The sequence below is a fragment of the Schistocerca piceifrons genome, chromosome 6 (assembly GCF_021461385.2).
Source record: "Schistocerca piceifrons isolate TAMUIC-IGC-003096 chromosome 6, iqSchPice1.1, whole genome shotgun sequence".
In the NCBI taxonomy this organism is placed as follows: Eukaryota; Metazoa; Arthropoda; class Insecta; order Orthoptera; family Acrididae; genus Schistocerca; species Schistocerca piceifrons.
This window is the reverse complement of record NC_060143.1, coordinates 383,202,334-383,779,049: the sequence shown is the minus strand read 5'-3', so window position 1 is coordinate 383,779,049 and position 576,716 is coordinate 383,202,334. Positions and strand designations below refer to the sequence as shown.

Below are 576,716 nucleotides of genomic sequence, written 5' to 3'. Positions count from 1 at the left end.
ATCATCTGACAAAGTGTTGTTCTTTTCTGCCCAAGTGTAAAACTCTGTTAAATTAAATGAATCACAATTACTTTTATCTACTGTATATTCTTGTGTACTGAAAATTTTATCTTTATCAATATCATCAATATTTTCCTCTTGAAATTTCTTCAATAAGTAACAACTAATGACCTCATGTGATAGCTTAGGTTTGGAACTGTCATGTTTGGGTTTATGATAGTCACATCCATTGGTCCTTTCATCATCCTCACCTTCTGCCTCAACCTTGCGGAACTTCAAAGGGGCGTCTACTCGTTTTTTATTTCCTGCATTACAACTTGTTCCTGTTCGAACTGCTGATTGTGGTTCTGCCAATGTCTCTGATCAACATTTCTGTTCCCATTCCTATGCCAAACATTACCTGATTGTTGGTAGTTTCTGTTGTACTGATCTCTAGCTAAATTTCTGTGATTTTGATCCCTAAAGTGTTCTCTATTTTGTTGATTATTTCTGTGAAAATGTTGTCTTGTTTTGGATAAAAATTATGGTCTTTCTTTTGAAAATTGTTATATCCCCATGAATTTCGACTGACACCATGATAATTGTTTTGTTCCCTTTTTTGAAAGTTGTCATTTCCACAATTTTGACCAATACCTTTCCGAGTAAACCCACTGTGTGTTCTTGTTGTTACCCTATCCAACTTTTCAATATAATTGAGAAACTGCTGTACATTACTATCAGGACAATGAACTAAACTCAACTGCATTGCTGATGGCAATCTTCTCTTTAAGGTATCAATTTTGATCAAGTCATCCAAAGGTTTTGTTAAATGAATAAGTTTTTGAAGTTCACTTTTGCAAAATTATTTCATGTTCCCATCTGATTCTCTATAGTTTCTCCCATTCAAAAATTCACTTTTGATTCTAGTTTGTTTAAGATCATCCCAAAAATTTTCCAGAAATTTTGATTCAAATTCTGAAAAGGTCATCCCCAAAGTTACAATCTGGTTTGCCCAAGTCAAAGCTTCCCCTTCCAAGAATTTTTTCACAAATTTAATTTTCATATCGTCTGGTGAGTGAGGTAAAAAACAATCCTTACAATACTGTATAAAATCAACGGGATGTAAGGGTCCATCTACCGAAAAGTGCTTCACTGGAGTATTAGATACAAGATTGCATGTGTTGACTTTGTGATTTATGCTTTGAAATTCAATGTCAAAATTTTCAATTTTTTCGCTAAGTTCTTTGATATATTTTTTGTTTTCTAAATCATTGCACTCTACTTTTTTTTTCTAGAGTAACCAAACGATTGTCAGTTTCTTGTTGTACATTTTTTACTAAAACTTTTGTGTTCTCATCCAAATTTTTAATTTCCCCTTTTATCTCATTAAAATCTATTAAATTTCTTTCCCTATCTGCGAGTAACTCATTTTTTACAGTATTAATTTCATCGCTCAATTTAGCATCAATTTCATTTACTTTTGCTTCCACAGATTCAATTTTTTCCTCAACACTGCCAACTCTGTTCGAAAGATCACCCACTTGGGTATTGACTGCTTGGACTTGCAACAAAATGTTATCAATTTTTTCATCCCAGTAAGTCTTATTGTCGTCAACTGATTGTATAATTTCTTTCGTGAAATTTACAAGAAAACTTTTTAAATCAAATTGATCGGTTCTTTCTGTTTCATTTGACCTGTCCTGATTTTCGAAGTCTATTAAATTACTATTTTCTACTTTAGGCACAATACTCTTGGAAATCTCATAAGTCTTTGTGAAGAAAAAAAATTTATACACAACAATACAAAACAAGATAAAAATATTGTTTTAACAAAATACAAGGGTTTCGTGACTTATCTGGAACACTCTTCTGCTGTTGCAAATCCATGTTTTCCATCCATGTGATTGTTGACCAAAATTCTTGAAATTACTTCTTCTGTTGTGAACTACATTTTTTGCCAAAACATTACTTCTCCAAAACTTTTACTTCCCGATGAACACAAATACTGTAACACACATTCTGAAAAAACTGGTATTAACACACAAAAATTTTCTTCCTCGTAGCACTGTTGAAGATCTCATGAACACAATATCCCGGCTACAGTCCCCAGTTGAAATATGGTCTCCCGACTGAGACACAAAGTTGAAATATGCTCACTACTTTTTATTTACTTAAATTTGGCATATTTCGTGACAGTACCTTTTCCATTAGATGTTTATAAGGCGATATTGGTCTTGGCTTCAGTTGTCTAGTGGAAGTATGATTCCACTATGCATCTTTGTCGGCTGCAGAAATGACCTGGTTCAATGTGTTTGCCTCATTTTTGGTGCTTCAAATACCATTTCTTCGAATGTAGTTTCTTCTTAAAGTTAATATAAAAAAATAGTAACATAATTCAAAATTATTTATGACAGCGACCTGCACATTGTTCTACCGTCAACACACACCAAGAGTTAACTGCCGACTGACTATAGTCAAAGACGACTCCAGCATCAAACACATTTTACACAACACACAAGCTTCCACTTGTAATCAGTCTCTTTGCTATTCTTTGACACATTTCCTAATAGTAATCAATATGCTTTCACTCTCTAAAATATAAGTAAATTAACATATAATAAGGCATATTACAATAAAAAAAATTCTGACAAAAAATATAAGAAAACATTTACAATTTGGTATCGACAAATCCGGTAGAAAATAACACATCTCCCAGATCCATTACAAGCTCTCCAGATATGGGGGGTGCCGGGGAGATAAAATATGCAGGGTGGACCAAAACTACCATGGTCAGAAGAGGCTCGCCAAGCCATGGTGAAGGCAACTCTCCTAGGGGTAGAGCATCCCAAAATCAAAACTCCTGGTCGTGCAGGTTGGGCACTGTGCTCAGGGCTACGAACCTACTCATGTAAAAATGCTTTCTGATAAGGATACTCAACGCATGCCTCAGAAACAAGATAGAATATACTGGAACAAAAGTTTTTGAAGCTACAAGGATTTATCTTTTGGTTCTTAGAATATCAGAAGTCTATACCACCCTTGAAGTGCCCAAATACTAATAAATGAACTACAGAAATACAGGGTACAACTGGTATCTCTCCAAGAAATAAGGTGGTAAGGAATTGGCTCACTGAAAACAGGAGACGGGACTATAATGTATGGAGATTGTGGTCAATGCCATGAACCTGGAACTGGATTCTCCATTCATAAACCAAAATGACTCAATAAAGGAATTCAAACATTTCAGTAATTGAATATCATATGTCACAGTTCAGACTCAGTGTTTAGATATTATATTTGTAAATGCATGTGCACCCACAATAGGTAAGAATAATGATATGAAAGAAGGATTCTACAGTCAACTGGACCACACATACAACTCAATAAGTAGTGTTAGGAGACTTTATTGCCAGAGTACAAAAGGAGGAAATTTACAAACCAACCATTGGCAATTTCAGCTTCCATGAGAAAAGTTCAGATAATGTAATTCGACTTATAAATTTTGCTATAACAAATGATCTCACACTAAGCAGCACAAAATTTCAACACAAGCACATCCACTTAGGGTCTTGGATATCACCAGATGGAGAAGTAGTGAATCAGATCGATCATGTGGCTATCCAAAAAAGATTCCAGAACAGTATTAAAGATATTAGAACCTTTAGGGGCACAGATAGTGACACAGATCATATGTTAATCGTATCAAAAATGAAAATAAAATTAAAAAGAAAAACAAATCAAAATAGGGGAAATTGCTAGATAGAACTTAGGAAATCTGGCTGAAGAACCTACTAAAGAAAACTTTACCAAAGAAATGGAAAGTAAACTAACAAAAACTACTGTGCAACAGGGAACAATAAGATGTAGAAAGCAGATGGAGTATCTTCCAAAGTTATAGGAAAAAGAAAATGACATAGCAAAATGTGGTTTAATAAAAAGTACCAAGGAAAACTTCTGGAGAGAAGAAATGCGATGAAAGTGGATTACGGAAAGGAGCAATATGACACTAAAGGAATGATATTACAAAATCTGCCAGGAAACAGAACGAACCCTAAGACAAGAGAAAAGGGAATAATACAATAGTCTTATAAAAGAAGCAGAGGATGATTTCAAGCACCACAGAGCAAGGCAGATGTATCAAAATATTAAAAATCTTTGGGTAAATTTACTAAAAGTGAACATTTTATAAAGGATCAGCATGGGGAAATACTGACCAATAAGAGTGACATACAAAAAAGATGGAAGACATACTTTTCACAATTGCTCAGCTGCAATGATACACAGTTTTACTTTAAATTTGAAGAACCTGATACGTTTGACATACAAGTTACCACTCCATCAGTAAATGAAATGCAACAAGCCATTAATAAATTAAAGAATAACAAGGCTTATGGTGAAGACCACATGTTCACTGAGTTATTAAAGAATGGAGGACCATAACTGGAAGTAGAACTATAATCCTTGATAGAAACAATTTTGAAGACAGAAACTATAGCTACAGACTGGAAAACTGCTATTACATGCCCCATATTTAAGAAGAATGCAACAAATATTGAGGAATTGCTTTGCTGAATGTTACTTATAAAATCCTATCAACATGCCTATTTACCAGACTTATCCCAATTACTGAAGAATTAATTGGTGACAGCAATGTGCTTTTTGCAGAAATAGATCCAGATTAGATAATTTTTTCACTCTAAGACATAACTGAAAAGGCATGGGAATTCAATGTAGATGTGCACATGTTATTTGTAGATTTCTAAAAGGCCTACAATAGCATACACCAACTGACACTTCTAAATGTAATGAGGGAACTTGAAGTACCATCAAAGCTAATCAGATTAATTAAAATCTGTACAGATGAAACTTTATGTTATATCAACACAGCTGTAGGAGAAACGGACAATTTTAAGGTTGGTCACTGGACTGAGACAAGGAGCCACCATTTCACCTATCTTATTTAACCTCACCTTAGAGAAGATCAACAAAGAATTTAGTAAAACTAATCCACAACGAATCCGAATGAATCCACAAGGGATCCAAATGCAGGAGATGAACATTACTAGACTTGCCTATGCAGATGATGCAGCATTTATAAGTAGTTCCAAAACAGAATTACTCAAAATGATGCAAAATCATTACAAAATTGCTGAGAAAGCAGGATTACATGTTAACGAAGAAAGGACAGACTATCTGGTTATAAGTAAGAAAAACCAAACTGATGCGCCTTTAGCTGTAGATGGATTCACTTCCAAAACAGTTAACTGTTTCAAGTACTTAGGGAGTCTGTTTAGTAACAATAATGGAATAGATGTAGAAGTAGATGCCTGTCTAGAACAAAACACTCTTTAGTTCTATCAAAATTTTACAGAAAAGACCGCTTAGTACTAACTTCAAAATCCACTTGTATCAGTCGACCATTACACCAGTCACATTATACAGATGTGTAGCATTAACATTTAGAAAGAAAAACCGTTAGTATTTGAAAGAAAAATACTAAGAAAAATTTTTGGTCCGGTATATGATGAAGATAACATAGAAGATAAGAAAAAATGAAGAATTAAGAGAGATGTACAAACACTGTAACATTCTAGATGTGCTAAAGAAGAGAAGGTTGAACTGGGCAGGCCATGTAGAAAGAGTGACAAAAAACAGACTACCTAAAATAGTATTCAGAAGGACAATAGACATAACAAGAGGAAGTGGAAGACCCAGAAGTAGGTGGAGAGGTAACACCTGGGAGGACACACCTAGGATGAACACGAACACTGAATGGACAAAGAGTGCACTCAGCAGAAGGAAATGAAAGAGGCTTGTAGAGCAGGCATATGACTGATAAGGCCCTTGCCACTTGTAAATAATAAATGATTTTTCCTAGCTCATCTTGACTAGCAGGACCAAAGTACCTGCTCTCTTTGCTGATATAGAGATTTGTAAGTGCCTGGGCATCCTTCATGTTTAATTTACTAAATTTTTGGGTCATTAAAATATTTGCAGTTGTACCAGAATATGAATTCAACAGATCTAAAACAAACTCTGGGTCAGTAATGAGGCTGTCATTATGGGATAGAGCAACACACTTATGAGTTTCCTTCTTCTCAGTAAGTTTCTGCACAATGTTCCATAATGCCTTAGTCTTGGTTTGATGATTCCCTGATATTTTGGTCATTTTATCTTAATTTAGCTTCTTTTATGACCTGCTTCAGAATTGACTGATATTTTTTGAAATAGCTTAGAAATGTTGGATCACTGCTCATTTTTGTAAGTTTAAATAATGCTCTCTCCCTGTTACAGGAGACTCCAATTATTGCTGTAATCCAGGTTTTTGGTTTGTTTGTGTTTTAGCACTCAAATTTCTTTTTTGGGTAAAGCATTCTGAAAATATTCACTGAATTTTATTATGAAATGGTAGAACTTCTCATCTGTAATTAGATTTACTAAGAAAATTATTCCACAATTCATTCGAAAGCAATTGCAGAAAATATTCTGTATTTCATTTCCTGAAGATCATCTTATATAGAACAGATTCGTCCACAGGTGGACAGGAGAGTGGCACAATAAGTAGCTGTGCCCACTGATCACTGTATCCCAGGTTGAAGTTCACTGTCTGGTGATCTAAAAATGCAGAAAAGTTATTACTTTCACTGTAGTTAATTCTGTAACTTCAAACACCTTCTCATTTGCAGTTTTACAAACAGAGTCTAGTATCTTATAATATAAGTTTTGCTTGGCATATATACAACTTCATCTATGTTTTGATACAAATCTACAAAAAGAGCTTATAAGTTTAAAGTTCTCATTTTTTATGTTTTGTAAATAGTCACTGCACAGCATGTGCTCACTCATGCATGAAACTGAAATATCCCTCCAGTCATCAACAAGAACACTTGAGTTCATCAAGTTTGTTTGGCTGAAACTGGACATTGTGATGAGCTAATTTTGGAACATAATTGTAATTTAGTTTTATTTAATCACTTGTGGACAATCATCATTCAGAATTACCTACCTTGTTTCCTATACCTGTTAAATAAATTTTACAAAGTGATATATTGTTCTAATGTGTATTTAAACTGTATGAGGCAGAGGCTTATATGAATCACATACACTGTCACTGAGTGGTGTAACATTGGTGGAGAGATTTATTGACCTAACAAAACATTAATATTACTCATACATGACAGAGACTATTCTGCACTGTTTGCAGAAGGCTGTTTAATATTACATTTATTAAACAGCAAACTATGATAATGTTATGTCATATAATTTATCTGGTTAATAACACTTTTTTGTCGCACCTATTGACACTGAAGTGCCAAAGAAACTGGTATAGCATATTCAAACACAGAGATACGTAAACAGACAGAATACAGCACTGCAGTCAGCAATGCGTATATAAGACAAACAGTGTGTGGCACAGTTGTTAGAGCGGTTACTGCTGCTACAGTTGCAGGTTATCAAGATTTAAGTGAGTTTGAACATGGTGCTATAGTTGGCGCATGAGGGATGGGACACATCATCTCTGAGGTAGCGATGAAGTGGGCATTTTTCCATAAAACCATTTCATGAGTATACCATGAATATCAGGAATCCAGTAAAACATCAAATCTCGAACATCGCGCAGCCCAAAAAAGATCCTGCAAGAACGGGAACAGCGATGACTGAAGAGAAGTATTCAATGCGACTGAAACGCAACCCTTCTGCAAACTGCTGCAGATTTTAATGTTGGGCCATCAACAAGTGTCAGAGTGATAACCATTCAAAAAAAACATCATTGATATGGGCTTTCAGTGCTGAAGGCCCACTCATGTACCCTTGATGACTGCAAGACACAAAGCTTTACACTTTGCCCAGCCCCATCAACACCGACATTGGACTGCTGATGGTTGCAAACACTTTACCTGGTCAGACAAGTCTCATTTCAAATTGTATCAAGAGGATGGACGTGTACGGGTATGGAGAGAACCTCATGAATCCATGGACTCTGCATGTCAGCAGAGGAAAGTTCAGGCTGGTGGAGGCTCTGTAATGGTGTGGGGCTTGTGCAGTTGGAGTGATATGGGACCCCTGTACATTTAGATATGACTCCGACAGGTGACATGTATGTAAGCATCCTGTCTGATCACCTGCATCCATTCATGTCCATTGTGCATTATGATGGACTTAGGCAATTCCAGCAGGACAGTGTGACACCCCACACATCCAGAATTGCTACACAGTGGCCCTAGCAACACTCTTCTGAGTTTGAACAATTTTGCTGGTCACCAAACTCCACAGACATAAACGTTATTGAGTATATCTGGAATTCCTTGCAATGTCTGTTCAGAAGAGATCTCCACCCCCACGTACTCTTACAGATTTATGGACAGCCCTGCAGGATTCATGACGTGAATTCCCTCTAGCTCTATTTCAGACACTAGTTGAATCCATGCCATATCATGATTTGGCACTTCTGCATGCTTGGGAGGGCAGGGGGGGGGGGGGGGGGGGACTACACAATATTAGGCAGGTGCACCAGTTTCTTTAGCTCTTCAGTGTATATTTCCTTTCATATCCTCTAGCTTCCCACTTTGTGAGATAATTTTTATAATCAATATAATCCACAGTTTTTTTTTCTCTGACTTCACTGTAAAACCCCTTCTATGTCCTAATCCTCAGTCTTCCTGTACATAATTCCATACTAAATGTTCTTATGCTTCCTAATAGAAAGGCCAACTTGGCTGTTATGTGTGAGGGCCTGTTTTTTTCCTAGTAAACATTTTTGCTTGGTTAAAGAACAGCAGTGAATTGTAGCCAACCTCTTTAGGACAACTAGGAGTGACTTGAAACAGAAGTTTTGGCTTCAGTTCAAAAGCCAATATTCGTGGCTGGAAGACTGGTGTGCCAACCACATGTTCCATCATGCATAGGGCGACCAGATGCAATTATTTAAAAAGGAGGACAAACAGCTTCAAAAAGGAGGACAAAGGAAGAAAAAAGAAGACACATAAAACGGGTCAACTGCAGATGAGGATACCACCTATCAGCTTTGGACAAGTCACGTGACTGCCGGGAATTACCGGTAAAACTAGTAGTTAATTGTTACTGGTGGTCAGGTGGTGATTCCCAGAGCAATATTTTTTTATTTTAAACTAAAAACATTGATTGTGGTGACAGCGTGGCATCAATTGTTTTTATATTTACGCGTAGTTTTAAGATTTAACAAAGACGGCTGCCTAAACGCCATTCCTGATTGGCTACTTTCATGTGACTTGTCCAAAGCTGATGGGTGGTATCCTCATCTGCAGTATTCCCTATGAAACATACATTCAATTTTAATAAATTAGTTTATTATTTATAGACATTACATACATTCCTTAATAATTATTGATACTTCTCGGAGGAAAATTTTTTTTGCAGGAGTTCAGGCTTATTTAACAGATAATTGTAAAATGACAAACATGAAAATTCTTTTAAATTATATTGGATCATCAACAGACCTTTCACTGATTCAAGGTTTGATCTATTACTCTCATCACTCCACTGTGTGGTAATCAGAGAAAATTTTTTCGATCCTGGTGCCACCTACTAACATCGCCTTCGTGTGTGTTTATCATGGAGGCTGTGCCAATAGTTAAAGTATTTAAGAAAAGAGCAATAGAATGCGACAAATTGTAAATTTAACTGTATTACGCTCAACTTTGCAAAAAAGCCGGACACTGTAAAAATCCGCCCGGACCCCAAACAAAGAGCTAAAAAGGAGGACATATCCGAATTAATCCAGACGTCTGGTCACCCTAATCATACATATGCCCAATGGTAGAGGATGAAATAATAGTTGACTGGTAGTTAACAGTCACCTGCGCCTTATTGCAATGGTTATATGATTGAAGTCAGCGTGGTATTTTGTCATAATGTGAGTTTCTTGAGTGTGTATCACCCATAAATATGAATGGGAATGTAGTCACTGAAAGATTTAACATTTTACAGTTCTTTCAATTATTTTCCAGGGAATAAATGATGCATTATTTTCATTTTCCTTCCCATTTGACTATGGTTAACCCTTATTGACGTAGGGTATAGGTGATTTTGCCAGCCAATACTAACCTCCAATTTCAAGTGACAGTTCCTTCACTACAACATAATTATAGCTACCTTACAGGAATATTTAATCCTTGAATCTAGACATGTAAGGTATCATTTCTTTAGTCCTTCATTGTGAACCAAATGAAATGTAATGTGAAATAAAAATTACCACCTGTTACACTCTTCACAATAACTAACAGGTCAATTTATGTTTGAGGAGGACAGTAATAATGGACACCAGCTGAACACATAGTTTTGCTGTAATACAATTCTATAAATTCTTTTTGGGCATCTAAAATGTTGTAATAAATGAAAATACAAGAAGCAAATTAGACAGCATTACTCATTTAAAAAAATAGCTTTGTTTTGGTGATTAACTTCTGCAGCCAGTCACATTGCTTATATACCACAGAGAAATAGTGGAAGAGAGGGTAAAGTGAACACTCTAAGGGAAACTGAGTTTTCATCAAACCATGGTTATTGATAGACACTTCTTGCTTTCAAATTTTGAATACACATTAAGATTCATCGAACCAAATACCTTTAAGTGAAAAAGAAAATAATATATAGGAACTAGGCCTTGTGAGCTCTTTTCTAAAAACTTATGTAGTGACCATTTTTTGCTACCTAGGGGATAATGTGACCACTGCCATCACAACAGGATCCTATGAGTGCCAGTTTCTGAAAAGAAAAGGTGCCTGTACTCACAAAGAAGATGTTAGTCCGGAAATTTTCACAATTTAACACTGTTACAATTATATATGTCTGTATTTAATTCAGTATCAAATGAGATGGTAGCACTTCTGTTACAGAGTCAGAGAGACAAAAAATGTAACTATGTTGTTTATCGAAGTGTGCCTTTGTACAGTGTGAAATAAACAAATTATTTAGTGCAGTAGTTAAATCTTTCAGCCTAAAACAAGTAAATGTTACAGGTTATGGGTTCACTTTCATTAATGTGTTGAAGTGAACTAAAGCTCAAAACAATGATGAAAAGTTAGTAAAAATTTGGCAATATGTGTTTAGACTGAAAATGTGTTGTTATAAAACCATCCTCTGAACTGTGTTAGTGCAAGCAGGCACCAAAATGAGAGATTTTAGTCCCACCAGGGAATACAGTAATCAGAATTTTGAGGTTAAAGTATTGTCAACTGAGTTTTAAGTGGAGTGCAGCCATCAGAGTTTTGAATAAAGTACAGTCAGCTGAGTTTTGAGGTTAGATATATTGAAAGCTGAGTTATAGGTTGCATACTGTATTCTGAGTTAAGTTCTACAGAAATGGATATGTCAAAGAAAATTAGAACACTGATTGGAGAAGTGAGACGGCCAATTTGGAACAGGAAAATAAGAGACTTGCTGGATTACCATGAAAGTGCATTACCTATCACTGATAACAGATTAGTGAAGCCCAAACCACTGGAAGCAGGCACAATAGATATAAAACAGAGAAACACAAAGAACAGTTTGGTTTGTATTGAAAGGCAAATAAATACACAAAGTGTATACAAATAGTGCAGTTAGTGATAAAGTGTATCAAAAGGTGATGAACAAGGAAGCAGCTAGTGATATATAGGATGCCTTAAAGACCAATTCACACTGTCTGTTCTGTCACATGAAAATATTCTGCAATGCATTTTGAATGGCAGCATCGACATTGGCCATCCCGTTTCATCACATGCCAAGGAACCATCAAGGTTTCGTGAGAGAAAAGTTTTGATGGTTGACATCATCCATCTGTTGTTGACCACGTGACCCCCAAGTTCATTTCCTGCACAGGTCTCCATATTTTGATTAATTGTGGTTTTTGTAGTTGATATCAATTATTTGCTGTTCATTATTTGTTAGCAATTGTTTCATTTCATTATTTCATTTGTTGAAATTTATAGTAATGAAAGATTAATTGGAGCAGTGAGGTGGCAGTCTGACTTATGTGACATGAGTGCTTTGTACTATATTTATAAAGTTGATTTTTATACACAATAGTACCATATTTAATATTACACAATGAAATTAATAGCAGAATGGCTGCAACTTGAAGTGAAAAAAAGCACTGCATGTGGAATCAAATAAATTAATAGGTGGAATTTATTTTAGTGCTGTCAGGCATTTGTAGTGTTTGATAAAGAAATGGACTGAAATCTTCAGACACTACAAATTGTTTATTTAAATATGTGTTTGTGGCAGGCTTATTTATTGTTACTTACTGTTTCTAAACAATAAGTGAATATTTAATTGTTTGAATGTAATTTAAGTGATAAATGTCATTGTATTTGTATACTCTGTAAATGCATATAAAAGTGTCAATGTATCTGCAAAAATCACTGTATCCAAACTGACAACATCCATACATTGCAAAATATCTACGGATGGCTAATCAAATAAATAAATAAAAAATAAATAAATAAATAAATAAATAAAAGTGCTCTCTGGGTTATGTGTGAAATAGTTTTGCAAGCATCAGTGGTCAATATTTATGTGGTTTCACTAGCTGACCACAGTACAAATAAGGCACTTGAACTATTAAAATCCAAATACAAGAATCTTGAGGGGAAAGGTATTGAGGGAGATATGACCTGGCATAAAAAGTTTCACTGGACTGGTAGCTAAACTTAACCTTAAACAAATCAATTTTTCCCTGGATGCCATGTCAGCCCATAACAGTGTGTTCCTTTTAGTAACTCTGGGAGCAATTTTATGTAGCAAATGAAAAAAAAAACTGTTTCTTTGACTTTCTATGATATAAAATGCAGATTCTGTTTGCTTGGGCTCTTTGTATAGTGTGCGAAATTCCCCTGTTGTATCATGCAATGATATTTTTCAGACCCACACTCTTTTTTGTGTTATTTTGCACTTCTGTCATCTTTCCTTAATATACAAGCTACCCTTGCAAGCTGCAAACCATTTGAGTCCAATAAATGTCATTTTCGTACAAATTTGCACTTCAGCATCCACATGTATAAGCTATCACATTCTATAAGTGCACTTCATGCTTTAAAAAAGTTGAAAATCATCTTGCAAATATTGCAGTTCCTGTGAAAAAATAAAAACACAGTTGAGGATAGCCACATGGGTTGAGCTCACATGACTTGAATTGTTTTGATGTGCTGTAATGTTAAGTGCAGTGTGAATAGAACTTGATGTGACAGGGCCATGATGTGACAGTGCCATGACAGCCTGTGTAAATTGGCCTTAAAGCAGCTGTTTGACTAGCATTATTGAAGGATCAGTTGTTCAAAATAGACACTGACTTATCCTTCTTTAGCCGGAAACCAGGTGAAGATGTTTCTAACCACTGCAAAACTTAAAAGTTTGTGGAAAGAGTTAAACAATGGACTTAAAGCTAAAAAAGAAAATGTTTTACCTGATATGCTGGCTTTCAAAGACTTGCAGATTTTACCAACTGGATATTGTTGGCAACAGATGAAAAAGGAACATTTGATGAACTGACAAAAGGAATTTAATGAAGTATCTGAGCAGTGACAAAATGCCAAAGTAAATGCCACTGAAGATACTTCATTACTGCAGCTGTACCATGAGACATGGGGACAGCAGCATAAACACAATATAAAAGGAATGTTAGAAAAGGAATCAGGCATGATCATTCCTTGGAAAAGGCATTTTTTGAGCTATGTATTTATAACAAAGCACATCACTTGCCATTTGGTGTGAGAGAAAAGACAACCAAAGCAGGTGAACTGATTCAAATGATGTCTGTGGGCCTTTTAATGAATCCTTCCAGAAGAAGAGGTATATGATTGTGTTCAAAGACAGCTACACAAAATTGCTATATCATAAGGCAAAAATCTGAAGCTAGGGATGCTTTGAAATATGTTCTTCAATGTTCAAAGATGCTGCATCATACAAAGAGCTGCTAAGTGGCAATCGTGGAGAATTCAACAGTGAGGATGTTCAGGAAATACTGCATGCATAATGTGTTATTTGGAGGCTGATAGGGCCCTACACACCACAGCAGAAATGGTGGAAGTGAGCATGAGATGCAAACTATAGTTCTAACGGCAAGAAGTTTCAAGTACACAAAAAAGAAAAAAAAGCTAAATTCCCAGACCCATGTGAACAGAATTGGTTGGTGCATCATTGTACATTATAAATAGAACTACAAAATTATCTGTTGAAGGAACCAGTCTTTTGAACTATGTTTAGGTAAGAAGTCGAAAATAAAACATTTGTATATGATAGGCTCTACATGCTATAGTCACATCCCAGTTCAAAGAAAACAGAAATGGATAAGAAACTTGTCAAGAGTTATCTTGTGGGATATGATGGAGATAAGCCTTGCAGAATTAGGGTGAAAGAGGAAAACAAATTCATTCTTAGCAGAGGTGTAATCTTTCATGACAGGTCTGCCAGTTGTGAAGAACAATTCAAATTATCATTACTGGATGTTGAGCAAAATAATCAGGAGAAGTAAGCTGCTCAAGAAGAAGATTAGCAAACTCCAGCAAAGAAGAGTCTGAAGAATCAGAGGCTGAAGAAGAAGATGATGATAATAGAGAAGAGGAACTCTTTATCAGTCTCATCAACAGCGGCAAAACTGTTCAACATTAATGAAGCCTTCATGGCTAAATGACTTCATAATGCTAACTGAAGAGATGATTAATGAAACAAATGAAGAACTGGTATCATATGAAGAAGCTGTAAATAGTACACAAAGTGTTCACTGGAAGTAAACTATGAAAAATGAGATTAAGTCACTACAACAGAATCAGGCAAGGAAATTTATTACCTTACCAAAAGGAGCAAGAGTCATACCACATAAGTGGATATTTTGTGTAAAGACTAATCCATATGGGAGTATTGAGAAATATAAAGCAAGACTTGTCTCAAAGGGTTTAATCAACAATACAGTGTAGACTACAGTGAAACTTTCAGTACAGAAATTAAGCTGAGCATAATTCAATCAATGTTGAGTGTTTCTACTGCTGAGAAGATGCATTTCATGCAGTTTGATGTGTCTACAGCATTCTTGTACAGAGAACTGGAAGAAGTAATATATATGCAACAGCCAGAAGGGTACAATAATGACAGCAAGAGAGGCTGCAAATTAAGCCAAAGTTTGTATGGACTTAAGCATGCACTGGGATACTGGTATTGGAATAAATGTTTCAGAGCATTTCTTTTGTCATCAGGTTTCAAGGCAAGTGCTGCAGATCCTTGCTTACATATCAGAGAAGAAGGTGGTGAAAACTGTTAGTCACTCTTTATGTGGATGATGAATTGTCATAGTGAGTGAACAGCAGGATGCCAGAAAGTTTGTTGATGAATTAAACGCTGAATTCAAGGTCACTGTGAAACCAGCATCATATAGAATTTGAGATAAACTGCTTTGATGATGGTGCATTCAAGGTAAGTCAGAAAGCCTATGCAAAGAAGATTCTGGAGCATTTCAGTTTTTAAGATTGCCAACCTGTCTCAACACCAATTGTAAAGGAATCAGATACATTACAAGCAGAAAGTAGGAATGCAGAGAAGTGGAAATTTTCCTATCAATAAGCAGTTGGGACACTGATTTACCTGGTGCATGGAACGAGATGTGACCTTGCTTACAGTGTGAGCTTCCTCTCTCAAACTCTTGACTCAGTATCAACAGAAGATTAGTAAGACTAAATCAGGTGCTCCAGTATGTAGTAGATTTATGTGACCTAAGCACAATCTATAATTCAAATCTATGCAGTGGCATATTAGATTGCGATAGTGATGTGGACTTTGAAAGGTGCAACAACAAAGTGGGATGTTCGACATCTAGTAGTTATTATACATACAAGTTGAGCCATCTCATGGCTCAGCCAAAGACAGGCAATGATTGTCACATCTACAACTGAAGCAGAGCTGGTAGCTGCAATAGAAGCTGTTAAGGAGATAATTTATCTGTGTTGACAGAAGTTCCAATCCTTAGTTGACAGTCAGACAACGGTGAAACTTGCACAAATTCCTGAGTTCCATCATTGCAAAAAACATAGAAAGAAAAAGTATTTGTTCATTCAAGAAAAGGTATTGGAAAGAGAATTAGGCATTCAGCATATTTCAACTGAGGATCAGTTAGCAGATATATTGACAAATCCCCTGGCAAAACCAAGACTTTTAGTTTTATGTCAAAAAACAGATCTTCCATGCTGATTAATTTCTCATTCCTTTCTTTTTAATTAAATATGGGAAAGTGTTAGAGTTATGTTTGTCTGTATTTAATTAAACATCAAACAAGGTTGGAAGGACTTGTGCTGCAAAGTCTTTAAAGAGACAAGAAATGTAATTTTTTAAAATATTATTATTGAAGTATGTCTTGGTACAATGTGAAGTAAACAAAATATTCAATGTGGTAGTTAAATCTCTCAACCTAAAACCAGTAAATGTAACAAACATGTCCTCTGATGTACATTCCTTGATCCTAGACTGTTTCTTGTTTCTGCTGAATGATGACCTCGGAGCAGCCATGAATCTACATCTTTGGTAGGTGTGAAATGTGTGAGAAGAGAGCCTACCATTCTGGTGAATAGCAGTGCAGAAGTTGTCCTTACATAAATGATGTAGATTAAGTGTTATAAGATTCATTTGAGAGGAACCCATTCACATTCCCTGGAAAATACTGCAACTGTAACCAAAGTGTGGTGAGGAAGTGCTACACCTGGGAATCTATTTTCTTGAAGATATTCATGGAAGCTACAAATTGCTTCTCTTTAATTTAAGAACATAGACATTCATAAATTTTGCCTAGAACAGCATATGGAAGCATGTGCAACAGAATTAGATTTTCACAAAAAATCTTTCATAATATTAAGTGTATATCGAGCACCTGCAGGTAACTTTAATCTGTTTGTAAACCACCTTGAAGCTGTACTGGCCCATTTAACAACCAAAAACAAAGAAATAGTGGTTGCTGGTGATTTCAATGTAGATTTCCTTAAAGACTCTCCCAATAAGAACCTATTTGAGTTAGTAACACTATCATTCAACTTAATTCCCACAGTAAAGTTCCCCACTAGGATAACCACTTGCTCACAAACAGCCATTGATAATATCTTTATAGAAAAGTCAAATGAACAAAATTATATTACAAAACCAATAGTCAATGGCCTCTCAGACCATGACATGCAGTTCCTTCTGTTAAATGTTAATACTGAACAGGATATAAAATCTGTTAAATCTGAGCTCAAGAGGGTAATCAGTAAGCCAAAAATTGATTATTTTAGGACACTCCTCAGAGACATTCACTGGACTGATGTTTACAGTGCTCATGGCATGAATGAAAAATATAACATTTTTGCTAATAAAGTGCTTACCTTATTTGAACACTGCTTTCCCCCAAAACTTACCAAGGTTAGAGCAAAGTCTACAAAGAAGCCATGGATTACTCGAGGAATAGGGGTATCTTGTAAAACAAAAAGAAAACTGTATCTGTCAATCCGAAACATTTCCAATGTTGATGCTATAGCACATTATAAGAAATACTGCAAAATATTAAAGACTGTAATACGGATGTCAAAGCAAATATATTACAAGGAAAAGATAGTCATATCAGATAACAAAATAAAGACAATATGGGATATAGTGAAGGAGGAGACCGGTAGAACCAGACATGAAGAGGAACAAATAGCATTAAGAGTAAATGATGCATTGGTGACAGATGTGTATAGTGTTGCAGAACTTTTTAACAAACATTTTATAACTGTTACTGAAAAGATGGGGTTGTCAGGTTCGGTAGATGCTGCTATGGATTACCTTAGACCAGACATTTCAAGTAACTTCCATAATATGAATTTGACCCTCACTACCCCAACAGAAATAATGTCCATCATAAAATCTTTAAAATCAAAAACATCTAGTGGGTATGATGAAATATCAACAAAGTTAATTAAAGAATGTGATTCTGAGCTAAGTAACATATTAAGCTATCTGTGTAACCAGTCGTTTATCAGTGGAATATTTCCCGAATGGCTGAAATATGCTGAAGTTAAGCCACTGTTTAAGAAGGGAGATAAAGAAATAGCATCAAATTTCCGTCCAATTTCACTGTTGCCAGCATTCTCAAAAATTTTCGAAAAAGTAATATACAGTCGTCTTTATAACCATCTTATCTCAAATAACATACTGTCAAAGTCACAGTTTGGATTTCTAAAAGGTTCTGATATTGAGAAGGCTATCTACACTTACAGTGAAAATGTACTTAATTCATTAGACAAAAAATTGCAGGCAACTGGTATATTTTGTGATCTGTCAAAGGCATTTGACTGTGTAAATCACAATATCCTTTTAAGTAAACTAGAATATTATAGTGTAACAGGAAATGCTGCAAAATGGTTCAAATCTTATATCTCTGGCAGGAAACAAAGGGTGTTATTAGGAAAGAGACATGTATCAAGCTATCAGGCATCATCCAACTGGGAACTAATTACATGTGGGGTCCCACAAGGTTCCATTTTGGGGCCCTTACTTTTTCTTGTGTATATCAATGACCTTTCATCAGTAACATTACCAGATGCCAAGTTTGTTTTGTTTGCTGATGATACAAACATTGCAATAAATAGCAAATCAAGTGTAGTCTTAGAAAGATCAGCCAATAAAATATTTGTAGACATTAATCACTGGTTCCTAGCCAATTCTTTGTCACTAAACTTTGAAAAAACACACTACATGCAGTTCAGAACTTGTAAGGGGTGTCCCAAGAGTATATGTCTAACATATGATGACAAGAAGATAGAAGAAGTGGACGGTGTTAAATTCTTGGGATTACAGCTTGATAATAAATTCAACTGGGAGGAGCACACCACAGAACTGCTGAAGCGTCTTAACAAATCTCTGTTTGCAATGCGAATTTTGTCAGACATAGGGGATATAAAAATGAAAAAGCTGGCATACTATGCTTACTTTCATTCCATAATGTCATATGGGATTATTTTCTGGGGTAATTCATCAAGCCAAGCTAAAGTTTTCCGGGCACAAAAACGTGCAGTAAGAATTATATGTGGTGTGAACTCAAGAACATCCTGCAGAAGCCTGTTTAGGGAACTAGGGATACTAACTACAGCTTCCCAATATATTTATTCCTTAATGAAATTTGTCATTAAAAATATATCACTTTTTCAAACCAACAGCTCAATTCATGGAATCAATACTAGAAATAAGAATAATCTTCACAAGGATTTAAAGTCACTTAGTCTTGTACAAAAAGGTGTGCATTATTCAGGAACACACATTTTCAATAACTTGCCAGCAGCCATAAAAAGCTTAACAACCAATGAAATTCAGTTTAAGAGAAGCCTAAAGGATTTATTGGTGGCCAACTCCTTCTACTCCATTGATGAATTTCTGAGGAAAACCAACTGATTTGTATATAAGTACAACATAACTTCTGCACAATTTCAGTGCAGTAATGTGTTCACTGAAAATTTGTGTGTGTGTGTGTGTGTGTGTGTGTGTGTGTGTGTGTGTGTGTGTAAGTATAATCTAACTTCTGCACCATTTCAGTGCAGTAATGTGTTCATTGTAAATAAGTATTACAGTAGTTGTATTACATGTTTCTTACCTTATAAATAAATATAAAACTTTTTTATTTTAAATTCAGTGCAATAGTATTTGTAAAATGACTCTTAGTGTTCATTAAAAAATGACGATCATTCCACTTGGGACCTGTGGAATGGTACATTAGCTTATTTGTTTTAGTTTAAATATTTGTCATGTATTGTTGTTTTTCTGACATGTTCCACATCCTGGAGGACCTCCTCACTACGGATCAATTGGAATGAAAGTAAATCTAATCTAATCTAATCTTAAGTGAAATTTACACACTAACTTCCTAATTTGGGCTTCACCAAATGTCAAATGCTTCCTAGAATTTTCCAGCCAGTACTTGGAACCTAAAACTTTGGTAAGTGAACATCATTTCCTTCAAGCAGAGTGACACAACATGTGAACTGAGTGCTACTTCCTGTTCAATTATCAACAGATGATACAAAAAGGTGTGGTGCCAGCTTGTAAGGAATAAAACTGCAAATTTCATTCATGGAGACAGTGCCATACTACCACCTGCTGGGACATTTACAATACATTTTGCTCTAAATAAATGTAATACTTTTTAAAATGTAGGGGAAAAGGTGGTGGTACTGCATTCCATTGTATATTTCCAGAAAAAAGCATGCTCTTATGTATAGTTTTCCAATTTCCATAGATTTTTCTAGGCCTCTTGATGTCCTTGTATCTGAAACCCATTTTGCCTTGCCTGAAAAGATACCAAGTGGCTGCAGCTGAACATTTTCAATTGGATTCTTTTATTAGACCAAATATGACAGAGATTACTTTAAATAATATAAAGTGATTACTGGTCATTTAAATGATCCAAGGGGTAGAATGACAGATATTAGCTTTGTACATATATAGAAGAATTTTGAAGTCAATCTGATCTGTACTATAATGTGTGATGTACAGAAGTACCAGGAACCTATTAGGTAAACATGTTTGTAGGAACAAAGACATTGTTTAAACACAGATACTGTAAAAAAAGTGTTACTCTCTGTATAAGTGCAGTAACAAGAACAATATAAATGACTGAATATTAGAAAAATTATTACTAAAAAATAACAAAAGAAGTTTCCTCTGTCAGACTCACTTACAGCAATGATGGTGTGTATTAGGACTTTCCGTTGGATTACTTCTCCACAGGTAACAGAATTGTTCAGAGCAAGAAACATGCAATGGGCACTTCCTCCCCCCATGACCACCCTATACCACCTTCTCCTTCTCCTACCATATAACAATTTGAAATGGTTCACTGGGAGGCATCTGGGAGATTGCAATGCATCTGCAAACAATGTACAACATGAAACTTCCCGGCAGATTAAAACTGTGTGCCCGGCCGAGACTCGAACTCGGGACCTTTGCCTTTCGTGGGCAAGTGCTCTACCACCTGAGCTACCAAAGCACGACTCACGCCCCGTACTCACAGCTTTACTTCTGCCAGTATCTCATCTCCCACCTTCCAAACTTTACAGAAGCTCTCCCGCGAACCTTGCAGATCTAGCACTCCTGAAAGAAAGAATATTGTGGAGACATGGTTTAGCCACAGCCTGGGGGATGTTTCCAGGATGAGATTTTCACTCTGCAGTGGAGTGAGCGCTGATATGAAACTTCCTGGCAGATTAAAACTGTGTGCCCGACCGAGACTGGAACTCAGGACAAGATGCTGTTATGGTAACATCTGAAGTACAGTTTCATTGTTTTGACTCCTTATCAAATCGGTATGACAGCAGACAGTGAACAAATTCAAGGATTTGCAGCTAGATTCTTAACAGCCCAGTATACTAGACACAAAAACGTGTTGGAAATATTCAAGAATGTAAATGGAAGTCTTTGGCAGTAGGGTGGCTTCTATCGTAAAACCACGTTGAGTGATTTTACAGAACTGGTATTTGAAGAAGGTGATGTACAGTTCTACTTATTTTTTTGTGTCTGGGCTAATTTTCAGCTATAGTCTCTGACCCTTGTCATCTCTTCTAAAGTTTTCAGCCCAGTATTGGCTGAAGTCAATAGCTGCATTGTTTCCCTGACATACATTTTCATGGGTGCTCTTATAAGGACTAACAGGACAATTTGATGTTTATACCATATTGTGAACCTAATCACAATCCCAGAAAATGTCACTGCCAACTTGTAGCCCAACGTGACAAGTTTATCTTCGCTTTTGTTGCACCTGTTCACAGTGTGCTGAGGGTCCTTCAAATTTCCCACTCCTTTTGGGTACCTGTTGCTTCAGTTTCTTGGGGTAGTTACCATTTGGATCTTCTATGTTCGCATTGGTTATGAAGATTTTTCTTGGCTTTAAACTTGCTTTCAGAAGGGTACATTGCATGTTTTTCATTGAACATCTGTTTGAAGTTTTCCATGTGATCTGTTGCTGCTTATGGAGGGTGAAACTCCTGATGTCGCTACTACTGTACTACACGGAGTTGACATTATGTTATCTCTTTGATTACATTCATGCTCACATGCAATTTTGAAGCTTCTTTTTGTACAACTAATTTCAGACATTGACATTTGAACTTTTCCACATATTTTGTTGCTGCTCATGGAGGCTGAAACTCTTGACTTTGCCGCAAGCATGAAAATATTTTATTAACACAGTATCATGGGGTATCGTGTCAATTGGATATGATATAAAGCAAATCTAAGCTCGAAGAATAGGAGGTAATTTTGAAAACTGACCTCAGTGTGGAATTACAACTCATTCAACATTAGAAATGCTAGTAGTTAAAATGACAGTACTAACCAGAATTTAATGGCCCATGAGTCATTGAACTCTACTGCAAATAATGAACATAGGATTGTGTCCACAGATAAACAATGTGATTTGCCAGAAGAGTAAAAGTTGGGCATACGAAGTAATAGCAGTCTCTTTCCAGTGGATTTTACTTGCACATTTAAAGCAAAAAGATGATCAGATAATGCACAGAGGAAACTCAGACTTGAGTTGTTTGGATAACAGAAGTATAAAAAAACTTTGTTGAATATATCTTGAATCAGATTTTGTGTCCAGATGAACCCACAAATGAACTACACTTAATAGAAATACAGATAACTAGATTAGAGGGTCATTGCTTGGTGTTTTGCAGCCCTAGGCAAGAAATGAAAAATGGCATTCCCTCTTTTTGACTGCTATTGGTCTCCTCAGTGTTCCCCTTCCTCCACCAACATACAATGGCACAATGCAGACCTCCTATTGTATTTTTAATCATGATACTAAGATGACCAGATGTCCTAATTTTCTGGGGACATTCCTCAATTGAAGTGATGCATGACAGATGTTCTGCAGAGACAGAAATAAAATGAGGGATTGAGGTAGGTATGGTATCAAGTTGCAATGTAATTGGAAGCCAGCACATGAACCCCTCTCCAGCACTTGACATGGATGAATGACTGTAACATTTGTTTCTGTTTTGTACTTGCTTTAATTTTTGGAGGCAGAAGCAATGTATTTACTTTTAATGTATTTACTTTCATCAAAGTAAGTAAAGATTTATTATATAACTGTTCCATACACTTTTGAAAACAATTTGGAGTTCTAATTTTTCCTCTTTTTCATTTTTTCTCCTCATTTGTTCAGCTTTTCTGCTTTTTTATTTGAATTAATTTTTTCTGCCCTTTGTTGCCCCGAGAATTTTACGGCCCTAGGCAGCCACCTAGTCTTGCCTAATGGTAGAAATATGGCCCTGCTAGATTGACAAAGTATGAGACTGGTTAGTTGGTGGAAGATGGTCCTAAACATAAGTGAGGAAGTGCAAGGAAGGGGGCTAGGGTGGGCAAGGGGATCTCTCATGCCCCGGGCATCACTTGTAGATGGGTGCCAAATAGCCTACAACACAAACAAGATTTTCCAGAAAAGCTATTGTTATTAGAGTAAATTCTATATATTATATTGCTATACGTGTGGAGGGGGGAGGGGTGCCAATAAATTGTAGTGTTGTTCCCTGGGTACTTGGTGGCGTGGGTGGTGCCAATAAAGTATTGTGTGCTGGCATCAATTATGTTGAAGAGGAGGTGTTCAGCTTTATTTTTTTGAGTATAACATTGCAACCGTCTATGTTAGTAGCACTTAGAATTAGTTTACTAGTACTTATGGATATGGATTGGCTTGTTACATGTGGAGTAGTACCAGATTTGTTAAATCAATCATTTGTCAATGTTTCTCTCTTGTTTCTACTCTCCAAATGATTCCAGTCTTCTTCTTGGGTTTTTCATAGAAACCTTTGGAGTTCTGCAATTTCTTTCAGAGTGGCAATCTTTCCTCAATATTTTGTGAAGCAATCTGGAATTATTCTATGTCCATTCCAACCTCTTTGCACCACATGTTATCCATTTTTAAGTTACCAAAGTAAGCAAATAGTGTTTATGTCAGTCCATTTGCATTCATCTTTCGGGTGTGGCCACAGAAAGCTATTCTTCTTTTCCTATTCGTATCTGTAATTTTTTTCAATATGCGAATAAAGTTCACAATTATGTCCCCTTCTATACTGATCACTTACCCACATGTCGGTGCTTACACTGTATATCTGCACTGGAGTCGCTCTACGTGTATATACGCTGCAGCAACGCCTTTAAACGAAAAAAGTTTGATCGCCCCCTATTTCTTTCAAGTTTACTTGTTGGCAACTACGTAGATTGTGTGTGATTTCGTTTAGACGACGACGGGGGGGGGGGGGGGGGGGGGAGATGGTTCCGGGCAACAAGACCCTGAGACCCTGCTTTTGGCTGTATCTTTGAAAAGTGTGAGGGGAGTTGGAGGTTGGTACTAGCGAATATCCGATTGCACTCATGGGTAATGGTGTCAGAAAGGTTGGGAACCACTGCACTAGACAAATGGCGACCAAGAGATTCAATGAATGATGGAGAATCCACACCTACGAAGTAAATACTGCTGAGCAATAGAACGGCCAGTATGTCAGAATCGTCTTTTTCGTTTTTTACGCTACAAAGTGGCTATGTCTGTAGAAGACTATTATCAACGAGAAGATGAAGAAGGCAAAAACTAAAACCTCTCCCTAATACATACTCTGCCACATGATACGACAACCACTTAACTGTGGCACAGAGGTCAACACTGCCCGCGGAGCTCGTGCGAAAGAGGCAATTCAAGGTCGAATCGTTAAAGAAGCCGCTACCTAGGCACCTGCGTTGATGAACGGCCATGCATGAAGGCCGCAGCTAATAGCAAGTCCATCCATTATGGAAAACTTCGGCAGAAGCTCAGGGGCAAAGCACGGAAATGTTGGCCTAGGACGACGTGTTTCAACACCTTCGTGACCAGCAGGACACATGTATTTCCCTGAATTCACAGGGATATGAATGTCCCACATCTGTTTGGTGCTGCGTTCGTGCGTTGAATGTATCAAATATTCGGAGGCAACAGGATCATTGTTTGGTACCTAACGCGCGAGATATCACTTAACTGTTCCAATTAGGCATGTCCTATATTTTGGCGGTTTTGTGCGATTCCTTCCTGTCTGTTATAGATAAGCTCAGTTAAGGTACTTACTGTCTTTTTTTACGTTGTTTGCCAGAATTATACAGATTTGTAAATTCGTTTAACGGTCTTGCCCTGTGACCATTGTGCGCCGAGAATTTTTGTTTCCGCCTTTTCCTCATATTTTTGTCTAAAGTTCGTCATTTACATGTTTTATTCGGTGCTATAATCTTGTTTGATTTCCCTTGATTTGATGTGAAATGGGAAACTCAGCAAATTCTTGAGTTTCCCTTCTCTGTATATTTCTCGCAGCTGAAATCTGCGTTACGCAGGAGCAAGGTGAAATGAAAGTTTATCACATTTTCCTCCATCATTACAGTTCCATTTGATGTAACTGTCTACAATTGTAACATCCAAAAGAAAAGAAAAAAGATGACGCCACCATTTGAGTGGCTTATTGGCAATGTTGTTGTGATCTTCAGTCCTGAGACTGGTTTGATGCAGCTCTCCATGCTACTCTATCCTGTGCAAGCTTCTTCACCTCCCAGTACCTACTGCAGCCTACATCCTTCTGAATCTGCTTAGTGTATTCATCTCTTGGTCTCCCTCTACGATTTTTACCCTCGACGCTGCCCTCCAGTACCAAATTGGTGATCCCTTGATGCCTCAGAAGATCTCCTACCAACCGATCCCTTCTTCTAGTCAAGTTGTGACACAAACTCCTCTTGTCCCCAATTCTATTCAATACCTCCTCATTAGTTATGTGATCTACCCATCTAATTTTCAGCATTCTTCTGTAGCACCACATTTCGAAAGCTTCTATTCTCTTCTAGTCTAAACTATTTATCGTCCATGTTTGACTTCCATACGTGGCTACACTCCATACAAATACTTTCAGAAACGACTTCCTGACACTTAAATCAATACTCGATATTAACAAATTTCTCTTCTTCAGAAAGGCTTTCCTTGCCATTGCCAATCTACATATTATATCCTCTCTACTTCGACCATCATCTGTTATTTTGCTCCCCAAATAGCAAAACTCCTTTACTACTTTAAGTGTCTCATTTACTAATCTAATTCCCTCAGCATCACCCGATTTAATTCGATTATATTCCATTACCCTCGTTTTGCTTTTGTTGATGTTCATCTTATACCCTCCTTTCAAGACACTATCCCTTCCGTTCAACTTCTCTTCCAAGTCATTTGCTGTCTCTGACAGAATTACAATGTCATCGGCGAACCTAAACGTTTTTATTTCTTCTCCATGGACTTTAATACATACTCCGAACTTTTCTTTTGTTTCCTTTATTGCTTGCTCAATATACAGATTGAATAGGATCGGGGAGAGGCTACAACCCTGCCTCACTCCCTTCCCAACCACTGCTTCCCTTTCATGTCCCTCGACTCTTATAACTGCCAACTGGTTTCTGTACAAATTGTAAATAGCCTCCCTGTATTTTACTCCTGCCACCTTCAGAATTTGAAAGAGAGTATTCCAGTCAACATTATCAAAAGCTGTCTCTAAGTCTACAAACGCTAGAAACGTAGGTTTGCCTTTCCTTAATCTAGCTTCTAAGATAAGTCGTAAGGTCAGTATTGCCTCACGTGTTCCTACATTTCTACGGAATCCAAACTGATCTTCCCCGAGGTCGGCTTCTATCAGTTTTTCCATTCGTCTGTGAAGAATTCGCGTTAGTATTTTGCAGCTGTGACTTATCAAACTGATAGTTCGGTAATTTTCACATCTGTCAACACCTGCTTTCTTTGGGATTGCAATTACTATATCCTTCTTGAAGTCTGAGGGAATTTCGCCTGTCTCATACATCTTGCTTACCAGATAGTAGAGTTTTGTCAGGACTGGCTCTCCCAAGGCTGTCAGTAATTCTAATGGAATCTTGTCTACTCCCGGGGCCTTGTTTCAACTTAGGTCTTTCAGTGCTCTGTCAAACTCTTCACTCAGTATCATATCTCCCATTTCATCTTCATCTACATCCTCTTCCATTTCCATAAAATTGTCCTCAAGAACATCGCCCCTGTATAGATCCTCTATATACTCCTTCCACCTTTCTACTTTCCCTTCGTTGCTTAGAACTGGGTTTCCATCTGAGCTCTTGATATTCATACAAGTGGTTCTCTTTTCTCCAAAGGTCTCTTTAATTTTCCTGTAGGCAGTATCTATCTTACCCCTCATTAGATAAGCCTCTACATCCTTACATTTGTCCTCTAGCCATCCCTGCTTAGCCATTTTGCACTTCCTGTCGATCTCATTTTTGAGACGTTTGTATTCCTTTTTGCCTGCTACACTTGCTGCATTCTTGTATTTTCTCCTTTCCTCAATTAAATTCAGCATCTCTTCTGTTACCCACGGATTTGTACTAGCACTCGTCTTTTTACCTACTTGACCCTCTTTTGCCTTCACTATTTCTTTCCTCAAAGCTACCCATTCTTCTTATAATGTATTTCTTTCCCCCATTCCTGTCAATTGTTCCCTTATGCTCTCTCTGAAACTCTGTACAACCTCTGGTTCTTTCAGTTTATCCAGGTCCCATCTCCTTAAATTCCCACCTTTTTGCAGTTTCTTCAGTTTTAATCTACAGTTCATAACCAATAGATTGCGGTCAGAGTCCACATCTGCCCCTGGAAATGTCTTACAATTTAAAATCTGGTTCCTAAATCTCTGTCTTACCATTATATAATCTATCTGATACCTTCCAGTATCTCCAGGCTTCTTCCATGTATACAACCTTCTTTCATGATTCTCGAACCAAGTGTTAGCTATGATTAAGTAATGCTCTGTCCAAAATTCTACCAGGCGGCTTCCTCTTTCATTTCTTAGCCGCAATCCATATTCACCTACTACGTTTCCTTCTATTCCTTTTCCGACTGCCGAATTCCAGTCACCCATGACTATTAAATTTTCGTCTCCCTTCACCACTTGAATAATTTCTTTGATCTCATCATACATTTCATCAATTTCTTCATCATCTGCAGAGCTAGTTGGCATGTAAACTTGTACTACTGTAGTAGGTGTGGGCCTCGTGTCTATCTTGGCCACAATAATGCGTTCACTATGCTGTTTGTAGTAGGTTACCCGCATTCCTATTTTTTATTCATTATTAAACCTACTCCTGCATTACCCGTATTTGATTTTGTATTTATAACCCTGTATTCACCTGACCAAAAGTTTTGTTCCTCCTGCCATCGAACTTCACTAATTCCCACTATATCTAACTTTAACCTATCCATTTCCTTTTCTAAATTTTCTAACCTACCTGCCCGATTAAGGGAGCTGATATTCCACGCTCCGATCAGTAGAACGCCAGTTTACTTTTTCTTGCTAACGACGTCCTCTTGAGTAGTCTCTGCCCGGAGATCCGAATGGGGGACTATTTTATCTCCGGAATATTTCACCCAAGAGGACGCCATCATCATTTAATCATACAGTAAAACTGCATGCCCTCGGGAAAAATTACGGCTGTAGTTTCCCCTTGCTTTCAGCCGTTCGCAGTACGACAACAGCAAGGCCGTTTTGGTTAGCGTTACAGGGCCAGATCAGTCAATCATCCAGACTGTTGCCCCTGCAACTACTGAAAAGGCTGCTGCCCCTCTTCAGGAACCACACGTTTGTCTGGCCTCTCAACAGATACCCTCCGTTGTGGTTACACCTACGGTACGGCTATCTGTATCGTTGAGGCACGCAAGCCTCCCGACCAATGGCAAGGTCCATGGTTCATGGGAGGGTTATTGACAATAGCATACGAGTATCTTTCTTCCCTCTGGTCCAGCCAGTCCATAGCTCCCATTACAATTGTGTACTGTGGTAAGGATGCAGGGAAGGGTACATCGAAGTTTACCATCTCTATTTTTTCTTGTGACGATTCTTGTGTCTTTTGGGTGGTAAGCAGTTGAAGAAACTGTGCTTGGCTTATTATTTTGCCATTTTGCCGGCCGGAGTGGCCGAGCGGTTCTAGGCGCTACAGTCTGGAACCGCGCGATCGCTACGGTCGCAGGTTCGAATCCTGCCTCGGGCATAGATGTGTGTGATGTCCTTAGGTTAGTTAGGTTTAAGTAGTTCTAAGTTCTAGGGGACTGATGACCTCAGCAGTTAAGTCCCATAGTGCTCAGAGCCATTTATTGCCATTTTACTGCAGATGCACACCTTTTTGTATGGATGATAATGTGCCCTTATATGCAGCTGGAAGATGTATTTCAGCAGGGAGTACAAGGAGACGATGCGGACAATGCAACACATGGAAGCCAGGAATAATTTCATATGTAGCTATTGCAAAATGAATACTAATTTTTAGAATAATATGCAATATTTCACCTAATCGGCTTCGAAAGGGTTAAAGTCAATGTTTTGGTAAATCGCCACAATTTCGTCTTGCTACGTTTTATTTTAAACTTGTAGAAAAACAAAGAATCGCAAGTGAGTCAAGTAACTGAGGATTTCAATTTTTTCATGAACAAGACTCTCGGAAAGAGTGAAATGATGCGATTAATCTCAACAGTACAGTTCTATGAAGCCAAAGCAGCCTAATATTACTACGACTTGCAGAGAAGGATAACGTGGACGGTTCTTCACAATATGTGTGACGCAATTAAGCTGACCAGGTAAGATATTACCAACCCCGCTCTTTAGATTGTGCAGTACCTCTACAAACCGGTCATGTGATCCTCCACATATGATTTAAGTCGTGACAAAGAAGTGGTGTGAATGTGCAAGTGGGTCGTATGGAATAAGTGCATTAAGATTGGTCGACATTGAAATGTGACATAATGGCAGAAATGAGCTACCGTGTTTGGATCACACCGTGAATGAAGTTGCCCAATTTGATAATGTACCAACGGGGACTGTCTGTCATGTCCACTAGGAAATGTACCAGTCATGGTCATGTACCATGATGAAAGAACAGTGGTAGCAAAAGATCCTTACCGACATGAACCGGAGACGAGTGTTACTCCTTGTCAGAGGCCATTGGTTTCAAGTCCAACAGGAATATCTTACGCCTATGATTGTACGTACATCTCAACCAGTTTCTGAGCAAACACTTAGAAGGGGCTGTACGCATTGCACATTTGGAGTCAGGTTGCTTACAACAGTATACAAAGCTGCGCGTATTCAGTGGGCCAAAAAACACAAACTGACTAAAACTGTGTAGAATGGCCCGACGAATACCGCTATTGACCGTTCCTAAATTACACCAGTCAACGACGATCAACAAAGTACGATAAGAAGGAAAAATATTGTGCAGTCTCAAATTTGTGCACAGTGCTAGGAGAAAGTCCATGAACAACATAACTAAAAATCCTAAAGCGTCTGCGGTAGGGACTGGGGGAGAGGGGCGACGTATAAAGGCAACTTTCTTATGTATTATCGACTAACTCGAAAACCGCTGATCTTCGCAAAAAGTTTCTTAGTACAAAATTAAAGTACATTAAATTTCCTACCAAAAACGTCCTATACAGTTTTTTTCTAGGGCTGAAAGTTTCGGCGGTGCGAGGGATGGAAAAATCGCAGATTATTAAATAAATTGTTTTAAGGGTTTAAAATTAATGTTTATCTTTACATTAAGTGAGTTAAAAATAAATACTAGATTTGTGTACCACATCTATACCACTGGCCTTTAAAATTGCTACACCACGAAGATGACGTGCTACAGACGCGAAATTTAACCGACAGGAAGACGATGCTGTGATATGCAAATGATTAGCTTTTCAGAGCAGTCACACAAGGTTGGCGCCCGTGGCGACACCAACAACATGCTGACATGAGGAAAGTTTCCAACCGATTTCTCACACACAAACAGCAGTTGACCGGCGTTGCCTGGTGAATCGTTGTTGTGATGCCTCGTGTAAGGAGGAGAAATGCGTACCATCACGTTTCCGACGTTGATAAAGGTCGGATTGTAGCCTATCGCGATTGAGGTTTATCGTATCGCGACATTGCTGCTTGCGTTGGTCGAGATCCAATGACTGTTAGCAGAATATGGAATCGGTGGATTCAGGAGGGTAATACGGAACGCCGTGCTGGATCCCAACTGCCTCGTATCACTAGCAGTCGAGATGACAGGCATCTTATCCGCATGGCTGTAACGGATCGTGCAGCCACGTCTCGATCCCTGAGTCAACAGATGGGGACATTTGCAAGACAACAACCATCTGCACGAACAGTTCGACGACGTTTGCAGCAGCATGGACTATCAGCTCGGAGACCATGGCTGAGGTTACCCCTGACGCTGCATCATAGACAGGAGCGCCTGTGATGGTGTACTCAACGACGAACCTGGGTGCGCGAATGGCAAAACGTCATTTTTTCGGATGAATCGAGGTTCTGTTTACAGCATGATAATGGTCGCATCCGTGTTTCGCGACATCGCGGTGAACGCACATTGGAAGCATGTATTCGTCATCGCCATACGGGCGTATCACCCGGCGTGGTGGTGTGGGGTGCCATTGGTTACACGTCTCGGTCACCTCTTTTTCGCATTGACGGCACTTTGAACAGTGGACGTTACATTTAAGATGTGTTACGACCCGTGGCGCTATCCTTCATTCGATTCCTGCGAAATCCTACATTTCAACAGGATAATGCACGACCGCATGTTGCATTTCCTGTACGGGGCTTTCTGGATACAGAAAATGTTCAACTGCTGCCCTGGCCAGCACATTCTCCAGATCTCTCACCAACTGAAAACGTCTGGTCAATGGTAGCCGAGCAACTGGCTCGTCACAATATTGCCAGTCACTACTCTTGATGAACTGTGGTATCGTGTTGAAGCTGCATGGGCAGCTCTACATGTGCACGCCATCCAAGCTCTGTTTGATTCAATGCCCTGCGTATCAAGGCCGTTATTAAGGCCAGAGGAGGTTGTTCTGGATACTGATTTATCAGGATCTATGCACTCAAATTGCGTGAAAAATGTAATCACATGTGAGTTCTAGTATAATATATTTGTCCAATGAACACCCGTTTATCATCTGCATTTCTTCTTAGTGTAGAAATTTTAATGGCCAGTAGTGTATATAATGGGTTAAGGGCTAAATTGTGCTCCAGGGATGTAACAGGGTGAAAGGGAGAAGGGTATACAGGGTAGAAGCACGAAGGAAGCTATGTTGTCTGATGGTGTTCCTTCACAGGAATGAAAACTGAAGAGCGAGCAGGTGATTCCCTACTCTACCCCACTACGCACAAGAAGAAACTACACGGTGTCCACAAAGTAATACCAACCACACACAACGCGCCTTATGAAGAATTAGTTACGTAGTGCACAGACATGGCTGTGGGGTTTTTATTTCCCACAGACTGTGTTAACGCTACATCGAATGCAGATATGAGTTTCTAATAACACGAGCGCAAGTAACGCATATGGACAGAATATTTGTTAATCGCTGTTCTCTGTCCTACACTGCTAGTGAGGAAATCGATTCTTAGTCATCTTAGACGACAGCTACAGTGTACTTCCGGAAACGGAACTCCCTCCATTAAGAGTTCAGCTCGATTTTCAGTTTATCGACAGACTATTTATTGTATACTGTAATTGTGTTTTCTTCTCAATAATTTTTTGGTGCAAAGGCTGTTTATTTCCTCTACAAGCTTTTGTTTCTCATTAATTAGGACAAATTTGTTTAATGCTCAATAACCTTTCAATTCTCAATAATTAGGACAAAGATATTTAATTCTCAATTACATTTTATAAAGGAATTCTGTGGCAATATCACGGTAAGGCAACTTATATGAATGTAAATCTGTTAATCTGACATGGGGGTTGAGGAAAAACTGACGATAAATCCCACAAGTACTGAGTGTAAGGAGTTAGTAAAAGGTAGAAGTACTGAAGGAAACACACAGAATTACTGAAGAGAACGGGCTTGCCGCAGTGTTAACACTGGTTCCCGTCAGATCAGCGAAGTTAAGCGCTGTCGGGCTGCCCAGCACTTGGATGGATGACCATCCGGTCTGCCAAGCAGTGTTGGCAAGGGGTTTCATTCAGCCCTTGTGAGGCAAATCGAGGAGTTTCTTGATTGAGAAGTAGCGGCTCCAGTCTCGTAAACTGGCATACGACCGGGAGAGCGGTGTGCTGACCACATGCCCCTCCATATCCGCATCCAGTGACGCCTGCGGGCTGAGGATGACACGGCGGCCGGTCGGTACCGTTGGGCCTTTAACTACCTCTAACCTGTCATGGAATTTGGAAGCAAACGTTTCATGCCTTGCAACATAAATCGTTAGAGTGAAGCTCTAACTTATTAATGTTGTAAACCTACAGGGGGTAGGCAAAGTAATGTGAACACTTGTACTTATTTTCGAATGGTTTATTAATAAGAGACTGGACCTCCATTTGCCCGTAATACAGCTGTGATTTCTTCTTGGAACACTGGCATATAATCATTGTATAGTGTCCAGTGGAACGTTACGCCAGTCTTCGATCAGAACCTCTAGTAACTTCTGTACTGTCGAGGGAGGTGGGAATCTGCTCTGGAGTCTGCGCTCCAATACCGCACACAAGTGTCGATAATGTCCGAGTCCGAGGACTGTGCTGGCCAAGGAAGACGCTGCAGTTCAGTTACACGCTCCTCATACTACGATTGTACTGGCCTGGCTGTGTGAATGGGTGAATTATCGTCCTGAAATATGGCATCATTGTTGGGGAACAACAACTGAATCATGGGGTGCACCTGATCACCTAAAATGTTAACATAATCGTTGGCTGTAACACGGCCTTTGAGAGTAATGATAGGACCAGCAGAATACCATAATATGGCAGCCCACACTATCTACTTCCACCTCCATGCTTAACCGTTGGAATCAAGCAATCAGGATTTTAGGCTTCTTTTGGCGTTCTGCAGACGTAAACCCAGCCCGATGTTGGAAATAACGGGAACGTCGACTCGTCGGATCGCATGAACTGTTTCCACTGATCAGCCGTCCAGGATTTATGCTCCTCATACCACGTTTTACGCTTCTTTGCTTTGGTTGTCGTCATTAATGATTTAGGTATAGCTACTCGTCCACGAATATTCGCTTTATAGAGTTCTCGACGGACAGTGTCGATAGATACGGGATCTCGAAGATGGTTATTGAGCTCTGCAGTCAGTTTAGCCGCCGTAGTTTTGTGTTGTTTCCACACCAATCGTGTTAGAGAAAGACGATTTCTGTCATTTAGCTTTGATTTGCACCCATTATTACGTTTACACGATGATGTCGTTCTATGTTTTGTGCGGGCTGTCTTGACTGCTGAAACAGTTGCTCTTGAAACATTCAATAAGTTGGCTGTCTTGGTTAGTCATGCTCCAACTGATCGGGCCACCACAATCTGCCATCTTTGGAACTCTGTCAGGTCTTTCATTGAACGTCGACCTCGGCCTCTGAAAGCAAATACGAAGTGTGCAGTATTCATAAACAACCTGCACTGATGCCTGGTCCGTACTGAACACGCACACTCTAGCGCGACACTGGCCTTACCTGCATTGTTGACCTTTTAACACAACCATCCCGTTACTACTACCGTTCACATTATTTTGCCTATCCCTTGTATATGACCCTTCCTGCATATCACACAGAAGCGTCTTGGTCTCGCCATATTGTGGCTGTTGATGGCAAAAACGCTACGGGTTCAATCTGTGATAGCTCCAGCCTTATAAGTTGGTGACGTAAGTTGAAGAGCTGTGGAGCAGCGTAGCGGGGCGACCAGGAGGCGAGGAGTATCTGAAGATGTCTCTGATGAAATGTGTTTCTGAACTCTCTGACGAAATCTCTTACAGAGTGACGGCGTCTGTTGAGGAAACCTTGCTGTACCGCGGTTTTCGTTACTAGCTAGCCCTGGTTGACTGGATTTTACTTCTTGCGAGCTCCGACCACTAAAAACGCGTCTCTGAGAGCACAGGTTCTCTTCCCTGGACTATGTTTAACTTGGCTAATCCTCGAATTTTTTTCTAACCGTTTCCTTAGAAAAAGTCGTCACTCGCTCCTTCTGTCTCTTTCTGAAGCCAATGAGGGAGCTTCCTTTCGGCACTGTCATGCTCGCAGTCACTATTGGAAAAGTTCCATGTGAACCGATGTCCTTCCTCCTTACATTCTTAAACATGGTTTTTCTGTAAGGTCTGCGCATTCACAGGCATCCTACGGTTTCAAAGACTCGGGGCTTTTTTCATCTGCCCGGTAATATTTCACAAGTCATTTCTACATTCGGCACACATTAACGCTTTCTGCTAAAGTGCCTCCTCACTCCATCTCATAAAATGTTTTCGCAAGTCGTCGTTCGGGAAATCCTTTCTCTTATTGAATCCTCCCGACGGCACCGCACGGCCCTCGACCATTGTGTAACTGCTACCGCTTGTCAATCCTTCTCCGAAGAGGCTCAACTGGGTATCTGGGTATCCCGACGTTCACGTCACTGCCATTGTCGTCCAGTTTGCTTCGAAAGCATTTCCGTACTACCCAGTAGCGTGAAAATCCAATTTTATAGTACAAGTAACGATTACTCGTACATTTGAGACCAATTAGTTACACAGGTCGAGGGTGGATATCTGATTTGATATGGTGAATTTTCGTACGTTGAGGGTCAGTTCCGAAAAACGGCCCCATAATAAGACTTCCCGTTCAGTTCTCTTACGTGAGTAGACAAAATAACTTCACTGAGCAAGTATTAATACAGCGGAATAATTTTCAGTTTATTAACTGAGGACTTATTTGTCGTTGTTAAGTGAGCTATAATGTAAAAAAGCTCAACAATTGGAGCTGTCAACTGTCTGCAGCACTGAGGAGTCCGTCTCAAGTGTAACTCGCTCTCAGTATGTATTCGACAGTGTCGAGTTCATTGTCTGCACTGTCACAGTCTCGAATGCTTTTCGCAGCATATGGGGCATCAAATGAATCACCGCAGCCTCAGCTCTCTCAATATATGAACAGAACGAGAGGCTTAAGTCACATCCCTATACAACAGAAGTGGGACACATAGATGTCATAGAACTTCAGGTATTTGAACGTAAGTCAAGCAATGCATTACTAAAGATTACTGCTCTAGGCTTCAGCATGATCAGTCCCTTTCTGTCAGACAATGTCACACCCCTCTTGGAAGACCTGCTGTCGATATGTGGCAAGCGACTCCATCCAGTACTGCTGACTGTACAAGTGCCAGCATTTACTGAATGGGAAAGATATATGCAACCTACCATAACACGGTTAATGGCGAGAAAAGTACAGTAGCAGCATGGTCATCCTTTAATTTACCACCAAGGCACACAGCTTTACAATACGCTGTCAAGGATGTTGTTGTTGTTGTTGTTGTGGTCTTCAGTCCTGAGACTGGTTTGATGCAGCTCTCCATGCTACTCTATCCTGTGCAAGCTTCTTCATCTCCCAGTACTTACTGCAACCTACATCCTTCAGGATCTGCTTAGTGTACTCATCTCTTGGTCTATCTCTCGATTTTTACCCTCCACGCTGCCCTCCAATGCTAAATTTGTGATCCCTTGATGCCTCAGAACATGTCCTACCAACCGGTCCCTTCTTTTGTCAAGTTGTGCCACAAACTCCTCTTCTCCCCAATTCTATTCAATACCACCTCTTTAGTTATGTGATCTACCCATCTAATCTTCAGCATTCTTCTGTAGCACCACATTTCGAAAGCTTCTATTCTCTTCTTGTCCAAAACTATTTATCGTCCATGTTTCACTTCCATAGATGGCTACACTCCATACAAATACTTTCAGAAACGACTTCCTGACACTTAAATCAATACTCGATGTTAACAAATTTCTCTTCTTCAGAAACACTTTCCTTGCCATTGCCAATCTACATTTCATATCCTCTCTACTTCGACCATCATCAGTTACTTTGCTCCCCAAATAGCAAAACTCCTTTACTACTTTAAGTGTCTCATTCCCTAATCTAATTCCCTTAGCATCACCCGACTTAAATCGACTACATTGCATTATCCTCGTTTTGCTTTTGTTGATGTTCATCTTATATCCTCCTTTCAAGACACTGTCCATTCCGTTCAACTGCTCTTCCAAGTCCTTTGCTGTCTTTGACAGAATTACAATGTCATCGGCAAACCTCAAAGTTTTTATTTCTTCTCCATGGATTTTAATACCTACTCCGAACTTTTCTTTCGTTTCCTTTACTGCTTGCTCAATATACAGATTGAATAGCAACGGCGAGAGACTACAACCCTGTCTCACTTCCTGCCCAACCACTGCTTTCCTTTCATGTCCCTCGACTCTTATAACTGCCATCTGGTTTCTGTACAAATTGTAAATAGCCTTTCGCTCCCTGTATTTTACCCCTGCCACCTTCAGAATTTGAAAGAGAATATTCCAGTCAACATGGTCAAAAGCTTTCTTTAAGTCTACAAATGCTAGAAACGTACGTTTGCCTTTCCTTAATCTAGCTTCTAAGATAAGTCGTAGGGTCAGTATTGCCTCACGTGTTCCAACATTTCTACGGAATCCAAACTGATCTTCCCCGAGGTCAGCTTCTACCAGTTTTTCCATTCGTCTGTAAAGAATTCGCGTTAGTATTTTGCAGCTGTGACTTATTAAACTGATAGTTCGGTAATTTTCACATCTGTCAACACCTGCTTTCTTTGGGATTGTAATTACTATATTCTTCTTGAAGTCTGAGGGAATTTCGCCTGTCTCATACATCTTGCTCACCAGATGCTAGAGTTTTGTCAGGACTAGCTCTCCCAAGGCTGTCAGTAGTTCTTATGGAATGTTGTTTACTCCCGGGGCCTTGTTTCGACTCAGGTCTTTCAGTGCTCTGTCAAACTCTTCATGCAGTATTGTATCTCCCATTTCATCTTCATCTACCTCCTCTTCCATTTCCATAATATTGTCCTCAAGAACATCGCCCCTGAATAGACCCTCTATATACTCCTTCCACCTTTCTGCTTTCCCTTCTTTGCTTAGAACTCGGTTTCCATCTTAGCTCTTGATATTCATACAAGTGGCTCTCTTTTCTCCAAAGGTCTCTTTAATTTTCCTGTAGGCAGTAGCTATCTTACCCCTCATTAGATAAGCCTCTACATCCTTACATTTGTCCTCTAGCCATCCCTGCTTAGCCATTTTGCACTTCCTGTCGATCTCATTTTTGAGACGTTTGTATTCCTTTTTGCCTGCTTCACCTGCTGCATTTTTGTATTTTCTCCTTTCCTCAATTAAATTCAGCATCTCTTCTGTTACCCAAGGATTTGTACTAGCCCGCGACTTTTTACCTACTTGATCCTCTTTTGCCTTCACTATTTCATTCCTCAAAGCTACCCATTCTTCTTTTACTGTATTTCTTTCCCCCATATCTATCAATTGTTCCCTTATGCTCTCTCTGAAACTCTGTACAACCTCTGGTTTAGTCAGTTTATCCAGGTCCCATCTCCTTACATTCCCACCTTTTTGCAGTTTCTTCAGTTTTAATCTACAGTTCATAACCAATAGATTGCGGTCAGAGTCCACATCTGCCCCTGGAAATGTCTTACAATTTAAAATCTGATTCTTAAATCTCTGTCTTCCATTATATAATCTATCTGATACCTTCCAGTATCTCCAGGCTTCTTCCATGTATACAACCTTCTTTCACGATTCTCGAACCAAGTGTTAGCTATGATTAAGTAATGCTTTGTGCAAAATTCTACCAGGCGGCTTCCTCTTTCATTTCTTAGCCCCAATCCATATTCGCCTACTACGTTTCCTTCTCTTCCTTTTCCTACTGTCGAATTCCAGTCACCCATGACTATTAAATTTTCGTCTCCCTTCACTACCTGAATAATTTCTTTTATCTCATCATGCATATCATCAATTTCTTCATCATCTGCAGAGCTAGTTGGCATGTAAGCTTGTACTACTGTAGTAGGCGTGGGCTTCGCGTCTATCTTGGCCACAATAATGCGTTCACTATGCTGTTTGTAGTAGATTACCCACACTCCTATTTTTTATTCATTATTAAACCTACTCCTGCATTACCCGTATTTGATTTTGTATTTATAACCCTGTATTCACCTGACCAAAAGTTTTGTTCCTCCTGCCACCGAACTTCACTAATTCCCACTATATCTAACTTTAACCTATCCATTTCCCTTTCTAAATTTTCTAAGCTACCTGCCCGATTAAGGGATCTGACATTCCACGCTCCGATCAGTAGAACGCCAGTTTACTTTTTCTTGCTAACGACGTCCTCTTGAGTAGTCTCCGCCCGGAGATCCGAATGGGGGACTATTTTATCTCCGGAATATTTTACCCAAGAGGACGCCATCATCATTTAATCATACAGTAAAGCTGCATGCCCTCGGGAAAAATTACGGCTGTAGTTTCCCCTTGCTTTCAGCCGTTCGCAGTACCACAACAGCAAGGCCGTTTTGGTTAGTGTTACAGGGCCATATCAGTCAGTCACTCAGACTGTTGCCCCTGCTACTACTGAAAAGGCTGCTGCCCCTCTTCAGGAACTACACGTTTGTCTGTCCTCTCAACAGATACCCTTCGTTGTGGTTGCACCTACGGTACGGCTATCTGTATCGTTGAGGCATGCAAGCCTCCCCACCAACGTCAATGTCCATGGTTCATAGAAGGGCTGTCAAGGATACACAACTTTAAGGTGTTAGATTTACCAATCCAATTCCTTTCCCACCAACACTATGTAGGTCACTGACAACATCGCACTTATAAATTAAACACTTCTCAGATATTGGTTACAGAAACGTATTTTACGTAACAGTTCACTGATCAACAGCAAATAAGTACTCGCTTAATAAACTGAAAGTAACTCTACGATATAAACATGAACTCAGTGAGCTTAATTTGTCTACTCATGTAAGGGAACTAGACAGGAAATGCTGGGTAGGTACAGTCTGTCCGTAAAATAAAAATTGGATAACCCTCGTTGTGGAATAAGTTGCCTTTCACGGAAGGACACCACAGCTACTATACTGGATGAATAAATATCAACTTTCCCACTAACAGTGTTGAGCAGTGTGCAGAGATTTACGAAGAATCCATCCATATGCGTTTCTTGCACTGATGTTATTAGTAACTCATATCTGCATTTCATTTAGTATTTCCGCATTTTTTGGGCAATAAACACCCCGAGGCATGACTGCGTGCTGCATCACCAGACGCATCATGGTTGGTTGCTATAACTTTGTGAAACTTCCTGTAGCTGCGTCTTGTGCCTATTTGGGCAGGTAGTGTGGGGAATCACCTCCTGAGTTTGCAGACCTGTGAAGGAGGGAAGTGCGTGAACAAAATCTAGCTGTCTACCTCCACTCGCAATTCTACACCATACATCCCCCCCCCCCCCCCCCCCGCCATCCCCCTACTCTGTTACAGCTCCAGAACACAGTTTATCTCTTAATACGGTTCTACTATACTTACAGGTACATGTGGTACAAACACTTAATATTTGTTTTCAAACCACTTATTTAAGCTAAACATTAATTTTATACCGCTAAAACAATATTTTCAATAGTCTGCGATTTTTCCATCCCCTGCACTGCGGAAACTTAGTCCTTGAGAAACAATAAATAAGAGCCTTTTTTATATAGGAAATTTAATGTAGCTAAATTCGTATTCGGAAAAAATTTTGCTTGGAGAGCGGTTTTCGAGTTATTCAAGAAAAACTTAGGAAAGTGATCTTTAACTGTCCCTCTCTCCCCCCTGCCCCCTCCCTTAATCTCACCATACCCCACCAGTCAGGATTTTTACAAAGGACATTCAATAAGTAATGCAACACATTTTTGGGTACAAAACTCTGTTTTTCAATGTAGTTTCCATTCCATGCGACCGTCTTTCGCCACCTTTCTTGGAGGGCCCGCATGGTACCACTGTACTGGTCGACGTCGGAGCCAACGTCTTCTGCATCAATAACTTCCTCATCATCCACGTACTGCTTCTCGCAGAATGCACCTGAAGGTGCGAGATCCGAGCTGTAGGATGGACGAGTAGGAACAGTCCAATGAAGTTTTGTGAGCTCCTCGAGGGGTGTGCGCCGACTTGTGTGAGGCCTTCCGTTGTCATGGAGAAGGAAAAGTTCGTTTGCATTTTTGTGGTGATGAAAACGCTGAAGTCGATTTCCTGAATGTAGCACAACACTTCAGAATTAATCATTGCTCTAAGAGGGAAGCCATGAAACAGAAGGACCTCTTCACTGTCCCAGAAGACCGTCAACATGACTTAACCAGCTGAGGGCGATGCTTTGAACTTCTTGTTCAGAGGAAAGGTGATGCGGCGCCACTCCACGGATTGCCGTTTGTTTCCGGTTCGAAGTGATGAACCCATGTTCCATCGCCTGTGACCATGTTCGACAGAGAACTGTCACGATAAGTCTCATAACGGTAAGCAATTTCGCACAGATGATCATTCGCTCCTATTTACGTGGCGAGGAACCCAGTGGGGACACAACTTTCAGTACCCCAACTAGTTAACGAGTGTGTCAGCACTGCCAACAGAGACGTTCAATTGAGCAGCGAGGAGTTTTTGACCTGTTGATGACCTTGAAAGAGAGTGTCCGCACGTAACAACATTGCAGGAGTCACAGCTGTGAGCGCCCGGCCGTCATACGGGAGATCGGACAGGTTTGCTCGACATTATTGTGATGAGAGAGACGCCACGCCCAAGGACTCACCGTGCTTTTGTTCACTGCCAAGTCTCCGTAGATGTTCTGAAAGAGTCTTTGAGCATCCGTGGTGCTATGGTTCTACTTCAAACGAAATCCACTGACAGCTTTCTGCTTTGAACGCTCCTCTGTTACAGACATCATTTTGAGGTTACGTAGTGCGCTACCACCTATTGGAACTTCATAAAATTGCAGGGTCCGAAACGGTAGTATTCCACGATGTCCCACAACAAATTTAGAATTGTTTTTCTGAAACTCGTCGAAAATGATTCAAATGGCTCTAAGCACTATGGGACTTAACATCTGAGGTCATCTGTCCCCTAGACTTAGAACTACTTAAATGTAACTAACCTAAGGACATCTCACACATCCATGCTCGAGGCGGGATACGAACCTGCGGCCGTAGCAGCAGCGTGGTTCCTGACTGAAGCGCTTAGAACCGCTCGGCCACAGAGACCAGCGAAACTCGCCGAGAAAAATTTGTTGTATTATTTATTGAACGCCACTTGCAGTATTGAAACAGGTCTATTAGGAGTTTGTTATTTGCATTTCCGGAATTTGTACATACTTTGGATATCTCAAACGCTAAGCGACAGTTTTAAATAGCTTTTATTCACGCGAAGTCTTTGGCCACAGTAGCTGTGTCGCTGGGAGATATGCTTGTCTTTGTCATCGCTGTTTGGCAGCGAGGAGCGCGCTAGTTCTGTCATTAGGGGAGTAGTGAGAGAGACGTCGAGCAAAGGACTAGTGGCAATGTAGATGTAAAGGTAAGGGCATCTGTGTTTAAGTAAAATGATTTGTGTTTGAATATTGTGAAACAGAGGAGAAAAATTCGATTGGTGATTTAGAATGAAATGAGATGTACGGATATTAAAAAAGCGTGTGAAGAAGAATGAAGGTAATATTTTTTATTGAGTGTCACTGCAGTCGCGTATAATTTGGAATCATTGTTGAATGAGACATCCATATCGGGGAACGTTAGATTTTTTATTAAAGACTGAGTAAATTTTATCGTAAGGTATTTTCATGTTTATTAATGTTTTGTCTAACATTTGTGAGAGTAAGAGTTACCCTTTCTCAGTGTTAAAGAATGTTGTAACATGATTTTCATACAACTAGTAATATATTAGATAGTTTAAAACCAGTTTGTTAAACAAATATTTCACCTAAGAGCATCGTCCACACCCTCGGTCCAAGTAATTTTTACTAACCCAGTGATGGGTATAAAATAGTTTATTGTTTTCTGGAGCATTTGCACGAAGCTTTCAGCAACTGTAGTTAGAAATTTGCAACTGGCGCACAGAGAGCAGCGAGCACCGTGGTTCCAAGCAATTACGTTACGAGGTAAGATTTTTTTCATTTCAGGATCAGTTTGCTACAAATATTGTCAACGCACAGAGACCACTTCATGACAGCATTATTAGCCAGATCATTAACCAACAGGGACAACTTTGTTTAATTAAAGAGATTAACAGTAAAGTACAGGATTTAGTAAGTTTGCACATTTTTAGAAAGATTACGTAACACGGCCAAATTCATGCTGTATTCTTGCAGGCACGTATATTTGATTTCTCTCACTGTCGTAAATGCACAATGTCACCCAAAGCCAAACAACCGTGAAGTTACAACCAACCAGCCAAGCAAGTGTGATTTCAAAAATAGATCAAACGAAAAATATTTTTAAAGGAAACTTTCGGTATGTTTTTATGACGCTTTCTCCCAGCTCTATGCAAAAATTAGCGACTACACTATTTTTCCCCCTAATTTTCCTTCGTTGAGTGGACTGTATGGTCTAAGGCATCGAGGGCACCGACGAGCTAATAAAGCGTTTAATCCTAAGTGTGTGGAGAGAATAGGCTAGGCATTGTCTCTATGATGTTTTGGGGTATTTTTCGTACCATGACTTGGCCCCATCTGTTCAGTTTACAGTTGGCGTGAACCAGTGTTTATTTTAACAATGTCAGTGAACAAATTTTGCCCCTCCTCAACATCTTCGTGATGACTATGACGTGAATACTCCCGTGTTACAAGGTGACAACAAGCTGCTCACAGAGTTGGACACATACGTTCCTATACTGAAGCGTCAAAGAAACTGTTATAGGCATGCGTATCCAAGTACAGAGATATGCAGGCAGGCAAAATACGGCGCTGCGGTCGGCAACGCCTATGTAAGACAACAAATGTCTGGCGCAGTTGTTGGATTGGTTACTGCTGCTACAATGGCACGTTATCAAGATGTGAGTGAGTTTGAACGGGGTGTTACAGTCGGCGCACGAGCTATGGGACACAGCATCTCTGAGGTAGCGACGAAGTAGGGAGTTTCCCATACGACCATTTCACGAGTGTACCGTGAATATCAGGAATCCGGTTAAACATCCACTCTCCGACATCGTGGCGGCCGGAAAAAGATCCTGCAAGAACGTGACCAAGGAAAACTGAAGAGAATTGTTTAACGTGGCAGAAGTGCAACGCTTCCGCAAGCTGCTGCAGTTTCAATGCTGGGCCATCGACAAGTGTCAGCGTGCGAACCATTCATCGATATGGGCTTTCAGAGCCGAAGGCCCACTCGTGTACCCTTGATGAATGCAGGACACAAAGATTTACGCTTCGCCTGGACCCATCAACACCGACATTGGACTGTTGATGACTGGAAACATGTTCCTGTTCAAACGAGTCTCGTTTCAAATTGTATCGAGCGGATGGACGTGTATGGGTCTGGAGAGAACCTCATGAATCCATGAACCCTGCACGCTGGCAGGGGACTGTTCAAACTGGTGGAGGCTCTAATGGTATGGGACATGTGCAGCTGGAGTGATATGGGATCCCTTACAGGCCTACATCTAGATACTACTCTGACACGTCACACATACGTAAGCATCCAGTCTGATCACCTGCATCCATTCATGTCCATTGTCCATGCCGACGGATTTAGGCAATTCCAGCAGGACAGTGCGACGCCACACATGTCTAGAATTGCCACAGAGTGGCTTCAGGAACACTCTTCTGAGTTTAAACATTGGTGCCGGTCACCAAAGTCTCCAGGCATGAACATTATTGAGCATATCTGGGATGCCTTGCTCCATTCCCTCTTACGGATTTATGGACAGCCTTGCAGGGTTAATGGTGTCAGTTCCCTCCGGCAGTATTTCTGACATTAGTCGAGTCCATGCACGTCGTGTTGCGGCACTTCTGCGTACTCGCGGGGGCCTTACACGATATTAGGCAGGTGTACCAGTTTCTTTGGCTCTTTAGTGTAGTTTGACTGGCCCGCTAAATCTCCCAGTGTTTATCACATACAAACCATATGGGACTATTTGGAACAGCAGGTGAAACTAATAGCCAACATTCCTGCAGTTCGGTTGCTCTACTCTCTACAGGATTTAATGACCAAGGAGTGGCTTCGACACGTAATGGTCTGCTTAAAGAAACTTGTAGACTCCCTTCCTCACAGAATTATAAAGATTGTTTAATGCAGTGCTACGTGGTATTAGCATTACATTTTTTTTGTTTTTGTTGGGGGTGGGTGTCTAATTTTTTCCCGGTCTGCTTACGAAATAGGTAGGCGTAGGTAAAAAATTTCGAACTCAAGAACTTTTCCCCACAGGTGGAAATCTTCCACTCAGAACTCGTAGGAATCTGTATTATGCGCTGGCCTTGGACTCTAGTTCTTCGCTAGATATGATATTTTTTTGTGGAACAAGTCTTTTTACATTCAAAACGTCCTGTTGTTGCAAAATAAGGCCATTAGAGTAAGTGCTGGGTATTCGTTTAACATACGCTGTAGACCTCTGATTCCGCGTGAAAATATCGTGACTGTAAGAAACCTGTATGTAGATAAAAACGCGGGTATTAAATACATAATGGCTCTTAGTGGTTTTGGTTTACACCAATTAGTTCCCAGAGTTCCTTGTAAAAACTAATTATTGATCTCGTTACTTGATACGAATGCCAGCTGCCTATTATTCGTTCCTATAGATAATTTCTACACCAGTCACTCCACTTGTTTATTTTGTTACTATATTACAGCAACTCGCATTTCACGCAACTCTTTATCCTTCCTGGTTCCTCAATCAGATTCTTAAAACGTTTGTCTTACTTCCCCAGCTCCTAATAACCCACTCCCTTACAGGTTCCCACCCGAAGTTTCAAACAACATGCTATGAGTTTACTTACATCTGCTTCACCTACATCTACATACATACTCTGCCGGACACCATACGTTGCCTGGCGGAGTTTAGAATACCTTGTACTAATGCTAGTGATTTCCTTTCCTGTTCCAGTCACAAATGAAGCAAGGGAAAAACGACTGTCTATATGAATTCGTACGAGTCCTAATTATCTTCACTTTGTTTTTACGGCCCTTATGCGAATGTAAGTTGGTGGCAGCTGCAAATGCCGGTTCTCTAAATTTTCTCAACATTGTTTCGCATAAAGGTCGTCGTCTGTTCTCTAGAGATTCCCTTTCGACTTTACAAAGCATATACGTAATGCTAATGTATTCATCTAACCTATCGGAAATAAATTTAATAGCACGTCTCTGCATTGCTTCGACGGTTTCCTTTAATCCAACTGTGTGGGTTCCTAAACGCTACAAACAGTACTCAATAATGAGTCGCACTAATATTCTGCATGTGGTCTCTCTCATAGGTGAGCTTTTCTTTCCTAAAGTTCTCCCAATAAACCGAATTCGACCATTTTCCTTCCATACTACACTCCTTAAATGCTCGTTCCCCTTTATATCGCTCTGCAGTGTAACGCCTATATATTTGTTGGATGTGAATGTATCAAGCAGTACACCTCCAATGTTATATTCGAGTATTACAGAATTGCTTTCCCTATTCGTCTGCATTAAATTAATTTACCTACATTTAGAGCAATATGCTATTCATCTCACCAAATAGAAATTCTGTCTAAGTCATTCTACATCCTTCTACAGTCATTCAACGACGATACTTACCTGTATATTATAGAGTCATCAGCAAACAGTCGCAGGTTGCTGCTCACCATACCCATCAAATCATTTCTGAATATGGAGAACAAGAGCGAACCTGTCACATGCTGGGTTGTATTACGTAAGAAGCCTTCGAGCCACTCATACAACTGAGAACCTATTCTGTATGCCCGGAACTGCGTCAGCAGTCTGCAGTGGGGACACCGTGTCCAAAGCTTTCCGGGAATATAAGAATATGGGATATTCTGTTGCCGTTCATATGGTTCGCAGCACAATATGCGAGAAAAGGCAAGCTTAGTTTCGCACAAGCGATGCTTCCTAAACCCGTACTGACTTACGGACAGAAGCTTTTCTGTCTCAGGGAAATTTATTACATTCGAACTTAGAATATGTTCAAGAATTCTGTAGCAAATTGGTGTTTAGGATATTGATCTGTAATTTTGCAGGCCCGTTAAATGTAAGCTAAGTAACGGGCCAGTACAGTAGAGTACTTTCTGTAAAACCGAACTGGGATTCCACGCGGAGCTTTTCTTTGTTTAGTGCCAATTGCCACTTTTCGCACCATACAGATATTCTCTCTAGATCATTTTGTAGTTGGGTCACTTGAGACTTCGCACTGGGCGAGAGATTAACGATAAATGTAAGCTACGTAACGGGCCAGTACATAGAGTACTTTCTGTAAAACCGAACTGGGATTCCACGCGGAGCTGGTCACTTATTTGTTTTTAACATTCAAGTTACTTTACTACACGAGGAATACTTGTTACTATAACCGCCATACGGGAAGCTAAGCTGATGCATAAATGACTGTATGTCTGTACGATGCTCCTGCGTGAATGATTTCTTAATATCAAAATTTAAGACTTCAGCTTTCCTGTTGCGAGCCTGTATTGCCACCAGAAGTGTCGAAAAGTGATTAAGCACAAGCGTTCGACCTGCTTAGTAATGTTGCGTAGGGCCAGGTTTTTCTCGGGTCTCGGTCACATCTTTCGCCAAGGTATGACGATGGAAGTTGCTGTGTGATTCGCACATCGATCTTTTTATAGATGCACGAATTCCTACTGACTTATTTTGCTGACATTCCAACGTTCTTTTTTGAACTGGGAAAGCAACAATCTCTGCTTCCTCAGCATTTTTCGAGTTTTGTTGCTAAACCACGGCGAGTCTTTTTCGAAGTTAATTCAATTACTTGGCACCTACGTCTCCAGTGCACGATTTACAATCAGTTTAATCTTTGCCCATGATTCATCTACATCTGTCATATTGGAATTGTCCATTCATTAGTAAGTAGGAGGCTAACAACTGTGTATCCGCTCTTTCCAGTATAAATACTATCCTAGCTTTATTGATGAATTTATTAACTTTAGTAATTATTGTCCGTATGATGATATAGTGGTCACTAATCCCTATCTCGATACTAACACTGTCGATAAGGTCAGGTCTGTTTGCAGCAACAAGGTCTAAAATTCTTCCAGCATTTGTGGGTTGTCGAACTAGTTGCTCACCATAATTTTCAGAAAACGTATTCAGAAGAACTTCATAAGTCTGTCTGTCAGAACGAACTGCAGTGAATCCATAGACGTCCGAACCTATACTCGGTAGGCTATACTCGTCTCCAGCTTATATTGTATGATCTGGATATTTCCGTGTTATGGAGCGCAGACTTCCTTTGAATGATTTTACAACCGTAGGAATCGGATGTCTGCTAAAAACATAGGAAGATTAACTTGAGTCCATCTGGGCCAGCGTCCAGATAACTTCAGAGTCAGGCTCAGTTTCGAACTCGCATTCTACAAAAATATTGTGTGTATCAACGAACCCTCACCTGCTCATGGCGTTTAAACAGTGTATTCGATATACGTTCCATGCCTCGTTAAATATTTCGGAGCTCTCTACTTCGGGTTTGACCGTGACCACTTTCTTGGACGATCATAAATTCAGGAACTTGTTTACGAATAGTTAGGCAATTTAGTGTCAAAGTTTTAACAGTCGCAGTCTCATTTCACTCACTGCATACCGACTAGAGATAGTTCATCAGAGGACCCCAAACTATCGCCTGGCCTAAAAGATCCCATCTGCACTTCACAAGTTTTCTGCTATACGAGTAACTGCTCCCTGTGTGGAGTGCACTCCTGACCTGTCAAGAGGAGTCTTACAAAACATCCCCACACTCACTCACTCACTGGTCATACCGGACTCGAGAGTCCATTACCGCAGCAACGTATGTTCGCCATCTGTCCCTGTCTTGGGCTATTTCCTTCCATTCACCTTCAATACCTAGGCTCCTCGAATCAGCCTTCACATTGTCCTCCCATCTACGCCTCGGTCTCCCCACAGGACGTTTTCCCTCTAGGTGCCCTACCAGTACTCTGCGCGCTGCCCTGCCCTCATCCATTCGAGCTACGTGACCCGCCCATCGCAGCCTACGTGATTTAATAATACTGATTATGTCAGGGCTTCAATAGAGTTCGTGAACCTCTTCGTTATGCAGTTTCCGCCACTCTCCGCTAGCGTCATCCCTTTTTGCTACGAAAACTTTCCTCAAAATTTTGTTTTCAAATACTCGAAACGGCTTTTCATTGTGCACAGTGAGAGACCAAGTCTCACACACATACAGTATAACTGGTAGAATAATAGTTTTGTATATTCTAATCTTTAAATTCCTAGACAATATCCGTGATGAAAATAATCTATTCAGTGAGAAGTAGCACGCATTTCCCGCCCGTAATCTCTTCTTCAGTTCGGATTCAAGTTCATTTCTCGAAGTGATGTCCACGCCTAGATACTTAAGTGTGTTCACTTTTTCAAACTGCATGTCTCCAACTCTTAACATTTCCTGATCTACTGCTGTTGGCGTTCTAGTAGTAACCAGGTATTTAGTTTTGTCTTCACTTATCATTAGACCTACATCTTCACTTGCCTTGATTAACGCATTCGCATTGGCTGTTACAGATTCTTTCCTATCGCTAATGATGTTTAGATCATCTGCATATCCTAATATCTTAATATTTCCATTTAACTCCACACCCTCTGAATTGTCTGCTGCCATTCGTACAATATATTCTAGGACTAAATTAAAAAGTAGCGGAGACAGGGCATCTCTCTGCTTAAGTCCGTTCTTTATTACAAATTCTTCTGACTCCAATTTCCCCACGCGTACTCTACCTTTTGTGTTTTTCAAACTCGCTTCTCTAAGTCTAACATACTTCTTTGGTATTCCAAGTTCCAAAAGAATTCTGTACAATTTTGATTGCAATACTCAATCATATGTTTTTGTAAAATCTACGGAATGATTATGAACGGGTTTATTGTGTTCCCATTTCTTTTCCAAAATTTGACGCAGGGTGAATATTTGGTCTATAGTTGATCTGTTCCTCCGAAAGCCAGCTTGGTAATCCCCCACAATTTCATCTGCTTATGATGTAAGCCTGCTTAGCAGAATATTCGAGAAAATTTTGGAACATACTGGTAATTGTGGTATCCTTCTATAATTACTACAATCCGTTTTGTCGCCCTTCTTAAAAATTGGGATCAGAATCGACTCCTGCCACTCTTCAGGTATCATCTTTCAGTTCCATACTTTAGTTATCACTTTGTGAACTACTTCCACCAATTTCTGTCCCCCATTTTTAACTAATTCTGCAGTTATGCAATCTGATCCTGGTGCTTTATGGTTTTTCAATTGTTGATTGCATCTCTTAACTTCCTTTAACGTTGTCTCAGGTATCTGGGGTTCTGCTGTATGTATTTCGTACGCCTGCTCATTTCCTGGTGTACATTTAATAGATGCTCAGAATACGCCCTCCATTTACTTAATATAGCACTGGGGTCTGTCAGTATTCCCCCGGCATCCCCTCGAAGTGCAGTTGTCCTAGCCTTGAACCCGTTCCTATACCCATTTAGGTCTAGGTAAAGTTCTCTAATGTTTTTGTTTTACTGTTTGTTTCCATTTTTTTTTTTTAATTTGATTGTTCAAATAATCCCTCTTCTTTGCCCGTAGCCTACGACCAACTTCCCCTCTCATGTTCAAGAACTCCTCTCGTTTTCTGTCTCCCTTTCTATCCCAATCTAACTGCGCTTTTCTCCTTTCCTCTACCAATTTCTTGCATTCCTCATCAAACCACGGTTTCCTCCTGTTCTTCTTAATTGTACCTATTGTGACCTTCGCTGCCTCTTTGATATTATTCCTCACAGTGATCCACTGTTTATTTACATCCTCGCCTTGATCTTCGTGTGCCATGAGAGCATCAAACCTATTTGAAATTTCTGTCATGTACCTTCTTCTAAAGTTTTCATCCTTTAGCTTGTCAGTGTCGAACCTAACAAGTTCAGCATTGTGACACCTTGATGTTGCTGTAGATAGCCGTTGGTGATCTTTGGCAACTACAAGAAAATGATCAGAATCGCAGTCTGCTCCCCTGAAAGTTCTGACATTTTCTATACTGGTGTGCCATCAATTTGGTTTCGGGTGTGTCCATCCGGAGAGACCCAAGTTGCTTTGTGAATGTCCTTCCTTTTGAAATATGTGTTCTCAACAATCATGTCATTTGAAACAGCAAAATTAACCACCCTTGTGCCATTATCATTCGAAATGTTATGCAAACTTTCTTTCCCAGTTGAAGGCCGGAATGCTTCCTCCTTCCCTATCTTCGCATTAAAATCACCTATGATTAATTTTGTATCGTACGAGGAGAACTCATCCCACAGTTGATCTAGTTCTTCATAAATGCCGTCTTTAACAACCTCTTCCGTGTTCTCAGTTGGTACGTGTACATTAATTACTACTAGTTTATTCCACCTGCCGGACAACACCATAACTGATAGTCGCTCACTAATGAACTTTATATCTCTGATTGCGTGAAGCACTTTTCTCTGTACTGCGAAACCTGTTCCGAAACTGTGAGGTTCCGCACCTCCATAGAAAAATGTAGAGTTACCCCTCTTTATGCTACCCTCCCCCTGCCGACGAGTTTCTTGAATAGCTGTAATGTCTACATCGTATCTATCTAATTCGTCTAATAATGTCTGGAACGTTCCTGGCCTGTTTAAACTTTTAACGTTCCATGTTCACAACCTGAAAGTTCTTTTCGGCCTGAATCTCTTCGAGGTAGGTTCCGCCCGGAGATCCAATGGGAACCTAGTTTACCTCCGGAATATTTTACTTCAAAGGGACCCATGCCCATTAATGTTGCTGATTCTTGATGAATAGGTTTGATAGTGAGAGAAGAAGAAACATTGATGGTTCATCATGTCATCGCCTGCTCTCCACCGGCTGTCCGCGACTGCTTATTTTTTGTATTCGCAGCTACCCTTCATATCGGAAGGCCGTATCCCCTATCCGCAACCTGAGGACGCGCTGTGCCGTGGTGGTAGGGGCCCGCGAGACAGTTAACAAAACATCCTGGCAAATTAAAACTGTTTGCCTGACCTAGACTCAAACTCTGAACCTTTGCCTTTCGCGGGCAAGCGCTCTACCACCTGAGCTATCCAAGCACGACTCACGGCACGTCCTCACAGCTCTACTTCCACCAGTACCTCGTCTCCTACCTTTCAAACTTTACAGAAGCTTCCTTACGAAAGTTGCAAGATTAGCACTTAAGAAAAGATATAGCAAAGATTTGGCTTAGCCACAGCCTGGGGGAGGGTGGGAGGGGGGGGGGGGCAGAGGATTTTCCCAGAATGAAATTTACACTCTGCAGCGGAGTGTGCGCTGATATGAAACTTCCTGACAGATTAAAACTGTGTGCCAGACCGAGGCTCGAATTCGGGACTGGCGTATGTACAGCTGGCGGAAGTAAAGCTGTGAGGACGGGGCGTGAGTCTTGCTTGGGTAGCTCAGATTGTAGAGTACTCGCCCGCGAAAGGCAAAGTTCCCCGAATTCGAGTCTCGGTCTGCCATACAGTTTTAATCTGCCAGGATGTTTCAAGTCAGCGTACACTCCGCTGCAGACTGAAAATTTCATTCTGAAGAGTCTTACAGTAGTTCACATTATGATATTAGTCCAGAAATCTACAGCCGAGACCGTCACAGAATCGATGGAGCCTCTGGTTGAGACTCTTCACTCGTCTCCAAACCAAAGGACTTCGGCTCTGGAAGCAATGCTGCTAATTACAAGCTCTGCCTGCATCCTAATAGCAAGACCGCCTCAGAACCCAAAAGAGAAGCGTCATTGGTGTCGACATGAGCCACCACTTGGAAATGACTCCAACCTGCACCATCAATATACCAGCAGGGCCGCCTCCACATCTCGCTTGAGGTCACCCGACAGACATATCGAGCACACATTGGACTTCTTTCCAGCCCTGGACGTTATTTCCCTAAGGGGCTCTATAACGCGCCAGACACTGAGCTTTCCGGTAACCAGCAAAACAAGTATCTAGGTGTGTCTGCTCGGATCCTGCTGAAGGGTTGGCCACAGGATGAATGGGGGATGCCAGGCGGCCAGCCTCCACACTGACTCCCTGCCCAGAGAGGCGCAAACACTTTACAACCCTCCACTCCCCTAGCTGGTTAAGCAGCTAACGTCATTTTCTCTGATGAAGCTACATTCCACTGCGAGAATTGTTTTCGGTACAACATTTGTCTTCTGGGGGTCGGAGAACACCCAAAGTTTTCGGCAACGCGTCAAAGACAGTGAAAAGGTGAATGTGTGTTGTGCACTGATGAAAGATAGCAAAGATGGATCATTGTTTTTCATCGAACCAACAGCAACAAGACATGCGTGAGCAGCTTGCGATCTCTCAACTTCTTCCCCTTCAGCCTCATGTGATGCTCCAGCAGGATAGTGCACCGCTGCTCTGGGACTGATATGTTCGTGACGTCCTGGACCGAAAATTTTCTGAGGGAAAAATGGACGCGATGGACCAACCAAGCAGGCACCCCGATCCCCACAAATAAGATCTGTGGATTTCCATCTGTGAACTTCAGTTAAAGACGTTATGTGTGTCTCGCTTGTGTGAAGTCGGGGTGGCCCGACCGCCTGCCAGTTAAGACGGATAACCTGTTACGGCGCACCGAATAAACTGGGTAGTGATTTCATGTTTTTTGCTATTGTAAAACTTTTACCTTTGCTGACAAAGACGCACGAGCAGGCTGCACGGTTAGTGGATGAGATACTTGACCCTGTGTTTGATGTAATCTGTTGTGCAGCGCTGAGGTGTTCTTATTAGAGGCAAACTAGCGAGTAGTTGAGTTTCAGAGAAGGAAATCTGATATTTGTGAAGCTCAGAGAAATTATCTAGAATATTTTATTATGGAGTTGAATACTTGTTTGTAAAGATATTTTCTGGACTGTAGGGATGGAGAAGATTTTTGTAGGAATATTTCAACCAATGCACGCGGAAGAGTGAAATGTTTGTTTTTCACAACTATTAATTGAAAGAAATCTTCGTTAGTTAGGTAACTAATAATATTCATTATTAGTGTTACCCGATCTCTCTGTTTTCATTACATCACAAATAATGCAACTGGTTTAAATGTCTGTAATTTTTGTCAGTGAATTTTGTAATTGCTAGATTCTTCTTATGTTGTACAGTCTTTTTCGACAAAAATCAGTTTAATTTTTCAGTAACGCTTTTCTTTAAAGCAAAGCCCTCCTCCATCATCCTTAGCAAAGTCTTTAATATTTTTTCGTGTGTGCATTCCACCTTACGCCATATGCATCACGAATTGTTTGTGATAAGCAAAGAAAAATTTGATAGTGAGTAGACAATTTTTCTTTATCTGTTGCATTTGCTGATTTCAATTTGCTTCCGATAATGTTAGTACATCAGGCACAAAAGAGCATGCTGAGGTAGATGTACGTTATTTTTCTTTTGGGGCAGATCTCACTTTGCATTCTTGGGAGCTAACAGTGCGCAGTCAGAATTTATGCTAAGTAAGCAGATAAATTTACATTGAACGGCGCAGATAGTCTTCAAGCAGCTACTTTTTCCCCAGTTGATCAGTGTTTTATTTTGCGGATGCTTCAAGTCAGACATTACACTTCATGTTACGTAACTTTCATACATCTACATCTACATTTGTACTCCGCAAGCCACCCAACGGTATGTGACGGAGGGCACTTTACGGGCCACTGTCATTACCTCCCTTTCCTGTTCCAGTCGCGTATGGTTCGCGGGAACAACTACTTCCGGAAAGCCTCCGTGCGCGCTCGAATCTCTCTAATTTTACATTCGTCATCGCCTCGGGAGGTATAAGTAGGGGGAAGCAATATATTCGATACCTCATCCAGAAACGCACCCTCTCGAAATCTGGACAGCAAGCTACACCGCGATGCAGAGCGCCTCTCTTGCAGAGTCTGCCACTTGAGTTTGCTAAACATCTCCGTAACGCTATCACGCTTACTAAATAACGCTGTGACGAAACGCGCCGGTCTTCTTTGGATCTTCTCTATCTCCTCTGTCAACCCGACCTGGTACGGATCCCACACTGATGAGCAACACTCAAGTACAGTTCGAACGAGTGTTTTGTAAGCCACCTCCTTTGTTGATGGACTACATTTTCTAAGGACTCTCCCAACGAATCTCAACCTGGCACCCGCCTTACCAACAATTAATTTTATATGATCATTCCACTTCAAATCGTTCCGCACGCACATTCCCAGATATTTTACAGAAGTAACTGCAACTAGTGTTTGTTCCGCTATCATATAATCATACAATAAAGGGTCCTTCTTTCTATGTATTCGCAATACATTACATTTGACTATGATAAGGGTCAGATGTCACTCCCTACACCAAGTGCCTATCCGCTGCAAATCTTCCTGCATTTCGCTGCAATTTTCTAATGCTACAACTTCTCTGTATACTACAGCATCATCCGCGAAAAGCCGCATGGAACTTCCGACACTATCTACTAGGTCATTTATATATATATTGTGAAAAGCAATGTCCCCATAACACTCCCCTGTGGCACGCCAGAGGTTACTTTAACAGCTGTAGACGTCTCCCCATGCGACAGTGCGGACTGTATCGAACGCCTTCCGGAAGTCAAGGAAAATGGCATCTACCTGGGAGCCTGTATCTAATATTTGCTGAGTTTCATGAACAAATAAAGCGAGTTGGGTCTCACACGATCGCTGTTTCTGGAATCCATGTTGATTCCTACAGAGTAGATTCTGGGTTTCCAGGAATGATATGATACGCAAGCAAAAAACATGCTCTAAAATTCTAGAACAGATCGATGTCAGAGATATAGGTCTACACTATTGCGCATCTGCTCGACGACCCTTCTTGAAGACTGGGACTACCTGTACTCTTTTCAAATCATTGGGAACCTTCCGTTCCTCTAGAGACTTGCGGTACACGGCTGTTAGAAGGGGGGCAAGTTCTCTCGCGTATTTTGTGTAGAATCGAATTGGTATCCCGTCAGGTCCAGTGGACTTTCCTCTTTTGAGTGATTTCAGTTGCTTTTCTATTCCTTGGACACTCAATTCGATGTCAGCCATTTTTTAGTTTGTGCGAGGATTTAGAGAAGGAACTGCAGTGCGGTCTTCCTCTGTGAAACAGCTTTGGAAAAAGGTGTTTAGTATTTCAGCTTTACGCGTGTCATCCTCTATTGCAATGTCATCATCATCCCAGAGTGTCTGGATATGCTGTTTCGAGCCACTTACTGATTTAACGTAAGACCAGAACTTCCTAGGATTTTCTGTCAAGTCGGTACATAGAATTTTACTTTCGAATTCACTGAACGCTTCACGCGTAGCCCTCCTTACGCTAACTTTGACATCGTTTAGCTTCTGTTTGTCTGAGAGGTTTTGGCTGCGTTTAAACTTGCAGTGAAGCTCTCTTTGCTTTCGCAGTAGTTTCCTAACTTTGTTGTTGAACCACGGTGGGTTTTCCCCGTCCCTCACAGTTCTACTCGACACGTACCTGTCTAAAACGCATTTTACGATTGCCTTGAACTTTTTCCATAAACACTCAACATTGTCAGTGTCGGAACAGAAATTTTCGCTTTGATCTGTTAGGTAGTCTGAAATCTGCCTTCTATTACTCTTGCTAAACAGATAAACCTTCCTCCCTTTTTTTATTCCTATTAACTTCCATATTCAGGGATGCTGTAACGGCCTTACGATCACTGATTCCTTGTTCTGCGCTTACAGAGTCGAAAAGTTCGGATCTGTTTGTTATCAGTAGGTCCAAGATGTTATCTCCACAAGTCGGTTCTCTGTTTAATTGCTCGAGGTAATTTTCGGATATTGCACTCAGTATAATGTCACTCGATGCTCTGTCCCTAACACCCGTCCTAAACATCTGATTGTCCAGTCTACAGCTAGTAAATTGAAATCTCCACCTAAGACTATTTATGTGAAATGTATTCCAGATTTTCTCTCAGTTGTTCTGCCACTAATGCTGCTGAGTCGGGAAGTCGGTAAAAGAAGTCAATTATTAACAACAATCGGTTGTTGAGAGTAACCTCCACCCACAATAATTCACAGGAACTATCCACTTCTACTTCACTACAGGATAAACTACTACTAACAGCGACAAACACGCCACCACCGGTTGCATGCAGTCTATCCTTTCTAAACACCGTCTGTGCCTTTGTAAAAATTTCGGCAGGATTTATCTCTGGCTTCAGCCAGCTTTCCGTATCTATAAGGATTTCAGCTTCGGTGCTTTCTATCAGCGCTTGAAGTTCCGGTACTTTACCAACACAGCTTCGACAGTTTACAATTACAATACCGATTGCTGCTTGGTCCCCGCATGTCCTGACTTTGCCCCGCACCCTTTGAGGCTGTTGCCCTTTCTGTACTTGCCCAGTCCACGCCACACAACCCCTGCTACACGTGTAGCCGCCTGCTGTGTGTACTGGACTCCTAACCTATCCAGCGGAACCCGAAACCCCACCACCCTATGGCGCAAGTCGAGGAATCTGCAGCCCACACGGTCGCAGAACCGTCTCAGCCTCTGATTCAGACCCTCCACTCGGCTTCAGTATTGAGTTTAGGTTAAATACTTTTCACTGAGTACACAATCAGTTTCTTTTGCGATTTAATTAGATTCATTTTCATTATTTAAAATTTAGCATTTCACTAATATAAAAGTTTTGTTTCACAACATTGTTCAAAAGTGCAATATGGGCCAAGAGTCAGTATTGCTCAGCAGTTGAATACGGTATCTTAAACACACGTTGCACGAGAAGAAAGTTTGTGAAAAACAAAATTCAGTATTTCATATACAGATAAATTACAGAAAAAGCTTACACATGCTGACCCTGTTCGCCTAAGATAGTTCTCTCATTTACTGCAATTACGAAGTTACATTGCAAGACAAGTTCTCGAAAGACAGTCAGCGCTACACGGGTAGGAACAAACGTTTATTCTTATCATTCAGCTACTGTAATTTCATTGTCATTTTTAACTACACTTTCGTGTTTTTTTTTCAAAACTAATGTGAAATATTTCCGTGTTACTTAGATATTTTGCAGATATTTCAGTTCAACCGAAAATTTACTTCTCATAGCTACAATAGATATTTTGTTTGGTAATTCATTAAGACATGATTGTGAGCCGCCTGTGTAGGCGAAGCAGAGAACATTCCGGCTCTCGTTGAAACAACTGGCGCGCGGAGTGACCGCGCGGTTTGAGTCGCCATGTGACGGATTGCCGGCCCCTCCCGCTGGAATTTCGAGTCCTCACTCGGGCATGGGTGTGTGTGTTGTTCTAAGCATAAGTTGGTTTAAATCAGTTTAAGTTGTTTGTAAGTCTAGGGACCGATGACCTCAGCAGTTTGGTCCCTTAGGAACTAACAAACATTTGAACATTTGAAACGACAATTTCGATTACAAACACTCTCTCACTGTTCGTAAAGTCAAATTTTTTGAAACTTTAGCAACGACATCCACCCTCCAGCTTGGTTGGATCAAGTTTTGTTTTCACTACTTAAAGGTTATGGTTCAGATGGCTCTGAGCACTATGGGACTTAACTTCTGAGGTCATCAGTCCCCTAGAACTTAGAACTACTTAAACCTAACTAACCTAAGAACATCACCCACATCCAAGACCGAGGCAGGATTCGAACCTGTGACCGTAGCGGTCGCGCGGTTCCAGACTGAAGCGCCTAGAACGGCTCGGCCACTGCGGCCGGCTTCTTAAAGGTTAAAAACTGCTGTTTCTGTGTGGATATCTTCAAAGCGGGACAGCTCTGAGGATACGGTCTGTAACCAGAGTTTTTCGACAAAACATACAAAAAAATGTCCTTGGCCTTCAAAACAGTCACCACCAGCTACAACACACTTTTGACGACGTTCGTACAGCTTCTGGAAATTATCAGCAAAGGCCTCCTTTGGAATCGATCAAAGACCGGCTGTCACGCGATCTTTGATGGCATTCACGTCCGCACAACGTTCACCTTTTATGGCCGCTTTCAAGCGGGGAAACAGAAAGAAGTCCGCAGGAGCCAGATCAGAGAATTTAGGAGGGTGTTCAAGAACAGTTACCATCATCTGTGCCAGGAATTGGCTCACACGAATCGGTCAGCGTGCAGGGGCGTTGTCATGGAGGGCCATCTATTTTCCAGTGCTGTGCAACTCTGGCCGAATCCGCCGGATACGCTGTAGCAGTCGGTTCAAAATGGATTGGTAAAATGCAGCATTAATGGTTCGACCTGCAGGAAAAAATTTATTGTGCATTATGCCGTTATTATCGAAGAAGGCGATCAGCAGTGTTTTCACCTTGGATTTTTGCAGACGGCTTTTTTTTTTTGTCGCGATGGAGAAGGTGAACACCATGACCTCGTATGCCGTTTTGATTCCGGATCGAACTGGTAGCACCAGGTCTCATCTCACGTGACAGTGGCGTGGTGTTCAGGGCCAATGAATCCTGGTCACACATGGAAATGAAATTACTAGAAGTTTCCGTTTTGCTTTCTGCTCGTCTGTGAGTTTGTGCGGCATAAATCGTGAGCAGATCTTCCACTAACCCAGATCATTGTGGCCGCTGGTATGCACCGTGTCATTGCTAACGCCCAATTCCTCCGCAAGCATTCTGAGAGTCCGTCCGCGATCTTGTGCCAACATTTGTCGTACTTTCTCGATTTTTTCTGGGATTATGCCTGTCGATGGCAGACTTGAACGTGGCTCATCCCTGGTTGTTTCCTTCCTTTCACGGAAGGGTTTAAAACATTCGTAAACACATTTTCTCACGGATTCCCTCCCGTGCACCTGCACCAACATTCCATGTGTCTCCGTTGCAGTCTTCCCCTACTTGTAGCAGAACTTGATGTTAACACGTTGCTACATTGCGCTGTGACACCTCCTCTCACACGACTATGTTCAACTGGTCGCAGTCTGTTTACACAGCCAGTCACATGCAGTGCATGCTGTGTATCGATTTTGACAATCGAAAGTTTACTCATCAAAACCTATAGGGTACTTCCCGTCACCCTACAATCATGAAATTCGGCAAGAAGCAAGGTTTAATAGTACAAATAAAACAAAAAATCTGAAACCTGTTAAATTGTAATTATAGTGCATAAGAATAGCTTTTGCCGTTTGAACGTACATTGCAAGCGTCATTCGTCAGAACCATAGCAGACGAACGTTGCTGTATGCAAATATAAAATATAAGTTGTAGTCACGTTTTAGAAACCAAATAAACGGTTTTACTGAACCTTCTGATTCTACATATATGAACTGGTGTTTCCTGTTCGCATCTTTTTGTATGTCGCGGCTGGTCTGAAGAACTACTGTAGAGATTTTGATACTGTTGTGGAATTCCCGTTACCAATACCTTGCCAGTATCAGCGTTGATAACAGGCAAAAATTGTTGAGATTCTCGATTCCCAGTATAGTTGAACTATGTATACACATAACGCAGTTTGTATGGAACTCTTAGTGCGCGAATCCTACTCGTACTTAGCCTTTTTTATTTTGTTTTTGCACAGTTTTACTTTTAATGAGTAAAGCACACGACAAAGGTAACTTGACATATTAGGTTTAGAGAGAACATTTTCGAAACGATGACATATGAAAAACGTTTTTCATTTAAGAGCTGAAATGTAATTAAAGCACTTGAAACATGCGTAATGAACTTTTGTAATAATTTGGAATTTTGAAAAATATCCCACCACCATTAATTAACTTTGAAAAATTAAAACTCTTGTTACAACATAAATTAAAGAAGCTTTAATGTACATACAGCCATGTGTAATAAAGCTTGTTTATGAAATACCGTTTTTGGAATGTAAACTGTACAGTATGCTGTCGGATTACTTTCAGTATATCTAATTAAACTATCTAAATATTCTTTGTTATTCTAATTATTTATTTGACTTATATTTGCTAGATGTTTTATATTTTTATTTTACGTTTTACATTCATGTTTTTTATTTTTTAGCTTACCGTTTCACAAAGGCGTATTTTGTTAGCTGAATAGAATAAATAATTCATTGTTACGGTACAAAACCATTACACTAATGAGAATCTCTAGAGAAATTCTTATAACAAAGTTTTTACACGATGCGCATACAATGAACGAAATTTCTTGACACAATGTAAACGACGGTGAACACAATATAAACAAATTGTCGCGGCTGATGCTCTCAACAACTTCAATTGTATCAGGCATATTTAAGTACATTGGTAAACCTTGGCGGAGAGAATCGATTATGTACTAGTGACTATTGACTTATATTGTTTTTCAGGAGGAGATTGACATCATAATCACTCAACAGAACTAGAACTGAAAGTCGTCTCACAAAAATATCCAAACCTAGGAAGCCGTATACGTCCGAGGACTGCACCTATGCCGTCGAGTCCTATATATACCAGTTGAACAAGTTCCTTATCCTCAAATAGAATTTTCTAGACGGTTCTTTCTCACTGAGCAGTCTCACGACCTCGACGTCGACGGGTTGTTAAATCCTTTCTCATTGACCGCTCCAAGAATCTAAAAATAATACAGATTTTTCTCCTTTAGTGGGAATAGAAACACCTTTCAAATATGTTTTGACCTCATCAGACATTAGTTCAGCAGATTTCTATGTTGCCATAAGGACATTTCGTGCTTCAAAAAGAGATTCTCGAATTCTCGGTATAAATTGACCATTATTTTATTTTAAAAGGCGGATAGTCAGTGTGAAGAAAATCGTTTTGAGCGTCGCTCCTGAGGACAAGAAACTTTTTTATCTGGTGATCCTAAAGGGCTCGACGGCAAAGGTCCAACTGTGGGACCTGTACGGCTTTCGATGTTGAAAGAACTTTGGGAGAAAATTTTCAGATCTTAGTTCTGTTGAGTGAGTATGATGTCAATCTCCGCCTGAAAAACAATATAACCAAGGTGCAGTCACTAGTATATAACCAATTCCCTTAGCCAAGGCTCAGTAATGTATTGAAGCATGTCTGACACAAATCAGGATATTTAGAGGATCCCCTATGTCAGTTTGAAATCCTGCTGAATTTTGTTTTGTAAGTTGTTCTCCGTCGTGTATATTATGTGAAGAAATTTCGTTCATTTTATCTGCTTGGTGTAAACCAAAATTATCGTCATGAACTAATGCATGTTTTCGCGGCGATATCTGTTAATAAAACATTCTCGAGTTTCAAGCCGCGTCAAGTGGTTTCTGACAACACCTTCAATAGAGGCGGTGGATTGCAGCTGAGTACAGCGTGGGATCCGGTGTTGAGGGAGTTGAAGCGGGCCCGGCGGTCGCGTGGCCAAAACATTACCATATATGGTGCGGAACCGAGCACCAGTGACGTCACGGGCGACGTCGCGGCTATATAAGCACGGCAATGACAACCACACGACCGTCATCCACTTACAATGGCAGAGGAGATGTCTGCCGAAAGCTCGTGGGTAGTAAACCACTTGACGCGGCTTGAATCCCAAGAATGTTTTATTAAAATTATCATCATTGTAATGATTCTGTATCTTAATAATGAGTTATTTTCTAAACTAACAAAACACGCCTATTTGAAACGGTAAACTAAAGAATATGTAGTTCGTAAAATAACAATTAGAACGTAAAACAGATGTAAGTAAAATAAGGAATTAGTATAATAACGAATATTTAGATATTTTAATTAGGTTTGTTGAAAATATTCCGACAGCAGCAGTGCGGATTATGGTAAAAAATGGTTTTTCAAAATGGTTCAAATGGCTCTGAGCACTATGGGACTTAACTTCTGAGGTCAATAGTCCCCTAGTAACTTCCTGGCAGATTAAAACTGTGTGCCCGACTGAGACTCGAACTCGGGACCTTTGCCTTTTGCGGGCAAGTGCTCTACCAACTGAGCAACCGAAGCACGACTCGCGCCCGGTACTCACAGCTTTACTTCTGCCAGTACCTCGTCTCCTACCTTCCAAACTATACAGAAGCTCTCCTGCGAACCTTGCAGAACTAGCACTCCTGAAAGAAAGGATATTGCGGAGACATGGCTTAGCCACAGCCTGGGGGAGTCTCGGTCGGGCACACAGTTTTAATCTGCCTGGAAGTTTCATATCAGCGCACACTCCGCTGCAGAGTGAAAATCTCATTCTAGTCCCCTAGACTTAGAACTACTTAAACCTAACTAACCTAAGGACATCACACACATCCATGCCCGAGGCAGGATTGGAACCTGCGACCGTTGCGGTCGCGCGGTTCCAGACTGCAGCGATGGTTTTTCAGAAACCAGCTTTATTACACAGGGATCTACATGGCTTTAAAAAGTCTTTAATTTGTGTTGGAACAAATGTTTCAGTTTTTCAAAATTAATTATTGGTGGTCGGTATTTTTCAAAACTTCAAATTATTACAAGATTTGATTACACGGTTGGCAAGAACGTATTTTCATTTCAACTTTTATATGAAAAACATTTTTTGTGTATCATCGTTTCGAATGTATTTCCTGTAGACCAAGTTACCTTTCGAGGTAGATTTTAAAAGTGAAACTGGGCACAAAAAATAAAGGACTCCTCTGTTTTGCCGCCTCTATACACCCACCAAGTACCATGAAGATCGTTTATTAACTCTTGGGAATTTTCGCTTGTCAGCCTTGAGATGCGAGTTGAGGAGTTACTTGACCGAGTAGTAGCTGCTCCAGGTCACGAAAACTGATCACGGCTAGGGGACCGGGATGCTGACCCTACGCCCCTCCATACAACATCGAACAATGCCGATGGCCGTGGAGATTACGACTGTCGGTCGGTACCGGCGGGCACACCACGTCATGTGGACGCAGTTCTCGTTTCATTCAAGGCTTGTCAGAGCGTATCATTGTAAAGTTTCAAACACAGTACTTGAAGGTGGCAGACGCAGTGTAAATTTTTTTCATATTAGACTGGGGCGCCTTAGAAGAAAAATAGTTTTATTACCAAGACCTTACAAATACACTCCTGGAAATTGAAATAAGAACACCGTGAATTCATTGTCCCAGGAAGGGGAAACTTTATTGACACATTCCTGGGGTCAGATACATCACATGATCACACTGACAGAACCACAGGCACATAGACACAGGCAACAGAGCATGCACAATGTCGGCACTAGTACAGTGTATATCCACCTTTCGCAGCAATGCAGGCTGCTATTCTCCCATGGAGACGATCGTAGAGATGCTGGATGTAGTCCTGTGGAACGGCTTGCCATGCCATTTCCACCTGGCGCCTCAGTTGGACCAGCGTTCGTGCTGGACGTGCAGACCGCGTGAGACGACGCTTCATCCAGTCCCAAACATGCTCAATGGGGGACAGATCCGGAGATCTTGCTGGCCAGGGTAGTTGACTTACACCTTCTAGAGCACGTTGGGTGGCACGGGATACATGCGGAAGTGCATTGTCCTGTTGAAACAGCAAGTTCCCTTGCCGGTCTAGGAATGGTAGAACGATGGGTTCGATGACGGTTTGGATGTACCGTGCACTATTCAGTGTCCCCTCGACGATCACCAGTGGTGTACGGCCAGTGTAGGAGATCACTCCCCACACCATGATGCCGGGTGTTGGTCCTGTGTGCCTCGGTCGTATGCAGTCCTGATTGTGGCGCTCACCTGCACGGCGCCAAACACGCATACGACCATCATTGGCACCAAGGCAGAAGCGACTCTCATCGCTGAAGACGACACGACTCCATTCGTCCCTCCATTCACGCCTGTCGCAACACCACTGGGGGCGGGCTGCACGATGTTGGGGCGTGAGCGGAAGACGGCCTAACGGTGTGCGGGACCGTAGCCCAGCTTCATGGAGACGGTTGCGAATGGTCCTCGCCGATACCCCAGGAGCAACAGTGTCCCTAATTTGCTGGGAAGTGGCGGTGCGGTCCCCTACGGCACTGCGTAGGATCCTACGGTCTTGGCGTGCATCCGTGCGTCGCTGCGGTCCGGTCCCAGGTCGACGGGCACGTGCACCTTCCGCCGACCACTGGCGACAACATCGATGTACTGTGGAGACCTCACGCCCCACGTGTTGAGCAATTCGGCGGTACGTCCACCCGGCCTCCCGCATGCCCACTATACGCCCTCGCTCAAAGTCCGTCAACTGCACATACGGTTCACGTCCACGCTGTCGCGGCATGCTACCAGTGTTAAAGACTGCGATGGAGCTCCGTATGCCACGGCAAACTGGCTGACACTGACGGCGGCGGTGCACAAATGCTGCGCAGCTAGCGCCATTCGACGGCCAACACCGCGGTTCCTGGTGTGTCCGCTGTGTCGTGCGTGTGATCATTGCTTGTACAGCCCTCTCGCAGTGTCCGGAGCAAGTATGGTGGGTCTGACACACCGGTGTCAATGTGTTCTTTTTTCCATTTCCAGGAGTGTATAATGCATCACACGAACACCAGGTTATACTTGTAATAATACATTTCTGAGCAAACAAACACAGAAGGTTAGTACATTGTATGATTTACGTAACTACAAACACAAAGTGGCAAGACAAAGGAAAAGAAAAAACTTATGTGACACGTGTCTAGCAGAGGAAAGAGCGGTTCACATAAGACGTGACATGTATCAGGGGCAAGACCGGTCAGACCGGTAAGTGCTGGCTCATTTGTTTGTGTTGTTTGGTGGGAGGCTGCATAAAACGTGCAAGTCACCTAACAAGTTGCGCAACTGAGGGACGCTTAGGTTACTTCGATGGACGCCCTGGCAAATTTTAGCAGGCCAGTGGCAGAGGGTCCATCTATGTCAGCCCTGTTGTTGCAGAGAATGTTAACAGCACAGTGCAAGAGACAACGAAACATCGAGAGTGAGGTTTTCCGTCATTTCCCCGAATCATTTTAGGCGAAAAATCAGGATGTGCCGAGATACTTAATATAAGAAAATGAGATACTAGAAGTAGTAGATGAATTTTGCTAGCTGAGAAGAAAAATAAAGGTTGTCTCAAAAGGTACAATCCAACTTAAATGTGTTGTAGCACTGAAAATAAGATACTCATACCATGGTTGACTCATAAGACACATTACCTCACAATGTTCTTAAGCCATTCAATCAAATTTAGCATGTGCGCTTTTTATGCCACGCACAACATCCAGTCTGCATTAAAGCTCTATGCACACACTGCGCAACACATACGCGTCAGCTATGACAATGGCAGCAACGATTCGGTTCTTCGAATCATAGATGTGGTTGACAGGCATTTGACAGACTCTGCCCTTGACGTAATCCCATCGCTGTAATGTCCATCGGTGTAATGCCAGGCGACCCAGGAAGCCAAGGAATTGGATCATCACTGCCAATCCCGCGATCTGAAAACATTTGGTCTAGAATATCTTATCTATATAAACGATTTGCCAGACAATCTGAGCAGCAGATCTTCGGTTGTTTGCACATGACGCTGTCGTTTATCGACTAATAAAGTCATCAGAAGATCAAAACAAACTGCAAAACAATTTAGAAAAGATATCTGAATGCTGCGAAAAAAGGCGGTTGACCCTAAATCACGAAAGGTGTGAGGTCATCCACATGAGTGCTGAAAGGAACTCGTTAAACTTCGGTTACACGATAAATCAGTCTAATCTAAAAGCTGTAAATTCAACTAAATACAAAGGTATTACAATTTCGAACAACTTAAATTGGAAGGAACACAAAGAAAATGTTGTGGGGAAGGCTAAGCGAAGACTGCGTTTTTTTTTGGCAGGACACTTCGAAAATGTAACAGACTACTAAGGAGACTGCCTACACTACGCTTGTCCGTTCTCTTTTAGAATACTGCTGCGCGGTGTGGGATTCTTACCAGATAGGAGTGACGGAGTACATCGAAAAAGTTCAAAGAAAGGCAGCACGTTTTGTATTATCGTGAAATATGGGAAAGAGTGTCACAGAAATGATACAGGATTTGGGCTGGACATCATTAAAAGAAAGGCGTTTCTCGTTGCGACGGAATATTCTCACGACATTCCAATCACCAACTTTCTCCTCTGAATGCGAAAATATTTTGTTGGCACCAACCTACATAGGGACAAACGACCACCACGATAAAAAAAAGTGAAATCAGAGCTCGTACGGAAAGATATAGGTGTTCGTTCCTTCCGCGTGCTGTACGAGATTGGAATAATAGAGAATTGTGAAAGTGGTTTGATGAACCCTCTGCCAGGCATTTAAATGTGATTTGCAGAGTATCCATGTAGATGTAGATGAATGTGTCCTCCGCGTGGTGGTGCAACATCTTGTTGTGTCTTGGTGGTCAGCCATTTGTTGCAACAAAAACAGCTCCAGCATATCAAGGTAATTGTTAAAATTAACTGTTTTCAACTAAGAAAAAAATGGTCGCACAATGTGAGCAACCACCAAACAACACCAAGCATACACTTTTGGGCTGTCAAGTACTTCGTCACAGTATGCGTGGTTATTATGCCCCAGACACAAAAATTGTGTCGTTCACCGTATCACACACGTAAAATGTTTCTTCGTCAGGAATTGTAAGGTTGTTTAGAAACTTTCTATCCTAATCCAAATGACCAAGAACATTCACACCAAAATGAATACGTTGTGGCTTGTCTGATTTCAATGCGTGCAACAGCTGCAGGCGGTAAGGATGAATGTCTAAATGTTTCCGAAGGGCCTAGTGCACGGTCACCATAATGGTTTGCGGTTCCAGAGACGGCCTCCGAATACACTTCCGTGGTGAACGGTGAAAAGCCAATCATAACCGTTCTATGTCACTTTCACTAATTTTCCAGCTCGCCCGGAACGATGCTTCACGTCAACGCCTGCTGTCTGCACAAAATTCTTCTACCACCGGAAAATCGAAGGCTATGAGCGTGGTTTCTTCCTATACCGTGTTTGGAAGTTCTTCTGAACCTGCTTGTCATGTTCGGTCCGAATAAATTGTTCCACACGCTGAGGCTTTCCTTGAACGGTTGTCATTATGTTTCACTGACGATAATCTGGAACACACAAAAACAAATCTTTTTCAGTTGGTCTGTCGCGTAAACTAAACATGGTATTTATATCTTAATTAGCTTGGGTGCTGTAGCACACTGAAGCTGTAGCGCGCCTTTAGAGACAACCCTTCCGTGTTGATTCTCGAAGTAGAAAGAATGTCAAACACAGACAGTTTTCAAGTGTGTTCAAGTGTGGGTGATTTCATAAGGGACGAAACTGCTGAGGTCATCGGTCCCTAGACTTTCACACTATTAAATTAACTTATGCTAAGAACAACACACACACACACACACACACACACACACACACACACACACACACACACTCATGCCCGAGGCAGGACTCGAACCTCCGGCGGGAGGGGCCGCGCACTCTGTGACATGGCGCCTCAAACCGTGCGGCCACTCAGCGCGGCCAAATACAGTCAGTAGCAAGAACACCATTTATGAATTAGTGAAATTTGGTAATATCGAATTAAAACAAAAACTCTGTCCGAACAGAGTTCGGAAGGCCAAACGGTACTGACCGACTGCCGTGTCATACTTAGCCGACAGGCGTCATTGAATGCGGCTATAGAAGGGCGTGCGGACGGCATACTGCTCTTCCGGCTGTGGTTTTCGTGACCAGAGCCGCTACTTCTCAGTCAAGTTGTTCCTCAGTTGGTCTCAGAAGTGCTGAGCGCACCCCGCTTGCCAACAGCGCTCGGTAGCTCTGACGGTCACCCAAGTGCCAGCCAAGCCGGGCAGCGCTTAATTGTGGTGATCCGAAGGGAACCGATGTTACCACTGCGGCAAGCCCGTTGAATTAAAATCGAATAGACATTAATTTTACAAAGTATCCTCTGAAACTGCTTGTGTGGAGCGTAGCTGTGTACGGAAATGAAACGTGGACGATAAGCAAAATCAAAATGAAATGACAGAATCGCATTCCTGGCCGGAGATCGTGTGCCCGCCTGGTGCAAGTCTTTCTATTCGATTAGATTAGATTAATACTAGTTCCATGGATCTTGAATACGATATTTCGTAATGATGTGGAACGAGTCGAATTTTCCAATACATGACATAATTAGGTTAATTTAACAACATACTTAAGTTGATAAACAACTTTATTTTTTTGTGTTTTTTTTGTTTTTCTTTATTTTTTATTTTTATTTTTTTATTTTTTTAATATTTTTGGTTTTTTTTCTTTTTTTCTTAATTTATATCTAAAAATTTCTCTATGGAGTAGAAGGAGTTGTCATTCAGAAATTATTTTAATTTCTTCTTAAATACTTGTTGGTTATCTGTCAGACTTTTGATACTATTTGATAAGTGACCAAAGACTTTAGTGCCAGTATAATTCACCCCTTTCTGTGCCAAAGTTAGATTTAATCTTGAATAGTGAAGATCGTCCTTTCTCCTAGTATTGTAGTTATGCACACTGCTATTACTTTTGAATTGGGTTTGGTTGTTAATAACAAATTTCATAAGAGAGTATATATACTGAGAAGCTACTGTGAATATCCCTAGATCCTTAAATAAATGTCTGCAGGATGATCTTGGGTGGACTCCAGCTATTATTCTGATTACACGCTTTTGTGCAATAAATACTTTATTCCTCAGTGATGAATTACCCCAAAATATGATGCCATATGAAAGCAATGAGTGAAAATAGGCGTAGTAAGCTAATTTACTAAGATGTTTATCACCAAACTTTGCAATGACCCTTATTGCATAAGTAGCTGAACTCAAACGCTTCAGCAGATCATCAATGTGTTTCTTCCAATTTAATCTCTCATCAATGGACATACCTAAAAATTTGGAATATTCTACCTTAGCTATATGCTTCTGATTAAGGTCTATATTTATTAATGGCGTCATACCATTCACTGTACGGAACTGTATGTACTGTGTCTTATCAAAATTCAGTGAGAGTCCGTTTACAAGGAACCACTAAGTAATTTTCTGAAAGACAGTATTGACAATTTCATCAGTTAATTCTTGTTTCTCAGGTGTGATTACTATACTTGTATCATCAGCGAAGAGAACTAACTTTGCCTCTTCATGAATATAGAATGGCAAGTCATTAATATATAATAAGAACAACAAAGGACCCAAGACTGACCCTTGTGGAACCCCATTCTTGATAGTTCCCCAGTTTGAGGAATGTGCTGATCTTTGCATGTTACGAGAACTACTTATTTCAACTTTCTGCACTCTTCCAGTTAGGTACGAATTAAACCATTTGTGCACTGTCCCACTCATGCCACAATACTTGAGCTTGTCTAGCAGAATTTCATGATTTGCACAATCAAAAGCCTTTGAGAGATCACAAAAAATCCCAATGGGTGGTGTTCGGTTATTCAGATCATTCAAAATTTGACTGGTGAAAGCATATATGGCATTTTCTGTTGAAAAACCTTTCTGGAAACCAAACTGACATTTTGTTAGTACTTCATTTTTACAGATATGTGAAGCTACTCTTGAATACATTACTTTCTCAAAAATTTTGGATAAAGCTGTTAGAAGGGAGATTGGACGGTAATTGTTGACATCAGATCTATCCCCCTTTTTATGCAAAGGTATAACAATAGCATATTTCAGTCTATCAGGGAAAATGCCCTGTTCCAGAGAGCTATTACACAGGTGGCTGAGAATCTTACTTATCTGTAGAGAACAAGCTTTTAGTATTTTGCTGGAAATGCCATCACGATATCACTACGGAAACCGTCTTTTTCGTTCCGTTTATTGGTTCCTTCGATATTTGTCGCCAGTCGTTCTGTACGGATGCCGCACGACATTCTCAAATTGCTTTAATGAAACCTTCACTCATTTATTTTATTTTTTACTTTTTTGTTATTACACAGGTTGACGATTACGCTGAGCGAGCACGCTGAGTTACAGCCTGACCACGAGCTGCGGAGGGACGATAAACACTTCCATCAAGAAGAGATGCTACAGAGTGGATGCTGAAGTTTACACAGTTACATTTGATACTGAGATCATGAATCAAACTGGGGGAGGGGGGGGGCAAAGTTATGGCACAACAAAAAAAAGGGCTCCGTTCATAGGGCATACAATCGACTTGTTAATGAAAGAAAGCCCGTGGAGTAAAACTGTATAAAGAGACCAACTCGTAACTACAGTAAGGTGGTTGAAATGGGTGTAGGTTGTTGTAGTTACGCAGAGATGAAGAGGCTTATACAGGACAGACTAGCGTGGAGAACTGCAAACCAGTCTTTGGACCGAAGTCCACAACGAGAATGTTGTCATAGCAGACAGCGGTTTAAAACCTTTTCTTCCCAGTGTTGCGTAGATACCATATGAAGTTTTCGGTAATTAATATTTTTCACGAAGTGTTAGATTAATTGTGAAATATATAAAACATTGCCAGAGAATTTGTGAACGTCTTTTCATACATGCATGATGAGTTTTGTATAATAAGTTCATTTTGACTGTATGTTGTGAAGTTAAACTTCGTGTTGCGTATAGGCTGCACTGGGAAGAAATGTGTAAAGATAAGTGAGGTTGCTGAGATTGTGGACTTCTCATACACTCATACAACGGATACATGGTATTCTCATTTAGGTTTTGCAAATGAAGAAAGCGACTGCACTGTTTTCCACGTCCCCACGCTTTATATGCCCTCCACTGATAGCGCTACCACCTACCGTCTGCCAGTGGTTATTGCACACTGATGTGACTGGACCGTGTATATGGCGAAATTCAAGAAGTCCGGACGATGAGCAGTGGCGCGCGTTAGTTCCTGCAGTCTCTCGCGGACTGTATCGATTTCAGATATTTTGCAAGCAGATTTTCAATGGCGCAGCTTCAGTTTTCGTATATATCTCACGTGAAACATTTATAAAAGGTAAGCAAGAACTTTAATCCTAAACGTAATATTAGGATATTGCCCAATGTAGAAGAGGCATGCGTGTAAAAGCTATAGCTACCTAAAATCGGATGATTCAAAGGTTCAAATGTGTGTGAATTCCTATGGGACCAAACTGCTGAGGCCATCGGTCTCTAGACTTACACACTACTTAACCTAACATATGCTAAGAACAACAAACACACCCATGCCCGAGGGAGGACTCGAACCTCCAGCGGAAGGGGCCGTGCAATCAGTGACATGGCGCCTCTAACCGCACGTCGGACGTTTCTTTTGAAAATAATAACTTTGTAGTTCTAGACGAGGACGCATCCTGAGACATCAAGAGTTTGTTAGTTGACACAGGATAGGAAGAAAAAACTGTAGAGAGAGGCTAAAGCTTCATTATAGAGTACAGCTTCCTATGCATGTGGGTTACAGTAAGACAGAGATGGAGAGTCTTGTCTAAGACAGATTACCATGACAGCTGCATGAAACCAATCTTTGGGCTGAGGACCACAACAACAACAACTACAACAACAAGTCCTAACTGTAAGTTAAAATGCACATCAAGTTCCTATTTTCCTTCATAAGGAAAGTGTAGAGTTGTGAAATCAGACCAATCTATTTGAAACACCCTGCACTTCAGCGCTTTAATAATGTTATATGACTATAAAGCAGTACTACTAGGAGAATTTTCATGAGATGGACACTGGCCATGAAAACACACCTTTCATGTCTGCTATAAGTTTCACACCATGGTCCACGGGTGGCGTCTTTGATTAGTGATCAAGAGGTCCTCTGTCTCGGATTCGGAGCCCACCACTGCTTAAATTTTGATTAATAATCAGCATTGGCACCCGAAGACTTCAGGCATAAGAAGTCACCCTCGTTCTGCCAACGGCCTTGTCAAGACTGTGGAGGAGCGTACACAGTGTCAGGGCACTGTCTTGTCCCAGGGGTGGGAAACTACCCCTAAAGGCAGAAGAATCACCTGTGATCAACGGCATGAGGATGCAGAAGGCAATACAAGCCACTACATTAAAGACAGATAACGTGCATCCACAGGACATGTGGCCTGTAATTGAAAAAGTGTCATGATGATCTCTCCATTGGCAAAATATGCCGGAATACTCCCCCATTCGGATCTCCGGGAGGGGACTGCAAAGGGAAGGTGACCATGAGAAAAAGACTGAAGAATCAACGAAAGGATAACGTTTTACGAGTCGGGGCGTGGAATGTCAGAAGCTTGAACGTGGTAGGGAAACTAGAAAATCTGAAAAGGGAAATGCAAAGGCTCAATCTAGATATAGGACGAGTCAGTGAAGTGAAATGGAAAGAAGACAAGGATTTATGGTCAGACACTGGTATATCGGGGTAGGATTCGTTATGAACAGGAAGGTAGGGCAGAGAGTGTGTTACTATGAAGAGCTCGGTGACTGGGTTGTTTATATCAGAATCTATAGCAAACCAGCAACGACAGCGATAGTCAGGTACACATGCCGACGTCGAAAGCTGAAGAGATAGAGAAATTATATGAGGATATTGAAAGGATAACAGTACGTAAAGGGAGATGAAATCTAATAGTCGCGGAGGACTGGAATGCAGTTGTAAGGGAAGGAGTAGAAAATAAGGTTACAGGAAAATTTGGGCTTGGGACACGGAGAGAGGAGAAAGACTAATTGAGTTCTGTAATAAATTTCAGCTACTAATGGCAAATTCTCTGTTCAAGAATTACAAGAGAAAGATGCATACTTGGAAAAGACCGGGAGATACGGGAAGATTTCAATTAGGTTAAACCATGTCAGACAGACTCCGAAATCAGATACTGGATTGTGAGGTGTACCCAGGAGCAGGTATGGACTCAGATCACGATATAGTAATGATGAAGAGTAGGCTGAAGTTCAAGAGATTAATCAGGAAGAATCAAGACACAAAGAAATGGGATATGGAAGTACTAAGGAATGACGAGATACGGTTGAAGTTCTCTTAGGCTATAGATACAGCAATAAGGAATAGCTCAGTTGGTAGTATGGTTGAAGAGGAATGGATACAGTTAAAAAGGCCCATCACACAAGTTGGAAAGAAAAACATAGGGACAAAGAAGGTAACTGCGAAGAAACCGTGAGTAACAGAGGAGATACCACACCTGATCGATGAAAGGGGGAAGTACAAAAATGTTGTAGGAGACTCAAGAATAGAGATACAAGTCGCTGAGGAATGAAATAAATAGGAAGTGCAGGGAAGCTAAGACGGATGGCTGCATGAAAAATGTGAAGAAATCGAAAAAGAAATGATTGTCGGAAGGACATACTCAGCATACATGGAAGTCAAAACAACCTTCGATGACATTAAAAGCAAGGGTGTTAACATTAAGAGTGCAATGGGAATTCCACTCTTAAATGCAGAGGAGAGAGCGGATAGATGGAAAGAATACATTGAAAGCCTCGATGAGGGGGAAGATCTGTCTGATGTGATAGAGGAAGAAACAGGAGTCGATTTAAAAGAGGTAGGGTATCCAGTATTAGAAACAGAATTTGGAATAGCTTCGCGTACTTAAGATCAAATATAGCCGTCCGCTGTGGCCTAGCGGTTCTAGGCGTTTCAGTCCGGAACCGCGCGAGCGCTACGGTCGCAGGTTCGAATCCTGCCTCGGGCATGGACGTGTGTGATGTCCTTAGATTAGTTAGGTTTAAGTAGTTCTAAGTTCTATGGGAGTGATGACCTCAGATGTTAAGTCCCATAGTGCTCAGAGCCATTTGAACCATTTTTTAAAATCAAATAAGGCAGAAGGGGTAGATCACATTCCATCAGAATTTCTAAAATCATTGGGGAAAGAGGCAGGAAAACGGCTATTAACGTTGATGTATAGTATGTATGAGTTTGACGACATACCATCTGACTTTCGGAAAAAATATCATCCATACAGTTCCGAAGACTGCGAGAGCTGACAACTGCGAGAATTCTCACACAATCAGCTTCACAGCTCATGCATCCATGTTGCTGACAGGAATAATGTACAGAAGGATGGAAAAGAAAATTGAGGATGTGCTACATGATGAACAGTTTGGTTGTAGAAAAGACAAAGGTACGAGAGAGGCAATTCTGCATTTGCGGTTGATGATGGAAGCTAGACGAAAGAAAAATCAAGACATGTTCATAGGATTTTTCGACCTGGAAAAAACGTTCGACAATGTAAAACGGTGCAGGTTAATCGAAATTATGAGAAAAATGGGGGTGAGCCGTAGGGAGAGAGAAGCTATAGGGAGAGACGGGTAAGATACAATAAGCAAAAGAGCCGATAGGGAATAATAAAAGTGGACGGCCAATAATGAAGTGCTCGTATTAAACTGGGTGTAAGACAGGGATGTAGTCTTTCGCCCCTACTGGTCAATCTGTACATCGAGGGAGCAATGATGGAAATAAAAGGAAGGTTTAGGAGTGGAATCAAAATTCAAGGTGAAAGGATAAGAATATACGGTTCACTGATGACATTGCTATTCTGAGTGAAAGTGAAGAAGAATTACGTGATCTGCTGAATGGAATGAACAATCTAATGAATACAGAATTTGGATAGAGAATAAATCGAAGAGAGACGAAAGTAATGAGAAGTAGCAGAAATGGGAACAACGAGGAGCTTAACATCAGTATTGACGCTCAGAAGTAGATGACGTTAAGGAATTCTGCTACTTTGGCAGTAAAATAACCGATGAAATTCGGATAGAGTAAGGAGGAAATCAGAAGCAGACTAGCAATGGGAATAAAGGCATTCCTGGCCAAGAGAAGTCTACTAGTGTCAAATACAGGCCTTAATTTGAGGGAGAAATTTCTGGGAATGTGCGTCTGGAGTACAGCATTGTATGGTAGGTAAAATAGAACCGTGGGAAAACCGGAACAGAAGAGAATCAAAGTGTTTGAGACGTGGTGCTACAGACGAATATTGAAAATTACGTGCCGGCCGAAGTGGCCGAGCGGTTCTAGGCGCTTCAGTCTGGAACCGCGTGACCACTACGGTCGCAGGTTCGAATCCTGCCTCGGGCATGGTTTTGTGTGATGGCTTTAGGTTAGTTAGGTTTAAGTAGTTCTAAGTTCTAGGGGACTGATGATCTCAGATGTTAAGTCCCATAGTGCTCAGAGCCATTTTTTTGAAAATTAGAATGACTGATAAGGTAAGGAGTGAGGAGGTTCTGCGCAGAATCAGAGACGAAAGGAATATGTGGAAATCACTGATAAGAAAAAAGGACAGGATGATATGACATCTGTTGAGACATCAGAGAATGACTTTCATGGTACTAGAGGGGGCAGTAGAGGGCAAAAACTGTAGAATAACACATTGGAATACATCCAACAAATAATTGAGGATGTAGGTTGCAAGTGGTACTCTGAGACGAAGAGTTTGGCACAGGAGAGGAATTCGTGGCGGGCCGCACCAAACCAGTAGAAGACTGATGACCCAAAAAACAATGTTTGACATGTACAGGGGTTTTAGGGGTATTAGTGCAGATATTTTAATTGGTGACTGAGGAGGGTGTACTGAACAATATTACAACAGTATTTACTTGATTTGCAGACTAGCAATTAGAGCTATTAGGAGTGTTATGTCTTTAGGTTTATTAATACCTCCAAGTATACGTATCAAGAGCTTGCCATTAAAGCTTATTTTTGAACCAGATGTGGAAAAGTGGACGAAAAACGGTCACAAATGAAATGACACGATTTCAGAGATCTTACTGGTGTACGGATATGGTTTTATGTCTTCAGACTGAAGCAGCGTGCGAAAATTTGTACCAAGGCCGGGAACCGAGCCCTGGTCTCCCACTTACTAGGCAAGTACTTTAGGCACTAAGCCACCTTGACACAGCGGTTCACACAAGTGCACGGATTATCCTGTCATGTCTTCCTCCTCGATCCAAATTCTCACTGCCGTCCCAGTCTACTTTAAATTCCTCCTTATACATAAACAGAATTGCCGAGACTGTCCATGTACACATAAAATAATACCTGTATGATACCAACGGAATCTCTGAAATTTTGTCATTTCAGTTACCTGCACCTGGGTTTCAGGCTGGATTCCTCATTCATGTTCGATGCTGATGTGCTACTCCAAAACATAGAGAGCCTCGGCAATTCTGTTCTTGTGTAACGGGCATTTAAAATAGACTGGCACGGTAGTGAGTTGAATCGAGTAGGGAGGCATTCCAGGGTAATCAGTGCAACGGTGTGAACTCCTGTGCCAATGTGGCTTAGTGGCCAACGCACCTGCCAAGTAAGCAAGAGATGCAGGTTCGATTCCCGGCGTTGGTACAAATTTTCACTCGCCGCTTCCGTCTGTATACATAAGTAAACCGGTTAGTCTATACCGGCAAGCGTAGTCCACTTAGTGTTGCAGCAAAATCTGTGTAGAAAACGTCCGTTAATAAGTTATGTAACGTGTTTGTGGAAAGACTTTTGGACGCAGAGAAAAAAGCAACTAACACGCTGAAGCGGATACATATTAAGGTGGCAATGATAACTAAAACTATTCCTTAGGGATTCATTCTTGCCATATTACTGGCATAGAGCGCCCGTGACTTTACTGAATTTGGCTTCAAAGGTTGTCAGTTGGCTGAGCATCTCTGTGGCGCTTTCAAGCTCACTAAATGAACCTCTAACAAAACGCGCAGCTCCTTCTTGCATATTCACTGTTTCCTGTATCAGTCAGACGAGCAATATCCAAGTACTGGTTTAAACGAACGTTTTGTAAGCTACTGCCTTTGCCTGTGCACCACACATTCTATGGATTCTACCAGTGACTCTCAGTGTGGCATCTGCCTTACCTGCGCTTAGTTTCATGTGGTCGTTCCAATTTAAATCTCTCCGTACGCAAATTCCTAGATATTTTATGGGTGCGACTGCCTGCAATGATTGTTCTGAAATCGTATGATGATAATGGGCCTTTCTGCCTGTTTACCTTACGTCACATTTATTTATATTGAGGGTCAACTGACAATTCATGCATCAAGTGCGAATTCTTTGCAGGTATTCTTGCATTTCGCTACAATTTTCCAGCCTTGCGATTTCTCCATATACAATAGCATCATTCAATAATAGCCCCATGGAACTTCCGACTTCATACGCTAGGGCATTAACAAATATTGCGAAGAGTTATGGTCCAGTAACATGCTCATGGTGTACGTCCGAAGCTACTTTTAGGTCTGAACATTTCTCTGCGTTGAGCGTGATATCCTGTGATCTCTTTGGTCAGAAACTCTTAGTCCAATCACACTACTGGTCTGATACTCCGTACGCTCATATTTTGTTCGATACATGGAAGTCAAGTACCACAGCCTCAACCTGAGCGCCTGTATTTATTGCTTCCCGGACTCCGCGGAGGAACAGAGTGATCTTGGTTTTATACGAGTGTCGTTTCCGGATTCCCTGTTGATTCCTATAGAGGAGATTTTCTTTGAGAAAGAAGCGTGGTTGATCACAATACATTTTACTAGTCAACATCAGCCTCAGACCAGACCAGACTATAAGAATTTCTCATTGAAAACATACGCAATACACTTTCCCTCGCCCAATAATACAGCAAGTACAATAACAGTGACGGCTACCATTTTCTATCGACCATCTTCTTCAACTCACACCGGCAAATGATCGGTTGAAATTCTGCTTTCTCGATTGCTCGGAATTTCCTGTCTTCATCAGGTTTCTGGGTTGATCATTGATCATTGGACTGCCCTGCTGACAATTTGAATACGGGAAAAGTTCCATCTCACAGGATTGAGGTGTGTTCCCTACCGTTTTTGTCTCGCGGTGTGGTTCTCTCCCTTACAGCAAGCATCACAGTTTTTCGTAGCTTTTTATCTACACTCCTGGAAATGGAAAAAAGAACACATTGACACCGGTGTGTCAGACCCACCATACTTGCTCCGGACACTGCGAGAGGGCTGTACAAGCAATGATCACACGCACGGAACCGCGGTGTTGGCCGTCGAATGGCGCTAGCTGCGCAGCATTTGTGCACCGCCGCCGTCAGTGTCAGCCAGTTTGCCGTGGCATACGGAGCTCCATCGCAGTCTTCAACACTGGTAACATGCCGCGACAGCGTGGACGTGAACAGTATGTGCAGTTGACGGACTTTGAGCGAGGGCGTATAGTGGGCATGCGGGAGGCCGGGTGGACGTACCGCCGAATTGCTCAACACGTGGGGCGTGAGGTCTCCACAGTACATCGATGTTGTCGCCAGTGGTCGGCGGAAGGTGCACGTGCCCGTCGACCTGGGACCGGACCGCAGCGACGCACGGATGAACGCCAAGACCGTAGGATCCTACGCAGTGCCGTAGGGGACCGCACCGCCACTTCCCAGCAAATTAGGGACACTGTTGCTCCTGGGATATCGGCGAGGACCATTCGCAACCGTCTCCATGAAGCTGGGCTACGGTCCCGCACACCGTTAGGCCGTCTTCCGCTCACGCCCCAACATCGTGCAGCCCGCCTCCAGTGGTGTCGCGACAGGCGTGAACGGAGGGACGAATGGAGACGTGTCGTCTTCAGCGATGAGAGTCGCTTCTGCCTTGGTGCCAATGATGGTCGTATGCGTGTTTGGCGCCGTGCAGGTGAGCGCCACAATCAGGACTGCATACGACCGAGGCACACAGGGCCAACACCCGGCATCATGGTGTGGGGAGCGATCTCCTACACTGGCCGTACACCACTGGTGATCGTCGAGGGGACACTGAATAGTGCACGGTACATCCAAACCGTCATCGAACCCATCGTTCTACCATTCCTAGACCGGCAAGGGAACTTGCTGTTCCAACAGGACAATGCACGTCCGCATGTATCCCGTGCCACCCAACGTGCTCTAGAAGGTGTAAGTCAACTACCCTGGCCAGCAAGCTCTCCGGATCTGTCCCCCATTGAGCATGTTTGGGACTGGATGAAGCGTCGTCTCACGCGGTCTGCACGTCCAGCACGAACGCTGGTCCAACTGAGGCGCCAGGTGGAAATGGCATGGCAAGCCGTTCCACAGGACTACATCCAGCATCTCTACGATCGTCTCCATGGGAGAATAGCAGCCTGCATTGCTGCGAAAGGTGGATATACACTGTACTAGTGCCGACATTGTGCATGCTCTGTTGCCTGTGTCTATGTGCCTGTGGTTCTGTCAGTGTGATCATGTGATGTATCTGACCCCAGGAATGTGTCAATAAAGTTTCCCCTTCCTGGGACAATGAATTCACGGTGTTCTTATTTCAATTTCCAGGAGTGTATTTTCCAGTCAACAACTTCTGTCTTACAATTCTTTAAGGACTATGCTTATTAGACAGTGGAACCATACGTCAGGTGCAAACACGTCACGTAGTGATGTATGTAACTGGAAAACGCGCTGGATACTCACATACGGATAGAAGTGCTGTGGAAACCCGTATCTGCTTCGCTATGGTGCTATATTCTACATAATAGGCATATTTCCATGACAAATTGTAAATTTTATGAAACCAGAAGACCGAATTCGTTCCCGTGAAATGAGGCAAGGGGGTTCACATTGCATATTGAAGAACATAAGTAAACCGCTTGTTTTTCAGCGTTTTCAGACATGAAAAAGAAATAATATGAAGTGAAGGACGCTTGCAGATTATTCTCGTGGACTTAACGACGTATTTGAAGCCGTTTATGACGTCGATCGGCTCAGAGCTAAAGGCTGGTGTGCGTGTGCTTCAGCGGACGAGAAACTGGATCGCCTTCAGAAAACGATTTCCGCCTTCAAGCATGACCGGTACCTTGAAATCCTTGACTTTCGCTCGGTGAACTTCCCATGCCTGGAAGCAAAATACAGCGGCCATGTCGATTCATAAGTGGTGTGTCACGAATGTAGATGCGTGTAAGTGCCCATGCCAAAGGTAATGATAGTACTGCTACTGTCCTGTGAAACGATATAATGGCCGTGTCACAAACTGTTACTAGACACACTAATGAAGAACTCGTGCACTCAAAAGTAGATGTAACTCTGTTGTTCGTACACAATTATTAGGATGTAATGGAATCGAGAGGGGACATAGTAGTTCGTTATTTCAGACACTCAGATATACCTTTTAAACAATGATCACAATTATAATAAAGAAATTCCTTGGCCTTGGCATGTCATATTTCTACTGATGATTATTTGTGCTCATTTGAGATAGTTTTCGTATTTCGTGTGCTTGTTTTTTCAAATTTTGACCATTCTTACACCTACGCGTTTGAATTTGTAATAAACATTTATGGAGAAAACACTTCTTCCCTATTTATGGCTGTAAGTGTGCGTAGGACGATATACTCTGGCTACTGTATGTCAACAATGGTTATGGTTCGCTGATTACATACTCTTTTGTAAGATAATTTTCAGTTGGTGTTAACTTCCCCAAATTTGATTGCCATGGCTACGAGGGTGAGCACGTGCGTATTCTAAGTCGTCCTCTGGGATGATGTAGTGGATATTGTGGATATAGAAAGAAGGTCGGTACCAATAGTAACAGGTATTTCTGACTCATTGGAGAGCGTCACGGAAATTTTTAGAAACCTGAATTTTCCCGTAAAAGCCTTCGCACAAAATTTCAAGAACCATTAGTATGTGAAGAACCTACAGATATTTCTCAGCCCCTACACTTCGCTTCCGTAGGGATCGTGAAGATTAGTTTTATTTTATTAAGTTAAACATAGAGGTTCGGTCAAAAATGGTAGTCGAATTCTTTTATAGACCGCCTGGGTCAGGAGCTATAGCGGTAGAGCGGTTCAGAGAGAACTTGCAGAGCAGTCAGCAGCAAATACTCAATGCTGAGGACAAAGATGTGGAGCACAAATTATGGAAAAAGTCAAAAGCATCGTTCATGATGCCTTAGGCAAGTACGTTGCGAGTAAGGTCTCACCCACCGTGGTTTAATAGCGGTGTTAGAAAACTGCTACGTAAACAGAGAGAATTTCATCACAGATTCAAAATAAGTCAAAACCTGGCAGACAAACAATGAAGCGGAAATGACGGTAAGAAGAGCAAAGAGGACTGAGGTTAGTGACTTCAAAAGCAAAATTTTGTAACTTAATCCGAGTAGAAAGCCTAAGATTTTTTGGTCCTAGGTATAACCAGTAAGCTGATTGAAATCCTCTAGTCATTCAGTGATCATACTGGCATCGAAACGGTAAATACCACAGAGAAGGCCGAAATACTAAATTCGGTCTTCTGAAATTGTATCGCGTGGAAAATTATAATAGGGTCCCTCATTTCAGTCATCGTACGAACGCTGAAATGGCAGATGTTAAGATAACCGATCGTGAAACGAAAAAGCAACAACCATCGCTTAGTAGTGGAAAGGCATCAGGATCAGGTGAGAATCAATAAGATTCCACAAAAATTATGCAAAGAACTTGCTCCTCTTCTGCCGGCCTTGGTGGCCGAGTGGTTCTAGGCGCTTCAGTCTGGAACCGCGCGACCGCTACGGCCGCAGGTTCGAATCCTGCCTCGGGCATGGATATGTGTGATGTCCTTAGGTTAGTTAGGTTTAAGTAGTTCTAAGTTCTAGGGACTGATGACCTCAGAAGTTAAGTCCCAGAGTGCTCAGAGCCATTTTTACTTCTCTTCTAGCAGCACTTCATCGTAGATCGCTGGAGCAACAAAGGGTATCTAGCGCAGGTCATTCCCGTTTTCAAGAAGGGTTGTAGGACAGATGCACATAATTATAGGCCTAGGACGTCGATCTGTTGTACAATTAAGGAACATATTTTACATTCAAGAATTACGAAGGGTTTGGAGAAAAATTTCCTCTATAAAAATCAACGTGGATTCCGCAAACAGAGCTGTCTGCCTCCATAACGTCCATAGCGCTGTGGGTTGACTTTTGGAAGGCATTTGACAGCGTGCCACACTTCCGTCTAGTGAAAAAAGTACCAGCTCACCGAGTATCGGAACAGATTTGCGTCTGGATTCAAGACTTCCTTGCAGACAAAACTCAATAAGTCGCTCTTAGCGGAACAAAATCGACAAATGTAAAGGTCATTTCCGGAGTACCCCGAGGAAATGTCGTGGGAAACATCACAAATTGCGGTGGCTTGAGTGTAATTATTTTCTTCCAATGAAAGTGTCATTTCTGTTCGTTTCATTGCGCATTTCTTTCAGTTAGCTTCTCTACCATACAGTAACAATTCTTTTATGTGTGGCCCAAGTTTCATCGAACTCTATTACTTGCCAGTGACCAACTTTCGCCCTTATGTTTAGCACAGCAGTGTAACTGCCACCAAAATAAATTTGTAGTTTCGACGCCTCAGATAAAATTCCTCCAAGGTTTCATCTACAAGATATGATCTCGTGTAATCGTACGTTATCTTTTGATGCACCCTGCTATTTTAGCATTTACATATTTTATAAGATGACGTTGCAGCACACCCAGGAGATTTTAACGTGAACGATAAACTGCAATTAACAATTATAAACAAATTTGTACAGGTAAATGTTTAATTGCTAATCAGCTTGGTCTCACAAGGATTCACGCATTGTGCTTTACGCTTTTATACAGAATATTTAAAAAGAAGTACTTCGTATTCTTCCCTATTTTTGGACAGAATGGGCCTTATCTCAACAAGTATTTGTTTCCAGACATATATTTATGAGACTTTTTTTCAGTTTTCTATTATTATGTTGTCATGAAAGAATATAGGACACTTATTTTTAAACATCCTATGTATACATTCTTGAAAACAGCTGGTAACGCCCAAATCCAAGTTACTCGTATTTATCCATAGTTAGTTAGTTAGTTCGTTTGCTACGTGTTCCTTAGACAATTCGAACAATTATTCTATCGAAATGATGCGGTACTGTCCAGTTTGCAGCATATATGTACATGTTTAGTGTTATCACTAATGAACACATCATTATTTTTAGTCCTACTCGTTTGAATACACTTAATTTCTTTATTGGATACTAGTTTTTAGGTAGAAATTTGTCAGTGGAACAGAAGGAGTTGCCCAGGAGAAATAATATTACATGAGATTTAAAACTTGCTCCTCTACCTGTTAGACTTTTTATGGTATTGGGTAACTGATCAAAAATTTATGTTGCTGCTTATTATACTCCTCTCTGAGCCACTGAAAGTTTTAACAATTGGTGACAACGTTCATTTTTCCCACTACTGTTGTAGGTACGTACGTCACTGTTGCTCTCAAATTGTGATGGATTATTAATGACGAAACTGATTAGCGAGTATGTGTATTGTGACGACGCAGTTAAACTGCCTCTCCTTTAAGAGGTACCTATATGACTTCCGTGGACGAACACCACGTATTATTCTTACTGCTCGCATTTGTGTGATCAACACTTTCTGTCTAAGTGACGAGTTGATCCAGAAAATTGTTCCGTACGACAGTATTGTGTGCAAATATGCAAAATATGTCAGGAGGTCGACACGTTTGTTTCCAAGATTAGCAATCATATGAAGACCAAAAGTAGCTGAACTTGTTTGAGAGGCTCAGTAATATACCTCTTCCAGTTCAAGTTTTCATCAATACGTACATCCAAAAATTTGAAGCATTTTACCCTGGTTATTGACTACTTTTCATTTGCTGCATCAGTTATTAATATGACTATTTGTTGTATGGAACTGTATGTACTGCGTTTTTCTTTCTCTTTTCTTTTGTTTCATAACTTAGGGAAAGTCCATTTTCAAATAACTACTTGCTAATCCTTTGGAAAACATCGTTTACCAACTCTTCTGTTGCTTTTTCTCTAATAGGATATGCTGTAAAACTACTATCGTCTGCAAAAAGTAGGGATTTTGCTCGTTAAATGTTAAGTAGAACGTACATTCATATATACAGGATGACTCACTAACTATTGCCACCTAGAATAACTCTGAAAGTACACTCCTGGAAATGGAAAAAAGAACACATTGACACCGGTGTGTCAGACCCACCATACTTGCTCCGGACACTGCGAGAGGGCTGTACAAGCAATGATCACACGCACGGCACAGCGGACACACCAGGAACCGCGGTGTTGACCGTCGAATGGCGCTAGCTGCGCAGCATTTGTGCACCGCCGCCGTCAGTGTCAGCCAGTTTGCCGTGGCATACGGAGCTCCATCGCAGTCTTTAACACTGGTAGCATGCCGCGACAGCGTGGACGTGAACCGTATGTGCAGTTGACGGACTTTGAGCGAGGGCGTATAGTGGGCATGCGGGAGGCCGGGTGGACGTACCGCCGAATTGCTCAACACGTGGGGCGTGAGGTCTCCACAGTACATCGATGTTGTCGCCAGTGGTCGGCGGAAGGTGCACGTGCCCGTCGACCTGGGACCGGACCGCAGCGACACACGGATGCACGCCAAGACCGTAGGATCCTATGCAGTGCCGTAGGGGACCGCACCGCCACTTCCCAGCAAATTAGGGACACTGTTGCTCCTGGGGTATCGGCGAGGACCATTCGCAACCGTCTCCATGAAGCTGGGCTACGGTCCCGCACACCGTTAGGCCGTCTTCCGCTCACGCCCCAACATCGTGCAGCCCGCCTCCAGTGGTGTCGCGACAGGCGTGAATGGAGGGACGAATGGAGACGTGTCGTCTTCAGCGATGAGAGTCGCTTCTGCCTTGGTGTCAATGATGGTCGTATGCGTGCTTGGCGCCGTGCAGGTGAGCGCCACAATCAGGACTGCATACGACCGAGGCACACAGGGCCAACACCCGGCATCATGGTGTGGGGAGCGATCTCCTACACTGGCCGTACACCACTGGTGATCGTCGAGGGGACACTGAATAGTGCACGGTACATCCAAACCGTCATCGAACCCATCGTTCTACCATTCCTAGACCGGCAAGGGAACTTGCTGTTCCAACAGGACAATGCACGTCCGCATGTATCCCGTGCCACCCAACGTGCTCTAGGAGGTGTAAGTCAACTACCCTGGCCAGCAAGATCTCCGGATCTGTCCCCCATTGAGCATGTTTGGGACTGGATGAAGCGTCGTCTCACGCGGTCTGCACGTCCAGCACGAACGCTGGTCCAACTGAGGCGCCAGGTGGAAATGGCATAGCAAGCCGTTCCACAGGACTACATCCAGCATCTCTACGATCGTCTCCATGGGAGAATAGCAGCGTGCATTGCTGCGAAAGGTGGATATACAATGTACTAGTGCCGACATTGTGCATGCTCTGTTGCCTGTGTCTATGTGCCTGTGGTTCTGTCAGTGTGATCATGTGATGTATCTGACCCCAGGAATGTGTCAATAAAGTTTCCCCTTCCTGGGACAATGAATTCACGGTGTTCTTATTTCAATTTCCAGGAGTGTATAATAGTAGCTGAAAGATTTGTGGGACAAAAGTTGCATGGGACAACGGGGGCCCTAATATGACGTTGGTTTTTTGTTGCTAGATGGGGTCGCTTCAGAGATATGAAGGTCAACTTTGTTTTTCTAAATGGGACGCTATAGTTTGGTACTTATTTTCTTATAGCGGATATCGAGACAAATCCAATAACGTGTAACAGTAAGGTCTTTGAAGGTCAACGAAGGTCACAAAGGTAGCATGTACGCCCATTTACAGAAGGTGTTCTAAGTGATGACCATTGTTATCAACGCAGTGCTGCAATCTTCTTATCATGGATTGAGTGGTACTTCTTATCACATTTGCACTTATCAAAGCACATGCTCTGACAATTCTCTCTCGCATATCTTTAGGTGTAGTTGGAACGTCTTTAGAGACAATGCCTTTTACGAATCATCACAAGAAAAAATCCAGAGTCGTCAAGTCTGGCGAACGATCCGGCCACGACACATCTCCTCCGCGTCCAGTCCAACGATTTGGGAATTGTCTCTGCAACTCATTTCTAGCCATCAGCGAAAAATGTGCCGGGCACCTATCGTGTTTATACCACATTCTGTTCCTTGTTCTAAAGGCATTTCTTCCAATAAGACCTAATGTTTCTTGCATGAATGTGTTGTACTTTCTACCATCAAGATTTCCTTCGATGAAATAAGGGCGTATAACTCTGTCCTCCAGGATCCCACACAATACATTCACCGACCACGGTTTTTGATGTGCATCTTGCCGCAGCCAACATGGATTTTCAGTTGCCCAATAATGTATGTTATGCAAATTAACATTTCCATGGTTCGTGAACGTAGCCTCTTCAGTAAATAAAATTAAATTAATAAATGTGTCACCCCTCAGAATGTGAAGTTGAGCCCATCGGCGGATTTCAATGCGACGCATACAATCATTATCAGTTAATTCTTGGTGGAGACTGATAGGGTAAGGATGATATTTATGGCGATGCACAACACGAACAACACTACTCTGGTTCATGCTAGATTCCATTGCGATTTGATGCGAACCAACACAAGTATCTCAGACCACAGTGACAGTAGTACCAATTTCCGTTTCCTCGTTAGTAACTTTCCTTTGCCGGATATGTTTCCGATGTGTTAAAGATCCAGTTGTTCTCAATTTATCATACACATATTTAAATGTGCGACGTGTGGGGTGAGTACCTTGAGGGTATCTTTTAGCGTATAAGTCTGTAGCTCTCACTGAATTTCGTTGGCATTCTCCATAAATGAGAAGCATATCGACTTGTTCTTCGAAGGAATACATCATTCACATCCACTTGATTCGACGATACTAGTGTTGCCGTTCCTATGTGTATTGTATTGTGAAACCGTCGAATGGTGTTTACATGTTAATGGCACGTTAGATGGATACGCCGTAAACGGTGAATATACGAGAGAGAATTCTCAGAGCATATGCTTCGATAAGTGATACAGTGATAATGAATACCACTCAGGCCATGATAAGAAGACTGCAGCCCTGCATGGTCATCACTTCGAACACCTTCTGTAAATGGACTTTCATGCCACCTTTTTGACCTTCGATGACCTTCAAAGGCCTCACTGTTACACATCACTGGATTCGTCTCGATAGCAGCTATCAGAAAATAGGTACCAAACTACAACGCTCCATTAAAAAAAATAATAAAAAAAACAGTTGGCCTTCATATCTATATCTCTGACGCGACCCCACCTACACACATAAAACCAATGTCATATTATGGCTCCCGTTGTGTCATGCAACTTTTGTCCCACAAACTTTTCAGCTACTTTCATATTTTCGGAGCTATTCTAGGTGGAAGTAGTTAGTGACTCACCCTGTATATAAGGAACAGGAGTGGATCAAAAATTTAGCCCCGTAGAATTCCCGTTCCGACTTTTGCCCCAGTCAGTAAAATTTTTTTACCTTTCCAGCATTGTATGAATTATTTGGCACATCATTTTGCATTTTGTTTGTCATGTGAGATTCAAACCAGCTGTGCGTAAAGCCATCGGTTTCATAAAAGTCGAGGTTTCCTAAGAGTGTATCATCATCTGCACAATTAAACGTCTTGGAAAGATCACAAAAAATACCAGCTGGCGACATTTTACTATTTAACACTTCTACTATTTGATAGTGAACATTTATAAATGGTGTTTTTCTGGAATCAAAACTGTGATGTGCTAAGTAAATGGTTTCCACATAAGTGTGCGACTACTCTTGAGTACATCACTTTTTTGAATGTTTTGGAAAAAGATATCAGTAAGGAAGGTACCAGACAGGTAATATGGAGTGAGAAAAGGAGATCGAGAGTTTCAAATCTTTATTAAAGCTAAGAATTCATACAAATTATTAAAACATTAATCAAAATTTTGCTCTTTGGGTACACCTTCTGAGGATTATATGTCCCAATGGATATTTAGCAACCAACTTCCAATTAAATAATTCACGGAAACTCACAACTGAATGGAACTACTTTCTTTTACAATTCGATTATACTTGAAATTACTTTAAAAATGGTTCAAATGGCTCTGAGCACTATGGGACTTAACATCTGGGGTCATCAGTCCCATAGACTTAGAACTACTTAAACCTAACTAACCTAAGGACATCACACACTTCCATGCCCGAGACAGGATTCGAACTTGCGACCGTAGCAGCAGCGAGTTCCGGACTGAAGCGCCTAGAACGGCTCGGTCACATCGGCCAGCGAAATTACTTAGCCAAAAAACTGTAAAAGCATAAAGACCATTTACACTACTAAAATTTATTTGAAGCTACTTGACCAGAATAACCGTAAAACTATAATAATTATTTACACAACTCAATACACCAGGCACAATTTTCTATTAACCATGAAATATTAATTAAGGAATTTTTTTTTGTACAAACTTATATCCACGTCTCCCACGCCAGGCAATGAAAGCATCTCACGTACTGCCCCATCAGGTAATCTTTAACAACCCTTAACATTACGTTAAATTACCTACACTTATTCCGACCGCAGCTTGGATGACAACCGAGGCGCGCCAGTAGCTTGAGACCCGCTACGTAGACAAGCCCAATGCAGCATACAGCGGCAAATGTCACACGCCTTAATCCTCCTTTGCTGTCCATACGTTACCCAGCATACTACTGTCGTGCAAAATCCAACAATCTCCGCCTCAGGCTACACTTGCACGACATCTCCATATGCATACCCGACCTTGGCCTCTGGATAAACACCGACGTATCGCAAGGTCCACTGAGTGCCTTCACGCAGACAGTTCGCACGCAATTCGTACCGAGCGTGCCCAGGAGGAACCTGCCGTCTCCTCGTGGCATCTCACACTGACTGCCACTCCGCCCCTCTCGCTGACGTTTCCGACCCAGGATGGCGCCACCGCCATGTTCACTTTACACGAAAACAATGCAAGCATATAATCCTTGATATGTTACTTCTCCATCCCTGTGGTTATATGGTGTTCAGAGGGACACAGAACATCTGTCACTTCAGAATTTGCCACATCTTCTAGCTGCACAATAAGCTCTTCTACCACGTTTTTCAACTCGCTAATACCGCTGGTGCTGATTTTGTGTTTAACATTTGGCGATGCCACTATGGCTTCAGTATATTAGGACATGTTTTTACAAAACATATCTGAAGATGGTCATTACAGACCCAAAACGGTAGCCTGATGACAAAAAAATTTGTGACCATAGACGTGAAGTAAAGGAAATCTACCAGATTAATTTTATTTTTCTGGAAAAGGTTACACTTATTAAGGTCTTGTACTGCTGTAATTTCTTTCAACACTCTCTCTCTCTCTGTAACCTGAATCTAACCTAAAAATGTGACCCTTTGATTCCAGTAATTACAGGGATTTTGTGTTGTTTGATTGTGGCCCCTCGTACACTTTGTGCACGATGCTCAGCTTATCATTCCTTCACCCTCCTATTCAGGCGAAGGCCATCTCCACACCAACAGATATGAAATTTTGTTTCAATCAAAAGCAATTCGCTCATTTCTTTGTTCACATCACTAACAGTCATGTTAACCCAGAGCTGGTCATATCGTTGCAAGACTTTGACAAACCACACATGAGTGTTTGCTATTACTGCTCCTGTTACCTCCGGGTCACCTTTAATTCTATATTCTAAGTTGTTAGCGAGGCAGTTTCCTGCTTACCCTACTATAAGTACATTATCCTCGGTATCAAAATCTCTACACAAGGCTCCTAACTTCTGTGTTACCCGGCTAATCTCCGCGATAGGTTTTACTCTGCTTGTGTCATGGTATTCTACGCCTAACTTTTCCTGCAGCAGTTGGCCTAGACCTCTCCCATGACTGCTCCTTAGTAGCAAGATTCTTCTTTCTACGTGATTTTTCTACCGACATAGCCGGCAGTAGTGGCCGAGATGTTCTAGGCGCTTCAGTCCGGAATCGCGCTGCTGCTACGGTCACAGGTTCGAATCCTGCCTCGGGCATGGATGCGTGTGATGTCCTTAGGTTGGTTAGGTTTAAATAGTTCTAAGTCTACGGAACTGATGACCTCAGATGTTAAGTCCCATAGTGCTGAGAGCCATTTGAACCATTTTCTACCGACCTAGCCTTAAAGTCCCAAGTCTTAATCCTATTAAACCGAAGAACTGGTTGAGGCTCTTGCCCTAATTCAGGTAACAAGTCAAACTGGTTGGAAGTGTTCCGAGGGTCGGCCTGAGGAGGAAACTCTAAGCACAGTTTAGGTGAGACAGGCAGCCAAGCGTAACACTAAAAAATCGGGTGGCAACACGACCTAGGGACGGCTGAAGAACCAGCCAACAGCCTAATCTATTCCCTTCCACCCGATACACTCGCTGCTCTATTTCAACCGACCGACTGACTGACTACTCCAGTTCGCAGACAGCATTCATCTGTTCAGTGGAAACCACAGGAGTTCCACGTATCACACTTGCACAAGAACTCAAACAATCGTAAAAGCAATCACTGTGGAACAACAAGGACGAATCAATTCGACACGCAGAGAGTTTTCCACAAGCGGTCGGCGACCAAATACACGTCGTCCGATGAGACGACCGACCGAACGACAAACCAACGTTACAAAAGACATCATATTTACGCCAGTGACTGTAAGACATTCTTTATTTCGCGATTGCAATTTCGGCCCTAGGCCATTATCAAGTGATGATGTTATCGCTATTAGGCCATGTTAACCTAAAATGAGGTGACACATTTATATGTCGTTGTCATTACTATAAAATACATTGGTGACGCTGTTACATAGTACGAGCACTTATATCCACATGAGTAATCTGCCGCTGCAGTTTAGTGCATATGTGACTAGTGATGGGCTAACGAACATGAGTGTCCACAGACTACGTTGTTTCATGACATATGGATATGATGTCTTTTATAAAGTTCTACATGACTGTGAATCCCAGGTATAAAAAGTTAATTGACCGACCAACGGTCATCCTTCACCAATCTCCTTCTGACGGACAGTTCATGTGTGCCGCCAACAGTGGGCAAGTATTGGCTGTCCGCACCTCACTGGCGCTCCGTCCTTTGCTGCTGCTGCGTCCCGACTGAATTCCCAACTTAACTCCAGTCACACGACGACCCTGAAATAATATCGGTCGCTCCAGAGATGGTAGAACAGTGCACTTGTCGAAAAGCGCTGCTGCTGACACTCACGGGCAGATAAGGTAGGAAGTTAGTGATGTCAGTAAATGGAATAAGAAAACGAGGCCGCAGTACCTTAAGATAAGATGACAAACAATAAACAGGATGAACACGAGCCACGCACGGCTCAGTTAACGTATGGAAACTTCTACATTTATCACTCTTACAGTTAACTAAGAAGTACTGCAATACACTTAAACTGTTACAAAGTAATAAACACTAAAAACTTAACTTTTGGTGAGTTGTGCACATCACATAACATTTCCAATACTGCATACATTCGTTTTATCTAACATCAGGACCACGACGGAGCAAAAAATGGTTCAAATGGCTCTGAGCACTATGCGACTCAACTCCTGAGGTCATCAGTCGCCTAGAACTTAGAACTAATTAAACCTAACTAACCTAAGGACAGCACACAACACCCAGCCATCACGAGGCAGAGAAAATCCCTGACCCCGCCGGGAATCGAACCCGGGAACCCGGGCGTGGGAAGCGAGAACGCTACCGCACGACCACGAGATGCGGGCACGACGGAGCGCTTTCTTAGTGTTGCTTCCTTCACGCGTTCCCATTGCCTTGTCTGAAAAACTGAGTCAGCATTCCCTCATAGCGAAGCAAATGTTTAGTGCACGCCGTTAGTATCAAGATGTTATTAACTCAATAATACCATACGAACTTTATTTGTTTATCTGTGTTGCTAATAAAACTTGCTGTTTCTGTTACGCCTGCACTGCACAAAAGACAAGCGCTCAAGCATCCGTTAACCGTATTAGCACAACTATCGATCAGCTATTGGATCGATATAAAAATAGTCGCAGGAACCACGTCGGTTAGTTTTGCGATGCTGTTCTCCTGTGATTAAAGATAAATTCATTCTAGAGGACTATCATTCCGAATTTTGCCTTTCAGACCAGTCACATTTATTGTTGTAAGAAAACGGTCGAAAAATGTCCAGGTACGACATAAGACCATTTGGAAGAAGCCTTGAGCTTGCCTACACGTGCGGGTTTAAATTATACTGTGATATGTCTTTGAACAGAGGCTCGTGTTTTCTTCTTGGGCATCGCTTTCCTTGCACTGGAGTAGAGGCATATAGTACCACATGCAGCGACGAAATGCTTAAAAAATTCCATGGTGGATGTCGCTGAAGAAACGAATTGTTACAGCTGACGAAACCTGCATTTATAACCGAGATGGTCTAACAGTCACAAAACAAACTGAAGGTGTCTGAAATTACGGATGCACTTGTAGTCAGAAAGCATTGGGCTGTCAGGAATGTAGTGGCGGCTACTTCCTTCATTTTAAGGGGAGACTTGAAAAAGTTTCGTGCTTGACTGCAGTCTTTTTTTGTGGCTGTGTTTTTTTAGGGTTCCGCATCTCAATCGGTAGAAACGGAATCCGTATAGAATCACTTTGCTGTCCATCTCTCCGTTTGTCTATCTGTGTGTTTGTCTGTCTGCCTATTACAACCCCTTTTTCTCAGAATCGGATATCGGTTCAAGTTGAAATTCATGTCAAGTACCAAAGTCAACGGTCCCTTGGCGGTATAACAAATTTATGTCAACCCAATCGAAAGTTACATCCAGATATGTTACATATTTTGATGCTAGGAAACGCACTCATAACAGCTATATATTTATGTTGGATATTCAGGGCAGGGTGATCTAGCTGCAAAGAGTTTGCATGAAAACCGAAAAGTTGAGGAATCGTAAGTGGGTCAGACGTCGGATTTTTCAGTCTCTGTTTTAAAGTTGACTGCACTCTAAATGACTTGAGGCACCGCCAGAAACAACACGTGATTCAGATCCCACGTTAACCAATAGGTCCCCTTCCATCGGTTGCTTACCTGGGGCAGGTTAGGGACACGCAAGTCCTTCACACTAGATTATCTGTAAAACTAAACACGTTAGCTTGTCTTAACAATCGGGAGTTGCCACCAGACTTAGCCTGGAAATGTCTTAAAACAACATGAACAAGGGCTTGATATTATAATTACGATTGAAATGCATGCTTACGATCAGTAATTCATTCTGACGACCCAAGAGTAGTGCCGGCTTAACGTGTCACAAAATAATAATAATATCTACAGCACTAAGCTTAGCATGCATCGCTGCTCTAGAGGAAGATATCTGTAATGTTTCCAACAGTTAATTCAACTTGCCTGATCCAGCTCTCCCCAATGACATACATTTTCCAGATGTGGCGATAAGCCACATCTGTCGTCCCTCTCTCCCTTCTCCGGCTCGGTCCGTCACGAAGTGGCCGAGTATCGAACGATTGAAACAGTTCTGTAAGTCTGGGACAAGGTGAAACTTCTCTGCCCTGTACCAAGCCTAGCTCTCTGGTGATCGTTTAATCTTTGTAAATGGTGACTCCTTATTAATTTAAATTAACTGAGTGTATTGATATGCCGGCCGCGGTGGTCTCGCGGTTCTAGGCGCGCAGTCCGGAACCGTGCGACTGCTACGGTCGCAGGTTCGAATCCTGCCTCGGACATGGATGCGTGTAATGTCCTTAGGTTAGTTAGGTTTAAGTAGTTCTAAGTTCTAGGGGACTGATTACCACAGCTGTTAAGTCCCATAGTGCTCAGAGCCATTTGAATCATTTTGACTGTATTGATATGCGTAAATAAAACAAAAAAATGGTCATTTCTGATTTGCACGGAATTTCGAACGCTTTGAACCTTCGAGCGCCAAACAGATCTGACATCTGATTCCCGTTATTTTTTGTTATGCTGCCAATTTCCTTGCGTCGGTTAGCTATTGGAAGGGGTCACTTGGCGCTAGACCAGGCTCGGCAGTTTCCGTACAATGTCTATCGTTTGAATACCCTCCAGCCATGCTTTCAGCATTGCAAAGATTTTTTCCTATTTTGCAATTAACGGTGATAAATTTTCCAGGACTCAAAACCGACTGTCCTCTAACAAATCTTTAGCGCTTTTCCCGCGCCATTCTTGAATTAAATTCTGCGTGTTCCATCTCAGCTCCCAACAAAAGTCACTGCCTAGCGATGTAGAAGAGAAGTTGTTCTGAAAAAGTAAAATAAAATAATTTCTACTGAGGTAACTCATGTTAGAGGGATGTATTTTTTTCCATAAGTGAGAGCAGTAGAGCAGCGAGAGTTCATGCTCTTCAAGGACGAAAATATTCTAAAACTGCAACCGTAATGCGCAGATAAATACTCACACACACTCACGCACGCAAGCACACACAGAGAAAGAGTGAGAGAACATTCGCTAATTACATTCGTCGTAAGTAATCAAACACTATTTGCATAATAATATCCACAGTTACGAATCTAGTAGGAAGCATTAACCTCCACTACTTACTACGTTGGCTATTCGGAAAGTGAGTTCTGGTCGGTCGCGAAATGGAAACCACAGTAAATATCAATAATGTTTTATCTGCAACATCTTTCTACACCTTCAAGCTACTTTTCTGTATAGTCACTGTTCCGATTTACACGTTCACAGATTTACACGTTAACAGTAGCGTTGTACCAACTTTCCAATAGACTCGTCAGAGAAGACAGTCACTTGTGCTTTCCGCCACTTCTGTACGCTGTTCTGCTGTTTGTAGTCCGTATCAAAATGTTGTCTTCCACGGTTCATGTGAGCAGAGATGAACATCTGTTTTTTTTTTTTTTTTTTTTTTTTTTTTTTTTGAGAGAGAGAGAGAGAGAGAGATGAACATCAGAGGGAGCCAAGTCGGCGCTGTATGATGGGTGAAAAGACACTTCCCATCGAAAACGAGGCCGAGAATTTTCACGAAGAAAGACAAGCATACCTTTACGTGGTCACTGCATACTCAGAACTGAAGAGAGCTACATAATGCGATCGACAGGCGTACTAGAGACACTGTCCAACACATTTGATTTTCACTGTCGTTTCCATTTCGCGGCCTATAGGACCTTACTTTCCGAATAGTTTTCGTTGTAAAGTTATTAGTACCCCCGAAATTTGCACAGTATATAACCACAGAAACTTTTAATCATTTATCCTGTATTGTAATGTTTCTGAGTGCAAAAGAAATTTAAATCTCAAACTGAAATGGTTTGTTTTGCATAACACCTTTCGTTACAAAAACGATGTTTCTATGAAACACTAGCAGCTTATTTAGCATAGACAGAATAACATTTCGATTTGGGTAGGAAACGAAACGACATGCGGATAGTATTGGGCGGAATCGATCGAAAAGTTTCACGAACACCATTATTTATGACAAAGAGGAAGATTACGGTGTAACGCTCCCTCGACAACCAAAGTCATAAGAGACAGAGCAGAGGCTCGAATTAAGGAAGAAGAGGAAGGCAACTCGGCTTTGCCCTTTCTAGGGAACCATCATAGCATTTTCCTTAAGCGATTAGGGGAAATCACGGAAAACCTATACGTGGATGGCCGGACGGGAATCTGAACCGTCGTCCCCTCGACTGCGGGTACAATGTGCTACAACCATTATGTCACCTAGCTTGGTGCAGTATTTGCTTTTTGTAGAGAAACAAACGAGAAGTTGGAAATAACGTAAAAATAATTAAAGATTTCATAGATCTCGTTCAAATGAAGAATTGTAGTAGCAAAAAGCACTTTTAATTTCAGCAATGAAACAAGCCAAAAAGAATCATAATGCAGGAAACACAACACGTCCTCCTGCGCTGGCCATCACCAATAGCTCAATGGTCGCTTTAGAGTGCTGTAGATTGGGAGGTTTCGCTTGTTTTGAAGAACATTTATTTTTCCAAATTTTACATTTACTGGAACTTGGCAGATAGCCAAAGTCAATTCGCTATATTAAGCAGGGCTGCAGAATAAGAGGGCAGCAAGTATGAAGCTGGTTCCCATAGCGGTAGTAACCGCACCATATGTCGCGATGGTTGAGTCATTAGAGTGGGGAGAGGAACCCGAGCCTTGAAGTCAGATCTTTCTCGGCAGTAAAGGCGTAAGAGAAGCACAAGTGTTTTACTTTACTAAACACTAGTTTAACGCCAGCTGCTTCGCTCGCGTGAACAACATGGCCCGCAGAGATTTTTTTGTTTTGTTTTTATTTAATCGAGTTTTCATGTTCACAAACTGCGACGCCTTCTAAGCTTTTAGGCTAAGCCGCATTAACTGTGCTCTCTGGTTTTATTAACTTTTTGCAAGGGATCCTTTCGTAATACTAAAATGATACTTTTTTATGGCGTTTGCAAATAAATTTACTGTAATGGTATCCCAGGACTTAAATTAGCTACCTACAGCACCAGTTAAAATCACAGGCTACCTGCATGCATCATCTGAAGCATCCAGTGCGCTGCAAGAGCTGTTTTAAAGGAAAACATCTACGACAGCTGCACAGAGAAAAGGTAGGAGGAACTCCCACATACCAGTTCACTAAGATGATCCATGAAAGGGTCATCTTAACCAGCACTGTCTCCATTGCGTAGACTTGATCAGCATATTGTACATCAGCTATACCACTTTTTAGGAATTGCAGCTGAAGTGAGAAACTATTATGGAGTCATTTTTTCCATTTTCCGTCGTTTCTTAGTTGATTCAAAATTCATGGATGTATGTTCGGTCCATGCAGTTAAATGAAAGGCAGTTTGTTTATTGCTATAAGCGTTTCCCTTCTTTTATTTCTGAAATATTTCACAGGCCTGTAATACATGTTTCTTTTTATACATGTAATAAATGTACTATGTAGTAGTTACAGTGTGTTACTGTGTTACATTTTGTCACGTTTGTCTTTTGTTTTCCAGATTAGAAACAACTTTTGCAGCACATTTCGTGAGGTGGAATTATCGTTCGGTGTTACTTACGATTTCCAGTGCTGTTGGCCCATGTGAGTGGTCCTGCAGATGTGTTCATCAGACCCCAAGCTCCAGCTGGCCGATTTCAGGCGGTTTTTTCCCCACATTTTTTACAGCACAACACTTACATCACTAGCACTTTTCATTTTGTGACCAACGTGTGCGTGTTTACAGCTTGTAGTGTTGCCAACTGTCGCTGTGTGTTCACCTTTCGTATTTTGTTTGTGTTGTGTATCTGGACAGGAGTTTTTTGTTTTGGCAATAAAAAACTCCTTACAGGGCAAGAAAGCTTTTACACACAAAAAGTCCTTACCAGGACAAAGAAAGTACCTGATGACCAAATCCATATAAACAATAACTCTCTAACCATGTAAGTCACTAAAAATTTAACAAAAATAATCAGAAACATAAGGAGAATAAATAATTAATGAATCTTCCTCTCCCCACTGCTGTCTCTCCCTCTCTCTCTCTCTCTCTCTTACACACACACACACACACACACACACACTCACACTCAGACACACACAGACTCAAAAAATGGCTCTGAGCACTATGGGACTTAACATCTATGGTCATCAGTCCCCTAGAACATAGAACTACTTAAACCTAACTAACCTAAGGACAGCACACAACACCCAGTCATCACGAGGCAGAGAAAATCCCTGACCCCGCCGGGAATAGAACCCGGGAACCCGGGCGTGGGAAGCGAGAACGCTACCGCACGATCACGAGCTGCGGACGCACAGACTCACAAACGACACATTTTCACAGAACAAAATACACATGCATTCATGCACACAGACAAACACACACACACACACACACACACACACACACACACATGCAAAATAAATGAAAATATCAAACCACGCACACACAACAAAACAAAAGACGAAAGATAAACACACAGCGACAGTTGGCAACACTACTCACTGTAAACACATACATGTTGATCACGAAATGAGATGTGCAAGTGATATAAGTGTTAGTTGTAACAAATGTTGTTGAAATTAGCCAGATGAAGCATGAGGACTAATGAACACATCTTCAGGTCTACACACATGGGCTAACAGCCCTGGAAATCTAAGTAACAGCGAACGATAATTTCACCTCACGAAATTTGTGCTACAAAAGTTGCTTCTAATCTGAAAAACAAAAGAAAAACGTGGCAAAATGCAACATAGTAGTATTGTAACTACTACATAATATATTATTTACAAGTAAAAAGAGGAACATGTATTACAGTCCACTGAAGGTGCTTCACAAATAAAAGAAGCGAAATGCGTATCGTAATAAACAAACGGCCTTTCATTTAGTAGCATAGACGGAACATATCTCCATGAAACTTGTATGGAGGTTTGGGAAGACAAGGGAAGTTTGCAAGATGGTGTATAACTAGGTGATGTAGGTCGTTGCAGTGAAGTGATGTCTGTGCCAGTCGGTTGTACGCAATCAGCGCAAGAACGCGACGTGGAGATGTGGGAGAATGACAGAAAGAAGCATGATTATACCTTGAATGAAGCTGTACGATTTATTAACGCATCAACGCAGATTCTCCAATATATCTACAAAGGATGGTGCGCCAGTTACAGCCCTGTAACACAGCGTGAGAACTGTAGTGATAGGAAGATCTTACCTTCGCATTTCAGGCGAGTGTCATACCTTGTGAATGGCAGTCGGTTTCAAACCAGCCAAGAATTACTGCCGTCAGCAAATGCAGGTCCATCTCAAGCAGTGGCCGAGCCAACACTGCTAAGGGGTCAGCATGGAACGAATGCCTAGAGTTGGGTACTTGCAGCGGCACATCTTGCTGTACACCTTTAAAGCGCCAAACGATATTAGGGCAATAGGTGGCTGGGCGTATGTAGGAAGGTCCGTCCGACGAAGAGCACTTTTTCTTCTTTTTCACTGATGCAAACCCTATAGTAAAAAGATGGCCCGAAGAGGCGCTTATCCTACAGTGTGTGTGTGTGTGTGTGTGTGTGTGTGTGCGTGCGTGGAGAGCGTAGCTCAGATACGAGGTAGTTCAGCAATGTTTTGATGGTGTCTTTCATACCACCACTTGAAACCCACTCATGCAGGTTACTGTGAACGTAAACCGTGATGTTTATTTCAACAGTCTCAGTGATCAAGTGCAGCCATTTCTGCTACATCTTCGTGAAGAGTATGCTGTGAACAGAATCGTCTTTCAACATGACAAGATCAGCGCTCATAAGGGTGCTCGCATACATTCCTGGTTTGATGAATTCTCGAGAGCCCGGTAAAGCGTCGACTGGCACGCTAAATTACCCGGTCTTAATTCTATTGAAAAAGTCTGGGACTACTTCAGGGCTTCAAGGCCGTCGTGCCGGATAATGTTATGAAAGCCGCCATCTTCAAGCGTCTACTTGCGTGCTGCTGCAGATGTTTGAACATCGGCATAGAAAAGTGAAGGCGCCAAGGAGTGGGACTATAGAATCATCGTAGAGGAATCATAAAGGACTTCGACAACCAGAGCTCCCTTGCCGGCGAAACGGGCCATGGTCTTCACATGCGTGACACAGGAAAAGCATAGCCACCAATCGCGGCCCAGCGCGCGCTCAAATAGTGTGTTGTTGGGGCCCAGCCTAATTGTCATGACTTCGACTCCCCGTCTGTATTGACTGCATGGAATTGTTCCTCTGCGGACGACGATGCCTTAGTACCCCCCCAGTGCCGGTTCCGTTGCCTTGCTAAGTTGAAATCCTGGGTCCCTATTATTCATGTAATAAGCTATACGTATTTCGACCGCTTCTTTAATGATGGAGTCCCATTACGTGGGTGTGGACGTAATGATCCTTGCCTCTCTGTAATTCATGCTATGCCCCGTACCATGACAGTGTTCAACAGCAACAGAATCCTCTGGCTCCCTAATCTGAACATTGTCTTGACACGGGACATAGCATGAACCACGGAGGGACAAAGATCCTTTCGTCAGCATCCACGTACAGGGACTCCATCGTTACAGAAGTAGACGAAATACGTATAACTAACGACCTGATCAATAATTAAGTGACACGGGATTTCACTTAGCGAGGCATGGGACCTAGCACTGGCAATAGTAAGGCATCATCGGCCCCAGACGAACGAATCCAGTGAGACAACACAGACGAGGAATCGAAGTCATAACACTCAAACAGAGCACCAACATTCTACTGGGCCGCAATCTGTGGCCGCGCCCTTCTTTGTGTCGCGCATGAGAAGGTCGTGGCTCGTTTCTCTTGCAACGGGCTTTGGATGTCTAAGTCATCTATCCTTCGTCTACCATGGCGTTAGAGCCGCACCCCATTGTCCCTGAGCCTTTTAGGGAGCAAGAACAGAGAGTAAGTGCAGCAACGTGCCAGTAAGCATCTGAACACGACAGGCAGCTGTCTCGTTGAAATATTGTGTGGCTTTCGCACGACTATCCGACGCAACGTCCGTGAACCACTGAAGCAGTTATTATGTCAGGAAAGTCACGAACAGCACTGTTTAGAACAGTGGATGAAAAGGAACAACAAACATCAAAGCGATTTAGTAGCGCAACTGGATCTCACCACCAATGAGCGACTTCAGATGAGGCTCTTAACAAGGGTAGAGCCGGTGTTACGCGGTCCTATGGATGACCAAAGTGTTGTCTAGTGTGCTAACTTGACGTATGTTATCGGTAGAGTGTGACATTCGTTTCCTTGTGCATCTCCTCCTCGTTTTGCCAACACTTTGGTGTTTGCCACGTGGGAGGCGCGACATGGGCCAAAGTGAAATGGATTCTCATTAAAACTGCGACGAGCCAGACTGCAAAGATTGAGCAACTTTCGACACAGGAAATTTCCAACTCCACGATCTGTTACCAACTTAACTGGGAGATCTACAGGTGACACGACTCTGTCAATGCTGCTAGAGTTCTTAATTTTGCTCCTACACCTGTTTCAACCACTAGCAGTGCACTTTGTCAGTTTCATCGAGAAAATCGCACCACCGAATAGCAACATCTCGCCTATGAAGAGAGCAGCTCTCCGCAACTTACGAACAGACGTCCCAGCGGTAGTATTCAAGTCGGATAAAGGCAGTGCTACTGTGCTCATGCCGCGGGAGGACTATACTAAGCAGATCAATGTTTCATTGTTTAACTCGGCACACTGCAAGATCAGTAAGGATCTTACTATCTAAGTGATGTGATGAACAGCAGAACTTCTACCTAACAGTTTCTCTACCAAAGTTAACAGACTTAGACCAAGTAGTTCAATTCCACCTACGTAGTATTTACTGCTCCACGTGCATTAAGAAGGTGAACCTTTACGTCTCATAGTCAGCAATACTGGAGCAGCCACCTATGACCTGCCCAAGTACTTGGCGTCTTTACTCAAACCCATTGTAGGCAAGTATCCACATCATATAAGAAAGTCTAATGGCTTTATTAGCAAAATTCAGTCACTTAAGCTGGGAAGCAACGACTTATTGGTCAGTTTTGACGTCGTTTCGCTTTTTACAAATATGCCTCTGAAGGACTCACTACATCTCAACGTCAACAGGTTTGGAGCTGGCATTACAGCGTTGTTCGAGCACACTCAGTCCTCGATATACTTTTTATTTAACAGTGAGTTTTTTTTGACAACCTGACGTTGTCGCCATGGGAATTAATTTGTCTCCGCAGGTGGCCAATCTTTTTATGGAAGATTTCGAGAAATGAACACTCGCCTCAGCTATTTTAAAACCGACAGTAATTAGGCCACACGTCGATCATACAGTTATAGTTTGGACTCATGCTGTGGACAGTCTCAACGAGTCCCTTGAACATCTGCACTCCGTGCATGTTAACATAAAATTTGCTATGGAGATGGAGAAAGATGATTGCTCGCCGTTTTTAGACGTCTTGGTGGGACGTAAGAGCGATGGCACACTGGGATATTCAGCGTTCCGGAAGTCCGATCGTACAAATCTTTATTTACAAGATGCCATTTGCCACTGCCCGGCAGAAACGATGGACATTCTACAGACCTTAATCCATACCATCTCAGATGCCGATAATCTGAAAACGGAACTGGAACATCTGCAGACTGCATTCCTGAACAATGGACATACACTCCTGGAAATTGAAATAAGAACACCGTGAATTCATTGTCCCAGGAAGGGGAAACTTTATTGACACATTCCTGGGGTCAGATACATCACATGATCACACTGACAGAATCACAGGCACATAGACACAGGCAACAGAGCATGCACAATGTCGGCACTAGTACAGTGTATATCCACCTTTCGCAGCAATGCAGGCTGCTATTCTCCCATGGAGACGATCGTAGAGATGCTGGATGTAGTCCTGTGGAAAGGCTTGCCATGCCATTTCCACCTGGCGCCTCAGTTGGACCAGCGTTCGTGCTGGACGTGCAGACCGCGTGAGACGACGCTTCATCCAAACATGCTCAATGGGGGACAGATCTGGAGATCTTGCTGGCCAGGGTAGTTGACTTACACCTTCTAGAGCACGTTGGGTGGCACGGGATACATGCGGACGTGCATTGTCCTGTTGGAACAGCAAGTTCCCTTGCCGGTCTAGGAATGGTAGAAGGATGGGTTCGATGACGGTTTGGATGTACCGTGCACTATTCAGTGTCCCCTCAACGATCACCAGTGGTGTACGGCCAGTGTAGGAGATCGCTCCCCACACCATGATGCCTGGTGTTGGCCCTGTGTGCCTCGGTCGTATGCAGTCCTGATTGTGGCGCTCACCTGCACGGCGCCAAACACGCATACGACCATCATTAGCACCAAGGCAGAAGCGACTCTCATCGCTGAAGACGACACGTCTCCATTCGTCCCTCCATTCACGCCTGTCGCGACACCACTGGAGGCGGGCTGCACGATGTTGGGGCGTGAGCGGAAGACGGCCTAACGGTGTGCGGGACCGTAGCCCAGCTTCATGGAGACGGTTGCAAATGGTCCTCGCCGATACCCCAGGAGCAACAGTGTCCCTAATTTGCTGGGAAGTGGCGGTGCGGTCCCCTACGGCACTGCGTAGGATCCTACGGTCTTGGCGTGCATCCGTGCGTCGCTGCGGTCCGGTCCCAGGTCGACGGGCACGTGCACCTTCCGCCGACCACTGGCGACATCGATGTACTGTGGAGACCTCACGCCCCACGTGTTGAGCAATTCGGCGGTACGTCCACCCGGCCTCCCGCATGCCCACTATACGCCCTCGCTCAAAGTCCGTCAACTGCACATACGGTTCACGTCCACGCTGTCGCGGCATGCTACCAGTGTTAAAGACTGCGATGGAGCTCCGTATACCACGGCAAACTGGCTGACACTGACGGCGGCGGTGCACAAATGCTGCGCAGCTAGCGCCATTCGACGGCCAACACCGCGGTTCCTGGTGTGTCCGCTGTGCCGTGCGTGTGATCATTGCTTGTACAGCCCTCTCGCAGTGTCCGGAGCAAGTATGGTGGGTCTGACACACCGGTGTCAATGTGTTCTTTTTTCCATTTCCAGGAGTGTATTTCTCAGCAACTACAGAGAGTGCTACAGCCATAGTAACGACACAAAGAGAAAGAGGGTGCGGCATTCAAAACGAACGCTTATCTGCAATGTATTGTAACGTGTTTCAGAAAATAGGCAGAATATTAAGAACAATTCGCCCTCCTTCTAAAATCTATGTGCTATTGGGATCTGTTAAAGACGACTTAGTGTTGCGCAAGGCAGTGTTTACAGGATTCCGTGCTAATGCGGCAATGCTTACATTGGGCAAACGACACCCACCGTACAGGATCGCATTGTAGAACATCAACGGCATACTCGGCCTCCTCCAAGACAAAAAATCCGTTATCGTCGAGCCCGCCGGAGTGGCCGAGCGGCTCTAGGCGCTTCAGTCTGGAATCGCACGACCGCTACGGTCGCAGGTTCGAATCCTACCTCGAGCATGGACGTGTGTGATGTCCTTAGGTTAGTTAGGTTTAAGTAGTTCTAAGTTCTAGGGGACCGATGACCTCAGATGTTGAGTCCCATAGTGCTGAGAGCCATTTTCGTTATTGTCGAACACTGTATTTCCAGTGGTCATTTGACAAAATACATTAAAACAAAATTGTGACCCATACGCCAAACGTCTGGAGTTCCATCAGTGGAAACACGACTGTCTGAGCCCCTTGTTAGTTGATGGCGGCTTCCGGTTAAATTCTGCATGGATCCTGCTAAGCCGATCGTGCTCTGCGTATCCGGTGTCGTCCTGCGATTTTACTGTAAAAAGACAAATGATTTGGTATCGATGAGGCTCGAAGCGCGGCGCACAACGCGTGTTCTCAAGCAGTGCATGCGCAACGTCGACTCGATACAGCACACATGTGGCGGCTTGGTCTTCAAAACGTCAGCGCAGTGCGTTTTCGTCAGTATTTCGTTAAAGTAGGCAGAGGACTCTGCGTCGACATATCGTGGTAGCAAGTTGCAGACAGTCTGTACGCCGTCAAAGTTTTAAATTTCACACGAACCAGAAGCGCTCAGTGTAGTTGCTTGTTCTGACATTACCACGTGGTTGCCTGTATTGCTGCAGGCGGTTCCAAAAGGTAGTTAGTTATTGACGAGATAGTTGGCCAAACAAAAAAAATGTGGAAGACGAGTTTTTGGCTGTAAAGTAACTAAACTTTTAGCAGGCGATGTTTCTGTATCCATGGAAAAGTCACCCAGATGAAGGAATATGTGTTTAGTTTCATTGTTAAATTTATGAGTGGTTCAGTACTGGGTACAATAGAAAACTGATACACTAAATTCTGTTTTTAATTTCAGGCAACTGTGATGTACGTTATTCTGTGAATGGCTTCAAGTAGCAACAGACACGAAGAAATCGTGGGTACGTAGCCTGGAAACTGGCTTGTTTTACATAATCTCGATAGGTATCGAGCAATAAATCAATAGAACGTGGAAACTCGCCAACAAATTTACCAAGCCTCCTTTGCATATCTCTGCTGAAGGAAACAAAGTTTTCCGAGGTTGCTTGTACAGACATAAATCAACTATAATCGCTCACGTGTCCGGCAGTGGAATAATAGATGAGTCAACAAACGAAATTATCTTCATACAGTACAAATTAAAAAAAAAAAAAAAAAAAGAAAAGAGATTGTTTCGCCTCGTGCTTTGCTTATCTTTCTCTGACACAATATCAGTGGTCCAGATATCTCCGGACTCTAGTTGCAAATAACTGCAGTATTCTGCTATCAGCTTGTCCCTGATAACATCTGTCACAGACATCTCTGTGCCGTGCAGCCGTATCGTCATCGAGTGCCACAGGTGGACTCAAAGTCAAATGTGAGTTCCCTACTCTGCACCATACAACATGGCTTGTTTCTCGTCACGCATTGTGCTATTGCTCTTATTTCTATCTTTTCGTGATACATAAGCTTCGATTTATGTATAAATTGTGTCAGCAGTATTTATTAATTGTTGCTTCTACAGATAAGTGAAGAGATAGTAGTTTCCGGAAAGGAAATTTGGTCTGTTTAGTGACATTTTATTTGGTTGTCATCAAACCGTCTCTTTTTCTTCGTGAAATACGGTAGCCGTAAATACAGGATTTCGCAGGAAGAATGGTAAGTATTCAAGGACAGATAAGAACGATCATTCGAAGCAAAGAAGTCTTTTAAGTATGCGTTCTAAAATGCATACCTTACGAGCTATGAGCACTTATTCATGTTAGATATTGTAAAAAAAAATCTCTTCCACTACGAGCTCTTTGCTTTCCATATTTTGAGAGATGCTAGTATGGACGGGGACAAAAGTTCAGTGAACATGGGCTCTGAAGTGCATTACTTAAGAGGTGCTGCTAAACACATCTCTTCTAATGAACAAGTGCTCATAGCTTTTAAGGTATGCATTTTACACCCCATGTTTACTAGACTTTGCTTCGAATAGTCGTTCCAAACATATACGAATATCCGAAATTGACCATTTCTTCTGGAACACCATGTACATGTTTGTATTATTAAGCTGAGCTTAGAAACAATTATATGCAGCTCTTACGAGCTTTCTAGTACTTCATATTTCAGTGCGCTGGTTATTACATATCTTTATATGTTATAATATATTCTTGTAGCTACTGCCTTAACAAATAGTAGTGCCTTCGAAAGCTGAAATTCAGAGATCGTGTACGTAGCTGTTTTTGAAGAATGCAACAACAAGAAAACATTTATAAACGTAGGCTTCCGCAGCTATTTTCACATTCAATAAAATTTTTCCAGGTTTGTGAGCGCATTGTCAATGTATGTAAAACTACATACGTTTCGGTCTCTGTTGCAAGAGATCTTCTTCAGGGTGTTTTTGTTTACTGCTGAAAGAGAAAACTTTGTTTCTTATATGCCTGTAGACTTGGCTATTATCTAATTCTGATAGGCTGTTTAGGATGAAGGGGAGAGATGTTAGAAGTCTTTATTGGTGTTTTTATTATTTCTTTTCTTTGGTGAAAACCTGACGTTTTGATTGGTGTTTGCGCTACTGCTTGTGATCGGTGTAAATCGGCGAATGAAGAACCAGGCACCAGCATTGACATGGCGTTGTTTTCCTGCTTTCTAGCGCCGGCCGAGGGGCGCCACTATTCTATGTGTTGCTTCACGTAAACTATCGTCCCGTAGCGCTGTTACTGCTGGCAGCCAAGACGTCGGAAGTGGTTACCCGTATTCTGTGTTCATGTTGGCCGGTCGCTTGGCTATTTCTATTGCTTCTCTAATCTTCCTCCTGGATGTAAGAGGCTGTTTCGCCAGTACGCGTGCTTCACCAAAACCAATCTGTTTGCCACACTCCACGAAGGTGGAGGCATTACTTTTCATTCAACCCATGTATAAAGCAGAGAATTTGCGTGCGCTATCGTAAATCCCTCATCCGCCCTATCCTTTGTTACGCTCATCCGGCCTGGATCTCCGCCCCCCCCCCCCCTACCTTTTATAAATCCCTTCAAATCCTTGAATGCCATGCTCTCAGGCTCGCCTATCGCATCTGTCTCCCCTCCCCCATGCGGATCCTGTATGATCTCATTCCGTTCCCCCACCTCCTCCTTTTCCTTGAAAGGATACGGATCCTGCACACCTCCCGTAAACTCGATCCTCCTCACCCGCTTGTGTCGCCCATCCTCTCCCACCCCTGCCCGCTGCCGCGCCTGTATTCCCACGTCCCACCCGGTCTCCATCTCTCCACCCTCCTTACCCTCTCCCAAGGTGGCTTCTGCCAGCTCCCCCTCCCTGATGATGTCCTCCTCCCCTCCATCTACCCCTCCTATCAACTTTGATCCTCCCCCCCCCACTTCCTGTGTCTTTTCCTTTAGGTACCCTCCGTCCCTTCTCCTTTTCCCCCCTTCCTCCACCCCTCACCCCCTGGGCTTCCCCTCCCCCTTCCTCCCTTCCCCCTATCTCCCCTGCCCGTGGCATCTCTGCTCTCCCCTCTCCGACTCCCACCCTCCCACCCCACTCCTCCTCTCTTGGCAGGTCCCCGGACTCGTGCACGCTCAGTGGACATTCGCGCGCCGGAGATCACCGCCGTCAGTGTCTCGTGTGTGGCGCCGTGTCAACAAGTGTTATTGTTTTTTCGTCTAGCGTGAACTGCTTCATGTTTATTGTTTTTTGTATCTACAGTTTTTTGCCCGCCGTTTTTATTCTATTATCTGTGCCACCTGTCATGTCATATTATTGTACCTCTCACGGCTGAAGAGCAGCGTAATATGCTGCTGACAACCCGCCTTGTATAAGGTGCTTAAAATGACAATAACGAAAAAAAGAGTGCGCTATCGTGACTGTGAACAGCGTATACTTCTTTGTGTGTGTTGCTGCTCCTTAAGTTTGTTTGTAGTATATTTGTGTTTAGTATTGGGGCACAGCCAAACATTTTCTGAGACCAGTGTGGGAAACCGTCTAAAAATCACACTTAGGCTTGCTGGTGTGCCTGACCAAGGTCATTAATCCGCCATACGAATTCGAGTCAGGTCTTGCTCACATCTCTGCCTCACAAGTTTGCACGATGGGTATTAAGCAGTTCGCATTAAGATATTCCATACCCATACATAATTAAAAATCAACGCATCCAACCTATTTCCACATAGTAATCTTTTATGTATAAACACATGGTTAATAGGGTTTGCTTAAAACTAGACAGAGAAACGACAAATCACCAAAATGCAGGCCTCTAAGCATGAGAGTCAAATTTCAACTCAGTGGTCCGTCATATGTTTAGTGATTGGAACAGTTAAATCTGACATATACAGTTATCTTGTGTGGAAGGAAGCTTTAGATTTTAACATCCCATCGACTATGGGGTCATTTTCGAGACAGAGTACGAAGCTCAGAGTATGGAAAGATGAGACCATCCATGCCCTTTACAAAGGAATCATCCCAGCATCTGCCTTGAACAGTTTAGAAGAATCACAGAAATCCTAGCTCTGGACGCCGGATGGGGATTTGAACCGCCGTTCTCCTGAATGCGAATCAAGTGTGTTAACTACTGCGCTGCCCTGCTCGGTAATGACAAAAAAAAAAAAAAATGTCTCTGAGCGCTATGGGACTTAACATCTGATGTCATCAGTCCCCTAGAACTTAGAACTACTTAAACCTAACTAACCTAAGGACATCACACACATCCATGCCCGAGGCAGGATTCGAACCTGCAACCGTAGCAGTCGCGCGGTTCCGGACTGAAGCGCCTAGAACCGCTAGGCCACCGCGGCCGGCCGGTAATTACACCACAGGAAAAAATCGAAGTGCCAAAAAAAAAAATTAACGCGAAATAATGAAATTTTGGGAAAATATTCGTCTAGATAACAAATTTAAGTGATTAATATTGCAAAATCATGGATTACTTAAGAGCGAGATAAGCCACTGCAAATATGAAGTTGGTACATTAATAACCGGTGTAGCGCCAGAATGCTGAATGCAAGCACGCAAACGTGCATGCATTGTGTTGCACAGGTACCAGACGTCAATTTGTGGGCTGGAGTTGCACGCCTGTTGCACTTGTTTCGGCAGCACAGTGACGGTTATTGTTTGAGGACGTTGCTGGAGATTTCGTCCGATAATGTCCCATATGTACTGGATTGGAGACAGATCTGGCGATCGAGTAAACCAAGGCAACACGTCGACACTCAGTACAGCATGTTGGGTTACAACAGCGGTATGTGAGCGAGCGTTATTCTGTTGGAAAATTCCCCTTGAATGCTGTTATGAATGGCAGCACAACAGGTCACACCACCAGTCGTACAAATTTGCAGTAAGGGTGCATGGAATAACCACAAGAATCCTATTGTCATACGAAATCGCGCCTCAGACCATAATTGCAGATGTATGTCCAGTGTGGATTGCACGCAAAAAGGTGGTTGCTGGCACTCAACTGGCCTCCTTCTAACCAACATACGACCAACTATACTTACTTTTCCAAGTTTATCCTTTGCTTCCTTTACAATTTGCTCACTGTACATACTGAATAACATTCATGTCCCTTGTGGTGTGCGTACTGTAAGACCTTCGGTACACACACTATCAGATTGATTGACTTGTCGCTCTAACGAAGTAGGCGAGGGTCAGCTATATGTCTCGTGGTCTTATCGTGGCGTGTTTGTCTTCTGCCGTTAGGTCAGACGATAGAAATGCCACTTGCACGCTTAGAGTAGCAGATTGACGGTGACCAACTTTAAACAGAACTTGATTAATTTTTACACACATTTATTAAAATAATAAAAATCATAAACCTTACTTAACTTGATTCTGGATGCTATTTACAATTGAAAATCTGAAGTTCCTTTGATCTTGGTACGTTAATCTTATTCTCACATATCTCTGATCCTTGACAAAGTGTCTATACGTTTCTCTTCATGGCTATGTACAGGAATATGGTAATCTTATTAGGCGCAGACTGAAACTTGACCATAGACTGGTACAGACTAATGCAGACTGGCTAATCGGAGGTCTGTGCACTCATTATAATACCTCGCGCGTTCAGGTATCACTACGCGAGTGTGATCCGCGAGGAGAAAAGGTTCTACGTTAGCAGCAATCTCATTGGCTGCGTTACATATTAATACGCGGATCGGCGGAAGCAGAATTTGGTCCGTCTTTATGGCAGCGCCATCTAGTAGTGCGGAGACGGACGAGCGCTGCGCCTGCGCGGTTGTGCTTAGCGGGGCGCGCTCTAGTGGGAAAGTTGTGTACGCGCTGACTACGCGGAACTACGTACACAACACCCTTCGGCTCTTATACAGTGAGATGACAAAGTCGTAAGATATCTCCCACTATCGTGTCGGGCCTCTTTTTTCCCGCGGTAATGCAACATTAGCCACTAGCACTAGCAAAAAGGTCATTCATGCCCAAGAGAAGTCTACTGGTATCGTAGTTCTTGATTTCAGAAAGAAATTTCTCAGAATCTAGGTTTGGAGTACAGCATTGTATGGTAGTGAAACATGGACTGAGGGAAAACCAGAACAGAAGAGAATCGACGCATCTGACATGTGGTGCTACAGACGAATGCTGAAAATTAGGCAGACTAAAAAGGAGAGGAATAAGGATGTTCTGCACAGAGTCGGAGAGGAAATAAATACGTGCAAAACACTGACAAGGAGAAGGGACAGGATGATAGGACATCTTTTAAGACATCAGGAAATGACTTCCATGATATTGAAGAGAGCTGTAGAGGGCAAACACTGTAGAGGAAGACAGAGATTGGAATACATCCAGCAAATAACTGAGGACTTAGATTCCTAGTGCTAGTCTGAGATGGAGAGGTTGGCACAGGAATTTGTGGCGGGCGGCATCAAACCAGTCAGAAGACTGATGACCCCCTCCGCCCCCCCCCCCCCCCAAAAATAATAGTGCAGCTCGTCGTGGCATGGACTCAAAAAGTCGTTGGATACTGAGCCGTGTTGCCTCTATATCCGTCCATAATTCCGAAAGTGTTGCCAGTGCAGGATTTTGTGCACGACATGACCGCGCGATTATGTCCCATAAATGTTCGATACGATTCATGGTCGGGCGATCTGGGTGGCCAGATATAACGCGAACAATTGTGGCCTGATGAAATAGCGCATTCTTGCATTGTTTTTTGGGATCGTAAAGTCCAGGAATGACTGCAAATTGTCTCCTGGTAGCCGAACATAACCATTTCCTGTCAATGGTCGGTTCAGTTGGACCAGAGGACCCAGTACATTCCATGTAAACAAAGCTCAACATCATGGAGCCACAACCAGCTCGTACACTGCCTTGTTGACAACAGAGATTCATGGCTTCGTGGGATCTGCGCCACACTCGAACCCTACCACCAGCTCTTACCAAGTGAAATCGGGACTCATCTTACCAGGTCACGGTTTTCCATTCGACCAGGATCGAACTGTTATGATCACGAGCCCAACTAAGCCACTCCAGGTGATGTTGTTCTGTTAGGAAAGGCACTCGCTTCGGTCGTCTGCTGCCATAGCCCATTAACACCAAATTTTCCCGGACTGCCTAACAGATACGTTCATTGTACGCCCTACATTGATTTCTGTGTTTATTTCCGCAGTGTTGCTCGCATGTTACCACCGACAAATCGACGCAAACGCTGCTGTTCTCGGTTGTTAAGAGACGGCCGTCGACCACTGCTTTAACAGCGGTGAGAGGTAATACCTGAGGTCTGGTTTTCTCGGTACAGTCTTGACAAAAAATGTATGGCGGAATATTGAATTCTTTAACCGTTGTCGAAGTGGAATATCCCATGCGTCTAGCTCCAGCTACCATTTTGCGTTCAAAGTCTGTTAATTGCCATTGTGAGGCCATAATCATGTCGGTAACCTTTTTACATGATTATAAATGACAGTTCCGCAAATGCAGTGCTCTTCGACACCGTATATACGCGTTTCCGTCGGCATATGTATGTGTGCATGTTCCTACGCTGGAGCCTGAATTTTGTACTGGTCACTGATAACATTTGGCTCAGTATTTTTTTTTTTAATCCCTGCTGTCTTCATAATTTGAAGGAGTACTTTGTACCACAATATGCAGTGGAAGAAGAATGGGTAGCTTTGAGGGATGAAGTAGTGAAGGCAGCAGAGGATCAAGTAGGTAAAAAGACGAGGGCTAGTAGAAATCCTTGGGTGACAGAAGAAATATTGAATTTAATTGACGAAAGGAGAACATATAAAAATGCAGTAGATGAAGCAGGCAAAAAGGAATACAAACGTCTCAAAAATGAGATCGACAGGAAGTGCAAAATGGCTAAATAGGCATGGTTAGAGGACAAATGTAACGATGTAGAGGCTTTTCTCACGAGGGGTAAGATAGATACTGCCTACAGGAAAATTAAAGAGACCTTTGGAGAAAGGAGAACCACTTGTATGAATATCAAGAGCTCAGATGGAAACCTAGTTCTAAGCAATGAAGGGAAAGCAGAAAGGTGGAAGGAATATATAGAGGGTCTATACAAGGGTGATGTATTTAAGGGCAATGTTATAGAAATGGAAGAGGATGTAGATGAAGACGAAATGGGAGATATCATACTGCGTGATGAGTTTGATAGAGCACTGAAAGACCTAAGTCGAAACAAGGCCCCGGGAGTAGACAACATTCCATTAGAACTACTGACAGCCTTAGGAGAGCCAGTCCTGACAAAACTCTACCATCTGGTGAGCAAGATGTATGAGACAGGCGAAATACCCTCAGACTTCAAGAAGAATATAATAATTCCAATTCCAAAGAAAGCAGGCGTTGACAGATGTGAAAATTACCGAACTATCAGTTTAATAAGTCACGGCTGCAAAATACTAACGCGAATTCTTTACAGACGAATAGAAAATCTGGTAGAAGCAAACCTCGGGGAAGATCAGTTTGGATTCCGTAGAAATATGGGAACACGTAAGGCAATACTGACCCTACGACTTATTTTAGAAGCTAGATTTAGAAAAGGCAAACCTACGTTTCTAGCATTTGTAGACTTGGAGAAAGCTTTTGACAATGTTGACTGGAATACTCTCTTTCAAATTCTGAAGGTGGCAGGTGTAAAATACAGGGAGCGAAAGGCTATTTACAATTTGTACAGAAACCAGATAGAAGTTATAAGAGTCGAGGGACATGAAAGGGAAGCACTGGTTGGGAAGTCAGTGAGACAGGGTTGTAGCCTCTCCCCGATGTTATTCAATCTGTATATTGAGCAAACAGTAAAAGAAACAAAAGAAAATTCGGAGTAGGTATTAAAATCCATGGAGAAGAAATAAAAACTTTGAGGTTCGCCGATGACATTGTAACTCTGTCACAGACAGCAAAGGACTTGAAAGAGCAGTTGAACGGAATGGACAGTGTCTTGAAAGGAGGATATAAGATGAACATCAACAAAAGCAAAACGAGGATAATGGAAAGAGTCGAATTAAGTCGGGTGATGCTGAGGGAATTAGATTAGGAAATGAGACACTTAAAGTAGTAAAGGAGTTTTGCTATTTGGGGAGCAAAATAACTGATGATGGTCGAAGTAGAGAGGATATAAAATGTAGACTGGCAATGGCAAGGAAAGCGTTTCTGAAGAAGAGAAATTTGTTAAGATCGAGTATAGATTTAAGTGTCAGGAAGTCGTTTCTGAAAGTATTTGCATGGAGTGTAGCCATGTATGGAAGTGAAACATGGACGATAAATATTTTGGACAAGAAGAGAATAGAAGCTTTCGAAATGTGGTGCTACAGAAGAATGCTGAAGATTAGATGGATAGATCACATAACTAATGAGGAGGTATTGAATAGAATTGGGGAGAAGAGGAGTTTGTGGCACAACTTGACTAGAAGAAGGGATCGGTTGGTAAGACATGTTCTGAGGCATCAAGGGATCACCAATTTAGTATTGGAGGGCAGAGTGGAGGGTAAAAATCGTAGAGGGAGACCAAGAGACGAATACACTAAGCAGATTCAGAAGGATGTAGGTTGCAGTACGTACTGGGAGATGAAGAAGCTTGCACAGGATAGAGTAGCATGGAGAGCTGCATCAAACCAGTCTCAGGACTGATGACCACAACAACAACATGCAAATTTCTGTCATACTCCATTAACGTACTGAGTGAGGGGAAAATGACTATATGTCTCTGTAAGTGGCTTAATCGCTCAACATTATCAATATCTAGACATGGCATGTAACAGAATTATTGGTGTAGGCCTATAAATTGAATATCAGTTCTCTGAAGTTACCCTAAAGAACAACATCTACGTCCTTCGAAAGATTCTCATGTAAGTTCCCTGAGACATTCTGTTAGACTTTTGTATAGGCCTTACCGGCTCTGCAGTTGTTTCAGATGTGTTCCATCATGTTCAGATCAGGTGAATTTGGTGGCCGACACATGACCGTGCGCTCGCTGTCATCTTCCACAAACTACTGGATCACGATTGTGACACGAAGTGCTATCCAGGTGAAGATGCCATCAACGTTGGAGCAAGACATCAAGCATCAAGGGATGCAGGTCGTTCGCAGTAATGTTCAGTAATTCACAGTTGCCATTATGCCACCAGTTACTACCACATATCCCGTAGAAGACCGCTGAATGTCCATCATAGCATAGCACGTGGCTCACTGCTCTGCACTGTGGTTTATGTTTTGACCAGCCTTTTGCTTGTGTAATAGTGTAACCGAGCACGGTCGTCGATCTGGTGCAGCAAGAAACGTGATTCATCTGACCAGGCAGCAGGGTTCCATCATCCACGCTCCCATGTCGATGATGCCGTGTCTAGTATAATCGTCTAATTGGGTCAACATGAGTGCACATATGGGTCGTTTGCTGTAGAGCCCCAAGTTCAACAATGAGCACGGAACAGTTTGTTCAAAAGCACTTTTGCCTTCACCAGTATTTTACCGTGTCATCAGAAGTACCACGGGTCATCCCCCATTCTGCTTTACAAAACGGGAAAGCCTCCGAGGACTGTGACTAGACGTGAACGTCAGAGTAACCAGAGCCTGAATTTTGTACTAGTTGCTGTTCGCTCAGTATCTGTTATCCCTGCTGCCTTCATAATTTGTTTCATTGTCCATCAACTACTTTCCAAAAATGCCCGTGACCGGTGCACGCGAACAGCAGACTGACATCTCATTTCCGAGATGCTCCCCATGTGTGTGGCCTTAAGAATCTGCCTAATGTCAAATACGTTTATGTTCGCGGATTTATCCGTATGCGGCCGATATCGTCGCTAGAATTATTATTTGTTTGTCTCTGCTCCGCTTATTTACATACTTTCCTTATCGCGACACATGGCCGTAACGGTACCTGGCGGCTTCAGGTGCGTCGCAGACAGTGGCCATTTAAAGTTCAAATCTTCGGGGTTGTTAGGCCGCGTGGTATTTCTTCATACGATCGACGTTTAGACCCCTCTACTGGGGTCTATGTGAGGATCTTGTGGTGTCCACTGTAAACTAAGCTCTGTCAGAGACCAGCGTCACCCTCTCTTGTAAAAGGAAGTTCTCCCTCGCTTGTGCTGGAGAAATGGGATTATTGGGTAAAAACCTTGTTGATGCCCTTGATGGCCCATCCTCACTGAATAGTTCCTGCGCTAATTCCGAAGAAAGGGGCTATTGGCTAAAACCACGTCATTGGTTAGAACGGGATTTTTCTCGCACTTATGCTGGGAAGAGTTATTAGTTAAAGTTCCTCCGGCTTCTACTGGCTAGCCAGTATCATTGGCTAGAAGCGAAAAGCAGAACAAGAAAGGTGGGATGTTCATCCAAAATTTTACTACCCGCAGAGATGGCTTCTGGGCGTTGTTTGTGTTTCTTGCACACAGCGGCCGCGTATTCACTTTCATGATGACGAGAAACCTAGATGCCGGAAGCCTATAGCCGTTCTCTATTTATTTATTTTATTTATTTACACGTCTAATCTCATAGGACCAAATGGAGGAGCAAATCTCCAATGTTATGGAACGAGTCAGTACATGAAATTCCAACATAAAATCAATAAAAGATAAAACAAAAGTTTATAAATCCAAAAAAGTCAAGCAATAAGTGTAACTAACCACAATCGACAGTATAAAATAGGAATCAGCTTAATTTTTCAAGGAACTTCTCGACAGAATAGAAGTAGTGACCCACGAGGAAACTTTTCAATTTCGATTTGAAAGCACGTGGATTACTGCTAATATTTTTGAATTCTTGTGGTAGCTTATTGAAAATGGATGCAGAAGTATACCGCACACCTTTCTGCACAAGAGTTAAGGAAGTGCGATCGAAATGCAGACTGAATTTCTGCATAGTATTAACTGAGTGAAAGCTGCTACTTCCTGGCAATACTCTGATATTGTTAACAGGAAACGACAGTAAAGAACTTACATACATTGACAGGCGAATGTCGGAATACCCAGACTAGTGAACAGGGGTCGACAAGAAGTTCGCGAACTCACACCACTTAGTGCCCGAACTGCCCGTTTCTGAGCCATAAATATCCTTTGAAACAGAAGAGTTACCCCAAAATAAAATACCGTATGACATAAGCGAATGAAAACAAAGTAGACTAATTTTTATGTCGAACTTCAGATACCATCCTAATAGTAAAAATGGCAGCATTAAGTCTTCGAACAAGATGGGCTTTCCACGATAGTTTAATATCTATCTGAACACTAATCATAGGCCCCTTCTGTGAAATTAAAAGGTCGGGTTTTGTTGAACTGTGTATTAGAAACTGTAAAAGCTGAGTCTTAATGTGGTTAGCGTTAGTTTATTTTCTACAAGCTATGCACTGCTACTTACAAGTCATGAACTGCACTATTTGAAACACAGTCAGTGTTGCACACCTCATCCTTTACTTCAGCAAACAGAAATATTTAAGAATTACCTGCAATACTAGAGGGCGTATCATTTATATAAATAAGGAACAAGAGGGGCCCCAACACTGATCCCTGAGGCACACCTCATTTGACGGTGCCCCACTCAGACGCCACATCACAGCCAGCTCTCTGTCGAAGTTACATGGTTTCTTAGAAATTCCCATCAGTTCTTGGACTTTTCTTCTATAAATATTGGTTTCCCTAGCCAACACACGTACGTTACTGAAATCTGTGTCAAAGTCACAGTTCTCGTGCTGTTCCGCTACCGCCGATTACATACTTTGTTTTAGGCACGTGTGGCGTTTGTGTTCTTTAATACTTTCTTCAACAGTCCTTCCCGTTATACCTGTATACACTTTGCCGCAGCCAAACGCCCGCAGTGTGGTCATAATGTCTTAGTTCACAAGCATGTGTTATAGGGAATGAAGGAAGCAGGTACATTTGGACCTTTACGTTTTGCAGTTTACTGGTCTGGGAGCGTACACAGGTGAGTATTCGTACAAAGCACGCTGTGTCGACACGAGTAGCCACTAGATTTGCGTGTTGTAGAAGAGAGCTAGCGAGCGCCTCGACTCGTTGCATCCCGGTTGCCTGCTGGTTACGCAGTGAGTGCATAAGTGGGCGGTGACAATAGCTCATAACGCTGACTCACGCCTAACGACCAGCGTTCGCCTACGTGACACGCATCCGTAGGAGATAAGAAGCGAGCACGTCGCGGGCGGTCTGACAAGCAACGTGTGTTGTTCTGTCTCACGGGTCTTGTATGGCGCCGGCCGCTGTGGCCGAGCGGTTCTAGGCGCTTCAGTCCGGAACCACGCGGCTGCTACCGTCGCAGGTTCGAATCCTGTCTCGGGCACGGATGTGTGTGATGTCCTTAGGTTAGTTAGGTTTAAGTAGTTCTAAGTTCTAGGGGAGTGTTCACCTCAGATGTTAAGTCCCATAGTGCTAAGAGCCATTGAACCATTTCTTGTACGACGAGCTGGTACTGTGATTAGCACTTTGGGCCCTCATTCGGCAGGACTACAGTTCAAATCCGCGTCCGGCCATCCAAATCTAAGTTTATAGTGATATCCCTAAATCGCTTCAGGCAATGGCAAATGCGGGGATGGTTCCTTTGAAAGGGGAAATCATGTTTCCGACTCCATCCTTCCCTAATACGAGCTTGTGCTCCGTCTATAGTGACTTCGTTGTCGACGCGGCGCTAATCTCCTCCGGTTCTTATGTGAATCAATGTCGAGGTGGTTCTTGTAGTGCAGTTTCCGATTGTTATAGATACAAAGCTCATTTCTCACTCGTTATCTGACGCTACATCCACACATATACTTCGCAAGCACCTTACAACGTGTCACGCACTTCGAGGTTCTTACAAATGTTGGCAGTTTTCTAGTCTATTCTCGCACTGATGGAAGGACAAATGACTATTTATATATCTCTTCAAGTGCCCTGATCTCTAACGTATCTGAAATTCCAGTCGTTAATCACAAAAACTTGTCGTCAGAGTCTCAATTTTAGTTCAAATGGCTCTGAGCACTATGGGACTTAACATCTGAGGTCATCAGTCCCCTAGAACTTAGAACTACATAAAACCTAACTAACCTAAGGACATCCCACACACCCATGCCCGGGGCAGGATTCGAACCTGCGACCGTAGCGTTCGCGCGGTTCTGGACTGAAGCGCATAGAACCCCTCGGCCACATCGACCGGCCTCAGTTTTAGTCCCTAATGATCGCGTTCATCACGCGGCACTCGTTTTTGATTCCGTATACGGACTCTTTTTATTCTTTCATAAACCAGCATAGCACTTGTTTTACGTTATGCAACATAGTAGCAAACAAAGACAGCGATCCAGGAAATAATGAGTTTGTTTCTTTACTCTCAGTCGAAGACCACGAAATTGTTGTCGTCGGAGAATAAGTTCATAACGACCATCTTGACATCTCGGATCCTTGTTAGGCTCTGTAAGCTGAAGCAGAAAATAAGTTCTGCGATCTAAGGACGGTCATTATCGAACAAAATCGGTAGGCTGACGACAAATTTTTGTGGTCATCGAGTGGGATGAAAGAAATACTGTCTTTATTGGCGACTGTCCCTCAGAGCGTATTGTCATGATCCCTATGGACATATGCGATGATAGCAGCAGAATTGTTGAGAAGTTTTTGTTCTTTATCGGTCTTGTATGTTTATCTAACAGTATTTCAAGAAATCAAAGTCACCTTTCTTCTAAATGTACCCAAATTACATTACCTAAGCATCTTGTAGCGTTTCTAGCCCTTACCAATTAATTAATTAGGATGAGACATGGAATGTTTCTATTGTGACACATTGCTGCGTCTGACATGCTAACAGCGCAAGTTGTTCTTTGCGAACTGTTGCATTTTCAAGCGAAACCACTCCACCATTTTCACCAGATCGTCTCCTAGCGTGACTTAGAAGAGGTATGCGTACCTTGTATCTTCAGTAGTTGTCTCGTTAGCCCCAGTAGATCTGTTCTGCATCGACCGCGAATCCTAAAATGCGTGCATTGAACAGCGGTTCTTTGTAGTAGCGTGTGGGAATATTTCGACACCAGGAGTATCAAAACAGTGGGATACTACCTGATTTTTTTTATTACTTCAGTTTAAGAAATTTGGAAAAGATACGTTACAATAAACATCTTCCAAGTGGCAGTCTGGTATTAAGGTTTGCATCAAAGATCGCGGAAGCTAGTCATCACGTATCGAGTACCATAATAATATGCAGCCGGTCGAAGTGGCCGAGCGGTACTAGGCGCTTCAGTCTGGAACCGCGCGACCGCTACGGTCGCAGGTTCGAATCCTGCCTCTGGCATGGATGTGTGTGATGTCCTTAGGTTAGTTAGGTTTAAGCAGTTCTAAGTTCTAGGGGACTGATGACCTCAGAAGTTAAGTCACATAGTGCTCCGAGCCATTTGAACCAATTATATGTAGCAAATGTTACTGAACGGTGGCGACTGGCGTTATTTATGCTCCACTTGCGTCGCTGATATCGACACTCGTCTGGTCTTGTATCTCTAACTGTTCCGCCTTCGGTTTTCCGGCTTGGCGTGTGGCCGAGGGCTCTCTCCGGACGGCGTTCAACGAGGCAGCATGTTTTGAAGACAGTCGTCGCTCATCTCTATCCGCTGTGCCTGGGCCTCGCCGTCGTTGCCGTTTTGCCGCCCCGCGCGTGTACGGCGCTGATAAGTCGACGCGTTTGCGTGCGAGACGGTGGCGGGTCCGTCATCTCATGCTGGACATCTTCTCATCGCGCAACTGGAGGCATATTCTGCAGTTAATGTGGTGTCACCGCCAGACACCACACTTGCTAGGTGGTAGCCTTTAAATCGGCCGCGGTCCGTTAGTATACGTCGGACCCGCGTGCCGCCACTATCAGTGATTGCAGACCGAGCGCCGCCACACGGCAGGTCTAGAGAGACTTCCTAGCACTCGCCCCAGTTGTACAGCCGACTTTGCCAGCGATGGTTCACTGACAAATTACGCTCTCATTTTCCGAGACGATAGTTAGCTTAGCCTTCAGCTACGTCATTTGCTACGACCTAGCAAGGCGCCATTACCAGTTACTATTGATGCTGTAAAACATGTACCATCAAGAGCGATGTTCACCAATTACGGATTAAAGTTAAATATTCCAACAGATACGTACTATTTTTGCTAGTCTCATATCCCTGACCTGTTCCAAACCTCACGCCAGCCTGCGTGAGCTTAAACGCGTGCCTTTCGGCTTCCTGTCCTAGTGGATTGGCTGTCTTGCCAGTCCACAACAGTTAACCTGTGAATATTTGTGAAACTTTTGGTGGCATGTCGTATCTACCGAAGATCAGTTAATTATTGTTTTGAATAAGAGGGTATTATACGGAACTTACGAAGTCTAAGGCTTCAAAGTGTTGATTCGGCGGACTGGAGTGTAACTATTCCGGCAAATGCAAAAGGTAATAGAGTTTTACTACTTGTTTTAAAGGTTCCTTGCAGTGTTAATTTGATGTAGTATGTTAATTAGTGTGATCTCCCCGTTTTGGGTTTAGACTTTCTTTTAATTTAAAGGGCAGAGCTTTTGTTAAGTCAGTGTAATTTTAATTGTTCTTTTATTCGGTAAATGTCTCAGTTTGGTTTTCAGTTATGTTACAGATAGTCACGTAGCCATTGCCTTGAAAAAGGTGAATCACGAGTTAAATTTGTCTGCCGCGTGAATTATTTGCTATTGCAGAAATGGTCTGGTGCGTGGGGCAGATGGGGTTTGTCGCCTTGGCGGGCAGGCTGAGATCGTGTGTATGTTCGACGTGTTTTCTGCCTAGGCTTGCAGCCTGATCATCTTCGAAATTGTTTGACGATTGCTTTCTACTCGTTTGTTCCGAGTACCACCGTGTATAAGCGGCGCTTCCATCCTTTAGTTAAATATCTGGTCTGTCCGCCAGGACGGACGAGATCTTTTCATAAGTAACTAAAGGTGAATCATTAGTGTTGTGTAAATTTTGGTTATGTAAGCAATGAACTTGATAGTGTGCCTATGGTGGTGACTGACTGTGATCCTTTTGCAATCAGATATATTTATTACCTTTAAAATACTGTTTGTTATATTAATTCATGATCTAATCACATAGTTTTCTTAGTTTGGTGAAGGACAAGCGTCCGAAATTTAAAGACTTGATCTTTGGTAATTCCATTTGTATCTCTCTTTATTTAAAAAAAAAAGGGGGGGGGCAGACGGTTAAATTCAGTTGTATATTTTCTTAAGAGGACTAAGGTCCGAATTAAATTTTTATATTGCTATTCTAATTCTGTAATAATGAAATTTCTTCTTTAGTTGAAATTAAAATTATGTGCCAACCTCAAGTTTGTCCATCAGAAAAGATCCCTAGCTTCCTATCTCCTTTGACTAGCTGTGGTTAAATTGCAATTTTGTTTTCTCTAGTACGTAACTTGAGCAGTAACACAGCTCAGTTATAACACCAATTTTTTGAAGTATGGAAACTGCACGTAATTTTTTTCTGAAACAATTGTAACTAACAGTTCATCTTTATGCTAAATACAGTGTTGTCCGGGCTACAGGTATACACACTCAAATGGTTGTAACGAAATAATTCGACATTTTATGTTGTTGAGTAAATATGCAGTCGACTGACACACTCTCCAAGATGTGATCCTCGTTATTTCATGAACGTCGGTGACAAGTGAATCTTATCGCGCAAGTATGCAAATATTTACTGTGCAGTAGGCAGAAATACTTCTGACAGTCAATACGTGGCCGCCACAACAAAAGTTGCAGTGTGTCCTATGGTTAGCAGAGCTAAAATCTGTAACACATGTTCAGTGGCGCGCAAGAAGGAAGGAACGTAGAACGTCCCACACGCAAATCCATTTATCAGTGTGACAGAACTCTTCGTAAAATGAGAAGTTTGATTTCGAATGTTGGAAAACTTCCTAAAAAAAAAAAAAAACGTGAACGAAGAGACTGTAGAACGAGTAAATCTATCAGAGAAGTTAGTAGGGAGCTGGCAGTCTCCCGTTCGATGGTGCACGACATTGTGCACAAACTTGTGCTGCTGTGTACTTACAAACTCCAACTTTTGCATCACATTAAGTCTGATAATCACTGCAGACGATGCTATTTTGCTTCTGAAAGGTACCATCGTATAGACGGAAACAACGACTACATCAGTGCAGTCCTGTTCAGTGATGAATCTACCTTCTACGTCAGTGGCAAATGTTAAAAGACATAACTGTCGAGTATGGGGAAGTGAAACTCAAGGAGAAGTAATTGAATACGAAAGGGACACATCAAAAGTTAATAAGTGGTTGAGATAACATAAACTGGTGTGACGGGTCTGTTTATTTATTGGAGTCTTCATCGACAGAGCGCACTTATCTCAACATGTTGGCGAACTATGCGTTTCCACCGATACCTCCCGTCATTTTCCAGCAAGTTGGTGCCCTACCCTGTATCATGGGGACGTTAACAGATTTGTCTCTGAGATGTTTTCTGAGCGTTGGATAGGAAGGGGGTGGGGGGGAGGGGGGAGGGATCCCATTGCCTGGCCTCCGCGGTCTCCATCTCACTCCGCTTGATTTCATGGCCTGGGGGTTTATTAAGCGTATTGTTTGCAGAACAAGGGTTCGAGATCCGGTAGATTTGAGACAACGGATCTATGCCGCAGTAGAGTCCATAACACTTGTCGTGGTTACAAACGTTTGGCGCGAAGTGAAGTTACAGTTTAGATATCTGTCCAGCTAAAAATGGTGAACCGTTTCAATACTTTCGATGTTACAAGCGGTGTCCACAATGAACTGTAACAACATGCATAAAATTTTTGAGCTCCAGTGCACAATGTTGGACAGATAAGGTTATAAACCTTAACACGTACTAAAATACACTACTGGCCATTAAAATTTCTACACCACAATGATGACGTGCTACAGACGCGAAATTTAACCGACAGGACGAAGATGCTGTGATATGCAAATGATTAGCTTGTCATAGTATTCAAACAAGTTTGGCGCTGGTGGCGACACCTACAACGTGCTGAAAGTTTCCAACCGATTTCTCATACACAAACAGCAGTTGACCGGCGTTGCCTGGTGAAACGTTGTTGTGATGCCTCGTGTAAGGAGGAGAAATGTGTACCATCACGTTTCCGACTTTTATAAAGGTCGGATTGTAGCCTATCGCGATTGCGGTTTATCGTATCGCGACATTGCTGCTCTCGATGGTCGAGATCCAATGACTATTAGCAGAATATGGATTCGGTGGGTTCAGGAGGGCAATATGGAACGCCGTGCTGGATCCCAACGGCCTCCTATCACTAGCAGTCGAGATGACAGGCATCTAATTCGCATGGCTGTAACGGATCGTGCAGCCACGTGTCCATCCCTGAGTCAACAGATGGGGACGTTTGCAAGACAACAACCATCTGCACGAACAGTTCGACGACGTTTGCAGCAGCATGGACTATCAGCTGGGAGACCATGGCTGCGGTTATCCTTGACGTTGCATCACAGACAGGAGCGCCTTCGATGGCGTACTCAACGACGAACTTGGGTGCACGAATGGCAAAACGTCATTTTTTGGGATGAATCCAGGTTCTGTTTACAGCATCATGATGGTCGCATCCGTATTTGGCGTCATCGCGGTGAACGCACATTGAAAGCGTGTATACGTCATCGCCATACTGGCGTATCACCCGGCATGATGGTATGGGGTGCCATTGGTTAACGTCTCGTTCACCTCTTGTTCTCATAGACGGCACTTTGAACAGTGGACGTTACGTTTCAGATGTATCACGACCCGTGGCTCTATCCTTCATTCGATCTCTGCGAAACCCTACATTTCAGCACGATAATGCACGACAGCATGTTGCAGGTCCTGTACGGGCCTTTCTGGATACAGAAAATGTTCGACTGCTGCCCCGGCCAGCACATTCTCCAGATGTCTCACCAACTGAAAACTTCTGGTCAATGGTGGCCGAGGAACTGGCTCGTCACAATACGCTAGTCACTACTCTTGATGAACTGTGGTATCGTGTTGAAGCTGCATGGACAGCTCTACCTGTACACGCCATCCAAGCTCTGTTTGACACAATGCCCAGGCGTATCAAGGCCGTTATTACGGCCAGAGGTGGTTGTTCTGGGTACTGATTTCTGAGGATCTATGCACCCAAATTGCGTGAAAATGTAATCAGATGTCAGTTCTAGTATTATATATTTCTCCAATGAATACCCGTTTATCATCTGCATTTGTTCTTGGTGTAGCAATTTTAATGGCCAGTAGTGTATCAACAAATGATTTTGTATAACTCTAACGCTTTTTGTATAACTCTAGCTCAGACACCCTGTAAATTAACGTCCTCCGCACACATGTATTACCTCTCGCAAAACTAGTTGTCGACTGTGGTTAGCCTGCCGCGGTGGTCTAGTGGTTCTAGGCGCTCAGTCCGGAACCGCGCGACTGCTACTGTCGCAGGTTCGGATCCTGCCTCGGGCATGGATGTGTGTGATGTCCTTAGGTTAGTTAGGTTTAAGTAGTTCTAAGTTCTAGGGGACTGATGACCACAGATGTTAAGTCCCATAGTGCTCAGAGCCATTTGAACCATTTTTTTTCGACTGTGGTTAAAAAAGTTTCTCGAGGTGGATATAAACGTTACCTTAATCTGAGTAAGACGCAACATCCATTTGCACCATGAAAATGTTGCTGGTGTGAAAGTTAGCTCTAAACTAGGTGACAGTTTACCCTAGAGCACCTGATGAGGTGGCCTGACCATCTCGTGCTTCCTCGCTCTGGGTGCGCTAGTCATTGGTCAGTGTAGTGCGACAATGGTATGTAACATTAAATGAAATCTTTAACTAGGCTTAAAGTATGAAATTAGCGTTACTGAAATCATAATTGGAAATCCGTCAGCGTGAATATTGTCATAAACATAGTTGGAAATCGGCATAAATGTTTAAACAGTACATATAAATGAAGTTATATCTGTCTTTTTTGGGGTTGGGGTACTCTAGTGACCTTGCCACCTCGCTAACTTGCGGCAGTATGAGCTTTAGTACACTGTACGGTGAAATATGACAAAACGTGGGCTGAAATGCTACAATCTCTGTTACACATTCGAATAGGTTCTACCGACCTTTTGCGATCGCAATTGCTCCTCGCCGAATTCACTCGGTGTCTGTTGCACCTCCTGGAAAAAAACTACAAACAGATGAGTTTCTAAAATTGAGTGCACTAATGTTATGTATGCGAATTCTTTCGCAGGTGGACTGTACTTTCCCAGAATTCTTCCAACAAATCTAAGCATTTCACTCGCCTTCCCTGCTACTGATATTAGATTTTTGTACGATTTGAAAGCCAGTCACTACTTTAGATTCGAATCTGTGAATTCACTAGATACGACGACCCTGGCTTTTCACGGCCTGAAACATTCCACTTTATATGAGATATAAGTACATAACATATACGAATGCATAGAGCAAAACAGCGATGTGACTAACTTTTGTCCAGGAACTTTGTCATAGCGCAACAGAATAATTAAGGAGGAGTTAGCGTAAATTAAATCCAGAGGACTGAAACCATAATCTTCTAAACATATATAATGTTGGTAAACCCCGTGTGTGTTAATGAGTCCTTCCTTACAGATGAGGTGCATCCAACGCAAATAGACGTGAACACTGTGTACTATGCCACCAAATAAATTGACATGAGCACTTTTGATATCGAAATTTTCTTTGCTGCAGCCACGTGTCTTGAAGGTACACTGCAACATTCACTCACCGTTTTAGCTGAAAACATGATTTAAAAAGAGAACATATCATCACTGCTGATAAGTCCTGGTGATTATGATCATGATTATGTGTTTGAAGGGACTGTACTAGTGGGTCATTAGTTCCTCCATTTCATGAGAGGAACACGTAAAGAGGTAAAAAGCGAGAGAAGCAGTGTCTTGGCTGCTGCAACTACGTAAACAAGCGAAAGCGTTTGAAAAAGGGTGCGACATTAGCTGTAGCATGATAGGTAAACGGAAATAAAGGTAACACAGGCAGCATCTTGCACAAGAGGGTCTAAGGGCGCACCAAGGTGACGGGGGAAGAAAGTAACCTTAACTTGCGGTCGCATGGAGGATATCCATCGCAGAGAGGGGGCTATCCCCCCCCCCCCTCCGCCCCTCCCCTACCACAACCATCCTTAATACTGAAAGTGGCGGAGCATAATAGTTTAGTGTATAGTCCACCCTCCCTCAGGAAATGCAACACCTTCGTTGTGGCTGTCACGTCATCCGCAAGCATTTTAGATAGTGAGATAGGCAAGCTAAGAAAGTGCCGCAGATCAGCCGGCAGGGGGCACTCAACAAGAACATGTGCTGTCGTCAGTAGACTACCGCAGCTACAGCGACAAAAAAGAGGCGCCCGGAACAGTTGAACATGAGGAGCTACACAGATCTAAAACAGTTTTTTTGAAACCTGCTTGATATGCTAGAAGTTAGCATTTAGCACCATTTGCAACAATCGTAGATGAAACTGAGTAAAGTACGGCTAAGAGAAATATGTTTTATCTTTTGCAGCTTAGGCCTATTATCTAGCTGCATAAAACGATGGAGCTTACCATCGGGTCCCCACTGAGCCAAAAGTTTTCATGGTGGGCAACCAGATGGACGATCGTTACTTTTGAGCAAACAGCCTGTATGCCTGCCACTCCAACCTCAATACAGAGGCTGAGTAGCACCTCAGATATCGAGAGCTTCCTTTAAATAAGTGTCATTTAATCAGTAATAACTAAATGTAGGTCGTCATATAATTTAAAATTTAATTTGCTGATTAGTTCAAATTCATTACAACGTTTTGGTCGAATTTTATAGGTGTAATTACGAGGGGCGTCCAACAAGTGACGCAACAATTTTTTTTTTTCTGAGAGTAGGCTGGTTTTATTCAGCATTCCAGTACACCACTCTTTTGACTACGAAATTCTATTTTACACCATAATCTCCGTTCAATGCGACGGCCTTACGCCAACTTACTGGGAGGGCCTGTACACCCGCATGGTACCACTCTGTCAGTCGTAGTTGGAGCTAATATCTTGCTGCATCATGCACCTATTGCTTCCCGTGGAGTGCAGCATCCTTCACTTGGTTCAAACTAATGAAAGGTGCGAGATCCGAGCTGTAGGTTGGATGAGAAAGAACCGTCCAGTGTAGTTGCGATGATGACAGACGCCACGCGCAACAAATCAACGTCCTTTTCTTCACTGCTAGGTCTCCGTAGACATTCTACAAACTCCTGTCTAGGATGTTATCGCTTTCCGCCAAAAGAAACTCAGTAATAGCCCTACGCTTAGAATGCACTTCCACTACAGACGCCATGTTGAAGGATACGTATAGCAGCGCCATCTATCGGAGCTTATTGAAACTATAGGCCCTGAAGGGCGGATATTCCGCAATGCCCCACAGCAAATTACCCATTTTTTCAACCGAAACTGGCTGAGGAAAATATATGTCGCGTTACTTATTGGACGCCCCTCGTACGTTGAACTGAGCAGGATCTGTCAAAAACATCCACAGGTACCGGTGTCACTGTACTTTAAAGTTTTATATGCTAACATTAGTTGTTAAGTGTTTAATTAAAATCCACATTATGTCAGCTAACGATAGTGAGCGAGTGCGCAGTTTAAAGCTCTCCTTCACTATGCACAGTGAGCATCAACTGAATGCAGTTCCAGTTGTTCCCCCGGCTCCATGGAGGTTCGTAACACGCAGACTCAGTATATAGAAGGATCAAAACAACCTCCGTGAAATTAAAACCAAGTGTGATAACATTAAGCGTGCAATTGCAATTAAACGCAGAGGAGACAGCAGATAAGCGGAAAGACTGCATTGAAGGCCTCTGTATGGATATGACTCGTCTGACGAACGTGACAGAAGACGAAATTCGAGTCGGTACAGATGGCATAGGCTATCCAGTAGAAACTATGAGATTAGAGACGTACCATTTGACTTTCGGAAAAATACAATCCCGAAGATAGGAAGGGCAGATAAGTGCAAAAACTATTGTTCAATCTGCTTAACAGCTCATGCACCCAAACTGCTGACAAGAATAATATACTGCACTGAAGAATGGAAAAGCAAATTGAAATTCTTTTGCATGACGATCAATTTGGCTTTAGGAAAGCTAAAGCACCAGAGAAACAGTTCTGACATTGCGGTTGATAATGGAAGTAAAGCTGAAGAAAAATCAAGACACGGTTACAAAATTCGTCGACCTAGAAAAAGCGTTTAATCATGTAGAACGGTGCAAGCTGTTCCAAATTCTGTGCAGAATAAGAGTAAGCTATGGGGAAAAGCACGTAATGCTAGTATTCAATATGTACAAGAACCAAGAGGAAGCAATAAGATTCGAAGACAAAGAACAAGTGCTCAGATTAAACAGGGCGTAAGACAGATATGCAATCTGTTCGCCCCCTGGTAGCTGAGTGGTAGCCGTCACGGTAGCTCAGCGTGTTCGGTCAGAGGATTAGCTACTCTCTGTAATAAAATACTAAGTGAACGGATCAACGAAGAACCTAAGCGGTGTCATCGGACGTCCGCCCCGATCAAATTCCTCGAACAATATAGAAAAAATAGAAACTAGAAAGTGGCCAGCGCGACAGAATGTCAATCCTAAGGACCCGGGTTCGGTTCCTAGCTGGGTCGGAGATTTTCTCCGCTCAGGGACTGGGTGTTGTGTTGTCCTAATCATCACCATTTCATCCTTATCGACGACCAAGTCGCCGAAGTGGCGTCAAATCGAAAGAATTGCACCTGGCGAACGGTCTACCCGACGGGAGGCCCTAGTCACACGAGATTTACATTTTATTTACCGTTCAATCTAAACATCGAAGAAGCAATGACGGAAATAAAATAAACATTCAAGAATGGGATTAAAATTCGGAGTGAAAGGATATGACATTGCTATCCACACTGTGACGAAGATACACAGGATCTCATGATCGGAATGAACAGCCCAATGAGTACAGAATGTGGATTGAGATTAAACCGGAAAAAGAGAAAGGTAATAAAATGTAGCAGAAAGGAGAATGGTGAGAAAGTTAAGGAATTCTGCTACCTTAGAAGAAAATTTACCATGTCAGATGAAGCAAGGAGGACATAAAAAGCATACTAGTAGAGACAAAGAGGGCTTTCCTGGCCAAGAGAAGTTTACTGTTACCAAATATTGGCCTTAATCTGAGGAAGAAATTTATGAGAATGTACTGAACGTTTGGATCACGGCGTTGTATGGTAGTAAATCATGGACACGGGGGAAACCGGAACAGAAGAGAATCGAAGCGTTTGAGGTGTGGTGCTACAGACGAATGTTGAAAATTAGGTGGACGTATAAAGAGTGAGGAGATTCTCCGCAGAATCGGTGAAGAGAGGAACATCTGGAAAATAGTGACAAGAAGAAGCGATTTGATGATAGTACACGGGTTAAGACGTCAAGAAATAACCTCTATGGTACTAGAGGGGGCTTTAGAGGGTAAAAACTGGATAAGGAGCCAGAGATTTAAATATATCAAACAAATAAGTGAAGACGTAAAGTGAAAATGCTACTCTGGTATGAAAATGTTGCCACAGGAGAGGCATTAGTTGCGTTCAGCACGAAACCAGTCAGAAGACAGAGGACTTAAAAAAATGCCAACTTACATTTAGATGAACTCCTGTTTTTCGGAAAGCGAACTAATAAGATGGAGAATGCCCCTTGCCTAACTTGGGCTCCGTGCCTTCTCTTCTTTCGGGTCAGATCTTTGTGGAGACGTCTTGGACAAAGAACATTGAGCGTTAGCACAGCAGCCGTTCCTAGAGCGTCCATCTTTCTCCCAAACAGGCTGATGCAAATGTACAGCATGTGTTACCGAGCTGAGGAAGTTAAGCATTCTTCCGTGTACTAAGCCATGTTGTACAGAACATTAATTTCGCCAATCGCGTCGCGATGTTACTAGTGAATCACCTCCGCTGTCGCTACAGCAACGCGAGATGGAGCTGTTTACTGTACAAACCTCAGAGTCAATCAGGTAAAGGATCTATGTCGGCAGTCCTTATCCTTGCTATGACAACCTTGCTCATTCCAAATACTTAATAATACTTCAGCCTTGGGTACCAGTCTTATAGCGTATTAAAATTTGTTCTCATTGTCAATTGTAGGCTAGGGTCAGAAGCAATGATTGTTGCGCTCATTATCTTGTTTTTGAAAGGACAGACTCTATTTTAAATTATTGATTAACATTTCTGTTAACGATTTCTATAAATTATTATGATGTAGTACCTCTCTTGCACAGTGAATAGTACTATATGTCGTGTGTGTTTCCCTTTCGATACAACACTAACATACTGTTTCCATTATGACTGGGTTCTTATTATTTTCATTTGTTGAAGCCCCTATCCAAGCGTTCCCGTATTTTCTGCTGTGCAAGTAGTCCTGCCACGGTTATATTCGTAAACAAAATCCCTATGACTGTAAGTAAGTAACGAGTAGGACTACCAATTGCCGGCAGTTTTAGCAAACAATTACAACCGCCAGCCGACCTACAAAATAGGTAATAGTAACTTCAATATTAAAGCAATGCCAATTCAACTGCTGCCTATGGGCCTGAACCCGTAGATCTTTGTGGACAGCCTTATCCGCTCATAATGGATTGTATCCATGAGCTGGGTATGGTGGTTGAGGTTGTCAGAGTGCGAGGATTTGTCACTCCACCCCATTGTCACTTTCAAGGTCCCCAATCCATTCTTCCCGCCTACCTCGTCCCTGTACACCTTCTCTTCCCTCTTCCTCTCCCCCATCACTCTAGGACACTTGGGCGTGTATGTAGTATTTAGGATCAAATCTATTACTCATTTTATTAACTTTCTCGATATAATTTATGCCCAAGCAGGATGCTACAATGAAACAGATGATCTAAGATGGCGGAAGGTCACATAGTTACCAAGATGTTGGAAAGTCAGAGTGCTGTATAGATCCATCAGCTACTTCCCCCTCCCCCAGTCCAGTACTGTACTGCACCATCTAAATTCACCACTCACCTGCAGTGGTCCAGCTTGCTAGCAATCGGATGGACTCGGCACTCATACTATGTACACCACAGACAAAGGTCGATAGTCGTCATGAAGCATCATCAGGAATCTGCCACCTGGAGAAGAGAAAACTGAGACCCACAGCCGAATCAAGTATTAACACATTCCTCTCTCTAATTGTTCATATAGATAAGACATACCAGTTTGCAACTACTTTCCAAGATCTGCCAACTGCTTTACATCCAAAAGACACATGTAGGTCATCATAAATAGAACACTTTCAAGAATTTTTCGGAAAGTAACAAATAAGAAAACAAATATTCTCGTACAAAAATTTTATTAAATTTTGAATTTACATTTACACATAAAAAAACAATTCAGCGTTTGCTTTTGTTTGGTGTAGTTTAGCAACACCCAACACCGTTTTTTGGGTTTCTTCCCTTAATCGATAAATATGTGTCCTTTTTAGCATCACTTTGTTGTCAATCTGACTGTCCACCTGTCCGTCCGTCTAATTATAACGTGCCCTTCTCAGGAACGTATAGAGATATCAAGCTGATATTTACCTCACGTACTAAAATCTCCTGTCCCTTAGCGGTGTAAAATATTTATGTTTTAAGTCAATGCAGTCAAAAGAGACGAACATTTTTTGATATTCGTGAACTGACTCATCAATACCTCTAGAGTACTTCGCAATGATACAGAAGCAAGGTTTCACAGTACAAGTAAACGAAGAAAATGGTTCAAATGGCTCTGAGCACTATGGGACTTAACATCTATGGTCATCAGTCCCCTAAAACTTAGAACTACTTAAACCTAACTAACCTAAGGACATCACACAACACCCAGTCATCACGAGGCAGAGAAGTAAAAGAAGAAATCGGAATATTGTTCACTTCTCATTATATCAGACAAAGCAATTTCTTTTGCATTGCACACTCACATTGCATTCATGTTTTGATTACATTTTCAGTAATAGATAGGGCGATTCACGAGGAAGGTTTGTGGAAATGGTTTACAAATATTTCGCGACACTTAGTTGAGCAAGAATGAAGTGAATTCCGTTGCCACTATGAAAACGACACCTTTGCCATCCAGCAATGACATGCCTACGGCCGCCCTGCTACTGTAGCATGCCGACGCTAGCATCACAGCTCCTGGACGAACTGTTCATTGTACATACAAGCACTTCATGACAGTCTACGCGTGCGACACATACAACAACTATAATGTTTCAAAGCAAAGTAATACTCGTAAGTGAGCAGGATTGCACTAGCATTGTTTGGGATGCGGTTCCGATATCCAGTATAATACTCATTGAACAGTTTCACAGAACTTTACGACATTTGTGTAACATTTACTGATCGGTGACCATGCAGCTCATTAGAATGAAATTACAATGAAATGAACACCCTTAGCTGCTGAGAGGCGTTGACATACGTCAACGGAGACAGATGAAAATGTGTGCCCAGATCGGGACTCGAACCCGGGATCACCTGCTTATATGGCGGACGAACTATCCATCTGAGCGACCGAGGACACAGAGGATAGCGCTACCTCTGGCACGCCTCCCGCGAAACCCACATTCTCAACGTACTGTCCCGCAGGAGGGCACACAATTTCATCTGTCCCCGTTGACGTATTTCAACGCCTGAAAGCAGCTAAGGGTGTTCATTTCATTGTAATTTGTGTAACACTTTACGACATTTGTGTAACAACAATGCTAGCTGCACAGTTGTCTTCCCTGGAGACTTCCGTCAAATCTTAACCGTAAAGAGGACGAGAGCAGATGAAATCAACATATCTGCTATTGCTAATTAGCATAGCGTGGTATTAGAACTCCAAAATTAATAAAATAAATGAAGAATTACAATAACAAAAGATACAAAAAAGTAAACTTAAAATTAAAACATTCTCGAAAGCCTTGGAATTATCGGAACTAATATCTTGCCAGTATCGATATTAAAAAACGCAAAAGTCATCGAGATTCTCGAGTCTCAGGTTCGATGAATTACCTACACTGTCCAAACACAATAATGTGACTAATTGTCGAGAGCCTGAATAACCACCTTTTGCAACCGGAGACATGCAGGAATATAATCAATAAGCATTTGGAAGATACCAGCCATGTCGACTTGAGTGCTGTGGCCAGCTGCGCTAGTATTTTCAGTTGGGGATCCATTGCTCGAATAGCCTAATAGAAGTAGTCCCACAGATTCCCTCGACTTGTTCTAAATCCAGGGAGTTTGGTGGCCAGTGGAGTACAGCGAATTCATTCTGCTGCTCTTCGAACCACGGGTGTTCACTGTATACTGTGTAACAAGTTGTGCTGCTACTAGGTGCCATCGTGAAGATTAAAAACAAACTGCATGTGGCAGTGAACATGCTCCCCGAGGACAGATTCACGCTTTTGTGGATCCACTGTGTCTTCCAGAATGACGAGATCACCTAAGGAATGCCACCAAAACATTCCTCTGACCATAAAGCGCGTTCCTTGTTTGGTTTCAGAGTTTCATGCAGTACACACCAACGGGCATCTGTCAGACGAAGCGTAAGATTTGATTCATCGGAAAAGGCCGCCTGTCATCACTCAGTAGACCTCGACTTGGAGTACTGACGTGCAAATTCCAGCCTTTGTCGCCTTGAAAAAAATGGTTCAAATGGCTCTGAGCACTATGGGACTTAACATCTGAGGTCATCAGTCACCTAGAACTTAGAACTACTTAAACCTAACTAATCTAAGGACTTCACTCACATCCATGCCCGAGGCAGGATTCGAACCTGCGACCGTAGCGGTCGCGCGGTTCCAGACTGAAGCGCCTAGAACCGCTCAGCCACACCGGCCGGCTGTGCACTTGCAACATCCGAGCTCCACTGCTCCAAGGTGTTCTAATACTGATGAGATACTCAGAGGCATGGTAAACCGTTCGTCATGAGACACCACATTGTGGACAGGACCTCCGATACCTCCCGTTAAACTAGGGCAAATGGCCACCTAACGCGCTACAGTGATATGATGTCCGGCCAGTTACACGCTGCCTCTGCTGGCGAACTGTGATGTGCTGCTTTCTGCCTGCCAGCTGTGGGTGGACTTCATCGCTTCACGTTGCCGCTGCTGATAAGTCACGGTCTTGACTGATAAAAGATGCGAACCTACTGGATCTTCCTCTGCTGAAGAGCCAAACTGACTGCAGGCCGCCATCTTCCACCATCTGGGTGGGTGCCTGATGGCCGTCTCCTAGGCTGTACGTGTACTGCCTTCCTGGCTGTAAACACACTGTGTGCTGAGAGAGCCCATGGCTTCTGCCTTCACAACTGGAAGTTGCAGTGGTGCACAATGCTCTTCAAAAGTGCTGAGGCCCTTCGTATCCACAGAGGCGCGTCTGCAGGCCGCTTCGCTGGTCCCCTCTATTTCACTCCACTCTTCCTCGCTGTCAGGAAGTGTGCCTGATCTGCTGGAAACTACGCAAGATGCTGGAGCGCTGTGCGTAGCATTCCTTTCTGATGCTTGAGCAAGAATCCCGGCCAATTTCCTGCACACGGAAGAAGACAATATTCATTGTAGCAATTATGCAAATAAAATGTTATTACAGTTACTGTTATTTCGCTGACGCCTTGTGACATCACCGCATTACTTGTCCTACCTTAATGCCAGCTGACCCCCCTGACCCGAGGTGTGACCAATTATAATACTGTATGGTGGCATTTAATAGACTTAGACGTGTGCCACAGGGTCAAACACACCATTGATTCTGTAGCTTCAAATCTGATAAGACCATGTTATTTAGGCAAGACAGGCTTAAAAGTTACAAGTATATGCTTATTAGAGTACCTCATAAAATCGATAATATCAGTAAGATGTTCTATTGCGGCTTGTGACTTGACATATAAATTTATTATACAGTGAAGTGCCAAAGAAACTGCTATAGGCGTGGGTATTCGAACACAGAGATATGTAAGCAGGTTGTAAGGTGGCTATAATTTCGTACCTTACAAGACATTGATGACTGGAAACATGTTACCTGGTCGGTCGAGTTTGTTTCAAATTGTATCGAGCGGATGGACGTGTACGGATATGGAGACAACAATATGAGTCCATCGACTCTGCATGTCAGCTGGTGGAGGCCCTGTAATGGTGTGGGGTATGTGCAACTGGAATGATATGGGACCCCTGATACGTCTAGATACGACTCTTGACGAAAGTGAGCATCCTGTCTGATAACCTGCATCCCTTCATGTCCATTGTTGATTCCCACTAACTTGGGCAACTCCAGGAGGACAATGCGACACCCCACATGTCCAGAACTGGTACAGAGTGGCTCCAGGAACACTCTTCTGAGTTTAAACGCTTCCGCTGGCCACCAAACTCCCCAGACATGATCGTGCTGTTCAGAAGAGATCTCCACCCCGTCGTACTCTTACGGATTTATGGACTGGCCTGCAGGATTCGTGGTGGTAATTCTATCCAGCACCACTTCAGACATTAGTCGAGTCCATGCCATGTCGTGTTGGGGCACTCTTGCGTGCTCGCGGGGCCCTACACGATATTAGGCTGGTGTATCAGTTTCTTTAGCTCTTCAGTGTATATCTTTATTCTGCAATTGGAGCTCATCAACATTAAAAAATCTATTCATCTGTCTTATTGTTGTCCAGAATCAAATTGCTGTTTCCCTGGTGGTCTCCTTGTGCTCTCCTTGTACACTGAAGCTGTGGTTTGATACACTGCCGGAAGAAAATAGTAAACCGGGAAAGACGACGTCGATTTCGATCCGATGATGGCATATGCCGTCTGGGAGGTAATAGACGTACTGACAAGGTTTCAACGTAATCCGCCAACAGATAGAGTAGTGGCATAGCTGCCAGAGTGTCAGCTGTGTCTGCCTTTTAATAGGGAATTATCACAGCCAGAAGGCTCAATGTGGTGCAAGCGTGTGAAGCAAGCAGGCAACCTTGCCGCGGAGATGATAGTCCTTTCGGAGAATTGCCATACAAGTTGGACGTGCTGCGTCATTTGTGCAACGATGCTGGTATCAGTAAACATTCTCACACCCGTAGACGAGGTTCTGGACGAACACGCAGCGCAGACGCCCGCCAGGATCGTCGTATTGTAAGGGCAGCAGTGGCCGATCGTACACAGCACAGAAAAGAGAGCTTGTGAGCCGAGAAGTGTCAACCAGTTATTAGCAGCGGGACGACTGGCATACACACACACACACACACACACACACACTTCTAGCCCGTCTTCCCCTCGCGACGCAGTATGGACATGTACAGGTCGACTGATGCCGTCAGAAGATCACTTGGAGTAGGCAATGACATACAGTGGCCTTCAGCGATGAAAGCAGATTCCGTCTGCACGCAAGTGACGGTCGTTTGCACGTACGATGTAGGCTTGGTTAGCTCTGTCTTGTAAAGTACGACCAAGAAACACTAATCCCATCTCAGGCCTTATAGTCTGGGATAATTCTATTTCATCTTTGGTGTTTCTGGAGGGGATGCTAACCATCACTCGGTACGTGCAGAATGTTAGACCCATTCTCTTGCCTTTCTTGCAGCAGGATGTGATGTGTTGTTCCAACAGGATAATGCCCACCCACACAATGTCCATGAAACTTAACGTGCTCTCCAAGACGTGCGGCAAATTGCCTGACCAGTACGATCTTCGTACTTGTCTCCAATCGAGCAATCGAGCACATGTGGGATACAATGGGACGAGAAGTGACTCGTGTGACTCATCAGCCAACAACTCTTACAGTACTGCGCGAATAGGTCTAGCACACGTGGCACAACGTTTCCCAGGACATTCCATCCGTACGATCGAGTGGATCCCAGAGTCAGCGCCTGCACTGCCGCCCGTGAATGGCACACCACATACTAGCATCGGAGTATCAGCATGACTCGGTACTTGGTACCTCAGAAATTTTGTGCTACTGATCTGTAAATGTAATCTTTTCATGTGCTCCATATGCACTGTTGCAACAACAAATCTAGAGTGAATTGTAAAATTCTAAAAGTGTGCACTTTTTTCTTTCGGCAGTGTAACTGGTATTCACACATCCAAATTTTGTTATGGTATCGAAATCCAGTGTTATATCTAGGACCGCAAGGTAATAATCGTCTACATATAGCTACAGCAATATCTATTGTAGTTGCTCAATCAGAACATCTATTTTAGCGTCAGCCAATTCCACTTTATATTCACAGGATTTTTACATTTCCTCGAAATGGTTTTCAGTGCTTCCTTACCGATTTTTTCCATTATTCCTCTTACTTGTTGCAGAAATGTTAGATTCAACTTGTCGACGTGTTTCACAGAGATGAGCTAGGCAAATTTGCTTTGTAGATCACTGTTAAATAATACATATGTCTTCTTATTTAATACTAAAGACCTTTCCTTACCTAATTGCTCTTGATAGTCCATCTGATCACAGATTTTAAATACCTTAGTATTATCACGAAGCGGTTCTCTGGTTTGTTTAAGTAAATTTAAATTGTTCTTGTTAAGGAGCGTACCGTTTTCGACATTATTTATGTTACCAATGTCAGTAACAAGATTGACCAGTTTCTCCAATAATAGCCACAACCCAAAAGCGTTTATTGGTTGGATTCGATTCTTCCCTAATAGTTGAGCGATGTTGTAGGCACAGACCGTCAGGGAGTGTTTGCATGCACAATGAACAGTTCGTTCAGGAACTGTGATGCTAGCGCCGGCGTGGTGTGGTAGTGGAGTGCCTATCACCGCTAGAAGACAAAGACATCGTTTTAACATTGTTGCTCAGCCAACTAGCACGAAATATTTGTAAATTATACACACAAACCATCATCGTGAATCACCCTACCTATTACTGAAAATAAGATCAAAATAGCTATCGTAATTCCTAAGATGTTTGATGGATTATGAGAGCAATGCAAATTTGTATCGGGAAGAAATATTGTTTTATGAGATATAATCAAAAATTAAAAATATTTGAATTTCTTGTTTAACTTGTACAGTGAATTGGTTTTGTCAAATTTCATTGTTCTAGGTCAATGGACAGTACTTCACAGGTATTGGTGAGTGGGTTTGCGAGTATCAGAAAATGACCAATTATTTTAATTGCGTTGACTTAGAAGCTTAAATATTTTACACCGCCACGAGACAGTAGACCTTAGTATGTGACATAAATTTCATGTTGTTCGTCTCTACCAGCTCCTGAGAAAAAGAGTCTTAACATTCTGACGGACAGACAGGCAACAAAGTGATTCACTAAGCGTTCTCTTTGTGCGGGATGAGGTGCTTAATCCTAAGAACGTAGGTGTATGTTGCTAAAACTACACCAAACAAAAATACCTTTGGTTTACCGAGCGAAGTGGCGCAGTGGTTAACACACAGTACTCGAATTCGGGAGGACGACGGTTCAAACCCGCCTCCGACCATCCTGATTTAGGTTTCCCATGATTTTCCCACATCACTTCAGGCAAATGCCGGGATGGTTCCTTTCAAGGGGCACTCCCGATTTCCTTCCCCATCCTTCCCTAAGCCGATGGGACCAGTGACGTCGCTATCTGGTCCACTCCCCAAATCAACCACCAAACTAGCGTTTACAGTAAACACTTTTTGCCATTCGTAGTAGATAGCACAATAATCGCCAAAATTCAATTTTTCCGTTTTTCACAAATGAGAACGCACTTATTTGATTCTACATTACATTTGCGATAAAAATGTAATCTTTTTTGTTCATAGTAAATGATATTTTTGTTATAAATTAATTTAGTTTTGCAAATTTTATTGTATAGCAGAACTTTTATTTTGGGTATTTCGATGTCTCGTTGATAAACTACACTTAGTACGTGCCAGGAACAACGACACAGATGTAGTAATTTTCTGTTCACATCGGGGTGCCTGATTCCAGAATCCCTTTGCCTTCATCTTCGAGATGCTTGATTTCGGTGAGTCTGATTGCCTCTCACCGTTGTTATAATTCATAAAAAATGTTCAAAATGACGCCCATTCATTTCGATACTTTTATTAATCCGTGCATGGAATTAACGTACACAACATGAAAGCATCTGCTGTAATGTTTGCGTAAGCATTTGTGATACATTCTGTCATGTTCTGTAGAGTAGTCAGTACTTCTTCACTCTCTTTTTTCTTTAAGATAACCCCACAAGAAAAAATCCGGCGACCTAAGGTCGAGTGATCAGGCAGGTCAATATACTGTACGACCTCTACCGATCCAGTGAACATTGAAATCGCGACTCACCCTGTATAACCTCTTGATGTGTCTAGAAGCTAAAGAAAATTTTATTAGGTCATATCGCTGTGATTTAATGCTTCTTGAGCTGTTGCCGAAGTGCTGTGTCTGTCAACCATCATGTTAAAACCATATTTTCTGTTGCACTACGAGGGGTACATCTTGCAATAATTTACAATTTCTTCCTCCGTTCAATGTGCCTTCCAAAAATAAGTGCACAATTAGTTTGTCGCCTATGACACCGCAACAAATGTGAACAGACCTAGGACGCTGATGATCAACTTCACATGCCTGGTGCACGTTTTCCACGACCCAATAATACTTGTTATGATGGTTAACATAACTATGATTCCTAAGAGTTGACTCGCTGGAGAACATTACTTGGCAAAAGAATTGCAGGTCGCACAACCACATTCGATTCCGAAAATCATTCCCATGAAGTTCTTGATACACGGAGATATGGTAGGGATGCTGTTAGCTACCTTCTGTGACAGCCCAAACGCCAATGTGAGCGCTTTCTGACTGGTGAGATGTTTCTCGGGTGCTCGCATGTGTTGTATGAGCCATTGCAGCCAATACTGCAATTTCATTGTTGCCGTTCCCCTAACAGTTCTTCTACGAGTTTTTCTTGGGTAGTATATCTTTTACAGCAAGGTAAATAGTAGTACCCGATCGTGGCCTATCAGCAAAACGTTCGGCGTAAAGAACAACAACAGCCTCCAGTTTCTTGCAGGCTCGCCATAAATTAACATAACCTCGATTTGCTCTTCTGAAGATAAAACAACCATTACTTGAAATGTGCTTTCAAGTTCCCGAGAGGAGTGGTGCCCATTATTATGAACGGTTTTCCTTATAATGGTTGTGCGTTGTAATCCGCCGTAAGTCGCTTAGCGGCCGGCGTGAGAATTACGGAGGTTGGGCGGAAGAACACACCGAAATCAGACACGCTGTTGGTGAGATTCGAAGGGACTCACTAAAATCAACCATCGCAATCATCTGGGGCTCACAGGCGTCAACCCCGAAAAGGTTTGTTTGGAGCAGAAAAGTTAGCATTTTTATTGCAAATGTAACGTAGAATAAAATGAATCGGTTCTTATTTGCAAAAACTGGAAAAATTGATTTTTAAGTTACAGTGCCACGTATCACGAATGTCAAAAATATTTCGGTTAAATCCAAAGCATTTTTTTTTTTTTTTGGTGCAGAATCCGAAAATTTGGGTGTTCATATTTGAAAATAAAAAGTTGTTGAACACCCCTCCCCCCTCCCTCTCCCGTGGGGAAGGGGTGATAGGAGGTGCCTAGTTTTAGGACAGACAGATGTCCACTTTGAAAATATTAAGTTTTCATCTAGAACATTTTTTTCCGTAGGTTTCGTATTTTCGAGCTATTTAATTTTTCCAAGTTAAAAGAACTATCTTGTGTATATGCAAGTAGATCAAGCAATATTTAGTATTCAGCACGTAGCACATTTTTATGATGTCCTTTGTGTCTTGTTTCCCGTCTACAGGCACACTGTTTATTAAGGTAAACATCACGATAAAGATGTCACGACCGGTGTTTTATTCCACTTACCTTCTGCATATGACGTCGGTTCGCTCGTAAATATCGTTAGTATTTCTCTTCCGAATACCTGTGGTCGTACTTTGTAATAAAATTGCTACATCAGCACTAGCACTGGGCATAGACATTAGCCGCAATTTAAAGGCAAATTGATATACTGTATGAATAAACACAATGTGACAAATTTCTTGCAGCGGTCGTGTTAATGAGGCTGTTTGTTCACATTTCAATAGATGATACCTTTTATTAAACGTTAACACTTTGTGTAATTTGGGGAAATTTTCTGGAACGCTAGATTTTTACTGATGTTAACTAAACAGTCGCTGAACACTTTTAAAGTCACTTTCCAGTAGATTTACAGTCTATTTCGGAACTGATTCCGCTGTTTGAATCCATAATACTAGCGATGTTGAAGAAACAATACGTACTCAACGACAAATTATCATTGATTACGTATTGCTTTCTGCAATAAATATCATCCTTACACGTTATTTACGCCGCACCCCGAGTATGCAAACAAAAAACTGACACTAACGATTGTTTCTTGCTCTTGCTTGATGCTAAGCAGATTTAATTACCAAATTTCAGCGTATTTTATTGCAAGCACTGATAAAAGTGATCACTCCATAACCTTTTTCCCTTCAACTAACTTGCTTCGTCCTACAACACTAAGCTGCTTGCATTACGAACTCTAGAGACGCAGGGGAGAGGAGTATCGACACTTTTAGCTGTCTAATTGCAAATAATGCAAAAACTACATTTTTCTTCGTCAATAGAGCCGACTTTTCCACTGTTGAAACAGTTATCATTAAAAAACTTATTTATCTGTTTATGTTCTTACTTATGCATAGTGTACATCTTTCTAGGTTTTCTAAAAGCGATTTAAGATTTTTTTCAGATAATTCGCTTCTCTCATGAGAGAACAACTGTAGGAATAAATGTCAAGTTCTCTAACAATGAAATGAAGACCAAGGAGACACGAAAGCACGAAAAATATTAGTGTACCACGAAATGGATCGATTACATCATAGTCTCAAAGGTAAAGCAGATGGTAGATTGCGGTTCATTGGCAGAACACTAGGTAAGCCTTGTCAGTGTGCAAAGGAGACAGCATACAAAACAGTGGTGCGACCCATTCCAGGATACTGCTGGAGCGTTTGATACCTGTATCAAAATAGGGCTAACACGGGATATTGAAAAGATAAGAAGTAAGACAGCACGAATGGTCAAGGTCTGTTCGACCACTGGGAGAGTGTCACGAATATGCTGCCAGAACTGAACTGTTAGAATCCTGAGGAGAGGCGTGAACTTGTCTCCGAAAACCTACTCAGAAAGTTTGTAGAATCAACTTTAGGTGGTGAATCTAGAAATATAAAAGGTGTTTGTTTTATCGTGAGACCACTAAATATTTCGAAATGATGCATCGTACGAAAAAAATGTTCTGGGTGAAAAGTCAATATTAGTAAAGAGGACATATGTCTGTGCTTTAACTGGCCATCTCCTAACAACGCACCTTGCGTGTGTGAGGTTAACTCCGTGTTTTCTAATGGGAAACACTTATCTTTATTGCATATTCGGTTCTTACGGTTTACTTATTCGTGATTGAAGGCGCTGTAATCGACAAAGATCAACAAGTTTGCCACTCTATGCAACTAAGAACTGACGCATTTGATTCTACATTTTATTTACAACGGAAATGTAAACCTTTGTGTTCTAACGGTTGATAGTGATATTCAGACGTTGGGTGTTACAAATCTGATTTTACAGTTGAGATAATATGGCTAGAGATTGAAATTTCTGACAAATAAGTTACTATGCTTGATTTCGGTGGCCGCTCTCAGGGTGACTGATTTCGGCGTGTGCTTCCTTCCAACCTCCGATACTCTCAAGGGGACTCAACGGTAGCAGCCATCCTGATGGGAACAGATAACTATCGCATCCAAATCGTTGTACCTGGATCACGCTAAACTTAGTTTCTAAGCAGACACTGAAACGCCTAACCTACTAATGTAGGTTGATTCTTACAAAGAAGAAGACAGCAAAAAGGCACTATTAATATTGCTATTTATACAAGTAAATAGCGCCGTAACCGGTTTCGAAATGACAAGTTCATCATCAGATGGCTATTCACAAGATTTGCAGGATGCACTTTACATAATAGTCAGTTTTCGATTTTTATTCTTCCACTGTGGCAAAATATTCTTGGTGTGTTGGTGCCCTACGGTAGGAAACAATTTTAGAAGCGCTCTATGTGAACATAACTAACCTCCAAACGATGAAATACAGAGTAAACAAATATGTGAGGTTAAGTGGTTATGGTACTTACATCGAAAATTCCGCGCAATTTTGTTGCGAAGTTGCAGGATTGTAAAGATTGCAGTTTTACAAATACAACAGTGCCAGAGATGTTCTCTCTCAGAGATATTACAATATACAGATTGCTTTGATTTCACGGTATGACTGTTTTTAAAGAATAGACATAACATAATGAAAATTAAAACACAGAGATAAACCTTACATTATGAGCATATACTATTACAGATGAAGTTGGCAGATGTAGTAACCAGCTTGTGTGAATGCTACTTACATGGTATTATGTAAATACTGTGCTATATACAGTGAGAATCACAGAGGTGAGATAAAATGAATAATATGGCAGTAACAATTATCTTAACATCATATGGTGCACTGAAATTTTGAATCAAATATAGTTGCAATAAAGTGTGACTAAGCAGTTGACTATATTTTGGTGTAACGCAATGCCAAAGAAGTTCTCGTATTACCATATATACATTGCTTTAATTTGACAGTAAATTTTTCTTGTATTACAATACATACATTGCTTTAATTTGACAGTGAAATATTTTTTCCAGAGTATCAAGGTAACATTACGAGTATTTATATTACAAAGAATAAGCGTTACATTGTGAGCACACCATATTCAGTGAGCATTAATCACAAATAAACTGGGAAAACGTGGTGGCCTGTTTGTATGAATGTTACTTATACGGTATTGTGTAAATACAATGCCATAAACAGGCAACAACATATACATGAGATACATGAATAATGTGACAGTAGAAATTATATTAATGTAGTGTGGCACACCACCTTTTTTTAAAAATCAATTTTACAGTTGCAGTAATGTGTGACTGAGCAGGCAGCATATTGTGATGTAATACTTCGTTTGGATTATCGGTTGCATGTTGTTGTTAAAAGGAGTAGTGTTTATTTATGTTTTAAACTGGATAATCGATGAGTGAAATTTTGTAGAAAGGTTGCATTGGCTAGCTCTGCCTGTTCATTGAGAATATGACGTGGTGATTTGCTTTTAAGTGTATATATTTCTATCTCTTGAAGCAGATTCATTAGGCTACCTTTCTCAGAATGATGCAATATTTGGATATGGTTTTCAATGTTTTTTACTCTATGTTTACTGAGAACTGTGTGACTGAAAATGTAGATTTTGAAGGATTATTCAAACGTATGGCATCTAAATGTTCTTTGAATCGAATCACAAATTTTCTTCCAGTCTGTCCAATATAGAAGGAGGGGCAATTTTGGCGTCTGAGTTTATATATACCCGATTTTTTGTATGGGTGGTTGTTATTCTTTATGTTATGAATGGTTTGTGTGGAAGCTTATATTTATGTTTGTGTTTTTGAAAAGATTACTTATTTTATGGGATATGCTCCCTAGAAAAGGATGTGAGACATATTTTCTGCTGCTTTCTTTTGCGTTGACTGCATAGGTGTCTGGTGTGGGGCTTTGTTGTTCGCTGTTTTTTGGATTTTTTGCGATAATTTATCAATCATGTGAGCGTTATATCCATTGTTTAGATCTATGGCTTTGATGATGTTGGTTCCAGTGGAATTTTATGCAGGCGATTAAGCATGGACCTGAAGTGTGCTATTTTATGTTGGTTTGGATGGCAAGATGAGCTGATGATGCACACACCTGTGGCTGTTTGCTTTCTGTAAATTTCAAAGCGATGTTTCTGGTTTTTGTTGCAAATTTTTAAATATAATAAAGTCTCGCTGTTATTGGATTCATGAGCAACAGTGAATTTGATGTTATTGTGCATGCTGCTCAGCTTGGTAGCTAATGTGTCAATTTCTTCATTTGTGTCATCAAAAACAATAATTGTATCATCTACATACCTTTTATAGTAGATGATTTTGCTGTTGATGTGATTGTTAGTTTTGAAAAACGTGTGCTCTAAGTCGTTAATGTAAATGTCTCCCAACTTCCCAGCTAGGCTGATACCCATTGCCAACCCATCATTCTGTTTATAAATTTTGTTATTAAAACTGAAGTAATTGCATGACAGCACCAATGTGAGTAACTCAATGAGCTCATAGATTTCTGCCATACTCAGTTTATTGTGTTCAAGCAGATTGTTCTTGACTATATTTTTGGTGTCCTGTTTAGGGATGTTAGTATTGAGATTTACAATGTCAGGCGATGCAAATCTGACTGTCAGTGGAATGTGCACATCCTTAATTTTGTCAATGAGTTCATACGTGTTCGTAATGGAGTAGTTGGTTTCAAAAATATAATGGGTATTCAGAAGAGCTAGCAGTTTGTAATTTAATCTATATGAGGGGCTGTTCCTAGAGTTAACAATAGGCCTGATTAGACAATGCTGTTTATGTATCTTAGGCTGTGACCGATGGCGAGAGGCAGTGGGGTTCATAGCAATGCAGCCACGCACTTAGCAGTTGATCACGCCTACCCAGAAGTGGGTGCTTAGGAAATGGCCAATTGAAGCACAGACAGATGTTCCATTTAGTAACATTAACGTTTCACTTAAACTGGTCTTTCATACGATGCGTCATTTTCGAGAAATTCAGTTGTCTCCAATTAAAGCAAACTCCCTGTATTACGACACCCCTAACGTATTAGTGCCAGAGACATCGAGAGATTACACTAATTACATTCCGCACCGAGGCATTTAAGCAATCATATATTCTGCGCTCTATATGTGAATGGAACGGTAAAATTCCCTAATAGCTGATACAGTGCGACGTACCCTCAGCTACGCACTTAGTGCTGTTTGCAGAGTATAGACGTAGAAGTAGATGTTGAGTGAGTATATGGAGACTATTGAGAATTAAATGCTCAGTTAAAGCTGGTGGAAATAGTTGTTTCGTTTTCTTAAAGATGAAAATGCCTGTAGTTTGTCTGATGTCTAGCTACTGTCGTTCGTACTTATCTGGATGCATTTGAGTGCGCAGAGATCGCGTAGGGTTTTCACGGCCTGGCGTTCTGCGCATGCGCGAATTCGGTGCTGCCCACGAGCCTCTTGCCCCGCAGTTCGATCGCGGCTGCCAAGACCGCCGGTCTACGCTAAACGGCTTCTTCGCTCAGTAGTGGCGGGAACCCGCCCAGCTCCTGACGAGTCGCAAGGCAGCGCTGGTTTCACTCGGCACCGCAGAAGTGATTGCACTCCATACAGTCACGGCTGCACAACCACACTGGTGCTCGTGTTGAGGACCTAAGAACGCGAAGTGCTGCTCTGCTCGACAAGGCCTCTAATATGTCCCCCCATGGTCAACACTTGAACGGAATTGTATTGCAGGTACTGACGACACTCTTTCTTATCCTGCTGATGTGAATGACAAACGTATGGATCAACTAAGTGAAGTTTGTGCCTGATGGCGAGGGTAGAAATGTTCTGTGTTCTACGAGGTAACGAACTAGATTATCCACATACCAAGGACAATTGAAAAACCAGACATTAAATACAAAACCTGTAACAATCCCTGTTAGCTCCATTTATACAAAAACTGAGCAAACGATTAAGGAACAACCAACCAGGAATTCTGCCGGATAAGTATTTTCTCAATACAAATTTGTCGTTCCAGGCACCACTTACCTTGGTTGGACTGTATTTCCACAATATACAGTAAAGGCCCATTGCTTCTACAGTTGAAAAAAAAAGGTGTTTTGCTTGGAAGTAGAACAAACCAGATAAGTGCGAGTATTACTCGGGTTCCGAAGCTTCCGTTGAAATTTAGTTATGCATATACAGTAGTGGAAATCAGTATAAAGGCAGGGATCATTAGACAGTAATAGTACGACGTCTGCAGCATATTGCATCGTATGTATTTTAAAAGTAGTAGATACATGTAAGATAATATTACGTAGTACCTTTCATAACACGAGTAACAAACTAAGGCGTTTGCATTTCCTGAGTTTCCTGTTGTATTATTGCATTGTTAGTACTTTGTCCAAACCCTGTCCTTCCTAATTAACTTAAAAATTCTCTTTGGCAACCATTTTGTAAGGGTTTGTAGTTCTTGCAGTGAAACTGTCGCCTATCCGTCTCGTATTGCTCTTCTCAGCACACGTAACGGCCTCAGACTGCATTCCATTGTGATGAACAGGTCCTGCAAGTACTGCCAAAATGTTTTTCCACGGGGTTCATATCCGGGCTAAGTGCAGGCCGGGATGGACATCGATATCTTTTTCTTCAAACCACCTTTTGGTTGTAGCAGAAACATGTGCAGATCCTTTATGTTCCTTTCTTTACGTCCTCATGCATTGTAATCAATTCTACCTCTAACGTCTGAATGCACGTGTTATGAGAGTTCATTGTAGTGTTTCGCCAAGCAGTGCGTGATTCATCGTTAGCGCAGAAGGCTGCACAAACCATCACACTTCCAACACCAAAATTTCTGCTCCTTCTTACCTGCTGCTCTGTTCTCAGATCACGCCAATAATGCTGAAATCCATCCGGTCCATCTAAATTAAATTTCTTCTTGTGGGATCCTGCCCAGTCGTCTTATGTAGGTTGCCTAGGAAATTGTTTTCTCGGATAGCTAGGCAACATTCAAGCAAATATTCTTAATGGAGTTTATTACAGTAAACTGAACTGACAATACTTAACTCAGGTGTTTTACAATGAAGTGTCGCAAGCAAACGGCGACATGCAAATAATCAATGTCCTTCGATATATACAATTTCTATGCAAGCAATTAATACTGATCACAAGTCAAGGCTCTTCTTGCAGTGCGGCTCTTCTAGTGCTTACAACGGGGGCAGTTGAAAATGTGTGACCCGATTGGGACTCGAACCCGGGAGCTCCTGTTTACATGGCAGACTCTCTGTTTTTTTTTTCTTTGATAGTTGAATTCGTTCGGGGTGGTCTTCTGATGACACCCGTTCAGCCTCTTCGTTGATCCGTTCACACAGTTTTTTTTTTTTATTACAGAGGGCAGCTAACTCTCTGACGGAACACGCTGAGCTACCACGCCGGCATCTCAGCCACGGAGGACACAAGAGGATAGTGCGACTGCAGGGACTTATCTCTGGCACGCCTCCCGTGAGACCCACATTCTCAACTCGTTTTCCCGCACTACATTCATAGTGCCCTTGCCCATTAAACTCATTACTCGCGGCGTGTTGCCGATTCACGTAAGAGTTCGGACACTGTTTGTGTGTACGCACAGAAGAAGATGGTCAAATGGCCGGTGAGCCTTATATATATATATATATATATATAGGGTGAGTCACCTAACGTTACCGCTGCATATATTTCGTAAACCACATCAAATACTGACGAACCGATTCCACAGACCGAACGTGAGGAGAGGGGCTAGTGTAATTGTTTAATACAAACCATACAAAAATGCACAGAAGCATGTTTTTTAACACAAACCTAGGTTTTTTCAAACGGAACCACGTTAGTTTTGTTATCATATCAGAACATATAAACAAATACGTAATCAGTGCCGTTTGTTGCATTGTAAAATGTTAATTACATCCGGAGATATTGTAACCTAAAGTTGACGCTTGAAACCTCCGACGTTCAGTTTCGTGTTGTAACATACACGGGCCACGGTCGGCGAGCCCTCCTGATCTTACACCTCTGGACTTCTTTCTGTGGGGTACGTTAAAGGAGAATGTGTACCGTGATGTGCCTACAACCTCAGAGGATATGAAACAACGTATTGTGGCGGCCTGCGGCGACATTACACGAGATGTACTGAGGCGTGTACGACGTTCATTACGCCAGAGATTGCAATTGTGTGCAGCAAATGATGGCCACCATATTAAACATCTATTGGCCTGACATGTCTGGACACACTCTATTCCACCCCGTAATTGAAAACGGAAACCACGTGTGTACGTGTACCTCACCCCTCATGGTAATGTACATGTGCGTCAGTGAAAAAGACCCATAAAAAGGTGTTAGCATGTGGACGTAATGTGCTGTTCCAGTCTCTTCTGTACCTAAGGTCCATCACCGTTCCCTTTGGATCCCTAAGTAATTCGGTGCTCTCCGATACACACGATCGAACAGCGGAGGAGTGGTACTCAAGCGTCAACTTTAGGTTACAATATCTCCGGATGTAATTAACATTTTACAATGCAACAAACGGCACTGATTACGTATCTGTTTATATGTTCAGATGTGCTAACAAAACTAACAGGATTCCATTTAAAAAAACGTAGGTTTGTGTTAAAAAACATACTTCCGTGCATTTTTGTATGGTTTGTATTAACCAATTACACTAGCCCCTCTCCTCACGTTCGATCTGTGGAATCGATTCGTCAGTATTTGATGTGGTTTACGAAACATATCCAGCGGTAATGTTAGGTGTGACACCCTGTATATATATAGGGTGTTACAAAAAGGTACGGCCAAACTTTCAGGAAAAATTCCTCATAAACAAATAAAGAAAAGATGTTATGTGGACATGTGTCCGGAAATGCTTAATTTCCATGTTAGAGCTCATTTTAGTTTCGTCAGTATGTACTTTACTTCCTCGATACACCGCCATGATTTCATACGGGATACTCTACCTGTGCAGCTAGAACATGTGCTTTTACAAGTACGACGCAAGATGTGGTTCATGCACGATGGAGCTCCTGCACATTTCAGTCGAAGTGTTCGTACGCTTCTCAACAACAGATTCGGTGACCGATGGATTGGTAGAGGCGGACCAATTCCATGGCCTCCACGCTCTCCTGACCTCAGCCCTCTTGACTTCCATTTATGGGGGCATTTGAAAGCTCTTGTCTACGCAACCCTGGTACCAAATGTAGAGACTCTTCGTGCTCGTATTGTGGACGGCTGTGATACAATACGCCATTCTCCAGGGCTGCATCAGCGCATCAGGGATTCCATGCGACGGAGGGTGGATGCATGTATCCTCGCCAACGGAGGACATTTTGAACATTTCCTGTAACAAAGTGTTTGAAGTCACGCTGGTACGTTCTGTTGCTGTGTGTTTCCATTCCATGATTAATGTGATTTGAAGAGAAGTAATAAAATGAGCTCTGACATGGAAAGTAAGCGTTTCCGGACACATGTCCACATAACATATTTTCTTTCTTTGTGTGTGAGGAATGTTTTCTGAAAGTATGGCCGTACCTTTTTGTAACACACTATATATATATATATATATATATATATATATATATATATATATATATATATATGTCCGAAAGAACAGATACCATCTTCATATACATCTTCTAGTGCTGCCGCGGCTAGCCCGAGCGGCGCATATATTTTCTTCGCATAGGTGCAGAAGGCAATGGAAACCACTGCATTAAAGACACATAACGTGTATCCACAAGACATGCGGCCTGTAATTGAAGAAGTGTCATGATGATCTCTCCATTAGCAAAAGATTCCGGAGTAGTCCCCCATTCGGATCTCCGGGAGGGGACTGCCAAGGGGGAGGTTACCATGAGAAAAAGATTGAATAATCAACGAAAGGATAACGTTCTACGACTCGGGGCGTGGAATGTCAGAAGCTTGAACGTGGTAGGGAAACTAGAAAATCTGAAATGGGAATTGCAAAGGCTCAATCTAGATATAGTAGGGGTCAGTGAAGTGAAGTGGAAGGAAGACAAGGATTTCTGGTCAGATGAGTATCGGGTAATATCAACAGCAGCAGAAAATGGAATAACAGGTGTAGGATTCGTTATGAATAGGAAGGTAGGGCAGAGGGTGTGTTGCTGTGAACAGTTCAGTGACCGGGTTGTTCTAATCAGAATCGACAGCAGACCAGCACCGACAACGATAGTTCAGGTATACATGCCGACGTCGCATGCTGAAGATGAACAGATAGAGAAAGTGTATGAGGATATTGAAAGGGTAATGCAGTATGTAAAGGGGGACGAAAATCTAATAGTCATGGGCGACTGGAATGCAGTTGTAGGGGAAGGAGTAGAAGAAAAACGTTGCAGGAGAATATGGGCTTGGGACAAGGAATGAAAGAGGAGAAAGACTAATTGAGTTCTGTAACAAGTTTCAGCTAGTAATAGCGAATACCGTGTTAAAGAATCACAAGAGGAGGAGGTATACTTGGAAAAGGCCGGGAGATACGGGAAGATTTCAATTAGATTACATCATGGTCAGACAGAGATTCCGAAATCAGATACTGGATTGTAAGGCGTACTCAGGAGCAGATATAGACTCAGATCACAATATAGTAGTGATGAAGAGTAGACTGAAGTTCGAGACATTAGTCAGGAAGAATCAATACGCAAAGAAGTGGGGTACGGAAGTACTAAGGAATGACGAGATACGTTTGAAGTTCTCTAACGCCATTGATACAGCAATAAGGAATAGCGCAGTAGGCAGTACAGTTGGACAGGAATGGACATCTCTAAAAAGGGCCATCACAGAAGTTGGGAAGGAAAACATAGGTACAAAGAAGGTAGCTGTGAAGAAACCATGGGTAACAGAAGAAATACTTCAGTTGATTGATGAAAGGAGGAAGTACAAACATGTTCCGGGAAAATCAGGAATACAGAAATACAAGTCGCTGAGGAATGAAATAAATAGGAAGTGCAGGGAAGCTAAGACGAAATGGCTGCAGGAGAAATGTGAAGACATCGAAAAATATATGATTGTCGGAAGGATAGACTTAGCATACAGGAAAGTGACATTAAAAGCAACGGTGGTAACATTAAGAGTGCAACGGGAATTCCACTGTTGAATGCAGAGGAGAGAGCAGATAGGTGGAAAGAATACATTGAAAGCCTCTATGAGGGTGTAGATTTGTCTGATGTGATAGAAGAAGAAACAGGAGTCGATTTAGAAGAGGTAGGGGATCCGGTATTAGAATCGGAATTTAAAAGAGCTTTGGAGGACTTATGGTCAAATAGGGCAGAAGGGATAGATAACATTCCATCAGAATTTCTAAAATCATTGGGGGAAGTAGCAACAAAACGACTATTCACGTTGGTGTGTAGAATATATGAGTCTGGCGACATACAATCTGACTTTCGGAAAAGCATCATCCACACAATTCCGAAGACGGCAAGAGCTGACTAGTGCATCGAAGCTGCTTACAAGAATAATATACAGAAGAATGGAAAAGAAAATTGAGAATGCACTAGGTGAAGATCAGTTTGGCTTTAGGAAAAGTAAAGGGACGAGAGAGGCAATTCTGACGTTACGGCTAATAATGAAAGCAAGGCTCAAGAAAAATCAAGACACTTTCATAGGATTTGTCGACTTGGAAAAATCGTTCGACAATATAAAATGGTGCAAGCTGTTCGAGATTCTGAATAAAAGTAGGGGTAAGCTATAGGGAGAGACGGTCATATACAATATGTACAACAACCAAGAGGGAATAATAAGAGTGGACGATCAAGAACGAAGTGCTCGTATTAAGAAGGGTGTAAGACAAGGCTGCAGCCTTTCGCCCCTACTCTTCAATCCGTACATCGAGGAAGCAATGATGGAAATAAAAGAAAGGTTCAGGAGTGGAATTAAAATACAAGGTGAAAGGATATCAATGGTACGATTCGCTGATGACATTGCTATCCTGAGTGAAAGTGAGGAAGAATTAAATGATTTGCTGAACGGAATGAACAGTCTAATGAGTACACAGTATGGTTTGAGAGTAAATCGGAGAAAGACGAAGGTAATGAGAAGTAGTAGAAATGAGAACAGCGAGAAACTTAACATCAGGATTGATGGTCACGAAGTCAATGAAGTTAAGGAATTCTGCTACCTAGGCAGTAAAATAACCAATGACGGACGGAGCAAGGAGGACAACAAAAGCAGACTCGCTATGGCAAAAAAGGCATTTCTGGCCAAGAGAAGTCTACTAATATCAAATACCGGCCTTAATTTGAGGAAGACATTTCTGAGGATGTACGTCTGGAGTACAGCATTGTATGGTAGTGAAACATGGACTGTGGGAAAACCGGAACAGAAGAGAATCGAAGCATTTGAGATGTGGTGCTATAGACGAGTGTTGAAAATTAGGTGGACTGATAAGGTATGAGGAGGTTCTATGCAGAATCGGAGAGGAAAGGAATATGTGGAAAACACTGATAAGGAGAAGGGACAGGATGATAGGACAGCTGCTAATACAGGAGGGAATGACTTCCATGGTACTAGAGCGAGCTGTAGAGGGCAAAAACTGTAGAGGAAGACAGAGATTGGAATACGTCAAGCAAATTATTGATGACGTAGGTTGCAAGTGCTACTACGTCGTCTCACAGCCTTCTCTGCTGTTTCGTTCAGGCCGACGTGCCGGCCCTTGATGTTACGCCGGAACACTTCTCATCACTGCAAATCACTTTAGCCCATTCTGAAGTCCATGACATATGTTTTTCAGCAAACTCCCATCTAGCCTGCTTACGTTTGGGTGTTAGAGCAGGTTTCTCCTGTCGTTTCTTCAGTGCAAGGTTTTTGTCATTTGACAAAATATGTTGTAAGCATGTGGCAGTTGCTGACAACTGTAAATCAGCAACAAGTTGAGAAGAGAAAGGTTTGTTGCCCTTGCTTTGCGTAAGAGGAACCGTTTCGATGCTTCAAATGATCTCAGCCCATATTTTATTTTCTGTAAATATTGTGCGCTCCACCTAACGAAATAATCAATCACTGTGCTTGACAACTCAACTTCTTGGCGATTTGGCTATTAGAGAGTCACATATCCATGTACTCACTGATGTTTGCTTTTTCATCTCATGGTAACTGTTTTCCGCCTGGTACTTTCACAATCGTGGTTTACGTATACAACACACACTGTCACTAATGGTATCTGGTTCCTACCTGCAGTAATGGCACGTACGCACACACTAACATCAGAAAAAGCCTACTGCCTTTATACTGACATCCACCTTCTACTACTGGAGTCGATGATGTCTTTTATATACTGTACTGTACTGCTGACATCAAATAGGATACTATTTGACTGCATTTATCAGTGTACTGTATCTGATGCTCTTGCATGTACACTGCGCACGACTATTGCAGCAGACTACGTTAATTTTCCTACAGATACCTAGGCGTTTATACCGATTTCCAATACTGTACAGAGAGGTCAAATATAGCATAAAAAGACTGTAAGGTTGTTGCAGGATAGGTTTTACTGATAAAAAAATTATTAAGAAAAAAATTCGACTCGTTGGGCCGTTTCCCAGTTGTTTACCATTGAAGTTAACCAATTAGGTCGTTGCGCACTCAAATTCTAGTAGACTGTCTGAGGTATTGTCTGTCGCCAGACATGTTCTTTGTTTGGTTTCCTCAAACCGAAGAAACTTCGGGTTGATCAGTTCCGAAAAAGGCACATTTCAACTGATAATGAGCATTTGAGGAGGAGGAGATTACTGTTTCTTCGACAACGAGGTTATTAGTGACGCAACGCAAGGTCGGCTAAGTGAAGGATGGAGTAGGAAAGGGGGTGTGCCGTTTGGAAGAAAACATCCCGGCATTTGCCTTAAGCGATTTAGAGAAATCACAGAAAACGTAAGTCAGAATGGCCGGACGCGGGTTTGAGCCACCTTCCTCCCGAATGTGAGTCCAGCGTGCTAACCACGACACTACTCGACTCGGTGTTACTGCATTTTAGCGCGTGCAAGTGCCTGAATTTGCGCGCTCAACCACCTAACTGGCTAACGTCAATGCCAATTCAATCGGAAACGGTGCAGCGTATCAAATTTTTTCTTAGCAATTATTTCTAAGCACAATGTACCCTGAAACACCCTCTAAAGCATTTCACACTGTTTCTGACCACTCTCTAGGTAATAACAATAATTTCTTGTGGCTCATTGGCCTGGTGCAAGTCTTCCTATTGGACGCCACTTCGGTGACTTGCGTGTCCCTCACCTACCCCAGTTATCGAACCGGGGAAAGGTGACCTACAGTTTGACGTGGAATCCGAACCACTTGTTGTTTCTGGCGACCCTTCTCATCGTTGAGAGGTGAAAGCTAAGATAAAACGAAGGCTGAAAAATCCGTACTCCGACAGAGATTCGATCCCGCAATCTCTCCATATCCAGGCAAACGCTTTATCGCTAGAGTACTTTTTTCCTTAAACCTCTTATTCTATTAAAATACAACGAATTACAGTGATGTACAAAAGCTAATGCCAACTTAACTACCGAGCGAGGTGGCGCAGTGGTTAGCACACTGGACTCGCATTCAGGAGGACGAGGGTTCAATCCCGTCTCCGGCCATCCTGATTTAGGTTTTCCGTGATTTCCCTAAGTCGCTTCAGGCAAATGCCGGGATGGTTCCTTTGAAAGGGCACGGCCGATTTCCTTCCCCATCCTTCCCTCACCGAGCTTGCGCTCCGTCTCTAATGACCTCGTTGTCGACGGGACGTTAAACACTAATTTCCTCCTCCTCCAACTTAACTACTACTGGACCGTCATTCACATTGTTGCATTAATCAAGGAATTAATTTTTTTTAAATTAAACAAAAAAGAGTAATTTAAGGGACAATATAGTTTAATATTCGAATGTACAGCAAGAATTGATTTTAACTTCTTCTTACAGAACATTGTTGCTGTGTTATTTTGATGTATTGCTTGAACTACTTTTAGATGTAAACCAAAGAGCAGAATTTTAGCCGCGCAACTGCTACGGTCGCGTTCGAATCCTGCCTCGGGCATGGATGTGTGTGATGTCCTTGGGTTAGTTAGGTTTAAGTAGTTCTAAGTTCTAGGGGACTGATGACCACAGATGTTAAGTCCCATAGTGCTCAGAGCCAGCAGAATTTTAACAAGGGCCACAGAATTTGTCACATAGTAGTTCTTTTTATGATTGCTGTTGCTATCCTATGTCAATTCTTTCAAAAACATTTTCAAGCATGTTTCCATACTTGATTGTGTGGTCTGAGCACTATAATATAATAAAATAATGGAATGGATGATAATAAAATGTTGAAATGCCTGGCTTTTAAAATGTATTGAATTAATGAGATTAATTTTTCGGCATGAATGACAAGCACAATAAGCTAAGCTATGCCTGGAAATAAGATCGTATTAGTTCATATTATTTTGCAGGGCAAAGTAGTTTCTTTCTCCGCTGTAGATTTGTGCTTACCATTCTTTATAATGCTACGTTTGGTCGCCGTGTTCACCTTTGAAGTCTTGACCGTGTTCCCATTAAGCTTATCGGATCTTCGTAATTTTCCAAAGTACACAGGTGGGCTTCAGTTCTTGTAATTACTGTACTATTTGAAATAACAACTCACACGACCTTTCTGTTAATAAAACAATACTGTATTTTTCTAAACAGTGCACATATGAAATACATACTCCTCACTTATTCATAGTGACCCCAAAATGGCGGTCTACAATTACTCGCTAAAAATGGCGTGCTTCTCACTCGTTCACCAGCTGAGCGAGAAACCTTCGTTCCTCCTACTGGTACCAGAAAAAATCCTCTGTTTTTTAACAACTGAAAGTCAAAAAATACATAGGCTCTATGATGGGCTACCGCTTCATCGTCCCTCTTTGCCTTCAAAGAAGACGAAAACATAAAAGAAAATGCAAGAGGTTTATCACAGCACTTGATAACAAGACCAGACATGTGTGCAGGCAGATCATCTACAGGTTTTGATGAGTGCGTTTGTGGATACAAAATATCTGACATATATTACCGGAGCTTTGCCTTGACTTAGAAGCCCAAATTTTTACACTGCCAAGGGGTACTGTAGACCTTGGTAGTTGCTACGAATATATTCCAAATAACCAACCACCCAGTACGTTGTAGAATGAAGAAATCGTTCAGTTTACATAATAATGATTGGCATAATATGAATATCTGCGCAGACTTTGGCACCGTCATAGTAATGTATAATACTGAAATGTTGAAATTGTTAGAATCTCATTATAATCTTACGTGCTATAACTGGTCGTCAATAAGTATCTGACATATCAGGTTTCGGTCTTCATATGACGGTCAATCACCACTGTAACATTAATTGTGTAATTTAGATCTGCCCCAAATTGGCTCCCATAGCACCTCCTAAATCACATATTAACATGAAGCACAACCAATATGAAGTTTTAAGTCAATGTAGCTTGAATGTTCTACAGCAAATTTACTTAGTTCTTATTAAAAAAGACGAAGTAAATATTCCAGAATTCGAATCAAGAACAGCTACCAACATGAGTAACTTGGAAGTGGATAACCTCGAAGTAGTGAAGCAACTTAAATCTCTCAATAAAGCAAGTCTTCCGGTCCAGACTGTACACCAAGTAGGTTATCTTCAAAGTAAGCTGATGCAATAGCTCCATACTTAACAATCACGCTCGACGAAAGATCCATTCCCAGAAACTGGAAAGCTGCAGAGGTCACATCAATATTCGTAGTAGGAGTAATCGACTAAAATACAGACCCGTATCATTAACATAGATATGCAGCAGGATTTTGGAACATATATTGTGTTCGAACATGATGAATTACTTCGAAGAGAACTTTCTATTGACACAGTCAACACGGATTTAGGAAACATCGTTCTTGTGAGACACAGTTAGCTCTTTACTCATATGAAGTGTTGAGTGCTATCGACAAGAGATGTGAAATTGATTCCGTATTTCTAGATTTTGAGGAGGCTTCTGACACTGTACCACACAAGTGGCTTGTAGGGAGAAACGATCATCATAATAAAATAAGGGAAATCAGAGCTCGCACGGAAGGCTACGTATGGTCATTTTTCCGCGCTGTTCGAGATTGAAATAACAGAGAATGACTGTGAAGGTGGTTAGATGAATCCTCAGCCAGGCACTTAAGTCTGGTTACGAGTATCCATGTAGATATAGATGTAGAAAAGACTGAAAATGAGGGAGACTCTGCCAGTCAGTTTATTCCAGAAGATACAGTAGGTAACGTCGTTCTATGAGTCCACCAGTGTGGATTATTTATACGTAGCGTTTATGTACAATTTTACATTACAGTAGAGGTGACGTCACGCAACATCAGGTAATGGGGCGGAACCAGCACAGTGTACCAATATTTGCCTTCACATTTAGCTCGTGACCCGTCTCCGTACCGTGGTCGCAAACGCACACCTGTGTGATGGCACTCGACTCGATGATAAGTCGGTTCGTGTCCTGATGGAGCAAAATTTTTGCTGGCAGTGTTTAGCCGGGAAGGGAGAAGAGATGGTGGCGGAAAATGTTGATGGCCACTAGTCTCTGTGATAATGACCTGATTAAATTCAAAACCTCTCTGCAGTGTCTCATGAAATGAAGACGTGACAATATTGGATATGATCCGTCAATCTGAAGGGAGCGTTCAGCTCGGCCTCTCCCTTAGTGCTGCTAGTGATTAGAGTACCGACACTAGGTTTCATCCTCTTCTTTCCCTTCATCCATAACAAAACCCATCACTGTACAAGTACTCGTAACAGTCATCCTTAAGACACAGATACACACTTGACAGTTCGTTATAGGTCAGAGGACGACCACGACGGATCACCTCCACTTGGACTTTACCATGGGCAGCGGTACAAGATTCCCCTGCATTTGCTACCTTGCGGTCATTTCCTGAGAGTGGGACCACATTGTCCTTTGATTTAGCGTGTCCTATCCTAGTTACCATGAGAAAGAGATTGAGTAATCAACGAAAGGATAACGCTCTACGAGTCGGGGCGTGGAATGTCAGAAGCTTGAACGTGGTAGGGAAACTAGAAAATCTGAAAAGGGAAATGCAAAGGCTCAATCTAGATATAGTAGGGGTCAGTGAAGCGAAGTGGAAGGAAGACAAGGATTTCTGGTCAGATGAGTATCGGGTAATATCAACAGCAGCAGAAAATGGTATAACAGATGTAGGATTCGTTACGAATAGGAAGGTAGGGCAGAGGGTGTGTTACTGTGAACAGTTCAGTGACAGGGTTGTTCTAATCAGAATCGACAGCAGACCAACACCGACAACGATAGTTCAGGTATACATGCCGACGTCGCAAGCTGAAGATGAACAGATAGAGAAAGTGTATGAGGATATTGAAAGGGTAATGCAGTATGTAAAGGAGGACGAAAATCTAATAGTCATGGGCGACTGGAATGCAGTTGTAGGGGAAGGAGTAGAAGAAAAACGTTGCAGGAGAATATGGGCTTGGGACAAGGAATGAAAGAGGAGAAAGACTAATTGAGTTCTGTAACAAGTTTCAGCTAGTAATAGCGAATACCGTGTTCAAGAATCACAAGAGGAGGAGGTATACTTGGAAAAGGCCGGGAGATACGGGAAGATTTCAATTAGATTACATCATGGTCAGACAGAGATTCCGAAATCAGATACTGGACTGTAAGGTGTACCCAGGAGCAGATATAGACTCAGATCACAATATAGTAGTGATGAAGAGTAGGCTAAAGTTCAAGACATTAGTCAGGAAGAATCAATACGCAAAGAAGTGGGATACGGAAGTACTAAGGAATGACGAGATACGTTTGAAGTTCTCTAACGCCATTGATACAGCAATAAGGAATAGCGCAGTTGAACAGGAATGGACATCTCTAAAAAGGGCCATCACAGAAGTTGGGAAGGAAAACATAGGTACAAAGAAGGTAGCTGCGAAGAAACCATGGGTAACAGAAGAAATACTTCAGTTGATTGATGAAAGGAGGAAGTACAAACATGTTCCGGGAAAATCAGGAATACAGAAATACAAGTCGCTGAGGAATGAAATAAATAGGAAGTGCAGGGAAGCTAAGACGAAATGACTGCAGGAAAAATGTGAAGACATCAAAAAAGATATGATTGTCGGAAGGACAGACTCAGCATACAGGAAAGTCAAAAGAACCTTTGGTGACATTAAAAGCAACTGTGGTAACATTAAGAGTGCAACGGGAATTCCACTGTTAAATGCAGAGGAGAGAGCAGATAGGTGGAAAGAATACATTGAAAGCCTCTATGAGGGTGAAGATTTGTCTGATGTGATAGAAGAAGAAACAGGAGTCGATTTAGAAGAGGTAGGGGATCCAGTATTAGAATCGGAATTTAAAAGAGCTTTGGAGGACTTACGGTCAAATAAGGCAGAAGGGATAGATAACATTCCATCAGAATTTCTAAAATCATTGGGGGAAGTGGCAACAAAACGACTATTCACGTTGGTGTGTAGAATATATGAGTCTGGCGACATACCATCTGACTTTCGGAAAAGCATCATCCACACAATTCCGAAGACGGCTAGAGCTGACAAGTGCGAGAATTATCGCACAATCAGCTTAACAGCTCATGCGTCGAAGCTGCTTACAAGAATAATATACAGAAGAATGGAAAAGAAAATTGAGAATGCGCTAGGTGAAGATCAGTTTGGCTTTAGGAAAAGTAAAGGGACGAGAGAGGCAATTCTGACGTTACGGCTAATAATGGAAGCAAGGCTAAAGAAAAATCAAGACACTTTCATAGGATTTGTCGACTTGGAAAAATCGTTCGACAATATAAAATGGTGCAAGCTGTTCGAGATTCTGAAAAAAGTAGGGGTAAGCTATAGGGAGAGACGGGTCATATACAATATGTACGACAACCAAGAGGGAATAATAAGAGTGGACGATCAAGAACGAGGTGCTCGTATTAAGAAGGGTGTAAGACAAGGCTGTAGCCTTTCGCCCCTACTCTTTAATCTGTACATCGAGGAAGCAATGATGGAAATAAAAGAAAGGTTCAGGAGTGGAATTAAAATACAAGGTGAAAGGATATCAATGATACGATTCGCTGATGACATTGCTATCCTGAGTGAAAGTGAAGAAGAATTAAATGATCTGCTGAACGGAATGAACAGTCTAATGAGTACACAGTATGGTTTGAGAGTAAATCGGAGAAAGACGAAGGTAATGAGAAGTAGTAGAAATGAGAACAGCGGGAAACTTAACATCAGGATTGATGGCCACGAACTCAATGAAGTTAAGGAATTCTGCTACCTAGGCAGTAAAATAACCAATGACGGACGGAGCAAGGAGGACATCAAAAGCAAACTCGCTATGGCAAAGAAGGCATTTCTGGCCAAGAGCAGTCTACTAATATCAAATACCGGCCTTAATTTGAGGAAGACATTTCTGAGGATGTACGTCTGGAGTACAGCATTGTATGGTAGTGAAACATGGAATGTGGGAAAACCGGAACAAAAGGGAATCGAAGCATTTGAGATGTGGTGCTATAGACGAATGTTGACTATTAGGTGGACTGATAAGGTAAGGAATGAGGAGGTTCTACGCAGAATCGGAGAGGAAAAGAATATGTGGAAAACACTGATAAGGAGAAGGGACAGGATGATAGGACATCTGCTAAGACATGAGGGAATGACTTCCCTGGTACTAGAGGGAGCTGTAGAGGGCGGGAACTGTAGAGGAAGACAGAGATTGGAATACGTCAAGCAAATAATTGAGGACGTAGGTTGCAAGTGCTACTCTGAGATGAAGAGGTTAGCACAGGAAAGGAATTCGTGGCGGGCCGCATCAAACCAGTCAGTAGACCGATGACAAAAAAAAAAAAATAAAAAAAAAATAAAAAAAATCCTAGTTAAAAAGTCCGCAGTTCATGGTCTTGCGGTAGCGTTCTCGCTTGCCGAGCACGGGGTCCAGGGTTCGATTCCTGGCGGGGTTAGGAATTTCCCCTGCCTCGAGATGACTGGGTGTTGTGTCGTCTTCATCATTATCGATCATGCCCATTACTGTCCGAGGAAGGCAATGGCAAACCACCTCCGCTAGGACCTGGCCTAGTGTGGCGCTGCTGGTCTCCCGCACCGTCCCGTACGCTCCGTCACGGAGTATGGGACTTGATCATCCTAGGTAAAAGATTCAGTAAAACGAACACGGCCGTTGTATCACTTAAGTACTCTCTCCAAGAATTTTCGAATGGCGATGAAAAGAAACCAAAGTTCCATTTCCAAAACGAAAATCCCTTTTGCACATCTGCACCGTTGCAAGCGTAGACTAAACGAAGAAATACTCAAACCTTTTTTTAATAACCACACGCATACTGTCTGCAACATTTAGCAGAAGTATTTGAGCTTTACGGTTTGGGTTGGAATCCAGACAGTGGATGTAAGTTAAGACAACGGCTCCCAGCATCGATGAAGACTTCGATATACTGTACGTAAAATGGAACTGTCAACTAGGCTAGTACGAAAAAATATACTGTCAACTACGCCAGAGGAAGGAAGATCAGAGTTTAAAGTCAAGTGGATGTTGGGGTCGTTAGAGACGTGGCACACCCTCGGATTGGAGTAGGAAATTGGCTGCGTCTTATTCAAAGTTATTACCCCGTCGTTTACCATAAGATAGTTAGGTGGATCACCAAAGGCATAGGTGGATGGCGATTCGAGGCCTGGCCCTCTCGAATGAGAGAGAAATCTATAATACATCTGCATCATTACTCTGAAATTCACATTTAAGCGCGTGACAGATGGTTCATAGGATCGCTTTCAGACTATTTCTCGAACGTTCCACGGTCTAATAGCACCTGTCAAAATGGGCATTTACTTCTTTCTGTGAGGGCTCTGAATTCTCTTACTTTATCACTATGGTCGTTTCTCCCTACCCAGGTGGGAGTCAAAAAAATATTTTCTCATTCGGAGAAGAAAGTTACTGACTAAAATTTTGTAAATAGATTTCGCCGCAAACAAAATGCCTTCGTTTTAATGGTTGCCATAACAACTCGTCTATCATGTCCGTGACATGCTCTCTCCTGTTTAGCGATAATATAAAATGAAATATAGTCCTCTCTGGTAAGGATCCCACAACGCGCAGCTACGTCTAGAACGGCTCACACTCTCTTATTGTATGCGATATGTTTTGCAGAGGCATTGCACTTTCTCAGAACAAATGTAAGTGTTGCATCCGCGTTCCATAACAACTGATTTTACACTTTCACCCATTCGAGTCCAGTACACTCATTCAACTTCTGTCCCGTTATTCTGGTGCATTTAGAGCGATGCAGCACACGAAATTCAAAGATAACGTACGTTTTGTTGCAATATTCATTGAAGACTGTACACAAATCAGTACATTTTTTTATCTTGACCCACTCATTAGATGGCACATGAAGCTTCAGTAGGGAGTGGCTGCTTAGAGATTCGCGGTTTCACATCGTTCTTTTTTTCCTGAAACACTTTCCATAGTTCTTACAATTGTGTGTGTGTAACGATATACGTTTTATCAACGTCTGCAGTGAAACTATTATATTTCATCAGATATACCTTTTTGTCAAAAACTGATATAATGTCCTTGGAGATAATCCGCAACCAGTGGTTATAAAACAGCCTCTTTTTTTTTTTTAATTTTGTGGAATGACCGGTTTCGTTTCAAGTTACTCAGACCTACTGTATCAGTTAAAATAGTAGCCTCTCGAATACCAGCAAATTTACATCCAAAGTCACGTCTGCTACTTTATCCTGTGACGTAGGACGCAAATTTTGCTTCGCAAATCAATACTAAAATTTAAATAATACGTCACAGGTCAAAATAGTGGACTATTTTATCCAGTGACGCTGCTCGTAAATTTTGCTGATAATTGGACGGGCTACCATCTGAGGATGGATGGTTCATGTTGGACCAAAACCTCTCATAAAAAAATTTAAAAGGGTTAACAAGTGGTTCATGGTGTGGGTTCCTGTTGTCATGTCCTATTTCATGAACCACGGGCAACGTATGAGCGGCCAAGTAAGTGGTCCTGACAGTCAGGATACCAGTTACTTTGGAATAAGGCTGGGCATCTTGGACATATTCTGAGTCGTGGTCACCTTTGTGCTCAGACGGCAAAGACTACCAAATCCACCGGTTAGTCCCTCAACCGTTAGGGGTAAAACCCAATGGGACCCGGGGCAAGTAAGGCTAACAACCTGCTTCCCTGGTACTTGAAATATGATGCTGGCAACAATCAGAGCAAAATGCCTCGGACCTCTAATTGACAAACCAGGGGCTCCTAAGATACGACTCGGCAAACGAATGGTAACGAGATGGGGAGCTATTAATATCAATGGGGGCTACTCTGGGAAGAAGGTAGAGTTGGCAGAGGCTGCAAGTAATATGGGGTTGGACGTTTTAGCTGTTAGTGACAGTCGGGTAAGGGTGAGAAAGAAGAGGAAGTGGGAGAATACAAGGTTTACCTGTCAGGAGTCAAAGCAGGAATAGCACAAGGGGGTGTACGGCTTTACATCAGGAAATAAATGGAATCCAACGTAGTTGCGATAAGGTACGTAAATGAACGACTGATGTGGATAGATTTGACAGTGTCTAACAATAAAATTAGGATTGTGTCAGTATATTCGGATTGTGAAGGGACAGATCAAGATAAGATGGATAGTTTTTATGACGCACTCAGTGGCGCAGTTGTTAGAGTAAAGGACAAGGACAGTGTTCTGCTCATGGATGATTTTAATGCCAGGATTGGAAATCGAACAGAAGGGTATGAAAAGGTTAGGGTAAATTTGGAGAGGATATGGAGACCAAGAGGAACGGGAAACAACTCTTGGATTTCTGTGCCAGTATGGTGCCGGTATACTTGGGAAGGCAGGGGAACCAGATCTGTCATTGACTATATAATAACAGATCAGGAATTCAGGAAGGCTGTGAGGGACACACGTGTATTCAGGGGGTTCTTTGATGACACTGATCACTATTTAATCTGCAGTGAAATTGGTATTGTGAGGCCGAAAGTGCAGCAGGTCAGGTCCCTATGTAGGAGGATAAGAGTGGAGAAACTTCAGGATAAGGAAATCAGGCACAAGTACATAACAGTGATCTCAGAAAGGTACCAGTTAGTTGAATGTAGTCAACTGCAGTCATTGGAAAAGCAATGGACAAGGTACAGGGACACAGTACTAGAAGTGGCTAAAGAATGTCTTGGAACAGTAGTGTGTAAAGGTAGGATGAAGCAAACAGCTTCGTGGAATGACACAGTCAAGGCAGCCTGTAAAAAGAAAAAGATGGCGTATCAAAAATGGCTGCATACTAGAACTCAGATAGACAGAGAAAGTTATGTTGAAGAAAGAAACAAAGCCAAACAGATAATTGCAGCATCCAAGAAGAAATCTTGGGAAGACTTTGGAAACAGGTTGGAGACTTTGGGTCAAGCTGCTGGAAAACCATTCTGGAGTGTAATTAGCAGTCTTCAAAAGGGAGGTAAGAAGGAAATGACAAGTATTATGGACAGGTCAGGAAAACTGCTGGTGAATCCTGTTGATGCCTTGGACAGATGGAGGTAACATTTTGAAGAGTTGCTCAATGTAGGTGAAAATACGATCAGTAATGTTTCAGATTTCGATGTACAATGGGATTGGAATGATGATGGAAATAGGATCACATTTGAGGAAGTAGAGAAAATGGTCAATAGACTGCAGTGTAATAAAGCGGCTGGGGTGTATGAAATTAAGTCGGAACTCAACAAATACAGTGGAATGTCAGGTCTTAAATGGCTACACAGGATAATTGAAATGGTGCGGGAGTCGGGACAGGTTCCATCAGATTGGACGAAAGCAGTAATCACACCAATCTTTAAACATGGAAACAGAAAAGATTGTAACAACTGCAGAGGTATCTCTTTAATCAGCGTTGTGGCTAAAATCTTCTCAGGTATTGTTGAAAGGAAAGTGCGAGTATTAGTTGGGGACAAATTGGATGAAAATCAGTGTGGGTTTAGGCCTCTTAGAGGTTGTCAGGACCAGATCTTTAGCTTACGGCAAATAATGGAGAAGTGTTACGAGTGGAACAGGGAATTGTATCTATGCTTTATAGATCTAGAAAAGGCGTATGACCGGGTTCCTAGAAGGAAGTTATTGTCTGTTCAACGAGATTATGGAATAGGAGGCAAACTTTTGCAAGCAATTAAAGGTCTTTACATAGATAGTCAGGCAGCAGTTAGAGTTGACGGTAAATTGAGTTCATGGTTCAGAGTAGTTTCAGGGGTAAGACAAGGCTGCAACCTGTCTCCACCCTTGTTCATATTATTTATGGATCATATGTTGAAAACAATAAACTGGCTGGGTGAGATTAAGATATGTGAACACAAAATAAGCAGTCTCGCATATGCGGATGACTTAGTTGTGATGGCAGATTCGATTGAAAGTTTGCAAACTAATATTTCAGAGCTAGAAAAGAAATGTAAGGACTATGGTATGAAGATTAGCATCTCCAAAACGAAAGTAATGTCAGTGGGAAAGTGATATAAACGGATTGAGTGCCAAATAGGAGGAACAAAGTTAGAACAGGTGGACGGTTTCAAGTACTTAGGATGCATATTCTCACAGGATGGCAACATAGTGAAAGAACTGGAAGCGAGGTGTAGCAAAGCTAATGCAGTGAGCGCTCAGCTACGATCTAATCTCTTCTGCAAGAAGGAAGTCAGTACCAAGACTAAGTTATCTGTGCACCGTTCAATTTTTCAACCAACTTTGTTATATGGGAGCGAAAGCTGGGTGGATTCAGGTTACCTTATCAACAAGGTTGAGGTTACGGATATGAAAGTAGCTAGGATGATTGCAGGTACTAGTAGATGGGAACAATGGCAGGAGGGTGTCCACAATGAGGAAATCAAAGAAAAGCTGGGAATGAACTCTATAGATGTAGCAGTCAGGGTGAACAGGCTTAGATGGTGGGGTCATGTTACACGCATGGGAGAAGCAAGGTTACCCAAGAGACTCATGGGTTCATCAGTAGAGGGCAGGAGGAGTCGGGGTAGACGAAGGAGAAGGTTCCTGGATTCGATTAAGAATGATTTTGAAGTAATAGGCTTAACATCAGAAGAGGCATCAATGTTAGCACTGAATAGAGGATCATGGAGAAATTTTATAAGGGGGACTATGCTCCAGACTGAACGCTGATAGGCATAATCAGTCTTAAATGATGATGATGATGATGATGATGAGTTAAAAACAATAAAAAACTAAAGATGCAATAACGACGGACAATAAAATATTTGCTTATTATTTTTTCTCCATTGTGACGAGGTTTCAAGAATGTAAAATATGTTTAAAACTAGAATACATATTTACAAAAAGACAGATATTCTTTTCCACATATCCCAACTAGAATGATCCTCGTACATTTACAAAAAGTAAAGATTTTAAAACACGTTTTCATGTAAGACGTCTGCCAAACTTGTCACAAATACATAGAAGTATACACACTGAAATAAAACGCATAAAATAATTCTTAGACTATTGTAGCCTTATATCATTGTAGTACATCATCAGGTTTACAGGTATTCTTATTTCTAGTATTGATTCCATATATTGAAATGCTAATATGAAAAGAGAAATATTAATAACTACAAATTTCATTAAGTATTATAATATACTGGAAAGAAGTCGTCAGTGTAATGGATGATCAAAAAATTTTCGTTTGGTTATGTAGCTGCAGTGTACATGCAACGTAGTGCGACACTAATGCAGGTACACAAGCACCGACAAGTGCACAAGGAGTTAGCGTGGCATTTGAACGGAAACTTTCTGATCGACCCCTGCAACCCAAATTCCTTGGATAGGGCACAAAAAATAACTCATATTACACGGTTTAAGACTCTAAAAATCCTAGATAAAGGTCTCGTACGACACTGTACAATGAAGGTTAGCGAAGAACGCTAGCCTTATTTTAATTTTCATATCACTTACCACTGACCACCGCAAGATCAAAATGCCATGTGGTGGCGTTGCGGGTATGTGACACGATAAGAGAAGTTAATAAACGGAGCAGGGACGAATGGGAAATGATTCTAGCAAAGAAACGGGTTGCAAGTGGAAAAATCACTGACATGACGACTTTTGACAAAAGGCAGGTTTTTATGGCCTGACACCTGGGAACGAGCATAGCGGCTACGGAGAAGCTAGTCTGCTATTCGCTTGCTACTGTCGTGAGCCTCTGTGGAAAGTTGTTGAAGGTCAAGTGAAACCACAAGTAGGCGACTAGGTGTTGTCCGTCCACGCCTTATCTTAGCACGTGGAGGACGGAAGCTTTCCAACCCTTTAACCCTTTGTTACCTGTTGATATTAATACCACCTCTTTCGATCCTTGTTTGTTCTAATTACACACATATTTCCCACGCTCTAGGCTGATGATACGTTTAAGTACATGTTTATCTTGAGTTTGAAACACTTCAATGCCTCCTGGATCTCGTCTGCCAGTCAAGGAGTACATTTGTATAATCTTTGGTGAGAGCTGAAGGTTTGCTTCAGATAGACCGTATTTGTTTTATTTACTGCCATGCAAGTGTTGGCAAATTTTGTGTTTACTAAAATAGACACGATGAATTTTAAGTCCTGTTTTCTTCTCATGCAGTTCTTTTGCTAAATCTGCAACTTTTATTTACGAAATAAGGCGAAGACCACGCTGTACTTCAGAGGACTGTCTGGCCGTATGTGCGTTTACCGTGTACTGCCACACAAATGTGGTTTCTCGTTGGCTTCGATATTTTTCTCTGTATTTCACTAACTTTGTCGATGTTGTTCAGAAGGGTCATGTTCCTTTCAGTGTCAGCCCTGTTCTCATTATTGTAAATGTTGTTTCACAGAGAAGTGCCACTTTTTGGGCATTGGCAATACTAACAAATGACGGCATTGTTGCTGCTCTTCTAAACGATTTGCCAGGTGATAATGGCGTTAGGAAGGAGAGGACGATGAAGACAATAATACTCATGTAAATGATGCTAATAATCCGGCATGATTCAGTATTTGACGTGATTTAAAAAAAAAAAAAACGCTTTAGGTTCTAATGAAATTTTCGTAGAGTTTAGATGGAATGTGCACAACTGCAGGTAGAAATAAATTTATCTGAGAGAGTAAAGGAATGTGAAAAACAAGTGATTAATGACTGGTTACATGAAAATCTTCTCAAAAGTTGAACGATATCTGAGACTAAAGTTGGCAAAAGGTGGAGGAAACGTAGATGATTCGATTACTTTGTTCAGTGGAAGAAAGACTGTGAAACAATACAATTCAATGAAGCCTGTACAATGAGGTTACAAACTGTTGCATACGCCAGGCCTGAAATGATGCATTATTGCCTTTGCTTTTCATCAGGCGGGGAAGGAATCTTTGGAGAGTGAATCTGAAAAGTTTTTGTTAGGGTAGTTTTAGGTTTTTCAAAGACGTTTTGGAGCAAAGCATGAGACCAGACTTTGATAACTTTTCTACTTACGTTTTCCTTCCTCAAGCACAAAAGTAAAGATTTTGTTTGTAGCATAATGAGGACATATATGAAAAGTTTTGCATCAGGCGTTTCATCCTCTAAGGAAATGAAAAGAGGTGACTTTCATTGTAGGTTGTGATTATCTGAAATTGGGGTGCTTTGTTGAAAGACAACAAAATTGTATGTCTGACATCGTTTCCATGGAACAGAAGTAACATTTGTCTCCGGAAAGCAGGAGGATGGCATTAAAATCAACATTAACTGCTCTTCTGTAATAAACAACTAAAGTTGTAATAGCGGATTTGCAAACTAATCTGAAGACAGTTCTGCTTATGGGCTGGGAAGAAGATCCAAAAGTATTTATAACTGCTTATGAATCGTACTGTGAGCGGAACAGAAAGATTCCACTTCTGGAGTTTAGGATAAAAGTTGCTCATGTGACAGGTGAATGCAAAGCATATGAATTCCATAGCTACAAGCAAAGTTCTGACAGAACACGCAACAGAAGGAAGAAATTAATGCCAGGGATGTAATATTAGGAAATAAAGGTATTAATTTTGTCACTTTTGCAGTAAACAGAGGGGGATTTGATGTATATAATATAAAAATGATTGATCTGAACCAAACTCAAAATGTTTGTTTTGTAGAGTATTTCTCTGCTGCAACGAAATAACAAATATTTTTTCTGAACTCCATTTAGTAACTGTGCCATTACCTTCCTGATGTTCACTGATTTGTAGCCGTAGTGCATTAGACACGTTTGAATTCGTTACGTAGGAATAGTACTGTACCGAGAATTGTTGATCGGCAAACAACTGGAGAGCCAGGCGGCACTCAAAAGTACCACGTTCGTAAAATGGTAAAAAATAAAATAAAAATTCCGAAAAAAAATTCACTGTTGGATTGCTGTTATTTAATGCTGTTATCTACGTCCACGTCTCTGACGACAGTGCACTTATGGAGTAGGAATAACTGTTTCGGAGCACAACGTTCAGCGCACATTGTCGAACACGTGGCTCCTTAGCAGACGACACCCGTGTGTTCCCACGTTGATCGACCGGCATCATGAATTATGGTTGCGATGGATCAATGGAAATGTCACCCGGTCGAATGAATCACATCACTGCTCATGTCCGGATTTGCCACCATTCAGAAGAATGGCTGCTCGAAACAGGTACACCTACCACAGACTGTGGGGGATATTAACCTGGTCTGCCACGCTACCTGTGGTAGTAGTCGAAGGCATAATGACAGTTGTGAACAACACGAGCATTATTGTCAACCACGTGCATCCTTTCATTCTTGAAGTCGATGGAGTCTTCCAGCATGACAAGTGTCGTTATAAGAAGGCCACAATCATGCTGCAGTGGTTTGAAGAGCATTATAGTGAACTGATGTTGATGTCTTGACCACAAAATTCTCCTGATCTGAACTCGAGGAACATCTGGGACGCCATCGGGCGCCAGCTCAGCGAACACAATTCAAAGGAAACTTCCTGGCAGATTAAAACTGTGTGCCGGACCAAGACTTGAACTCGGGACCTTTGCCTTTCACGGGCAAGTGCTCTACCAACTGAGCTACCCAAGCACGACTCACGCCCCGTCCTCACAGCTTTACTTCTGCCAGTACCTCGTCTCCTACCTTCCAAACTTTACAGAAGCTCTCCTGCGAGCAGGAAAGGTCCCGAGTTCGAGTCTCGGTCCAGCACACAGTTTTAATCTGCCAGGAAGTTTCATATTAGCGCACACTCCGCTGCAGAGTGAAAATCTCATTCTGGACAATCCAAAGGATTTACGTTACCTGTGCATTGTCATCTATTGCTACAGACTTCCGGAAAGCTACCACAAACTTTAAATTAAGTCGTTTTGGGGTATTAGCCCTACACACTAAAATAAGTAAAATACCTAAGTTTCGACCGACTTTGCAGCGATCCTCTTTAGATTAGTGCTTGACGGGGACCGCTGTAAAGTCGGTCGAGACGCCTGTATTTTAATTAGTTTAGTGTCTCACAGAGGCACGGCCTAATACGCACATTAACTTTACTCAGAATGAAACTGTGGAAGCCCACGAACTTACACGTCCAAGGTCTTGTTGAATCCATGAACGCGGACATACCACTGTATTGCTTTACAAAGATGGACCAACACATTACGGACCAGGTGGTTATAATAATCTTGCTTATCAGTGTATGTCTGATAACATCCGCATTACTAGTAAAGATTTATTTAGACGCTTCAACAATTCACAAAAATAGTCCTGCAGAGGTGCTAGTTGTGTCTTTAAGTGGGATATGAGAAATTTGCGTGGCACTAGATGTTAAACCAGTCTCTGTCCGAACATTCCAGTCTGTCATTCCGTCTGGGAAGGAGCGGCCACACAAAAAATAACGTTACGGTGGAGTCTTGAAATAAACGAGAAAGGGGTCGTGTCGACAGTTCCAGATAAAGCTTGAGTAATGGATACGGCAACCTTTCCGGGTCAATGTGCACCAGTCAAGTCCGAAGCAGATACCAACAGCGGCACTGCACCCATTGGAATCACGTCGGTGTGGGAGGCAAGCAGGTCACTTGACGTAATTACAACCGTCCCTCGGTGGATGCGTTCGCCACTCACGTAGGTGCCCTCAACGGCCAGCATCTACATTTACAAAAGGTTTCATGTTAGTTTTTCACTTATATACTTCACAGACTACTACAAAGTGCGTTTGTACCTAAATCAGACATTCCCCATTTGCGCATGGAGCGAGGGATGGATGTCTGTATGTACCTGTAGGCACGCTTATCTCACTTATCCTAATGGTCCCTTTTCAAAAGGTACGATGTAGGAAATAGGAAAGTTACATAGTTTTCCTCGAATCCCAATTCTATAAACTGGCGCAAAATGGTTACCGAGAACAACGATGTCTCTTCTTTTACCGATTTCAATTTGTTTCACATTACTTAGTATCTGCAATACTCAGAACTATTCCGGCGCTGACTGCTTCTTTACGAATTCTTTCGTTGTCTGGTACCACATCCACTTTATAAATATTGCTAAGGAACAATATTTTAATATAGGTTTCATTAGAATTCTCTCTTCCGCTAACCTTCCGAGCCACTGAGTTCATATGATCGTCCTATTTTCCTTTTATTTTGTAATAATACTCTCAGTTAACCATAAGATTGTCCGCCCCCGGTAGCTGAGTGGTCAGCGCGACAGAATGTCAATCCTAAGGGACCGGGTTCGATTCCCGGCTGGGTCGGAGATTTTCTCCGCTCAGGGATTGGGTATTGTGTTGTCTTACTCGTTATCATTTCATCCCATTTCGAAGCGCCAGTCGCCGAAGTGGCGTCAAATCGAAAGACCTGCACCCGGCGATTGGTCTACCCGACGGGAGGCTCTAGCCATACGACGTTTACATTGACCATAAAATGAGGCTGGCTCCAGAAGTTTACCACTAATCTTATAAACGGGTGCTGTCAACTTCTTTGTCTAGGCTAAGGACTATATATTGCATTCACCCATATTTAAATAGTACTGCTATTTAGTCGTATGACTGTAAATATTACATAACTAGATTTGTGCTTCATCAACATTGTCCAGACACTATATTTACTTTCGTTTGCGAATAATCAGAAGCACTGCCCATCATAACTGAGTTATAAAAGAGTCAGTGAAAATACTGATACCGAAGATTTTCGTGACAACACTCTCTTCTAAAATATTCTCTGACTTCTTGCCCCGTCAATTCTGGCTACGAGGCAGTTTCGTAAGTAATCCAACAAACTCTTTTTCCTAGCCAACCTCGGTTGAAAAAATGAGCAATTTGTTGTGCGATGTCATGGAATATTCCCGCTTCAGCCACTATAGTTTCATGCAGTACCGACAGGTGGAGGCGCTATACGTTGCCTTCAAAGAGGCGTCTGTAACGGAGGTGTGGTCCAAGCACAGAGCTGTTATTGAGTTTCTTTTAGTTGAAAACCAGAGCATCGGAGATTTTCATAGGAACTTCCAAAATGTCTACAGAGACCTGGAAGTGAACAAAAGCACGGTAAGTCGTTGCGGGAGCGCCTATCATCATTGCAACAAGATTGCACAAATCTGTTCGATCTACCGCGTATCGCTCGACTGCGCACAGCTACGCACATCAAAAAAAGTTATGGTTCCCAGAACTCCTGAAGATAGACGTTGACTGTGGATAATGTATCACACAGTCCATTTCACTGTTCAGAGATGTCACAAAAGCCGCCCAAACATGTAAACACCCGTGCATGAGCAGCGCCAAATAGACGGAGGGGTTTAGACAGCCGATCAGTTCCAGTCATTTCACCAGGAAGGAGGTACACGGCACGTGTTGACTATAATTCAACCATGCCTACACGGCCAATACCGCGGTTCGATCGCGGCCGCATTGTTGCTTTGTGCCAGGAAGGGCTCTCTCGGACTGAACCAAATGTTGTTCGGACATGGAGATACAGAGAGACGGGAACTGTCGATGACATGCCCGCTCAGGCAGCCCAAGGGCCACCAATGCAGTGTATAACCGCTAATTACGGATTATGGCTCAGAGGAACTCTGACAGCAGCGCCACAATGTTGAATAATGCTTTTCAAGCAGCCACAGGACGTCGTGTTACGATTCAAACTGTGCGCAATACAATGCAGATGCGCAACTTCACTCCCGACTACCATGGCGAGGTCAGTCTTTGCAACCACGACACCATGCAGCCCGGTACAGATGGGCCCAACAACATGCCAAATGGACCGCTCTGGATTTGCATCACGTTCTCTTCAACAATGAGTGTCGCACATGCCTTCAATAAGACAATCTTGGGAGACGTGTTGGAGGCAACCCGGTCAGCCTGAATGCCTTAGACACACTGCCCAGCGAGTGCAGCAAGGTGAAGGCTCTCTGCTGTTTTGGGGTGACATTATGTGGGGCCGACGTATGCCGTTGGTGGCCACTGAAGGCGCTGTAAAGGTTGTACGATATGGGAATGCCATCCTCCGACCGGTAGTGCAACCATTTCGGCAATATATTGGCGATGCATTCGTCTTCATGGACGACAATTCACGCCCCCATCATGCACATCTTGTGAATGACTTCTTTCAGGATAACGACATCGCTCGACTAGAAAGGCCAGCATGTTCTCCAGCCATAGACCGATTGAACATGCCTGGGATAGACTGGAAAGGGCTGTTTATGGACGACGTGACCCACCAACCATTCTGAGGGATCTACGCTGAATTGCCGTTGAGAAGTGGGACAATCTGGACCAACAGGGCCTTGATAAACTTATGGATAGTATGCCACGACGAATACTGGCAGGCATCAATGCAGGAGGACGTGCTACTGGGTATTAGAGGTACCGGTGTGTACAGCAATCTGGACCGCCACCTCTGAAGGTCTCGCTGTTTGGTGGTACAACATGCACTGTGTGGATGAAGGTTTCTCGGGTCTCCAGCCGGGTGGTAGCATTGATATCTCGCGACGTATCGGAAAGTGTCATACCACCCATCTTCTGGTGAAGACATTTCGCCAGAAGATGAGTAGTATGACACTTCCCGAAACGTCGCTTAGATATCAACGCTACCACCCGGCTCGAGCCCGAGAAACCTTCATCAGTAGTTTACGCTGGGAAAGCCTGCAGTCACATATGCAATGTGTGATTTTCATGACTAATAAAAAGATCGGAAATGATGTTTATGTTGATCTCTGTTCAATTTTCTGTACAGTTTTCGGAACTCTCGGAACCGAGGTGATGCAAAACTTTTTTTGGTGTGTGTATGATACCTACAACGGGGGAAATGTGAGCACACTCTTATTTGAGGCGATCGCAATAAAACATCTGGCTGTACGTTTCTATTGGCCGAGCTCACAACACTACATTGGGCTTTCCCTTGTCCACCCTACACACCGGATCTCTAACCTTCCGTCTACCGTTTGGCCCAATGAAGGATGTAGTCCACGGGCTGTAGTACATGGATGATTGGGAGGCTATTGATGCAGCAAGACGTTGGCTTCGATGTCGAACCAGTAAAGTGGTAACAAACAGACATAGAGGCCTTCCCAGTAAGGCGGCGTAGAGCCATCGCACTGTAGCCAGAGGAGTAGGGAATAACATCTTGTATTGGAATATTGAATAAAATCAACTTGTTTTAAGAAAAAAAACTGTGATGCATTATTGATATTCCTTTGTAAAATCTCAAGCTTTAGACATTTACCACAATTGCCTCAGTCATAAGCAAGTGGATAACGTGACTCGTGCTACAGTGGCATTATATATAGTCTATGCACGGTTTTTGATTGGTCGGCAGTTACGTAATGCTGCCGTAGACGGTATCAATGTCTGGGTTAGCGGTGCAACCACTCCCAAATGAGCACGAATAGTTTGCCTAATATCTCTGTTTTTTCTCAGCGTCCAGAGCTCGCATTCATGCCCCTGTTGAGATTTTTTTCGCACATTCTTATTCCTACGGTCTCTTTAATAATAAAATTCCTGTATGTAAAAACCTTTATCACAGTGAATCGCATTTCGGATTTATTTGTGAGGCTGTACTCAGCAAACGCCAGTTTCTCAAGTTCCCCGTTGTTTACGCCCCCATCGGGGCGGTGGCGGCACTAGCGCAGACGTTGGTACCAGCTGTGGCAGCACGACGGAACTGTCGACCAATGACAGCTGTTCATTTCTCCCGACTCTTGCTTCAGAGCGACGTCAAGATGATGTAACTCAGTTCGAGCACGAAACAACAGCAGTCAATCAAGCGAAGAACTTTGGACGCGCCACATTGGATTGACGTACTTCGTTGTATTCATATTGTAACTTGCGTGTTGTGAGAGTATGCCATTTCGAGGCAAGAAATATGTAAGGACATATTTAAACTTCACAAACAAGTGACTCAAACCAGAGACCATATGAAGATCAGATAGTATCAGCAGACTATCAGATTGTTCACTAACGCTGCTGTTGTCTGCTGGGAAGGAACACCCTTTTACGTTAGCAAGGAAGTGCAAAATATGACAACTATTTCACACAGTGTTTTCATTGGAAACTCCTTTCAAATCGGAGTAAAGGTCAGCTAGTGCTTACAACAAAAGAAGATATCAGATGACACATATTGATCACGTCTCGTCGTATAAATGTTTAACTGTAGAACTAACGATTACAAACAATACGAAATGGGAGGAACAGCTGGAATCAGTATTAGCGAATATGAACGTAAGGCTTTGTTGGAGATGTTCAGGAAAAGTGCACTGCAAGTGGCAAGCAAATCATATACTAGACTCAAAGCAGCTACGCCTGCATATGGGTGTGTTTGACACATATATAGAATACACTTACTCCTCTCACACTCTGAATACACTTGTGCGTTTTCTCCACCCCTCTCTCTGACCATATTCTCCTCTCCATCTCTGCCTCCCCTTCTTCCTTTTCCAACTGCCCACCTTCTACCTGCCTTATGCATCTTCCCCTCCTCCACTCCTACACTTTCCCATTATCTCCTCTATCCATCTCAACTTCTCCCCTGCCATGCTCATCAGCATGTGTAGGGTCTGCAATAAAGCAGTCCAATGCCACTCCTTAAACATGTCTCTCATGCAGGAGAGGCTAGAAAACCATATATTTGCTCCTGATATAGAGGCCATTATGCAAGGCAGGTCAATAAAGCAGGCTAATACAACTCCAGCATGTCTTTCTCCTAACATGTAAGCTGCCATGCAACGCAGGTTACTTTTCCAGGCCGATATTGCTCCCACACAACATGCATCTTATGTAGGGCAGGGCGAGAGCCTGGAAAAACATTTTCTTGGCTGTATCTTCGATCCTATTGGAGCTATGAGGTTACAACCTTCACAGTGCTGATACTCATGAAGCCTGCTATCTTGTCAAAATTGGTTGCAAGCAATCTAGGGATTTGGGACGAGATCTTGGACATACACACATCTATTCTGCTTTATACACCCATCATTTCCGCCTTTCTGATTGCTCATGAATACCACACATTGCATGTTGTACCACCATACAGCAGCGAGACCTTCAGAGATGGAGGTCCAGATTGCTGTACACACCGGTACCTCTAATACCCAGTAGCACGTCCTCTTGCACTGATGCATGCCTGTATTCGTCGTGTGATACTATCCCTAAATTCAACAAGGCACTGTCGGTCCAGATCGTCCCACTCGTCATCGGCGATTCGGCGTAGATCCCTCAGAATGGTTGGTGGGTTACGTCGTCCATAAACAGGCCTCTTCAATATATCCCAGGCATGTTTGATAGGGTTCATGTCTGGAGAACATGCAGGCCACTCTAGTCGAGCGATGTCGTTATCCTGAGGGAAGTCATTCACAAGATGTACACGATGGGGGCGTGAATTGTCGTCCATGAAGACGAATGCCTCGCCAGTATGCTGCTGATATGGTTTCACTATCGGTCGGAGGATGACATTCAGGTATCGTACAGCCGTTAAGGCGCCTTCCATGACCACCAGCGGCTTACGTCGGCCCCACATAATGCCACCCCAAACCATCAGGGAACCTTCACCTTGCTGCACACGCTGGACAGTGTGTCTAAGGCGTTCAGCCTGACCGGGTTGGCTCCAAACACGTCTCCGACGATTGTCTGGTTGAAGGCATATGCGACACTCATCGGTTAAGAGAACGTGATGTCAATCCTGAGCGGTCCATTTGGCATGTTGTTGGGCCCATCTGTATCACGCCGCATGGTGTGGTTGCAAAGACAGACGTCGCCATGGACGTCGGGAGTGAAGTTGCGGACCACGCAGCGTATTGCGAACATGTTGAGTCATAACATGACGTCCTTTGACTGCACGAAAAGCATTGTTCACCATGGTGGCGCTGCTGTCTGGGTCATCCACTGCAGTAGTAGCCCTTGGGAGGCCTGAGCGAGGTATGCCATCGACAGTTCCTGTCTCTCTGTACCTCCTCTATGTCCGAGCAACATCGCCAGGACACTTCCCATGTTGAGAGCCCACCCTGGCACAAAGTAACAATGCGGACGCGATCGAACCGCGGTTCTGACCGTGTAGGCATGATTGAACTACAGACAACAGGAGCAGTGTACCTCCTTCCTAGTGGAATGACTGGAACTGATCGGCTGTCGAACCCCTTCCGTCTTATAAGTGCTGCTCATGTATGGTTGTTTACATCTTTGGTGACATCTCTGAAGAGTCAAATGGACTACGTCTGTGATAGAATATCTGTGACACAATATTCGCAGTCAACGTCTATCTTGAGGAGTTCTGGGAACAGGACTGATGCAAAACCTTTTTTGATGTGTGTATATCAGGTCGTTTCGTTGTTTAGAAACCGTATCAAGTAGGTTTGACAACAGACATGCCAAATAATAAGGGGTCTGCGCCTTCACGTTATCACTGATTTCCTCCAGATTTAAGGTCCATGCAGGGCTCAGCTTGAAATAAAATTCACAGAAGAATTTAGGAAGAAAGCCGCATTTTTAGTGTTGGTCAGGTGAGGCAAGAGCGATTTATGGTAGCACAGTTTCTGGTCAGTGGTTGAGCAGAGGGAAGAGTGCAGAAGAGTAATTCAAGGATCGCGGGATCTGATCCCCATTCAGAAACTTTTATTTTATTTTCAATTTTTTGCGTTACTTACGCTGCAAATAAATCGAAATGTGAAGAAATTTATCCACTCATTTAAAGCACAGTATGCTGTAACACTTTCTGAAAAATTATTGCCAACAGTTTGCATATGGGCACAATAGAGCGCTCATTCTTTGGACCCAGGATTCAGAAACGGATGAATAAGCGGCAGAATATTTGGAATTTCATCACCACTTCATCAAATCTGGGAAACTTAGAGAAGCCTTGTACAACAGTTTTTGACTGATCTGATGAAGCCCTACGTGCATTAGAACAAATTTATTCTGGTAGCTGACTTGTGGGGAAGACAGACAAAGCCACAATTATACGACGAGATTTTTCACGATGAAGAAGGATTGTCATCGTTCAGTATTAAAGTAATTTCCCCAAATGCACTCCGCTAGTGCAAACCTGCGATGTATATTTCTGCCATCAGGCAAAGAATTTGATAAAAACCTTCAAGACTGGTCTTATATTATGAAGAGAGAAAAATAAATTGCATCCCGGGAAGACTGCATCAAAATACATTCCACTGCACGTCATCAGCTATCCTCGCGAATATTTGGCGAAATGATGCGTCACTGTTGATCTGGAGCCAAACTGTGCAGTCAGAGAAAATCTTTTACGAATGTAAACCAAGTTTGTATGTCTACAAATAGTTTAAAACAACCATGACATTGTAAAAATTCGGCATTTAAAACGTGTGCAAGATGGCAAGGAATTTACTAATTCCTTGTTTTTACAATGAATGACACTCCAGTAAAACGTGAGCTTTGGGAAAACGAGAAGAGAATAGAATCGAAACATTTGAGATGTGATGCTACAGAAAAATGTTGAAAATTAGACGGACTGATAAGGCAAGGAGTGAAGAGGTTCTGCGCAGAATCGGAGAGGAATATGTGGGAAACACCTACAAGAAGAAGGGCCAAGATGACAAGTCGTCAGTTATGGCGTCAGGGAATAACTTTCATGGTACTAGAGGGAGCTTTAGAGGCTAAAAACTGTAGAGGTAGACAGACATTGGAATTCATCCAGCAGACAATTGGGGACGTGGGTTGCAAGGGCTACTCTGAGATTAAAAAAGTTATCACAGGAGAAGAATTCGTGGAGGGCTCGTCAAATCAATGAAAGACTGATGACTAAAAAACAAGAAAAACAGAAAACGTAAATCATCAACTCTAAAATAATGGAAGTGTCTACTAGGGGCGGTCAAAAAATTTTCGTTTCCAATGCAAAATTTCCCTTTGCCTCTTCTTTTCATTCCTTTTACGAAAATACTAATAAATACAATATTTTGAACATTATTTTGGTTTATTTGCAGTGTAAGCAACGTAAAAACTGAATTTTTTTAAACAATATTTCTCCGTAGGAACTCCACTGCACGCACGACCATCGTATTACCGTTCTGTTGCCTTTCCGCTGCACCAGCTGCTGTCTCGAAACTACGCTAACAGATATGGCTGATGCCTTACCCGGGCTGCACCAAAAATGCCATTTGATGTACTCGCTGGGCCATCTGGAACTCCCACTTCTGTTACTTCCGAAATAAATTGTTGAAATTCAGTCGTAAGACGCATTAAGCAGTATCCTGTACCTACTCCTAGTGAACAGTTTTGGGCATTAAATCCATTTTCGAGTAATCCCATAAAAACAATTTTACAGCATAAGTTACGATAATTATAAAGATGAGGTGTGAATATTGGCATCAATTCCTGTAATATGAACGATTACATACCGCCTTTGTAAATAATTAAAATACAGTCACATATACATGCTTTGGAACAGCCACAGCAAACAATCCAAAATGGCAACACAGAGAGTTCAGCACAAAAAAAAGAAACTTACAAACTACGATGAACAGTATAGAGAGAACTGATGCTCGAAGACAGCAGCACCAGAGGCCGCTAGTGGCGGTGCGCGCAATTGACCAAAATGTTTATTAGCTAAACAAAGTATCCTTTTATTGTAATGACAAAATTACAAATTAATAAACTAAATTAAAACCACTTTTTGATCTTAATCGGCTTAAACTCCTTTCAAATAATAACGACCCGTATGAATAGGAGAAAAGGAGAAAATATAAAATTGCAGTAAATGAAGCGGGCAAAAAGGAATACAAACGTCTCAAAAATGACATCGACAGGAGGTGCAAAATGGCTAAGCAGGGATTGCTAGAGGACAAATGTAGAGGCGCATATCACTAGGGGTAAGGTAGATACTGCCTACAGGAAAATTAAAGAGACCTTTGGACAAAAGAGAACCACTTGCATGAATATCAAGAGCTCAGATGGAAACCCAGTTCTAAGCAAAGAAGGGAAAGCAGAAAGGTGGAAGCAGTATATAGAGGGTCTATAGAAGGGCGATGTTCTTGAGGACAATATTATAGAAATGGAAGAGAATGTAGATGAAATAGGAGATATGATACTGCGTGAAGAGTTTGACAAAGCACTGAAAGACTAAGTCGAAACAAGGCCCCGGGAGTAGACAACATTCCATTAGGACTACTGACAACCTTGGGAGAGCCAGGCCTAACAAAACTCTATTATCTGGTGAGCAAGGTGTATGAGACAGGCGAAATACCCTCAGACTTCAAGAAGAATATAATTCCAACCCCAAAGAAAGCAGGTGTTAACAGATGTGAAAATTACCGAACAATCAGTTTAATAACCCACAGCTTCAAAATACTAAGACAAATTCTTTACAGACGAATGGAAAAATTGGTAGAAGCCGACCTCGAGGAAGATCAGTTTGGATTCCGTAGAAATATTGGAACACGTGAGGCAATACTTACCCTACGACTTATCTTTGAAGCTAGATTAAGAAAAGGCAAATCTACGTTTCTAGCGTTTGTAGACTTAGAGAAAGCTTTTGACAATGTTGACTGGAATACTCTCTTTCAAATTCTGAAGGTGACAGGGGTAAAATACATGAAGCGAAAGGCTATTTACAACCTGTACAGAAACCACATGGCAGTTATAAGAGTCGAGGGGTGTGAAAGGGAAGCAGTGGTTGGCAAGGGAGTGAGACAGGGTTGCAGCCTGTCCCCGATGTTATTCAATCTGTATATTGAGCAAGCAGTAAGGGAAACAAAAGAAAAATTCGGAGTAGGAATTAAAAACCATGGAGAAGAAATAAAAACTTTGAGGTTCGCCGATGACATTGTAATTCTGTCAGAGACAGCAAAGGACATGGAAGAGCATCTGAACGGAATGGACAGTGTCTTAAAAGGAGGATATAAGATGAACATCAACAAAAGCAAAACAAGGATAATTGACTGTAGTCGAATTAAATCGGGTGATGATGTGGGAATTAGATTAGGAAATGAGAGGCTTAAAGTAGTAAATGAGTTTTGCTATTTGGGGAGCAAAATAACTGATGATGGTCGAAGTAGAGAGGATATAAAATGTTGACTAGCAATGGCAAGGAAAGCATTTCTGAAGAAGAAAAATTTGTTAACGTTGAGTATAGATTTAAGCATCAGGAAGTCGTTTCTGAAAGTATTTGTATGGAAGTGAAACGTGGACGATAAATAGTTTAGACAAGAAGAGAATAGAAGCTTTCGAAATGCGGTGCTACAGAAGAATGCTGAAGATTAGATGGGTAGATCACATAACTAATGAGGAGGTATTGAATAGAATTGGAGAGAAGAGAAATTTGTGGCAAAACTTGACTAGCAGAAGGGATCGGTTGGTGGGGCATATTCTGAGGCATCAAGGGATCACCGATTTAGTATTGGAGGGCAGCGTGGAGGGTAAAAATCGTAGAGGGAGAGCAAGAGATGAATACACTAAACACATTCAGAAGGATGTAGGTTGCAGTAGGTACTGAGAGATGAAGATGCTTCCACAGGATAGAGTAGCATGGAGAGCTGCATCAAACCATTCTCTGGACTGAAGACCACAACAACAACATGAAAATAGGGTGCCACATACGACGTAATTTACAAGTTACATAACCAGGCTACAGTTAAAAGAGCCAACAACTAAATAGTTTTAAAAATTACAGTATAGAATAAAGTAAAACACAAATATATTCATAGTATTCATAAAATACCCTATAGCATCATAGAAGGCGTAACATGTAGACTTAATGAAATTTCTTAGGGGAAGAAGAACTACCTAGACGAGATCGCTATAAAAAATTTCATTGTGGACAACCGATTTCGGTAAAACAAAGCTACTATCTTCAGATCTTCATAAAAGTTATAACAAACATCTCGTGCCATCTACACACGAAATCTTTCTATTGAATTTTCATGTACATGAAACAGGAAATGAACGATGCTTAGGCTCGCCAATGCATTGGCTGTTGGCAGTGTGTCTTGCGGCGTCCTGGTAGGCGTGACGTTAGATGATACGTGAACGATGTTTTGGCGAAATGTGGTGTACATAGTAATTTTAATTTTGACGTACTAACGCATCGTATTTTATTTACCTGGAAATTCAATGGAAAGATTGTATGTGTAGTTGGTAAGAGATATTTGTAATAACCTTTATGAACATCTGAAGATGGTAACTTAATTTTACCAAAACCTGTTATCTACAATAAATTGTTTTCCGCCGATCTCTGCTAAGATATTCTTCTTCTCCTAGATAATCACAACACATCGCCCCTACTAACTCAACATGAGTAAACTAATCATAGTAATATACTGTACAAAAGTATATGCACATATGCATATTTCTACCACTTTCATTTCTGCCCAAGCCCTGCACATACCACAAATTTGGACTAAATCGGTAGTGACAAATAGGCGCGGTCCCTTCGTAAGTCACAGAGGCGTTGCTGGGATCGCAACAGTTCGGTATAGCCCTTACGAAACTGTAACATAAATGCTCGAGAATCTTAAAATGGAAGTCCTAGGAAAAAAGACGACAACGTTGTCACGAAGCCCTATTGAGTAAATTTAATGAACCTGTATTCGAGCAGACTAAAGAGAACTGGATTCTTACAGAGGTGTGCACTCATTTTTCCCTCGCTCAGTACTCTACTGAAACAGGGCAAAACGTCACCTACAAAGTACCCTCCGCCATCCATCGTGCACTGGATTATGCAGTAAAAGTGTGTGTGTACGTATTTAAAAGATACAACAAAGCCACTACTCTCTTAGGTCAGTGCTTCTGTTTACTATCAGCTGATACGACAGCCGTTTGCGGTCAGATATAGCAGCGGGCCCACGGCCGAAGCTTCGGGCTATAATTAGAACACTCTGGCAACGTGTGCCACGTCCAGCTACTTATAGGACACAGCAAGGAAGCCGTCTGTTTCTGTGCTGACAATTCACTCCTTTCTGTTTTTAACGATCTGCGTCAAAAAAGAGTTGGAACTCAAGATATTCAGCGTGTGACAGAGTTTTCTTATTACTTATTTATTATTTCTTTCTTTCTTTCCTTTATGTCAGATGTGTTATACCACAAACGTAAACCTACACGCTTTATATGTTTATTGTCTGTTGTACACTCCTGGAAATTGAAATAAGAACACCGTGAATTCATTGTCCCAGGAAGGGGAAACTTTATTGACACATTCCTGGGGTCAAATACATCACATGACCACACTGACAGAACCACAGGCACATAGACACAGGCAACAGAGCATGCACAATGTCGGCACTAGTACAGTGTATATCCACCTTTCGCAGCAATGCAGGCTACTATTCTCCCATGGAGACGATCGTAGAGATGCAGGATGTAGTCCTGTGGAACGGCTTGCCATGCCATTTCCACCTGGCGCCTCAGTTGGACCAGCGTTCGTGCTGGACGTGCAGGCCGCGTGAGACGACGCTTCATCCAGTCCCAAACATGCTCAATGGGGGACAGATCCGGAGATCTTGCTGGCCAGGGTAGTTGACTTACACCTTCTAGAGCACGTTGGGTGGCACGGGATACATGCGGACGTGCATTGTCCTGTTGGAACAGCAAGTTTCCTTGCCGGTCTAGGAATGGTAGAACGATGGGTTCGATGACGGTTTGGATGTACCGTGCACTATTCAGTGTCCCCTCGACGATCACCAGTGGTGTACGGCCAGTGTAGGAGATCGCTCCCCACACCATGATGCCGGGTGTTGGCCCTGTGTGCCTCGGTCGTATGCAGTCCTGATTGTGGCGCTCACCTGCACGGCGCCAAACACGCATACGACCATCATTGGCACCAAGGCAGAAGCGACTCTCATCGCTGAAGACGACACGTCTCCATTCGTCCCTCCATTCACGCCTGTCGCGACACCACTGGAGGCGGGCTGCACGATGTTGGGGCGTGAGCGGAAGAGGCCTAACGGTGTGCGGGACCGTAGCCCAGCTTCATGGAGACGGTTTCGAATGGTCCTCGCCGATACCCCAGGAGCAACAGTGTCCCTAATTTGCTGGGAAGTGGCGGTGCGGTCCCCTACGGCACTGCGTAGGATCCTACGGTCTTGGCGTGCATCCGTGCGTCGCTGTGGTCCGGTCCCAGGTCGACGCGCACGTGCACCTTCCGCCGACCACTGGCGACAACATCGATGTACTGTGGAGACCTCACGCCCCACGTGTTGAGCAATTCGGCGGTACGTCCATCCGGCCTCCCGCATGCCCACTATACGCCCTCGCTCAAAGTCCGTCAACTGCACATACGGTTCACGTCCACGCTGTCGCGGCATGCTACCAGTGTTAAAGACTGCGATGGAGCTCCGTATGCCTCGGCAAACTGGCTGACACTGACGGCGGCGGTGCACAAATGCTGCGCAGCTAGCGCCATTCGACGGCCAACACCGCGGTTCCTGGTGTGTCCGCTGTGCCGTGCGTGTGATCATTGCTTGTACAGCCCTCTCGCAGTGTCCGGAGCAAGTATGGTGGGTCTGACACACCGGTGTCAATGTGTTCTTTTTTCCATTTCCAGGAGTGTATAAGCGCTACGGCTAGAGGCATTAAAATCGGTGTAAAATCAGAGATACAAAAGAACGAAGACAGTTGAAGGACAGTTGAGTGAAGAGAGAGAGAGAGACAACTAACGGCGTTTCTCTTGCAGGGGGCAAAATGTGAGGAAAATACAAAAAACTATATTAAAGGACACTGAGAATTAATTATTAGCGAGTAAAGGGACAAAGTGAGACCAGGCTATTGGAGGTTAAGATCTAATGTTTAAAAGTAACTGCTACAGAGCGCGTTGTACGGTATACTATATTTATTCACAGACACAGTGTTATAATTTGGAAGACCATTTTCATAAATAGTTGTGGTTAGTAACCAATAAACGATGGCCGATTTACTTAGATAAAAACTGAGTATGTGATCTTACATGGATAGAACCGGTGTCCGTAAGCATTTAATAATCATCCCGTCCGAACATCCGTATATCTGATTTGAAGAAAGTGCCATATTCCAGCAACCCACGTCATTTAGCTTCTCCAATAACTTTAACGATGAATTACTTAATATTCCAGAAAAATGAGTCGTCATACTGGATACACCTTGTTTGCACTCGAAGTGCCAAAGGAAATGATGCAATATTATTTGAAACGATTGTTTCAAAACCGTTAGGGGTATTTTCAGAAATTCCCCGTTTCCGAGGTGGCGCTTACGCAGCGACCTACGTGTACAGCTTAGAGTTTAGGGAACATCCCGTTTTATATGAAAGCGATTTGTACAAATATATTTTGGTACGAGGACTCGAGTACATCATTTTTCCGTCACTTACTATGGCTCTCCGAGTGGAAACAAGGTCTCTATTTATAGACTGCAACATCACTCGCCGTGATCATACTTCACGACGCGCATATAAAGGCGTACGCTAGGGAATTCAGTTCGTCAGTAAAGTTTTGAGAGTTTATTTATATACTATTATACATACTATTATACATATTTATATGATTTGACACAAATAAACAATAAATAAGTGCGCATAATGTAAGTTTAACACGAAAGCGTTTGATTTATTTGGAAATTTGTGGTAAGGGCTGAGGTCATCGCTCCCTAAGCTTACACACAACTTAACTTACGCTAAGGACGACACACACACACCCATGCCCGAAGGACGACTCGAACCTCCGACGGGGAGAGCAGCGCGGACCGTGACAAGACGTCCTATATTTTTTTTTTTTTTTTTTGTGGGTGCTTTGCTCATCTATGGCAAACGCCTAGCTTATTATTTGCGTCTTGAAAGGGTTCAAATATTGTTAGAAATATTTCAATGAATTTGCAGTCTTTTCAAATGTACATAAAAATGTACAATATTTTTAGGTTACGTCTGTAGTATACCAAAAGATGTTTCTGATTGGCAACTACAAAGTATTTCATAAAAGAAAATAATTTTTTGAGGTGCTTAACGCCGTCAGGTGGCACCAACGAATAACTTCCAAACAAGACAGCCTATATAAGGTTAAAGTACGCATTACACGACGGAGGGGTATCTGTTGACAGACCAGGCAAATGTGTTGTTCCTGAAGAGGGCAGCTGCCTTTTCAATAGTTACAGGGGCATGAGTAGAACTCGCTGTAAACTCGTGCGATTAAGAAATATCATTGAAGATGTACACGATGTGTGTAATTGTAAGGGGCGAGAGGTGTTAAACAAACTGATTCGTGAACCTGTCGCGGCCTGGGATCTTCTTTTTGGGCGGGGACTTGGCTTCTTTCGCCAAGTCCTCTGGGGCGAAAAGGAAAGAAATACTGCGGGCTGTTGGCGGTCTATGTTTCCGTGGCCTGCGCCTTTGCAGGTTGGCCGGCCGTTGTGGCCGAGCGGTTCTAGGCGCTTCAGTCTGGAACCGCGAGACCGCTACGGTCGCGGGTTCGAATCCTGCCTCGGGCTTGGATGTGTATGATGTTCTTAGGTTAGTTAGGTTTAAGTAGTTCTAAGTTCTAGGGGACTGATGACCTCAGATGTTAAGTCCCATAGTGCTCAGAGCCATTTGAACCATTTTTTTTCTGCAGGTTGAAACTGTTGTTCAAAGACGTCGATAAGAGCATCAACCTTGTCAACACCACTGAAGACTAGACCTCTGCTCTCGCCATGCAGAGGTGGCATTTGGGCATCGTTCTGTAAACTTTCGCAACCGGCCATAGGCTGCTGTCGTCTGCTTTGAGAGCTGATAGGTGTGTGGACCAGTATTATTTGCGGTGCTCACTGAGCGCTGCTTTCAGCTCTTTCTGTAGGTGGTTGATCAGCCTTCTAGCTGCCGAGTTTCTGATTATTTTCCACTCTTTCGTGATCCTGTTTTACTGCCTGATTTGCGCAAGCAGATGTTCAGGGAGTTGTATCTGAGGAGGCGGGCCGTCCTTTTGCTCGAGGGGGTGGGGGGGGGGGGGGTGGTGCTACTTGTATGATCGTGTTAGTAATGTCTTCTAAAACCTCCTCCACTGTATCTGCAGATGGAGGCGGGGCGCGAGCGATTTTGGACGCGACGTTGTCCTGAAACTGTGTGTTTATATGACACCAGGCAATGTGGAAGAGCCCCCCATTCTCCCACGACGACCTCTACTATGGCTGGGTTGTGATCGGAAGACATTCTGTTGATCGTCCTCGCAGTCACAAAGCCCTTTATTCTCCTTGTGAGAGCTATGTAGAGGTCGTCTGACCTACTTCCGGTTTTGGGGAAATGAGTAGGCTCTTCAAGGCCCCAGATATCCAACTGGTTGTCTTGCACGAGTTCTCGTAGTTGACGACCGACTCTGGTCGTTTTTCTAGAATGCCAATCTGTATGTTAGGAGTCTGCCTTTGATTTGCGCTAGTGTGGGGATGCTTTCCTCATATTGGACGTGGAACGGTTGGCAATAGACTGCAACGATTGTCGGGAGGGGGGGGGGGGGTTGCAGCTGTGGCTACTTCCAGTGCCACGGTTTCTAGATCGGGAGTTCCTGGTGGGTGGTAGATCTAGTGGTGGGCGGTCCCTCTGCCGGCCGGAGTGGCCGATCGGTTCTAGGCGCTACAGTCCGGTACCGGGCGACCGCTACGGTCGCAGGTTCGAATCCTGCCTCGGGCATGGATGTGTGTGTTGTCCTTAGGTTAGTTAGGTTTAAGTAGTTCTAAGTTCTAGGGGGACTGATGACCTCAGAAGTTGATTCCCGTAGTGCTCAGAGCCATTTGACCCATTTTGCGGGCGGTCCCTCTCCTAATGTATATGTCCACTCCACCTTTTGTGGTTGGCCTGTCGCCCCCTTAGCTGTGGTAATTGGGGAATTTCGATTTTACCTTCTATTTTAACTTGGTCTCGGACATCATACATATGTCGATGTTTCACTCTTGCATGAAGTTTCGAAACCGCATATCTTGATTGACAATGCAATCAGCGTTGGAGACGCACATTTTCAGACCTTGAATATGAGGGCGTCTATCCATGTTTGATTGCTGATGTTACTTGGGAGATCACAGAGGGTTGCGACTGCTTGTCTACCGTTTGTAAAGTGGTGAGGATCTGTGCGTTCTGCTGCTGCATCTCTCACATCAGCTGTTCGAGAAGATTCAGAATTTGGTACATGGCTCCCTGCACATGATCATTTGAAGAACGCAGGAGAGCAGTTTCACTCTCATTTAGGGTGAAGGTTTGACGGCTGTTCGTCTGAGGTCTGTTCCTGCCGCTTTCTGCACCAATCTCCGATGGTTGGGATCTGGTCAGGGGTAGTGATGTTCTAGGCTGATTCAGCTGTGTGCTGGCTGTTCTATCCCACTTCCACCTCGACCGGGAGGGGTTTGCTAGGGCGCTCCCTCGAGTCGGACGCGGTGTTAGCGAAAATCGCTTCAGCAGTGACTTCAAGGGGTTTCCCCAGATGGACGGACCTGTCCCGTCTTGTTGGGTTTTCCGCTCGGCTGTGGGGCCTTGAATGAATTTTTATAGTTGTTTTGATGTTGCCTTCGTGCCTCTGGTACATTGAGCGCAGTTCTTTTCGACTCTGCAGCTCAGGTATCTAGCAGAGCGGCCTAAGCCGCACAGCAGGCAATTTACTCTGGGGTCGTTGTGTTCCATGATGTAGGTCCTGGAGTCATGTCCTGTGCACTTCCTGCATATCACCATGGGTGGCGACATGTCCCATTCTCTGGCACTTGCAACATTGCTGTGACTTATTTTTTCTTGTAGAATCTCTGTGATTACTGGGATGGAGAGGACACTCCTCTTGAGTTTCTTACATTGTAGCGCGTCTGGCAGGGTTGCCAGGTAAAGCGGCCACTTATTGTCTGAGCCCGGCGGCTTCATTTGTAACTGATTTTACGTCAGATTCTTGGCGGATCAAGTCTTCTGATGACAGTGGATGACAGTTTGCGGGGTACGTCTCGAATAACTGCGTTTAGATTCCTGATTTTTTTTTCCTTGGAGAAAGTGTAGTGAGGTATTTTGCTATGTTTTAGGACTCGCTTTCCCTCCTTGTAATCTTCGAACGTGTGGAAGGTGTGCTTAAGTTGGTCGGCCGGTGTGACCTAGCGGTTGTAGGTGCTTCAGTCTGGAACCGCGCGACCGGTACGGTCGCAGGTTCGAATCCTGCCTCGGGCATGGATGTGTGCGATGTCCTTAGGTTAGTTAGGTTTAATTAGATCTAAGTTCTAGGGGATTGATGACCTCAGATGTTTAGTGCTCAGAGCCATTTGAATAATTTTTTTTAGCTTAAGTTTGTCGCCTCCTGACGACCTGCATTTGAATCGTTCGCCCTCTGTGCATTTTACTACATCGTATAGCTCTTTGTAGTCCTTATCGAATTCACCGACGATTGGCGGTAAGTAGGTCCATCTTTGCGTTTCCACTTGTTGATTTTGTGGTGCATCACTATTTGTGGATTCATCGAAGATAGCGGAGAAGTGGTTTGTTGTAGGAGCCGCCTCCCTAGCAGGTGAGGGCGCGGACTGGTGGATAGTGTTTCGCGCCAGTTGGAATCCGTCATCTTCGCGGCTGGCCACGTGCCCCTCGACATCACCTCCCTGCTCTTGACTGGTTTCTTCGATGAGGAGTGTGTTCTTCTCTGGACCTGTGGGGAGGGTGTCTGCGAGGCTTTCACCATAGGAGTGATTTTGTATGAGGGCTATGAGGGAGGGTTTGCGGAGGATTTTTACTGTGAGTCGAATTTCCTTATCACGTCCACATATGAGGGACGCGACGTATGGGATGAGATTGCCCTGCGCATTTTCAAGGAGAAGCTGGTGAAAAGTTCGGAGGATTTGTGGCGCTAAGCGGTGTACGTCGTTGAACTTGTTTGGTGAGTGATGGCGTTTGGCGGCCTACTGTCTTGGTTGGGCTTTCTAGACAAAGGCTGTCATGGTAGTGCCAGTCGCTGTCTTGGCTGCCAGAACCGTTATGTTTCCAGCAGACGATAATGGCTCTAACAAACTAGCAGACGATAATGGCTCTAACAAACTAGCATGCAAGGTTGACTGGCCTGCGACCGGTTCCTGACATGCAGATTCCCTACGGCTGAGAAGGGCGGAGCCTGGCTCCGCAGCAACACAAGTGCTCAATTCGGTCGAGAAAGCGGCCCCGACAACAGGGAGACGACATCGTTGCTGCCAGCAGCAAGCTGCTCAGGCTCCGACATGTCACTGCAACTCGTCATCTTCGAGGCGATTTGTTACAACAACGACTGCTTTGCTGATGACAGCTTGTCTGGGCTTTGATAAAACAACCTGCACAAGACACTCCTCTATAACTCCCCCAAGGGGGGGCTCTGTGGCTTTGCGTACAACATAAACGGGAGGACAGAAGATGTTACTGCATCAGATGCCACTCAACGAATAATGCCACGGCTGCAATTGGTCGTCCTATATAGGCTTCCGAACCGTGCGCGGCGCATGCGCCGCCCGTACCATTTGCTGCTCCCAAGATTGGGTTGGTGACTCCGCCCTTAGTAGAACACCGACCGGTAGCAACAATATATTGCACCCAAACACACACGGGATGAGCTCGTAGAAGAGCATTCTGATTTGATGAGGGTTAGTACAGGGTTCACGTCATGCTGAGAGAAAAACCATTGACTCTACAAATCAAATTGTCTGCCAACCTGATTTCAATTGCCTCTTTATAAACACTGTACCAAAAATCGGAAATGTTGGCAACTATCACAGTCTTGTCAAATTTCACCACATGTCTCTCGTTTAGGCAATATTCGGCTACAACCAATTTTTCCTGCTGTTGTAGACTCGTATGACAGCGATGTTCCACGCTCTTATCCTGAACTGCGCGAATCGAACGGCGAATGTAAGCCTTCCCACACTGGCACGGAACTTTATGTATGCCAGGCTTCCTAAGCCCCACATCATCTTTCACAGAGCCGAGTAGTGCCCTGATCTTGGGAGATGCACAGAATACACACTTAATGTTAACATTTCTTAGAATTTTTCTAGTCTTAAGCAATATACTCCAGAATAAGGAATAAAGGCCACAAATATACTTCCGGGGATGGTCCAAACTTCATAACCCAATGAATGTGCTTTTTATTTTCCCTAAAAACAGTCATCAAATGTGCAAGTTCTTGAGTTAAATTGTCTGCGTCGGATATAACATATGCTCTGCGAACCCGAGTCCTAGGCAAGCCATTGCATCGGTATGGTGGATAGCAGTTCTTAGCATACCGATACCAATAGATGTGTGTGTGTGCTTTCGTAATCGATATGTCCCAGAGTGCCGCCTTACTGTTTGTGAACCTTGACGACCAAAAATGAAAGCCTCCCGTTACTTTTTGCCTCCAGGGTAAATTTAATGCCAACACGAAGACAATTGAAGTAACCCAAAAATCTGTTAAGAACATCACGCCCATGAGGACAGAAGTAAAATGTATTTTCTACGTGTATTCACAAGCACCTTTGGTTGCAAAGCTGAAGTCCTCAGTGCAGTATCCTCGAAGTCCTCCGTAAATAAATTGCCGATTATGGACGTCAAAGGACTGCTCATAGCCATACAGTCATTCTGCTAAATTTTGCCATTAAATGGAAAACTACGACAAAACTTCGCCAACTCTTCATTCAGCTTTTCACCAATCAGATTCAAGGACTCTTTCAGAGGGACTCGCGTAAACAGAGATATCACATCAAAACTCACTAGTAAATCTGAAGGACCCAGCCTCAAAGATTTCAACCGGCGAGTAAAATCCACCGAATTGGAAATATAGTGTTCATACTTGTCAACATATGGGCCGAGAACAGATGTTAAATACTTCACCAGGCTACAACCTAAGAGCACACATTATCGCTAGGACTCTTCGTATATGAGAGAAATATTTTCGCCATCCTCAAATCCCTTCTCTGCATCTGTATCAGGACCTGAAAGTCCTGCTTAAAAAGGAACTCGTGTTAATAGTTGTCGGCTTTGACCAGTGACGTCGTAATCGTACTACAAACGTTGTAAACAACATAGCTACTATAAAGTTATATCAACGACCTTTTTTCAAAGGTAAGAAGCATAATTTTTTTTTTTTATTTTGAGAAGTTTTTCTATATCACGAAACAAATACTGCGAACTGTTACGAACAGTCGTAATTAAAAAATAGAAATACCGTAAAAACAGGTTCTATAGCTGTACTGGACATTACAACACACAGAATGAACTATGAAGAAATACCTGTCGTAAATCAATGACAGCTAGTTTCTGACGCTACATTTAAACTATCTGTATATAGTCCAGGTCGTAAGAAGTCTGCGTTTTCGAAAGTGTATAAACCTTCAGTAGTAATTCGAAAACAGTTTAATGAAAGGAATTTTGAATACTTGTGAGGAAACGAAATCGAGTATTATGAAAACAGCTGTAGTGGAAGCCAAAACAGACGGTAGTAACAAAAAAATTTGCGTGGATAAAGATAAATAGCATATGAAAACACACTTTACCTATATAGTTCAAGAGAAGATTGCAAAACGCAGTTTCGAATATATGTGCTTTTAAGTAGTAAATCGGAAAGGGCTCGACGAGAAGTACATTAGCTTTTTGTCATGAATAAACTGAATCGAGTACCGTAGAAACAGAATGTACAGCTGTAATGGTCAAAACGACGAACTTAAAAAATACACGTTTATGATAAAGAAGTCGAGGTTACTAGCTATATAGCTATACAGCTCAAAAGACGATTGCGGTATGCAGTTAAAAAGACGTGTATTTTTCTGGAGTAAATCGGAAAGGGTTTGGTAAGTAGACCATTAACTATTTGTTTCAAGAAAACCGAATCGAGTATCATTAAAACAGCTGCAGTGTGCACACAGTACGAACTGATAAAAGTTTATGATAAATAAATCGAAGATAGTATCGCTCAAGTGGAGACTGCGATGCGCAATTTCGAATATATTTACTTATCAATGGTAAATCAAACTTTCACCATAAGAGGAACTTGACTGCTATATAGGAAAGAAAACTAACCGAATATTGTGAAACAGCTCGATAGCTGGAGTGGAAGTTACATGCAAGGTAACGACTAGAAGATCACAGTATTGACTCTGTCTATTAACCATTAGTCATAAAATAAATATTATTGCGTACATCTGCTGATATACTCAGGCGTAGTAAAACGGTCGAGTGCCGACGAGTAGTATCGTAAGAAAGGTATCGTATTCATCAAAATATTGAAAGAAAAGTATCGGCACCAAGACGTATTGATATAGATCAGAGTAGATTCTTCAGGCCAATCAAGCTTACAATGGCAGATCTCACTACTAATATATGATTCACTAGGAAAGCATTTAAAAGCCGAAATTATTGAAACTTACTGATCTCAAAGTTGCATTTACTAATTACCTCATTCTTCCAATCATGTCGTCATGAACTTATACTAAATTATGTAACCATATTTATTCTCTTATTATCTTGTTAAATAAATTGTTTTACCTTGCCATTGTAAGTGGGCATTCTGTTAAACACTATCTTCATGTCTAAAGTATTTCCGAAGACTTCATATTATTTAAATAGATTTGGCACATCACTTTATTATTATCTAGTTTATCGAAATATTTCTAGGTTTCGCTTTTGATAAGTGCCATTTTGTCTGCCGATTCAGTCATTCTTGCCCTTAAACAATTTTAAACAACATATTAGAAACAAACACGTTAGTCGTATTGTGGAAAAAAGGGGATTCCAAGTGAACGCCTTGCTAACGATACGTTACCATAGTCGGTGAGGCGTCGCAAATGTTTTCACACACACGCACACACACACACACACACACTCACACACACACACACACACACACATACACACACACACTCTCGCTCGCACGCAAGACGCTCGTTCATTTTTTTGACACCTTGGTACTCACATGTTGGCTGTTGAAAGTGTTGGAACTGTCACAAGGGAAAAATTTTGGACAAGTAATAAAAATGTATTAAATCATTAATAGGATCATTTGAAAAGTTCCCTGATCGGTTGAAAAGTATCGAGTAAGAGAGTATCGTTATCGATATGACAGTACTCTCGATGCTAAAAGTATCGATATTTCTAGCGGTGTCCTGGCTTGTGATTATCGATATCGATGTTGGCGTTTATCCGCGAAATAATTACTACTTCGGGTATCCATACCTATGTTCACGGATTTCGATTTTAATTTCCTATCTGGTTACGGAGCACCAATGTTACTTTTTTTAGGAAAATCCCATCGTACGCCCACTATTTAATGCGTCTCCGAAGTTATCAACACGTACAGAGTACAAGGAAAATAGTCATTGCACTTCTACTGCAAACAAAATCCCGAAATAACAGATACCATCTTCATATAGCTAAGGCTAACCGGCCATTGACCTTCTTCTTCTGTGTTGGATGAACACGCATTGTCCGAACTCTTACGGGACTCGGTAAGATTGTCTCCCGCGATTAATAAGTGTAATGGGCAGGGGCACTACGAATGTAGTATGTCGACATCAAGTTGGGAATGTGGGTCTCTCGGGGAGCGTGCAAGGGATAAATTCCTGCAGTCGCTCTATCCTCTGTGCGCTCGGCGGCTCAGATGGATAGAGCGTCTGCCATATAAGCTGGAGATCCCGGGTTCGAGTGCAGGTCGGGGCACACATTTTCAACTGTCCCCTTTGAAGTACATCAACGCCTGTCGATAGCTTAGGGTCTTGATTTAATTATCATTTCATTCTAAGAGAGCTGCGTGGTCACCGATGGTATCCGTTCTTTCGGACATGTACTTAAGATAATATGCGTAAGTGTGGTACTGACTCAAATGTATTTCGGAAATTCAGAAATATTATATCTGTCTGACACCCGACCCAAGTCATCTATGGTTGTAAAGGGTACTGGACATTAGTTTTGTTGATTGCTTCTGCTACTCTTCTTGTAGACATATGAGACTTGTGTCTTCTTCCCTCTACTGGGAACGACTGTTTCTTCGAGGGATATACAGTAGATTGTTAAGAGGCCAACTCAGCTACAAATTCGCCATAGAATCTGATATAGTTTCATCGGCCCCTTAAACTCAGTTTTAGCGATTTCAGCTGTTTCTCAACATTTACATCTATGCTCTGCAAGCCACCTAGCAGTGTGTGGCGGAGGGTACTTAGTGTATCACTGTCACTTTCCCCTTTCCCTGTTCCAGTTGCGTACGGATCGTGGGAGGAACGATTGCTGATAAGCCTTCGTACAGGCTCGAATCTCCCTGATTTTATGTTGTAGGTCTTTTTGCGAGACATGCAAAGGAGGAAACAACATACGGGTGGTTGACTCTTCTAGGAATGTACAGAGTGATTATAATCAAAGTTAAACTTTCAAAACGCTGTAGAAATAACAACACTGGTCAGAATGACGACAAATTGCAACGGAATATTGTCGGAGAAGGGGAAAAACGCATGACAGAAGAGAATAGTGTGAATATATGGCGCTGTATGTGTCAGAATACGTAAATGAATACACCTGTCATGCGCACGAACCATTGAAGTTGGTATAAACAAGCCGAGTATACGGCTTTTCCTCCTTTCGCGTCTGCGACGTTCGCCATGACTGTCTCAATACAGGATCGCACTCCGCTTGTAAGGCTGTATTACAAGAATGGTCACTGTGCACACCTCGCTCTGAAAAAGTTCCGGACACTGAAGGATTTGAAAAAAGGCGTTGGCCCGATGACTGCCGTGGGTCCAGAGAAAATGATTCGGAAATTCGAAAAGAGGGGTTCTTTTGGTATGCAGCGTGGCAGAGGGAGGAAACGAATTGATTCGACGTCAGTGGAAGCAGTGGCCACAGCAATGAAGGAGGAGACGAGCGGTTGAGTGGAAACGTGTAGTGCACGGAGAATTGCCCGAACATTGGACATATCCGTGAGCAGGGCGCGTAAAATCCTATGAAACATCCTTCTTTGCTATTCATTCAAAATAACCCATGTGCACGAGTTGCTTCCTGTTGATCTACCAGCAAGAGAGACCTTTGCCTTAGAATTTCTTACTCGCATGGAAGTGGACAATGTTTGGCCATTGGAGATTTTGTGGACAGACGAAGCCCACTTCCATCTGACGGGATAGGTCAATACACAGAATTGTCGAACATGAGCTACGGAAAATCCACACGCAAATCAACCAGTACCACTTCATCCTGAAAAGGCCACCCTATGGTGCGAGTTTACGACATCATTTATCACAGGGCCATATTTTTTCGAAGAGACAGGTGCTTCCGGCCCTGTTACCTGTACCGTCACTGGTAAGCGCTATGAGTGTCTTTTGCGCAACCACGTCTTTCCAGCGCTCCAACAACGTGGATGTGTGGATGGGATCATTTTTATGCAAGATGGCGCACCTCCGCACATTTCAAATCCAGTTAAGCAGCTGGTGAAGCGCCATTTCGTAAAAGCTAGAATTATCAGCCACCATTTCCCTACATCCTGGCCGTCCCGATCGCCTGATCTTAATCCGTGTGACTCCTGGCTGTGTGGCTATCTAAAAGATATTGTGTTCAGTGTTCCGACTGCAAATGTAGCGGCATCGAAGGCACGTATTGTGCAACACATTCTGAACGTGGCCCCGGAAACACTTCGATCTGTTGTGGAACAAGCTGTTTTGTCTTGAGGACGATTTGAAACAGATATCGGTGATACATTTAATGCGGTTCTTGGCCTCAAGACAATTAAAAAGTGATTTTTCCAATCCGATGTGGTATGACCTTGCCGTGGTGAATGAACTTACGAAACTAACAATATCACACCTGTACACCCATGCACACCACGTAGTACAGTTTGTTTAACGTCAAACGTACACCTTAGGCACTGTTATATGATTCATTTTTCATTTGTAGTCGACCAATTTTAAATTATGATGCTTACATCGCCATCTATTGCTACATTTCGTAACTATTTATTTTTCTTCTGCCATACGTTTTCCTCCTTCACCGATAATATTCTGTTTCAGTTTTACGTCATTCTGGTCAGTGGTCTTATTTGTACAGCGGTTTTAAAGTTTAATTATAACCATCCTGTACATGTCGGCACCTTAAAAGTAGACCATACCGTGATACAGGGCGTCTCTCTCTTTGCGCCTGCAATGGAAGTTGGCTGAGCGTTTCCGTGAAGTTATCGCTCCTGCTGAATGAACCTGTATCGGATTTCCCCCATTGACTGTATCAGTTCTGTCTGATACGGTTCCCATAATGATCACCAATATTCAGGTGAATATGTATATCGCCAATATTTGCAGTGGTGTGAGAAATGGGACAACACTCTTGGGTTTTCAATTGTAAAGGAACATTTGGAAACTGAGTTCAGCGTTTCTGCTTTTGCTTTGCTACTCACAGTTTCAGTCACTGTCTCGTCCATGAGAGTCTGCGCACTAACTTTAATACGACTAACGGCCTTTGCATACGACCAGAATTCCTTTTGGCTTTTTGAAAGATGGATAGATTCACTGTGGAAGCAGACTTCTAAGCCACTGCCGCGAGCTGAACAACTGGGCAGCTGTAGTGGAGGGGAAACAAGCGACTTGATTACCCACCAAATCCATTGCGAGGCTCTCTAAAAAATCTCTTCCACTGTCAACAGTCTTACTGAGTGCGTTTTCATCTCTTATTGAATATGCCAACAAGCGTACCGAAAATATTTACAGCTAACATTTTCTCAAACAGGTAGCTACAGGGTGTTTCAAAAATGACCGGTATATTTGAAACGGCAATAAAAACTAAACGAGCAGCGATAGAAATACACCGTTTGTTGCAATATGCTTGGGACAACAGTACACTTTCAGGCGGACAAACTTTCGAAATTACAGTAGTTACAATTTTCAACAACAGATGGCGCTGCAAGTGATCTGAAAGATATAGAAGACAACGCAGTCTGTGGGTGCGCCATTCTGTACGTCGTCTTTCTGCTGTAAGCGTGTGCTGTTCACAACGTGCAAGTGTGCTGTGGACAACGTGGTTTATTCCTTAGAACAGAGGATTTTTCTGGTGTTGGAATTCCACCGCCTAGAACACAGTGTTGTTGCAACAAGACGAAGTTTTCAACGGAGGTTTAATGTAACCAAAGGACCGAAAAGCGATACAATAAAGGACCTGTTTGAAAAATTTCAACGGACTGGGAACGTGACGGATGAACGTGCTGGAAAGGTAGGGCGACCGCGTACGGCAACCACAGAGGGCAACGCGCAGCTAGTGCAGCAGGTGATCCAACAGCGGCCTCGGGTTTCCGTTCGCCGTGTTGCAGCTGCGGTCCAAATGACGCCAACGTCCACGTATCGTCTCATGCGCCAGAGTTTACACCTCTATCCATACAAAATTCAAACGCGGCAACCCCTCAGCGCCGCTACCATTGCTGCACGAGAGACATTCGCTAACGATATAGTGCACAGGATTGATGACGGCGATATGCATGTGGGCAGCATTTGGTTTATTGACGAAGCTTATTTTTACCTGGACGGCTTCGTCAATAAACAGAACTGGCGCATATGGGGAACCGAAAAGCCCCATGTTGCAGTCCCATCGTCCCTGCATCCTCAAAAAGTACTGGTCTGGGCCGCCATTTCTTCCAAAGGAATCATTGGCCCATTTTTCAGATCCGAAACGATTACTGCATCTCGCTATCTGGACATTCTTCGTGAATTTGTGGCGGTACAAACTGCCTTAGACGACACTGCGAACACCTCGTGGTTTATGCAAGATGGTGCCCGGCCACATCGCACGGCCGACGTCTTTAATTTCCTGAATGAATATTTCGATGATCGTGTGATTGCTTTGGGCTATCCGAAACATACAGGAGGCGGCGTGGATTGGCCTCCCTATTCGCCAAACATGAACCCCTGTGACTTCTTTCTGTGGGGACACGTGAAAGACCAGGTGTACCGCCAGAATCCAGAAACAATTGAACAGCTGAAGCAGTACATCTCATCTGCATGTGAAGCCATTCCGCCAGACACGTTGTCAAAGGTTTCGGGTAATTTCATTCAGAGACTACGCCATATTATTGCTACGCATGGTGGATATGTGGAAAATATCGTACTATAGAGTTTCCCAGACCGCAGCGCCATCTGTTGTTGACAATTGTAACTACTGTAATTTCGAAAGTTTGTCTGCCTGAAAATGTACTGTTGTCCCAAGCATATTGCAACAAACGGTGTATTTCTATCGCTGCTCGTTTAGTTTGTATTGCTGTTTCAAATATACCGGTCATTTTTGAAACACCCTGTAAGTGTCAGTTGTTATCGCCAATTGATGTCATAAGCTGGGAGTTCTTATATCGATGTTAACTGTTGCGTACTTCTGACAAGCAGTTGTATTAATATAAGGAGCTTAGATGGAAAACCAGTAAGGACGGGAAATCTGAAACATGGAAGGTATATATAGAGGGTCTATACAAGGGAGATGTACTTTAACGTAATATTATGTAAAGGGAAGAGGACTTAGATGAAGACGAGGTAAGAGGTGTGATACTAAGAGAAGAATTTGACAGAAATACCTAAGTCGAGACAAAGCCCCTTGAGTAGATTACATTCCGACAGAACTACACATAGCCTTAGAAGAGCCATTCAAGACAAAACTATTCCATCTGGTTGTGAAACATGTATGAGACAGACCAAATACCTTCAGTGTTCAAGAAGAATTTAATATTTATAACTCCAAAGAAAGGAGGTGATGCCAGATGTGAATATTGCCGAACTATCAGTTTAATAAGACGTTGTTGCACAATACTAACATGAATTCTTTACAGAAGAATGGAAGAAGTGGTAGATCTACGGGGAAGATCAGTTTGGATTGCCGAGAAATGTAGGTGCACGCGAGGCAATACTGAACCTACGGCTTCTCTCAGAAGATAGGCAAGGGAGTGGCAAACTTACGTTTATAACATTTGTAGATATAGAGAAAACTTTTGACAATGGTGACTGGTATTTTCTCTTTGAAATTCTGAAGGAAGCAGGGGTAAAATACGGGGAGTGAAAAGCTATTTACAACTTGTACAGAAAGTAGACAGCTGTTAAAAGAGTCGAAGGGCTTGAAAGGGAAGCATCGGTTGAGAAGAGAGGGAGATAGAGTTCTATTTCAGATGTTAATTAGTCTGCACATTGAGCTGGCGGTAAAGGTAACCAAAGTGAAATTTGGAGTAGGAATTGAAGTTCAGCGAGAAAAAAAAAAAAAAAAATTAGGTTTGCCGATGACACTGATTCTGTCAGAGATAGCGAAGGACTTGTAAGAAAAAGTTGAACGGAATGGGCAGTGTCTTGAAAGGAGGATATAAGATGAATATGAACAAAAACAAAACAAGGATAATAACATATAGTCGAATTAAATCAGGTGAATCTGAGGGAATTATATTATGAAACGAGACACTTATAGTAGTAAATGAGGTTTTTTGGCGGGGGGGGGGGGGGGGAGAGGGCGACATCCGAAGTAAAGAGGACATAAAATGTACAATGGGAATGCCAAGACAAGTGTTTCTGAAGGAGAGAAATTTATTAATATCACCAGGCAGCAGTAACCGGCCGAGACACAAGCAGTCACAGTGAAGTGACAATTTACGAGTTCCTAACCGGGAGCGAGTTGCATAGTTTCATCTGTGTGCTTTGATAGTTTAGTTTCTTGAGTTTCTGCGCCTTCATTTTATATTTAATAGACGTAGTTCTTGGTTTTCGTTTGCGTTGGAAAGTAAACTGGTTTTGTGACATATTACAAGTTACAAATATGAGTGAATTATTTAGTCCCACCTGAGTGCTTTGGTGGTTTAGTTCTTTCAATCTTTGTGTGTTAATCTACTTTAATATACACAGTTCTTTTGTTTTCCTTCGTGTCTACAGTAGAATTCCGTTGCGCGTGTTCGAAAAATGGTTCAAATGGCTCTAAGCACTATGGGACTTAACATCTGAGGACATCAGTCCCCTAGACTTAGAACTACTTAAACCTAACTAACCTAAGGACATCACACACATCCATGCCCGAGGCAGGATTCGAACCTGCGACTGTAGCAGCAGCGCGGATCCGGACTGAAGCGCCTAGAACCGCAGCGGCCGGCCGTAGCTCGTGTCGATTGTCTTTTTCTGGCCAGTATAGGGTAGTTTTAAATGGTCTTCAATAATATGGACGGGGACTGTGATGGCTGTGTGCAGATGCGAGCCGAGTTGGTGACTTTACTCTCAGCTCCAGGCTCTAATGGCTTCAGTTACACAGCTTGAGGCTGCAGTGGATGGGCATCACTATTGTGGGCCGGCCGTGAGTATCCAACGGACGTCCAGCACGTGTGAGTCCGCCGATTGGTCCGCACAGGTGACCAGCCCAGTTATTGCTCGCACTGAGGGTGACCGCTCACCTGTGATCGACTGAGAGGTCACCTCATGGCGTGGCAGGCGTCGAAAGACTTCCGAGGGGCCGCACGTAAGGCCTATCCGGTTAGTCTGACAAAGGAGCTCCAGGTGCTGTCTGTGGCAGGCACTGTCCCTCAGCCGGATGCAATCGCTTGTCCTGTTTCACAGGAAATCTCTCAGTCTGCAAGATCCGGGCAGTAGTTGGAAGATCCAATATTGGGCGCATTAGGGGGCCTTTAGGGAAATGTCTGCCAAGGAGGAGGAGAAAGCCAACGTGCACTCCGTGTGCACACCAGGTGGAGTCATTCCAGATGTGGAAAGCATCCTTCCGGATGCCATGAGGAGCACAGGGTGCAGCCAACTGCAGATGGTGGCTCGCATCGGTACCAATGACGTTTATAATTTTGGATCAGAAGAAATTGTCTCTGGTTCCAAGCGGCTAACAGAAGTGGTATGGGCTTGCTTGAAAGATGAAAGAAGAGCTCATCATTTGCAGCATAGTCGACAGGACCGATTGAACATCTTTGATACAGACCCGATCAGAGAGCCTCACTCAGAAGCTCAGACGGTTCCGCTACCGTGTAGACTGTACGCTGCAGATTCCTCGAATTGCACCATACGGTGGTGGTGTTTCGGATTCCGCTGAATAGGTCAGGAGTCCACTACACGCAGGAGGTGGCTACTCGGGTAGCAGGGGCTGTGTGGCGTGGACTGTGCATTTTTTTATTGTGTTAGAGGACCTCGGGGAAATATCAAAAGGGCTTCAGTCTCAAAGGGTACAGGTAGAACAAAGAAAGGACTCAGATACGGGAACCATCGGTATGGCAGTTTTAAATTGTCGTAGGGAAAGCACCAGAGCTCCAAGCGATATTAGAAAGCACTGATGCTCAAATCGCTGTAACTACTGAAAGCTGACTAAAGCCGGAGATAAGTTCAGCTGAACTTTTGGCGAAGAACCTAACGGTGTTCCGAAAGGATAGGCTAAACACAGCTGGTGGTGGCGTGTTTATCTTGTAGCGAAACTGAAACACATAGTTCCTGTGAGCTAGTATGGGCAGAGGTCATTCTTGGCAACCGGAATAAAATAATAATTCGATAGTTTTACCGACCTCCCAACTTAGAAGATACAATTTATGAAAGGTTCAAAGAAAGCTTGGGTTTAATTTCAAACATGTATCCGACTCATACAACTGTAATTGGTGGTGACTTTAATTTACCATCGACATGTTGGCTAAAATACATGTTTAAATATGGAGGTACGCATAAAACATCATTCAAAATTGTGCTAAATGCCTTCTCTGATAATTATTTCGAGTTATTTTCGAGTTAATTCATGAGTTCACGCGAATAGTAAACGGTTGTGAAAACACACTGGACCTTCTAATGACAAATAATTCTTAGCTAATAACGAGCATAAAAACGGTTACAGGGATTAGTGAACACACATTGTACCCTCAAATCTTCCAAAATCTAGCGAAAAATATACCTATTCAAAATAGCAGATAAAAATTGGCTTGACGCCTTCCTGAGAGACAATCTCCACTTCTTCAAAATTAATGATGTAAGTGTATACCAGATGTGGCGTGCTTCAGAGTAGTATCGACAGCAATTGAGATTTACACCAAATAAATTAACAAACGACGGAGCTGATTCCCCTTTGTACACAAAACGGGTCAGAACACTGTTGCAGAAACGACGAAAAAGGCATGCCGAATTTAAACTAACGCAAAACCCCCACGGTTGACGTCTTTTACATAAGCTCGAAATTTAGGGCGGACATCAATGCGAGATGTTTATAATAGCTTCCACAACGAAACTTTGTCAGAAACTGGCAGAAAATCCAAAGAGATTCTGGTAGTATGTAAAGTATGCTAGCGGCAAGACAAAATTAGTGCCTTCTATGCGTGACAGCAATGGAAATACTGTCGACGACAGTGCTGCGAAAGTAGAGTTACCAAACACATCCTTTCGAAATTCCTTCACCAAAGAACAAGAATTCGAATCAAGAACAGCTGCCAACATGAGTAATATAGAAGTAGATATCCTCGGAGTAGTGAAGCAACTTAAATCACTTAATAAAAGCAAGTCTTGTGTCCAGACTGCATACTAATTAGATTTCTTCCAGGGTATGCTGATGCAATAGCTCCGTAGCTAACAATCATATAAAACTGCTCGCTCGACATAAGATCCACACCCAAAGATTGTAAAGCTGCAAAGATCACATCAGTATTCGAGAAAGGCAGTAGGAGTTATCCATAAATTACAGGCTCATATCATTAACATCGATATGCGGCAGGGTTCTGGAACATATGTTGTGTTCGAACATTATGAATTACCTCGAAGACAACGGTCTATTGACACACATCAACACAGATTTAGAAAACATCATTCTACTGAAGCACAATTAGATCTTTACACACACGACGTATTGTTATCGACAAGGGATTTCAAATTGATTCCATATTTCTAGATTCCAAAAGGCTTTTGAAACTATACCACACAAGCGATTTCTAGTGAAATTGAGTGTTTATGGAATATCGTCTCAGTTACGTGACTGGATTCGTGATCTTATGTCAGAGAGGTCACAGTTCATAGTAACTGACTGAAAGTCATCGAGTAAAACAGAAGTGATTTTTGGCGTTCCCTAAGGTATTGTTATAGGCCCTCTGCTGTTTCTTATCTATATAAACCATTTAGGAGACAATCTAAGCAGCCGTCTTAGGTTGTTTGCAGATGATGCTGTCGTGTGTCTAGTAAACTCATCAGAAGATAAGAACAAATTACAAAACGATTTAGAAAAGATATCTGAATGGTGCGAACATTGAAAATTGACCATAATAATGAAAAGTGTGAGGTCATCCATATGAGTGCTAAAAGACATCCGTTAAACTTCAGTTACACGATAAATCAGTCAAATCTAAAGGCCGTAAATTCAACAAAATGCTAAGAAATTACAATTACGAACGATTTAAATTGGAAATAAGACATAGAAAATGTTGTAGGGAAGGCAAACAAACGACTGAGTTTTATTGGCAGAACACTTAGAAAAATTAACAGATCTACTGAAGAACCTGCTTACACTACGCTTGTCCGTCGTCTTTTAGAGTACTGCTGCGCAGTGTGGTATCCTTACCAGATAGGACTGACGTAGTATATCGAAAAAATTCAAAGAAAAACAGCACGTTTTGTATTATCGCGAAATATGGGAGAGAGTGTCACAGAAATGATACAGGATTTGGGATGGACACCGTTAAAACAAAGGCGTTTTTCGTTGCGGCGGAATCTTCTCATGAAATTTCAGTCACCAACTTTCTCCTCCGACTGCGAAAATATTTTGATGACGCCGCCCTGCATACGGAGAAACGATCATAATAAAGTAAGGGATATCAAAGATCGCCCGGAAAGACATAGGTGTCCTTTTTTCCACGCGATGTTCGAGAATGGAATAATATAGAACTATTGTGAAGGTGGTTCTTTGAACCCTCGGCCAGGCACTTAGGTGTAATTTTCAGAGTATCCATGTAAATGTGAAATATAGATTTAAATGCTAGGAAGTCTTTCCTGAAACTACTTGAATAGAGTGGAAGAGAAACATGGACGATAAAGACTTGAGACAATAAGAGAATAGAAGCTTTCGAAATGTGGTGTTACAGAAGAATGCTGAAGATTACATGTGTAGATCGGGCAATAAATGTGTAGGCACTTAATAGAATTGGAGAGGAAAGAAATTTGTGGCCCAACTTGACTAAAAGAAGGGTTTGGTTGACAGGACACAATCTGAAACATCAAGGGATCACCTGTTTAATACTGGAGGAAAGTATGTGTGAGGGAGGGGAGTAAAAATCGTAGAGGGAGACCAAAAGACCAATACGGTACACTGATTCAGAAACATGTAGGTTGCAGTATTTATTCGGAGATGTTGAGCCTTGCAGAAAATAGGGTAGTATGCAGAGCTGCAGTTTTTGGACTGCAGATATCCCCATTGGACCAAGTAAATAGGAACAAAGAAGCCTTGAGTAATGTGTTGGAGATATTAGGGAAAAGAGAAAACCTCAAAGTAGAAATCGCTTTATGTATAGCGCGAAAATGGCAGGAGAGCTACGATGCAGGTACAGTAGTATGACGTATCTTCTTTTCCAGTCAGAGAAAGATTTAACTTGACGTCTTCACTCGAGGGGTATGACCAATTTTCTTACTGGGTATGGGCCCAACCACACATATCATGACGACGACGACTGAACGGTAACTTTGACAGAGGAGAATTTGCATAGCCGAATCATGTTGTTGAGTACTGTATTTATTTTAGATGTAATGTTTTCAGTGACTGTTCGGCACACGTGTAATTAAACAGTATCAGATCTCTCCATCCATTTATCCACAATAAGTTACATTAAAGTACGTTGAGGGTTAACAGACAATCCTTCCACTAACCATTCTTCCTCTACAGCTCTTCCAGTATTTCGCTACAGTTTCAAGTACTGCGCGTTCTCTACCCGAGAGACAGCCTCATGGCGCTTACAACGTTCCCCACAGATATAATTTCTTTTAGCTCAACAGCCTGGGCCGGCCGCTGTGGCCGCGCGGTTCTAGGCGCTTCAGTCCGGAGCCACGCGACTGCTACGGTCACAGGTTCGAATTCTGCCTCGGGCATGGATGTGTGTAATGTCCTTAGGTTAGTTAGGTTTAAGTAGTTCTAAGTTCTAGGGGACTGATGACCTCAGATGTTAAGTCCCATAGTGCTCAGAGCCATTTGAACAGTTGAACCAACGGCCTGGTGCAAGTCTCTCACTGGACGCCACTTCAATGACTTGCGTGTCCCTACTGGGGAAAGGGGAATCAGAACCTGGCGATTATTCACATCACTAACAAGGGGACCACGCCTACTCGTCTTCGCCAATTTCTGCCATATTAATGGTACATGCACCTTTTGACCAGATACCAAAGTGACATAAATGGGAGCTCCAGATGGCAAAGCGTTGGCTTTGGGGACGTGGGAGAGGAGGGAGGAGAGGAAAATGTGGTTTCCAGATGGCGGGTAGAGTACACAACTGAAATCTGCTGAAGGTCATGGGATCGAATCACTATGTATACGAATTTTCTTTATTTTCAGTATTTACTTTTTTTACACTACAAATAAGCCGAAATAATACTCAACATTGTATATTTATTATTAGGTCTACAACTTTGCTTCCGCCGTTTTGCAATAGACAACAGTGATGGCAAGTGGGGTTGGGGTGGTTGGTCGTAGGTGTAATACAATAAGCTTAGGCATCTGTAAACATAATGCCATAAAATATTAGTCGATTTGCGATTGCATCATAAGATTATTTTCGATTAAGTACGTCAACTTACGTACACATTTCTCGCCATTTGCGGGAAGTTTTAATTTTCTGCTTTAACATGAAGAAATCTGCGGCTGTGGCTCTTAAAATGCTGGGTAAGACCAATGGTGTGGAAACAATTAGTGGAAGAACGTCCAGAGGATGTTTTCAACGCCTTAAGAACGGTGATTTTGATGTCGAAGACCGGCATCGCAGTGGAAGACAAAATGTTTTCTTAGCTACTGAAACAGGCGAACACAGCCACAGGACGTGATTATCGAAAGCAATTGATGCGTTCGAAGCCAGCACTGAAACACAAACGGCCGCAATACAGCGATAGACACATAAAGGTAATTTTGTAGCCGGTCAGTGCTCGACCGCATGCTGCAAAACCCGTCAAAATATACATGGAAACGTTGAAATGAGAAGTCCTATCCTTCCCGCCGTATTCTCCATACGTTGCTCTCTCTGACTACCACCATTTTCGCTCAGTGGCATACTGTCTGGCTGACCAGCACGTAAGATCATACGAACAAGTGCACATATGACTCGTCTCATGGATCCCCGCAAAAGACGCCCACTTCTTCCGCCACTGGATTCATATGCTATCCGAAAGATGGGAGAATGTCGTGGCGAGCGATTGGCAGTACTATGAATCATAATTTTTTTGTAAGTTTGTCACGATAAAGCCCCGAACTTCGAGAAAAAACGGCGGAAGTAAAGTTGTAGATCTAGTAATATTTTCATAAGAGGAATGTAAAGGAAAGGCGAAGGAAATTTTGGGACACTAAATAAATTTACTAGAAAGAATTGTAGTTACAGCATCCACGAAGACAATGCAAATTAATTTCAAGGAAAGGATTGTCAGGTGTACAAGACAATTTTGTATTTAAAATTAGGTCCTTTATTTACACGTCCTGGAGTGATACAGATCGTAAAACAGGGGAAGCAGTAATTTTCTCAACATTTTGCACATATTATAAACAGAGCATTTTTACAATTACATGGTTGTTTTAAAAAGCAAACTTGGTTTACATTCATCGAAGGTTCTTGCTCATCGCACAGTTTGCTGCAAAGCACGAGTATCGCTGCTCGAAGGTCAAAATGAAACTAATGGAATGCAAAGTCCTATACGTTTTAATTACAATCCCGTCTTAGAGAGTTATTTACAGAGATCTCGTGGATGCTGTGAGTATAATCCCGTTCTTGGAAATTGATTTGCTATCCAAAAATTTCCTTTGTGTTTCCTTTTAATTCCTTTTATGTAAACATTAAGAAATATAGTGTATAGATAATTTCGTTTTATTTGAGTTGTAAGTTCAAATGGTTCAAATGGGTCTGAGCACTATGGGACTCAACTGCTGAGGTCATTAGTCCCCTAGAACTTAGAACTAGTTAAACCTAACTAACCTAAGGACATCACGAACATCCATGCCCGAGGCAGGATTCGAACCTGCGACCGTAGCGGTCTTGCGGTTCCAGACTGCAGCGCCTTTAACCGCACGGCCACTTCGGCCGGCTGAGATGTAAGTAAGAAATCATCACCCCCTCCCTGGAATTTACGGGAATTGGGTGAGTTGTGTGTGTATATGTGGTGTCCGCTCCCCCCCAGCGAACAAACAAGGCCTCATTGCTTCCATGCCACAGTGTGTCGCCGTCGTTATCCGTGCCAAGGGTGGACATAACGGCTGTTAGGTAGGTGATCAAAGTGTTCTGGCTGATCACTGTATACAATGAGGCGAACAGGTCGTGGGATACGTCCTAATATCGAGTCCCACAAAAATTTCATCGTTGTTTGGGAACATGAAGTCCACGAATGGCTGCAAATGATGTACAAGTAGCCGAACATGATCAGAGAGTCTAGTCCATTCCATGCAAACACAGTTCACATTATGGGTCCAAATGGTTCAAATGGCTCTAAGCACTATGGGACTTTACATCTGAGGTCATCAGTCGCCTAGACTTAGAACTACTTATACCTAACTAACCTAAGGACATCACACACATCCATGTCCGAGCAGCATTCGAACCTGCGACCGTAGCAGCAGCGCAGTTCCGGACTGAAGGGCCTAGAACCGCTCGGTCACAGCGGCCGGCATTATGGATCCTTCACCAGCGTGCACAGTACCTTGTTCACAACTTAGGTTCATGGCTTTGTGGGGTTTGTGCCACACTCGAACCCTACCATTAGCTCTTACCAACTGAAATAGGGACTCAGATGACCAGGCGACCGTTTTTCCTGTCCATTAGCGTCAACTGATACCGTCGTGAACCAGGGAGAGGCGCTGCAACGATGTCGTCCTGGTACCAAAGCCACTCGCGTCAGTCGTCTGCCAAATTTCGCTGCACCATCCTAACAGATACGTTTGTCGTACGTCCCACATCGTTTTCTGCGGTTATTTCATGTAGTGTTGCTTGTCTGTCAGGACTGACAACTCTACACAAAAACAGGTGCTCTCGGTTGTTAAATGAATACCGAGGGCCACTACGTTGTCTGTGATGAATGGTAATGCCTGAAATGTGGTATTCTCGACGCACTCTGGAACTGTGGCTCTCGGAATACTGAACTCCCTAACGATTTCCGAAGTAGAATGCCCCATGCGTCTAGCTTCATTTTCCATTCCTCGTTCGAAATCTGTTAACGCGTCGTGCGACCATAATCACGTTGGAAACCTTTACACATGAATCACCTGAGCAAAAAAGATAGCTCCGTCTTTGCACTATCCTTTTTATACCCTTGTACGCGATACTACCGCCATCTGTATAAGTGCATATACCTTTGCTTTGACGTTGTCACGTCTGTTTATAATGGAAATGGTCATATAACACTCCGTTGCAGTACGCCCGTAGCTGCTTTTGCAAATAAAGATTTCTGCTTGTTTTCTGTAAACAGTAAACTAAGAAAATGATGATGGTGAGGTCGCATACTCCGAGGAGCGTAGAGGACGATGCGAGAGACTCGCACCGCTGTACTAGGCAAGGTCCTAGTGGAGGTGGTTTACCATTGCCTTCCTCCAACCGTAATGGGGATGAATGATGATGATGATGATGAAGACGACCCAACAACACCCAGTCATCTCAAGGCAGGAAAAATCCCTAACCCTGCTGGGAACCGAACCCGGAACCCCGTGCGTGGGAAGCTAGAACGCTACCGCAAGACCACGATCTGCGGACACTAAGAAAATACAGAAGGCATATTTTTAACATACACTGATGGGCCAAATTATTACGATCATCTGCTTAAAAGCGTGGTGGTCCATCTTTTCAAAAACAACACAACCGCGATTCTACGGGCTTAGATTCGACAAGTCCTTGGTAGGTTTTCGCAGGTGGAGGTCACGCAGTTCCCGTAAATTCGAGCTACCAGCCGATGGTATATCGGCACGGAGCTGGCACCAGATATGGCGAATCTGGTTCCAATCAGGCGAATGTGTTGCCCAGGATGTCAATGTGAGTGCACTGTCATGGTCCTCAAACCACTGTAGCTCGTAGTCTGGCCATGTGACACTAACAGTTATCCTGATGCAAGCCTCCACCGCCGTCGGGGAGGATATCTGCATCTGTACCCTACAAGTCAACTTATGATGTGTGGAGGAGGATACTTCTTGTACCACTATCCTTTCCCTTTTTTCCTGTTCTGTCACGTAGGATGAAGGGTTATTGGTAAATCTGTGGTTTTTACGTTGTGACAGTTTCGCTAGACGTCTGTAGGAGGAAGTAATTTGTTGCTCGGTTCTTCTTCGGACGTACGCTATCGAAATTTCTACAGCACACTTCACCATGATACACAATGCCTCTCTTGTTGTGTCTGCCACTAGTGTTCGTTGAGCAACTGCGTAACACCCTCGAGCCGAATAAACAGCCCCGTGACGAAACGCGTCACTCCTCTTCGCTGGATTTATCTCTTCTGTTAATCCGACTTGGTAAAGCTCCCACACTAACGAACATCAGTCAGGAACCGGTCAAACGAGTGTTTCCTAAGCCACTTTATTCGTGAATGAATTTCATATCCTTTTCTTCCAATGACTCTGTCTCGTATAATGCTCCGGGCTGTCGCGTAAATAACCACTGCACACCCTTTTTACTTTATATGCAGTTTATATGGCAGAAAATTTTAATTAGTTTTATATTGCTTATTGTTGCGAGCACGGCATATACAACACGATTCTCACTATTAGTTTCTTCACTTGAAAATATTTTAACGTTATGCACTTTGACCTATTATTTGGGGATACGCACAACACTGAAAGATTTCCTGCTGTGGACGTACGATCTTTAATTTGCAAGCTATTTTTATATAACACTGATCTGACTTGTTAGACATGGAACATGGTATCATTACTGTAACTAATTATGGAATAAAAAATGCCCTTCACTACTTTTATCTCTTGAATGCACAGAAAATTACTCTTATTACCTGTACGGAAGTTACAGTATGTTATGTTCACTAAACGTAAAAGCTGCAATGGATTTTTCTTTTTAATCTATGAACACTATTAACTGCCACGACGAACATGAGAGCATGAAACTAAATAAAAAAATTAAATTTGATTTTTATGTCAGTAGCCAGAACAGGTTTTGCACAGCAGTCTTTGATCACACACAAGTAAAATTTTATCACTCATGGATTATTTACGTAACTGATAACATAATAGCACCTGCCCATGACCACCTGAAAATGACATTTTCCCTCTGAAGTCTCCAGGAAGCTGAAAGAGATAATTTTAATGTACCATTACCTACCCCCAATATTGCGAGAAAGTTGCTTTCATTCAATTTAATTTGAATTTGCCGCGGCAGCGGTTCCTGCGATCGCTGCACGTCTCTGTGTCATGAAAAATTCCTGATATGCTGAAAACTACCATACGTCCCATGGCGGTCCATATGAATCCCCCCTTTAGCGCAATAGTACCCCACCAGCCTACGTCCGTGTTGCGGTGCGATCGTGGGAAAACGTAGGGGTCTTCTGCTGCAGAATCCCATGTTCAACAATGTGCAGAAGGCGGTGTGCTCCGGAGGGCTTGCGCCGGCTCCGCCACTGCACTCTGTAACCACATCTGTCAGAGATCATAGCCTGTAATGGTTTACAGAGTAGTCAAACTCTCGACCTTTACGTTCTGTGATGAGAAGCGTTCGTCCAACACACTGTCCCGTATTCATAGTTTCACCGTCCTTCAACCACTTTCCGTTGATGCATGCGAACAGGCGACCAGCTTCGCATTTTCCGAGCTGCTCGTTCCCATGTATCAGACCACAATAAGCTATTTCCCCATCTGTGGTTCCCATTGCCGCTATAACAGTCCAAGTATTCTGTGACGACCTAATGATAAATAAGTAACAATTATTAGCTGAACGTATAGGAAATAGGCGAAAATGACTATAATATACGTGTTTACTTCCGTCTCTAATGATCACACTGTCGAAGGGACGTTAAATACTAAACTCCTCGTCCTACTCCTCCTCGTGTTTACTTCATCAAGCTACCTCAGAGTAACTACAAATCGATTTTTGTAAGTCGTCCTGAAGCCGAGGCATCGAACATTATGCAAGCGCGGGTCCTTTACACTGGTCAGCCTGAACATTATGACCACTTACATGATAGCCGATATGTCCTCCTTTGGCACGGTAACAGCGGCAACACGTCGTGACATGGAAGCAATGAGGCAATGGTAGGTCAATGGAGGGAGTTGGCTACAGATCTGCACACACAAGTATTCTACTTCCCGTAAATTCCGGAGAGAGGGCGATTATCTCTGATGCCAAGTTCAATCACATCCCAGATGTGTTCGACTGTGTTCAGATCTGGCGAGCTGGGAAACCAATACTCGCGTATCTATTGGAACTCGCAACTGTGTTCCTCGAACCAGTCCATCACCCTCCTCGCCTTGTGACAAGGCGCATTAGCTTGTTGAAAAATGCCACTGCAGTCCGGAAACACGAGCGTCATGAAGGGGTGTACGTGGTCCACAACCAGTATACTATACTCCTTGGCCGTCATAGTGCCTCGTACGAGCTCCACCGCACACATGGATGCCCACGTGAATCTTTCACAGAGCATAATGGAGAAGATTTAGCGAATTATCGAGAACGCGTTTTTATTAAAAAATCGTTATGCGTAGAAAATTAATAAACACTTTTTAACTTTTCAAACAAACACTTTTATGAATTACCGTGGTCTATACTTATCGTAAATGTGAAGTATGGGAACGTGAATTTTAACGAGTTGTATCAAATCCGACGTTCAATGGTGTTTTTGATATATCTCGAAACATAAGTTAGACATCGATACTTATGAATGGGCAATCGATAGAATTTTTTTTTATTTACTACTTTCTCGTTTAACATTTTCCGATCGGAGCTATAGGTTTACACCAATTATTGTAACTTTCTGGATTATTTTGGCCATGTTCGCCACTTTGGATCAAGTATCATGAAAAAGAAACTCTGTTTAACATTTAATTTCCTATACGCTCATATCTTCTGTTTTCATGTAGTAATTTTTGCAGTCACTTCTTAATACTTGGACTATAATAATTTCCCATTCGCTTCTGTTCCGCTTCTGTACTTTTCTTTCCGCTGCCACGTACTGCAACACAACCAGGTGGTAATCAATCCCTCCTTGGGCAGTGGTCATAATTTATGACTCGTCAGTGTAAACATTTCCGTGTAAGTTAGCGTAAAAGCAGTAAAAGCTACTAAAGGAAGGTCTGGCATCTTAACAAACAGTTAAGAGAGTACAACGATAAATTTAGTTAGTAAGCAGTAGTGCCGTGATAATTAGATATTAGCTGGAATATATTATTCTTTGAAAATAGATATCACATAAAATTATATTGGAATACATACTATAAACAAACGAAAATTACCACCTGCTCTAGTTTATACCTGACCTGTATATCCAGGGTGAATCACCTAGACCTTGCTCCGCAAGTACGGCGGAAATGGAAAGTGCTATCGATCTGCGGTTTTCACAGAATGGATTGGTAGTCAGTGTCATATTTTCAACCCATGAACAAATTGTAATAATTCTTAGAAAATGCTTAAATAGAACTATGTGTATTGACATTAACAAACTGAAAGTGTGATAAATTAGATTGTCAGTGGTGTTTGTAGCAGGAATCCAGTGCAAGTCGTTTACGAGATATCGTATTTTGAAAAGTTCCCACTTCGACACTTGTACAATACCTCTTGTAGCACACACTAAAGAATAACACAACTGCGTACTCTAGTTATGTGGATTCTGACCAGTAACGAGACAGTTAATCATCAAAGCTTGTGTGCAAAGTGACCAGCAACAGAGACAATACACGCTTCCAGTCTGATATGGAAAGACTGCTGCACGCGTGCTAGCAATTCATCCGAAATGTCCGTTGAGCAGGCTGCGGGTGTAGTTGGTATGTCCTCGTAGACAGCGTCTTTCAGCTTTCCCCACAGAAAGAAGTCTACAGGCCAGAAATCTGGGGAACGGACCGGCCAAGAAACAGGTCCTCTGCATCCAGTCCAACGATGTGGAGACAAGTGTTACATGCAGTAGTGCTTCGTGCGCTGTGGACTGGACAGCTATCATGTCTGTACCACGGATTCCTGCTAGACTGTAGAGAAGCGTCTTCTAGCATCCGTGGAAGATGATCTCTTAGGCGGCTGCGATACTTGTGGGCGTTCAGTATTCAGTGTATGAAACACGGGCCTATGAGCTGATGGTTCGCTACGCCACACCGGTCGTTTACACTCCACGTACGTTCCACCTGACGAAGTCAACGGGGATTGTCAACAGACCAACAGAGCTCGGCAGATTACCTGGCCATGATTAGTAACTTTCGCTTCATCGCTAAACAAGATACGTGGTACATCTGGAGTATCCTGCCTGAATGCCAATGTACAGAAGTAAACACGATTCGCTTGGTCGCTTCCATGGAGTTCTTCATGTAGAGTGGAGTGATGGATCATAAAACCTATGTCGACGGAGGATACGTAGGACACTTGCCTGAATAACGTCACTTCATCGTGTGCAGGAACTAAAGTGTGGATCAACTGCAATAGTAGCAAGGATATTACTTTCCCTCTCTTCTGTCGTCACTTGTTTCCTTCTTTTACTTTGTCTAGGTGTTACACCACCACCTTCGCGTAACTACACTACTGGCCATTAAAACGGCTACACCACCAAGATGACGTGCTACAGACGCGAAATTTAACCGACAGGAAGAAGATGCTGTGACATGAAAATGATTAGCTTTTCAGAGCATTCACACAAGGTTGGCGCCGGTGGCGGCACCTACAACGTGCTGACATGAGAAAAGTTTCCAACCGATTTCTCATACACAAACAGCAGTTGACCGGCGTTGCCTGGTAAAACGTTGTTGTGATGTCTCGAAGGAGGAGAAATGCGTACCATCACGTTTCCGACTTTGATAAAGGTCGGATTTTAGCCTATCGCGATTGCGGTTTATCGCATCGCGACATTGCTGCTCGCGATGGTCGAGATCCAATGACTGTTGGCAGAACATGGAATCGGTGGGTTCAGGAGGGTAATACGGAACGCCGTGCTGGATCCCAACGGCCTCGTATCACTAGCAGTCTCGATCCCTGAGTCAACAGATGGGGACGTTTGCAAGACAACAACCATCTGCACGAACAGTTCGACGACGTTTGCAGCAGCATGGACTATCAGCTCGGAGACCATGGCTGCTGTTACCCTTGACGCTGCATCACAGACAGGAGCGCCTGCGATGGTGTACTCAACGACGAACCTGGGTGCACGAATGGCAAAACGGCATTTGTTCGGATGAATCCAGGTTATGTTTACAGCGTCATGATGGTCGCATCCGTGTTTGGCGACATCGCGGTGAACGCACATTGGAAGCGTGTATTCGTCATCGCCCTACTGGCGTGTTACCCGGCGTGATGGTATGGGGTGTCATTGGTTACACGTCTCGGTCACCTCTTGTTCGCATTGACGGCACTTTGAACAGTGGACGTTACATTTCAAATGTGTTCCGACCCATGGCTATACCCTTCATTCGATCCCTGGAAAACCCTACATTTCAGCAGGATAATGCACGACCGCATGTTGCAGGTCCTGTACAGGTCTTTACGAATTCAGAAAATGTTCGACTGCTGGCCTGGTCAGCACATTCTCCAGATCTCTCACCAATTGAAAACGTCTGGTCGATGGTGGACAAACAACTGGCTCGTCACAATACGCCAGTCACTACTCTTGATGAACTGTGGTATCGTGTTGAAGCTGCATGGGCAGCTGTACCTGTACACGCCATCCAAGCTCTGTTTGACTCAATGCCCAGGCGTATCAAGGCCGTTATTACGGCCAGAGGTGGTTGTTATGGGTACTGATTTCTCAGGATCTACGCACCCAAATTGCGTGAAAATGTAATCACATGTCAATTCTAACATAATATATTTGTCCTATAAATACCCGTTTATCATCTGCATTTCTTCTTGTTGTAGCAATTTTAATGGCCAGTAGTGTAGTTGAAGAAGTTGATAAAATTGTTAAGATGGTTGACATCTGTTGGGTTATCTTGCCGCACACACCGTACAAGAACGAACTACATGCTTCCTACAATCTCCATACACCATGATCACGTCGGCATTCGGGCTTGTGGCTGGTCCCGGCGGCGGTTCGAGTCCTCCCTCGGGCATGGGTGTGTGTGTTTTTCCTTAGGCTAATTTAGGATAAGTAGTGTGTAAGCTTCGGGACTGATGATCTTAGCAGTGTTAAATAACATCGTGCACTCACGGCCTACTGCTTGGACTGTCATGCACTAACTGTCAAGCAAGTCACAATACAGTCAAGGAACACAGGAGGACACTGTAATCAATTGTAACAGTATCGTACATAGCAATTACACATGAATGACTCAATGAAGTGTTGTTGTTGAAACGTTTCACAACACTATATGTCGTAAGCGACTCGCACCAGACTCCTGCAGCAAACGTGATTGACATTCTAATTTACTCTACTTTTAGTTTGTTAATGTCAACAAGCAATGTTCCATTTAAAAAGAATATGTTTACACAAGCATATTTACTAAGTATTATTACGATCTGTTTATTGAAAATATGAGCCCTTGACTATCAATCCATTCTGCGAAAACCGCACATCATCAGAACTTTGCATTTCTGCAGTATTTGTGGCGCAAGTTTTAGGTGATCCATTCTGTATATACGGTACCAAATAGACAAATAAAGGTCACTTGAGTGTTTCGTCATTGTTTCTGCCTTGATACTACAACATCCCATCAGCTGCAAAGCTAACAGAGACCCTTGATGTTGATTATAAGTTTTGAGTGTTCCACAGTGAACTTGATAAATTTAGCCACGAAACTAACCGTCATCACCCAATGTTAGCAGATGTGCTGTTTACACACTGTGTGATTCTCATCGACCAGAATATTTCTGGGACGGCGAAAGTACTCTGATGGTTCAAATGGCTCTGAGCACTATGGGACTTAACTTCTAAGGTCATCAATCCCCTAGAACTTACAACTACTTAAACCTAACTAGCCTAAGGACATCACACACATCCACGCCCGAGGCAGGATTCGAACCTGCGACCACAGCGGTCGCGCGGTTCCAGACTGTAGCGCCTAGAACCGCTCTGCCACCCCGGCCGGCGAAGTACTCTGAAGAAACAGAGGTTGTTTACTTGAGATACCTTTCAGAGTATACAGTATTTTGAAACTCGCTTGTTTTATGCAAAACTGCTTTGTAATTTAGCATTAGAATTACGTACTGTTTTACTATACCACAAAGAAGGCTGTCCTGTAATTAGCCTGTGCGTTACACTCATTATTTGTAAACACGACTCTACTGCGGATTTCATTCACTGTTGGAATAAGCTGAAATTTTTATCACATCAACAGGCATGAGAACACCACGCTCTGCAAAGGTTTCGAAGTTATAAACTCAGCCTTCAAGCACAGCTGTTTCGGTGTCGGTGTTATCTGGACGGTTTAGTTGCCGTGACCTTCCGATAAGCGGAAATAACTGGATAACTGTGGCGAGTGGCCAAGGGCAATTCAACGGCTGTCAGCGGAATATATCGTTTGCTGTGGCTGGCACTAAAAATTATCTGCGTTTCTTGCCGTCTTAGCGGGTTGGTTGACAATCCCAGACTCTATCGATACCAACATGGTGTTTTCAAGAACAGGTCTCGTGGATTGAATTGCGCATTGGAGAACAAGACACTACATTTTTCGTTGAAAATCGGCTCGAATCGGCAGCACAGGGAACCAGAATGAATACTGTTATCTCTCTCAAAAGTTCGAGGTTATCAGCTATTATTCACGTACTAGGGCCTTCATTGATCATCAGAAAATAAAATTACTTTATATACAGTCTGGAGTTACAAGCTGATATTACTTCTCCACATAGTTGCCATTTTTGACATACTGTGACGCCAGCTTGTGTCTCCCTTCATCGAAGAATAATCTGGATCACGGGGTCCCTGGTTCGTTTTCCGGCCATGTTGGGGATTTTCTCTGCCCGGAGACTGGGTGTTTGTGTTGTCCTCATCATTTCATCATCGTTCGTGACAGTGGTTAGATAAGGTTGTGTAAAAATTGGACTGTGTACAAATTAGGACTTCGTACGGACGCTGATGACCGCGCAGTTGAGCGCCCCACAAACCAATCATCATCATCATCATGTCATCGAAGAATAGTGCCGCTTGGTGTTACAGCCAGTTGTTAACAGCACATTTGACTCATCATCGGTTGCGAAATGCTGAGTAGTCAGTCAGGACTTCATCTTGGCGAATAGATGAAATTCTCTTGGTGCCAACTCCGGGTTGTAAGAAGGATGTTAAAAAATCTCCGCCGAAAAGTCGGCGTTTTTTATCCTTCGATTTGCAGTATGGGATTGTGGATTGTCGTGAAACAGAATGATTCCTTCGACAATCAAGTCAGTGATATTGCCGTGTCCTTAAGCGTTATCGTAAATAAATCAATTGTCAAAGTTCCTTAGCAGTTCCAAAAACTTTAACCACCATTTTTCGCTTTTGACAGAACTCGCTTGAATTTTTTGAACTTATTAGGCTTGTGAGTACGCATTCGCTGTTCGGACTGTTTTTTAGTTGGAGTTCACGTACTGCGCCATTGAAGATACTGTTAGAAATTCCTCCGACTCTTCATGGTAGCGCTGGAGGAATGTCAGGGCCACCCCATTCTTGCAGTTTTGTGAACATCGGTTAGACGTTCCGTACCCACTGTGCACAAAAATTATAGCATCCTAAGCTCTCTGTGACAACGTTAAAGAAACCCCGTTCTGGTAGGTCTCCGCTAAGGAACGACTCTGTGTAAGCTATACGCGATAGCTACCTAAGGAGCCCCAAATAATCGGTGGGTGCATCTGCTTGAGAATTAGGCCTAAGAAAGACTGCAGTTCATAAGGATTTAAAGAAACGCCTCAGTTTTTCCGGTTACAAATTGCAGTTGTTACACGCTATCGAATAGACTGATAGACACAAATCGACTACGATGAACGATTTATGAAGAACATTGTGTTTCGCTGTGAGGCCGTATTACCAGTCTGTGGTCATGTTCCTCGCTATAGTGTCAGAATATGGACCTCTGAAAATCCTCGTGCCTACATTGACGAAGAACGTAACACTCCTAAGGTGACTGTGTGGTGTGCCCCGATACATGATAAAGTTATAGGCCTGTTTTTCTTTGTGCGGAGCAGACTGTGATGTCAAACAACTAGCTTGACGTGTTGGAACTGTATGCAGCGGCACAGTTTCCAGAAGGTATCATCTTTCAATAAGACGGCGAGCCTCCACATTACGTGAACAACGTTGTGAGTCTCTGGATATAAAATTTCCCCAACGATGAATAGGGGGATAGGGAGGGGGGGGGGGGGGAGACAGTTTTAGTCATGGCCACCACGATCCTTGGACGTAACCCCATTAGACTTTTGCGTTCAGTGTTATGTGAAGTAAGGCATGTACAGTGAGCTATAAATGACTCCGTTACATCACATGCCCTTAGACATTTGTAGGAAGAATTAGAATATCGTTTAACCGTGTGTAGGGCTACAAATGGAAGCCACATCGAACTCCACTGAACAGATACACACACTTAGAGAGTTTCTGTTTCATTTCCGTCTTTTTTCGCATTTTTGTCATGTTTCATTGCTTTTCTGTGATAGATTACAGCTGCACCGTGACCTTATGGACACACTGTAATATTATAATGCTGCTACGTTCAAATGTCAGTGATGGCGTATTTTTGTAACTGAAGAAAAAAAAAAGAGTCCATATAACCTAAATCGTAGAAAGGAACTGCTTTAAGCAGCCTTCTCTTTGTAACAGTGCATGTCGTTTCTGCCTCACCGAAAATACACTACTGGCCATTAAAATTGCTACAACAAGAAGAAATGCAGATGATAAACGGGTATTCATTGGACAAATATATTATACTAGAACAGACATGTGATTACATTTTCACGCAATTTGGGTTAATAGATCCTGAGAAATCAGTATCCAGAACAACCCCCTCTGGCCGTAATAACAGCCTTGATACACCTGGGCATTGAGTCAAACAGAGCTTTAATGGCGTGTACAGGTACAGCTGCCCTTGCAGCTTCAACACGATACCACAGTTCATCAGGAGTAGTGACTGGCGTATTGTGACGACCCAGCTGCTTGGCCACCATTGGCCAGACGTTTTCAATTGGTGAGAGATCTGGAGAATGTGCTGGCCAGGGCAGCAGTCGAATATTTTCTGTATCCAGAAAGGCCCGTACAGGACCTGCAACATGCGGCCGTGCATTACCCTATTGAAATGTAGGGTTTTGCAGGGATCGAATGAAGGATGGAGCCACGGGTCGTAGCACATCTGAAATGTAACGTCCACTGTTCAAAGTGCCGTCAGTGCGAGCAAGAGGTGACCGAGACGTGTAACCAATGGCATAACATACCATCACGTCAGGTGATACGCCAGACGGCGATGACGAATACACGCTTCCAATTTGCGTTCCCCGCGATGTCGCCAAACACGGATGCGACCATCTGATGCTGTAAACAGAACCTGGATTCATCCGAACAAATGACGTTTTGCCATTCATGCACCCAGGGTCGTCGTTGAGTACACCATCGCAGGCGCTCCTGTCTGTGATGCAGCGTCAAGGGTAACCGCTGCCATGGTCTCAGAGCTGATATTCCATGCCGCTGCAAATGTCGTCGAACTGTTCGTGCAGATGGTTGTTATCTTGCAAACGTCCCCATCTGTCGACTCAGGGATCGAGACGTGGCTGCACGATCTGTTACAGCCATGCGGATAAGATGCCTGTCATTTCGACTACTAGTGATACGAGGCCGTTGGGATCCAGCACGGAGTTTCGTATTACCCTTCTGAACCCAACGATTCCATATTCTGCTAACAGTCATTGGATCTCGAACAACGCGAGCAGCAGTGTCGCGATACGATAAACCGCAATCGCGATAGGGTACAATCCGACCTTTATCAAAGTCGGAAACGTGATGGTACGCATTTCTCCTCCTTATACGAGACATCACAACAACGTTTCACCAGGCAACGCCGGTGAACTGCTGTTGGTGTATGAGCAATCGGTTGGAAACTCTCCTCATGTGAGTACGTTGTAGGTGTCGCCACCGGCGCCAACCTTGTGAGAATGCTCTGAGAAGCTAAACATTTGCATATCACAGCAACTTCTTGCTGTCGGTTAAATTTAGTGTCTGTAGCACGTCATCTTCGTGGTGTAGCAATTTTAATGGCCAGTAGTGTACTCGTTGGCAAAATGGCCGTCCAATTTCGATACGGTAGGAGGATTTTTTCGGAATCCGCGGCGTTTAGAATGCGTCTGGACACCGGACGAGATTAAATAATAGCTAATGATGGGAATTTTACAAGAATGGCCATTCATCGCCACAGAATGAAACTCTTCCTGCCTAAAGGGCCAAGAGCTTAAGTTTGAAACGACTGACGCTGGGTTCCGTCATTGACGCTGTGCCTGATTCTTGTATCTGAAAAAGTGATAAAGGTTCTCTAGTTTTTTCAAAGAAACATTGTTACAGATAAATAGTATCTTGGAATGTTGTAATAAATTTTTCCAACATATCAGGTGTTGTTAATTGGCAGGAGCCAATTCACGGAGTTTGGAGGAAGCCGAAAGGCACGCGTTTAAGCTCACGCAGGCTGGTGTGAGATCTGGAAAATGACAAGGAATTATAGCAGCCAAAAATAGTACATAGCTTCTGGAATACTTTACTTTAATCCATAATTGGAGAACATAGCTCTTGATGATACATAATTACAATCTCAATATAAACTGGTAATGGCGCCTTGCTAGGTCGTAGCAAATGACGTAGCTGAAGGCTATGCTAACTATCGTCTCGGCAAATGAGAGCGTATCTGTCAGTGTAGCATCGCTAGCAAAGTCGGTTGTACAACTAGGGCGAGTGCTAGGAAGTCTCTCTAGACCTGCCGTGTGGCGGCGCTCGGTCTTCAATCACTGACAGTGGCGACACGCGGGTCCGACATATACTAACGGACCGCGGCCGATTTAAAGGCTACCACCTAGCAAGTGTGGTGTCTGGCGGTGACACCACATTCCTCCCCCGCAAATCGGCGTACGGTTGTGTTATAAGGCTTCCGCCCGCCGTGGGGAGGACCTCATGTTGACGTATGCGACGAGGTGGGGAGCCTAACAACAGGCGAGTCTGTGCCACCCGCACCCTGCCATTCGGTCCGAGGGGAGCTAGGAAACGCCTGAAAACCTAGTCCAGGGTGCACGCCAACATGCAGTGTATGCGCCCGGAGAGAGACAGGAGGAGCCGAAGGGTCGACCTCCATCAGAACGGGGCACCCGACGGGCGAAGACGACATCTGGTCCGGAGCGGGCAAGAGGTCCATGTCGGAGGACAGCTGGTCACGGGAAGCGATCGGCGGCGCGTGACCCAGGGATGCGCTTGGCGTCTGCAGCGAAGCGTCCACTGCGGGCGTCGCCGGCGGGAGAACAGGTGGCGGCGGCGGCGGCGCGTCGCCATGGGGAAAAATGGAAGGCATCGTCGGTAACACCTGGGGATGAGGCGAGCCAGTAGATAGGTCCTCAGGGCGCTGACCGGACGGCACCGTCACTGAAAGCAGACGGGGAGCGGCAGAACCCGTGCGACGACAGAGGCGCAGCTGATTGAGATGCCGACGCACCTCACCAGAGGCCCCCAAAACCAGATACATAGCGCGGCCGAGGCAGCGAAGAAGGCGCCCTGCGAGCCAACGCCGTGCACCGCGATAGTTGCGATAGTATACAACGTCGCCTGGAGCAAAAGCAGGCGCCTGCCGCTGCACAGGAACCTGATGCGGCGGATGTAGCAAAGACATCAAGGTGCGATGAGGGCGACCATGCAACAACTCAGCCGGCGAGCGACCATCTCGGGGCTGAGAGCGATACGTGGGCAAAAAAAGCAATAAGGCGTCCTCCCGAGAATGAGACTCTTTCAACTTCAACATCTGGGACTTGAAAGTCCGGACCAATCGTTCAGCGGCACCGTTTGAGGCGAAAACGGCGCGGACGTCAAATGTTGAATACCATTGGCCTTGCAGAATGACTGAAATTCTGCGGACATGAATTGTGGGCCATTGTCGGAAACAAGAGTCTGTGGAAGACCTTCAATACAAAAGATAGCGGATAACGCTTGGACGGTGGCAGATGACGTCGTGGAAGACATCCTGACAACAAAAGGAAAATTACTGAATGAATCTACCACAACCAACCATCGAGCATTCCAGAATGGACCAGCAAAATCAATGTGTAAGCGTTGCCAAGGGGAAGTGGCTTTTGGCCATGCAAAGAATTTCCGCGGTGGTGCGGATTGTTGTTCGGCACACGCCATGCAAGAAGAGCACATATTCGTAATCGCAGCATCGATTCCGAACCAAGTACAGTGCTGACGAGCAAGTTGTTTCGTTCTCACTATACCCCAATGTCCTTGGTGGAGAAGCCGTAAGACAGAGGACTGTAACGAACGTGGGATCACGACCCTGGACTGATCATTATCAGAACGCAACAGCAAAACACCACGTCGTACAAAAAGTCTCTCCTTGTGAGCAAAAAATCGGCGAACCAACGGATCCTCGATCCGTGACTTTGACAAGGGCCATTGTGTAGCAACAAAACGCAAAACGGTAGCAAGGACAGGGTCAGCAGCTGTGGCTGTAGCTACACGACGAAAATCAATTGGAAACGATTCGACCACGTCATCGGTTTCCGAATCAATGAACATGCAAGCAAGTTCGGAAGAATCGAATGCTCTGTCGTCAGAAACAGGCAAACAGGACAACGCATCGGCGTTTCCGTGCTTAGCAGTGGACCGATACAAGATATCGTAGCGGTACTGCGAGAGGAAAATAGACCAGCGAATGAATTTCTGCGCTGTACGTGGAGGTACAGGCTTGTTCGGATGAAAAAGCGATGTCAAAGGTTTGTGGTCTGTGATAATGGTAAAGTGACGACCATACAAGAAATTATGAAACTTTGTAACACCAAATACGAGAGCCAAGGCTTCTTTCTGTATATGTGAATAATTTCTTTGCGCAGACGAAAGCAATTTGGACGCAAAGGCAATAGGGCGATCGTGTGGTCCATCTTTGTGCGCAAGCACAGCACCGATCCCGAAATCCGATGCATCTACCATAAACAAAAGGGGTTTCTGGGGATCGAATGGCGTAAGGCAAGTATTTGAAAGCAACGCCGATTTCAACTGGCGAAAGGCGCGTTCGCATTCCGTCGTCCAGACGAACGGAACACCTTTACGGCGTAAGCGATGAAGCGGAGCTGAAATGGAAGAGGCGTGGCGCACATATATATGGTAATAATTAATTTTTCCCAGCACACTCTGTAGCTGCTTCAAATTCTGCGGCGAAGGCAAGTCTTATATGGCACGAAGGTGCTCGGGACTGGGATGGATGCCTTGGGCATTGATTACATGTCCCAGATAGGGTAAGTCACGAGCAAAAAACACACATTTGTCCTTCCGCAAGCGAAGACCATTTTGTCGCAAGACCTGAAATAATGTTCTGAGACTGGCTAAATGTTCTTCTTCTGTCTTTCCGGAGATCACAATATCGTCCAGATAGTTTGCTGCAGTAGGGACCGATGCACAAACAGTTTGTAGATATTGCTGAAACAATGCAGGGGCGGATGCACACCCGAATGGCAGTCTTTTGAATCGATACAAACCCAGAGGCGTGTTAACCACCAAAACGCGCTGGCAGTCTTCGTTCACCGGTATTTGCAAGAACGCATCTGCTAGGTCCAACTTCGAAAAATATTTACCCGGGCACAGTTTGTCAAAAAGATCTTCCGGGCGGGGTAAAGGAAAAGTTGCAGTCACTAGTTGTGGATTCACTGTAGCCTTGAAGTCCACACAAAGTCTCAATTTTCCGGATGGTTTTGGCAATATTACTAAGGGTGAGGCCCAGAGAGAAACCTGCACACGCTCAATTACACTTGTGATTCCAAATCGTGTAATGTTCTTGCAACCTCATCACGCAATGCGTGGGCTACATTGCGCGCTCTGAAAAATTTCAGTTGCGCGTTTACTTTCAGTTCCAAATGTGCTTTATAGTTTTTAGCGCAACCAAGGCCCGGTGCAAAAAGTCTGCAAATTCTTCACAGAGACGAGAAACACTGGCTGAAGGCACAGTCTGGTTCACCGATAGGACCTGATTGACTATAGACAAGTTAAACTACTGAAATAAATCTAAACCAAACAAGTTCACTGCAGAAGAAGAATGAAGGACGTAAAATGACACAAGTTTTGTTTGTCCCTTGTATGTTGCAAGAAAGCTGCACTCTTCTAATACAGGGATAGCTTGTCCTGAATAACTATTTAACTTAACATTTGTGGCACGCAACGGAGGTGTGCCCAGTTGTTTGTACGTGTCTTTATTGATCAATGAAACTGCAGCTTCGGTATCGAGCTGGAATGGGATCACGTAGCCATTAATGTCCAAGTCTACAAAAAGTTTATTGTCCTGCGGATGACAAGAGCGACTGTCTCATGCAACGTGAACAGACACTGGTACAGAAGCACTTGCGACTTGACGCGATTTCCGGCGATGTCGACGCACACTATTTGCGGGACGAACACAGTCACTGTTAGAGAGAGTGGCACTGGGCGGAGTGGAATGAACTGCATGAATGTCCATGGGCGAAGGTTCACGAGCCTGAGTATTCTTGGTTCGATTCCGGCGCGAAGCAAAGGGCCTGGAATGGTTGTGAGTGTTCGTTCTGAGCTTTTTCTGGCAAACACTTTGAACATGTCCTTTTTTATTACAGAAAAAGCAAATAGCCTGGCGTGACGGGCAATTCTCACGCGAATGTCTAGTAGCACACCGCGGGCATGACTTTAGCACTGCATTTGCTTGCTTGCGCGGCACACGTAGTGGAGAGCTTGGCGGCAGCTGCGCGGACGGGCGCGAGGGCTGTTTACTGTTCCGTGCAGCTCGCCCGGCGGGCCGGTTAATGTGACACACAGCTGGTGAAGGTTCAAATGATTCCTGAGCAAAGTCAAGTGTGTCTTGCCGATCCAATATGTCTTATCACTTGTTGAAGGGAGGGATTGACTAGTTTCAAAATCTGTTCCCTTATACGAACATCAGAAACGTTCTGTGCAATTGCATCACGCACCATAGTATCTGAATAAGGGAGTCCACATTCACACTCAAAAGCACAATCCCTAGTAAGGCCTTGCAAAGTTGCAACCCACTCCCTATTAGTCTGACCGGCCGTACGTTTTGTACGAAAGAAAGTATACCTTTTTGCAACTACATTGACGGATTCTTTGAAATATGCATCTAATGCCGACAAAATTTCGTCGTAGGACAGAGTTGCGACGTCGCGTCGGGGAAACAATTTCACTATCACACGGTAGGTGGACACTCCTACACAAGAAAGCAAAAAAGGATGCCGCCCAATACCTTGAATTCTGTAGGCGGCGAGATGGAATCCAAATTGGCGTGACCACTCCGTCCAGCTTTCCAGTGCCGCATCAAAAGGACGAAAAGGTGGTGCACCTGCATGTTGTGGCTGCGGTAGCTGTGGAGCGGCGGCGGCCGCATCGTTTTGCATTGCACGTTGACCCTGGACGAGCTGTCCAAGGGCATCCAATAAGGCCTGCGTCTGCTGATTCTGCAAGCGATAAAATTCGGACAGTACATCTGGAGATCGTGGCGAAGCCATGACACAAGTAATTTAAGCAAGTATAAAGAAGAAGACCGTTTTTACACTCGTCGCCAATGTTGTGAATTGGCAGGAGCCAATTCACGGAGTTTGCAGGAAGCCGAAAGGCACGCGTTTAAGCTCAGGCAGGCTGGCGTGAGGTCTGGAAAATGACAAGGAATTATAGTAGCCAAAAATAGTACATAGCTTCTGGAATACTTTACTGTAATCCATAATTGGAGAACATCGCTCTTGATGATACATAATTACAATCTCAATATAAACTGGTAATGGCACCTTGCTAGGTCGTAGCAAATGACGTAGCTGAAGGCTATGCTAACTATCGTCTCGGCAAATGAGAGCGTATCTGTCAGTGTAGCATCGCTAGCAAAGTCGTCTGTACAACTGGGGCGAGTGCTAGGAAGTCTCTCTAGACCTGCCGTATGGCGGCGCTCGGTCTTCAATCACTGACAGTGGCGACACGCGGGTCCGACGTATACTAACGGACCGCGGCCGATTTAAAGGCTACCACCTAGCAAGTGTGATGTCTGGCGGTGACGCCACATCAGGTGTCCCGAAAAGTGGGTTGTGGCCGTTTTTTGGTACGTCACTTGTTTTTGCAACATTTCATGGAATTCTATTAAAAATTAAGCAACATATCACCTAAAAATGATTTACAGTACATATGAGCGTCCTTATAACTCTAGGACTATTTGGCAGAGACGGAAGTAATTGTAAACTACGAGCCTCGTGCACTTCAACTACGCATGCAGCCGAAGTTCTTTATTGCAGATGTGTATTTAATTCCTGTTGGTTCTCGAAAACAGAGTTCTAGATTAATGGTAGTTCTCGATTACGCTCGTCACTGCGTGAAGTACACTTCCCGTGTCACAATACTACTAGTGACGGTAGAGAGCTGTAATGGAAACATCATCACAAGCATGCTCGTAATAGACAGCGCTCAAAGGGCAGAATATTGCTTTCGGAGAGGAACTATCGAAGTCTTTTTGTAGCTAAAGGCTCACGTTTATACAGTATTTAATAATAGGGTTTTCTGCCTCGCCATTCAAGCAGCCACAAAGATGCACTATAATTCAGATTCCGCCCCCAGATACCAATTTAATTACAGAAAATGGAGAATATCTAGCAAAAAGGAATTTTTACAGTTGATCAACCTAATATTACAAATCTACCGAAGTTCCATAGTGTTAGAGCTTGTAGGGATGTGGCTTCAGTCTTGTGGACGTGATTCTGTCATGGCCTTTTTCTGGCACTCCATGTCATGATGAAATATAGCTTCCCCGCTTCTTAGCTTCTAACAGTAGTAAATTAGGAGTAAGTCACATGCTACGCTACTGGCCATTAAAGTTGCTACACCACGAAGATGAGGTGCCACAGACGCAAAATTTTACCGATCGGAAGAAGATGCTGTGATATGCAAATGATTAGCTTTTCAGAGCATTGTCACAAGGTTGGCGCCGGTGGCGACACCTACAACGTGCTCACATGAGGAAAGTTTCCAACCGATTTCTCACACACAAACAGCAGTTCACCGGCGCTGCCTGGTGAAACGTTGTTGTGATGCCTCGTGTAAGGAGGAGAAACGCGTACCATCACGTTTCCGACTTTTAAAAAGGTCGGATTGTAGCCTATCGCGATTGCGGTTTATCGTACCGCGACATTGCTGCGCCGGCCGCGGTGGTCTAGCGGTTCTAGGCGCTCAGTCCGGAACCGCGGGACTACTACGGTCGCAGGTTCGAATCCTGCCTCGGGCATGAATGTGTAGTAGTTCTAAGTTGTAGGGGAGTGATGATCACAGATGTTAAGTCCCATAGTGCTCAGAGCCATTTGAACCATTTTTTTTTGACATTGCTGCTCGCGTTGGACGAGATCCGATGACTGTTTGCAGAATATGGAATCGGTGGATTCCGGAGGGTAATATGGAAAGCCATGCTGGATCCCAACGGCCTCGTATCACTAGCAGTCGAGATGACAGCCATCTTATTCACATGGCTGTAACGGATCGTGCAATTACGTCTCGATCCCTGAGTCAACAGATGGGGACGTTTGCAAGATAACAACCATCTGCACGAACAGTTCGACGACGTTTGCAGCAGCATGGAATATCAGCTCGGAGACCATGGCTTCGGTTGCCCTTGACACCGCATCACAGACAGGAGCGCCTGCGATGGTGTACTCAACGACGAACCTGCGTGCACGAATGGCAAAACTTCATTTGTTCGGATGAATCCAGATTCTGTTTACAGCATCATGATGGTCGCATCCGTGTTTGGCGACGTGGCGATGAACGCAAATTGGAAGCGTGTATTCGTCATCGCCGTCTGGCGTATCACCTGACGTGATGGTATGTTATGCCATTGGTTACACGTCTCGGTCACCTCTAGTTCGCACTGACGGCACTTTGAACAGTGGAAGTTACATTTCAGATGTGCTACGACCCATGGCTCCACCCTTCATTCGATCCCTGCAAAACATTTCAATAGGGTAATGCACGGCCGCATGTTGCAGGTCCTGTACGGGCCTTTCTGGATACAGAAAATGTTCGACTGCTGCCCTGGCCAGCACATTCTCCAGATCTCTCACCAACTGAAAACGTCTGGCCAATGGTGGCCAAGCAGCTGGGTCGTCACAATACGCCAGTCACTACTCCTTATGAACTATGGTATCGTGTTGAAGCTGCATGGGCAGCTGTACCTGTACACGCCTATAAAGCTCTGTTTGACTCAATGCCCAGGTGTATCAAGGCTGTTATTACGGCCAGAGGGGGTTGTTCTGGATACTGATTTCTCAGGATCTATGCACCCCAATTGCGTGAAAATGTAATCACATGTCTGTTCTAGTATAATATATTTGTCCAATGAATACCAGTTTATCATCTGTATTTATTTTTGGTGTAGCAATTTTAATGGCCAGCAGTGTATTTTCTCGTGTTGGCAATCATTTGGCAAAAATGGCTTTGAGAACTATGGGACTTAATTTCTGAGGTCATCAGACCCTTAGAACTTTAGAACGACTTAAACCAACTAACCTAACTAAATCACACACATCCATGCCCGGAGCAGGATTCGAACCTGCGACCGTAGCGGTCGGGCGGCTCCATACTGTAGCGCCTAGAACCGCTCGGGGCAATCATTTGTTTACATCAAACAGATATTGTGAAAAAGTTTTAATACTGCAAAAATTTCACTTATATCTTTAGCAATTGCTTAATTGTTACTGGTAACTCGACTGACACATAACGACACTAACTGAAAGGAGTGAAACTACCATCCATATAAATGATTTGTATTAGAAGTAATTGAATATTTGAGGTTGGTAAGTTACTTAGTTATCCCAGCTTATATAATATAGGAAATGAAAGTAAACCTCCGCTACTTTGGGTTCCAGGAGTGTCTTGGCACTGTGGAATATCTTCGTTGATAGTAAGCTGTGACTGTCTATGACAAGAAAAGAATTTCTTTAGGAGAGAAATTTGTTAACATCAAGTATAGATTTAACGGTAGGAAGTATTTTCTGAAGCCATTTGTCTGGAGCGTCTGGAAGTGAAACAAGAAGCGAATGGACGTTTTTGAAATGCGGTACAAAAGAAGAATGGTGAAAATTAGGTGGGTAGACAGATGGTGTGGGTAATGAGGAGTTACTGGATAGAAATGGTTCAAATGACTCTGAGCACTATGGGACTTGACTTCTGAGGTCATCAGTCCCTTAGAACTACTTAAACCTAACTAATCTAAGGACACCAGACTCATCCATGCCCGAGGCAGGATTCGAACCTGCGACCGTAGCGGTCGCGCGGTTCCAGACTGTAGCGCCTAGAACCGCTCGGCCACTCTGGCCGGCTTACTGGATAGAACTGGATAGAAAAGAAATTTGTGACACAAATTCACTAAAAGAAGGGATTGATTCGTAGGACACATCTGAGACATCAAGGAATCCCCCGTTTGGTACTGGAGGGAAGTGTGAGCGGTAAAGGCAGACGAAGAGGTGAATAAAGCAAGCAGATTCAGAAGGATGTAGGCTGCAGTAGTTATGCGGAGATGAAGAGGCTGAACACCATAACTGCAATAGTGAGCCGTATCTGTAGTAAGAGTGGTTCAAATACCTCCATGAGTTCCAGAGTTAACATTACCGTGTAGAGTTCCTTCCTATCATAACTCGCTTCCTTTCTCGAGAGTGACAGTAATGACGTAGTCTTGAGGTACTTTTTTTCCAGATAGTAAGTCTTACCACAAGAGTCGGAGATGTTCTTGGAAAGATCTGGAGACATGGGTAGATTCAGGGCGAATTCTGTCATGTCAGAGATTTCGAAATCAGATATTTCATGGTATGACCTACCCACGAGCGGATATAGACTGAGGTCACACCGACTGAGGTTTAGGAGAATCGCCCTGACGAAAAAAAGGGAAGTTGGATCCCCGAGAACTGAAGAATGATGATACGTGTACGATGTTCTCTGAGGCTGAAAATACGTACTACGATAATGAATTGCATAGTAGGTGGTTCGGGTGAAGAGGAGTGGACGTGTAGATATCTAATAACTGGTACGCTTCACCCAAAGATACGTGTCTTCAGTGCTCTGTAGAACAACAAGATAAATAACTACTATCACGTACATAATTATCGCCCCCCTCCCTTTTTATTGCATGTACGCGGGCCCAACAAAGGCAACAAACACTCACAAAAGCGCCCACGTTAGGTAGCGATCTATGGGCAGCTGGAGAGTGCGATGCGATGTTGGTTATTCGTGACGTTGACAACTGAGGGGTGTGGAGTGACCTGCGAGCCATCTCAGAATCCTGTCAGACAAGTGTAGGTGCAAAGAAGGTAATTGTGAAGAAACCTTACGTAACAGAACAAATACTTTAACCGATGGACGAAAATGTTTCAGAAGAGACGGAAAAGAGACAGGTCTACGGTATTTCGTTCCTGTACTTGAGTCTATACATCGAAGAACCAGTGTCGGAAATAAAATAAAAATTGGGATTAAAATTCACGAACAAAGGATATTAGCAACAAGATAACGATATTAATAATAAGTTTGCTGCTATCAGTGAATGTCAAGAAAAATTAAAGGACCTGTAGAATGGAATGAAACAACTATAGAACAGAGAATATGAACTGAGAGTAAATCGATAAAATATGAAAATAACGAGAAGTATCAAAAGTGAGATTAGCGATAAAGATAATATTAAAATTGGTGCCAACGAAGTAGGCGAAGTGAAGGAATTCGGCTATCTTGGAGGAAGTATAACCAATGGTGGATGACGTGAGAAGGACGTAAAAACCAGATTAGCGCGAAGAGGGTATTGCTGGCCGACTGAAATCTGCTGGTATCACACACAGGCCTTAATCTGAGGAAGAAATATCGAGAAGGTACTTGTGCAACTGTCATCCCACTCCGCCTCTGTTTTACCTACGTCTCGCAAGATTATAGGTTACGAGCTGACTCGCCCTTGATGATGCTGTTAATATCAACATTTTCTTAATCCGGCTGTGGTTTTTAATATTGCTTTAATTTGGTTGTGTTTTTTAATACCAATGCACGTTTATTCATGATGGTCACTACTGATACTGTGCAATGCGTATTCGCTTTCACTTATGATTGGAACGTTCTGAAGATGGTTGTTATACACAATCGAAACTAGCTGTCATGTTTTAATTGCCCGATACAGTAAAGTATTAGTATGATTTTTTTTTTAAAATTTGAATAATCTGCTGTAAGACCGCTGTATCCTTTACTGAAAATTGAAGGCTTGACAAATAAGTGTAAATGGTAGGAAGTATTTTCTGGAAGTGTCTCTAGAGTAGCCTCATGCGGAAGCGAAAGGTGTACGATTGACACTTCAGATAAGAAATATTGCGCTGCAAAAAATGCTGAAGGTTTGACGTGTAGACTTATAACTAATGACGAAGTTTTGAGAATGAAAACATAGTCCAGGTAGCCTGTATTGTTTTTATTATCTATGAGATTACTCAAATTCAACCTCTGGTCATTTCCAAGCACGTATCTTAAGCTTACAGCTGCATTTTACATTATAATGCATTGCTGGGACATGCGGATAGCAATACATTTTACTTCCATGCGTATGTGGCACAAGAACAATACTCTATTGTACATGGTTACAGCTATTAGACGACACAAACTGACAGATGTTATCTCACCAAACTGACGATACTCTGAGATGACACCATTCTGTTTGTAACAGCTAATAGACATAACCATGTACAATAGTGTACTGTTTTGTGCCACATACGCACAGAAATAAGATTTATTCCTGTTCTGAGGTGTGGGGTTGATCTGTTATTCTGTTATTCTGCGCAACGGATTAATCTGAGATGTATCCTTTACCCTGTGGCTCCTGCAAGATGCATTTTCCACCCCCACACTACTACAGAAGTCAGACAGACGCTCCTAACGTTCTAAAGAGAAATGCCTGAAAAACTTTCAGCAATAAATATCTTCTGGAGTCGTCCGCTGTAAGGAAATGACACAAAAATTCAAAAAAATTCTTACGTAACTAGTGGGACACTTGGGAACTGGAGTAGTGCTAGTTAGTGTAAGAAAAACATGAAACTAACGAAAGTTATTATTTATTTTGCAAAAATTCTGAGAAATCACAATGGCACTTTTAGTTATGAATTGAAAAGGTTATATCCTGGTTCTTTTTGGAACGTGAAGTTGCCTCTCAAGGATAGAATTCGCTAATGAAATTTCTATACAAAGTTTAAGATGGTTGTTGACTTGGCAGAATGGCTGAGAGGCGCGCCTACTCAACTTGAATGTATATCCTTTAGAATGTTGCTAGGTACGGTCAAGGCTGTCGCGAGTTAAATGCAGTGAAGTGTACTTTTGTGGAGGAAATATGGGGCTCGTGATAGCTGTAGCGCACAATACTGGAGGCTGCGATGACTGCTGTCTGCGCCGCTCACTGCTGACAAATAAGATAACTCTCGTTCTATCTGGATTGACCTTCGCCAATCAAACTCTCCCTACGCCTTGATGAAGTCAAGGATTCCTATTCGCCCCTAGTCTAACTATTGGCGTGGTACACTGGTCAGATAACCAGTCCACCGCAATGCCACTCAAAAATTCGCTCGCAGGCGTTTAACTATAACTCTGTCCGTTTACACCGCACAATAAGTGTGTCGGCCAACACAGTGAACAACGCTTAATCCCAAGGACTCAATATAGAGTAGCACTTCGATTCGCTCTCGACAGAGGTGCTCTCCCAGTGAAGTACTGAGGAGAGACTTGTTCCTCGCTCCAAGAGCGACAACCCGAACGGCGCCTCTCCAGGCCAGACGTGAAGGGGTATATCTTTCGGTCTCTTCCATTATTCCTTCAGCTCAAGGCATCAGAAATATCGTCTGCCAATCAGTGTTGCTCTTCTAAAACGGGAGAATGGTGTTTCGTTTAAGACGACCAATCCGGAAACCTGTAGCATTGGCGTTTGGTGTCTCCCTGTGAAAATCTCTGAAACTGCGTGCTATGTGTAAAGAATGCATAGGCTGGCTGCTCCCACACAATGTAGCGGAATTTGCTTTTAACCCGAACACGGGGTTGTTCCCCCTTTCACTCAGGCCCACGCTGTCCGCTACACGGGCGGTCACTGGCCGACATAGGCCGGATCGTCCTCTGAAGGGCCGTCGTCCCGTTGTGCAGTTTCTCTCCCGAACTAAAAGCTTCTGTGACCGTTGTGTCTGGAATGTATGTGTGCATGCCAGCCTCGAGTATTTCAACCACGGTGCGCTTACTTATTAATTGCATATCGTTTACATGAATTCATACAACATTGACTTTATCTTATCGAGTTTTGGTTCGAATGAAGTGTCTTGATGTGCGGAATATGATTGTGAGGGTGGAATATGTAAGCAATAAATGTCAGGAGACCATGACGTCTTACACTGTCTAAATGTACCAGCGATATATTATAACAGAAGATGTAGCTGGAAGCTTAAGATACGTGCTCCAAAATGACATTTTGAAACTGACTAATAGCATTAATAGCATAGATAATAATAAGAATACAGCCTACCTGGACCACGTTTTCATTCTCGAAACACGTTGAGGCTGTGGGCCCCTGTAGATAAAAAAAAATAATAAAATTATAATGATGAGGTATTGAATTGAACTGGGGAGAAAGGAAATTAATGGCACAACTTGATTAAAAGAAGGTATCGGTTAATAGTACGCATCAAATATCTGTCAGTTTGGTAATGGATGGAAACTTGGGACAGGGAGGGAGGGAGGATTTGGGGGGGTGTAAAGATTATAAAGGAATGTTCAAATGGCTGATGGCTGTAAGTTGCTGCAGTTAAATAGAGACGAAGAGACTAACAAAGCATACACTTGCGTTGAGAGCTGCATCAAACTGATCTTCGGTCCAGAGACCACAACAACATGCAAAAGATGCCAACTACGCTATACTGAGCCAATGGATGTGATGATGTAGTTTTTTAAATTTTTAAAGTTTTGATCTGTATTAAATTTCTCACAGTATTAAAATTGAAAATGGCCATGATGTCTCTCAACAACTTTTGTATGACTGTGAATACCACCCAACAAAATTATTTTTAAAAATATCTTAGGGCAACTCATGTTTGTGACGACATGAAGAGCATTTGGTAACATTAATGAATGTACCAAATCACGGCTGAGCAGATGTTCGAGCAGGAACAAACTCTAAAAAAGGGCTACATAAAAACAACAGGAAACCCTACGAAGATATATTTACACTGATGAGCCGAAACATTATGACGACTGCCCCGGCAACGTTAGACACGGCCTGATGGTGCTGCGAGCACGTGACGCCGTAACAAAAGTATGTAAGTGGAGCAGACACGTTCGGAGGAATATTCTACCGAAGATATGGGCTGCAAGTGGGGGAATCCGTTGAGATAAGTGACTTTGACAGAGCCTCTGAACGAGTACCTCGAAAACGGCACAGCTGGTCGAATGTTCACGAGCTACTGTCGTGAGCACCTACGGAATAAAGGTAGATGAACAGTGAAACTACCACTGGCGCTAAATGGTTGGACGTCCACTACTCTTCACAGAACATGGGGTTCGGAGGCTTGTCTACTCTGTTAAGTTGGATAGATGGTGATCTGTGGCATCTTCGTCGAAAGAGTACGATGATGGAGAACACACAAGGATTTCGGAGCACACCGTTCATCGTACATTGTTAAACTTGGAGTTCCGCAGCGGACCACCTCTAGGTGTTCACATGTTGACCCAACGACTTCGTCCATTATGGCTTCTGTGGCCTCTGGACCGTCGAGATTCGACTGTCGATTAATGGAAACGTGTCAGATCTTCGGGTGAATCATATTTTTGCTACACTAGGCCGACGATTGTCTCCACAAACGCCGTCATTGATGTCAACGGCGGCTCTAAACGTGCAGCGCGCCACGGACGCAGGCTGGTGGGAGCAGTATCATGCTATGGGAGACATTCTCCTGCTCTTGCATGAGACATGTGATAATAATCGAAGACACGCCGACAGCTGCGAACCACCTTAATCACTTCATGCTTGACTTCTTCCCCGACGGCGATTTAGTCTTTCAGCAGTATAATTTTCCGTGTCTCGGAACCAGAACCGCGCTACAATAGTGTGAGAAGCATTATAGTAAATGACGTTTATGTCTTGTCGTCCAAATTCGGCTTATTTAAGTACTATGAAACCCATCTGGGCCGCAGTCGGGCGCCATGCACGCGTACCCAAATCAACGATCCGTTATTTACGCGAGTTACACGACCTGTGCGTAGACATCTAATCTCACATACCCCCGAAAACCTAACAACCAAATGTCGAATCCCTGATACGCAGACTCAGTGATGTATTTAATGCCAAAGGCAGACAAACAAGCTATTAAGCAAGTGGGCTCATGAGTGTACTGCATCAACTTAAACCTCCGTCGGTTCCTGTCTAAAAGTACTGTGTCTTCTACTCTAAAGGCTGTTTAAAACCACAAGTGAAATATCTGTGCCCTGCGGAAATATTAAGATCTTTGACTAAAAGTGTAGGGCAGGCGGAACGTTGTCGAGGTGTCGAATGAGTGTACGAGGGGCCCACTACCTCCACACTCTCACTTAACCCATTTCTTCCCAGTGTTGCGTAAACACAACACGAAGTTTAATTTAATTTCACAGAATGCTGTCAAAATGAACTTATTTTGCTAAACACATGACGCATGTGTTAAAAGTCAAAGACAGGTACTCCGGCAATGTTTTTATACACTGTCCAGTCACATTAATGTGATAATGTGACCATCTGTCAAAAGACCGAATAATCAGCTTTCGCAGCGTGGACCGCTGCGAGACGTGCAGGAATAGTCGACAAGGTTCTGGAGGGCGCCTACAGGAATGTGGTACAATGCCGACTCTAATGCGGTGGTCAGATGCGCTAGGTTTCTCGGTTGACGATCCATAGATCGTACAGTACGATCGTGGCGGTCCCACATATTCTCGATTGGGTTTCTCGATTAGGCTTGAATCCGCGTGGGTCAGCGAGGGCTATTCCGACAATCGTATTGCGACTGGCTGCGCTCGCATTACGTCACCCGCCAGAAAAGCCGCGCCTGTGACAGACAGCGCACATTACAAAAGCAATGTTGTCATTTTGTAAATGAATTACCAACTTTTCAGGCACGTTAGAGACACATATACATACACATATACTCAAAACTAAACATAAAAAAATACGTAACTAACATAGTTCGACATAGGAGGTAATAAAGAATGCGTAAAACGAACTTTCCAACATTCCGTAATTTTCAAGTGCTTCGATCGGCTGTAGTTACTGACGACAAGCGGCCCTTCATTTCTTACATGACTTAGATGCCGTCCACATGAGATTCTTCCTTGTGTCACTCTTCTTTCTTGCTTCTACTAGTCTTTCTTTATTTAAATGCCTGATACGTACAAAAGTTCGCGTTCTAACATACAAACTAATTATGTTTTCGTGTACATGAGTAAACTTTGTTTTGATAGTCGAAGTTAAACTTTTAATTACGTTGTTACATTTTGAAATTGTTTGTCCTTGGAAACCTGAAAATATAATTTCGAACTGTTTCACGGTATTCACCCAGTCTGTTGTTGGTGTTAGAAAACCCCCACGAGAAACAGTATTTATCCATGATTGAGATCTTGTTCCAGGAATCGAGCACATTAGGTTTTAACGATAGAACGACTTTTAAATGCGAGATAGCCAGCCAAGTATTGAACAGAGTCAGGAGCAGCATCTTTTATATCAGCACTTTTTTGATCTATTTCGTGGACAGTTGTCAGGAATTCTTCGTCCTCTTAAACAATACCTAAGATGTCACAACTATCTGCACGTTTCACTTGTCGTTCGTCTGTTATCTCTATACAGAGTTCACTTGTGATGAACTTCAAGATGTCATCATCGTGTGTTTCAGTACCAGTATCTGCAGAAACGATAGTGACGCTTTCTTCAGTAACTGCTGCACTACCTGATAAAGGTATGTCGTCTGCATTTCCAGTTAAAACAAGAAGCCGAATTCTGTGTTTGACCTCTACAGCTGTGCGATTATTGTAGAACGCACCAAGTCCTCGAATTCTAGAAAAGTAATTTTCCAAGCAGTCCTGATTTAGACGTGATGTTAAGATAAAGTTACTTTAAATTTCTTTACTTCTTCGAGTAACCCCAGAAGGGATGTGATTCAGACTGTAAACCCCTTCTGAAATGGCAACAAACCCTTCCTGTTTCCAAAGCGCATGTCATGGCAAACATCGCAAAACCTTTTTAAAGTGTTCTCTTGACTTTTAAAATTCAGACCAAACCCGCAACGTAAAGGCGTGACATCATCAATGGGAGTTTTAAAATTTAAAACGTCGGAAACGTCGTTTACTAAATCAAAGAACATGCTTTCCCGTTATTTTTCCAAAACATACAAGAGAGCTTTAGCCGTGCGACGTGAAAATAAGCGGGCTGTCATCCTAACATTTTATCGAGCACGTCCTATAACACTGATGTGCGCTTCTGAAATGTGATGTACTACATTCAGACCGCCTTTCTGGCTTTCTAACAAATTCTCAATTACATTCTTGGTTATCGAAGTTCCATTAGGAAGAGATAACCCTTCATCTAAAAAGTGGTTCCTAAGGAGATTCAATAAATGTGGCACACTGTAAAAAAACCCAGATTTTACTTTCATTGTGCGCTGGATTTTTGAAAAAGGTTTTTGACATATTGACACGAAGTTCATTCCACACTTAGAGTTTTTTGCACCCATATCACACGTTACAGCCACAACATGTAGTCCCGAATTTTCAATATTATATCTAGTAGCAGGCCACAGTTCTTTGTCACATCAAAATTGTAATAAATCGGCTGCTTCCAAGATGAACACAAACCACGAATCATTGCAACTAGAACATTTGTGTGAGGCCCTAAAATCCTGTCTTTCGAAGCATCATAGCAGATTCTACCACCAATGTTCATTTCATTGGAACACAACACAGTTCTCTCCTGTAGGGGAGTAAATGTGCGACTCTTGGCTTTCAAAATTGCCAAAACTTGTTCTGAAATATCTGGATTACACTTGGAATTCGTAGTCCATTTCTGAAGTGACGGTCGACATGGCAAACGAATATTTTGCTTCCTCAAATATGTATAAGCTTTTTGAGAAAGAGCTTTTAGAGTTACGTCATTGGCAATATCCTGAGCACTCCATTTAACACGCGTTGCCTTGCAACAAACAGCGAATTTGTCCTGGAGCCAAACACTTAGATAAGATATTTTGTACTTTATCTTTACGACACTTTCTTTCACTGTAGCACTTAATTTTGTCTTCTTTAAAAAGACACGTCTTACAGTATTGGTTTTCTTAAGGGCTGCTTCACACTTTTCAAGGCTACTTTCAAGCATGGCATTTTTCTTATAAAGAACTTATATTTCTGATTTCAGTCTTTTTATTTCTTCGTCCTTCACTTTCAAATCAGAGAGTTCAAAAATGGGCACTGTATTTGTGTCTTGGTTCAGTTTCCTTTTCCTTGGGGACACAGACTGCAAGGTATCAACTGCTCTCTTGCGCACATCTCTCTTCTGATAACGTAGAGCTCGCTCACGAACATCCTACAGGAACAAAAAAGCCTGTTAATTGTTTCGTTTATGATTAATAATTAGTGCTAAAGTGATACTTTTTCACTAAAAATTAACTCATTTGAGAAGATAAAACTTAACGAATTAGTACCTTAATATAATTGATCAGTATAACACAGCAGCTTGCTTACCTCATTGTCAGGTTCAGTGCTGTTTTCAGCTGTACGTAAATCCCCGTGCCAGTTGCATAATTGTTGAGATTGAACTGCATCTGCTCTAAGTTTCTTCTTTTGCGGCAACCCCAGGAGTTCGTTCTTTAAATCCCGCTCGTAATCCTCAGGAAGAAAGTGAATGGAGCCGATACGGGCATTAATAACATTAATTTCGTCAGCTCGCTTGCCCGGAAATATCCATTCCCTTTGTAGGGTATTCTTGGGAAAACGTTTTACCGTTTGCAGCTGCACAATTACTCGTATTTCTATTCATAATTCGATTTGCTCGCAACATGCGCCACTAATAAACACACTGCTGCCGTACTCAATGCTCTCTGTCCGATGACGTCACAGCGCGAAGGGTAGTGTGGGTAAATTGTTCCAGGACACTGCCGGAATGGCCTACTTGTATGTCTAGCTACTTTGAGCGTGGGTCACCCTGGTTCTCTAAAAATCACGCACGTACACTGTGAGCTGTGTGCCACGTTTCACAGTCTGCTGGTAGATGCCATCATGCCCAGGAAAAACAAACTGTATATGGGGGTGAAAGTGTTCCCCAGGGATAAATGCATACTTGTGTTTATCCATTGTGCCTTCTGGAGTGACAAGATCACCGAGGCTGTGCCACGAAAACATTCCGCAGACGATAACGCTTCCATTTCCGGCCTGAGCCCTTCCGGCGACTGTTGCAGGGTGTTTGCTCTCAGGCGTTTCACGACGTACGCACCAACAACCATCTCTTTGATGTAGCACAAAACATGGCTCATTTAAAAAGGCCATGTGTCGCCACTCAGTGGACGTCCAGTTGCACGTATTCTTTCTTTCTTTTTTTGTTTTTTTTTTTGGGGGGGGGGGGGGGTTGAGGGAGGAGGGGTCGTCAGTCTTCCGACTGGTTTCCTCTCTTGTGCCAACCTCTTCATCTCAGAGGAGCACTTGCAACCCACGTCCGCAATTAATTGCTAGATGTAATCCAACTTCTGTCTTCCTCTTCAGCTATCATGGAAGACGTGCCCTGATGTCTTAACAGATATCCTACCATCCTGCCCCTTCTCCCTGTCAGTATTTTCAATATGTTCCTTTCCTATCCGATTGTGCGCAGAACCTCCTTTTTTACTCACCTTATCACTCCATATAATTTCAACATTCGTCTGTAGCATCACATCTCAGATAGTTAGATTCTTTTCTGTTCCGGTTCACCGAAAGTCCATGCTTCACTACCAGACAATGCTGTGCTGTGCTACATTCTCAGAAATTTCTTCCTTAAATTAAGGCCTCTGTTTGATACTAGTACACTTCACTTGACCAGGAATGCCCTTTTTGCCATTGGTAGTCTGCTTTTGATGTCCTTGCTCTGTCCGTCATTGATTACTTTGCTGCCTAGGCAGCAGAATTCCTTAACTTCATCTACTTCGTGACAACAAATCCTGATGTTAACTTTCTCACTGTTCTCATTTCTGCGACTTCTCATTACTTTCGTCTTTCTTCAGTTTACTCTCAATCATTTCAGTCAGCATATCATGTAATTCTTCTTCACTTTCACTCAGGACAGCAATGTCACCAGCGAATCGTATCACGATTTCCTTTCACCTTGAATTTTAATTGCAAACTTTCTTTTTATTTCCATCATTGCTCCTTCGATGTACAGATTGAACAGTGTGGGGGAAAGACTACATCCCTGTCTAACACTCTTTTTAATCCGAGCACTTCGTTCTTGGTCGTCCACTCTTATTATTCCCTCTTGGCTCTTGTACATGTTGTATATTACCAGTCTCTCCCTATAGCTTACCCCCATTTTTCTCAGAATTTCGAACATCTTGCTCGCTTTTACATTGTCTATAGCTTTTTCCAGGTGTACAGATCCTATGAAAGTGTCTTCATTTTTCTTTAGTCTTGCTTCCATTATCAACCGCAACGTCGGAATTGCCTCTCTGGTGCCTGATTGCCTCTCTGGTGCCTGTACCTTTTCTAAAGCCAAACTGATCGTCATCTAGCTCATTATCAGTTTTAATTTCCATTCTTCTGTGTATTATTCTAGCCAGTAACTTGGATGCATGAGCTGTTAAGCTGATTGTGCGATACTTCTCGCCCTTGTCAGTTCTTGCAGTCTTCAGAACTGCGTGGATATCAGATGGTATACTGCCAGACTCAAACAATCTACACACCAACGTGGATAGTAGTTTTGTTGCCACTTACCCCAATGATTTTAGAAATTTTGATGGGAGGTTATCTATACGTTTTGCCTTACTTGATCCTAAGTCCTCCAAAGTTCTCTTAAATTGTGATACTAATACTGGATCCCCTATCTCTTCTAAATCGAATCCTGTTTCTTCTTCCATCACATCAGACATATCTCCTCCGTCATAGAGTCCTTCGATATGCTCTTTCCACCTATCCGGTCTCTCCTCTGCATTTAACAGTGAAATTCCTGTTGCACTGTTAATGTTATCACCCCTGCTTTTAACGTCACCGAAGGTTGTTTTGACTTCCCTGTAAGCTGCGACAGTCCTTCCGACAATCATTTATTTTTCGATTTCTTCACATTTTTCACGCAGCCATTTCGGTTTAGCTTCTCTGCATTTGCTGTTAATTTCATTCTTCATCGACTTGTATTTCTATATTCCTGAACTTCCCTGAACATTTTTGTCCATCATCCTTTCATTGAAGTATTTATTCTGTTACCACAGGTTTCTTCGCAGTTACCTTCTTCGCACCTGTGTTTTTCTTTCCAACTTCTGTGATGACCCTTTTTAGAGACGTCCATTCCTCTTCAAATGTACTACCTACTAAGCTATTCTTTACTGCTGTATCTATAGCCTTAGAGAACTTCAAGTGTCTCGTCATTCCTTAGTACTTCCGTATCCCACTTCTTTGCGTATTGATCCATTCTGACTAACCTCTTGAACTTCAGCCAACTCTTCATCACTACTACGTTGAGATCTGCTCCTGGGTATGCCGTACAGTCCAGTATCTGATTTAGGAATCTCTGTCTGGCCATCATGTGATCTAACTGAAATCTTCCCGTATCACCTAGTCTTTTTCGAGTATACCTCCTCTTCTAGCTGAAACTTATTACAGGATTCAATTAGCCTTTCTCCCCTCTCATTTCTTGTCCCAGACCCATATTCTCCCGTAACCTTTTCTTGTACTTCTCCTCCTACAACTGCATTCCAGTCTCTCACGACTATCAGAATTTCATTTCCCACTATGAGCTGTATTACACTTTCAATATCCTCATATACTTTCTCTATCTCTTCATTTTCTGCATCCGACGTCGGCATGTACACCTGAACTATCGTTGTCGGTGTTGCTTTGCTGTCAATTCTCACAGGAACAATCCTGTCACAGAACTGTTCACTGTAACATACTCTTTGCCCTACCTTTCTATTAAAAACGAACCGTACTCCTGTTACTCCATTTTCTGCTGCTGTTGACGTTACCCTATAGTCACCAGACCAGAAATCCTTGTCTTCTTTCCATTTGACTTCGCTGATCCCTACTATATCTAGATTGCCCTTTGCACTTCCCTTTTCAGAATTTCTAGCTTCCCTACCACATTCAAGCTTCTGACATTCCACGCCCCGACTCATAGAACGTTATCTTTTCGCTGATTATTCAATCTGTTTTCTCTTACCTTCTTCGCACCTACGTTTTTCTTTCCAACTTCTGTGACGACCCTTTTTAGAGATGTCCATTCCTCTTCAATTGTACTGCCTACTGAGCTATTCTTTACTGCTATGTCTATAGTCTCAGAGCACAGTACTGGAGCCCAAATGCCAGCCTTTATTGTCAATAAACAGCACTCAACATGAGTGCCTGAACCAGTTGGTTGCTGCGTAGGTCCATATGCAGCAACGTTCACTGAACCATCGTTTTGGAGGCACTGTTGGTAGCCCCTTGGTTCACCTGGGCAGTCAGTTGCTCACCATTGGACGTCTACTCGCCTTGTCACATCTCCGCAGCCATCGTTCACCCTGTCATCTACGACCGACGGTGCACCACAACTGCTTTGGCATCTGTTTCGGCAGCCACTCCCGGTGGTCGGAATGGTGGCTACTCCGGAATCTTTTGCCAATGGAGAGATCATTATGACTTTTTTTTTCAATTGTAGGCCACATGTCCTGTGGATACAACCTTAAAGGCTTTACGTCAGTATTTATATTGGCTTCTGCGTTCTCACGCCGTTCATCATTGATAATTGTTCCGCCTTTAGGGTCAGTTTCCCACACCAAGGACGAGAGAGTGCCCTGAACCTCTGTCCGCTCCTCCATCCTCTTGCAGTACTGGACGCAAATGCCAGCCTTGATTGTCAATAAACAGCAGTCAACATGAGTGCCTGAACCAGTTGGTTGCTGCGGAGGCCCACATGCAGCAACGTTCACTGAACCATCATTGTGGAGGCACTGTTGTTAGCCCCTTGGTTCATCTGGGCAATCAGTTGCTCACCATTTGGACGTCTACTCGCCTGTTCACGTCTCCGCAGCCATCGTTCACCCTGTCATCTATGACCGACGGCGCACCACGGCTGCCCTGGCACCTGTTTCGGATAGCGCTAGTCTGCCATGCACGGTATACTTTAACTTTGGCATCATGTGAACAGCTTACAAATTTAGCTGCTTCGAAAATGCTTTCACTCTTGGCACGAAAGCGAATGATCATGCCCTTTTGGACGTCATGTAAAATCTCTCCGTCTCTGCATTACGACAGTGACTCAATGACTGCGCTTTTTTCCGTGTCCCCCCGACACTCATTATATACTCTCAACTGTTAGTGGCGCCACCTGCTGTCTGTGAGTGGCTGTCGCACATTGACGTCGTAGGTGGCGGCGCTCAAATTCAGGTGACTGGATCGTACATTTTGTTAATACTTGCCGTGCGACAATATATATTCTCGCAGTGATCTTACGTGAGAGAGCAAACAACGATTAATTGTCGTATGTCACTGATTTTCATGCAGTTACTATTATCGTCGTGTTTTGTACGGGAATAAAAATTAATTTATTTTAAGGTAACTTCCAGTTATGAAGTATTAGGTCTACAACTTCGTTTCCGCTGTTTTGCAATAGACGGCAGTAGTGGAAAGTAGTGGTGCAAGTCGTTCGTCGTAAGTGTCATACAGTAAGCTTAGGCATTTGCAAACATAACGAAATCAAGATATCAGTCGATTTTTGATTGAATCAGAAAGTTATTCTCGACTGAATACGTCAACTTATGAGCCCATTTCTCTTCATCTGAGGGAGGTTTTAATTTTCTGCTTTGATATGAAGAAATCTGCGGCTGAGGCTCATAAAAACCAGTGTAAGAACTACGATGAGACGCCTGTTAGAGACAGAACTTTGCAGAAAATTGTTTCCATGCTTGAAGAATGGTGATTTTGACGTTGAAGACCTACATGGTTGTGAAAGAGAGAAAGCTTTCAATGCTACTGCAACCGACGGGAACAATCACAGGAGGTCGTTATCGAAAGCAATTGATGTGTTTGAGCCGAGCACTGAAAGACAAACGGTCACACTTCAGCGATAGACATGAGAAAATGATTTTGGAGCATGATAGTGCACGACCCCATGTCGAAAATCCCGTCAAAACATACTTGGAAACGTTGAAATGTGAAGTTCTACCCCATACGCTGGACTATCCAGATATTCCTCCCTCGTGACTGCTACCTTTCTCGATCTATGACACACGACCTGGCTAACCAGTACTTGCGGTTATATGAACAAGTGCAGAATTGGATCGATTCATGACTTCCCTCAAAAGATGCCCAGTTTATACACTGCGGGATTCGCATGCTGCCCTAAAGCTAGGAGAAAGCAGTGGCCAACTATGGCCAATACTTTGAATCGTAATTTTTTTGTAAGTTTTTCACAATAAAGTCTAGAACTTCGAGAAAAAACGGCGGAAGCAAAGTTGTAGACCTAGTACATTTCGGTGGTTTTCGTAAGTCAAGCGACAAAAAGATCTGTGCAATGAAAACGGCTTGAAACCTACAACTCTGGGTAAAGGGAAGTAAGGCGAAAGGTTAGGGCCCATATACCATCATGTGTCATTTCCTGTTAGTATCTTATTGACATAAATAACTCTGAAACAGGTAGGTCTTTGGCAATCACAATTTCAGTTAATTACAACATAGATTCAGTAAGATGAAACATCTTCGTAAGAGGGCAATAAAACAGGTAGGGCCTGATTAATTAGAGTTTCAGCTAACCCAGTTTATGATATAGCTCTTAATTTAATTAAAAGGGAACAGGCAGACCTTCAATAATAATAGCTTTAGTTAAGCAAAATTACTAAATACAAACAGGCAGGCCTTCAATAGTAACAGCTTCAGTTAAGTAAAATTACCAAATGCAAACAGGTAGGCCTTCAATAATAACAGCTTTAGCTAAGTAAAACTACAAAATAGAAAAGAGGAGGTCTCCAACGATAACAGCTTCAGTTGAGTGAAATTACCAAATAAAAAATTGGCAGGCCTTCTTTAGTAACAGCTCCAGTTAAATGAAATCACAAAGAGAAAACAGGCAGGCCATCTTTAATAACAGCTTCAGTCAAAAAAATTGCCAGACAGAAAACACACAGGCTTTTTTTAATAACATCTTCAGTTAAGTTAAATTACCAAATAGAAAACAGGCAGATCTTTAATAATAGCTTCAGTTAAATGAAATCACCAAACAGAAAAAAGGCAGGTCTTATATAATGACAGCTTCAGTTAAGTAAAATTACCAAATAGAAACAGCCAGGCCCTCCTTACCAACAGCCTCGTTTAAGTAACCAAGAGTTTGAATTGCCACCTCACAAACGATGCACCAGAAGGCTTATACATAATCAGCACAAGACTTCACCAAATAAGAAGGCCAAGAAAGGTTGCAACTAGAGGACCGACTTTCCAAGGTCATTTTCGTTGCATTTTTCTTTTTTTTTATCACTCTTCTGACTGGTTTGATGCGGCCCGCCACGAACTCCTCTCTTGTGCCAACCTCTTCATCTCAGAGTAGTACTTTAATGCTTACAACTTACGTCCTCAATTATTTGCTAGATGATTCCGATCTCTGCCTTCTTCTACAGTTTTTGCCCTCTATAGTTTCCTCTAGTACTATGGAAGTCATTTCCACATCTCTTAACAGATCTCCTATCATCCTGTCCCTTCTCATTATCAGTGATTTCCATATATTCCTTTCCTCTCCGATTCTGCACAGAACCTCCTCATTTCTCACCTTGTCAGTCCACCTAATTTTCAACAGACGCCTGTTGCATCATAGATTCTTTTCTGTTCCGGGTTTCCCACAGTCCATGTTTCACTGCCATACAATACTGTATTCCAGACGTACGTTCTCAGAAATTTCTTCCTCAAATTAAGACCTATGTTTGACACAAGCAGTCTGCTCTTGGCCAGGAATGCTATTTTTATGCCATTTCTAGTGTGCTTTTGATGTCTTCTTTGCTCAGGCTGCTTTTGATGTCTTCATTGCTCCGTCCGTCTTTGGTTATTTTGCTGCCTAGGTAGTAGAATCCCTTAACTTCATCTCTTTCGTGACATTAGTCCTGATATTAAGTTTCTCGCTGTTCTCACTCCTGCTACTTCTCTTACTTTCGTCTTTCTTCGATTTACTCTCAAATCCATGCTCTGTACTTATTAGACTGTTCATTCCATTCAGCAGATCATGTAATTCTTCTTTGCTTTCACTCAGGATAGCAATGTCATCAGCGAAACGTATCATCGATATCCTTTCACCTTGAATTTTATTCCCTTCCTGAACTTATCTTTTATTTCCATAACTGCTTCTTCGATGTACAGATTGAACAGTAGAGGCGAAAGACTACAACCCTGTCTTACACCCTTTTTAATCTGAGCATTTCGTTCTTGGTCATCTACTCTTATATGTAATTTCCTCTTGCGTCTTGTACGTATTGTATGTTCCCGTTTCTCTCAATAGCTTACCAATACTTTTCTCAGAATTTCGAATATTATGCACAATTTTACATTGTCGAACGCTTTTTCTTTTTTTTACACTTGCTTGCATTATCAACCGCAACGTCAGTAGTGCCTCTGTGGTGCCTTTACTTTTTCTAAAGCCAAACTGATCGTCATCTAGCACATCATCAATTTTCTTTTCCATTTGTCTGTATATTATTCGTGTCAGCAACATGGGTGTATGAGCTGTGAAGCTGATTGTGCGATAATTCTCGCCCTTGTCAGCTCTTGCAGCTTTCGGAATTGTGTGGATCATATTTTTCCGAAAGTCAGATGCTGTGTCGCCAGACTCGTACATTCTACACACCAACGTGAACTGTCGTTTTGTTGCCACTTCCCCCAATGATTTTAGGAATTCTGAAGGAATGTTATCTATACCTTCCGCCTTATTTGATCCTAAGTCCTCCAAAGTTCTCTTAAATTCTGATTCTAATATTGGGTTCCTCATCTCTTCTAAATCGAATCCTGTTTCTTCTTCTTTACCCTTCTAGAGGTCTTCAATGTGCTCTTGCCGCCCATTCTGTCTCTCCACTTCATTTCACAGTGCAATTTCTGTTTCACTTCTAATGTTACCACCCTTACTTTTAATGTCACCAAAGGTGGTTTGAACTTTCCTGTAATCTGAGTCAGTCCTTCTGACAATTATTTATTTTTCAATTTCTTCACGTTATTCATGCTGCCATTTCGTCTTAGCTTCCCTGCACTTTTGCTATTTATTTCATTCCTCAGCGACTTGTAAGGTGTATTCCTGAGTTTCCTTGAACATTTTTGTACTTCCTCCTTTCATCGATCAACTGAAGTATTTCTTCTGTTACTTATAATTTGCTCACAGTTACCTTCTTTGTAAATATGTTTTTCTTTCCATCTTCTTTGATGGCGCTTTTTAGAGACGTCCATTCCTCTTCAACTGTCTTGCCCACTGAGCTATTCCTTATTGCTTTACCTATAGCCTAGGAGAACTTCAACCGTATCTCGTCATTCCTTAGTACTTCCGTACCCACTTCTTTGCGTATTGATTCTTCCTGACTAATCTCTTTAACTTCAGCCTACTCTTCATCACTACTACATTGTGATCTGAGTCTATGTCTGCTCCTAGGTACACCTTACAACCCAGTATCTGATTTTGGAATCGCTGTCTGACCATGATGTAATCTAATTGAAATCTTCCCGTATCATCGGGCCTTTTCCAAGTATACCTGCTGCTGTTGAGATTTTTGAACAGAGTATTCGATGTTACTAGCTGAAATTTATTACAGAACTCAATTAGTCCTTCTCTCTCATTCCATGTGCCAAGCCCATATTCTCCTGTGTCCTTTTCTTGTACTCCTTCCCCTACAACTGGATTCCAGTCCCCCATGAGTATTAGCTATTCATGTCCCTTTACGTACTGTATTACCCTTTCAATATCCTCATATACTTCTCTATCTCTTCATCTTCAGCTTGCGACGTCGGCATGTATACCTGAACTATCGTTTTCGGTGTTGGTTTACTCTCGATTCTGAAGATAACAACCCTATCTTTGAACAGTTAACAATAATACCCTCTCTGCCCTACCTTCCTATTCATAAATAATCCTTCTCCCGTTACTCCATTTTCTGCTGCTGTTGATATTATCCTATACTCATCTGACCATAAATCCGTGTCTTCTTTTCGTTTCTCTTCGCTGACCCCCTACTGCAGGGTGATTATAATTAACTTTCAAAACGCTGTAGAAATAACACCACTGGTAAGAAGGACGTCAAATCATAACGGGAAATTATCGGAGAAGGGGGCAGAAGAAGAAAAATAATATGAAAATTGATCAATAGATGGCGCTGTATGTGTCAGAATACGTAAATGAAAACACCTGCCGGCCGGAGTGGCCGAGCGATTCTAGGCGCTACAGTTTGGAACCGTGCGACCACTACGGTTGCAGGTTCGAATCCTGCCTCGGGGATGGATGTGTGTCTTGTCCTTAGGTTAGTTAGGTTTAAGTAGTTGTCAGTTCTAGGGGACTGATGACCTCTGAAGTTAAGTCCCATAGTGTTCAAAGCCTTTTGAACCATTTTTGAAAACACCTGTCATTTGCATGTCACATTGAAGTTGGTATATACACGCTGGGTACACGGCTTTTCCTCCTTTCGCGTCTGCAACTTTCGCCATGACTTTCTCAATGCAGGATCGCGTTCTGCTTATAAAGCTGTATTTCAAGAATGATGGCTGTGCACACGTCACTCTGCAAAAGTTCCGGACACTGAACGGTTTCAGAAAAGGCGTTGGTCCGATAGCAGCCGTGAGTCTGGAGAAAATGACTCGGAAATTTGAAAAGGCAGGTTATTTTGGTGTGCAACGTGGTACAGGGAGGAAACGAATTGATTCGACGTCAGTGGAAGCAGTGGCCACAGCAGTGCAGGAGGAGACGAGTGGTTGAGTGCAAACGTGTAGTGCACGGAGAACTGCCCGAATATTGGACATACCCGTGAGCACGGTGCGTAAAATCTCACGAAACATCCTTCTTTGCTACTCATTCATAATTACCCGTATGCACCAGTTGCTTCCTGTGGACCTACCAGCAAGAGAGACCTTTACCTTAGAATTTCTTGCTCGCCTGGAAGTGGACAATGATTATCCGTGGAAGATTTTGTGGACAGACGAAGCCCACTTCCGTCTGACAGGATATGTCAATAAACAGAACTGTCGAATATGGGCAATGTATAACACTCAAATCAACCAGGACCACTTCATCCTGGAAAGGTCACTCTATGGAGCGAGTTTACGGCATCATTTATCGTAGGGCCTTTTTTTTTTTGTTCGAAGAGACAGGTGCTTCCGGCCATGTTACCTGTACCGTCGCTGGTAAGCGCTATGAGTGTCTTTTGCGCAGACCACGTCATTCCAGCTCTCCAACAGCTGGATCTGTGGATGGAGTCACTTTATGCACTATAGCGCACCTCCGCACATTGAAAATCCAGTTAAGCAGCTGCTGAAGCGCCATTTCGTTAATGCTAGAATTATCGGCCACCATTTCTCTACAGCCTGGCCGTCCCGATCAACTGATTTTAATCTGTGTGATTTCGGGCTGTGGGGCTTTCTGAAAGATATTGTGATCAGTGTTTCGACTGAAAACTTATCTGCACTTGAACGCATGCATTGCGCAACATATTCTGAATTTGACCCTGGAAACACTTCGATCAGTTGTGGAACATACTGTTTCTCGATTGCAACTTGTTGCAGAAAATGGTGGACAGCTTTTTGAACATGTTTTGCTCCAGTCACATGGAAATTAATAATCCGATTTGATGTTGTTGATACTTTTTATACGGTCTTTGGCCTTAGGACAATTAAAAACAGATTTTTCCCATCCGATGCGATACGACCTTCCGTGGTGGATGGGCATACGTAACTATCACACCTATACACACCTGCATGGAAGTGGACAATGATTTAATGTCAGACGTACACCTTAGGCATTGTTGTATGATTCATTTGTCATTTGTAGTCGACCACTATTAAATGATGATGCTTACAGCGCCATATATTGGTACATCTTATAACTATTTATTTTTCTTCTGCCATACGGTTTCCCCCTTCTCCGATAATATTCCGTTGCAATTTGATGTCATTCTGAGCAGCGGTGTTATTTCTCCAGCTGTTTGAAAGTTTAACTTTAATTATAATCATCCTGCATATCTTGATTGAACCTTTGCATTTCCGTTTTTAGATTTTCTAGTTTCCCTACCACGTTCAAACTTCTGACATTCCACGCCCTGACAGTGCTGATTATTAATCAAACTTTAAGCAGTGGCATCCGAATCCGGGACCGACGATATTTTGATTGCTAGTCAAAGACGCTAACCTAGACCCGGGGTCGTTGATTACATATTGCCAAAAGAAATATTAAAACAGCAAAGGTAATTACGTGACATAACAATAACTAGCAAACTGCATGATACCACTTCTATAACGACGGCGAAACGCCGGAAAAATACTAAGCTGCCAAACCCAATTTCATAGCTCAGCAATTGCCAATTTTGGGACCCAGGAACCTGCTAAGCTAATGTAATTAACAGAGCGGTGAGGTCTGCAATGCCCGAAGGTATCTCGTGTCCGTGTTACAATGAAAAGAAACTTATCTGGTGTTCGAAGACGTTCGGCAGGTTGGTCGGCTAAAACCCAACCATCTAGGTAGTGCGTGACGATGGGGGTCCGGCCACAGCACAGAAGAAACACGTTATCGCTCCGACTCGGGAAACGCCATCGGCTCACACAGTGTAAGGTATCTTGTTAACAAACAACCAAGGCCAATATCGACTCAGAAAAAAAAACAAGACCCATAATTCATTGAACTAACTGGTGGTGAAATAGATCAGCTAAGAAATAGCAATGATCACAACTTATCTACAGGTATCAATAAGAAAATAACAGTTAAGATCTTAAAATCTAAAAATTAGCTGAAGTTCACTAATAGAAGTTGAAACTTTTTGGTTCAAAAGGGGGCCCAGAATTCAGCACAGTAAAACTGGCTTCAAATCCCTCATCGATATACCATTCCCTAGCACTGGCTATGCACGAAGACGGCATTCGGAGCTAGCCATGGATTCAGATCGGTACGCAAATGTGCCTAGCAACCACTCGCCGGACTCCGTGCCCAAGACGCTTGCACAAGTCCTCGCCTTACTCGCCGGTCGGACACCTCACACCGTCCTCCTCACTCCGTTGCCATCCCCGACTGCCCGACTCGCCACCCAACAACACTCCCCGTCCCCCATCAACAATCTCGAATAAAGATATTAGTGGCCTGAAACCAGAAGGACATCACACGACAGATGGAGCTAGTGGCGCCAGGAATTCGAATACTGACGTCAGCAGCTAATAGCGTTAATTGGTGAGGCACATGAACTATATTGTTACCTCGCTTCCAGATTTGTCTGATTTTGCATAGGCAGAGGATCAGAGTCAAAAACGTAAATAAAACACATACAATAAATTCTTACACTTCGCGCAACATGCCAATAATAATAAAAATGGAAACACATACCTGATTTTCTACAATTAATATTTATTTATTTGGAAACCAATTCTTGTCTTCTTCGGCCATGAGGTTACTTCTGACATTTTATTGCTGCCTAGGTATTTGAAATCTATCACAACTCACTACTGCTAGTCATTGTAACTAATTCAAAACTTCTGTTTGCATTTCACCCAACCCTTGCCAATATGAGTCATTAACATGTCTTAATTACTGGAGGTGTAAATTCGTTCTTAATAGAATCAAAAGGGAGAAGCATATCAGTCCTTATTTATTTTTTATAGGTACAGAATTTGCGAAAGATCGAAGCTGTCGCTACTAATTATTACAACTTACCCCAGGAACTTCATTTTTTCTAGGATCTACGTTATGTTTGCAACAAGACAATCAATACAACTCATTCAAGTCACACATTTCTATCTGTGGAACGTTGACTGGAATACTCTCTTTCAAATTCTGAAGGTGGCAGGGGTAAAATACAGGGAGCGAAAAGCTATTTACAATTTGTACAGAAAGCAGATGGAGGGACATGAAAGGAAAGCAGTGGTTGGGAAGGGAGTGAGACAGGGTTGTAGCCTCTCCCCGATGTTATTCAATCTCTATATTGAGCAAGCAGTGAAGGAAACAAAAGAAAAATTTGGAGTAGGTATTAAAATCCATGGAGAAGAAATAAAAACTTTGAGGTTCGCCGATGACATTGTAATTCTGTCAGAGACAGCAAAGGACTTGGAAGAGCAGTTGAATGGAATGGACAGTGTCTTGAAGGGAGGATAGAAGATGAACATCAACAAAAGCAAAACGAGGATCATGGAATGTAGTCGAATTAAGTCGGATGATGCTGAGGGAATTAGATTAGGAAATGAGACACTTGGAGTAGTAAAGGAGTTTTGCTATTTGGCGATCAAAATAACTGATGATGGAACACAAGGAGAAAACAAACACTTTTTAATGGAACTCAAAGGAACTACGAATCCAGTACAGTCTATTGATTTTTCCGTTGTATTTTAAACATTTCACGTTGCCAGTGCCATCAGCAACACTCCAATATCAGCTTGAAATCAAAGGGATGCGCGAGCGAGTAACATTCCATCACCCCTGAGCATAGCAGCCGAAAATTCCAATTTCGGGGTTTGCCTTCTGCTCCAGTGAGAGTAAAATCTTCAAGACCTTCACACACCCAATGAGAACAACAGCAATTGAGAACAATTTTTCTCTTAACTTGAACTTCTGTTTCTTTGGTCGACAATACCACCATATATGTGCTTACAACTACTGTCATTACGATTCTGGGTATTATTTCATTCTAAAGACTGTTTACTTGTTTCACGTTGGTGCTACAAGAGGTATACGGGGAGTGGCGTAGAAATTATCCAGTGTATCTGTGCATATTACTTAGGTCTTCTGCAAGGTTTTTCTGTCTGTGTGCGAACGCAGAGATTTTGATGCGGGTTGTCTTGACAGATATATTGTGAAACGTTTGTGTATAATTTATAACTGTCGTATTGATAAACGTGTAATATATGTATTACTCATATTCCATATTTCATTGACGATTTCATTGACATGTTTTGACAATCTAAATCAGTACCCCGTAACTCATTCCTGACTCTTTGGCAACGGATTCATTTAACCACTTTCATGCTGTTTTTCTACCGTTGCATTCTCTTGACAGCGCGCGGGAATAACGAGCACTTAAATCTTTCCCATGAGTGCTCTTATCTCTCTTATTTTATTACGATGATCATATCTCGCTGTGCAGGTGGGCGCCAACAAAATGTTTTCGCATTCTGAAGAGAGAGTCAGTATTTCAAATTTCATGAGAAGATGCTGCTGCAACGAAAAACGTCCTTGTTATAATGATTGCCACCACAATTCGTGTCTCATACCTGAGCACTCTCTCCCCCAAATTCGCGACAGTACAAAACGAGCTGCACTTCTTTGAACTTTTTCGATGTCCTCCAGCAGTCCTAACTGGTAAGAATCCCACTCCCCACAGTAAGACTCTCGCAGTGGATGTGTGGTATCTTTAGTGTGTTATGCCATAAAAACGCAGTCTTTGGTTCGCCCTACCGACAACATTATTTGAGTGATTGTTCCAAGTGAAGTTGTTGGTAATTGTAATCCTTAGGTATTTTATTGCATTGACAACTTCTGGGTTCGACTGATTTATGGTGTGACCGAAATTTAACGGACGCGGATGACCTCACACTTTTCCGTTCAAATGTGCGTGAATTCATAAGGGAGCAAACTGCTGAGGTCATCGGTCCCTAGACTTACACTACTTAAACTAACATATGCTAAGAACAACACACACACACCCATGCCCGAGCGAGGACTCGAACCTCCAGCGGGAGGGGCCGCGCAATCCGTGACATGGCGTCGCTAACCGCACGGCCATTCTTTTCAGTGTTCGGAGACAACTGCCACCTTTTGCACCATACAGATACCGTGTGTAAGCCATTTTGCTATTAGTTTTGATTTTCTGATGACTTTACTGGGAGATAAATGACAGCATAATCTGAAAAAAAAAATGAAGAAAGCTGCTCATATTGTCTCGTAAATCATTTATGTGGATTTTTGGAACAGCAAAGGGTCTATAACACTTCCTTGGCGAACGCCAGATATGGCTTCAGTCTTACTAGATGTCTTTCCAACAGATACTACTAATCGTGACCTTCCTGTCAGGAAACCGCACTTCATGTCACACAACTGATATTATATTCGATACGGACGCAGTTTGACTAGATGCCATTTGTGAGGAACGGTATGGACTTCTGTGAAGCTAGAAATATGGAGTCATTCTGAGATCGCCTGGCGATAGAACGCATTACTTCATGGCAGTAAAGAGCTAGTTGTGTTGCTCACGAGTGATATTTCCTGAATTCGTGCCTTTTGTCAATAAATCGTTTTCTTCAAGTAATTCGTAATGTTCGGAGACAGTATATGCTCCAAGATTCTACAACAAATGTCAGTAATTCGAGTCTTTAATTCAGCGGATTGCTCCTGCATCCTTTCTTGAGTGCTGGTGTGACGTGCAGCTTTTCGCGCTTTAAATCCGAGCGAGCGACTTTTATATCATTGCCAAGTATTGAGGTATTACACCAGCATATTCTGAAAGGAATCTGACTGATTTAAGCTGGTTCACTATGAAACTTCTTTATTTAAATGTGTATGTCTGTACTTAAATTTCAGAACGACTGAGAAGATGAAACTTCTACGTTATTTGATTCTGAAACAGCTGAGTAAAACTGAACATACTGAGCCTATTTTCTCTTTACTTTTTCTTATCATGTCAACACTGACCCACAATATTCTGGCGCAACGCAATCTGACTGCTCAAAAAAATTAAAACCTGACTTCAAACACTTTATTCAAAAGAATGTTCCTGACTAAAAGGAAATCTTAATAATAACCTATGCTTTTATTAAGCACTTACCTCACAAAAATCTTCATTACGCAAACTACTGCAATACAGCGAACGTCAATACTGCCAGCTAAATAAAAGATTCTGACTACTAAAGCCACCGACTACCCATAGGCATGTGGTTAGCAAAGGAAAGATTTTGTTGCAAACCAAATAACGTATTATTTACCTTAATAATATGGCATCCAGTTCAAACAAGAATATAAATCGTCATTGACATCTAGTACAAAGGTATATAATCATGAATCACACTGAATCTCCAAGTCGAACATGTACAGATCGTTAGCTTACGCTAACACTTCAGACCTCTAACCTCCATCAATGCTACCTTCTCATATTCAACATCCATCACTGCTGGCTGTTCACCTCCAACTACCCAACAGTACTTCCATCGCTGATGGCGACCAACTTCCAACTGCTCAGCAGTACTGGCGATTAACTTCCAAAGAGTCCGACCAGCCACAGAGTCTCCTACTAAGAAAGCGCAGTCACAGATCCAATGCAAAGCGCTACGCAGCGCTGCCAACACAGAAGCAGCCCTCTTGCAACTACTTCCAGCCACCTTCTTTTAAATTACTCATGCCGGCAGGTAGTCTTTATTCGAGTTCTGTAATATCTACGTCGCCTTTTTCGGTGAAGGTGTTTCGGAAAACCGTATTTAGTAATTCCACTTTCGCGGCACTGTCATCGGTAACATCATTGCTGTCGTGCAGTGAAGGTACTGCTTATGTCTTTCCGCTAGTGTATTTTACATATGACTAGAATCGCTTTGGACTTTCTGCCAAGTGTCAAGAAAGAGTTTCGTTGTGGAAATTATTAAAAGCATCTGGCACCGATGTCCGCGCTCAATTTCATGCTTCTGTAGAACTTCGCCAATCTGGAGGATTTTGTGAACTTTCCAATTTAACATACTTTTTTCGTTGCTTCTGCAACAGTGTTCTGACCTGTTTTGTATAGCATGGGGGATCAGTTCCACCTCTTATTAATTTATTTGGTATAAATATCTTGGTTATTATCGATACTATTTCTTTGAATATAAGCTACATCTGATCTGCGCTTACGTATTTATTTTGGAAGGAGTGGAGACTGTCTCTTAGGAAGGCGTCAAGCGATTTTTTATCTGCTTTTTAAATGTATACATTTTGCGTTTGTTTTTGGTGAGTTGGGTTGTTACTGCACTCACTCTCGCTACAGCGACCTTGTAGTTATTGACCCTGTACCCATCGTGATGCCCCCTATCTGCATTACTAAGCGGTCTAGTATGATTTTGCAACCAGTGCTGGGAGCAACGAGCTAGTCCTCTGCAGACGAAGCGGTATCTGACGGGAAAAGCAATAAAGTAAACGTCCGCTACAACTCCAGAGAGCAGCATCGCTTTACCAGAACATGTACATGCATACATATATAAATCAAAGTGAAAATACCCCATACTCAGGGAATGAGTGCAGGGGTGGATATGCAGGAATCCTGCACTACCGCTCGTGGAAAGGTCCTAGTGGATGTGGTTTGTCATTGCCTTCCTCCGACCTTTTATGAAGTGTCAGGAGCGTATCTATGACTAGTGGATCACTCTGACGAGGGCTTGTACAAGGCATTGTTGGGTTTGTATTGTTATGGATGAAGAAGAGGGAGCAGGTGAAACACGATGCCAGCAGATAGCCTACTCCTTTCGAATTGCACGAAAAGGGCCGCCGATCTTTACATCCCCACCCACGGACGGATTGCCATCAACAGTGTCGCATGCCCTCATCTTATAAGACCCTGTGGATATGTTTGGAAATTTATCCGGGACATTGATGCAAAGACTGGTAATAGAGAATTTTACGCTACGATCTCTCCTTCCTTTACTGGCCAAATACTAGCAATGAAAGTTTTGAATCACCAGGTTTCGAATCGGTTTACCTCTGCGTCGTGTCGCACCACACAAGTGTGCGTTAGCGACAATGGCTAAGTAAGCAGATTCATCTGGCTATGTGCACTATAAAGTATACTTCTGCATTTTCCTGTCTGTATGTGAAAGCTAGACTTAGGAACTACTGAATCGATTTTAGATTTTGGTATGTTTTTCAACCATTGATGAAATACCATTCCATGCCATCTCTTGCCCACATTCTTCGTGCACCTCGGTGTTGGGGTGATACTGTTGTTGAGACGGAACGTTAGCCAAATTTTGATCATGTGGGGACGATTGACTGTTATGTGGGTCAACGCAGCCCTCCAACAAATTTAGGGGCTTTTCTATTACATTCTCTTCGGCGGACTAGCAGCCATAATTTGTAGGTATCTGTCATCAGGTGAGTTTTAATGTTTCTCTTTTCACGACAGTGGCTGGATATTCCCTTGACGTCGTACGATGTACTCTAATCTGGTACGTAGTTTTCCGTGCTGACTACCCTTGTTGCCGTAAGATGCCAGTGCGCGCCCGGTCTAAGATTGAAATGACATTTTAAAGTATGCCGATGACTCAGCAGTCTACACAAATCGTTTTGTTCTAGTCGCGATTGGAGACAATGCGCTCTCTCTTTTTTTCCCTTTTTTTACAAAATATAATTTTACATTTAAAAATTTCACATGATCATACCATATAGCAGAACACAACAGAAAACAACCTCATTTTATGAATAGTAATATCCTCTACAACATACATTTTATTCTTCAGTACAGAAATCTGTAAGAAATTGCCCACTGAGTAATTTTTCAGGTGAGACTTCTGTAAAATTCGTATGTAATTTCGTGGAGCAGGTAGGAGCTCGCGAAATTGACATGTCGACTGGCAGCCATCCTGGGGTTTGGCAACAAATTTTGAGATCCCTCTGCGTCGGAGAGCAATCTCATCAAACAGGCTAAAACAATGCATGACACCAAGAGAACTGAAAGTTCTCAGAACAAAATTAAAACTCTACAGTCAAATTGTGGCAGAATAAGTGCGCTCAACATATTACATATCTCTGGTCTTACACTGTACAGGACTTGCGCCTTGTTGTACACATGTGTAAGGTTTAAATCACCAATGTCTTTAGTCAACGTTAGCGCTACATTTTTCACGTTAAAGATATGTCCGGGGCTCACAAAGTGACCGAGATCTAATAAAAATATTTTGGCCATTTTCTACAGCAGTGGCAGGACTTGTGACACATAGTGCTTCACACAAATGGCTGTGCGTAGTGATTTCCTGTAATAGATAGTTTTCAGAAAGAGGTTTCCGATAAAGAAAAAATTACAAGACTTGGTGGTTTCGGTGCAGTTTATTAGCATTCATTTGGTTACCAGTATGGTTATCATACGTGCAAGTAATGTTAACAGATGTCCTGATTTTCGTGAGATGTCTCGAATTTTAGGAGTGTCCATGATCCGTTCCAACTTTTGGACACTACTAACAATTAAAAAAAATGGTCGAATACATGCAAGTTCCAAAATCAGTTTCTGATGACATAAATGACGGTAACAAAGAAAGTTAGGATTCGGTACTCCAAGAGGTCACGAGGAGGGGATGAAGTAGAGGCTCGTGTCCGCATGGCTCCCGTTAGCTGCATCTACCGCCACGCAGCTGGTCTCTGAGTAGTGTTACAAGTGACCTCCCCTCCCCTCACAACCATCATCCATTAACTGGCAGCGATTTCTCGTCTCGCGCTGTTATATCGTGTTGTCTTGTGCTGTAGCGCGTCAGAAGTATTTTATTACCAGCTTAAAGATGGTAATGAGACCACCAGAAGAAAACTCTTGAATTACAATTGCACTAGTGTACCAACATTGTTCATTACACACTTTCCATCCAAAATGCTTCAAGACTGGTTTTATTCTTGTCGAATTAACAACGTCAGTACTATAACTACCACATCACTTTGAACTAAAACCTGTACAAACAGAGATGCATTCGACCAGCAACATGGCATTCGTGAGTAACCGAGAGAGGTGGTGGAGTGGTTACCTCGTTGGACTCACTTGCGGGGGGCGACGGTTCGAATCCGCGTCTGACCATCCCAGACTTAGATCTTCCGTGATTCCCCTAAATCGCTCCAGGCAAATGCCGGATTTCCTTCCCCATCCTTTCGTAATCCGAGCTTGTGCTCCGCCTTTAATGACCAAGCTGTCGACGGGACATTGAACAATAATCTACATCTACATTTACATCTACATCCATACTCCACAAGCCACCTGACGGTGTGTGGCGGAGGGTACTTTGAGTATCTCTATCGGTTCTCCCTTCTATTCCAGTCTCGTATTGTTCGTGGAAAGAAAGATTGTCGGTATGCCTCTGTGTGGGCTCTAATCTCTCTGATTTTATCCTCATGGTCTCTTCGCTAGATATACGTAGGAGGGAGCAATATACTCCTCGGTGAAGGTATGTTCTCGAAACTTCAACAAAAGCCCGTACCGAGCTACTGAGCGTCTCTGTTGCAGAGTCTTCCACTAGAGTTTATCCATCATCTCCGTAACGCTTTCGCGATTAGTAAATGATCCTGTAGCGAAGCGCGCTGCTCTCCGTTGGATCTTCTCTATCTCTTCTATCAACCCTGTCTGGTACGGATCCCACACTGATGAGCAGTATTCAAGCAGAGGGCGAACAAGCGTACCGTAACCTACTTCCTTTGTTTTCGAATTGTATTTCCTTAGGATTCTTCCAATGCATCTCAGTCTGGCATCTGCTTTACCGACGATCAACTTTATATGATCATTCCATTTTAAATCACTCCTAATGCGTACTCCCAGATAATTTATGGAATTAACTGCTTCCAGTTGCTGACCTGCTACATTGTAGCTAAATGATAAAGGATCTTTCTTTCTGTGTATTCGCAGCACATTACACTTGTCTACATTGAGATTGAATTGCCATTCTCTGCACCATGCGTCAATTCGTTGCAGATCCTCCTACATTTCAGTACAATTTTCCATTGTGACAACCTCTCCATATATTACAGCATCATCCGCAAAAAGCCTCAGTGAACTTCCGATGTTATCCACAAGTCATTTATGTATATTGTGAATTGCAACGGTCCTACGACACTCCCCTGCGGCACACCTGAAATCACTCTTACTTCGGGAGACTTCTCTCCATTGAGAATGACATGTTGCGTTCTCTTATCTAGGAACTCTTCAATCCAATCACACAATTGGTCTGATAGTCCATATGCTCTTACTTTGTTATTAAACGACTGTGGGGAACTGTATCGAGCGCCTTGCGGAAGTCAAGAAACACGGCATCTACCTGGGAACCCGTGTCCATGGCCCTCTGAGTCTCGTGGACGAATAGCGTGAGCTGGGTTTCACTAGATCGTCTTTTTCGAAACCCATGCTGATTCCTACAGAGTAAATTTCTAGTCTCCAGGCGCTAATGACCTCGATGTTGAGCGCCCATAAGCCCCAACACATCTAGTCTCCATAAAAGTCATTATACTCGAATATAATACGTGTTCCAAAATTCTACAACCGATGGACGTTGGAGATATAGGTCTATAGCTCTGCCCATCTGTTCGACGTCCCTTCTTGAAAACTGGGATGACCTGTGCCCTTTTCCAATCCTTTGGAACGCTACGCTCTTCTAGAGACCTACGGTACACCGCTGCGAGAAGGGGGCAAGTTCCTTCGCGTACTCTGTGTGAAATCGAACTGGTATACCATCAGGTCCAGCGGCCTTTCCTCTTTTGAGCGATTTTAATTGTTTCTCTATCCCTTTGTCGTCTATTTCGATATCTACCATTTTGTCATCTGTGCGACAATCTAGACAGGGAACTACAGTGCAGTCTTCCTCTGTGAAACAGCTTTGGAAAAAGACATTAAGTATTTCGGCCTTTAGTCTGTCATCCTCTGTTTCAGTAACATTTTGGTCCGTCCTTCACATCAAACGAATTGGCAGTTGCGAATAAGGACTATCATCAGCTGTAGAATGGAATGACGACAGTGAAAATTTATGCCAAACCGGGCACATGCTTGTATGTCCAAACGGACTTTGCATCGTAATGAGAATAGCAAAGGCACTGCAATATCGTATTTATCTGCCGATACCGGGCAAACGACTTTCATGCACAACGTCTGACATGTACGGGAATATACATAACAGATCTGCGAGTACAGGTCGTAGACACATAGTTGACGGCATATGGAAGATTTGTGCTGGCCGTGAGCTGTGCACGGATAGCCAAATGTAAGGCGACCGTTCGCGACAAGAGGAAAATCCGTGTTCGAGTGCCGATCCGGCACAAATTTTCATTGTCGTCACTCCATTGTACAGCTGATGGTAGTCCTGATTCGCAACTGCAAATTCGTTTGATGTGTTTCGTAATGGCTGTGGTCGCCGTACAGCCTGTTCCTTTGGACATGCATGAGTGTCCAAATGAACTTTGCGTCGTAATCAGAATAACATAGGCACTGCAATATCGTGCTTCCGTCCTTCAGTTGTGAGCAGGTAGTGTTCAATAGTGGACGTGAGACTGTAGTGTGTCAGCGTTTGTGTTTCAGAAATCGCACTTGAGCAACGAATTGAACATCTCTAAAACAAGACATTCTCAAGAAAATTTCGAAATTCGGTTATTGCGAGTTCTTCTACATCAGCTGTATTAAGTATAGATCTACTACCCAACAGTGACATGTTTGCCGGACCGGAATTCGAACTCGGTTTCCTGCTTATCGCAAGCGGTCCCCTCAACAACTTCGACTATCCATGCACATTCGACGGATCGACACAAACTTCTACACGACGCACTGTCTTTATCATGTTATCATAGTCAATTAATTCATCAGCTAATGCTCGCAGTATTACATGGATTCACGCCTAGGCTTGTGGTACTTACATGCATGTCTGAAAGAACGTACACTGTTGACGATCCATATCCATATTTCGAACTTAATTCGCTAGCTGCGAATTGCTTGACATCAACTGTATTAAGTATAGACCTACTAACCAGTAGTGGCGTATGAAAATCTATGCCTACTACAAAGCGCAGAATGGATCGCTGATGGTGTCCAAGACTGAAGAAGTTGCGAATGTGACGCGCTAGTTCATGTACCAAAGAAGGACTTTTCTGAGAGTTTCACGTGGTTATATGAACGTTTTGTGTTTTGTACTCAAGTTGGGGGGAGGCTGTGTAAAACAATCGATGCATCAAAACCATCACTTAACTTTTTTCTATTTTTTATTAACCCAGTCTCGAAAATTTTCAGACTGACGAAAGTATATTATAAAGAAATACTTCATGGCCAAAATTTACTCATTTTTTATATCAACAATTTTTTTTGCAACCACCATTCCGTAAGTTCCGATTAGCTTCAAACTGGATCTCGTAATACTACATATGCTACAAAATATATCTCAAGTATTGTAAATGACTGAACAAATACTGTTTCCAAGTGAATGTATCAAGGAACAACCTTTAGGAATCTAGTTGCTACATTCACGATAGGAAAAATAAAAAATAAAATAAAAAATAACAAAACTACCATTTCGTCAGTTTAGGCGTTTCTTCCACTTTATACTGCTTACCTGAACATGTTTAGTCGCTGAATAAGAAATGACTTATTTCTTTTCTTCCTTTTATGCTCCTCTCTCTCTCTCTCTCTCTCTCTCTCTCTCTACTGGTTTGAGGCTCTACTTCACCTTTCGCTACCTTGTGCTAAACTTCCCCTGTGGTATAGCCATCACTGCTGCGTTCACCTGGCCCCGAAGTTCATATGTGGTGGTTGGCACTGGGTCACAGAACTGCACTCGTAGTTTCACCATATCCCACACATTTTCGACTGGCGACATGTCGGGTGATCTGGCGGGCAAGGACAAAGGGCCGACATCCTGTGAAACCAAGAGGGCACGTGTTCGTGCAGCAGCATGTGGTCGTGTATTGTCTTGCTGAAAAATGGCTTCTGGGGTGTTGTTCATAAATGGTATGGCTACAGGCCGCAGGATGTTATTCACGTTGGTCACATTGGTCACAGTGCCCTGGAAACGCACCAGCTGTGATTTGTTATTTTATTCAATAGCAATCCTCACCATAACACCTTGAGTTGGTACTATATGACTTTTGCCGGCCGGAGTGGCCGAGCGGTTCTAGGCCCTACAGTCTGGAACCGCGCGACCGCTACAGTCGCAGGTTCGAATTCTGCCTCGGGCGTGGATGTGTGTGATGTCCTTCGGTTAGTTAGTTTTAAGTAGTTCTAAGTTCTAGGGGACTGATGATCTCAGAAGTTAAGTCCCATAGTGCTCAGAGCCATTTGAACTACTTTTTGCATGACTTTTGCGAACGCAGTCACTGTGATGCCGCTCCCTCTGTCTGCAGCGAACCGCAATGTGTCCATCATTTTCAAATAAACAGGGACTGGTTTCGTCCGAAAACAATAATGCCATTCCTGTCCCCAGTAAAGTCGCTCCGTACACCATTGCCGTCTAGCATGTTTCTAGCAGAAGTGGACGACGCGCATGTAAGCCTGTAAGCCATGCCGTGATAAACGACGACGGACTGCAACCCCTGATTGTGTACAATGTGTTAAATCGTTCTACTGTTTTGCTGTGTTAAATCGTTCTACTGTTTTGCCAGACCCGAGGAGGATGCAGATCTGTCCTGCAGTGCCATTCGGATCAGGTGTCGATCTTCTCGAGTCATGGTCTGGATGGTGCGACCTGACCCGTCTCATCGCGTTCTACGGCCTGCCGTGAAAAATTCCGCACACACCCGTAGCACTGTGGAAACACTTCGTTCCACAGCAGTTTTCCGGATGGAGGAATCACGTTCTCTCATGCCCATAATGCACCCTGTTTCAAACTCACTGATTTGGCGGTACGATTCGCGCATAGGTCTGCGGGGCAACCTGCACGTCTGCTCAAGTCATAGCGATCCATTTACCTTCGGTTTATAGCCGCAGGCGCATTTTATCAGTAGATGATGTTGCGCGGCGATATCGACTTGACCTTGATCCAGCGGGTCGACATGGTTCAAATACTAATCATTTCTGCAGAACATACTGATGTACAACATCTGGGAATAGGAACGTCCTATCTTTAGTCGTTCAAGGGGTTCTGTTTTTCTTCTGAACATGAGTGTACTACGGTTTATCTGTGTTGGTATACACGGTTGAGTCACATTAATGTGACCACCGTGTAACTCTTACAGGCGGCAGGCGGCAGCATTAGCAGTCGCAAGTACGTGAAGCAAGTTGGGGAGACGAGAAAAACAATGAAGTTTTTGTAAAAATATTTTTGTTTATTTATAGACGCAATCACATGTGTATGACAAGGTCATAACCGGTTTCGGCCATCAATGAGCATTTTCAAATTCTGAAGGTGGCATACACTGAACACAGGTTCATGCGTTGCATACGTTGACAACGCATGAACCTGTGGTCAGTGTATGCCACCTTCAGAATCTGAAGATGCTCATTGATGGCCGAAACCGGTTATGACTTTGCTATACACATGTGATTGCGTCTACAAAAAAGAAATATAAAGAAATTACAAAATAATCAACCACGCACTCCATAGACAAAATGACGTTTTTTTCCAAAATGAAGTTTTTGTCGTAATGCGGAAATAAAGCGATTTATATGGCGTTCAAAAGGGCATGGCCATTGACTTCCAGGCCAAGGGTGTAAGTATTTCCGAAATGGTAAAGTTTGTAAGCTGATCGCGTACCACTGCTGTCACAGTATACGGAGCATGGCAAAATAGCCGGGCGCCGAGGCAATTGTGGTTCACCGTTGGTCACAGATAACGGGGGCGAACGATGGCTGCGGACATGTGCATGTGTAAGGACGAATAGCCGTGCAACTGTTGAGCGCCGAGATGAATCAGAGAGCTACCAACAGTATCTAATCACAACGTTCGTCTGTCTGAAAACATCCACGATCACACAAAGCTCACAAAGGCCTTGAAATGTTGTGTAATATGGCTGATGTCTGTGAGGGCATATGTTTGGTACAGACGTGCTGCCTGTCGACAGTTTCCATCTGCTTTTCCGTACACAAACACCATCTCGGTTTGTTCCCGCCATGAATACCGGACCAATCTGCTTCCTGTACTCTGCGTGAATCACACAGCATGCAACGCACAAGGAACACGCGGTATGTGATCAGAGGATCTTTCATTCGTCGGCATTATCTACTGTGGCTACCATGCATTTCCGGACACAAGACCTCTTTTCCTCCACTTCCAGTCGGGTATCGGTCCGTACAGTTTGTCGGTGCTATTGACGATCATCCTGTATACAGGTATAGCGTGTTTATCTCAACCTGGAACAACTAAATGTCTCTAAAAATACGCATTGTACCAAAAAAAATGTTTCAGATGAAAAACTGGCCACCCTCTAACCACCCCCCACCCTAATGGAGGGTTCAAAAACTTTTAGCCACGCGGGGTAGCCGCGCGGTCTGATGCGACCTGTCACGGTCCGTCGGAGATTCGAGTCCTCCCTCGGGCATGGGTGTGTGTGTTGTCCGCAGCGTAAGTTAGTTTAAGTCAGATTACGTAGTGCCGGCCGCGGTGGCCAAGCGGTTCTAGGCGTTTCAGTCCGGAACCGCGCTGCTGCTACGGTCCCAGGTTCGAATCCTGCCTCGGGCATGGATGTATGTAATGTCCTTAGGTTGGTTAGGTTTAAGTAGTTTTAAGTTCTAGGGGACTGATGACCTCAGATATTAAGTCCCATAGTGCTCAGAGCCATTTGAACCATTTGATTACGTAGTGTGTAGGCCTAGGGACCGATGACCTCAGCAGTTTGGTCCCATAAAACCTTACCAAAAATTCCCAAATTTCCAAAAACTTTTATTTTCATATGGGAAACCCTAGTTGTTGCCGCATATCCATATTTTACGCCAAAAAATGCCTGTGGTTTACCCGAAACACTATTGTCATTCGTTGTAGATGACTCTGTAATCGACAAAATTCAATTTTTCCGGTTTTTGGAATTAAGAACCTATCCATTTGATTCTACGTTACATTTTCGATAAAAATATAACCTTTTTTGTTCTAAATAGGTGATAGTTTTCTTAAAAATATATTTAGTATTGGAATTTTTATTGTACAGTGAAACTTTTATTGATGATCATTTAAATGTCTAGTTAATAAACTACGACTTCGATGATCCAGAAACAACTAATTGAACGTAGTAATTGTCTTTTCTCATTGGGATGCTTGAGTCCCTTGCCTCTCACTATCAGAGTGCTTGATTTCGATGAGTCTGCTTGCCTCTCATCACCATTGCAATTCATAATAAATTTTCGAAATTACGTCCTTTTATGTCGATACATTTATTAATTCGTTCATGAAATGCATGTACGCAAAATCATAGCTGGTATAAAGTACGTGCAAGCGTTTGATACGTTCTATCCAGTTTTGTCAAGTAGTCGGTACTTCTTCATACACTTTAAGGTAACCCCACAAGAAAAATCCAGACAGGTATGGTCAGGTAACCTCGCAGGCCCCTTTACCGGACCACTCTATCGATCCATCGATCACTCAACCCATGATTTAAAGTTTCCTTGGCTACTGCTTGACGACCATCATGTTGAAACCGCCTGCACGTATTTCCTTCCGATGCAGAGCTGCAATTGTAGTTCGGTGAATGCTCAGAAAATGCTTTGAGTCAAATGGGAGAAGACCACACGCTTATGAGTTCACTGTTTGGTGTTTCTGCTGTATAGCATATGTTTAGAATGGTGTGGTTGATTGATATCCCCGCTGCTCTAGAGAAGAGACCTGTAATTCATTTCCGGAATGCGAAATGCAGCTAAACCCATCGAGCCCGCCCGGTTAGTCGTTCAGTCTAACCGCACGGTTTTCCGGGCGGGAAGGAGCGCCTGGTCCCCGGCACGAATCCGCCCGGCGGATTTGTGTCGAGGTCCGGTTAGCCGGCCAGTCTGTGGATTGTTTTTAGGCGGTTTTCCATCTGCCTCGGCGAATGCTGGCTGGTTCCCCTTATTCCACATCAGCTATACTATGTCGGCGATTGCTGCGCAAACAAGTTCTCCACGTACGCGTACGCGTACACCACCATTACTCTACCACGCAAACATAGGGGTTACACTCGTCTGGTGTGAGACGGTCCGGGGGGGGGGGGGGGGCACCGGGGGCCGAACCGCACAATAACCCTGAAAGAGTGGTTCGGTGTGGGGCGGCGGAGGGGTGAAGTGGACTGCGCTATTCGTCGTGGGGTTGCGGACCACTGCGGCTGCGGCGGGGACAGAGTCTCTCCGCCGTTTCTAGGTCCCTGGTTAACATACAATACAACACAATACAATACAATACATACAATACAAACCCATCGACAGATCTGCGACTTTTACGGGGCAAACGCGACAAGTGATCCAATAGTGAGGAGACGGGCCCGACAATTGAATGAAGAACGTGATGAAGTCCACGCTGACGAATGGAGTGAGTGTACAGCTTTGCTTAATGCAGAACTGGTTCGTGCAGTTGAAGAACTCGGAAAGGAAATACGTAAGTTTGCAATATCCGATCTTCCTTAGAACTCTCCGCAAATTTCAAGATCACGTTTTCAAGAAACAGTTTCTGAAAAACTGAATTTTCGAAAAGTGTGTGCTTGTAAGATGCCAAAACATCTAAAAAAAAAGTGTCTGGGTGGTACGCTTGACTAACTTTTTGATAAGTTACAATAAATATGGTAATCATTTTCTAACCAATATAGTGACAGGGGATGAGACTTCGGTCACTTATGAATCACTCAATCGAAACATCAATGGAAAAGAGGCCCACTTTGTCAACAATAAAGACTAAAGCCAAGCAAATTTTGACACTTCTATAAGTCATATGAACAGGCTTTTGAGGTGGACCCGGCGTTATATTGGTACATTTATTCATAGCACACGGAACAGTTAAGCCAGCCGCGGTGGCCGAGCGGTTCTAGGTGCTCAGTCCGGAATCGCGCGACTGCTACGGTCGCAGGTTCGAAATCTACCTCGGGCATGGATGTGTGTGATGTCCTTCGGCTAGTTAGGTTTAAGTAATTCTATGTTCTAGGGACTGATGACCACAGATGTTAAGTCCCATAGTGCTCAGAGCCATTTGAACGAAGCAGTTAACGCTACTAACCGCTAATAAGATGTTTCACAAATGTGCGAATGCGGAGTCGCATTTGTCACAGTCGGTGAAGGAGACACTAATTAGTGTTTTACACTACTTGGAGAAATTACATTCATGAGATGTATTCGCAGTTGCCAGTATGGACAACCATCAGCTGCATAATGGAATGATAATGAAAAGTTGTGGCTTACCGTGATTCCAATCCGGATTTCTCGCTTATCGTGAGCGGTCACCTTTGCATCAGGCTATCGAAGCAGAGCTCACGGCGGGATCAAAACTTCCGTATGTTGTCAACAACGTGTCGGCAACTTGCACTCGTACGTTCATTATGCACACGCCTCAACAAAAGTTTGGAATATCATAGAGTTTACTACAATGACTTCCTGTTCTACACCCTTTGAAGGTTGTACAATACCTCACTAACAAATTAAACATAATTCTTGTGAAAACAATAACGATTTTGATTAATTACGAAAAGTCGTTACCAGCAAAGCTCTCTCCTCAGCGTACATTTCGAAAACAAAACAGTCAAAATCTTTGTCTGCCACCATACTGCGCTTGCAACATCATCATCATCATCATCATCATCATCATTTAAGACTGATTATGCCTTTCAGCGTTCAGTGTGGAGCATAGTCCCCCTTGTAAAATTTTCCTCCATGATGCCCTATTCAGTGCTAACATTGGTGCCTCTTCTGATGTTAAGCCTATTACTTCAAAATCATTCTTAACCAAATCCCGGTACCTTCTCCTTGGTCTACCACGACTCCTCCTATCCTCTACTGCTGACCCCATGAGTCTCTTGGGTAACCTTGCTTCTCCCATGCGTGTAACATGACCCCACCATCTAAGCCTGTTCGCCCTGACTGCTACATCTATAGAGTTCATTCCCAGTTTTTCTCTGATTTCCTCATTATGGACACCCTCCTGCCATTGTTCTCATCTACTGGTACCTGCAATCATACTAGCTACTTTCATATCTATCACCTCAACCGTATTGATAAGGTAACCTGAATCCACCCAGCTTTCTCTCCCATATAACAAAGTTGGTCGAAAGATTGAACGGTGCACAGATAACTTCGTCTTGGTACTGACTTCCTTCTTGCAGAAGAGTAGATCGTAGCTGAGCGCTCGCTGCATTAGCTTTGCTACACCTCGCTTCCAGTTCTTTCACTATGTTGCCATCCTTGGAGAATATGCATCCTAAGTACTTGAAACCGTCCACCTGTTCTGACTTTGTTCCTTTTATTTGGCACTCAATCCGTTTATATCTCTTTCCCACTGACATTACTTTCGTTTTGGAGCTGCTAATCTTCATACCATAGTCCTTACATTTCTGATCTAGCTCTGAAATATTACTTTGCAAACTTTCAATCACAACTAATGAAACGTCCCCTAGGAAAAATTAATGAATTACTGTGCTGATAAACCTCTTACGTTATTTGATTTTCAAACAGCTGAGCAGAACTGAACGTACTGAGACATTTTGCTTTTTACCTATTCTGATCAACACTAAACTGACACACAATATTTTTAGCGCAACGCAATCTGACTTTCAATAATCCCTACAAATGAAAGGCCCTGACTAACATTAACCTATACCTTTCACAAATCACTTACCTCACAAAAATCTTCGTTACTCGAACTACTGCAATAAAGCGAGCGCCACTATTGCCAGCTAAATAAAAGATTCAAACTATTGAAGGCACTAACTACTGATAGGCATAGTTAGCAAATGAAAGATTTTGATAGAGAACAAACAATGTATTTACCTTAATAGTGTTCAAAAGTCATAATATTTATCAGTTCATGACATCCAATCTTACAAATTTCGTTTTTCTGACGGACACACGTCCAGATCGTCCGCTCTCAAAACTCGGTCATCTCTCTTCCCCCACCCACCACTGCTGGCGGCTCACCTCCAACTGCGCATCACTACGCGCTGTTCACATCCAACTACCCAACACTACAATATCAAATATTCCAACAATGCAAACCAACCACAGCCTTCACACAGCACAGTCAGTGATTTTCATATAGAGCGCTACATGGCGTTACCAACATAAAAACCTAAACAGCCTACTTACACTAAGTCATCCGCATATGCGAGACTGCTTATTTTATGTTCACATATCTCACCCAGCCAGTCTATTGTTTTCAACACATGATCCATAAATAATATGAACAACAGTGGAGACAGGTTGCAGCCTTGTCTTAACCCTGAAGCTACTCTGAACCATGAACTCAATTTACCGTCAACTCTAACTGCTGCCTGACTATCTGTGTAAAGACCTTCAATTGTTTGCAAAAGTTTGCCTCCTATTCCATAATCTGGTAGAACAGACAATAACTTCCTCCTAGGAACCCGGTCATATGCCTTTTCTATATCTATAAAGCATAGATACAATTCCCTGTTCCACTCGTAACACTTCTCCATTATTTGCCTTAAGCTAAAGATCTGGTCCTGACAACCTCTAAGGGGCCAAAACCCACACTGATTTTCATCCAATTTGTCCTCAACTAATACTGGCACATTCCTTTCAACAATACCTGAGAAGATTTTATCCACAACGCTGATTAAAGAGATACCTCTGCGCTTGCATTCGACGAATAATTTCCGCAGGTTTAACACCCATCGCAAACGGAAAGCGAATCACTGCCCTCATTTCCTCCTTGGTGCAGATCGACAATGGAGCTGCCACATTTCACTGTCTGCTATAACGTGGGAATGAGTGTGACATGTACAAAACTGTCGCACACAACAATTCTTTGGCCCTGGATACTAGCAGTGTTACCAAACCCTACGGCGAAAAATTGCAGAAGTCCCTTAACGTTTTGACTCCCTTCCCCCTCCCCCCCCCCCACCCGATTCTGCCACCCTCCACTGCCACCGACGTTAATTGAAGATGGGTGAAAGCCTTAAATGCGTATTGGCTTGAATAAAAGCATATACACTACTGGCCATTCAAATTGCTACACCAAGAAGAAATGCAGATGATAAACGGGTATTCATTGGACAAATATGTTATACTAGAACTGACATGTGATTGCATTTTCACGCAATTTGGGTGCATAGATCCTGAGAAATCAGTACCCAAGGCAACTTCCTCTGGCCGTAGTAATGGCTTTGACACGCCTGGGCATTGAGTCAAACAGAGCTTGAATGGCATGTAGGTACAGCTGCCCATGGAGCTTCAACACGATACCACAGTTCATCAAGAGTAGTGACTGGCGTATTGTGACGAGCCAGTTGCTCGGCCACCATTGGCCAGACGTTATCAATTGGTGAGAGATCTGGAGAATGTGCTGGCCAGAGCAGCAGTCGAACATTTTCTGTATCCAGAAATGCCCGTACAGGACCTGCCACTAGCGGTAGTGCATTATCCTGCTAAATGTAGGGTTTTGCAGGGCTCGAATGAAGGGTAGAGCCACGGGTCGTAACACATCTGAAATGTAACGTCCACTGTTCAAAGTGCCGTCAGTGCGAACAAGAGGTGACCCACACGTGTAACCGATGGCACCACATACCATCACGCTGGGTGATACGCCAGTATGGTGATGACGAATACACGCTTCCAATGTGCGTTCACCGCGATGTCTCCAAACCCGGATGCGACCATCATGATGCTGTAAACAGAACCTGGATTCATCCGAAAAAATGTTTTGCAATTCGTGCACCCAGGTTCGTCGTTGAGTACACCATCGCAGGCGCTCCTGTCTGTGATGCAGCGTCAAGGGTAACCGCAGCCACGGTCTCCGAGCTGATAGTCTATACTGCTGCAAACGTCGTCAAACTGTTCGTGCAGATGGTTGTTGTCTTGCAAACGACCCCATCTGTTGACTCAGGGATCGAGACTGCTAGTGATACGAGGCCGTTGGGATCCAGCACGGCGTTCCATATTACGCTCCTGAACCCACCGATTCCATATTCTGCTAACAGTCATTTGATATCGACCAACGCGAGCAGCTATGTCGCTATACGATAAACAGCAATAGCGATAGGCTACAATCCGACCTTTATCATAGTCGGAAACGTGATGGTACGCATTTCTCCTCCTTACACGAGGCATCACAACAACGTTTCACCAGGCAACGCTGGTCAACTGCTGTTTGTGTATGAGAAATCGGTTAGAAACTTTTCTCATATCAGCACGATGTAGGTGTCGCCACCGGCGCCAACCTTGTGTGAATGCTCTGAAAAGTTAATAATTTGCATATCACAGCATCTTCTTCCTGTCGGTTAAATTTCGAGTCAGTAGCACGTGATCTTCGTGGTGTAGCAATTTTAATGGCCAGTATTGTATTAATGTAGACTTTATGTATGTGCAGACGGCGTTGCGTACGACCTCGTAACGTGATGGGCCGACGAGCTGTGTTACCGCCACCCTGAACTCGGAGGACCATTACGGTGGCGACCGACACGACAGAGCGAGGTGAGCAGTACGTAGCGGCGGCTGCAGCCTGGCCTGTTGACGCGAGGATCAGCTGGGAGGCTCCCCGGCTGCCCGTGGAAGGGGCAAGCGTGGAGGGGCGCGAGGGAGCGGCGCCCGCCGTATTTACCAGCCGGCTGTGTCAGTCGCCCGCCAGCCACCGCGTCAACACCATGGCACAATTCGCAGCCGGCAGCGAGAGCGAGCGCGAACTGGCGCCCCGGCGTCCCACCATGGCCACGCTCAACACACTGGCCATCAAGGCGCCCGTCGACGTCGACTTCCGCGACATCACTTACGTCGCCGGTGAGTACCACACAATAAGCAGCTCACATAGTACTGTGTGCAGGAAGCTGGTTAAGACCCAATGTTGGTAGCAGTGAGATTTCCTCGGAAAATGGAAACAGAGGGAAGGTTGGGCTCAGCATCCCTTGGACATCGAGGTCATTGGAGATGGAGCACGAGCGTGGATAGTGCCAAGTGTGGGGAAAGAAATTGGCAGTGCCTTTTCAAAGGAACCATCCCAGCATTTGCCTGCAGCGATATAGGGAAATAATGGAAAACCTAAATCTGGATGGCCGGAAGTGGGTTTGACAGTTTACCGTGGCGTCGATTTTGGGTCGCACATGTTACGTTGGTTAGCGTTTCACAGCATAATCAGCTGTAACTGTTGAACCACTGTCAATGAAATCAGTCGAAAGGACGCCTTTTTCGGCCCAAACAACGGCAGCCATAGTGTTTTGATTCGAGAATGGACATTGGTTAAACTTTTTTGTTTTGGGTGAACCTGAATGGCCACACTGCATTGACTGATGTTTCGATTCTGCGTTGGCGTGTGATATCCACGTCTCGTCGCCCCTAACAATGTCTGAAAGCAAACCATCTCCATCTTGTTTTTGGGTTGGGTTGCTTGGGGGTGGAGACCAGATACCGAGGTCATCGGTCTCATCGTATTAGGGAAGGATGGGGAAGCAAGTCGGCCGTGCCCTTTCAAAGGAACCATCCCGGCATTTGCCTGAAGTGATTTAGGGAAATCACGGAAAACCTAAACCAGGATGGCCAGACGCGGGATTGAACTATCGTCCTCCCGAATGTCCATCTTGTCTATAGCGCTCCAAAAACTGTCGTACACTACACATTCTTTCTGTCGATCAGTTAACATTTTTTGAATCAAGTTCGCACACAGCTTCTGATAACCAAACTATTCAGTGACAATCGTGTAAATCGAGGTTCGAGCGACAATTTGAAATTCATTAGCGAGACCGCAGTCGTCGATCGCCCGATCATTTCGAAGTTTTTGTTTCACTTGGTCAACGATGTCGTCGGTCCGAATACCGAGCATGCCACTCCGTTGCTCATCGCGTATATTTGTGCCGCCATTTTGGAATTCTCGGCATCTTTTTCAAATTTTTTTGTCGCTCATTATTTCAGGTCCATACACTAGGTATTAATCACGATGGATTTCAGCAGGTGACGATCCTTTTGCCAGCAAAAATCTAATCGCACGTCACACTTCACAACTGGCGGGATCTACGATTGTCTCGGCCATTACGATCTGCTCTCACCTACTGCCAACCGACTAGTGAATCAAACCAACACTGCAGTAGCCACCCAAAGCGTTGGTAGACAACGCTGTATGCATGTAACTTCATTCCAGCCTACCATCATTTACATATTGGCCACCGGACTTTAGTTCTCAAAGCCTCTTACAAAGGGTAACTAAAATTGGTAGAAAGATATATATGTTCAACATGCTAAATAAAAAAGCAGTAGTGTCACATCCCAACGAGGAACTTTACTTGTAGCATATGGTAGGAGCATGTAGAGCAACTATGGATCACGTTTAAAAGAATAGTGGATCAAGTGCTGGATCGACGTGCATGCAGTAGAATATTCCATAATGGAGGGGAACCTCCATGGTATGCAGTCACTGTAAAGAAAGTTCTAAAGAAACAGAGATAACTGTATAATAGGTGTAAAACAAAGCGCAGGGCTATAGATAGAGAGATGCTGAATGAAACGTGTTTGGCTGTCAAGAGAGTAATGCGTGATGCGTTCAGTGACTACCGTAGCAGAATATTGCCAAATGATCTTTCACGTAACCCAAAGAAATTCAGGTGTATCTAAAGGGTGTTAGTGGCACCGCAGTTCGATTTCAGTCACTCGCGAATGAGTCAGTAAGTGAAACTGAAGGCACTAAAACAAAATGTGAAATGCTTAACTCTGTACTCAAATGTTACTTTACAAAGGAAAACCCAGGGGAGTCGCCGAATTTAATCCTCATACCACTTTGAGATTAGTGAAGTAAATGATAGTGTCAAAGGCGTCGAGAAACAGCTGAAATCATTGAAACTGAACAAATCTCCAGAACGATGAAATTCGTATCAGATTCATGACTGAATCTGCGGCTGAAATGGTTCAAATGGCTCTGAGCACTATGGAACTTAACATCTGAGGTCATCAGTCCCCTAGAACTTAGAGCTACTTAAACCTAATTAACCTAAGGACATCACACACATCCATGCTGGGGGCAGGATTCAAACTTGCGACCGTAGCGGTCCCGCGGTTCCAGACTGAAGCGCCTAGAACTGCTCGGCCACACCGGCCGGCTCTGTGGCTGAGATAGCCCCCTTGTTCATTAGAATCCATCGTAGATCACTGGAACAAAAGTCGGTGCCCAGTAGTTGGAAGAAAGCACACAAGAAGGGTAGAAGTGATCCAGACAGCTAGCATTGAGTATTCTTCACATTCATCTATTGTAGCATCTTAGAGGATATCGGTAACCCCCCCCCCCCCACTCTCCGCCCCCAACACCAACACCACCACCACCACCAGCACCAACACCACCTCCACGATAGATGCTATAAAGAATCGAACTCCCATCTATAAAACTGTTTCAAACTTTATAAATGAATTATTGGCGTTATGCATGTAAGTGAGAGAAAATTTAGAAAATGTATGAAATTATGTTCAAAATTTGTTGACAGTTGGTAAGTGCTCTTATTACCAAACGATTTCCGAGTACAGTGTGGGTAGTGTGCGTACCTCGTTGTTACGAAGTCATATCTCCTGAATTATGTGTCATTCAGTGATATAATTTTGAGGGTATATTCAAATGGCTTTGAGCACTATGGGACTCAACTGCTTAGGTCATTAGTCCCCTAGAACTTAGAACTACATAAACCTAACTAACCTAAGGACATCACACACATCCATGCCCGAGGCAGGATTCGAACCTGCGACCGTAGCGGTCTCGCGGTTCCGGACTGCAGCGCCCAGAACCGCACGACCACTTCGGCCGGCAGGGTATATTCAGCGGTATATTTGTACACTGTCCGGAAAATGTGTTGCAAATAAAATTAGTGGTAAAGGAGTAATAAATTAGAACGTCTAAATTTTTCCTTTCATCATTTTGTGATTTTTTTTAGGGGGGGGGGGGGGGGGCAAGGGGTCACAGTGATGAAAAGAGTTGCAAATGTTTGAAATTACGTGTAGAACATAATTTGGGTAATTTGCGCGCCTTGAGTTACTTGCCTCAAGACATATACACATTTTCTAACTGTAATGTGTCTTACTGAGTTGAAATTTTAACATATCTCTTAATTAGTTATCCCTTAATGTATTGATTATTACAGCCTTTTTAAATGTTAAAAATACACTCAATAACAGTATGAAATATTGAAAATCGAACTTTTTCTGCCCCTGGAAGCCGTTAGACAGGTAAGCCGCACTGGAGACTGTGCTCCCAGTTAGCCCTTTCGTAATACAGATTGTGAGGTGTCTCCGACAGAATTACCGCGATGTCAAACAGTGCGGGTTTCGGAAGCATTCATCATGCAAAATCAGACTCGCACTTTTCTCTCATGACATCTAGAGAGCCATGAGCCAGGCAGGAAGGTAAATGCAGTACATCTTGACTTCGAAAAACGTTTGACTTAGTACTAAACCTACGTTTATCAATGAAATTTGTAACTGCATAGACGATATCTTCGTAAGGAGTTGCGGAGCACGCTATCTTGGAGAGAGGGTCGATAGACGTTAGAGTAACTTCTGGTATTCAAGACCTTGTATCGTCGGTTGGCGGCGATAAACGATCTCTATTATTTTTCAATTTTTTTAATTGCTTTTATCGCGGAAAAATACAAAATTACACTTTACTGAATACCGGTTTCGGTTCATCAACAACCATCTTCAGATCTATGAAAATAAACAGAAAATCACCTGGAATTTAGAGTGAATTTACCATTTTTTTTAAAAAAAGGTACCTTTCAGTGATTTTAACAGTTGTTGTTGTTGTTATGGTCTTCAGTCCTGAGACTGGTTTGATGCAGCTCTCCATGCTACTCTATCCTGTGCAAGCTTCATCATCTCCCAGTACCTACTGCAACCTACATCCTTCTGAATCTGCTTAGTGTATTCATCTCTTGGTCTCCCTCTACGACTTTTACCCTTCATGCTGCCTTCCAATACTAAATTGGTGATCCCTTGATGCCTCAACACATGTCCTACCAACCGATCCCTTCTTCTAGTCATGTTGTGCCACAAACTTCTCTTCTCCCCAATCCTATTCAATACTTCCTCATTAGTTACGTGATCTACCCATCTAGTCTTCAGCATTCTTCTGTAGCACCACATTTCGAAAGCTTCTATTCTCTTCTTGTCCAAATTATTTATCGTCCATGTTTCACTTCCATACATGGCTACACTCCATACAAATACTTTCAGAAATGACTTCCTGACACTTAAATCTATACTCGATGTTAACAAATTTCTCTTCTTCAGAAACGCTTTCCTTGCCATTGCCATTATACACTTTATATCCTCTCTACTTCTACCATCATCAGTTATTTTGCTCCCCAAATAGCAAAATTCCTTAACTACTTTAAGTGTTTCATTTCCTAATGTAATTCCCTCAGCATCACCCGACTTAATTCGACTACATTCCATTATCCTCGTTTTGCTTTTGTTGATATTCATCTCATACCCTCCTTTCAAGACACTATCCATTCCATTCAACTGCTCTACTAAGTCCTTTGCTGTCTCTGACGGAATTACAATGCCATCGGCGAACCTCAAAGGTTTTATTTCTTCTCCATGGATTTTAATACCTACTTCGAATTTTTCTTTTGTTTCCTTCACTGCTTGCTCAATATATAGATTGAATAACATAGGGGAGAGACTACAACCCTGTCTCACTCCCTTCCCAACCACTGCCTCCCTTTCATGTCCCTCGACTCTTATAACTGCCATCTGGTTTCTGTACAAATTGTAAATAGCCTTTCGCTCCCTGTATTTTACCCCTGCCACCGTCAGGATCACATTAACTAAAAGACAATTTTACGTTTATTTTCATAATCTGAAGATGGGTATTAACCCTTACAGTACCAAATGTGGGGTGGGGTTACTTTATGCCTGTCTTTTGAAAATAATGTAATTCAGTAAGTTACTCTACATTTTTAATTTCCGAAAAAAATTTATTGTTTGTAATGTATTGTTTTACCAGATTTCGTTAATGTTTGAAAGGTATCAGTACATCAACACGTCACTAAAACGAATATTGTGAGTACGAGTCAAGGCAATTAACGAAATCTACGTTTATTACATTTTTTTCAGCTGGTCATAAAGTACGTCCGGCTTGGTATTACACGTTACTGAAATACACTGATATATCAAAGAGTGCACTAAAAGATATTTTCCGGTTCTGTACCCTATTTACATATCAGTACTTCATTAAAAAAATTTGTTAATATAAGTCAACAACAATTAACGAAATTTGTTAATTTAGTTTTTTTTTTTTTTTTTTTTTTTTTTTTTTTTTTTTTTTTTTTTTTTTTTTTAGGGTGAGCATAAAGTCGTCTCCAACCCACCCCCGCCTGGCAATAAGCGCTATCGAAAATGCGTTGGTGTTTCAGATCGATATAAGCAAGCTTTAGTTTCATATCTTGTTGCGATCGAGACTATGGAAAATTTTTGACAAGTTCTTGTGTGCCCCAGAGAAGTGCGCTTGGACCCTTGCTGTTCATGTTGTATGTTAATCTGTCACTCAACAGTGTTACCTATTTTGTCAAAAATATTAATAGTAACCGTAGACTTTTCGGAAATGAGGCAGTTATGTATGGTGAAGTACTGTCTGAAAAAAAGCAACACAAAGGAAGTAGGACTAAGAAAGGATATTGAACGTATATGACAGAGACCAGCACGAATGGTAAACCTGAACTGATAGACGCAAGACAGATGCAAATTATCCCGTGAAAGCTTGCTTAATAAAATTCGGCTAACCACCTTTCAGTGAGGAATCTAGAAGTGTATTGTAACCCCCCTACGTATCGCTCCCGTAGGCATCACGTTGACAAGATTAAATTACAGCACGGACGGAGACGTTTAAGCAATCATTCCTCCCGTGCTCTGTGTGCGAATGAGCTGGTACAATGGGATGTGTCCTATGCTATGCACTTCAAAGTGGCTTGCAAAGTGTATACTGCACGTCTTTGCAGAAATATGATTCACTGATGAATATTTGATCAACGAAAGCCAGTACATTGCACTGGACGGCTGTTGTTCCACTGAAATTGAAGAAACACCGAATCTACCCCAAGGGAGCCTAACAGAACCTCTAAATTTTCAATATATAGAGGGTGGACAAAAATATGGAAACGCCAAACAACACATTACCGCGCATAATGAGACATAGGAAAACTTTTGCCATTCACTAACAGCTTACAGTCATCTCCAAAAGGGTAAATACAGCCCCTGTATGGTTTTCAAGGGAATTTTATACAATTTTTCCTGCAAACTAGTGGGAAGTTCAGACAACGATCAGTGGGATGGATACCGATGATGCGCCCTTGTCTCTAAAGTAAACCATAAAGGCTCATTAATTTTTAATTCTGGAGACTGTGGAGGGCAGAGGAGATGCGACAGTTCATCCTTGTGTTCGCAGAGCTAGTCCTCCACGATGTGTGCCGTGTAATAGGGATCTCGTCGTCTTGGAATACAGTATCACTACTGGGGAACAACACTGCACTATGTGGAGGACCTCATCAGCCAAAGTGATCACACAATCCTCCTTGGCAGTAACGCGGCCTTTGGGAGTAAACATGGGCGCGTGTAACATACGACACGGCTGCTCAAATCATCAACGAACTTCCGCTGTGTTTTACTCTTGGGTCGTAAATTCGGCCAGGAGCTGAAAACAGTACGAAACAAGACTTATGCGACGAAAATACTTTCTTCCATTATCCCACAGTATAGTTTTATAGCCTCTGCACCAAAGTTTCGCAATTACGGCGATTTGCATCGCTAATGAGTGAGATTGGAATTCCAACTGCCTGAGAAATTTCCTGCTTATGGTGTTCCCTTAGAGTTGTTTTGGTGCTGCCACTGTTCGAGACTGCAACATTGAGTTCTGCAATGACCTTTGCAGCTGTCGTTCTCTTATTTTTCCTCACAATCCTTTTCAGTGATCGACTGTCACGATCACTCAACTGATATTTTCGTCCGTGTTGTGACTGAGTGGTTGATGTTTTTCCGCTTCCCCTGTATGCGGTACAAATCTTCCGTAGGGTGCCTCCTGAAACAGCAAACACTTCGGCTACCTTAACTAAGGAAGCACATGTCATACGGGCGCCAACAATTTGCCCAAGCTCGAACTCACTTAATTGTTCAACTGTTAAAATGGCTCTGAGCACTATGGGACTTAACATCTGTGGTCATCAGTCCCCTAGAACTTAGAACTACTTAAACCTAACTAACCTAAGGACATCAGACACATCCATGCCCGAGGCAGGATTCGAACCTGCGACCGTAGCAGTCGAGCGGTTCCGGACTGAGCGTGTTCAACTGTGTGTGAATTCCTAAGGGACCAAACTGCTGAGGTCATCGATCCCTAGACTTAAACACTACTTAAACTAACTTATGCTAAGAACAACACACACGTCCATGCGCGAGGGAGGACTCACTTAATTCCTACATGGTACACTCACAACTGCACAGAACACTGTTATGATCACAAATGACACTTGAAATATATTGAGGATATTGCAGACATTCCGTTCGTGGTCAAAGACAAGGGCGTAACCAGCAGGCTTGGATAGTATCAGCGTCTATGTTCAAGCATGCATTTGTCGTGCTGTTTCAGTATACTTGTCCAAGCCATGTACTTAAGAGTTTTATCAGATTAGAAGTTGCACCACTATAAGATCGGTGGCTGGCAATGCTGCTGCTTACGGGAATGTGGCGTTGTTGGACAACCGCAAGAAATTGCAACAAGGCTTCAACAAAATTTCAAAAGTGTGTAATTAAAGGCAAATGTCTTTAAATATGGATAACAAAGAAGAAGAGCCCGAAAGCAAACGTTACAAGATTAGTGTTGAAGTCCTTGAGAGCATCACATCGCGTAAGTATTTAGAGGTAATAATAAATATGTAAAATCATTATTAACGAAGGTGAACAGATGACTTAGATTTGTTGGAGCAAGAAGGAAGATTAAGGTTTAACGTCCCGTCGACATAGAGGCCATGAGATAGAGGACAAGCTCGGATTGTTTCAAGGGAAGTGGGGGGGGGGGGGGGAAGGAAGGAATCGGGTGTGCCATTTCAAAGCAGCCATTCTTCCAACATTTATCCTTTTCTCGCACTACATCCTGTGCACCATGGATGGAGGACAACGGTAAGGCTCCGTCTTCCTAGATTTCGCAAAGCGTTTGACACTGCCTGTTGTTACTGAACGTACGAGCGAACTAAATATGTGTCATGACGACTTCTTAAGTAATAAAACCCAGTACGTTGTTGCCGACAGCGAGTGCTCATCAGAGAGCGAGGGTATCGTCAGGAGTGCCCCAGGAAAGTGTGACAGGACTGTTCTTATTTTCTGTATACATAAATGATGTGACGGATAGGCTGACCAGCTACATGCCGGTAGGGTCATCGTTGAGTGACTGAAAGAGGATAAAAGATGACATACACAAAATTTCTAGTTGTCATGATCAACAGCAGCTTGCTCTAAGTATAGAAAAAATATGTTAGTGCAGATGAGTATGAAAAGCAAACTCGTCATGTTCGTATAAAAATTGATTGTGTGCTGATTAAAACAGTCGCGTCGATTAAATATCTAGGAGTAACTTCGCAAAGCGATTTGAAATGGAACGATCACGTAAACACAGTAGCAGGGAAGTCGAACGGTCGACTTCGATTTACGAGGAGAATTTTAGGAAAGTGTGGCTCATCTGTAAAGGAGACCACTTTTAGGACACTAGTACGACGTACTTTCGTGTATTGCTCTAGTGTTTGGGATCTACGCCAGGTTGGATTAAAGGATGACATCGAAGCAATTCAGGAGCAGGGACGCTAGAATTGTAACTGTAGGTTCGATGAACAGACGATTGTAGCATAGACGCTTTGTGAGCTCTATTGCGAATCCCTGAAGGGGAAGCGATTTCTCTTCCTAAAGCACTACTGAGAAAATTTAGAGAACGGACATTTGATGCTGACTGCAGAACGATTCTACTACAGCCAAAGTACAATTTGCGTAAGGATCACGAGGATATGATAAGAGACATTAGGGCTAGTACTGAGGCATGTAGTCAGTTGTATTTCCCTCGATGTCAGAATGGAACAGGAAAGGAAATCACGGGTAGTGGTACAAGGTATTCTCCGCCACGCACCTTACGATGGCTGCTGGAGTGTAAAAGTAGATGCAGGTGGAGCGACTTATGGAAATGAGGGAAAATCTAAATCTGGATGGCCAGATGGAGATTTGAGTAGCCATCCTCTCGAATGCAAGGCCGTTGTGGTAACCACGCCGCCACCTTGCGCTGTATTTGCTGAATGGTTTCCTGGAAAATGTAGTGAATCACTAAAGGGAGCCCATACAAAACGCAGGTGCGACTGTTTCTATTGTTCTAGTGTTTGGATTTCTTATCAACTAGGCGCGACAACAGACATCGGTCGAATTGAGTGACGCGCTGCTAGAATTGTAACAGCGTGTGAAAGAGATAACAGAAGACAAGAAAGGCCTGTCAGACTTAGCCAAGTATACCTCGTTCGTTAAACGACACCTCCGGCTAGCTAATGGCTGCACACTTGCTGTGGGGCCTGTTCCTGCGCCCACTAAACTGCAAAAGACTCGCCTAAAAAACTGGAAAATAACACATCCACTCCCCACACCCGTGCCCACACGGCCAGAGCAACTTGCATCACAGAGAAGCACTGACTACCAACTTCCGGAATTTTATTTTATTTTTAGCTATTTATACGTTCCGTGGAGCCACGCGAGCCGAAGCTACTTACTCGTGAACGAGTCAGTAAAAATTTTACAGTTTTCTGGTTAGAAAATTTATAAATACGGAGTTAAAGAGTTGATAAAACAGGAAAAGAGAATATATGTAACAAATGCCCATCGCCGTTGGATAAGTCAAATCAGAATACCAAGTATGCAATTGCCTGCGTGGAATAATAGGACTACATGTCACGGTTTACGTTTTCACGCTCGAGGGAATAATTAACATTGTTCTGATGCCATACAGCCCCAGAACGATACGTACGGAATGGCTGATGCGAGAGACAGTTGTATTGTGAGTGAAAAAAGCGCCATAGCAGAGGACGTAGTACAGAGGCAAACACAACCAATAAGGAATGAGCAACGAGCACCAGCAGTAAGATCACAATTAAATACTGGCTTTTCTCGAGACAAATAAAATGGCGAATATCTAAATAAGTAAGTTTCAGAACATACGTTTACAGGACTTTCTTTTTTTATATGTGACTAGATTGTCTCCCGAAAGTATTTGGCACACTCTTTCTACACATCCAGTTGATGTATTCCCTATCTGATTGGTGGACATTCTCCTTTATGACTGCTTGAACTCTATTGAGGACTCGTTCAGTGATCTGTCTGCATGTCTGTGGAGTTTTCCACAAAAACCGAAACCAGACACGGTAGTGATGTTGGGCGCTGAGGTTTGGACCGAAATCGACGTTTTAGCTCATCCCAAAGATGTTTCATTGTGTTCATGAAGTCCCATTGGGCAGGTCAGTCCATTTCAGAAATTCTGCTGTCCACATATCATTGCCACACGGATGCTGCTTTATGAAAGGTTGCATTGTCCTGCTGATACGATCATCATCTCCCCTGTAAGTAGTACAAAATGCTCTAAACCGTGTTCTATCCTTCCTCACCTAGCCTTTTCTTAAGCACGATAAGGGGACTTCACCCTAAGTACGAGAAACACTCCCATACCCTTACACTACTTCCTCCGTCCTTCACTGTTGGCATTACACGTTATGGCGCGTAGCGTTTTTCAAGCTTTCACCAGACCCAAACCCTTTTATCGGATTGCCAAAGGGTACACCGTGATTCATCATTCCAAATCATTCGTGTCCAGTCACTCGTTGTCGGGTGAAGTCGCTGTCTACAGCATCGTCTACAGAAATTCTTTTTAACTACGCAATTTCATTGTGCTTTATGGTCTGCTTGTAGCACTCTGTAGCTCACGAGTGATTCCTTCCGCTGACTTCATGCTCGACGGTTCCTTTATATCACGACGTCTGGCTGGTCTTGGTATAGTTGAGGCTGTCCTTCGGACTTCCCCTTCACTATCACATCACTTTTTGTCGACTTGGGCAGCTTTAGAACGATTGAAATGTCAGCATTGGATTTTTTTATTCAAGTGACTTTCAGTGACTAGTCCACATTCGAAGTCACTGAGCTTTCCGGACCGAATCGTTCCGCTGTTAATGCTTTTCTACTGACAGCACAATTTTTCCCGCTTCGTATTAGACTGGGAAGTTCTCCTTTCGGTCAGTTCGGCATTACATACTTTGGCGCAGATAGTATGTATGTAAGCATATCATTCACAGAAACTTTGATACTGAGCATATAGTGAGTAACGACGACTGAAGAGATTCGTTCAACGTGACAGAAGTGCAACCCTTCCTTATAGTGAGTAACGACGACTGAAGAGATTCGTTCAACGTGACAGAAGTGCAACCCTTCCTCAAAATTCCTGCAGATCTCAGTGCTGGGCCAACAACAAGTGTAAGCGTGCGAACCATTCAACGGAAACATCATCGGCATGGGCTTTCGGAACCCAAGGCCCACTCGTGTACCGTTGATGACTGCCCGACACCAAACCGAAGAGTGGCAGGAAGACCGTCGTGTGTACGCCCCAGGACAGTGACGAGAGATTCCACTAAAGTGCCAGAGAAACTGGTATAGCCATGCGTACTCAAATACAGAGATATGTAAACAGGCAGAATACGGCTCTGAGGTCGGCAACGCATGTAAGACAACTGTCTATCGCAGTTGTTAGATCGGTTACTGCTGCTACAATGGCAGGTTATCGAGATTTAAGTGAGTTTGAACGTGACGTTATGGTCGGCGCACGATCGATTGGACACATCTCCGACGTAGCAATAGTGAGAATTTTCCGTAAGACCATTTCACGAGTGTACCGTGAATATCAGGATTCCAGTAAAACATGAAATCTCCAACATCGCTGCTGCTGGAAAAAGATCCTGCTAGAACGGGACCTACGGACGACTGAAGAGTCGTTCAACGTGACAGAAGTGCGACACTTCCGCAAATTGCTGCAGATCTCAATGGTAGGCCATCAACAAATGTCAGCGTGCGAACCAATTAACGAAACAACATCGATATGGGCTATCGGAGCCGAAGGCCCACTCATGTACCGTTGATGACTGCGTGACACAAAGCTTTACACCACGGCCTGGGCCCGTCAACACCGACATTTGTACTGTTGATGCCTGGAAGCATGTTACGTGGTCGGACGAGTCCTCGTTTCAAATCATATCGAGCGGGTGGACGTATTCAGATACGGAGACAAACTCTTGAAACCATGGACCCTATATTTCAGCAGGGTCCGTTCAAGCTGGTGGACGCTTTGTAATGATGTGGGGCATGTGCAAATGGAGTAGCATAGGACGCCTGATACATCAAGATACGACTCTGACAGGTGACGCGTACATAAGCACCCTGTCTGATCACCTGCATCCATTCATGACCATTGTTCGATCTGACGGATTTGGGCAATTCCATTAGGACAACCAAAATTGCTACAGAGTGGCTCCAGGAACACTCTTCTGAGTTTAAGCACTTCCGCTGTCAACGAAACTCCCCGGACATGAACATTATGGAGCATATCTGCAACGCCTTGCAACGTACTGTTCAGAAGAGATCTCCACCCCCTCGTACTCTTACGGATTTACTGACAGCCCTGCAGGATTCCTGGTGTCGGGTTCCCCCCAGCACTACTTCAGACATTAGTCGAGTCCATGTCACATCGTGTTGCGGCACTTCTGCGTGCTCGCGGGTGCCATGTATGATATTAGGCAGATGTACCAGTTTCTTTGTCTCTTTGGTGTAGTCACAGCTTATATTCCAAAACTCTTATAAGTACAGCGATGACACAACCTACAAATCTATTTGTTTGACAATACGTCTCGCACACTGTCCCTATGACAACATTAACTAAGTTGTCTGTGAGTCCATGTTTCGTCTGAATAAAGTCGACGCTCCAATTCTGATGCTTAATGTTTCAGTACAAATGTAACGTAGTATGTCTTTTCAGTAACTGTCGCTTCCGATTGCATATGATGACTTTTTGTTTCTGGCACCTTTGAAAACGAGAACCCATAGGCCGAAAAATTTCTCTTGGGAGAAGCCCAGTTCTCTACGATAGAAACTGATGTTTTTGCGAGGTTTCGTGTTGTTCATATCCCCGAAATTGCTGAATAATAATCTCATTTATTCACATCGCTAACGGGATTCTTATTGAGTGGGACATTTCGCGCCATTGTTCTGTAAGTTGGCAGTACTTACCAACGACGTAAGGAATACCCAACAGGCGGCAGCATACTACAGACAAGCGAAACGCGACCACAATACCTGTTCAAAATGGCTGCCCCACTTGAGACATATACCAAGAAAGAACAGCGTTCAGTCAACTGTCAGGCCCGAATCTAAGGACGGGGAGGGGTAAACCGAGGTCCTGCCCCAGGCAACAATTTCAGGGGACGTGAAATTCATATTCTTGAAGAATAAAAACAAATCGCCTGCCATCCAGCGCACGTTGGTTTGTCGATTATTCATTTCATTTTGAAACGCATCCCTGTTGGTTTTTGAACATTTTTGAACTCAAGAAATAAAAAAAACTTCCCCGCAGGGAAAAGGAGACACGGCTATACGAATTGAGCCGAATAAATCCGAACGAGTGAACACCAATCGCTATTTGTGTATGTGGTTGACTGGGTGTGCGAATGATTAGCGTTATAATTATTAGCGAAAGCCAGAGTGGAAATTAAGACTAACAGGAATGACAGGTAAGAAAGATTACATATTACCTACATGGCGTGCCCAAAAAATGAAATTTTTACAGAAAATTATTGCCAGATCGCAGCACTACTAAGAGCCAGTTATACAGTCCCCGATTAGCAGTCGCTTAAGTTCTATTCTCGGAACAGTGCGGAAAACGCGTTTTACGAATACGCAGTGACGCTTGACCGGAAAATAAACACCGGGATAACTAAGCCAGTGATTCTGGCAGGACAGCGACCGCAACGACTGAAGTAAAGGAGGGGCTACATTAGAACGTCAACGGCACTTTGAACCACTGCTGAAAACGCTAGGTTGCAGCTTATGGAGGGCAAGGACTTACCAACCCCTGGCTGGAAAAAAATGTTTCAGAAGCTCTGTCCTCTGTGCTGTGATGAAAAATGGACGTCTTGAAAGTCCCTGAAGAGACTAAGATCAGGAAATGGTAGATCAAACGTTAATTTGGAAAGGTGGGGCTGCTCAGATCAAGAGGATATTCAGTGTGTCTGTGGAGAATACCAGACTTCATCATATGCTTCAATGTCGCCTGTTTCCAGCCTCCTGGACAAAAGGTGAACATCAATGAGCAGAAAATGCGTTGGAAGTAACTAAATTTGGGCTAAAGTAATACATTCATAACTATGTATAATATGTTTCTGAAGCGAGAATAAATAAATAAATAAATGGAAACAATATAATGGCCCAATGGTCCAAAGAGCGATTTTTATCTCTCTTAAGCTTTTTTACACGTAATTACTGAAGCCAATTAGGTTTTTTTGTTTTTTAATATACAGAAATCACATTTGATCGTTCTTTCTTGTAGTTACACAATTCGCAAACACAACCATGGAGTATGGTAGACCGAGAACGATGTCTCCCAGTGTAGCGTAGTCACAGCCCCATTACAATTGAATATCAAACATTTATGAAAGTTTGCCACACGGAAAAATATTTCTCTCTTCGCGCACTATCATAAGGCTTACATATCTTCAACTGTTATTAAATATGATGGAGGTTCACAATGCGTAGGAATGTTGATGATTATTTTCGGCCGGCCGCTGGTCGCCGAGCGGTTCTGGGCGCTTCAGTCTAGAACCGCGCGACCGCTACGGTCGTAGGTTCGAATCCTGCCTCGGGCATGGATGTGTGTGATGTCCTTAGGTTAGTTAGGTTTAAGTAGTTCTAAGTTCTAGGGCACTGATGACCACAGATGTTAAGTTCCATAGTGTTCAGAGCCATTTGAAACCATTTTTCTATTCTTTTTGGAAACGTGCTCTGGCCTTTTAATAGAGTCAACAACAGTTTAATGTGTTTTCTCCTCTTTTAAGGCAACAGTACTGATGTCTGTACTTAGGACGTATTTACTTTGCGGCTTTAAGATCCCGAACGTCGTGCACCTGTGTTAATCATAGTACGAATTACACAATATCATTTAGGGGATCGAATGCTTAATTAACGCACCTTAACTATTGCACGAAGTTTCTAATGAAAACTGCTGGAAAATTGTGAGTTAATTTACCTACAGAGACAATTAGTTCTTAATTAGACGTAATCAGTAGCCACAGATGTTAAACTCCACTGACAAGAACGACATAAACTGCAAACATAATGTTCCTCGAAAATGTGCAATTGTCAAGTAATTTCCTGCAAGGGATGAAATTATTTCCTCAGTTTCTCGAGAAACTGCGCAATGCCCCGTTACGCAACTTGGGGATGAGTTTGTTTCCGCCTACATCTCGTCGTGTTAGACATTCTACCACGGTTTCCTCGAGCCTTCATAGTATATACACTACTTCGGTGGTGCTCGAGCCGGAGGGTGTTGGTTCGATCCTCGAGATGTAAGATACTTCTACCATATATCTGAAAAATATACTATCTAATAAATGTGGATTCGCACTAGGAAAATGCAGCAGACACTGCAAAGTGGCTTACTATATCTAACACGTGCATTAAGTCTGTCCCGTCATCATGACAGAAGCGTAGGAGGCAGATGCGGCAGTCCTACATTGTTGAATTTGTCTGCTGATGCAGCTATCTGTTAAGTAGCAACAAATATCACCTAGCCCAGTCGCCTTCAAAACTCTACTCGCAACCAATAATTAATTTCATAATGAGCCTCGCAAATTATTTCTACGCATCTGTTTGCTTGATATGTTCTGCCACCGAGAACAAATACGAACAGAGTTTGATTTATTCATAAAATAAAGATTGTGATAAAAATTAATTTAGTAGTTTTCATTACTTAAGTTACCGCCTTTATTCGCTGTTTTTCGATATCTTTTTTGGCTCAACAATTAGAGCTATATTTCTCCCTGGCGGAGGATAATCAGGTATGTACTCTGAAATAATTTGTTGCATACACTTCATCTTTGACATTTAAAATTCTTCATTATGAGACAATACAATTTCAGTATTCAAATATGTTTGGATCTCAGAATACGACATATGCACAGTAGGGAAGATAAGATTCCCGACAACTTCATACGACAATATCTTCTAACTGCAACTAACCAAGAAGGACAAAGATAATACATATACCAAAGAAATTATTGCACCTGCCAGTTGACTTGCTTGTCGATTGTTTTAACGTTGCTTTGAAAGTTTATAACTGACAGTTTTAATGGCAGTGTCTTCAAATGAAAATAAAATTGAATAAGTAAATTTCGAAATAATTCCACCGTAAGAGAGATAATTAGGTTTTCGGAAAGTTATTTGAAAACCTATTCGGTACATAAGCGCAAAAAACTATCATATTGATATCATTAAAACTATATGGAATGCGAAATTACAATTTTGAACTTGTCTGTATCGTATAGTAAATTTAGGGAGTGTATCGAGTATCAGTTTCTTTTAAAATATCGACAAGTACGTTAAATAGCGGCTCACTATAAGCTGTTACACTTTTCCTCCCTCGATAGGTACGGAGGAGGCTTGATAGGAAATTAAGACTGGAGGTCTATGTTTACAGACGTCCACATTACTTTGTCTGCAAGCCAGTCGCTTCAAGAGATGTCCAATGAATAGTAACAAAAGGTATTTGTCAAAGGTATGGAAATTGTTTGTTAATATCTACAGCCCATGAACATCTATTGGATGTTGCACATCATCTTACTTTTCTTGCTTCCCCCCCCCCCCCCCCCCCCCACCAAAAAAAAAAAATAAAAAAAAAATAAATTGGAATTTCGCCTTGCGTAAGAGATCATATGATTAGTATTGTTTTACCCAAACATGTTTCAACACGTTCTGTGCTGTCTTCAGTAAGTTTCATTTATTATCTTTTCTGTAAATTGTTATGACATGATAACATTGTACGTTTATGCTGTGCTGAAAATTAGGCCAATAAAAATAATTTGGAAATAAGATAGTTATTCACACATCTCACATGATGCTATCACTTACTTATGTTGTTAGTTTTATATTTATCACGCATTCTACGGCTTTTCATCTGCAGATAGTTTTCATGTTTCTGTTTTATGTTTGTTTCATACTGAAAATCGCTATATTATGTCGCATTATTTAAGCTATTGCCCCTCAAACCACTGGAAAGACTGTTACCTATCTTGAGCAACCATCTTATAATGTAACCCCTCCATAAATACCCCTTCGACGCGCTTTCACCGACTATTCGGTTATCTGTACTGAGGCATCGAAGTCTTATCATTCCGACAACGTCCATGTTTAATGGGAACTTGACTTACATTAAAATGATTTGTGACTTCGTCGCACTTAGTTTTAGTCCACACGATAGTTGATAACGATCTGGAAATTTGACTGTATAGCGTAATGTAACAAGGCTTTGTGATTTTAGTCGGCTGACAGAGATTCGCTTTCCACAATAGAACGGAAGTGGTTGGCGATAAGGGATCTTACTTTCATAAACCTAACTTAGCGTTTACTTTATATGAACCATCTGAAGAATAACTGCTCCACTCCCTTCGTTCGAATTCGGTGAAGAAGGTTGCGTCCGCTTCGACAATGTGATAAGTAATTAAAGGGCTCGGAGGTCGGTCGCACCAGTAAACCGATAAAGGGTTGTCGGGTTCGAACTGACCTTCGGACCGCTTCACTTCATCCATCGGAAATACTTCGACGATTTCTGTATGGACATTCACACAAGAGTAGGAGCACAGTCGAGTGTTTCATTTCTGACTCAAATACGCATTTGACAGAGAGTGAAACAATTCGCAACACCATCACAAGCTCGTAACGTGACTAAATCATTTCGTTTCAGCCAAACAACATGTGCCAATGTAAACTCGTACTTTATGAAAATAGCAAATTTACTGTTTAGCATTTGGCTTACTGAATTATTTTTTACAAGCACATACAGTCGAGCTGATCCATCAGTACGAGCACACACTTTCATATACATATGTATGTGTAGGTGATAATGAAGCATATATATCTGTATATATATGTATGTATGTATGTGTAGGTGATAATTACAGCTGGAGAAGAGGTAGCAGAAAACAGAAGTTGAGAGCTGAGCTACCCATTTACAGTCATAGTTGGATATCCAAAGCCAGTTAACTGCTGCAGGTATTCCATGTACCACGTCTTTCCAAGTACCTATGAATTTTCGTTTTGGGAAGTCGTTCGATATGTGCTCTAAGTTTGCTCCGATGTTCCACAGTTGTATTGATCATCGTCGGTGATTCCCCATTCGTGTAGCGTTGCTTTTTGTCACGGTGCGGCCAGATCTGACGCGGTTGAGGAAGCTCCATATATTTCTTGGTTGGTTCGCACCTGGGAGTTGGATTTACGTTAGCTAACGTCTTATGGTCATGGAAGGACGTCCAATAATTTCTCCAGATATCTCTTAGCTTCTAGCTTTCTAAGGGCGTGATCTCAAGTCTTTACCCAGGTTGGTTCTCTAGATTTTAGTCAAGTACATGCTAAACTGTTCAATATCTCATGAACTGGAAAGTCTCTGGATCGTTTGAGTTGCATCTACTCACGCGTTACTCCTTTTTGTCGTCCGAGATTTGTGTGGTGAGTACTGACACTCATGGAACTGGTGTGGATTTAAGAGTTCCTGCCACGGTCACCATCGCATCATTTAGATAGATATCTGTTTCGTGGACGTGGCTACTTCTACTCCAGAGAGAAGAACCGTATTGGGTGACTGGATAGACAAGTGCATGTGTTGCAGTTCTTAAGGTGTTTGCACTAGATCCCCAGCTAGCACCAGTGAATTCTGTGTTTGTCATTCTTTCGCTTAGGTTAAATGAGCTAATTTCTCTTTCATTGGAGTTAGGGCAATGTCCCCACTTTTTTAACATTAGATCGCTGGTAAATACTAGATCGTTTGTTCACCTTCTTCGAATGTATTACTTTCAGTTGTTGTAAATAGGTCGCTGGCGTACCTAAACTTTACAGAGTCAGTGGTGACCACATCTCTGGTGTACAAGTTAAATAAAAGCTTGGCCAAAACCGACCCCTGAAGGAGAACGTTCTTTATGGTGTATGGTTTACTTCTGGTTTCTGCAGTGTTAGCAATAGAACTGTGGTCTTTGAGTTTGTAACGATTTTATTTAGCTTATAGAGTAATCATCCAGCCACACGATGTCATACGCAGCTGTGAAGTGAATCAGTGCCATTGAGGTTTTGTTCTTCTTTTTGAAGCCGGCTTCTGTAAATGATGTTAGGGCGAGAACTTGCTCGCACCAGCTTCGATTCGCACGAAATACTGCTTGGTGTAGGGTGGTTGTGGTATATATAATTAGATATTTTCAGTTACACAGTAGTCATTCCAGTATCTTGAAGCAAACACAAAAAGACGAACTGTAGTAATTTTCCCTTTACCTATTACTTCACTAACATTTAAACGTGATTCAGATAAACAATGTTTTGTGTGTGAAATCTTATGGGACTTAACTGCTAAGGTCATCAGTCCCTGAGCTTACACACTACTTAACCTAAATTATCCTAAGGACAAACACACGCACACATGCCCGAGAGAGGACTCGAACCTCCGCCGGGACCAGTGCCATAGACCGCTCGGCTAATGCCGCGCGGCAAACAATGTTTTCAACTCTAGTATGCAAGTGGCACAATTTCCGTCAGGATGTGATAACCATGACTGTGTACATAACATACATCCGCCTCCTAGCCGAGGTCACTAACGCACGTTTGAGCGGTGGCTTTCCACTCTGAGGTAAACCGGTTCGTCTCCTGGATATGGAAGATTCCACCGCCAGTCTTTAGCCGGCAAGGAGAGGAGAGGTGGAGCCGCAAACTTCCTGATCACGTCTCTGGGCCAATTCCTTAGATTAAGTTTCAAACCTGTCCGCAGTGTCTCGTAAAGTGAGGGCATGCGATAGTGTTGTTGGTGATCCGTCCGCTGGGTGAGAACGTTGATCCCATGCTGTTCGACGAGAGTGGGCTACATTCCGAAACCAGATATCAGTGCAGGCACTCGTCACACCCAACCACACGATACAGATAAATGCCTGACACTTCGTAACAGGACGGAGGAAGGAAGTACAAACCACCTCCACTAGGACACTGCCAAGAGCGGCGATGCAGGCTACCTACATTTGCTCGCTTTCACTCATTCCCTGATTATGATATAACGACATTTTTGTCTTTGAACAGAGAGCGAGCAAGTCGTTTATTTCAATAGAACGAGCGCCAGTGCATGTACAGAATATCTCTCTTTTTTCTTGGATGCTATGCCCGTAAAGGAAAGGTTGTCACTCCAGGAAATGATAGAAATCGTTGTTTATAGCATAGAAGTTTCTAATAGAAAAACTAGCTGACAAACCCGGCATTGCGCTAGTAGCAATTTTACCAAATTTCTGTTAGAAGCAAAAATAAAAAAAAAATGATCTATGTTTGTAGTGCAGTATCGAAAAAATTTCGTTTCCATGTACTCGTGAAAACATCTTTAACTTGTGAAACACTCGCACTAAGAAATATGAAATATACAAATTTATAAGTTCACTATCCACATTAAGAAGCGTGATCATGCACAGTTTCTGTACTCTAGCTGCAGCTGCTCCACATGTCTACAACGCGATTTCGTAAACGTATGTGCCGCAAGGCCTCTTCATAGCTATGTACGGCTTCCGTTTCCGTCTACATTCCTTTGCGCTTCGCAGTTGTGAGCTGTCAAAGGCGTCGCCAGATGTCACAGATTTCCTTGAGTTGACTCGACTTTAGCAGTTTTTTTATACTAAAGAATGAAAATATTAAAACTTCATGCTGGATGTGGCAATCTTTCGCGCATCTCAGTGTTTATAACGACACATCTCCTGATCTACGTTGGTACTTCACAACAAGAGTTGGGATAATTATAAGGAACAAACACATGGAAGGTGGACCCACATATTTCGTCTTTTGTCATTTCTTGGGATATTTTTTATTGCTTAATTACATGATTACAAATTAAAAACCTTGTCAAAAATGGATAACAACGCTCACAATAGTTTAACGAACTTCAACGGGACAAATTCACTATTTAAAATTTTTAACAATTTACACCATGAAGAGCAGGGCTTAAAACGAGGTACATACCTACGTCCCAAATCTAAGTAAGAAGTCACAGCAACTAATTGTCACTGCAGGTTGGTTCAACAAATTGTATTTTACTAGTGACATGAATTACAAATGACTGCCACTGAAAGTACTAACAATTCTCAAGAACTGATAAAACTTTAAACAAATAAACAACGCTCACTCAAAATACAGAAAGGATAATAAGTCACGCCATTGATTTTAGTTGTTGGATACCCCTTAACAATTCATAAACCTTAATAAAATCCCATAAGCAATAAAATACACAAGCCCCCAAAATACAAGAAAAGCTGGAATGGCCATACAATTTGAATGTAACTCCCAGCTGTTACAACCCAGCAGAAACATTAATAATAACCCTCAAATAAGTGTACAATCCGTCAAAATATAAGAAAGGTGACAAATTACAGCAATCAATTATCACAGCAAACTGGCTTCTACCACGCAAGTTTGACAATGAATAGAGTGAGATAATGAAAGCGCATAAAAAAGTCAACATTTCATACTCATAAGCAAAGGCCTTTAGAACTTAACACGCTCCAGAACTAACAGAACAGAGACTGCAAAATTTAAACAAGTTGTAAAATGGGAAATAGTCGTAAGGAACTTTTGACTTCCGGAACACAACTTAGGGCTCATGTGCTTGCTCAACTCTCAATATCTGAAGAGATGAAGGGTTCCGGAATTAATTGGGCGACCCTCCACCGTGATACGAACAAATACGATCAAATTTACTTAACTTGAGCTAACACGAGGCAGCTGATAGAGGCAGCTGGCTGCGGGAAAATCTAGACGGAAGTGTCGCCGCAGCAGGAAGAAAACACGTCTCTGTTCTGAGCCCAGGAAACAGGAACGCGTCGCCCGCTGCCAGAACTATCCTGCCAACATGCGTCAGAAAGGAAACAGTAATGTTCCAAAATAAGGGGAAATGACAATATCTAAGGTGTAGGAAATATTAAGATATTGCGAAAGTGTCTGCACATAGAAGTCACGAGCTTGATGCTCCTTAACATTGCATGAAAACTGGCAACGTTAACTAAGACTACGTGCAAATCAAAATGCCAGAGCACACCCTCTTTTAACACTGGATTGCCTTCGACACAGACTATACTGCAGTCCCACTTACACCAATTCAATTTACATGACTATGATCTGGACCAAGCAGATTACAGTCAGTTACATTGATCGGTGACCATGATACAGTCGGTGGCGTAATGAACATGACGAATCTAATTCAACATTAACACAGACATGGGCTAACGATCTTTCTTTCTTTCGCTACTGCCTTTATCCCGCATTGTGCACAGGGTCGGCAGGGTTAAGTACGGAATTGGCATGGTTAAGTTAAGGGGTGGCCGGATGCCCTTCCTGCCGCCATCCCATAACCCCACCCTCCCCAGGTTGGAATTAGTTTACCCCAGCTGTCTGCATCTAGCGTAAATCGTGAAGTAGTGTGAATGTGTTTCACATGTCTGGGAGTCGTGTAACTGAGGCGGGACGTGGGGATCAGCCCGGTATTCACCTAGTAGGATGTGGGAAACCACCTAAAAACCACATCCATGCTGGCCGGTACACCGGCCGCCGTCGTTAATCCGCCAGGCGGATTCGATCCTACACGAGTCCAGGAAGCAGCGCGTTAGCGCTCTCGGCTATCCTGGTGGGTCAGAGGTGGGCTAACGATAACCACTACTAATAAAAGATCAACACGTAACTTCAATCGAGTGTGAAGAATCCATGACCTCCAGGATTCCAAGCAGGGGTGTTACTGTCTCCAATCCGCACAGGTTTTCTACGGGTGTTTAAGCGTCCAGAGTTGGCCCGGTGCTTGCTGACCAGGTACCACGCGGGTTCAGCTGCCCTTCTCGCAACTCACCGCCATCATTACTTAATGCAACTGGAAAACTTTGGCTGCTACCAACTTAATAACACGCGGCTTCACAAGGTCAACGCCTGGGCTGCGGGAGTGCCGCAAAAACCAACTCGCCAGCCACGGGGCCTCCCGCTATCTGCCGGCACCATGGCCCGCCAAACCCGATAATACTCCTCGACCTAGGAACCCAGCCCTGGCGTATGACCAGGATCGATATCGCCAGGTAGTTAGTGGTGCCAAACTTAAAGCCGCCACGACTCATATGTGTTACACGACACAATCGAGATAATTTTGTAGGTACATTCAGTGTCATATGTGGATACTGTTTGCAAACTGTGCTGGAAATGAGTTAGTAGAAAGGAAGTAAAACATTTAAAAGTCATGCCCTATCGTGCAGTTTTTTTACGCGTCTTAATGTTTATGACGTCCTGTCACCTGACTATGTTTCGTATGTGGCCCTTACCCGTACAGCAATTGTGGCTTGACAGAAGGGTATTTGTACTAAGTCTGGTTGAACTGGCTCCGGTGGTTTAGGAGGAGATGTGGAGAAACACACACACACACACACAATTCCATTTTTTATAATATGTATGGGCTATATTTTTCCAACGATTTCCAAGATAATCGCCTGTAAAAATTTCATATGATATGAAACTAGTCATCTTCTTATTTGTAAGGGTTGGATGAAATTATAATGAACACTCGTGAAAGGTGTCTAATCTTTACTGATAGGCTGTGGATTACAGCTGATATTCCCACATGGGCAGGACAAATACAACTCATTCACAACAGTCAAACTGTATATATCCAGTCCTTCTGCAAGAAAAGTCGCTGAATGAGAAAGTATTTTTGGAGAAGGAAATCGACTGTGCAGCATGTCCTCAGAAGCACTCAACAGAGATTTAACGAGGTGTCATGCTTAATCATAGTGTTCAGTAAGCCAGTTTCGGACAGTTGTAGAAGTGTGAATGGATTCATTATCGTCTTGATACGGAGGACGATCGTCGCGGAATGCAGCGTGCAAGTGCTGTCTCGCTCAGGTACAGGCCATCCCCGTTTCCCTCACAGAGATCGCTTAGCATCTGACAGTGTTCACGAGCCCTTAGAGTACACAAATGGCCCATAAAAGCCTGTAAACATCTGATATGCGGTGACGTTGGCTATTTGTCTTGATACACTGAATGATGTGTAACGTATCGTTAGTACTCGGGGATATTTGAGCAACAGTTTTAAGAAGAAGATTAACAACTTGGTGGCAGCCTTTATGTCTCATGCTTCAGTGGAATTGCGAAATATTCATTTCACTTCGGCACTTACACGTTCTTTAACGGAAATATTTGCTCAATACGCACAGTCTGAATGCTCTGATATACACGGGAAAAGAATCCCAACACCAAGAAATAATTATTGTAGAGTAATGAAATTTCGGAAATACTTTTGTCTTTGTGACACACTGAAGTGATTAACATTGCCTGGTCGCACTTTATTGCAAGCCTGAGAGAAGCCATTGGAAATGCGAAATGCTGGTACATTAATAACGGTGTAACCGCCAGACTGTTGAATGCAAGCGTGCGAACGTGCATGCATTGATCGTTCAGCTGCCGGATATCAATTTCTGGTAAGGAGTTCGACGCATGTTGGCTTTGGTCGGTCAATACAGGGACGGTGAATGCTGGGTGTGGATTGACACTGGAGCTGTCGTTAGATGATGTCCCATAGGTGCTCGACTGGGGACAGCTGTGGTGACTGAGCAGGCCAAGGCAGTATGTCGACACTCTGTACAACTTGTTGGGTTAAATAGCGGTATGTGGACGAGCGTTATCCTGTTGGAAAACATCTCTTGATTAATGATGGCAGCGAACAGGTCGAATCACCAGACAGACGTACAAATTTGCGGGGGGATAACCACTGGAGTGCTCCTGCTGCCATACAAAATCGCATCCCAGACCATCACACCAGGTGCAGGTACAGTGTGTACAGCACACAGACAGGTTGGTTGCATGCCCTCACCTGGCCTACTCCTAACCGACATACGACCGCACTGGCACCGAGGGAAAACCCGTTTTCATCAGAAAACACAACGGACTTCCACCCTGCTGTCCAATGATCTTCACCCACCAAAGCTGCAAATGGCGGTCGTTTGGCGTCAGCGGAATGCACGCTACAGGGCGTCTGGCTCTGAGTTGTGCTTCAGGTAGCTGATTCGTAACAATTGGTTATGTCACTGTGGTCCAAACTTCTGTTCGAGCCGCTGCTGCAGACGCAGTGCGAAGTTCCAGAGCTTTATGCAGAACATGATGATCTTCACCCTCGGTAATGTCACGATGCTGGCCGGTGTATCCTGCGGGGTAGCCGAGCGGTGTAGGGTGCCTTGTCACGGTCCTCACAGCTCCCCCCGCCGGAGGCTCGAGTCCTTCCTCGGGCATGTGTGTGTGTGTGTGTTATCCTTAGCCTAATTTAGTTTAAGTTAGATTAAGTAGTGTGTAGGCTTACGGACCGATGACCTCAGCGCCGGCCGGAGTGGCCATGCGGTTCTAGGCGCTACAGTCTGGAAACGCGAGACGGCTGCGGTCGCAGGTTCGAATCCTGCCACGGGCATGGATGTGTGTGATGTCCTTAGGTTAGTTAGGTTTAAGTAGTTCTAGGGGACTGATGACCACAGTAGTTAAGTCCCATAGTGCTCAGAGCCATTTGAACCATTTTTCGATGACCTCAGCAGTTTGGTCCAATAAGACCTTACCACAAATTTCCAAATTTCCTGGACGGTGCCCGTTCTTCTCGCGACCGTACATTCCTGTGACCACCGCTGCCAGCAGTCATGTACAGTGGTTGCATCCCCGCCAAGGCTTTCTGCAGTGTTGTGGAAGGAAGAGGCAGCTTCTCGTAGTTCCACTACACGACCTCGTTCAAACTTAGTGAACAGTCGATGGTGATGTCTTCGTCTAATTAAAGGGAATTTTGACGAACATCAACTAATTAAGTAAAGTCTCGTAGGTAACTATCACTTGCGACCGTTGCAGCGAGTATTTAATTCAAAACTGATTTTCATCCTAATAGTGGCGCTATTAGCTTCACCCTCATGCGACTGGTGTGACATCTGAATAGACATCATCATTCAGATGTAGAAACTTTCGTTTATCTCCCGCAAGTCGTTCTTTGTGTTGCTTTTTTTTCGGCCATGTAGTTTGAAACAGAACGAAATCTTTAATTTCCTTTTAAGCAAACTTCAAATACGTGACCGACCTCCAGGATTAGGCTTTCCGTGGTTTCGTTTATCAGAATATGTCTAATTTCGAGATGGTTTCTTTGAAAAGTACACAGTCGATTTCCTTCCCTATCCTTGTCCTATTCGAATTTCTGTTCAGTCCCACAGGACGTTAAACCCCAAGGTTGCTTCTTATTCCACTGAGGGTAGGGGCCATGTTAAGAACGTAACTTTTTTTATTAAGTTTCTGGAAGATTTGCTGTTCCTGCCATTCCGCGGGACACAGTTTTCAAAATCGGTTACGAGTTAACTTATTGTACGACAGTTTAAAAAGTACAGTTCGTTAATGTGGTATAATAGTAGACCTCTCAAAAATTTTACTGATTACGGACGTTGTTAAGATGAAACAGCAAGAGGCTTTTGTTGTGGAGTGAGCGGGTTGCGGTTGCGCAGCCATGCACGAAGGTCGAGCTCTGCTACTGTCCGCTCCGTGACATCTACGTCATCGTCTCACAGACATACGAACAGAACTATCTGCGGCTGCCTCCGCTGCTGGCGGAGCGCAGATGAAAACTAGACCCTTCTTTGTCTCTCACTTTTGGGAAAACGCATCTAACTGAAGTAATTAAGCAGTCACCGTATGACGCAATGGAATAACATATGGCGTCGATTCATAAAGTAATGCCGGCCGAAGTGGTCGAGCGGTTTTAGGCGCTATAACCTGAACCGCGCCACCGCTACGGTCGCAGGTTCGAATCCTGCCTCGGGCATGGATGTGTGTGATGTCCTTAGGTTAGTTAGGTTCAAGTAGTTCTAAGTTCTAGGGGACTGATGACCTCAGATGTTAAGTCCCATAGTGCTCAGAGCTATTTGAACCATAAAGTAATAAACATCTGTTAATACATCAATAACACGGTCCCACAGTAAAGTAATTGGGTCGTTCTGCCCACATTTTTTTCTCGACCAGTTTCGGCTGAAAAAATGTGGAGTTAGTTGTGGGGCATGGTGGAATGTTCCCGCTTCATCCCCTAAAGTTTCATAAAGCTCAGACATGTGGAGGCACTGTACGTAGTCTTCAAAAGGGCGTCTATAACGGAGATGCGTACCAAGCAGAGAGCTGTCACTGAGTTACTTTTGACGAAAAACGAGGACATCGCAGATATTTATAGGCGCTTACAGAATGTGTACGAAGACCCGACAGTGAAGAAAACCACGATGAGTCATCGGGCGAGGCGTCTATTTTCATTACAACAAGTTCGTGGAAACCTGTCCGATCTCCCGTGTGCCTGCCGGCCGCACGCAGCTGTGACTCCTGCAATGTTGGAACGTGCGGACACTCTCATTCGAGGTGATGGACGGATCACAATCAAATATCTCGCGGTTTAATTGGGTGTCTCTGTTGGTAGTGCTCTCGTCCACCAGTTGGGGTACTCACGGGTATGTGCCCGTCGCATTACTCGCCACCTGACAGTAGATCATCTGAGCAACGAACTTTTCATTCTTTATGACAACGCAAGACCTCAGAAGTCTGCGCATCCCATAGGAGCACACAAAACTTCGTTGGAATGTTCTTCCTCATTCACCCTTCAGCCAGGATCTCTCACCTTTCGCCGGCCGTTGTGGCCGAGCCGTTCTAGACGCTTCAGTCTGGAACCGCGCGACCGCTACGGTCGCAGGTGCGAATCCTGCCTCGGGCATGGATGTGTGTGATGTCCTTAGGTTAGTTAGGTTTAAGTAGTTCTAAGTTCTAGAGGACTGATGACCTCAGAAGTTAAGTCCCATAGTGCTCAGAGCCATTTGAACCATTTTTTTTCCACACCTTTCGACTTTCATCTGTTTGGCATAATGAAGTACGGACTTAACGGGAAGCAGCAAGTGGATGACGGGGAGGTAGTTGATACGGCAAACGTCGATACCATGCGGGCGTATAGCGTCCCCCTCGCAAGTAGGGTGGCATAAGGCAGGCGTAATGAACCAAGGTTACGACGAAAAATAGGATTTTACAGCCAAAAGGGTGGCAAATAATATGGTGTACTGGAATCCTGAATAAAACCAACGTCCTTTCGGGGAAAAAAATTGTTGCATTACTTACTGAACGCCCTTAGTATAGAAGCCACAGAACAAAAGTCCGATAACAACGAAAATTGATAATTACGCTGATGTGCAAAAATTACAGGTGAAATTAACTTTCGCATGATGTGTGGCGGCGAAATAATACAGCTCGATGAAACTTGGACCATACATAGAAAGAACTACGACAGTATAGTGCATTACAGTTACAGTACAGTGCAGCAGGTAACCGAGAGAGATACGTGATGTGACGACCAGAAATGACTCTTTTATTCGTAGACAGTAATTACACTGATGTCGCCGCGATTTTATGATGGTCATGTGGACATTACAGAAAGCGGTACACAGTTCATAATGGGTGTGTGATCACCATGGACGACAGTGCATGCTCTGCAACATTATCCCATGTTGGCCGCAATGTTGGTAATGACTTCTCATGATAGAGTGTTCCATTCCTCCACCAGCACAGTTGGATGATCTTTGGTCCACGTGGACGTGGTGCAAAACTATCATATTAAACACTGTTTCGAGGAGCATTACGTGTTACCACTTCTCGTGATATGAGGATACGTCCAGTATGGCCGAAAATAATCATTATAGTAAAATGCTTTTTTATTCCAGTCTCTGATCACAAATAAATTCTTTAGACGATGACCGGTTTCAGTCTGTAATGACCATCTTCAGATCTAAAATATATAAATATATACATCTAGTGAGCAGTGTGTCTTTTAACATAAAACAGCAATATGTATCACAATATACTGCCATACACTAGGGAAATGTACAGATAAAATTTGGTATAACGTACCTTTTTTACACCATGTCCTACAGTGGTACGGCCATAATGGCATCGTCAAAACATATAAATATAATCAGCATAGCATCGTCACATAGATTTAAAATAGGCCACATCGTCCACATAGTGATTATAGCCAACTAGCTACTGAGGTACAGTAGCATCCAGAAACCTGTTTGCCTACATCCTCCCTAGATCTCGCTACTGTGGGCTTGCTTATATATAGTCATCATAATCTGATAAAAGCACATTTGATAAAATGCATGTAGCAGACTTATTAAAATTGACGATTATCATAGAAACCAATTGTGATACATTAAAAGATGAATGCAGTTACCCATGTAAAATTATTAAAAGAAAAATAAATGAAGAGTATAGGTCCGATCCTTTTTATGGTGAATTGACGGTCAACAATTAATATAGCATAATACATTGCCTTACGATCGGTGCGCGCCTACATAAGATCCTAGCGGCCGACCCAACAGAGGGCGCTGTTCATTGATCTGTCTCGTTTTCAGCTGTCATATAGACATTTTATCTTTCATAAGTAATTTATAGGTTGCCACAGGCAATGTATTACGCTGTATTAATTGTTGACCGTAAATTCGCCATAAAAAAGGGTCCGACCTATACTCTTCATATATTTTTCATTTAATAATTTTACATGGGTAACTGCATTCATCTTTTAATGTATCACAGTTGGTTTCTATGATAGTCATCAATTTTAATAAGTCTGCTACACGCATTTTATCAAATGTGCTTTTATCAGATTATGTTTTTGCGTAAATGATGACTACATATAAATAAGCCCACAGTAGCGACATCTAAGGAGGATGTAGGCAAACAGGTTTCTAGATGCTACTGTATCTCAGTAGCTAGTTGACTATAATCACTATGTGGAAGATGTGGCCTATTCTACACCATATTTTAAATCTATGTGACGATGCTACGCTGATTATATTTATATGTTTTGACGATGCCATTAAGGCCGTATCACTTTAGGACATGGTGTAAAAAAGGTACGTTATACCAAATTTTATCTGTACATTTCCCTAGTGTATGACAGCATATTGTGATACATATTGCTGTTTTATGTTAAAAGACACACTGCTCACTAGATGTATATGTTTATATATTTTAGATCTGAAGATGGTCATTACAGACTGAAACCGGTCATCGTCTAAAGAATTCATTTGTGATCAGAGACTGGAATAAAAAAAGCATTTTACAATATTGGATCACTGTTTGTACACGCGATTATGTCGCAGTTGGTGAATCATGATAACAGTCCAGGTGTTATTGTGTGGACAGGTTTAATGTTGCATCGAGGTACTGAACACCGGTCAGTATTATTTTGACACTGTACGTCTTTCCCAAGCGTGTCTCTTCAGGGGTGCATATTTATGGCGCTGAAGAAGCGCGATCGCATCGAATAGCGTAGATGGAGGAGCTGCGGGAACGATTCGGCGAATGCACTGGTCTCCAGTTTAGCCAAATTAAGTTCCGTGGAGTATGTGTGGAATGTGTTGGGAAGACGAACTGGAGCACTTCCACATGTACCAACGACTATTCAATAGTTGTTGTCCGAGCCGGTGGAGGAATGGAAAACCCTACCACAAGAACTTCTTACGAACCTCATGGCCAGCATGAGATCTCGTGAAAGAACCATGTCTCGTCTTCTGCAAATCAAGCAGGTCATTTCAATGTGATTATTGTCTTAGGATGAAAGTATCATTTCTGTTCGTCTCATTGCTAATTTCTTCCAGCCCCTTCTGTACTAAACTGTAGCAGTCCTTTCTATGTATGGTCCAAGTTTCATCGAGCTGTTTTACTGGCAGTAACATATGCGAAATTTACTTTCACCTTCAATGTTGCACACGAGGTATACACTACTGGTCATTAAAATTGCTACACGAAGAAGAAATGCACATGTTAAAAGGGTATTCATCGGACAAAAATATTATACTAGAACTGACATGTGATTACATTTTCACGCAGTTTGGGTGCATAGATCCTGAGAAATCAGTACCCATAACAACCACCTCTGGCCGTAATAACGGCCTTGATACGCCTCGGCATTGAGTCAAACAAGGCTTGGATGGCGTGTTCAGGTACAGCTGCCCATGGAGCTTCAACACGATACCACAGTTCACCAAGAGTAATGACTGGCGTATTGTGACGAGCCAGTTGCTCGGCCACCATTGACCAGACGTTTTCAATTGGTGAGAGATCTGGAGAATGTGCTGGCAGCAGTAGAACATTTTCTGTATCCGGAAAGGCCCGTACAGGACCTGCAACATGCGGTCGTGCATTATCCTGCTCAAATGTGTGATTTCGCAGGGATCGAATGAAGGGTAGAGCCACGGGTCGTAACACATCTGAAATGTAACGTCCACTGTTCACAGTACCGTCAGTGCGAACAAGAGGTGACCGAGACGTGTAACCAGTGGCACCCCATACCATCACGCCGGGCGATACGCCAGTATGGCGATGACGAATACATGCTTCCAATGTGCGTTCACCGCGATGTCGCCAAACATGGATACGACCATCATGATGCTGTAAACAGAACCTGGATTCATCGGAAGAAATGACGTATTGCCATTCGTACACCCAGGTGCGTCGTTGAGTACACCATCGAAGGCGCTTCTGTCTGTGATGCAGCGTCAAGGGTAACCGCAGTCATGGTCTCCGAGCTGATAGCCCATGCTGCTGCAAACGTCGTCGAACTGTTCGTGCAAATGGTTGTTGTCTTACAAACGTCCCCATCCGTCGACTCAGGTATCGAGACGTGGCTCCACGATCCGTTACAGCCATGAGGATAAGGTGCCTGTTATCTCGACTGCTAGTTATACGAGGCCGTTGGGATCCAGCACGGCGTTCCGTATTACCCTCCTGATCCCACCGATTCCATATTCCGATATCAGTCATTGGATCTCGAACAACGCGAGCAGCAATGTCGCGATACGATAAACCGCAATCGCAATATGCTACAATCCGACCTTTACCAAAGTCCGAAACGTGATGGTACGCATTTGTCCTTCTTACACGAGGTATCACAACTGCGTATCACCAGGTAACGCCGGTCAACTGCTGTTTGTGTATGAGAAATAGGTTGGAAACTTTCCTCATGTGAGCACGCTGTAGGTGTCGCCACCGCCGCCAACCTTGTGAGAATGCTCTGAAAAGCTGATCATTTGCATGTCACAGTCTGTAGCACGTCATCTTCGTGGTGTAGCAATTTTAATGGCCAGTAGTGTATTACTGAAAAATATCTTTATGGTTATAGTTTCGGAGTCTCTGTTGGTCTTGTTTAGACAGTGTGTATAGAGCAAACAAGCAGGTCGTGAGTCCTATCCGAACAGCACAGCCGCTAGGGCATTAGCACTTTATACGCTCAGAATGCGGCGGCTTCCCTCTTCTTCCGTGTACCGACTTTACTCGGGATGAGTTGTATTATCAGCCAATCGACTCGTAAGGAACCTAGCCAGAACTACTTAACAGGCATCGGCCTAGGGTAGCTCCTCACGAAATAGGGGCCTGTGCAAAACCATCGCCGTAATTATCCACAATCTCACTATAGTACTTCAGTCCTGCTTTACTGTGCCTACATAGAGATTTCTGAGGATGAGCTTGAACGTTAAAAGTCTGGTGTAAAATCACCGCTTGCTCATAATACGTCACTTAAGTTGGATAAACGAATTGTTATTTACGAAAGCATACCACTTATTTTCCGTTCAGAAATAACATTAATCAATCCAACGCTAAAATTCCATGATATGTTCTCATTATCGTTCCACAACATAAACCAGTGAAAACGAATATACTAAATCAGTCGCAACAGCAATTAAAATGTGCGCCAATATATTGTGCTATAACTTACGCAAAAATCTAAACTCCGCCCTAACAGGCCTTGCAGGCCCAATGGGAGCGATCGATCGCTGTGTCATTTTCAGCTCACAGGCGTCAGTGGATGCGGATATGGAGGGACATGTGATCAGCAGACCACTTCCCGGTCGTTGTCAGTTTTTGTGACCGGAGCCGCTAGTACCTCATCAAGTAGCTCCGTAGTTAACCTCACAAGGACTGAGTGTACCCTTCTTGCCAACAACACTCGGCGGATCGGACGGTCACCCATCCAAGTACTAGCCAAGTTCGATAGCGCTTAACTTTTATGATCTGACTGGAACGAATGTTAGCTCTGCAACAAAGCCGTTGGCTCATAGCTTACGCAGACAAGCATAAATGGGCTATGTCATGTCACTAAGGAGCCTTTATAATGATTCAGTATAGTCACAACAATCAATCCTGTTTATTCGGCGCGGAATACATTAATAGCGAAGCACAAAGATGTTATTTCAGGACTGCAGTTTTATTTAACATTTTTTGTAATCATTTTCTGGGTTGGGATCTTTTGTTAGTTGTTCATCCCCGCCTGGACTCTGCTGCCCGCTGCTTCTGACCAGTTACCCAGTTCACTGATCGCTTAGCTGCAGCGTCGCCCCGTAACTTGGACTAAGCTTTCTGTTAACAGTTTACAACTCCCGTTAATACAAAAACACCCCAGGTTTCGGACAGTGAGTGCCCGTTTTCAGCTGCCCCTCTAATTTCTCATTGCAACATGTTGATGCAGAGTGAACTCGGAGTGCTAGAATTAAAAACGGCCGATAAAGCCGAACCGTTACGCGACTTCGAGCCTCAGTCCCGCACAAAGTTGTGATCTTCCAGGAAGTATCAAATCAGTGCATATTCTGCTGCAGAGTGAAAATTCATTCTCCATCTACACTGCAGTCTGAAACAAAGAAAACAGTACAAACGTGAGAAGTGACCGTAAAGACTGTATTCGTGGACAGAGGTGGCGACTTGCTGTTAAAGTCACTCACTGTCTTGGCAGTGATTAAGAAAAGAGAATTCACAAAAGATGGAGAAAGCGAGAACGTGAATGCAGAATGTTACTCGTACGTAAGGCAGTGATGGAAAGAACATGGAAATAAGGCTACCACGTCGACTGGAGCAGAAATCTCGAAGACGCAGAGAACAACGACAATAAAAACAAGAAGAAACAAGGGGCTGACAATAAATATTTAATAGAAGTTACGTCTACAGGTGATATTATACTCAGTCAGCTTTCGTAAGGAACTAGCAAGTTTGAACTTGAAAGCAAAATAATGCACAGAAAAATTATTCAAATGGTTCAAATGGCTCTGAGCACTATGGGACTTAACATCTGAGGACGCTACGGTCGCAGGTTCGAATCCTGCCTCGGGCATGGATGTGTGTGATGTCCTTAGGTTAGTTAGGTTTAAGTAGTTCTAAGTTCTAGGGGACTGATGACCTCAGAAGTTAAGTCCCACAGTGCTCAGAGCCATTTGAACCATCTGAGGTCATCAGTCCCCTAGAATTTAGAACTATTTAAACCTAACTAACCTAAGGACATCACACACATCCATGCCCGAGGCAGGAGTCGAACCTGCGACCGTAGCGGTCGCGCGGTTCCAGACCGAAGCGCCTACAACCGCTCGGCCACTCCGGCCGTCTGAAAAATTATTGTACTTTAGAGAGTTGCCAGTCTAATGCGCCACCATGCATGACCAAGAAGACAAAAAGTCACTGGAATTAAAAATATCAGCTCTTTACGTCGATGAAACGTAAATTTGTACCCATTTATTATAAACAACTGCTGGCTCATTGATAGGTACGATTGGCATGTAGAACAAAGAATGGTATGAGTTTTTCAGACGCAGTGGAGAAACGTAATCAATAATACACCGTTCGCTTTCAACTTGTACCGAAATGCAACTGCAGTCCTGGGAGTTGAAAGACATGAAAGGTTGGTTGATTAGGCGGAGGGGCCAAACAGCGAGGTCATCGGTCCCATCGGATTAGGGAACGATGGGGAAGGAAGTCGGCCGTGCCCCTTCAGAGGAGCCATTTCGTTATTTCCCTGAAGATATTTAAGGAAATCACGAAAAACCTAACTCGGGATGGCCGGACGCAGGTTTGAAACGTCGTCCTCCCGAACGCGAGTCCAGTGTGCTAACCACTGAAAGGGAGACAGTAACTGAGAAGGGAGTGAGACAGGATTGTAGCCTGTCCTCCTCTGTCATCTAATATGTACATTAAGCGAGCGGAGGAGGAAACTGAGGAGAAAGTTGGAACATTTCCACGGAAACAAGCTACCCGTTTATTCCGCAACTTAAAGCTCCATAATTATACTACACAAGTTAGCGCTCGCTGCTTCGCTCACGTAGGCTGTATGGTCTGTATAGATCTCTTCTTTACTCTTTATGTTTTCAGCCGGGCGGTGTGACCGAGCAGTTCTAGGCGCTTCAGTCTGGAACCACGCGACCGCTACGGTCGCAGGTTCGACTCCTGCCTCGGGCATGGATGTGTGTGATGTCCTTAGGTTAGTTAGGTTTAAGTAGTTCTAAGTTCTGGGGGACTGATGACATCCGACGTTAAGTCCCATAGTGCTCAGAGCCATTTTTTATGTATTTCACAACCTGCAAACACCTTCTACACTTTTCACACTAATTAAGGCCATGGAAGCATGGTCTTTTTCGAAAGTAATTCTGACCAAAATGCGATTCTGATAGCTGGGGTCCAAGGTTTTTGTTAATCGTGCGCTGGCCGCTTTGACCTAGCGGTATTAGGCGCTTCAGTCCGGAACCGCGCTGCTGCTATGGTCGCAGGTTCGAATCCTGCCACGGGGATGGATGTGTGTGGTGTCCTTAGGTTAGTTAGGTTTAAGTAGTTCTAAGTCTAGGAGACTGATGACCTCAGATGTTAAGTCCCATAGTGCTTAGACTTAGAGCCATTTCAACCATTTGTTAATCGTGCCTTTTGCGTTCTTGTGGTGATGTTTCCATATAAACTTTCCTCTTCTAACACATATTTCTTATATCTAATCGAGATGTGAAGTAACAATTTTCACATATTTATCTTTAAAGTTTTTTGATATAATGAAATATTTTATTAAAATTTTCATCCCCTTTTTCCCCCTCTTAGAGACTGGATTCCCAAAAACAGTGAAACACGTATTTTTTGTGTCGAACAGAGAAGCCAAATATAACTTTTCATACGTTGAGCTTCAAAAATGCTTGCATAATGAAATACCTGCATAAAAAGTTTCATCCCCTGTTTCACCCCCGTATGGGTTGAATTTCAAAAACCCTAGAAAATGTGTTTTTTTTTTATTTATGACCAAGAAATCAATTACCAATTTTCATAGATGTAGCTTTGTAGCAGTTCTTCAATAATGACTTTTTAAAATTTCACCCCCATAGAGGTTAAGTATACAAAAATGCTGAAACACATATTTCTTTGTTTCTGACCGAGAAACTAAATATCAGTTTTGGCACATTTAGTTTCAAACTTGCCTTAATAGCGGCATTTTTCTAAAAGCATTTCATTCCTTATTTCACTCCCTTAGGAAAGAAATATGGAAAAATCGCTTCTTAAACATCGCCTACTTTATAAGATCAACACCCTCCGCAGATTCCAAATTTCTATCTTAGTGGTTTGAGCTGGGCGATAATGTGTCACTGAGAGAGTCAAACAGTCATGTTGACAACCTCGCTCACTCTCTCTCTCTCTCTCTCTCTCTCTCTCTCTCTCTCTCTCTGTGTGTGTGTGTGTGTGTGTGTGTGTGTGTGTGTGTGTGTGTGTGTGTGTCAATGTTACCCTGTGTCGGCAACTGGCGCGACCGTCATTACACTGTACTGGCGTACAACTAGCACTTCACGCTACGCAGCTCTAACGCCACAGCTCCAACGCCCCTGTCGTGCCATTGTCCTTGATTCCCGTTTCAGCTCGGCTTATCTAAGCACCCACATACAAGCCGGACGTGCAGTCGGGTGACTCACGTTAATACGTCGACGTCCGCGTACCCATCGCTACCGCAGTTAAGGTTAAAAACGGGATACGACTTTCAGATTCACTTGTCTGGCCTACGAAAGTCATCTCTTCAGCAACACACACCGGGCAGTTAGCTCTAAATTCCTACGTATTATTAATACACAATGCAAAACGTGCTCTTGAGTTCATTCATAGGCTAAGATTTGAGTGCTTCGTTACCACAATAGAGCTGCACAAATTTGTCACATGAAAAACCAATATACCTACATAATCTATACGTTGCGGCAATTAATTATACATAGTGTCCCTAAAAGAATTACCCGATTTTAAATAGAATTATTTATTAGGAAGAAGGGCTTAACACCAACAAATTGCATAATAAATTATTCAGAAAAAGACAGAAGCTTCTAAAAATCGATCGTTAATGTTCAATATGCCCTCTACTGGCTGTACGGACGGCATCTAGCCGATAGCCGAATTCATCCCAAACTGAGCGTAAGGTGTCTTCTGTCACTGAAGCTACAGCAGCTGATATTCTGGTTTTTAGTTCATCAATGTCACGAGATAAGGGAGGAACGTAAACACATTGTTTAACATATCCCCACAGGTAGAAATCACATCGTGTTAAGTCAGGGGACCTAGGAGGCCAAGAATGTAAAGCCTGGTCTCGCGGTCCTGTATGCCCTATCCAACGTTGAGGCACGTCGGCATTGAGGAAACTGCGCACGTTGTTGTGCCACTGCGGTGGTGCTCCATCTTGCTGATAGATGAAATTGTCAGAGTCAAGTTGTGAAAATAACCAGTTCCGTGGCATTGCAAGGTATTATTTGTTCCGCTGTTTGTTCAGGAACGCGTGGCTGGCCAGGACTTTTGCCTTTACAGAGGCACCCTGTTTCTTCAATCTGTTTATACCACCGTCGAATGTTCTTTGGTGATGGTGGTGTAGCACGAAATCGAATATGAAACGCCCGCTGAACTGCCATCACTGATTGAGTACGACTAAATTCAGTAACACAATACGCCTTCCGTTCCGCGGACGCCATATTGCGCGAGACTGGATGCACGCTCTAGGTCAGCGCCACTAGCGACAACTAGAGGATTTTTTCTGAAACTCTAGTGCTGTTTCAGTTACCTAGTGACATTTGTCTCAACATTATTACAAGTTAAAATCGGGTCATTCTTTTTGGGACATCCTGTATGTCTGAGAGTATTATTAAGAGCTGAGTACCTGTCGTTGCCCGCGTATGTATTTATTCAAATCTTCTATATGTCCTTCCCCCCCTTCTCCCCCCCCTCTCTCCCTCTTTTTTGTCCATTTCCTCCTATCCCTCTCACTGGCCATCTCCTATAACCCCTCTCTCTGTCCATATCTTCCTTTCTTTGCCTATCTTCTACTCTCCCCTCTGTCTGCTAATTTCCCCCTCTCTCCCACTCTGTCCATCTCTTCCTCCCCTTATCTCTGTTCATCTCCTCCTTCCATCCAATACCTATCCACCGCCTTCTCCACCTTCTCTCACCATGTTATGCACACTACCAGAATAAGACGCTGGTAGTTCTTACTCTCACAGTTTTCTTTCCACGTTGTAGCTAATATGTGTACCAAATTGGACCGAAATCGTTCCAGAGGTTTAGGGTGAGCTTTTCACCCGTGGTTATGCCCATGTACGCAAATGTAAAATATTTTTCACGTATGTTTGAAATGTTTCACACGTTTTTGTATATATATTTAACTAGTATGTGTAGCGAAATTCTCCCTTCAGAGCCGGCCAGGGTGGTCGAGCGGTTCTAGACCCTACAGTCCGCAACCGCGCGACCGCTACGGTCGCAGGTTCGAATCCTGCCTCGGGCATGGATGTGTGCGATGTCCTTAGGTTAGTTAGGTTTAAGTAGTTCTAAGTTCTAGAGGACTGATGACCTCAGAAGTTAAGTCCCATAGTGCTCAGAGCCATTTTTCCCCCCCTTCAGACTTATTTTTACGCAGCTCAGTGTTAATGATGTACAATGATATATCTATTGGTTATAATTGAAGTGACGGTGTGGAGAGTGATGCAGTGCGGACTGTGTACGTTGCAGACCCTGAAATATCATAGGCATCGATGCGCTCGTGGAGTGTGCTGAAAAAAGTATTAGTTTCACTTTCTGCCATCAGGTGAAAATATGGCGCTGTAAGCTGTCAGAACGTGGTGTGGTTGCACGAAAAGGGGAGGAACGATCAAACAGGTGATAACACTGGTTCTGGTACATTTATCACCATGTGGTCACAATTTACAACATGTGTTCAAAAGGGTCTCCCGATTCAACAATATGCTGCTTCTGTAATACAGCGTGGTCGACAGTTGCTAACAGCATATCCCGTGTAATCAGAACGATATGTAGTCGTATGCTGTACTTCAGATCAGGAACACGCCTGATGCATCCCTAACAGACACGATCTTCCAGGTATTCTCACAACCGAAAGTCACATGGATTAAGTTTTGGGGACCCGGGAAGCTACACTTCTTGAAATCACGTAGAGGTAATGCGATCGTTACCGGTTTCTCGAAGCAAATCTTTCACCTGGCAAGCGACATGTGGTGTCGCCCCATCTTGCACAAAAATAGTGGTGAATATGCAGTTGCGTGCAGATGTCACTATACACCTAACGACCTTCGAGGTGACACCTCATCGAAGGAAAATGTACGGAGAATGAAAGAACTTGTGGAACAACATCACACAATTACATAACTGAAGTGTAGTGGATGTTCCTGCACAACATGTGGGGGAGTGCATTCCCGGCACCATGCAGAGTAAAATGTGCCTCGTCCATCCAAAGAATATACCCCAGCCACATGTCATGCATTTCCACACATGTAAAAAATGAAGGAGAAAGTCATGGCGTTGTAGCCTGCCTTGGGTATTCATTTGGTACACTTACTGAATCTTGCAGGGATACCAGTGTAAAATTCGCCTCAAAATCTATTTAACTATTGCGCAGGGGAAAGACAGTTCCCTTGACCGATCTTGAAGACTGGCTGAAGAATCTGAGGCAATGTGCTGCACGGTCAGCTGTAGCAACAGCAATGTCATCCGCAACTGATGAGGGAATGGGCCTCCCTCTCCCTTCTCCATCATCTAACCCACCAACACTCACACACACACTGCCAAGCGACAAACAGCACAGACGTCAAAACAGGAAACATACCTCATCCCGACTGCTTACAGGCCTATATTATCACCTGGTGGCAGAAAGTGACACTATTATTTTTCCAGCATGCTCCGTGAGCGCACCGAAAATGAACATACCTACACTACTGGCCATTAAAATTGCTACACTACGAACATGACGTGCTACAGATGCGAAATTTAACCGACAGGAAAAAGATGCTGTGATACGCAAATGATTAGCTTTTCAGAGCATTCACTCAAGGCTGGCGCCGGTGGCGACACCTACAACGTGCTGACATGAGGAAAGTTTCTGACCGATTTCCCATACACAAACAGAAGTTGACGGGCGTTTCCTTGTGGAACGTTGTTGTGATGCCTCGTGTAAGGAGGAGCAATGCGTACCATCACGTTTCCGACTTTGATAAAGGTCAGATTTCAGCCTATCGCGATTGCGGTTTATCGTATCGCGACATTGCTGCTCGCGTTGGTCGAGATCCAATGACTGATAGCAGAATATGGAATCAGTGGGTTCAGGAGGGTAATACGAAACGCCGTGCTGGATCCCAACGGCCTCGTATAACTAGCAGTCGAGATAACAGGCACCTTATCCTCATGGCTGTAACGGATCGTGGAGCCACGTCTCGATACCTGAGTCGACGGATGGGGACGTTTGTAAGACAACAACCATTTGCACGAACAGTTCGACGACGTTTGCAGCAGCATGGGCTATCAGCTCGGAGACCATGACTGCGGTTACCCTTGACGCTGCATCACAGACAGGAGCGCCTTCGATGGTGTACTCAACGACGAACCTGGGTGCACTAATGGCAAAACGTCATTTTTTCGGATAAATCCAGGTTCTGTTTACAGCATCATGGTGGTCGCATCCGTGTTTGGCGACATCGCGGTGAACGCACATTGGAAGCGTGTATTCGTCATCGCCCTACTGGCATGTTACCCGGCGTGATGGTATGGGGTGCCATTGGTCACACGTCTCGGTCACCTCTTGTTCGCGTTGACGGCACTTTGAACAGTGGACGTTACATTTCAGATGTGTTACGACCCGTGGCTCTACCCTTCATTCGATCCATGCAAAACCCTACATTTCAGCAGGATAATGCACGACCGCATGTTGCAGGTCCTGTACGGGCCTTTCTGGATACAGAAAATATTTGACTGCTGCCCTGGCCAGCACATTCTCCAGATCTCTCACCAATTGAGAACGTCTGGTCAATGGTGGCCGAGCAACTGGCTCGTTAAAATGCGCCCGTCACTACTCTTGATGAACAGTGGTATCGTGTTGAAGCTTCATGGACAGCTGTACCTGTACACGCCATCCAAGCTCTGTTTGACTCAATGCCCAGGCGTATCACGGCAGTTATTACGGCCAGAGATGGTCGTTCTGGGTACTGATTTCTCAGGATCCATGCACCCAAATCGCGTGAAAATGTAATCACACGTCAGTTTTAGTATAATATATTTGTCCAATGAATACCCGTGTATCACAATCTGGTGTAGCAATTTTAATGGCCAGTAGTGTATGTTGTTTCAGCGTCCTGCAACGTATACTCCTTGCATTGTAGCATTTGAAAACCGTCAGTTTAATTATAACCACCCAGTATTTTCCTAGGTAGATTCAGCGGTGTAAGTGGAAGTTGTGTGTTGCGAATAGTAATATAGAAATAATATATTGAAACGTCTTGCCTGATACGGCCTTCTACTGCTTGAACAGCGAAAATATAGTAAGCGATAACCATTTTTTTCTAATCATTTTGTGATTGTTGTGAATGAGGAAAAAATTCGTAAAGTTTTGAAATTAAGTGTAAAGTTTGTTGGAGGTCACTAAGTGCTCTCGAATACTGGAAGAACAAAATATTGTGTATTCGCTCGTCTTGAGCTACACTGATTTTTCCCCAGTCGTACTACTTTGAGGTAGGTAGTTCTTACCCCACAGCGATTTTTCCAGACAGCAAGTGGTATGTATGCCAAGTTTGGTTGAAATCGGTCCAGTGGTGTAGGAGGAGATGTGGTATATATATCCATTTTTATAATGTGTATGGATGGATTATTTACATTTGGCCTCCAGCACTCATGCCTTTTAGCCATCACATGTTAACTATTCCTATAAATATAGCAGCGAAAGATTTGTCCAAGACAGACGCAGGTCCACTCATTTAAGTGTCAAATGAATACTGGGGTTGTTTCCCGCGAGTAAGATGTGGCGACGCCACCCCCTGCTATTGCCACAGTGAAGAAGGGTTGTATGTACCCTACCTACAGCTCGGCCAATAGCCCCGTCACGGGCTTGCGCCACAGACGTTTTACTTACTGAGCTCTATACCTTCTCTCTGTAGCCTGTCGTATACTCAAGTGGCTGATAGTACGTAGCCAAGCTGATAAGCATGTTCCGCAAAAGCTGATCTAGCTCTTTCTCTTCTCCTACAGTGGTGATTTATGCCCTTAAAGAAGGGCACAACCTCTTAGTGCAATTTTAGGAATTCGTGAGACTTGGATAGGAGCAATAAGATCGATCATCTTGTCAGTGATACATACACTGATACGACGATCTGTACTGATATACTACACTGGTGATGGTATGATTATGATGATAGTGTTACTGTGGTGGTGATGATTATAAAAGTTAGACCTAGTGCCTTTTGCGACACTCAGCGATTGTTTCTAAATAAATGCGTGGGCTTTTATTAAAAATTTCGATATCGCCTTTCGTTTGGAACATCAGTGAGGCGCTTTTCTGCTATGGGATGTCCACCTGCTGCATTTTTATATACAACTGTGGTGGGAATGGGCGTTGCCTTCGTTGGTTCATTAGTATTTGCTACGCTGAATATAGGTGGATTAGGTGGTGTTATAGTCGTTAGTGCTGTATATATTGACACATAAATCATCGCCATTGGCAAGGCCTTCAGTTACGCCTTCATGATAACTGCCACAGGACGCATTATCACTCTTGATGAAGCCAATAAATTCACAGCTGCTGCCGATCACTACTGGTACAGGCTACAAGGGCGTGTACCAAGTTAGAGGATAGAGTGCACAAACGGTCAGGTCGCAGAGGAAGGACTGGAGAAATCATTGATCATCATTTGTTATTAAGTACTCTTCCAAAAATTTATTAACCAACAAATATTAAGTAATCAGACTCGGTTTCCATTTTCCCCCTTGTTAAATTAATTTTTCGTTACAAATACCAGGTTCAAACGGTAAATTCATCTTATTCCTCATCATCTGTTACATGTTTCTTAAATGCATCTTAACAGAATAACTTCCCCCCCCTCCATTTTAGTTAATGTAATTATTGTAATATTTTGCTATGTAAAAACTTTGTCATTTTTGTATCTTCTGTACAAATGATATCCGAGTATCTGTGTTTGCGACATTCTGAGAAGTCGAAAGCAGATTGGCGACTTAATAAATACAGTTTTACAGAACATCAGGAAGTGTTTTCCTTCCTAACATTAAATTATTATTTCATTAGCCCGTTATAAAGCTTTTTGGGTGAAAATAGATTACAAATATATTTAACGTGACAAGAGTTTTTGATGTGAAAAAGATAGGCCGTGCACCAATTTTAGTCTCACACATTGTTGTTTCGATAGGTGACGCCTAGGACGCTCGGCACAATGAGGGAAAGGTCGTCAAGGTACTCTTGGGACGGTAAATATCTTGTTTGCATCTCGTCCTTTAAATTCCGTGCCTGTAGGAAGTCCAAGACGAGAAATGGCCTTCGATTAATAATGCGAAGCACGTGAGAAGCCGCCATCTACTGTTGAATGTCGGTTTCCTAACGCGGATCGCTACTATTAAGTTTATAATTGTAAACTAGGTCCCCTGTTGACCTTGTCCTACTCCGGCCCTCACAGCACGGAAAATTTCTTGGCGCTACCGGGAGCAGAATCCAGGTCGTTGGTACAGTAGCAGTAGAAACGTGCAACGTGCTGATGATGAAAATGTTTTATAACACCAGTATTAAGAGTCGGTCACGGAATAGCTTCTTCCTTTCGCTTACCTAGGGAAATAGGACTGACGTTTCTCACCGGCAGGTCAGATGTTATGCTGCGGTTTTTTTTTTTCATCTATCTGGAAGTGCGCAGTCAACGAAGAACAGGTGTTTGTGTTTGTTTGTGGCTGGTGTCCCAGGCGAGCAGGTTGTTACGTGGCTCGGCTCCTTGACATCGTAGGCAGGGAGACCTTGCATCGCCTCACATGTGCTGCTGACGTCTAACTCTGAAACATGCAGCACCCGCGGGACGGTTAGGAAACAAACAACATTAGCCCGCAGCAGAAGGAAGGAGAATTATAGAGTGTAAAGTCCCGCTGACAGCAAGGTCGATAGCGACGGAGAAAAAGCTCGAGTTAGTGAAGGACGTGAGAGGCCGCTCGTTGTGGACGAGACGTTCTAGGCGCTTCAGTCCGGAACCGCGCTGCTGCTGCGGTCACAGTTTCGAATCCTGCCTCGGGCATGGATGTGTGTGACGTCCTTAGGTTAGTTAAGTTTAAATAGTTCTAAGTCTAGGGGGACCTCAGATGTTAAATGCCATGTGCTTAGAGCCATTTGAACCATTTTTGAATGTGAAAGGAAACAAACCGTGCCCTTTAGAAGAAACCACACCGCCATTTGCCTGACGCCAGTGGCTCTCAAACAGTGGGGCGAGATCTCATGGGGGGGGGGGGGGGGGGGGGGGAAGGGGGAGAAGGAGGGTGCGAATGTCGAGCAACAGGGTTGTAACACGCCCGGGAGTACAAATGGGTGGGGTACCTTAAACTCGTTGTCGTTTCTGCTTTTCTTGACCGTGCGCCCTGTCCACACCACGTACCTGATAATCCCGCGGCGGTCGTATTGTTCTGCCCCACACTGCTGCTGGCTTTCCTGAAATTATCTATCGAAATATGCAAGCGGGTTAGGGGAGCCACTCAATGTTAAAACACAACACTGTCCTTCGTCTGGTATGAACAACTATATTCTGAGACGATAAGAAATCACAGGTTGCACTGTTTACACTCTAAGTCGTAAATGTTTATCCCAATTAACAATCTTGATGATTATCTGTCCACAATATCACTGCCCGGGTTCCCGGGTTCGATTCCCGGCGGTGTCAGGGATTTTCTCTGCCTCGTGATGGCTGGGTGTTGTGTGCTGTCCTTAGGTTAGTTAGGTTTAAGTAGTTCTAAGTCCTAGGGGACTGATGACCATAGATGTTAAGTCCCATAGTGCTCAGAGCCATTTGAATCATTTGAATCACAATATCACTTGGACGAGCGTACGCGTACCCAACACGGCGCGGATGATTGTTGACGATGCGAAAGCCGAATAATCGAACGAAAGTTCTTCCGCTCGCCACACATACACAGATTTCTTTTGATACCAGTCCTCCTTGACACTAGTAATGATGCAACACTGTCCGTTCTCAGTTCTCACTTCTACGAGCGTGCGCGTAACCGTCGCGGCGCGGCCGATTGTTGATAATGCGGAAACGCGATGATCGAACGCACGTCCTCACGCTCGCTACAAGTCACTGGCACTTGACTGCACTGTTTTGTGGTAACTAATTTTTACTGATTCACATCAGTTCATTCTGGGAGACCGAACACGGCGCGGATGATTGACGCTGTAAGATACACAATATGTTATCAGCGGCACAGCTCATTTTTAATTACTTCTTGACGCACTTTTCTCTGGACCATTTCCATATTTCATCACTTTACTGTAATGGTACTTGTAGCAACACTTCAACTTCCACACTAACGAAGCCTCTCACATGCAGAGCTACCTACAACACAACATAACAGCTCCGTGTCCCGTGCTCGACTCTGCAGACGCGGCTGCCCGCAAAGATACTCCACAACTAAGCCAGCGATATGACAATACGCTTACAGGGTCACGGAACATTAAAAAAAACCTTTGTAACAAACCATTACGTTTATCCCATCGAACAAAGATGATACCGTTGATCTAGATTGAATTTCGCCCGACGTCTTTGTTACACCAAACTCGGCTGACGATAGTGAAACCGCGGTCATATTTTTTTTAGCGTTTTTAGCGAGTTTCCCTCAGGCGTGGGTGTGTGTGTTGTCCTTAGCGTAAGTTTGAATTAGATTAAGTAGTGTGTAAGCCTAGGGACTGATGATCTCAGCAGTTTGGTCCCGTAGAAACTTACCACCACAACCACCATCATCAATTTTTGAAAAATTCAGTGTTTCACCTCTTCGCCAATAATTTTAAAGGTATTTTAAAATTATTCATCAAGTAAGTGTACTTTGACGCTGTAATGGACATCGATGTGCGGCGTTTGGGAAGAAGTAGTTTGATAATGGAGAAACGGACATCACAGCGGGCGGCGAACAACGTCTGTCACAGATGCCGGTCGAGGACGTGCTGATGAAGTGAATACAGGAGACACACGGGTTACAGTTTACGGTCAACAGTTTCAAAATAATTCTGAGAAAAACGGTTAAAAAGCAAAATTCCGAATTTTTCCAAACTGGTTTTGTTGCCTGGGTTCATTGGTAGCGTTAATGTGTACAAATGCATAGTGACTGTGTTGGGAGTTAGCGTTTTGTACAGGACAGTTCAGATTATTTCGCTGTTACGTTTTCATTATTATTTTTTTTATCGCGCAGGGGCATGATCCAGACTCATAAAACTTGTTTTCGTAAATGACTATCGGGTTCCTCGCTTACACACGATGCTACAGGGGTGGCTCCTTTGACTAGTAATCAAAACGTGTTGGGTCACGTGATAGAGAACAGCCACTGCCTAAATTTTCAGTAAAAGTTACTAACAATGGCACGAAGACATGCAAACTGCATTTTAAGAGATGGTGGAGATGCAGACAGAGGTTCAGAGCGTTCTCTTGCCCCTGGAGGGGGAAACTGCTCCTAGAAGGCGGAAGAAGCAGTAATGATCAACAGTATGAGGACGCAGACGCCAATAAAAAGCACTGCATTCAAGAGACAGAAGTGTATGCATGGGATATTTTTATTGCAATTGAAAATGTGTCCTGTTGATTTCGCCATTGTCGAACGACTCCGGATTAAAGAGCCGTTCGAATCTCCAAGAGGGATCACCAAGAAGAAGGTGACCAAGAGGGAAAAAACTGAATGAACAATGTAAAGGTAACATTCTACGAGTCGCAGCGCTTAATGTCAGAAGTCTGAAGGAGGTAGAGACGCCAGAAAATCTGAAAAGATGCAAAGAATCAACAGCAGTAGGAAATGGTGGAACGGGAGTAGCATTCGTCATGAGTAAGAAGGTAAGCAGAGAGTGGGTTATTGTGACCAGTTTGAGTGATAAAATTGTTCTCACTAGAATATACAGAAAACTAGTGCCACCAACAGCGATTAGCGATAACAATATAATCTGGCTATGTGCGAAGGCTTGCTGCACTGACGATGAACCCATGTGTGAATTTCAGTAATGACACACGTGGTGTTTGATTTTTCCATCCAGACAACCGAAGCTTTACCGACCCGTACAGTGTCAGTTAAAGTAATATGAGAATTTAACACCAGGTAGCACTCAGCCAAAGATAACAGTTAACATTAGAGAAACAGAATCAATGGAATTACATGTTACAAAAGCTAAAATCAAACGTTATTATCCACTGTTCTCTGTCCGTAAATGTTTCAGCACTTAAAAATTCGTTGAACCTTGTACCGACCCAAATACATAAAATCAGTGACTGAGGAATCAGATTGAAAGGTGACACCATCTGGGACAATGAGTGTATTCTTTTCTTTTCTTCATGATCTTTTATTTTGACTAGATGTTTTTCGAAGTGAATTAGTCAATGCTTGTGGTATGTTTCAGTGATAGCTGTATTTTGTTTGCGGAACTAATTGTAAGATGGAGGGTGTCTTGGCTGAGAGACAGACTTGGCAAATTTTGTGGAAATTCAGGTAAAGTGATTTTTTTTGGGTGCCTAAAGTGCCCCTGTGTCAACGACTCTCAAAGTGTTCAGTAATCTTCCTGAGACTTTTGCGATTTGAAATGCGACCTAGTTCCAAGGAACCAGTTGGGAGAATAATTGAAAGAGTGTTTCCAGTGTACAGTTTTCGTTCCAGTGATCTGATCCGGAGTGTCTGTGAGCGCAGTTACTCGTAGATAGCTCCAGAGCGATATGGGCGTTGCTACGAAGGTCACACGTGCTTTCCAGAAGATTTCTGTTTCTGTCTATACTATTTGATATCATGTGTATTTATAGTATTTACTAACTTATTGCGGTTGTCTCAGCAACAATCGTCAGAACATGTACACTGATCAGGCATAGCATTACGACCACCAACCTACTGTCGACGTAGAGCCGTTCAGGCGATTGCAGCGTCGCCTGGCGAGGAATGACTGTCAGTCAGACACACGCACGATGCATGTCGTACCAGTGAGTGTGCTGTCCCTGTGTACAATAGGGAAGGCGAAGGATCTATCCGCGTTTGATTGAAGGCAGACTGTGATGGCCAGGAGGAATGAGCATTTCGGAAACTGCACGACTTGGGTGCTCGAGGAGTACTGGGGTGAGTCTTCAAAGTGGTTCAAATGGCTCTGAGCACTATGGGACTTAACATCTATGGTCATCAGCCCCCTAGAACTTAGAACTACTTAAACCTAACTAACCTAAGGACAGCACACAACACCCAGTCATCACGAGGCAGAGAAGGTGAGTCTTCAACACGTGGCGAAACCAAGGTGAAACCACCTCCAGACGTCGTGGGGTTGGGTGGCCACTCATCATTACAGATGTCGGACGTCGTAGGCTCGGCAGACCGGTAAAACAGGACACACGGCGAACTGTGGCAGAACTAACATCACACTTTAATATTGGGCAGAGTCTGACCACACAGTGCGCCAAACACTCTTAAAGATGCGCCTCCGCAACCGACGGCCCTTGCCTGTGCCAATGTAAACACCACGACATCGGCAACTACGACTGAAATGGGCACGTGACCATCGGCATTGGACATTTGTGCAGTGACTGAGCGTTGCATGGTCTGACGAATCCCGATACAGTACTATTTTCATCATGCTGATGGGTGGACGCGAATCCGTCGTCTTCCAGGGGAACAGCTCCTTGACACGTGTATTGAGGGACAGAGAAGCTGGTGGCGGCCTCATTATGTTCTGGGAACATTCACGTGATCATCCATGGGTCCAGTGCAAGGCATCATGACCGGCTAAGGAGTATCGTTCACTACATGCAGAGCATGTTCACCCCTTCATGACGATCATTTTTACCGACGGAAGACTATTTTTCAAAAATATAATGCTACAATATCATGAATGGAATGGAGTGGTTTGGGGAACACAATGGCGAGTTCGAATTGATGTGGTGCCATCCCCCCCCCCCCCCCCCCCCCACCCGGCCAGATCTGAACCCGATCGAACACGTCTGGGACGTGACTGAACGTGTTGGGTGTTGTCAGATCTCACGCCCCCCCTCCCATCCCCGGAATATAAAAAAAAAAAAATGTTCAAATGTGTGTGAAATCTTATGGGGCTTAACTGCCAAGGTCATCAGTTATTAAGCTTACACACTACTTAACCTAAATTATCCTAAGGACAAACACACACACCCATGCCCGAGGGAGGACTCGAACCTCCGCCGGGACCAGCTTCACAGTCCATGACTGCAGCGCCTCAGACCGCTCGGCTAAACCTGCGCGGCCCCGGAATGTACGGGAATTTGGTGAGTTGTGTGTGCAGATGTGGTGCCAACTCCCTCCAGCGGCCTACCAAGCTCTCATTGCTTCCATGTCACGACTCGTCGCCATTGTTATCCACGCGAAAGCTGGACATACAAGCTATTTGGTAGGTGGTCTTAATGTTCTGGGTAATCAATGTAACTGGAATGAAAATACATATATTAACAAACAATATCACGTTGAACCGCAAGAGACAACAAAATATAGTTCACTCTGCATGTAGCCTTCTGCTGTATTTAAGGTTTGTGTGTTCAGTTGTTATCTTACACTGTCTAATGGAGGACGGTCCCTCCCTTTTCATTCGAACTTCACCTCACAAGTTCACATACAGAGTGAGTCAGGAGGAAAGGTAAGTGCTTTGAGCGGTTATAGTATTGGTTTATTTTTTATTTATTTATCGTATGATGTGTACATTGATTTACATTTATATACAATATTTTCAGGACTAAAATGTACAATCACAAGTTCGTACAATTTTACAGCTCTATGTCTAGTTCTTCAATCCACTTGACTGCTTCATCCGATGTACGATGAATGTCCATTAAAGTTCCTCTGAAAGTACGATGAGGGCAGTCAGCAACAATGTGATGAATCGTCTGTGAGGGGGCACCACAGTCACAATTTGCAGAGCCAACCCATCCCCATTTGTGCAGTAGATAGCCACATCTGCCTTGTCCAGTTCGAATGCGGTTAATGATCCTCCACTGACGCCTTGGAAGATCAAATCCTTGCGTCTGCTTGGAAGGGTCCTCGACTAGATGTTTATTGGCTACTGAAGACTGATCCCACTGGAGTTTCCATGAACTGTTAATGTTGAAAGCAGATCCTTCAAGGTCGAGTGCTGTGCGCCATGGTGGTTTCCTCGATTTCAAGCGTTGGTGTGTTCCTTGTACAATATCTTGATGGATGGGGAGCTGGGGGTTCTGCTGAATGTTTTTCCACGTCTTTAGGAGAGCTTCTGATCTTCTTAGGGCTGGAGGTGGGATATTGCTTAGAACCGGCAGCCACAGCGTGTTTGTGCTCCGAATACATCCTGTGATTAATCGCATTGCCTGATTGAGTTGCACGTCTATCTTCTTAGTGTGAACACTAGTATTGGTGATTCTCAACAAAAATCTTCAAATGAACATCTGCCCCTGTCCGACTTACATCTGTTTAAAAATCCCGGTCGTCAGTCGCATATCCTTTTTCACTAGCACTCACATGCGAATACAACCAAAGCGACATTAGCCCACGTAGTGTTGTCTTTACTCTTCATTTCAATGCCAAGGGGTCACCTGCGATCTTTTTCGTCTTCCCACCACGCGCCAGTGAAGTGCGCATTGGCCGTTGGATCAGTCTCCACGAAGCTACGTCTTGACCATGAAGATCTTACTCCATTACATTACTGTTTGTGGGCTTGGTTTGGGAGTGAAGTCTACAAGCACAGAGTGGACACAAAGGAGGAACTTCTCGCTCGTATTTAACAAGCGTGTGCTCGAGTTAAGGACTGTACGAATGAGCTTAGATCAGCAACACAGGTGGTGTCTACATTTGACGGTGGACTTTTTGATCACTGGGTGGAAGAGCAGAATGTTTCAGTTATTGTCACCTGCATTTGTCCTTTTCCCAATTGTCTCATTACTTTAAGCGGAAACTTAAGAACAGCACATATTTTCATATGACGGTTTTTGTTCAGAATCATTAATACTGTCACCCCTCAAAGCATGTAGCTTGCCTCCTGACTCACCCTGTATTTGATTTTACCTTTGAATGAGAACCCACTTTTTACATTTTATAGTGTTGCAGGCGTTACAAGTTTTGGATTGTTCAGTGTAGTGAGCAGCATAAACAATGCATCTTGGTTTGTATCTTAGCTTCGGTGGTGGCTTGTGCCCATTTGTTTCACCAAGGTTTTGTGTCACAAATTATGCTCGCCAGGTTTTTCATATGCGAGTTATTGTCCTTGCAAGGTGACGGTAGCAGTTATTGTGAAGCGTCAACCTTTAAACTTTCTCCTAGGGAATTGTTTGTTCACACTAAGAAGCATCACTTGATGTTCAGTTGTGCGCTACTAGATCCACTCCAGCTGATGTGGATGAAAAGCATATAATGCAACCAACAATTTTGCTAGTTCACTTCGAGTTTCAAGTAATTGTTCAGCTGCAGGCGCATTCAGTTTCCCATGATTCCTCTGAAAGTGTGCTTACAACTACATTTCTCTAAAGAAAATGATAGCACTGTCTCACACAAATGGTACAGCTTTTTATAAGTAACCTATCTTAATAATGCAGCTAGTATGTGGCTCTTTCAATATAAATTGCTAGTACATGGTCACATTCTCTACTTACACATATGATAAATGGCAGAAAAGAATAGAGATTGCGTCGAGAAAATAGCATTTTGCAGTAGCTTACGGCAAGCTTTAATGGCATCTCCTCTTCTGTTCATCAGACGTAAAAATATAGCCTCTTAAATTTGGATGCGCCAGTATTCATCTGCATATACACCTACATTTACAAATATACCCTGCAGTTCACATTTAAGTGCCCGGCAGAGGGTTCTTCGCACCGCCTTCAGAATATTGCTCTACCGTTCCACTCTCTAACAGCGAATGGCAGAAATGAACACTTTAATCTTTCAGTACGAGCTCTGAATTCTCTTCTTCTGTTACGATGATAATTTGTCTCTATGTATGTTGGCGACAATAATATTTGACATTCAGAGGAGTAAGTTCGATGAACTTTCATGAACAAATCTAGCCGCTACGGAAAACGCCATTGCTTTAATGATTCCTGTCCCTACTCTCTTATCATATCCGTGACACTCTCTCCCGTATTTAGCGATAAAACACAAGGAGCTGCCCTTATTTTAACTCCTTCGATGTCCTCCATAGATCCTATGTGGTAAGAACCCCATACATCACAGTAACAGACTAGCAAAGGACGAACAAGCGTAGTGTAGGCAATCTCTCTAATAGACCTGGGAATTGTCTTTGAAGAAATGTGACGAAAAGACAACAAAGACGTACGTGCACTATGTTAGCATTATAATAATCGGCATTGGCGTCTTAATTTGAGTAAAACAATACAATAAACTTATTCGTTACATCGAATTCTGCGAATGCTGTGACTATTAACCTCATGTTCCTGTGAAACACAGAGCTGAAAGTCAGTGTTACATATGTTTTTCTCTTTCAGTTATGCTATCAACAGTGCAGGATAGCTAATTTCAACTACAAAGGGCTATGTTGTTTTCTGTTACATAGGGCAGTGTAAGAAACGTGGACTTATGTTTATAGCTTTCCGGAATCGGTAATCGTCTGATTAAAGAAGTAATGCGTTTGTATTGTCAATAAAAACATTACAATGAAAGGCATAATTGTCTAATACATTAATCTGTACTGCGCGCTTCGAGACACAGGGTCCGGTCAAGAGGTAATTAATGTACATAATTAACATTACAAAACATAGCACTCAAAGTTTCTTATACAATCTTTCGGAATATGGATTGCGATCAAGTTCTGCTATGCCACCAATGGAACGTTTGGATCAATAGCGGCTCAAGTTCTTTATATAACCTTGATGTCATAGTCCATTAACAAAGGCCACACAGGTTTCAGCCAAGTTTATTATGCTGTCAATCAGATACCAGAAGCGTAATTACACAAACAGTTGTGTTAGCACTTTATTATCCACACTGAATCAACGGTATGTTTGTGCAGTAACTAAAAGGTCTCAAACTACCACACAATATGTACAGGGTGGCGTCCAAGACTATACAGGAGTATACGGTTCATATTATACTAATGACCAACTATATCAAGGTGGCCACAAGCGTAACTGCAAGCTTGACAAGCATGCATAATTAAGTTTTGTGCAAGCGTACACTTATACATTTCGCCTTTAGACAGTCCAGAATACCAGGTGTCGAAGTATGAAACTGGAATTTCCTATGAAGGTGCTAGCCGTCAGTATAGGGCCCGTGAGACCGCGTAAATAAGTCGAATTTTGTGCCTACGAACTACGATTCGAGGACAGCATTGGTTTTCTGTTATCATTTGAAGAAAACTGCTGCAGAATCACATCGAATGCTTGTCGAAGCTTTCGGAGAAACATGCTCTTGGCAAAACACGGTGGTTCAAAAAATTCAAAAGTAGTGATTTTGATGTAAGAAACGACGAGCGCGGGAAGCCACCGAAAAGTTCAAAGACAACGAATTGCCGACCTTATTGGATGAAGATGATACTCAAACTCAACAGGAACTCGCGGAACAATCAAATGTGACGCAAAAGCCGTTTCTTTTCGGTTGAAAGCTATGGTGAAGGTGCTGAAAGTGGGGAAAATTGGTTCCGCATGAACTGCATGAAAGACAGAAAGCAAATCGAAAGGCCACTTGTGAACTGCTGCTAGCCAGATACAAAAGAAAGTGGTTTCTCCACCGAATAGTGACAGCTGATGAAAAATATATATATTTTGAGACTCCTAAGCGTCGTAAATAGTGGGTAAATCCAGGCAAACCATCGATACCCACTGCAAGACGAAATTGCTTTGCAAAGACAATGCTCTGTGTTTCGTGGGAACAAAAGGGTGTCATCTATTATGAGCTGCTGAAACCTGATGAACACTGATCGCTACCATCAGCAAATGATCGATTTAAATCGAGCATTACCTGTAAAACGACGGAGTAGAGAAAAAGGCAATTCAGAGTCATATTGCTCCATGATAACGCGCCATCACACGTAGTAAAACGGCTCAGGGAACGATCGAGGCGTTCAGTTGGGAAATAGGGCATGCGGCTTATTCTCCAGACTTGGCTCCGTCCGATTATTATCTATTTGCATCATTGGGATCGCTCTCGCTGAACAACGCTTTAATTCGTACGGAAATGTACGAAAAGGAAGAAGCGATTTTTCGGTGTGGCATTCATAGCCTGCTGGAGAGGTGGGAGAAATGTATAAATAGCAATGGAGATTATTTTGAACAAAATATTATTTATCAGTTTCAAACAACAGACATCTAATTATTGCAACCAGATTCCGGGTTCATACTTCTACTCCTGGTACTTGTACAAGGATCAATTCGAGATTCGAATATGTGGAGATCGTGTACAAAACGATAGCCCGTTTTGGACGACTTTGCATGTGTGATGCCAAAAAATCTGAGGAAGGAAGCTTGATGTGTGGTGTGAAGACTTGTTAATGACACGAGAAGCGTGTCCTCTTATTGTTACTCTGAGCTGAAAATACATCAATGTGAGTGATGCACTAATTTCAGGCAGTAGAGAAACCTATTTGAACCTCCTGCTACGCGCATTGTCTTCGATTAAAATGCAGGATACATTCATGAGAGAATTCATAGCACCGCACTAAAGACAAACTGCAATAAATTGATTTCTATCATGCTGAAAGCGCTACGTGGACTTCTGCTACTTATCTATACAGGAGGCGCCTTGACTTGTGTAGTTTATCGTTTTCTGTCACCGATTGATAAGTACCTTCGATTTATTTCGCTCCTATAATTGTTCTGACAGACTTTCTCTTTTAACAATGATGTTTGTCAATGACAGGGACAATTTATGATATTCTGTTATTAAAACTGTGTGTTGGACCAGGGCTAGAAGCTGCGACCTTTATCTTTTGCGGGTAATTTCTCTATCGACTGAGCTGCCCAAGTATGACTCACGATCCGTCCTCACAGCTTTAATTCCGCCTGCGCGTCACATCGAGGCCCGCTCCGGCACAGAGTTTTAATCTGCCAGGAAGAATAATATCAGAGCACTCTCCGTCGGAGATTACGGGAATTATTATTCTGAGGTTTATACATGTTCTCTTGGTTAATTTTGTGAATATCATCTTTTACTTTTGCATTGGAAGAGTGAAAAATTAATTCTGGGAACGATTTTCTTGGTCACACCGTGATATGTTTGCGATTTAGTACTGTTGAAACAATGCTAATTATCGTATACCCGAATAAACTTTCTCAGAAATTTCGGAATGATTTGCTTCACGTCGCCCGACGTAGTGGTGCTATGAAGATTACTTCTCAATTGGCATTTGTTTATGTCCTATCAACTTGTCTCTTCTTCGTGTCAGTGTTTTCCATTTTTTTTTATTCGCCGATACTGCGGGGAACCTCCACATTCCTTACCTTATCAGTCCACTTATTTTCAACATTCTGCTGGAGCACCACATCTCAAATGCTTCGACTTTCTTCTTTTCCGGTTTTCCCACAGTCCATCTTTCACTACCGTACAATGCTGTGCCCCAAATGTATGGTCTCAGAAACTTCTTTCTCAGATTGAGGTCTATTTTTGATACTAACCATGAATGCCGGTTTTTGCAGTGCTGCTCCACGTTTGATGGCCTCCTTGTTCCGTCCCTCATGGGTTATTTTGATACATAGGTAGCAGAATTTCTTAACTTCGTCTACTTTGTGATCCCCAGTTCTAATGTTAAGTTTATCGCTGTTCTCATTTCTACTTCTTCTCTTTAGTTTAATTTTTCTTCGATTATATCTCAGTCCATATTCTGAAGTCATTAGACTCTTCCTTCCGTTCAACGGATCCTGTAATTCTTCTTCACTTTCACTGAGTATAGCAAAGTCATGAGAGAGTCTTATCACTGATATACTTTCATCCTGAATTTTAACCCACTCTTGAACCTTACTTCTATTTCCATCATTGCTTCTTCGATGCGTAAATGGAACAGTATGGGCAGAAGACTATATCCCTGACTTACATCTTTTTTTAATCCAACCACTTCGTTCGTGTCCTCCCAGTCTTATTATTTCCTTTTGATTCTTGTAAATGCTGTACGTTATCTCTTTCCCTACAGCTTACAACTATTTTTCTTTGAATTTCGAACATTTTGGACCATTTTACATTTTCGAACGTCTTTTTCAGATCGACATATCCTATGAACGCGTTTTGATTTTTCTTTGGTCTGGCTTCCATTATCAAGGGCAAAGTCGCAGCTGACTCCTTGGTGCGTTTACCATTCCTTTTTGTGAACTGGAAAATCATAAGTATTCTGTTATATTACATGACGAAAGTAATGTGAAATTTGTACAATAAATCCTTGCTGTCGCCAGACCCCAAGCTATTTACAGCGAAATAAAGCATTCATAAAAATTGTTGTAGATATATGTTTTAAAAATAATATTTCCTCAGTAAAATTTCAGTTGGGGGTTACTACTTTTTTGATACAGTGAAATCTGCCGGAAAAGCTATTTTATTTGAAATCTGCATAATACTCGATACAGTACCAACATGTTCTTGACTTGACAAACCTTTCTTCTTTCCGAAACGTATGTGAGGTGAGGAATCGGACAAAAGGGATACGAAGTCGAACCTAGCAAACAGATTGTGTGGGGACCAGTTTTGCATCCTATGAAACGTCCCCTTTGGAAAATTATAAATTACTGTGCTGGTAAACCCCTTACGTTATTTGATTTTCAAACAGCTAAGCAGAACTGAACGTACTCAGACATTTCTCTCTTTTTCTTATTCTGATCATCACTAAGCTGACACACAACATTTTTAGCGCAACGCAATCTGACTTTCAATAATCTCTACAAAAGAATGGCCCTGACTAACAATAACCTATACCTTCCATGAATCACTTACCACACAAAAATCTTCATTACTTGAAGTACTGCAATACAGCGAGCGCCAATACTGCCAACTAAATAAAGGATTCTAACTACTGAAGGCACTAACTACTGATAGGCATAGTTAGCAAATGAAAGATTTTGATAGAGAAAAATAATGTATTTACCTTAATAGTGTTCAAAAGTCGTAATATATATCAGTTCATGACATCCAATCTTACAAATTTCGTTTTTCTGACGGACACACTTCCAGATCGTCCGCTTTCAAAACCCTGCCATCTCTCTTCCCCCATCCACCACTGCTGGCGGCTCACCTCCAACTGCGCATCGCTACGCGCTATTCACATCCAACTGCCCAACACTACAATAGCAAATATTCCAACAATGCAAACCAGCCACAGACTGCACACAGCACAGTCAGTGATTTTCATATAGAGCGCTACGTGACGTTGCCAACATAAAAACCTAAACAGCTAGTTACATCCATTGTTGCCCTCCTTATGGCTGATATGCGAACGTGCGCTTTCTTCTGCTGCAAAGCACTTTTCTCGAGATTTTTCTTTGGTTTCTTGTGCCTAAGTTCACAATACTGTCTTCTAAGCACAATCCATGTTTTCAGCATTTGCAAATAGTTGATCGTCATGATATACTGTGGGTCATAAAGGGACAGCTGTCATTACTTTTCCGGCAGAAAAAAACCGTTTTTCTGTTGTTGTTGTTTTTTTTTCAGTGGTCTTCCCACTTCACAATCCGTATTTCTTTGTTGTAATTTTGTCCATAAAATGCAAAGATGGATAGGTGTTTCATCTCCAGTTAGATAACGACATCGGAACTCGTATTGTGTTCCAGCTTTTCCTGAGACAATTCCAGAAAGTCCTTCGTCGAGCGTTTTTTTTTTTAAATCACGAAACGCTGCCCTTATTACACACTCACCTTCCTGAAATACTAGACTCCATTAGAATATTGTTCATGTGAGATGTACATTTTAATCAGTAATATGACCAATGTTAATACGACAGAGTTCTACCATGGAATCAACATTTTATGGAGCACTTCTACAGAAAAAAATTTAAAATGTTGAAACTTCCTGATAGAGCAGGATTACATGCATTTATGAACTCGAAACAGGAACTTTTCTCACTCCGACTGATCCCAGTTCGAGGCCCGACCGAATACACAGTATTAAACTGCCAGCAGGCTTCAAAATAGTGTGCACTCTGCCGCATAGTAAATGTTTCGTTTTGGATCGTCAACGTGAATGCACAAAGGGAAGAACGAAGATTAATACCGCTTAGTACATTCTATTTCTGGCAGTATAATATATTTTACTACACTGGTGTGCAAAACTTAATGACGAAAGTAACTTTCATATAACGTGTGACTGCCAAGTAATATAGTTCAATGAAACTTGGGCCATTAATGGACAGAACTACTGTAGTAAGAAGATAACTGATAGAAATACACATGAGATAACGGAAATGACATTTTTATTCAAAGACAGTAATTACATTGCAGCAACGGCGACTTACAATGGTCCCCTGGACATTACAAAAGGTGGTACATCGTTCCTAATACAGTATGTGATCACCAAGGATGGCAAAGCATTCACTGCAGAGTCCTCCCATACCGCCCACAATGTTCGTAAGGACTTTTTGTGACAGGGCGTACCATTCATCCACTAGTGCCGTTGACAACTAGTGAAGAGTAACGCTTCATATGGTATCTGTGTTAAGTAAGAGAGTCATAATTATCGCATGACAGATGCGCTGCAGATGTGCTGCAGGTGGTTGTCACTGTGGCCGAAAAGTGCCACCTTCTTACGGACTATACACTTATCAAGTAGCTGAAACATATTTTGGAAAGAAAACTGTAATTATTGTGATTATCACGGATGTCATCAATTATTGCTAATTTGTTTCTTAATGTGAATCATGGTGTAAATGGAAAGTAAGATATTAAATGAATGCGGTGATGTCTATCAACTGAGTACCCGTTAACGTGAGAACTGTGATTGTAGAGAGAAAGTTAATTATACTCTTGGGGTTTTATGGGACTGGGAAAAGAAGAAATATTTTACAATAGTTCTGTTATTTAAAGAGGGAGTTATTCTGATATTTACTGAGTTTCTAAATTTGTTCATTTAGTAAACCGTTTATAAAAGCAATTAAGTTGTGACTGGTCTTATGTAAAAGTCGTAGGATTGCACGGTTTAATACTAATATCGGATTGGCTATGATGTGCGCCAGCCAATCACGTGACAGTACTTTCGTGCGTATTTTGTGGACCAGAGAATTTCTTTGTTAAATCTAAAGGGTGTTTCGGAACTCAGCCGTCATCATGTTCGGATTGAGATACAAAGAGCTCTGAATAAATGTGATAATTTTGCCGAATAATGATAAAGTCTTGATCATGGATTGGCGTGGATGCGAATGTGTGGAAAAACGAACACATGAAATTTCGGTTTTAATGTGTAAACTGTGACTTTTGGATAACCAAAATCCGCATGGCATGTAATACAAGCCGTGGTCGCAGATTGAACATTCCTAGTGGTCGAATTGTGCAACATTTGAGCGAGTCTTCTGTTACAGATTATCCGTTTGGTAATCCTTTCGGTAACAGGTTCGGTTGGTTACCATAAACTGACTATTATGAGGGACTGTGATCGCATGTGAGTGTTGAAACTAGAGCTTAAGATTAGGACGGGCTGGGTAGTTTTTTTTCTTTTTTTGTATCAAACAAGTGCCAATATATCGAATTTATCACTCAGGAGCTACGTTTCAATCAATTGCTCAGTTAACCGGATACTGAAAGACCTTTGTTGCACCCGTTGGATTCGTAAAATTCTACTGGTTTTACTACAGGTTTTGCAGTAGAGGAACATCATTCATTTTCAACAGGAAAGGCGTGTGGGCCGGACTGCGGTAGAAGAAATTATGGCAAAGTCAATTGTTTCTGTAGGACGAGCGCTTAGTAGCCGCGTGGGGTAGCCGTGCGGTGTTAAGCGTCTTGTCACGGTCCGCGCTGCTCTCCCCGTCGGTGGTTCGAGTCCTCTCTCGGGCATGGGTGTGTGTGTTGTCCACAGCGTAAGTTAGTTTAAATTAGATTATTAAGGACCGATGACCTAAGCAGTTTGGTCCCATAAGATCTTACCACAAGCACTTAGTAACCACGACGTTGCTGTGCATATGGACGTGCTAGAATCCGTCTCCCCAACGCATCCCGCACGTGCTCGATGGGATTTTAACGTCGGCGGAACGGGCAGGACTGTCGATTCCCCGAATATCGCGTTGTTCCAAGAGCTCCTCCATGTGGGCTGTTCGATGCGGTCGCGCATTGTCGTGCATAAAAATGAAGTCAATGCCGAATGCACCTCTGAAAAGTTGTGCACATGGCGTGCAGGGTCATAATAACGTTGACCGGTGAATTCTCCTTGTTCAAAGATTTGGAGGTAAGTTTGCCCATGCCACGTTATGTCTTACCCACACCATAACACCTGGAACACCAAGACAATAATGTTCGACTTCGTTCCTGGGTGCATTGAATGTTACCAATTCTCGCCATTTAAGGGTACGTCCAGCATTGTTACACATGATCGTGTTAGTGGTCCAAGTGTTATTTTGTGGGGAGGGGGGACATAATGTTGCATATGTTACATGGGTGTACTGGCCTCCAAATCTTTGAACACGATAAACTTATAGGTCCACATTACTGTTACACTGTAGTTTTAGTTTTAGTTATGTCATGTTACATAGATCATTTTCCCGATTATTTCATCGATATTATGTGGAACAAGTCAGATTACAAGTTACATATACACACACATGAATAGTGCTAATATTAATAGTACTGAAATTCTTAGTTCTACACATGTAACTACATTAAGAGGTACAATTTTTTTTCTTTTTACCATTTCTGAAACAGAAACTCGTCCATGGAGTAGAAAGAGTTGTCCAAAAGAAATGATTTTAAGCTAGTTTCAAAACTTGATCTGGTACCTGCCAGACACTTTATGTTGTTGGGCAAATGATCAAAGATTTTTGTTGCTGAATAATGTACTCCTTTTTGAGCAACTGAAAGCTTCAATAGCGGATAGGAAAGGTCATTTTCCCTCTAGTGTCGTACGTATGAACACCACTGTTCATCGACAGTTGACATGGATTATTTGTAAAGAATTTCATCAGCGAATATATGAACGCTGATGGTGCAGTTAAAATACCTAACTCCTTGAAAAAGTGCCTACATGACGTCATCGGGTGAACACCACTAATTATTTTCACTGCTCTCTTTCGTGCAATTAGTACTTTATGTCTAAGTGGTGAGTTACCCCAGAAAACTATTCCATAAGACATTATTGAGTGGAAAGATGCAAAGTACGTTAGGAGGCCAATCTGTTTATTACCAAGACTAGCGATTAAACGAAGAGTGAAAGAAGCTGAACTTGGTTGTTTGAAAAGCTCAGTAACATGCTTCTTCCAGTTCAAGTTGTCATCAGTGTGAACACCCCAAAAATTTGGAGAAATCTACCCAGTTAATTGAGCCCTGTTCATATGATACATCAATTATCGGTATGACTCTATTCGGTGTACAGAACTGAATATAGTGAGTTTTTTCAAAATCAAGGGAGAGTCCATTTTTTGAGAACCACGTAATAATTCTTTGAAAGACATCCCTAATGATATCTTCAGCTGGTTTTTCTGGAATGGGATTTATAATAACACTCGTGTCACCTGCAAAAAGTGCTAGTTCCGCTTGATGAACGTTAAGTGGCAGGTCATTCACACGAATAAGGAACAGCAGAGGACCCAAAATTGAACCCTGCGGGACTCCCTTTGTGATAACTCCCCAGTCACTAGAATTTACCACCCTCCCAACATTATTTGTGCTGTTCAGCACATCTTCCCCAGTACTCCTTCCCCATGAGTTTTTTCAAGGTTTAATTTTCCATTGACTTCATTTTTATGGATGACAGTGCACGACCGCAACGAACAACGCAAGTGTAGGAGTTTTCGAACTACTGGCCGTGGTGATCACACATCCTATTCAGAACCATATCCCGCAACCTCTTCACTGTTGATGTGACTTCATCATCAGTGTTTAAGTGCTTACCTCCAAGGGGAACTTTCAGTTCGGCGAACATGTGAAAGTCATTTGGGGCAATACGTGGTGAATATCGAGAATGTAGGAACACTTCCCACTTCAATCTTCAGAGCTTGGCCTGCGACATTCGATCTGCATGATGTCGAGAATTGTCATGAAGGAAGACAACTTTGCGACACGAAAGCGCAGGACGTTTTCTTTTGATGACATCTCTCAGATTCCTCAAGATGTTACTGTACTTCCCTGCATTCACTGTGGAGTTGCGAGGCAGGTAGTGAACAAGTAGCACCCCCTGACAGTTCGAAAAGATGGTTACCGTAACTTTCTCCGCCGGATGTGTGACCTTTGAGTTTTTTTTTTTTTTTTGGGAGGGGGGGGGGATCTTTCGCCAGGATTTTTCAATGCCACGCTCTGCCTTTTTGTCTCAAGGATTGAACGATGGACCCAGCTCTCACTGCTACACTTTCTAGTGATTACTTCCATGTTGACTGGCAGCATACGGGCAAGATACTGCGGTATGCATTGGAAGCCGGTATCAGCATTGTCAACACATACCACTCAAACTCGCCAGCTCTCACATATCATGGGCGCAGTATATTTTGCAGACATAAAATAGGGTGTCATACTTATTGCACGGCCCTTGTATAAACAAATAGATTATGTCACATTTGTGAAATGTATTAAAAGTTTCCACTCTCAGTCTTCTGTATCTTCAATTGCCTGCAACTACAATTCTACTGGAAACACTAGCGCCGATCATTGTGAACTTTATTTCATTTATAAATGTGCACACTCTGCAGCTGCTTTATTATGTACTGACTAAATTCGAATGTGATGCTGATAAATTTTTAAGTAACGTCTTCATCTTATTCGTACATTTAATGTTCATATTCACTTTTGGTAATCTACTGATTAACACACACCAAAAAAAGTTTTGCATCACACCGGTTCCCAGAACTCCTGAAGATAGACGTTGACTGTGGATATCGTATCACAGACCCAGTCCATTTGACTGTTCAAGAGATGTCGCTAGACCTGGCCAAAGATGTAAACAACAATGCATGAGCAGCGCCTATTAGACGGAGTCGGTCCGACAGCTGATCAGTTCCAGTCATTCCACCAGGGAGGAGGTACACGGCTCTTGTTGTCTGGGGTTCAATCATGCCTAGACGGTCAGTACCGCGGTTCGATCGCGTCCGCATTGTTAATTGATGCCAGGAAGGGCTCTCAACAAGGGAAGTGTCCAGGCGTCTCGCAGTGAACCAAAGAGACGTTGTTCGGACATGGAGGAGATACAGAGAGACAGGAACTGTCGATGACATGCCTCGCTCAGGCTGCCCAAGGGCTGCTACTCCAGTGGATCACCGCTACCTACGGATTATGGCTCGGAGGAACCGTGACAGCAACACCACTATGTTGAATAATGCTTTTCGTGCAGCCAAAGGACGTCGTGTTACGACTCAAACTGTGTGCAATAGGCTGCATGATGCGCTACTTCACTCCCGACGTTCATGGCGAGATCCATCTTTGCAACCACGTCACCATGCAGCGCGGTACAGATGGGCCCAATAACATGCTGAATGGACCGCTCAGGATTGGCATAACTTTCTCTTCACCGATGAGTGTCGCATATGCCTTCAACCAGACAATCGTCGGAGACGTGTTTGGAGGTAACCCGGTCAGGCTGAACGCTTTAGACACACGGTCCAGCGAGTGCACCAAGGTGGAGTTTTCCTGCTGTTTTGGAGTGGCATTACGCGGTCCGACGTACGCCGCTGGTGGTCATTTAAGGCGCCGTAACGGCTGTACGATACGTGAATACCATCCTCCGACAGGTAGTGCAACCATATCGGCAAAATATTGGCGAGACATTCGTGTTCATGGACGACAATTTGCGCCCCCATGGTGCACATCTTGTGAATGACTCCCTTCAGGATAACGACATCGCTCGACTAGAGTGGCCAGCATGTTGCCCAGACATGAACACTATCGTACATGCCTGGGCGAGATTGAAAAAGGCTGTTGATGGACGACGTGGCCCAGCAACCACTCTGAGGGATCTACGCCGAATCGCCGTTGAGGAGTGGGACAACCTGGACCAACAGTGCGTTGATGAACTTGTGGATAGTATGCCACGACGAATACTGGTACGCATCAACGCAAGAGCATGTGCTACTGGGTATTAGAAGTATCGGTGTATTCAATAATCTGGACCATCACCTCTGAAGGTCTCGCTGTATGGTGGTACAACACGCAATGTGTGGTTTTCATGAGCAATAAAAAGTGCAGAAATGATGTTTATGTTGATCTCTATACCAATTTTCTGTACAGGTTCCGGAACTCTCGGAACCGAGGTGATGCTAAACTTTTTTTGATGCTCTCATTTTTAGATCAGATGATGGCTGCAAGACCGAAGCCGGAACTCAATTTTAGTAAATTATTGTTTGACCAAGATATCGACTTTTATAGTATGGGAAGACGTTATTGCGGTGTACATTTTTCTGTTCATCTGTAGCAACCACTTGCTCAATCGGTTCATGGTACCAGCTGATTCAGCTAGATATGGATTCAATTTCTCTTATGGGTGTACAGTCTACATGATGTATCATTACTTAATCTGAGCCTAATATCAGTTGGTAGCACTACACACTGCGTATTCACTTGCTGCACAGTAATCTAATCCGAATGTCGTGGTATCTCAACCCCCCCACCCCCTCCCTCCCCTCACCGCCCTGAATTGATGTTGTAAACATTTCGTCTATGGTCGAGCTGTTAATGTTCTAAGCTTGCTATCGATTAGCTTGGTCGACTGAGTTATCTGTGCCACATTCTCACATAAATTCACCCAATGCTAAAACATTTTATGCTATTGACATACTCACGTTCTGATTAAATGAAAGCGGATATATCTTGTAACAGAACTTCTTACAGAGGCACGAGCGCCGTTTTGAGATGAAGGGATTTTATTTTACGAAACTGTTTACTTAAAACAATGGTGTTATTTCTATGCGTTGACATTTCATTTAAAATACATTACATTAAATTCAGGTTCCACCCAATGAGATAAAATGAAGGGAGTTGTCATGAGCTAACAAATTTGCAGCCTATGCTCGCCATGTTAGATGCCCCGAACATTGGCCTCTGATGGAAATGTTTTGATCAAAGATGCCATCTTGCATCATTTACGGATGTACAAATCATTGTGATAAGGTGGTAAAGCGTAGAACAATCACACTCCATTCGTAAGCGGACTTATTCAAGGATATTGTCTTTTATATCCATGAAGTTTGGTTGCGCTGTTTACTTTTACTTTAGTGGTTTTATTTTTGTCATTTGACTTTCGAATCTTCATCAGAACAATTCGAAAAGCTCTTTGGATGAACGCTGTGGAAAGGAAAAATTAGTAACCGACAAAACATAGAAAAATATGTTCTCAGCATTTTCAGAAAGAGGATATACACCAAACATCAGTTTCGTCAGTCTGTTTCAAGGAAAATACTGGAATACGAAAGCAGCGTTTCATATAACATAATTCCCATAACAAAAAAGATACTTACAGTAACTGGGGAAAATACATCTTATGAGTGTCAAATATGCTCTTAAGGCCAGAAAAACGTCTGAAAATGCCCTCCTGACGCTGTGTTATTGACGCAAGCACTGTAACATTTTCTGTTTAAAGCAGCTATTGCGTGGACACGTCAGAAATTAATAACAACAAGCAATAGTAAAAAGAAATCCGCTATTGTCTTGCGGCACCTTGAATGGTGGCTTCGACTTCAAAGCAACGTACAGCCTAAGTCTGAAGCACAATCTCCTTATATTACACCTCCATAGCAGACTTGGCCGGCCTGTGAGCTTGACAATCTCACATTCTGTCGTAACAAAAGAAGTTTGTTTGTTTATATAAAATGAGAACAGAGGTGGAATCTGGCGACGGATGTACTGTAGTATGAGGAGCGTCTTATGTAAGGTAATGCAGACTGGTTGCTAAGTTTGTATCTGTGGTCGGAAACAACTTTCTCGTTGGTAGGGAGTTTACGCATTTCGCTTTCCCCTCATTACAGAAGGAAGAGTGAAAGAAATGTCTGCTCAAAATGAATTCTCAGCCCTTGACAAACGAAAGTCTTTATTGTCCCATGTCTAGTATGCTGGAAGTTGTGAAATCGAACGTAGCTGCAGAGAGCATGAAAACATCAGAGTCCTCTGACTGTCTGTCCTGCACTGAGAACCTGCCCCAGCGTCGCGTCTACTGGCGCTCTTCATTGCTTGTCCGGCGCCAATTTATGCCCATCTCCGTGACGCTGAGCTGAGGAGCCACAGCGGGAAGTGCGCAGCGGCTGTGCGCCTTTAATACTGCGAACTACACTACAAAGTAAAGAGTGCATAAAAGCGGCTGTCGTGAAATTGTTGTTGATACTGCTGTTACCTTCAGTCCAAAGACTGGTTTGATGCAGCTCTCCAGGCTTCTCTATGCTGTGCAAGCCTCTTCATCTCCGAATAATTGCTGCAACTTACGTTCTTCTGAATCTGCTTACAGCAGTCATCTCTTGGTCTCCGTTTACAATTTTTATCCCCTACTCCTCCCTCCAATACTAAATTGGTGATCCCTTGATGTCTCAGAATCTGTCCTATCAACCGATCCCTTCTTTTAGTCGCCGGCCGTTGTGGTCGAGTAGTTCTACGCGCTTCAGTCTGGAACCGCGCGACCGTTCCGGTCGCAGGTTCGAGTCCTGCCTGGGGCATGGATGTGTGTGATGTCCTTAGGTTGGTTAGGTTTAAGTAGTTCTAAGTTATAGGGGACTGATGACCTCAGATGTTAAGTCCCATAGCGTTGAGAGCCATTTGAACCATTTTGACCCTTCTTTAAGTCAGGTTGTGCCACTAATTCATTTTCTACCCCATATTGTTCAGTACTTTCTTATTAGTTATGTCGTAACCCATCGTCAGCATTCTTCGGTAGCATCACAATTCAAGAGCTGTTTATCGTCCATGTTTCACTTCGTACATGGCCTCAACCCATACAATACTTTCAGAAAAGGCGTCCTGATACTTAAATCTATATTCGATATTAATAAATTTATCACCTTGAAAAATGCTTTTCTTTCCATTGCCAGTCTACATTTTGTGTCCTTTCTAGTTCGGCGAGAATCAGCTATTTTGTTACCGAAATAGCAAAACCTATCTACTGCTTTAAGTGTCTCTAATTCCCTCACCATCACCTGATTTAATTCAACTTCATTCCATTATCATTGTTTTGCTTTTTTTAATGTTCATCTTATATCCTCCTTTCAGAACACTGTCAATTCCGTTCAGCTGCACTTCCAAGTAACTTGCAGACAATTACAATGTCATAGGCAAACCTCAATATTTTTATTTCTTCTCCCCGAACTTCAATTCCTACTCTAAATTTTGCTTGCTTCCTCAGTGTGCATATTGAATTACGTCAGGGACAGGCTACAACTCTGTCTCCCTTCCATCTCAACCTCTTCTTTCCCTTCATGCCACCGACTCTTATAACTGCCGTCAGGTTTCTGTCCAATTTGTAAATAGCTTTTCATTCCCTGTATTTTACCCCTGCGACCTACAGAATTTCAAAACGAGTATTCTGTTTCAAATGGTTCAGACTTAACAGCTGAGGTCACCAGTCCCCTAGAACTTAGAACTACTTAAACCTAACTAACCTAAGGACATCACACACATCCATGCCCGAGGCAGGATTCGAACCTGCGACCGTAGCAGTCTCGCGGTTCCAGACTGACGCGCCTAGAACCGCACGGCCACACCAGCTGGCGAGTGTTCTGGTCAAAAATATCGAAAGTTTTCTCTAAATCGATAGTATAAACGCAGGTTTACCTTTCTTTAACCTATCTTCTAAGAGTAGCCGTAGGGTCAGTATTGCCTCGCGTGTTCCTGCGTTTCTCCGGAATCCAAGCTATTCTTCCCTTAGTTCGGCTTCTACCAGTCTCTCCATTCTTCTTTGACGAATTGGTGTTAGTATTTTGCAACCACGATTTATTAAACTGATAGCTCGGTAATATTCACATCTGTCAGCAATTGATTTCTTTGGAAGTGTGAGACTACCTGAATAAAAAATGGATTAGGCATAATTTTTAGTACTGACAAAGAAACTTCTTTTAATAATTTTTGAGCTTTTTGATATCTGATAATGGTTGCAACGAACGTCTTCTTATTGGATTTTGCTATTATGATTGTTGTTGTTCGTCCGAAGGCAGGTTTGATACAGTTCTTCACGTTCAACGAGACAGAAGGCAATACACCGCAAATTCAGTGCTGAGCCATCAACAAATGTCAGTGTGCGAGCCATTCAACGAAACATCATCGATATGGGCTTTCCAAGCCGAAGGCCCACTCGTGTAACGTTAATAACTCCACGATACAAAGCTTCGCATCTCTCCTGGGCCCGTCAACATCGACACTGGACTGCCAATGCCTGGAAACATGTTGCCTGGTCGGATGAGTCTCGTTTCAAATTGTACCGATCAGATGGACATGTGTCATATGGAGACAACCTCATGAATCCATGGGCCCTGAATGTCATCAGGAGACTGTTCAAGCTGGCGGAGACTATTGATGGTGTGGGGCGTGTGCAGTTGGAGTGATATGGGATCCCTGACACGTCTAGATACGACTCCGTCAGGTGGCACGTACATAGGCATCCTGACTGATCACCTTAATCCATTCATGTCCATTGTGTATTCCGAAGGACCTGGGCAATTTCAGGAGTACAATGTGACAGCCCACACGCCTAGAATTGCTACGGAGTGTCCACTAAACTCCCCAGACATGAACATAATTGAGCAAGTCTGGGCTGCCTTGCAACGTGTTGTTCAGAAGAGATCTCCACCCTCTCCTACTCTTTACGATTCATTGTGTCAATTCCGTCCAGCACTACTTCAGACATTAGTAGAGTCATGCTACGCCGTGTTGTGGCACTTCTGCGTGCTCTCGGGGGCCCTCCACGATATTAGGCAGGTGTACCAGTTTCTTTGGCTCTTCAGTGTGTACCTACTGCATCCTGGCCTGCAGCAGGCCTTGCAAGTCCGTCGCCATCGTCTAATTCTCTCCTGTCTGTTGTTCAGTTCTCGTACATGTTCTACAATTTTATGATTTATAACTAATTTGGTTCTTAAACGTTTCCTTTCGAAGCCTAATGCCTTGATCGTTACTATTTATATCTTAACATATAAAATCTTTGGCTACGTGCCGTAGTTTTTTCACAGCAAAATTCAAGCGGTCTTTTGGATAGTACCTGGTCACCTGCAAACAAAAGGCTACTTTCAACCTTACTGCCAGCAATAAAATTATTTATCAGAGTACTTAGTCATTCCTGTGTGACTGCGTATATGTGTCAACTATTTCTGGTGACATTGAGCGTCCTCGCTCTGTTCTTGCTGCTAGATTATCCGATCTCAACTTCTACTGGCGTGTTTTTAGGTGCGCCTATCTTGCTTCGGTGAGAATTTTGGCTGTGTATTAATTCACTAAGCACTTCAGGTGTATGTCTTCACGTTGAGAACTTCCTGCTTCGTGTTTTTATAGGAGTTCTGTACTGTTACAGAGACTCGTGTTGCAGTGCAATAACAAAAACTGTGTGAGGAAATATCACTCTCTCACGGTAACTCACAAAAAAGCGTACACGAAAGAAAAAACTAACCTGTGTAGCGTTACATTATGAGTTAATATCTGCAAATGACAGCTTGTAGTTACCTTGTAGTTACCGTGTTGTTGGTATTTATGAGCAGTAATCATCGCCAACAACGAAATCATCAACCTGTAAGAGATAAAGGCCCGCTCAGGGTTTCTCCTGGTCTTACAAGGGGACCGCGGCTGCTCGTCTTCGCGGATTTCGTCGATATTTGTGCTATACGAGGTCTTCATATTAACTGAAGACATTGAAATATTTCGAAAACTACACATCAGATAAAAAAAAAGTTATGATTTCAATTTGTTTGTCCCGGAGGGGTACATTCACCCCCACCCCACCATGAGTAGTTGGTATGGGGGAGGGGGGGGGGGACTGCTTTACAATGTTCAGTGACAATCCCCGTTTCTTTATTGCAAATTGCCGGCCGGAGTGGCCGAGCGGTTCTAGGCGCTACAGTCTGGAACTGAGGGACCGCTACGGTCGCAGGTCCGAATCCTGCCTCGGGCATGGATGTGTGTCATGTCCTTAGGTTAGTTAGGTTTAATTAATTCTAAGTTCTAGGCGACTGATGACCTCAGAAGTTAAGTCGCGTAGTGCTCAGAGCCATTTTTTTTATTGCAGATTACGATTCCACAACAAAATCTACATACGTTTGGTCTGAAACATTTTCTTCGTTTGGCCACACATTGACCTTAGTAGTTAAGTCCCATAAGATTTCACACACATTTGAACCATCATGAATCGTGGTCACTTCAGTGTAGTTATTGTCTCTGAATAAAGTTTCATCGTTGTTAGTCTCATTTGCTTCAGTTGTTTACTGTACTGTACTGTAGCAGTTCTTTACAAGTATAAGCCAAGTTTCATCGAGCTATATTTCTTGGCAGTGACACACCATGCGAGGGTTTTATTCGTCCTTAAGTTTTATATAAAATGGGTTAAAGAAAGGCGGAATTATAGACTACATATCACTAAAAGAAACTGCTCTAAAAATCAGCCTTGATTTGGGGAAAAAAGTCCCACCTGAAACAGTGCTTGCTTTACTCACATACGGCATCTTCCAAAGTACATAGTGTATTTAGGTTAAAAAATATCTGTTCTTGTGACTGAGGGCGATGATTAGTAACAAAAGCGGAAGGGCAAAATATTGTGATGCGAAACAGAATTCGTTAGTTTCAGTCAACACAGAACAGAAACGGGAAGATATCTGAGAACGGCTGTATAATTCGAACTTCATAAAGTTGTTTCTGAAAGAAGAATACCTATTTCGTGAACCAGTATACAATGAGTAAATCGTAAAACGCTGAGAGGCGCTGGTAAAGGTAAAACAGTCCCAGCCAACGTAAATTGTGATGAAACTTCCTGGCAGATTAAAACTGTGTGCCGGACCGAGGCTCGAACTCGAGACCTTTGCCTTTCGCGGGCAAGTGCTCTATCATCAGAGCTATCCAAGCACGACTCACGCCCTGTCCTCACAATTTAAATTCCGCCAGTACCTCGTCTCCTACCTTCCAAACTTGACAGAAGCCCTCCTGCGATCCTTGCAGAACTAGCTTCCCTGGAAGAAAGGATATTCGTGCCCCAGGATGAATTCAATGGTAGAACATGATACAGTCTCTCTAGAATCCCTGCAACTGGACTGTCATGTAAGAATGTCGCCAGCCTAGATGCCACACAGCGATCTGGCAAATCGGCTGGTATCGCAATCCTGTTCTTCCACTTTTGTGGAGCGAGCGCAGAATTCCGGTTTGTGGGGCGGTGAAACCACGCTGCGACAGCGGGATCCAGCTCTGTACCGTGAAATATAATTACGTGCACTCGGGAAAGGTTGTAAGTAGCACGACGTTTTCTCTTGGTTTTCGCGGAAGCTGGTGGTCAACAGGATTAATTACGAGCTTCTGGTAGGAACAAAGATTTTCCGAGAAAGGACGCTAGCTGACATAATAAATGAGCAGATGTTCTTTTTTCATAGAAGTCACTTCATGGTCTCAGTTGGAAATTCTACTCCTCAGAACAATCGGTTGCTCCCACAGAATCTCACAGTTTATACTAAAAAGAAACTAAAATTCTCTCTCATCTAATAAATAAGAGAACACTGCCGGTTTCAGTAATATACATTAGGACAGACTCATTTAAGTACGCTGTTGTTTTTGTCTATACAGGACGAAACGGGTATAGATGCAGATATTTCTCGTACATAGTTCCTTAATTTGTACACACATCACTGTGCTGGTTGTTTTTCCTCTATGCCGAACAGTCTTCCCACAAACCGATCACAGTCTTTACGACCTGATGTTTTCTGCATGGCCTAACGGCACCAACCATTTTTCGTCCGCGTGTCCACACTCCGACAACTGATCTGTTGCCCAGGGGAAAATAAACATTAATGGCTTGCTCTAGTCACATATACTGGAGGCACTAACAAACATAAAACATACGACTTCTAATAGCTATTATTATTTGAAAATGACGTAAATGCTGATGTAATATTGCTCAGTACACCGTCCTCGGTCACCAATAGAAATGGCAGCACATATACCCATGACAGGATGTGTAGCTCCGCACATGAGGGACAACTGTCCTGTCAGTGTGGTAGCTCAGAAACAAGCGAACAAACTGTGGTACTGTCCTGTAATACCGGACCAACACTTTTTTAGTGTGGAAGGTGATTGTAGGCACAAGGTGAAAATCTCCAGAACAGAGTGAATACTGTAGGTATTTCATATTTCAAATTACTCAGTGTTGCAGAAACGACAAAAAGTTACACATGGACTGTTACTGGATGTGTTTATTTCACTATCGCGATTATGACATGTAGACATACCTGCCGTTAAGGGATAATTGTAATAACACACAACTAAGCACTCCGTCTTCAGGCCACAAGTGGCCCACCGGGACCATCCGACCGCTGTGTCATCCTCAGATGAGGATGCGGATAAGAGGGCGTGTGGTCTGCACACTGCTCTCCCGATCGTTATGATGGTTTTCTTTGACCGAAGCCGCTACTATTCGGTCGAGTAGCTCCTCAATTGATATCACGAGGCTGAGTGCACCCAGAAAAATGGCAACAGCGCATGGCGGCCCCGATGGTCACCCATCCGAGTGCCGGCCACGCCCGACAGCGCTTAACTTCGGTGATCTGACGGGAACCGGTGCATCCACTGCGGCAAGGCCGTTGCCAATAACACACAACTGCTAAGAACCAATCCATTTTTAGAGATGAAAAAAGACCGTCCTCTTTAATCTAGCGCAGAAATACATTAGTTTTAAGGACATTTTCTAGCTTATAATTGAGACACCGTAAAATATAGGGGAGGGAAAGGATCCACCTTGTTACAACAAACACATTAGGAAGTTGCTGAGAAAGCAGAGAATTTTTCACAGTCGTTTTAAACATAGTCACTGCCCCGCTGACAAACCGAAATTATGCGAAGTGAAAGCAGCTGTTTCTTTTAACGAATTTGAAAGCAATATTCTATCCGCAGATTCTAAAAACAACCCCAAAAATTTTTGGTCGCATGTAAAATCTATGAACGCTACAAATAATTCAATACCTTCTCTTGCTGACAGTAGGCTTAATGTAACGGATGATCATAAACAGAAGGCCGAAATTCTAAACCTAGCTTTCAAAAACTCGTTTATAGCAGAGGACTGCAGCACCTTTCCCTCTTTCAACTATCAAACAAACGAAAGGCTGGCAGTGTATCTGGGACTGCAAAACAGTTACGATCCTTAGACGCCAGGAAGGCATCTGGCCCAGATGGTATCCCCATAAGATTATATGTTGACTATGCTACAAATATAGCACCATTCTTATCCATCATTGGAACAGAGAAAAGTTCCACGGGACTGGAAGAAGGCCCAGGTCATAACAATCTATAAAAAGGGTAGAAAATCGGATGCACATAATTACCGGCCAATTTCACTGACATAGACTTGTTGTAGAATCATGGAACATATTTTGTGTTCAGACATAATGACCTTTCTAGACTCTGAGAAGCTCATCTGCAGAAACCACCACGGTTTTAGGAAACAGCGGTCATGCGAGACACAGTTGGCCCTCTTTGTGCATGATATACAAGGTCCGGCAGAAAAACCTCCCCTTTAAGGAAAGCTAATAAAAACAAAACCAAATAAGGTAGAACAATTTTATTTATACTAAATAAAAGTACATATTATGCCATTTTAGAAAATACTCTTATGGTCTTACTTTTTAAATAAAACATCCCTTAAATGGCTTCCTGCACTGTCGACACACTGTTTGAGTCTTTCCCTGAAGTTATTCATTACTCTTTGAGTCATTTCAGGTGGAATAGCTTCAACCTCTTGTGTAATTGCTTCTTTCAGGGCTCGTAAGATTGTGGACGTTGTTCATAAACTTTTGCTTTTAAATAGCCCCAAAGAAAGAAATCACAGGGCGTTAAGTCCGGCGATCGTGGGGGCCAGCCAATGTCTCCACGCAACGAGATCACATGTCCAGGAAACATTTCACCAATGCCAGTGACTGCCGCGCTGTGTGGGCAGTAGCACCATCTTGCTGGAACCATACGTTCTCTATTTCACCAAAAAGCTCCCTTAGTTGCGGTTGGAGAAAGTCGCGGAGCATGGCACAATAGCGTTCACTGTTGACGGTTAAATTCCTGTGATTTTCTTCGAAAAAGTAAGGACCGATCACTCCGGAATTGTAAACAGCACACCATACTGTTACTTTAGGGCTATGAAGTGGTAGTTGATGAAGTTCTTGGGGATTGTGTTCACACCAGTACCTGCAATTTTGGCTGTTCACTGTTCCGGCAAGGTGAAAGTGTGCTTCATCAGAAAAAATCACAATATCGTTGGGACGAATGTTCCGAAGAAGGTCTTGGCACAAACTTACACGGACACCACAGTGTCGTTCACTCAGTTCCTGCGTAGTTACAATTTTGTAAGGATGCATTTTAAGATCTCGATGCAAGATTCTTCTCACACTTCGGTCAGATATCCGTAATGCTGCCGCATACTTTTTAGCGGATCGTCGAGGAGATTGTTGAACTGAAGCTCTAACTGCATCAACATTTCCGGGGCCTGTTGCAGTCCGTGGTCGTCCAGGTGGTTTCCTTTTTAATGCGGAACCTGTCTCACGAAAGTTAGCAACCCAAGAATAAATTGTTTTCTTATCGGGAACAGGGTCCCGTCGTCCGAGCGCAAAGCGAACGCGAAAAGCACGTTGAGTATTAATAGGCGATTCGCCATTTTGAATAAAATCTTCCACTACGAGGGCACGATGTTCACCAGACCACGCCATGGCGTACACTGAAAACGGCACGTAGGCAGCTACTTAACGACGCGCCCCCCACCACTCTGCTCCTTCTACTGTCCGCTGCACGTTACTTTGTAATCGGGGAGTTTTTTATGCCGGACCCTGTACAACAGGCTCTAGATACCGGCTCCCAGGTTAATGCCATATTTCTGGATTTTCGAAAGCCGTTAGACTCAGTTCCGCACCGTCGCTTGCTCCAAAACGGGGGCGCTTACGGTCTATCCGATGGCATATGAGGTTGGATAGAAACTTTTCTAACAGACAGAGAGCTATATATCGTCTTGAATGGAGTGACTTCAACAGAAACAAGCATAACTTCAGGTGTGTCCCAGGGCAGAGTAATAGGTCCGCTGCTTTTTACGATTTACATTAACGATCTGGTCGATGGTACTGACAGTGGCATTAGACTGTTTGCTGATGATGCTGTCGTCTACAGGAAAGTAGTATCACACGAAAGTTGTGAACAAATCAATGAGGATTTGCAGAAAATAAATGCGTGATGTAATGACTGGTAGTTATCTCTTAATATTAGTAAGCGTAACGTACTGCGTATAACAAGGCGAAAATTCCCATTAATGTGCGAGTACAAAATAAATGCCAGTCTTTGGAAGCGGTAACATCCGTGAAGTATCTGGGTGCGACTATTCGAAATGATCTCAAATGGAATGATCAGATTACACAAGTAAAACGGGCAAGGCGAACTGTAGATTGCGATTTATTGGTAGAATCCTGAAGCGATGCAGTCCTTCAGCAAAGGAAATTGCTTTTTTTTTTCTTTTTTGGTCATCAGTCTACTGACTGGTTTTTTTTTTCTTTTTTGGTCATCAGTCTACTGACTGGTTTGATGCGGCCCGCCACGAATTCCTTTCCTGTGCTAACCTCTTCATCTCAGAGTAGCACTTGCAACCTACGTCCTCAATTATTTGCTTGACGTATTCCAATCTCTGCCTTCCTCTACAGTTTTTGCCCTCTACAGCTCCCTCTAGTACCATGGAAGTCATTCCCTCATGTCTTAGCAGATGTCCTATCATCCTGTCCCTTCTCCTTATCAGTGTTTTCCACATATTCCTTTCCTCTCCGATTCTGCGTAGAACCTCCTCATTCCTTATCTTATCAGTCCACCTAATTTTCAACATTCGTCTATAGCACCACATCTCAAATGCTTCGATTCTCTTCTGTTCCGGTTTTCCCACAGTCCATGTTTCACTACCATACAATGCAGTACTCCAGACGTACATCCTCAGAAATTTCTTCCTCAAATTAAGGCCGGTATTTGATATTAGTGGACTTATCTTGGCCAGAAATGCCTTTTTTGCCATAGCGAATCTGCTTTTGATGTCCTCCTTGCTCCGTCCGTCATTGGTTATTTTACTGCCTAGGTAGCAGAATTCCTTAACTTCATTGACTTCGTGACCATCAATCCTGATGTTGAGTTTCTCGCTGTTCTCATTTCTACTACTTTTCATTACCTTCGTCTTTCTCCGATTTACTCTCAAACCATACCGTGTACTCATTAGACTGTTCATTCCGTTCAGCAGATCATTTAATTCTTCTTCACTTTCACTCAGGATAGCAATGTCATAGCGAATCGTATCATTGATATCCTTTCACCTTGTATTTTAATTCCACTCCTGAACCTTTCTTTTATTTTCATCATTGCTTCCTCGATGTACAGATTGAAGAGTAGGGGCGAAAGGCTACAGCCTTGTCTTACACCCTTCTTAATACGAGCACTTCGTTCTTGATCGTCCACTCTTATTATTCCCTCTTGGTTGTTGTACATATTGTATATAACCCGTGGTGGTGGTGGTGGTTAGTGTTTAACGTCCCGTCGACAACGAGGTCATTAGAGACGGAGCGCAAGCTCGGGTTAGGGAAGGATGGGGAAGGAAATCGGCCGTGCCCTTTCAAAGGAACCATCCCGGCATTTGCCTGAAACGATTTAGGGAAATCACGGAAAACCTAAATCAGGATGGCTGGAGACGGGATTGAACCGTCGTCCTCCCGAATGCGAGTCCAGTGTGCTAACCACTGCGTCACCTCGCTCGGTGTATATAACCCGTCTCTCCCTATAGCTTACCCCTACTTTTTTCAGAATCTCGAACAGCTTGCACCATTTTACATTGTCGAACGCTTTTTCCAGGTCGACAAATCCTATGAAAGTGTCTTGATTTTTCTTTAGCCTTGCTTCCATTATTAGCCGTAACGTCAGAATTGCCTCTCTCGTCCCTTTACTTTTCCTAAAGCCAAACTGATTGTCACCTAGCGCATTCTCAATTTTCTTTTCCATTCTTCGGTATATTATTCTTGTAAGGAGCTTCGATGCATGAGCTGTTAAGCTGATTGTGCGATAATTCTCGCACTTGTCAGCTCTTGCTGTCTTCGGAATTGTGTGGATGATGCTTTTCCGAAAGTCAGATGGTATGTCGCCAGACTCATATATTCTACACACCAACGTGAATAGTCGTTTTGTTGCCACTTCCCCCAATGAAATTGCTTACAATACGTTAGTTCGTCCAGTTTTAGAGTATTGTTCGTCTGTGTGGGACTCTTACCACTTGGGTCTCATTCAAGAGATTGAGAAGGTTCAAAGAAGAGCAGCAGGATTCGTGACTCGTACGTTTAGCCATCGCGAGAGCATTACAAATCTCGTAGAAAGTTTGAAGTGGGATACACTTGCAGATAAACGACGCGCTAAACGGAAGAGGCTGCTCACTAAATACGAAATCCGATCTTTACCTAGGATGAAATCTCGTAGAAAGTTTGAAGTGGGATACACTTGCAGATAAACGACGCGCTAAACGGAAGAGGCTGCTCACTAAATACGAAATCCGATCTTTACCTAGGATGTAGAGCGTATTTTATTACTACCGGCTTCCAGTTCGCGCAATGATCGCAATTCAAAGATAAGGGAAATTAGAGCTCGTACTGCGGCGTTCAGACAGTCGTTTTTCCCTCGCGCGATCCGCGAGTGGAACAGCCGGTTTGAGTGGGGGGGGGGGAGGGGGGGATATGACTTTGGCGCGAATTGTGCCCTCCGCAAGCCACCTGACGGTATGTGGCGGAGGGTACCCTGAGTACCTCTATCGGTTCTCCCTTCTATTCCAGTCTCGTATTGTTCGTGGAAAGAAAGATTGTCGGTATGCTTCTGTGTGGGCTCTAATCTCTCTGATTTTATGCTCATGCTCTCTTCGCGAGATATACGCAGGAGGGAGCAAAATACTGCTTGACTCTTTGGTGAAGGTATGTTCTCGAAACTTCAACAAAAGCGCGTACCGAGCTACTGAGCGTCTCTCCTGCAGAGTCTTCCACTGGAGTTTATCTATCATCTCCGTAACGCTTTCGCGATTACTAAATGATCCTGTAACGAAGCGCGCTGTTCTCCGTTGGATCTTCTCTATCTCTTCTATCAACCCTGTCTGGTACGGATCCCACACTGCTGAGCAGTATTCAAGCAGAGGGCGAACAAGCGTACTGTAACCTACTTCCTTTGTTTTCGAATTGTATTTCCTTAGGATTCTTCCAATGAATCTCAGTCTGGCATCTGCTTTACCGACGATCAACTTTATATGATCATTCCATTTTAAATCACTCCTAATGCGTACTCCCAGATAATTTATGGAATTAACTGCTTCCAGTTGCTGACCTGCTATTTTGTAGCTAAATGATATGGGATCTATCTTTCTATGTATTCGCAGCAAATTACACTTGTCTACATTGAGATTGAATTGCCATTCCCTGCACCATGCGTCAATTCGTTGCAGATCCTGCATTTCAGTACAATTTTCCATTGTTACAACCTCTCGATACACCACAGCATTATCTGCAAAAAGCCTCAGTGAACTTCCGATGTCATCCATAAGGTCATTTATGTATATTATGAATAACAACGGTCCTATGACACTCCCCTGCGGCACACCTGAAATCACTCTTACTTCGGATGACTTCTCTCCATTGAGAATGACATGCTGCTTTCTGTTATCTAGGAACTCTTCAATCCAATCATACAATTGGTCTGATAGTCCATATGCTCTTACTTTTTTCATTAAACGACTGTGGGGAACTGTATGTGGATGTAGATTTTATGATAGGATTAGGGCAGTTTCACCTTTCTGGCAAGGTGAACTGTACCGAAGAAAGGTGTTCCATTTCCTGCTTAATGTATGACTGACGCTATATTTTTCTTTCATCCGGGTGTATGACGGAAGTTACTGTATGATGTCTTCACTCATATCCTATCACTGTATCCCATCTTGTATTCAGTTTTTCCGTACATCCCTTTAGTCTCCAGGAATGCTCTTTCTTTACATATCTGCTTGTTAAACTCTTCTTACTTCGTCCTTTGATTTGCAGACAGGCGAAACTAAAAGACTATCAAGCAAGTTAGAGTTCTTTTAGTTGTGCCTCTTCTTTTCGTTGTGCCTGTCTGCGGCTCAACATGTCCACTATACGGTGAGTAGAAATCTATCCTTTTCCAAATGTTGTCAATTATTCCATCCTGGGTATCCATTGTTTGATTTCACTTCGACATTTATGTATCTTTTGCTTCCAAGGTGGCAGCATTGCTCCACATCATCCTACATTGTCTCTATTTCTTATTTTAAGTTTGTCGCTGATTTCATTTCTGCTGTTCGTAAATAGTTTCTTCTTCCTTTTGTTTACTCTAGACTTTGTTCTACGCCCAGTTGACTGTTCATTCCATACACCAGATCCTGTAATGTTTTCTCTCTTTAATAAAAGGCAGCAGTGCCATCAAGAGAATCTTATAATTTATATCCTCTCAATCTGAATTTTAATCGGAATTTGCAACATCTCTTATTGACTTAATTGTCACTTAGATATAGAAGAGAGGAGATAGTCACAATAGGCTGACGCCTTTTCTAATCGGACCACTTTTCCCTTAGTCTTCCATTTTATTGTCCCCTCCTGGTTTCTTGTACATCTTGAATATTACTCATCTTCCTCTATAATATACGTATTTACTTTGTGACTTTCTTGAAGAATGAGTAATTTAAAATACACCAGCATATGACGTAAATTACTGAGAGGACTTGAAAGGTGGCTACACTGAGCCACAGCGCCAGAGATTGCGCCAAAGAGTTTTATTCCGTCGCCTCCACTGGCAGTGCTTGTTGAGAACTCGTAGTAGTCAGTGTTTGTTGAGATGTGCTAGTGAAAAGTGCTTGCTGAGATGTCGTAGTGAAAAGTTCTTGTCGAGAAGTCGGAGTGGAGAGTGCTTGTTCCATGTTTTATGCAGTTGTTTGATGGGCTAAACAGCAGATGTTGTTCGAATGGAGATATTGTAATGATCAGAGCGCTTTTCGTCAATATATATGAAGGTAACAAATTCCCTGTTTTTTTTCTTTTTATTACTTCAGTGTCTTAAATAATGCGTCATTACAGGTTCAGTCAACAAAGCATCCGGCTTGTGTTCTTGTATTAGAGTGTAATTCTGGTTTTCTTGCGCAATTATAGTATTTCTATTTTTTAATTACTTCAGTATAAACGATATTTAAAATTTCTTGTCTTATTGAAGAAGAGCCGTGCCAGATGTGTACGTTGAATCACACTTCCACACACAGAACAGCTACACTTGTGCTTGTTGGCTTCGTACGTTTTATAGTTGCTGGGGACTTAATTAATTAATTGTGTTAACGAGAATTTTCATTTCATTCTTTGTTGTTGTTCTATGCAGTCAGATTGCGTACAAAAACTAGTCAGGGCCAACCGTTTACGAGACTGCGTAATCGGACAGTTAGCTACTAAAAAAAAATTAAAAAGAATTTGCATTCATAAAATTAATTAAGCCCCCATGCAGACTGACTTTCCCTGCGAATTAGTTACATGCACTACTTTTCGTATACTCCTTTGTGTATGTATGCGTCTTTTTTTGGGGGGGGGGGGGGGGAGGAGGCGAGAGGGCTGATGGAGTTGATGTAAACACAGCACTGTGTCAACTGATAGTACTGTTTCTATACACGAAATATCAGTAGTGGAATGTCTGATCTGTCCTTGTTTCTGAATGGTTGTCGTGCCTTCCCTTTATAAATATCACAATGTGTCTTCTGACGATCTTCTGCGTAATTCCTTTGGAAATGCTTTGCGATAATACTGGTTGTATCAGAAATGCTTTTACTAACATTGAGGGTGGATTCCTAACAGAAAAACCAGAGAAAAATATCTACTCAAAGACATGTCTTCAGTTCAGGCACTCGTAAAAAACTGTATAATTCGCTTTTTTTATGGACACGTCGTCTCAACGACAGCGAAGGATTGCGTGCAGTGACACAGCACTTTTTAGCACAGTAAGCCCCCAAGGCTGCTTATTTGGTGTAATGATTCTTAACTTGTTTTTCTGTTGTCCGTTACTGACACGAACTTCCTACTCGGCAGAAAGAGCCTACGTGCATTGTGGCTGGTAGTCTTACTACAGTGAGGCTCTTACATACTCCTTTAGCAGCAGTGACATCTTAATCGGCCCATTGAACTTTTACACGCACAGACAGCTATCAGAATTACATTGCCTGCTCCCGTCGCAGCAAAAGGAGAGGGCTACCTGATATAAATCACTTTGCTTCTTGCGAACAACTGTCAGACAGTCTGTAAGGAAAAACAGACGATTAAGATATGTGCTATTAAGGTCAATGATCTGTACATCTGTCCAGATTTACAATAGCTCGTGACCTCCGTTGTTGTTAATTGGTTGGTCAATGGACTAAGGGTTGAAGTTTCATAAGACGGGGTCGAGATGTCCTCAACCGGAATGTTGTACTGAACGCCACAATGTTTGCTAGGCATAGAGGTGGATTGCCCTTGCCTTCCTTCGACCTTCGACACAGCCACCCCTTCACAGACGGAGTCAAGTGAATTTCGAATCTCGTGAACCTGGAAATTACCCACCAATTCAGATCATTTCCATAGGTGAAAGTAGGGATAAAACTAGTGGTAAAAATCCTAGAGCCAAATGAGGACTAAACTGCAGACCTTCCGATTCGTAGTCTGACACTTAGATATCCAGCCATACAACTGCATAGTTGTGTATGTAAACTGTTCGCGTGCAGCGGTAGTAAAGATATACCGTACACTGCAAAATGGCGCTATCTAAACCAGCGCTGAAGCAACTGTGGCACACCACGGGCCATAAATGACAGTGTGAGCGACGGCTGCGGAGATGTGTACGGTCGAGCAGACGGGCAACTGTTGAGCAATTGGCCGCCCAGGTGAACCAATAGGCTCCCAAAAGTGTCTCCTCAACGACAGTTCTGCGGACGTTGCTGTTTATGTGTCTCCGCAGCAAGTTCGTAGTTCATGCACCCACGCTGACTGCCGGACTTTGCACGCCAGCTGGACGTCCACTTTTCGGGTGAATCACGTTTTATGCTCCATTAGACAGATGGCTAACGGCGTGTAAGGCGTGAAAAACACCCTACAACAATCATCGAAAGGGTTTAGGCCGGAGGGAATTCCCTGCGTGATCTCGTCATTCAGGAATGCATAATGGATCAAGACAAGTATACATCTATCCCTGGGACCGTGTCCACTCTACATGAAGTTTGTTTTTCCTGAGGACGTTAGCATCTACCAGTAGGACGATGCAACGTGTCGCACAGCTCTCGGTGTATGTATGTGGGTCGCAGAGCACCAGGATGAGTTTACAGTACAGTCCAGGCCAACAAAATCCCCGGATCTAAACAATCGACTCAATCACCTCAATCGAGCTAAAAGATAATTCTGGAACTTTGCTGTATACGAACCGCACTCGCGGCTTCCTCTGGAAACATCGTCGGATAGCTGGGAACACATTAAAAGTCTAAAACCCTTCTCGCACTTCCAGTATCACTGAAAATAAAGGGTAAATTACGTATCCGTTAATGGACTCCCTTGTCATTCGCGCCTGAGGTGCCCTTTTAGAAAATTTGATGCTCTGGCGTTCGAACTTCACATGAACCATACACTCGTGGTTTTCCTCATTAGAGAAAACCTTGATACAGTAGACAGTTTCTTATGCGGGGATGGGTTGACAGGACTCCTTCAGAAGCTGGAAAGAGCTACATCAGCAAGAGTCAATGGTTCAAAGTACTGAAGAACGGTGTCATTGCCGGGAAGTTGGTATCACTGTGCGCAGCGTGTTACAGCTGACTTCGCCCTGACGACGCCTTAACAGGGAGGTGACAAGGGCGAGTCTCATTCACCAAAAATATCCACCGGTGATGCGTGAGCATGGGTATGTGGGGAGGGGGGGGGGCATCCCAGGACGAAATTAAACAGCATTCAATTTCATGCAAAAACGGTCCTATACGTTTTTTCTAGGATTAGTAGTTTTCACTCTGCAAGAGGTGGAACAATCACAGATAATTAAAAGTAGTGTTTCTACGACACCCGAGACAGAAGCCAACCGGCAGTTTGTCAACAAGTGGCCATGAAGGTCTTAACAAATTTGTAGTGCTTTAAAGCTAGAAAATTACTTTTTACTGTTAGATGAAGTGGAATAAGAAAAAAACATTAAGTGTATATACCACGTCTACGTGCGCTATTAAGCGATAAAACGTTCTGTAGGTGTAATAGGTTAGAGGAGCCGGGAGTCGAGGGTAGACGCGCGAGTGGAGGTAGGTTCTCGGATTGCGGTCACGCACTACCAGCTTTCGTAGATCTGCAAAATGAAGAGCGAGCAGGTGATTTCCCACTCTACAGGCTGTTTTAGAAAGTTAGACCGACACTGCGCTACTTGCCTCACGCAAATCACTGACACGTCAAAAAATGTTCAAATGTGTGTGAAATCTTATGGGACTTAACTGCTAAGGTCATCAGTCCCTAAGCTTACACACTACTTAACCTAAATTATCCTAAGGACAAACACACACACACCCATGCCCGTGGGAGGACTCGAACCTCCGGTGGCACCAGCCGCACAGTCCATGACTGCAGCACCTTAGACCGCTTGGCTAATCCCGCGCGGCACTGACACGTCCGGAAATGTTCATTTTCTGCCAACTGCGTTAACATTACATGGAATATATTAACAATACCAACTGACGGAACGCATATGGACATAATTTACGTATGTGTTGGCACACTGTTCCACACTGCTAGATGCAGATCTTAGTCAACTTAGCCATCCTGGACGACAGCTGTAACGTTGTTCTAGGAAAGGCAACATTCCTCACTAAGAGCGGCGCTCGCATTTCATTTTGTAGCGTCTCCCCAGTATTTCCTGTCCAGTTCTCTTATGTGAGTATACAAAATAACTTCACGGAGCTCGCATTTATGTACTAGAGTTACTTTCGGTTTTTTAAAATAAGTACTTACACTGACGAGAAAAAAAATCGCAACACCAAGGAGTTGTTCAACATAAACGAAACTTGGTAGGTGTGTTTCTACGTATGAAAGATGACGTCCGTTCAGATTTCGCGCCAGTCGCATAAGAGCGGTGCTAGTAGTGCCACTATGCGGATGCAAGCAAGGTTTGCTTTAAATACACTATGTAACTGTCGTGAACATTAGTTACCTCTGAATTAGACGTGGTGAATTGATGTTAGTGAAGAATACCTGTAAGATGACAAAGACGCCATTATCAGTATCTCACTGAGTTTGAAAGAAATCGTGTAATAATGTTGCGAGAAACTGAATGTTTGTTCTTCGATTTTTCAGAAAGACTTGACATAAATGTAACCACTGTACATGAGTTCTGGCAGCGGTGGTCGCAAGAAGGCCGGCCTCCGCATGGTCACGTGGTACTACTATCGTGTTGTGTGTACGGCTCTGGCGCTTCGTACAGCATCTGCAGCATCAATCTGCCACCACAGTGACGCAGCGAACTGTTACAAATCGGGTACTATGAAGACATCTTCGAGCCAGAAACACTATAGTGTGCATTCCAGTGACACCAAACCACCGCCATTTGCGACACCGTGGTATAAGCGACAGCGAATGGGGGGGGGGGGGGGACGGTGGATGTCTGTTTTCTGATGTAAGCTGGTTCTAGCTCGGTACCAATGATGGCCCTGTGTTGGTTAGGAGGCTAGTTAGGGCCCTGCAACTAACCTGTCATCGTGCTTGACGCTCTGGACTTGCATCTGGTGTTATGGTCTGGGGTTCGATTTCGTATGACAGCATCACTCTCGTGGTTATCTACATCTACATCTAGATATACATGGATACTCTCCAAATCACACTTAAGTGCTTAGCAGAGGGTTCATCGAACCACCTTCACAACAATTCTCGAACAGCGCGGGGAAAAACGACCACCTATATCTTCCCGTACGAGCTTGATTTCCCTTATTTTATTATCATGATCGTTTCTCCCTATGTCGGCGTCAACATACTATTTTCACATCCTGAGAAGAGAGTTGATGATTGAAATTTCGTGAGAAGAGTCCGCCGCAACGAAAAACGCCTTTGTTTTCATGATGTCCACCTCAAATCCTGTGTCATGTCAGTGACACTCTCTCCCCTACTTCTCTATAACACAAAACGTACTGCTCTTCTTTGAACTTTTCGATGTATTCTGATAACCCTATCTCTGTTAATCCCACACCGCGCAGCAGTACTCCAAAAGAGGACGGGCAAGCGTAGTATAGCCAGTGTCTCTAGTAGATCTGTTCCATCTTCAAGGTGTTCTGAAACGCAGTCTTTGTTTCGCCTACCCCACAACATTTTCTGTTTGTTCTTTACAATTTAAGCTGTTCTTAATTATGATACCTAGGTAGTTAGTTGAATGTACGGTCTTTAGATTTGACTGATTTATCGTGTAACCGAAGTTTAACGGATTTCGTTTAGCACTTCTGTGAATGGTCTCACACTTTACATTATATAGGGCCAATTGCCTATTTTTGCACCATACAGATACCTTTTCGACAGCGTTTCGCAATTTGTTTTTATCTTCTAATGACTTTCTTAGGCGACAAACAACAGCATCATCCTCAAACAACCTAAGACGGCTGCTCAGATTGTCTCATAAATCATTTATGTGGATAAGGAGCAACAGAGGGCCTGTAACACTACCTTGGGGGACGCCGGAAATCATTTCTGTTTTACTCGAAGACTTTCCGTCAGTCACTATGAGCTGAGACCTCTCTGACAGGAAATCACGAATCCCGTCACGTAACAGAGACGATAGTCCATAAACATGCAATTTGATTACAAGCCACTCGTGAGGTACAGTGTCAAAAGCCTTCTGGAAATCTAGAATTGCGGACTCAGTTTGAAATCACTTGTCGACAGCACTCAACACATAAAGTGAGTAAAGAGCTAGTTGTGTTTCACATGAACGATGTTTTCTAAATCCGAGGTAATTCAAAAAGTTCGAACACAATGTATATTCCAGAATCCTGCTGCCTATCGGCGTTAATTATACGGGGCTGTAATTTAGTGGATTACTCCTACAGCCGTTCTTGAACGTTTGTGTCACCTGTGGAGCTTTCCAGTATTTGGGTAGGGACCTTGCATGGGAGCTTAATTATAATTTTGAAAAGAAATTTTTTTATTTTTCGTCGCTGTATGTCCGATTAGGTTGTGTCTCGTAAACGGTTGGCCCTGACTAGTATTATTACGCTATCTGACTGCATAGAATAACAACAAACAATGAAAGAAAATTTTCGTTAACACAGTTTGTTAATTAAGTCCCCAGCAACTATAAAATCTACGAAACCAAAGCACAAGTGTAATTGTTCTGTGTGTGGGAGTGTGACTCAACGTACACATCTGGCACGGTTCTTCTTCAACAAGACAAGAAATTTTAAATACCATTTATACTGACGTGATAAAAAAATTAGAAATACTATAATTGCGTAAGGAAAGCAGAATTACACTCTAGTACAAGAACACTAGCCAGATGCTTTGTTGACTGAACCTGTAATGACGCATTATTCAGGACTTTGAAATAATGAGAAAAAAAAGAAACGGAGTTTGTTACCTCATTTATATTGATGAAAATCACTCTAATCCTTACAATATATCTCCACACCAACTCTCTACTACCACATCTCAACAAGAACTCTCCAATATCACATCTCAGCAAGCACTGCCTACTAGCACATCTCAACAAACACTCTCTGCTACGAGTTCTTAACAAGCACTGACTACCACGAGACCTCGACAGGCTCTGACTACTACGAGTTCTTAACAGGCACTGTGTAGGCGGCTTAATAATACTCTTTGGCGCAATCTCTGGCGCAGTGGCTCAGTGTAGCCACCTTTCATATGCCCCTTCTCCACAGGCCAGAATTTGATGGTATTTTTGCCAGCATTGGTGGTGAAAATACCACCAAATTCGTCCACAAAAATACAGACAAAAATAAAAGATAATATTAATACCTAAATATCACATAATTAGTTAAAATTTTGGCTTTGCACTGACCTTTCAATAACCTAATATATAAAATACAGTAGGCAATACAAATTCTTTCATACATGTGGCTTTACATAATAGTTTACACAATACACAAAAAATCAGTTTATACAAATGTTCACATAAAATACTTTCAATGATTAGTTTCAGTAGTAGCACCCAGCGATGGTCAACAGGTGCAAACACCAACAAGTGACATTATTTCAGTAGAAGCAGTTCATCAGTGGCACCCAGTAAAGTTGAGCAGGTACACACAGCAACAAGTCACATTTCTCAGCAGAAGCAGTTCCATTAGTGGCACCCAGCAATGTTGAGGAGGTGCAGACACCAACAAGTGACATCATTTCAGTAGAAGCAGTCAATCAGTGGCACCCAGCAACGTTGAGCAGGTGCAGACACCAACAAGTGACATTATCTCAGTAGAAGCAATCCATCAGTGGCACCCAGCAATGTTGAGTAGGTGCAGACAGCAAGAAGTAACATCATTTCAGTAGAAACAGTTCTAACAGTGGCACCCAGCAATGTTGAGCAGGTGCAGACACCGACAAGTGACATCATTTCCATAGAAGTAGTACCATCTGTGCACCCAGTAATGTTGAGCAGGTGCAGACAGCAACAAGTGACATTATTTCAATAAAAGCAGTTCCATCAGTTGCACCCAGCCCATCAGTTGCACCCAGCAATGTTGAGGAGGTCCAGAGAGCAGTCCATAATAATCACTATCACTGATCACACTGTTCATCAGAGTTTATTAGCAGAAATTAAACATGTCCTAGTGGCACCAATCATGTAGAAAAAGTACAAGTAACAGTCCATATTATTCACTATCCTAATCACACAGTTCATCAGCAGAAATTAATCATTCCTAAGTGGCACCCATTATGTTGATAAGTGCAGGTAACAGTTCATAATATTCACCATCACTAATCAGACAGTTCAAGCATGAACAATAGTTTGAATACACATACAAATGCTTTTACAATGCTCTTACACTAAACATACAAATTCTAATAAACACACAAATGATATCAGATAATTGTCATATTAACTATTACAAATACTCAAATATCAGTAAACCTATAATATTTATGTGTGTCAGTGCAAGCCACTACAAACAAATAAAATAATATTTAGGAGATAGGTGGGTAGGATTAGGAAAGGAAAACACACAAATCACACTCACTCATCCCTCATCCACATTAAGTACTACTGTGTAATTGAATAGTGTTAACTGTGTAAATGCAATTCTGTCAAAATTTGATGTTCATCATGTGTATCAAGTAGTAGTGGCAGCAATGTATAACAGTCAAAAATAGTTAAGTCAACGTCATAGTCATCATGTCAATACCAATGTTTGCCAAGCCAGATCAAATGTACTGTTGCTGAATAACTGTCAGTGAGCCAAGATATGCAACTACTTCCTGTCTTAAAATATATATATATATATATATATATATATATATATATATATATACATACTGCTTAGTGATTTAACAAAGTGTGTGTAGACAATCTTCCTTCCACTTTAGTGTTCTAGTCTGCTATCTTCATCCTCCTTGTTCCATATAGACCAACAAAAAAAAATATGCTCCTCACTTACTTTACCTCTTATCCACCAAAACTCCAATAATCATCAGCATCACATACTTCAATAATACCTCTTACGTCGATACATATAAATCTTATCATCAATATCATTTACCTTACCTCTTGTCCACAAAAACTCCAATAATCATCAACTTCATATAATCTCTATACCTCAATAATACCGCTTCAATACGTCGGTACATATAAACCTTATCGCCACTATCATTTCACTTCCATAACAACTCTTTCCTCTAGTCAGTCTCCTCGAACAAGTACAGATAAAATCCTAATACAAACCTCATCATCCCATATAATCCGAAGACACACTGTCAACACACAACCTCTGTGTAATCCATCTGACCCAAATCTTCTACTCATTATGAATTATAAACAAAGAAATGCATACATGACCTCTAACAGACTTAGTTCGAATAACTCTCAGTAATTAAGTGCGATTACGGAGTGTGAATGATCATAATATTTCACAGTGTGTACACCACTTCAAGAATTGTGGCAAACAGAAGCAAACATGTGGAGTATTTCTTGTGTCAAGTGTTACTTCCTATTTCAATTGCTCACGAAAAATGCAGTGTAATAACTGTCAATGGTCTAAACCTAGTTGGTATGTCATGTCGTTAGCTTCCTTTCTATTAGCATACATTTATACAGCTTCCATAAAACCTCCAGCTCATGTGACTTCTATGAAGTTTCTTGTACTAATGTTGTTCGTCGAATTATAGCAGTTCATTTTCTTATCTTAAAAAATATAAGGTACTGAGCGTAAGCAAAACAAGCAATAGCGAGTAAATATACCAGTAGAGAACAGAATGTCAACAAGTGGATGCAGCACAATTCTTACAACAAGGCTCTGCCAAGCGAACAGTCTGTAACTAATATCATAGTGTGACCTAAACTCTATGTTTGTACACAGTACATCAGCATTTCTATATACCAAATTAAAGAGTAGTTGTGACGACAAACAGAAATGTATAAATATGCAATCCATACGCATAGCAGCAAACAGGTCATTAGCATCATATCAGCATAAGCAAATAAGTGTTCATATGTAATCTTAATAACTAAACATGAAGGCGCAAGCAGATAAATCACAAAGTATAACTTACATACCTAACCACATCAGCACAATTAATCAGGTGACAATTATAATTTAAATAAATAAGCGCAGCATGCACATAATAGAAAAAAATATGACATCAGTGAAAAAGCAGTGCAGCCAAGCGATGCATAATATACACAAGTTACAACCCAGTTCATTAATAATCATTGTCAAAATCAGTTAACGTACGCAAGCACGTCGCTTCACAAGTAATTTCATAGAACATAAAATTTAGCACAAAGTATGAATCACGTAATCGCGAGCAGCAAATTACGTCTAAAGTATGTACCTAAGTGGAAATATGTTACCTGAAAAATAAACTCAATTAATAGTTACCTTTTTAGTTTATCAGTTTCTTCTTCGAAATTACATTTTTCCTGAAAATTTCTCGATAGCAAGTCCTCTTAACGTCGGACACGCACAGAATTTACCTGCAGTTCTTAAATATTTTATACAACCGTATCCTGAAAAATACTGAACGTTAATAACATAATTCATCAAGTCACTATAGCTTTATACTGAATTTAATCGGAGAAATTAAACTGTGTATTTGTTTACGGCTGTCAGTGCATTCGCACTGAGCGCTCGATCAGCTGTAGGCGCGTGACGTAGGAAGCAATTGTTTGCGGTCAACGACTGCCTTGTGCGGCGCGCAGACTTGACTGTTGCTTTGAGTATATGCCGCCGCCAAAACACAGCGCGGTATCCTTGTACTCTACGCATGTTTACATGTAGCTGTGAGTTTCTCTAAAGTATGTCATTCCACAAAAATTTTTACGTTAGATATATGATGTATTCCTTTAGAGCGTCCAGATTTAAGAGTTTCTACTTCGACAGTGTTATCATGAATAATTTTACGAATTCTATATGGACCGTTATAAAGCAGAAAAAATTTGCGACACAAGCCTTTTCCTTTGTGAGACAAACGATGAGACTTAATTAACGCCTTCTGACCAACTGACAAGATTTTTGAACGACCAGGACGCTTAGCTGATTTCTCTCTTCTAGCAGCCGCAGATGCAATATTTTGCAGGGCCATGTTCACAACTTCAGAATGCCGTAGTTTCCGTGTAGGCGGAAAAGGAACGATTTCAGAAATGCGATTTGTCGGTGCTTTGTTTTTTAATATCAGTAAAGGCGGTAAAGAAGTTGAGTCATTAGGAAGTTCATTCAGAATGTTTCGAAAAATATGAAGATACTGATTCCACGTTCTGTGATTCTGATGACAATAAAGACGACACAATTTATTGATTTCCTTCATCCATCTCTCTGAAGCGTTAGATTGAGGGTGAAAAAGTGAAATGAAAATTGGTTTAATTTTACGACGCTGTAGAGTACGAAGCCAAATTTTAGAACGAAACTGTGATCCATTATCTGATATAACCTTATCAACATGACCAACTTCTTTAAGAAAATGTTTGATGAAAGCGTTAGATACTGAACGAGCTGTTGCTTTGCGTAAAGGTGTAAAACACACATATTTTGACGTCAACTCCACTGCTACGAAAATGTACGCGAAACTATTAGTAGAACGAACCACTGGACCGAACAAATCAACTGCAGCCATCTCCTTTAATTTCGCTGGAATGATAGGAAACAACGGTGCTCTGTGAGAAATTGTTGGCGGCTTAGCCTTTTGACATAATTTGCATTTGGCCAGAACAGATCGAATACGTTTTTCCATATTACTGAAGTAGCAATTTTCCCGTAATTTATGAAAGCATTTTCTGGGACCAAAGTGTGCATAACTAAAATGCGTATACCAAATCAGCTTATTAATCCACTCATCAGGAACGCAGACTAACCAAACAGAGTTGTCGACCGATTTTCGTTTAAAAAGAATGTCATTGCGAACTAAATAATGCTGTCTAATCGCTACGCTTTCCTTTCTCCTCCACTTCTCCTTAATGTCCTTCCAGATTGGATCCTTATTTTGCTCCTTAGCGATGTCCTGGAGCGAAGACGAAATAAAGTTCTCAAACGCAACACCTTGAATATACATCAAACAATAATTGTTTTCCTTGCAGTCCTCTTCAGCACTTTGTTTCAAACCCATAGGTGCACGTGATAAAGCATCAGCAGCAATATTTGAAGAACCCTGTATGTAAACAATACTAAAATCAAACTCCTGTAGGTACAACGCCCATCGTGACAATCTGCCGTGAGTTAATTTTGTTGACATAAGAAATTCCAGAGCTCGATGATCGGTGTAAACCTTAGTATGTCTGCCAAACAAAAATGTGCGAAATTTTGTGAAAGCCCAAACAACAGCCAAAGCTTCAAGTTCCGTAATCGAATAATTCTTTTCTGATTTAGAGAGAACACGACTTCCAAATGCAATAGTCTTCTGTACTACAACGCCGTTTTCTTCTATCTCTTGAAATAAATGTGCACCTAGGCCTTTGTATGATGAGTCCGTCGCCAAACAAAAATCTTTAGATAAATCCGGATGTGAAAGAAGTGGAGCAGCAACTAAAGCATCACGGAGTTGTTCAAATTCTGACTGAGCTTCCTCATCCCAACACCAATTAGATTTCTTTCCAGATAGTTCACATAAACGAGGTGTGGCCAAATCGTCCAATCTAACAAAGCGTCGAAGAAAATTACAGACACCAAGGAAACTACGAACATCACGTTTTGTGGTAGGAACAGCATAATTACGAATAGCGTCTAATTTTTCTGGATCAGGAAGAATACCTTCTGTAGAAATAATGTGACCGAGAAATTTCACCTGAGAACGACCAAATTCAGATTTTTCTAAGTTCACTGTAATGCCAACTCTTGCAAAGATACGTAATAATGAATCCAAAATTTTGTTGTGTTCACTCCAAGAATGTTTAGCAATAAGAATGTCGTCAACATATGAAGTAATATTGTCACGAAGATAAACATGTAAAATTTCATTTAAGCTACGAATGAATGCTGCTGAAGATACAGTAAGTCCAAACGGTAATTTCCGAAACTGGTAACAGTTACCAAAGGCTAAAAAGGCAGTATATTTTCTACAATCAGGGTGGAGTTCTATTTGCCAAAAACTTGCGCGCATATCAATCGTGGATAAAACTTTAATTCCATGGAAATGTTGAAGAAGTTCATCTAAATTTTGTGGGCGGTCAGTTTCAGGCATGATGATATTATTTATCTGTCTGGAATCCAGAACCAAACGAATTGACCCATCCTTTTTAAGAACAACGTGTAATGGGCTGGTATAAGGACTGACTGCACGCTCAATAATGCCCTGATCTAACATGTACTGAAGTTCATTCTTAACCTTGTCTCTGTAAGCCAAAGGAATAGCGTACGTTTTCCCGCGAAATGGTGTGTGTTCTTTTACTTTAAATAAATATTGTAAGCCTTGTATAGTTCCTGTGTGATGACTAAACACTGTAGCATGTGAAGTCAAAATGTGGTGCAGCTCTTCTCTTGCAACGTCATCTGGCACTTCAGCTTTCTTAACCTTTTCATTAATTAATTCTTCGCTATTAATTATATCATCCATCGCATCTCTGTATCTGTTGTCATTGTCATGAATAAACACACTGTCGTCATAATGCTCAACGAAAACATCAGAAGTAAGAAACCTTAAACATTTTGTATCTGATTCAGATCTTGTTAAACAATCGAAAAATTTCAAACATTTCGGCATTCCGGCAACAGTCAAATTCACACTTCCTTCTTTAAAGTTCAAAATTGCCTTATGTGCGTTAAGAAACTCCATACCTAATATAATTTGTGTATTGAGTAATGGAACAATAATAAAATTAGCAGAAAATTCGTATCCTTGACAAATGAAATTTAAGTTGGTCTGTTGTTTGACTTCCACACTTTTTCCAGAAATCGCTCCTCGAATTGTAGTTTTAGAAATAGGTAACACAGGGCAAGCAATAGTTCTTACACATATACGCAAAACGGGTCACTAATGACATTCAATGGGCTCCCAGAATCTAAAACTGCAGTGAACTCATTCTTACCCACACATACTTCAATAACAGCATGTAAAAATGCGTCTACATTATTTTCCTTTTCGTCTAGCAAAATGTCTCTCATGTCTTCCAGGCGTACGTAGTGTAAAGTCGTAGTGTCATTACTTTCTGAACCGTCTATATTGCTGCCAGAAGCCGAAGCTGCAAGTCATTGTCGATTGTTTGCGTCACGTCTTTGAGTATTCGCGTCATTTCGCGGATCAATTTCTACGATTTGCACTTGTCTCTCTAAAGTTCTGTCACATGGAGGATGCCAATTAGGTCCTTCCTGTCTGTTAGATGCAAATTCTTGGTTGTGTCTGTTATTAAAGTTTCTGTTCTCCTGTCTGTCTGCATAACTACTTCTTGTATAATTTCGACTGTCACTTCTGAAATTATTGTTGTATCTACTACCCTGGTTATTTCTGTAGTAAGAATTTCTATTACTGGATGAATAATTTCTGTCTTGATGATACCGATTACTGTTTCCGTATGAATGATCATTCCGGTACGAATTACCGCTATTATAACTGTCTGTGTAATTTCTGTTAGAACGTCTGTTATTGTCATAAGTTCGGTATCTATTGTCCTGTCTGTTACGTCTGTCATTCTCAAAATTACCCATATAACGCCCGTTCCGATCACTATCCCTTTTCTCTGAAAATCTATTGTAATTACTGTTACTGAAAAAGTTACAAGAAGTCCCGTCGTCGTTGTCATACTCAAGTTCTTGCAACAAAGTCTCAAAAGTCTCAATGTCGTCTTTACATCTTCCGGCTAAAGCTATTTGTCATATGGATTGTGGCAGCTTAGTTAAACAAATGCGGATTAATTCAGTCGGGCTGTAAGGGTTGGAAAGGAACTGATTCTTTCGAATCATGTCTTCAAAATATTCTGCTGGCGTGCGGAACTCAGACTGTTTGAAATTACGCTGCATAATAAGACTGTGTTTGACTCTGTCTTGCGTGTTTTCGGACCAATATGCCGATAGAAATGCATGATAAAAATCATTCAGATCATTACAATCTCTAATGAGTGCGCGCATCCGCGTCGCCGGTTCGTTTTCTAAATATCCACACATAAATTCCAGTTTGTGACTTAGTGGCCAATTTGGTGGAAGTGCGTACATAAATTGATCTAACCATGCACATGGATGTATGTCATTCTTAGAATTGCGGAAGATCTTAAATTTCCGAACAGTTAAGAAGTGTTTATAGTCAAAGTTTTCGCCTCGTGGCGACAAAGACCTGTCACAATGACGATTATTGTTAAATTCACGCGCCTGGCGCTCTCTTGTTGCATCCCGTAAATGAAACAAATTATTTTCTTCAAACCCGTCTGGTATCTGTGATTCTAAATTTCTTTTGCCGTCTTTTCCTACGATTTCGCCTTCAATTTGTTTGACTTGCTTTTTTAATGCCTCAAATTCTCTTTTCACGCGTTCATTAAATTTTCCCTGATTTTCAACATGTTTATTTATGTTCTGATACTCTCCGGTTTCTGCAAATGGTAATGGAGCTGTATCATCCGAATCTCTGTCCTCATGTAAACTAAGATTTGTCAATTTATCTGAAATCTCCTCAACTCTTTCCGATAAGTCACCTATTTGTTCTTTCTGTTTATTTACGTCTTCCGTAAGTGTCGTGAGTCGGGTTTCAGTATTGACACATTTAGTAGTTAACTGTTCATACTGTTGTGTTAGGTTATTTAATCTGTCATTTGGTACGGATTCCTCGATTCTCTCAAATATTTCTTTCTTATCGTGTGCACGTTGTAAATTTAACTCTGAAAATTTTTGTACTATCACGCGATCTCTTTCTTCCTGTTCTCTATCCTGTTCCTTTTGTCTAATCTCTACTGCAATTAATCTGTTATTGTGAGAATTCAAAATCGGTTGTACTTCTTCTCTGATTTCTTTCTTTAACTCATCTTTCATATTTTTGAAACACGTCCCTATTCGTGAGTCTAACCGTGTTTCCAAAGTTCCCATCTCTGTTTTAATTGATCCAATCTCTGTTTTAATTGTTCCTTTCTCTGTTTTAAATTCAGATCGCAAAGTTCCCATCCGTGATTTCATTGTTCCCATTTGTGAGTCTAACCGAGATCCCAAATTTAATATTGCACCCATCAACTGCTCCATATTAAATGGTTCAGAATTCTTTTCGCCCCTAACATTTCCCGCAAAACTAACTTCCTTCGTCATAGCTGTAAGGCTATCAGTGTTCGATACTATTTCAGAATCTTCTGTCGTTAATCTCGTATTCTGTGAATTTTCTGATTGAGAAAAATTTTGAAATGGTTCCGGACTATTTTCCCGACTTATTACATTGTTTTCCACTTCATTATTCATGATACTGATTTCCTCTGTTGGCGAGTTCGCCATGTTAACAATTTCGTCATTCTCACTATCCATCATTTTTGCCTTTTTCATCGATCGCGTAATCATTTACAAAATATACAAAACTCGTCACTGTACGAAAATTATACACAATGACTCCTTATCTTCAACAATACCATTCACACGAAATATTTCCCTCAAACACGATTAACGAACAATTGAAATAATTGCACTAAATTATCAAACCCGTAGACAAGACAACAAAAAAAATGAATTTGAAAAATACCATTAGAAGAATGCCAATTACCAAATCTACACATGCAATATAGACTACAATTACTAAACTACAAATTACTACAACAATACTACTGTCTACTATTTTTACAATCAGAAGAATTCCAAGGGACGATCCGAAGCAGCGGTCGCCACGTGCATGGGGCCTTAATTATAATTTTGAAAATAATTTTTTTTATTTTTCGTCGCTGTATGTCCGATTACGCTGTGTCTCGTAAACGGTTGGCCCTGACTAGTATTATTATGCTATCTGACTGCATAGAATAGCAACAAACAATGAAAGAAAATTTTCGTTAACACAGTTAATTAATTAAGTCCCCAGCAACTATAAAACCTACGAAACCAAAGCACAAGTGTAATTGTTCTGTGTGTGGGAGTGTGACTCAACGTACACATCTGGCACGGTTCTTCTTCAACAAGACAAGAAATTTTAAATACCATTTATACTGACGTGATAAAAAAAATTAGAAATACTATAATTGTGTAAGGAAAGCAGAATTACACTCTAATACAAGAACACAAGCCAGATGCTTTGTTGACTGAACCTGTAATGACGCATTATTCAGGACATTGAAATAATGAGAAAAAAAAGAAACGGAGTTTGTTACCTCATTTATATTGATGAAAATCACTCTAATCCTTACAATATATCTCCACACCAACTCTCTACTACCACATCTCAACAAGAACTCTCCAATATCACATCTCAGCAAGCACTGCCTACTAGCACATCTCAACAAACACTCTCTGCTACGAGTTCTTAACAAGCACTGACTACCACGAGACCTCGACAGGCACTGACTACTACGAGTTCTTAACAGGCACTGTGTAGGCGGCTTAATAATACTCTTTGGCGCAATCTCTGGCGCAGTGGCTCAGTGTAGCCACCTTTCAACCTTTTGTCGTGTGTGCGGTTGTATATGATTTATACGTATGGAACTATTGCACCAGCCTATTCTGAAAGATACCGGAAGACTTGCTTTTATTAAGTCATTTAAGTTTCATCACTACTCCGAGGGTATCTAGTCTAAGTTAGTCATGTTGGCAGCTGTTCTTGATTCGAATTCTGGAACATTTACTTCATCTTCTTTGGTGTAGGAATTTCGGAAGGCTGTGTTTAGTAACCCTGCTTTAGCAGTATTGTCATCGATAATATTTCCTTTGCTGTCACGCAGAGAAGGCACTGATTTTGTATTGCCATTGGCACACTTTACATACGACCAGAATCTCTTTGGATTTTCTGCCAGGTTCCGAAAAAATGTTTCGTTGTGGAAACTATTATAAGCATCTCGCACTGAAGTTTGCGCTAAATTTCGAGCTTCTGTAAGAGATGGCCAGTCTTGGAGATTTTGCATTCGTTTGAATTTTGCACATTTTATTCGTTGTTTCTGCATAAGTGTCTTGATCCGTTTTGTGTACCAAGGGGGATCAGCTCTGTCGTTCGATAATGTATTGGTATAAATCTCTCAGTTGCTGTCGATACCATTTCTTTGAACTGAAGCCACATCTGGTCTTAACGTATCGATACATTGTTAATTTGGAAGGGGTGAAGATTGCCTATCAGAACGGCGTTAAGTGAATTTTTATCTGATTTTTTTGAATTGGTATATTTTCCGGCTATTTTTGGAGGATTTGGGACTTACAATATTCTCGCTAAGACAACCCTGTGTTCAATAATTTCTGTATCCGTTTTGACTTTCGTTATTAGCTCAGGATTATTTGTTGGTAAGAGGTTCAAGTGTGTTCTCACAACCGTTTACTATTCTCGTGGCCTCATGAACTAACAGCTCTAAATAATTTTCAGAGAATTCATTTAGCACAATTTCGTTTCATGCGTCCCTCCGGATTTAAATATCTATTTTCACCAACATATCGAAGGTAGATTGAAGTCACACCAACTATAGCTGCGTGAGTCGCATACGTGATGGAAATTAGACTCCAATTTTCTCTGAAACTTTCAGCAATTCTGTCATCTGAATTGGGATGTCGGTAAAAGGATCCAATTATTATCTTATTCAGGTTTCCAAGAATGATTTCTACCCATACTAACAGGAACTATCTACTTCAATTTCGCTACCACATTAACTGCATATAACAGCAACGCGCACGCCAACACCAACTATGTTTAGCCTATCCTTTCTTAACACTGTTGCACCACGCAACCTGTCTGTAACTTTGTGTGTCTATCTGGTGATTCGGCCTGTTGTGCTTTTTTTTTTTTTTCTTCCCGTCTTCCGATTTGTTTGATGTGGCCCGCCACGAATTCCTCTCCTGTGCCAATCTCTTCATCATCTCAGAGCAGCACTTGTAACCTACGTCCTCAATTATTTGGTGGATGTATTCCAATCTCTGTCTTCCTGTACTGGTTTCCCTCTACCGCCCCCTAATACCATGGAAGTCATTCCCTGATGTCTTAGCCGGCCGCAGTGGCCAAGCGTTTCTAGGCGCTACAGTCTGGAACCGCGCGACCGCTACGGTCGCAGGTTCGAATCCTGCCTCGGGCATGGATATGTGTGATGTCCTTAGGTTAGTTAGGTTTAAGTAGTTCTAACTTCTAGGGGACTGATGACCGCAGATATGAAGTCCCATAGTGCTCAGAGCCATTTGAACCTTTTTCAATGTTCATCCGACAATCATTGCTTTTTCGATTTTTTCACATTTTTCATGCAGCCGTTTCGCATTAGCTTGCCTGCACTTCTACCATTGTCCAAAAATTTGCGACTAAGAAAATATTTCCTCCTCTCGATCTGTTTTGGTTTTCTTTGACTGGACTGTTTAACCAAGAGTAGTTGCTGCCAGATGGATCGCGTTGTCACACCAGCCTTAGCACGAGGATAGCACTTTATCCCACCGTAGTTGATAGATTCTCAAACAGGATAGTCTCGCTGATACATACACGTGACACCCATAATATTATGGTGCACGAAATACATACAGAAGGAATGTAATGGTAAAAGTTCATCCATCCCATTAATGAAATAAGGAATTTGGCACAAGGGTTCAAAGCCTGGGTTATTGTTTAAAATGTTTTCAAACTTTTCTTTAACTTTTCCTGGGAATACCTCCGGCAATGAGGAGTACTCTAGAGTAGTTTTATTCATTGAAATGGTTCAAATGGCTCGGAGCACTATTGGACTTAACATCTGAGGTCATCAGTCCCCTAGAACTTAGAACTACTGAAAACTAACTAACATAAGGACAACACACACATCCATGCCCGAGGCAGGATTCGAATCTGCGACCGTAGCAGCAGCGCGGTGCCAGACTGAAGCGCCTAGAACCGCTCGGCCACCACGGCCGGCTTTTATTCATCAACTGAATAGATTCATTCAACGCCAAACCTTGAGTTTCAAGCTTTCTAGTACTTGCAGCTATATAGGAAAAATGAGTGCTAATTACAACAATGTCTTTTTTGAATACCGGAAGCATTAAAAGCTTCCTTGCACTGGCAAACTGCAAAAGCTTCTGCACTATCGAAGTCGTTTACTACCACTCTAATGGCCTCGAAATGTTTATTGTAAAACAACACAGCTTCGACCTAATTACCCCAACGAGTTACCATTGGTTCGGGAGGTAAAGGCAATTTTGGTAGTTTTCCTTTGTAGGTCTTTATGCGAGGAGGAGCCTTTAGAAACACTTTGTTTGTGGATGAAACCAGTTTATTTCCATTCACAAACGTGGAATATACTTCTTCAGCAAGGCGATGCATTCCATGAGCAAAGCACGTCACATAAATCAAACTGGGATAAAATACTCGGAGAGCTTTTCCTGCTTGTATCGTATAGGAAGCAGCATCTGAAATAAACACAAGCACCTCTTCATCTGCAGAAGATTTTGGAAATATTTTTCTAATACACTCATTCACAAATCTGGCAAACGTAGAATGATTTACTTTTTCAAGTTTTTTGCAGGCCGCTAAACAGGAAGAAGAAGGCTCTTCTTTTAAAGCAGCAAGAATTACATTTGCAATGTAACGGCCACAAGTGTTTGTAGTTTCGTCAGCTGAAATGCAGTTAATGCTGCCCTTGAGTTCATTGCGTATTTCTTCCAGAACATTTACGTAAATTGTCGGTATGTATTTTTACACAATGTTGATTCATCTAGTGTTCTTTGATTTAAGCTATATTTGGGCACGAAGCCTTTGTGGATAGGGTTTGTAAGTTTATGAAGAGGAATATTGCTTGCAATGAATGCTTCGCGTAGATCCATGTTAAACCGACTTTTGTGGTAACCTTTGGACGAATCCCCGCTACTGCAACTTGCTCTTGTCAGAAGTTGTTGTAGTAGTCATTTCTTCTGCATTCCTGCGATATGAAGCCCTCTCTTGACATGATGATCTATTTGTAACTTTTTTTTTTTTAACGAAACGTTTTTCTCGCAAACTCAGCAATATAAAATAATCCCATCATATGTAAATGTTGCAGGATGGTCAGCTATCTGCAAAACGACGTTTCTTTTTTAACTCGGCATGGCGGACAACACTTTATACGCTACACGTCGTAAACACGTTCCACTGTGTACAGTAAATAGAAAGCTAAACTGAAACAATGGACATGCGACTAAAACTTGCATAGTTTGTTACCGACGCGTACGGTTTGAGAGCTGAGGGGATTAACCGCGGGCGCGGGAACATTGACTCTGTCTGTCTGTTCCTGTTCCTCTTCTGTAGTCTTTTCGCTAGGAAGTTGCCTCTCGGTTAGCGATTGCACGCAATTCTAGGTCCCGGTCAATCTGTGAGCCATCAAAACTAGGTCGAGCTAGAGACCGCCAGTCTAAATGTTTAAAATATTAGGGCGAAAATATGCACCGTCACTAGTTTTTAGTTAAAATATGCAATAACCGGTGATAAGGAGCCAAATATGCAAATGCATATATACAGTATGCAAATGCATGTAATCCAATCTCTAATTATCAGTAAGCGCCAGAAAAAAATATTACCTTAAAAATGCAAATCCATTCTCTCTGTTCCATAAATGCTGCGTCTGTAAGTCGTTTCATCAGATTAATAATTCCCAACAATTTTCTTGGGCAAAATCCTCCTTCAGTATGCACTATGCTAAAAGTTCTTCCAGCTTACTTCATGCCCTATACTTGACCCTCTCCGCTCTGCAACTGAGTCAAAGATACACAAGTTTTGAGATACTGTTGTCACTGCCATAAGTCGGCTATTCCACAGATGTCACACGCGACTGCTTCGCTCTCATAACATGAAATTTCCGCTCATTCTGAAACTATCCGCAAATAAATGTCCAGTCCACCTATATATGTCCACCTCTCAAGCTGAAATCGGAAAACTACCAGTTTGCTGTATTTTCACTACACTCCGTTTGTGGCAGATTTCGCCAGATGTAACACACAACAGATACGGACCATGCAGGTCACGGCATTTTACTGATCACTTTTAACGGGGACTGATTCTAATTGCGAGAAACTGCAGGATCTGCGTGGCCTTCGTTCTCAATTCTGGGATACGTCTTGTTTTGTCGAACCATAATGAGAGTTATTCTCTGTGGTGATTAGTTGAACGACAACGTTTAGTTTACGTAACTTTCCGCCTGATGCAGGTGGAATCGCCGATGGCCTTGGAGGTCGAGAAAATTACTCTCATGTTGGTCACACGCAAGATGTGTGTGTGTGTGTGTGTGTGTGTGTGTGTGTGCGTGCGTGCGTGCGTGCGCGCGCGCGCGCGGGCGCGTAACTTTCCACAGAAGACTGAGGGTAACTAGTGCCTCGTTTAAAGAATCTATTACTTCGTTATTCAGATGTCTGGTCTTAGGAAGTAAACGAGCGCGATATCAGCTACTATATCTGACATTCTGAACCACTGTTTTATGCGTCATAAATGCAGGAATGCGTGGAAGTTTGAGTGGCCAATTAAAAAACTAAAATAAAATGAAAGGAAATTCAGCAACATCTACATCTTGTCATATTGCACCTTTGGCCGCAACGCAACGTAATCGGTACAGTTACGCGATTTTCCGTAATGTTTACTTTTTTTTTTTTTTTTTTTGTCTTGATGGATGTTGCTATCGGCTAGGACCTCGCTTGGGCTTGTACATCTCTGCTGTCGTCTTAGTTATATTTTTCATCAAAATAGAAAGAATTAGGCATGTGAAAGAGATGAAAAATTGAACTACTCGTGAATTAACATCCACAGCGGGAAGAAGTCCGAAGGCAGTGCAATAATCTATGTAATGTTTGTGAGATAATGTGAAGAAGCTTGTAAAAAGGTGACTTAAAAAACTTCTTCGACTCGCCTACCTTATGTCATGGCAATACTTAATATTCCCACTCTAGTTCTACTAGATCCAAATTCACAATGCAGCAAGTTTAGTATTTCTGGCTACCGAAAATGAAGCCATACCAAATCACAAGAAGAGGAAAAGCCCAACTTTGGTATTAAGAGGAAAGGTGGAAATATAAATTGCGACGAAGGGAGGATTACAAATATGAGGGAAAGCCGGGCTAACACAATTCTATTATTTAAACCGAGTAGTAATAGGCGGAAATGCATAGAAATGAATGATTGTAATCTGCAACTACTAAAGTATAATATCTAATAGTTTACTTACCTCAGGATAAAATTAAGAACTTTACACAATTCAGTTTTCACCAAGTGGCAAAATGGCTACTTTGTCCAAAATGAGTGGAGAAAGTGGCCACTTAGTTTTAAGTTAAACACAGAGGATAAAAAACCGGTTTAACAAAGAAAAAATATATTTTGTTTTAAAACATGATTCGAATTAATTTATTTACTTTTTCACAAATACAGTTGTGGAAATACTTATTGCATCACCTCTTACAATTAACAATTTTTGTTACAATCATTGAATAACTGAGCTAAATGTGCCTCATTTCTCTTGATTTCTATCAGAAATTAATATATACAATAATTCTTGTCAATTTGTTTTATTCTTAATTTTTGTTTCTGTAAAATGTGTATTTTTTATAATTTAACCCTTTCTTGAAAAATGATATGTCAGCTATTCTGTTTGCTATTCTGAAATATGAATACTAATGTTGAAAGAAACACTGCATATTAATGTTGTAACATAACAGTGATGGATTTTAGTGTTTGTATTGCTTCATATGAACACACTTGCATTTAATATTTTGTTGCTCCACCACACACCTTAATCACCACTTGGCATCGTGAAGGCATTGAAAGAATTAACTTTTTAATCTACTCCTCACTCAGTTCATGAAACCACACAGGCACAATGGTCTCCAACAGCTCAGATTTATTCTGTGGCTTCTTTTTGATGATAGCATTTCCCATAACTTCCCAACAGTTCTCAATAGGATTGAAATCAGGGCTGTTTCCGGGCCACCCTAATACTCGAACCAGATTTTGTCGAAGGAAAGATTTATCCTAAACTGTATAAGTCTGTGATAATTAACCAAGACAGTGATCTCCTTCGTGTTTCGTACAAATATTAGTATAGGACTCACCTTCAAAACTCTATAGCAAGGAATGGAGTCATCCTAAAAAATGCAATTGGAAACATCTCTAAACTGGTCTCTAATGGTTAGCATAAGCTTCCTTTCAAGGACGCTTACTTAGGCATCTGCATTGACAGTGCCATTGATGAAGTCCAGACGACCTACACTGTGACTGAAAATGCACCCCCAGACCATCTGTACTTGTGGATGTTTGAATTTATGTGTTATGCATGATGGAAAAAATTCTTCGCCTTTTCTTCGATGCACAAACACTTTTCCATCTGAGCCACGCAGATTAAATTTGGACTCGTCTGAAAGATTACTTCGTTCCACATCACTGGTGACCATTTCGCATGAGCGTTTGCCCATTTTAGTCACTGTTGTCGCATTATCTTGGTCAATAAAGGCTTCCTTATAGAATGACGGGCTGAGTGTCCAGTCTCCAGTAGTTTATTTCTTACAGTTCTACTGGTTACTGAGGTGTCTGACATTTCTTCCCAGTCTCGCTTGAGTTCAGCTGATGACAGGCGACGATTGTTGACGAAAGCTTCTTCAATACCCTGCCCTATTTGGCAGTAGACACCCTTTTCCGACCTCTTTCGTTCTCACGATCAACAATTCCTTTTCGCTTGTATTTTTTCAGTAACCTCGAAATCTTAGGAGACTGATAAATCCTGTCTTAGAGGCTATCTCTCTGGGGCTGAGACCAACAGACGAATAAGCATGTACAGCAGCTTTCTATTCTGGCGTTAATTCAACTGACCTGCCCATCTTCTCACTGCGAAGTCTCAACTCAGAATGGCAGTATAAACACTGGTTGCATTGTAAAACCAAACGACAACAACAAAGAGTTGCGTATTGTTGGAAAACATGCGTGAAGAAGTCAGATTATTAAGGCAAGAATATGTCAACAAATTTCAGCAACAATGGGACTGGTATAACCTGAAGCAAACTGCTGCAAAAGGCAAAAAGACGAAGTAATTCGTGGTGATGCAATAAATATATCCGCCACTGTAAAAGTCAAATTGTGTTTCTAAACTCCTGTACAAAGTTCATGAGCCCGTTGATAGCACAACTGGCACTAAATCCACTGCCTTCAATTTGAACATTTTTCTTCGCAGTACATGCACTCTGTGGTTTCATTGTTGTCGTCGAAAAGAGCTCTTATAGGGTTGTAGTTCTTTCTCTTCACATTCTTCTCGCTACTCCCTTTACTCTTTTTGGCTGCTTTCCGTTTATCCTTCTTTTTTACTTTCCTTTTCTTCCCTGTCTTTATTTCCTGCTTCTAAATCACACCTATAAAGACTTACCTCGGATCACTTCCTTCGGCCTCTACTTTTAAGTTTTCCCCCTATACAAAGTAGCAAGAAGCCATCATCGAGATGGTCACTTTGCCGCATTTACAGCACTATACAAAATCTGTGCACCGTCTAATAGCATGACCGAATTTTCAATAAATGAAGTGGGGTGATGCGGTCAAGGTATGATTTTTCAAAACAATTTCATTAAAAAAATTTAAGTCCCACTCCGTCTCCACGACAAATATACAAACTGACCAATTACCTTACATCAACATAACTAAAATTCACATGAATTATTATAACTATGAAGAAAGGCACAGCAAATATGTTGGACTTCATAGAGTGACTGTCTCCCCCAGGGACAATGAGTTAAAGCATTTCCCGCTCCATGAGCCCTCACATGACCTCAGTAGCCACTTTGCTCACCATGGCCACTTTAGCTGACTCCCTCTTACATCTGTCCTCCACTAGTCGCCTTAGTATGTGGTGGAGGATACATCTGATATGTCGTTTTCCCCCGTAAAGAGAAATAGATGATACAAATATGTGGGAAGCCGATAAGGCTCCTCATGAGCTCTAATTTTTCTGATCTTCTGGTCGTGTACGTCCCCAGAGCGGAAAACGAACAAAACCATAGCCGAAAGCGCCGCGCTTAAGCAGTGGCCAGAAGAGTGAAACCAAAGAGGCAACGTGCATGCCAAATCACTACTTTCTTTGAAGTCGCTTTGGTGATCAGTCTGATAGTAATTTGCGTTCAAAGGCGGAAACAGTGTTTTAGACGTTTGTGAGAGGAAGTAATGTTTTGTCCAACTCCTCTTGAATTGTGCACTCTCGTAATTTTAACAATAAACCATTCCTGATGTACAACGTCTGTCATTCAATAAAATCTCGATTTACAAGTCGCATCACTTCGAGCAAAACACTCGAGGTTTCGGTAACTGTCTCCGCTATCGTCATCAGGAGTTAAAAATCACTGACTGCCGGGGCTGCTACGATGCTCTGCTTACGTATGTAATGGCAGCGTCTGAAACCTTCCAGAGAGAGCCGGAATGACATGTGCGGAAGGCAAGTTGGGCAGCTCCTAGCGGCTCCGTCCGCCGCGGGACCGAATGACGTCACATCGTGCAGCGGCCGGCGCCACGTTTGAAACTGCTGCTCCTGTGTCCCTACTATCGTCACGCCCAAGTCCCTACTTTCACTCAATGTACAACGACTGCCCCATGCCCTACTGTGTACTCCTAGTCTCTCTTGAAATTGTTGCTGCTTATTCTAATCTCGGCCGCTTCTTTGATACCAGAATCCCAGTATAAATGGTGTTTGAGCCGTTTTCTAGGCCTCGATAGAGACAACATACGTGTTAGAGTTCCTGGCGTGCATGGTGTCCTCTGTTATTGTGGCAACATTTACATAGGTCAGACTGTTCTCACTGTTACTGAGCGTAGTGCAGAGCATTCACGATATATCAAACAAAGGGAACTTGAGCACTTGGCTGTGACTGAACATTTCCTAAAAAACGGGCATAAAATACAACTGGAAAAGACCATCTTGCTGCGTTATCAAAGAAGTGGCCGAAATTAAAATAAATAGCCATAATGTTAACAGAGATCAGGGGTACTCACTCAGTAAGGCATGGAGGTGGGCGATGGACATCGAATGGAAGCAAAGGCGTAGGACTGACACTTGTAGAGACGCAGGAATGGCAGTTTCAAATGTGGAGCAGTCACCTCGCACCATGTCACGCAATCCACCTGAGGGGCATCGGAGCTGCTACAAGCCGCCCCAACTTGCCTCCCGCACATGCGTCACTCCGGCCCTCTCTCGAAGATTCCAGACGCTGCCATTACATACATAAGCAGAGCACCGTGCCAGCCAGCTATTGAAAACTGTTGTTTCATTCGAAGTGACGCTGCTTATAAATCGATAAGATTTTATAGAAGCATGCCACCACGAAAGATTCCAAGGATACAACGCCTCTCCTCTAACATCTGGCAGCGTATTTTTCCGAGCATATTCCCAACGCTCTTGCGTTTACTGAACGAACCCGTGACGAAACTCACCGCTTTTCGTTGTATCTTCTTTCTCTATCTCATCTGTTAATCCAAACTGGTAAGCTTCCAAAACTGACGGGCAATACTTAAGATTCGTTCCAATGTCTTCTACATCATTTGTTGTGTGAATAAATTACATTTCCCCAAGATTCTTCCAAGGAATTTCAGCCAAACATCAACTATCTCAGTAATTTGTTTTCTTTGACTACACTTTAGGTCACTCTGGACAGTTACTCTTAGGTATAGAGTTCGTCACGGAAACCGGATGTTTTTAGTACTGGATTTATTGCCGAGCGGTTGGCCTCGAAGTGCAGCGTGGCCTTGATTAGACCGTTAGTGTGGGAAGTTTAGTTGATGCGGTGTCGTGGAAGGTGAAACATTGTACGTTCGCTCTCCGGCAGATTTTCTTAAACGATTAGTTTGGTACTCAGAAGGGAGAGCGAATACACGAGATAAGTTTTTATTTTATTTTGGCTTTGGCTTTCAAGGACCATACAGCCAAAACCGTTATAAAGTGCCAAAGAAACATAATCGCAAGGAAAAAAAAAACAGAACAGCACAAAACTACGAAGTTAGCATATAAACACACTCTTAAAGTACTCGCACCACACAGCCGGCGGCAGTGATGACAATGACACTGGAGCAGGATTACAAACAGCATTATACAGTAACATCATGACAAACATACTTATGTTCTTCGCACGAGATATAACTACGGACACGAGGCATCCCCGCTGCATACGCAATCTGTTCGAAAGAAATTTCCATTAGGCTACAAATTAATATTCATTTTCTTCAAACGGTCATGATTTCGGCTTTGTAGCCTTTCTCAAGGGCAAGTTGAAATGTCACGAAATGTCCGATCCCCTTAAATGACATAGGCACTCTCTGGGCATGCCCATTTTTATGTACCAATACAATAACTTGTCTGTTAGCAATGAATGTTGTTCTGTATGTTATATCGGCTATCCCAGAAGCATTTACCTGATTACAAACTTCATAAGGCATAAAAATATGACACATAGACAAATACTTTTTATATTGATTTGCATGTGGCACATTCAAGTTCAAAAATGGCTCTAAGCACTATGGGACTTAACATCTGAGGTCATCAGTCCCCTAGACTTAGAACTACTTAAAGCTAACTAACCTAAGGACATCACACACATCCATGCCCGAGGCAGGATTCGAACCTGCGACCGTAGCAGCTGGGCCATCAACAAATGTCGGCGTGCGAATCATTCAATGAAACATCATCGATATGGGCTTTCGGAGGCAATGGCCCCCTCGTTTGACCTTGATGACTGCACGACACAAAGTTTTATGCCTCACCTGCGCCCGTCAACACTGACATTGGACAAATGAGGACTGGAAACAGGTTGCCTGGTTGGATGAGTCTCGTTTCGAATAGTATCGATTGGATGGACGTGTGCGAATATGGAGACAACCTCACGAATCCTGCGCGGCAGCAGGGGACTGTCCAAGCTGGTGGAGGCTCTGTAATGGTGTGCGGCGTTTGCAGTTGGACTGACATGTCCCTGATACGTCTAGATACGACTCTGACAAGTGACACTTACGTAAGCATCCTGCCTGATAACCTGCATCCACTCATGTCCCTTGTGTGTTACGACGGACGGACAATTCCAGCAGGACAATACGACACCCCACACGTCCAGAATTGATACAGAGTGGCTCCAGGAACACTCTTCTGAGCTTAAACACTTCCGCTGGCCACCAAACTCCCCAGACATGAACATTAATAAGTATATCCGAGATTCCTCGTGACCTGCTGATCAGATGAGATCCCCACCGTTTCGTACTATTACGGGTTTATGGACAGCCTTGTAGAATTTTTGTGTCATTTCCCTCTAGCACTACTTCGGGCATTAGTCGAGTCCATGGCATGTCGCGTTGCAGCACTTCTACGTGCTCTCTGGGGCCCTACACGATATTAGGCAGATGTACCAGTTTCTTTGGCTCTACAGTGTACTTTAATATTTAATATGTAATTTAATATCACACAAAACAGCTTTGTTAAAGGCCATCTGATCCCGCCAGTCCGTCATTTAGTCTTGTCGTTGATAATTTGTAGCAGTAAGGTCGTGTACAAATCTTCCGTCCTACGGTTAGCATTACTCTCCTGCATCTTCAGTAAGAGAGAGCGAGTCAACGATTATAAAGCGACCGCAGCGCCGCTGTTAGGAGACTCGCCATACTCGCGGAACTACGGGTGGATTAAAGGAAGACCGTTAGCGCTGATGTAACAGCGATGCTTTGGCTCTGAGCACTATGGGACTTGACATCTATGGTCATCAGTCCCCTAGAACTTAGAACTACTTAAACCTAACTAACCTAAGGACAGCACACAACACCCAGTCATCACGAGGCAGAGAAAATCCCTGACCCCGCCGGGAATCGAACCCGGGAATCCGGACGTAGGAAGCGAGAACGCTACCGCACGACCACGAGCTGCGGGCCACACATTTTCTACTGTCACTTTTGATGTATATCAACGCCTGTCGGCAGCTTAGGGGCTTGATTTAACAATCATTTCATTCTAGAGAGTTCGCGCACCATGTAGTCGAGACAACACATAAGAATCCGCAGCTCGTGGTCGTGCGGTAGCGTTCTCGCTTCCCACGCCCGGGTTCCCGGGTTCGATTCCCGGCGGGGTCAGGGATTTTCTCTGCCTCGTGATGACTGGGTGTTGTGTGATGTCCTTAGGTTAGTTAGGTTTAAGTAGTTCTAAGTTCTAGGGGACTGATGACCATCGATGTTAAGTCCCATGGTGCTCAGAGCCATTTGAACCAACACATAAGAAATGGAAGAGGGTCAGTTTCGTCGGCGGTGCCAGTAATAGCAGCACTGGCCAGCCAGCATTTTGTCTTCGAATTTAAATGTATTGTGCGAGGAAGCTTATGGTTTTACAAAGAAATTGAAACTTCCTGACAGATTAAATTTGTGTGCCGGACCGAGACTCGAACTCGAGACCTTTGCCTTTCGCAGGCAAGTGCTCTACCAACTGAGCTACCCAAGCACGACTCAACTTTACGACCCGTCCTCACAGCTTCAATTCTGCCAGTACCTCGTCTCCTACCTCATTCTGGATACAAAGAAATTGTTCCGCAGAATGTTTGGTACATCATAAGCCACTGAATATTTTCAAAACGTTCCATTTACAAAGCTACTATTACGTGTCTCGCCACTTCAAAAATATGTAAATAAAAAGTGGGAAAGAATCTCTCTGAAGAAGAGGAAGAAAAATCAAGTGAGTGCGCCGTTCGGACGAGTCACAATATTGCATTACTTGCAGTAAATTCCTTCCACCCTCTCACACATGGTGATTTGATAGCAAAATGTTTTTTCTAGCAGCTGAACATTTATGTCAACTTCAGATGGAGTTTGCTGCATATTCTTTAGAACTCTATGGAAGTGTTTATGTAACAGGCACACAGCTGGATCAGAGACTGTTGGCAGCGTTGAAGAAAGTGTAGATAATGTAAGTTTGTCATGGAAACCGTTAGTTTGTGTCTACAGACGCAACGGTCATTCACATTCAGAAATTAATTAGGAGCCGTAGTGCAACTGAATGGCAAAATGAAAAAGCTTCCGGTATCTACTTCGCACTTATCTGCAGCTTGGGGCAATAGATTTGCAGCGCGACAGGGAATATAAGCACATTCTAGATTTCTCAAGGATACCTCTTAAGTTCGACTTCCTCGTTTATGTAAGTCACTAGATGGCTGCTCACCCTGTTCTTTGTGAAAGTGGAGGGTAAGCAGTTCTCAGCTGCTCGTAGGCCTGCGTTCGCCGCCTACTCGCGGAGAATGCTGGCTGTGATGCCCTGACCTACTGTATTTTCTCGCGAATCCACCTGGATCGTGGAATTTATTGCTATGTGCAATATTATTCACGGAACATCGAGTGTTGTTCTTCGGGAACCGCTCACAGATATTGTGTGGGAGAACGTGTGGGGACAGATAATGGTTGAGGAGAGGCGGAAGGAACACCAATAACATGGTCCGACTGAATCAGTCAAGGAACTCAACTGCTGCTGTGCATTTCGAGGAGTACACAAACAAAATGAAATAGGGCAAGACCATAATCGCAGTGTTGGTGACAAGTTTATAGTGCGGCATAATTACAGTGTCTGTCAGAATAAGGTGTTGCAGAAAACCGAATAATCCTGGCGGACGTTTCAAATTAAGCGAAGATTAAGGAAGTGTCACTCACCTTATTGATGTCCTACCTACCACATAATCTACCAGACCCAGAAAGCATTGAAGATGTGTGCGTTTCATGGAACAGTAAATACAGGATGAGTCAAAAAGGACTTTACAACTTTGGAATGGTACAGAAATGTATTGAGATCTTACAGAATCGGTAGACGTGTCATTTTGTGGCAAGCAACCTCAAGTTTGATTCACATGCTGCATTAGTAACTTATTCCTCCACCAGGAGCACCAACGTAGTTCACAGTTAAATTGGCTCCTTTCGCTGGTGAGGATCGTGCTCGCTGTGTGATTAGGTTTCATGAAAGGAACTCTGTTCTGCTTCAGTTGCGCATCGAATACGCTAAAGAACCTCCACACAGACCTTCAATTTACGCTTTGTGCAAGAACTTTGTTGAGACGAGTTGTTTACATCCACATGATAAATCACCAGGTTCAAAAATGGTTCAAAAGGTTCTGAGCACTATGGGACTTAACATCTGAGGTGATCAGTCCCCTAGACTTAGAACTACTTAAACCTATCTAACCTAAGGACATCACACACATCCATACCCGATTCAGGATTCGAAACTGCGACTGTAGCGGTCACGCTGTTCCAGACTGAAGCGCCTAGAACCGCTTGGCCACAGCGGCCGGCCCAAATCACCATGTCGCCCGCTTGTTAGTGATGCTTGGGTATGCTTGAAAACTCTCTGATTCCACAGAACGATGAAGATGACCAAGATGGGTTGGGTTACTACCAGTAAGGCGGTGCACAACCTCATCTCCTCACGTAAGTTCGAGGTTTCCTCTATAGTCGCTTCCCAGGTCTGTGGACTGGCAGTGAAGGGCCTGTCGTTTGGCCACCTCGCTCCCAAGACTTCACTCCACTGGATTTCTTTCTCTGGGGTTTCATTAAAGACCATGTCTATGTTTCTCCATTACCAAACAATTTACCCGATCTAAAAAATCGAACCTACGATGCAGTTGCAGAAGTTACACCCGATTTGCTACAACGAGAATCGGGAGAAATTTACTACCACTGGGATGTTTGCCGCAATACAAATGGTAATCCCGTAGAACCAAAACGAGCTTGAAACCTTTATGTGAAACTTGAGGTTGTCTGCCACAAAATTACATATCTACCGATTCTCTAAGTTATCTCAATAAATTTCTATATCATTCCAAATTTTTCAGGTCCTTTTGACTCACCCTGTATGTTGTATCCCCTTTTATCAACATATGATGTGGAAGGTCTGGTCAGCTCATCATTTGTTACATCCTCGATATTCCACTCTCTGTTCCTCACTATCTGTTCCCTACTACTGTATTTGCCTTCTACAGCTCCCTCTAGTGTCATGGCATTATTCGCTGATGTCTTAACACGTGTCACATCTTACCATCCCTTCTTCGACAGATTTTTCCTCACTAGTACTGTGGAGGGTTACCTCAATTGTTATCTTATCTGTTCCCAAATTCAGGTCCACGTCTTTTACACTAACAGACTTACTGCAGCGAGGAATTTCCTCTCTCTCTGGGGTAGGGTGCTTCTGGGTTGCTGTCCTTGCTCCGTCCGTTAGGTATTACTACACATCCATCGTAGGAGAAGCGTTCATTTCGTCTAAAACGTCGGCACAAATTTTGATTTTTATCGCTAACCGCATTACTGATAGAGATGATTACTTCTGTTCGTTGCATTTAACAGATCTAACAGATGCTGTAATTCTTCCCCACCTCACTTTCACTGTGGATAGGAACACTTTAAGCAAATGCTATCTCTGATATCGTTTCACGCTGAGCGTTAACCTCACTCCAGAACATTCTTGTTTTCCTAATTGATTCTTCGCTGTGGAGTTTCAACAGCGGATGAACAAAACTATCCATGCCTGACACCTTTGTAAATTGAGCAGTTAGTTCTCCCTTGGCCGTTCATCTACGTCTACATTTACTCCTACATGGCTACTGCGCAAATCACACTTAACTGCCCGACAGAGGTTTCATCGAACCACCTTCACACTAATTATGTATTATTCGACTACTTCCACACCTATTTTATTGCGATGATCGTTTCTCTATACATTGGTTGGCGTCAACAAAATATTTTCCCATTTGGAGGAGAAATCTGGTGACTGAAATTTCGGGAGAAGATCCCACAGCAACGAAGAGCTCCTGTGTTTTAGTGATTTCCACCACAAATCCTGTATTTATACGTGGCACTTTCTCCCCTATTTGTCGTTAGTAAAAAGGTTCTGCCCCTCTTTGAACTTTCTCGATGTGCTCCGTTAATCGTATCTGGTAAGGACCCAGACCGCGCTGCAGCAGTATTCCAAAAGAGAAAGGACAAGCGTATTCTAGGCAGTCTCTTTAGTAGATCTGTTCCCTCTTCTAGGTGTTCTGCCAATAAAACTCGGTCTTTGGTTAACCCTCCCCACTACACTGTCTATGTGTTATGTCCAATTTAAGATGTTCGAAACTGCAATTCGTAGATATTTAGTTGAATTTACGGCCTTAAGATTTGATCAATTTATCACGTAACCGAAGTTTAACGGATTCCTTTTAGCACTTATATGAATGACCTCATACTTTTCATTATTTAGGATCAGTTGCCAATTTTCCCTCTTAACTGATGTCTTATCTAAACCGTTTTTCAGTTGGTTTTCATCTTCTGATGACTTTACTAGACGATGAATGACAGCGTCGTCTGCAAGCAGGCTGCTCAGATTTTCTCCTAAATTGTTTGTATAGATAAGGAACAGCAGAATGCTTGTAAGACTACCTTGGAGAACGTCGGAAATCACTTCTGTTGCCTCTTTGACTTTGCGTCAATTATTACGAACTGTGACCTCCGACAGGAAATCACGAAGCCAGTCGTGCAACAGAGACGGTATTACATAAGCGAGAAATTTGATTACGAACCGCTTGTGAGGTGTGGTGTCAAAAGGCTTTCGGATAGCTAGAAATGCGGAATCAGTTTGGAATACCTTGTCGATAGCCGGCCGCGGTGGCAGAGCGGTTCTAGGCGCTATAGTCCGGAACCGTGCAACCGCTGCGGTCGCAGTCCGAATCCTGCCTCGGGCATGGATGTGTGTGATGTCCTTAGGTTAGTTACGTTTAAGAAGTTCTAAGTTCTATGGGACTGATTACCTTAGAAGTTAAGTCCCATAGTGCTCAGAGCCATTTTTGAACCCTTGTCTATAACACTCAACACCTCGTGTGGGTAAAGAGCTAGTTGTGTTTCACAAGAGCGATGTTTTCTAAATCCGTGTTGACTGCGTGTCAATAGACCGTTCTCTTCGAGGTAATTCATTATGTTCGAATACAAAATATGTGCTAGAATCCAGCTGCATCTCGACTTTACTGATATGGGCCTGTAATTTAGTGGTTTACTCCAAAGTCCTGTTCCCTCTTGTCTCCTGCACTACGTGATGTCTACAACCTCTCGTAGGTCAGCAAATTCTATTTAAGTTTCTTGAGCTGTCTTAAATCTAGGTTAGATTGTTTTCGTCATGTAGCGTACTACAGCCGTAAACTTGAAGGAAACTTTAATGGATCCACCTCGGTTGTTGCTTAGTTAACTAGTATTTCCTTTATTAAGTTTCGACTGAGTTGCCAATTTCGGCCTTAGACATTCTCAAGTGCTACAGCTGCCAACTGCTAATAATCGAAGATTTGGCATCTGCAGCACTTTATAATGCCATCTAAGGCCAAAATTGGCCAATCGTGCGAAATGTAACAAAGCAATTACTCGTTGGCTAAGTAACAGCCGAGGTGGAGCCCTTCTCTGGTGGCTTTTCTATCTTAAAGCCAATCTCGTTATCTAACAGATCCTCACGTTTTTCCACTCTTCTTTGTATTTTTTTTTTTTTTTTTTGTCATCAGTCTACTGACTGGTTTGATGCGGCCCGCCACGAATTCTTTGTAGTATTCTTGCCAATACTTTGGATGTATGAGATATTAAGACGACTGAGTGCCAGTTCTCGCATATATTACAAAAACAACGTTCGATGGCATTTGAGCACGGTTTTCATCAATGTGGATCCTTTTTTCCCTGAATTAGCATTTATCCTGCATACGATGCAGCCAGTAACACATTATATAATTGGTTATGTTATGATTAAACCAAATTTATATAAGTATGCAGCAGCTTCATCTAGTCTGTGTTTTCCATACGTTCCTTTCCTGACCGATGCTCCTTTTATTAATGTATCCCATTGTGCATCACTAGTGTTTTCTGCCAGGTGTCTTCATCATTCAGTTACCTCGATATTCCGATCAATAACCGTTTCGGAGTGCAACATATCATTTACGTGGTCTGAAGCAAAACATCGAGAAACTTCTTTTCTGTATATTATTGCTATTACCAGAGGAGATTAGTGGTGGTCACCTTCAAGGGAGGACTCATTCGACTCCATACACATGGCATTCAGCTCTTCATTAGACTTTACTCATGTAACTATTCAGCGAAAACTGCGAGGAGAATTTTAAAGAGCACTAAAATGAAACAAGGAACCTGTAGCAAACGAATACCCTCAGAGTTATTGAGATCCTTAGGAGAACCAGCCATAACAGAAATATTCCCTCTGGTACGCTACATACACCAGATAGGCGAAGTATCCATAGCCTTCAGAAAGACGGTAATAATGTCATTTCCAAAGAAAGCAGGTGCTGACAGTATGCGAATATAACCGAACCACCAGTTTATTAAGTCGTGATTATAAAATGTTAAAACTAATTATTTTTAAGCTGATGGAATAACTAGTAGAATCAAATATCGAGGAAGATCACTTTAGGTTCCTAAGTAATGTATTAACACGAAAGCCTGATGAACACCAAGCTTGGATGGAGATTTGAGACTGATGTTTTCTGTCTGACAGTTAAGACCTGTTCTTATGTTAATCTAGACAAGTAATAGAATGTATAATTCACAACTCGTTGGACTTTTTTGCGTGCCTTGGGACTTCGTCATCGCATCCAGAGGTATCAGAACGGGCGAGTGTGCGAGGTTGGGAGTAGAGGGTAAAATGTTTCTCCTGAGCAGGTGGCGGTGGGAGAACGTTTGCCAGGATTTGATGAGAAAATCTCACTGTAAAGATAGTGGGAGGGGGCAGCCTTTTATTGAATGGAGAGAAGAAGAGGCGCACAGAAAGGACCTCCTCATTTTATTAGTCCAGCAATAACACTCTCAGCCGGCCGCGGCTCTAGGCGCCACAGTCTGGAGCCGGGCGACCGCTACGGTCGCAGGCTCGAATCCTGCCACGGGCATGGATGTGTGTGATGTCCTTAGGTTGGTTAGGTTTAATTAGTTCTAAGTTCTAGGCGACTGATGACCTCAGAGGTTAAGTCGCATAGTGCTCAGAGCCAATAACACTCTCAAACTCTAGAACCCTCTCTTTTCCGGCCTCCTCAGTGTCCGCGATTCTCATCCACACAGTGAAGTACTCCAGACGTGTATTTCCGTCGCTGTGACTTGAAACATCAGAAGACTAGCAAAAGTTTCAGTTTCTTCAGTATCGTGACCGCAACGAAACACCTAACGTAATATCGGCTATTAATATGGAACGGTACTATACGCGCAGTTGGTGGTAGCAGTGATGTACATCTCGATGTACATGACTGCTCTACATACAATTCACACCTAAGTGTTTGGCAGAAGGTTCACACACACACTTTCAGGCTAGTTCTCGGCCCTATTTCTCAATCGTTCAGCAGTAGAACTACACTTGGCAAAATGAACACCTAAATTTTTCCTTGGAAAGCTCTGATTTTATCTTATTTTATTATGATGGTCATTTCTCCATACGTAGGTGGACGTCAACAAAATAGTTGGGCATTCGAAGAAGAAAGTTTGTGAACACTTGGCACTACAAAAAAGGCCGTTATTTAATGATTGCCACCCAAATTCATCTGTCACAGCCGTGACTCTCTGTCCCCTATTTTTCAGTAATACAAACGGAACTGCCTTTCTGTGAACGTTTTCGATATCCCTTGTCAATCGTATCTGGTAATGGTCCCATACCTTGCATCTTCTATGTGCTGTGCGAATAAAATGTACTTTTTGGTTCGCTTCCCAGCAACATTTTGTTTATGGTGGTTCCAACTTACGACGTTCGTAATTGTAATCACACATATTGCACTAAATTAAGTGCAATGGTTGCTAATTATCTCCCTAACTTGAATTCCTACAGGCTTGTCTGTGAAATATTGTAAAGCCTAATAGCACGTACGATTCTCACCGTGCCAATGCCGATACGAGATGCAAATTTCCTTTGAAACGTGTAACTAAATAACAAGCTCGTAAATCTACCAGTTTTACAGAAGCTGGGTCGTGTATCACGCTCAGTGCGTTTCGTAGGGTCTGTTTTTCCGTGCAGGCTTGAGAGGATGGAAACACAGTATACTCGTTACTAATGCAGCCGTTAACAGTGTAAGCCGCTGGGTGTTTGCGATGTCTGATATGTGTTATGAATGTCAGTCACCTAACCGTCTCCCCGTTACGGCCTCACATCGCAGCACACATCCTGTCCTTGACTGCGCATGCAGCGCCGATTAAGATTGTCCAGTGCAAGCCCGGCGCTTATGGTATTCCCACGTCATCCATTGCCCAGTGAACGGAGATTTCCTTCCCGCTTACGAGTACGAGCAGCTTATGAAAGGTCGGTTCTCCAGTATTTTTGTACAAACGTCTTATCATTTGGTGGTCGCCCCATCCTTTTCCGTAGAGCAGTTTCACCCATGTGAGTCTTCGCTACTAACTGTAAGCACTGAATACAGATTTTGCCCTTAGGAGGCTCTGGTGCCCATCGCTGCATAGCGCCCCAACCGACTGCTACTAATTGTGTAGAAATCTTACAGTTGTGACGCCTCTGCAGTGCCGCTCAGCTTGGGGCCAAAAGCGGCGGCTAGTACCTGTTAGGACTTACGCCAGCTCTGAGTTTACGGCATCTAACGGATTTCATATGTGTGCTGAAAGGTAGCTGCCTCTCATCATATCTCACAAAAGCAATGAAGTTTCTATCGGTATAACTCAAAAAGAGTGTGCTTCATTGCTTGGTATTGCCCACTTCCGACTACTGCGACATCCTACAATAAAGTCCAAACAGTAACAACTCGCACTGTATTCATTTATGATACCTAACCTAACTGGCACTCTGAGTAGCGCGAAAAAAAAAGAAAGAAAGAAAAAAAACCACCTTCAAAGCAGGTAGGACACATTCACCACAAATTCGTGATCTACACGTTTATAATGGAATATAAAATTTGAACCCCCCAGGGTAGCCGAGAGCGCTAACGCGCTGATTCCTGGACTCGGGTAGGCGCGCCGGCCCCGGATCGAATCCGCCCGGCGGATTAACGTCGAGGGCCGATGTACCGGCCAACCTGGATGTGGTTTCTAGGCGGTTTTCCACATCCTGCTATGTGAATACCGGGCTGGTCCCCATGTTCCTCAGTTACACGACTCGCAGACATCTGAACACATTCGCTCTATTCCACGGATTACAGTCGACGCAGACAGTTGGGGTACACTAATTCCGTCCCGGGGGGTACAGGGTGGCGGCAAGAAGGGCATCCAGCCACCCCTTAAACAGTAACATGCCAAATCCGAATAACGATGGCTGACTCTTTGTAACTGTGGGTCAAGACTCAAGTGAAAGATAGAACGGGATATAAAATTCGAATTTATCCTCGATTTTCATTTCTTTTCCAAATATTTATCAGTCTGAGGTTTTTAGTTGAAGAAAATGGAAATGGGAAGAATTCAACATTGATTAACATTCATCCAGTAAATGAAGCCACCTGATGATGAACAAAACTTGCGAGACTGGTATGACAAGAAACAATAAAATCTGTTAAAGAAAATTTCATCAATTTAGTGGCTCGTAATTGTTTCCATAACATGTCTTACATCATAACTCACCACGAAACGCTCACGACGTCCTCTGCTGATAAAATAGCTTCAGGGAATTGTGTCTGAGGCCAGAGAATTCCATATAATTCATTGTGCGGCAAATAAGCCTTCATGGCATTTAAAGCTTAATGATAATGTAGAATGAAATTTTCACTCTGCTGCGGAGACGAGGTACCGGCGGAATTGAAGCTGTGAGGAGGGGTCGTGCGTCGTGCTTGGGTAGGTCAGTCGGTACAGCACTTGCATGCGAAAGGTAAAGGTCCCGAGTTCGAGTCTCGGTCCGGCAAACAGTTTTAATCTACAAGGAAGTTTCTTTATGATAATAATAGTATAAAGAAACTTCCTGAAAGATTAAAACAAATCAGTTTTGCTATTGGGGAGCAAAATAACTAAAGATGGTCGAAGTAGAGAGGATATAAAATGTAGACTGGCAATGGCAAGGAAAACGTTTCTGAAGAAGAGAAATTTGTTAACATCTAGTACAGATTTTAGTGCCAGGAAGTCGTTTCGGAAAGTATTTTTATGGAGCGTAGCCATCTGCCGGCAAGTGTGGCCAAGCGGTTCTAGGCGCTACAGTCTGAAACTGCGCGACCGCTACGGTCGCAGGTTCGAATCTTGCCTCGGGCATGGATGTGTGTGATGTTCTCAAGTTAGTTAGGTTTAAGTAGTTCTACGTTCTAGGGGACTGATGACCTCAGCAGTTAAGTCCCATAGTGCTCAGAGCCATTTGAACCATTTTGTAGCCATGTATTGAAGTGAAACTTGGACGACAAATAGTTTAGACAAGAAGAGAATAGAAGCTTTCAACATGTGGTGCTACCGAAGAATGCTGAAGATTAGATGGGTAGATCACATAACTAATGAGGAGGTATTGAATAAAACTGGGGAGTAGAGAAATTTGTGGCACAACTTGACTAGAAGAAGAGATCGGTTGGTAGGACATGTTCTGAGGCATCAATGGATCACCAATTTAGTAATGGAGGGCAGCTTAGGGAGGAGGGGGGGGGGGGTAAAAATCGTAGCGGAAGGGTAAAAGATGAATACACTTACCAGATTCAGTAGGATGTAGGTTGCAGTAGGTACTGGGAGATGAAGAAGCTTGCACAGGATAGAGTAGCATGGAGAGCCGCATCAGACCAGTCTCTGGATTGAAGACCACAACAACAGTAATAGTATGTAACATCAAAGAACGTGACTCGACTATAATGAACAAATAGTGCCAGGAAAATATACAACATTGCAAGAAATGATTTTTATGACGTATTCACAACGCAAGTAAGGAGAATGATAGTTGGTAGTCAGAGTAAACAATAAGGAACGATCTAAAAGTTTCCGTTTGAGGGCTTTGCCCCAGCGTGTATGCAACGTTGCCCCTCTCCGATGTGGTTATATAAGTACCGACATGTAGGTGAGGGATCAGTGTGTAATTCGTGCTTTCCGACGTACGTACGGTAATTCGGAAACGTGACCTATGGCGACGTTGTCACAAAATGTATCCAGACGGGATCGACGTGCTGTCATTCTTTTCTTGACTGTCGATGGACAAACTGCGGTAGACATCCGTTGGAGAACAAAGAATATGGAATAGTGCGCCAAAATGTGATGCTGCTTCTTGATAACGCACATTCCCGTATCGCAAGTGTCGTATCGCAGAGGTAACGCCAATTCAAGTGGGGGGCACTCGTGCACCCACCCTAAGTCCTGATCTCTTCTGATGCGATTATCACACCTTTGGTCCCTTAAAAAAAGGCCTTTAAGGGTGGACGATTCCCATTCTTACAAAGATGTGGAGCAGATAGTTACGGACTTCCTCATGCAACAGGACATGGTGTTTTACCAAACGGGTGACTTCAATCTGGTTCGTCGGTGGAGTGAATGCCTCAATGCTCACGCCGATTTTGTCCGATTGGCGTACCAAGTATGGACTTCCAACGAAAAATTTTTGATCGCCCCCTTATATTAATCATAAAATCTAGGAGAAGCTATGATTTTTTGTTAGCTTCCAAACAGCTATTGTTCAGTAAAGCGTGGAAACATATACATGAGGCATTTAGTGGTATTGTTGTGCGTGTGATACCGCAATCAGCGGTCTGACTCAGAGCAGGAAAATCAGTCGCTGCTGACATATGCGACACAATCTGACTTCCTGGCGCTTGAGACAGCTGCCAGGGAAAAGAATGAAATCGACTTTGCCTGCATGCAACATTATGGAGAACTGAACTGGTACACAAACAGTGGTGGAATAATTTTTTTTTTTTCATAATGCGGGGCTACAGTCATAACATATTTCTTTAAAGTCAGTTCCGCCATTAGACTGTTGTTTATTTACAGTGTTACATTTACACTTACACAATCATGATTTCGGCTTCTAGTTCCATCGTAAAGTGTTTTAAGTGTTATAAATTGCCTAAGATGGCATAATGTCGTATTAAAATACAATATTCGACACTTTGTCTAAGAGTCGATATTTCTGGCAGAGCCTACTGCTTTGTTTCATTCCTGAGTACACCATCTGGACTGAATGGCAGTGGGATAACTGTCATCGTAGAACGATAACGTTGTAAATCCACCTACAGATTTTAAAATTTCCTTGTTTTACGTGTTGTCTCAAGATCGTATGTGAAGTTGTCTCAAGATCTTTTCACCTGCTATACTGGCGCTGATAAGCCATTAATTAATTATGGAAATATTTTATATTATCGTTCGTGCTTTTTCGTTACATGACGGTGTGTTTTTAAAAAATGGTATCACACAAGTAATGTGTTGTCACTTGACGCTGTGCACCACCACTAGAGGCACACTATCGCCGCCTGCCTGTAGAATTTTGTTTCCTGTTGCTGGTATCACTATAGAACTGCCGGTCTGCCCCAGACAGTTATGTATGGAACATATAACTTCATTTCATCTGTACTACTCGATGTATTTGTGTCTTTTACTTGTAACTTATGGATTTTTTGTCATGGGTCACGTACTTACATCACATGACAATGTAACCACGTTTCACACATATCTAATGACGAGTTACCCCGAAACGCGTAGCATTAAAGTCATTCATTCACCAACTGATGCCATTTTACTAAGTGACCTATTCAGCATCTGTGCAGTAATGATCCAATAATATAAAAGAAATCTGCCTTCTTTTTGAATATGATGTGAAATAACTTAAGATAAACTATTCAACTATTCAGTTCCAGTAACATTCAAATAGATAAACTGAAGATAAACTATTCAACTATTCAATTCCAGTAACATTCAAATAGATAAACTGGAAAACCGAGCCTCATGAACTTCCCATTCTTTCGACAGAAACTCATTAGAAGTTGGGGGAAGTTTGTAAAGCAACGAGACAGTCCATAGTATAGGACTGGACAACCTGCGATTACAAGAACATGAAATAGCTCGTGTCACAGAGAAAACGAAAAGAACGTTACGTTCAACTTCCTCGTGGACACATTATACGTTCGACGTAATAGGGTGGATGTAACAGCTGTGTATAAGAAAGCTACAGAGAAGATTCTGTAGAATTCATGGGCGTTCTTAAATATTGTTAACAGGACAATCGACGACAGATGGGATCGACTTGTGTGGTACGTCTTTAAAGGTGTTTTTGTACGAAATCTGTCTCCGTACTCACAAGAAAACTAGTAAACTTTATACCTTATTGTCAGGTACGTGTTACATTCCTGTTACGGTAGTTCTCATGCCACATTAACTGACGTGTCTTGAGCGGTTTGGAAAGTCTTGTTATTTGTTTGCTGGATGCTGTAATGAGGTAGCTGTAGACAAACACAATGCTTCGAGAATGAGATTTCCACTCTGCAGCGGAGTGTGTGCTGATATGAAACTTTCTGGCACATTAAAACTGTGTGCCAGACCGAGACTCGAACTCGGGACCTTAGCCTTTCGCAGGGCAAGTGCTCTACCGTCTGAGCTACCCAAGCACGACTCACGCCCCGTCCTCACAGCTGTACTTCCGCCAGTATCTACCTTCCAAACTTCACAGAAGCTCTTCTGCACAGGTGGTATACAGTTTTTAGTGATTATTAATAGCAATGGTGAATTAAAAAATAGTCTACCCTCACAAAGGTTGCCTGGTTGCAGTGATTTCAGAAATTCAGAAGAATGAGATCGCAATATTGGATGTACCCGCATGTAGAGACAGATGGGAATACGTAATACACCCAGGAACAATGTCCAACATGGTCCTTTCGGTAGTCCAGGTGTTATGGCATGGGGAAGCATAAGGCTGCATGGACGTACTCATCTCCAAAACTTTGAACACGGTACACTCACAGCTCAACGTTACCGTCACACTGTACTCCACCCCTAAGTGCTTCTGTTCACGGATGCTTTCGGCCCTAACTTTATTTTTATGGGTGACATTTAGCGACCACACCGAACAGGGAGGATATGCGCCGTATGGACTGGCCAGCCAATTCCTCCGATTTAAATTCCGTCTATCACGTGTGGGATGAGGTGGAGAGGCGAACTGCTGCATATTCACATGCACCAACAACCATCCGCCTTGATGGTGGAAAGAATCGCCCTATTGCAAGAACTTCTAAACAAACTTGTGGCCAGCATGGGAACGCTTTGCAGAGCATGCACTGCCGTCCATGATGACCACATATCCTATTAAGAATCATGTTCCACTATTTATAAAGTGCAGTGGACCATAATTTCTGTTCACCTCATTGCGTATTTCCTTCAGATAGTTTCTGTACTACACTGTAGCAGTTCCTACTACGCATGGTCCAAGTTTCATCGAGCTATGTTACTTGACAGTGACACGTTGGTGAAAGTTACTGTTGTCCTGTCCGCCTCCGTAGCGTAGTGGTAGCGTTACCGACTACCACGCACCGGGCCCGGGTTCGATTCCCGGCAGGGGACTGGGTGTTGTGTGACCTTCGTCATCACTTTCATCATCATTGACTCGCAAGTCGTCGATGTGGCGTCACCTAAATAGGCCTTGCAATACGGCGGCCAAACTCCCCCAATTGAGGCCTCCTGGCCAACAATGCCATACGATCATTTCCACTACCGTTCGTAAGTTCCGCACACGAAGAAGTAAGATTTTGTAATTGACGATGGAACTTCCAATGCCTATGTGGCTAGTTGAAATAATCGAATGAAACACGATCGCTAGATGATTTACTCAACCATTCCTCTGAAAGAGTAACACCACACATTATTCAGAAAGAAATGCTCTAGATCAAAGGGCATCGGTTCTGTCGTACTTGCAAGGTTGGGCAGCGATGTAGTGACAGTGGATCGACGGCAAAGCTGTAAGACGAATTCGAGCAGCAACACACTATTATTTTATCAGGGTATGCAAAAGAATTTCGCACTATTATTTGTGATGAGTATGGAAAATAATTCATAAGCTCTGCAACAGTGCATATGGTCACAAGCATTTTGGTGCACAAGCTGCAATGATAAAAACGCACAGGAATCCTATAAACGAGGGGTAAAACAGAGGAACAGCTGCACCACGATTTTGCCGTTCTTGTAGGACTTACCTTTATACTGCGTCGGCGGTTGCTGCGGCGACAGTGGCCTCTGTACAATACGCACTCGTCATCGGTAGCAACGCTCATTCCTCATGGAGACGGCCACATGACGCGTCTTCTCTATAACAGTGTTCAGGTGATCTCTTGTTGCGCCTCCCAAAACAGTCGACCTTTCTTCTGCGGTTGGCTTCTGAGTATCTGTTGCTCTGGCTCTCCCCCTGATTGCCAATAGAGATCAGAAACGCAGCGAGTACGAAAGTAATGTTGCAGATTGCATACAATAGAAACCAAGGCGCCGCCGTTACGTCAATGCTGTAATGCGCTCCTTCGTTCCCACGGTAGTTTACTCTTATGGATACGTTCCCAGTGTAAGGCTAGTCGTGACTTAATATGACCGATTGTCGGGATCAGATGGCCGCTAACTAATCAGAACGGATATTATATGTAAAAATATATTATAAAAATGTTTTACACATATACATACATGCAAACAAATGGCATGCTGAAAAGTAATACCTCCGAATTTCTTACGTGAAAACTCTTAAAGCTTTCTGAGCAAAACAAACGTTATTAACATTCGCCATGTTTATTCTTCATAACTACATATTTATTTCTCAGCATAGTCACCTTGGCGTAGAACACATTCCTTCCGATGAGTGACCTGTTTGTTGGTACCGTCAAGGTAGAACTTTTGACTTTGTTGAAGGAGCCACAGCTTCATCACAAGCGAGGTGAAGTTCTCGAAGAGGTTCTTCAGATTCTGGAAACAAATGAAAATCAGATGGAGCCAAGTCGGGACTTTATGGAGGATGATCGGTGACTGTGAACCCAAGGCGGCGGACTGTTGCAGATGTCGCAGCGCTTGTGTGTTGGTCTGGCATTATCTTGCTGAAGGAGTAGGTGCTCCATGTGTAGACGGTTAGCTGTTACTCACGTACCGACATAGTTACGTTGCACTCCACCATGTTACTCCCTGCTATTGGGAACCCTCTAACCCTTTAGCGCCAGACGGCTGCGAATATGTGGGCATGAAGTATAAAGATGTAGAATGTTAATAATGTCTATTTTATTTAAAAAAGCTTTAGTTGGAGTTTTCATATACAAATTTCGGAGGAATTAATTTCCAGCACGCCCTAGGATATAATGTTGCTGACACCATAGTCTATATTAACAAACAGCTATACAGGTTCACTGTCCATGGCGTAAATTCCAGGTTAAGTGGCCTACAAAATGGCTTTCAGAGACAGCAAAAATTTTATTTTCCTTACATTGACCGAAATAAAAAATTTAAAACGCTGTCATAATCTGATCATTAATAGGTATAATCTTAAGTTAAAGGTTAAACAAGGTGAGGCAAGCATTACAATTAGAGACTGTATGTATGTCTTGAGTCATGGCGTGCAGATTATGCAGGCTACGTACATCCAGTATTTAAGAATGAGGGCACTTAGCGATTTCCACAAAACTTCATGTGCAACTTCGAACCGAGTTCTCTTTCACTTTCTTTCTCGAGGCCTTTGTCCCGCTCCAACGCGGGGTCGGCTTCGTTATTACGGATTTGGCAGTGTTAATTGCACAGGATCGCCGGATGCCCTTCTTGACGCCACCCCGAACCCCCGGGACGGAAGCAGTGTACCCCAGCTGTCTGCGTCTAGTGTAAGTCATGAAATAGTGCGAACGTTTTTGAAATGTCTGTGAGTCGTGTAACTGAGGCGGAACTTGGAGACCAGCCCGGTATTCACCTAGCGGGATGTGGAAAACCGCCTAAAAACCACATCCAGGCTGGCCAGCATACCGGCCCTCGTCGTTAATCCGCCGGGCGGATTCGATCTGGGGCCGGCGTGCCTACCCGAGTCCAGGAAGCAGGGCATTAGCGCTCTCGGCTACCCCGGCGGGTCAACTTTGTTTTCTTTCACTCCCCTCCACAAAATCATGAACGGAAAAATTTCATCGCTTACTACATTTTCGCCTTTCGTCCAGTAAAACTTCAACTTATTACTTCTTTGTTGCTAGCTCTGTTCGCAACACATTTTGTAGACAGGTTCCACACAATATCAATGAATGTACCTGCAATATTATATGACTGAACATCACATGTTTCAGGAGGTATGACGTCATAAACATAGAGATGAGTGAAAAACTAGCTTCTGCTTAAAACGGAGCGAAAATTACACAGACTGGATTCATCTTGTTTTTGATAATGAGAACCCTTAGCGATTTCAAACAAACTATAGACATAATGTCAAATCATTTCTAAACTTTCCCTAGTTTACATACTTAACGTCAAATAATCAACATGTTAATTCATTTGTAAGGTAGTCATACGTATGAAGCTGTTACATACATGAGAGTTCGAATCGTTAGACAACTGGTATCGTCTGATCGTTTCCTAGATTTCCGAGGATACTACCCTGCGAACAGGGTCTAAATGTGTACGTGCGTGTCTTTTTTTTTTTTTTTTTTTTTTTGAGATTTCGACGTGAACCTTAAGAGAGGACCACGTTCCGTTCACAGCGAATGTGCAAACGTGGCAGATGCATAATGAGTCCAAACCACAGCTGTTATCTTGGAATCATGTGCATATTCGAACTAGGGACTTTTTCATCCCCGCTCAAGTGGAAAAAACTCGGTTTGTTGGTGCAAATTTAACAGGAGTTTATACTATTGCTTACCTTTTCTGTTTTCACACTCTCTTTCCTCGCCTATGATTGCTTATGAGCAAGAGTGTAGTCCGCAGTAGATATGTACACTGCTGGAAAAGAAGTTCTACACTCTCAAGGGTAAGGTCATTTTACTGACAAGTGATGGACGAAAAGAAATTCAATTAAAATGAAATACAAATGTTACAGTAAAGGCATCCCAAACACTCGCATCAGTACACAGTGCAGCCCCCTCTGGCGGTAGCGCAGGCGTGTATGTTCTCGCAGGCAGGCGATCTTAAAGGTGCCGGTTGGCATCCTGCGATAGACTGAACCAAGTATCTTGCGTCTTCTGTTGCAATTCGCCAATGGTTCCTGCAGGCTCTGGAGAACGAAAAGGTTAACATGTCATTAAGCCCCACACATGTTCAATTGGCGAGACATGTGTGGCCCTATTCTGTACCGTTCAGACCAATCGGTGTAGTAGGTTAGTGTCGGTAGTGACGCCATTTTACATCTACATCTACATCTACATCTATACTCCGCGAGCCACCTTACGGTGTGTGGCGGAGGGTACTTATTGTACCACTATCTGATCCCCCCTTCCCTGTTCCATTCACGAATTGTGCGTGGGAAGAACGACTGCTTGTAAGTCTCCGTATTTGCTCTAATTTCTCGGATCTTTTCGTTGTGATCATTACGCGAGATATATGTGGGCGGTAGTAATATGTTGCCCATCTCTTCCCGGAATGTGCTCTCTCGTAATTTCGATAATAAACCTCTCCGTATTGCGTAACGCCTTTCTTGAAGTGTCCGCCACTGGAGCTTGTTCAGCATCTCCGTAACGCTCTCGCGCTGACTAAATGTCCCCATGACGAATCGCGCTGCTTTTCGCTGGATCATGTCTATCTCTTCTATTAATCCAACCTGGTAAGGGTCCCATACTGATGAGCAATACTCAAGAATCGGACGAACAAGCGTTTTGTAAGCTACTTCTTTCGTCGATGAGTCACATTTTCTTAGAATTCTTCCTATGAATCTCAACCTGGCGCCTGCTTTTCCCACTATTTGTTTTATGTGATCATTCCACTTCAGATCGCTCCGGATAGTAACTCCTAAGTATTTTACGGTCGTTACCGCTTCCAATGATTTACCACCTATGGCATAATCGTACTGGAATGGATTTCTGCCCCTATGTATGCGCATTATATTACATTTATCTACGTTTAGGGAAGGCTGCCAGCTGTCGCACCATGCATTAATCCTCTGCAGGTCCTCCTGGAGTACGTACGAGTCTTCTGATGTTGCTACTTTCTTGTAGACAACCGTGTCATCTGCAAATAGCCTCACGGAGGTACCGATGTTGTCAACTAAGTCATTTATGTATATTGTAAACAATAAAGGTCCTATCACGCTTCCCTGCGGTACTCCCGAAATTACCTCTACATCTGCAGATTTTGAACCGTTAAGAATGACATGTTGTGTTCTTTCTTCTAGGAAATCCTGAATCCAATGACAAACCTGGTCCGATATTCCGTAAGCTCCTATTTTTTTCACTAAACGTAAGTGCGGAACCGTATCAAATGCCTTCCTGAAGTCCAGGAATACGGCATCAATCTGCTCGCCAGTGTCTACGGCACTGTGAATTTCTTGGGCAAATAGGGCGAGCTGAGTTCCCTATCTAAATATCATGTTCAGTAAGCTTCTGAGACTTGTTACCGAACGGACCTCCCACCGATTTTACGACAATTGTACCGTGAGGTTTTGGATTTCGGTCTGGCCCTGTCGATCGGTGAGCTGTGGTTTATGTACACCTATAATTTGTTATTTTAAACATATGGTTCAAATGGCTCTGAGCACTATGGGACTTAACATCTATGGTCATCAGTCCCCTAGAACTTAGAACTACTTAAACCTAACTAACCTAAAGACATCACACAACACCCAGCCATCACGAGGCAGAGAAAATCCCCGACCCCACCGGGAATCGAACCCGGGAACCCGGGCGTGGGAAGCGAGAACGCTACCGCACGACCACGAGATGCGGGCATATTTTAAACATATTTAGCGGTTTTAGCTTTGGATTTAGTGATTGTTACTAAAGGAGCACCAGAGGACAACTTAAATTACTGGGAATGTAACTAGCAGCAGTCATCTTCATAAGCTTGCTTATCACAAGTATTTATCTACGATCGAATCCTCAACCACAGTAGACAGAGATGAAAGATCTCTGCCGTAACATTTTTAGACTGTAGCGCCATATACGAAACATTTTCATTCATGAGATGCATGTTATAAACTTCGACGAAGTGCAGGAGCTCGCTTCCTGCGCCCGGGTTCCCGGGTTCGATTCCCGGCGGGGTCAGGGATTTTCTCTGCCTCGTGATGACTGGGTGTTGTGTGCTGTCCTTAGGTCAGTTAGGTTTAAGTAGTTCTAAGTTCTAGGGGACTGATGACCATAGCTGTTAAGTCCCATAGTGCTCAGAGCCATTTTCTTGCAGGAGCTCTCGAAAATGCGTTTTTTTTCAGTTTTGTTTTTAAGACCCAAACCGTTGACGCATCATATAGAGAAGTGGGCTACTTAATCATTTGGATCTCTAGGAGCGTGTTATAACCACATTCTGCTTATCTTTTTATTCTTTGAAACTCTCAGAAAAAATTTTTTCAGGTGTTTTTATAGATGTATTAGTACAGTGTGGTACTTGACACCATTCCTAACTCATTTTCCGAAACGTAAAATCCAAAATACGATGTCCATGTGAATGGGAATAAGATGACATAATGCAGCATTTACGACACTCTGCAGAATACAGTCAATTACGCTATCGTTATTATGCATGCATGGAAACATGCGGTCAGAGAAACTGTAAAAATTTATATGCATTTCAGCTGAGAATCATGGAAATGGATATACTGCGCCTGATACTGTTAAGGAGGAAGCAAGGGCGATGAAGGCGGGCACGTCAGCTCTATGGAATGCGGCGTCATGCGTTATGGCAACGTAAACGCTATTTGGGTACTTGGAAGAATATCGTGCCTGTGTCGTCTGCTAGCCGCTTTGTGTTCGTGGCGCTGTGCGCAAGCGTGAATCTGCAGCCGCTTGCTTTTGATTGGCTTGCGCGACGCGAACCGACAACAACGCTTCGGTTCTGTAGAGCCGAATGCTATCGCTGCCGAAATACATACTGAATAACACAGGGACTCTAATTCGAGTACTAGACCGTTCGGTGCTATTGAGTACCGAAACGATCGACACAATGGCGGAAAGATACAGAATAGGCACCCTGGTGATCTCGCTGTATAGGGGAGTTGCTGTACAGCACGAAGAGAACGTTGCATAGCAGCAGTCGTATGTGGACTGTACTCTTCTGCTAAAAAAGCGCATCACTTCTCTGGCGAAGAAATGGCAGTACAACTGGGATAAGTGTCCATGACATGTGAGGCTACGAGTTGTCCTCTCAAGCATGGGGTGGGACATATGTGTCATGGGCGAATACACTTCGGAATAGCCTCTCACTATATCTACACTATGCACGTGAACGTCAATCACTCGCAGACAGACAGAACCTGTTCTCGTCACTGAAGACAACAGAGGGTTTCACTCTCGTCGAGTCTTTCACGACACCAGAGTAACCACACTCGGCGCTATCATGGTGTCGGCCGTAGCCTGGCCAGACGCACACGTGATATTAGTCCTTCTGCAATCAGACGGCTCCAAATGGTCCTTGGTTTCACTGTAGGTGCGGAATGCGCCCAGATTTCGTCCCTCTATGCTGTCCAGCCAACCACTGCTGTTCTCACAATGCGTTGATGCTGACATGCATCTAGGGTAAGGTGGTACAATTTCGATATAGGTACAATTTCGATATACGTACAATTTCGATATAGGTACAATTCCGATCAACATAAGGTTTCGCGCCATTTGTCGGTCTCGTAGTGTTGGTAGCACTTGGCTGTGTGTGGCGTTGTAGTGTAGCCGCTTTCTACAGCTCCTACTGTCTTTTCCAAGAATACAACACTTTGTGATGCGGTATAAATTTTTTTCCTGTTAAGAGGAAAGTGAAGCTACTCGATCTCACGCGCTCTTATAAATTTCCTAGTTTCCAAGCGCTTGCAAATTCTATATTAGTGAGGTTAGAAGCTTGTTTTCCGTTCGGGCGTGTTCTGGGGCACCTACAGAGAAAGTCTGTGTGACATGTGCTGCCATCTCTTAGCACAATTCACTACTATTTAGTCGTGATTTCACTCACGCCGACAGTATATTTTCGATCAGAAAAATCATACAATTTCGATACCCTAGTACAATTTCGATCAATGCAGTTTTTTATTTTAGTCCGTCACGATTGGTTACCATAGACATACTACACACAATTATTGCACATAAATTCTGTATATTTAAACGTTTTCCTACGCGATTTTTTAAAGTCATCTCTTATTTTATAGATGCCCCGAAAACGAGCAGAAAAGAAAATCTACAATAAATGGAGTCCACCTGCATTAGATGAGGCAATAGAGAGTGTAATGAGTGGACGTTTGAGCCTTCGGGCTGCTTCAGAATTATGACTTTCCTTTTAGCACTTTACATGATAAACCACAAATTAAAAGGAAAATGCAAGCTGGATTAACTCCAACCAGTGCTATAAAAAACAAAATTGGTCATCCAACGGTACTCAGTTCTGAAACGGAAGACGCTTTGGTCCAGAGACCTTTATTTCTAGAACAGCGAGAATTCGGTCTGTCGCCATTCCAGTTAAGAAAAGCTGTATTTCGGTTAGTTGAGAAAAAATAATTTGAAACATCCGTGGAACTTAGAAAGCAAGGTTGCTGGAATCGATTAGTTTAGAGCATTTGTTAAGAGACACACTCAGCTTAGCCTGAGAAAACCCGAGGGTCTTTCGCGAGCCAAAGCTGAAGGCTTAAATAAAGCAGAAGTGAATAAATACTTTCAGAATTTAGGAGAAATCTAACAGGAATATGATTTGTTTGATAAACCAGAGTGTATTTATAATATGGATGAATCCGGCTTTCCTCTTAACAACAGACCCACAAAAATAGTAAGTCGTAAAGGAAAGCGAGAAGTTGTTTCACTAACAAATGTGGATAGAGGACAAAATGTGACTGTTGCTGCATGTATGAATGCAAGTGGTACGTATTTACCACCAATGGTAATTTTTAAAATGAGGAAACGCCCTGAATTTAAAGATGGCTTACGTCCTGGTTCCATTACGGAGATGAGTGTATCGGGACACATTAATGAAGAATTGTTCATGGTCTGGCTTAAACACTTCAAGAAATACAAAACAATGGGTAGCTCTATTACACTTTTTATTATTGGCAACCTTGGCAGCCATACCAGCTTAGATGCTGTAGAATATTGTCGGGAAAATGGGATAGAAATTTTGGGATTGCCTCCGCACAGTACACATGTATTGCAACCATTAGATAGAACTTTCGTCAAGTCCCTAAAGGCTCAGTATCACAGAAATGCAACTAACCTGATTCATCGCAGTCATAATGAAAGCATTACAAAACATCGATTCGGTACTATTTTCTGTGATGCCTGGAGCAAAATGGTTCAAATGGCTCTGAGCACTATGGGACTTAACATCTGTGGTCATCAGTCCCTTAGAACTTAGAACTACTTAAACCTAACCAACCTAAGGACATCACACACATCCATGCCCGAGGCAGGATTCGAACCTGCGACCGTAGCGGTCACGCGGTTCCAGACTGAAGCGCCTAGAACCGCACGGCCACACCGGCCGGCTGCCTAGAGCAAAACTGCGTCCGTTGGATGCGCAGTCAAAGTGTTCCAGTGTACAGCCCTTTTGCAAAGACATTGTTTCCGAGGATAAATTTCCACCTTCAACGTTATTCGAGGCTCCTGCTCCTTCAATCTCCACCAGTCAAGCTACTAACAGCATTATGGGAGAAGAACCCTTATCTTCAAAAGATGCAACTGAAGAACACGGAAAATCCGTAACGCCAGTGTCCAGTACCATTTCTCAGCACGATGCTGTCAAGGATATTTTGCCAAGTCCAGAGAAAAAATTATCGTCTCGGAAGTAGTCGAGTAGTCATGTAGATGTAGATGAAGAGGAAAACACAGGCATCAGCTAGACTCACTTCGGATGGAAACCTGGAAAACCTCCACAGCAAGAGAAAACTTTTTCAACAGGGCACAAGGAAAGCAATGAACAAATGCAACAATTACAATAAACAGAAATGTACGTCTGTGAGTAATGATGAAAAAAGTGTACCAAGCATCAAATAGCTAGCAAACAACGAGAGCAATTGTGGATTTTGTTTATTTAATTACTATAGTGCAGAATCAGTAGCTAAGGGTGACTGGATTCACTGCCAAAAATGCAATGTTTGGTACCACGAAGTATGCGTTGGTGCCCGAGGGAAAAAGTGCTTTTTATGTGGAAGATGCCAGTGATCAAAATTGTACCAGAAAATGATCACAATTGTACCTAGTGTGGTATATTTTCGATCGATTTTTCTCAATTCTGTAACCTTTTTTTGTGTTTATACCAACATTTGTAATTGTCTAATATTTGTGTTAAACATTCAAGAACATGTGCCATAGTTAAAATTATTTCTTTTCTCAATGTATTTCCAGTTACAATAACATTTGTCCGAAATGATTACAATTGTACCACCTTACCCTATACTGCGTGGACAGACATCCAGAACCTGGTATAGTGGTCTGGAAATGTTCCACAGACAACTGCTAAAAGCAGACACACTCTACAGATACCTTCTGCCAAACATTTACAGCAACACATCCATTCGTCCATCCAGTATCCAGCTGGCCCATAGTGGGACCCCAATCAAATGGCTGAAGTTGTTCGCCAGAGATACATACTCGTTGACAGGGCATGCTTGTGCTCCAGAATAAACGTTGCTCATATTGTTCTCTTTTTGCTCAGCCCTCCACTGCCCCATCTGGTCAGCGATGACAGCGGTAAACGAATCACAAGCACTACATCCCTCAGTATGTACATGTTATACCCTGATGCCCTTAAGGCGTTAGAATTTTTTTATAGCATTTGTTTCTGAGAGCACACTTGCGCAGCGCGTAATTAAAGGAAAATCGGCACTGAAATTCTGAATTTATTTTGTTCTCAGGCAAGACGACGATCCTCCAAGGGGTGACGGGGCGGTTCAGCAGCGGTCAGCTGACCGCCATCATGGGCTCCTCCGGTGCGGGCAAGAGCTCCCTCATGGACATACTCACCGGCAACAGGTAGGCACCCACTGCACCCTCTGCCTTTAATGAGCATGGAGCGGTACAGCTTCTTTTATACGTTCTGTTCGGCGTCTACTATGTTCCAAAACGGCCATTACGTCACAGGTCTCTTTATGTAAGTTTTACGTCCAAGCTCTGTCATTTAAACACCACCGCGAAATCCGAAATACGTCTCACCAGGTCTATGCCACAGACGTCTATGTGCATCACTCGCACGGTGATAAAACCTAACCTCATCACTGAAGTCTTGGAAGTAGTGTATCCCTTTCCATAGCTGCTCGGTCCCCAGTGAATACCGGTTTAAAATATCGGGATCGGTGTAAAGGAGAATTCAGTCAGAGTGTGTATCAGGTAATCGTACGCATTCAATATTTGAACTGTGCGATAAACATGTTGACCTCTACTGCTGCCGCCTCGCGGTCTGATTTTGAGGCGCCTTGCCACGGTTCGCGCGGGTCTCTCCGCCGGAGGTTCGAGTCCTCCCTCGGGCGTGGGTATTTGTGTTGTCTTTAGAGTAAGTTTGATTAAGTAGTGTGTAAGCTTAGGTAAAGATGATCTCAGAAGTTGGGTGGCATAAGAACTTACCACTACCTACTGCTGTTCTCTTCCTATTTCTGTTAAGTAACAAACAAGAACTAGAAGACAAACGCCATTTGAACTATGGAATGGGTGATAAGGAGGCAAATAAAACAGATCAGATACTTGTAACTTTCAGTGGACAAAATAAGAAGGTAAGCTGACAGTTATTACTCACATACTTTTATCGTAATATGTTGATACAATCCGTAATTCATTGTATCACTGAATGGATTTGCTTTCTAAACGTAACAGTTGGACATACAGAATCTGATCGCATTAGTACGTGATGGCAGAGTGGGATAATTGTGCGCCGGCGGAGGTGTGGAGCCAGTGTAAAATAAACTGGAGGAAGCTCAAATGTAGCAGAAAGGAAAGAATGAAAAGGAACTATAGACAGCGGTTATCGCGAGACCGTTTTGATCAAACTGTCTCGTAACATCTGCAAAACCTGTAAGATTTCGTCAAGTTAAAACAGAACAAATTAATCCCCATTGCGTAATAAATTATGAATTTATACTAGTGATTGCCGAAACATAACCACCCGGATTTTGATTTCATATACTAAATTGTATGCGTAGCTAAATGGTAGGTCACCGGGGAAGCAAGTGAACGAAGATAGGAGCGAGCGAGGAACGTTTGTGTAGGTCGTGAAGGCCAAAGGGCGCCTACTCCCGTGCTACTCGTAGAACTGCCCACTCGCCTAGTGAGGCGACTTTTTAAACGGCTGGAGCAGTGGTTGCCTTCTGGCAAGGGAGGGTGAGGGTGGGGGGGGGGGGGGGGGGCAGAGAGAAAAGGGGCCAGTGCAACATAGTAGGCGCCATGTGTCTGCTGCCAGATAATGCAGAGTTCATCTCACGAATGCAGAGGACAGCAGGGTTTGTTTTTATCAGGCCATGTCCGCAGGACGAATGCCGCCTGTCGGCCAGAGATCTAGATGAACTGCTCTTGTAGTAGGACTGAGCAGGAAGTCAAACATCACAGGAAAAGACGGGCTTTTGAGATAACATTTTAGAAAGTGCGATGGGAACAGAAAGTTGGGATATTCAGAAAGAGATCGAAGCTGGTTAATATGTTTGAAAACTAAATATCTTATGTGGTCTATACCGCTTTACTATATTTTTAATATATTTTATGACTAACAATATTTCCGAAAACTATGTTTCAAAAAATTTCGTCTGACGGAAGAATGGGGAACGAGGTGCTTCAATCCTCATTCTGCCCTCCTGACCAAAAGTTTCGGTATGCTAACATATTCGCGCTTCTTTGTGCTGAAAAAGTGTAGCAGAGAGACAGTGACGATGGAAGAGGGAGGAGACAGTGCCAGTGGGAAAGAAAAAGAGAGGAGACAACGATGGTTCGAGAGAGGAAGTGGCAATGAAAGAGAAACGGATGAACAAAATGATAGCGAAAGCCAAATAGAGATATTGATGGTCAGTGAGAGCCAGTGGCAGTAAACGAAAAAGAAAGATGGATGGAGATAGAAGAAGTGGGAGCAAAAGAGATGCGATATTGTGGAAATGAATAATACGGATTAGTGGAGACCACACATAGGACTGGAGGTCTAGATTCTCCAAGACAGGTGAACTATGTGGGTATAGGAAAGGGCGCATTTTTGACCGACGTTTTAAATATGGGGAAAATGAGTTAGAAAAAAAAGTTTGGAAATTTGTGGTAAGATCCTAAGGGACCAAACTGCTGAGGTCATTGGTACCTAGGCTTACATACTACTAAATCTAATCCGGCGGGGGCAGCCATACGGACCGTGGCAAGGCGCCGCTAGACCAAGCGGCTACCCCGCGCAGCAGTAAGTTGGAACCACCATAATTTTTGAGCTGCCGCGGTATGTTGGAGAAAGTGGCTAAGGGAAAGACAGATAAAAGGAGATAGGGTAAGTGAGAGAGGAGAATGTGTTGTAAATCAATGGACGAAAAAAGGAGACAGTGGGAAAAGCACATACACAGTGTATCCCAGAAATTTTGCGGCAAACTTCGAGGGGCTGTAGAATGTGTCTTGAGGAACAAATCGAGGATTGGAACATGTGTCGGAAATGTCATCCAACGAAGCTGCTTATCGTCGAAGTTGTAGGCGCTAGCACCTGCCGCTAGGTCAACCATTCGGCAGAAAATGTGGCTTTGCAAGCTAATGGACCGTAGGTGGAACGTCTTGCAATGTTGCTTCCTATTCACTGATCGCGAATGATTGCCACCATCGACAGCGAAGAAGGTGGAGATGGATGTTATGGAGGAAGGCCTTGTCTCCTATGAATGCAATGCTCTGTTGAATTGGTGAATGACGGTTTCGGACACGCGTTTCCATCTGCAGTTTACTTTTCCCCTGTAACACCCTAAAATGCCCAATGTTTTTCGGTCCATAAGAGAAAAAAATGCAGCTTAAAATCCGTGTAAGAAACCGTTATCCACCAAGGCAGCAGAGCATCGCATTCATAGGAGACAAGGCCTGTTTGTGCAACAGCCGGTTTCCTATTCTCCACTGGCGATCGTAGTAATCAGTCGGGATCACTGAATAACAAAATAAATCGCGAGACGTTCCGTCTACGGCACGACAGCGTACAAAGTCAAGTTTGCTGCTGAAGGGTTGCCTAGTGGCAGGAGCTGTCGCCTGTAACTTCGACGCTCTGCGGCAGCGTCGGATGGTGTTTGCAGACACGGGTTCCTATCCTCGATTTGTTTCTCAAGCATAGAGAGATTAAAAGACTGTGGATATGTTCGCACGCCCGAATTTTTGATGAGGAAGATGGGATCAGGATTGAGGCAGCTACTACCCCACTTTTCTGTCAGAGTCTTTTAAAGAGGCGGTGGTGGTGTTAAGTTCCTATGGGACCAAACTGCTGAGGTCATCGGTCCACGAGCTTACACACTACTTAAGCTAACTTACGCTAAGGACAACACACACACCCATGCCCGAGGGTGAACTCCAACCTTCGACAGGGGAAGTCACGCGAACCGTGGCAAGGCGCCTGAGACCGCGCGGCCACAACAGAGCGGCTTTTAAAGAGTGACTTACAGGTATTCGCCCTCTGTGTGCTCTGATGGGATCATTTATTCTCTGGTAAAGGCTTAGCAGGTTTCGGTCCCTATTCTTCGCTACTCATACGATCCTTCGGATTCACATTATCGTCTCCTTGATCCCAATGACAAGAAGATTGTTCCGTTTCGATAAAGACCACAGAATACCTTCTCGAATTGTTTCCTCGAAATCTCGGTTGCATGGCCCAGTTCTGTGATGACTTCCTCTGTTGAGTCTACACTTATAACGCTAACCTGTTTGTGACTGCAGTTGGACATTCTTTTTCTCTTTGCGTTTCGATCTCGACCCTTTTTTTTTTTTTTTTGGGTCATCAGTCTTCTGACTGGTTTGATGCGGCCCGCCTCGAATTCCTCTCCTGTGCTAACCTCTTCATCTCATAGTAGCACTTGCAACCTACGTCTTCAATTATTTGCTGGATGTATTCCAATCTCTGTCTTCCTCTACAGTTTTTCCCCTCTACAGCTACTTCTAGCAACATGGAAGTCATTCCCCCATGTCTTATCAGATGTTCTATCATCCTGCGGCTTCCCCACGTCGGAGGTTCGAGTCCTCCCTCGGGCATGTGTGTGTGTGTGTGTGTGTGTGTGTGTGTTGTGTGTGTGTGTGTTGTCCTTAGCGTAAGTTAGATTAAGTAGTGCGTAAGCTTAGGGACTGATGACCTGAGCAGCTTGGTCCCATAAGATCTTACCACAAATTATTATCATCCTATCCCTTCACCTTATCAGTGTTTTCCTCATATTCCTTTCCGCTACGATTGGGTGCAGAACGTTTTCATTCCATACCGTGTCAGTCCACCTAATTTTTAACATTCCTTTCTAGCACCACATCTAAAATGCTTCGATTCTCTTCTATTCCACTTTTCCCACAGTCCATGTTTCACTAGCATACAATGCTGTACTCCAGATGTACATTCTCAGAAATTTCTTCCTCAAATTAATGCCTGTGTTTTATACTAGTAGCCTTCTCTTGGCCAGGAATGCCCTTTTTGCCATTGCTAGTTTGCTTTTGATGTCCTCCATACCACATCAATCATCAGTTATTCTACTGCCTAGGTAGCAGAATTCCTTAACTTCGTCTACTTCGTAACCATTAATCCTGATGTTAAGTTTCTGTTCTCATTTTTGCAACTTCTCATTACTTTCGTCTTTCGACATTACCAGGTATAAATTTTATGCGTAGCGAACCTTGAACAAACAGCCATCTGGTAAGTTTCCCGAGTGATTAATGAACATCTCTCGACTGCTGGGAAACCGTCATTATATCACCAGGCGGCAAATACCACACCCGCTACGTCAGCTGAAGGAAATCTTTGGCGCCCTGGTAATGGGATGTTTCCCCTCGCCTCCTTCCAGTCACATTTTCCCACTGCGCAACATTCCTTCTAATTCTCAGAATCTCCCGTGCAATAATGACTCCAGAGTAGCACACATTTTCTTTCTTGCGAGACTGTAGAATTTGCTGTTGCAGCGACTATGAGACAGTGCGATAGTAATCTTCGCACCGAGTTTAATGTTAATGATCTCTCTAGTCTGCAGCAACCGTTAAGTCGCTATTTTGTCAGACTTACCGTCCTCGAGTCCATATTCTGGATAAACCAGCAATGTGCCATTATTTCTGTTTCTTTCTCATCTAGGAGTTATTTCCTGCCTTCCTTTCTTCCTTCTTTCTGGCTCCTGAATCTTTATTTTAACTGAGAAAATATATACGATAACGAAATAAAGCTCACGCGACATCCACCTATTACCTTGCGTGTTAACTTTGTAGTTTGTTCAGTAAACAACAGTGTGGAAGTGTATCGAATGCCTTCCTCTAGTGAAGGAAAATATACGGTCCAGCCACATCAATGTGACAAACGCCAATGTTTTACGTCAGGGTGCAGTAACCACTCACAGATGGCAGGTGGCAGCACTAGCAATGAAGGGAGGGAACGAAACAAAACAGTGCAGTTGTTATGGTACCGCAGAAACGGAGCGATTTATGTGACGTCAAGAAGTGCGTGATCATTGACTTCCGCGCCAAGGGTGGAAGCATTTACGAAACGGCTGATTTTTTAAACAGTTCGCGTACCGCCGTGGTTAAAGTATTCCGTGTATGACAAAATGGCGCTATCCAAAACTGGCGAAGACACAAGTGTTGTACACCACGGAACTGTAGATCTTAAAAACTGTAGAGGAAGAGAATGGAATGCATAAGAGAGGAATGCCAATGGTTTACACCATAGTTTTTTTGGATGAGCAATTTATTTTCTTAGCACATTTTCGTGCGGTTTTGACCGTTCGAAGTCAAGTACTTCCCTTGATAGAGACGGAGCACAAGATGGAAATGGGAGATTAAATCAACCGAGCCCTTGTCGAAAAAAAGATCCAGACACTTGCGTTGAGCATTGAGGGAAATCCGCCGTCCGGAGTGGCCGTGTGGTTCTAGGCGCTACAGTCTGGAGCCGCGTGACCGCTTCGGTCGCAGGTTCGAATCCTACCTCCGGCTTGGAGGTGTGTGATGTCCTTAGGTTAGTTAGGTTTAAGTAGTTCTAAGTTCTAGGGAACTGATGACCACAGCTGTTAAGTCCCATAGTGCTGAGAGCCATTCGAACATTTTTTTTTTTTTTTTTTTTTGAAGGAAATCCCGGGGAGCAAAAATCTGGATGGTCAGACGGGTATTTGATCCGCCGTTGTCATCAACATGAGTAATTTTATCTTAACACTGCACCATATCATTCGATCATTTATACTCCAGAGAAACTAGTACTTCTTTGTAGTAGCCAGTCACACGTCTATATGAATTTTTGAAAAGAAATCGGCCCCGAAACATACGAGAACTGGAATGGTAGGACTGCTGGAGAAAGAGATAAAGAAAAATTGAATATGACAGTAAATGAAATTAATTGTGAGAGTCGACTAGAGAGCACTAAGTGTTTATCTCACAATCTGTAATTAGTCTCGTTCCGCTCCTCAGACTTTGTAATGGATCTCAAGAGGCTGTCAACAGCTTAACTGAATGATTATCATTGTGAAAGCGCAGTAACACAGTGTCTGTAGCGCTCCTAACACGCCATCTTGAGCAATACTCGACGTTACCGTAGAAATGCCGTTAGAAATGCAGCGAATTTACCTTCTCGTCTAACAGGCTGAAACGTCGTCGAGCGTTCAGCATTACGTTTTATAGCTGCCGAGTAACATGGGTCTTAAGACACTTGTGTCAGCGAGATATCCGTCTGTTCTTTCTTCAAGAAAGAATGCTTTCTCACTTCTGTTACGTAGTTGGTCAGGAGCGAACGGCTGGTTTTAAAGCGTTATTAATTCTCTCTTCCAGGTAAGAGCTTGCATAGCCCGCTACTATGCTTTAACAGCCTCGGCACGTGGACAGCGGAATCTTTAGAGTAAAAATTACACGTGCTTCTTTATACTGTGATTAGTGGCTAAGTAATACATGATTTGCTGAATTTATTGTGTGTGAAGATTATAGTCTCACTGCAGTCACCTTTTAACGAAGATAAGCAATACATGTAGCACATAAGCCGAAAATCTGTTGTTGTATTTGCATTCGCATCACATTTGTACGTGTAGCTGACAGTGTTCAATATGTGCGCTAAAATTACGCTGATACTACGTTTCTGCGGTATACGCTAGTCTGAAATACAACCGTTATTCCTTACAAATGGCTCACTGCTTTGCGCTGTTCTGTGGAAACGAAAAAGGAAAACCTAGTGGCCTAAGTTACCATGAATTTCCGATTGGTGACTAAGAAATAAATGGTTACGAGTGATTTCTAGAGAAAAATTCACACCAAATACGCAGCCAAATTCATCAGTATTTTGTAATTAACATTATACCGAGGCAGATTATAAATCTGGTTCCAAGAGAAAGATTCTGAAAACATGTAGCATTACCAGCGGATTTCAAATTATCCTCTCCATGAAGTTCCAGTAGCAGTAATATCTAGGCCACAAATTGAAAAGCTGCCTCCCAAAAATCAGGTGCGTCTTAGACGTTAAAGAAGCGCATCACTACGCAAGAAACGCGCGCAAATGTTCCATTAAATGTGTTCACGGAAGCTCGAGTTCAAACAGAAAATGACGAACCTTCCAAAGTAAAAGGCTTTGCAAAAGAACTAAGGTCACAGAAAAGAACTACGATCACAGAAAATAAACATTCGCGTACAAAACCATCACTACCTCATAGTGAAGGCGAAAACAATGAGAAAGTACGGTTGCCTAATCATATTGTCAACATACTACCAGTTACGGGCGAAATACGATGCAAGTTTCTGTGTGTATAATAGTTATTGTCTTATGCTCATACCAATATTAAAAGAATCTAATATCATCTTCTCAGGAAAGTAAAATTTAAATTTTCCCTAAATAGCAATAATGAACAAAGAATAAACTCTAAATTTGAAAATTTTAAACTAAGCGAGCGTTTAAAGAGTTTTGTATTTTTTTTCCAGATACATAGCTTAATTTTCCCCCCCTCCCCCCTCCACACACACACACACACACACACACACACCTCTGCACAATAGATGTTGTTCTCGTTGGGTTGGTTCCTGTGCGTCTGCGATACAGATGACCGTACCGCAGGGACAACCACATTGGAGTGATGTCTTTTGAGAGGCCGGACAAACGTATGTTTCCTGAAGATGGGAAGCAGCCTTTTCAGTAGTTGCAGGGACAACAGTCTGGATAATTGAACGTTATGGCTGTGCTGCTACTGCGAAATGCTGAAAGCATGGGGAAACTACAGCCGTAATTTTTCCCAAGGGCATTAAGCTCTATTGTATGGTTCAATGATAACGTCCTCTTGGGTAAAAGATTCTGCAGGTAAAATAGTCCCCTATTTGGATCTTGCGTGGCGCTACGCAGCAGGTTATCATCATTACGGGAAAAAGCTGGCATTCTACACATCGGAGTGTGGAATGTTAGATCCCTTAATCGGGCAAGTAGGATAGAAAATTTAAAAAAGGCAAATGGATAGGTTGTAAATATAGTGGGAATTAGTGAAGTTCGGTGGGAGGAGAAACAAGTCTTCTGGTAAGGAGAATACAATGTTATAAATACAAAGTCAAATAGAGGTAACGCAGGAGTAGGTTTAATAATAAATGAGAAATAGGAAAGCGAGTATGCTACTAAAAAGCAGCATAGCGAACGCATTATCGTAGCCAAGATAGACACGAAACGCACACCTAGCGCAGTAGTAAAAGGTTAAAAGCCAACTAGCTCCGCAGATGACGAAGAGATTGCAGAAATGTATGATGAGATGAAAGAAACTATTCAAATAGTTAAGGGAGACGAAAATTTAATTGTAATGTTGGACTGTAATTCGATAGTAGTGAAAAGAATAGAAGGAAAAATTGTGGGTGAATGTGGACTGAGGGAAAAGGAATGAAAGAGGAATTTTGCACAGAGCATAATTTAATCATCGCTAACACTTAGTTCAATAAACGCGATAAAAGTTGTATACGTGGAAGAGGCCCGGAGAAACATTAAAGTTTCAGACTGATTATGTAATGACATGACGCAGATTTCGGAACTAGATTTCAAATTATAAGACCTTTTCAGGGGCAGATGTGGACTCTGACCACAATCTATTCGTTATGAATTATTGATTATAAATGAAGAAATTGCAAAAAAGATATGAAAGTAAGGAGATGGGACTTGGATAAGTTGATAAGTCGTTTGGAGTTGAGAGGGAACTTTAGGCAACGATTGAGTACAACAGGGGAAAGGGGCACAGTGGAAGAAATAGTGAAGGCAGCAGAGGATCAAATAGGTAAAAGAACAAGGCCTACTGGAAGTCCTTGGATAACGAAAGAGAATCTAATTGATGAAAAGAGACAATATAAAAATGTACCAAAGGGGAAAGTGGGCGAAAGGGAAACAAACGTCTAAGAAATGAGACTGACAGGAAGAACAAATTGGCTAAGCAGAAATGCCTGGAGTACAATCGTAAGGACATAGAAGAGTATTTCACTAGGAGAAGGTAGATACCACCTAAAGGATAACTAGAAGCCCTTGGCAAGGCAAATGAACTTGAAGCCAATAATATTGAAATGGTGGGAGGTATGATACTGCGAGAAGAACTTGAAAGAGAACTGGAAGACCTAAGTCGAAATAAGGCCCAGCAAGTAGACTACATTTCGTCATAAATACTGATAGCCTTGGAACAGCCTGCGACGGCAGAACTCTTCCATCTGGTGAGCATGATGTACGAGACAGGCGAAACACCTTCAGACTTCTAGAAGAATGTAGTATTTCAAATTCCAAAACATCAGGTCGTGACAGGTGTGAATATTACCAACTATGTCGTCGTTGCAAAATACTAACACGAATTCTTTACGGAAGCGTCGAAAAACGGCCAGAAGCCGACCTTGGTGAAAATAAGCTTGGATTCCGGATAAATGTAGGAACACGTGATGCAATACTGACACTAAAACTCTTAGAAGACAGGTCAAGGACTAAGAGAAACCTTCTGACAACGTTGACCGGAATACTCTCCTTGAAATTCTGCAGGTATCGGAGGTAAAATACAGGGAGTGAAATGCTGTTTACAGCTTGTACAGCTGTTTAGCAACTATAAGGGTCGAGTAACATGAAAAGGAAGCAGTGATTGAGAATGGGGTGAGACAGCGTTGTCGCCTATTACCGATGTTATACAATCTGTACATTGAACAAGCAGTGAAGGAAATCAAACAATAATTTTGATTATTAATAAGATTCAGGGAGAACAAATAAAAAATTTGAGGTTTGCCGGCGACATTGTAAATCTGTCCAGGCAGAAAAGGACTTGGAAGAACAGTTTAACGGAATGGATAGCGTCTTGAAAGGAGGATGAACATCCACAAAAGCAAAACAGGGATGATGGAATGAAGTCTAATTAAACTTGGTGATGCTGAGGGAATTAGACTAGGAAACGAGATGCTTAAACTAGTAGATGAGTTTTGCTATTTGGTCAGTAGAGAAGATGTGAAATGTAGACTGACAATGGCAAGAAAAGCGTTTCTGAAGAAGAGAAATTTATTAACATCGGATATAGAATTAAATGTTCTGCGGTATTTGTCTGGAATGTAGTCATGCATGGAAGTGAAGAAATGACGATGAACAGTTTAGACAAGAAGATATGCGGAGCTACAGAAGGAGTTACAGAAGAATTCTGAAGATTAGATTGTTAGATCATGTAACTAATGAAGTGGTACAGAATAGAATTAAGCAGACAAGAAATCTGCGGCAAATCTGACTAAAAGAAGGGATCGGTTGATAGGACAAATTATGAGAGATCCAGGGATTACCAGTTTAGTACTGAAGAGAAGTGTGGGGGTAGAAATCGTAGAGGAGACCAAGAGATGAATACACAAGCAGTTTCGGGAGGATGTTGCTTATAGTAGTAATTCGGAGATGAAGAGGCTTGCATAGGGTACAGTAAAAGGGAAAGCTGCATCAGATCAGACTTAGAACTGAACTAAGCTTACATAATTGGTCTATGTTGATGGGTATGTCGTAATCGAAGTACTAAAGGAAATATCCTTGTCAACCATGAAACATCTGATTTCAAGCAATTCGCATAAATCTCCGTTGATGGATGTAACATATACCCGTGACATCACAGGAAACAGAGCGTGTGTTATCCGTCAATGCCTCTTTGTACCTTGCTAAATCCTGTGTCTGATTCTTTGCCATCGCTCTCCCGTACATGCAAACTTATATTGTTAAGAAGACAGTAGGAAATGTGTGTAGTGCAAGAAATAGAAAAAGTAGCATGTTTTTCTGTAATAATGGGAAAAACCTACCAATACTTCTTAGTGCTCTTGTTTGTAAATATTTCTTAGCAGGTGTGCTGAAGCAGGTTTCTTCCTTTGGTACATGAGCTCACAAGAACAGATATTTTTGAACTCCAAACCGCCGTATCGAAAGGTTCTGCGTGTTTAGGCCGCGTTCTACGTAACGTCATAGACTGTGCCCTAAGTAGCAGCTGGTCAACAGTCGCCAATCAGCACTTTGCGGCGACCAGTTGAACTTCACATCATAACAAGCTCACCTAAGAGTGCAGAGGCTGACAGAGTATTCTAGCAAGCTATGCCCCGTGTTATGGCACTACAACTTGACGTACAAGCAGTACTGCCGTAACACAAGGCTGAAAGTGAAAGCCAGAAGTAGCGTATTTAAGAAGATAATCGCTACCGTATGGAGCTTGCAACCACGAACTCTTAAGACATTATTACTCTGCTACCGCGTGACAGAAAAAGCTATACGTCAGCCGACCGCAAAGAAGTCGACAATTCACTGAGTGAGACGATCAGCCTTATTACTGGATGTTTGCGGTCTACACGATTTGTCAAGCTATTTCAGCTGCCAGTTATTGCTCTCCCAGATGTTCGACGTGTGGTTGCTGTCGGTATGGAAAGAATGAACCTGGTTCTCAAACATAACCATTATGTGCCAGCTGTCCAGAGATGATGGTACAGGGAAAGCTGTCCAGGAAAAGCTTCGCAAAAAGTAACAACATATTGCAAAGACCTCCATGCAGAGCAAGAATGAAAATATGGAAAGTATAAGCTACAAGCGATCCTCATTGGTCTCATCCGTCTGAAAATTTCGTTTCTCGTCTCCAAGAGGACTGTGTGCCGTGCTCTCAACTGTTTACGCTCTGGAAGATACAGATGTAATTTTCTACAATGAGGATTTCCAGATGTAAGAATCAAATGCAACCGCGCAAAAGCACACACCATAGACTACTCTTTCTGCTATCGTCTCCGTGCTGCGTCCGTCACCCTGGGAAACACACACATCAAAAAAAGTTTTGCATCATCCTGGTTCCCAGAACCCCTGAAGATAGACGTCAACTGTGAATACTCTATCACAGACACAGTCCCTTTGCCAGCCGCTGTGACCGAGCGGTTCTAGGAGCTTCAGTCTGGAACCGCGCGACAGCTACGGTCGCAGGTTCGAATCCTGCCTCGGGCATGGATGTGTGTGATGTCCTTAGGTTAGTTAGGTTTAAGCAGTTCTAAGTTCTAGGGGACTGATGACCTCAGACGTTAAGTCCCATATCTACATCTACATCTACATCTACGTCCATACTCCGCAAGCCACCTGACGGTGTGTGGCGGAGGGTACCTTCAGTACCTCTATCGGTTCTCCCTTCTATTCCAGTCTCGTATTGTTCGTGGAAAGAAGGACTGTCGGTATGCCTCTGTGTGGGCTCTAATCTCTCTGGTTTTATCCTCATGGTCTCTTCGCGAGATATACGTAGGAGGGAGCAATATACTGCTTGACTCTTCGGTGAAGGTATGTTCTCGAAACTTCAATAAAAGCCCGTACCGAGCTACTGAGCGTCTCTCCTGCAGAGTCTTCCACTGGAGTTTATCTATCATCTCCGTAACGCTTTCGCGATTACTAAATGATCCTGTAACGAAGCGCGCTGCTCTCCGTTGGATCTTCTCTATCTCCTCTATCAACCCTGTCTGGTACGGATCCCACACTGCTGAGCAGTATTCAAGCAGTGGGCGAACAAGCGTACTGTAACCTACTTCCTTTGTTTTCGGATTGCATTTCCTTAGGATTCTTCCAATGAATCTCAGTCTGGCATCTGCTTTACCGACGATCAACATTATATGATCATTCCATTTTAAATCACTCCTAATGCGTACTCCCAGATAATTTATGGTATTAACTGCTTCCAGTTGCTGACCTGCGATTTTGTAGCTAAATGATAAAGGATTTATCTTTCTGTATATTCGCAGCACATTACACTTGTCTACATTGAGATTCAATTGCCATTCCCTGCACCATGCGTCAATTCGCTGCAGATCCTCCTGCATTTCAATACAATTTTCCATTGTTACAACCTCTCGGTACACCACAGCATCATCTGCAAAAATGCTCAGAGCCATTTGAACCATTTTAATAGTCCCTTTGACTGTTCAGAGATGTCACTAAACCCGCCCAAAGATAAAACAGCCATGCATGAGCAGCGCCTATTAGACTGAGGGGGTACGACAGCCGATCAGTTCCAGTCATTCCACCAGGAAAGAAGTACACGGGTCTTGTTGTCTGTACTTCAACCATGCCTAGACGGTCAACACCGGGCTTCGATCGCGTCCTCATTGTTACTGTTTGCCAGGAAGGGCTCTCAACAAGGCATGTATGTGTCCAGGCGTCTCGGAGTGCACCAAAGCAATGTTGTTCGGACATGAAGCAGATACAGAGAGACAGGAACTGTCGATGACGGATCGCTCAGACCGCCCAAGGGCTACTAAAAAAAATGGATCTGAGCACTATGGGACTTAACACCTGTGGTCATCAGTCCCCTAGAACTTAGAACTACTTAAACCTAACTAACCTAAGGACATCACACACATCCATGCCCGACGCAGGATTCGAACCTGCGACCGTAGCAGTCGCGCGATTCCGGACTGAGCGCCTAGAACCGCGAGACCACCGCGGCCGGCCCCAAGGGCTACTACTGCAGTGGATTACCGCTACCTAAGGATTATGGCTCTGAGGAACCCTGACAGCAACGCCACCATGTTGAAAAATGCTTTTCGTGCAGCCACAGGACGTCGTGTTACGACTCAAACTGTGTGCAATAGGCTGCATGATGTGCAGCTTCACTCGCGGCGCCAGCCGAAGTGGCCGTGCGGTTAAAGGCGCTGCAGTCTGGAACCGCAAGACCGCTACGGTCGCAGGTTCGAATCCTGCCTCGGGCATGGATGTTTGTGATGTCCTTAGGTTAGTTAGGTTTAACTAGTTCTAAGTTCTAGGGGACTAATGACCTCAGCAGTTGAGTCCCATCGTACTCAGAGCCATTTCACTCGCGGCGTCCATGGCGAGGTCCATCTTTACAACCACGACACCATGCAGCGCTGTACAGATGGGCCCAACAACATGCCGAATGGACACCTCAGGATTGGCATCACCTTCTCTTCACCGATGACGGTCACATATGCCTTCAACCAAACAATCATCGGAGTCGTGTTTGGAGGCAACCCGGTCAGGCTGAACGCCTTAGACACACTGTCCAGCGAGTGAGGCAAGGTGGAGGTTCCCTGCTGTTTTGGCGTGGCATTATATGGGGCCGACGTTCGCCGCTGGTGGTAATGGAAGGGGGCGTAACGGCTGTACGATACCTGAATGCTTTCCTCCGACCGGTAGTGCAACTGGCAGCATATTGGCGAGGCATTCATCTTCATGGACGACAATTCGCGCCCTCATCATGCACATCTTGTGAATGAGTTCCTTCAGGATAACAACATCGCTGGATAACGACATCGCTCGATTAGAGTGGCTAACACGTTCTCCAGACATGAGCCCTGTCTAACATGCCTGGGATAGATTGAAAAGGACGTGGACTTCGTGACCCACCAACCACTCTGAGGGTTCTACGCCGAATTGCCGCTGAGGAGTGGGACAGTCTGGACCAACAGTGCCTTGATGAACTTGTGGATAGTATGCCACGACAAATACAGGCATGCATCAATGCAAGAGGACGTGCTACTGGTTATTAGAGGTACCGGTGTGTATAGCAATCTGGACCACCACCTCTGAAGGTCTCCGCTGTATGGTGGTACAACATGTAATGTGTGGTTTTCATGAGCAATAAAAAGGGCGGAAATGATGTTTATGTTGATCTCTATTCCAGTTTTTCGTATAGGTTCCGGAACTCTCGGAACCGAGGTGATGCAAAACTTTTTTGATGTGTGTAGATTTCAGGGTGCCAGATTTTTTGTTTGTTTATTTGAAGCCCAGAAATCTTATACTGTGTAACCACAAAGATTTGGGGCTGACGTTAAATACATTTTTATTTATTATATTTGTAAAAAACGGCATATGTTTAGTAATGGCAGCAATAACCTAACACATACCTTAAAACAAGCTACAAAGGTTAAAATATACATGAAAATTCAGAAAGGGATACCGTATGCTGTTATTGAGTAAATGAGACCATGATTAACAGTTTTTAGTGGTTTATATTGCTTGAGAATTCTGAAAGCATTGTGGTCTACCGTGATGTAATTTTGTTTATACTTTAATTTCTTTTTTGTGTTTATTTGTATGGATCATTCTTAAACGAATAAAATAGAAGCTATTCCCTCTGGCAGGCTTGGCAGGCTTCGCGTTACTTAAGATTGGGAGATAAGTCGTTGAAGTGGCAGTAGGGAAGAGACAAATTACAGACCCGGACATCCGGTATATGTTTATCGCCAGCTGGATCTAGACTCTACACGCCAGAGTTCCTTTGAAGGACAACACTCGTGGAAGGAAACCAAGATGCTGTACCGCCTCCTTTACTTTCTTAATGGAATCTTTGTTTTTGTAACAATGTTTACATCTTAATCTACATCTATACTCCACAAGTCACGTTATGGTACGTGGCGATGAGTACTTCGTGTATCACTGGCACTACCCCATGATAATACTGCCCAGCCCGTGCAAATAATGTGTAATTAATAATAGTCGTTGAAGTCAATTTGTAAAATAAATAAATAAATAAATGACTGTTATTAATTGGTAATCTGAATATTACTCTCTGAACTTCATCTGTATACATTGAACGTACACAGAATGCAAGTCTAGGTTTTGACTTTATCATTCGCCAAATGAAATGTAATCATTTTATAAAAGAATGTACCATTTGTAGAAACAAACAGTGTTCATCCTAATAGATACTAAACAAGGAGGAAGAGAGGGGAGGGGAGGAGGGATAGAATTTGTAAGTTGATATTAAAGTATAATGTAACTGAAAACAAAGTGCACCATTTCTGCTTGTAACAGAAATTATTGTAACACGAAGGGCAAATAAGTAAATATACCTGTACTAAATTTGTCTGGATCAAATATCACTCACACCTCATCTGTTTAGCAGATTTCTTAAACAGTCATTGAATCAAACATCAGTCAACGTGTATATTCAACCTTACATGCACAATAATCTCTTAACACGAGTCTTTCTTTTGCTGGTGCCTTGTCCTGCGTTTCGCAGGGTCGGCATGGTTAGGAACGGATATGGCAAGGTTAGGTTTAAGGGGTGGCCGGGTGGCCTTCCTGCCGCCACCCCGTACCCCCAGGACGGAATTAGTGTACCCCATCTGTCTGCGTCTAGTGTAATCCATGGACTAGTCCGAATGTGTACAGATGTCTGCGAGTCGTGTAACTGAGGCGGAACGTGGGGAACAGCCCGGTATTGACCTATTGGGGTGAGGAAAAACGCCTAAAAACCACATCCAGGCTGGCCAGCGCACCGGCCGACGTCGGTAATCCGCCGGGCGGATTCGATCTGGGACCGGCGCGCCTCCCCGAGTCCTGGAAGCAGCGCATTAACGCTCGCGGCTATTCTGGCGGGTAATAACACGAGTAACAAGTAAGAACTTAACACTAAAACCATTTACGTCTTTATGACCTGTTCCTTGTCACAGATAATTCTACATGATAGACCTTCAGTAGAAGAAAACAACAGTGCAACATTCTGAAAAGTGAGTGATGCTATTATCACCCGGAGGCAACTTCGGGGAGCGCTAGGTGCTACAACCACTATACAACCGGTGGATACAGAAGAGGAACCTCAAAAGAATTCGGTCATTGCGTTTCTTCCTTTTTGTGGTGCATTATACGGAAATATAAGACTAATTTTCTGGAAACATCGAGTGAAGATATCTTCCATCCACAAAATAAAATACGGGCACCGTAGAGTCAAAGACAGTCTTGGACTACGGAAGTTCTGATCCTTCAGATACACTGTCAATGTGGTAAGACATACATAGGCCATACGGTGAGTTCTGTCAAAGACCGTTGCCAAGAACACGCCAGACTGTAGCGGCCTAACAAGTCGGCAGTCGCGGTACATTGTCTACTGAAACTATTCTAGATGGATTGCGATCATACCAAGGTTCTGACACAGGCGGCTGACTTCTGAGAGCGTATCATTAAAAGATCTATCGGGATTCAAGTAACGATGCTACTGATTAATCGTGATAGTGTCTACATCACTAGTAAGACCTGGGAACCCGCAGTTAGTCTGGTTGAGAAGAGGAAGGAGATATCCCACGCAGAACCGACTTTGGGGCAGGCAGAGGAATGGCAGAGATGCGGTAGCACGCGTACCAATGCGCGAACCTAGGGGGAGCAACATGTCGGCGGGAGGAATGGGGCAGGAGATGCTGGGCGCAGACGGTGGATAGTGTCGATAATCGGATAGGTTGGGGGGGGGGGGGAGAGGGGGGGGGGGAAGAAAGAGATAAAAACACCGCACCTGTCCCTAAGCGGTCAGTTTATCAGAGAACCTGATGAAGGCAAGGTACTTGCTTGCCGAAATATTATATCCGTTGGACACTGACATCCAGTCGTTCGTCCGTGAACTATCTCGTCAGCTACAGAATTACTTAACTGATATCTAGGTGACTCCGGTGCATCTCCCATCATCACTCGCACTCCACATTAGCATTGATTGACAGATGGTTCTGGACAGTACCAGCTGCCACTGCACTCTTCACTTATGTGGTGGCGTCTCTATAAATACTGCTCTCTTTCCTGCTCCACTCGCGAATGATGTGACGAACAACGATTGTTTGTAAGCCTCCGTGCGAGCTCAGATCTCTTTCATCTTGCCTTCACGGTCCCTTAGCGAAACATTCGCAGGAGTTACAAATATGTTGGTTAACTCTTCTAGGAGCGTACATTTTCGGATTTTTAACCCTAAACCACATCATGGTGCACAGCTTCTGTCTTGTAGGTCTGCCAGTGGAGTTGGGCTATCATCTCCATGACACCGGCCGGTGTGGCAGAGCGGTTCTAGGCGCTACAGTCTGGAACCGCGCGACCGCTGCGGTAGCAGGTTCAAATCCTGCCTCGGGCATGGGTGTGTGTGATGTCCTTAGGTTAGTTAGGTTTAAGTAGTTCTAAGTTCTAGGGGACTGACGACCTCTGCAGTTAAGTCCCATAGTGCTCAGACCCATTTGAACCATTTGAACCATCTCCATGACTCACACCTGCTCGACAAACCTGTGAAGAAAATCCCTGCTCTTCTTTGGACCTTCTCTCTTTCATGTACAAATCATATCTGATAAGGGATCCAGACTGATGAGCAATACTCACGTATCGGCCGAAAGAGAGTTTTGTAAGTTATCCCCTTTGTGGGTAGACTACAGTTCCTGAGGATTCTTCCCGTGAACCTCAGTTTGACATCTGTCCTTCCTACGACTAGCTTTATGTGAGCGTTCCACTTTAAATCGCTCTATACGCATACCCTCAGATATTTAATGGATGTGGATGATTCCATGGACTGTTTGGAAAATCGTGCAATCATAAAATAACAGGTTTTTCAGTTTACTTGTGCGCAATGAGCTACTGAAATGCCCTGCTAATCCCGCAGGACAGGACAGGATAGTATAAATTGTCTCAAAGGGCCAAAATACGGGGCTGTCAGTTACACTCGAACATACAACTTTATTATTTGATCAAACATTACAAGAGCCCCAAAAAAATTTGTTTTGAACACACAACTTTAATCTTTGGGACTTAATTACCGGCTGAAAGCCACTTTAATTTAAAAACGACTGATGTCAATAACTTAAAATGCAAGCATAATCAGAAATTTAAAAGGCAAGCCTTATCTTACACCGGTCCTTTAGTTAGGCTGAAGTAAACAAACTCAAATCGACTGATAGCCTAACACTTTAAACTCCATAAGATTAATTTTTTTATTACCGGGGCCCTTAATTGAAACAGTTCCTTAATTTAGACTGAAGGCCTTAAGAGCAAACTACTCAAACTCTAAACCTCCTGAAGGTCCTAGACTTAAAATTGAACAACATTAAAATTTTTAAAATGACAAAGGCCTCACGTGACGCTGTTCTTTGAACTAGGCTGAAGGCCTTAAGAGCACAACAACTCCAATTTAAAACAAATCGGCTAGAAGACATACAAGCACAAAGAACAAGAACAAATTTAAAAAAAAAAAAAGGCAGTACACTCAAGGGCGCTCAGATGTTCGAGGGTCGGCCTGGAATTCAAACACTAACGCTCGCTTAGGTGAGACATGCAGTCGGCCCAACCATTTTCAGTCCGCTGGCAACTCAACCGACAGGCAGTCAACAGACCAATGATCAAGGTCAGTTCCGCTCCACACATGCACCAAAACTCAAACGATGCTAACAGCGGAGACTGGAACAACAACCAGAACGGATCACAGCCAACCCATAAGCGATCGCCGGCCAAATATGCGTTGTCCGACAAGACGATTGGCCGACGATCAACCAAAGTCGTCCCTACTCATCATCTGCGAGTGATGGCTATCCACGCCTCCCTGGCGCTGAATGCCCCACTGGTGCTAGAACGCGACTGCGCCAACCGACCAACAGCACGGAGACAGCACTAATATAACTGCGCAGTGAACATCACAGGCTACACACAATTTCACAAATACTTGGACGAATAACGCGACCAATGCTAAAAGCAGTGACTGTGCAATCGCTAGCACGAACCACGAGTTGAGACACACACCGCCAACCCATAAGCGATCGGCGAGTACGGCGGCAGTACGCTCGCTAAAAACAGGGTGTTAAGTCAGAGATGGCACGAACACGAGCCACGCACGGCTCAGCCATGTTTCTTTATGCTGAGCGGAAATTGTCAATCCCTGCACCGAGCGCCGATTCTCCGAATGTCTTCCTGCATCTCGCTACAGTTTTCTAGTGTTGCGACTTCTCTGTGTACAACATAATCGTCTATGAACAGTATCATAGAGCTTGTCTGCTGGGTCGTTTATGTATGTCGTGAACAGTAATGAGCTGTAATACTTACAAAATTTTATCTCTATTGATAATAATATGCTGTTTTGCATATGCAAAGAACTCTTCAATTCAATCAAATATCTGGTCTGATGTTTCGTACTTTCGTATTTTACTTATTGGTCAACAATGTAAACCGACATCAAACGCCTTCCGGTAGTCAAAGAACATGGCATCAACCCCGTTCCGGTACCTGTTGCCTTTTGACTCTTGTGAACAATGTTGTGGAATACACGTTGATTCCTAGACAGATTTTCGGTTTGCAAAGCGGTTGTAATAAGCGACCATAAGACGTGTTCCAAAATTCTACAATAGACTGAAGTAAGATATACAGGTTTTTGTGCGTCTGTTCGACGGCTTTTCTTGAAAACGGGAGTGACCTATGCATTTTTCTAACCACTGGAAACGCATCGTTCCTCCAGCAACCTACAATACACTGCTACTAGTAGAGGAGCTAGTTCTTTCGCGTACTCTGTGTAGAGGAAAATTTGGAAATTTGTGGTACGTTCCTATGGGGCCAATCAGCTGAGGTCATCGGTCCCTAGGCTTACAAACTACTTAATCTAACGTTAAGAACAAAACACACACACACACACACACACACACACACACACACACACACACACACACACACACACCAATCCCCGAAGGAGAACTCGAACCTCCGGCGGGGAAAGCCGCGCGAACCATGGCAAGGCGCCTGACACCGCTCGGCTACCCCGCGCGGCGTAGAAGAATCGTCTAGGTAACCCATTAGGTTTCGCCGCCTGTCCTCATGGGATTGTAGTTGATTTTCTATCCCGCGGTCACTTAATTTCGGTATAATTTTGAAGCAACCGGCCTTTCTGCAGTGGTAACACCGGTTCCCGTCACATCTCCGAAGTTAAGCGCTGTCGAGCTTGTCCAGCTCGGGTCTACTGATTACAGTTAGCAAGCGGAGTGCACTCAGCCCTTGTGAGTCTCATTGAGGAGCTACTTGACTGAGAATTAGCGGCTCCGGTCTCGTAATCCAACAACAGGCGGGAAAACGGTGTGCTGACCACATGCCCCTCCATATTCACAGCCAGCGACACTTATCGGATGAGGATGACACGGCGTTCGGTCGTTACCGTTGGGCCTTTCTAGACCTGTTCGGACTCTGATGGATTTTTGTTTCGGCCTTACTCTGCTAGACTGCGTTTCGATCCCGTTATGGTTCAAAAAAATGGTTCAAAGGGCTCTGAGCACTATAGGACTTAACACCTGCGGTCATCAGTCCCCTAGAACTTAGAACAACTTAAACCTAACTAACCTGAGGACATCGCACACATCCATGCCCGAGGCAGAATTCGAACCTGGGTCAGCAGAGATCGCGCGGTTCCAGACTGAAGCACCTAGAACCGCTCGGCCACACAGGGAGGCTATTCCGTTATGATCCGTTTATTGTTTTGTCAGAAGTCCAAAACTTTTTAGACTCTCCTGTCGTAGTGTACATTACAAGGCTAACAGAGTGTTTATCGTTCCTGATTTCGAAAGATAAACGTGCAGACATCAGTGTACGCTACTCATGCCCGTAGATAGATGCAATTCCACAATACGATTGCAGTCTGCGCTAAAGCATCGGGGTCGCCGGCCGAGACCGTTAGGACTTTTTGTGCATCCGAAGGCCACGCAATAGCTGCGAAGGCGTGCGGTCATCTACTTCTTCCATGCACAGCGTCTTCGGAAGGCGATTTCCTCTTGGTTAGGATAAGCGATTTATAAGCGTATGCCGCATTACTTGCTGAAGAGATTGAGCGTACGTTTCTGGACACACTGTACAGTAGTCAACACATACATTTTGAATTCCATTAATATACAAAGGTTGGACAGAAATATGGAAACACTCCGATATAAGCATGCTTGAACATAAATGTAGATGCTAGCCAACCAAGTCTGCAGGTTGTGTTCGTGTACTTAAATACGAACGGCACCTGTAGAATGCTCTAAATATGTTACAAGTGTTAGCCGTGATCAGACAGTGTTCTGTGTAGTTGTGACTGCATTAAGTCGAAGGTTAGTGAATTCGAACATGGGCAAAGTGTCGGTGCCCGTATGGGGGTGCTTCCGTACACAAAGGAGCCGTATTATCTGGTGTTTCAAGGGGCACGGCACCAAAGATTTATACCACATCAGGGAAAGGAGAAAAACATCATCTGATAAGTCATTAAGGGGACGAAAGTTTGTGTTGTGTGATCGTGGCGGACGATCATTGAAGAATTGTGATGAAAAGTAAGGGGAAGACAACTGTAAAACTGAATGTCGCACTCACGAATCGTATCAGCACCTAAGCAGTAAGGGAAAGACAACTGTAAAACTGAATGTCGCACTCACGAATCGTATCAGCACCTAAGCAATAGGCGCTACAGTCTGGAACCGCGTGATCGCTACGGTTGCATGTTCGAATCCTGCCTCAGGCATGGATGTGTGTGATGTCCTTAGGTTAGTTACGTTTAAGCAGTTCTAAGTTCTATGGGACTGATGACCTCAGATGTTAAGTCCCATAGTGCTCAGAGTCATTTGAACCATCAGATGGGAACTGCAGGGCGAGCTAAAATACGAAAACCGCACATCAGTAACAGGAAAACATGCTGCCGAAGCCACAAATCTGGCCAGTAGAGCAATGGAAAAATGTCATTTTGTCGAATGAGGAGTGTTACACAGTTTCCAACTTCCGGCCCAAGTTTACGTCATAAGAGTGAAACGTGGCGGGGATTCGTTGATGCTTCGGACAGCTGTATCATTGTGTTTCATGGGCCCCATGGTTACTATGCAAAGTCGCATTACAGCAAAGGATTATGTGATTATTTTGGCTGATCAGATCCATAACATGCTACAGTAAGTGTTCTAAAACGATAGGGCCCCTCTTAACATAGGTTGTATCATCCAGAACTGATTTTGTGAACACGAGTATGGATTGTCGCATCTCCCCTGGTCACCAGAGTAATCAGATCTCAATATTATTGAGCCATTATGGTCTACTTTGAAGAGAAGGGTGCATGATCGCTGTCCTCCTCCATCATCATCATCATCATCATCACCTGAGTGTCCGCCTGCTTAGCTGAGTGGTAACGGGGGCCATGCAGCGTCACCGCAGGACAAGGCTCAAGCTATAGATAGACTGTGTCTTACTTTGCAATACTTTACTTTTTTAGGTTAGGTAGTACCAGATGTTTTATTCTAATTGCATCCTATAAGTGTGAACAAAGTATTGATTTGGTTAATGTATTCTTAGAAGTGACTATAATAACAGTAGAGACCGGGATTTAATAGGCGGCAAATTAATTAAAGTATCCTGTTCCCTGACCAGCCCAAGTTTTTGGGTGAATTTACTCACTTGTCAGGGCAAATTCTCAAATGCGCCTGAGGAACACAACACACAGAAAAGTTAAATATAAGTACACACACTATAAAATTGAGTCACCGTTCACAGACAGATGAATTACGTGGTGTAATGTAGGGCGTTCGACCACAGAATGAAAGTAACTGGTAGTCGATGACACATTGCACATTCCTACCAGGCTGTGCCACAGGCGTAGGCAAAAGCTCAATAAGAAAAACATTTACTGATGAGGCATGACTACTGCCCAGCGTGAGATTGAATGCCACTAGTTACGTTTCGGTCACGCGACCCGGCAAGGGAAGTGTATAATCGGAGCAGAGCCGAATTGGGATTTATTCTAGGGACGATACTGGCCGCATATGGGGAAATCCAGTGACAAGCCAAGTTGACAAAGGTTCGATTGTTATGTCCTGCCGCCTGGGAACGAGCTTATCGGAAACAGCCAAGCTGTTCGGGTGTTCGCATGCTTCTGTCGTGATCATTTGTGGAAAGTGCTTCAAGGACGGTGAAGCCATTAGTAAGCGACAAGGTGTTGGATGTTCATGCCTCAGAGCGCAAGCTGGAGGTCAGAGGTTTGCGCGCTTTTTAAAGGAGGATAGGCAGCGATCTATGGCAGATATTACGTCAGAACACAAAGCTGTGTGCAGTCACATGTTTTTCTGAGCACACACTTCAGACATCATCACTTATAATTCTAATCATAGATATTGGACAGTGGATCGCTTAAAACGTGTCTCCTGGTCGGATGAATTATGTTCCTTGTCACATCAGCTCGTCGGTCATGTCCGGATACTCCGTCATCTAAGCGAAAGTTGCTCGAAACATGCACTGCAACTGGGCTTCCATGGTACCTGTTGTCGTATTCAAAGACATCATGGCGGTTGTAGACTACGTGGACTTTATTGCGGACGATCTCCATCCCTTCATGCCTGATGTCTTCCTGGATGGCAATGGCATTTCCTAACATGGTAACTGTCCTTGTTACAAGGCTAGAATTGTGCTACAGTGGCTTGACGAGCATGTTAGTGATACGTTGATGTCTTGGCCACTAAATTCACCTGATCTGAAGCCGATGGATCCATCTGGGACGCTGCCGGGTCCCAAAAACCACCGGTTCATGACTTATACATAGACATCAGGTGACACGAGCCTCCGTAAACTTACCTAGGACTAGTCGAATACATACCAAACAAAATCGCTGCTGTAGTACGCTTAAAATGCGGGCGGACCAACACGCTATTGAGCTAATAGTCATAATGTTTAGGCTCACCAATATACAGGGTGTCCCGAAAGTCCTTTAACATTTGAAATTGCACTAATTCGCAGAATAACGTAGGTAGAGAGGTAAAACCTGACATGCGTGCCTAAAATGAGATGGTGTTTTATTAAAACCAAAAACGAGAACAAAAACTGGTCAACAGCCGGTGCTGGAGACCGGTGTGCTACTTTTCAGAATCATACAATGAAGGCTTTCACGAGCGGATGTTTCAGCTGCCGAGAATTCTTACGGGTTGTATGGCCGTGGTCCATGAAACTCTTCTGTCCCTGACGTTTCGTCCAAGGTTACGTGGTTGTGCTGAGTCTTGCCGACTGGCACATGGCAAAAAAGCTTTAGAGGAATTCTTTTGTTATTTACATAGTATAAAGCCTAAAATCCAGTTTACCATGGAAATGGAGAAAGATAATGCAATATCCTTCTTGGATGTCTTCGTTATGAGACAGACTGATGGCAGCTTGAAACATAAAGTCTTTCGGAAGGTTACACGTACCGACAGATACTTGCATAAGGAGTCCAATCATCATCCCCAAAAGAAAAGAGGTGTACTTAAAAGGATTTCTGCACCGGAATACCTGGACGCCGAGTTAAAACATCTAAAGCAGGCTTTTGAGAAGAATGGGTACTCTAGTAAGGAAATAGAGTTTTGCGACCGAATAACAGGAGGCCTAAGGACAACGATAGGACACAGCGATGGAAGAACCCGGTTTCTCTACCTTTCATCAAAAAAGTAACGGATAAAATCGGCATAATTTTAAGCAAACATAACGTTCGACCGATTTTCAGACCAACTAAGAAAATAGGCCAAGCACTTCGTTCCGTTAAGGATAAACGTCCCCCTCTATCTTCAAGTTGTGTACACAAGATTCCTTGTGCATGTGGTAGGGCGTCCATTGGAACTACAAAGAGAAGTGTGAATACACGGTTGATGGAACATAAAAGTCTTTGCCGACTAGGGAAAACAGACAAGTTAGCCGTGGCCGAACATGCTCTTCATTCGAGCGATCGCGTAGTGAAATTTCCGGAAACTGAACTTTTATGTACTATGACGAACTATTATCCACGGCTATATAGAGAAGCCATCGAAATTTGTAAACATGGTGATAATTTTAACAGAAAAGAAGAAGCTATGAAACTGAGCGATATATGGACAGTGGCGCTACAGAATGAATGAGAAGTTTTTATCTTTGACGTACTGTGATCGATAGTTATATTTTATCCTTGACAATGTTCATGTCTGCTATCATGTGGAATCCAGACCACGCCCACTTTCCAAGGTATTCAGGCTGTTCTTCGACATCCGACTCGTCAGTCGGCAAGACTCAGCACAACCAGGAGCACCGCCGAAGATGTCCAACGTAGCCTTGGACGAAACGTCAGGGATAGAAGAGTTCCATGGACCACGATCATACAACCCGTAAGAATTCTCGGCAACTTTGAGAATGTCAGCGTGACGGTTGCGAGGTACGCCGATATGTTGCAGAATCGCATCATACCTGAACTGCCTGATAAACACCTGCCGGAATGTACCACTTTTATGCAGGATGGCGCTACGCCCCACATTGTTTGACACGTGTGAAAGATCTCTTGCACATCGGCTGGCGAAGCTCGCGTGCTGAGTTGCCACTTCCATCATGCTTGGTCTACCTGGTCCCCGGCCCTCAATCCGTGTGATTGTTGGTTGTGGGGCTGTCTGAAGTCGCAAGTCTACCACGATCGTCTGTACTCATTAAGGATGCTAAAAGACAACATCCGACGGCAATCTCACCATATCTACTGATATGCGGTACAGTGTTGTTCATACTGTCCCTCGACTGCAAGTATTGTAATTTTCCTCCTTCCCTCCTAAAGTCCTTGTCGGCTGTTTTCCTCTCCCGTCCCTTTCCTTTCCAGTCCTCCTTCGGCGCGCCCCCCCACGTCATCCCCCTTTCTCTCCCCTCCTCCTCGCCTCCTTCCCCTTCTTCCCATTTCCCTTGTCTCCCCATCCCATGCAGATGCTCCAAGGTTTTTATTCAGTATCAGTGTTGTGTTTCGGTGCCGTTCTACAGTGTCATCTAGTGATGTGGGTTTTAATCGTGTGCTCGACCCGTTTACTGTCCATGACAGTTCTTTGCTACGCCGCCTGCCATGTGGCTGTTTTACTTGTTCTACGGACTTTTGTTCTCCGGCCATACTTTGCCTGGTGCCTTTTAATGTAGTGTGTGGGTTATTTGTGTAACATACTTTTTTAGATTTTTATCTCCGATTTACAGTCACCGCTTTGTATGTCTTATTTGCTTCTGTTCCGCCTTTTTTTTCTATATTCCGCCACGTTATCTCCTTTATATTATTTTTAAATGTTTTTCTGTCTATTTATGTCTCTTGGCTGAAGAGCAGCGCTTATGCTGCTGCCAGCCCTCCTCTGATGGGGAACGGAAATGTCAATAAAGGAAAAAAAACAATTATTGTTGATGAATGACGGTCGATACGTTGTGCATTTGTTATAAAGAATTTCATGTTTACTCAAAATCAGTTGTTATGCTATTTATTGTTTTCGTATCATATGAAATGCAACATGTTGGTCATATTGTTGTTTCAATAAAACTCCATGTCATTTAAAGCACGTGTGTTAATTTTTACCTCTCTAACTACATTACTCTGTCAAGTACTGATTTTTCAAATGTTGACACACTATTGAGTCATCCTGTGTATTTATTGTAACTACTGCAACTGCCCTCTAACAATATTAGCCTCGTCAAAATATCACAGTTCATGGATAAGAAATGCTGCTGTTCAATAGCGAGTAAGGTAGCGCAGTTTCAAGACAATGGACTCGCATGCTGGAGGATAGATTTTCAAATCCCTGCCCGAATTTTCCTGTCTTTCACTAGATTGCTTAAGGCACATTCTGGGGTGGTTTCTTTGAAAAGGAAACCGCTTATTTCCTTCCCTTCCCCAATCCGAGCTTGTGCACTAATGACGACGTTACGATGGGACTTTAAACCCTAAGTTACTTTCCTTATTTTAGTTATTCTGAATACAAGGTTTGTCCAGTTGTAGCCACTGAAATACAACACTGCAGTGATACTTGAACACTGCTTTCAGTTCTAATGATGTAACAGTAAAAACAATTCCTACACGCATTTATATTCTATTTTCATGTAGCCACAATGCGTTACACATGAAATGTGTTCGCATTCGAAATCAGATTTCCCGCATAACGCGGGCGGTCGCCTGACCACCTTACGTGCCGACTACCTCAGCACGCTTGACGGCCAGACCCAAACTTCTCGTATGTCGTCAACCATGAGTCTACAACCTGCACTCGCACATCCATCATATATATTCCCGTACAGCGGAGACATTTTAATTGAAAGTCGCTTGCCCGATGTTGGCGAGTAAATACGATATCGCAGTGCTTGTGTTGTTCAGAAGTACGAAGCAATGTTCCTTCGGACTTGCATAAATTTAGATAAGAAGCCACAGGAGGGGGAATGTTCGTTGAAGTTGACAAAAATATTGTCCCTATTGAGGTCGAAGCTGAGTGTTGAGTATGGCAGTGAAATTATCTCATCGCGTGTAACAGATGTAGGTGAAACCAAGTTAATTGTAGGATGTTGTTACCGCCCACCCGATTCCGCCGTGACAGTTCTAGCGTCCTTCAAAGAAAGTCTACGGTCAGTAGCGCGGAAATACCCAGTTCGTGCATTCAGCTGGAGACTACTTTAACCTGCCGAGTATACATGGAATGTCCATGCATTCATTTCGGGGGGACAGACAGACCGCTGTGCAGACTACTTTTGAACACGTTTTCTGAAAACTGTCCTGAGCAGCTAGCTCGGCAGCCCACACTCAATGGAAGTATCTTAGACGCCGTAGCTACAAACAGGCCGGACCTCATCGACAATGTCTGTGTAGAAACGGGGATTAGCGATCATGATGTCATTGTAGCAACTATGACAACGAAAGTTAATAAATCAGTCAAGAAGCCTAGGAGAACGTTCCTGCTAGATTGAGCGGATAAGTTATCAGCATCTCACCTGACTTGACATCACTTACTTCCAGTAACATGAATGTAGAGGAATAGCGGGCAAAGTTTGAGCAGATTGTTAATCGTGGTCTGGAGAGTTATGCAATTGCCCATAACAGGAAAACGTGCTGCCGAAGTCACCTGCACTATACAGTATTGGAAAAAAGTCATTGGGTCGGATGAGAAGTGCTGTTTCCAACTTCTGCCTATGTTTACGTCCTAAGAGTGAGGATAAAGGATAGAAAAGATCCTCAATGGTCTTATAACGAAATTCGGAAGATGGTGAGGAAGCAAAGGCTGTTGCACTCTCGTTTCAAAAGAAAACATTAAGAAGGATAGTAGAGGTTCTTACGTTTGTGAAAAGATGTACGCACTAATCATACAACTACTACCATCATCACACCCTTAACAAAAGAATTAGCAGACAACTCGAGGAAATCCTGGTCCTATGTAAAATGGTTAAGAGGGCCTAAGGCTTCCATTCTGTCCCTTGCTGACCAGTCTGATGTGTCAGTTGAAGATAGCACCCAATTCGGTTTAACGAAGAGTACTCTACGGCATTCGCCCCTTACCCAGCCAAAATTTATCGCGAATATCTTGCCTAGCACCAAGTCCCAAGCGACTGGAAAAAAGCACAGGTGCCTCTAGTATATAAGAAATATAAAAGAACGGACCTGCAAAATTACAGACCAATATCCCTAATTTCAGTTTGCTGCAAAATCCGTGACCATGTTCTCAATTCGAATATATTAAACTTCCTTGATATGTCCACGAATCAGCATGGTTTTAGAAAGCATCGCTCGTGCGAAACTCAGCTTACCCATTTCTCACATACTGCGAGCTATAGATGAAAGGCAACATGCAGATTCCATATTTCTAGATTTCCGGAAAGCATTTGACACGGTGTACCGTTGCAGGCTGTTAACGAAGGTGCGAGCACATGGAATAAGCTCACAGATATGTGAGTGGCTCGAAGACTTCTTAAGTAGTAGAGCCCATTGTTGTCCTCGAGTGCGAGTGTTTATGACAGACAAGGGTATCTGTCAACACCGCCCCAGGGAAGTATGACAGGACCGCCGTTGTTCTCTATATATCGGCCTATAAATGATTCGGCGCGCAGGGTGGGCGGCAATCTGCGGTTGTTTGCTGGTAATGCTGTGGTGTATGGTAAGTTGTAGAAATAGAGTGACTGTAGGAAGATACAATACGACTTAGACAAAATTTATAGTTGAAGGGATGAATGACAGCTAGCTCTAAATTTGTGAAACTGCAAGTTAATGCCGATGTGTAGGAAGAACAAAACTGTAACGTTCGGGTACACTATGTCATGGACGTGACGTTGGAAAGAGATATGAAATGTGGTAGGGAAGGCGAATGGTTGACCTCGATTTATAGGGAGAATTTTACGGAAGAGTGGTTCAAGCGTAAAGGAGACCGCATTTAGAACGCTGGTGTGACATATTCTTGAGTACTGCACTAGTGTTTAGGACACGGGTCGGGTTGAGGGAAGACATAGAAGCAATTCAGAGGGGGGCTGCTAGATTTATTAGCGGTAGGTTCGAACAACATGTAAGTGTTACAGAAATGCTTCGAGAGCTCAAATGGGAAACGCTGGTGGGGAGACGACATTATTTTCGAGAAACATTCACGAGAAAATTTGGAGAACCGGCATTTGAAGCTGACTGCCAAACGATTCTACTGCCGCCAACATACACTGCGCGTAAGGACCACGAAGATAACGTGTGAGAAATTAGGGCTCATACGGAGGCATATAGATAGACATTTTCCCCTTGCTCTATTTGCGAGTGGAACAGGAAAGGAAGTGACTAGTAATGGTACGGGATACCTTGCACCACGCACGGTACGGCGGCTTACAGAATATTTATGTAGATGTAGATGTCCAAAGGAACAGTGCATGACCGAAGAAACATTGTTTCAAATTTCTGAACACCACAGGTACTGCAGTGTCGTACAGTGTATTATATCATTTTGCTAGCATCAGCTACGTAAATCACCACATCTCATTTCTGTTAATTCCAGTACTTTTTACAATCATCAGACGACCGCATACAAATTTCTTCTTCACAAATTTCTTCACTTTAGCATAGGTCTCTCCAGCAGCTATTTAGTTCCAGTTTTCTTTTAACATATCTCTTGCCACTAATGAGTTCGTTATGCTACTCACTAGCATAATTGCTATCGCTAGTTACAACTATGAATTACTTGTTTAAAATTTATCCTTCACTTCACTCTCTCGGATGCACAATTATTTTACGACAATATAGTAATGAGTACCTCCCGTATGACACGATGCGCTGCTTACGCAATTACATAGCTCAGATGATGAGCAGATGAGGTCGAAACTAGTTATCATAAAAAGTAATGTGCAGCTGAGACAGATTTTAAATGTCAACAGAGTCGCGGACTTTGACATGACGAATGTGCCAGCAATAGTGAACTATTTCTTTCTTAACATAGTTCCTACTAAATGAAATGATCGTATGACATTGTTGGCCGGGAGGTCCATGCGGGGAAGTTCGGCCGCCCTATTGCAAGTCCTTTTTGGTTGACGCCACTTCGGTGAATTGAGAGTCAATGATGATGAAAGACACACAACACCTCTGACATTCTGCGTGGTATCTGTTTGTTCTATATCGTGTCTCCCTACCACTTTCGCGCAACGACGCTCTGAGCGTGTTTTTTAGGGAATTGACTAGTTTGAACCTGGGACCTGTTGCTGGTAAGGAGACGCCAGACCACACATGACATGTAGAATTCAGAAGAGTTCAGTGAGACTAGCGATGATATAGCCAAATACGTAATGATTCAGCATCAGCTCCACGGCACTCTCTGTAAAAGAATCTTAATACTAACTAAATTTAACATCCAGTATTGATTTAAGTGTCAGGAAGTCATTTCTGAAAGTATTCGTATGGAGTGTAGCCATGTATGGAAGTGAAACATGGACGATAAATAGTTTGGACAAGAAGAGAATAGAAGCTTTCGAAATGTGGTGCTACAGAAGAATGCTGAAGATTAGATGGGTAGATCACATAAGTAATGAGGAAGTATTGAATAGGATTGGGGAGAAGAGAAGTTTGTGGCACAACTTGACCAGAAGAAGGGATCGGTTGGTAGGACATGTTCTGAGGCATCAAGGGATCACCAATTTAGTATTGGAGGGCAGCGTGGAGGGTAAAAATCATAGAGGGAGACCAAGAGATGAATACACTAAGCAGATTCAGAAGGATGTAGGTTGCAGTAGGTACTGGGAGATGAAAAAGCTTGCACAGGATAGAGTAGCATGGAGAGCTGCATCAAACCAGTCTCAGGACTAAAGACAACTACAACAACAACAACAACAACAACTAAATTTAGTGGAAGGGGTTCAAGGCTATCCTATTTTTAGTTAGCTGGTAAGAATAACGTCGAAAAAGCAGTTAAGTTTACCATTGGAAACTTTATTCTACTCACAAACCATCGTTTATAAATTGCACTATTGATAGAAGGAAATGTAAAAACCAACTGCGTTCAACAAAAATGTGAACGAATATTCCCTGAATGGGTTTCCAAGTTCTACAATGGATCGAAGGATGACCTATGCCATATCACATCTATAATCTAGGTTTAAATTAAGTTTCACAAGAGAGAAAACCATCAAAATGGTCTACAGTGACCCTCAATTATCTTTAATTACTTATCTAACTTGTCGTAAATTACAGTGGCTGATGTGGCTTCTCAATAACTATATAACAGAAAAATCATCGCGTTTCAGATTTTTACTTCAAGTGGCAAATGTGAACACCATGAGCTTTAATTGACGATCGACACTAGTATTACGCAAAAAGGGGGTGTAACAGATGAGACTTCTGCAGTTCTGAGTGAAGCTTTATGCGCTGTTATGCGGCATCGCGTGCGTTCATTACCTTGTCAGTGTTCGTCAGGGGGCGGCGGGCAGCACAGCTCTGCTCACCTCGCCGTCTCGGAAGCAACTCTCTCTAACTTCTCCTTACTACAATTTACCGAAGTTGGCTTTTAAAAAAAAAATCTGGCTGTGTTTTCATCTTACCAGTCAGGGTCTCAATGTTAACCTTAAGCTCCGCCTACGAAAATTCTGTCTATCCAATGAGAAACGTTATGCTTTTCGTGGTGGGGCAATGTTTTTAAAATTTGCAACGTAACAGAGACACGAAAAAGTCTCACGCAAAAACTTGCAGCTGGTGTGGTCCTTTAGTGTTATCGTAAGATCTATACTGTTCTTCTGGAGGGCTCTAGCTTTTAACAATGGCTGGGTGGTGGTCCAGACGTAACAGAGATGCGAAAAAGTCTCACACTAAAACTTGCAGGTGGTGTGGTCCTAGCGGTTAGCTGGCGACGTGGGTGTCCGTCCGTCCCTTATCGCAGGGCCTTCCAGCTTAACATGGTTCTGCTCTCGGCTTCTGTTCTCGTTTCTCTCCTCGGAACTGCGTCTGTCTCACGGTGGGAAGGTATGACATGCATTTAGGCATTCTTGTGTTAGTCTGTGGTATTCCATTTGCTCACTCGTTACTCGTATTACTTTGGTTAATTTAATGTCACGATTTATTTGAAGCTATGTGACATACTACTGGATTTGCTTATCATGTCAGGGTTTTCATGGAAGGTGTTGGATTTGCCTGACACCTTACATATCACCACACTTCGAACTTAATTTTTGTACTGAAGTTAGGCAGTGACTGAATCGTTGTCTAAGCCAGTCAAAAGTTATTCCGTTATCTAAATTTTGGTACCTACTGTTCAGCCACGTTATTCTGGTTCTATGCTAGTTTGTATTACTAATTTATATTTTTATATTCTTCCACATTATTCTCAAAAAGACAAGAGAAGAATATTTTTGTGCTATTATTAATTTTTAATTATTTTCTTTCTTTATTTAAGTGTGAAGTTTGTTTTTTAAGAAGTTTGTAATCGAAAGTGAGGAGTCTTTCACATCGATTTTCTTAGAAATATATTTTTTTTATAAATGTTAAGTAAAATCTATTCCTAACACATTTTTTAAATATCATGTACAAGTAAAATGTTTTTGTTTCTAGACACTCATTTCAACATTGTTACACTAACAAATAAGAATTATTTCCAAGAATTGCTTTGACAAAGGAATATACGTACACAAGTATTGAGATATTATCCTAACAAATGGTGCAAATATTAAAAAAAGGGAAAACATCCTACAAGATAATTTTTTATTCTTTGTTTTTATAAGGAGAAAATAAGTAAAATATAGTTACTCTTTTATTTTTATGAGGAGAAAATAAGTGGCATATAGTTTTAGTGTTTATTATGCCTTACTTTTGTTCTTTATATACTGTCCATTTCAGAACTAATGACTTATTTTTATCGATAGTCTGTTTTTTCCTAAAGTCCATAGTCAATGACTGTTATTTTGTTGTTCATTAGCTGTCTGGTGCGCTTAACTTATTTACTTTTTCACACGTTTCTTTTGCACGATTTCTACATCACATAATTTGATTTCACACATTCACACAATCCTATGAATGTTTAAGCATGAGGTTGGCGAATGTTTTTGCATGAAGGTGATGGTCTTGAGCGAGATGGATGTGGGCAAGTACTTGATGTACAGCTTCGTTCGTCGTTCCTTGTTGGCTTTGCAAGTGTGTGTTGCTGTTGTGGAGGTCCCATAATGAAATGGAGCTGTGAGTGCAGAATCTCGTGGTTTACTGGCTTTGTATGCATGAAAGTCATCGTTATGTGTCGCTGAAAGCGGTCGTTTTTCGTTGTAATACTTCGCAGACGACTAGTTTACAATAGGATAGGGATTTGGGAAGGTATGTCGTCTATTCTTCACCCATCTTCTTTCTTGGTCTCGCGAATCTTCAACTTCTGTTCTTCCTGCTTTTTCTCTGCTTCTTACTTGCTTCTTGGTTCTTTTCTGGGCAGGATATGGAAATATTTATTGATAACTAGTCGCTTTGAAGTTCTCCTCCTAGTAACAGCTTGATAAATGGTTTGGACATGTCATTTCTACTTTGTGGACGTTTTCTTCAGTTTCGTGGATCAGCGTGCTGTTTAATAGCGGTAGTGTGACTTTTACACATATTTTTTTGCCAGTGGTGGCTTGCCCAAGCGGTCTTCTCGTCGGGCCGTTTTTTGCTCGCTCCGTTCATTCAGGGCGCTCGGAGACCCTTCCAGCGTTCGGCGTCCCGTCGCGTCTCTGCAGGGCTCTGCCACTGTGCGGCTCTGTGTTCCATCCCAGCAGGGTTCCACCTAGCGGACAGATTTATTGCCCACTCTACGAGGGCCCTCTGTTGTTCTCGCTGTCCTTTCCTTTCTCTTGACGCTTCTGCCTTATAGGAATCGTGTCTTGCTAATTACGTCCTTTTCCTTCTTGATACTTCTCTCGATGCAACTAGTGGGTCGTTGCATCTTGTCCTTGCTGAAGTTTTTACAATGGTTCTTACAAAAAGTTTTACTTATATTCATCTAACATATGTCTAGTACCTACATTGTTTTATGCCTTTTTAAAAAGCTTTACAAATTTCAGCGCCCTTTCCATGTTACAATTCTAAGATATTTTGAGTCTTAACTTATGCAAGAAACCTCAAATTCGTTTTTTATTTTTGTGTAGTGTCGTGGTGTATAGCATTTTAGTATTTCATGCTGTTAGACTGTGTACGCTTTATTCCTCCACCTTAATCTATGGTACTATTGGTGTTATTTTTGTTTTTGTTTTTATTGAAACTACTTTCTTTTTCTCACCTTCCTCTCTCTTCATTCTTCTTTCTCCTGACGATCTTATCGGCAACATAATCTTGAAATATTGTGCTGATTATTTACCAGTAATAAAATTAATCTTCAAACTTGTACTGACAGTGTTTAATACTGCCAGTCTTAGGTAAAATACCCTCTAATTCTCTTTTACTGTGTTCCGAAATACCTTGAACGTCTTGCAGTTTTTCATCGATTTCTTTATGGACTTCTAACATGAGTTGAGGCGATTCCCCCTTTTGTGCATACCATTCTAATTCTTCATCCTCTTTATCTCACGTCATTCTTAATTGTTTGTTTATAACTGGTATTTCTTCTAATTTTAGCTTTTGCTCAAGAGAAGTGTGACATTCCCCAATGTTACGCTACCTTTCTCCATGTCTATTATCGCTCGTCTCTCATTTAAAAAATCTGCACCTATAATCAAATCTACAGTTAGTTTAGGTATAATCACAAAGTTGGTTTCGATCTTTTGATCTTGGCACGAAAGAGTTAACCTTGTTTGTCTCATAACTTCCACAGCATTGTTTCTAATAGGACCTCTTGCTTTAATCTTGCGTGTTTTCAGAACTGGCAATTCCTCATTGGCATTACACTGCATGAATAAATTTTCTGAAATCGCAGTCAGTTCACTTCTGCTATCAATTACAACATTGACTGGGATATGCTTTACCATGGCCTTCACAATTGGTTGAATTTGAAAGGGTTGGTTCTGTTCTTCTTCTTCTTGCATCAACGAATCCTCCACTGAATCATACATGAGTCTTTTTAGGAATTTCCCTTGTGAATTCGAACTTTCTGTAGGATAAGCTTCGACTGCTACTTCTCTCTCTTTTATTTCCTCTTCTCTATTTCTTCCTTCATTTGCGCTTTCTTCAACATCCTCTACTTTTTCCTCATCCTCGTCTATCTTCTCCTTCTTCGTCGCTACTTCCACATAATCGCATCTAAAAGCTCTAATTATCGCTTCATAACTTCCTTCATTATATACGTTGGGTTGTGTGCCCACTCGTAACTTATTTTCAACTTCTGTCGACTACGCATTATCCTCATTGAATTCGCTTTCCCTGGTTTCCATCTCAAATAGCTCTGCAATACTCATTGCTTCGTCCTTTCCTCCTACATTCGTTGTGCATGCCTCTGGTAATTCATCTTCCTCGTCAGTATTCTCCCAATTAATTTCGTCCCAACACGATATTGTTATTTTCTTGTCTTCGTTTTCATCTGGTCCCTGTGGATTTGTTTCTTCCTTCTTCTCTTCTCGTGATAAGATTTTTACTTCTCTGTTCAAGGTGTTGCAATTGTCCTGGGTCGGTGCGTCATTCTCTTTGGCATGGGCGCTTAGCTGTCAATTCGAACGTTTATCGGGGTTTGGTGGTCTTACCTCCACCTCTTCTATCTGCATTCTCTTTTCTTGTTCAGCTTGTTGATAGTGGTTTCTTTGTTGATAATTTGTCGGTCTATTGGTTCTCCAGTATCCGTTCCGGTTATCGTTATTCCCTCTGTAATAGTTGTTGCTGTTCCTGGGTGAATTATAGTTATTGCCAAATTCTCTTCTAAACCCATAACAGCTTCTTTGTTGAAATCTATTGTCGTTTCTTGCTGCGAAGTTATCATATGTTTCGTAATTATTTTTTCTTCGTACTGTGTCTTGTGGATTCCACTGCTTTTTGCTTTCGTTTTCACGTGCGCTTCGTCTTTTTCTTGCGTCATCTTCCGAAAATATGAACTCTAGTTCCCTTAGAATATCTTTAAATGCTTCGACGTCATTGTCTCCGCGACCTACTAATGATTGCTGGTATTTCAATGGTAGCTTCATCGCGCATAATTTAATCAACTCTCCGTCATTGTATGGTACATATAAGCATTGATTTTTCTTTGCCATTAATTCGAAAAATTTCACGGGACTCTTCTCTCCTGAATTTTCAAAATATGGGTTCTGTAATAATTCGTACTTCACTCTGTTCTGTGCTTCGCTGGACCAATATCGTGAAAGAAATTTCTCTCTGAAATCTTCGTACGATCGGCATGTCGCTGCAACATTCTGCATGGTTTCTGCGACTGTTCCTGACATGTGAGCACATATAAAGTCTAATTTGTGTGCTAGCGTCCAGTGTTCTGGTAACCCTACTCGGAATTGATCAATAAAAGTTCGTGGATGTAATGAGTTTCCTTCTCGAAAGTGTTGAAATTTTCTGACTGTGAGGAAATGATCGTTGCCGTACTTCGTCATAGTTCCATATGAAATTCGCGATTCTTCGCCACTTTTGTTTCTGATCATTTCTCCCGTCGTTCTTTCCGGTTGTGGTAGATCCATTGGATATTGTCCACTGTAACTTTCGCCTACCCTTGCGTAGTATCGTTGGAGTGGTACGCAATAATTTTCTTCCATCGGTTGTGAACGTGTAGCTGAATGCATTGCACTGTACTCTTCGCGACCTGGCTTTCCATTGTCAGGTATTGGTTCGGTATCTTGTCTGGCTAATCTTGCTGCTTCATTGCACGATCCAAACTGTCTTGAAACATACATTTGTGGTTCCGCATGTGTTTGTGATGACGTTTGTTCATCAAGAATTTCGAAACGTGTTTGTTGCTGTGCAGGCTGTCTGGTTTCACGTATGTTAGTTACTTTCCGCCTGTGATTGGAATCGCAAATGCGTAATATCTTCGTTAATTGCTTGTTTTTCCGGTGCTGTTACAGATACGGATGTGATTGCAGACTCTGTGCGTGTTCGGTCCTGTTCACTACGCTCTTCAATGGTTTGCAACAACTCTGTTCGAAATTTCTGAAATTGTCGCTTCGTTTGCGCTTCTCTTTTGACTATGCGGTTATCATATCTTTTCAGCGCTGCTTTTGTGATACGTTTGTGTAACACACTGTTTTCAACAATTTCAGGCGCTGTACCTGCTGCTTGTCTAGTAATTACGTTTATCTGTTTCTCTAGTTTCTTGACTTCTCCCTGGGTGTTGTTACGTAATGTTTTGTTCTCGTTCTGAATGTCATTACTCAATGTTTGTACGTCCGCTTGTACCTTGTCAATGTCTGTTCTCAATTGATTGTGACCTATTATTAAGTTTCCTATCACTTCTCGAGATTCTTTTGCCTCGTCTTCAATATGACTTAGGTGTAACTAAATTTTTTTGTTTTGTTCTTTAATCTCACACATTTGTCTCGTGGTTTCTGCATTTTCTTTCGTCATTTCTTCATTCTGAATTTTAATTTGGTTCGCAATTTCTTTATTTTGTCTTGTCATAGTTTCCGTCATTAATTGTAGTAATTCTGCCAGATTGGTGGGTCCTGTTGCGTTTTCTTCCGACGTCCTACGTTCTGTGTTTTCGCCCAATTGTTGGTTTGCAACCGATTGTATTGAACTGTGCGGTGACACGTTTCTGCTCGAAAACCTTGTACTCTGTGGTGAGGGAGCTCTGATTACTTGTACTATGGGTTCTACATATTCAAGACGCAAGTCAGAATCCTCATCGGCTGTCTCTCTACTTTCCTGCTCCTACGTCGTATGCTGACCTAGGTTTTCTGTGCCTTGGCGTACATTATCCTCGTTATGGTGCGTTATATGTCCTATTTCTAGCGATACTGCATCGTCTGTTGTACTGTCCTCTATTCTCTGTCCATTTCCATGCTGGGTCTCTACCTCAATTAGGTCAAGGTCTCGATCTGCAATTTCTAATCTTTCCGAATCCCTTATTTTCTGTTTTAAAAGCAATTCACGCACCCTACTTCGAGTCAACATGCGCTCATACGATCTCGCTTGTTTCATAAACTTTTTCTTCACACAATTTGACAATCAATTCACTTACTTGTTGGGCCAGAACCAACTTGTCAACGATGTATGCACCACCTGTGCGCTTGCATTGAGGAGAAAACTTAATTCTAACAATTTTTAAAATTCATAACTTAATTATGCTATTGTCTCTGCTAGAATGTCTCACTATTTATTGAATACTTTCTTACTATCTATCGCTGCAGCTACTGTTTTCGACTATTTATAACGTTCAAAAAAATATTTTTTATTACGAAAATTTTTCAACAGGATATTTTTCTGACCTAGTTAGGTATGTGGTCGACCTTCAATCATGGTATTTTACCATCCTGGCAGGGTCGCCATTTTCTCACATTCTGCGTGGTGTCTGTTTTTTCTATATCGTGTCTCCCTACCACTTTCGCGCAACGACGCTCTGAGCATATTTTTTAGGGAATTGATTAGTTTGAACCTGGGACCTGTTGTTGGTAAGGAGACGCCAGACCACACATGACATGTAGAATTCAGAAGAGTTCAGTGAGACTAGCGATGATATAACCAAATACTTAATGATTTCAGCGTCAGCTCCGCTGCACTCCCTGTAAAAGAATCTTAATAATAACTAAATTTAGTGGAAGGGGTTCAAAGCTTTCCTATTTTTAGTTAGCTGGTAAAAAATAACGTCGAAAAAGCAGTTAAGTTTACCATTGGAAATTTTGTTCTACTCACAAAACATCGTTTATAAATTGCACTATTGATAGAAGGAAATGTAAAAACCAAATGCGTTCAACAAAAATGTGAGCGAATATTCCCTGAATGGGTTTCCAAGTTCTACAATGGATCGAAGGATGACCTATGCCATATCACATCTATAATCTAGGTTTAAATTAAGTTTCACAAGAGAAAAAACTATCAAAATGGTCTACAGTGACCCTCAATTATCTTTAATTACTTATCTAACTTGTCGTAAATTACAGTGGCTGATGTGGCTTCCCAATAACTTTATAACAGAAAAATCATCGCGTTTCAGATTTTTACTTCAAGTGGCAAATGTGAACACCATGAGCTTTAATTGACGATCGACACTAGTATTACGCAAAAAGGGGGTGTAACAGATGAGACTTCTGCAGTTCTGAGTGAAGCTTTATGCGCTGTTATGCGGCATCGCGTGCGTTCATTACCTTGTCAGTGTTCGTCAGGGGGCGGCGGGCAGCACAGCTCTGCTCACCTCGCCGTCTCGGAAGCAACTCTCTCTAACTTCTCCTTACTACAATTTACCGAAGTTGGTTTTTAAAAAAAAAAATCTGGCTGTGTTTTCATCTTACCAGTCAGGGTCTCAATGTTAACCTTAAGCTCCGCCTACGAAAATTCTGTCTATCCAATGAGAAACGTTATGCTTTTCGTGGTGGGGCAATGTTTTTAAAGTTTGCAACGTAACAAAATGGTTCAAATGGCTCTGAGCACTATGGGACTTAACATCTTAGGTCATCAGCCCCCTAGAACTTAAAACTACTTAAACCTAACTAACCTAAGGACATGACACACATCCATGCCTGAGGCAGGATTCGAACCTGCGACCGTAGCAGTCCTGCGGTTCCGGACTGCAGTGCCTAGAACCGCACGGCCACCGCGGCCGGCACAACGTAACAGAGACGCGAAAAAGTCTCACGCTAAAACTTGCAGCTGGTGTGGTCCTTTAGTGTTATCGTAAGATCTGTACTGTTCTTCTGGAGGGCTCTAGCTTTTAACATGGGCTGGGGGGTGGTCCAGACGTAACAGCGACGCGAAAAAGTCTCACACTAAAACTTGCGGGTGGTGTGGTCCTAGCGGTTAGCTGGCGACGTGGGTGTCCGTCCGTCCCTTATCGTAGGGCCTTCCAGCTTAACACGGTTCTGCTCTCGGCTTCTGTTCTCGTTTCTCCCCTCGGAACTGCGTCTGTCTCACGGTGGGAAGGTATGACATGCATTTAGGCATTCTTGTGTTAGTCTGTGGTATTCCATTTGCTCACTCGTTATTCGTATTACTTTGGTTAATTTAATGTCACGATTTATTCGGAGCTATGTGACATACTACTGGATTTGCTTATAATGTCAGGGTTTTCATGGAAGGTGTTGGATTTGCCTGACACCTTACACACCCAGTCATCACGAGGCAGGGAAATCCCTGACCCCGCCGGGATTCGAACCCGGGACACCGTGCGCGGGAAGCGAAAATGCTACCGCAAAACCACGAGCTGCGGACATAGTTCCTACTACTACTGAGTGAGATAGAGCACTTGTTGGCACACTAGACACTCATTCGGTAGGGGTGGGTCACGAACCATTTCATGGACACTCATGTTTACTTTTCCTGAGTCGCCACTATAACACTTAATGTGAATTCTGGGATGATTTCTTTAACCCTTTAACTGCTTTGGATGTATTAACGCGCGCGCCTTTGTACCTGTCCGTGTGTGCTCTGAACGTGTCTACGCGCGCCACAGTCCTTCTACCTGGTACTCTCAACTGCGCATTGACACGTTCAGAGTACGAGGTAGAAGGATTGGTGGCGGGCGTACAGACGTTCAGAACACACAGGAACAGGTACAAAAAGCGCGCGCGTTAACACATCCAGAGCAGTTAAAGGGTTAATAAGGCCATAGAAAGAGATCATCCTCCTCCACTCACCATTGTGCTGCGCCGCTAATGATCTCGTTGTCAGTGGCACCGAAGTCAAATGGTTCAAATGGCTCTGAGCACTATGGGACTGAACATCTGTGGTCATCAACTACTTAAACCTAACTAACCTAAGGACATCACACACATCCATGCCCGAGGCAGGATTCGAAACTGCGACCGTAGCGGTCACGCGGTTCCAGACTGAAGCGCCTAGAACCGCTCGGCCACACCGTCCGGCGGCACCTAAGTCCTCCCGTCACAGTTCTTCTCTTTACCTTTGATCTACAAGTACTACCGTATATCTTGCATGAGCAATTAACTTTTGTAAAACATTGAAGTGTCAGAATTACTTATAACATGCTAATGTTGTGTAAAATTATACACTAAAAACTTACGTTTGGGATATGATTTTAGTTGCAAAATGAAGAAATACCGTGAAAGCTAGTTAATGAGATGGTAACTGCTTGACAACTCAATCTTAAAGAGTAAATTTTTGAAGTAAACTTTTAAGAGGGGCGTTCAATAAGTAATGCAACACATTTTTTGTTGGCCAATTTCGCGTGAGAAAATGCGGGGACTGCCGTGGGGACGTCGTGGATTATTTCCGCTTCACCCCCTGTAGGCCGGCCGAAGTGACCGCGCGGTTCTGGGCGCTGCAGTTTGGAACCGCGAGACCGCTACGGTCGTAGGTTCGAATCCTGCCTCGGGCATGGATGTGTGTGATGTCCTTAGGTTAGTTAGGTTTAAGTAGTTCTAAGTTCTAGGGGCTAATGACCTCAGAAGTTGAGTCCCATAGTGCTCAGAGCCATTTGAACCATTTTGAAACCCCTGTAGATTCATGAAGTCCTGATAGCCGGCGGCGCTATACCTAGCCTTCAAAATGGTGCCTGTAACAGAGGTGTGTTCCAAGCAGATAGCTGTCACTAAATTTCTTTTGGCGCAATATCAAAGAGCATCGCAGTATTCATGGGCGCTTAGAGGATGTCTACCGAGACCTTACAGTGAACAAAAGCACGGTGAGTCATTGGGCGAGGCGTCTGTCATCATAGCAACAAGGTCGCGGAAACCTTTCGATGTCCCGCGTGCCGGCCGGCCGCAAACAGCTGTGACTCCTGTAATGTTGGAACGTCCGGGCACTCTCATTCCAAGTGATCGACGTATCGCAATCAAATACCTCGCTGCTCAAATGGACGTCTCTTTTGGTAGTGCTGACACACTCGTCCACCAGTTCAGGTACTCGAAGATGTGTGCCAGCTGGGTTCCTCGCCACCTAATAGAACGGTTCTAGGCGCTACAGTCTGGAACCGCGAGACCGCTACGGTCGGAGGTTCGAATCCTACCTCGGCATGGATGTGTGTCATGTCCTTAGGTTAATTAGGTTTAAGTAGTTCTAAGTTGTAGGGGACTGATGACCTGAGCAGTTAACTCCCATAGTGCTCAGAGCCATTTTTGAACCTAATAGAAGACCATGGAGAGCATGGAAGAACTATCTCTGTGGAATTGCTTGTGCCTTACGAGGCTGATCGAGACAATTTTTTGTCGATCGTCGTCACAGGCGATAAAACAGGGCTCATCAGTCCGAACCGGAAACAAAGCGACTATCCATAGAATTGCTCCACATCATCTCTCCTCTGAAGTGGAATTTCCAGCCCTATGCTCATTCGGAACGGCAAGGCGACGATCTCCTGGGACTCTGAAGGAGTTATCTGTTTGATGTCCTCACTAATGGTGCAACGATCAACTAAGTCTTAACTCTGAAGTATATTGCGCTACCCTAAACAAATTTGAAGAAACGACTTCAAAATATTTGTCGCCACAAAAAATGCAAACGAACTTCTCCTTCTCCGTGACAACACAAAGCTTCTCACAAATCTTCGCACCCGAGAAGAGCACACAAAACTTTATTGGACTGTTCTTCCTCATCCTCCCTACAACCTGGGTCTAGCACGCTCCGACTTCCATCTGTTTCTCGCAATGAAGGATGCACTCCGCGGCAAACAGTACGTGCATGATGGGGACATTATTGATGTAGCAAGACGTCAGGCAGTAGAGTAGTACCACGCGAGAGTTCCGGCCCTCCCACTAAGGCGACGTAAGGTCTTCGCATTGAACGGAGATTGCGCTGAAAAATAGGGTTTTGAAGCCAAAAGAGCGGGAAATAACATGATGTATTGGAGTCATGGATAAAACCAACCTAAAACTAAACTTAATTCCTCCCGCACGGGTCATGAAGGCCCAAAGGTACCGACTGGCCGCCGTGTCATCCTCAGCACACAGGCGTCACTGGATGCGGAGATGGAGGGGCATGTCGTCAGCACACCACTCTCCCGGTCGTATGTCAGTTTCCGATACCGGAGCCGCTACTTCTCAATCAAGTAGCTCCTCACTTTGCCTCACAAGGGCTGAGTGCACCCCGCTTGCCAACAGCGCTCGGCAGACCGGATGGTCACCCATCCAAAAAAAATGGTTCAAATGGCTCTGAGCACTATGGGACTTAACATCTATGGTCATCAGTCCCCTAGAACTTAGAACTACTTAAACCTAACTAATCTAAGGACATCACACAACACCCAGCTATCACGAGGCAGAGAAAATCCCTGACCCCGCCGGGAATCGAACCCAGGAACCCGGGGTTACCCATCCAAGAGCTAGCCCAGCCCGACAGCGCTTAACTTCTGTGATCTGACGGCAACCGGCGTTACCACTGCGGCAAGGCCGTTGGCGTAAAACCAACCTGCTTTCAGGGGAAAAAAATGTGTTTTATAACTTACTGAACGTCCCTCGTATAATCGGTGGTACGAGAAAAGGGAAGGAGAAGAGACGAGACGAGATGTCACTGAAAATTCCTGTGTTGATTTACTCACAAACCAGAATTTCCCTATCCGCATAGGATGGCAGCAATCGAGCTTGTACATTTTTTTTATTGATTTTGGCCATCTTAAACTAGTACGAGGGGACTTCAAACAGTGAGTCCCAAATGTCGTCCCACATTAGGCTCATCGCGTAACAAGAGCGATGCATCGTAGGTGAGAGTACATTTTCTGCATTTCATGTAGACACAGAGCATCACAGTCTGATAGTGAAACGGCACAGCATCTGGAAAAGCGCTCCGAAGTTGCACACAGACTCACCGTGAAATTCTGGCAGTATATAGAGCAAACGCAGTGTCGCGTCTAGGCATAGTGAAATGGTGTCAACAGTCTGACCAACGCAGCACAGGCGTGGGGATTGCTATTCGGAAAGGAAGGCCCTCGTCATCGGCAACAGACGTCAGTGTCGAGGCAATCGAGGAAAATATTCGCAGCAATCGCAGAGTTTTGGGAAAAAATGGAGTACTTTCGTAGAGCGGCTCTCAAATGGATGAAGGCGTGAATTTCTGTCGTCGAGGAATAAAGCGATTGGTAGAACATTTTTACAGTTTTTAAATGAAACCATTCCAATTTTTACTGAAAACTTTAATTATTGCGATTGAAACTTCGACATATGGTCATTTTCAAGCATTGTGGTATATTGTAACCCACTCAGTAATATCGTACAAAGCTGTGATATGCTGTATAAGAGCAGTTGCATGTTTTGTTGTGAATTTATCTGCTCTTCCGTAGGACAGCTCATCTCCTTGTATCTTTAACCATGCCTACTACGTGAAATTTAAACTTAAGTGTTTAATATCATTATTTCACCAGCTTTCTAACGTGTTTGGTACAAGGAAAGCAGATAAATTCACAACACAACATGAAACTTTTCTTAGATGGCATATCGCACATTTATATCACTGAGTGCTTTAAAACATCCCACAATGTTTGAAAATGACAACTTGTTGAAAATGCAGTCGCAATAAATAACAGCCAAAAGCGGAAAGTTTTCATTTAAAAATTTAGCGAACGCAAAATCCCCACGACTGGCGAAGTTTTACAGAAGCTCTAAATTTAGTGCGAAATGCTTGTAATAGTGTCTACAACGAAATTCTGTCTAAAGATCTTGCAGAAAACGTTTAGATATTGTGTCAAATGTAAAGTACACCAGTGGTCAGACGCAATCAATACTTTGACAACGTTATAACAATGGTGATCTTATTGAAGACAGCGCCACTAAGCCGCCCCGTCGGAAGTTAGAATTCTCCCTCGGGTATGGGTGTATGTGTTGTCCTTAGCGTAATTTAGTTTAAGTTGGATTAAGTAGTGTGTAAGCCTAGGGACCGATGACCTCAGAAGTTTGGTCCCATAGTCCTTACCACAACTTTCCAAAATTTGACACTAAGCACAGTCCCATATTTTTTATTGAAGACAGCGCCACTAAGCCGCCCCGTCGGAAGTTAGAATTCTCCCTCGGGTATGGGTGTATGTGTTGTCCTTAGCGTAATTTAGTTTAAGTTGGATTAAGTAGTGTGTAAGCCTAGGGACCGATGACCTCAGAAGTTTGGTCCCATAGTCCTTACCACAACTTTCCAAAATTTGACACTAAGCACAGTCACTAAACACGGTTTTCCGGAATGCCTTCACGAAAGAACACGAAATAAATCTTCCAGAATACTAATAAAGAAAAACTGCCAACATAAGTAACTTAGAAGTCTTTGGCATTGCGAGTTAGCTTAAAACACTTAAAACTGGCAAGGCCTCCGCTAGAGACTGTACGCCAGTCATGCTCCTTTCAGGATAAGCTGATACAGTAGCTCCATATCTAGCAATCATATACAACATAAAAATGGAAAGCTGCACAAGTCACACCAATATACAAGAAAGAAAACAGGAGGAATCCGCTAAATTACACACTCATATCAGTAACGTCGATTTGTTGCAGGATTCTGGAACGAATATTGTGTTCGGACATTACGAATTACCTCGAAGAAAAGAATTAATTGTCAAATAGATGCCGGCCGGAGTGGCCGAGCGGTTAAAGGCGCTACAGTCTGGAACCGCACGACCGCTACGGTCGCAGGTTCGAATACTGCCTCGGGCATGGATGTGTGTGATGTCTTTAGGTTAGTTAGGTTTAAGTAATTCTAAGTTCTAGGGGACTTATGACCACAGCAGTTGAGTCCCATAGTGCTCAGAGCCATTTGAACCATTTTTTGTCAAATAGATAACTCGGATACACGAAATATCGTTCTTGTGAAACACAACTAGTTGTGTATTTTCACGAAGTAGTGTGTGCTATCGAGAGGAGGCGTCAAATTGGTCCCATATTTTTAGATTTCCAGAAGGCTTTTGACACCATTTCTCACAAGCGACTTCTGATCAAATTGCATGGCTATGGAGTATTGTCTCAGCTGTGTGAATATTCGTGATTTTCTATCAGATAGGTCACAGTTCAGAATAACTGACGGAAAGTCATCGACTAAAACAGAAGTAATATTTGGCGGTTCCCCAGGGGAATTTTATAGGCCCTCTGTTGTTTCTGATCTATATGAGCGACTTAGGAGAGAACCTGAGCAGCCGTCTTGGGTTGTTTGAAGATGATGCTGTCATTTACCATCATATAAAATCATCAGATATTGGAAACGAATTGCAAAATGATTTAGACAAGATATGTGTATGGTGCACAAAGTGGTAATTCTTCTAAATAATGAAGTGTTCAGTCATCCATATGCGGACTAAAAGTTATCAGCTGAATTTCAACTACATGATAAATCACATGAATATACATGTGTAAACTCAACTAAATACTTAAGAATTACAGTTACGAATAATTTATATTGGACCTATCACATAATAATGTTGTGATGAAATCAAACCAAAGACAGCGATTTATTGGCAGAAGACTTAGAAAACGTAATAGGTCAAAGATGCTGCTTACGCCACCCTTGTCCGCCCCCCTCTTCACACGAAATCACCAACTAGCTCGTCAGAATGTGAAAATATTTTGCTGGTGTCCACCTACATAGGGAGAAATGATCATGATAATGAAATGATAGAAGTCGGAGTTCGCACGGGAAGATTCAAGTTTTCGTTTTTCCAACGCTCGGGAAACGAGAGTGGAACAGTAGAGAAGTAGCTTAAAGATAGTTCGATGAACCCTCTGCCAGGTCTTAATTGTGAATTGCAGAGTAGTCATGTAGATGTAGAAGACCGTGAACCCGCTTACCAAACTTCTGTTCCGATCGTTGTTCATAGGGACGTGATGGCTATGTTGAAAAATGGTTTTACATATGTGTCACTTTGAAGTGTAGTGCAGCATTCAGTGAAAGTTAAATGGCCTACCGTAAATATATATAGCTTACTTTGTGCAGTCTCCTCGTATATCTTTAGCTGTAAGAAGTTTCACTATTTTCGTGAACTCATTTTAGATCAGTATTGCTGAAATCAGAAACAAATGGCACTGCTTTATATGTATTCTAGCGTTTATTCAGCTGCACAGAGTCGGCTGCCGCCTAATTTCTTTTTATTTCTTTTGCGGTCGCGGGTCTGTAAGGATTAGAAATTTTTTATTTGTGTTATATGTGAATTAAACATAATAACATTTCCTTTCTTCTTTTTAAACAGTTTTATTTGTTGGTTAATGGTGCAAGCCGTCTGCGCTCTAAAGCTGACTTGCATTATAGGATCCCTGACTTTATTGCAGGTTACGAGGTGTGTCAGGATCTGTGCTGGTAAACGGCAAGCCACGGAATCTACAGAGCTTCCGTCGCGTCTCCTGTTACGTCATGCAGGAGGACATCCTGCAGCCGAATCTCAAGCTAATCGAGGCAATGATGGTTGCAGCCAGACTCAAACTGGACCCAGACCTGACCGAGCACCAGAGGAGGGCTGTCGTAAGTTCCCATTCGCCACTTTCTTCTCTTCTCTCTCTCTCGTAGCCTGAGTCACTCGTTATCCCTAAACCCCTCATTTATGTCTCTCTTTACTATACTCCTTATTTTCGAATGAGTTGCATTGTAGGCTTATTAGATGTGCTAGTAAATTATCTGCAGCATTGCTACCTGAAGAGTATGTGTGTGCAACAATTAAAATGTAAATACAAATTTGTATCATCGTCTGAGTAGTTTAGTACACTTGTGTGCAAAACACAAGGACTAAAGTAAATTTCGAGTGATGAGTCACTGCCAAGTAGCATAGCTCTATGAAACTAGATCCACACATACAGGGTGAAAAGTATTTAAACCGACAAACTCTGGGAGGTTGTAGGGGATATCAAAACAAATATTTTTCCCTAATGTCATTTTTTCCTATGAGGAGTATTTAAACAAGTAAAGGGAGATTTCTTTGGCGGCAAATTAATTAAACCAACAAACACTTTTCCATTTTTTTATGACCAAGAGGCCGGCCGGTGTGGCCATGCGGTTAAAGGCGCTTCAGTCTGGAACCGCGTGACCGCTACGGTCGCAGGTTCGAATCCTGCCTCGGGCATGGATGTGTGTGATGTCCTTAGGTTAGTTAGGTTTAATTAGTTCTAAGTTCTAGGCGACTGATGACCTCAGAAGTTAAGTCGCATAGTGCTCAGAACCATTGTTATGACCAAGAGACAACAACTAGGTAGCAGATACGGCCCAATTAAACAGTCTCCACAAACACCGACCCACACATTAACGAAGAACCGCACTTGATAAGCGCTAGTAACTGTGGCATGTGGGTTATCCTCACTCCAAACATGCGAATTGTGCATGTTTAAGACTCCATCACGCCCGAACGTTACTTCATCGGTAAACAACACGGAAGATGGAAATCTAGGATGCATTTCACACTGTTCCAGGTACCACTGCTAAAACTGTGCTCTGGGTGGATAATCAACTGGTTCCAGGTTGTGGACACGCTGTAAGTGAAATGGACTGTTCTTACAGTCGTCTGATTCGTCCCCATGTGACGTGCAGTTGCACTAGTGCTGATTGAAGGATCCCGCTCCACATGCTCCAAGACAGCTTCCTCAACTTGCAGCGTTCTTACCAAGCGACGGCATCCCTGTCCAGGTAATCAGCTAAATGACCTAGTCTCACGCAGGCGTTGGTACACAGCATCAAATGTCGTATGGTGCGGGACACGGCGATTAGGATATTGTTGTTGATAAACCCACTGTGCAGCTCGTCCGTTGTGGTGCGCTATGTAGTACACACCAACCATATCAGTGTACTCACTCCAGGTGTATCGCTCCACTAGTAAACAGAGACAATGCACTACTACACTGGTGGACAGCAGTTGCCTACAACTGAAGATCGTAATACGGCCTCTATCAACTGAAGAGCGTAATACGGCCTCCAACGGTTTAAATAATCCTCGTAGGAAAAAATGACATTAGGGAAAAATATTTGTTCTGATGTCCCCTACAACCTCCCAGAGTTTGTCGGTTTAAATACTTTTCACCCTGTAGAAACAATAGCTACGGTATAGTGTAGAAGGTAACTACGCATTGAGACGAACAGAAACGAGACTTTTATTCGACGATAGTAGTTAGACTGAGGTCACCGCGAATTATGATGGTCCACTGGAAATTACAATGGGCGGTTCATGGTATATGGTTGTAACGCGTCCTCTTATATTATTATTTTCTGCTATTGTTATTGTTAGAAAAGTCTTTATTCAGTCGGTCGTCGAAATATTGAAATAAAAGTTATTGTGGATGTCGCGTTATAAATACTTCGCGTGAAGCGCTGTTGCGACACAGGCAAAGATCAATTGTGTAAACTAAGCCACTGAATGTTACAAATAATGTTATTAAAGAATACGGCTGACTGACTACATCAAATAAGAGGTTACGTACATTTGCGAATGAGTGGCCAGAAAAAAAGCGTTAATACCGTGTAGGAAATGAGTCTTAAATATATTTACGCTTGTACACCCTCAAATGTATGAGAACATACGAACGGGATAGAGGCACGTATATTTTGAGTGTAACCACCCCCGTGGCCTGGATAAAAAGAATTACAGTTAAATGCATTTATTCAACTTAGAACGTAAATGCGTGGACTTCGGAATTAAATGAAAAGCAAGACTGCAGGTTCTGAATGTCGCGGCAAATATGTTGAAATTGACGGTAGCGGCCACGAAAGGAAAAAGATGAACACATTCACGTACCTCTAGTGTTGACCAGCGTCGCCGTGAAGATCGTCGCCTCCATCTAAATTCTCTGCATAAAATTAAATTAATAGTAATAATTTTCCATAATTTCAGGAGTTGGGACCAATGGTATCACAAAAGACGAAATCGCTCTGCTTCAAAATCACTTTCATTATTTAACGCAATTTTATCAGTAAGAAATGGCATAACACGTCTTAACGCTAGGACAGGATAACAGCGAAAGGTAACTTATTCTAAAACTAGTAAACGAAGAGCGTAAAGCTTCTCTTGTTCAGCAAATGCTGTACGCATTAATCTCTGGTAGTTGAACTAGTGTCTATATATTCATTAAAAATTTATATAATTCCTTTACATGGTGTATGATCACCATGGTCAGCAATGCATGTTCTGCAATGCGCTCCCATGCTGGCCACAAGGTTGGTAAGGAATACTTGGGTAGCATGTTCCATGCCTCTACCATCGAGGTTGACATCTACTGGTCATTGGTTTATCAAGACGTGCAGCAATACGTCTCCCTAATGCATCCCACGTGTGCTCGATGGTATTTAAGCCGGGTGGAATTGGCAGGCCAGCCCTGTCACCAAATATCCCCCGTTCCAAGTGCTCTCAACGTGTCACGCATCGTCATCCATAAAAATGAAGTCAGAGCCGAGTACACCCCTGAAAAGACGCACGTTTGGAAGGCGTACAGTGTCACAATAACGCTGACCTGTGAGTGTCTCGTCTTCAAAGATTTGTGATGTTGGCCGAGAGCATAAGCACCGGACCGGTGATCACTGGGATCACATACTCTTCTTGGATGAGAGCAGATTCAGTTTGCGTAGTGATTCTGGGCGTAATCTCACATGGTGAGAAGTAATAACACGTAATCCACACGAGAACATTGTGGAACATGATCGATTTTGTGGTCCAGATCTTATGTGTCTGGGGAGGCATAATGTTGCATGGACGTACTGACTTCCAAAGCCTTGAACACGATGCAATCATCAGTCAAAGCTATTGTGACACTGTGCTCCTTCTCTGAGTGCGTCTTTTCAGGGGTGCATTCAGCACTAAGTTCACTTTCGTGGATGACGGACGGAGCAAGGAGGACATCAAAAAAGAAGATTAGCATTGGCAAAAAGGGCATTCCTGGCCAAGAGAAGTCTACTAATATCATATATCGGCCTTAATTTGAGGAAGAAATTTCTGAGAACGTACGTCTGGAGTACCGTACTGTATGATACTGAAACATGGACTGTGGGAAAACCGGAACAGAAGAGAATCGAAGCATTTGAGATGTGGTACTGCAGACAAATGAATATTATGTGGACTTATAAGGTGAGGAATGAGAAGGTTCTGCGCAGAATCGGAGGGGAAAGGAATATATGGAAAACACTGATTAGCAGAAGTGGCAGGAGGATAGGACCTGTTAAGACATGAATGAATGACTTACATGGTGCTACAGGGAGCTGAAGAGGGCAAAAACTGTACAGAAAGACAGAGATTGGAGTACATCCAGCAAATAATTGAGAACGTAGGTTGCAAGTATTACTCTGAGAAGTTGGCACAGGAGAGGAATTCGTGGCGGGTCGCATCAAACCAGTCAGAAGACTGACGAATCCCCCCCTCAAAAACAAACTGCCATTCCAGCAACAGTAAGCACTCCGTCTTCAGGCCACAAGTGGCCCTTCGGGACCATCCGACCGCTGTGTCATTCTCAGCTGAGGTTGCGGATAGGAGGGGTGTGTGGTCAGCACGCCGCTCTCTCAGTCGTTATGATGGTTTTCTGTGACCGGAGCCGCTACTATTCGGTCGAGTAGCTCCTCAATTGGCATCACGAGGCTGAATGCACCCCGAAAAATGGCAACAGCACATGGCGGCCCGGATGGTCACCCATCCAAGTGCCGACCACGCCCGACAGCGCTTAACTTCGGTAATCTCACGGGAACCGGTGTATCCACTGCGGCAAGCCCGTTGCCCGCAGCAACCGTAACCGATCTAACAAATCCGCCAGATACTTGTTGCCTTATATAGGCGTTGCCCACAGCAGCGCCGTTTTCTGCCTGTTCACATATCTCTGTATTTGAATACGCATGCCTATACTAGTTTCTTTGGCACTTCAGTGTGCCGTCGTCGATACAGACGTTAAATAGGGTAGGTGATAAATTGCATCGTTGTCTCACTCCTTTGCTTGTTGGGACTATGTATGTCACTTCTCCATCTAGAACCTCCACAAATAATGCATTTTCGTTCATTATCTAACTTACAGATGTCATATGTAAGACGTACCCTATATACTTCATTGTTCCCTGAGTTTCCTCTTCAAACACTATCAAAGGCTTCCGGGAATCTACACTCCTGGAAATGGAAAAAAGAACACATTGACACCGGTGTGTCAGACCCACCATACTTGCCCCGGACACTGCGAGAGGGCTGTACAAGCAATGATCACACGCACGGCACAGCGGACACACCAGGAACCGCGGTGTTGGCCGTCGAATGGCGCTAGCTGCGCAGCATTTGTGCACCGCCGCCGTCAATGTCAGCCAGTTTGCCGTGGCATACGGAGCTCCATCGCAGTCTTTAACACTGGTAGCATGCCGCGACAGCGTGGACGTGAACCGTATGTGCAGTTGATGGACTTTGAGCGAGGGCGTATAGTGGGCATGCGGGAGGCCGGGTGGACGTACCGCCGAATTGCTCAACACGTGGGGCGTGAGGTCTCCACAGTACATCGATGTTGTCGCCAGTGGTCGGCGGAAGGTGCACGTGCCCGTCGACCAGGGACCGGACCGCAGCGACGCACGGATGCACGCCAAGACCGTAGGATCCTACGCAGTGCCGTAGGGGACCGCACCGCCACTTCCCAGCAAATTAGGGACACTGTTGCTCCTGGGGTATCGGCGAGGACCATTCGCAACCGTCTCCATGAAGCTGGGCTACGGCCCCGCACACCGTTAGGCCGTCTTCCGCTCACGCCCCAACATCGTGCAGCCCGCCTCCAGTGGTGTCGCGACAGGCGTGAATGGAGGGACGAATGGAGACGTGTCGTCTTCAGCGATGAGAGTCGCTTCTGCTTTGGTGCCAATGATGGTCGTATGCGTGTTTGGCGCCGTGCAGGTGAGCGCCACAATCAGGACTGCATACGACCGAGGCACACAGGGCCAACACCCGGCATCATGGTGTGGGGAGCGATCTCCTACACTGGCCGTACACCACTGGTGATCGTCGAGGGGACACTGAATAGTGCACGGTACATCCAAACCGTCATCGAACCCATCGTTCTACCATTCCTAGACCGGCAAGGGAACTTGCTGTTCCAACAGGACAATGCACGTCCGCATGTATCCCGTGCCACCCAACGTGCTCTAGAAGGTGTAAGTCAACTACCCTGGCCAGCAAGATCTCCGGATCTGTCCCCCATTGAGCATGTTTGGGACTGGATGAAGCGTCGTCTCACGCGGTCTGCACGTCCAGCACGAACGCTGGTCCAACTGAGGCTCCAGGTGGAAATGGCATGGCAAGCCGTTCCACAGGACTATATCCAGCATCTCTACGATCGTCTCCATGGGAGAATAGCAGCCTGCATTGCTGCGAAAGGTGGATATACACTGTACTAGTGCCGACATTGTGCATGCTCTGTTGCCTGTGTCTCTGTGCCTGTGGTTCTGTCAGTGTGATCATGTGATGTATCTGACCCCAGGAATGTGTCAATAAAGTTTCCCCTTCCTGGGACAATGAATTCACGGTGTTCTTATTTCAATTTCCAGGAGTGTATAATCGTTAACTTTTTTGTTTCACTGCTGTTTTCCAGTAATCTTTTAAGTAGAACTAGCTCAGAAGTTGGAACGTTCTTTCCTAAAACCTATTTGATAAGCAGATGAATAGCTCTTGCTTTTAGTTTGGTATTGTCATCCCGTTTTTAACTTTCTCAAGTAGTCCTATTTTTGTGGGTTCAGTGGAAACAATTTTGGCATCTGTGTTGTAGCCTACGCTAATATTAGGCCTACTTTCGCTTTCTTCCAGTTTTGTGGGATTTTCTTTTGCGTTTAATTTATAAAAAGAATATTTATATGCTTGCTACGGAAAATATCCGCATCAATAAATTAGTTGTTTATTAGTTGTTTGACATCTATACCTATGTGTGCAGGTTTGACCGAAAAGTTAAATGAAAGTCATAAGTCACTTCGTCAACAATATTTAAAAGGATGTAATAGGAGAAGTCATACCATAGATTCCAAGTACAGAGAATTTGGAAGCATACTGTAGCGGATTGCAAAAAGGACACTTTGTTATCTCAGGACAACGAAGTTCACTGGAACAGTGAGAACCGTCAGAGGTTCACCTGTTACCGTCGTTAGCATCTCTGGAATGTGGACGACTGCTCGCAGACGATAAGACGATAGACGTCATACCCTCATCCGAGAACGTACGCGTCAGAGGCCTGGTCTTTCGTCATATTACAAAAGGCGAAATATGTTCCACTAGTTTCTTTGACTTTCGGTTAACTGTTTCGGTGATAAAACAGAAAGCTACTAGAAGTCTAATCGAATTTAGTTCTTACAAAAGATAGCTCATCGAGTACTTCACACATTATTTACATGATAGGAAGCTACAGACAATACAAAACTGCATACAATTGTATAAACTATGGCAGTCCTGAGAAACAGGTCACCGCACATGTCTCCAGCTCGTATCGATACTGCCAGATTACATGGACGTCACACTCTTGTGATGCCCACAGCCACCTTTTCCTGCCACGTATATGCACACGCTTACACATTACACTCTGTCGGAAAGTAAAGTTCAAAGATTACATGAAATGCGAAGAGTCTCTTTACATATCAGTATACAGGAAAGAAAGAAAGCTGACTGGAGCTTACTGATACCTGTGCATGAAAAATGTGTGTTCGCATACCAATATGATAGGGAAATTTGTTTCCACGCTCCGATGCAGTAATATGTTTGACATCAGAAAGTGCATGTTGGTTTGTCTCAGTATGCAGTCAATGTATCTTTCTCATGATTTGAAGTATCATTTGACTATGGTTCTTGGAGTAGAGTAGCAATAAACAAATTTCGATTTTTGTCAAAAAGTTGCATCTCCAGTGGGGCAAAGCTTTTAACTAGTTCATAGTGACTATGGAACTGAAAGTAAAGAAGGTGATTACATTTTTTAAAAAAGTTCTCTAAAGCCTGTTCCGTGTCCATCTGTATCGTCACAGGCGTTTGTGTGTTTCACATTTTCAGTTCCGTTTCCTCCTGGTTTACTTTGGCAGTGTCCGCAGCTCGTGGTCGTGCGGTAGCGTTCTCGCTTCCCACGTCCGGGTTCCCGGGTTCGATTCCCGGCGGGGTCAGGGATTTTCTGTGCCTCGTGATGACTGGGTGTTGTGTGATGTCCTTAGGTTAGTTAGGTTTAAGTAGTTCTAAGTTCTAGGGGACTGATGACCATAGATGTTAAGTCCCACAGTGCTCAAGCCATTTGAACCATTTTTACTTTGGAAGCTTATTCGTACTTGAAAATTCCGACTCATCTAAACGTCATGCCGATGACATCGTCATAACACACTGTGCTACTCTTTAAAGAGACGAGGGGAAACATTTTCTACGGCCAGAATTGTCTCTGCTTTTAGAACGATCTGCGGTGTTCCTAGTCGATGATGGTGAATGCAGGATTGGTTTCTTGGAAAAAGACAGAGCCATATTCCTTCCCCACACTTTTCCAATCCGAGCTCGTGATCAGGCCCTATTGACCACTTCGTCAATGGAATGTCTAACTCTAATTTTCCTTCCTTCCCTCCTGCATCCATTTCTGCGGATAATTTAAGAATTTCACATATTAGTAATTTCTCTGAACAATAAGGATCAGATGACTATGTACTGTATAAAACAATTTTTTTATTGAATCACTTTGGTGTGTGAGTTTATTACATACAACAGCAGAATCCACAGACGGGTAGGCTATCTAGCATTCAGTTTCAATGAAAGGATGAGAGCAATGTGTGACTTCGAGTGGTACATGATTGAAGTCGGCGACGGATTCATTTTGTCCACAAGAAGGATCTTGCTGGAGTCCCACGGGACATGGTCAACTGTCAGAGATGTAGTCTGATCGTCCTTACTAATTAAACTCTGTGACTGCCAAACAGTTCAACCTAATCGTCAGTTATACTAGTCATTACTGGTTGATATAATACCGAGGTAAAGGCGCCAGAGAGGCAGTTCTGACGTTCCGCTTGATAATGGAAGAAAGACTGAAGAAAAATGAAGACGCACTCATATCATTTATCGACCTATAAAAAGAGTTCGTCAGTGTAAAATGGTGCAAGACGTTTTAAATGCTGAGAAAAATTGTAGTAAGCCATAGGGAAATAAGGATAATTGTTACAGAGTGGAAGCGTTGGAAAAATATGTCTGGAAAGGTCGTGCACTCGTGGTTTGGGAAGGGGCAGACAGGTGAGTAGTGTTAGGAGGGTGGGGGGGGGGGGGGTGGAAGGGCTCGGTTGCTACTTGAACTAGGAACATGGAGTAATTTTTTTTTTTTTTTAGCCGGGATTAGCGGCCATTTTCATAGCCATTCGAACATCTGTCTTACTATAGCGTTGTTACAGTATATTAAGCATAGTTTGAACGACAAACAGGAGCTGGCGTCAGGCAAATTGTGCGAATCGATTAATTCCTTTCGCAAAAGATTTCAATTGTGGTTCATGCTCAGCTATTGGCACCATCTGTATGTGGACCATTCGCAATTTACATACAAAAACGTGTAAAAAACACATGTTTCTGGGTGTTTCTATTCTTTTAACTTGTCCGAATCGGTTCAGACTTTGCACGTAGGTAACCAATTGGATAAAATCAATACGAAATTTTTTATCCACTAATCCTGTGAAACCTGATGCACTTGATCTTTTTGGTTGCACATGCTGGCGTAATATGCTGAATAAGTTGTACTACTTCCGTTTCAAGACTCCGTTGATCTTTGTCACTACGATTTTTGCGTTGATGGCACTGGTAGCATGTTTTGAATAAACGACGTTGGATTACAATACCACTGTTGGTTTCAGTTATCATTATTAAAGTATTTCATGTTCAGCTGTTGTCTCACTATCTTCGATGAATTACCAGCGACTAAACCGGATCAGTCGTTTCCCGAGTCAAGAAAAATCTAGTCGGTTACAAAAATGTCAGGATTATTGTAGGGTAAAACTTGGGACCCAGAATGAAAATTGCACCTATCATAGCACAAACAAAGGCGAAGAATATGTCCTGAGCAGAGTGAGGGGCGTAAAAAAAGGGTACTAGCTTTTCGACTTATCTGGTATGTTCAAGGACATCTAAATCGAAACATCTTGACCTAATGGCGCTTTTTTACAAGTTAATCCTGTATCCCCAGCACACTTAGTACTCTTAGCTGCGAGGTGTTGGCACACCTGCATGTCGCAATTTATATGCTACAGTTCCTGATCCAGTGCCCAAAATCCGTAACATTCGCCAGCCATAGAAAATTTTACGACTGAAGGGCATATGTAATGACTAAAAAACGTTTTTCTAGGGGGATAAAATTTCTGAGGATGAATTTGTTCCTAGAGGACGCTAAAGCAATTTCTTGATTTCTTAGTGGGAGGATGGTATTTTTCCCCTAGGGGTCTATTTCCCCCCCAAAAACAAACCCTGTTACATGTATGGTGACCTGTTAAATGTATGCTGAGGGGTGAAAGAACAAATGGACACAAATGTATCTGCGTATGGGGAGTGGGATGCATCTACAGTAGGAGGTAAGCGAAAGTGGGGATGCATCTATAATAGTAAGTGTGGATGCATGCATCCTAATGTTTGATACGTTGCACCATATTGCTCGACACGACAAATTCCACGTTGGACGACGTGTTATTTTATACGACACGACATCAAGCATTTTATTACATGATATAGGTATTAATACCAACAAGTAAAAAGGCGCAATTATATCAAGATGTTTCGATTTAAATTTCTTTGAAGCTGCGAGGCAAGTCGGAAAGCTAGTGCACTTCTTTTAATCCCTATCTCTTCCCAGGACATATCCGCCTTTTCGTGCTACGATAGCAGCATTTTTCTTTCTGGTATAAGTATTTACAAGAACCAACAGGGAACGGTAAGATCGGAACGCCAAGAATAAAGGTGATGCAGTCTTTTGGCCCCTACTGCTCAACCTACACATCGAGGAAACAGTTACAGATAAAAGGAAGGTTCAAGACTGGGATTAAAGTTCAGGATGAAAGGATATCAATGATAAGATTCACTGATAACATTGCTATCCTCAGTGATAGTACAAAACAATTGCAGGAGCTGCTGAATGGAATGAACAGCCTACAGAGTACAGAATATGGATGGGGGATAAACCAGAAAACGAGAAAAGTAATGAGAAGTAGGAGAGACGAGAATAGCGAGAAAGTTAACATCAAAATTGGTGGTCATGAAGTAGACACAGTTAATTAAATTCTGTTACCTTGGCAGAAAAATAGCCCGTAACGGACGAAGCAAGGAAGACATAAAAAGTTTACTAGCACTAGCGAAGAGGACTTTCCTGGCCTAGAGAAGTCTACTGGTATCACACATAGGTCTTAATTTGAGGAATAAATTTCTGAGAATGTACGTTTGGAGCACAGCGGGGGGGACAGAGGGAATACCGAGCAGAAGAGAATCGAAGCGATCGAGATGTGACGCAAGAGAAGAATGTTAAAAATCAGCTGAACTGATAAAATAAGGAACCAGAAGCTAGTTACTTCATGACTGCAGTGTTCTGTTGCCTTGTTGGATGACAATTTTGGACACAGGTGTCCATCCGCAGTTTTTCTCCTGGAATCCTTCAAAATCTCCAATGTTTTAGTTATACAGGAGAAAAGTAAACTGTGGATGTGAATCCGTGTCCGAAACCGTCATCCACCAAGGCAGCAGAGCGTCGCATTCATAGCCGCTGGTGATCGTGGCAATCAGTCGCGATCACAGAATAACAAACGGTATTGCGAGAGATCTCGCTCACGGCCTGTCAGCATACAAAGTCACGTCTGTTGCCGAAAGGATGGCCTAGGGTTAGGCACTGGTGACTAAAGCTTCGACGTACTGCAGCGTCGTTAGATGAAGTTCGCGGACACCGGTTCTACACCCAATTTGTTCCTCAACATACCCTCTACAGGCCCTCAAAGTTTGTCGGTATCGTTTGGTGACATTCTGTATATCTTGAAACGCGTAATTCAAAACTTTGATGGTGTCTTAAAGTTTTTCAGTCTTTGTTCGATATCTATAATAGCAATAGAAAACCGAAGATCGGCTATTTGAAGAAACGGTTGCAACGTACGGGAGGTTTTATTGTAAAATTATCGATACATTGAAAAATATCTACTGGTAGTCTTAGTCGACCTTGAGTTGCTACCTGACGTAAGTTGGCTCTGTTTAGACGCGCGGTTATGCCCGGAGTATTGTTTGCATAGAAATTATCATTACACTCTAATTATTAAACAAAAATATGGTGATTGCTAGCTACGAAATCAATAATGCGGTGATTAGCATATGACACCAAATTAAGATTTATTCGGAAAGCAGGATGAGCAATATTTCCAGCCTAACATGACAATCCAATACAAAATGGCTTCAAATGGCTCTGAGCACTATGGGACTTAACTACTGAGGTCATCAGTCCCCTAGAACTTAGAAATACTTAAACCTAACTAATCTAAGGACATCACACACATATCCATGCCCGAGGCAGGATTCGAACCTGCGCGCGGTTCCAGATGTAGCGCCTAGAACCACTCGGCCCCTCCTCCCGGCCAATCCAATACAGTCGCTAACCTAACTAGCCTATCACTGGCACAATGTAACCTCTTTTCCTAACTCCTTAAGGCAATACTGAACCCGCAAGTGACTCTAGTGAAGTTCTGCCTGAACGGACACAGACTCAGAGAGCGCCCGTCAAAGAGCTAGTGGACTCCGAACTCATTTAGAATTACAGTGCCCCCCAGAGTCCTATCAGATTTTTGCAAACTAGGCCGCTCTTCGCCGCATGTATCCGTGCGCATTAGTAGCCAATCACGACACAGAATTCTCCCGCGGTTACTGTTGCCGCCAAACTCTTAATGTATCTCTACGCGCTCTGCGCCAATCCCGTCACAGCCTTCCGCAAATTTTCCACTGTGGCGCAAAATCTTCTTTCTTTCTTTCGCATATAGGTCCTTCTGACTTCTTGTTGTGATGGTCCAGCCTCTCCCAACGTCTTTGGTGGCCTGAAGTGCCAGCCGACGAAGGGTTCCGGCCGTGTTCCAGCCTCTGCGGCCATCTCGTTAGTTTGACATGACACACACAACTACCTTTTCTGTGTCCATTCTTTCCTACCGGTGGGCCAATAATCTCTTTTTTTTTAAATGGCTATCTCTGTGTATTCGGTGTATTAGTACTGATGTAGCATCATGTAAGGTGCAAAATCTGCTACCTTACACGGTTACTTTGAGCAGTTTTAGAAATCAGATGGAACTCTAGACGAAAAACACGGTATAACCGAAAGCCGGTTGATTTAGCGAAAACCACCGTCGCTATTCCACGCCAACAATAATCTCAGTGAGTAGGCCCAAGTCAAGGTAGGTGAAACAATCCCAAAATATCAGGGAATCACTTTCGGTCTGAACTACACCTTCCACAAACTGTGGATTGGACGCCACATTGGTCTATCGGGACACTCGACGTCTTGCATCCGACGAAAAGAAGAGGCAAAATCACGGCCACGCACAGGCTTCCTGTCACCATTTGTCCACTTTGTGTTGTTAAATGCGACAACGGAATGCGGTAACAGACGGTATTAAAATCACGTGTCGCAGTTTTCTTTAACTGGCAGATGTGAAGTACTCATAAATCTGTAAGGTTAACTGTCTATTGCATCAACAAAACTGCACAAAAAGCTCTGTGAGAAGTCTAATACGTCGCCCCGTAAAAAACTGATTCGTTAACACATCTGTAACACATTATTTCAAATCACTTCCCCACGTTCATCCGACAGTGTAGTATACATCACAGAACAGTGAAAAATACCTAGTTACTGTACTATTCAGTTAATTGAAGAGCTACGTCCTTTTTAAGTCTGCTAGAACTTTGACGGAGATACGTATCATACTGCTTCTAAGATGTGGTTTGTTGCATGTGGTGTTCTCGTTGAAACCATCCTGATATTCAGGTGATTTAAGGAAACCACAGAAACATCTAAATCAGGAGAGCCAGACTCAGATTTGAATTGGTGTCCATTGTCTTAACTATTGTACTCTGGCGCTCCCTACCTACCGATACCGGCCACACAAAGCGCATGGCGAAATTTTAAGGCCAAAACTTCGCTGCATTCGCTTTGTAGCTCCAGGTAAGCGAATGGGAAGTTCCTTGAAATAACTGTTGGTCATAACAGTTTCCAGTTGGCTGCGAGACATTTACCCTGACCGCGTAATGGTAGTCGTTAGCAGGCCATTAACATTATCTAACGATGATGTAGAACAGCCGAGAAACTGTAACCCCTGAGAGGCGAGAAAACCTTCTTCTGAGGCTGTGACTCTAAAGACAGAATTCTAAAACACAAACTTACCTTGGGGTGCTAATTTCGGTGCTTGCCATTCTTAGAATGCCGATGCCGCGGTCTGGGTTACGTTACTCCACGAGTTTCCTCTAAGTATAGATTCCAGGTAAAGCCAAGGTCGTCGTCAGTCGCGCGCTGAAGTCGACACCATGTTTCTTCTTTCACGATCTCGTTGTCAGCGAAACGTTAAATGCATAAGCAGAATCGATGCGTATTATAAAAGTGGATGTATGCATGTCTGTGTGTATGTGTATACGTTCCATATCTCCTCCTGAATCAGCGGGACCGTTTGAACCAAACTTGGTATACACATCGCTGACTGTACACAACATTCGTAGTGGGGGTAAGAACCTCCTACGTATTGTAATTCAGGAGATATGACGTCATAAATAATTAGGTGCTTGGAGAACTACTGCATCACGCAAGACTCTTAAATTTATTACTTCTTCGCTACTAACGCATTTCTCAGACAGCCTCCACATATGCCTCTAAATGCAAAATGGCTCTGAGCACTATGGGACACAACTGCTGAGGTCATAAGTCCCCTAGAACTTAGAACTACTTAAACCTAACTAACCTAAGGACATCACACACATCCATGCCCGAGGCAGGAATCGAACCTGCGACCGTAGCGGTCGCGCAGTTCCGGACTGTAGCGCCTAGAAACGCTTGGCCACTCCGGCCGGCCTCTAAATGCACCTACAACATTATATCGTGGTAACGCAATAGTTAAGCGATATGACGCCATAAACACTGGGATGCGTGAAAAATTGCCGCATTGCTCATGACGTTTAAATTTATTACTTCTTTGGTACTAACTCTGTTCGCAATAAATTTTGCAGACAGTATCTACATATGCCACTAAATGTACAGACAAAATTATATCATTGTATGGCTTCAAATTCTAAAGGTGGCAGGGGTAAAATACAGGGAGCGAAAGGCTATTTACTATTTGTACAGAAACCAGATGGCAGTTATAAGAGTCGAGGCACATGAAAGGGAAGCAGTGGTTGGGAAGGGAGTAAGACAGGGTTGTAGCCTCTCCCCGATGTTGTTCAATCTGTATATTGAGCAAGCAGTAAAGGAAACAAAAGAAAAATTCGGAGTAGGTATTAAAATTCATGGAGAAGAAATAAAAACTTTGAGGTTCGCCGATGACATTGTAATTCTGTCAGAGACAGCAAAGGACTTGGAAGAGCAGTTGAATGGAATGGACAGTGTCTTGAAAGGAGGATATAAGATGAACATCAACAAAAGCAAAACAAGGATAATGGAATGTAGTCTAATTAAGTCAGGTGATGCTGAAGGAATTAGATTAGGAAATGAGGCAATTAAAGCAGTAAAGGAGTTTTGCTATTTCGGGAGCAAAATAACTGATGATGGTCGAAGTAGAGAGGATATAAAATGTAGGCTGGCAATGGCAAGGAAATCGTTTCTGAAGAAGAGAAATTTGTTAACATCCAGTATTGATTTAAGTGTCAGGAAGTCATTTCTGAAAGTATTTGTATGGAGTGTAGCCATGTATGGAAGTAAACATGGACGATAAATAGTTTGGACAAGAAGAGAATAAAAGCTTTCGAAATGTGGTGCTACAGAAGAATGCTGAAGATTAGATGGGTAGATCACATAAGTAATGAGGAAGTATTGAATAGGATTGGGGAGAAGAGAAGTTTGTGGCACAACTTGACCAGAAGAAGGGATCGGTTGGTAGGACATGTTCTGAGGCATCAAGGGATCACCAATTTAGTATTGGAGGGCAGCGTGGAGGGTAAAAATCGTAGAGGGAGACCAAGAGATGAATACACTAAGCAGATTCAGAAGGATGTAGGTTGCAGTAGGTACTGGGAGATGAAAAAGCTTGCACAGGATAGAGTAGCATGGAAAGCTGCATCAAACCAGTCTCAGGACTGAAGACCACAACAACAACAACATGGCTTTTAGATCAGGAGATAGAAAATCACAAACACTGAGATGCGTGAAACACTGGCGCATCATGTGTGAAGTTTTGATACATCTATCCTTTTGTACTAAAATCAGCCAACTTAAGGAAATCGCTGACACCTGACAGCACTTTTGACAGCTTTCAACTGCGAAGCGCAAACGGCTGAAGGCTATACACTATGTGATCAAAAGTATCCGGACACCCACCAAAACGTACGTTTTTCATATTAGGTGCAATTTGCTGCCACATAGTGCCAGGCACTCCATGTCAGCGACCTCAGTAGTCATTAGACATTGTGAGAATGCAGAATGGGGCGCTCCGCGGAACTCACGGACTTCCAACGTGGTCAGGTGATGGCGTGTCACTTGTGTCATACGTCTGTACGCCACATTTCCACACTCCTAAACATCCCTAAGTCCACTGTTTCCGATGCGATAGTGAAGTGCATACGTCAAGGCACATGTACAGCACAAAAGTGTACAGGCTGACCACGTCTGTTGACTGACAGAGACCACCGACAGTTGAAGAGGGTCGTAATGTGTAATAGGCAGACATCTATCCAAACCATCACACAGGAATTACAAACTGCATCAGGATCCACTGAAAGTACTATGATAGGTGGGAGGTGAGAAATCTTGGATTTCATGGTCGAACGGCTGCTCATATGCCACGCATAACGCCGGTAAGTGCCAAACGACCCCTCGCTTGGTGTAAAGGGCGCAAAGATTGGGTGACTGAACAGTGGAAAAACGTTTTGTGAAGTGACAAATCACGGTACACAATGTGACGATCCGAAGGTAGGGTGTGGGTATGGCGAATGCCCACTGAACGCCATCTGTCACTGTGTGTAGTGCCAACATTAAAATTCGGAGGCGGTGATCTTATGGTGTGGTCGTGTTTTCACCGTGGGGCTTGCACCCCTTGTTGTTTTGCGTGGCACTATCGCAGCACAGGCCTACATTGATGTTTTAAGCACAATCTTGCTTCACACTGTCGAAGAGCAATTCGGGGATGGCGATTGCATCTTTCAACACGGTCGAGCACCTGTTCATAGTGCACGGTCTGTGGCGGAGTGGTTACACGACAATAACATTCCTGTAATGGACTGGTCTGCACAGAGTCCTGACCTGAGCCCTATAAAATACCTTTGGGATGTTTTAGAACGGCGACTTCGTGCCAGGCCTCACCGACTGACACCGATACCTCTCCTCAGTGCAGCACTCCGTGAAGATTGTGCTCCCATTCCCCAGAAACCTTCCAGCACCAGACTGAACGTGTACCTGTGGAAGGAGTCATCAAGGCTAAGAATGGGCCAACACCATACTGAAGTCCAGCATTACTCATGGAGGGTACCAGGAACTTGTAAGTCAGTTTTCAGCCAGGTGTCCGGATACTTTTGATCACATAGCGTATTGTGTTTGGATGTCCTAGGGCCGCATCACCAATTAAGTTGCCTGATCTGTTGCAAAAGAAGGCGGACTGCCCACCATGTTTACAAGGAATACTGTATCGCAGGCTTCTATGTAACACTGTGTAAGAAATTTGGTCGCGAAAAGTGCCTAACCGACAGCAGTTGAAGACGAATGTACCGCTTTGTCAATGACAATGGCTTTCAAACCCGACAGGAATTGATACCGTCAGTGAACACATGTCGATCTAAATTAGTTTTCTGACACTGCGAAGGGCATTGCACACAATGCACATTTGAAATCTCGGACCCCGCCAAAGGCAATTACGCCCAGCGGCGTATGAAGCTACACATCTTCAGAGGACCACACAACACAAACACTGGACAGTAGTTGATTGGATGCCTGTAATATGGTCGACGAGTCGCGATTTTGCGTATGTTCTAATGATACAAGGCGAGGAGTACACTGGTGACACACTGAGGCGTTTAGCGCTCAATGTGTGGAGCGTATAGTTCATGCTGGCGGTGGCTCTGTAATATTTGTTGGTGCTTTTCGTACCAGGGCTTGGGCCCAAACATACAGGTTGCCGTGAACATGAACCAGGATATTTATTTCAACATCCCCGGTGAGCAAATGTTGTACTTTCTTTAACGTTTTCAAGACGAATGCGTTGTAAACACTCTCGTCTTCCATTATTACAATAGCCGTGTTGACAGGGCTCCACGATTATGTTTCTGGTTCGACAAACACTAAGGCACATCGCTGCAACTCGATTGCTCCTATAAACTATCCCATCATAAAACCACGCAAGATGTCTGGGACTATTTGAGACATCAGGTGAAACGTAGCAGTCCACGCCCGCGTAATTTAGTCGTCTCATAGGATGTTGTTAGCAATCAACGCTTTAACTTCATATGATGCGCTACGGTCGCAGGTTCGAATCCTGCCTCGGGAATGGATGTGTGTGATGTCCTTAGGTTGGTTAGGTTTAAGTAGTTCTAAGTTCTAGGGGAGTGAATACCTCAGATGTTAAGTCCCATAGTGCTCAGAGCCATTTTTTCATATGATGTACGCGAAAATGTCTGGATACTATTCTTCGCTGAATCGAGGTAGTTATCGAGGCTAGGGGCCGTGTGATAAATACGAGGGTTGGAACTTAAATAGTGGCAACTATTTATTCACAACCGGTACAAAAGAGTTACATATTTGCACCTGTTGCTATCCTTCAAAGTAATCAACAGCGCTATGAAGAACTAGGTGCCAGCGATGTGGAAGGCTTAGTATACCGTTAGCAGAGCCTGTTCTGTTGATGGTGCGAACGGAGTGGTCTACTGCCTCTCTAATCTCTTAAACAGTTCTGAAGCGAATGCCACGAAGTGGTTCCTTCATCTTCGGAATCAAATCAAATTCACAAGGACTTAAGTCCGGGGAGTATGGTGGATGGTGCAGTACTTCCCAGTCCCATCGACCGAACAGAGCAGCCACAGCTTGCGCTATATGCGCCCGCGCATTGTCGTGCAAAATGATGGGTAGGTTGCGCAGAAAGTGTCGCCGCATCTTTCGCAAAGCTGGTCGCAGGTGATGCTCCAAGAAAAAGCTTCGCGAAAGAAGCGGCGACGCTTTCTGCGCAACCCACCCATCGTTTTGAACGACAATGCGCGGGCACATACAGCGCAAGCTGTGGCTGCTCTGTTCGGTCGATGTGACTGGGAAGTACTGCATCATCCACCATATTCCCCAGACTTAAAGCCTTGTGACTTTGATCTGATTCCGAAGATGAAGGAACCACTTCGTGGCATTCGCTTCAGAACTGTTTCAGAGATTCAACAGACAGTAGATCGCTCCAGTCGCACCATCAACAGAACAGGCTCTGCTAACGGTATACTACGCCTTCCACATCGCTGGCAACGGGATCTACACAACGCTGGTGACTACTTTGAAGGCCAGTAACAGGTACAAACATGTAATTCTTTTGTATCGGTTGTGAAAAAGTAGTTGCCACTATTTAAGTTCCAACCCTCGTATTAGCGTGACTACCGGGAATCTTTCCCGAGGGTAAAGGGGATCGGGAAAAGTGTGGTTCTTCTCTAAATGTGGTCGCATATAGAATACTACTACGATCTACTCTTGATTACTGCTCGAATGTTTCAGATTAAAGGACGACATCGAAGAAATTCACGAGCGCACTGTAGATCTGATACCGGCAGGTTCGATCAACATCGAAGTGCATGCGATAGATCGGCGCCCCACTGAAGACTGTTGTCGAAGGTCCGTGCATACGATTTAGGTTCCCACACATTTGACTTTGAAGCCTTTTTAAGTAATATAAACCAGTACATCGTCCTCAACGGTGAATGTTCATGAGAGACATGGGTATTGTCAGCAGTGCCCCAGGGAAGTGTGACAGGACCACTCTTGTTCTCTTGGCCGAGCGGTTCTAGGTGCTTCAGTCTGGAACTGTGCGACCGCTACGGTCGCAGGTTCGAATCCTGCCTCGGGCAAGGATGTGTGCGATGTCCTTAGGTTAGTTAGGTTTAAGTAGTTCTAAGTTCTAGAGGACTGAAGACCTCAGATGTTAAGTCCCATAGTGCTCAGAGCCTGTGAGATAACACTTTGGTGTACGAGGAGGTGTCGTCCTTGAGTGACTGTAGAAATATACAAGATGACTGTAGACAGATTTTCTAGTTGGTGCGATGAATGGCAGCTTGCTCCAAATGTAGAAAAATATAAGTTGAGGTGGATGATTAGAAAAAACTATCAAGTAACGTTCGAATACAGCATTAGTAGGGGCCTGCTTGACACAGTCACGTCAATTAAATACCTATTCGTAACGTTGCAAAGCGATATGAAACATAATGAGAACGTAAGGACGGTAGCACGTAAGGTGAATGCTTGACCTCATTTTATTGGGAGAATTTCGTGAATGTGTAGTTTATAGGTAAAGGAGACGGCGAATAGGGCGCTAGTGCGACCCATTCTTGAGTGTTTGGGATCTCCACCAGGTCGGAATATTGGAAGACGTCGAAACAATTCACAGTCGTGCTGCTAGATTTGTTATCGGTTCGTTTGATCTGCTCACAATTATCACTGAGAAGAAATGGGAATCCCTGGATGGAAAACGACGCTCTTTTCGCGAATCAATGCTACAGAAATTTAAAGAACAGGAATTTGAGGCAGACTGCAGAACGATTCTTCTATAGCCAACGTATATGTCACGGAAGGACCACGAAGATAAGATGCGAAAATCTAAGGCTCTCACAGAGACTTTTAGATCGTGGCTTTTCCCTCGCTCTGTTTGCTAGTGGAACAGGAAATGAAGTCAGTTATAGTGGTGCGTGGTACCCTCTGCCATTCATCATACAGTGGGTTGTGGCGAATGTGTTTACATGTACATGTCCTCAGGGCGTAACTATTATTTTGTCGTGAGTGCTTATTACAGTTTAACGCGAACAAGTTGTTGGAATTAATCTGACCGGATAGCCCTGCCCGTTAAAGCGCCGCTTTCGAGACGGGGAGAAGCGCCGGCACCGGGTCGAATCAGCCTGGCGGATTAACAACGAGACTCGGTGTGCTGGCCTTACTGCAATTAGTTACAAGGCAGTTTCCCTACATCTCACATCCCACTAGTACCGCTTCATTTACACGATACGAAAACATTTAGAAAACTTTCGGTGACTATCACGTAAATAACACTACACGCTGGGTAAACATATTTCGTGTCCGCAACTCGTGGTCGTGCGGTAGCGTTCTCGCTTCCTGCGCCCGGGTTCCCGGTTTCGATTCCCGGCGGGGTCAGGGATTTTCTGTGCCTCGTGATGACTGGGTGTTGTGTGATGTCCTTAGGTTAGTTAGGTTTAAGTAGTTCTAAGTTCTAGGGGACTGATGACCATAGATGTTAAGTCCCATAGTGCTCAGAGCCAGCCACATATTTCGTCCCAGGAGGTAATGGGGTGGCGACAGGGAGGACAAAGGGCCATCCCTCAATTTAATCGTGCTAAATCTGTTACTCAACTATGAAACCTTCCCCTCTCCTCTATATCTCTTTTGTTACGCAACCTTCCCTTTTACAATAACCTATGAAACCCTCCCTTAGGATTTCAATCTCTTGCTTAATCATAACAAATGAAATCTTTCCTTTGAAATTAATTCTCTTTCTCAATCTTCGCATAAAATTTAAATGCTGATTATTAAAAGTGATTTGCTGATTATTTAGACGAAACATAGAATGTGTCGTCGTCGTGGCCCTCAGTCGTTACCTGCAATAACGCAAAACTGCTCTTTACCTTTTTTACTGTTACTGGATCGCCATCTGACTGCTACATCAAACTGCGACATTAATATACTTACTCTGTTTTTTTTTTTTTTTTTTTTTTTTTTTTTTTTGTCATCAGTCTACTGACTGGTTTGATGCGGCCCGCCACGAATTCCTTTCCTGTGCTAACCTCTTCATCTCAGAGTAGCACTTGCAACCTACGTCCTCAATTATTTGCTTGACGTATTCCAATCTCTGTCTTCCTCTACAGTTTTTGCCCTCTACAGCCCCCTCTAGTACCATGGAAGTCATTCCCTCATGTCTTAGCAGATGTCCTATCATCCTGTCTCTTCTCCTTATCAGTGTTTTCCACATATTCCTGTCCTCTCCGATTCTGCATAGTACCTCCTCATTCCTTACCTTATCAGTCCACCTAATTTTCAACATTCGTCTATAGCACCACATCTCAAATGCTTCGATTCTCTTCTGTTCCGGTTTTCCCACAGTCCATGTTTCACTACCATACAATGCTGTACTCCAGACGTACATCCTCAGAAATTTCTTCCTCAAATTAAGGCCGGTAATTGAAATTAGTAGACTTCTGTTGGCCAGAAATGCCTCTTTTGCCATAGCGAGTCTACTTTTGATGTCCTCGTTGCTCCGTCCGTCATTGGTTATTTTACTGCCTAGGTAGCAGAATTCCTTAACTTCATTGACTTCGTGACCATCAATCCTGATGTTAAGTTTCTCGCTGTTCTCATTTCTACTACTTCTCATTACCTTCGTCTTTCTCCGATTTACTCTCAAACCATACTGTGTACTCATTAGACTGTTCATTCCGTTCAGCAGATCATTTAATTCTTCTTCACTTTCACTCAGGATAGCAATGTCATCAGCGAATCGTATCATTGATATCCTTTCACCTTGTATTTTAATTCCACTCCTGAACCTTTCTTTTATTTCCATCATTGCTTCCTCGATGTACAGATTGAAGATTGGGGGCGAAAGGCTACAGCCTTGTCTTACACCCTTCTTAATACGAGCACTTCGTTCTTGATCGTCCACTCTTATTATTCCCTCTTGGTTGTTGTACATATTGTATATGACCCGTCTCTCCCTATAGCTTACCCCTACTTTTTTCAGAATCTCGAAAAGCTTACACCATTTTATATTGTCGAACGCTTTTTCCAGGTCGACAAATCCTATGAAAGTGTCATTATTTTTCTTTAGCCTTGTTTCCATTATTAGCCGTAACGTCAGAATTGCCTCTCTCGTACCTTTACTTTTCCTAAAGCCAAAATGATCGTCACCTAGCGCATTCTCAATTTTCTTTTCCATTCTTCTGTATATTATTCTTGTAAGCAGCTTCGATGCATGAGCCGTTAAGCTGATAGTGCGATAATTCTCGCACTTGTCAGCTCTTGCCGTCTTCGGAATTCTGTGGATGGTGCTTTTCCGAAAGTCAGATGGTATGTCGCCAGACTCATATATTCTACACACCAACGGGAATAATCGTTTTGTTGCCACTTCCCCCAATGATTTTAGATATTCTGATGGAATGTTATCTATCCCTTCTGCCTTATTTGACCGTAAGTCCTCCAAAGCTCTTTTAAATTCCGATTCTAATACTGGATCCCCTATCTCTTCTAAATCGACTCCTATTTCTTCTTCTATCACATCAGACAAATCTTCACCCTCATAGAGGCTTTCAATGTATTCTTTCCACCGATCTGCTCTCTCCTCTGCATTTAACAGTGGAATTCCCGTTGCACTCTTAATGTACCCACCGTTGCTTTTAATGTCACCAAAGGTTGTTTTGACTTTCCTGTATGCTGAGTCTGTCGTTCCTACAATCATATCTTTTTCGATGTCTTCACATTTTTCCTGCAGCCATTTCGTCTTAGCTTCCCTGCACTTCGTATTTATTTCATTCCTCAGCGACTTGTATTTCTGTATTCCCGATTTTCCCGGAACATGTTTGTACTTCCTCCTTTCATCAATCAACTGAAGTATTTCTTCTGTTAGCCATGGTTTCTTCGCAGCTACGTTCTTTGTACCTATGTTTTCCTTCCCAGCTTCTGTGATGGCCCTTATTAGAGATGTCCATTCCTCTTCAACTGTACTGCCTACTGCGCTATTCCTTATTGCTGTATCTATAGCGTTAGAAAACTTCAAACGTATCTCGTCATTCCTTAGTACTTCCGTATCCCACTTCTTTGCGTATTGATTCTTCCTGACTAATGTGTTGAACTTCAGCCTACTCTTCATCGCTACTATATTGTGATCTGAGTCTATGTCTGCTCCTGGGTACGCCTTAAAATCCAGTATCTGATTTCGGAATCTCTGTCTGACCAAGATGTAATCTAATTGAAACATTCCCGTATCTCCCGGCCTTTTCCAAGTATACCTCCTCCTCTTGTGATTCTTGAACAGGGTATTCGCTATTACTAGCTGAAACATGTTACAGAACTCAATTAGTCTTTCTCCTCTTTCATTCCTTGTCCCAAGCCCATATTCTCCTGTAACCTTTTCTTCTACTCCTTCCCCTACAACTGCATTCCAGTCGCCCATGACTATTAGATTTTCGTCCCCCTTTACATACTGCATTACCCTTTCAATATCCTCATACACTTTCTCTGTCTGTTCATCTTCAGCTTGCGACGTCGGCATGTATACCTGAACTATCGTTGTCGGTGTTGGTCTGCTGTCGATTCTGATTAGAACAACCCGGTCACTGAACTGTTCACAGTAACACACCCTCTGCCCTACCTTCCTATTCATAACGAATCCTACACCTGTTATACCATTTTCTGCTGCTGTTGATATTACCCGATACTGATCTGACCAGAAATCCTTGTCTTCCTTCCACTTCAGTTCACTGACCCCTACTATATCTAGATTGAGCCTTTGCATTTCCCGTTTCAGATTTTCTAGTTTCCCTACCACGCTCAAGCTTCTGACATTCCACGCCCTGACTCGTAGAACGTTATCCTTTCGTTGATTATTCAATCTTTTTCATATGGTAACCTCCCCCTTGGCAGTCCCCTCCCGGAGATCAGAATGGGGGACTATTCCGGAATCTTTTGCCAATGGAGAGATCATCATGACACTTCTTCAAATACAGGCCACATGTCCTGTGGATATATGTTACGTGTCTTTAATACAATGGTTTCCATTGCCTTCTGCATCCTCATGTCGTTGATCATTGCTGATTCTTCCGCCTTTAGGGGCAATTTCCCACCCCTAGGACAAGAGAGTGCCCTGAACCTCTATCCGCTCCTCCGCCCTCTTTGACAAGGCCGTTAGCCGTTGGCAGAATGAGGCTGAGGCGAAGTCTTCGGCCGCCAATTCTGATTATTTATCAAAATTTAGGCAGTGGCGGGGATCGAACCCGGGACCGAAGACGTTTTGATTATGAATCAAAGACGCTACCCCGCTTTTTTTTTAATCTCATTTTGTTCGTTTTCGTTCGTTGTATCTGCTCGGGGCGGACGTCGCAAGACACCCATTGTAGTTCGTCGTTGTTCCACTAACTCAGTTTTTTTATTATAGAGGGCAGCTAACCCTCTGACCGAACACGCTGAGTTGCCATGCCGGCTGAATTTTCATTTTGTTCGCTTTAGTTCGTTGCATCTGCTCGGGGCGGATGTCGGAAGACATCCATTTAAGTTCGTTGTTGATCTATTAACTCAGTTTTTTTTATTACAGAGGGCACATTACCCTCTGACCAAACACGCTGAGCTACCGTGCTGGCGTCCTAGACCACGGGTACCTACTCTGTCTTACTATATTATCTGCTGGTGGGCTTTCATAATAAGTGGCTGTATTTATTACCAAAGCTGACGTTATTCTTTAATAGCACAGATGACGTTATTCTTTAATTAATTTGACTGAAGTTACGTAATTCATAGTTAAACTTTTTCTTGACAACAATAAAATTTTGCAAAGTTTTACGTTGATGGTTTTTGGGATGGATTATAATCAAAAATGCAATATTTCTGGCAAAATTTAATTATATTCTGAATGAAATTATTTTACAAACGTTCAAGTGGGACTTACTTTTTACAATAATCTTACAAGTAGCATTGCGCAAACATACCTTCAGTAGTCTTGAGTTCCTCAAAAAAATAATTCTATAATATTAGTTCCTCTTATGATAATAGTTAGCTGATGTCTCTGTACATCCGTTTATAATCTCTTATAAATCATAGCTATTGGCTGGCAGGCACACCGCTCCTCTTAACCTCTCGCTTCAGACTTGCTACCGACTCGCTTCACTTCTCACTTACCACTGACTTCCTACGAACGCTAAAGTGCGGTCTCTCCTGCCAACAATGCTTTCTGATGCAGACAGTCCCCACTACCATTACAAAATGTGTCAATGCGAGGTCTTTCCCTCTCTTTTCTTAAAATGTATCCATACACTGTCTCTCCCGTCCTTTTTAAAATTATATCAATATGCGATCTCTCTTGCCAACAATACTTTGGTGCAGACATTCCCTGCTACCACAATTATTTCCAACATGACAAATATTAATTATTCCTACTTAATCCTATTAATAAAATATATACGTCTTTCATAAATTGTGGTTTGACAATAGAAATATACACGTCTTATAACTATACTAACTACCGCCGATGCGCGACAAATACTGAAGAAAAGGAAGAAGCTGGTAAAATAGCGATAAAATGAATAATTTTTGAAATATGTGTCCTCAAAAACGTGCTGTCTGTAACCGGTGGTGAAGACTTATTCTCTGTTGCCACAGGTGGATGAGGTGCTGGCCGCCCTGGGGCTGTCTCATTGCAGCAGCACCTTCACCGACAAGCTGTCTGGTGGAGAGCGCAAGAGATTCAGCATCGCCCAGGAGCTCGTCAACAACCCGTCCGTCATTTTCATCGATGAGCCTACCACGTAAGCCCGATTAGTACGTCCCAATGAAATCAAAGCTGTGTTACTACGATGATTTACTGACTGAGCATTGCGTTGCTTGTTTGATAGTTTTGTCACTAATTTCCCTGTATGACTGAGATTTTTGTCGCATTAGGCTAGACTTAGAAGCACCTTTTGTTGAAGTCAGTTTGTAACAAAAGTGTATACTGAATGGTTACAGCAATAACTAAGACTACGCTGATATTCATATATATGCGTTTGCGTAAGACAGCTGGACTGCTTCAGTGCTTCACCGACATTTCAAATGTGTACTGTCATTAGCGAACGAAGAAAAAGATAAAAACCTAACCAGTTCCCCGAAGGTCATGTGTTACGGAAGAGGGACAACTATTTCTTTTAACAAAATAATTTAGTGATAAGGTTAAGGCGTTCGCCAATAAATGGTATTACAGTACGTGTCCGCTATCATAATACCACTAACTAATGTAATGTTCCTAGTTGATCGCTTTTTATTTTCATAGACCACACAGCTTAATGCCTTTCGGCTTGAGTCAACATCAGATTCGCCCGGAGAAGAAAAAAAAAAAAAGAACTAAAAAAAAAAAACTAATGAGAATTACTTTTATACAAAGTATACAACTCAACATTCATTGGGTGAGTCGCTTAGCACGTAACAAGTACTTTATTTCACACATGGTTCAAGATATCGAAGCGAAAGCCATGTAATTCTGCCGCGTGTGAAATCCTATCAACTCTCGTATCGCCCTAGACATTAAACCAGATATCTTTTTTAGTTGCACAGAATACTTTTTAACGGCATTCGAAAGTTGTTGAAAAGGCAATTGCAGTGATATAACGTTCGTTGATGTTGAAAGTTTCGCATAGGCATCAGAGAGGTGTGCTAAAAATAAATAGCAAGACTTCCGTATTCTCTCTGCCTCGTGATGACTGGGTGTTGTGTGATGTCCTTAGGTTAGTTAGGTTTAAGTAGTTCTAAGTTCTAGGGGACTGATGACCATAGATGTTAAGTCTTATAGTGCTCAGAGCCATTTTCCGTATCTTCTATTGTGGCGCAAACACCGCCAAGTTACATCTTTATATGCAGCAAGAAGTTCAAGAAGTGAAATGATCGTGTGGAGTTATTGATCGTGGCAGTCCATCTGGGGTAGTTAGACCGTCATGTGCAAGGCTTTCAATCTGAGGAGACAAACACGAATGCTTTATACAACTAGCGACGCGCACCGGCTTTGCACGCGTAGCGTTAAGTATCTACGACCGCGCGACTTTCCTGGCGTAGTGGTGAAAAATTATGTACACAAAACTTCAACATAAGGCAGTCCACCATTATAGCGCGTAAGCACTTCAGCAACTATGTCGGGAAAGGCCACGCGCAGAATCGCGGTTTGGGAGCAGAGCGTCTTGGTATTCAGTTCCTATCTGACCTATTAACGCGTGGTAAAAAGTTTTTGGATTTGTCCGGACCAGATGACAATTGTATAAACATTCGAACATGTGTCTTACTGTAACTGTGTTACAGTACATTAGGCAAGGTTTGAAAGATGAACCAGAGTTGGCGCCCAGCCACATTGTGCGAATGGATTAATTCCTTTTGCAAAAGATTTTGATTCGGCCAAAATTAATGCTCAGCTAATGATATCATTTGTATGTCCATCGTTCGGATTTGACGTGCAAAAACAGTCATCCTCGTTTGGATTTTAAGTGCAAAAATAGTCCCCCTGAAATAACTGCAGACTGGAGGGAGAAATGATTCACATTAGCTCCAACAGTGTATCAGACTTTGGTCTAAGATAAGTTTTAGCCGTTTAACAAAATTTTGCTTCGTTTGCATTTTAAATGCAAGAAACACGTTTGTCTGGGGTCTTTGAAGCGCGCCACTTCTATACTTCAAACTTGTACGAATCAGTTCAAACCTTGCACGAAGATAGATGAATGGAAAATTTAAAACGAGTTTTTTTTATCCAAAAATCTTTATCCGTTGTTGAGATACGGTGGCTTAAGTCGAGCTAAATGTAGCACTTAAAATTCGTTGCACCATAACCGTTTAAAGTGAATCAAATAAATAAAAAAATGCGTTACTGCGATAACATTGGAAACTTGCTTTCAAAAATCTAGCGTCATTCTAATTTTACGTGAGGTTTTTTTTTCAGTTAATGGTTGTACTGCTGTTTTGTGAAAGCTTTATACGCTGCTACAATATGAGCAGCATGCTTTGAAAGATAATAAGAAGATCATATACTGGGCCAGTCATCGCCCGAGTCGACAAAAACCTATTTAGGTTTCTAAGCTATCTATCTAATGTCAAAAATCGTTGTAGAATAAAAGTTGGCCGGCCGAAGTGGCCGAGCGGTTCTAGACGCTACAGTCTGGAACCACGTGACCGCTACGGTCGCAGGTTCGAATCCTGCATCGGGCATAGATGTGTGTGATGACCTTAGGTTAGTTAGGTTTAAGTAGTTCCAAGTGCTAGGGGACTGATGTCCTCAGAAGTTAAGTCCCATAGTGCTCGGAGCCATTTGAACCATTTTTGAATAAAAGTTGGTAACCAGAATGGAAAAAAAGCGAATATGTCCTGGACAGAGTCTTTTAGACTTACCCGGTAGCTTCAAAGACATTTAAAACAAAACATATTGACCTATCGCGCTTTCTTACAAAGTAACCATACTTCCTCAGTGCACTGTGCCCTCTGAGACCTACCTCCTGTTATATCTATGGTGAGGGGCATAAGAAGAAACAGACACAAATTTGTGTGCTTCTAGCGAGTGGGATGCATCTAGAACAGGAAATATCATAGAGTGGGCCTGCATCTATAACGGGATGTAACCTGGAGTTCGCATGCATTCATCTTAAACTCAAATGGCACGTATCATATTGTACGACATAACAAATGCCATGTTGGGTGACATGGTGGTATGTGTCATATTATGCGACATGACATCATATGTCATGTTGCTTTACTTGACACGATGCACTATATTACATGACATGGGTACTAATACTAGGAAGTAAAGAAGCTCGAAGATATCAAGATGTTCTGATTTAAACGTCTCTGAAGCTGCCAGATAAGTCGAAAAGCTAGTTCCCTTCTTTTATATCCATAGTTCTGCCCAGGACATATTCACGTTTTTTGTTTTTCATTCTGATAATATAATACTTAAAACCGTGTCAAAATCCCTACAGCAGTTTCTGAGCTGAGATTATCCTTTACATGCAGAATGGGAAACGCGGCGGGGGACAACATGTATACGACATGTATAGATTTCTAGAAATAACTGTATATGGCTCAATAGCCCAGTGCAAATCTCCCAACTGGACGCCATTTCGTCGACTTGGGTGTTCCTATCGTATCCCAGTTACCCAGCTAGGAAAAGGAGTCCTGTAGTTTAACGTGGAATTCAAACCACGTTTCCAGGTGAATCTCCACATCACTGAAAAGTGAATGCTAAGTTAAAAGGCAGGCTGAAAAATCCACGGTCTGTCAAGGATTCGTTTTCCAGGCACGTTAAACTCCACTGCTCTCTTTCGTTGTGGCGGCTGCTTACTTCTTTTCGCGACAGATACTGCCTCCTCTCAAACTGACCAGCTTATTGCCACGAGGTATCACCACAAATGCGAATTAACTGTGGAACATATAACAATACTTTTACTACACGCTCATTACTATAATTGGCGATCAAAAAGTTTCCCTTTGAGGGCGTTGCTGCAGCATATATCTACAACGTAGCGCGACTCAGTGTATAAGCACCGACATGTAGGCAAGGGATTGGTGTGACATTCGTGTCTTTCCGATGTGCGTGCGCTAAATCCTGAAACGTGAACTGCAGTGACGTTGTTGCTAAACGCTTCCAAGTAGGACCAATGTTCTGTTATTCTTTTCTTGGCTGCCGAAGGACCAACACTGGTAGATGAACCATAGCAGAACGAAGAATTTGTATGGAGCAGCATGTCTGTCGAGAACCACCGTTGTGGAATGGTGCACTAAATTCCGCTAGTTGCTGTTCGACACAAGACGCCGGTCGATCTGGGAGGCCATCCTCATCCATTACGACCAAGTGAGAGAAACTGGAGCACCCGCCCTATACCCCTGATGACTCCCCATGCGGTTATCAGACCTTCGGTCCATTAAAAAAGGCCTTGAAGGATCGACGATTCATGTCGGACAAGGATGTGCAGCAGGCACTTACAGACTTCTTGACGCAACTGGACACGATGTTTTACTGAACTGGTTTCTTCAACGTGGTGCGTCAGTGGGCTAACCGCGTCAATACCCACGGCGATTTTGCCTGATTGGCGTGCCGTTTCTGGACTGTAGGCTTTCGGACGGGAATCTATTGACTGCCCCTTATTTGAACAATAAATTATGTACACAAGCCTTCCTCTGAATCCCTCTATCCATCAGTGAAAAATCCCTGCAGTAATTTCTGAGCTGATAACAAGATCAGCTATAATTTTTGAAGGTGGTACTACATGCCAGTTTCTAGGGTATCGGACGGGGTTAAGAAAAACTACACTCATGCTGATAAAGATAATTGCGGAATGTGGCGCCACACAACATGGCACTACACAAAACTGGCGCTAATAGCATAGGCACATAGGGAACACACACGACACAGATCTTTAAGTCCACGGTATTGGCGATAAGTTGAGAAAACCGTCCCGAAACACATGTGCTACGAAACGCCACTGTTTTATGCGCATGTACGCCAACAACAATATGGGATATGATCACCATGCACACGTGCACAGGCCGCAAAAAGGGTTGGCACACTCTGAATCAAGTCGTCGAGCAGCTGCTAGGGTATAGCCTCCCATTTTTGCACCAGTGCCTGTCGGAACTGCTCAAGTGTTGTAGGGGTTTGAAGACGTGCAGCGATACGTCGATCGAGGGGATCCCAGTCGTGCTCGATGGAGTTTAGGCCTGGAGGACAGGCAGGCCACACCATTCGCCTGATATCTTCTGTTTCAAGATATTCCTCCACGATGGCGGCTCGGTGGGGCCGTGCGTTATCATCCATCAGGAGGAAGGTGGGACCCACTGCACCCCTGAAAAAGGCGGACATACTGGTGTAAAATGACGTCCCGATACACCTGACCTGTTATAGTTCCTTTGTCAAAGACAAACAGGGGTGTACGTGCACCAATCATAATCCCACCCCACACCAACAAACTACGACCTCCATACAGGTCCCTTTCAAGGATATTAAGGGGTTGGTACCTGGTTCCTGGTTCACGCCAAGTGAAAACCCGGCGAGATTCACTGTTCAGACTATACCTGGAATCGTCCGTGAACATAACCTGGGACCACTGTTCCAATGACCATGTACTGTGTTCTTGACACCAGGCTTTACCGGCTCTCCTGTGACCAGGGGTCGGTGGAATACACCTTTGGTCTCCGGGCGAATGAACCATATCTGTTTAGTCGTCTGTAGACTGTGTGTCTGGAGACAACTGTCCCAGTGGCTGCGATAACGTCCCGAGCAAGGCTACCTGCAGTACTCCGTGGCCGTCTGCGGGCACTGATGGTGAGATATCGGTCCTCTAGTGGTGTTGTACGCTGTGGACGTCCCGTACTGTAGCGCCTGGACAAGTTTCCTGTCTGCTGGAATCGTTGCCATAATCTTGAGATCACTCTTTGTGGCACACGGAGGGCCCGTGTTGCGACCTGCTGTGTTTGACCAGCCTCCAGTCGCCCTGTTATTCTACCCCTCGTAACGTCATCAATATGTGTCCTTCGAGCCATTTTCAATACACAGTCACCATTAGCACGTCTGAAAACGTCTGGACACTTACTCGCTGCACCGTACACTGACATGCATCAACACACTTCTGCGTATGTCAACTGCTGCCAGCGCCACCGTGCGACGACCTTTGGTCAGATGCACCACATGGGTGATTTAAACCAGCAAATCGCCCCCCCCCCCCCCAAGAGCGTCGTTTCACCATGTATCAGCATTATCTTTAATTTATGAGCGTGAGTGTATTTCAAATGTGTGTTTAAGTGAATGGGCTTTTATGGAAACAAGTAAGCGGTCGAAATGTCTGATACAGCGATGGTGCGTGGTGTGACCAAGATGTTTGGAAAAAGGAGGTAGACCATTCCGGCCTCTCGTGAGCAAAAAATTCCCAGAAGCCGCTGCGCGCCTTGATGTCACTTTGAGGACGCTCGTGGCTGTGCATTCGGCAGAACACGGAAGTCGAGGTGTGAATCTAAAAGAAAGCAACTCGTTCCATGCCAGTCGTGAGCAAGGGTCACTATAATTATGCTGTGTCAGAATTCATTAATACTGTTCGAAATATGGCAAACGTTATTTAGCATGGTTTTCCCAAAGATGACCAACTGCAACGTGAACGGATAGTTCGATGCAAACACGCGGACAAAGTGAATACGATATCTGCACCTTAGTTAATTTTCGGGCTGAGGATTAGGAACGAGATTTGAGAAACGAACTTTTGGAGTTACCTTCAAGAAAGATGCTACTACTACCTGCAGCAATCCCCAGCGCGAACATTCCAAACTGGCATGAGGAAGCAAGTACAGAAAACAACGATGCAGCTGGAAGGATAAGAAGTCAGTGCATAAATAACACCGATAATAATTGACACTCAAAAATTACTTTAAAATAAATTAATTCACATAAATTCAATGCTTTTTTTGAGGAGGTACTTGATTACTCTAAGCCAGTCAATGACTCGCTATAATGTGTAGGAAATAAGTAAATTACGTTGCTCATGTTTATTATCTTTTGCTTCTAGATACTAGATACTTCTAGATACTTCATTTCTCGTGGAAGTAACCTATATTTTTTTGTATTCTCAAGATGTGTTACCTATTTCATTGTGAGAATGTAGTACTCGTATAACTTGCTATGGAGCTATTGTGCTTGCACATTTCTCGTGCTGCTCTAAGCCGTTAAAAACAACAGTGTCAATCAAAGTGGCTCCGCAGCTCAGTTTGTACACACACTCCCATGCCCGAGGAAGGACTCGAACCTCCGCTGGGACAAGCCGCACATTCTATGACTGCAGCGCCTCAGACCGATCGGCTAATCCCGCGCGGCTCCGCAGCTCAATTGGCAGGATCTCTGTATGACTTGCTGGAGGTCGTCAGTTAAAAGCCTCTCTATTGAGAAAAATTTTGTCATTAAATTTTATCGAAATAAACTATTGCAGTATTTATCTCGCTGATATTTTATCGTTTTTGTCCATTATTTATTTGATTAATAATGAAAAATTAATGTGGTTGTATCGTACTTAGTAAATAACTCCAGGAGTAAAATTAGGAAATTGGTGGTAAGTTCCTGTTGGACCAAATTGCTGAGGTCATTGGTCCCTAGGCTTACACACTTCCTAATCTAGCTTAAACTAACTTACGCTAAGGACAACACACACACCCATACCGAGGTAGGACTCGAACCTCCGACGGAAGGAGCCGCGCGAACCGTGGCAAAGCGCCTCTGACCACGCGGCTCCAGGAGTAATAAAAGCAAATTCATTCTTCAGAGATTTGTAAGTCGCGCACAACGCTGCGAAGCAAGAAGTTTGCAAAAGCGAGCTTTGGAGACTTTAGAAAAGGTGTTTAAAAGAAAAGAAATAGTTGACCATACCACAGCTAGTGATCCCGTTCATGAGCTTAGTGAAATAGTGAGCAAGGTTAGAAATTAAGGAACTGAGAGCAGAGATTTGTCATTTAATAAAACTAAATGCATAGAAAGAAGCAATACTGTAGAAATGCGATGTTGCCTTGTGAAGTAAAACAAATGCTCTTCGCCGTGTTCTTTCATCAAAGCGGACAAACAGGACATCTGCCACGAAAACAAAAAACAAATTACACAGAATTGTAAGGAATGTATTGATAAAATGTTTTACACCGACGGGAAGACCATGTCCGTTGAACGAAAGCAAAAGGGTGAAGTGGAATTTTGAGGACATGCCCTTGCATTGATTTTTAGGTCTCTGTCACCAAAAGAATATTCTTATTCCTGAAAGCGGAAAAGGCCTTTGCTGTGCATGGCAGCACTTGAGAAATGGACGAAGGAATTCAAATGCATGCAGGGTACTCTCGAAGATATCTTATGTTTATAGAAGGCTATGTCTGGCAGACTAGCAGTTTTGGCATTTGCTCAAATAAAGTTGATGTTTGTACGAGTCGGAAGACGTAGTAGTCGGTTCATATTCCAATGTTGAGGTTTGCACGATCCTTATGTTATGTAAACAGTAGAAACAACCAGCTTATTATGACTTCGTCATAATTATGACTAATATTTTGCTTCAGAGTATCATTAAGGCAGCTGAGGAATCGAGAAAAAGCGTTGTAGCTGTGATATGTGAAACAAGTGGAAAAAAATATGAAAATTCGGAAGGAACAGTGTGGCGATACAGATAAAACATACAGTATTTCGTAAACCCAGCGACGATACCAAGAATGCATAGGTTTTCTTCGATCCACATCTGTTAAAGTTACTGGAAAACCATTCCATTACGTCATCTAATGGTCCAAAATACACTCCTGGAAATTGAAATAAGAACACCGTGAATTCATTGTCCCAGGAAGGGGAAACTTTATTGACACATTCCTGGGGTCAGATACATCACATGATCACACTGACAGAACCACAGGCACATAGACACAGGCAACAGAGCATGCACCATGTCGGCACTAGTACAGCGTATATCCACCTTTCGCAGCAATGCAGGCTGCTATTCTCCCATGGAGACGATCGTGGAGATGCTGGATGTAGTCCTGTGGAACGGCTTGCCATGCCATTTCCACCTGGCGCCTCAGTTGGACCAACGTTCGTGCTGGACGTGCAGACCGCGTGAGACGACGCTTCATCCAGTCCCAAACATGCTCAATGGGGGACAGATCCGGAGATCTTGCTGGCCAGGGTAGTTGACTTACACCTTCTAGAGCACATTGGGTGGCACGGGATACATGCGGACGTGCATTGTCCTGTTGGAACAGCAAGTTCCCTTGCCGGTCTAGGAATGGTAGAACGATGGGTTCGATGACGGTTTGGATGTACCGTGCACTATTCAGTGTCCCCTCGACGATCACCAGTGGTGTACGGCCAGTGTAGGAGATCGCTCCCCACACCATGATGCCGGGTGTTGGCCCTGTGTGCCTCGGTCGTATGCAGTCCTGATTGTGGCGCTCACCTGCACGGCGCCAAACACGCATACGACCATCATTGGCACCAAGGCAGAAGCGACTTTCATCGCTGAAGACGACACGTCTCCATTCGTCCCTCCATTCACGCCTGTCGCGACACCACTGGAGGCGGGCTGCACGATGTTGGGGCGTGAGCGGAAGACGGCCTAACGGTGTGCGGGACCGTAGCCCAGCTTCATGGAGACGGTTGCGAATGGTCCTCGCCGATACCCCAGGAGCAACAGTGTCCCTAATTTGCTGGGAAGTGGCGGTGCGGTCCCCTACGGCACTGCGTAGGATCCTACGGTCTTGGCGTGCATCCGTGCGTCGCTGCGGTCCGGTCCCAGGTCGACGGGCACGTGCACCTTCCGCCGACCACTGGCGACAACATCGATGTACTGTGGAGACCTCACGCCCCACGTGTTGAGCAATTCGGCGGTACGTCCACCTGGCCTCCCGCATGCCCACTATACGCCCTCGCTCAAAGTCCATCAACTGCACATACGGTTCACGTCCACGCTGTCGCGGCATGCTACCAGTGTTAAAGACTGCGATGGAGCTCCGTATGCCACGGCAAACTGGCTGACACTGACGGCGGCGGTGCACAAATGCTGCGCAGCTAGCGCCATTCGACGGCCAACACCGCGGTTCCTGGTGTGTCCGCTGTGCCGTGCGTGTGATCATTGCTTGTACAGCCCTCTCGCAGCGTCCGGAGCAAGTATGGTGGGTCTGACACACCGGTGTCAATGTGTTCTTTTTTCCATTTCCAGGAGTGTAACTAAGGCATCTGCAGAACAACTTTTTAAACATAAAAAAAGATCTAATTTAACACACCGCATTACCGAAGCGCACTTAAATGTTGTTAGACGAGCGCACTCCCTATTTTCATGACGAACAGTTTAGGTCTTGAAAGGTGTTCTTCATCAAGACATTGAAAGTAATAGTCGTTTTGTAAATAAAACCGCCTTTTCTTGCTGCACTGTATTTTGTTTCTCCCACACGCGTTCCGCCTTTTTCACATTAAGACGTCATCAGTGGGATAGTTCTTCACGTTTTTGGTCGGCATCTGCGTGCCCTTTCATCTGGTCTGCTGGAGGTCTCACTACAGTTCTATTTCCGAACTTTTTTATTACCACTTTTCATCTTGTTTTCCTTTTTTGTTGTGATGTACCATAAGTCTTCTGCCACTAGCTATAGGTATCCGATGGAAAACTGTGATGTCAAGACGGAACAACCACCTATTGATAACATAGGTTGTTGCCTGTGATTCAGGGGGATATATCACATCCATTAAAAGAGTTATGCGAACTGGTTAAAACCAGGTTTTTACAAATTGAACAGGATATTTCCTTTAATACTCTGATTACGACATATTCTTTAACATAGATTAGTAGTACTGAGCTGTGTTTTGTTGTCGTCGTCTTCAGTCCGAAGTACCGAAGAATGGTTTGAAGCAGTTCATCGTGCTGCTCTCTCCTGTTCGAGCGTCTATATCTCCGAATAACAATTGTAACCTACATCCTTCTGAGCCTGCTTACTATATACATTTCTTGGTCTCCCTCTACGATTTATACCCCCAATAATAAACTGGTGATCCCTTGATGTCTCAGAATGTGTCCTATCAGCGGATCCCTTTCTTTGGTCAAGTTGTGCCACAAATTTCTTGTCCCTCACTTTTTCAGAGTATTTTCGTTTGTTACGTGATTTACCCATCTAATCTTCAGCATTCTTCCGTAGCACCACATTTCAAAAGCTCCTATTATCTTCTTGTCTTAACTGTTCATCGTCCATGTTTCACATCCATATATGGGTACAACCCATACACATAATTTCAGTTGTATTGCTTTCCAAATAGCAAAAATCATCTAATACTTTAAGTGTCTCAGTTCCTAATCTGATTCCCTCAGCATCGCCTGATTTAATTCGACTACATTCCATTATCCTCGTTTTTCTTCTTTTGGTGTTCATCTTATAGCCTCCTTTCAAGACTTTATCCATTCCGTTCAATTCTTTTTCATGGTTCATTGCTGTCTAACAGAATTACAATATCATCGTAAAACCTCAAGGTTTTTGTTTTTTCTCCCTTGATTTTAATTCCTACTCCAAATTTTTCTTAGGTTTCCTTTACTGCTTCTTCAACGTAAAGATTGAATAACACCGGGGATAGGCTACAACCCTGTCTCACTCCCTTCTCAACCATTGCTTCCCTTTCAGTCCTTCGACTCTTGCAACTGACTTCTGGTTTCTGTACAACTTATAGATAGCATTTCGCTCCTTGTATTTTACCCCTTCCATTATCAGAATTTGAAAGAAAGTATTCCAGTCAACATTGTCAAAAGCTCTCTATGAGTCTACAAATGCTATGAACGTAGTTTTGTCTTTTCTTACCCTAGCTTCTAAGATTAGTCGTAGGGTCAGTATCGACTCGCGTTTTTCTACATTTCTACAGAATCCAAACTGATCTTCCCCGATGTCAGCTTATACAAGTTTTTCCATTCCTCTGTAAAGAATTCTTGTTAGTATTTTGCAACAGTGACTTATTAAACTGACAGTTTGGTAATTTTCACACCTGTCAGCACCTGCTTTCTTTGGAATTGGATTTATTATATTCTTCTTGAAGTCTGAGGATATTTCGCCAGTCTCGTACATCTTGCCCATCAGATGTAAGAGTTTGGTTCATGGCTGGCTCTCCCAAGGCTATCAGTAGTACTAACGCAGTGTCGTGTACTCCCGGAGCCTTGTTACTACTTACGTCCTTCAGTGCTCTGTCAAATTCTTCACGTGCAGTATCAAATCTCCCATCTCATTTCCATCTACGTCCTCTTCCACTTCCTTGCCCTTAAGCACATCCCATTGTATAGACCCTCTACATACTCCTTCCACCTTTCGGCTTTCCCTTCTTTGCTTAGGACTGGTTAATCAACAGAGCTCTTGATATTCATACAAGTGGGTCTCTTTTCTCCAAAGGTCTCTTTAATTTTTCTGTTGGTGGCATGTATCTTATCCCTAGTGACATAAGCTTCTACACCCTTATATCTAGCTTTCCCGCTTAGCCGTTTCAGCCGTTTTGCAATTCCTGTCGATCTCATTATTGAGACGTTTGAATTCCTTTTCGCCTGTTTCATTTATTGCATTTTTATAATTTCTCCTTTCATCAATTAGATTCAATATTTCTTGTGTTATCCAAGGATTTCTACTAGCCCTCGTTTTTTTTAACTACTTGATACTCTACTGCCTTCACTATTTCATCTCTCAAAGCTACTCTTTCTTCTTCTACTGTACCCTTTCCCCTGTTCCTGTCAATCGTTCCCTAAAGCTCCCTCTGAAACTCTCTACAACCTATAGTTCTTTCAATTTATCCAGGTCCCATCTCATTAAATTCCCATCTTTTTGCAATTTCTTCAGTTTTAATCTACAGTTCATAATTGTGGTAACAGTCCACATCTGCCCCTGGAAATGTCTTACAATTTAAAATCTGGTTCCTAAATCTCTGTCTTACCATTATGTAATCAGTCTGAACCCTTCCGGTGTCTGCAGGTCTCTCCCACGTACACAGCCTTCTTTCATGATTCTTTAACCAAGTGTTAACGGTGATTAAGTTATGCTCTGTGCCAAATTCTACCAGGCGGCTTACTCTTTCATTTCTTACCCCCACCCGTCCATATTCATCTACTACTTTTCCTTCCCTTCCTTTCCCTACTATCGAATTCCAGTCCCCCATGACTTTTAACTTTTCGTGTCTCGTAACTATCTGAATAATTTCTTTTCTGTTACCAAAGAGTTCTTCAATTTCTTCATCATCTGCGGAGCTAGTTGGCAAATAAACGTGTGCTACTGTTGTGGGTGTTTTACTATATTATTATTGGTTAGGTAATTAAAAATATTCTTTATTTTATTTTTATAAATAAATATTCTTTGTGTGTGCTTTTATTTTAACTAGTGGTTTAGTTATTGATTTTGATTGGTTTAGCTTACTTCCTTATTCCCTTTTATCTTTAGTCTCCTGAAAACCTGGAAAATATAAATATTTCGTTTTAAATACCACATGAAAGCCAGAGATGTATTCCACAGTGCGATCCCGCTGAATTTCCTCGTCGTTATCTGCTACACCTGAAATCTCTAAAACCTTTACTCGTTACGAAAATCGTTCGGCACATCTGTATGCTATGTTGTTTGATGAATCTGGATGATAGGTCCAACAATTTAGTAAGTTTAAAGTTTATTAATTCAGAGATAATCTCTCGACGAATTATGATCGTGAAAAATGCAGGTTCGCACTATCGTTAACATCGCCTCCGAGTGATATACGTCTCCTAATATCTGAACAGTGATAATTAACTAATTTCAGTACGGAGATATACACACTTTGAATACTTTATGTTAATTATTGGATTTTATTTTGTGCAAAAAAAGCTATTTGAACATTTACCGTGTACCGTAATGGCGTCTCACAACAATACATTGTCTCTTCTCCTCTGACACGACCGATCTCTCCACTTCCTTCACAAACTGTCTATAAAACAAAATCTTTGGTTCGGTATGACACAGAGATGCGTTCGTAGCACGGAAAGCCAGATTCCCGCGGTCGGTATATGCCGTTCACCACAATATCAATTTGTCGCATTTAGATTATAGTTTTGCATAGATAAATTCATCATTATGTGAGCTTGATGTCTATCTTGGTTACAGTAATGCGTTCACTATGCTGTTCGTAGTAGATCATCCGCGTTCCTATTTTTTAAATCTTTTTGAAACCTACTCTTGCATCACCCTTATTTGCTTTTGTATTTATAGCTCTGTATTCACCTGACCAAAGGTACTGTTCCTTCTGCCCTCGAACTTCACTAATTTCCACTATATCTAACTTTAACCTATCCATTTTTAAATTTTCTAACCTACCTGTCCGATTACGGGATCTGATATTCCACGCTCCGATCCGTAGAAGAACAGTCTTGTTTCTCCTGATAACGACATCCTCCTGAGTAGTCCCCACCCGAAGATCCGAATAGGGGACTGCTTTACCTCCGGAATATGATACTCAAGAGGATACCATCAAAATTTAACCATACAGCAAAGCTGCATGCCCTCGAGAAAAATTACGGCTGTAGATTCCCCTGGCTTTCAGGCTTTCGCACCTCAACGATGCTGTTTTGGTTGATGTTACAAGGTCAGTTCAGTCAACCATCCAGACTGTTGCCCCTGCAACTACTGAGTGGGCTGTTGCCCCTTTTTAGGTACCAGACATTTGTCTGGCCTCTCAACAGATACCCCTCCGTTGTGGTTGCACCTACGGTACGGAGATCAGTTTCCCCACCAACGACAAGGTCCATGGTTCATGAGGTTGGGGGGCTGCGTTTACCTACGTCGTCGAAATCCAGATTCCAAAAGCCGCTCTCACAGTACCACTTGTGGTTGGTTACGCAAATACTCCAACATCCGGATTTCCTCTTCCACAATCGATATTCGCTCCCACGTAAACGCTTTACCGTTTTTCAAACGTGCATTGGAGGTGAATTTCTTACTTGGTTTTAAAATTATTGGTTAATGTGGCAGAAGTAATTTTGTTCAAATGGCTCTGAGCACCATGGGACTTAACATCTGAGGTCATCAGTCCCCTAGAACTTAAAACTACTTAAACCTAACTAACCTAAGGACATCAGACACATCCATGATCGAGGCAGGATTCCAACCTACGACCGTAGCGGTCGCGCGGTTCCAGACTGAAGCGCCTAGAGCCGCTCGGCCACAGCGGCTGGCGAAGTAATTTTGTGTGAACTGCAGGAAAACAACTGTTCCACTGAGCAGGAAGTTCATTTCATTTGTTTAACTGAGGAGAAGCACATTTCATCTCTATTAGACAGAAAGAGATCTGTAAATGTTTATATGTTTGCTGCATTAGTACAATCGAATTGACTGACAACAACCGTATATTGTGAAAATCTGACTAATTTTTAAACAACTAAACTCACTCTCTTTTTCAGTGCAGAAGAATCTGTTACACAGTTTGTAACTAGTGAAAAAACATTCAGTAATTCTGTGTACAGGATTGAATGTTTTTGTTCCCATTCCGAAATTTTTTACCCATTCCTAAACGTCGGAATATAGTAATCTTCGGCTACTGGACACTTAACACGGTGAACCTGCGCAGTATTGGCGGATTAGTGAAACAGTTTCGAACGCATTAACTGGCGTGGACAAAATTTTTAAGCATCTCTTCTTTTACAATCTCCTCCTCCTCCTACTAGTACTCTTTCTTCTCTTCTTTCTTCTCCCCCTCTTCCTCCCTCTTCCCCTCTCCTTCCGTCCGCCCTTACAAATTTACTGGCATCTGTAGGGAAATCGTAGTCCCTCCTTTTAATAAATGTTACACGTGTAGTCATAATCTCGCTTCATCGTGAAGACCAAATCGGACAGATATTTTACAGATGCTCGGGCTAATGATGTCTAATCAGGCTAGCAAAATCGATACTAACATAAAATATAAACACGACACCTTTCTTCGAAATTCGGTTTTCGTCTTCCGAGTGTAGCATTTAAGCGTAGTGCGTGAGGACTAAAAGAACAATAGTTCACTAAAAGAAAGACCGTTCCGAACAGTTGCTTTCCGAGAACAGTTCCAACACCACGACCACAGCCTTGCCACTTGACTAATAATGAATGCAGGTCCTTGCCTGTCTTCACGAATCGTGCGTTAGAGGTGACCCGATAGGACTTCATTGCGTAACCGCGCGGCTCAACTTTCCACGCAGAAAGCGGCTTAAGTAACGGGCACAGCTGTGCTTGCACAGACTAATGCCTGCCTATCACGAGCTCCCAAGTTCTTTGTTTGCATCCCTTCCGAAACAGATGCGCGTCTGTAGCTACGCAGCTCTTTCCAGAATCAGGATACAGATTACGATACATAGGTGCCTATCACACTAAGCACGATGATAGACGCCAGAAATTGGGAACAAGAGGGGCTTTGCCCCTCCAGAAACCTGTAGCTATAGACTCGATATTTATTACAATATTCTCGCGCTGCTTTAGTAATGATTGTGTGCAGTTTTACTAAATATCAGAATTAGCATTGCCGTGGTAGACGGTACTGTAGTTCTTTAAAGTTTATTTGCGTTTCCCCTCTTTGAGAAGCACTATTTTGCATTCCTTATTATTTTTCTTGCTTCCCAAAAGGATTTTTCCCACATTTATGATTATTTTTCTATTTCAGACTTTTAATTTTCAGTGACAACCTCATATTATTGGTGTATTAATAGAAATATTTCCATTAAATAACTCGTCCAATGCCCAGTAATCAGTCATAAAATTTATGTAATTTTAGTTCGTTAGATCAAAATTGCGGCTTTCACATTCATATCAATAATATACAAATATATAATTAGCTTATGCAGGGTGGGACAAATAGAAGTGGCCCAGAGAACAGAGTTCCAGGGTACAAAGAAACACAATAGAGGAAAGGAAATACAGTACTAACTTGACTATAGCGTATGTTGAAAGTGACCAACATTCATGAACAGCTGCAGTCTCATTCAAAACGTTCTGCCTACAGTTAATGAAGACCATGAGGATTATTGCGATACACCTTAGACTTGTAGGCTCCCCATATAAAATAATCGCACACTAACAGTTCAGGCCACATATGTGGCCATCTAGGGCCGGGAATAGACTGACCTCTGCTAACAATTGTGTCAGGCGTGAAGATTGCGTAAATGTGCTCCAAGATTCGGCTGGCTGTATGGGCAGTTACTCCATCCTGTTGGAAGTAACTGTAGGTCTGTTCCTCCTCCGTTAATGTCCTTCAGGTTATCATCCAATCGTATCCACTTGTCCGGGTCACTTTTGTTTACCCCACCCTGTAATATTGAAATATGCTTACTATTTTGCTGTCTTAGGTATTATACCCAAAAAATAAATGAATAACTATTAACAGTTTGAGATAAAATAAGTTTTAGTAATGTCTATCAAATTTATTTCTTGTGGTAATATAGGTTCTCAGACTAACTTTATCAATTATATAAAAAGTAGCAATTTTAGAACATTCTCCCCTCTGCCAAAAATTGTCTGTGGATGGTACATTGAACGAAGGTGTTTATTGTGTGAAACATTTTGTTTATAATAACCCAAGTGTCGACCACAGATTCAATGTCGCATTATCAGGAACGTGCCTCATTACTAAGGAAGTACTAGGAAACTATATACCTTACGACTCAAAGTTCTCAAAGTATGGGATGTTCGACACATGCCACTACCGTGGGGAAGGAGAACATTTCATGAAATCAGTGCACTTTGTCGGAATTTGTTCCCGGGAGTATACTGCATTGTTTAATGATTGCAGAATACTATAACATCATCATTAAACTCAAAACTTTTCCCGGCTTCAAAATTCTTAACATGCGGGAACAGATGGCAGTTATAGGGTGCCAATTCTTGTGAAGATGGTGGAACCTCCGTCAATTCGTGTTTAAAGCCGTCCGTTCAGCCCTGCCTCGTCTCCTTCCCGTCAATCGAGACTGGAAAAAAATCAGATAGGTTGTTCGATGAAAGAATGGTATCTTGCAATGAGTCAACCATAAAAATCTTTATACTATAAAAATGCTTATAGGAGTGTATTTTCGACATCTCCTCCTAAACGAATGGCTCGATTACAACGAAACTTGGCATACACGCCACTTACTGATTGGAAAGAAGAGCTGTGTAGGTGAGAGTGGAGGTAAAAACGGAGTGACATAGACGGATAGAGAGAGGAGGAGAGAAGAGAGGGACTGAGAGAGGGTGGAGGAGATGGAGAGAGGGCAGATGGACGAGATGGCCGGAGAGGGGGGGGGGGTGTGAGATGGTCACAGAGATGGGGGAGGGGGAGGAGATGGACAGGGAATGGGAGGGGAGAAGATGAACAGTGACATGGTGGAGTAGATGGACGGAGAGAGTGGTTATGAGGACAGAGAGAGGGGAGACGTGGACAGATTGAGGTGGGGAGCAGGATATGCACAGAGAGAGGTGGGAGAGATGGACAGGTATTGGGAACAGGAGATGGGCAGAGAGAGATGAGGGAAGAGGCGATGAACATAGAACGGGGGCAAGAGGCAATGGACAGAGACAGAGAGAGAGAGAGAGAGAGAGGATATAGACAGAGAGAGGGTAGAGGAGATGGACAGGAAGGGGAGCTGAAGAAGAAGAAGTTATTTGCAATATATGTAACGTACACATAAGCAGTCGAAGCCACAGGTAAAACAATAGTTTCTAATACAAAATAAATAAAAATAAAAAAGTAAAAAAAGACAATGAAAAGAAGAGTTCTGCACATTTCGCACCTTACTGTGGTGACCCTGCAGAGCTGCCAATGCCGCTCCCCCTCCATAAAATTATCTACCCTCAATATTTTCCTACACAGTTTTAGCAACTGTAGCAAAACTGTACTGATGAAAAATATTGCACACAATAAATAAAACTCATGAGTGTAATAAATAACTTGCAAACTGTGTGAAAGTAAGCAAAAAATCGGTATCTTATTGTTTACGATATCCACTGTACATCGCAACACATTTTAGGTGTGAAAAAGTCGTGGGGTAGCGATATGCACATATACAGATGGCGGTAGTATTGCATACACAAAGTATAAAATGGCAGTGCTTTGACAGAGGTACCATTTGTCCTCAGATGATTCATGTCAAAGGTTTCCGACTTGATTATGGCCGCACGATGGGAATTAACAGACTTTGGCAGTTGGAGCTAGACGCATGGAACATTCAACTTCGGAAATTGTCAGAGAATTCAATATTCCGAGACCCACAGTGTTAAGAGTATGCCGAGAATATCATATTTTAGGCACAACCTCTCAGCATTGACAACACAGTGACCGACGTCCTTTACTTAACAACCGAGAGCAGCGGCGTTTGCGTAGAGTTTTCATTGCTAATAGACAAGCAATACTGTGTAAAATAACCGTAGAAATCAAAGTGGGAAGTGCGACCAACGTATCCGTTAGGACAGTGCGGCGAAATGTGGTGTTAATGGGCTATATAGCAGCAGACGAACGAAGCGCCTTTCCTAACAGCACGACATCGCCTGTAGCGCCTCTCGTGCGTTCGTGACGATATCGGTTGGATCCTAGACGACTGGAAAACCGTGATCTCGTCAGTCAAGTCCTGATTTCTATTGGCAGTGTTCGAGTGTGACAAAGACCCCACAAAGCCACGGACCAAAGTTGTCAACAAGGCACTCTGCGAGCTGGTGGTGGCTCCATGTTGGTATGGGCTGTGTTTACGTGCCATGGACTGGGTCCTTTGGTCCAACTGAACTGGTCATTGACTGAATATGGTTATGTTTGACTACCTGGACACCATTCGCAACCATTCATGGACTTCACGTTACCAAACAACAATGGAATTTTTATGGATAACAATGCGCCATTTCAGAACATTCTGGACGATTCGAGCGAATGATTTGGCCACTCAGATCACTCGACATGAATCCCATCGAAGATTTATGGGACATAATCGAGAGGTCGGTTCGTGTATAACATCCTGCACCGGCAACACTTTCGCACTTATGGACCGGTATAGATGCAGCATTGCCAAATACGTGGTGCTATCCAAAATTTTCAGGACTGGTGCTGCCATCTGTTGAAAGCCTTACCACTGGACTAATGGTCACCACCACCCTTGAAGTAGTTCCCATCCGCATGTACACACTGGTCCCAGCGCTTCTGCCACTGATCAAACGTTTTCTGGAAGTCCTGTTCTTTGAGGGTGTTTATCACCACCAGCGATGCTTCTTGAATCCTCTCTAGAGTGTCGAACCGACGGCCTTTCAACTTGAGTTTGAGTTTTGGGAATAGCGCGAAGTCGCAAGGTGCCGAATCTGGCGAGTACGGTGGGTGGGGTACAACCGCCATGTTGTTTTTGTCAAAAATACACTGGTAAGCAAGGACATGTGTTAGGGCGCATTGTCGTGATGCAGCAGCCAGTTCCCTCGACGCCAAAGTTCAGGCCGTCGTCGCCGCCCCACGTTTTCACGGAGCCATCGCAAAACGTCACAGTAGTACGTGGAATTCACTGTTTGGTTGGGTGGGACGAATTCCTTGTGCACAATTCCCTTAGTATCAAAGAAAGCGACGAACATGTTCTTAACTTTGCTCTTCACCTGTCTCGCATTTCTGGGTCTTGGAGAGTCCGGGCTCTTCGACTGGGACGATTGTTGCTTTGTCTCTGGGTCATAACCGTAAATCCAGGTCTCGTCACCAGTGATAGCCCACGACAAGAAGGTGGATCATCAGATGTGGTCTGACGAAGGTTCGTGCACACATCAACACGCTGTGCCTTCTGATCGGCAGTCAAGATCCTTGGCACAAATTTTGCGGCGACACGATGCGTACCCAATTGATCTGTCAACATTTGTTAACAGGTCCCATAACCAATACCCACTTCCTCCGGCAGGTCTTCAATGGTTCGACGTCGATCCACACGAACCAATTGTTGAAGTTTGGCAACAATGTCTGGCATTGTGCAGCTAAAGGGCCTTCCAGTTTGAGCATCATCTTCGACGTCTGTACAGCCGGCCCTGAACCGAGCATGCCACTCAGACACACGCATACTGCTCATGCTCTGTCCCCCAAACACTTGTTGAATCATTGCAAGGGTCTCCGTAGCACTTTTCCCGAGATTCGCACAGAATTTGATACACACGCGCTGTTCTGTTCACGGATCCATCGTAAAATCGCCAAACACCAGACACAGAGTATTACGGAAATCACTGTGGACATGCAACACATCCTACCAGCTGAATGCCACTATGCACACTGAGTCATCAGATATGCAGCTCTCGCCACCTAGCGCTACAAAGATCAACTACTCCTACTTTCCAGATGGCAGCACCAGTCCCGAAAATTTTGGATTCCACCTCGTATTTCTGCAGGGGACTTCCAGCGACTTATTGAGTCCCTGCCACATCGAGTTGCGGCACTACGCCGGGCAAAAGGATGCCCGACACTGTGTTAGAAGGTAACCCGTGACTTTTGTCATCTCAGGTGTCGTAGACAATCCACAGCTGTAACAACGCATCCTTGTTAAACATTACCTGTGTTTCTCCGGCGTCTGAACTCGCTCCATCCCAATATACAGTTCACAATGGAAGTGGAAAAGGATGGCACCTTAGCATTCTTGGATGTCATTGTCAGAAGGAAAGCTGATGCTACACTGGGACACAGCTTCTATCGCAAATCAACTCATACGGAACTATATTTGCAGCCCACAAGTTGTCATCATCCTGCGCAACACAACAGTGTCCTATGCTCTTTGGTGCATGGAGCACGTGTAGTCTCAGATGCCGACAATCTAGCTGGTGAGCTATTCCAACAGAATGGCTATTCCGTTAGGCAGATACGCCATGCATTCCGTTCTAAGCGCACTTGAAGCAGGGATGTAATTGAAGATGCAGAGGCACTCACTGCAACAGCGTTCTTGCCCTGTTTTGGCGGCGAAATAAAACACCCCTTTTGTTTTACATTCCTGTTTTCAAAGTTCCGAAATTCCAATGGTATCTAATAAGTGATTTCGCGTAATACATTAAATCCCATAAAATTTATTATTCCATTTGTTTACTAGTAGGTCATCCTTGTCCAGTACATGTTCGTAATATTTTGCATTTACAAATGAAGCCATAATTAAGAAAATTTAGGTTAGCATTGTTATCTTTCAGTATTTTATATAATATGATGTATATCCTATGTAAAAGTCTTTTTTATTGTATATGCCAGTTTCAGCATAAAATAAGCAAGGTTTTGTGGATAGTTACTCATAAAAATGTTAAGCTTTTAATTGTTAGTTTAATAAAATTGCACTGTACTTTTGTTGACTTGATTGTTAAAAAACGTATAAATAGGAGGAGCACAAGGCTCAAGAATGGACAGTTGGAGACAGTTCTGTGTCGCACGTCTGTGCGATAATGTAATTGTTGTAATACAGTATTGTGACTATGTGTAGCCTGTTATGTGGAGTTGGCTCCCACTAAGAAGAAATGGTGCAGCTTGTCATCAATGAAACACTATAAAACGCCTTGGTACCTGGATTATTTGATGGAATTCACGTAACTTGATCCAGTTAGCATATGAAATCGACCGAGGAAACGACTACTTCAGCAGCAGCAGCAGCAGCAGGAAGCAGATTACTCCGAGTTACACCGAACTAAGATACGTACAAGAAGTCAACTGAACTATATAAGTGTCACTGCAGAACTAATTACTAAAGTGTAATGTTTTGGAAACTGTTCTAGCAGTAAAAATTTGCACTTGTCTCAAAGTAATTCTTTGAGTGGTGGAGGCTAGTGTGATCAGTGAGAAACACCCCCATTATCACATGTTTCTTGATGTCTGTGGAACACGAGAATAACAACAAATTTTTGAGGTTTTTTGTTTAAATCAAATAATTTCTTTTCGATGTTGAAAATTTTCACCCCAGCAAAATTTCACTGTCTTCCCCAAGTAACAATAGTTTCGTTACAGCGACATATCTTCGATAACAAAGGATCCTCAAAAAACACGTCATCAAGTGTGTTCTTCGGCCACCAGCAAAACTGAGAAATTTACTGTGCTCGGTCAAAGGCGATCTTGGCCTTAGGAAACGTGGCGTGTATAAAATACCATGCCAAAGTGAAAAATATTATATTGGACAGACACGCCGAACCGTGCAAGAACGTTGCGTCGGACACCATCGTCATACACGCCTGGGGCAACCTGATAAATCAGCGGTAGCGGAGCATTGCCTGGACACGGGACATCGTATGCTTTACAGGCGGAAATTTTATTCCCAGCGTCATCTTTCTGGGACTGTGTTGTTAAGGAGGCCATACGTATCCGTAGGCGGACAATCATGTCAACAGGGATGCAGGTTTTCAACTAAGCGCCGCCTGGAATCCAGCACTGGCTGCCATTAAATCAAAACGGAAAATAAGAACTTCCGATTCATCACGTGACGCAACGCGCTACTGAGATTTAGTCCAGCCTTTATCAGCACGAGCGTCCGGCAGCACAGTCATTGCCCATAGTGCACGCGCGGAAGGCCTTTCCCTTGCGTGTACATGACTGAAATAATGAACAAGAAGCAACTGTAAACAGTCGGTAGCTCAGTTGGTAGAGCACTTGCCCGCGAAAGGCAAAGGTCCCGAGTTCGAGTCTCGGTCGGGCACACAGTTTTAATCTGCCAGGAAGTTTCATATCAGCGCACACTCCGCTGCAGAGTGAAAATCTCATTCTGGAGTCGTCTGTTAATGTTTTGGGCTATGTTAGACGGCGGCGGGCCCGCGCACTCTGGCTGCAGAAGAAAGTACAGTGTGTTACAGTGTATGCCTGTAGTGCCATCTCCCTTTTTCTTTTACCTCCATGCGGTCGAGTTTAGATTTGTTCTGTGCACCTACGTCAAGCAGTCTCCGACGGCCAATGGACATTCAGTGGTGTTCAGGGTACTCCGCTGTGTGTGTCGTAGCCAATAAGAGCATAAACGTGATCGTAACGAGTTATGTAAAGAATTTTTATTCCGTTTGTTGCGAGTTGCAATCGTTGATGGTGGCGGTAAGTGACAAATTCCACATAAGCAATCAAGAGACATAATTTGCAGAACACACGGTTTCTTGAAGCTCCACACTACTACAACTGTCACTGAACCGACACGTCTTTGTTAAACGCCATTGTTCGTGAATCGGCCTGCAGTAAGTAATAACTAGCCTCTGTAAGAAAATTTACAACAGCTTACCCAAAAAATTAAACCAATAGGAACGTTATCGAATTTCAAAGTCAGACTGAAGCCATATTTAAATGACCATGGCTTCTGCAGTATAGAAGACTTTCCTTAGAAACAGTTCTTCTGTTGTCTGTATGTGTATATAAATAGCTTCAACAACGTTGGCTGAAATAATGCACAATAACATAGCTCTACTGCTGTTTAATATGCTGTAAGTAGTTATCCACAATATCTGGAAACATGCTCATTATGATATTTCATTAATACTGATTTGTCTCTGTCTTATTGGGCTTGTAAAATTTACTGCATTTATCAGTTAATGCAATTAGTGCATAAGACTGACCGACTGCAGCCACTGTTGTTTCATTACACCGTTCCTACAATAACGTATATAATGTTGAGAGCTCGACAGTTCATTGGTTAACTGTTTAAAAAAAGCTTTCAATTGATGGCAATTTCCAAGAAGTGTTGGGTAATGAAGTCGCGCCCCCATTTTGAGCAATAGGCATGTTTTATAATTAAACCGTGGGAGAAAATAGAAGGATCATTGTCCTTTGATTAAATCACGGGAGAAATTTGGTGGATTAATATTTATTAATATTTTGCAGTGTGCGTGCATTATTAATAAAAATAGATCCCTGATTTAGTTGGAGAACATTAATTCAGTGTGCCTTGACAGTCAGGCGTTCGATATACATTGCTCGTAGTGAGGGCTCGACTTCGATACCCAAGACTTATTGCAAATTACCCAATTTATTTTTTTTATGCAAACAACTGAGTGGCATGTAGGATGTTTAATATTGATAAATGTTTCATTTGCCAATTTCTTGGAAACATGTATGTTTTCTTTATAAATAATGTGGTACATAGGCCTATTGGTTTTCCAGTTTCAAATGAATCTTTAAAAGAAATATAGTGATGAAAACTTGATAACATTAACTGTGAAATGCCTCACAAAATTATCCATGAAATGTGTGAAATTTAACAACTGCCGTCACAGCGCATTTCATTCTTATAGTGCAATGTTTGTGTGGCAGTGGGGGGAAACCGCTGAATGCGGGGAGTCTTGGCAATGGCCCGGCTGTTTTCAAAGATTCTTACTACATGCAGACGTTACAGTATATCACGGTCTTGCATAATTTAAGTGCGTCTAGAATAACGCGAGAGGAAGACGAGGTGATGTGGCAACTCTAAGGGAAATTAGCCATTCTAAGGGAAATTGAATTTTCATAAAATCATGTCCATTGATAGAAGCTTGTCGCTTATTCATTTTGAATTTACGTATTATAAGGTATGACACCAAATATTTTAAATGAAACAGAAAATAATATATAGTAACAGGCATTTTTCTGAAGGTTTACATAGTGACCAGTTTTCCCTACATAATTGGTGACATGTCCAGCACTGTTGCAACAGGATCCCATGTTTGTTGTGTTGATTTATGGACAAAGTTTCTACCCATTTTGATGGATTAGTACCAGAAACAATACCAAGCGGCTACAGTAGACCGTTTTCAGGCTAAATATTTAATTAGGCTAAATATGAACTCGTTCAGGTGCCATATCGACATTAATGATTCACAGATGAAACCATCAATCCGAAATGAACAATAAGGCACTACATTTAGAGCCAAAACACATTGTTGTCTAAACATTTATATTTTCCATTTAAGTGAGATAACAAACATAATACACTCTGACACACACAGAAAAAAAGAAACAAACCAACGACGCACCACAAAGGCATTTTCCGAATAGGACGGAAATAGGTATATGTGATGTGCATGTAAGGACGAACAAATGATTACAGTTTCAGAAAAAACGGATTATTTATTCAAGAGAAAGAACTTCACAAATTGAGCAAGTCAATAATGCTTTGGTCCACCTCTGACCCTTATGCAAGCAGGTATAGTGCTTGGCTGATGGAGTTGTTGGATGTTCTCCTGAGAGATATCGTGCCAAATTCTGTCCAGTTGGCACATTAGATCGTCAAAATTCCGAGATAGTCGGAAAGCCTGACCCTAATGTTCGGAACGTTCCCAAGTTGGGTTTGGCAAGCACGAAGACAACCAGCAGAATCTCTCGCCTTGTGCAGGCAGGCATCATCTTGCAGACATGTAAGCTCAGGCCATCTTGGCATGAAGGGCAACAAAATGGGCATAGAATACTGTACCCAAAAACAAAGTTGACACTCGGCACGGCGGCTGCTGGGAGCAATTGTAAAGGCATTTCCTATATACATTCGCTCCCATCAGACACCGCGCGGAGTGTCAACTGTGTCTGCATGTATAATATTGTCGACACACCAGTGTGCTGTTAGGGTACCATGAATGACAACCAAATTCATCCTGTTACGAAACGTAATGGCACTCCACACAGTAGCGGCTGCGGTGTAAGAGTACAACAGTATATGAACACTCTAACTTTTGACACCTTGTGGATTTTTTGGTTTAATGTTGTCAAATCTAATGTAGATGGGGTAATCCGAAATACACAGAACTAAATTTTATGTGCTGTGCTACATATTGCTCCACTAGACTCGGCGAAACTTGGTATCAGGGTCGTGAGCACATCTTCACTTGTGCACGTTTTAAGGAGCTACTGTGCATGTGCAACTGGCGTGACGTAATTGCCTAAAGGGCCAAATACATACAGATTTGATAAACAATGTGAACTGCTAGCCCTTACCACTCAACTACTATGTTACGTCAGTGCTACCTGGTGGTAGAACAGGACATGTATTGCGAATACATAGATAGAAGGATCCTTTATTGTATTATTATATGATAACGGAACAAACACTGGTAGCAGTTAGTTCCGTAAAATATCTGGAAGTATTCGTACGGGATGATTTGAAGTCGAATGATCATATAAAATTAATTGTTGGTAAGGTGGGTGCCATGTTGAGATTCATTGGGAGAGTCCTTAGAAAATGTAGTCCATCAACAAAGGAGGTGGCTTACAAAAGACTCGTTCAACCTATACTTGAGTATTGCTCATCAGTGTGGGATCCGTACCAGGTCGGGTTGACAGAGGAGATAGAGAAGATCCAAAGAAGAGTGGCGCGTTTCGTCACGGGGTTATTTGGTAAGCGTGATAGCATTATGGAGATGTTTAGCAAACTCAAGTGGCAGACTCTGCAAGAGAGGCACTCCGCATTGCGGTGTAGCTTGCTGTCCAGGTTTTGAGAGGGTGCGTTTCTGGATGAAGTATTGAATATATTGCTTCCCCCTACTTATACTTCCCGAGGAGATCACGAATGTAAAATTAGAGAGATTCGAGAGTGCACAGAGGCTTCCCGGCAGTTGTTCTCCCCGCAAACCATACGCGACTAGAACAGGAAAGGAAAGTAATGACTGTGGCATGTAAAGTTCCCTCCACCACACACCGTTGGGTGGCTTGCGGAGTATAATTGTAGATGTAGATGTAGATAGCAGACTTTTATCTACATTTGTCGTGAATCCCGCTAGGTGGTAGCACAATCCATAGATATGCGAATTCACACACTATATTCTAAAATTAGATCGGACATCAGTGTATGTTATAGTTATCAGTGTATGTTATAGTTATACTGAGAGAGAAACCTATTTTGTGGGATTCTGAATGGGATATGGTACATTAAGTTTTGGATTTTATCATAGACTAATCCATCTGAGGCGCTGAGAAATATAAAACAAATCATCGTCGATTGTGAGACCGTAGCATTTATTCAAAGTTGTGGCAACTGTTGATCTTATGGTTTATGTGTATTGTAGGACCACAGTGTACATATATTTGAACATTCATGAAAAGCTGTCTCATTGGTTTCTCTGGTATTCACTTAAGGAGGGAGGGTTGAAGACAGTGTACTTTTGGCCCTTATAGCTCTTAGCGCCTTGTTTGTATTCTAGTCAAGTTATCTTGTTCATAGATAGTACTACTTGAATCTAATCACTTCTGCAAACGGCAGTTTATGTTTGGAGTTGTTTGTCTACTGTGTAGGAATTGGCTTTTGTGTGGAGTATCAATATGAACTCTTTTGAACCCGTATTAAGCTCTAACAGAAAAGAAAATTACCAGGAATTCTTAAATTTCTATCATAGATACAAAAAGATCTATAGGAAGGTGCTGATTGCTGCAAAAAAGTCATTTAATGACAAAATAATGTATAATGCAGAGAATAAAAGCAAAGCAGTCTGGGATGTTATAAAAAAGGAAATGCGGGGAGGCAAACAAACTCAGAATAATATACTAAAGGAGGGGGATGAAGTAATAAATGATCCACAGCACTTAACAAATTATGTAAACGAGCGTTTTTCAAGTATTTCAGAGAAGTTGCAGCAAAAATTCCCCCAAACAAATATAACACCTGTAAATAATGTTGCACTAAATACAATGATGTTACTTCCAACCACAGAGACTGATGTCAGAAAAACAATTCAAAAACTAAAAAATTAAGTCAGTAGGCGTAGATGAAGTACCAATGTGTGTGCTGAAACAATGCATAGGGATTATACAAGGCCCTTAACAAATATAATAAATGAATCCTTCACATCAGGGGCATTTCCAGAGCAGTTAAAACAGTCAAGAGTTGTGCCTTTGCTCAAGAAAGGTAATGCAGAAGACATAGGAAATTACCGGCCCATTTCCCTACTGTCAGCATTCTCGAAACTAATAGAAGCACTTATGAAAGACAGATTAATGAATTACCTGGATAAATACAATCATTTAAGCGAATCACAGTTTGGATTCCAAAGTGGCAAAAATATGGAGTCAGCCATAGTAGAATTCACAAAAGTTGTACTTGAAGCTCTTGATAAAGATGAGTGTATCACAGGCATATTTTTGGATCTTTCTAAGTTGTTTGATACAGTAGACCATAAGATTCTATTAAATAAATTAGAAGCATTAGTTATAAGAGGGGTAGCCAATGACTGGTTTCGATCATACTTAACAGACAGGGTACAAAGAGTAGAGATAACACACACCTCAAATTGATCCAAACATTTAGGAAAACACTTATTAATATAGGGGTTCTGCAAGGTAGCATATTAGGACCAATACTGTTCCTGATATACATTAATGACTTTCCCAGTAGTGTTACTCATGGTGAAAAAATCCTCTTCGCTGATGACAGCAACATTATAGTCAGTGAGAAAACAAAAGAACTCCTTGCTGAGAAAGCAAATGAAACTCTCAAGGAAGTTTGTGATTGATCAATAAGTAATAAAGTGACATTGAACATAAAGAAAACTAATGCCAAGAATTTCAGTTTGAAGAGGAAAAATGACGATGTTAAATTAAATGTTGATGGCACCTCTATAGACTGTGTAACAAATACAAAATTTCTAGAATGAATATTGATTCTCAGTTGAAGTGGTGTGAACACACAAAGGTACTTGCAAACATAATGTCATCAGCATGTTATGCCATTAGAATCCTGTCATCAGTGTGTAACATGCAGTGTCTTTTAGTTACATATTATTCACATGTACACTCACTTCTTAGCTATGGAATTCCTTTTTGGGGAACAAATGCTCAAAATACGAACACAATTTTCAAATTCCAGAAAAGAACCATAAGAATAATAACCATAATACTAGTTGAGCTCATTGTAAAGATCTGTTCAGAACACTGGGGATTTTAACTGCTTCATGGGAATACATTTACCAGTCAGTTGTACACATCAAAAATAACATTGGTAATTACTGCACAAACAGCTCTGTCCAAGACCATGCAACAAGAGATAGACTCAGCTTACATTTACCAAGAAAAAATAAACATAAAACTCAAAACAGCATTTTCTACCAAGGAATAAGACTGTACAATAAATTACCAAAAGAGATTAAAGAAATCGCCAAAATACACTTATTTAAAAAGGCAGCTAAAAGGTGCCTGTTATGCAATACATTTTATACATTGAAGAATTACTCAGCTAAAACAGAATAGGGGTTTGATAAAAATGTTATACAAATAAATAATAATAATAATAATAATAATAATAATGATTATAAAATGTCCAACATTACACATAACACCTTCACTTTATGTTTTTTCCTTCTTTTTTTCCTTTCTAGTAATACTTACCCCCAAGTTATGCATAGCACAATACCAACACCTCTTCCTCTTTAGGAGCTCTGTGTGTGTGTGTGTGTGTGTGTGTGTGTGTGTGTGTGTGTGTGTGTGTGTGTGAGCAGGACCTCTTTGATTGTTATCTGCAACACCCATACAGCACATCGTTATGTCAACAATACTGTATGCACTGATTTGTTACCCTTCAAGGCAAACCATCCTGGGCTTACTTTTCAGATAGGTAATGCTCAGGCGCACATGGAAACAGTTTGTATTGCTTGTCTTTGTACTAGCAAAACCCTGGCTTGGCCAGCAAGGTCACCAGATCTCTTCCAAATTGAAAACACTTGGAACATTATGGGCAGGGCATTCCAACCATCTCTAACATACCAGTTGGACATAATTTAGCATGATACCTCTCAGGAGGAAACCTGTCAACTCTATCAATCAGTTCCAAGATGAATAACAGCTTGTGCAAGGACCAAAGGTGAATAAATCATCCAATTTTTATGATATTGTAATCATTTGTATTGCATTCAGGTACTTCCTTCATAATGTAAGTTATATTACAACAGACAACTGGAAATAAGAAAATGTTTTTCTAAAAAACAAAAAAACAAGTTTCTTCTGTCAAACTGACTGACAACAATAATGGTGTATTCTAGAACTAATCTGACCATCTCTGAGCAGGCAGCACCAATACTCAAGGCAAAGAATATGTAAAGGTCACTTTTCATACACTGCCAGTAATAGGAGTTCTTACTGACAGAGCTCTTCACCTTGGATATTAGATGGTAGCTCAGCTTTTATAGCAGACACTGACTCCTGTATTCATTTAACACAGTCCAACACCTCCAGCATGGAGTCATAACTGACATGTGCTTATACTTCAGATATTCTGTAGAAGATGTTGACTGAGTGAGACTCTGTAATTTACAAATTTCTTTATATGTTCACAAAATCCATAATTAGTTTCCTTATGCATGGGAATGGGTCTGCACAGACAACTTCAGCGGTAAATATCATTGTAAGTATCATGCATCTACCTGGAGGCGTTCCACAGCCCCAAAGGGTTCTTCCACAATGTGTGGCCCAACATCTCAGACAATGGTTTTAACATGTTTACTATTGGATCATTGCACTAATCAGTGATATCAACAGAGACCCATTGGTAGCTATTGACATTACTGGAATCACTTTTCACTTGCAAAGTCTTAACACTGGCATATTTAATTGGCCTGGCGCCTAACCTAAATGGTAATTTCACATGACTGAATCTTTCACTTGTCAGTGGCATGCTCATTGCAATAAAACTTCTTGAAAGATTGAAACTGCTGGCAAAATTGGGGCTCAACTGTATAAGAATAGAAGAAAGATAATGCTAGATAAAGCATGAGGCTTAGTTGGCACTGTTTCAATAAACGATTTCCAATCATAAACTTTAAAATCTAATGGCATAGCTCATAGCAACTTGCAATGACATATGTTCCAGAGGTCTGGATCACCAAGCCAGCTCCCTGTGTGTACGACTACTGAAGGAGTTAGCACATCAAGGACGCACAATCATCTGTTCTATCCACCAGCCAGGTGCAGCTGTCTTCAAGCAATTTGACCAGGTTGGTTCAAATTGCCTTCAATTTATGCATAGTTAGCCACTACAATGACGACCAGTGGCAGAATGCTTACTTACACTTCCTATGGTAAGTGCCTTGGTACAAATACTGTGACTGGGAGCCGCTTAGGCATGTTACCTACACTGTCAGATTTGTAGACCAAATGTACAGTGCCAGTAACCATGATTATGCTTTTACACTGTAGCATTTAATGTGTGTTGTTGGAGGGCATTTGAGATGAGAAATTTAGTGCTGTTACATAGCCTACTCATCTAAAAGAGGACTAAGGATGTTCCTAGGCTTGAGATTCCCATTTTCAGCCAAATGAGTATGGGTATTATTATCTTGGAGAGAGCATTCCTCTGATAGGATCTGTACTTGTGCCCTTAAATGACAGAATTACAAAAAGTCCTTCCTAAGCCTTAATAGTTAGCTTTACTTTCAATGTGACCAACACCCACACTGAAAACAGCAATGTGACTGCCCACACTATTACAAAACCTCTGTCCAGATACTCAGTTGGATAACAACAACCAAGACTCTACTCTCCCCATGGTACTCCCATACCTAAATACATTTTATGCTAGACAACAGTGCAAAAGCAGAGTTAACTGACAACATTATATACCTATTTCCATTTGGTCAGCAGTCAAGTGTTTGGGCTTCTTGAACCACTGAAACTGTTTCTTCTGTTCATCAGTTAAGAACAGGTATTCCAACAACAGCTCTACCTCGAATGTGTTGGGTACATTGCTCCACTTGCACCATTAGTGTTATGCCAACAACCAAACCATTATTCTTGCACCATTTAGTCAGTTCATAAATCAATGATAAATGATTTTTGTTTTTACTTTTAACACTGCCATTTTTACATCTACATCTATACTCTGCAAACTACTGTGAGGTGCATGGCAGAGGGTACATCCTGCTGTACCAGTTATTAGGGTTTCTTGCTGTTCCATTCACATATGGAGTGTGGGAAGAATGACTGTTTGAATGCCTCCTGTGTGCACAGTAATTATTCTAATCTTATTTCATGATGCATATGTGAGTGATGTTTAGGGACTGTAATATATTCCTAAAGTCATCATTAAAAGCCAGTTCTTGAAACTGTTAACGGGCTTTCTCATGATAGTTTACATCTATCTTCAAGAAACTTGCAAATCAGTTCATTCAGTATCTCTGTGACACTCTCCTATGGATTAAACAAATCTGTGACCATTTGTGCTGTCCTTCTCTATATATGTTCAATATCTTCTGTTAGTCCTGTATGGTATGGGTTCCACACACTTGAGCAATATTCTAGAACCAGATTCTATAGTTATCCTTTGTTAAAATAATAATGTCTAGTGAAATTTTGATTAGTAAATATTCAACAGTTCTAGAATCAGAAGTTTCTATTAGTTGGCTTATTTGAAATGTAAAGGTCTGTATTTTTCCAGGATCTAGGACCTGCTGCCAGTTTCTTGATCAAGAAGCTACATTATCAGGAGGAGACATGATATTTGCACACTCTCCTTCAGATAACACTCAGATGCTGACGACACCATCATCTTGATTAAAATCTGAATTTACAAAAGTGGCATTCATCTACAGTACATTCCCAGAGATAACTCTGTGTCACTTGTGACTCTATATGGGTAATCATTTCATAGTGTCCTCTATCAACCACTACTCAGACGTCAGTCAAATGAATGTCTTATCACCCAGTGAGTTTCCTTTCCTTTATTTAAATTAGTACTAAGAAGTTATGTCCCATTATATTCGATTATTGATATGTCAGTTAGATTCCGAAGACTTGTAAAAAGTAAACAATGACAAGTGTGACTCTATTCAGAGTATATGATGAGAAATCTCGAACTCAGTGCATTGCTCTTTTACGTGAAACCATTAACCATTTCCTGAAGTTGAATCAATTGCACCACCAAAAAAATTTTTTTTTTGTGGTAGTAGTAGTCATGGTGGTGTTGGTGGTGGAGGTTGAGGTGGAGGTGGTGGTGGTGGTGGTTGTGTTGGTGGCAGCAGCTGCCTTTATATTGTCACATCATCATACTGTTTCAAAATTATGGAATTATTTTTGCTGGTAGAGCCATTTGGAAATCTCAGTGTAGTTTCCTACTACTCTTGAGCAATTGATTACTTGTTCAAAATTTCCAGAAGCTACAACTTCCATGCTTATCTTTTTGTCATATAATTTTGAAACTTATTCATTACTCAAGTACAGTGTCTTCATAATAAGCACAGTATTGACATTCAAAAGAGACTACTTTCTGTAACTAAGATGTACTTGAAAATGTATGGGTTGCTTTCACTACCAGTAAGATCTTTAAGGTTCTGATATGGTTTTGTAAACCGGTATTTTCTAATGGCTGAACTGAAAGTGTATTTCCCTTAAAGTAAAGCTGCTCACATTCAGCTCCTGGTGAAGCATATTAATTTTATTACCCAGTGACGTCCTTGCCAGCATACAGAGCATGGCTCAGTAAAACATTGTCTAGTTGTTGCTGCTGTTGTTGTTGATGTTGATGTTATTTTGGTGGTCTTCAGTGCCAAGACTGATATGTTGCAGCTGTCCATGCTAGTTTATCCTGCAAGCCTCTTCTTCTCTGTATAACCTCTGTAACCTACATTCATTTGAATCTAATTACTAAAGTCAAACCTTGCTCCACCTCCATATTTTTACCCCTCCTTCCTACCCCAACCACCACACTTCCTTCCATCATCAAACTAATGATTTACTTCTTGATTTCTAAGGATGTCTCCTACTAATAACACCATTCTTTTAGTTTGTATCATAAATTTGTTTCCTCACCAATTTTATTTGGTGTCACCTCATTAGTTATACAGTCTACTCATCTGCCTCCAAAATTCTTCTGTAGTGCCTGTTGCTGAGACCTTAAAAGTGGAGTTGGGACAATTGAAGCATAAGTAATATGGCTACTATATGATTAAATTATGCTTAATGACTGCTTCATCTTGGCAAAACTCAGATCCCAACTCTTCCTTAACTTCATCCTCAAAGAATATATTGCAATTTCAATGAGCCACACTACCGCCGTGTTGAACATTGTTCTGACAGATAACTACATCCTTGAATGTTACATATTACATGTCATTATTGGCACACTTTGTAACACTTTTGTCACATGGTACTAACATTTGTGACACAAGTAATGGTTTTCCATCTGTTGGTAGAAGTACATACCATAGAAATGCACAAGAGAAAGACTCCAGCTCACTAGAAACATGACTGAGATGTTCTTTTCAGACATCAATGGAAAAAGGAAATATAAAAATTTAGTCCCAAAATGTAGTCAGTACACATATATACATCACATTCTATAAATCCCAATTTAAAGAAGACGCATAAAGAATGTACTGTTTCATCATGATCTTGTGTGGTAGGAAAAACAAATTTAATGAGCAACATCAAAACATAAGGGGCATTATTAGATAAGAAGACAGTATTCCAACATCATTACAAAAATAATGTTGTTTTCTGTTTTTTATAAGTGTCAGAAAATCATTTGCAGATGACAGAGACTGAATAAATACATTGAGATGGATGAAGCTCAGTTGAACAGTTGTCGGACTAACAAGAGAAAAAGTGGTAGTTATTTGCCTCATTATGTGTTTGCAATATGAAGCCTTGCATCTTAAAGAGTATTGTACTGAACATGTTTCTGAATTCTGTACCTCTTAACATTTTCATAAATGTAGTAAAGTGACCCAGATAGTGGAGCAGTTACGAAAAGGAAATTCCTCAAACAAAATTTACCAACTACAAAGTAGATTGCTAAGAGTTTGAAGAACAGTCAGAAAAGTGGTAGTGCATAAGGCTTCCCATGTTAACTTATTGGCAGGTAGCACTGACTGTAAACAGTTGGAGCTTTTGGTAGTTCTCATTGGCTTGATCCTGATATTAGCATCTTAAAACAGAGATCTACCAAGGCAGTTATTTATTTGCAAACCATTTCTAAATGGAACAGTTTACCATGACACAAATACAAAATCAGTGATAAATTATTTCTTGTATCACTATGGTAGCAGAGATGTCTCATGAGAAGTTTATTTCAACTGACATAGAAAATATATAAAGAAGTATAAAAAACAATAGCCAGTATTGAGAACACTTAGATGAAATATGGAGTAGGTCCAATAAAAATGTTAAATCTGGCAAATACTGAACCCATTCTGCCTACAAAATAGACAAATACAGTTTACACTCATATACAAATTAATATTACTACAAACAAAACTAGGCTCTGCAGGTGGAAAAAGCAGTAGCTAATGCAACATCAGGAACCATTAAGAAAGATCTTCAAATAAATGGAAGTTCTATAGACTATGAACGTATAAAAATTGTAGGTTAAATGTGTAACTTGTTTTTATTCACTTGCATTTGCATTTCAGAGACCAGATAAAACTTATTATATTAGTATAATCCCATCTAGATTTGATATAGAGGTAGTAGCAGTAGCAGTAGTAGTAGTAGTAGTTTATTCATCCAGCAACAATGTATATATTTCATCAAAAAACATAGTATAACAAAAATGAGATAAGGTGTACAGTTTCCTACATAATACAATGGTTCATTGTACACATTGCAATATTTTTGGGCAATACAACTTTGATTATTGTAATAATATAAAAGTATGAGAAAGATTATTTACATGAAATACATTACAAGTAAATAATTGACTTAACACTTTTGTTTGGGGCGTTTTACTTGAAATTCATTACAAGTAAATAATTGATTTAACACTTTTGTTCAGAAAAATTAACATTGAGGCTGTGGCGAGCATTTGATTTATGGTACTATTAACATATGGTAAATGAATGTAGTTACTTGCTACAAGGTTACTGCAGATATTCATTTACACTATAACAGCAGTTGGTCATTACGAATTAAAATATAGCTTCCTTGAATGCATATAATGATTTTATTTCTTTTAGCTGAGTTGAAAGTTTGTTGTACAAAATAGTAACCTGAATGTTGGTTTGTTTTTGTGTTAAAGCCTTGTTTACTCTTTTTATGTGGATGTCATTGCTCATTCTTGTATTGTATGAGTGAGGATCTGAGTTGGTTTTGTAATTATCAATGTGCATTTTTATATCAACAACACTTTTTTATATAGAGGCATGGTAAGGGTAGAATATTTAGCTGTTGAAATAACTGTTTGGAAGGTATTAGAATTTTACTGTTTGAAATTATTCTAACAGCTCACTTTTGTATGGTGAAGATGGTTTTCATGTTTGCCTAATTATGACCCCAGAGCTCTGGTTAGGCCATAAGTGATAGCAGAATGGATGTGAGCAAAGTAGACAGTTCTGCTACACTCCCTGCTACACACAGTACTAATAATGCAAAACAAGCAGAGCTTAACTTGTTAGTGAGATAGAGAATGTGGGCTTTCAAGTCTAAATTTTCATCAATTTGCACACTTAAGAATTTTGTGGCAGCTACCCTTTCAGTTTGTTTATTTTGAATCTTGAGGTTCACATCATGATTAGACTGTTTTCCTGTAATGTGTACATATTTAGTTTTTGATATATAAAAACAAAGATGAGGTGACTTACCGAACAAAAGTGCAGGCAGGTCGATAGACACACAAACAAACACAAACATACACACAAAATTCAAGCTTTCGCAACAAACTGTTGCCTCATCAGGAAAGAGGGAAGGAGAGGGGAAGACGAAAGGAAGTGGGTTTTAAGGGAGAGGGTAAGGAGTCATTCCAATCCCGGGAGCGGAAAGACTTACCTTAGGGGGAAAAAAGGACAGGTATACACTCGCACACACGCACATATCCATCCACACATACAGACACAAGCAGACATATTTAAATATGTTAAATATGTCTGCTTGTGTCTGTATGTGTGGATGGATATGTGCGTGTGTGCGAGTGTATACCTGTCCTTTTTTCCCCCTAAGGTAAGTCTTTCCGCTCCCGGGATTGGAATGACTCCTTACCCTCTCCCTTAAAACCCACTTCCTTTCGTCTTCCCCTCTCCTTCCCTCTTTCCTGATGAGGCAACAGTTTGTTGCGAAAGCTTGAATTTTGTGTGTATGTTTGTGTTTGTTTGTGTGTCTATCGACCTGCCAGCGCTTTTGTTCGGTAAGTCACCTCATCTTTGTTTTTATATATAATTTTTCCCACGTGGAATGTTTCCTTCCATTATATTTAGTTTTTGAAATATTTAAGGTTAGCATGTTCTGTTCAAACCAGTTTTGTATGTATTCCAAAACCCTGGTTGCAGATGTTGGCAATACCCTATTTATGTCTGTTCCAACAATATTTGTCTCATCAGCAAACAAAGTTATGTGTGTACCTCTGATTGGGATCTTGATATCATTAATATATATATATATAAGAAATAAGAGAGGTCCTAGAACACTCCAATTGGTACAGTCTCCATGTCTGATCTGTACACAATGCTTTGGTTTTTATTGTCTGCTGAGGTAATTTCTACTGCCTGCTTTCTATTGTGGAGATATGACTGAAACCATTTTAATGCAACTCCTCATATACCTATAGCTTCTAGTTTGTCATGATCAACAGTATCAAATGCCTTTGATAAGTCCAAGTTTATTCCTATTGTACTGTTATTTCTGTAATGTCCTATTACAATGTTTTCAATGAATTGGGTAATTTCTGTTTCTGTATTCATCCTTTGAGAAAACCACATTGCTTTACAGACAAGAGATTGAATTTTTCAAGGTAATTTGTAATTATATTTTTCATGACAGTCTCTACTATTTTTGAAATACAGATAAAAAAGATATTGGTCAATAGTTTCCTACTTCATATATATTACCCTTTTTATACAATGGTTTTATTTTTGAAATTTTTAATCTTTGTGGGAATGCCCGTTCTGTTAATGATATGTTTATGATATGTGAGAGTGGTTCTGCTGTGATACTAGCACATTTAATTGTGACTGTACCTGGTACCTCGTCAGTTCCAGAGGACATTTTATTCTTCATTTTTTTAAATTATCTTAAGAACATCTAATTTATTTGTGGGACACAGTGATATTGAATTATTACTTTGTTCTCGTTGAACTGTGGTACTACTATTACTAGCAAAATTTTTCTCAGATTGACTGGAGTGTTTATGAAATAATCATTTTTGTAATTTGCTAGAGTACCATTTCTCAGTAACATGCCACTATCATCTTTTAAAACAATGTCATCCTGCTTTTTAACACGTTTGTTTGTTTCCTTTTTTACTATATTCCATATTGCTTTCGACTTGTTTGCTGTCCCTTTGATTACTTTGTCATTGTGTATTGTCTTGGCTGTTTTAATTACTTTCTTATAAATTTTCTTATATGTCTTAACATATTCTGCAAAGTGATCATCTTGTTTGTCTTTTCTCAGTTGATTGAGAAGTTGTAGCTTTTGACTGGATACTCTGATAGCATGTGTTATCCACTGGCTGCTGTTTCTTGGCATGACATTAATTCTTGTCAATTTTTTTGAAAACACATCTCAAATATGAACATGAAACTATTACAAAATGCATTGAATGATTCATCAGTTGATGATTTCGAGTACACATATTCCCAGGTTTTTTTTTTTTTTTTTTGCTAACGATCGGATAAAAATATTAACCTTTTCTGGGTAGAAGTGCCTTTTATATTCCCAATTGTACTTAACCAACTCAGGTACAGAAAAATTTATGCTTGTTAGTAGTGTGTTGTGGTGTGAAAGACCTAAGTTTACATTTTGTGCCTCAGTAACATCATTTTCGATATTTGTGAAGATATTATCTAATAGGGATGAAGATGACTGTTATTCTAGTGGGGTCTGTGAAGAGTAGTTTCATTTGAAAGGTGTTTAGTGACTCAAAAGCTGCCTTTTTTTCATTTTCAATTAACAGGTTGATGTTAAAATCCCCACATAGTAATAAGTTCACTTCATTTTTATACAAAATGCTTAGAACTGCTTCCAAATTTTTAAAAAACATGTTTTTGTCACCTAGTGGTGACCTGTATATTGATATGACAATTAGATTTTTACACTTCTCAGATTTTAGCTCTATGGCACATGATTCAAAATGTTCCTCGATATTTGGATGGTATGTTTCACATCTAACTTCAGGCTGCAGCCCAACCCTAGTATATATGCATACTCCACCATTTTTACAAACAATGCAGCAATAATGAGATGCTAATTCAAAATTGCTTATATTTATAAGACTTAATTCACTGACCCTGCACCAATGTTCTGATAAACAATTATAAGAGATATTGACAAAGTAGTTTAGGGTGACTTCTAATTCTAACACTTTATTCTTGAGACTCTTTATGTTTTGACTTATTATCTTGAAAGTTTTGCAAGTATTTGTTATTTTGTCAATACCTGGTGAAGTGCTGCTTTGTTGCCGATTTTTGATCCTTACTGCAATTTTTCAGGCTGTTTTGTCACAATCTCTTCCTTTTCTTTGTTTGGTGCCATAAAAAATCATCACTAAGTGAAGCAGCTGTACCTAGCCTTTGGCTCCTAAGGCAGTGTTGATCAGTTGCTACTGTTGTTGGAAGTTCAGTGGCCTCTGCTGTTGGTGACATGCTTTCTCATACAGTGACTTTTTTTTTTACTGTTTCCGCTGGAGGTGGGGCTGCTGCTGTAACTGATGTTGGTTTTCTCTCAGCTACTGACAGTTCCTCTGCTGTTGTTTTAGGTTTAGTTGTTATTGCTGTTTCTTCTGTTGTTGTTGTTGTTGTTGTTGTTGTTGTTGTTATTGTTCTTGTTGTTGTTTTTTGTTGGTGTTGTCGGTGGTGGTGGTAGTGGTGGTGGTGGTGGTACTCCTGCAGGTGACGTTATGCCTAAAAAAATTCTTGGTGTGTTTGCTGAATATGGCTTCTGCTTCTTGGTGATGATCAAGTGCTGAAGTTATTTTTGGAGCTTGCAAAGTTTGTGCTTCATTCGCCACTGTCCTTTTTGGCTTGAACCATTTCGTAATTTGAGGCTGTTTTATGCTTGTTCCTGGCCTACTGGATTTAAACCACTTCATAATTTGCAACTGATTGGAGGCTTTACTGTTTGCTGCTCACCAAAAACGGTTTGTAATTTGTCTTAGATTGCTACTTATCCTGGTTTCTTTGTTGTCAGGTGAGACACTAGTAAATATTTTATAAGCAAGAACCTCTTTTCCTGATGCATTTAAATGAAGGTAGTGAGCTGTATAGAAGCTTCACTCTAAAATGTTTGTGTCTATAACATCAACATTCTGGAAATGAGTACATATTTCTGCAAAACTCTTGTTAGTGACACTAATTTCATGGTTTACCAATTACCAACTCTGTAAGTCATGACGCTGTGGGACATTCACAAAGAGAACATTTGTACGAGTTGAATTATTTAGACAATTTCTTAGTTCGTCGATAGTCTTGTATGATACATTTCTATAAACTTCCAAAACTCCTCTGAACAAAACAACAAAATCATCCGTAGTCAAGCTAGTTACTTCATTAAATTTTGTTAGGTTTGTTAGTTCTTGCAATGGGGCCCCAGGCTTCAAGAATCCAGGTGCCATGAAGTTGTATTTTTCTGCTAACACTGAGGAGTTTCCCCAAACATGACTATCTCCTAATACACAGATCTTCTCATGTTTTCCAATTTTCCCACTCGGGGGATCAGTTAGCAATGGTCTGTTTACTTTACGCGATTCATTTCTAAACTTTTTGGCTCTGACTGGCATGTACAAAGAATCTTCAGCAGTGTACTCACTAAAGTTTTTATGCACTTCTGGTTGACTGTTTTTAAGCACTAAAGTTTCACTGTTTTTACACACGGAATTTTCAATTAGCAACAGCCTGTTTACTTTTTGTGATTCATTTCCAAACTTTTCAGCTCCAACTGGTGTGTTCAATGAATCTTCAGCAGTTTACTCTGTCTCCATATTCCTTTCTAATCAATCTATCACTAGAAAAATATATTCTAGAAAAATATATTCTATAAATTTGTTATCAGAAATAATGTGACTGAACATAAAATAAAATTAAGCTTTAAACTGAAAACTTAGTACATTTTTCTCTATTCTTTGCTTTGAGAAGACAAAACTAACAGGCAGCTGGAACTCCATAATACATAAATTTAGATAACTTTTACCAATATGGTAAACAGTGTTTATTTTGAATTTCCCTGAATTTTGTAGAATTAATTTTAAGATTGGATAATGAACATCTCACTTAACTTTGGAGAATCCTGTGTTATTTTAATCAGTTGGATGAATTTGTTGTACTTGTGCTATCGCATTTCTCTAACTTTGTGTTTGCTAAATGTAAAGAAATTGACTGTTCAGTTAACTTAGCTCAAAAATTACATGAGAGCTTATTTCTGGCTTACATCAGTTTCCTAAATGTAATTTAAAATTATTTAACTTCTGTTTGTAATCTCTTAATGCATTTTCTTTTACTGACAGTTGTATGTTATGACTACTGGGCGATGTGCATACCAAGGGGCAACAAACAGACTGCTTCCATTCCTTGATGCTGTTGGCTTTGAGTGTCCAGTGCATTATAATCCTGCAGATTATGGTAAGATTGTTGGAACAAAACTTAACAGATTCAACTTTGGGTAGACCACTATCAATTTATAACTTTATGTAATTATTACATTATTTTCAAATGTGTGTGAGATTGACTTAGTAATGCAGTTTTTGACATGTTATTTTTCTTCACATTATTGTAAACAGAATGCAAGAGGCATAGTTATTTCATGAAGTGCGTTAATCAAATATTCAGAATTCTAGTTTGAAAAGATTTATATGATTCTTCTTTTCTACTGACATCAGAATCAAAACTGTGTTCTGGACTGAGACTAGAACTCAGGACTTTGCACTTTTGCAGGGAAGTGCACTTGCCCTCAGAAGGCAAAGGTCCAAAATTTGAGTCCCAGTCGGGCACACAGTTTTAATGTGCCAGGAATTTAGTATCAGTGACACTCTGCTGCAGAGTGAAAATTTCACTCTGTGATTCAGAATCTTCAGAAACAGCCCTAATTTATTGAAGTATTATAACTCAGCTTTTGTTGTTTGCAGTTATTGAAATTCTGCATGACAGCTCCAAAGAGACCATTGATCAACTGGTCAACAGAGTGAAAAATGGAAAATGTTTGATTACTGACCCAGAAGCAAAATCATCATGTAAGTGGTAACTTCAATCAACAATTTGTTCAATGTTGTGCCTTATTTAAAATATGTTAATTAGCCATATTTCATAAAACTGAGATAACAGCTACAGACATCTTGTGGTGAGATTTTAGAAGTACAGTTTAACAGTCATTAGGCAAATTCTTTGAACCACAAATGCTGACTTGTTTTTCTGTTTTACAGGTTCTTTCTCCTCTCAAGAGCTGAGCCTTACTGAAAGCCAAGAAGACTGGACAGAAAAAAAACTAAGTACAAAATGCACTCCATTTTTTGTGCAGTTTTCAGTATTGTGGCAGAGAACAACAATTCAGATTATGAGAAGTAAGGTATAATAAATTTAAATATGCTAAAACAAACACCTGTAAATTATGTTTGACTTTTTCATTTTAACAACTTTGTTAGCTTATTTGTTTTTCTTCATTAAATTACATTAAGATTTCCTGAGTTGTATTTCTCAATTCAGACTACAAAATTACACACTTGACTCTTACCTTTCAGCACTTCTGAGGTCTTTATCTTGGCCACATTGGTCTGTTTTACAAGAAGGGAATATTGATTCTGAAAAACAAATGTTCACAAATGGCTGTGTGTATCACAGTTTGTCTCTAGAGAGTTTTTCCTTATCCTGTGCATAACTGAAACCACAATTATCATCAGTATTTTCTGACATTGTAGTATGGCTTGTGTCGGCCCACCTGGTTAGCCGTGCGGTATAAATACACTGCTTTCCGGATGGGAAGGCATGTTGGTCCCCGGCATGAATCCACCCAGCAGATTAGTGTCGATGTCCAGTGTGCCAGCCAGTCTGTGGATGGCTTTTAAGGCAGTTTTCCATCTGCCTCAGTAAATGTGGGCTGGTTCCCCTTCTTCTGCTGCAGTTACACTGTGTCAGTGATAGCTGCACAAACACTTTCTCCATGTACGCGTACACCTTAATTACTCTACCATGCAAACAGTGGGGTTACACTCATCTGGTGTGAGATGTTCCTGGGGACCGAACTGCACAATAACCCTTGGTTCGGTGTGGGGCAGTGGTGGGGTGAATGGACTGCTGTTGGGTTGTGTACCACAGTGGGCTATGGCAGGAATGAAGCCTCTCCATTGCCTCTAGGTCCCCAGTTCAATACAATACAACGGCTTGTGTCAAACTGCCCTCCCTTAATTACCAGTACTATTAAAGCATCTCAAGCATGTGACAAATTCCTGAAGATCTAGAATGACTTCCATAAATTGCAAAGTTCATTTCACAAGTTGCATAAATATCAGTCAGTGAAAGTCCACCTTTAGAAAGCACGATACAATTGTGGTACTTATTAATTCCAACAAGTAGAGAGAGGTTACAAAAGAATTAACATGTATACTCATCTTTGGTCAAAGTCAGCTGTAAAAAATTAGTGTACGACATGGGGCACGAAATGTGTTACCATTTTGTTTTTTAATATAAACTTTATTGTCAATATAATCTGAAAGGAACATATACTACAATGAAGAGCCATCCATGGAGATTTGTTATATCTCAGCGCATGCTCAATATGTCCACCATTTTGTTTCCTAGCTTCCTTCAAACGAACACTTAAGTTAGTGATTACCTTACGACACATGTCTTCCGTAATTTCACTGCAAGTTTGAAGAATAAGTCTTCTGAGCTCCATTAAATCACGTGGACGTTTCGGGGAAAATTTTTTGCTTTAGGTACCCCCAAAGGAAAAAGTCACATGGATTGAGGTCTGGACTATTGAGGGGCCAATTTTGTCTGTCATTGAAGCGACCTGGAAACCTGAGTGAAATGATCCGCATGTCGAAATGCTCGTGTAAAAACTCCATCACAGTGTTTGCAGTATGTGGCCTTGCTCCATCTTGCATGAACCACTGCGTGTTGAAGGGCAAGGCAGTAGCAAGAAGCTGTGGAATGAAGCTACTGTGAAGCATGCTCAAATAACGCTCGCTGTTCAGTTTCTTCAAAGAAAAAGGGTCCAATAAGTCCGTGACTGGAAATTGCTGCCCACACTGTAATCCTCAGAGCATAATGTTGTGATTCATGAAGCACTTGTTGGTTTTCAGTGGCCCAAAAGCATACATTTTGTTTGTTAACTACACCGTCTAAATGAAAATGCGCCTTGTCTGAAAACCAAACATTGTTGAGAGTTTCTTCCCTATCCTCCACCCCTGAGCAAACAGTAGTCTCTGCTGCTTGTGTTCTTCAGGGAGCTTCTGTACACAGGTCATCTTTTATGGGTACATATGGAGGTCACTTTTAAGAATGCGTTAAACGGAGTGTTTGGATATTCCCAGTTGCACTGCTGCCTTTCTACAAGATTTCCCGGGACTTCTCTGTACAGCAACTCTTACCGCTTCAATATTCTCCGGCGAACAAACAGGCTTAGGCCAAGGTCTCTTCACTTCCAATACTGTTCCTTCCTGTACAAATTTATCGTACAACCTGTGGATGGTCTTCTTGCAAGGTACCCATCGTGTGTTAAATTGTTGTCAAAAAACGCCTCTGAGTCACAACAAGGGTTTTCGTTTCATGAAAAAGTAACACAACTGCTCATCGTTGCTGTGTCATCAGTCTTCCATTGGCAGCCACTGCTGCTTACTAATCTCCTAGCGGCAGTATCGTGAATTACACAACATTTCGTAACTCATTTGTTTTTCCAAACTCTGCTGGTACTGCTGTAGAGATCCCAGCAGGATATCTAATGTGTCTTGTAAATTGTGAAAGAAAAAATTGGTAACACATTTCGTGCGCCACCCTGTAGTTATCCAGTAGGTCCCATGTTTTCTAGCTACATGAATAGAACCTTAATTTTGTTCCTCTATTCTCATTTTTTTGCTTGATCCATTCACAAAAGTTTACAAATTTCTTTCCATTACAATGCTTGACACTGGACTGTGACAAAAGAAAAAGAATAACTGAATAATCAGACTTAACATGACATCTGAATCCATGGTAATCATAACAAAAATTGAGGCACAATTGACAAGCTTTTTGTGTATTTATAATTCCTCTTCTTAAACTAGTACATTCATAAACAAAAATATTTTTGTATTACAGTAATTATTTGATTAAGACATTAAGTATAGAAATAATTAGGGCAATCTAAGAGTGACATTAAGGATTTTAAATGATACTGTTTGTAGTTCCAAAGCTCCTAGAATCTGACAAATTTCAAAATCAATAATTCTTGAATGAATAAGCTTTTTGACTGAATAATCTATTTACTTAAAAAAACATAATGGTATTTTGAAATTGGCTGTGTGGCACTTGATTTTAATAATTTTTAACTTGTAGAAAATTATATGATATGACTTATTTGCTTTAAAACATTTTGAGAATTTTTGTTTAATAAAATGTCGTATTCAATAAGATGGAAACTGAGTAATTAGCAGTAAATTTCTATGTGAAACTGTTCCCACATTTGAAAAACAGAATAGTCCCAATTACATATTTAACAGAATGTATAAAAGAAAGTTCAGGTACTGACTGTGTAACTGTTTACTAGTTTCTCTTTTAATTTTTTTCCTACCCCACTCCCACCCAGCTACACCTGCTCACCTTCCAGAAATTCCTTACCTCTAACTTTCCTTTGCCATCCTTCCCCAGGTCCCTTCCTAAGAGGGTAACCCTTTCAGCAGAAGGAAGGATAGCCGTACACAACCTTAAAACAGATCCCAACCTAATCATTTTCCAGGTAGACAAAGGATACACCACTGTCATGATGGATCCCTGTGACTACCTGATAGAAGGCTTGTGGCAAATATCTGAGTCCTTGACCAACAAACTCTACCACACTGTTCCCATCGACCAGACCGACATAACATTCAGTCCCCACTAAAATCCTTAGGCCCACCCCAGAACCACCCTATTAAGTCCATATCCCTTCTTTCCCCAACGACACCCCACACACACACCTTTTAAAACTCCTCAAGATCCGTAAACCCAACAATCCTGGGCAACCCATTTTAACTAGTCACTCAGTTTCTACTGAAAGAAATTCAACTCCTCTTGACCAACACCTCCACTGATCTGCCAAAAACCTAGCCTCTCACATCAAAGATACTAATCACTTTCTTCACAGGCTATCTACTTGCACCACTTCTTTAACTCCTGATCCCTACTTGTCACTGTTGATGCTAACTCCCTGTGCACCCAACATTCCGCATACTGATGGACTTGCCACTATCGAACATTGCCTCCCATAACATCCTTCAGACTCCATATCCACAGCTTTGTTCCTCCTCCACCTCACCTACTAATCCTGACACACAACTACTTCTCATTTGAGAGGAAGGTATGTAAACAAATCTGCATGATGGCCATTGGCACCCACAGGGCACATTTTTATGGGCCATCTAGAGAAAAACTTCCTAGCTTCCCAAAATCCTAAATCTCTTTTCTAATTCTCTTTCAACCCAACATGCTACCTTCCTGGATGTTGACCTTCACCTCTGTCCATATCATACCCTCTAACAGCCAACAGTACCTGCATTTCAATAGCTGTCACCCCTTCCACACAAAAACATGCCTCCTATACAGCCTGGCCACCTGTGGATTGTTTATCTGCAGTAATGAGACTCCCTTGCTCAATATACTGAAGATATCATGAGATCATTCACAGACAGACTCTATGCCTCAAACCTAATCCACCCACTCATTTCACTCCCATATCCTCATGGTCCCCTACTCCTCCCATTACCCCTAAGAATTGGATGCAAAGGTGCACCCTCATCATCACCCACTGTCACCCTGGACTGGAAGAATTGAACCTTATTCTTCACCAGGGCTTTGATTATGTATCGTCTTGAAATGAGGGACATCGTATCCAGAATCCTTCCCACATCTCTTGGAGTGGACATCTGCCACCCACAAGCCACACAATGTCCTAGTCCATCCCTATGCCACTCCTAAATCCAACTCTTGCCACAGGAATCAAATTTCTGTGGAAGATCCAGGTGCTAGCCCTGCCCAATCCACCCACCCAGCTCTTCCTACTCATATCCTGTCACAAGCTCACAAATTTATCCTATCCCAACAGAGGCAGGCCACCTGTGAAAGCAGATGTATCATATACCAATTCTGCTGCAATCCCTGTAGAGATTTTTGCACTGGTATTACAACCAACACACTCTTCACCAGAATGAATAGTCAGTGCCAAACTGTGGCCAAGAATAAAATTGATAACCCAATGGCACAACATGTAGCTGTGCTCAATATGCTCAATTTTAATGCCTGCTTCACATCCCACATCATCTAGATTCTTCATCATCCTTATCCTTATAACACATCCTTCACTTCTGTAACTCTCCTGGCCTCAGTCTGCATTAACTCACTATCCCCACATCCCCCAACCAACCACTGAACTGTTTCCCCTTCCCCTGTCCTATCAGCCTCTCCAAATTCATGTCTCCATGTGACCTTAAACATGCACTACTTTCCCTGGCTTCATAACACATGCTTATTTGCCTATCCTGTGCACCTGCCATCCCTCTCTTCCCCATTCCTAGCCAATTAGTTACCTACATGCAACATATCATCCTGCCTCCCTCACCCTCTATCCACCCCACCGTGTGTGTGTGTGTGTGTGTGTGTGTGTGTGTGTGTGTGTGTGTGTGTGTGTGTGTGTGTGTAATCAATTATTAATGTCACATTTTTGGTCAATGTGCACTCAGGCACTATTTTAAATTATGTCAACAGGTTACGCTGCTATTTCTCTTGGCTGCATACGTTTCAGGAGGACTGGCAACAGGTCTTGCATTCTTTCAGATTGGTAACAATGGAGAGAAACCCTTGGCACATTTCAATTTTATGGCCACCACACTAGTTACTGCAAGCTATGGCCAGATTCTTGCACCAACTATGATGTGTTAGTAAGCATGAACAAAATACGAGGGCTGTCCAGAAAGTAAGTTACGATCGGTCGCGAAATGGAAACGACTATGAAAATCCGATAAAGCTTTGCAAAGATGTGTTGGGCAGTGTCTCTAGTATGACTCTAGGTAGAATTATGTCGCTCTTTTTATTCCTGAGCTCTTAGTGAGTGCGTAAAGATGTTATAGAAAATAGTGTCTCCCGCCAAATACGAGGGCCTGATGAGAATTTTCCCCTGAAGCTATGCAACCAACATTACGTAACTGTCATGCGGTTTCTTCTTCAAAACAATTCTCAGCCTCATTCTGCAGAGGCAGTGAAGATGTTCCTACATCATTTCAATTGGAAATGTTTGGTTACCCACAATACAGCCCGTAATTGTCTCCCACTGAGTTTCATCTCTGCTCAAACGAACCGCTGGCTATGAAGACAACATTTTGGCACAGACAGTGAGCTTTAGGCCAGTGTAGAGAATTGGCAGAAAGCATTGGCGGCTGCCTTCTATGATGAGGGTATTGGAAAGTTGGTACAACGCTACGACGAATGTCTGAGTCAGAACGGCGACTACGTAGAGAAGTAGCTGAAAGGTGTAGCTAACTGTTAAAAATGAAACATTTCTGATTTTCACTGTGATTTTCATTTCATGATCAATCTTAACTTACATTCTGGACAGCCCTTGTACTATAATTACTTTAAAAGAAAACTAATTATAAACTGAAAATGATAGTAGATCTGTGAAGTCAATTATGTAAATATATTAAGAATGACCAAGAAAATCACAATGGAATTGCTGTTGACAGATTTATTGAAGCATAACTATAGTAACTGTGATAACCTGTGACAGTGAAATATGGACAGGAATTACAAAATTGCAAGTATTTACAGTGAATTACACAATTTACAGGAGACACAAAGTGTAAGCATCAGGTCAGAAAACAAAGCTTGAAGGCACCTATTTTTTTTATTAATCCCTTTGTAATTTAAAGGACATTTTTCATAGCTGTGGCGAAATTGGTAGAGCTCACCATTTGACACCTGGTTGAGAGTGATGATTCTTGCAATAACTATTATGTATTAGTGTGCACAAACAAAATATCATACTTTGTGTAAATTTAAAGTAATAATAAACTGAGAATGATTTTGTTTGATACAACCACAAAGAGTCTGACTATTCATCAGTATATAAACCAGATAAGAAGCAAAGAATGTACTGAATAACACCCATAGCAGTTGATTTGGAAATTGGTAATGTAGCAAAGAAACATTACAAGAAAATCAATACAAAAATAGATTAAGTTTTTGGTTGGAGAAAAGTAGAAAGTGTTGTATGAAATGGAGACAAACAGTTATCAAAAAATTTCTGGGTTAAATACATTAGACACACAATTTCCACATACAAAGGTTAGAGGAGTTAGGTATCTCTTTCTTTTTGGACAGATGACAGAGAAACATGTAAATAATGCTGGAATATTGTACAAGCGAGTTTTCATATTTTAAAATAGTCTTTTGTGCTCCACCAACAACTATTTTACATAAGTCTGTTATCTTTGGAGCTCTCACATTACTACTAGTGCCCATAAAGTAATGTAAGCATTATTTTATAACACAGGGACTGAGAAACAACATTCAGTAAAGTTTCAAAGTTTTATATTATGACCAGAAAACTCAAACAGTGCTATAGATTAATTACCTGTCTGTTTCTCTCAATATTTTGAAAATTACATACTACTCTACGATTTAAAGGACTCCACAGATCTGAAAATGCAAATTTGATATCTGAATGTGTGTTGTTCTTCTGTGTGCACACTGGTTTGAGTTTATATAACAACTAAATATGAAGATATACTGAATAGTAGGTAAATAGAATGCATGGCTTAGCCTGACTGGAGAAGTGGTTGTCTGAAACAGGAGGAATGGGTGAAATGTAGAGGAGCAAAGGATTAAGAATGTCATAAGATGGAGGAAACAGACAGGAAAAGAAGTCAGGGATAGAGAAAGAAATGTGTATGAGGAGGAAGTGGAGTGAGTGGAGAGAGGGGTAAGGGTAGGACTGTGGGAGGGTTGGACAATGAGGAAACAGTATGAGGGGGATACATAATCCTATGAACATAACAAGTGAGGATCAGAAAGAAGTATAAGTAGGGTCAAAAAATTGAGTGGAAACAGGTAGAGAGGTAGATGGAGTTAGAAGATACTGAGATGAAGAGTATTATCCCTAGAGAGCTTATGACATTTTCTTGAGTGTGTGTGAGGTAAACATGGGGCTCCAAGCTAAACAGAACCTACTGATGCAGCTGGGTGGCATCTGTGGGAAAAGCCCTTGGTCAGAATGGGTGGCATCAGGGTGTATGTTTCATACATGAAATGTATGACATGAAAACCAAAACAATGGCTGCTCTAATTCAGCCATCTCACCACATCTATAAATTTCAATGCAAGTGGTTGTAATCCTAATGCTTTCCATACCCTGGCTATGCCATGGGGAGAGGAACATGTGAGACAATTGGGAAAAAACAATTTATCCATTATCTGGCATCACTTCAAGTTATGGAATATGCTTCTACATCTCCTGCTGGTGAGGAACCCAATTTGTTGCCAGAAGCATATATTGTTTTTACAGTGAAGCTGATAGTCATAACAGAACTTTGTTTTATTAAATGGTCCTCTACTGACCACAATGAGCAGTTTTCTGGCCATTGACCGATGTTCTTGTCCCTCTGTATTCTCTGCTATTCATAAACTTCTAACTCAACTCAGTCATTTTGACTGCAGGGCTGCCTTTTTCTGGGTTCAGAGCCATGTGGATATCACAGGAAACGAACTGGTTAACCTTTTGGCTAGTGAAGAGATAACTCATCTCCCGTTTGTTTTGACAATGCCAAGTGCAGACTTGCAGGTGCAAATGAGACCTCTGCTCACTCAGAGATGGAACATCTGGTGGGCTGCTGCCCCTTCTAATAACCTCCACCCTATAAAGGAGTCTACTGCCACATTGCCCCCCTCCTCCTGCTCCTCCCAGAAGGAATCCCCTGTCATATGTTGCCTCTGCATCAATCATGCCAGACAGAACCACAGTTTTTTATTTTATATAACAAGCCACCTCTACACTGTGGATGTGAACCCTTGCAAACAGTTGCTTGTATCCAGATGGAAAGTCCTATCTGGCTGTCAGTGCCGGGCATGGTCTTCTGAATTCTTTGTCCCTCATTTGAGCAGATGACTCGTGGACAGTTGGACTGGTCCTTTATTTTCTCTGTGACCATGGTTTTTATTTTCAGATATACACTACTGGCCATTAAAATTCCTACACCAAGAAGAAATGCAGATGATAAAAGGGTATTCATTGGACAAATATATTATACTAGAACTGACATGTGATTACATTTTCACACAATTTGGGTGCATAGATCCTGAGAAATCAGTACCCAGAACAACCACCTCTGGTCGTAATAACGGCCTTGATACACCTGGGCATTGAGTCAAACAGAGCTTGGATGGCGTGCTGCCTATGCAGCTTCAACATGATACCAAAGGTCATCAAGAGTAGTGACTGGGGTATTGTGACAAGCCAGTTGCTCGGCCACCATTGACCAGACGTTTTCAATTGATGAGAGATCTGGAGAACGTGCTGGCCAGGGCAGCAGTCGAACATTTTCTGTATCCAGAAAGATCCGTACAGGACCTGCAACATGCGGTCGTGCATTATCCTGCTGAAATGTAGGGTTTCGCTGGGATCAAATGAAGGGTAGAGCCACGGGTCGTAACACATCTGAAATGTAACATCCACTGTTCAAAGTGCTGTCCATGCGAACAAGAGGTGACCAACACGTCTAACCAGTGGCACCCCATACCATCATGCCGGGTGGTACGCTAGTATGGTGATGACGAATACTCTCTTCCAATGTGCGTTCACCGCGATGTCACCAAACACATATGCAACCATCAAGATGCTGTAAACAGAAACTGGATTCATCTGAAAAAATGGTGTTTTGCCATTCGTGAACCCACGTTCGTCATTGCGTACACCATCGCAGGCTCTCCTGTCTATGATGCAGCGTCAAGGGTAACCACAGCCATGGTCTTTGAGCTGATAGTCCATGCTGCTGCAAACATCGTCGAACTATTCATGCAAATGGTTGTCTTGCAAACGTCCCCATCTGTTGACTCAGGGAACGAAACATGGCTGCACGATCCATTACAGCCAAGCAGATAAGATGCCTGTCATCTAGACTGCTAGTGATAGGAGGCCATTGGGATCCAGCATGGCATTCTGTATTACCCTCCTGAACCCACCAATTCCATATTCTGCTAACAGTCATTGGATCTCGACCAATGCGAGCAGCAATGTCACGATACAATAAACCGCAATCGCGATAGGCTGAAATCCGACCTTTATCAAAGTCGGAAACGTGATGGTACGCATTTCTCCTTTTTACACAAGGCATCACAACAACATTTCACCAGGCAACGCTGGTCAACTGCTGTTTGTGTATGAGAAATCGGTTGGAAACTTTCCTCATGTCAGCACATTGTAGGTGTCGCCACCAGCGCCAATCTTGTGTGAATGCTCTGAAAAGCTAATCATTTGCATATCACAGCATCTTCTTCCTGTCAGTTAAATTTCACATCTGTAGCATATCATCTTTGTGGTGTAGCAATTTTAATGGCCAGTAGTGTAGCATTTTAAACTACTTTCATAGTAGGGGCAGGGTGGTTGTGTTGTCTTCTGCCACATACTTTTGTGAGGGGGACCCTTGACCCTGCCCCTTTGCCTGTTGCCTCTGTCATGTCTCCTTTCATATGGTTCAAGTGGTTTTAGATTTGGTTTAGCTCTTTTTGTGCTGCACTCTGTTTTTCATTTTAGCAGTAACGCTCTGTTGGTTAGTGGATGCTCTTCCCCTCTTTAACACTTGGTTATGATGGATCAGTGGTTAGATAGCTGTGGGAGGGCTTGCTCCTTTCATATGCAGAGCTGTAGGGACACCCTCCTGCTCTCTTTAAATATTTATCTCATCTTATTTTATTATTGATATCCAGCTGATGTCCATTATCTTTTTGGGCTTTCTCCTTTTACCTGTCTGGATCTCTCAACTAAATGGCATTCTTTACTCTCTAGCTATCTTCACACTTAATGGGTTTGTCAGGGGTTGGCTGCAGGTGGGGTTTCTCTCACTGTGGCTGAGCCATGAGAGACCACTCATCTGCTATGTACCTATCTAACCTAAGTACTTTTACTTCTCCATAAACCATTTGGCATCAGTATTCCCTTCAGTGCCATGATTTTGCCACTCCTATGTACATTCCTCATCTGATTGTGCTCATTATGGATATCACTGCTCTGGATGAACAAACCCTTGACCAAGGGACTGATGACCTTGCTGCTTAGTCACTTACCCTCAATCAACGAACCGACAAAACAACCAACCAAAAATACTGAAAGTGCAAATTCTGTGTTGGGTGACTATTTCCACCAGTGCAATTTGGAGGCACTTGTATTGGTGAAAGGACCATTGTCCATATACTTGAAGCTGTTAATTAGCCACAGAAGTTAACTGTGTTTTAAAACTCAGACCAGGCCAGTCTAGTGGTGATCATATGTACATACAGACAACTGTTTAATGACCGTGCCCATATACAGAGCTGTACAGTGCTAGCAATGAAATGGATATGTACATGACTGCTTTCAAGCTTGGTACTATCTTTCATGGATTTAGTATAGCAGAAATAGAAATGGAATAAGATATGTAAGCTGGATGCATGTGACTGGTCTTACTTGTGGGTCATATACGCAGGTATGTTTCCTATTGTGCAAACGAGTTGGGAGCAAGAGTGACAAAAGGTTGCTGTGCAATATTACATAGGGTAGTCATGTAGTGAAATGCCATTGAGATATCAAAGACTTTTCTAACATATTCTCATTTAAATACATTGCTGCACTGTAATATGACATAGGGTTGTGATGTAGTGAAACGTGATATGGAAGATTTTACAGAAAATATTCTCATTTAAGTGCATTACTGGAGATAATGGCAGTCCTCGCAAAGAATTTAGTTCAGCTGATCCAGTCTGCAGTGTTACTGTCTAAAAGAGGGTGGATCTCCTTGACTGATTTTCAGGGTATTTTGATTATTAGGAACTTGGCAGATTACTGCATAGTGGATAAGTTTGCAGATAAGTGTGGAATGGAACATCTGTTTGAGAAATCCGGGACCTCAGATGTGACCTACCAAGGAACCCATATGGATTACTGGATGACTTTCTCACTGGAATTCTCTGCTCTTTCCTCCACTGTGAGGTTAGTGTCATCAGAAAGGACTGTAGGGGAGGAAGATGTAGATAGAATGTGACTGAGAAATTCGTAGGACTTTATCAAAGAGTGACTACCTCACACCTGTACCATCAGGATCTCTAAACTTCTTGGCAGATTAAAACTGTGTGCTGGACCAAGACTCAAACTCGGGACCTTTGCCTTTCGCGGGCACGTTCTCTACCATCTGAGCTACCCAAGCATGACTCATGCCCCATCCTCACAGCCTTACTTCTGCCAGTACCTCGTCTCCTACCTTCCAAACATTCTGGAAACATCTGGATCTTATCTCCCAACATCAGCTTCTTTGAAGTGGGTGGGTTGGAACTGTTCCCTTACATGCAAGTACCATTTCTGCCACCATTATTGTAATGGTTTTCTTCTGTTCACTTTGATATCCACATTATTCATGTGGCTGGTAATTCTCTACTTTTATATTTGTAGGAAATGAAAGAAGAATATTTTGAGGAACACATTGCATACTTTACATTTGATATATTAATTCTTATCTTTTTCAAGTACTCTCCCTGATGTTCCATGTACTGTTGCAGTTCAGACTAGTTGGTGAGGGCTGTACAGCGTGCTTCTTTCAGGCTGTTCTTTAGATATGCAGTGTATGTAGAACCTGCTGCTGCTGGAGACTCAAACTGATCATTACAGAGGTTTCCTTTGCTTTGAGGACCAGTAAGAAATCACATTGACCAAAGCTATTAAACAACATTAGAATTTGTAAGTTAGTTTTTTTCAGTAACAGCTATTGCCAACCATCCAAAATGAATAGCAAGACAGTCTCAACTGTTCAAAAGAAGTTACATATAATTCAGTCCACCTCCATAGTTGTGTGAGCAGTGTGGCAGAATGAAATGCGAGGCATCCAGGTATGATTTACAGTTGGATCAGAGATTTCCAGGTGTTGTGTTGTTTCCATCATCAGTTCATCCTCATTGACATGCAAGTACCCAAAGTGGTGTCAACTAAAAAGACTTGCTCCAGGAAACTGGTCTACCCTAAAGCAGGCTCTAGCCACACAACATTTTCTTTCACTAGTAATTCAAACTTTGGTTCCGGCTGAATGGACTAATAACATTTTGGATATGTGTTGCAGTAGTCAGTGTTCCCTCAATAGAGCCAAGTATGTATTGTATTCTATTCTGCAACATGATACCCAGAACTAGATCTGTGCTTGTTACATTTTCATAGTAGCTGTATGTATAGATACCACTTCACTGAGAAATGACCATCACTAATATGAATACAGAATCTTCTCTCATTATTAAACACAACCGTCAACCACTCCTGTCTGTTTCCAGTTTCATGTTACCATTTGATGTAGGCTGCATTGTAATAAAATATATGATTGAAGGCCTAGTGAGTGGCAGCCTTATGCATAGCTCAGCTTCCAGCAAACAGTTCCCACATCTGCACATTCATCTAAATACATACTCTGCAGACAACTGTACAGTGTATGGTAGAGGATATTTCAAATCAGTATTGTCGATTACCCGTCCTATTCCATTCACATACTAAACAAGAGAAAACTGACTGTTGTATGCCTCCGAATCTACCCTAATGTCTCCTACCTTATTCTTATGATCCCCACATAAGAAATAACAGTGGTAACATCAGCATAGTGGTAACTCAGTCTTCTCTGAATACAGACTCTCTAAATGTAATGAACAGGATTTTGTGAGAACTATGTTGTGTTTCAAATCCTGTCACAAAATGATTGTATATTGCTACACCTTTCTTTAGATAGTATGTCACTTCATAATATGAAAATGGAATACACTAGGTGGAATACAAGTAATAGATTGGGTAAAGAAACCAAGTCACCGTACTTATTGGGCATTGAACAGTTGATAATGACATTAACAACACTGGAAACATTGCTACACCTTTGGACGATACTCTTTTTCCAAGCTAAAAAGTTTGCAGCCACCTACACACACACAGGAAATGGGGATGGGAAGCTGTAAGGGTGTAAACTCCAGTGCTCTAGCAAGTGGAGCACTGTCACATACTACATGTCTACATGACAAAGCACTGCATAGCACAATTAAATGGTGGCCAGCACTTTTGTTTGACAATATTTATTGAATATTGACACTGTGATGGGACCTATTCACAGTATAATGTGCATCCATGATTTATCTCTGGGCACTCTAATTATGATTCAACATTTCTTTTGTACAATTCTAATGCAGTGTGCCAGTTTTGAAACTATGTAGCCTATGACAACTTATTTTGGCAATTTTTTTTTTAAATCAAATCCCTTAAGGAGAAATTTTTCTGTTAGTTTCTTTCCTAGACTTCAAGCCCAGTTCTATGACATAAAAGCTGTGAAGTTTTTCAAAGTTTTTTTTTTGCAAAGTTGGTACTGTAACATATTGTACTATTCATAGTACACTGGTATGAAAAACTTAAGAACAGAAGTAAATTTCACATGATGTGTCCCTGGCAAATAATGCATCTTGATGAAACTTGGACCACACTTTGATAAAAGTGCTACAGTACACTATAGTATAATGTAGATAGTGTATTATAGTAAAGTACAGTATAGTAAGGCATATTATAGTACAGAGGGCAACTGAAAGAAATATGCAATTGGATTAAGAGAAGTAACACTTTTATTCCAAGACAATAATTACAGTGAAGTTACCATGATTAATTATGGTCCCCTCAGTGTCACAGAAGTGGGACATGGTTCTTAATCTAGTGTGCAATCACCATAGGCAATAACACATGCCTTGCAGTGGGCTTCTATGATAGACACTAGGTTGTTGGGTGTTCCATTCATCTGCCAGCATGGGTGACAACTGCTGGATATTCATTGGTGCATGTGGACATGCTGTAATAAAATAAAGATAATTTTAATGATGGTCCCTTAGACATTGCAAAAAGCAGGGCATGGTCCTTAATCAAGTGTACTATCACCACGGACAGTAATGAATGCTATGTAATGGGCTTCTATGCTGGCCCCAAGGTTGATATGAGTTCTTGTGGTAGGGTCTTCCATTCTTCCACAGTCATGCTTGACAACTGCTGAATAGTGAAACTTCCTAACAGATTAAAACTGTGTGCTGGACTGAGACTTGAACTTCAGGCTTTTGCCTTTCACATGCAAGTGCTTTATTGACTGAGCGTTACTTCTGTCAGTACCTCACCTCCTACCTTCCAAACTTCACAAAACCCTCCTGTGAAACTAGCAGGACTAGCACTCCTGGAAGGAGAGATATTGTGGAGACATGGCTTGACAACTGCTTGGGGGAGGTTTCCCTAAACAGACACTTAATGTGTGCACTTTGCTGGTTTTTCTGTGAGACCAATACTTTTCTACCAGTCCACACTGTTAGTTTCTGTGCTACCATCATATTTATACCATATTGCTTGCATATTCAATCACCTCCTCATAGTCAATAAATGTGAAGACATTGACAGCAAGTCATCGGAAGAAGGATATTGTCCAAAATACTAGCGATTTTTTCAGTCAGTTTTGTACCCATTGACGACTCAGTGTGGTTACTATAAATATTGTCTGCTAAATCATTAATATACAACATGAACAGAAGCACCCTCACACACTTCCTATAGGAACACTTGAAGTCACTTCTAGACCTGTGAGTGTTCATCTATCCAGTGTAACATGCCATGTTTCTCCTAACAAGGATCCCTCCATCCAATTACAGATTTCATATGAAAAAGTATATAATACATTGCAATGTAGCTAGTACAGCTTGTATTTTTCAGTATAAAATAGAAATTGACAATTTAATTTTTTTTAGTCCTTTTTAGAAGTCTTGTTTTAAAATATGTTGAGTCACAACGGTGTTCAAGTGTAATTTTGTGGCAGTAAAATGTATGAAATTGAGTGAGAGCTCAAGATAATAGTCTGTTTTAAAATTTGTGTGTACTAGGGTTTCTTGTGCTAAATGTGTATGTGTCTGTTGATTTCGTAGGTTGTCCTAACTGCTAACCACCCTTCCCCTCACTGCTTGAAAATATATACTGAGGCTGTTTAATAAATTTGTGTACAACATACTTTGTTTTCATTGCTGTGTTCAGTCCATATGATGCTGATTTGAATTTTGTTGTTGCAGATCCATCTGAGGTCACCCTGGTGAAACGTGAATGTAAAAATGGCTGGTATTCTTTGAATTCCTATGTGTTTGCAGTGACAACTGCAAGACTGCCATTCATGGTATTAACAGTTCCTTACTGTTGACTAGAAATGTTAAATATCTGACACAGTTGTCTTATATGTACATTCTTTACAGCATGGAGTGGCTGTTGTCTATGTCTTCTTCTCATATTTCCTTGCTGGACAACCCTTGGAACTGGACAGATTCCTGTGGTACACACTTCTGTTCTTAATTGTATCAGTTGTTTCAGAGAGTTATGGATTATTTTTTGGCAGTATATTTCGTCCTCAGGTAAGACATTTATTTTATGTTACTGGGAAATCAGTTACAACATATTTCATCAGTCATATAACAAGAAACTAAATGAAATGATAAATAAAACATATTTGAACATTCATCTGATAAATTATGAACAAATAATGAAACCATAGTCTAAAACTAAATGACATACTGTCACAGCATCTGTGCAACTGATAACACTGCCATTCTTAACACTGATTTCAGCAATTCTGCACATGTTGAGAGACAAGACTAACAACTGGCTGAAGGGAATGTGACAATTAGATAAAATGGTGATGGGGAACACAATTTTCAGAAAGAGGAAAGGGCAAATGCAAAAAATAAAGAGGCAGAAATATCAGTCTTTATTTTTTTTCCCAGATTGCACCATTGTGTAAACCATGAACATTTCACTGGATATGTCATTATCTGTATTTATCAAGTTCATTTCGCATTTAGACTCAGTTATGACTACATTAACATAGGTTACTGAAATGCGTAATCCACCAAAAGTATGTTGAATAATGTTTGGTCAGGTGTGATGATCTTATTGAGTTTGTATGAGGTTATTTTACAAATATAGAACAGAGATTCAAAGGTTGGCACAATATCTTGTGCTTATGTGTTAAGACAGTGTTTTAGTATATAATAGAGTTTAGGATCTTCTTAAGTATTCATTAAATTGATTCTTCTTGGCTATAGAGCTCATTTGTGTCATTTTGCTTTTTGTTTGCAGTCACACACTGCTAACAGTTTTCTCAATAATTTGTGGGCCCAGAGAAAGAAAATAAATAGTTAAAAGTTTAAAACTTGTAGCCAAATAATCATACCCAGGTATAAGATATCTCCACTTCATTATCAACAGAAAGTAATTATGAACAACAACACAAATGAAGAAAAATTGTGGTTCACCATTCACACATTTTAGAGAGTATATATTGCATTTCATTTGGGTGATACCTATTCCCACACACCCCTACCTGTAAAGAGTAGGGCACTGGGAATGTAGGGGTACTAGAATTTGACAACTCTGCTTGCTCTTGGGCTAACCATCTTTGGCTGCAATGTTTTGGCGAGAGGAGTAGTCACGTGAGAGGCCAGTGTGTTTTGCCATGGACTGATTTTTTTCATGTGTGCTACCTGTGTATTGTAGGAGTGTAATCCCCATGCCCCCCTCCAGATGTTGCTCTCCACTTTGTCTGAAGATGGAGCCAGCATTACCCATGTTGGTTTCAATCTTTCCACTAATACTTTGCTAGCCCTCCTGTTTTGCAGAATCTCAAGTGTATGTTTACTTCATAGCAAAACCTATTAGTGTCCCTTATACAGTAGCTGAGGAAGTATCTGTGTGGAATCAGTGCTCACCATGTGCCTTGTGCTGGAAAAAAAAGATTTGAGCCATGATGTGCAGCTGGTGATTGTTGAATCTTTGCCACATGTTCCTCAATCCTCTGTGCCACAAAGGTAACTCCATTTGGTCTGGCAGTGGTGCAGAGGTAAGAAACTCCACTGGGATCCTTAACAGCTCTCTGTATATTATTTCAGTCCTTGAGGTGCCAATATTGGCCTTGTAAGCTGTCTGTAACCCCAACAATACCAGAGGGAACACTTCAATCCAACTTTGTAGATGGCATATGACGTCTGCTTTCAGCATGCAATGCCACCTCTCCACCATACCTTTGCTGGCTGGGTGGCAGCTGGTGGTATGATAGTGCTTGAATCTGCACAGTTTAGACAGGTTGTTGAACAGCAGGGATTCAAACTGCCTGCCCTGGTCTGTTATAATGTGCAGGGGACAGTCAAAGTGCATAAACCACTATGTGATGAATGTCTTTGCATCTGTCCCGGCTGATATGTGCAGTAGGGTATGATTTCAGCCCATCTTGGGCATCTGTCCACCGACATGAGCAAGGATCTGTAGCAGTCATAAGGTGGTTGGAGGCTCATAGTGCCAAGGTGGATATGTTCAAGTATCACTGACATACCTGAAAAATGTCCAACCTCAGCATAGACATGATGTCCCACATTATGACACTGGCAGTGTTGCCAGAATTTTTCTTAACTGATGGACACATGAAACATTCCATTATTATCTCTACAGTGGTGTTTGCCTCTTGGTGCACCAGATTGTGCACACTGTCAAACAATATCCTGTGAAATTCTGTGGTACAGGACCATAGCACCTGTCGAGACATCACACCACGATTTGACACTGCAACATGGTATCTTGACCTGCTGGAATCATGTGAATTGTCACTGTGTGAACTTCTACATGAGGGCAAAAGTGCTTCACACTATCATAAATTGTCAACAATTCCCTATTGTGGGCACTCCAGTTCATTTGCCATGGCAGTAGCTTCTTTAGAAAGAAACTAATGGCTACCAACAAGTGTCCACTTTCTGGTGTAGCATGGCCCCAGCTGCAGTCTGACTGCCATCACCCACCGTACCTAATGGTGCAGCTGGTACCAAGTAGGTGAGTGACACTATTTGCTTAAGACTCTTTTGCAAAGTGCAAAAGGCCTCATCCATCACCAAAGACCACTTCAGCAATTGCTTCCCTTTAGTGCAGTTGATGGAAATTGTGTCCATAAGAGGTGCCTGAATATCTGCTGTTGCTGCTAAATGGCAGCAATAACAATCACCATGCCTAGTAGCCATCATAGTTGGCAATAATTCCTCAGACATGGCAGCTCTCTCAGCAAAGCGAACTTTTCTGGCAATGGGATGATTGCATCATGTGAAACTCTATACGTGAGAAATGTCACTTCATTTTTACCCACCAAGCATCTGTCTTCATTCAGTACTACACTACAGTCTTGTGATCTTTGCGGTACCTCAGCCACATGTCTGACGTGTGATGGTGCATCAGCAGAGTTTACAAAAATGTTGAGATATGGAAATCAAAGTAGCATCCCCACAGCACTTCATCAATGAACCTTTTCCAGGTCTGAGCAACATTTTTAAGTCAGAAATGCATGTGCAAGAACTTGAAAAGACTGAAAATAATGACACTGCTATCTTGGGAACATCCATAGGTGCTGCAATAAACTTCTTGACGGCCTTGTGGCAATCCAGGACCAAAAACAGTTGTGCTTTCCAAAGCATATGTGAAGTCTTGAATGTGTGGAATAGGATGTTTGTGTCTGGAATGGTCCTGGCATTTAATCCTCAGTAATCCCAAGAAGGATGCCATGTACCATCTTTCTTCTTTACCAAATATAGTGTAGATGCCCAGGCGCTCTCTGAATGCCACATAATACCAGAACACATCTCTTCAAAAAAAGGTTTTAAATTCCAGTATTTTATCTAGCACAATTCTACAGCCATGCCACACAACTGGCAGCCCTGGTATTATACACTCCTGGAAATGGAAAAAAGAACATATTGACACCGGTGTGTCAGACCCACCATACTTGCTCCGGACACTGCGAGAGGGCTGTACAAGCAATGATCACACGCACGGCACAGCGGACACACCAGGAACCGCGGTGTTGGCCGTCGAATGGCGCTAGCTGCGCAGCATTTGTGCACCGCCGCCGTCAGTGTCAGCCAGTTTGCCGTGGCATACGGAGCTCCATCGCAGTCTTTAACACTGGTAGCATGCCGCGACAGTGTGGACGTGAACCGTATGTGCAGTTGACGGACTTTGAGCGAGGGCGTATAGTGGGCATGCGGGAGGCCGGGTGGACATACCGCCGAATTGCTCAACGCGTGGGGCGTGAGGTCTCCACAGTACATCGATGTTGTCGCCAGTGGTCGGCGGAAGGTTCACGTGACCGTCGACCTGGGACCGGACCGCAGCGACGCACTGATGCACGCCAAGACCGTAGGATCCTACGCAGTGCCGTAGGGGACCGCACCGCCACTTCCCAGCAAATTAGGGACACTGTTGCTCCTGGGGTATCGGCGAGGACCATTTGCAACCGTCTCCATGAAGCTGGGCTACGGTCCCGCACACCGTTAGGCCGTCTTCTGCTCACGCCCCAACATCGTGCAGCCCGCCTCCAGTGGTGTCGCGACAGGCGTGAATGGAGGGACGAATGGAGACGTGTCGTCTTCAGCGATGAGAGTCGCTTCTGCCTTGGTGCCAATGATGGTCGTATGCGTGTTTGGCGCCATGCAGGTGAGCGCCACAATCAGGACTGCATACGACCGAGGCACACAGGGCCAACACCCGGCATCATGGTGTGGGGAGCGATCTCCTACACTGGCCGTACACCACTGGTGATCGTCGAGGGGACACTGAATAGTGCACAGTACATCCAAACCGTCATCGAACCCATCGTTCTACCATTCCTAGACCGGCAAGGGAACTTGCTGTTCCAACAGGACAATGCACGTCCGCATGTATCCAGTGCCACCCAACGTGCTCTAGAAGGTGTAAGTCAACTACCCTGGCCAGCAAGATCTCCGGATCTGTCCCCCATTGAGCATGTTTGAGACTGGATGAAGCGTCCGCTCACGCGGTCTGCACGTCCAGCACGAACGCTGGTCCAACTGAGGCGCCAGGTGGAAATGGCATGGCAAGCCATTCCACAGGACTACATCCAGCATCTCTACGATCGTCTCCATGGGAGAATAGCAGCCTGCATTGCTGCGAAAGGTGGATATACACTGTACTAGTGCCGACATTGTGCATGCTCTGTTGCTGTGTCTATGTGCCTGTGGTTCTGTCAGTGTGATCATGTGATGTATCTGACCCCAGGAATGTGTCAATAAAGTTTCCCCTTCCTGGGACAATGAATTCATGGTGTTCTTATTTCAATTTCCAGGAGTGTATGTATATAGTGCAATGTGTTGTGATATATTCCATGTTGCATGGTAACACCTGTAGAACAATCTGTTGATGTATGTTGCTGATCCGATGTATCCTACAATTGCACAGTTGTTTAAAATCTGATGGACGTTGCTGCTGCTGGATCCACTCAGAAGTCAGGCCTCAGACAAACCCACTGACAATGCCAAATTTGCAGGGAAATCTGCTTCTAAAATAGGTGGGGAAATGTCTGCCACTGCAAACATCCACTTGAAAGGAGCAGCAAAACCAAAGTCAGTTATTAGTTTCTTGCAACCCAGCATCCTGATACTAGAATTATTGAAGGTTGGCAGCTGCAGTGGCTCTGGTCTTTCATGTCTAATGCGTACAAGGTCAGCAGAGTGCTGACTTCTGAATCAGTGTCCACCAGAAATACTAACCCAGATCGTCTTTCAGCAATGAACAACTACAGTGATATTCGTATGCATTTCTGTTGAACTGCCAACTGACTTACAAAGACAGGTAGTTCTGCAGTCTTCACAGATACGTTAAAATTGCACTGTATTCTGGGAACTACTGTTAGCCAGTGTTTCATACACCTTTCGCACCACTTGGAGACATCACAGTCCAGGGGCACTTATTGTGAACTGCTTTGCCATTTGGATGATCTCACAGACTCGTGCACTTTCTGGCCTGTAGCCCAAACCACATATGGCATGAACAGATGGTCAATGCGGTATCTTGACCTTGGGTGCAGTTCTGAGCTGATCATTACTAGAACATCATGTCTGTGACAGTCAGTCTGGATTCATCTCACGTTTCAATGCCTGCAATTGGTGAGACATCTTTCTAATGGGGTTTGCAAATCTCAATGAGATCCTGCTGTACGCAGTGTTTGCTGAAATAAGACCACTATGCAACAATGTGTACATTATTCTGATGCGTAACTATTATGGGCAGCTGTGGCATCCCTATCCGTTGATGCAGCAGCTGCTGCAAATGCTGTGTCTAATATGCTGTGTGCATGATCTGCCACCCACAAAAATTTCACCACTTCTTCCATAACTATGAAAAAATAATGCACAAAATGATTTACTTCCTGTTCATGAGCTGTTTTTGTCTGGCAGCCACTGATTATGTAGCCAAATTACCATAATCACATATAAGATATCTCTATACTATTATCAACAGAAAGTACCTAGAAATAAAAACACAAAGAACAATTATGTAACAATGTTATGAAAGAAAAGTTGCTACTCGCCACATAGCAGAGATGCTGAGCTGCAGATCGGCACAACAAAAAGACTGTCACAGATAAGCTTTTGACCAGCAAGGTGTTTGTCAAAAGTAGACCATAGCCTGTGAAGCAGTCATTGAAATGAAGGATGATGTGTTGGACAGAATGCTGAGCAACAGGGTGGTCCACTTGTTTCTTAGCCACAGTTTGTGGGTGGCCATCCATGTGGACAGACAGCTTGTTGGTTGTCATGCCCATATAGAATGCCCATGTAGAATATGTGTTGTTTGAGGTGCTCCAGGATCTAAAAATAAAAAGGGACATAATTTATGAAGACAATCACTCTTGTATTCCCTCTCTTTATAGATGGAAATGTAAAAAACTAAAACCCACAGATTTTAAGTATGAATTTGTGAGAAAGTTATAGATGTGAAGCACACTGCTACAGAAAATCAGTTTTCTGACATTTTTACAAAATACTTGCACAAACAAAAATGTGAAAAATTGTCACACAGATTGGGAATATGTAGAGTTATAGACTAGCATTACATAGAATTAAGGCAGAGTGAAGAAATAGCAGTATTGTGTCTCACTCCTTCTGATCTCTTTGACATATATTAATCTTAGGGAACACTCATTTCACAAGTATTCCTGCAAATGTGAGTGGTTTTGAAATCACAGACAATCTCAACAATTAGTATGGAAGGCACCATATGCATTTCAGCTATTTTGTATTATAACTTACAGTATGCTGTTACAATGCAATGTCCTATTGAAAATGTATGACAAGCACATCATCCTTATAATTAAATATCAATTAATAACAGATCGTTGGTATGAGCTTTCAAGAGATAAGACAATAACTGAGAAATGAAACAAAAGTCTCATTACCAAGCTCAAGTATAATGAATAATGTCATGCTTTACAGAGTCAGTATGTAGGTGCACATCCTGCTACAAGCAAATATACCCTTTTTTCATCTTAGCATTGGTAACACATTCTGGGACTTTCTTATAAATATAATACAAGAATGTTTCACAATATTTGATGTTATTTAACATTTCTCTCTGATTAGAAAACAAAGATTTGTTTCCAAACATGTGGCAATTTCCAAATGTGTGATAAATATCTAAGAAGACAGCTTAAATTGCTGTGAAAGAAACAAGGAGCAATAACATTATATTCTTCCCTTTCACAAATATTTTGCTGTTTATTTCCGAATATATGGTGATTCCCAAGTGTGTCGTTAGGCAGGAATCTAAGAGAACAGTTGAAATTGCTGCAAGTGAAATGATGAACAATAACATTTGTATTCTTCTTCATCACAAATAGTTTGCAGGCAATACTCATCTCAAGACTTCTTGCAAACCAGTGACACTTTCAGTAGGACTATTTCAACCACTAACAACATGTGTGAGTTGTTTACCCAAGCTAGAGGGGTCCACATTGTACACTAATGAAAATCAGTAGCAGTTCCTGCGGTTGTTGATATTGCATGTGACGTCAAAACTATGTCACATTTGCAGGAAATCCAGTGAAATGAGCGTTACCCACTAAATTTTGGTGCTGAAGATTCTTTCACTTTTTTTTCTTTGAATGTGTTCATAGATATGTTGGTATATATATATCACATAGTGTGTTCTTTATTTTCCATGTTGAATAAACCCGCCAAAACTAAATGTTTTTTGCAACAATGATATTCTAACTGTTTTCTCGACCAATTTTATTTTATGTTTTGTAATATGGTTTCTCAGTTGTGATTTGTTATGTCTATATGACTAAAGAAAATTCAAAGAAATGTGAAACTATGGACTTCACAAACATAAAAGCTTCCTTGTCAAAATTATGAAGAATATTTCAAAAACTTAAATGGATTTACTGGTACTGCAATACACAGCTCAATCCACAAATACAACAGAGAAATTTAAATGACTAAACGAAGTAGGGCAGGTGTTATACATTGTAACATACCACACTGGACCTATCCATAGAAATAATTAATATATTTGTCTTCTTTTGTGTAATAACCAGCAAATTTACATCTTATCTGTGACATTTCCAGACTTGCCCCAACAGTTTTGAAGCCCAATTTTTACGATTGTAAAGCTGTATTCCATTTTTTAAAAAGTGTTTAAACAAGAAAAATACATTATATTAAATTTTTTAGATTACCAGAGTTTTAAAATAATGTTTCCAGATAGCTCACTCATAAAAAAATCCAATTGAAAATATCGTTTATTTAGTAATTATAGCAGAAGGTAATTTGAATTTTGCTTATAAATTACACAAGAAACAATATATAAATAGTGTAATGAGATGTAAAAATGTATTGCTATTTATTATTTGCCTTAATTTTCAAACATAGGTAAGAAATTAACTAGTTGAGTATGTACAAGGTGTGATTGGAAACCTTTAAGAATGGATCCGCTACTGCTTACTGGTTAGGCAGGCAGGTACATGGAGGGTGGGGAATGAGTCATTGCCTTGTCCTTGAACACCCTCTGGCAGAAAACTCCATTTTCTTTATTCAGTTCATTGTGGCAGCTGGTTGAGTGCTGGTCTATTAAGGCTCGTTGCTGGATTCTGTCTACTTGAAAATGGGCGTGAAAACAGAGCAACGGGTTTGTGTGAAATTTTGTTTTAAAACCGGGAAATCAGCTTCTGAGACTTACGAACTGTTAAAAAACAGCTTTTGGAGATAATTGTATGAGCCAGTCAAATGTTTTAAAAATCGCCATGAATCATTTGAAGATGAACCACAGTCCGGCCGTCCTTCCACCTCAAAAATGAATGAAAATGTGAAAGTTCATGACTTAGTGCATTCTGATCACAGACTTACAATTAAGGAGGTGGCTGATGAACGTAATTTAAGTTTCTATGCAGCTCAGTCAATGTTAACTGAAGATCTGAACGTGCGTCAAGTGTCCATAAAATTCATTCCAAAAGTGTAGTCAAGCGACCAGAGACAATACTGACTTGAAGTATGCCAAGATCTGATTAATTGAACAGAAAAGGCCCCAGATTTGTTAAATAGGGTAATTACTGGTGATGAATCATGGATGTATGGATATGATCCTGAAATCAGAGTGCAGTCTTTGCAGTGGAAGACTCCAGGTTCACCATGACCGGAAAAAAAAAAGCACGGCAAAGTCAGTCAAAGGTGAAGAAAATGTTGGTGATTTTTCTCAATTCTCTCAATATTATGCATCATGAATTTACCCCTGGAGGACAGACAATTAACCAGGAATACTACAAATGTGTCCTTGAGCGTTTGTGTGAAAAGGTGCAAAAGAAAAGGCCTGCATTGTGGAAAGACAGGAGTTGGGTGCTACACCATGACAATGCTCCAGTTCATAGTGCCTTCTCCATCATTGAATTTTTGACCAAATTCAAAATTCCTGTGCTTCCACAACTACCATATTCCCCTGATTTGGCCCCTGCAGACTTCTACCTATTTCCTAAACTGAAATTTTCACTGAAAAAAGGAAGCAGTATGACTCAATTGAAGATATCCAGGCAAATAAGGAGACATCCTTAACACACTTCAGGAAAAAAATTTCCAGGATTGTTTCCAAAAGTGGAAACACTGTTGGAGTTGGTGTCTTAAGTCAGAAGGGGACTATTTTGAAGGAGATGCATCACAACAGCATCTTAGTACTATCATTGTACAATTACAAGCCCATTCTTAAAAGATTCCAATCACACCTCACATGTATACAATATACAAAATTATTTTAAATGTGTTTGTTTCTGGTTATCCTCCTCTGCAGTGGATAATTAATATTTTTGACATTTAATTTTACCTCCTTCAACACAATATCTTTGTTCATACTCACAAATACCCCTCCCCCTCCCCCTCCCCCTCCCCCTCCCCCTCCCCCTCTGAATTTATCTGCCTATCATTTAAATGTTATATTACATTATAAATAGACTCAATACATTCATGTTGGGTGCTAAAAATATCTAAACAGGATGCCTGTTTCACTAATCATTTTAATTTATTTCTTTTCTAGATGGGTGCAATTATTGCTCCTGCCTTTGTTTCTCCCCTTCTAATCCTTTGGCAATACAATATGGGAGCCTACCATACTACTCCACTCTTCATGAGAATAATTATGAGCACAAGCTTTTTCCGACTAGGAATGATTGCTATGATTTTGGCACTCATGGAGGATAGAAAGCAAATGGACTGCCCAGAAATTTTTTGCCCATTCAGTTACCCAAAAACTTTGCTTGAGTAAGTATTACCAGGAAAATGTGACTGTGTCTTTAATATTTATCATAAATGTATTTATGAATGCATGTCTGTGTAAAATGTTAGTAGCGAAACCTTCTTTCTTTATAGGTTGGTGGGAGCTGATGGTCAGGACATGACAGTAAATATTGCTGGTTTGTTGGCTATGATTCTGGTAGTTCGAGTAATGTGGTATCTCACATTGAGGATAAGATTGTCTTCTGATTTGTATAGCACATGTTGTAACTGTGTGTACAAACTTAAGAAGCGATAGAAAATTGACTTGACTGTTCTTTTCATGGCAGTTAATAATGAAAAGATATTTTACTCAAAAATGAGATACGACTAGAACAAACTTGGGGTCTGCAAACCCTGTGTTTGGTTTTAATGTAAAGATATGTGATGAGGTGCAGAGCCAATTTCTACACTGCCATGTAAAAAGATACTGTATACTGGCTGTGATATGATCTGTGATAAATACACTTAGTTGATATTGTGTTTTAGAGTGTTATATGTGAACACTGTGAGATTTGTATTCTACATTATTTAAACAAAATATTGAAATAAATATACACACTTTTTTTGGATATGACATTAATACTTCTTAAATTGGTGCAGTTCCAAAATTGGCCAATAACTCAGAATGGTACATAGTATCTGTGATGTTTTTAGATTTCTTTTGAATTACTTAACAAATTTTCTCTGGTGATACATAGTTATCGCAGTCCTGCTTCATTGCCTCTGAAATTACTTGAAAAATGCATCAGTTTCTCTGAAAATGAAAACCTTTTGTACAAAGTCTTGTATCTTATTCATTTTTTGTATTTCCTTAATAAATGAGTATTTCTGAAACATGTATTTTATTTAAGAGACATTGTTTACAAAGACCCTACCACTTCCTCTGTTATTTTGCCATAACTGTATTTCTGATCTCTACCATAAACATTCCATATCAGCCCTGTTTTTCATGTCCAAAACAATAAAGATCAGTTCTACATATAGTCCACAAGGCACCTTGTGGTGCACAGTGGAAGGTACCCTCTACCACAATTAGTCATTCCCTTTCCTGTTCCACTCTTAAAGGGAGCTACGGATAAATTATTGCTATATATTGTATTCTACTTATGCCTTCATGGCCTTTACATAAGATATACATTGATGGCAGTAGGGTCATTCTACAGTCTGTCACATGTCCCAGTTCTCTAAACATCCTCAGTAGTGTTTCGTGAAAAGAATTGTGAATGTGGTTTTTGTATCATAACATACATAATCCAAATCTTTCAAATAATGGAAAATCCAGGGTAGAATGTAACACTATTAGAAAAGGAAAGTTGCTACTTACCATGTAGCGGATATGTTGAGTTGCAGATAGGCACAACAAAAAAGATTCCCACAGTTGTAGAATTTGGCCATTAAAGCCTCTTACACCAACACAACACACCAACGCAACACAACGCAACACAACGCAACACAACGCAACACAACGCAACACAACGCAACACAACGCAACACAACGCAACACAACGCAACACAACGCAACACAACGCAACACAACGCAACACAACGCACCACAACGCACCACAACGCACCACAACGCACCACAACGCACCACAACGCACCACAACGCACCACAACGCACCACAACGCACCACAACGCACCACAACGCACCACAACGCACCACAACGCACCACAACGCACCACAACGCACCACAACGCACCACAACGCACCACAACGCACCACAACGCACCACAACGCACCACAACGCACCACAACGCACCACAACGCACCACAACGCACCACAACGCACCACAACGCACCACAACGCACCACAACGCACCACAACGCACCACAACGCACCACAACGCACCACAACGCACCACAACGCACCACAACGCACCACAACGCACCACAACGCACCACAACGCACCACAACGCACCACAACGCACAACAACGCACAACAACGCACAACAACGCACAACAACGCACAACAACGCACAACAACGCACAACAACGCACAACAACGCACAACAACGCACAACAACGCACAACAACGCACAACAACGCACAACAACGCACAACAACGCACAACAACGCACAACAACGCACAACAACGCACAACAACGCACAACAACGCACAACAACGCACAACAACGCACAACAACGCACAACAACGCACAACAACGCACAACAACGCACAACAACGCACAACAACGCACAACAACGCACAACAACGCACAACAACGCACAACAACGCACAACAACGCACAACAACGCACAACAACGCACAACAACGCACAACAACGCACAACAACGCACAACAACGCACAACAACGCACAACAACGCACAACAACGCACAACAACGCACAACAACGCACAACAACGCACAACAACACAACAACACCACAACACAACACAACACAACACACATGCGCACAATAATGCGACACTCACACGACAGTATGGTGGGGGTGGTGGACAGTGAAGTGTTGCAGTTTAGACAGAGGGCAGGAGAGAAGGTGGAGTGGGGGTGGGGGGTGGGGGGGGAGGGGAAGTAGCAGAAAGGAGAGAAATAAAAGGAAATTAAAAAACTGGGTGTGGTGGTGGAATGATGGCTATGTAGTGTTGGAATGGGAACAGGGAGGGGGCTGGATGGGTGAGGACAGTGACTAAGGAACATTGAGCCCAGGAGGGTTACAGGATGTAGGATGTATTGCAGGGAAAGTTCCCACCTGTGCCAGTTCAGAAAAGCTGGTGTTGGTGGGAAGGATCCACATGGTAAAGGCTGTGAAGCAGTCATTGAAATGAAGGATATCATGTTTGGTAGCGTGTTCAGCAACAGGTTGGTCCACTTGTTTCTTGGCCACAGTTTGTCAGTAGCCATCCATGTGGACAGACAGCTTGTTGGTTGTCATGCCTACATAGAATGCAGCACAGTGGTTGCAGCTTAGCTTGTAAACCACTTGACTGGTTTCACAGGTAGCCCTGCTTTTGGTGGGATAGGTGATGTTAGTGACTGGACTGGAGTAGGTGGTAGTAGGACTATGTATGGGACAGGTCTTACATCTAGATCTATTACAGGGGTGTGAGGGACTGGGAGCAGGGCTTGTGTAAGGATGGACGAGTATATTGTGTAGGTTTGGTGGATGGTGAAATACCACTGTAGGAGGATAGTGGGCAGCACATTTCTCATTTCAGGGCGTGACGAGAGGTAATAAAAACCCTGGTGGAGAATGTAATTCAGTTGTTCCAGTCCTAGGTTGTACTGAGTTATGAAGGGAATGCTCCACTGTGGTCAGATAGTGGGACTCTGGGAGATGGTGTGGGGCTGGAAAGATAAGGCATGGGAGATTTGTTTTTGTACTAGGTTAGGAGGATAATTACAGGCAGACCCTCAGTATATTACACGAGGAGTCACTGCAGATGCAACCACCATGAGTGGCTAGGCTGTACGGAAGGGATTTCTTGGTATCAAATGGGTGGCAGCAGTCGAAGTGGGGGTATTGATAGTGGTTAGTAGGTCTGACATGGACAGAGGTACTGATGTAGCCATCTTTGAGTTTGATGTCAACATCTAGGAAGGTGGCTTGTTGGGTTGAGCAGGACCAGGTGAAGCAAATGGGGGAGAAGTGGTTGAGGTCCTGGAGGAATGTGGATAGGGTGTCCTCACCTTCGATGCAGATAGCAAAGATATCATCAATTAATCTGAACCAGGTGAGGGGTTTAGGATCCTGTGTTTTTAAGAAGGATTCCTCTAGATGGCCCATGAATAGGTTGTCATAGGATGGTGCCATGTGGGTGCCAATAGCCATACCCCAGATTTGTTTGTAGGCAATGCCTCCAAAGGATAAGAAGTTGTGGGTGAGAATATAGTTGGTCATAGCGACTAGGAAAGAGATTGTTGGTTTGGAATCCATAGGGCATAGGGAAAGATAGTGTTCAGTAGCAGTAAGGCTATGGATATTAGGAATGTTAGTGTACAGGGAGGCGGCCTCAATAGTGATGAGCGGGGCACCATGTGGTAAAGGGACAGGAGATGTGGAGAGTCAATAGAGGAAATGGTTGATATCTTTTGTGTAGGAGGGTAGGTTCTGGGTAATACGTTGAAGGTGTTGGTCTATGAGAGCAGAGATTCCCTCAGTGGGGGCAAATTAACCGGCCAAAATGGGGCGTTCTTGGTGGTTAGGTTTATGGACTTTAGGAAGGATGTAGAAGGTAGGAGTGCAGGGAGTCGTAGGGGTGAGTAGAAAGATGGAGAGGTTCTGGGTTGGGTTTACAGATTGAAGAGTGACTGGAGATCCTGCTGGATTTCTGGAATGGGATCACTATGGCAAGGTTTGTAGGTGGAAGTATCTCACTACGGGTGGAGTCCTTACGCCAGGTAATCCTGCGGTTCAAAACAGCAGTGGCAGAGCCTTTGTCTGCAGGTATGATTATAAGGTCGGAATCAGTTTTTAGGTGGTGGACTGCAGTTCTTTCTGTGGATGTAAGATTAGTTTGCATGTTGAGGGATTTGGGGAATGATGGTGAGGCAAGGTTCAAGGTTAAGAAACTCTGGAAAGTTAACAAGGGGTTGTTGGGGGGCAGTGGTGGTGGATTACTGTTTGATGCAGGAGTGAACTGAGTTAGGCAAGGTTCAGTATTGGTCTTTGGATGAGTCTGATTGGTAGGGTTGGTGGCAAAAAAGTTTTTGCATTTTAGAGACCGGCAGAAGGAGAGAAGGTCTTTAACAAGTCCTGGATGATTGAATTTGGGAGTGGGGCAGAAGGTGAGGCCTTTAGAAAGGACTGATACTTCTATGGGACTAAAGCTTCTGGAGGAAAGGTTCATGACTGTGTTGTGGGTCTGTTTATGTTCTGGATTCTGTGTGGTGTTGGGAGGGAGTTTTGGAGGGTTGGGTGGGTGTAATATGTCTGCAAGACAGTGTTTGTCAACTATAAGAAGAAGTGGGAGAGTTTTGAAGTTTGTTGTCAAGATGGTGAACAGTGGTGCTCCAAGGTGGGAGTGGGAAATGAGCACAATGGAGAGCTTTTTGAGTTGGTGTTGTGCAAGTTGCTCAAATTCCTGCAGGGCAAGAGTTCCATTGTGTGTTATGGGTTATAGGAATTTGAGATTGCATAGCGGAAGAATTTTGTGGATGGAGAGGAGATACTCCAAGGAGGTTTAGGCTTGGTTAATATGGTTTGGCATGGCTATGTTTGTGAGGGCTAAGCATTAGAAGAATCTGAACAGGTGGAGGTTATTGTGAAAGGAGGGGTGGCAACCAGAGATGGGTAATTTGGTGGTACGGCCATTAGGGGCGATTCCATGAGCCAAGCAACAATGCAGGAACAGTATATGGGACTGAGATCTGGCTAAGGATAAGGAAACTTTTCTGTATCAACGCAAGTGGAAGGAACAAAGATCCACAGAGTTGGAAGAAGTGCAAAAAACTATGTAAACAATGTAGATTTACATCCGAAAAATTACACAAAAATACAACCAAATAGGTGTGAAAAATCATGAAAGGATGAAAAGGATGCAAAAGGGAGAAAACAGAGATGAAATCAGAGGGAGATGATGATAGCGAAAGACAAAACTTAGGCACAGTGACCTCATTCCAAGGATCCAGCATGGTCTGCAGTCACTACTCAATTCCTTAGTCCCATTCCAGAACCTCTCCCCAGGATCTATCTCTCTACTCACCCCTACCACACCCTGCACTCCTACCTTCTACATCCTTCCTAAGTCCATAAACCTAACCACCCAGGAAACCCCATTGTGGCTGGTTACTGTGCTCTCACTGAGGGAATCTCTGCTCTCGTAGACCAACCTGGAACCTACCCTCCTATATAAAAGATACCGAACAATTCCTCTATCGACTCTTCACAGTTCCTTTCCCTTTACCACACTGTGTCCTGCTCCATATCTCCATCCACATCAAACCTACTAATGACCAGTAATAACTCCACTTTGACAGCTGCCACCCATTTGATACCAAGAAATCCATTCCGTACAGCCTAGGCACGCGTGGTCATTGCATCTGCAGTGACTCCTCATGGAATATACCGAGGGTCTCACTGAAGCCTTCGCTGACCGTAATTATCCTCCTAACCTACAAAAACAAATCTCCTGTGCCTTATCTTTCCAGTCTCTCACCACCTCCCAGGGTCCTACTGTCCAACCACAGAGGAGCATTCCCCTCGTAACTCACAACCACCCAAAAGTGGAGCAACTGAATTACATTCTCTGCCACAGTTTTGATTACCTCTCTTTGTGCCCTGAAATGAGAAATGTGCTGCCCACTATCCTTTCCACCCCTCCTACAGTAGTATTTTGCCATCCACCAAACCTACACAAAATAAAATTACTTGACCATCCTTACACAAGCCCTGCTCCCAGTCCCTTACCTCATGGTTCATACCCCTGTAATAGACCTCGATGGAAGACTTGTCCCAAACATACTTCTACCACCACATACTCCAGTCCCTCACATTCAGGAGGACGACAGTTCAATCCCACATCTGGCCATCCTGATTTAGGTTTTCCGTGATTTCCCTAAATCACTCCAGGCAAATGCCAGGATAGTTCCTTTGAAAGGGCATGGCTGACATCCTTCCCCGTCCTTCCCGTATCTGATGAGACCGATGACCTCGCTGTTTGGTCTCTTCCCCCAAACAACCCAACCCTACTCCAATCCAGTCACCAACATCACCTATCCCATCAAAGGCAGGGCTACCTGTGAAACCAGTCAAGTGATTTACATGCTAAGTTGCAACCACTGTGCTGCATTATATGTAGGCATGACAACCAACAAGCTGTCTGTACGCATGAATGGCCACCAACAAACTGTGGCCAAGAAACAAGTGGACCACACTGTTGCTGAACACGCTGCCAAACATGATATCCTTCATTTCAATGACTGCTTCACAGCCTGTACCATATGGGTCCTTCCCACCAACACCAGCTTTCCTGAATTGCACAGGTGGGAACATTCCCTGAAATAAATCCTACATTTCCATAACCTTCCTGGCCTCAACCTTCGTTAGTCACCATCCTCACCCATCCAGCCCCCTCCCTGTTCCCATTCCAGCACTACAGAGCCGTCATTTCACCACCACACCCAGTCTTTTAATTTCCTTTTATTTCTCTCCTTTCCACTACTACTCCCCCCCCCCCCCCCCAATCCCCCCTCTCCACCTTCTCTCCTGCCCTCCATCTAAACTGCACTGTCCACCACTCCCACCATACTATCACTCCCCCTCCCCACCCCTGTATCATCCTTACCCCCACCCAGTCACCACTCCCATCATGCACTGGTGCTGCTGCTCGAAGTGTGGCTTCTGTTGTCTGAGACTGCAGTTGTGTGTGTGAGTTGCATTTTCACGTGTGTGTGTGTGTGTGTGTGTGTGTGTGTGTGTGTGTGTGTGTGTGTGTGTGTGTGTGTGTTGAAAAAGGCCTCAATCTCCGAAATGTATAATTGTGAGAATCTTTTTGTTGTGTCTCTCTGCGACTCACAGCTCCGCTATATGGTGAGCAGAAACTTACCTATCAAAATTGTGGTAAAATTTCACCATAAACATGGAATAGTTGATGTTAACAGAAAGCAAGTGATAATAATACGATTTTGTTATATAGGCATACAATAAGTACTAACATGTAAGTAACCCCTTGCTCAAATTATCATTTCATCCTCTATTAATGCTTTTCCTGATTAACTACTTCCCTCCAAAGATTCCCATTTGGGTTCATGGAATATTTCCATAATACTCACATGTTAATCTAATCCATCAGTTATAGATGCAGGAGCTTGCCTCTGAATTGCATTAGTGTCTTCCTGTAGCCCAGTGTGGTGGGGATCCCAAGAACAAGAGCAATACTTTAGTTGCACAAGTGTTCTGTACACTACCTCCTTTATAGATGAGTTACTCTTTCCTAGAATTCTCCCAATAAACTGAAGCTGATCATCTTTGCTACAGCTGACATTGTGTCTGTTGTATTTTGCATCCCTTTACAATGTTATAAGTATATATCAACAGGACTGTGTCAAGTAGCACATCACTAATAATGTATATGAAAATTGCAGGGTTGTTTTTCTTTCTCATCTTCATTAACTTGCTTTTCTCCACATTAGCAGCAAGTTGCTATTTATGACATGGAACAGAAATTGGTCCAAGTCAGTCTGTATCCTCCTAAATTTCCTCTAACAGCACATGCACTGCCACCTATCTAAATTTTCATTGGGTGGAATATTAATGTCAAAGTGAAATGTGTAAACTACATTAATATTCTTAGCTGTAATAGATGAAAATAATTGCTACATCCTATATAATTTAAAATATGATGATCTGTTCATCGCTCAACTGCCCCGCTCCTTCCCCTTTGAACCATGGACACTTCTCTGGAGGTATGTGTAGCATGCCTCAATGATATGAGCAGTGAAACCACAGTTGTAAGCACTTCAGATAGGTATTAGTCTAGAGACTAGAGTAGGGTGCTCAACATTTGATCATGGATTTAAGGGAGATGACCAACATCTGACCATGATTTTAATGAACATTTAAGGGAAATTTGGTAGCAATAAATTTCAGCTACTGAACTATGTTACATTTTCTTGGAACGGGGGACAATGGAGATACAAGTATAAAAATACTGACATATTTTTCTTACTATTACTGTGTTATGTCACATGGTTCCAAAGTTTGAGTAACTCCAGAAACTAGGAGAAAAGAAAGATTTTAGAGTGGAAAAAGGACATAATAAGATTTGTTTGGGATGTTAATTTGGGAATTACTATACCACTCATGTTCTAATTATATTTGTTGTATTATGTTTTCTGACATCTATGAGAATACCATAATTTTTGGGTCCATGGAATGAAAATGAATCTAATCTACTCTAAACAAAATAGTTTATTCATTTATCACATAAATATAATCATAATAAAATCTTACAAATTTTCACATGTATATTTTGTGTACCCTACTACCAAATATTTATAGAAGTAGCAGAACTCTGCAATTTTGTATCTTCCTGAGCAAATTAAAAAACGTTCTTTGCACTTATAATCAAAATTGATTTCAGTCATAAGCTCTGAATAAATCAGTTTGAGGCTGCTGCTACCGTTTGTCTGAAAAGTACACTTGTTGTTCATAAAGAGAAAAATCTCTTTTTAAGTGTTGCAAAATGATGGTGTGTTGTGGGAGTCAATTTAGAAATAAATAACACAACTAGCCTGCTTAAACCTGAACATCTCTATATGTAATCCTCTTCCTTGATTCCTTAGTGCATCTGTGTGGTCTTTGTACCATAGCTGGTGATTGGTACAAGGCAAGTGCATATGCAAGTTGCCAGACTTGGCCAAGAAACAAGTTAACATCCCCCACTCAATGGCCCTTTTACAGTGGTAGACTGTGTCATTTTTCCAATGCTCCTTGGATTAACTTGAGCAAGACAGTCTTCTTTCAGAAGCACAAACTGAAAACAGTCTATTTCGACAATAGTATTGATTATTGTAGAAAACTTTTTGAAACCTGTCTGTCATTAAGTGTGAACTATTGATAGTACTTTTCAGGATTAATATTTACAACAATGAACACTGTTGAAATATGTGGGAGAAACAGGTGATCAGTAAGAGAGCTGGGAGGATTTAAAAACTATAGCTATATTATGGGAGATCTTGGGAAATACAGGAGAACTGGTGACCCTAGACTAGAGTAACTGGTGGTTCATGAAGAGGGGAAACAGAATTTTCAATACTAGTAATTGCAGGGACATCAGTCTGGATGGTTGTCTAAACTGGCTTTCAAATACTACACAACATGACACTGTTACTTTGGTACTGCAGCACAGCTAAAAACAAAGGGAAGCTACAGCCATTATATTTGTGGATGACATGCAGCTCAACTGTATGGTTTTGTGAGTCTCTTGAGTAAAATGTTCCAGAGGTAAAATAGTCCCACACTGGGATCTCTAGATTAGTAGTAATAAGGAGGATATTGTAACCAGAAATATCATAGATGGCATCCCATGGGTTGGGGCAAGGAATGTTATTCCCCTTAATTATGTATATTCGTTACAGAACTTGAAATGGGAAATCAGTAGGCTGAAGTTAAATAACAAAAAATCTGGCTTGGAATAAAATCAGTATAAATTTGGACAGACTGCTACTCACCACACAAAGAAAGTGTTGAGTAGCAGACATTCACATTCAAAAGCAGAGTATGCTCTCATACAAAGTCCCTCATCAAACAATGGAAAGCTCATGATGGAATAACAACAATATTATGAAAAGGATAGATTGTTACTCACCATGCAGAGCAGATGTTGAATTGCAGACAGGCACAAAAGGAAGACTGCTATACATTTTAGCTTTCAGTGAATAGGCATTTTCTGAAGTAAAAAGACACACACAATAACACAAGCACAACTCATGACCACTGTCTCTGATCACATTGTTCAGGGGGTGAGTCACATATGATATTTAAAACCTCTTTTATTTCCTGAATTGTTCCAGATTTGGAATGACATTTTCTGCAATTGATAGTATGATGAGTGATAGTATGCTGAGGAGCACTTAAAAAAATGCTCTGAACTCTGGTATCAACTGAGATATATTGATGTTGAAAAATTTTGCAACAGAGTCTAAGAAATGCACTAAAACTGGGGATCAGTGCAGCCAGAGTTGGTTACTGCAATGCAAACAATGCCAAGCAGAGCTCTAAAGCCAGGCTCTGTCATTATATGTTGATGGAGCAAGACAGGCCTATACTACTAAAATGAAACCTCATTTCCTGTATGATGTAGATACAGGGTAAGCTATGATTTTTCTGTATGGAACTATGCAATATGCTAGCTTCTGGTGCATCAGATAGGACTAAGGAAAGCTATTTCACATTTTTATATGTTTCCATGTTTTTGTGGAAACAATTACAGTTTTGTCAGGTGGTTTTCCATTACCATTTCAACAGAATTTAACATTTATGGTATAAAACTAGCAAGTCTCACTTCTTCTGATCGGTGTAAATGTTTGCATGCAAGAAATGTTGAAGCGGCAGACAAGTAAATAGTCAAAAGGCTTTACACAGTAATATAAACTGACATGAGCATGTTTACAACACAGTAGCCAATTGCAAATGACTTGCTTTTCAGGTTTAGAGTATTTCTCAGATTATTTTGTGAAGAGTTTCAGTCTCAAAATTAACACACATTGCATCACTGTACTCATATTTTCAAGTGTTTTTTGAGTGCCATTAGAAAAATTAGATTGTTCTATTAAATAAAATCATACTTGCTTCAATATCTTTATCAATAGAAAAGTTAGGATTCTTTATTTAATACGAAAATATGTGCCCCTTAACATACCATCATTTGTCAAAAACCTCATTTCGATATCTAAAACTGTTCATGAAATGAAAGGTTTGTTACTTTGTACATGACTCACTGGGTATGTATCATAGAATCTAGAAGCACTAATCTACCATGAAGACAACAGGAGATAGGTCTTTTCAAACTACTGGAAGAGAGGAGATTTGCCTAAGTAAGGGGAATATATTGTACATCATACTTTTGAAACAAAGCACCAATATAAATATTCCAAGAAAAATAAAAATCTGAAACAAGCATTCTATTTTGAAAAGAATGGACAATGACAGAGTCTGTAAACATTTTTTGTGTCTGTTTTGGCTATTAACTGATGAACAGTTGAAAATACCTCTGGAATAATTACAGAGGAATTTCCACTAGAGGATCTCTGGGGCAAACAAGATAATCATACCTCAGTTGACAACAAAATCAAAAATGGCATGCACTCTCACATTAGATTAATCCCTCACTTTGAGCATCATTGTCTACAAGCAAAGACATCCTATGAGTTTATAGGAAGAGGAACTGTTGTGAGCACCTACGGAGGCTACATCGAAGATTGCAAAAAAGAATGGTACGCATAATGAAACACTGTTCTTAAAAATATTCAACTTTGAATTCAATATATCTTTTTTCATGCTCCAAAATCATTTATGTGAGTTCTGCATAGTGGTCAGAAAAGCTGATTAGATTAGATGATTAGATGTACTTCTCAGTCAAATTGATCCATAGTGAGGAGAGCCTCTGGAATGTGTAACACATCAGAAAACAAGTATAAACAATAAATATTTACAAAATAAGGACAGGTAAGGTAATCTACCTTCCACAGATCCTAAATAAAATTGCTCTTGTGGAAGTGGAATCTGTGGAAAAAAAGCCTCAAGCATATTTACATTTAAAAGGACATAAAACTTGTCTCTAAGTATTAAATGTTCAGTATACTTAGGTTCATATATTAATTCTTAAGCTGTTGTAGCCATGCATCATCAAATAAATAAATAAAAAAACATTTTACAGAACTTATGACATTAGCAAGTAGCAAAACAAATGAGTTTCATTTACACCAACAGGAGAAGAATCTTACAAGAGTTGAAAAAGAACACGATAAACTGAATCCAGACCCCAATGTGATCATTTTTGTGTATGACCTACAGTCAGTGTTTACAACACGTAAGGAGGATATCTGAGTTATCTAGTTGTCTACTTACAATCTGACAACATTTGACAACAAGACGAAACATGGACCTTGCTACACGTGACATGAGGACGATGGAAGCAAAGGAGCCATCAAATTTACCTCAGGTGTACAAATTTATTGCTAAAATGGTGAATTCACACAGAGACAATTCTATAGAATTTATATTTCACTAAGACATTTGCTGCCCTCAATGACAAAATACACTGGTTATCCAGAACATTACGGCAACTGACATAATACCGATATAAATCTGTCCAGGTGATAGCAGCATATAGTATCAATTAGCATGCTGTCCATGTGTAAAATGGGGAAGGCATTGTGATCTGTTTGAGCTTAATTGAGAGGAGATTGTGATGTCCTGGAGTATCAGCAAGACCTTTAGGAATTGCAGTACTTGTCAGGGGTTCCTTGAGTACTATGGTGAGTGTCTTCAACATGTTGCAAAACTGAGGGACCAGATCCAGACATTGTGGGGTTGGGCAGCCACCTTCATTACAAATATTGTATGTCTTAGGATGAGCAGGCTGGTAAAATAGGACAGGCAGCAAACTAAGGCAGAGCTAACATCAGACTTTAAGGCTGGGCAGGGTACAAGCATGTGTCAACACATAGTGCAGTAACACTCCTAACAATGGCCCTCCATAGCTGACAACCCTTGTATGTGCCAACATTAACACCATGACATGACAACTACAGCTGAAATGGGCACATGACCTTTACCTCTGGACATTGGTGCAATGGCAGAGCATTGCATGAACTGATGAATCCCAAAAACTTCTTCATTATGCTCATGGGAGGGTGGGAATCTACCATCTTCCAGGAGTACAGCTCCTTGACACCTGTACTGCAGAGTGGAAACAAGCTGGTCATGGCTCCATTATGCTCTGTGGAATAATCAGGTGGACATCAATGGATCCAATGGAGCTTGTGGAAGGCACCATAATGGCCAAAGAGTATCGCACACTGGTTGCTGACTATGTACACTACTTTGTGATGATCATGTTTCCTGAAGGCAGTGGCTGCTTTCAACAAGATACTGCAAAAGGCCCTGAGTGTGATGAGCGGTTTGAGAGACACAATGGCAAGTTCCAATTGACGTGTTGGTCTCGCAACTTGCCAGATCTGAACCTGGTCAATGTGATTGAAAATGATGTCAGAGCTCATAGCCCCCCCTCTCCATACTTTATGGGAATTAGGTGACTTGTGTGTGCAGATGTAATGCTAATTCCCTCCATCGATCTACCAAGACCTCATTGCTATGAGGCCATGATGTGTTGCTGCTATTATCACTGCCAAAGGTGGACATACCAGCTACTAGGTGGGTGGTCATAGTGTTCTGATCAGTGTAGGTATACAACTGTAATGTATATGTACATCTTGCATAAATTCCAGAAAATTAAGTCAATTACCCATAAATACTTCAGAAAAAGACATACACAAAAAGGAGATGGAGTACATATGATAACTGAAAAAGAGAGAAGGAGCACAAGTAAGTCAGGCCCTATACATTCCACATCACCACATTCAGTTGATTAGGAGTGCTAAGAAAAAGCTACCTCTTTCACAATTCATTGTTACATTAATGTTAAAAAGTTATAATGATATCAAACTATGTTCAAAACACACAGTAGTTGGAAAAGTAACAATTATTTGACACTGTATTTACTTCAGTTAGGAAAATAATGTTACAGTGCTTTCAAATTTCAAGCCATAAAAAAAATCTTAGTGAAATAATTTTAACCTAGACAGTTTCAAAGTTTTGTTCTGCCAAGTTTATCAGTTTCCTTGCTGATCGTAAGTTTACACCTCTAACACACTGGACTTCAAATAATTATTATAAATAAAATCAGAGTTACGATTGTACCATTGCAAAGACAACTACTGTAATACATAATTACATGCAAAAAACAACGGACTTTTATTTACGAGCTTCATTGCTTAGCAAGTATAAAAAGCTCCAACTTAAAACCCAACTCATGATAGCTAATAGAGCAATGTGATAACTCCAGATTGCCCTGACAAGTAATAAAAGTTATACATATTTTAAAATGATTATATTTTCAGAAAAAGTGTCAATAAATACTTCAAGTGCACATAACAACCACAAAAATATTGTCTTCATTCTTTATGTTATTAGAAAACTAAGTATGAGGTGTGTTCAAACAGAAACCAAAATTTTGCTGTATCAGCATTATTGCTTATTATACAACATTTTATTTAGTGTCCCATTCAAAATAGTCCCCTCTACTGGCTATACACTGTTCCATCATTTCTTCCAGTTTTGGAACATCTCCTGGAACACATTTTGTGGGATGGCGTGCAGGTTTTGTGTCACATTGTCCTGTATCTCCTCTATGGTTTGGAAATGATGTCCTTTCAATGTTTTGCAGTTTGGGAAACAGGAAAAAGTCTGTTGGGTTTAGGTCCAGAGAATACAATGACGGGGGACAATGGGAATTTGGTGTTTTGCTAGATAGCTGCAGACAAGGAGTGATGTGTGAACTGACGAAGTGTCATGATGCAACATCCAACTCTGGTTTTACCAAAATTCAGGCCTCATCCTGTGCACAGCATCCCCCATGCATGCTAGAATTCCCTGATAGACTTCCTGGCACAAATACATGATGAATAATTCTTTTTCAGTCGAATAACACAACCAACATCACCCTGATCTTTGACTGACTCGTGCCTGCTTTTTTTGGATGAAGTGACCCTTTGCCCACCCACTGGGATGACTGCATCTTCATTTCAATCAGTACACCCACATCTCACTGCCTGTTATGACATTCTTAAGAAGTCCCTCACACATTTCAATACAATTTCTGGTCTTCAGTCAACAAACGCAAATTTTGTACAGACACAATGTCTAATGTTTTTCTGGACGACATGAGGCAGTGTGGTACTGAGATGCAAGACTCACATTACTCTCACAGTTGACTTATATATTGTGTCCAGCTGATTCTCTTCTCTGGGTAGTCAGCTATGCTGATCTCCCAATACCTTCTTCTCTGAAGACTATAGCGCATTACAGGAGTTTATTAAGCTACTTCTCTATTCTTGAAATAATTTTTGTACTCGTGGAACACTTTCAGTTCATTCTTGGTATATTTTCATCTCCCAACACAAAGCAACATTTACTCTTTTTCACATAAGTAATTAAACTCTGGCAAGCCAACTGGTGTCTTTAAATGTCAGACTCTATAAAACACACATTCAATATCAAAGTAACAATCTAATAATTTATGGACATCACATGCATCCTGCCTCATGCAGAGCTAAGATGTAAAGTAAGATAAAAGTCTGTAGTCTTGAGCAAGTCTAATACATGAATGTGCATAGAAATCTATATTCAATTGTTCATTAGTCTTTTTTACAATCAACACAGACACTAACACACCAAAGAATACTACATAATTATTCCTTCGATTTTCATCATGTCTTCTGTGGTGCTGGTGGCAAACACTTGTCATCAGTGATTCGCCCCTCTAACAGTCTTCTAATAACAAACTTCTGACCTGCACATAGAAACAGGTGGATCAGTAGAAATGTTCTCACTCTCCTGTACTTGTACCTAAAATATTGGGTGTTTGAGATGGTGGAAGGCCGAGTGTTTATAGAATTTACACCTAAATCCTTGAGGCACTACATATCCCTCCCTTTAGCTCGAACACATGATACTTTATAGATATTCATTATGTACAATAATCTCTCAGAAGATAATTCTTTATCTTTTAACAGTACATCTTTTTCTACCAGTAACTGTTCATATTTTACCACAATTATAAAGTGTGAACCTTTCAGTCCATGTTGGAATTAGCTCTTTTCAATCTCCAAAAATTCGTTAGTACCAAATTTTTGTTTTCTATTCCTCTTCCAATCGTAAATTCCAGGTGTGCAAAACTCATTAATACTCTACTGCTTTGTTCTTACTTCCCGTACTACTTTTCCTAAGTGTTTACTTATTCATTACTTATTGCCATCTGGAGGAACTCTGGGTAGAATAAAAGTGTTCTCGTCTTTTGACACTTGTAAATCTAAAATGTAAAAAGGCTATTGATGCACAGAATTCAAACTTACCACACTGTTTCCTTTAAACAACAGGTGACTTCTGTAATGCCGCCGCCCTTTTCTCCTTTAGGAACAGTACCTATATCTTACATGGGTTCATCCCTTTCTCCTTCTGTTTTTGTAGGTATGCTCCTTTGTTATTCCTATCCTTCTATGGTACATGTCAATCCCTTCTTGGTGCCCCTGTCCACGCTGTATATGTCAGCTTTTCACAGGTCTGCCTAACTGCCTTTTTTCTCATCCAATAAATGTTGAGTGCACCCTCTGTATTCCTCTTGAGTAGGCCTCCTGGTTCATTGCCTCATAATACATCTTTATGTATACTATTCTTAAATATTCTCTGGTAAAATTACAAATCTACTTTACACCTTAACTCTACTTTCCAACACTCCCTCTAATACCTTAGAGTCCTCTTTCACTCCCCACTTCTACTATATAGACATATCATGCCCAAATATATTAGATGCTGTATCTATCTGTATTTACCAATTCACAGTAGATACTGTGCCTTTTCTCAATGGACTAACATGGCACATGTGTTCCTGTGTCTGTATATGTGCGGATGGATGTGCGTGCGTGCGTGTGTATACCTATCCTTTTTTTCCCCCTAAGGTAAGTCTTTCTGCTCCCGAGATAGGAATGACTCCTTACCCTCTCCGTTAAAACCCACATCCTTTCGTTTTTCCCTCTCCTTCCCTCTTTCCTGAAGAAGCAACCATGGGTTGCGAAAGCTTGAATATTTGTGTGGGTTTGTGTGTTTTTTATTTTATTGTGTCTATCAACATACCAGTGCTTTCTCGTTTGGTAAGTTAAAGCATCTTTGTTTTATATATATATTTTTCCCACGTGGAATGTTTCCCTCTAATATATAAATATATATTCATAGTGACAAAAAAATAACAACCCAGAACCATCACATATCAACAATGTAGCATGTGCATCTACTCGGATCTTTATTCCCCTACATCCCTTGGCAGTTTTGACATCACTTCATGTGTCTAATTCGTAATTCTTCCACTTGTGTTTAAGTGTATCTTTGTGTGTATGTAGATGTGTGTGTGTGTGTGTGTGTGTGTGTGTGTGTGTGTGTGTGTGTGTGTGTGTATGTGTGTGTGTGTGTGTGTGTGTGTGTGTGTATCCTGATTCTTCACCCTACTTATGTGAAATAAGTTGAAGACTTCAGCGATAGAAGTATATGCATATGGAAAGAGCCAGTACTCAAATGAGAAGTGAGAAAGGAAAAAGTAGAAATGGTTGCTACGATTGAAGAAGAGGAAGAAGATAGCCCCAAAGACAGGGAAATCCTTCCCAAACCCCTTCCCAGCATTCCTATTTCACCGGTACTTGAGTGAGAAGCCAGAGGAGGTATGATGTTAAACGCCTCCTAAAGAATGGACATTCCCACCTTCTCCTTTGAAGTCCCCGAAGAAAATCTTAACAACACCTATGGAATGGCAGATGGTAAAGAATCAGTTACACTTGTCTACGAGGGTTGTCTGAAAGGTAGGGTGTGTGATTAGTGTTACTCATGCTTGTACTTACACTACCCACCACTGCCAAAAATAATACAAACATTCCCATTTACATTACATCTCACAAAGTGTAAAAATTATGTATCATGTTATCACTATTATGTAATAATTCATATAAAATTCCGTTTTCTCTTAACTTAATATTCCTTGATTCCTCTCGAAGAATAGCTTAGGCCAAATTAAGACCTAACTATTTGCTGATAATGGGATTCGAGATCACCGCTGACTAGAGCGGAGCGTGCAGGCGACTTAAATACTTAGGACGACTTCTTCCAAACCCTACGTTGATGCTGGGATTTGAGACCACCGCTGACTAGAGTGGAGCATCCAGGTGACTTAAATACTTATCAGGTACTAACAGCCGAGTACTGGGAACACAGACTGTTCTGGATGTAATTGCAAATATATCAAATTGGAATCCAACTGATTCTAAGGAGCATACTGTGAAAATAGTACTAGGTGCTTCAGTCCCAAATCGATATAACAAAATTTATTGAGTTGATGACATAGCATGGAACAGGAGCCCACATAACCCCTTTGAGACCATGAATAGTGATAAATTCACTTATTGCTATTACTACAAGAAGCAGTATAGCCTTGATATCAATGACTTGCAGTAGCCATCGCTTATCAGCCAAGTAAAGACAAGGATGCAGAAACAAGAGAAAACTGATCAACTTTTATGTCTCTCTAAAGGTGTATAATAGGATACTAAAAGAGTTCAAGAATAGATTACTGAGTAGTTTAAGATTTGAAGGGCATTTGGTGCAGGAAAAATAGTACAGAAGAAAGACTGAAAACAACTAGGGATCTGATGGTCGTCACTCCACCCCACCATTAAAGACTAGCAGTAGCATAAAGACTCTCCACTCCTTCCCACAAAGCTCCTCGAAGTGTAAACTGTTACACCTGTTGTAAGATACCCTTTCTTTCCAGACAAGATCACATTTTAAGCAATGTGAAGAGGATTAATAAACTGGAAAGCAGAACTGAAAAACTGAAATATCTGCCACTCAAATTTAGTCAAGTGTCATTTCAATTTGGTTTTTCTCATGTAAAATTGTGGCAACTGTAGGTATACCCTTTTGCCCAAAAAAGGAGCATATTTTGTATCCTGATTCACATAAAATGGTGGATTTTCAAAGAAATTTTTGGGAGAACAACTTGGGATTTAGTCTGGGCTTTAGTCCATCATGTAGCGTTGCTCTTGGGGGACGAAAATAAAAAAGAATAGTTACTTTTTCTTAATGTCTAAAAAGTGAATATTTTTGGTGGGCCACTCGGCAACAGAATCAGGGATTTATTACGCTATTATAATAACATACGTTGACCATTAAATACCTGAATAAGAGCAGCATATTGATATATATATATTTGAGATCGCTCGGAAGAAACATGATCATTTCTGTGCATTTTTATAGTCGCGATGTAGTCATACCCAAATCAACACTAAGGGACCAGAAGATTTATAGACTTTAAAAGAAATGCAACACTACACAAAAAAAAAATTTGTTCAGAAATAATTGGAAAACAATGTTCCTTCTGCCTCATGCTGCGTTCGGCCCATCAGCGGGATCGTAATTTCTGATGATGAAGTACCACAAACAATAATTATCATTCAGTTAAATAAGGAGATGGAATCGTCAAGGTTAATTTACGAAAATAAGCACACTTATCTTTAACACTTTTTTTTAATGCTACGTACCTTTTCATATTAAATTACAATAGATGACCATTGTGGTTAAATACTTTATACATAACAGTCAAAATTTCCTCTTGATGCTGTCTGTTCATAATCAGTTACAAGAAACTATATGTTTTTGTGATTAAAAAA

General features: G+C 42.4%; 1 protein-coding gene and 2 pseudogenes across 1 annotated transcript; 1 reads left to right on the top strand and 2 right to left on the bottom strand.

Moving 5' to 3' along the window:
• Nucleotides 1-146,906: 146,906 nt before the first annotated feature.
• Nucleotides 146,907-557,533, top strand: LOC124803005 (ATP-binding cassette subfamily G member 4-like). Its single transcript, XM_047264112.1, has 14 exons — nt 146,907-147,156; nt 275,695-276,101; nt 411,782-411,899; nt 460,687-460,876; nt 487,075-487,220; nt 518,637-518,760; nt 529,188-529,302; nt 529,806-529,910; nt 530,100-530,242; nt 535,612-535,780; nt 546,190-546,290; nt 546,367-546,522; nt 556,520-556,743; nt 556,852-557,533. Exons 2-14 carry the CDS (start codon nt 275,969-275,971, stop codon nt 557,012-557,014), a joined length of 1,887 nt encoding a protein of 628 aa, XP_047120068.1. The 5' UTR covers nt 146,907-147,156; nt 275,695-275,968; the 3' UTR covers nt 557,015-557,533.
• On the bottom strand, nt 349,709-349,826 carry LOC124803507 (annotated as a pseudogene).
• On the bottom strand, nt 464,977-465,094 carry LOC124803634 (annotated as a pseudogene).
• Nucleotides 557,534-576,716: the final 19,183 nt, after the last annotated feature.

Coding starts and splice junctions, on each gene's coding strand:
- LOC124803005 (XM_047264112.1), top strand. CDS start 275,969: ATGGCACAATTCGCAGCCGGCAGCGAGAGCGAGCGCGAACTGGCGCCC. Junction 411,900..460,686: donor GACATACTCACCGGCAACAG/GTAGGCACCCAC, acceptor ACTTTATTGCAG/GTTACGAGGTGTGTCAGGAT. Junction 535,781..546,189: donor TCTTGCACCAACTATGATGT/GTTAGTAAGCAT, acceptor TTGTTGTTGCAG/ATCCATCTGAGGTCACCCTG.